General features: G+C 36.6%; 2 protein-coding genes, 1 long non-coding RNA gene and 1 pseudogene across 3 annotated transcripts; 2 read left to right on the top strand and 2 right to left on the bottom strand.

Moving 5' to 3' along the window:
• Positions 1-2,568: 2,568 nt before the first annotated feature.
• On the bottom strand, positions 2,569-10,912 carry LOC150106850 (uncharacterized). Its single transcript, XR_016548380.1, has 3 exons — positions 10,838-10,912; positions 4,143-4,312; positions 2,569-2,659 (listed from the first exon to the last, which is right to left on the bottom strand). It is a non-coding gene; the product is annotated as an uncharacterized LOC150106850 (long non-coding RNA).
• Positions 10,913-36,502: 25,590 nt separating this feature from the next.
• On the bottom strand, positions 36,503-300,276 carry LOC150106851 (zinc metalloproteinase-disintegrin-like MTP8). The gene is made up of 19 exons (XM_090393491.1): positions 300,187-300,276; positions 235,233-235,385; positions 229,902-229,984; positions 220,465-220,577; positions 202,383-202,441; positions 193,512-193,601; positions 175,895-175,966; positions 166,690-166,859; positions 155,680-155,764; positions 150,631-150,761; positions 133,419-133,587; positions 129,491-129,586; positions 111,779-111,910; positions 111,450-111,622; positions 93,029-93,230; positions 89,703-89,780; positions 53,676-53,787; positions 48,360-48,498; positions 36,503-37,559 (listed from the first exon to the last, which is right to left on the bottom strand). Exons 1-19 carry the CDS (start codon positions 300,274-300,276, stop codon positions 36,503-36,505), a joined length of 3,204 nt encoding a protein of 1,067 aa, XP_090249617.1.
• LOC150106852 (biotinidase-like) lies at positions 262,814-269,083 on the top strand. Its single transcript, XM_090392945.1, has 2 exons — positions 262,814-263,014; positions 267,791-269,083. Exons 1-2 carry the CDS (start codon positions 262,814-262,816, stop codon positions 269,081-269,083), a joined length of 1,494 nt encoding a protein of 497 aa, XP_090249071.1.
• A 126,465-nt stretch (positions 300,277-426,741) lies between the features above and the next one.
• Positions 426,742-426,915, top strand: LOC150106853 (U2 spliceosomal RNA; annotated as a pseudogene).
• The last annotated feature ends 45,488 nt before the right edge of the window (positions 426,916-472,403 follow it).

Here is a 472,403-nt window from a genome sequence, read left to right on the forward strand (position 1 = left end):
CCTATGCCTGCTATGATTATCTAAGCAGTAAAAATGTCATATATGTGAATGAAAAATATAATTTAAACATGTTATATATTACAAATATTTCATTTGATTCTACTGTTCATTCACCATTTTGAAACACAAACTACTTTGTATATCCTGAATGCTGAGAAATAATGAGAAAGATTAGTTCAACAGGGATATGAAATTTGAATAATGTGAAAAATTTTCTGTATAAGGGAGAATTTTACACCTAACATGCAAAGACATTTGGAAGACTATCATATGGTTGGTTATTTAAATTTATGATAAGACAATTTAAGGCTGAAAGATGAGTGTACTGCCTTATTTAATTGTGTGGTCAAATGGGATGGTAGATAACAGGCTGGTAGACTAAACAGAAGACTAACAAATTTATCAACAAGTAATGAGAAAGCACAAGGTCATCCTCCATCTGCAAAGCAGAAGGTATAAAATATTATTATTATTATTAGACACCTCCAGGGAGTCCAAAGACTCATCGAGGGAGGGCACCTGTTCTGTGATAAAATGCATTTATGCTGCTTAATCAACTTGGTTTATTTCATTTAAATTCTTTATGAAAAAAAATTTACTGTGAATTGCATGAATGCCATTCAAGTAAATTATGACAACATATTAAAAGTATGAATTTTCAGTTCTTTCTCTCATGAATTTTGAAAGAATGAAAAGTTAAATTTTCTTGCAGTTATGTATAGCATACTTTGTATTCCATCATCTAATGAAACTTCTCCAACACACTGTAATTAATATTACATAAATTGCCAACAGAATGAGGTAACAAGTTATAAAAACATTTTTATAACTTGTTATAAAATTTTTATATATATATATATATTTTATATATATATTTTTATAAGCCATTTTTATCTGCAAAAATCAAATCTTACATTGAGAAGATGAATCAATTTATCAAAATTATACTGAAAGCTATGAAGAAAATTAATTCATTTTTCAGGAGAAATTTTATTGATTGTGTCTAACACCACATCTTATCAAATTATTCAAAATTCTACTAAAAAAAGCACTTAAACATTTCCTCTAAATTTGCTCTACCAATTTTTTAAAGTACATTTTATTTCAGCATATTCATTATCGTTTGAAGTTTTTTTGTTTGCTTGGTTACAAAGTAAATTATAACAAACAAAATATATTCTTTACCCAAAGCATACGCAAACAAATTGCATGAAATCACTTCACAACTAGACTACTTATAATAGTTGTTGACTTCATATCAATTGCCTCAGTATCCCATAATGAATATCACACACTACCTTTTGGATATATATGTTGCCATATATTATGAGAAGGGTCATCACCCAGATTTTATTTATTTTTTTTTTTGAGGTCTCAGTAGAAGCGAGACTCAAGAATATACACTGAGGTTAAATAAATTCAGAAGACATATTTCTTTATTTTTTTCCCCTTTCTTCTTTCTCTCATTAATTTAAGAAACATTCTAAACCAGAGATAACTCTCCATTTACTTTTAAAAGGACTAAAGTGGGGGGGAAAAAATCTGATGTGATCAAACTGATAGCTCTGCTTATTATTGTTATTTTCTTAAAATCTGAAAAAGTATAAGTACACTGAAATGATTCAGTGTATTACTTTTCGTAATTTAAAATTCACATGTAAATGAACCCAAAAAGTCCATCATAAATGGCATATCTGAAGCTTCTAAACTAAGAACAGCCAAGTGAATTTATATCTGAAGCTCAACGGCACAAGAATGCATACTTGTTTAATCTCTGAAAATGGAGTATTTTTTTTTCTTCATTTCAATTTGCATCAAAGTAAGAAAGGAGTATTTCTTAATTACGTGTATATTAAAATAGTGAATAAACAAATAATTCTAGACAAAAAACAAGAAGATAAAACATATATATATATATATATATATACATACACAGTTTATACACTGGTAATAAATATACAAGGTGACTAGATGCATTTCAGTTTTCAGAAAAAAAAGCATTGAAAAATCTTTTTTTAGACTTCATTAGATTAATAACTCTTTAATAAAAAATTCTGTGATACAATAAACTAATTTAATTAACAAATATATCAGAATATGCATGCATAACAAAATATGTATATACTGCGATTAAAATCTCTCAAATAAACTTATATTCAAGTTAATCTCTATGGTAGAACAAATTTCTTATTGAAGGAAAGATGAAACAATGAACAGATACAATTTCTGGAAGTTTGGGAAGGAGACCCAGTTTATTTTTTTAAAATATGGTTTTGCCATATTAATTCTCACTGCTGTCTCTGAACTACCCATATGAGGTAATGTTTGGCAAAGTTAGGAGTTTATGGTCTTTAGGCAGTGGTTCAGGAACTGTGACATCTAATGCTGCACCATGAATCTTATTACTTTTCAGAGCATCATACAAATCATCCTAATGAACAATACCTCCTCTACTAGTATTAATAACAATGGCATTTCACTTCATGAGATTAAAAGCTTTTGAATTCAATAAGTTTGCTGTTTCTTTAGAATGGTCACACGTGGTCACTATAAAATCTGCTTGCTTTACAAGATCTTCAAATTCTGTACAGCTCCCATTTCTTCACCAGGTAAAGTCGTATCACCAATTTATAGCCCGGGATCCCTTAAGAACAGGAAACTAGAAATAGAAATATTAGAAAATTAATTTCTTTGTATAGTATATATATATATAAATGCATATACTATATTCATACTACATATACTCAATTCAGGTGTAATGGAATGAAATGTTAAACAATAATGGTCCCAAAACAGATTCCTGTTCCATATACAACCTGCTGATACCTGTCTGACAACCAATTAGCTATCGAACTTACTAGTCTGTTATCTAATCCTGTTTAACAGTTTAGCTATTAGTTTGTCATGTGGCAGCCTAGTCAAAGGCCTTTGAAAATATTTATATATATATATTTGTTTTAGGGCCATTACTGTTTAACTTGTATATTAATGATATTGGCAAAGATTTGGATGGAGATATTCAGTTATTTGCAGATGATGCAAAGTTGGGACGAACCATAGAGAGTAATGAAGATGTTGTGGCCTTGCAAGAAGACTTGAATAAATTGAGTGATTGGGCACGGAAATGGGGATGCAAGTTCAATTGCAAAATGTAAGGTTTTAAAATTTGGAAAACAAAGATGGGATGCAGAATTTATTCTTGGCGAGAATATATTGTTGGAGGTAGAGGAAATAAGAGATCTGGGGGTGATAGTGAATAAGGATCTAAAATCTAGGTGACACATAGCCAAAATTGTGAAGGCAACACAAAGGCTTCTGGGAATGATGTGGAGGACACTGATGTGTAGAAGTAGGGAGATTCTTGTTCCATTGTATAAGGCTTTGATTAGGCCACACGTGGGCACTATTGTGCCCAGATTTGGTCACCGGGTTTTCAGAAGGATAAAGAGATGTTGGAAAGGGTCTAAAGGCAACTGACTAAGGCAGTTTCTGACTGCTGGAATGTCGAGTATGAGAAAAGATTGAGAAGATGTAATTTGCAGAGTCTGGTGGACAGGAGGAAGAGGGGAGATATGATAGAGACCTACAAGTTGGTAAGGGGTTGTTATAGGATCAATGGTGGAGAAGTTCTACAGAGAATAGTGGGAGATCAGGGGAGAACCAGAGGTCATCCCTGGAAACTGTATAAAGAGGGTGTGAGTAGGGGAGTGAGAGGCAGGTTTTTTTCGTGCAGAGTTGTGAATGATTGGAATGCCTTGCCTTGCCTTGCCTGAGAGTGTGGTGTCTGCAAGGAGTTTGAGTGTGTTTAAGACACGGTATGTGTGAGAGGTGTGTGTGTGATAAAAGGACCTCCCACATGAGTCTTTGACTCCATGAGGTCTTGGGGTAATAACAATAATAATAAGGTAATTGAAATATTGAGGATGGCCCAGTAGAACTTCATTTTTCTAAAAAAGTTGGCAAGAGTACTGTCTAAGTATTTTTTCAAATAATTAATAATTAAAAAAACTTCATTATTTCTACTTATCATTTTTATTCACTCAGATATACTACATAAAAAGAAACGAATAAAAATGATTAAACACAAAAATTATTGATTAAAAAGAAACCAAAACTTAAAAGAAATTGTGAGAAATTCTTACCGCCTTATTTTTATTATGAACTCATAATCCATGAATATAAGAATGGTCAAAAACAATGTGGTTAACCAAATGGATGTTGTGTAGTAGTTTACTTCATACATGTTGACAAATTGAAGTACTGATAGCCAAGACCCAAGAGGAATAATATACTGCATGACATATCCTGCCACCTGCAGCGAAAATAAAATCAGACGAAACCAGCATTAATATAATCCAATTAAGTTCATTGTTTATAACTAAGAAACAATTTTTATTTTAGTAATTAATCAAATTAAAAAGAAACATATTAAATAGGGAGTTAAATTTATAACTTATACCTGTAGAATATATTTTGTATTTTGAAGAATGGATTACTTTATTGGATTAACAGAGATTAAACGTTATTACAAAGGGTGCTTACAATACGCATAACGTTACTGGCTGGATGGGTGAAGCAAAAATGCTTTTCTTTTTCCCCTTTATCTCTGTAAGTGATACTGTGAATGAGGTATTATTGAGCTACCTGCTCGCCTTCTTGGGGCCTGAAGTTAGTGATGTTCGGTGTGTGGTAGAATAGATTTTGGTCTTCTGTATTTGCAGTGTATTGCTTCACTGTAGTTGTTGGCTTGTTTGATCAGTGGATTTGAGTGCAGGGTTGCCTTGGAAAAGAATTTCTCAGCTAAGTCGTGGAGATGCGAGCGTATGTAAGGGATGTTTACTTCTCGGTGGATCTGGGAGTTTCTTATGTACCATGGGGCATCTAGGATCATTCTTAGGCACTTGTTCTGGATTCTTTGTAGTTTTTGTATGTTGGTTTCTGAGGTATGACTCCATGCTGGAGAGGCGTAGGTGATAACTGGGCGAATTACAGTTTTGTAATTCGTTATTATTAAACAGCGTTAGCTTGTTTCTTACATCTAGTTTGCTTTTGCGGTTGATCAGGGGGTAGAGTTGTGCAATTACTCTGGATGTCTTCACTCCTGTTAGTTTGATGTGATTACTAAATAGCAGTTTGCTATCCAGTTTCACACCAAGATACGTTGCTTCTGTTACCCATGGGATCTTGAGTCCGTGGAGCTGGATGTCATCCTTGCTGGTGACTTTTCTTCTGGAGAACAGCACAGCAGAACTTTTCAGGGGGTTTACCTGGATCCTCCAATCTGTTAGCCAAGTTTCTAGTGTGTTGATGCCGCCTTGCAGCCTTCTAATTGCTAGCTGAGGGCTGCGAGATCTTGAAAGTATCGCGGTGTCATCCACATATAATGCTGTAATGATATTTCTCGGGTTTGGGGGGATATCAGCTGTATAGATCGAGTACAGTAGAGGTGCTAAGAGGGAACCCTGTGGCATGCCTGCACGGATCTTGCGTTTGGATGACACTGTTCCATTTAGTTGGATTTGCATGTGTCTGTCACTTAGGTATGCTTTAATTAGTTTGACTAGTTTTATTGGGAAGTTAAATTGTATAAGTTTGTAGAGAAGTCCCTGATGCCATACCTTATCAAAGGTCTTCGCTATGTCGATGAAGACTGCAGCCGTCTGGAGATTCCAGTTAAAGCCTCCTGCTATGTATTCTACCAGACGGTGCATTTGTTGTGCTGTGGAGTGTTCTCTGCGGAATCCGAATTGCTCGTTTGGGATGATTCCGAGCTTGTCAGTGATTGCTTGTAGCCTTGTGAGTATAACCTTTTCAGTGACTTTTCCAAGACTTGATAAGAGGCTAATGGGTCTGTAGCTTTCTGGAAGTTGAGGATTCTTACCTGCTTACAATTCAATTATTATTGCTTTTTTTATGGGGACTCCATGGACAACCCTGCTTTACGCCTCTCCTGATTGGGAGATCGGCTATGACAGGAATCTGTTGACTAATAGGCGCGTCGAAGGTGTTCTGGTAGGCGCTTTTGATAACAGTGCCATCAAAGATCTGTTCTAAGATGTTAAATAGGTAAGAGTGGCGCACGTTGTCAAAAGCGTTGGCTAAGTCCACCGAGAGGATGGCCATAGAGTCTATGGCATGGACCAGGGGTGTTCAACCCGTCGATCGCGGAGCGATTTTTGGTCGATTTTTAATTAAAACTGAAAACATAACATTTTATTTATCATTATTTTATATTATTTTTAATTTGCTTTAAGTGTATCGCTATTGTTTATTTATTTTTCGTTAAAATTGTCAAATCAGTAATTTTCTTATAAGTCCGGGTAAATGAATTAATTTGGATCAGTGGAAGTCAAACAGCGAGTTGAGCGAATTATAAGCAAAGTGTAAAAACTCGATTGTAGCTTAAATATTAAATATTCCAAAGCACATTACATCGATTTTTTTACTTAGGTTAAGCCCCATGTGAATATTGTAAAAAAATAAACTTTGTTTGTCTTAGTATAGTTTGCATTAGATGTTTTTGTAAATAACTCTTTTGAAGCTAACTGTATATACTGCTTTAATAAGAATATGTTAGAGTATTAAAAACAAAGGCAATGTTTTTGTCGCTGAAGCTGTACATTGGCGGCATTAGAAAGATTGTAACTGAAACGTGTATGTATGAGAAAGGCTTGCTGGCTCTAAGTATAAACATCTCCGAAGTCATTCAGAAAGAGTTCAAACAACTTTCCGATGGCCGCAACTTACAATTCAAAAGAAAGCGGAAGAGAACAAAGGGAGTGCCGAACTTGAAACTTAAGATGAAAGACTCATACCGATTCTTTGGGGGTTGCCAAACTTCATGCGAGGTCTCAGAGGAGGCCTAATAAAAAGTGACTGAAGCAAGCAGAAGGTGGTCCCGGTTCCAAAATTGCTGTCAGAGAGGAGGCCGCCCGGTCCAGAGTCGTCGTCAGAGAGACTGCCCGGATCCACGTTGCTTAAGAGAAGAGTTTCCCGCTTCCAGAAAGGAGTTTCTCGGTTCAAGACGTCGCTAGAGAGAGATTACTTCTAGACTGCAGACAAGGTTTCAAATTGCTGGAGAAAAGTTTTCAGGCCAGAGAAGGATCCAGTTAACAGTTGGCGGCAATTCTAGCTGTTGAAACGGCAAAAAAAGAACGCAGTCGTCCAGGCATTTTCGGCGAGCCCAAGCAGAGAAGAAAAGGCAAGGAAAATTTCCCGAAGCACCTTCGCTCTTAAGTTTTTCTTTTCGCCGAGGGAGAGTAACCTTTTGCCGGAGCTGAATGAGCCCACAGCCTGCTATGTTCCCGATGAGATGCTGCTGAGCCAAAATTTCCTGAAGAAGATGTGAGACTAAAGAATCGCCATAGAACTTTTAACTTTTGACTGAATGTGAGATACAGAGCCTTTGTAAGTTCAAAACTTTTATATAATTCCTCTTATAGTTGTATTAGAAAGACTTTTAAGATATATGTTTAACAGTGTTAAGAAATGTCCATAAGAGAATCAACTGGCATGTTAAAGGTTGATATCAAATGTGTAAAGATAACTTAACACGATTTAGGTAACCTCTTTACGAGTAAGCTTAAAGTTTAATAAGTAAAAATAAGTAAAAACCAAGCTGAAGTAGAACTTGAGATAATAAACATTCGGAATAGTTTATATTTAAAATCAATAAACAATGAAGTCATATTTACCTATACGAGTTGCCAACAGGTGTACCACCTTATTATTAAATTACTCTGGATTTAGAGAAAGATGTTGGAAGTTTATTGTTATTATTATTATTATTATTATTATTATTATTATTATTATTATTATTACTACGGGCTACTCCAGGGAGTCCTTAGACTCATCGAGGGAGGCCCTAAACATCATGTTCACACAACTGTTCAACATTCTCACAGTATCTATCATACCTTGCCTTGAACTCGCTCACTGTCATGGCATCCACAACAGACTCTGGCAGCTTATTCCACTCATTTACCACTCTACTCTAAAAGTAAAGAACCCAGCTCTAACACCCCTGCTGACCATGCTCTTGCCCAGCTTCCATGGGTGTCCCCTAGTTCTCCCACCACCAGTCATGATCTCAAAAATATCCTCTGAATTAATCCTATAGAATCCTTTTAGCAATTTGAACGTCTCAATCATATCTCCCCTTATCCGCCTATCAATTAGTTTCTGCAACCCACAAATCTTCAACCTGTTCTCATATGGTTCATTCCATAGACCTGCTATCATCTTAGTCACTTGCCTCTGGATCCTCTCCACCTCCTTCCCATCAAGAAGGAACCGAGGTGACCAAATCTGGGCACAGTAGTCGAGATGAGGTCTTATCAGGGCTTGGTACAGAGGTACAATAACTTGCTTGTCTCTGCTCGTCAAGGTATTTTTCAACAACCAAGTGAGTTGATGAGCTGATTTAGCTATTTTCGCAATGTGCCCCCTAAACTTCATCTCCCTATCCACCAACACTCCCAAGTCCCTGGCCTCATCAATCTCTTGGAGTACAGTTCCACCAATGTGGTATACTGCTGCTAATTTTTTCACTCCGAAATGCATAACCTTACATTTTGTCACATTAAATTGACATCCATTCTCCTTAGTCCAGAACTCCAATCGATCTAAGTCATCTTGCAAGACTTTGACATCTTCTTCATTCACTATCGCCCTACCCAACTTTGCATCATCAGCGAACAAATGAACTGTCCCACTTAGACCCTTCCCTATATCGTTAATGAACAGATTAAACAGCAGTGGTCCAAGAACAGAACCCTGTGGCACACAACTAGTCACAGGCCGTCTTTTGGACTCTACTCCTGAATAAACTACTCTTTGATATCTCTCCATCAACCACCCAGCTATCCATCTCACCAATCCTATATCCATTCCCATATGTTGTAGTTTACGGATTAGAATTCCATGTGGTATCCTGTAAAACGCCTTTGCCAGGTCCAGCAGTATCACTGTAAACCCATTTCCCTTATCCAGTTCAGCTGTCACCTTGTTATAAAACTTGAGCAAGTTACTGAGGCATGATCTACCCTTCACAAAGCCATGCTGTCCTCTGTACAGTATCTCATTTTCATCAATCCATTCCTGTATTTTTCCCTTGACTACTTTCTCCAAGACCTTGACAACGACTCCTGATATGCTGATCGGCCGGTAATTTGCAACCGTAGTCTTGGATCCTCCTTTATGCAGTGAAACTATTTTCCCCTCTTTCCACACCTTCGGGACTAAGCCAAACCCGAGATTTTGCACTTGGTTAGCAAGGTTAAAGCAGGGTTAAAGGCGCGTTAATCAAAACTCTTGCCGCGTATATCAAAGGATTGCCGCAATTAATTTCGCCGCGTTAAGCAAGGGATGCCTGTATATATATATACATTATTGTCCAAAACCTAAGAACGAACACTATTCCTGAAGATTACAACTGCAAATTCAGTAGAATCAGCTTGTGGTAAATTGTACATAACTAATGATTTCCTCTAGAAAACGGGTACATATTCAAATGTTCGAATCGACCGCAAACGGGTCACGTGGTAATCTCAGGATAGAGGCTGCACTAAGGGAATTGCGTGTGAAGGAAACTGTTTTCCTGAAGGAAAGTTGCAAATGTGGAAATCTTGTAATGTCTAAAAGACAAAATGTAGATGATTTTGGAAAGCTTGAAGTCCAAAGCATTACTGATATTCCTAGAGAGATTGGAATCTCACATGGCGTTGCATCCAGACTCTGAACAGCGCTTCAAACCAATGGAATGTGTTCCAGATGTTTCTGCTAAGAGGTCACTCTCACTTTACCACGGAGCATGAAGACAGATTTTTGGATATCGCGACAAACTGTGGGAAGACATCTGCGAGAAATAGGCCCACACGCCCAAAGGCCTGTGCATCCCTTTATCCACAGCTCATTGTAGAGCACGTTTTGTATCCATAAAAATTGAACAAGATACTAATTGGCTAATGTAGTCTTTACAGACGAGAATCGTTTTAAGCTTTCCTCGATTCCAGAAGATGCTTGATCTGACGTGAAAATGGTATTGCTTACCATCGGAAGAATATTCTTAAAAGGAATAGATACGGCGGTGTTGGGGTCATGGTGTGAAGAGGCATTATGCTTAATGGACGCACGGAGCTACAAATTTAGGAAAAGTGGCCATAACTTAGTGAACGATATTGCAAGAAGTACTTGGATGTCGTGTTCGACTGTTCCGTGGTGCTATAGGCGAATAATTTATTTTTGTGGATGAAAATGACACACCACAAATACATCGATATACTTCAGGAGACCGAGGCTTTTAATTGAATCGAGTAGCCAGCTCGCTCCCCAGATGTCAATCCCATAGAACATCTGGGATGCAGTGCTGATTGAAATTCCTCTCTAGAAAACAAACAAGGCCTTATCCTTGCTCTGAAGGAGATGGACTAGTTTGCCTCAAGAATTCCTGAATCACTTGATGCTAAGTATAGTACAAGAGCACCACAGTTCGGTGTGGACATATTCCATACATACTGAAACGTCTCTCTGCATAGTTTTCTCTAAGCACTGCACATTAATTCTTAACTACATGCTTAGGAAATTTTGTAACTTTCGCCAAAAACACATTTTTAATTTGTCGAAATTTATAACACGTTTTTTGTGTAATATAATTTAATGACATGCTGGCAATAAATTTATGTTCACATTTGGCTGCAGTCATGAAATTGTTTTCGCATACAAGTAAAAATGTAATTCGTTCTTAGCTTTTGGATACATACCCAATGAGTGTGTGTATATATATATATATATATATATATATATATATGTACACAGATATATTTTTTAAAATACCTACATCAAAGACCATAATCACCACATGATTAAGTGTTTTTTCCATCTCTTCTATACAGCAATTTTGGAATTCTTTTATTAGTCCTGCTACGAGCATGGTGTAAATTAACCCTGCTGAAGCTCCAAATACTCTTTCTAATGCTGTAGGTTTCATGGCAAGTTGTCTATTATCAAGGAAGATTATAAATATTATGAAAGTAACAAGCAATACGCCCTTTGCAATTGCCATCTGTCAAAAAATGTAAAATTTCATTCAGTTTTTTTTCTAATTCTTTTCACACCTGCAAATCATATACTATACATCTATTAAAAAAATAATACATAGAAATAAAAACCAGACTTCAATTTTTTTTTGTATAACTGAAATGTAATTATAGTGTACAATTTCCCAATTTTTAAAATGATTAGCTATACAGTTTAATGTATTGTTTTGTTTTGGAAGGGAATTTAATGAAGATAATTCTATTGAATCGGTAACTTTCTGACTTAGAATAAATGATTGCCATTGAAAAATTATTATTATTATTATCATTATTAAGAGTCCTCCAGGGGGTCAGGGACTCATCGAGGGAGGCCATATACTACATACACCAGCTATCATACTTATTTATGGTTTTGTGCAGTCGTTTAATAATATCGTGTGCTTGATTTGCAAAAGTGTTGTAGCCATACCAAAAGAATACAATATAAGGAGACACTATGAAAGTCTGCATTCTACATTTTCAAATCTACCCGAAGAACTACGTAAACAAAAGATTTCATTTTTGAAACGAGAATTGACAGGTCAGCAAATGATGTTTACAAAACCTATTGAAGATTCGGAAATCGCAACAGAAATAAGTTTGGAAATATCTCGCCTTATAGCAAAAAGGTGCCGACCATTTACAGACGGAGATTTCGTTAAAGATTGCCTTGAGATAGCTGCTAAACAAATTTGTCCTGAATCAGCCAAAAATGTTGAGAAAATTCAGTTGCAGGATGACTGTGCAAACATGAATTACTGCAATGTCGGAAAATGTAAAGGTCCAATTAACATCTCATTCAAAAAAATTTGCCTATTTTTCATTAGCTATTGATGAATCAACTGACATTACTTCCACAGCCCAGTTGTTAATATTTGCACGTGGAATAACGCAAGAGCTTGAGGTGAAGTGAGGAGCTGATTGGAATGAGTTCATTGTCAGATCAAACGAAAGTAATGACATGTTCACTGGGCTTTTGGAACAGTGTTCCAAAAGCAGATGAACCAGAACAAAAGAACATGCCCAGAAGGCAGCACACTACTAAAGTACCTCGTGCAATAACTGAATATTTTACAAGCAGAAATTCCTTGTTCTGTTTTCCATCTTTCTGATTGATTAGCAGACATTCGAAGCATATTCTGATATTGCATTTGTAGGATGACAGTGTTTTTAAATATTAATTTCCCCTATTAGCCAACGTCACATAACTTCCTGATTTATAATAATAGGGGAATAATATGTATATTTTCTTATTTATAATTTGCAAATTTATAATAATCAAAACTTAGTTTCTCTGTCGAAAAAAATTAAACGTTATGTGGAACAATTATTATGGAAAAATCACAAATGAAATAAAAACTGTACCTATGTTTCATAACAGCTTTCGGGTGTCTGGTAGTGTTGCAACGGGAGGGGGGGGTGATGCTATCAAAATCGAAATAAAGTTTATTTCTATTGTGAAAATATGAAATTTCACATTTGATGCATGCACATATACATATTTTGTATTAGAGAATATACGCAAAAGTATCACTTATATTAAAATTGGAGAAACATAGATAAACTAGCAGAAAATATATACATATCAATTTAAATAATAACTGTTTATTTCATTTTATAAAGACTGATTATACAGGGAAACTAAAAAAGTGAAAGTGCAAAGAAGAGTAGATTACGATATTTTGAAAAAACTTAGTGATATGATATGACAAAATTTAGTGATAGTAAATTTGCTGTATTTTATTCTACAAATCAGTGCACCGGAAGAGTTGCACTGATTGTTCTTTCACTTTACTTACAATATAGAAAATTTTTTTTTTCAAATTTCAGAATTTTCAAATGTTTGCTTTGAAAATATTATGTCAAATTTTATATTTTTAAATAATATTTATTGAAATAAATATGTCCTTTTGCTTTCGTTTCTAGCCAAATAGCATTATATGGATCATCACATTTCAGTTTTAGAAACGATTTTTTGTTATTCATATAGACAAAATAAAAATAAAAATATTAAAATACTAAATTGCATTACTCGGTTTCCGATTGTGAGTGTTTTTGGGTATCAAAAATTTATATCCAATGATATTTTAGCAGTGATTCTTCGCTTTCGTCTTTTATTTATTTATTTATTTGTATTATGCATATTACAATAATGTCCAGTGCATATCCTCGTAGATATGTTGAAAATATAATATGAAAAATATCGTATACGGAATGATTCAAAATTTTTGCTCATTTTGAAGATTTTCTAATACTCCCCCCCCCCCCCAGTCCTTATCCTCTCCTGGAACGCAATTGCATAACTACTCTAAAATTATTTCATTTTACCATTTTGACAACATATATACGGCAATCAGATTGTACCGTGAAGCTTCTAATTCTGTACTATTTATTTGCAATCTAAAACCAGCTGTTCTACTGTCTGCTGAAATTATGTGATATTTTAGAAATAATATGCTATATTTTCACCATGTAAAATTGTTTATATGCATCCCACACCAAAGAAAGTTCAGTAGCATCATTTTTTTTTTAATTAAACAACTTTATCTGTTTTGCCTTGCAAATATATATATATATATATATATATATATATATATATATATATATATTATATATATATATATATATATAAAATTGTGCACATATCTTAAATATGCGCACAATTATTTTATTGCATTTTTCTTTTATACGAAACATTACTAAATAAATAAAACGAATAAAGCATTGTGTATGTAGACATTTAATTAAATTTTTGTTCACATATGTAAATAAAATTAAAATTTTTCCTTTTTCCTTTATAAATAAAAATAAAAGAAACTGATCGCTGCATAGCAAATAAGTCAATATCAATATTCTTTCAGTTTTCATTTCCACAGTGTTTACAATTCCAGTAAGAATTTGGATTGCTATCTAAATGTAGCAGTATCACCAGGTATTTGTGTACATCATCAATTTTAAGAAAGCTGAATTTTATTTAATATAACGTTTGTTATAAATTCATCCTGGTTTTTATTAATTTAATTTTTTTTCTGATTTTGTAACTTTAGAAATTCAGGGTTATTATTAAAATTCAAGATATTTCCGAATTTGTTAATTTCTGAAATTAAACCAATTAAATAAATATTTAATTATTGTCTGTATATATAATAAAAAAGCTTCTTTTTTATTGTATTACTATTACTAAATCATGCTAAAATATTATATAACATAATAATTTTATTTGTACATTATTTCATGAATTTATTTCGTAAACAAATTATTTCCGGAAATGTATTTAGGCTTAGCTTACATGAAATAACTTTCAATAGGAATGACAAAATTGAAGTATAAACCACATACCTCTTAAATTTTACCTATACAAACAATATTTGACAAATTAAAGCACAAATCACCTTAAAGAATCAAATTCTTTCACAATTTTATTTGTGATTGTCCTCACAACGTAGAACTATTTCTAATACAAAAAGTTCTTCTAAACGACTTCAACATAACAACAGACAAAGGCGTCTCCTAACTGATTTTAATGCCTAAGAATATATTTTATTTTAATGTGTATTATTATATTAATCCGGCACCTTCATTGAGAGAGGGAACTTTTATTTTTAATAAATGAAAGCATTCAAAACGTATTTTTAAAAGTATATTTGACTTTTCATCGAATGAATGAGCGGCTTTATGAAATCAAATCACTACTTACAATGTAACTGTTATGTACTAATCTATGAGTACATTGCAATATCAGTGGCGAACAATTATCCTTAGATAATTATTATATTATTATTACCTCCATGGAGTCCATAAGCTGATAACAGAAAGCCTCTCAGCCAGTACGATGTTTATCATAGCTGACAACCCATTCATTTGCCCACTTTTTTCAGTTCAGATCTTCCTTGAAGATTTACAGACAAAAATTACTAGTTGTGGTGGTGTTGGAGGTGGGCGGTAGATGGCGTTGATGGAGATGATTCGTAGTAGCGGTTAGGTGTAGAGACAGTTGTAGATGTCCTCCCGCAATGAGTCTTAGGACTCCTTGGAGGTATCAGGAATAATAATAATAATAATAATATGAATGAACTGCTTTCAGCCACATTCGAACTGTACGTAATAATCCTTTCCAGCTTCACATCTGCAAATAACAATCTCCTGCAATCCAGTGCCAATATAATTAACATAAGGGATTTGAACAGTAATGGTCTGAAATTTTTTTGTTACATTAATTTATTTTGTTGAATTTGTCTCAACCTGTCATTGTAGGATATCCGTATATTTTCACCAACCCGTGTGGACTCTAGCCATAACAGATTTGTACTGTATAATAATATTTCCAGCAGAAGTACAATATTATTGTTTTTTATAGTAGCCAAGAAACAACTGAATGAATAAGGCAGCATATTATGTTTGATAACTTGCGTGTGTTCTAGCTGGTTTGCATGTTTTCCGAAGGTAGAACTCTTTTCGATGCATCTTTATCTTTCTGAAAACCAGGTGACAAAATCTGTGCACAGTGATCCATATGTAGCCTGATTCAGTAACAAACTCAGGATTTAATCTTGGTGGGAGGGGGGGGGGAAGAGAATGAGTAGACGCATGGCACCCACATCTGAAGCGGGCTCCCAGGCCAGGATTTTTGGTGGGCCCCTACCTGTCGCTCAGGTTAAGGACAACGTATTGCTCTACAGTCTACAGGGTTTAGGATCGATTAGTTTAAATGATAACACAAACGCAATATTTATTTAAAAAACTACCAACATCTACATAATGCAAACTAATAATAATATTCAAAATTACTTCAAAGTATATTTTCTAGTCTTTGTCGACGCAAATTTATCAATAATGTCAGTAAAATCAACTCGCTTAGCCAAATCATTTTCGATGCACAAAATTGCTAGGGGATTAAGTCTTTCTTTGCTACTTATAAATCTATTGGGATTCCTGAAAGCTAATAGTTCGTACTATCTCTTGCTACATGTTGTTTGAGATTACTCTGGGCCAAATACTAGGGTCATCATATTTTGTATAAGATTTTTCAACAGGGCCTGCAACTGAAGCATCAACTGTATCATATTCTTCCATAGTCACTCCTTCTGCAGGTTTTTCACTTGCGGTCTTTTCTTCCGTTGCAAGAGGTTCACAGATAACAGTCGCTTGACTTCCGACTACTTATGAGTTTCGATTTGCCACTGATATTCTGTTTGGATTTCAATGTCACAAACATTATCACCACCTTCACTATGATCAGTACTGGGAACTATGTCCTTTTCGTTTTCAGATTTGAAAAATTTGGTTATGAATTGACGACCTCGCTATGCGTTCGATTCTTTCTCGGATTTAAGTTTCCTCTTCTGAGCTCCGGACTTATGTTTGTACTTTGAATCAGACATTGGGATTTTATTTATTTTAACTAGAACGTCTTTGTTTGCTTGAGAGCAATTTATTTAAATGTTTTTAATATCTCAAATTTGTACGATCTGAAACGAAATAATAATTAAGTGTGTTTCCTACAAAAAATCATAACTAAAAAAGCTTTATATTTTCGTTTATTTACTAACTAGCAAAATTTTAATTCAAATAAGATAAATTCTTCTCGAATAAAAAACTTTGTAGAAAATTTTCAGTTTCTTGAGATCAACTTAACCAACTAAAACCATCAAATAAAGCTTTCTCTTTTATGAATAAAATTCTCTCAGCTTCCGTAGCATACGCACCGTAAGCACCAGTAGGGTAGTGTGTCGGTAACGTCGGCATTGAAACGACGGCGTGCATAGAAAGCGAGACGGACGAACGAAAAAAACCGAAAAACTAAAGCAAATCCTTGCGAATGAGAAGTTCAGAGGCGTAACCATAAGTCTGAAAAGATGGATAATGGGTTGGAAACGATTGTAAAAGCTAGTAATCCCTCTCGGCACATATTCATTCATATTTTAAAGTTTCTTTTTGTCTTTTGTTAGTCTCACTAACTGGCCGACCCAGCAAGACGGGCCCCAGGCCAGAGCCCTGTCAGCTCCGCACTTGTGGGGACCATGAGTAGACGATTTCAGAATACACACTACGCATCGCATACGACCTATGACTGAGCATCTGCAATGATCGCTAATTCATAAGAAGTATAGAAATAGAACACACGATACAACATAAATTAAAAAAAAAAAAAAAGAATTTTAATCAGGAAAAGATTTTTGGACAAATTTTCTAGTATTTTTTTCCCTTTTTCTTTGGGAGGGCAGGGCTCCTGTCCCCCCCCTCTCTGGGTGCGCCATTGGCCTTAATAAAACATTAGAATAGAACCATATCGCATTCTGAACAACATTTCACCTCCGATCTTTACAATCTTAAGTAGTAAAGAATAGAATCAAAGCGACCATTAATGATATACGTAGCAGTGATTTGCCTACATAATCTGTGTAGGAGAATAATGATACCAGCTTTATCTTTGAATGATGTTATAAGAGTAGAGGAGAGAGACAGAGAGAGAGAGCTGGAAAATGCAACAGTTATATTCTATGGCCGTGGTGGGGGAATCGGAAAGCATGAGCGCATTTAACAAGAGGCAGTCGGATTTGTATTATTATTATTATTATTATTATTATTGTTTTTTTAAAAACCGAAGCTTTAGTTTGCTGCTTATTAGAGAAACATAGCTTGGATAGCTGGTTGTATGACTTTCTGTTTAAATTGAAATGACGCTTTAACAACACTTCCCATCTGTAGCGCACTAAGGGTTTAATCTTGGGGGAGGGGGCTGAATTAAGTAGACAATTTGAGAATACACACTACGCATCGCATACGACCTATGACTGACCATCTGCAATGATCGCTAATTCGTAAGTAGTACAGAAATAGAAGACACGACACAACATTAAAAAAAAAATGAATTTTATTAATTAGAAAAAAAAAATTCCTTGGGGGGGACCCAGGGCCTCTTCCCCCCTCTGGGTGCGCCACTGCTTCCCATAATGACGATGAAGGACAATTGTCTGCGTACTTTCCAATTTAAAAAAGTCCAAAAATACTAAAAAAAAAATTATATTTATAAAAAAAAAAAAATACCGGTGAGAGTTCGTTTCTATTTCCACATACTGCGCGATATAACACGAAATCGGTGCTGTTCAAATTCTGTCGCTATATTCTACTACAGTGATGTGAATAATCTATGTTTTGTTTATATCTGTTCGTGTCTCAGGTCTTTGTTCTTTGGATATCTCTTCTTCTTCACTGATGAGCATACACGCAACGGTTCCTAATGTAAAAATCATACTAGGCTTTTGGGGTAGGTAATGATAAGAGTGGGAAGTGAGGCAAGTCCACGTCCACGTCGTGCTCCCTGGGACCTTCCGTAGGGTATACTCCCTACAAGGAGATGCTAACGGACCTCTGTGAAGAACAACGGACAAATCAGTGGAAGAGGATTTGTATCCCAACAGTGAAATGTGCGGAAGAATCTTCAGAGGAGCAGACCTCTATAAACAACCCGGGCTCAGCTGGCTCCGGCTGTCAGTACCCGGTTAGGGCCCCTACCTAGGGTTACAAGGAAAAATAAAGGATTCAATCCTCTGGCAAAGGGAAGCAGCTTTGTCAGTACTGACACAAGGTTGAAGTCTCATGATGACGGTAAAGCTTGTGATTAGAAAATTGCAGATGGCAATACAATTTATTGTGTACGTCTGTAATACTGCAGTGCAGAAAGCAAATGGAGAAACTACTGCTCTATTCTCTCTCCAGACTAACCACCATGGCGAGCAAATCTACACAAATGGCCCCGAGTTACCGGTGTCCCTTAAATGGGACAGGGGTGCGAAGAATCCCCGGGCTCAACATGGTGTGCTCAGTAAAACTAGGAACCTGGAATGTCAGAACCTTGTATGAAGCAGGTAAGCTAAGAAATGCTATCCAAGAAATGAAAAGACTTGAAATTGGAATTTTAGGAATGAGTGAAGTTAGGTGGCCAGGATCAAGCAAAACTCAAGTCAATGACATGACAATGTATCACTCTGGAAGTTGTGAAAACAACCATCAAAACGGAGTTGGAATAATAATAAACAAAGAGATCAATAAATCACTGTTGAGCTTCATCCCTTACTCAGATAGGATGATGTTATTAAAACTGAAAGGACAACCACTAGATGTTAATCTTATACAAGTCTATGCCCCTACTGCTGACAAGAGTGATACAGAGATTGAAGAATTTTATGATCAATTAAAAGAACTAATGAAAAATACAAAAAAGCATGATATTAACATAGTCATGGGTGATTTCAATGCTAGTTTGGAAAGGTAGAAGTGGAGATGTAGTTGGCGAACATGGACTGGGCACGAGAAATAGAGAGGTGAGCGTCTTTTTCAATTCTGCCAGGAAGAGGAGCTAATAATCACAAACACATGGTTTAAGCTACCACCTCGAAGATTGTATACTTGGCGATCACCACAGGATAATAATGGGAATATAGTCAGAAACCAAATTGATTACTTACTAATTAATCAACGATTTCGAAGTTCTATAAAGAGTACAAAAACCTATCCTAGTGCAGATATTGCTTCTGATCATAACCTACTGGTGGCAGAGTTACAACTTAGACTGAAAGCTATGCTCAAGAAACATCAACAAAAAAGGTTTGATTTGGGAAAATTAAAAAACACAGAGATAAGAAGCAAATTGAGTCAAGGTCTGAATCAAGAGCTAGCACTTATCAAGAATGATGACATCATGAAGGTTGATGAATCGTGGGACAAATTGAAATCTGTCTTCATAGAGAAATGTACCAATACCTTATGTCCTAATAGAGCAGTAAAAAAGAAAGATTGGATGACTGATGAAATTCTTTCTCTCATGGATCAACGCAGATCATATAAAAATCATAATCTAACAAAATATACAGAGATTCAGAAAATTATTAAACACAAGATCAAAAAAGCAAAAGAAATCTGGATGAATGAAAAATGTAAAGAAATAGAAATTCTACAGGAAAAACATGACAATTTTAATCTACACAAAAAGATGAAAGAGACCTCAGGTATATATAAGAAAAAACAATTCTGTATCCTTCGAAACAAAAAGGGAGAAATTATATCCAAAAAGGATGACAAAATACAAGAATGGGTGAAATATATAGAAGAACTCTTTACTGATGACAGACAGAACCCAGAAAATACTTATGAACATATGGAAGGTCCATGCATTCTAAAATCAGAGGCAGAATGTGCATTGAACTCAGCTAAAAATGGTAAAGCCCTAGGACCAGATAGAATACCGGCAGAAATAGTAAAGTTATTAGAAGGTGACAACATTAACATATTAGTAAAGCTATTTAATAAGATCTACGATACAGGCATAATCCCTCAAGACTGGTTACAGTTGACCTTCATCATGCTAACTAAAAAAGTAAATGCGAAAACTTGTAATGACTATAGAATGATCAGCCTAATGAGTCACGTTCTCAAAATGTTTCTGAAAATAATTCAAAAAAGAATATACAGAAAATGTGAAGACACCATCAGTGAAACCCAATTTGGCTTTAGAAACGGCTTGGGAACAAGAGAGGCCATTTTCTGTTCTCAGATCTTATTTCAAAAATGTATTGACCAAAACAAGGTAATATTCATTTGCTTCATCGACTTCGAGAAAGCATTTGACAAAGTCCAACATGCTAAAATGATTGTACTCTTAAAAAGAATTGGATTAGATGGTAAAGACATCAGGATCATTGAAAACTTATATTGGAACCAAAAGGCATCTGTTCAAGTTGATGACATTATTACAGACTCCATTAACATCAAACGAGGAGTAAGGCAAGGATGTGTACTGTCACCTCTTCTTTTTAACATCTACTCAGAAGCCATATTTCAAAAAGTCTTGGAAGGAAGAAAGGAAGGGATTAGTGTAAATGGTGAAATCATCAGTAACATCTGATATGCCGATGATACAGCTCTTCTGGCTGACAATATTCAGGATCTTCAAAATCTTTTGAAGCTAATAAATGCAGAGAGTGAAAAAATGGGATTAAAAATAAATATCACCAAAACTAAATTCATGGTCATAAGTAAGAAACCTCTTCTTAATTTAGCACTTTCTTTAAATAGGAAACTAATAGAAAGAGTGACAAATTTTAAATATCTCGGATGCTGGTTAAATGAAGATTGCAATCCAGAAATGGAAATAAAAGTTAGAATTGAAATGGCAAGAAAAAATTTTCTCTTGATGAAATCAACACTGTGTAACCGCAGTTTAAACTTAGAGCTTAGAGTACGCATGGTTAAATGCTATGTATGGTCTGTACTGCTGTACGGTGCAGAAACTTAGACCTTGAAGACAACATCAATAAAAAGACTTGAAGCCTTTGAGATGTGGTTATACAGACGAATGTTAAAAATCCCATGGACAGCAAAAACGTCCAATCAGGAAGTACTGAAGCAAATGGGGAAATCACGTGAACTTTTAGATACCATAAAAAGAAGGATAACTGCATATCTTGGTCACCTACTTCGTAATGATAAATATAAGATACTTCAACTGATTATGAAAGGGAAGATAAATGGAAGAAGAGGACAAGAAAGACGAAGAAAATCTTGGCTGGCAGATATCAGACAGTGGACTGGTATGAACTCTGAGAGACTGCTCAGAATAGATGAGAATCGCTCAAAATTTGCCAAGGTGGTCGCCGACCTCCGATAGGAGATGGCACTCAAAGAAGAAGAATGATAAGAGTCAGCATGAAGATATCTGTTAGTATATGCAGATTTCCTGTTAATACAGATCTTCAATTTTTCCGACGAACGAGTGAGTTTGACAAATCCGAAAAAGAAAGGGAACCGTTAACTTCCAACTCTGTGGTAAATTATAATATTGAGTGCTGGTTGTTGAGATCTTTTAAGAACTCTTGGAGTGAATCTGAAGCAAGAAAATATCATCGACGTGTCTTTTCCACAATCTTGGTTTTATTGAAAATGTATCCTTGGTTTTTGATCCGAAGGCTTCGAAGTATATACAGTATTTGCCAGTACAGAAGACAGAATTGCCGTGCCGAAGTTCTGTTTGTGGATAGTGTTTCTGAATAGGAAGTTAGCTGAATTTATGCAATGAATCAGGAGTGTCATAATTTTTCTGAATAACTAAGAATTCTTAATATAGGAGTTTATAAAGCTAGTTAAACATTTTAATAGTTTAGCAACTTGGTTTGATAACGTTTAAGCAGGGAAGTTAATTCCTTCTATATCTGGTCTCAGTGGGGTGTTTTCTTATGTATTTTAAGCGAGGAATGAGAGAGTGCAGACGAAGAGATAGTCTTTAGGGAATTCCATAGTGGTCTTGAGATGATTATTAGTACGATTATTGAGTTCTCGGGTCGGATCTCGCCCTCTCGGAAATAAGTATCTCCACGAAGTAACTGAGACATTTGAAATTATATTCTTCAGTATCTGTGATTATTGTGGCATTTCCTTTATCTGATAGAAGAGTTATAATATCTTTATTTTCCTTTAAATTTTTAAGTCATAGTAGAATGCCAAGCCTTATCATTCTACAATGGTAACATCATCTTTTCGTGATTTTGTTTTATTTATTGCAAAGATTGATTTCATTCGTAATAAATTAGCTTCCTGTAGGAGAAGTAAAATGCAGCGTTTGGTATTTTTGATAATAAGAGTTCTTTGAGTATAGCAAAGTTAAATCCTTTACAGAAAATATCATTTTTTTACATTCGATAGGTGGTAACCGGAGTTATTAATTATAATCTTCTTAAGAGAGAGACAATAACTAGTTTGGACGATTTCTGTCTCTCTTCTTTTAAAACATCGAAATTTCTAATTAACTTATAGTTGTTCATTTCCTGGATGTTAATACCATATATTAGTTTCTAAAGGCTGTTATGAGGAGTTGAATAAAGATGTCTTATAGGAATATCGAACAGAGAGACCATGAGATGCGGTGATTAATACCCTTGGAGGGTAATGGATTGCAATGCTGTTGCCAATTTTATTTATTATTTTTTTTTTGTAGCCTCCGTAGCGCAATTTGAAGAACGACGGTACCTTGCGCCCTTCAATTGGAAAAGGCGTGGTCAAGTCTCGTCATGACGGGAGGAATCTTTATATATGGGCTTTTTCAATCGAAGGTGAGTTAGCCGATCTCATACGGAGGTAGCAGGGTTTTTTCTCCCGGAAACTCGGGTTTTTGATCCCGCATACAAACAAATCGGCCCTTCAGAACACACGCAATTTACAGACAAAAAATACTAGCTGTTGTGGTGGTGGGCAGTAGATGGCGCTGATGTAGATGATTGGTAGTAGAGGTTCGGTATAGTGGTGGAGACGGAGAGTTGAACAATAGGTGCCTTCCTGCAATGAGTCTTCGGACTCCTTGGATGTGTCACGAATAATAATAATAATAATATATATATATAAATATATATATATAAATAAAAAATATATATATTATATTTACTGGATTGGAGATTGGTTGTCTGATAGGTATCAGTGAGTTGTCTATGGAGGAGCGATATCCCAGAAGAGGAAAGTTATTAGTGTACCTCGAGGGTCTGTTTTGGGTCCATTGCTGTTTAATTTGTATGTAAATGATATCTGGAGGTCTGAATGGTGATGTGCAGTTGTTTGCAGATGATGCAAAGTTGGGCAGAGCTATCAGGAGTAGTGTGGATGCTGTAGCTTTGCAAGAGGACTTGAATACACTGTCTGAATGGGTGAATAAGTGGGGATGTCAATTCAATGTCTCAAAGTGTAAGGTTTTGAAATTTGGGAAGCAGAGATGGGATGTAAAGTACACAATCGGTGCAAATATCTTGGAAGAGGTAGAGGAAATGAGAGATCTGGGAGTGATTGTAGACAAGGACCTAAAATTTCGGGGACATGTTACTAAAATAGTGAAGACAACACAGAGGATAATGGGAATGATGCGGAGGACATTGACTTGTAGAAGGATGTTATGGTTCCTTTGTATAAGGCTTTGATCAGGCCACATACGGATTACTGTGCACAGATCTGGTCACCTGGTTTTCAAAAAGATGAAATTGCGTTGGAAAACGTTCAGAGGCGATTGACTAAGGTGGTTTCTGGTCTCTGGAATGTAGAGTATGAAGAGAGAGATTGACAAAATGCAATTTGCAGAAATTGGTGGATAGAAGGAGGAGGGGAGGGGATATGATTGAGAAATATCAGCTGTTGAGTGGTTATTACCACATTAACGTCAGGGAGGCTTTGCACAGAATGGGTGAGGATAGCAGGAGAACAAGAGGTCATTCCTGGAAGCTGTATAAGGAGGGTGTGAGCAAGGGAGTGAGGAGCAGGTTTTTTGCATGGAGAGTGGTGAGTGATTGGAATGCTTTGCCCGAGAGTGTGGTGTGTGCAGAGACAGTGAATATATTTAAGGCACAGTATGATAAACTGTGTGTATAACAGTGGACCTCCCATGATGAGTCTTTGACTCCATGGAGGTTTTTATAATAATAATAATAATAATAATAATAATAATAATATTTTTATATATATATAAAAACATATAAAGAATATATATATATATATATATATATATATATATATATATATATATATGTATATATATATATATATATATATGTATGTATATATATATATATATATATATATGTATATATATATATATATATATATGTATGTATATATATATATATATATATATATATGTATGTATATATATATGTATGTATATATATATATATATATATATATGTATATATATATATATATATGTATATATATATATATATGTATATATATATATATATATATGTATATATATATATATATATGTATGTATATATATATATATATATATGTATGTATATATGTATATATATATATATATGTATATATATATGTATATATATATATATGTATATATATATATATATATATATATATATATGTATATATATATGTATATATATATATATGTATATGTATATGTGTATATATATATATATATATATATATATATATATTAGAGTAATCCAATTCTTTATGCCACCAAATATCAACAGTGTTTGAATGAATGTTTGAACGACCAACCACAACATTATAGAGATCCATTGCTTCCGGTAAAGGTTTGCAAAGCATAACATGGAACTCAGAAGAATGTTCGTGAAATATATATTTATCTCTTGTATTGGTTAGTCTTTTTTGTTTATTACATACACAAGTTCTGTTTCTTTTCACAACAAATCCTTCGATAATGCACTCTGAGATACAAAAATACTCAGAAATCAACGTAATTTAAACAAATATGGTTTCATAAAACTTCCCAAAATTGGGGAAACAATTATCAGAGATCCCTAAGCCACCTGCAAACGCTCATAGAGGGCGCACCACCTAGATAGGACTCTAGTTTCACTCAAGTTTCGCTTTAGGTGCTTTTTTGTAAACAAAACTGTTTGTGTTGTTACAAAAAGTTATTTGTAAACCCTGAAGATGTCTCTGTGACTGGAACGAAATATTGGAAGCATTAAAATTAGTATTAATCCTTTCTCAGTGCTGATAATTATTATTATTATTATTATTATTATTATTCCTGATACCTCCAAGGAGTCCGAAGACTCATCGCGGGAGGACATCTACAACTGTCTCTACACCTAACCGCTACTACGAATCATCTCCATCAACGCCATCTACCGCCCACCTCCAACACCACCACATCTAGTAATTTTTGTCTGTAAATTTTGTCTGTAATATTCCATTAAACCTCCAACATGAATTCTTCATAGCACTAAAGCCTCAACACGCGTAAATTAATACACAAGTGCTAGAGTTACAATTGGGACTTCTGTTATTATGATTGACAACTGCAGCTCTTGGACTCACAGATGACTACAGTGAGGTCAGTTTTGACTTTTTTTTTCTTTTCATATTTGTCGTACGTGTGTTAATTTAGCGGTTTTACATTGAGTTCGTCTATGATAATAAGGTAGTAATACCATAAAATACCCTAAATAGAGTGAACCGAAAGCAAATAAAAATTTAGTACTTTTTTTTTTTTTTGATTTAGATTTAGTGCCTGTTTTCTGCATAAGTTGGTACTAAATATTTTTTGCTGGGTGATCGCTCTGCGTTGAATTCCCTGGAGGTTTTCCATAATAATAATAATAATAATAATAATAATAATAATAATATATATATATATATATATATATTTTTTTTTTTTTTTTTTTTTTTTTTTTTTGGTTAGCTGCAATCAGTTTCCTTCTTTTTTTTTTTTTTTTTTCTCAAGTTTAGCTCTATTTTTGTTCTAATCAACCTGTGATAGCTAACTGTTCTGAATTTAGGTATGAAAGAGGAAGATCTAGTTATAAGTGGTAATCCAAAGTTTATTGTTGATTTTGTCCTTTCCCTGTTGGCTTTTCCCAAATTATCTGTTTCTATCCTCCCTGGTGGGTTTGAGATAGCAACTTCATGTGTTTGGGAATGATTTGTCAGGGATGGCAGATTATGCCTATTTTGGTCTTGGAAAATATGGCTCCTCTTTTTCCTGACTGTCATGGTAGTGGAGGTGGTGGTGGTGTGTGTGTGTGTGGGGGGGGGGGGGGGGAGTTGGTCTAATCTTCTGCACTGACCAGGCATATTGGAAGATGCATTTTATATCCACTGCCAGGTTTTCGATCCTTGTTCTCTCTTCACCTGTTACCATAGGCAGAGTTACATGGTTACATGCCAGGTACTCTCAGCTGGACTGGCTGACCCCAGGGGCCAAGGAAGATATACAGATAACACTAAATCAGGAAATCATAAAACAAATTAATAATTTTGATTACTTAGCAGGATACACTTCACTTAAAATTTAAATGAAATGGCAACAATAAAACACATCCTCCATAGCATAGTCTATGGTATAAATAAACTTAATAAAATTTGGAAAAACTACAAAATTCTTATAACTCCAAAAAATAAAAATTAAACAAAAGTATAATACTGCCAACAGCTCTCTGCAGAAGCTTGGACATTAAAAAAGAAGAGAGAAGAAACAGATTTTGAAATGAAATGAAATACTTAAGGAAAATAAATAGAACTCATTGAACAGAACATAAGACTAATGCACAAGTGCTGCAAGATTTGCCTAACCCTAATTCAAGAATTCTTTAACTGAACTATAATAAATTTAGTTTAATCCTTTATCCAAGTGTGAACAAACAAAGTTTGTGCCTGAAAGTATCTTCAGGACTGGGGTAAGGTGGTACAACACCAGGCAACTCGTAGCAAAGATTGAGCAAGTTAACTTCACTCCTATTTCAGTATCTCCCATAATGCAAAACACATCTCCTTTAATAAAAAAGGTAATAATCTCCTATAGGTTGAGATGACCTTGCTAATGCTTCTGCCTGGTATCTCCACTTGGGCCTGGCTCCCACTGAAGAGACCTCAATAAAGGTCAAAACTAGTCTGAGTAGTAGCCCTCCCCTTAATGCATAACATTATACATATCTGCAAGGAGATGTGTTTTGCGTTATGGGAGATACTGGGATACGAGTGATGTTAGCTTGCTCTACCTTTGCTACGAGTTGCCTGGTGTTGTACTACCTTACCCCAGTCCTGAAGATATTTTCAGGCGCAAACTTTGTTTGCTCACACTTGGATAAAGGATTAAACTAAATTTATTATAGTCTAACCAAGTGAAAAATAAACTTTCAACATCTTTAACTGAACAAAAAGGGGGGAGGAGGCTCTACTCCATGAGTGACTCAACCCATCTTGAAGACAGAAGAGAAGAAGAATTGCCACAGTAGCAGGCTTAAAGTCACTACTGAGTTGCTTGATATCAAGGATTAAAATATTAATGAAATTACAACATATCCATATCCAAAGGTTAATTCTTCTGATCCATATCTATTTAGAATTCTATATTTCCATATTAGTTTCCATATTATATTATATGGAATTTAAAAAAAAATATAAAACAAACTTTCCATTTAATGCACATATGAAATTATAAAAACCACATATGCCAGATGTGATTGTGAGGGTATTATCAGTGAATGTGTTCAAGGACAGGTATGATAAGATATTGTGAGGTCTCCCACAATGAATCTTTGACTCCTTGGAGATGCTTGATAAATAATAATAAAATTAAAAATTTTAATTTTATTATGAAGTATAGTTGCACAGGATTTGCTTTCTCCAGATATCCCTTAACTATCTCTCATGCACTGCTAGCATTCTTACAAGTTTTTATACCATGCAGTGCTTCAAACGTTTTCCTAAGTTTATCATAATCACCTGCCTTGTTGTTCCACGTATGCCCCTTCTTGACTGAAAATTCTGAATGTTTGAATCTTCATCGATGCAAACGTTGATTATGGACAGTTCTTCTGATCCTATGACCAGATCCAACATCTCATATCCTAAGTTCCCTCCATCATATGCTGCTTCAAATAATTATCTCTCAGTAGGTATATAAATTTCATTTCCTTCTTGCTTCTTACTAAAGGATTCCACAATATTGTTCTGGAGCTATTCAATAGCTTTTGGATTCCTGAAATTCATTGCTGTTATATTCTATAACCATTGTCCCAAATTTGCTTTGTGGTGAAAATTGAATGGAATATCTATATGTACAGTTTTTATCATGAATTTATGATTAAACATGTCATTAATAAGACTATACAACAGAATAAAGATTAACATTTTATTGCTTTTTTATTTATTTATATATATATATATGTATATGTATTTACAATGATGAAATATAAAATACATTTGCTTTTGTTATATACATAGACCTGGTGTGAAGGAATCCAGGTTTTTATTTAATAGTACATTTACAACAAATTATGGAAGTGGACCTTCATTGATGCAAACCATTATTTCAAAAATAACAAGATCTGTAGCACGTAGCTGAAGGGGAAAGTTTACGATTCTACATCCGAATACATCTTTGCAAAAATAGTTTATAATCCATTCCTTATTTGAAATGTGTGCCATCTTTGAAAAATACCTACACCACATTCGATCAGATGCACACAGAGATGGTTAAGAAAATATTTTCAATTCTGGAAATTTGGAATTTCTTAACCAATCTTTCAATAATTAGTTGCAAGGTTTTTTATACTAATTTTGTAGCCATTTCTAATTTATAAGTTTCTCGGACACTATTTTTTATAATAGACTGAAATCATCACATGTTAAAAGCTTGAAATGATTTAATTATGAATATTCTGAAATGGTACCAAAGAGTATTAAATATATGAACTTATCTGTAAATTAAAGATGCCAAGAAATTGTATTCTTGGTTTAATCCTTTATCCAAGTGTAAGCACACGAAGTTAGCACCTGAAGTATCTTCACAATTGGGATACTTGTATACAGAGGCTAATGACTGCCTTAGTATCCCATAATGCAAAGCACACATCATTCCAGACATGCATTAAGAGAAATTCACTATTTAAACAGTATAGTAAATTTTGCCATGATGGTGGGTTGCAGTTAGCTAGATAGAACCACACTGACCAGTGATAAATGAACTGTTGAAGTGTTAAACAAAATTACGTATATTGATTTTTGGAAACAGTACAACCAAATTTAACTAACTGCTTATGACATTATTATGATTTTTGGCAATGACTATGTAACATAGATCCCTGAAATTATAATTAATGACAAGAAAACTTCACATATTGCAACAACATGTTGACTAGAACTAATGATATCTTCTCCAATACCTATTTTCAGACACATAATGCATTTCTATGGGAAAAATAGAAAGAAACTCAAAAGCAAACGATGTCTTTTTTACATTGTTTTCAGAAAAATTAAACTGTTTATCTAATTAAAATTTGTAGTATATAATTCAACAAGAATATTTCTATAAACAATGTTTCTTTTAACTTAGAAAAAAAAAAAAAAAGGTTAAATATAAATTTATATACATAAATTTGAATGCTTTTTGCAACACTTTGAAGTATGCAATAGTATCCAAAATACAGTAATAATCATCTAACTAAAATCGTTTGTACATCAAATAGATAAAATATATAAAATAATAATCAATTATTGAAATCTAGAAGTGTAATATTTTTCATTTATTTGGCATGTTTCTGGTGCTTTATATAATGGCATAAGCACTGTTCTACCAATGAAGTTGATATACAGCATTAAACCACTTACAATCATGCAGTAAAAAACTGCTTCTTTGTCAGTTATCATACATGCATTTGTTCTACAACTTCATTCCAATAGAAAACTGGAATGAAGATTATGTATTCTACCATGCACATCCTTAGGCATTCTTTTTATATTAAAATTTAATAAAAAAAAAAAGAGACCGATGTAACATTAAAGACTGACAAAGGTGATTATAAATTAACCTGCCAAAAACTGACATATATACAACCCCTATAAACTATAAAGCTGACTTCAGGTAATGTATTTATATAAATATATGTTCGTAGCAGGATTCACATCCATCTTGGTGCTAGCAATTAATTATTCTGGAAATAAGAAAGTTCATCTGGAATTATATCAATACTTCAAATGAATAAGCAAGTTTTCTAAATTTATTATATGACAGAGTGCATTTAGGAAGGGAATTTATGATTTTGAGGTGTCATATGATTGACGTTTTGAGGCTTAGAATGGATCTCCAATGATTGCACAATGGTGATGATAATTAAGCTGTAAGCAGTGGATGTTTATGATGTGAAATGAGAGCTGAACTAAAAATGTATAAGAACGCATACAGCATTCAGACACCCAGCTAATGTAAAAATAGAAATCCAAGATTTGGCTATTACGAATGAATAAAGAGTTTTTTTATCATATTTTATCATAACAGTGATAATTTGTGTCCATGTGCACTAGTAGATAGTTGAATGCCATGAGCATTTATTCATTTCCAGTAGTTGTAGAACTTATAGTAAACTGCAGTAATCTCTCACTTATCTGCCTATAGTGGGAAAACCAATCTTCTGACCAGACAGTAAAGGGTCAATTAATTGGAAGGCAGAGTTTACATGTTGTACCAAACAGAGATTTGTTGACAAATTGACCTGTTCACAAGTCAGTTAACTGAAGGTTTGGTTATCTGAAAGCTGGAAATTTGAGAGTTCACTGTAATAGTATGGGTGGGCCAGTGATTGGGGGAGGGGGAATACTAATAAGCTTAACAGTTTTTTAAAAAAAAAAAAACTAATTTATAATCGTATATCAATACATGATTTTCAAAAAAAAATTTTTTTAAATATTTTTTTATAATCTTTGAAAGGCAAATAGCAATTTGATATTGGTCCCATAAGGCAATTTCTCCCCAAGCAATATGGCAGTGAGAATTGAAACAGTAATGAAAATTTGCAAAAAATCTTGGCAGTTTTTTGTTATCCAGAAAGATTATTTCCATGTTTACTCTGATTGGCAGTTCATAAATGGAAAGATTGTACCAGCCACAACTCACAATATATCAAATATATCAAAATGTCCAAATGATACGTTCAAAAACTATTTTAGACATATCACTTGTGAAACATTATGAGAATCTAGAAAATGCTTAGTACTTGGCATACATGAAGGGCAAAAAAATCTTCAACTGAAATATAATGTGATTAAGGCTTTATACAGTCATATAACAACTTCTTTTTCGTTATAATTCCATGCATATGAAGATTACTATACCAGCAGAAGATTATACTTCTGCTAATAGTAAGGGGGAGGGCCCTTGGCCCTGCTCTCCCAAAGAAAAAGGGGAAAAAAACTAGAAAAGTTTCCAAAAATCTTTTCCTAATTCATGTTGCATTGTGTCTCTTATTTCTATACCATTTATGAATTAGCGATCATTGCAGATGCTCAGTTATAGGTCGTATGCAATGCATACGACCTATAACTGAGTGTATTCTCAAATCCCCCCCCCCCCAAGATTAAATCCTGAGTGCACCACTGCTGTGCAAGCCATCACATTAAAACAGTGTCAGAATGCAATTCTGCCCACAAAAGCCTGTAATCCTACAGTACATGAGTACTATTGATGGACTATACATTTTTGTATTATTTTTTATTTATTTTTACATAATTCAGAAACCCTACTGTAGATACCAAACATGGAACTTTTTTCAAGCACTTTCAGGCTTCCAATAAGCAGAAGACAGTCTCACACCAAGCAATGAAATTCATCAGCCACATCAGGATGTTAACTCACAGCCTATTGTTTGGACAGCAAATATGCTAACCAGGCTGGCACTTACTTGTGCTTTCATTATTAATTATACATTTATCATTCCAGTTTTCTGAAAAGAAAACAGAATTGGCTAGACAACACAAATTTCATTATACTTGCATGTATTTAATGCAATTATTTTGAAAATCTAGTTGCATATATTGATATAAGCATAAAACACTGATTTTGGTTGTGTTAATATGCAATTGCAGAGGACTTAAATCACAGCCATGGTTTTTGTTTCTTCTTTTTTCTGGTAACAGACACCATAGTCTGATGCGGCTTTCTTTCTCCTCATTAGTGTTTTCTTTCTCTGCACTTCTCACTGTGTAGATTTTACTTACTAATTTTATTGTTCTTTGTGCATTTCTCTATGATAGCTGCAATTATTATTTCAGTAGGACTATATTACAGTCCATGATTAAAACTGTCCTTAGTTCAGTGAGTATCTCAGTGCTTAATTTTACTCTATTAAGTTTGATTTTTATCATCACTCACTTTGATAAGATGACATTTATGTGAAGAATAATCTTGACTATTTTTATATAATACTCCACACACACACAAGTGGTTGCTGAACCTATGGCAAATGGATGCTGCATGTGGAATTAGAAGAAATCTGTTGATGTTCTTTTTTTGAGTTAGAGGTACTCTTAAAAATTGGACTGCTATTAACTCTACTCCCATCCCCTCTTCCATATGTCAGAATCAGCTTGACTAGTCTAGTGAATAATTCTTATTTTGGTCTTCACTAAGTAATTACAGATATAAAAATTATTATTGTGTGAGCCATAGTCAAATAGGATTAGCTATCATATCATGTTGTTGATTAGGTTTAAATCAACAAAATTTACACAGCTGTGGCTAGCCAAAAACATTAAAGAGAAGATGAGATTAGATGCAGAATAAACATGGATATACTTTGACAAGCAGAGATGGGCAGGTTGTTGTTCCTCTTGATTGAGCCTTGATGGGACCCCATTTTGATTTCTGCATGCAGGTCTGGGTGCTGGGGTTTCTTGGGGATGAGGGGAAGATGGAGGGGGGGTCCAGAGGCAGGTGACCAAGATGGTAGCACGACTGTGGAATGAACCTTATGAGAACAGATTGAGGATTTGTGGGTTACAGAAACTGGTTGATGGATGGAAGAAGGATGATATGATTGAGACATACAAATTACTAAGGGATTTTTACAAGACTAATTCAGAGGAAATTTTTCAGAACAGGTCAAGTGGTGGGGGAACTGGTCTCCATAGATGGCTGGGGGTGTAGTTGGCAGTTATGTTAGAGCTGTGTTTTTTGCTTGGAGAGTGGTGAATGAGTGGAGTGGGTTGCCAGAGTCTGTTGTGGGTGCCATGACTGTGAATGAGTTCAAAGCAAAGTATGATAAATACAGCGCAAATGTTGGATAGTTCTTGACATGATGTTTGGGCCTCCCTCAATGAGTCTAAGGACTCCTTGGAGTAGCCCATAATAATAATAATAATAATAATAATAATTATTATTATTATTATTGGTTGGCTGAGTGGTTAGCATATCCACTCTCCAGCCAAAAGGCTGTGGGTTCGAATTCCACCATGTATGGATGTTTGTGATTGTCTATGGAAATACTAGTGATGGTGGTGAGCGGTAGATGGTGTTGGTGTAGTTGCGGTTAGTTGTAGTTGGTGGATTTGAGTGGTGGAGACAGAGTTGTAGAGTAGGTGCCCTCCCTCGATGAGTCTTTGGACTCCCTGGAGGTATCGTAATAATAATAATAATAATAAAAAACAAGACAGAAAGTTTCATCAAACTTTAAAGCTGTAGCTGGCTTTCCATGATATCTGCTAGTGATATCTAGTAGTCAGAACAACCTGCACGTTCAATTTTTATTACTATCCTGATGGGATTGCAGCATTTTAAGAATATTTCTTCTGGAACCCCTTCAGTTTTTCTTTTACAGTAAGGAAAAAAAGTAATCGTGTACAAAAAGAATTAACAGACGAATACATTTAAGATTAATTTTCGCTTCTCATGTGATTGGTGTCACAAAGGGATTTGTCGGTTGTAAAACCATTGACTCAGTTATGAGAAGACAGAAGGAAAAGAATTATAAATATTAGGACAACTTATGATATATTTATAAAATCCATCTATATCAACTGCAAAAATGAACTGCAATAACAATAGTTGTAAGAATAAAAATTATTTATTCTTACAACTTATTGAAATATTGGACAATATTACAGATGCTGGTAATTAATGTTCCCTTGTCATTTTTTTTTCATCCATGCAGAATGAATTTTACTATGTATAGCAACTATGTGCGTGAGTGTATGTAATAAACAAGTGGCACATCTTAAAATGCATATTTAAAAAACATTACATTAAAGTAACACTTGAAAATTTAGGCATATCTGAAAGTTCTGGACCATTAAAGAATATACTCTTTGCTAAACAAAAAAGTGTATTATAAATAATAAAGACAGATTGGTTTATTCTAAAGCTAAATAATAATTAAAGGATGATTTAAGGTACATTTAATTTATACCTTAAATTAATTAAGAAAAAAAAATCAAATAAATTAGTCGTTCACAATGTATAAAATGTAAAGACTTTGCTTGTGATAAGACATTACTATCTCCTTCTGATTCCAATCATATATACTATTTTGTACACTATGATGAACATTCAAAAGTAAAATCTATATTTGTTATACCCCATTTTATTTAGATTTCTATTTTTAGATTATGCATATTTACTTTAATATTTATGTAATATGTAAGTTGGCTGTTCAAGTAACTGAAATTTTTATTTACATCAGCAATTATTAATGAGGTTTACAATGAAAATATATTGGGAATCAAAAATAATAAGAGGAAACCAAAAATTAAGAGCAGCCAATGCCAATATATATATATATATATATATATAGAGAGAGAGAGAGAGAGAGAGACTCTTTCATAAGGATCTCTTATGAAAACAATAAAATTATGGGAAAAAAATTGCTGATGGGTCAATTTCATAACTGTTTTGGAACTATGACAAATTATGACTAAACATTTAGAGGATTGTTAGGTGATCTAATCAGTTTAAAGTGTTTCTTGGCACTAAATTAAAATTTTCTTAAAGTGATATTTCTCTGTAGTTTCTTCCTACCTCATATAATAATTATTCTCATGTAAAGTACAAGTGGTCATAATGCCCTCAGTTATTCTTCTTTCAAAAAAAATATATATTAGATATCTAATTCAGACAGTAACACAAGAAATATTCATGAAACTGTATGATATTTATCTTCCACACTGTTATTTTTGGCAGCTGCCATATATTTCCTTTCTGATAGTTTAATAAATAATGGCACATAATAATACTATTATAAGAAAAGAAAACCAATCCTTGGTTTTCTTTTATTATCTCAATCACTTAAGCAGAATACTACTCTGTTTAAAGAGTACACATTTAACAATACACACTGTATTTTATATTAACAATAACAACAATGGAACTATAAAATATCAAGTTTCTGATACCTGCTGAACTTAAGTTGTTTACCTCTGAAACTACTCAGTAATTGCAAAATAGTGTATGAACTATTGTGCATTTTTGAAATAGTGAATGAATATGGCAGAAGTATGCCAAAATTAAAATAAATACAGTATACTGAGGAGCACCATCATATAAATCTAAAACAAGTAAAAATAAATAAAATTTTAAAAAATGTATGACTAATTACTACCATGTAATTTTTTTTTTAAATTCAGCAATGACTATACCTAAAATTATCTCTTATTTCTTGAATATTAATAAAATATTATTTTGAATACTGTATTTACTTTTATGATGAACTTTTGATAAAACAAAGATGCATTCATTAGCATCTAGTTATTTTTTAGATATATTCATTTTGTCTGAATTAATTTAAAGCTAAAAATTCTAAGCTAATAAAAACATTATATATATATATATATATATATATATATATATATATATAGTTATATATTTATCTGCATTTTTTTGGCACAATCTGTTCTCTATCACTGCTTTTTTTTGTGTATTACTACAGATCTTGTGTTAAAGGCAAATAACTTTTAGAGTATCACAATTTCAATATGAACATCACAAGCCCTAGTTTCTCATGAAGGCACCACACCATTAACACCATTATTGTTCATTCTTTACACAAGTTAATATCTACAAGACTAGCTAGCACTTTCTTCATTTAAGAAGTATCCAATAAACTGTGTGATAAAGCTTCAGGTGAAAAAGCAGTAAGCTATGGAGCAGAATCATCTGGTCTCGCAGGGAGAGGTCGAGATTTAAAATTGGGTCTATAAAGTGAAGTGGCACTACTGTCTGTAAGGGAGGAAGCAACAGGTGCTTTCTGTTCAAACTTTTGTGTTAAAGAAGCAACAACTGAACTGTGTCCTAAGCTCACTGTTCGAGGAAAATGTGGCCTTGTTATATGTGTTAAAGGTGGATTGTGATTTAAAGCACCCTGTGTTGTTCGACTATTAATACGAACTACAGAATTTCTTTGTAAATTACTACCTATTTTAACACCGTCCTCTGTTGTTCGACTATTACCGTTAGCTACAGAACTTTTTTGTACATTACTACCTGTTTTAACACTGTCTTCTGTTGTTTGACTATTACTGTTAGCTATGGAATCTGTTTGTAAATTACTACCTGTTTTAACACTCTCATTAGACTGTTTTGTACTATTTTCTTCACTAGCTTTGTCCTGATGGACAAATGCCAAAGGTGTATCAGAAAAGTCCAAGGTTTGGCAGTCATCATAATACAAAGAGTTTGGCGTTGATGATCTATCAGATTGTATTTGATTTGGTAGTGGTGCAGATGGTGCACTTTCAGAATATTTGGGTGGAGGTGGATGAGGAGGTGGACATCTTGGTCGTGCAGCAGGAATACTCAATGGTCTTTTTAGAATACCATTCCTTTTTATGTCCTGTTTAGTTCCTGCACTTAAAGAACGCATCACACTTGCAGCATTAGAGGTGGTTGGGGTCCATGATGGCATTCGTTTCTGTGCAGCATCTGGTCTCGGAGCAACAGGATGTACTGGTACTGGTTGATTGTTGAAGGCATTATTAGTAGAGCTTCGTGGTATGGGGGCTGAAATCTCAACATTACGAAGACTAGTTCGAACAAGTGAGCCCTTTGTTGGATGTTTTGGAAGAGTAGAAACTATTGTCACTGTGTTAGGTTGAAGAATAGGAGCTGAAATTTCTAATGTCCTCAAGCTATCACGATCAAAATTAAATTTAGACAGAGGCCTGGACTTCTTCTGAGATGGCAGTTTAGCTCGGGATCTAAAAGTATATGAAACAAAATGTGGTTTATATTTTAGCATTTACAAAGTACACTAATAAAAATACTTCTCAAACTTATAAAGTACCTCTTCTGCTGTGAAATATTTGCACAGAATAAACTTAACTTTTTTCTATTCATATTAAGGGGAGAATCAGAGGTTATCCCTGGAAGCTGTATAATGAGGGTGTGAGCAGGGGAGTGAGAAGTAGTTTTTTTTTTGCATGCAGAGTTGTGAATAATTGGAATGCCTTGCCTGAGAGTGTGTAGTGAATTTGTAGAGAATTTGAGGATGTTTAAGGCATGGTATGATGAGCTGTTGACAAAAGGACCTCCTAGATGAGTCTTTGACTCCTTGGGATAATAATAATAATAATAATAATAATAATAATCCTTGCAGCCTGTCTTTCAAAGATGTGAAGAATGCTGGAGAGCTGAAAAGGATATTTCATTTTAAGATTACAAAACTTGAACAGTCCACATATTAAGAATCATGTAATTTTTATCAGAATTATTTAGATGGTCTCAGTTAGTCACTGTATCTAGCTGTCTTCCTCAGAAGATTAACAACAAAAACTTCCTCAGAAGTTTTTGTTGTTAAACAAAAACAACAAAAACTTCCTCATTTTTGAATGATCACTGATCTGATACTAAAAATCTAAGCTCCATGGTTTAAACCACAGTTACGCATATGTGGTTTCATTCATTAGTTGCATCAGTCTTGGGACTGGTAGCCTAGCAGCAATTTCCTTCATTCCATTCTGTCATTTGCTTTCTTCTTAATCTCCTGGTAACTCCTCAAACCTGTGCTTTCTTTGTCTTGGTCAAGAAAGCTTTTCCTTGGTCTGCCTCTTCTTCTTTCCCCCTCTATTTTGCCTTCAGTTATTCTTTCACAAGTCCATCATGACGAAGTATATGTCCATACCACCTATCCCTTCTAATTTTGATTGGTTTTATTAGAGTTCTTGTTTCATTTATCTCTCTCAGAACTTATTCGTTTGATTTTTTTTCTGTCCATATTATTTTGTTCATGCGACACCGGCACCACATTTCAAAAGCTTCCAATCTTATTACATCTTCTCTGCCTAGAATCCAGGTTTCACATCCATACAGTGCAATGCTCCATATCAATGTCTTTACTAATTTTTTTTTTTTTCAATTGTAGGTTGAGGTTTCCTGTTAAAATGCTTTTCATCTTAGAGAATTGGGCTTCATTTTTGTTCATTTGCTGCAGCTTACTGGAGTATGAAGCCAAATTCATAAGCATCTGTGCTACAGTGGATTCACTATCCACTGAAGCACAGATATAAGGCACTATCCACTTAACCAAGCTAGTGTTCAGATTTCTTAATCTGAACACTAGCCTGGTTAATATAATTTCTGATTACAGAAATAAGATCCCTGGAAGTTACGAAAGGAAACTGTGAGCAAGAGGGTGAGGAGTGGTTTCTTTGCGTGGAGGGTGGTTGAACCGTGGAATGCATTGCCTGATGGAGTGGTGAGAGCGAGAACGGTCAATGAGTTTAAGGAGTCGTATGATAGACTTTGTGTTTCTTAGGAGGATCTCCCCTCAATGAGTCTTGACAGTCTTTATGCTCTTAGGAAGGACCTCCCACGATGAGTCTTTCGACTCCATGGAGGCCTGAATAATAATAATAAAGATTAAGATTTTCCATGATATATTTCATTACTTGCACAACACATCTGTAACAAAGTGCCCCAAGTAAGAGAAAATAGTTGGTTCAGTTGGTTACCTGTAAAGTAGAAGTATATCCAAAACATATTACATGATCTATGCAGTATATTATTGACATTTCCTTTTTATGTCAGTACAGGAATCATCAACTTAACCTCCCAACCAGCTAGGACATCTATAGACTTCCAGCTAAATCTGGATATGTTTTACTGTTGAAAGAACATGGATAAGAAGTACAATTTGGCTGCCATGTCGTTTAGAAGGTGTGATAATGCCTCATGCTGAAGAGAACACTTAATCAGATTATCTCATGTTCATAGCTGTGTCTCAGTTGCCTTTAACAAGAAATGCAGTTCCATGTTCTATGCTGGTAACTGGATCTTAGTTGTATTGGATAGACTAAAAATATAGAAATTTTTATTTTTGTTTTCTCTTTTTGTATAATAGTACAATACAATTTTAATCCCAGAACAAAATAAAGATCACTGCATAGTTTCTTCACTTAAATATTGCCTTACCTTGGAGAACCAATTTCATTTTTAATTTTTTTTTGCACTAATTTTTTCTAATCGCTTACTTGAGAAAACATTTTCTTTGTTCTTAAAGAAATTAATTCCCGATAATCATTTGGAATATTATTTTAAAAAAAACGGCTGCCGACGTTCCAGATTATGTTATTTTTATTTTTGTTCAAAATTATATTTCGAAGAATACTTCACAGATTTCCTGAAGGATGCACTTGGGCGACTTTGCTTTATTGAGAATAGCATGAAATTCTTTAATCATACCACTATTTTTTTTCTTCTTTATATCATAATCTACTATTCTTTGCACTTTCACTTTGGCTTCCCTGTATAATTGGTCATTCATCATCATCATCATGCGTATTATCAAGGATTTAGGCCTAGCATGGCCTGTTCCGGCCTTAGAAGTCATCATTTAAGAGTACGTCCTGGTTTTCTTTTTCCTAATGGCTTGTACTTTAAAGATTGTTTTGGTAATCTTTCTGTTTTCATTCTTTGAATGTGTTCCATCCATTTATGTTTATATTTTTAATTTTTTCTATTACTGATTCTTGGTTCAATTCTTTCATAATTTCTTCATTTCTTTTGTGATCAAATAAGGTATACTTTGCAGTTTTTCTCATAAACTTCATTTCTGCTGTTGTTAATCTTTGTTTGTCTTTTTGTTTTATTGTCCAGATTTCGCTTCCATACATTAAGACTGGTAGGGCTAATGTATTGTATACTTTTAGTCTGGTTTGTTTTTGAACTAGGTTTGGTTTAAATATAGAGTTAATTTTATGCTGTTATTTTTAAATATTTTGCAATTTTTACGTTTATATCTTTTTCATTTTCATATGTGATCATACATCAATTGGTCATTACAAAATGAAATTAACAGTTATGATTTAAATTGATATGTATATATTTTCTGCCAGTTCAGATATTATGCTCAAATTTTAAAGTAAGCGATACTTTTGCTTATATTCTATCATTCAATATATGTGTATGCACATGCATCAAATGTGAAATTTCATTTCCATATTTTTACAATAGAATTGAACTTTATTTTGCCTTTCGTAGTTTAACCCCCCCCCCATTGCATCACTATCACACAACCGAAAACTGTTATGAAACATAGGTGCAGTTTTTATTTAATTCACTATTTTTCTCTAGTAATTGTTCCACATAACTCGTTTTTTGATACAGAAACTAGGTGGTGATTATTATAAATTGGGTTCCAAATTTGTTGTGTGGGAGATATATATGTATATTACAAAGTTTTGTAATAAAATTTCTGCTACAATGAAGTTCGACAGAATCAACAATATTATTGTCTTATTTCTTTTTCTCATGTGGGAGAAAAACGGTAAAATGTCACCCTTATAATTATATCAGAGTTATAATGGCAAAAATAGTAAGAAAAAAATAATTAATTTGCACTTTCTTTTCAAAACACATTGCTATGAAACATTATAAATTCACCCAATCAAAAAGAAAATACTACATATTTTTCTTCTGTTATCTGATTTTTTTTTTTCTTGTAGTACAAAGAAGAAATCAGAGAATGCAAGAAGGAAAAAATTGATAAATTGATTACATTATAACTAATAGAGAAATCATGTCAGGAAAATTATTTATGTAAGAGTTCTAATATCAGCAGATATAATAAATTTAGTTTAATCCTTTATCCAAGTGAGAGTAAACAAAGTTTGCGCGTGAAAATATCTTCAGGACTGAATATGGTGTTGTACTATCTTACCTGGGTAAGTAGTACACAAGTTGGTAGCTTGCTCCACCTTTTCTAAGAGTTAAATATTCAGTCCTGAAGATATTTTCAGGTGCAAACTTTGTTTGCTCTCACTTGGATAAAGGATTAAACTAAATTTATTATAGTCTAACCAAGTGAAAAATAAACTTTCAACATCAGCAGATATAATGACATTTTATCATACCATAATTAAACTCATTGACCATTCTTGTTCTCATCACTCTATCAGGCAATGCATTCCATAGTTCAACTACCCTCCATGCAAAGAAACCACTCCTCACCCTCTTGCTCACAGTTTCCTTTCGTAACTTCCAGGGATGGCCCCTTGTCATCACTCCTTCCCACTGTTCAACCAAGCAAAAGAACTCCCAAGTGTCAACCCTGTAACCACCTCTCAACAGTTTAAAAGTTTCAATCATATCACCTCTCCTCCTTCTATCCACTAAACTCTGCAGTCCACATTCCCTCAGCCGATCCTCATAACTAACATTGTACAGTCCTGAAACCTGAAACTATCTTTATTCTGCCTTTGTACACTTTCCATAGTTAATTTATCCCCTTCAAATCCTGGGGACCAAATTTGAGAACAATAGTATTAAGTGTGGTCTGATCAGGGTCTTATACAATGGAATGATAACTCTTTTATCTCTGCAGGTCATTGTCCTTCTCATTATTGCAGCAATCCTCTATGTTACCTTCACCACCTTTGCAATATGTCCCCTGAATTTCAGGTTTCTATCAATCATCAACCCCAGATCTTTTGTCTCCCCTACTTCCTCCAGCATAGCTCCTCCAATAGAGTATGCAGTGTCCATCGATATGTCCCAAACCTCAAGACCTTACATTTTGCTCCATTAAACCGAAACCCCCATTCATTTGCCCATGTATCTAGCTTATTCAAATCATCTTGGAGGGCTACCACATCTGCACTATTACTAATAACCCTTTCCAGCTTTGCATCATCTGCAAACAACTTAATATCCCCCTGCAATCCACTGACAATGTCATTGATGTAAAGGTTAAACAATATAGGTCCAGTACTGAGCCCTGTGGGACCCCACTTGTAACCCTCTGCCTCCTTGAAACTGCCCCACTATACACTACTCTCTGATACCTATCGGACAGCCAATCCTGAATCCAGTTGACCAATCTGACATCCAGACCCGTGCTGCAACATAAATATCAGCTTATCATGTGGCACCCTGTCAAATGCCTTTGCTAAGTCTAAGAAAATGTCAGTATATGCCTTTCCCTCATCTAATGCTCTTGTAACTTTATTATAAAAGGCTAGCATATTGTAAAACACGAGCACCCTTTCACAAATCCATGTTGACTCTCACAGATAACATTACTCTCATCTACCCAATGCTCTATACGGTCCCTCACTACTTTCTTCAAGATCTTACCAACTACTGGTATTTATAATTTTTCACAAATAAAAGTGAAAATAACAAATAAAACTGATCATTATAAATTAAGAAATTATTTTGGCATAAATAATGTATCAGCATGTAAAAGAAATGTCACTATTTCTATGTTAGGAGTTCTGCTAATCAACAATTGAAAATGCAGCAAGACATTTGTGATGTATTCTACACTACAGCTTGAGGCACTTTAGTGTGGCTTCTGATGATGTGTTCTCTCTTTTCTTTCTTAATAGTACTGAGAGGAATCTTAGCCTTTAGCTTTTGCTCCAGCTAAAAGGATTATTATCAAGTATTTCTTAGGCATAGATTATTTCAGAAATAGCAAACAGGAGCAGCAGTAGAAGAAGTAATATTTAGATTTTTTTAAGAAAAAGAAACAAAAATAATACTACTGAATTTTCTTTTGTGTGGTATGCTCTGAACAGTTTTACATGGTGAAAATATAGCATAATATTTCTAAAATTTCAAATAATTTAAGCAGACAGTAAAACAGCTGACTTAAATTGGAAAGAAATAGTACAGAATTAGAAGCTTTGCAGTATTGTTATCTCTTATTTCTCTTATCAAAACAGTGAAATGAAGTAATAGATTTTGAATACTGTCTGAAAAAGCTTTCAAACCTGTAGAAATTTAGAGTAGTTATGTAATTGAGTTCCATGAGGTATAAGGAGGGTGGGTGAATCATTAGAAAATCTTCAGAATGAGCATAAATTTTGAATCATTCCATATATGATATCTTTCATATTATATTTTCAACATATCTACTGTGGTTATTATTATTATTAGACAAGATCCCCATGGAGTCGAAGACTCATGTAGGAGTTCCTTTTTCAAACACATAGCTCATCATACCATGCTTTAAACAAACTCAAATTCTCTGCAGATACCACACTCTCAGGCAAGGCATTCCAATCATTCACAATTCTGCACGAAAAAAACCTGCTTCTCACTACCCCAACTCACACCTTCCTTATACAGCTTCCAGAGATGACCTCTGGTTCTCCCCTGATCTCTCACTATTTTCTGTAGAACCTCTCCAACATTGATCCTATAACAACACCTTAATAACTTGTAGGTCTGTATCATATCTCCCCTCCTCCTGTCCACCAGATTCTGAAATTTGCATCTTCTCAATCTTTCTTCATACTCGACATTTCAGAGGTCAGAAACTACCTTAGTCAGTCGCCTCTGGACCCTCTCCAACATCTCTTCATCCTTCTGAAAACCAGGTGACCAGATCTGGGCACAATAGTCCATGTGTGGCCTAATCAAAGCCTTATACAATGGAATAAGAATCTCCCTACTTCTACAAGTCAGTGTCCTATGCATCATTCCCAGAAGCCTTTATGTTGTCTTCCCAATTTTGGCTACATATCCCCTAAATTTCAGATCCTTATCCCCAGATCTCTTATTTCTTCCACCTCCAGCAATATATCCTCACCAAGCATAAATTCTGCATCCCATTTTTGTTTTCCAAATTTTAAAATCTTACATTTTGCAACATTGAACTCTCATCCCCATTCCCGTGCCCAATCACTCAATTTATTCAAGTCTTCTTGTAAGGCCACAACATCCTCTCTACTCTTCATGGTTCGTCCCAACTTTGCATCATCTGCAAACAACTGAATATCTCCATCCAAATCTTCACCAATATCCTTAATATACAAGTTAAACAGCAATGGCCCCTAAAACAGACCCCTGAGGCACACCACTAGTAACTTTCCTTTTCTTGGATATCGCTCCCCCATACACAACTTGTTGATACCTATCAGATAGCCAGTCTCTAATCCAATGCACCAATCTAATATCCAACCCCATCCACTCCAGTTTGATTATCAACTTATCATGTGGTAATCTATCAAAAGCCTTTGCAAAATCTAAGTATATTACTGTGTATCCTTCTCCTCTGTCCATGGAAGCAGTCACAGTATTGTAATAAGTAAGTAGATTACTAAAACATGACCTTCCTTTAGCAAATCCATGCTGTCCATCAAAGATAATACCATTGTTGTCAACCAATTCTGGATCCTAGTTCTCACAAGCTTCTCCAACAACTTAACTACAACACCTGAAACACAGATAGGCCTTCCTTAGATACCTGCTGATTTTATCCCATGCACTGCTAACATCTTTCCCCTGCAATATGTTCTGCCATGGGATGGCTGCAAGCTCACTCCGAAGCTTATTATAATTGCCTAACCTGTAGTTCTGTATGTACCCTTTCTTAAGAGAGAAGTCCACAAATTTTGCAACCTCCGAGGTCAATACCACATGATTGCTCTCACCAATTGGAGCTAACGAGGATACCTTACTTATATGCATATATTGCTTATATTGCATATATCCCCTGAATCAATGGTCTAACACTCTCACACCACGTGTCCCTTCAGTTATGTGCTGTTTCAAGTAATTATCTTGTAGAAGATGTATGACTTCCATTTCCTTTTTTCCACATGATATTTTCTCCTTCCAATTGATATCACCATAATTAAAATCCCCCATAATAATCACTAATCACTTGCATTCATTGCACTAATTTGCTGATGCATGAATTCAATATCCCCCCTGGCCAATAGCAGCAACCAACTGTATATTTGATTGCATTGGTCACTATTTCACACCAGACCACCTCAAATGAACTATCATTCACATGTCTATCATCTTGATATACTACTTTCTTTGACTGGAACTCATCATCTATCATCAACAGTACTTCTCTGCCCATTTTATCTTCTATATCCTCCCTGAAAATGCTGTACCCATCACATTCGATTCCAGTAACCACATCTTCTGCTGACAGCCAAGTTTCACTAATGCCTACAACTTTTGGTGAGATTGCACTGACTAATGATAAAAATTCTTCCCACTTATTTCGAATGCTTCTTGCATTTGTATACAAAAATTGCAGATTCCCTTTAGTTCTTGTACCAGCTTTAGAACTGATATACCTGTCACTAATTTCAGTAGTTCCATGCTGATTTTTATCCACTCTATTCTGCAAATAAGGATCAATAAGTATACAATCTCTGCTTAAGTTTCTCCCTCTTACACTCAACCTTTTCAATTTTAGTTTCCCTGCCCAATTACTTCAACTTGTTCAGAAAACAGTAATTTCTTCAATTGCTTATGACCTTCCATGTTCAGATGCAACCCATCTCTTGCATACAGCTGTCTTTTTCCTTCAAACACACTCCAGACATCAACAAATTCCAGACCTCTTTTTTTTTGCACGTTCTTGCAATCATATCATTCATTATTATTGTTCGTCTACTTAACTCATAATTGTCAAAATGAGACAACACACACACACACACACACACACACACTATCCTCCTATTGACACGTTTCTTCTTCAGAAAATCTAACAATGTTCTTAAATCTTTTGCTACCCGATTTATACTACCACTCAGGTCATTTGTCCCCACCATAACTATCATCTTTTCTGCATCATGCCCTCTCTTTATTGCTAAAGCCACTCTCTCTCTCTCTCTCTCTCTCTCTCTCTATTGTTCCACCAGCCGAGCACTCCTCAGGCATACCACTCTCCATACCCCTAATCATAGAATCACCATATATTTTACCACTCATAAATTCATTCAAGTTCAAACAAGCTTCACTTATGGCCTCATTTTCTACGCTATTCAGCATGACTCTCCCAGTTTCATTACTCAACACTCTTTTACTTACTCCTTCACTCTCAAGACATCTCGTTTCTTCTAGACCTCTTGTGCTTTCATTCTGTTGACTCCCAATCACTCCCATACTATTTATTACTTCATCACTCACCAAAGACTCTCCCATACTTAATCCTGTTCTAGTTACCTCAGCTAAAGTAATTTCCATAGTCCTAATTTCTCTATTCAACACATTTAACTCAGTTTTAATTTCCAGAACCTCCTTACTGAGCACTTCCAATTCCTCTTGCAGAAAATGAAGGTCACTTTTCATTTTCATGAACTCCTGCTGAAGTTCTGTGGTCCTGACGTCTGCTTCTATTCCTAATCGCTCCAGCCTATCCCAACACATCTCTAACATATGTCGATGTTTTCATTCTTCTCATTTAGCCAAACAGTCCACAGATCCTTCATATTCTTTGCCGCATACATGTAGCAGTTTCTGCAACGCATCCATTATGAAAAATCCAACGCAGAGCCAAACCTTCGTATAGAAGTTCTTCGAGCCGCTGACGTACGTCTCTTGTTGGACACCATCTTTAATGCTGAAGTAGTGAACAGCAGCGAAAACACAATATATATAACAGAGTTTCAAACAGTAACACCTAAAGGACACTTGTATCCAACCGAAGCACAACTACTGCACAATTTTAGACAAAAAGCCACACTATACTTTAATTTAGAAACACATTTTCTAGCATAACTCAACACGACCACCATGTTCGCTAGTGACACTAGATAGTTTTTGAAAATCCCTCAAGCTGCACTGATCTCTTTTCCAGCTAACTCCTCATTCCATACACCTGCAAACTGTCTCCTGAGTTCTTCATAATCCCCCCCCCCCTTCCCCCATAGTTCCACATATACCCTTTTCTTACAGAGGACATTGGATATTATCGTAATGTGCATTCTACAAAAAAAAAAAAAAAAAGCAAAGAGTCCCTGCTAAAATATCAGTGGATATAAATTTTTGATACTAAAAAGACTCGCAACTGGAAACTGAGTAATGCAATTTAACATCATCCATATAACAGTATTTTGCTAGGAAAGAAAGCAAAACATCATATATATTTCAATAAATATTATTTAAATTTGTAAATATTTCACATAATATTTTCAATGCAAACATTTGAAAATTTGCGAAAAAAATTGTTTCTGTGTTGTAAGTAAAGTAAAAGAACAATCAGTGCAACTGTTCTGTTGCAGTGATTTGAAGAATAAAAGACAGCAAATTTACTATTACTAAATAGATTCGTTGCAAAGGCTGATCAGTGGTCATTTTGCGATTGATTATTTTTGCACATGTGAAAAATTCATTTCAATTTTTGGGAAGAGACACAATAAATCAATTCTGAGCCAAAAAAAAACGGTCAAATATCTTAGGACCATAAAGGAAATTCCAAGTACCAAAGTACATGAAAAGACAGGTGACACAAAGGCCCCTCACTAACAGTTAATCCACTAATGACTCTAAAATAACCATAAAGGGATTAACGGCAGATGGAGGTAATGGCATGATAAAAGGTAGAATGCCAATGAAGTTTTGATCCATGAAAAAAGTTAGGGTAGTCTGGCTATTTCATCCACCTTGGCCGGATGGGAGGTTAATAATAAAATAATTAAATTATCTCTTAACATATTAATATTAAAATAACTAATTAATAATTAAATAACTAAATAATAATAAAATTATTATATGAAATAGTAAAATAAATACTTATCATTACATACTTAATTGTAGCTTTTCTAGCTTTGGCAATCCACCAAGTTTTGAGATGCCGACGAAAATAAAAGATAGCAAACGCAGCAATTGTAGTTAGTGAAACTAGACACAAGAAGATGATGTACATAGCTACCATTAAAGTATAACCTGTTTGAAAGAAAGAAAATTTGTTATATAATTAAAGCATAAAAATTATTGTACATGCAATGTTAATAACATAGAAATGTTATGTCAGTACAGTTCTATTATTCAATGTGTTATTTATACAGGATTTGATAAGTCAGAAAAAATGAGCCTAACTGAAAAACCAAAACCAAAAAATGAAGTTTCACATATACATCAGTCCAAATTAAAAAAAAAAAATAAAAAATAAAAGCTATGGTGTTTACAGTAATTAAAAAGTTACATCTGAAATTTGCTCAATCAATGCAAATCATGTTTCCACTTTTGTCTGATACATCAAGATAAAAATCCAAAGGTTGTTTGGCTCTGAAGACCTAGTGGTCAGTTTTGTGGACTATGACCACAGATCCATCAGCCAGGGAAATGATCATTGAAGTACAGGGAAAATATGGAGGAAAGCAATTGTGAAATTAAGTAATATCATCTAACAGTGGTAGCAATTTACTTTGTGAAAATCATAGATAAAAGTCAACTGCAAGACAACCTTCAAAAAACAGTAGATCAATAATTTGGGAAGAACCAGAGGTCATCCCTGGAAACTGTATAAAGAGGGTGTGAGTAAGGGAGTGAGAGGCAGGTTTCTTTCATGCAGAGTTGTGAATGATTGGAATGCCTTGCCTGAGAGTGTGGTGTCTGCAGGGAGTTTGAGTGTATTTAAGACACGGTATGATGAGATGTGTGTGTGATAAAAGGACCTCCCAGATGAGTCGTTGACTCCATGAGGTCTTGGGGTAATAATAATAATAATAATAATAGCTTAGCTGGGGAAATAAAGAATGTTGATAGAGACTTCACAAAGTTGTTGCTGAAGGTAAAGAATAATGGTGTTGTTGGAAAAGTCGTAGGCGTGTTGCCTAGATATGACAATAGCGAAGTGAGAAGGACAGGAGAGATAATGAATAGTAAGATGGCTGAGTTGTGTGAGTAGTGAATGATCAGGGTCTACTTCTGACGCAGGATAGCACAACGAAATGGATCGTATGACAGGAGGAAGATGGATATGAGGTTGAAGATGTGGTTGCAGCACCACAAGTCAATGGAATGCATAAAGGTGAGGATGAGACAGGTAGAAATGGAAATCAGAGTCAGGATCAGGGAGACAGGAGTGGTCAGACTGAAAAGAGAGGTGTGGTACAGCAGCTAGAATAGAGAATGTCGGTGCTGGTAGAATGGCCTCAATGACACAGAGATTGTTATGTTTGTAAGGAGTGTTCAAAACAAGAGAGCTGAGTTTTTTTCATCAAATGAGTCAGTATGCCTAAAAATAATTGGAATAAGTGAAACTTGGTTATCTGAGGAGGATATGATGTCGGGAATAGAAATGAAAGGATATATAATTTTTCAGAAGGATAGAAATGTGAAAAGAGGAAGGAGAATGCTGTTAATGATTGCAGAGGAATTGTGTCCACAAAGTGTGGAAGTTTTGATAGTGCAGGCACAGATTTTGAATCTGTGTGGTGTGAAGTTGAAATTAAGAGGCTAGTATATCTGATAGTATGCTGCTATAGGGCAGGAAAAGTAGAGAATACCAATTCTGAAATATTTAGGCAAATTAGTTTGGCATGTAAAAAGAAGGTGATCCTGATGGGATTACAGGAATATAGAATAGAAGGAGGAGGTAGTGCATGGAAACAAGGAGTGTGAGTTTGTTGAATTTCTGATAGATAAATATCTTAAGCAGCATGTGACTGAAGCAACTAGAGGCTTTAATGTTTGGAATTTGGTGATAACTTCATAAGATATGGTTGTTGATGAGGTGTTGACACTGCTGCTGGTTGGTGTACTTGTTTGGAAAGTGGTGAAACAAGAAAAGGTTACTGCCAAAAAGGTATATATGTGGAAGTATAAATCGAGTGATTATAGGAAACTCTGTAGTCAGCATCAGTATGTTGGGCAGATGAACCGAGTGGAAAGATGTTGACAATGCATGGAAACTCACGAGGCAGTATCTGACACAAGCAATGTATAACTACATAACCAAGGGTTAGGCCAGTAAATAGAGTTGGAATGAAATGGGCAAACAGTGAAATCAAACAAGCTGTTCTGGAAAAGAAAATGCTATGAAGGAGGTACAAGACGGTTGGTGGTGATCAGATTCATGAGGAGTATAAAGTGCAGGCTAGAAAGGTGGCAAGCATGGTAAAGAAAGCAAAGGTGCAGTATGAGAGGAGATTAGCTGGTCAGGCCAAGGTTAACTCAAGGGAATTTTTCCACTATATGGAAAGCAAGGACAGAATAATTATGGCAGGTTAACACTGGTGAATAGTCATGGCAGCAGAATAAAATAGTGGAATTATTGAGCAAGGATACAGTTGCAGAGGATATAGTGGAATTATTGAGCAAGCACTTTATCAGCATATATCATACTGGTGTAAATGATGTGGTGCAATATATACAAGGGAGGCAAGTATTATATAGTCATATAACTTAAGGATAGTAGTGCTAGTAGCATTTTATTGAACATGTCTATTGTAGAAGTTAGAATGAGAGAGAGAGAGGTGGTGTTGAAACTGACCATGATATTTGAACTGTTTAAGGTAGTGAATGCTTTTGGTATAGGATTTGAAATGTGAACAGTTTTCAGAAGACTGGGGATGCCTGTGACAGATGGAGTGGTTAAGCTCATTGCTTAGCTGATTTGGGTTTTCATTTTAGGTAAATCATGTGTCAGGTAGAAGAACTGGATAGTTTAGAATTTTTGGGACCAGCAAGTGCCTTTTTTTTTTTTTTTTTTTTTTTTTTTTTTTTTTTTTTTTTTAAGAATTCAGATAAGTTTTTGTGAGTTAGTGAGATCAGCCTGTTTATCTGTATGTATGATGTCAGGTAGAAGAACTGGAAATGCAACAAGGGAGAGGAAACTGGCAGGCAATGAAATTATTGTTTTTGGAAGATTGGCTCGACTAAAGGAGATTCTATGACGTTCCTGATATTATTGGCAATTTTAGATGACTTATGCATATCCTGTTTTGAGATCAAATAGCAGTACTTTTCTGACTACAAATGCACATTTGTGGCCAAACCTGATTCATTCAAGTTTTAAATGACAGGTTAACTCAACCTTAGAAAAGGAATTTTTTAATACATTTTTCATTAACAGATTGTTTAGACATACTAAGGATAGACAAAGAATAGTCTTTTATTGCATTTTCTGTTTTGCTGATTGCTGTGTTAGTTTTCGTGAGTAAAGCATATAGCATCTGTGATCTGTTTGTAGTAGGTTAAAACAGGCATTTCTGTTCTGTACATGAACATAACAATTTAGGTAAATGAAACTAGCTTGAAGCAAGCAGTTATAGTGTCTGAATCTGTACATTGACAAGTAGAAACTTTGATTAAGTTTCCACTTACCATTTTGTTTTGTGTATAATGATCTCATTACAGATTATCAGTTATGTAAGTAATTTTAAATGCTGATTGGAACTTATTCTGGTTTACTTAGAATGAAAACATTGCTAGAAGAATACATTTTGAATCTTGTTTTATTTAATAATTCCAGTTTTTCAACTTTATTACAGAGATAAATGATTTGGAACTCACATGTAGACAAGAAAGAAATGGAAATGGATACGTCTCCAGTTTCCCTCTTCACAACCAAGGGGTTGTGAAGAGGAAAAAATAGTTCTATTGCATAAAGGAGGCTTCAAGACTGATGTAGCAAATTACTGAGTGATCAGCATATTAGGAGTTGTCAAAGTATTGGAGAAGTTGGTCAAGAGCAAAATACAGGAATGGGTAGAGGGAAATGGAATACTTCATGGGGGAACAGCATGGTTTTGTGAAGGGTAGGTCATGCCTCAGTAACTTGCTCATGTTTTATAGTACAGTGAACAGCTGAGTTGGCTTGGTTTATAGTGATACTGCTAAACTTTGCAAAGGCTTTTTACAGGATACCACATGGAATTCTAATCAGTAAACTGTAACACACAGGGATGGATAGGAGGTGGTTGATGAAGAGATATCAAAGAGTAGTTTTTCAAGAGTAGAGTCCAAAGAAGGTGTGTGACTAATGATGTGCTGCAAGGTTCTGTTCTAGGACTACTACTGTTTATTTTTTACATTAATAATATTGGAAAGGATCTGAGAGGAACTGTTCTGTTATTTGCCGATGATGCAAAGTTGGGCAGAGCAATAGTTAATACAGATGATGTCAAAATTTTGCAGGATGATTTGGATAGATTGGAAGACCAGGCAAAGGAGAATGGATGTCAGTTTAATGTGGCAAAGTGTAAGGTTATGCATTTTGGGGTGAAAAGATGACCAGCTGTATGCCACATTGGTGGAACTGCACTCCAGGAAATTGATGAAGCCAGATACTTGGGAGTGTTAGTGGATAGGGAGTTAAAGTTTAAGGGATACATCACAAAAGTGGCTAAAGCAGCTCTTCAGATTATTTGATTACTGAAGTATACTTTGACGAGCAGAGACAAGTAGGATATTGAACCTTGATAAGACCCCATCTTGACTAGAGTGTGCAGATCTAGGTGCCAGGGTTTCTTGGTGATGAAGAGGAGCTGGAGAGGATCCAGAGGTGAGTGACCAAGATGGTAGCAGGTCTGTGGAATAAACGTTATGAGAACAGGTTGAAGATTTGTGGGTTACAGAAACTGTTTGATAGGCAGAAAAGGGGTGATATGATTGAGACATACAAATTACTGAGGAGTTTTTACAAGATTAATTCAGAGGAAATTTTTCAGAACAGGTCTGTTGGTGGGAGAACTAGGACCGTCCTTGGAAACTGACTAAGAGTGTAGTTAGCAAGGGTGTTAGAACTAGATTTTTTGCTTGGAGAGTAATGAATGAGCAGAATAGGTTTCCAGAGTCTGTTGTGGGTGCCATGACTGTGAATGAGTTCAAAGCATAGTATGATAGATACTGCACAAATGCTGAATAGTTCTTGACATGATGTTTAAGTAGTGAATGAGCAGAATAGGTTGCTAGAGTCTGTTGTGGGTGCCACGACTGTGAATGAGTTCAAAGCAGAGTATGATAGATACTGCACAAATGCTGAATAGTTCTTGACATGATGTTTAAGGCCTCCCTTGATGAGTCTAAGAACGCCTTGGAGTAGCCCATAATAATAATAATAAGAAGAAGAATATAAAAATAGTCATAGCCTTCAGACAAAATATTATTAGTTTTACCATTAGGATCAGATGCAGGTCCACTATCTTCACTTCCACCTGGTCCAGGAGTGTCACAGTATGGTGGAGAAAATCCTATTTCACAGTGACAATTACCTCTGCTGTTGCATACCTAAAAGAATTGATGTATGTAGAAAGTAATAACAGTTTTATTTATATCGATGTTATTGAAAATTCAATGAACAGCACTTGTTAAGGAAAAAAAAAATTATCTGTAACATGTAAGCATGAAGTCATCAGTTCCAAGTCTTAAAATGTTCAAAATCTTAAATGCCTTGAGCTTCAAGAATTTCATTTTGCTAAAAACTATATAACGCGCTTAATAAACAAAGACTGATACACCACATTCCATGCTTATGATGTTACGGGTCAGTTTAATTTATTTGACTGTGTTACTCCATTCTTCTTTTTACTAGCAAACATTAGTTCCATGTACCATTACACATATCCTGAAGAAGCCAGACAGGATAGCTAGTGAAACTTGTAGACAATTCTTGTATATATGTTACAAAAATCTCTGGTCAACTAATAAAGCCAATATAAAGTTCCAGTTTAATCTTTGTTTAATGAAACAGGCTTAATGGAAAAGGGTTTTAATGATCAGCATCATGCATGTAATGGTTGCTTAGATGCTTCAAATCTAAGCAACCATTACATGCATCATGGCTAGCTCTAGGGTAGAACATACACTTTCCAAGTTGCACAATACGGCCAATACATTAGGTTGTGCAATCTCAAACTGTTGAATTATCACTTTGGTAGATTGTTCAACAAGATCTTATAATAATCATTGAACTATCTAATAATACAATTATAATATAAGACAAGGTGTGGTTTTGGTTAATATTATTATTGTTACACTAATAATATATTACTAATAGTATTAATACATCGATACTTTGTAATAATTAATATTATATAACAGAAAAAAAAGATTAACATTATGCATTATATATTTTAGTTTGCTTATCTGTTTGATCAAGAAATTAAAAGACGGGAACCACTAAATTTAGTATGTAGTTTTCTTCTACCAGGACTAGTGCAACCAGTTCTGGTTGAGAAAAAACACAATATAGGGAATTTCTACACTCTTGTGCTCTCAAGGATTCTGAGTAAAGTAACATACCCAGAGTGGAAGTAAAAAAAAAGTGACATACTTTTAAAGCATTCACTTTGTGTGTGTATATAGACTTCCCTCAAATATGAAATATGGTAAATGCTAATTTTAGTCCTATATTTTAGGCTTATGTGTTGCTTTGATGTTAGAACAGATATAAACAAAAATTAGTGCAACTTTAAATTTATTATAGCTAATATTTCTCTGTGTGACCTTGGCAGGTTTCCAGAGAAAACACAATTCACAGAACCATTATGAACCAAACAAACCAAGCCAAGTATATAATTATGATGGAAATGTAAACATCTCCCCACCACACTACCACCACAACAACAAAAAAAAAGTATACAATAATGAATATACAATTAATTTTTATTTTTTTTTATTTATTTTTGCATAACTATCTCCCAGTGCAAGCAATCAATATTTAAACATAGAATCATTCTTTCTGTTCAGGCTAGGTTGATGCAGAAAAGTCTCGCAAGATTCTTTGAATAATGTTGTTAACTTAACGGAATAATGTTGTTAACCTTAAAGGAATTAGGATGAAGAGGTAGCATTTCCTGTCATTCAATACAGAAATCAGTGGTTAAGCCATAATCACCTAATTCTGATATTCCATGTTTTGGAAAACAGATGTAATCCATATGTTCTTCACACCTCATTTCAGCAGATTGGCCTGCTTGTCCATAGTAATTAAGATTTCACAAGAGCACGGAATTCTGTAAACACCAGGAAGAGACCAGAAATGTACTTTGTCTTTGGTGGGGGAAAGTTTCCTAAATGAAGAAAAGGAAATGGAAAAAGTGAATTCTTTAGGATTTTTTTTAGAAATACGTCTTATATATACAGGACTTGAAAAATGCGCTCATCTGTTCATCTGTGACAGGTGACAATTTTCAGTTGATGAGTAAAAAAAAAATTAGAAGTGGAGTTTCAGTTTTATTTGCAAAATTCCGATTCAGTAGTATTTATATCATAATATTTTATATTTTAACTTCACTCACTATGCCTAATGAGACATGCTGATTATTGAAAACTGTTATGTTGATTATGACTGATTTTTTGTATTGGAATACTGTACGATTAATAAGGATAAGAATAAGAATGCTCAGTCATAATGCAAAGTAACCAGTTATTCAAATAAAATCAAATAAAACATAGTAATGTGTTTATTTTACTTTTATTTCAATTATTTATTTAAAAATATTTTTATTGATGTAAAACAGAAATAAACCAATTACTGATGATAGTATCAGTCATTGTTTATTGAGCACGTTATATAGTTTTTAGCTAATTAAATTCTGGTAAGCTGAGCGAACTTATTAGGCTTTTTAGGAACTTATTAGGAACAACAAGACTTATTTGTTGTTCCCACTACTTCCAATTTGAGCTCCCACATTATCTTAGGAACAAACTTCTTGGCAAGATATCAATTCTCTTGTGATTTTTCTAAGACGGAAATATCCCTGATGAATAAGAGGAGATATACCAAAAGAAATGAAGTTCTTGATTATGATGAGACTAGGCATCAGACAAAGCAGTCTAGATTGCTATATGAGTTGGGACCATCTACTAAAGGAGAGTCATCTGTAAATCAATTATCTGAGAAAAATAGTGATGATAACTCTGATGTGCACTATCTAACTGACACATCACTTGTCATTGATAAACAACAAATAGTAGTGACCAAACCTGAATCGGAAATTACCAATAATAAAAATCTAACAGTTGAAGTCAATTTTGCAAAAGTGACCAGTCTATTTAATGGAGCAAAACACAGTAGTATTAATGCAGAACATGAATTGAATTCGGAAGAGACGATCCCATACTACAGACATAGAAGACACGCGGAATTTGATAATGAAAGCAACAAGAAATTTAATGAGAAAGAGAATGAGAATAAATGCACAAGTCATAATAAGGAACCAAGCTTTATTCAAACTAGGTATTACTTGAGAAATCGAAAAAGAAATATGTAATCTAATTCCTCCATGAAGGAGTCTAATGTAAAAAAAAAATTTTTGTTTTTAAAAAAAAATTTTTTTTTACATTAGGCTCCTTGTCATTGATAAACAACAAATAGTAGTGACCAAACCTGAATCGGAAATTACCAATAATAAAAATCTAACAGTTGAAGTCAATTTTGCAAAAGTGACCAGTCTATTTAATGGAGCAAAACACAGTAGTATTAATGCAGAACATGAATTGAATTCGGAAGAGACGATCCCATACATAAAAAAAAATTTTTGTTTTTAAAAAAAATTTTTTTTTACATTAGGCTCCTTCATGGAGGAATTAGATTACATATTTCTTTTTCGATTTCTCAAGTAATACCTAGTTTGAATAAAGCTTGGTTCCTTATTATGACTTGTGCATTTATTCTCATTCTCTTTCTCATTAAATTTCTTGTTGCTTTCATTATCAAATTCCACGTGTCTTCTATGTCTGTAGTATGGGATCGTCTCTTCCGAATTCAATTCATGTTCTGCATTAATACTACTGTGTTTTGCTCCATTAAATAGACTGGTCACTTTTGCAAAATTGACTTCAACTGTTAGATTTTTATTATTGGTAATTTCCGATTCAGGTTTGGTCACTACTATTTGTTGTTTATCAATGACAAGTGATGTGTCAGTTAGATAGTGCACATCAGAGTTATCATTACTATTTTTCTCAGATAATTGATTTACAGATGACTCTCCTTTAGTAGATGGTCCCAACTCATATAGCAATCTAGACTGCTTTGTCTGATGCCTAGTCTCATCATAATCAAGAACTTCATTTCTTTTGGTATATCTCCTCTTATTCATCAGGGATATTTCCTTCTTAGAAAAATCACAAGAGAATTGATATCTTGCCAAGAAGTTTGTTCCTAAGATAATGTGGGAGCTCAAATTGGAAGTAGTGGGAACAACAAGTAAGTCTTGCCACACATACAGTCCAAATTCTGGTAGGTATATCCTTGCTCGAAGTTTCTCATATGCTACAGAGTTTGAATCTGAGAGAGAAGTAATCCTTACAGGTTGTCTTAACTTGGCAGTGCTCTTCCATAATTTGTTCTTTAAGGTTAAGAAATAATCCATTTTGATGGTAGAGGCATTGCACCCTGTGTCCAACAAGATGTCACATTTAGAGCCTAGGATATCTCCTCTAATTCTCATCATTCTTTCATTAGATGTTTGATACTTCAGAATTCTGTTATTTCTTCTGTGGGTTACATATCCAAATTTTAAGTTCCATCTGCTGTTATAGTAATTTTCCTTGTTACAGAAACAATTCCTGGCATAATGTCCAACTTTGTTGCAATTATAACACTTAAGAGGATTTCTTTGTTTTGTCTCTGTTTTAGATTGAGGAATAACAGACATCTGTTGTCTAACGTCATCTAGTCCTTGAATTACTTTACTTAGACTAGTTAAAATAGGTCGATTTTGTTTTTCCACTTCCTGTTTAATCATCTCATTAATTTTACCAGTAGTGGGGCTTTGATTTTCTTGAGACTTCAAGGAATTAGCTGATAATTGTTTCACAACTTCATTAAGACTATCTATTATTGGTTGATTCAATTTATTCACCTCCTGGTGAATTAAAGTTTTTACTTCTGTCATCAGTTTCTTGTCAAATTGCTCCTTACCTTCAGTTATGCAGTTAACATTACTTGAGTTTTCTCCAATATTCTTTGCTTTTCCTTTTTCATCCTTATTTCTCCTTTCAATTTCTGATTGGTTGAAGGAACAATCAGTTTTATTCACAACATTCACAAGACTTACATTGGTTGAGGGATAAAGGTCTCGTAATATTTGTTCTTTTTCCTTAACACTTTTGAGAAACTCTTCTAAAGTAGAAATTTTCTTCTTATATGCTGTTTCTCTCAATTCTTGCCTAAGACCTTGCCGGAACTGTTGGAACACAGCCCAATCCAAGTGAGGTTTATCTTCATTAGTAACATTCAAACTGTTAGCTAGTGTCAATAACCGATTATGAAAATCAGTAATAGTCTCCTTATCCTTTTGAACTACTCTCTGTAACTTCCATAAATTAGGGCCTACACTTTTAAGTTTACAAAATTGAGACAATAAAGTTTCTTTAAATTTAGAATACTCAAAAGTTTCCCGAAGTATTAGAGAAGAATATAAGAATGTTTTTGCTTTACCTATCAATTTACTTCTGATTAGAATTAGTAGTTGAAAATCAGTCCAGTTTGCTATTTCTCTAAGTTTTTCAGCATAGGTAAAAAAAAATAGTACATCGTGTGTAGAGGCTTAAGTGCTGTGAGGACATCATGTTGGAGGCTTAATGGATTTTTTTACAGCACTCAAAAAGAGTGTTGTAAAAAAAGAATGTTGTCTTTTTGAGTGTTGTAAAAAAATCCAAAATAGTACATCATCTGATTCTTCACCTGAAAATTGGGGAAAGACCTGTTGTGGGTTCACTGTACGAAAGAATTCACTATCATTCATTTCAGAACTTGATGTAACAGCCATAGTGATTTATGAATTACTAATTTAAATAATACAATCTTTCTATTTTAAAACAAACTTTTATCTTTGCCTGATTCCAGATTATAACCAGTTCATTGTGATTTATTTAATTTATTTTCTAAAATTTCAGGGAGTAATTCCACGATTATTATTACCAAAGCTAAATTCAATCTCTTAACTTATAGTTGTTAAATTACTTCTTATCGATCAAATCACATCCTGTCGACTGCGCCATTTGTCGTGACGTGTTCTCTTCATGTTCGAATCCGCCATCTTGTTATAAGTCACTTTCATAAAATAAAACACAACTAATTGCAAATTGATCACCAATCCAAGGGTAGAGAAATTTCTATTATACTACACCACTCTATCCTTAGATAAGTCTATATAAAATAGCAGGATCAATTCAAAGTTAGTTAGCAGTCTCCTCATTCATTCTGGCCAAAGTATTTATTTTCTACTTGGGATTCCCGCAAGATTCGAATTTTTGTGAACGGTGCAATAAAAGGGAATTCAGGCAAACACAATAATTAGATTAACAAAATGAAACATTTAATATAAGTTCAGAAAAAAAAAAATCAGCTAACGCCTTTTTATTCCCGTATACGGGAGTAGGCGAGGCCACATACATAAATTCTACTTCTAATTTAAACAATAAAAACAAGTCAAACATTAAGCCAAGTCAATCACATTAGTTCAACCTTCCAAGCCTTCACATACACTTTCTCAGCTTCTGAGTTACAAAGTTCCTACACATATATAAATATAATAGAACTTCCTATCTAATCAGTTTTCACACACTTCTCAGTCATGCTATAAGTTCAAAATATCGTAGGCACTAATAGTTGAAAATATCTCTCTAACAATTCTTAACTTCAACTCTCAATCACGAAGAGTTTCCACAGTTGAGGTTAGGTTAAGCGTAGCGTAACACTCAATTCTTCAAGCATTGAAATAATACACTAAGATAGTCCTTACCAAAAATAGTTCCTAGTACATCAAATACGTTGTGAGCAAACTTTTAAATTATTTTTATTTCACTTAAGAACACATCTACAAGACTTATCCACAGTTATAATTAAAACACTATCAATCGCGCTTCAGAAATCCAGACATCGACTGCAGGGTACTTCAACTATCCTTGTTACCACTCATAAACTAATTAAAACACTATGTGGTTTTCCTTAGGGCAAATCGGAAATAAGCCGCAATTCTAGACCAACTGGGTTTATTCAGAATTCTTCCTTGAATGTCCAGCTTTTTATATTATCCGATTACAGCATCAATTTCCCTTTTATTATTACTGTTGGCTTCACTTTCAGCTAACTATAAAATTCACTTCGTCCTTGCTCACTTATAAAAATTATCCTCTTAACTCCTGCCCTTAAGAACCTTTCATTTACTTCTGCTTCTCTAGTTTATGCCCTTGCTTCCTTTCACTTCCAAGTTTCCGTCCCAATCTTGTTACCTTTTATTTTATTTATTATTCTCTCTCCAGCTCACGCTCTGTTCCACTTGCGCTCGTTTATATCATGCGTTTCCATGACAACAAATAAACGTAAACATTTTCGTTAATATTACATAAGGCTATACCACTACATTGAGTTAATAAAAACACAATAAATAGAATATTAGAGCTACTTAATCAACTCTTTCATTTCGTATACAGATAACTATAATAATATTCACGTTACAATATATATAAGTTATAATAAATTATACACATATTATTGTTTAATAAATTAATAGTTGATTAAGTTCAGAATAAATACTTAAATAATAATTCTTAAATAAGGAGTAATAAATAACTTTTATACCAGTCATGATTAATATATAATAAGCAATGTTAAATGTGAATAAAAAAAAAAAAAAAAAGTACACAACATAGTTTCATTAACAGTTTAACAGAGCGCGTTATATAGTTTTTAGCTAATTAAATTCTGGTAAGCTGAGCGAACTTATTAGGCTTTTCCAGATTTCTTTCAGAATCATTCCTTGATTTCTGTTTTTAGATTTTCTCTAGAACAGAGTACAATACCAGCTTCTTTGAAGTTTCTACATCGAAAATCCTCTTCTATATAGGGCATGGAGCTTTTATCCTTTATATGAACAACTTGATTGCTTAGCCATGGGCAGTCCCCTTATCACCTCCCTGCACTGATCTGTTCATGGAAAAACTAGAAGCTGACATCCTCTTCAAATTAAATCCAAAGCCGTTGGTTTGGTGGAGATATGTAGATGATGTTTTCATTATTTGGAGAGGCACAGAAACAGCCTTATTTGAATTTCTTACAAAAATAAATTCCTTCCACCAAAAATACAGTTCACATTAGAGCTTGAAAAGAATAGCCAATTGCCTTTTCTAGATACACTGATCAAGAAACAAGAGGATGGACAAATCCAGCTCACAATCTATTGAAAACCAACATACACTGGACGTTATTACCTGCACTTCAAATCGACTCACCATATTGCACAGAAACTCAGTATTATACATATGCTTAAGAATAGAGCGACCAACATTATCTCAGTCCTAGTAAACAACGGTTACCCAAGAAATATAATTAAAAAGATTCTTCATAGAAACCTTCCACAACAGCAACCTTCTGTCATACAATATACATCGTCCATCGTCACCCTTTATGCAGGCTCAGTGTCAACAAAAATTGCTAAACTCCTTAAGTCTTTCAATGTCAGAGTTGCTCTCAAACCTGTTAAGACTATACGCCATATTTTAAGATCACCAAAGGACATTAATGCCTTCTTCAAATACACCAGTGTATACAACATTTCACGTTCCTGTGGATTAAATTACATAGTCGAGAAGCTTGGAAATTCGAAAAAAAGAACATATAGGAGACGTGAACAACAACAGAACAGATACTTCAGGATTAGCCCATCACTTCTCGATCTCTAACCACACCATCAATTGGGATGAAAGTTCCATGCCCTATATAGAAGAGGATTTTCAATGTAGAAACTTCAAAGAAGCTACTGTTGTACTTTGCTCTAGAGAAAATCTAAACAGAAATCAAGGAATGATTCTGAAAGAAATCTGGAAAAGCCTAATAAGTTTGCTTAGCTTACCGGAATTTCATTTTGCTAAAAACTATATAACGTGCTCAATAAACAATGACTGATACACCACATTCCATGCTTATGATGTTATGGGTCAGTTTAATTTATTTGACTGTGTTACTCCATTCTTCTTTTTACTAGCAAACGTTAGTTCCATGTACGATTACACATATCCTGAAGAAGCCAGACAGGATAGCTAGTGAAACTTGTAGACAATTCTTGTATATATGTTACAAAAATCTCTGGTCAACTAATAAAGCCAATATAAAGTTCCAGTTTAATCTTTGTTTAATGAAACAGGCTTAATGGAAAAGGGTTTTAATGATACCAAGTTATGGCTGAAAGGATGATGAGAGAGATCACATACATCTGTCAGGCTTCTGCAATTACAAAACTTGATCCATCAGGAGAAGAATGTATGAGGCATTCAAAAATGGTAAGGCACTGTGTTTTTCTTTTTCAGAAAATATTTGAAGTTCATTTTCGGAGATAGTCAGATGTAAATACAATCTATGAAACAATACCAAAGATGAGGTAAGGAAATATATTCAAAAATAGTTCTTCAAGATGATCATCATGTCAAAATTAGCTAAGTTTTTTCTTCCTTTTACTTGCTAATAAAATTTTCTATTCTATGTAAAATAGCCAGAATGTATGAAGGGAGGATCTTTTGCTTTAATCCTTAACTGGCAACTGATGAACATCAGTTAATCATTTGACCTCTCAGTTAACCAAACAGTTGACCTCTCAACCAATATGCTGTTGTAGATGCTGCTGGATTCCATATATCATTTACAATATGCTTCCATTCTTGGCAATTGTTGGAGACAACTCTGACCACATCAGTGGTCAGCTGCTGGTTCTGTAGGTCATCCTTGCATGCACAAGCCATGTTTTCCTTGGTGCTGCTTTCATAACTCTCCAGTTGGTATATCGTTCACACCAGAGCAGTTTGGGAGGCAGCCAACTGGTGTTCATTCTGCAAACATGGCCGAACCGCTGCAATCTACATTTTTGTATTTGTTCTTCGACAGCAGGTTGATTGTCACACCTTGCCCAAATAGTCTCATTAGAGTGGTGATCATAAAGTGAGACGCCCAGGATTTGTCACAGGCATCACATTTGGAAGACTTTAAGTTTGTTTATGTCTGATGCAAACAGAGTCCATGTTTCTGCTCCATACACGAGGATTGCATAATCAGTGTCCAGAAGAGGAGAATTTTGGTCTTGGTGGAGATATTAACTCTCTTTCCAGAGGCACCATTTGAGTGAGATGAAAGCTTCTATTGCCTGACCAATCCTACCGTGGACTTCAATGGTGGATGCTACTTTCTTCTCCTGCACAAGTGACCACAAATATTTGAATTTATGGACCTGCTTGATTTGGACACCATTAAGATAAACATCAGCATGTGATCCATCTGTGACCATAACTTTGGTCTTGTCCACATCAATTCCTGGACCATACAGTTGGGCAATGTGGTAAAGGATGTCGGTAGCGTCTACATCTGTGTCGGCAAATATGGCACTGTCATCCACAAACATCAAGTTAGTCAGGAACTTGTTTGCCCTCGAAAGTTTCTTTCATAATGGCATCAATCAATGTTGAAAAGCAGGGTAGAAACGACATCTTCCTGACAGACTCCAGTTCAACATGAAAATCCTCAGGTAGCTCATTTCGAATCTGTACACTGTTAGTAGAGCCATTGTATGATGTTCAAGAAATTGGATGATCTTCAGTAGTTCATTCTAATTTTCTAATGCCTTCCATAGGGTGGGCCAATGAACACAGTCGAATGCAGACTTGAAGTCAATAAAGACAATCACAGTGCCCTTCCCACATCTTATTCTTTCTTCCATCAGTTGATGAATAGCAAATATTTGCTCAGTGCAGGCCTGATGCGATCTGAAACCTGCTTGTTCCTCACGACTGGTCTGTTCATGGTACTTCTGCAGCCTTGCTTGTATAACCTTCACGAATAGCTTGCTGATGATCAAAAGAAGGCTGATGCTGCAGAGTTCTTGCATTCCTAGCAATCAGCTTTCTTCAGGATCGTCATGATGATGGCTTTTTTTCCCACACTGCTGGGACGCATTCTGAGCACCATGGGTCTCAGAAGGACATGGAGCTGCTGTAGCATGGCACTTCCTCCTGCTTTGATTGCTTTGGCACTTTTGGACTTGATCCACTCCAGGCACCTTTCCATTCCTCAATGATTTTACTGCATTCTTCACTTCATCAAACTGTTGGTTCATTGTTGAAGAATGGATTCTTTGCAGGTCAGTGGGTGGTTGTTTAGGTGATGGTCTCTGGGGTGAGTTGTAGTTATAAAGCTGGAAGAATTCTTTCCACCTCCTGAAGGTGCTCAAACAGGGATGCTCATGAAGTTGCCATCTGCCTTCTTGAGGTTGTCATTTATTGATTTGGTTTTACCACTCAGTCTCCTGAGGTTCTGAGATAGAGTCAGGTACTCATACCTAGATGTTACTTCTTCCATATCAGCTGTGACACTATTCCAGTAGGCTTCATGTTCTGCCTTCATCTAACCAGTTTGTTCAGTTGCCGGTGCTGTTCAAAGTTGACATGTTTAACTTGTTTCTGTTTATCTACCAGATCCAGGCACTCATCTGAAATCCATGGTGTGTGATGGCAGATGGGTGGACCGAGTGCAGCACACTCTAGGAGAGATACTGATAGCTGCTTCTCTTCTGCATCTACGTCATCCAATGGCTTGAGTACTTCGAATCTGTTCGATAAGATAATTTGAAATTCCTGCTTGAGCACTGGTTCCTAAGACATGCCCAGTTTGGTTTGGCTAGTAGGGGATCTGAACCTGCTGTAGCCGCAGTTGTACTTTGGCATGAATGAGATAGCGGTCATTACATGAACATCCTTGAGCAATGATTGAAAATGAGAAGTGATCAAGATGTAGACCAGGATGGCTGAATCCTCACCAGATGGGTTGTGCCATGTAAACTGTTGTTTATGGGGATGCTGAAAGTGGCTGTTGCCCACAACCAGGTTGTCTGATACAGCGAAGAACAAGTGCAATCCATTGTCACTGATCTTGCCATGATCAAATCTGCCCAGTGTTCTTTCCCATCCAGTCCTGTCAGCACCAATGTGGGCATTGAAATCTCCCACTAGAATAATCAGCTCAGTCTGTGGGATCATATTCAGTGTGTACGCAGAGGTGCAGCTGGAGGGGGGGGGGTCTGCCCCAGGCGGCACTTTGAACTTTTGCAGTTAATTCTAAAATACAGTCTCGAGAACTCAGTTACAAAACAATTGTAATGCTACTGCGAATTTTCCTCACAATTGCTGTAAGTGTTGCTAGTTATGAGAGGAGTTTTTCTAATTAAAATTGATTAAGAATTATCTACATTACTATGAAATAGACTTCACCAATGTCATCGACGATTTTGGTAACAGAAAAGCAAGAAAAATAGCATTTTAGAATGTTGAAATTAAAGTTTTCTTTCAAAAATAAACATAGTGTTTTAATTTATTTCCCTATATGTCGTTTTGACTTTTTGTAGTATTTTCAGTGTGTATTGAGAGGGGCAGCAAACTCAGGGACTGCCCCGGGCGCAAAAGCTCTAGCTACACCACTGTATGAAAGCTGATTGTAGAAGTCATCCTTCGCTGTATCTGGGCTGGTCTCAGTTGGGGCATAGGTGGACAGGATATGAGTCTTAATTGTGCTGTTGATGATGAGAATAGCCAAACGATCCGAAACTGGCTGGAAGGCAATTATGATGGAGGATAAACAGACATATGAAAGTATCAAGGAGAAAGGAATTTACATGTAATAGGCAAATGATTAGCCACTAGAGGTCTACTACATACATGTCCTTGGTAAAGAGCTCTAGAAAATATATGCTATTTTGTGTAATAATTGGTAATATTGCTTGCGTTTTGGTATAATATTGTTTATTTTTGATAGCTTAGTGTACCTGTGTGATTGTTGGGCTTGTGGATTTGTTACTGATTTATTTTTACTTAATTTTTGAACCTTGCCTTGAATGGAATACAATGGAAGTACAAATGAGGTCTGCATACCTTGCAGAATGACATTGTAATATTATTACTGATGAAGACTTTTCAAAAATAGTTTGATGTCGTGAGTTCAACATGTATGCAAGGCTAATGTGAAAGATGTGTTTGTTGAGAGGCTGAACAGGAGACAAGAGAAGGTATGGATTTGTAGAAAGTGTGATATTTTGTTAGAGGACTTAACAGCGAATGCAAAAGAGAATGAAGGAATGAACGTTAGTGTAAATGTGGGTGCAAAAGAATGTGAATAATGGATTAAAAGCTAGTGAGACTGAGGGAGTGAAAGAATGCAAGAATTAAGAAAAAAAATAACACATATTGAAGCAAAAGGAAATAGGAATGAACAGTAAGAAAGTAAAGATTGTCTGCTACCTCAGTATGATAGTGCAGAACTGAGAAGGATAATGATTGCTAATGAGTCAATGAGAAGATTGCACAGGAGGAATGGTATGCAGTTCACAGATGTGTGGAGTGAGTTTGGTAGTAAAAGGACCTGTATATGCCTGAATGGGCTGTACTTGAATTGTTTTGGAGTTATATGCTTGGAGAGAGTGTTGTTTAGTGAGAGTTTGGAAGTGCAAAATAAAGGAAACTGGAGGGAAGCACTCAAGCATGTAAGCTTGATTGCTTCCCTCCAGTTTCTATACAGATCTGGACTCCTGGATTCTGTGGGAATGCAGAAGTTGTGAAGAGGATCCAAAGATGAGTGACAAAGACTGTAGCAGGTCTGTGGAAGGTTTCCCTATGAGAATAGAATAAATTAAAGATACCAAAAAATTATACACTTGGTTTATCCAAGTGTAAGCAAACAAAGTTTGCGCCTGAACTATTTTGAGGACTGAGACAACTCGTATAAAGAAGTGCATGACTTCACATCACTTTCTTTAGTATCCCATAATGCAAAGTACATCACTTTGCAGACATGTATAATGCTATGCGTTATGGGAAGGGCCACTACCCAGACCGGTTTCGACCTTTATTGCGGTCTCATCAGTGGGAGCCAGACCCAGAGGTGATACTAAGGTTGCAATAGTGCAGAAGGTTTGAATGAAGGATTAAACCAAGTATATAATTTCTTTGTATCTTTAATTTATAGTATAACCTAGTGAAAAAACTTCCAACAACTTTCTTTAATCCAGAATATTTTAATAATAAGGTGTGACACCTTTTGGTAACTCATATATGAAAATATGATTTCTGCATTACTTTAAACTTAGTATCACCTCTGGGTCTGGCTCCCACTAATGAGACCTCAATAAAGGCTGAAAGGGTAGTGGCCCTTCTCATAATGCATAGCATTATGCATGTTCCACAAGGAGATGTCGTTGATAACAGTAGTATTCTTTGTGCTTGTCAGCATGGGTTTATTAAAGGGAGGTCGTGTTTTACCAACTTACTTAAGTACTATAACAAGGTGAAGAAAATATTGGACAAGGGAGATGCATACACACAGTGGTATACTTACGTTTTGCAAAGGCTTTCGATAGATTGCTTCTCCACAACTTGGTAACTAAACTGGATCAGATGGAACTGGATGACAGATCAGTGAATTGCATAGGTAGATAGCTATCAGCAACTTGTGTATGAGAGGTACATTATCTCAGAAGAGGAAAGTCACTAGTGGTGTGCTGCAGGGATCTGTTTTGGAACCACTGTTATTTAATTTGTATCTATTTAGATTTTGCAAAGGCTTTTGATAGATTGCTACACCACAAGTAGGTAACTTGTGGTGTATATTGGGATGGATTAAACTGGTGATATACAACTGTTTGCAGATGATACAAAATTACAGAGAGTGATAAGGAATCAGGCCAATATTGTGGCCTGACAGGAATAAATTTTAAGAGTGGTCAACAGTATGGAACTGTCAGTTTAATGTTGCAGAGTGTAATGTTCTAAAATTTGGTAGGCAGCAATGAGATGCCAAGTATGCATTTGATGTAGAAATTTTAGAGGTGGACAAGGATCTGAAGTTCAGAGATTACAATGCATAAGTTGTGAAGTCATCATATTGGATTATGGCAATGATGTGGAGGACCTTAACATGCAAAAATAAAGAGGTTCTGGTTCCATTGTATAAGGTCTTGATCAGTTCTTTGATGGATTTGGTCTTCTAGTTTTCATGGTGATGAGGATATACTGGAAAGGGTCCAGGGAAGATTAACTAAAGTGGAAACTTGTCTTGGGATGTGGGATATGAAGACAGATTCAGGGGAGTGCAGTTTGCAAAACCTTGTGAATAGGAGGAAGAGAGGATATATGATTATTATTATTATTACCACCCCAAGACCTCACGGAGTCAAGGACTCATCTGGGAGGTCCTTTTATCACACACACAGCTCATCATACCGTGTTTTAAACACATTCAAACTCTTTGCAGACACCACATTCTCAGGCAAGCCATTCCAATCATTCACAACTCTGCATGAAAAAAACCTGCCTCTCACTCCCCTACTCACACCCTCTTTATACAGTTTCCAGGGATGACCTCTGGTTCTCTCCTGATCTCCTACTATTCTCTGTAAAAACTTCTCCAGCATTGATCCTATAAAAACCCTTACCAACTTGTATCATATCTCCCCTCTTCCTCCTGTCCGCCAGACTCTGCAAATTACATCTTCTCAATCTTTCCTCATACTCGACATTCCAGAGGTCAGAAACTACCTTAGTCAGTCTCCTTTGGACCCTTTCCAACATCTCTTCGTCCTTCTGAAAACCCGGTGACCAAATCTGGGCACAATAGTCCATGTGTGGCCTAATCAAAGCCTTATGCAATGGAACAAAATGATTGAGACATTTAAGTTGGTAAAAGGATTGTTAAAGGTTAATGCAGAAAAAATATTTTATAGAATGGGAAAAAAGTGTAAAACAAGGAGGAATCTGTGGGAAGCAGTATAAGGGGGATGTGAGGAAGGCATGTGGAGCAGGTTCTTTGCATGGTTTGTGAGCGGAATGCATTGCCTGGTATTGTGGTGAATGTGGATACATAATGAGTTTAAAGCATGGTTTGTGAATGGAATGCATTGCCTGGTATTGTGGTGAATGTGGATACATAATGAGTTTAAAGCATGGTTTGATGGGCTTTGTGTGTAACAGTGTATGGGAGAGATATTGGAAGTGAGGGAACTAGTTAAGAAATATTTAACAGAAGCAATGGCAAACTGCATACTTCAAGTGAAAAAGATAAACATTTTGGTGTAAAGTGTAAGACTAATGAAATCAAAAAGGAACTAAAGATGAAAAAGAAAGAGATGAAGAGAAGCTGCATGAGGTATGTAACTCAAGTCAGTAAAGTGACTAGTATAGTAAGGAAGGCAAAAATGGAATATGACTACAGTACAAGGAAAATCCTAAGGAATTCTTTTGTTATATGGCCAGTAGGATAAGAAATGTTGTAGATGAATAACCCTGTTAGATGGAAATGAGGGTTGGGGTATTTCATGGGGATATGCAGTTTGCTGTATTTCATCCTGGATAAACAGGTTTTATTCCTGGAGGGGATGGAGAGAGAGAGAGAGACACCGAAGTACATGAGGAGAAAGTATTTTGAATACTGTCATTTCTGTTATGAATGTCTGTATTGCATGAATTTGCTCACACACATAATAGATAAATAGGGAAATTAAACCAATAATACATGAAACTGTGTCAGCTCATATGCAATTTTTCATAAGCTGACTATACTTTGCACTACAGAGTAACACCAGGTGAAAGTGCCACCCAGATGAACATAGTGACCAATGGAGAAATACACAAAACTCATGTATACACACATATATCTCAACTTCACTCTCACACAGCAGTCTACTTTGTCCTATGAGTGTATATCATGTGTTCTACTGTCCGTGCGGTTAGCCGAGTGGCTATGCACTTCGCAACCATATGCCTGGGAAAGGAGTGTCGTGGGTTCGATTCCCGTCACTGACATGAGGAGCTTAAGGATCTTTCTCAGACATAGCGAAGTTAGCCAGTCTTGGGAGTGGACAGCAGGGTTTTTCATCCCACAAACAGGCAAACTGGCCCCGTGAATACACACGGATGCAGTCGGGAATACCTAAGACAATCCCTCCAGCCATAGGTCTGAATTGTCAGCTATGCCAGTCCCGAGTCCAGATAAAAATAGGGAGAATTGAGGTGGTGCTGTACCTCCCCATAAAAGGGGCTCATGGCCGTTGAATCACCATACAAAATAAAAAAAAAAAATGTGTTCTACTGAAATTATATACTTTTCTTGATAAGTGTTTGATACAGCATCCCAAACAAAAATAAGCATATTGCTTATAAGAATCCAAGTAGTGAATGAAAGAGAAAAACAAAGCTTATCCTTAAGTATTAAGGATAAGCTTGAAATAATGAAACATTCTGAAAGGATGCAGTATTAAATCATAACTGCATATAATTAACTGTTATTAATTAATTAGTTAGCATAAAATAAAAACTTAATAACGATTCATTCATTCATTAGTGTATAGACTAAGTTTTCACATCTTTTTATTTTTGATGTGTAGTGTTAGTAATACATAAAAAATGTACAGTGTTTTGTTTCATATAAGACAACATTGATGTAGGTACTGACAGACAGATGATTCATCTTGTAAACAGCCGATGTAAACCTATGGTATCAATAAATACAGTCTAGTACTGTAAATGTATTTTCTCTTCCTTATGATTTTCTTAATACGATTTTCTTTTCTCTAGCTTACTTTATTGTAAGAATATAGTATAAAATACATACATACCATACAAAATGTGTTATTCGGCTGTTTATGTTATTGGTAAGGCTTCCAGTCAACAGTAGGCTATTAATAGTTACATTTTTGGGAGGTCAAAAGTTATGCACGGATTTTTAAACAATGCAGCCCCCCCCCCACCACCACCAGCGTTGTTCAAGGGTCAACATTACAAGAGAAAAATGATACTGCTAAGTACTCTGGAAATCAATAAGGCTGTGGGACTAGATTGGATTTTGTCACATGTTTTAAGATAATGTGCTAAGAACTGACAGTTCCAGGAGCCAATGAAGTTTGGCTCCTGGAACTGTCAGGAGCCAAACTTCATTGAGTTTGGATATAAATAAGAGTGGTAATAGAATGGAGGCATCAAATGAACTAGAGGTTAAGATTTTGGAGAAATTAGTGAAAGATAGTACAGGTATCCCTTGATTAACGGATACCTCGGTTAATTAATCCCTCAATGTTACCGCTTATATCAAAATCACATTAATCAAATCTAATAATCAATGGTAAAAATTACAATTCGTCCATGATCGATTACTGTATTAATAATTTGTTTTATGTGGAAAGATAAAAAATGAATGCAAAGTAAATGTTTAATAAATGCTTGTACCTACATTATTTACTGCAATTTTTTTATCAAAAGAAGTTATCAAGAGTCGTTTGAGCAGTGTTAGTTTTTTTTCTTATCGGCATAAATTCTACAATAACAAGCAAAATGACTCTCCATACTTTGGCAAACAAGCAATAAAACATAAAGAAGAAAACACTGCAAATATAATACATGATGGTACAAATTAAGTGGATATTGAATCCAACATTATTTCAAAGTCGAATAGAGAAACTACTAGAATTTCGTGCCGAATATATAGAAACTAAAAGTTTCGGCAGATGCAAGCATAAATAACCTTATGGGCAACTTGTAATTTAAGGTGGAGTAAGCTCCAGATCACTTTCCTTAGTATTTTCCATAAATATAAAGCACATCTCCTAGAGGACATGTATGATAAATAAGTCTTTGGCTCTCTATTGTAATACATGATGGTTTATTTATTTTCAGTTACAATCTAAAAATTATTGAACAAAGAATAAAAAAAAAAACTAAACCATACTATACTGACATTGGAGGTCGTGGTATCGCTCAGATACAGTTTACTGTCAAATATCTCAAACCTTTACATAACATGTGTTAAACCAAACTGACATCAAAAAACAGTGTGGAATATCACTCATAACATGTGAATGCACAGCTACTCGTGACCTCCAAGCTACACAATGAATTGTGTAAGAATATTTATATTAAACATTTTGCTTGTATCTGTCAGATCAGCTGCGAGCTCCGCAGGGTTAAAGGCGCATTAATCAAAACTCTTGCCACGTATATCAAGGGATTGCCGCAATTAATTTCGACGCAATAATCAAATCCACGTTAAGCAAAACCTCACTGAGCAAGGGATACCTGTATACAAAATTGGGTAGATGAGGGTAATATTTTATGTGCGGATTAGCATGGATTTGTATGGGGTATTTTCATTTCAGTAATTTGCTTACATTTTATAATAAACTAAGAAAAAGTAGTAATGAGGGAAAAGCGCATATTACCATTTTTAGGATTTTGCAAAGGCATTTGACAGAGTACCACATAAGTTGATATTTAAGTTACAATGCATGAGTTTAGACAACAAGTTAGTAAAGTGGACTGGAAATTGACCGCCTGATAGTTCCTTGCATATGCAGGCGGTAGTTACTACAAGAAAAAGGAAGGTCACAAGGGGAGTTCCACAGGATTCAGCTTGACCTTTGAAGTGTAATCTTTATGTCAGTGATATTGTGGATTGCAAGGAAATATTTGGGTCATTATGGACTAGTGATCGTGCAATATATATATAAAGCCTCTTCTAGTCAAGTCAGTCCCACCTTTCCATGATAATGGCTGTTTCCACAAACTGGGTTCTAGGAGCAAGTATTGATGCCTTAAATGCATATCTTCCCTAGTTGTGAGTAAATGACAACTGGACCTCTAGGTGGTAGATGTATCTCATTGCCCGGTGAAACATCACCAACCTGCTTTTTGGAGATGTGAAGGGGCTTCTGCCATGTTTCATTCCTAGAGTAGGGCCTCCAGTTTCTGTATCCCCTTTCTTCTCACATGCAGTTTAGGCGATAGCCTTACTGCATACTCGTTGCACCATTATCATTTTCATTTGGCAAGAACTTTTCTGCTCCATTTGAAGATACAGCAGTAAAACAGTTTTCCAGAGGCTGGCCACCTATAGTGCACAAGACCAAACCCCAGTGGTAATGCATCTCATGGAGACTCCCTGATCAGCTAGCAAATAATCCTGCTGCTGCTTATCCTGGCAGGTCAAACCTGGAGGGGGGAACCAGGTTAATGGTTTGTAGGGGACATTGTCTGAGACCACACTTGGACTGGAGTCTGGGCACTCCCTGTGTGTGTGCTATGTACATAATTCCCTCACTCTGGCTGCAGGGCACTTCTCTTTATTTTCTGAATCAACCACCTTACACATAAAAGTCAATCATGAAAATACTAGAGTTTTTACTGCAGATACAAAAAAAATCTCCTATAAAAAATAACAAAAAAATTTAAATATGAAAAACATAAAAAAATTGGAACAAATAAAAATGAGCCCCAATCCACCTAAAATCATACCAAAACATTTTCCAATAAGAAACACTTTCATATTCATTTCACCAACATTTGAGGCATTAATACAAACATTAGTGACATACATCACCACTTACAGACATCAAAACCCGATCTCTTTTTTTTTTTTTTTTTTGCAACAACCTCTTTGTTATTCACCTCTCTACCCTTTTCAAGATTATTTCATCTCCTTCAAATCCCAGTAACCATATTTGAGCATTACTATCAGCTTATTTACAGCTATTGTTGCAAGCAATTCAAGAGGGTTGCTTGCAATATCTGTAATCATTTTTGTTATCCAGCTCTGTACCATTTTCAAGATTATTTCTTCCTCTTCAAATCCCAGTAACCATATTTGAACATTATCATATAAAGCCCTGATCAGACTAAATATGGTCTGATCAGGGCTTTATACAATGGAATCACCACTCTTTTATCTCTGCTCATCAAAGTTCTCCTCATAACATTGAAAGGGATGAAGGAATCCTGACACGGGTACAGAGGTGAATAGCAAAAATGATATCAGTACTGTACAATTTTGGTTATCAGAATAGACTGAAGGCATGAAAACTGCAGAGATTGGTGGACAGAAGACAAAGAAGATATATGATTGAGTAAACTATTGAGAGGTATTTACAGGATTCACACTAGAGAGAGATAAGAGTCTTAAACTGACATCTGTAATCTTCTCTAGCCTTGATTACTCAAATCAATTTCTGATATTACCATAAAATATTTTTTATTGATTCAACTAGTTTTTTCACACAGTGTGATTTTTTGAAGTAACTGACATAAGAGCCTTACTGAAGCACTTACAAATGTTAATGGAATATGATATTCAAAAGTGGTAAACATCATGATGCTTATATCACATGAATACATCATTACTGATTTGAAATGCACACCATCTACCATAGCCTAACACAATGAAATTAAGATGTTTTATAAAGGAGAACAATAAACTGGTTGAGGAAGTTGCCTTGATTTTTGTTACACTTAATTTGGATAATGGATCATTTCTGTGGCTTCTCTGAATTTACAGATATAGTTATTGAGCTCAATGTAGAGCATGAAGTAAACACGTGTTTCATCCGTTGTAAGAAAGGCTTGGCCTGACTTGTGGGCTCCTTTTTATTATGTTGTTATTGTGAGTGTCTTTTAAAGGTTCTTTTTCTTTCATATAAATTACTCCCAATCTACCTGTATGACCAACATAATATATGTGACAAGAGCAGAAAGTTTTATATACCTGGTTTCTTCAGAGGTAAATGAGATTGTTTAAGTGATATTAGAATTGCAAATATTTTCTTCATAGCTATGAATTGTCACTCTCATTTTCTGCTGTTTCAGAATCATGGTTACTTTATGATGGCACCATTGTCACTTTCTTAAGTGTTGGAGGTTTCATTAGTCATTTTTCATGGGGTGTCATTAATTGTTTTTATTGTAGTCATTTTTTATGAGGATCTCTAAGAGTAGATCAATTCTTGCTGTTCTTTCTTGTTTTCATCACTTGATATGGCACCAGTCCTACCCTTAAGGATTTCAAGATGTTTTAAAATTCCTTTTCCTGGGGAGAATAATTGTGAAAGAAAATCATGAAAGCCAATCCCTCCCTCCCCCCACCCTCAATGAAAAGTTATCATTATATATCCTCTCCCAGGTTGAATGAAGAAGTCCATCTAAGGATTTTATTTTTCTGTAACTCAATAAATCATGCAAAAAAGTCAAGGGATATTAAGGAAAGCAGTATCAGTTGCATACCTACAGTTAGGAGGATAAATCAAATAGGATTTAAATGGATGAGTATCATCATTAAGCAGGAAAAAAAATGTTATGGAGGATATAAGTAGAAAAGTTATCAGCAGACTCATGAGCAATATAACGCACAGACAGGAAGGGTGACTATCATGCCAAGGAAGACAAAATAAGATTGTAAGAGAAAATTAGCCAAGCAGGCGAAACAAAATCTCAAAGCATTTTTACTTTTAGTGAGCAAACAGAGAAATAAATTTAGAAAGATAGATAACTATCTTTCTTATTCATCAAGAGGTATCTTATTCATCTTATATGTATTCATCAAGAGATAAAAATAGAGGGAAATTACTGGAGGTATTTAGAATATTTAGAAATCTCAATGTGAATGCAGCCATGGAGATTAGATGACATATTGGCCTGTAAATTACAGGAAAAGGCAAGAGAAATGACAGTGTCCCTAACTAGACTGTTTGTTTAAATCTCAGCACTGATAGAATGCCAAGGGAGTTAAGATGCAAAAATTTCATTACATAAAAGTGGCCTCAAGACTGAGGTGAGGTAGCAAATAATATATCAATTATGCTGGCATGGTTGGCTGAATGATTAGCATGCCCACTCTCCAATCAACAGGATAAGAATTCAAATCCTGCACAGATAGATGTCTTGAGAATATAAGTAGGTGACAGATGAACTTCATCGCCCAGAGCGAGACCACTGCCCTGTTTAATGTAGGCCTAAACTGGCTTGAAAATACTTTCATGTTTGGTTTCTAAGAGTAGGATTTCCACTTATGATGTCAAAAATAAATAATACAATATATAAAATTTCTAAAATTAAAAAAAAAAAAATACTCAGCCCGCCTACAGTACTAATATACAACTTTGCATGGATAGAAATCATATTTAAAAAAAAAAAATGTATCTCAGGAGTGATGCTTAATGTACTGGAAAAGTTGGTTAAAGACAGAATTCTGAACTGGGTTGACAGGAATATGATACTGTATGGGGAAACAGCATAGCATTATGAATAGAAGATTCTAATGAGGATATGGACAGTTTCGATAGGTTTGTAAGCTACCCTAGTATTACGAGTAGGGCAGGGATCTTAAAGGAAAGATTTCTGAGATGGGATAGAAACAGTGGCTCTATATGGGACATATACTGGCAGGGAGGAGGAGTGTCAGGAAATAGTATTCGCTGAATGGTATTTCTGAAATATCCATTAAGGAAAAATTGGCAGTGAAGAAATTGAAGTTACTCTTTTAGCTTATCCTGAAATGCCACCTATTGTTTTTTTTTAGATTACATCAAATAAAGGGTAGTTTACCCAATCTTTCTAATACTGATGTGAATTGAGAGAAAGAAGAAAATTGTTTAAATCATATACAATGTTTGCAAATTATAAATGCTAGACATATGTCATCAACATATCATTCACTGCATAGCAGGTTTTGAGTCAGTTTGAGCAAGAAATATTTTTCCTCATTTTCCATGAAAAGATCAGCAGATGGAGAAGATGAGAAACTAGTCAACAAAATTGTTTGACAGTTAGACCAGGTTCTTTAAACAGAACAATTGTCTTTACAATTTTTGATGGTGGTGGTGCTTAAACATTCTTATGACATTTGGTGATAAGAACTGTTCATTAATTATTATTATTATTATTCAGGCCTCCATGGAGTCAAAAGACTCATCGTGGGAGATCCTTCCTAAGAAACACAAAGTCTATCAAGACTCATCGAGGAGGTCTATCAAGAGTGGTGAGAGTCTATCAAGACTCTCATCACTCCATCAGGCAATGTATTCCATGGTTCAACCACCCTCAATGCATAGAAACCACTCCACACCTCTTGCTCAAAGTTTTCTTTCGTAACTTCCAGGGATTGCCTCTTGTCATCACTCTTTCCCGCTGTTCAACCAAGCAAAAGAACTCCCCAGTGTCAACCCTGTAACCACCTCTCAACAGTTTAAAAATTTCAATCATATCACCTCTCCTCCTTCTATCCACCAAACTCTGCAGTCCACATTCCCTCAGCCGATCCTCATAACTAACATTGTACAGTCCTGAAACCTGAAACTATCTTTGTTCTGCCTTTGTACACTTTCCACAGTTAATTTATCCCCTTCAAATCCTGGGGACCAAATTTGAAAACAAAAGTCTAAGTGTGGTCTGATACAACGGTATGATAACTCTTTTATCTCTGCAGGTCGGTGTCCTTCTCATTATTGCAGCAATCCTCTGTGTTACCTTCACCACCTTTGCAATATGTCCCCTGAATTTCAGGTTTCTATCAATCATCAACCCTGGATCTCTTGTCTCCCCCTACTTCCTCCAGTATAGCCCCTCCAATAGAGTATGCAGCGTCCATCGATATGTCCCAAACCTCAAGACCTTACATTTTGCTGCATTAAACTGAGGTCCCCATTCATTTGCCCATGTATCTAGCTTATTCAAATTCTCTTGCAGTGCTGCCGCATCTGCACTATTATTAATAATCCTTCCCAGCTGCGCATCATCCGCAAACAACTGAATATCCCCTTGCAATCCACTGACAATGTCATTGATATAAAGGTTAAACAATATAGGTCCTAGTACTGGTCCCTGTGGGACCCCACTTGTAACTCTCTGCTTCCTTGAAACTGCCCCACCATACACAACTGTCTGATACCTATTGGATAGCCAATCCTGAATCCAGTTGACCAATTTGACATCCAGACCCATGTGCTGCAACTTAAATATCAGCTTGTCATGTAACACCCTGTCAAATGCCTTCGCTAAGTCTAAGAAAATGGCAGTATATGCCTTTCCCTCATCTAATGCTCTTGTAACTTTATCATAAAAGGCTAGCATATTGCTAAAACAAAAGTGCTCCTTCACAAATCCATGTTGACTCTCACAGATAACATTACCCTCATCTGCCCAATGCTGTATACGGTCCTTCACTACTTTCTCCAAGATCTTGCTAACTACTGATGACACATAAACTGGCTTATAATTAGACACTTCCAGTCTGCTACCACCCTTATGCAATAGCACTATCTTACCTTCCTTCCATTGGTACATTGATGCAAAGAGACTATATCTCAACTTTCAATGATCAGTCAGAATGACAAGATCGAAATACCAGTTTTGGTTTTTTTTAATACAGAAAGATATAACAAATAACCTCAATGGTTAGTCCTTAACAGATAATCCAAGAACACTGTCCATAGGATATTATTTTCTGATACTCCTTCCTGCCACAATCCTAACATTCGATACAGAGAGTCTTTCAATCCTATACATCAGAAATCTTTTCATCATGACTGCTGTCCTATTCAAGAGTAATGATAAAGGGTAGCTTACAAACCTATATCATAACTCTTGAGTAGCAATTCTATAAACACCTGTATGTTTGTAAAAGGGGACTGCTGTCCATAGCATATACAAAAGCAATTCCCTTTTACAAACATACAGGTGTTTATAGAATTCCATATTCTTTTGGAACACCACAAGAATATCTCGCATAGGTTGAACAAGCAGAAGTTTTGAAATAATAAAAAAAAAAGAAAATCTGAAAAATGGCAAATACAAAAGAGAAGGCGGAATCTGAGTTTGCACATTATTCTACAATAAATTGCATTATCAATTAGAATACAGTCACCATGTCCTATGCAGAGACAACTTGCTTGAATACCAAATCAAGGAATCTACTTATCAAACTTGTAGTTGTAAAGTTGATTATTCCAAATTAATCTATATATATATTTATACATATAATTTTGTTGGTTGCTTTACACTTATAGGATAAGTGTATACTTGATCTGTTTACTCCTAAATGATTTTTACAGTCGTGTTTTCTGCTCAGAACATGGACTGTTATTACTAACACAATGTTCCAACATAAAAACGTAAACAAATTCACAAGGAGAGAAGAGGCAAGGAATAAGAAAAGTCTCATTAACTATGTTATTGTTGATAAGGATGTTTTCTCACTGGTGCAGGACACTAAAGTGTACAGAGGATTTGAAATTGGAAGTGATCACGATTTAGTCTTGAGCAGGATAAAATTGTATTTCATACTGAAAAGAACAACATGTAAGTTTTAAAGTGAATAAAAGTTGAGCTGCTCTCAGATGTGAACTGTAGACTAAAAGACACAAACATTATTCAAGAAAAAATGAAAGAGTTCGAGAGCAGAAACCAAACTTTGGAAATTCAGTGGCAAACCCTGAAGAAAACATTCACTGATTCAGCCAGAGAGGAATTGGTGAGGTTGTCTGAGAATAGAAAAATCAGAACTTCATGGTGAGCAAAGGAAGTTAAAGAGGCAGTGGAGTAAAAGAAGAAAGCATATTGAAAGGCAAATAAGTCAGCTTGTGCTCTTAGAGATTATAGAGACAAATGTAAGAAATCTAAACACTATGTAAAACTAGCTAAACAAAAGTCATGGGAAGACTTTGGTAAGAAAATAGAAAATAAATATTAGGAAGTTGGTAAGATATTCTTGGAGACTGTTGAAAAAGCTTAGAAATTAATATTATTATTAACATATGATCTCCATGGAGTCAGAGACTCATCATCGGAGGTACATACTATTGCACACAATATTCATCCAACCATGCTTTAAACTGATTCAATGTGTCTACATCCAAAACACCTTAGGCAATGCATTCCACTCATCAACCATTCTCCATGCAGAGAACCTACTCCTCACATCTCTACTCACACCCTCCTTATACAGTTTCCAGCGATGGCCTCATTCTATTCCCCCCACTCCCATTCTATGAAAACTCTTTTCCATGTCGACTTGATAACAGCCCCTGACTAGCTTATAAGTCTCAACTGTATCCCTCTTCTCCCTATTCGCAAGGGTCTGCAGCTTACATTCTCTCAATCTGTCCTCATACTCCATATTCCAAAGACCATAGAACAACTTTGTGAATCTTCTCTGGATCCTTTCCAACATCTCCTCGTCGCCACAAAAACCTGGTGACACAATAATCCATATGAGGCCTGATCAAGGCCTTATACAATGGCATTATAACCTCTCTATTTCTGCATGTCAGGGTCCTCCGCATCATTGCCATTATCTGATGTGATGTCTTCACAACTTCTGAAATGTGGCCCCTGAATTTCAGGTCCTTTCCACCATCACCCTTAGATCTCTCATCTCCTCTACTTCCGTTAAAAGTTCTCCACCAAGTGTATACTTTGCATCCCATCATTGCTTATGAAATCTCGAAACCTTACACTTCGCAACATTCAACTGGTAGTTCCACTTACCTGCCCATTCATGCAATCTATTCAATCCTCTTGTAAGGCCATAACATCTGCTTGACATTGCTCTCCCCAGTTTTGCATCATCTGCATATCACTAGTTCAATATCCCAATATCATTAACATACAAAGTGAACAACAATGGCCCCAAAACTGATCCTTGCGGCACACCACTAGTGATCTTTCTCTTTTGGGGTATCGCATCCCCATATACAACTTTCTGATACCTATCTGACAGCCAGTCACTAATCCAACTCAGAAGTCTATTATCCAATTCCATCTGTTTCAATTTATTTAAGCGCTTGTCGTGCAGCAGTCTGTTAAAAGCCTTTGCAAAATCTAAGTACACCATTGTATATGCATCTTCCTCCTGTCCAAGGTATTTGTCACCTTGCTATAGTACATAAGTTAGTGAAACATGATCTCCCCTTAACAAACCCATGCTGATAACCACAGAGAATACTGCTGTTATCAAACCATTTTTGTATCCTACTTCTCACCAATCTCTTCAGTACCTTCACCATAACTCCTGATATACAGACCCATCTATAATTTGAAGCTACAGCCTTATCACCACCTTTATGCAGTGGAACAACTTTACCCTTCTTCCACTCCCTTGGAACCTGTGCTGTTGTAAGACTTTTATTAAACAGGAATGCCAATGATATTGCCATTTCCCTGGAACATTCCCTTAAGATGTGTGGTGATGAGTCATCACATTCTATCGCCTTATTGACATCAAGGTTATTTATTTCCTCAAATACCTCCTGCCTCACTCACAATTAAGCCATCCCCTCCTAAATGGAGGAAAGAGTGCTGTAAAAGGAATCAGAGATGATAAAGGTGACATGAAAACGTGAAAAAGATACCCTTGATGTATGGAGTAATTACTTTGAAAAATTGCTAAATGACAACACATTGGCAAAAAAACACTCAACAGGCATGCAATTAAAATACATATCCATACTTGAAGTAGAAAAAAAAAAGCCATCAAAAGCCTGAAATGTGGAAAGGCAGCAGAGGTAGATGATATTATTATTATTATCTGAGACCTCCAGGGAGTCAAAGACAGTCAGGAAGGCTGTAAATTCCCCAACCCAGCTATCATACCTTCCTTTAAATTCATTTACACTAGATGCACTCACTACCCCTAAGGACAAATTATTCCACTCACTCACTGCTCTCTGGGAGAAAAACTTACCCCTTTCTTGACTGAGAACAACCTTAACTTCCATGGATGCCCATGAGTTCTCTACCTGCCTTCCATATAATGAAAAATTTCATCATTTGAAATGCTATAACACCCATTGAAAAATTTATAGACTTCTATCATATCACCCCTCTTTCTCCTGTTAACCAGAGTCTGCAATCCACATACTTGCAAGGAGCACAGAGGGTGGGGACCAGAAGAGGTTTAGACAGTTGAGCTTGGCAAGTGCAAGAAGAATGATTGTTATGGGAGATTTTAACTACACTACAGCAGTATAAATTGGGGAGAAGAAGAACTAGAGCATTAAGGGAATGGAATTTATAGAATTCTTCAGGGACTTAGGCAACATGTAATAGAAGGAACAAGAGGTTCAAGAGTTTTGGATTTGGTCATAGTATCAGAAGAGTTGATAATAACTGAAATGACATCACTCCCACCAGTTGGAGAAAGTGACTGTGTGGTTTTGACTTGGAAGATGAATAGACATGTAGCAGTATCAAAGAGATGGGAACATATGTGGAATTATAAGGGCAGGTGATTATAATACTTCTTAGACATCAACTTGGGGAAGTTTCATGGAGGGAGGAATTGGAAGGCCTGGATATCATTAGTGCTTGGGAAATTGTGAAGGAATATTTGTTAGCAGCAATAGTAAGCTGTATTTCACAAGTGAAGAGGAGGACACAATTTGGTGTAAAGTGGATGACAAACAATATTAAACAGGAACTTCATGTGAAAAAGAGGCAATGGAGGAGATATAAGGAGACAGGTGAGAGCAGATGCATGAAGAATATAATACACAGGCCAGGAGAGTCAATGATAAGGAAGGCGAAACTAGAATATGAGAAGAGATTGGCCCTAAGATCCAAAGAAAATCCTAGGGAATTTTTTATCTATGTGGCTAGTAGAAGGAGAAATGATTGTGGAAGAATGACATTGTGGGATAAAAATGGGAATAGAGTGACTGATGCAGAGGACATAGTGGAATTGTTCAATGAACACTTTATTCGTGTATTTCATCCTGGAGGAGTAAATTTTGATACTAGAGGGATAGGGCAGGTTCGAGGTTTAGAGGTGCAAGAGGACGTGTTCCAAATACTGAGTACTCTGGATGTCAGTAAAACTGTGGGACTGGATGGTATTTCACCATGAGTTTTGAGAGAATGTGCTAAAGAATCGACAGTTCTTTGATCTGGCTTTTCAATGAAAGTTTGGCTACAGGAAAGCTGCACAGGGAATGGAAGGAGGGCAAGATAGTGCCATTGCATAAGGGCGGTAGCAGACTGGAAGTCTAATTATAGGCCGGTTTGGGTGTCATCAGTAGTTGTTAAGATCTTGTCTAATTATAGGCCGGTTTGGGTGTCATCAGTAGTTGTTAAGATCTTGATGAAATTAGTTAGGGACCATATACAACATTGGGTAGATGAAGGTAATGTTATCTGTGAGAGTCAACATGGATTTGTGAAGGGGCGCTCTTGTTTTAGTAATATGCTAGCCTTTTATAATAAAGTTACAAGAGTATTAGATGAGGGAAAGGTATATACTGCCATTTTCTTGGATTTAGCGAAAGCATTTGACAGGATGCCACATGATAAGCTGATATTTAAGTTGCAGCACATGGGTTTGGATGTCAGGTTAGTCGACTGGATTCAGGATTGGCTGTCTGATAGGTATCAGAGAGTTGTGTATGGTGGGGGCAGTTTCAAGGAGGCAGAAAGTTGCAAGTGGGATCCCACATGGCTCAGTACTGGGACCTATATTGTTTAGCCTTTATATCAATGACATTGTCAGTGGATTGCAGGGGGATATTCAGTTGTTTGCAGATGATGTGAAGCTGGGAAGGGTTATTAGTAATAGTGCAGATGTGGTAGCCCTCCAAGATGATTTCAATAAGCTAGATAGATGGGCAAATGAATGGGGACCTCAGTTTAATGCAGCAAAATGTAAGGTCTTGAGGTTTGGGACATATCGATGGACGCTGCATACTCTGTTAGAGGAGCTATACTGGAGGAAGTAGGGGAGACGAGATCTGGGGTTGATGATTGATAGAAACCTGAAATTCAGGGGACATATTGCAAAGGTGGTGAAGGTAACACAGAGGATTGCTGCAATAATGAGAAGGACACTGACCTGCAGAGATAAGAGTTATCATACTGTTGTATCAGACCACACTTAGACTATTGTTTTCAAATTTGGTCCCCAGAATTTGAAGGTGATAAATGAACTGTAGAAAGTGTACAAAGGCGGATAACAAAGATGGTTTCAGGATTGTACAATGTTAGTTATGAGGATCGGCTGAGGGAATGTGGACTGCAGAGTTTTGGATAGAAGAAGGAGAGGTGATATGATTGAGACTTTTAAACCGTTGAGAGGTGGTTACAGGGTTGACACTGGGGAGTTCTTTTGCTTGGTTTAACGGTGGAATGCTTTGCATAATAGAGGTGAGAGTGAGAACAGTCAATGAGTTTAATGAGTGGTATGATAGACTTTGTGTTTCCTAGGAGGACCTCCCACGATGAGTCCTTTTTACTCCTTGGAGACCGAAATAATAATAATAATAATCTAAATCCCATAATCCAGATATAATCTTTGTAACTCATGTTGTACCCTTTCCATAACTTCTTTATCCCTTTGGAACCCGGGAGACCAAATTTGCACACAGTAAATCAAGTGTAAATTACTTCCTTATCCTTACATGTCAAGATTTGCTTCAGCATAGCAATTATCCTCTGAGTTGTATTTACAACTTTTGCTATGTGACCTTTGAACTTTAAATTCTTATCCACCAATACACCAAGATCCCTTGCCACTTCAGTTTCTTGTAGCATAACCCCACTAATATAATATAATATGCTGCTGGAACTCTAATCACGCAAAAGTGCATATTTTTACACTTACTAACATTAAACTGACAGCCATTTTTGTTTGCCCAGATTTCCAGTCTATTCAAAACATTTTGTAATTGCTGAATATCAGTGGCATCCTTGATTGCCCTACCTATCTTCGTGTCATCAGCAAACAATTGCAAATCTGATGATAGACCCTGCTTGGTATCATTCATGTATAGATTGAATAATAATTGCCCAAGGACTGAACCCTGAGGTATGCCACTGGTTACCTTAAGTCTTACAGATTCACACCCATTGTATACCACTTTTTGATATCTGTCTGTCAACCATCCCCTAGTCCAAGTCAATAGATTACATTCCAATCCCATATTCTCCAGTTTACGCAACAGCCTATTGTGTTATATCTTATCAAATGCCTTAGAAAAATCCAACATTATCATAGTGTATCCATTCCCTTTATCCAACTCAGCCATAACATTGTTATAAAATATGAGTAAATTGCTAAAACATGACCTTTCTTTAGTAAACCCATGCCGTTCCCTGCAGAGTATACAATGCTTGTCTACATATTTCTCTATGCGAGTTCTTACCAACTTTTGTAAAATCTTCACTACCACACCAGAGATATTAACAGGTCGGTAGTTAGACACATCAGTTTTTGCTCCACTCTTGCAATGGAACTATCATACATTCCTTCCATTCCTGTGGTATCATTTCTGAGCTGAGACTCAAGTTATACAAATATGTTAAAGGCCTAGCCAATTCAGCTGAACATTCCTTTAACAAACGGGCAAATATTCCATCTGTCCCTATTGACAACTTCTTATCCAGGTTATGCAATAGCTCTTCATTTTCATTTTCATGAACCTCTAACTCTTCATCCAATGTAGCAGTAGCACTGTGCATCATGCTACGTACACCTGGTTGATATATCTTAGCAAAGTGAGCACTCATTAACTGAACAATCTCCTTAGCTTCCAACACTCGTGTACCATGTGCATTCAATAAAGTTATTCTTCCAAATTCATTCTTTATTTTGTTTGTGGAATAATGATAAAATTCTTTTGGATTCCCTTTAGCTTGCATAGCCAGTTTCTTTTAATAATCCATTTTAGCTTTTCTCACAATACTTGTTACATTTCTGGCCTGAGCTTTATATATTTCATAACTCCTCTCACTCTTATTCTCATGATATTCTTTCCACATCATCTTCTTCATGTGAATCTCTTGCTTAATAAGGCTGCACATCCATTTCACTCCCAACCTACTTATTCTTCGAACATTAGGGGATACATTGAGATACCTCATTCAAGCACTTTTTCAAAGATTCCCATGCATTGCTGACATTTTTTCCATTCAATAACTGATACCATGGGACCAAAGATAGTATTCTTCTAAGTTGATCATAATTTTCAGGTTTGTAGTTCAGCATGTAGTCTGTTTTAATTGGAGCTTCAATACAAGTAGATACTTCCCAAGAAAATAGCCATATTCTTGACAGAGATCCCTTCTGATGCTATGAGCAAATCCAACACTCTTTGACCTTGAGTTCCTTCTTTCACATGCTGCTTGAGAAAGTTGTCTCGCAACAATTCAATAAATGCCTGTTCTTTCTTATCATGAGATTTCTCTTCTACCCCATCAATGTTTGGACAATTAAAGTTGCTTGTAATGATCATTCGCTTGGTACCCATAAGGCTAAATTGGTAATGCATTTCTTTGTCCCCTACAACTGAGCTGCTGGGTCTGTAGCAACGCACCAGATAGACTCAAATGCATAGCTACATGGGACATTGTTATCATCATTGTTTTCTTGTATTTCTACCCTAACTTGACTTAAGTCATCTGATATGATTTGTAGCACTCTTCCTCCTCTCCTATCTCTTCTGTCATTCCTAAAAATAGTATATCCGTTACACTCGATCTCACTTACCATATCTAATTCTGATAGCCAGGTTTCACTAATGCCAACAATCTAGGCCACATTGTATTCAATAAAGCAACAAATTCAACCCCTTTGTTTTTAATGCTCCTGGAATTTGTGTATAGACATAATAAATTATGACCTTGCCTATTCTTAAAATTAGATATGCAGTCTATTTGGTCTTGTTCTAGAATTTTCTCTTTTCCCTCCCCAGACATACTTAAAAGGTCTGAACCCAAAGCATATTTTTCCACTCCTTCACCACATACATAACCATGTTCAAAAGCATTCATTGCAGTGCTGTGCTGCTTAGTTTAGAAGGTCTGAACAGAGGGACGAATTCCAGATGACTGGAGTAAAACTCTCATAGTACGCATATATAAAAATTGAAATAAAACTGAATGTGAGAATTACAGAGGTATTTCCCTACTGAGTGTTCCTGGTAAGATTTATGCAAGTATACTTGAGAAACTGTTGAGAAGGACTGGGGTTGGTGAAGAACAAACTGAATTCAGGCCAGATAGAGGCTGTCAGGAACAGATTTTCACTTTACGACAAATAGTTGAGAAATCATGGGAATATAACAAAGATCTGTATTTAAGTTTTGTAGACCTGCAAAAGGCACATGACAAGGTGCCAAAAGGAAAGCTATTCAAAGTACAGTTATATGGTGTTAATGGGGCATTATATCGAGCAATCCTTAGCCTTTATTTGAGTTGTAAGTAGTAGTTAGAATTGAAGGAAGTACAGGAAGATGGTTTTATGTTAAATCTGGTGTCAGACAAGGATGTACATTATCCCCTCTGTTATTCATTATCTATATGGACCACTTTATGAAGAAAAGCAGTATTAAGCCTGATATCAAAATTGGAGATATTAACCTCAGCTCTTTGCTTTATGTGGATGATGTTATACTTCTAAATAAATCTGCTACAAGTCTGCAAGATTCCCTGACTATGACTAAATTGGATAACTGTTGTAATAGATATGGTATGAATGTCAGCAATAACAAGACAAAGACAATAAAAATAGACAAAAACATTGAAAATATCAACTACCTCATGAACGGAAAACCTATAGAACAAGTGAAACATTTCAGCTACTTAGGCACAATTTTTAGTGAAGGTGGTAAATTAATATGGAAATAGATAACTGAATCAACAAAGCTAGTATGGTGGAAGTCAACTGAATAAATTTTTATGGAATAAGAGAGAAATTAGTCAAAACACTAAATTAGCTATATACAAGACAGTGTTCAAATTAGTTTTAGTTATGGTTCTGAGAGCTGGGTTAGAAATAAAACTCTTGATCAAAGACTAGACACCACAGATATGAGAGTCCTAGAGAGATTAGTGGAGGGGTCACCAAAGTTATTTGCCCATCGACCCCTTCAAGCGTTTCTTGACTTCTTATCGACCCCCTATATTTTACTATTACGTAATTATAATAGGACAAGCAAAAAAAAGACACTTATGTGAGTTTTTAGATTGTTTATTTTATAGTTACAGTTTATTGTATGTATAATATAGTATATATTATTATATTACTAATACTAATACTATTACTATCACTAGTAATAGTATTAGTAATACTATTACTATTAATAAACTACTTGTATTAATATCACTGGTATTAGTACCAGTGCTGCTCAACTCTTCAACATAGAGAAATTTAGTTCGTGAATGAATAACGATTGAATTATAATATGTATGTTGATGAATTTTAGAACATTAACACTCACTTGTATGTCGATGCGCAAAAATGAGACTGGGATCGAATACTTGTATCAGTAAATAAGAACCACGCACGTGTTGCAATCTCGCTCCCACCACCGGCCGGCAGGAACCATCAGCATCCATTTATTGGTAAATACGTCATTTTGGCCTACTTGATTGACCTCAGTAACTATTTTCATGACCTTACTCCATCTTACAGGTCCTATTCATGGACCTGTAAGATGGAGGTACTGATCCCACGATTCACTCTTAATTGCGTTGTCATTACCTCCATGTCTTTTGTCATGGAGGTAATCCAAGTTAACCGAATTAAATATTACCCATACAAATGATATCTTATATTTTTCTGTCGACCCCCAATCGACCCCTGAACCTGAATCGACCCCTAACAATGTCATGTCGACCCCTTTGGCGACCACTGGATTAGTGGCTTGAACAGATGGCATCAATGCCAATATTATACTAAAAACGAGGATATTAGAATAGAAACTGACATTGTTAGCATGCAGGAATGTGTTAGCAGAACTAATCTCAGGTGGTATTGTTACTTAAACAGAATGGGAGAGAAAAGATTAATAAAACAAGTGTTCTCTTCCAGGTTGTGCAGGAAACAGACCCAAAGAAGACCAAGATATAATTGGATTGATACAGTAAAAAGTGCCTTAGAAGAGAGAAATATAAGATCTGATAATGTTGCAGTATTGACAGATAACAGATTGATTTGGAGGAAAATTGTTGATAGGAAGTTAGTAATGATGTGAGTTTTTCATGTAGTACTATCATAATTTCCTGTACACCCCTTGAGGCTACATGTTAGGAATTTGATGATGATGGTTTTCTATGAATATGCTTAACTATACTCTTACTCTAATTGAAAATGTGTAAACATTTTTGGTGATAGTGAAAATGTGTTGTGAACTGAAGTCAACTTAAATGTCACACATGAATTTATGTCATGAATGAAATCCCATACAAAAGAGTGCATGTTACTTTATTTTTTGAAACACCCTCACACTAATATGTGAAAATACTGACAGCTGATTCAGAAACATCTCACTGCTTGCACCATTACCTATCAATGCTTAGCACAACAACAAAAAAATAAATAAATAAAATTAATAAATAGCCTGTGTTATATGAAATGACAAACTTACCCCATTAGTGTTACAGCCATATAAACAATCTTGTCCTTTCACATCACTAACTGATACACATTTTCGGTTAAAACAAGCCTAAAAGTAGCATAACAAAAGAATTAATAATTTTAACAGAAAATTTCAACTTCATGTAGAAAACATTTATTAATATTTCGATGAAACTGTTTAAATAATAAACAGATCAAAGAAAGATGATAAACTGCATGAAGTGTCTTATCAAGACATACTGTTAGTATTTCAGAGGATGTGCTTTGTACTGAAGCAACATTATTAAAAATCATCAAATCTGTATTTGAGGAAATTGTTCTATTTATACATCAATTCAATCCTTTGTTTATGAAGTATTAATGCTATATAAATTTGGAAGAGGCAGACATGGTTTACCATCTTTAACAATTTCCAATTTGATTTTGTATTCTTGTTTGAAAAAAAATGTACATAAAATACATTCTACAACGTTTCCCATTAAAGAGAAGGATAAAAATAAATGCTAGTTTAAAAAAAAATACACAGTTATCTAACAAGGAATAATGAACTGCACTGCACTTATCGACTGCAGGTAATCTCCTGAATAGACTAAGTTACTACGATGGAGAGAGCTCACATGCCTTTAAAATTTCAGTCAGTGTGCATGTGCCAGTATGTGTACTGTATAATCTCCACTTGCTTTTAGCTATTAAAAATGCACATCAGTTCTATGCTGCAGACCTAGCATAGGGAATCACATCACTCTCTCTCTCTCTACCTCTCCATATATGACTAGTAAATGTGTGCTTCAATGGCAACGCTCGCTTTATCTGGTTTACAGTCAAGCTGTGCATGTCTTGATATTTGTGACTATTTATTTCAAATAAATAACTGGCGTGCGACCCCCCCCCCCCTAGCAAACTCTACATATACAGCCCTGGTCATAATATGTTAAAAAAAAAAAAAAAAAAATCAGCTAATGGCTTTTATTCCAGTATAGGGAGTAGGCAGTTTAGATAGGGCCGTTTTGGCCCTATCTAACTTTTGGAGACTGAATGGGCAGTTCAATCTCCACTAGCAGCCAATCAAAGATAGCTGGCCCAAGGCTATCATTAATTTAAGCAGTCTGCAGTGAAGAGATGGCTGAATAATATGTAATATTATTATCACCCAAGACCCCATGGAGTCAAAGAATCATCTAACATGATGGTCATAATATGTAACTTTCAAATAAGAAATATAAAGAGAAATTACTAAAATGAAGAATCATAAATATACATTAGTGATTCATAGCTAAATATTATTATTATTGTAATTATCATCATCAGACCTCCATGGAGTCAACTGTCTCATCATATGAGGTCCCACTGTCTCACACAGCTCATCACACTGTACCAAAATGCATTGAGCATCTTAGTACTTATCACACACACTCAGTCAATGAATTCCATGTAAAAGACCAATTCTTACACCCTCTTTATACAGCTTTCAGGGATGGCCTCCAGGCTCTTTCCAGTATTTTTTTATCCTTTTGAAAACCAGGTGACTAAATCTGTTCACAGTAATTGATATGAGGTGTGATCATAGCCTTATTCTATTCTAATTATTGTACTATAGTCATTCTTCCTTTTACTTGCCACATACTGAAAAAACTCTTTTGGATTACTTTTGATTTGCTCTTAAAAATTTTCTCTTGTACTTTGATTTTGCTCTCCTTACTACACTGGTCATGTTTCTAGCCTGTACTTTGTACTACTCATGAATATACCGATCATCTTTCTCTTTAAATTCCCTCCACAAACTTTTCTTTGTTTGCAACTTGTGCTTAATGATGCTACACATCCATTTACTTTCCACTTAATTTATACTCTTGACTCTAGGTATGCAATCTGTTACTTACTACTTCCTTCAAACACCCCTTGATAATTTTCAGTCCACTATTAACATTTTTCCTCTAAACTTTCTTATGACATGACACTTCACTAAGCGGTTTGTTGCAATTACCAACTCCGCATATATCCCTTCTTATCTGAAAATGCCACACAGTTAGTCACCTTCCAGGTAAGACTGCATGATCACTTCACCAAAGGTCACCTTGGTTATAAACAAATCTTCAGATGCAGTTATTAGATCCAGCACTTTCAAACCTCTGGTACCTTCCATCACATGCTACTCAGATAATTATCTTTAATAGCTGAATAAATTCCCCATTTTCTTCTGCCCATATGTTCTTTCCTTATTCTAATCTCTCTCCTCACAGTTGAGTTCCCATATTTGCCCTTCACTCACTGAGATGCATACCATCCACATGATCCTTGGCATCCTCTGACCTATAGTAGCAACTGACTAATAGTTTGTCCTGTTGGCCTCTAATCTAATGTCCAAAGGCCTCAAATGCACTGCCTTCTGCTTCTCTTACCTCCTTCTGAATCATTACTCTTTTTGACTGCAGTTCTGCTATTATCAGTGATATTCTCCTACCTGTTCTATTCCCCTCCTCCAAAAAAAAAATACTATACCCCTCATATTCTGTCCCAATAATTATATCATCTTCTGTCAGCCACACCTTGTTAATGCCAATAAACTTTGGCCAAAAAAAATTAATTACTACCAAAAAACTACTCCACCTTGTTTTGAATACTTCTGGCATTAGTGTAATATAAACTTCAGAAGTCCCATGGGTGGGCCACAACTATCCTTACACTTTGTATTTACTGTTCTATTCTGATTTGTTATCTCAGGAACTATATTCAACATTTTTTGTTCATTCTCATGGTCACTTGATTTGCTGGTGCTTGTGCACATACACACACAGAAACATGCATCTGCATATCCCTCTTCCAATAGCTTTAGTTCCTTAATTTTGTATTTCCAATCTCACTCTATTCAGCAGAACTTTTGAATGCTCCTAACACAAAATGTATTCCAGTGTAAACATTCAATAGAACCAATATCCATTATGCCTCTGATGTCTTCCAACTACTCTTCTCTACTATACTGTGGCATTATGCCACAGTATAGTAGAGAAGAGTAGTTGGAAGACATCAGAGGCATAATGGATATTGGTTCTATTGAACAGTGCCTATGGGAAACTTAAGTAGGAGAGACACAATGCAGAAACTAATCATCTATGAAACTGTGGTTGAGAGGGTCTATGAGAGCATCAAGAATTTTTAGAGAGGTCTTAAATGCAATCCATCAACTTTGGTAGCTTGATGACTAAGGCAAAATATTGGCACAATAATGTATTAGGTAAATAAATTTAGTTAGTCATCTCTAAACATGTGTTTTCTCCATTAAACAGCACATTCTTAATAGCATGCATAATGGTATGACTGATATTAATATATTCTTACCATTCCATCACCACACTTTGCTCCATTTGGAGCAAGACCAGGATCAGTGTTATACAAGCCAAGATCAACTATAGCTGATCGGCAGGTTAAAATCTTGCCTCTGACATTGATGAAGGATCTTGCTAAAATGGCCGCTGACTCCATTCCAAATTCTAGACGTTCATTCAAATGTGTACAATGAAGCATACCACATAATACATCTCTATTAAAAAAGAAAATAATTTCAGTTTAATGTTGCTTACAAAAGTTCCTTGAATTTTAATTAGTCTTCAAAACTGCATACATAAATCTGAATTGAAAAAAAAAATCAGTTTCTAATATACTGTATAATAAACAGGCTACATAAACACAGAAACATATAATATTTGGTCTAATTACAACCTGCTAGGAAAATAGCAGAACTATTACTGTTAAACAACACTCAGAAAAGATAATCAGAGGAAAGGAAAGTAATATGTAACAGAAATCCAGTGAGTTAGACGCTACGATATCCGACCTCATTGTGTCAGGTGTGGGAGATCTTCGAGAGACGAGTAGTGTGATAGGTGAGAATAATGAGCAGCGAAATATGAATGAAAAAATAAGAGTGGGGAAGGCTTGAGCAATTGTGAAGTTTTCGGCGATCGTCATGATTGGGAGGATGAATGGTGAGTAAGAGGGGCTAACTTCTAGAGAGAGATAGATGAGCTGAAAGAGATGGTGGAATGTCTCGGGAATGAGATGAGAAGTATGATAATTAGGTGAATGGAAGAAATGAATGCAAGGCGAATCAGAGTAGGAGTGAGAGAGAGAGAGAGAGGTATGGGAATGATAGAAGAGTAGAGAATAGGAGCAGTAGAAGAGAGGGAATGAGAGAGAGTTATGGGAACGATAGAAGAAGAAGAGAGAATGGAAAAAGACAGAGAGAGAGAGAATGACAAGAATTCGAGGGAGTATTGGAACCAGGGATAGAGTGATGCCAGGACCACAGGTAAGTGGGGGGAACACAGAGTGAAAGAGTTAAAGGAGAGAGAAAGAGAGTGAGAGATGTGGGTGAGCAATCAAGGAACAGAGTGGTAAGAGCTGTGATGTATGAAGACTCAATAATCTGGTGTGCAAGATAGGATGCCAGTTGAGTGTTTGCCTGGAGGAACAATAGAGAGTGTGGCTATGGCAATTAAGCGGGGTGAAAGAGTGGATGAGATGATTGTGATGGTGGGCATGAATGACTTGAGAGGCAATGTAAATCGGGTTTCAAGAGATCTGAGATTCTTGCTTGAGGTTGTATGAAAGAAAATGCAAAGAGGAAAGATTGTGTGTGTGTTGCCCAGGTATGATAGTGACGAGCTGAGTAGAAGAGCAGTAATAATGAATAGCATAGCCAGAATGTGTCAGAAGAGAGGGTTGGAATATGTTGAGGCTTGGAGGGCATTTGAGGACAGAACGGAACTGTACGCTAGAGACTGCTTGTATTTGAATGAGGAAGGACGTAGGCATCTTGAGAGATTGCTGTTTTCTGAATGAGTTGTGTCAATGCAGGGAAACTAGAATTCCCAGGGTGGATGGTAGCAGGGGTGGCCTCTTGTGGGAATGGGTGCTTGGGAAAAGGGGAACGACATCAGGTAATGCTGAGCCCAGTGGAGTCTAGAGGGGATAATGCTGGGTATAGAAATAGTGGCATTTTTATGCTTTATACTAAGGCCAGGAGTATCCGGAATAAAGGAGATTAATTGGTGACATTGATAGCATCATCCTGGCCAAAGATTATTGGGCTCTCTGAGACGTGGTTGATGGGAGATGATATAATAACACGAATAGAAGTAGCAGGGTGGTACAGCATTTTTCTGCAGGATAGGAAGGGAAAACGCAGTGGTGGAGTACTGCTTATGATAAGTGATGACTTACATCCTATAAGAGTAGAGGCTTTGGAAGGCAGTGACACTAATGGTTTTGAAAGCATATGGTGTGAGGTAGAGGTGAGTAAGACAGGATATTTAGTGAGGGTGCTGCTACAAGCCAAGGAGCACAGAGTGTAGGGAGCAGGAGATGTTTAGACAGTTGAGCTTGGCAAGTGCAAGAAGAATAATTGTTATGGGAGATTTTAACTACAGCAGTATAGATTGGAGAGAGGAAGATTCATGTAGCAATAAGGGAATGGGATTTATAGAATTTTTCAGGGACAAATGTCTTCAACATGTAATAGAGGGAACAAGAGGTTCAAGTTTTGGATTTGGTCATAGCATTAGAAGAGTTGATAATAACTGAGATGACATCACTCCCACCAGTTGGAGAGAGTGACCATATGGTTGTGACTTGGAAGATGAATAGATATCAAAGTATCAAAGAAAAGGGAATGTATGTGGAATTATAAGGCGGATGATTATAATAGTATTAGATATCAACTTGGGACAGTTCCATAGAGGGAGGAATTGGAAGGGTGAGATATCATTAGTGCTTGGGAAATTGTGAAGGAATATTTGTTGGAAGCAATAGTAAGCTGTATTCCTGGAGTGACGAAGAGAACACAATTTGGTGTAAAGTGGATGACAAACAATATCAAACAGGAACTGCAGATGAAAAAGAGATTATGGAAGATATATAAGAAGATGGGTTGAGAGCAGATGCACGAGGAATATAAGACTCAGGCCAGGAGAGTGATTAGGAATATAGAATATAAGAACGACATTGTGGGATAAAAATGGGAATAGAGTGACTAATGCAGAGGACATAGTGGAGTTGTTCAATGAACAATTTCTTGAAGTATTTCATCCTGGAGAAACAAGTTTTAATAAAAGAGGGATAGTGCAGGTTCGAGATTTAGAGGTGCAAGAGGAGAGTGTGTTCCAAATACTGAGTAGTCTGGATGCCAGTAAAGCTGGAGGGCTGGATGGTATTTCACCACAGGTTTTGAGAGAATGTGCTGTGCTAAAGAACTGACAGCTCCTTTGACAGGCTTTTCAATGAAAGTCTGACTATGGGAAAAGTACCCAGGGAATGGAAGGAAGGAAGGAAGGAAGGTAAGATAGTGCCATTGCATAAGGGCGGTATCAGACTGGTTATTAGGAATATAGAATATAAGAACGACATTGTGGGATAAAAATGGGAATAGAGTGACTAATGCAGAGGACATAGTGGAGTTGTTCAATGAACAATTTCTTGAAGTATTTCATCCTGGAGAAACAAGTTTTAATAAAAGAGGGATAGTGCAGGTTCGAGATTTAGAGGTGCAAGAGGAGAGTGTGTTCCAAATACTGAGTAGTCTGGATGCCAGTAAAGCTGGAGGGCTGGATGGTATTTCACCACAGGTTTTGAGAGAATGTGCTGTGCTAAAGAACTGACAGCTCCTTTGACAGGCTTTTCAATGAAAGTCTGACTATGGGAAAAGTACCCAGGGAATGGAAGGAAGGAAGGAAGGAAGGTAAGATAGTGCCATTGCATAAGGGCGGTATCAGACTGGAAGTGTCTAATTATAGGCCAGTTTGTGTGTTATCAGTAGTTGTTAAAGTCTTGGAGAAATTAATGAAGGACCATATAGAGCTTTGGGCAGATGAGGGTAATGTTATCTATGAGAATCAACATGGATTTGTTAAGGGGCGCTCTTGCTTTAGTAATATGATTGCCTTTTATAATAAACTGACAAGAGCAGTTGATTAGGGAGAGGCATATACTGCCATTTTTTTGGATTTTGCAAAGGCATTTGATAGGGTACCACATGATAAGCTGATACTTATGTTGCAGCACATGGGTTTAACCATCCTGAATCCAGTTGACTAACCATTGGGTTAGTCAACTGGATTCAGAATTGGCTGTCTGATAGGTATCAGGGAGTTGTATATGGTGGGGCAATATCAACGAGGTAGAAGGTTATAAATGGGGTTCCACAGGGCTCAGTACTGGGACGTGTATTGTTTAACCTTTATATCAATGACATTGTCAGTGGATTGCAAGGGGATATTCAATTGTCTGCAGATAATGTGAAGCTGGGTAGGTTATTAGTAATAGCGCAGATGTGTCAGCCCTTCAAGAGGATTTGAATAAACTGGATAGATGGACAAATGAATGGGGGTGTCGGTTTAATGCAGCAAAATGTAAAGTCTTGAAGTCTGGGATCCATCGATGGGAGGCTGCATACTCAATTGGAGGAAATGTACTGGAGGAAGTAGAGGAGACAAGAGATCTTGGGGCAGTGATTGATAGAAAACTGAAATTCAGGGAGCATATTGCAAAAGTGGTGAAGGTAACTCAGAGAATTACTGCAATACTGAGAAGGATGCTGACCTGCAGAGATAAAAGAGTTATCATTCCATTGTATAAGAATTCTGATCAGACAACACTTAGACTATTGTTCTCAAATTTGGTTCCCAAGATTTGAAGCATATAAATTAACTGTGGAAAGGGTACAGAGGTGGATAACAAAGATGGTTTCAGGACTGTACAATGTTATTTATGAGGATCAGCTGAGAGAATGCACAGTTTAGTGAATAGAAGAAGGAGAGGTGATATTATTGAGACATTTAAACTGTTGAGAGGCAGTTAAAAGGTTGACACTGGGGAGTTCTTTCACTTGGTGGAACAACAGGAAGGAGCGATGACAAGGGGGGGGGGCCATCCCTGGAAGTTACAAAAGGAAGCTGTGAGCAAGAGGGCGAGGAGTGGTTTCTTTGCATGGAGGGTGGTTGAGCAGTGGAATGCATTGCCTGATAAAGTGGTGAGAGCAAGAACGGTGAATTAGCTCAAGGAGTGGTATGATAGACTTTTTGTTTCCTAGGAAGGTACTCCCATGATGAGTCTCTTGACTCCGTGGAGGCCTGAATAATAATAATAATAATAAAGGTGAGGTCAATACTTGCATATTACTCTACCAATCTCGTAGACAGGCTTATACGTTGGTTATGCATTACTAAATCACTTAAGGAATTGACAACTTAGATACGAATATAAATTAAATTACACTTTAATAAATATTTCCGATATTTCGGCAACGTCATGTTGCCATCTTCCAAAGGAACTTACAAAAAAAGGCATGTGCCCATAGGCACTACAACACAGTAACTGAGAATGAAGTGATGAAGCTATTGTTCTCCTAAAGGTCCTGGTACCCCCTAGCAAGCTAAGTAGGTGTTCTTGGCCGTTGGGCTGAAGGTGTGCTGATGTAAGCTTGTGTCCTCTCCAAAGCAAGACCACCAAAAACCAACATATCCAACAAGGAATATAAAGCTCTGCAAGAAATGAGGAATAATAAAGAAATAGTTATCACCAAAGCAGAAAAGGGAAATGCAACTGTAGTACTTAACCAAAGGACTACACAAGTAAGCTTAATGCTCTTCTATTAGATCGGGCTACTTACCTCCTTATCGAATACAATCTCACCAACTCACAAATCAGAAAACTTCACAGGCTCCTTAAGAAAGTCACTTCTTGACCTGTAGAAGTTACCATCAGATTAAAGCCATTTAACTCTATACCCCCCCCCCCGCGCATTTACGGGAGTCCATAAATGCGCGTGGGGGGCACATACATAAAGAAAATGTGCAATTATGTCCCATAGTGGATGGCATTGATTCCCCCACATACAAATTAATTAAACATTTGGTCAAAGCGCCCACACACCATCATACATAAAAATCTCAGCCCATGTCAAAGCCAGCATAGAAAACCTTACACGCTGACATAATGGTCAGCTTTGACGTCTCCTCCTTATCCACAAATGTTCCACTCAAGGAAACTTTAGAGCTCATCCAAGCTAAATTTTCTCCCGATATCTCAGCCCTATTTCAGTTCACAATGAACTCAGACTATTTCGTTTGGCAGGGAAAATTCTACAAACAAATAGAGTGGACAGCCATGGGTTCTCCACTCTCCCCACCCTTGGCCAACTTTTATATGGAGATTTTGAAGAGAAAGCCTTAAACTCAGCCCCACAAAAACCAACTGTTTGGCTTCGCTATGTTGATGATGTGTTCGCTATTTGGCCACATGGCTCTGATACACTCCTCTCCTTCTTAACACACTTAAACAACCAACACCCCAGAATCAAGTTCACCCTGGATAAAGAGAAAAAAACAACAGCCTCCCTTTCCTAGATACACTAGTTACCCACCAGCCTGATGGAACCTTGGTTTTCTCAGTTTATAGAAAACCCACCCATACAGGCAGGTACATTCACCAACAATTCCCCCCCCCTCACAACAATATGGAGTGGTGAAAACACTATACAGCAGGGCTCAACTAATCTGTTCTAACGACATGGCCCAAAACACTGAACTAAAGCACATTCTCAACACTTTCTCAGCCAATGGCTACCCCCCAAAAAAATCCAAAAAATATTGAAACGTACAAACCACAACTCCCCCCCCCCCCCTCCATAACAAGAATCACTCTAAATCCATCACCATTTTAGGTTTTTTTGTGTGGCTGTGCACATGCATGTGTCTATGAATGTACTGTATAACTGTGGTAAAATTATTTAATGTCTGGATGATGCATATAAGAAGAAAATAAAGCATGAGATACAAAGATTAAGCATGGCAGGCATGAACACAAGGAATCGAAATAAAACAATTATGTTAGTTTCTTTTTATGATATTTATCAAGAAATGGTCACATGATTTCTTAAGGCATTTAGATTTTTTAAAGCTGCAGTGGAATAGTTTCATATGGTTACATTTTATTCTGTACCTAGTATAATGCTTCCCAAACTTCTGGATGTCAGGGGCCTCCCTTTGGAAAAATTAAAATATTTCACCCCCCCCCTTGAAAAAAAATCGTAATATAGACATATATTATTATAATATTTGTTGTATTTATATTCAATACAAAACATACACAGCGAAAAATTACCAAAATCTTTAAAAAATATGACTTGACCTCCTGTTAGACCATACAGAAAATTGGCATCCCTTATCCGCTTGTTGTGGGAAGTTCTTTTATTGTAGTTCTTTCTGTAAAAGATTGTCTGTAGAACAAAAGGAGTGGGCCCGATGAACCAGTGTTTTAATAGTTCCTGCCTTTTGACTGGGATGGTGATGAGATTCCACATGGATATAATGGCCTGTATGAGTCTTCTTTCTATAAACTGAGAAATGTAGGTTACCATCTGGTTGGAGAAGAATTAGAAGATCTAAAAAGGCTAACTGCTTATTTGATTCTACTTCTAGGGTAAACTTGAAGTTAAAGCAGTTAGCCTTTTTAGATCTTCTAATTCTTCGCCAACCAGATTTGATTCTACTTCTAGGGTAAACTTGAAGTTAAAGCAGTTAGCCTTTTTAGATCTTCTAATTCTTCGCCAACCAGATGGTAACCTACATTTCTCAGTTTATAGAAAGAAGACTCATACAGGCCATTATATCCATGTGGAATCTCATCACCATCCCAGTCAAAAGGCAGGAACTATTAAAACACTGGTTCATCGGGCCCACTCCTTTTGTTCTACAGACAATCTTTTACAGAAAGAACTACAATACATAACTTCTTCCTTTCTATCTAATGGTTATAAGAATTGCTTCATTAAAAGAACTTTGAGTAGTTTTAATATGTCTTCCTCTTCAAACACAGAAGAAATAACGCACATTACTATCCCTTATGTACAAGACATCAGTGAACGTATAGCAAAAGTTTTAAAACCACTGAATATTTTTGTTGCCTTTCGACCGTTTAGAAAAATCTCCACCTTTCTCACTTCTCCTAAGGACAAGCTTCCACATCATCCAGGTGTCTACCAGATTCCGTGCTCTTGTGGATTATCTTATTTCGGACAAACGGGAAGATCCGCGTCTATTCGGCTAGAAGACCAATCTTATATTGAATACTTTAAACCTGAAAAGTCTGGACTTTCTGAACATGCCATCTTCACTAGACACAGAGTTCATTGGAGAAAGACAAGAGTTCTTCACAAAAGTCAGTTTCTCATGGAACGCCTTTATAAAGAAACATGTGAAACTCTACTTCATTCTCCTAACTTAAACAGATCCGACGGCTTACGTCTATCCCCTTTATGGGAGATAGTACTTTACAAATCAGCTAATCTTTCCTAACTTTTTCTTGTATTAATTTTTTTTTTAGGAAAGTTATTGACCTTTTTAGTTATCTTACACCAGCTACTTAGGTGGCGCTTTTTGGAATTGTCAGTTAGTGTTTAATTTTGAGCTTAATGTACTGAAGATGCCTGTGACACACAGGCGAAAATTATACTAATAAATAATCTTTCTACGTGAGTTTTTTCCATTATTTATTGTGCACCAATATGTCTACTCACGGTTTACCTCTTTTAAAACTTACAAATTTAAAATGTTTTAAGACTAAGTAGATTTTTTTTATTTTAAAAGAAACGTATTTAACTTTTATTATTTATTATTTCTTTTTTGTTATTTTTTATATTTTAATGCAAAAATTCACACATTGGTGTTGGTTCACAAACTTTGCTTCCTGCGTATTTCGGCGCTTAATGAATATTAGTAAATATTGCTTATTCATATGTTTCATTTCAAAGCAGTGGTTAATTGTATTTACTTCAAATGCTCTCCAGGGAAGCTCCAAATCTTCCTGTCCCTTTCATCACGCGTTCGTAATCAGGGACTGTTGATATTGACTTTATATACATATCAAAACTCGTTTTATATTATCACAGTCATCCGAGCAAGTTTTCTGTTACCAATAAAAGTTTCGCATATACTTCACACATGAAAAAAAGCTTAAACAAGTTCATGTGGGGAGATAGTAACTTGCTTGCAGTGGTAAACAACACCCCCTCCCTAACAACCACTATACTGCAGAGGCAATAAAAGCAAGTACTTTTATTATGCCAAATGAATAAGGTATGAGGAGTCTGTGTAATATATTTCTCAACAAATAGTGCAATAAAAACACACTAATTAATGAATCACATGTCCCCTCATACAGAAACTATGCTGTATAGACTGAAACAAAACCATATGTTGTATGGGCAAACACAGTATCTAACTAAAAACTATTGTTATTAATTAGATGTGTGTGAGTTCGATTTCTCAAGGTAGCAATAAAGTTCAACAGAACGTGTTAAAATTCGTAAAAGTGTTAAAACTAAGTAATATATATATATATATATATATATATACAGGGTGTTCGGGATAAATTTGACATATTTATAATTAATTATATTTTTCCGTAAGTTACATGTATTAACACACACTTCTCTTCATTTAAAAGTTTGGACCCTTCTTCATTCATATACAAGATGTCAGAAAGGATGGATAGCTGGAACCCACCTGAATCATGGAAGAGAATAACTTGTATCATGATGATTCGTGCCCGCCATCAAAATAAGGATATTACGACTGCTGCCCAATGCTCCCTGAATACAGTAAAAACAATCAGGCATGAACTAGAGACTTGCAATGGTGACTACGAGGATGTAGCAAGAAGAAAGATCCCTAGCAGACGATCTGATTGCGTTCGTACAGCAGAATTCCTCGCAAATCTGCAGGAACAGGTGTTGAAGAACCCTGGCATTGGAATTCGGGCTTTGTTCGTGGAGTTGCTAACTGTAGTCAAGCCCTGGATAACAAGGGTAGCCAATGGTAGGCCGTATGTATGGCAGCAGGATTCGGCCCCTTGCCACACCTCTGGGAAAAGTCAAAAATGGTTGTCTGAAAATTTCTACGACTTCACCAGTCCAAATGTTTGGCCTCCAAACTCCCCAGACCTTAACCCCATGGATTATTTTGTATGGGGCGCAGTTGAAAAAGACACCAATCGCACTTCCAGTAATACAAAAGCCCAGTTAATGGATAAAATTAAAACAGTTTTTGCGGCCCTTCCCAGGGAGACTGTAGCATCAGCTTGTTCGAGGTTCCGAAGCAGAATTGAAGCTGTGATCGATGCTAATGGTGGTTATTTTGAGTAAATCTTGTTGATAGTATTGTAATTAACTCTGCCTGTAATGTTTTTTTGTCAATTCATTAAATTTAATAGATACAAAGAAGATTTTCTTTTTCCTTACGAAACTGTCAAATTTATCCCGAACACCCTGTGTATATATATATATATATATATATATGACAGAATGATCATTGACTCGGTTAACATACATAGTTTTATGAAAAAAATTGAATGACTAGAACCGAGATTTAATTAAAAAGGTTTTAATATAAACACACTACTAGTTTCGGCCTGTAACAGCCTTCTTCAGGTGACATTATAAAAGAAAAAACACTAAACATTGAGGGTTAAAAGACTATGAACAACATAGACAGTCTTTATACATAATTAGCATTAAAACGTTGTAGTTGTATTTGAAGCTGTTCTTTCATTTGTTGCATTGTTGGGAGAGTGCGTGCTTGCTGCATCACGTGAACGCCAATACATGTATTGGCATTCACGTTCACCTTAAAGGGAGAAAAAGTCACAAAAAGAGAAAAATGTTCCTGGTCCGGGGATTCCCTTATTCAGGTAATATTCACTAATTTCAAGTTATCAGTCTGTGGTGTGCCAGTATCGGTAAGTGGTGATATTATTTGATCTATTCTACGTTAAAAAATTTAACCCTGAGATGGAGAAGTGGCTGATAAAAAATAAAAAAAAAAATTCCTGCGAACAATCAGAAGAAGCAGAAACAGACTCAAAAAAAAAAAAAAAAAAGACAGTATTTCATTTTACCAGAACAGCCTGCATCATCTTCAGAAACAAACGGTAAGAGGCAAAAAATGTAATACTTGCATTTGATTTTTGCAATATTCACTGTGTATGTTTTGTATTGAATATAAATACAATAAATATTGTAATAATATATCTCTCTATTACGATTTTTTTTCGAGGGGGGGGCCGTGAAATATTTTAATTTTTGTAAAGGGGGCCCCTGACATCCAGAAGTTTGGGAAGCACTGGTCTAGGGGAAGACCCCCCCCCCCCCCGACCTACCTGGTGTATACCAGGTCCCTTGCAGCTGTAAGCTGTCCTACTTTGGCCAAACAGGCAGGACAGCGAATATCAGAATTTCGGAACACAAGGACTACATCCGTTTTCACAAGTACAGCCATTCTGGTCTTGCAGACCATTCTCTGGATACACGCCACAGAACATGGTGGAAGAAAGCTACAGTAATACACCGTAACAAATACAAATTAGAAAGACTATTTATGGAATCAGCCTCAGCCCTAAGAAACTCTCCAAACCTCAACAAATTTGGTTGTATGAGACTGCCCCAAATTTGGGAGGCTTACATCAGCAGACCTTCAGCCCAACGGCCAAGAACACTTAGCCTGCTTGGGGGGGCACTATCAGGACTTTTAGGAGAACAATAGCTTCATCACTTCATTCTCAGTTACTGTGTTGTAGCGCCTACGTGCACGTGCCTTTTTTGTAAGTTCCTTTTGAAGATGGCAACGTGATGTTGCCGAAATATGGGAAGTGTAATTTAATTTATATTCGTATCTACGTTGTCAATTCCTTAAGTGATTTAGTAATACTCTACCAATCATTCCTTATATTCAATAAATGGCTGTGTATTAAGTTTTCCATAATAACAAACCTAACATAAATCACATAAAATCATAAACCCAACATAAAGACCATTGATGCTGAAATTGTAAAATATATAATATCTAGTTATATCTGGTTCATGTTTCAAAATCAGAGTAACACACTAAAACTGTTCACACATTATGAATTTACTGACCTAAAATATACTTTCAGTGTTTCACTCACTGGTCAATGATTCAGACAGTTATTTGAATAGATGAAATATATATATTTTTTTCATTCAAATCCAAACAGAAATCCAAAAAGATATTAATTATATCACAGAATCTCTTCACCACTGAGATGATTGTGATGGTAGGAACAAATGACTTGAGAGGTAATGTAAATTGGGCAGTGAGAGATATGAGATTCTTGCTTCAGGTAGTACGAAAGAAGACGCAGAGAGGAAAGATAGGGTGTGTGTTGCCTAGGTATGATAGTGACGAGCTACGCAGAAGAGCAGTAATATTGAATAACATAAAAGTTAGAATGTGTCGGAAGAGAGGATTGGAATATTTGGATGCTGGGAGAGCATTTGAGGACAGAGAGGAATTGTATGCAACAGACCGCTTGCATTTGAATGAGGAAGGACGTAGGCATCTGGAGAGATTGCTGTTCTGAACGAGTCAGTGTGTCAATGCCAGGAAACTAGAATGCCCAAGGTGGATGGTAGCAGGGGTGGCTTCTTGTGGGAAAGGGTACTTAGGAGAAGGGGAACAACAGGTAGCATTGAGCCCAGTGGAGTCTAGAGGGGATAATGCTGGGTATAGAAATAGTGGCATTTTTCTGCTTTACACTAAGGCCAGGAGTATCCGGAATAAAGGAGAGTTATTGGTGGTACTGATAGCATCAGCATGGCCAAATATTTTTCGAATCATTGAGACGTGGTTGACAGAAGAGGATATAATAACAGGAATAGAAGTAGCAGAGTACAGCATTTTTCGGCAGGATAGGAAGGGAAAGCGTGATGGTGGAGTACTGCTTATGATAAGTGACAATTTATGTCCTCTAAGCATGGAGGCTTTGGAAGGCAGTGACATTAATGATTTTGAAAGCATATGGTGTGAGGTAGAGATAGGCAAGACGGAATATTTAGTGGGATGTTGCTTCAAACCAAGGAGCACAGAGGGTGGGGACCAGGAGATTTAGACAGGTGAGTTTGCAAGTGCAAGAAGAATGATTGTTATGGGAGATTTTAACTACAGCAGTATAAATTGGGGAGAGGAAGATGCATTTAGCAATAAGGGAATGGAATTTATAGAATTCTTCAAGGACAAATGTCGTAGGCAACATGTAATAGACGGTACAATAGGTTCAAGAGTTCTGGATTTGGTCATAACATCAGAGGAGTTGATAATAACTGAGATGACATCTCTCCCACCAGTTGGAGAGAGTGACCATGTGGTTTTGACTTGGAAGATGAATAGGCATGCAGCAGTATCAAAGAGATGGGAACATATGTGAAATTATATGACAGGTGATTATAATACTCTTAGACATCAACTCGGTGAATTTTCATGGAGAGAGGAATTGGAAGGCTAGGATATCATTAGTGCTTTGGGAATTGTGAAGGAATATTTGTTAGCAGCAATAGTAAGCTGTATTTCACAAGTAAAGAAGAGCACACCATTTGGTGTAAAGTGGATGATAAACAATATTAAACAGGAACTGCAGGTGAAAAAGAGGCTATGGAAGAGTTATAAGGAGACAAGTGAAGAGCAGATGCATGAAGAATATAAGACACAGGCCAGGAGAGTGAATGGTATGGTAAGGAAGGCGAAACTGGAATATTAGAAGAGATTGGCCCTAAGATCCAAGGAAAATCCTAAGGAATTTTTTAGCTATGTGGCCAGTAGGAGGAGAAATGATTGTGGAAGAATGACACTATGGTATAAAAATGGGAATAGAATGACTGATGCAGAGGAGGACATAGTGGAATTGTCCAATGAACACTTTATTGGTGTATTTCATCTTGGAGGAGTAAATTTTAATACTAGAGGGATAGGGCAAATACGAGGTTTAGAGGTGCAGCAGGAGAGTGTGTTCCAAATACTGAAAAATCTGGATGTGAGTAAAGCTGTGGAACTGGATGGTATTTCACCACGAGTTTTGAGAGAATGTGCTAAAGAACTGACAGCTCTTTTGACATGGTTTTTCAATGAAAGTCTGGCTGCAGGAAAGGTGCCCAGGGAATGGAAGGAGTGTAAGATAGTGCCATTGCATAAGGGCGGTAGCAGACTGGAAGTGTCTAATTATAGGCCAGTTTGTGTGTCATCAGTAGTTGTTAAGATCTTGGAGAAATTAGTTAGGGATCATATACAGCATTGGGCAGATGAGGGTAATGTTATATGTGAGAGTCAACATGGATTTGTGAAGGGACGCTCTTGTTTTAGTAATATGCTAGCCTTTTATAATAAAGTTACAAGAGTAGTAGATGAGGGAAAGGCATATACTGCCATTTTCTTGGATTTAGCAAAGGCATTTGACAGGGTACCACATGATAAGCTATTTAAGTTGCAGCACATGGGTTTGGATATCAGGATTGGCTATCCGATAGGTATCTGGGAGTTGTGCATGATGGGGCAGTTTCAAAGAGGCAGAGGGTTACAAGTGGGGTCTCACAGGGCTTAGTACTGGGACGTATATTGTTTAACCTTTATATCAATGACATTATCAGTGGTTTGCAGGGGGATATTCAGTTGTTTGCGGATGATGTGAAGCTGGGAAGGATTATTATTAATAGCGGAGATGTGGTAGTCCTGCAAGAGGATTTGAATAAGCTAGACAGATGGACAAATGAATGGGGGGGGTTTCGGTTTAATGCAGCAAAATGTAAGATCTTGAGGTTTGGGACACATTGATGGGACGCTGCATACTCTGTTGGATGAGCTATACTGGAGGAAGTAGGGGAGACAAGAGATCTGGAGTTGATGATTGATAGAAACCTGAAATTCAGGGAACATATTGCAAAGGTGGTGAAGGTAACACAGAGGATTGCTGCAATAATGAGAAGGACACTGACCTGCAGAGATAAAAGAGTTATCATTCCATTGTATAAGACCCTGATCAGACCACACGTAGACTACTGTTCTCAAATTTGGTCCCCAGGATTTGAAGGGGATAAATTAACTATGGAAAGTGTACAAAGGCGGAACAAAGATGGTTTCAGGACTGTACAATGTTAGTTATGAGGATCGGCTGAGGGAATGTGGACTGCAGAGTTTGGTGGATAGAAGGAGGAGAGGTGATATGATTGAAACTTTTAAACTGTTGAGAGGTGGTTACAGGGTTGACACTTGGGAGTTCTTTTGCTTGGTTGAACAGTGGGAAGGAGGGATGACAAGGGGCCATCCCTGGAAGTTACAAAAGGAAACTGTGAGCAATTGCTCACAGTTTCCTTTTGTAACTTCCAGGGAATGCATTGTGTGATAGAGTGGTGAGATTGAGACTGATAGAGTGGTGAAATTGAGAACATTCAATGAGTTTAAGGAGTGGTATGATGGACTTTGTTTCAGTGGTAGGAGGGACTTCGCACAATGAGTCTTGATAGACTTGTGTTTCCTAGGAAGAACCTCCTGCGATGAGTCTTTTGACTCCTTGGAGGCCTTAATAACAATAATAATAAATAGGTTCACTTAATGGTCAGAACTAGGTATGTGGAGAAGGAACTTCCATGCAACCCACAAAAATGCCGACAATTGACTATGGTAATCCAATGTCTGATTCTCACATTCTTGTGATGCACCTCCAATAATAAATACCCACCCAGATGCTGAAGGAATGAGGATTGGCAATTTGGGATTTGGGCCAATCCATCACTATTCTGTAATACCAAATTATATGTCAGAGCATACGAAATGATGGTATAATGAGATAAAATTGTCATGCCAGATGGGCAAGGAACTCTTTGTTTGTCAGGAACCTGGGCAAACAGTGAATAGTCACTTACTGGAACAATTCAATTTCAGCAGAATTGAAGACAGGGACCATTAGCATTAGAAGTATCAATGGAAAAGAAGTGAAACTTGCAGAATTAGAGAAGTACTGTCGACTAGATAAGGATGGTGTTACTGAAATGAAGAAGAATAAAAGTTTGCACAGTAAGGTGTTAAGTAAATAAATTTTACCTAATACAGGTAAAATGTATTTTACCTAATATGTGAGATAATACTTTATACTAAATCGAAGATTTAGTTTAACTTATTATGTTTAACTTAAATTATTAACTTTTTAGGTGATATTTTGCTGGTATTATATCTAATATCTTCAGAGCACAAGAACAATTTCCAACCATATGTCAAATTGCAAACTCTCATCTGTTCACCTAAAGGACAAATTCTCTTCTTTATCACTTCCAGGAGTTTATGAAATGCCCTGTTCTTGTGACCTGGCTTACTATGGACAGGTCAGACAGGAAGAACTGTTGACATATGTCTAGGTGAACATAAAAAATACATCTGGCACTATCATTATGGCAAGTCAGGCCTAGTAAAGCATGCCTTGGATACCCCTTCACAGAGAATCAAATAGAAGAAAAAAGTGCTACACAGCAGTCATAAATCAGAGTGATTGTTTTTGAGCTCAACAGCATTTAAAACATACTTCAAACCTCAACAAGTATGGCTGTATAAATTTACCAAAAATCTGGGAGAGAGTCATTTTAAGATCTAATTAACACCTGTTTTCTCTCTTTTTACAATATAGATGGTACCAAATTAGGAGTTTAGTTCCCTTGTGTTGTCCATTACAATTTTTTTCTGAACTAGTCCCACTGTTATACCAACTTGCTGTTGTTTCGTGTACTGTGACAAACTGTTCTTGTGCTCTGAAGATGCTGCATATAATACCAGCAAAAAATGAGTTAATAAGTTAATAAATATTATTTATTTTCTTGAAAAACAAACATATTAAACTTTGCATATTAACATATTAAAACTTTATATAACAGGGCTAAATTAATTAGTTCAGATAACAGTGTCCTCTCCACTGAACTTCACCATCTTCACAAAATCTCCTTAGCTAAAGGCTACAAAATTCCTACCATATCCAAAAAATATTAAAACTCGAAACCCACACAACCTATCCCCCTCTCCAGAACAGAGACTACACCAAAGCTATTGCTATTCTATGTGTCCAAGGCACAACCAAAAAATCTTAAAAAACTACAACCTTTCAAACCAATTACAAGTCATATAAAATATTACCATTCCTTATCTAAGTATCATCCCTTCACCAAAGACCAGCCACAGTTCCTAGACCTGTCAGGTGTTTAACAGGTCCCGTGTAGTTGTAAACTATCCTACCATGGACAAACAGGCAGGGCAGCCAATATCAGAATTGCTAGATATAAGGATTGCATCTGTTTCCATCACTACAACTACTCAGGACTTGCTGACCATGCTTTGGACACCCAAAACATGGTCATTGCAGCAAATGTAATTTCCTTGTAATTGCAGCAAATATAAATAAGAAAGCCTTTTCCTCAAATCTACTTCTGCCTAAAGTAATTATCCCAACCTCAACAAATTTGGTTGCATGAAACTGCCCCAAATTTAGGAAGTTCTCATTCTCATCATCCATATTTCAGCTCAACAGCCAAGGATGCCCTATTAACCTACTAGAGGGCATTATTTAGAACTTTAGGCCTGCTCTCAGTTGACATGCTTCACCTTCGTTACTTAGTGTAGTGCCAATGTGCACATATCCTATTATATTTTGTTCCCTGATGGTGGCAATTTAACTCTGAGTATACAATCTGATACTGCTTTCCTCAAACCCCTTAAATTCTTATGCCATGGCATTGCTAAAAGACTCCTCAGCTTGTCATAATCATGTGTTCTGTAATTCCACAAATCTCTTCTAAACAGAAAATTCTACATGTCTGGCAATCTCCTAGGTCAAGACTGCATGATTGCTTTTCCTAAGCAGAGGCAGCCTAACTAGATTGGTCACTGTTAAGTTCTTTGATACTATGACCAGATCCAACACTCTTGAATCTCATGTCCTCTCCATTATATGTTGTCTTAGGCAATTATCTCTTATCAGCTGTATAAATTCCATTTCCTTTTCTCTCTGACTATTCCTCCTCCAATCTATGCTATCATAATCGAAATTTGTCCATAATAATTATTCAACCTACACTCGTTGTGCTAATTTGTCAATGCATGCCATCTCCATTCATCCTTATACCCCCTGGATTATAGCAGCAACTAATTATACAGGGTATGTCAAAATTATGTTAACACTTATATGGAATGAACATTTAAATTTTATTTTATTATTATTATTTTTTTTTGCTAAATGTTGATTACAATAAATGTTTTTTTCCATTTAAGTGTTAACATAATTTTGACATACCCTGTATATTTCATCTTATTGGCCCATGTCTCACACCAAATAGCCTCAAATAAATTGCCATCTACATCCCTGTCTTACTGATGTACTCTTTTTTGGCTTCAATTCTTCTGCTATCATTAGCAAATCCCCTTCCTGTTCCTTCTGTCTTCTCTGACGATACTATATCTTTTGCATTCTATTCCTATGAATATATCATTGGTAGTCAATCAAGTCTCACTAATATAATAGAATATGATATCTATTAGTCTCACTAATAGAATGAGAGATGAAATGCTAGAAAATAGTTGTTTGATGCTTGGATGGTATGAAAAAAGTCCTTTGGGATTAACTAGATCTACCTGAATTGCTGCTGTTAGTAGTGCCCTGAAATACTGAAATGTTAGATTTAATAGAAGAATTAGAGATATTTGGTTGATCTGACATATAACAGATTAATTGGAAAAAAAATTATTCATAGGAAGCTCATAATAATGAAAACTTAATCATGTGTTATTATCATAGTATCCTGTCCCTTGAGGGTACATCATATGACGATGATATTTAATTTGCTATAAAAACATAGCTGCATATAACATAAAAAATAAATACATACTCTTTTGGACATGGAGCATATGTTTTATTTAACCTATTGTATCCACAATTGCCATTCACATTCCCATTATGATTCTGTTCATAACAGCGCAAGTCGGACATCTTGCCTGATGGTCCCCATAGAAGACGACACTGGTCTGCATGGGAGCGGCAATGTCCTGAATAGCAATAAGCCTAACAAAAATTAATGAAAGTTTCATTATTATTTTTAAATCTACTATGATATCTAAAATGTAATTAAATGCTTTCTGGTTGAGATTTCATTTCATTAATTATATTCAGAAATTAATATATGAGCGTAATCACTAATTTTGAAATAAAAAACCATACCTTGCCTCTACTGCAACCTGTTCCATCTTGATTATGAACGTCAGTAGGACAGAACTCAGATATTCCATCACAAAACTCAGGAAGATCACATTCAGAAACAGCTCCTCGACAAAGAGTAGATATTTTTTTTACCTAGAATAAAACAATTTTATTTTATTATTTACACTTAATAATGATTCTTGTAGAATTAGTCTAATAAGGCTATGAGGTTTAAATAATATAAATGAATAGGACTATGCTCATATCTTATAACAATTTTTTATTTGCAGAAAGTTTTTTTATTGCTCAGAAAGTATATTATACTTGTCAAGAAATTATATTCTGGTTTTAATCCATATTTTCCACATATCACAAGTAAACCAAAGTTTGTACATGTAACATCTTCACAACTAAATTACTTGAATATAAAAAATAAATAATTTCCAATAAAACTGCTGTTTGTATCCTATAAATCACAGTACAGCCGGTCCCCGGGTTACGGATGACCTGACTTGTGGCATTCCGTACTTACGAACTGGCTACCAAGGTTCCCCATAAGGATAATTAAATAATTAAATTAATAATTCTGGAACTAGTTTCTTCCATGCATGTAAACAAACCCGCATGGTGTGAGTGGTTCGTTGGCACAGCATCTTTATGTCTTTACCTTCACCCTAATGTAAAAGTCGTATTTTTACCACTCAATGCTACATCATACAGCCAATGGACCAGGGAGTCATTTAAGGCTTATTACTTATGGCGTACATTCTCGCAAGCAGTCAGGGCTACGGAAGATGATGCGATGACCTTGAAATAGCTCTGGAACAATTATAACATCTATGATGCCATCAAAACACTGCTGATTCTTGGGAGGAAGTGAAGCAATCAACAATGAAAGGGGGGGGAACAAACTGTGCCCTCAGTTCTGTGATGATTTTCATGGCTTCAAAGAAGATATCACTGAAGCTAGAAAGGCTGTGGTGAATAACGACAACCCACATTTATGCAGTAAGCACGGACAAAACACAAAATATTTAAGTAGCAAGGCTTATACTTTGGTCAGACATAACTGGTGATTAGTTTACGGAATTAACAACGCATATAAAGTATATTAATTAAAGGTAACTTTAATGAATAACTTCTATATTTCGGCAACGTCCAAAGACCAACCACTTCCCCTAGACCTACCTGGTGTATACCAGGTCCCTTGCAGCTGCAAATTGTCTTACTTTGGCCAAACAGGCAGAACAACAAATATCAGGATTTCAGAACACCAAGACTACATCCGGTTCCACCAGTACAGCCGCTCTGGGCTGGCAGACCATGCCTTAGATACCCACCATAAAATTCATTGGAAGAAAACAAAAATAATTCATCGCAGCAAGTTTAAATACGAAAGATTATTCAAAGAATCTTCAGCAGCTCTAAAAAACGTTCCTAACCTCAACAAATTTGGGTGCATGAAACTACCCCAAATTTGGGAGACTTACATTATGAGAACTTCAGCCCAACTGCCAAATTAGCCTGCCAGAGGGCACCATTAGGACTTTAGGAACAATATTAGTTTCTTGCTTTCTTCCTCATTTGCTTTGTGTTAGTGCCTGCGTGCACATATCATATCTTTATGTTCCTGAAGATGGCAATGTGACGTTGCCGAAATATAGAAGTTATTCATTAAAGTTACCTTTAATTAATATACTTTATATGCGTTGTTAATTCCGTAAACTAATCACCAGTTACAAAATATTTAAGGTGAAACACTTATGCCACTACACAGTCATGTTAAAACACTACTACAGCCCAACATATAGAGTAACCAGAACAACATATCAAATAACAAGACCACAGTCAACAAACTACATAACATATAAGTACAACAATCACTACGGCAAAGCTACCTGAAGCTTCTACGTACCTGACATGATAAACAAACTGCCGTTCGACAACAGAAACCTAGGAACATACAGAGAGCTGAAACAGGCACTATATAAATATTATAGCGAGAATGAAAATTAGAGCAATTCCTGTTTATCTCTCCCCCACCACACATGCACACACACACAAACCTATGACAACCCCCCCCCCTCTCAGAAACTATCACTACAAGAACACAAAGAAACAAACACACCATGTCTAAATCCAACCCTATTTGCACAAAAAAAAAAAAAAAGTTAAACTGTAATAGCAGTCGAAGTCTTCCAAGCACGTACCAACAAACAGTAAAATCAACACCTGGCTTGTGACCAGTATAGGAACATAACCATGAAACCACCACCCTCTATCATCTATTATCTTCCTCAGATAAGTTCTGCTAAGCTTCAAGGAAGAAAATTATTAACTTGCAAGTATCTGTTATACACAATTGTAATGCGTTATAAATATTATATATATATAATTACTACAGCAACTATGTATGCAATTCATCTGAGACATAAAAAAAAAATAATAAATAAATAAATAAATAAAATAAATTATTATTATTATTATTATAATTATGTATATTCTAAATTCAAAAATTCTGTATAATCCTTATTGTAAATATTGTAAATATTATTATTGTATGTAATTTATACTGAGACATAATAAAATGTTTAAAAAAAAAAAAAAAAGTAATAGTAGTAATAATAATAAAAATATAATAAAGAGCCCAATAGTTTCTGTAACTTATTATTACAGTATTACACTGTATTACTATTACAGTACTACACTGTATTATTATTACTATTACAGTATTATACTGTATTATTATTACTATTCAGTATTACACTGTATTATTATTGCTACATATGAGCCATTATAGTATTGTTGTTATTATTATTATTACCATATATGCACTGTTCATCAGGGATCTGAGTTACATACAAATCTGACTTAAAGATGTTCTCAGGAACGTATCTCATCCTAGGGACTGCCTGTATATTCTCTTTACAGGACATGTAATCAGTACCATGATGGGATCCAGTTTTATCATCATCATAAGTATGACATCATGAGAAGTTTAAATGTAAAGAGAGAGAGAGAGAATGGTAGAGGATGGACCAATGATGAGCGAGCAGGAGTATGTTAATAACATTCACTTAATGAGTTGTACTTAAGTTTACTAAATTTTAGATGGATTAAGATAGATTAGTGAGTTGGATAAGTGCTGACTGTCAGATAGGTATCAACAAGTTGTGTATTGGATGGGGGGAATTGGGGCTGTTACTAAACTGCTTGACAACATTAACAGAACAAAATGTTTGTTGTGATTATTTTATTTCTAACAGTGTCTCTGAAAGTGAATATTTGCTATAATAGGCATTCTGCTATCTGAATTCTGAGTATCCAATTTCTATATTGGATACTCAAAATTTGCCACTCAGCAGATCTGCATACAATGTAAATTACTCGCCTATAAAAAAACACGGATGTGATTACAACCACGTTAATTCATTCCTTTTTTTTTTTTTTTGGCTTGCTCAGTGAATTAGCTGCATCTTCAGTACCAACAGGAACAGGATGACAAGTCATTATCATTTAAATGATTCTTTGAGATGGTGGGCAGCTGAATGACCTGAAGCTGGGCAGTTGTAAGCGAAGTCACATGTTGGCTTAATGTGTCATAAAAGTGTTGTCTCGTCACTACGGATGTGGTTTCAGCTTACAAGAAGAGCAGGCCAAGGTTGCCAGAAAGCTGTGTCAACCAGAACAGACTGTTATCTAGCTCTAACAGCAAGACAGAACCCTACAATGTCCTGTCACCAACCATCTCTGGAGGTTGCTGCATCACAAAGTTGAAACAATTTCCAATCAGACTGTGTTAAGAAGGCTCATTTCAAGGGGAACTCATGCAAGTAAACCAGTGGTTTTTATCCTATTAATCTGATATTAATCACCAGTTTAGACAAACTTCAAAGTTTGTCTAAACTGGTGCCATGAACATAAGAATTGGAACCCTGACAAGTGGGTACAGTTCTGTTCACTGCTAAATCCTATTTTAACCTGCAAACATATTGTAGATGTTTTTTTTATCTGAAGAGAATGAGGTACCCTCTCTCCAACATGAGAGAAAAAGATACTTATGACGGAAGCAGTGTTGTACTTGGTGGAATAATGATCAATGGATGTACTTCTCTTCATGTTTTTGATAGGAATACCATAACTGTGCAGAGGTATAAAGAGCAGATCCTTGAACTCTATGAGTAACTTTGCAGGGGGGGGGGTCCAGTTGGTCCAGATTTTCTTTTAATGTATATGATGCCACTGCCCATAGAACTCAAGTGGTGAAGGGATATCATGAAACCTGAGATATTTAATGATTGCCATGGCCAGCACAATCACCAAACTTAAATCCAATCAAACATGTGAGCATCGCATTGCTTGTGAACAGCCACTGCCTTGGTCACTTGGTGAGTTAAAGCTTGCTCTGATGGAAGAATCGGATATGTTGCCACAGAATCTTATAGATATGCTCTTTATTGAGCACAGTACAATGTGGTCAGGCTTTTTTTAGCCATTAGAAGGATCGTAAAATGCACAGATGTTATGTGACCATATTTTTGAGCATACTATGCAATCTTTTTGTTAACTCTCATACACCCCCTACATAATGTCTGTTAGACCTGTCTGACATTTCTTGCTGTCTCCTCATTTTGCTATGCTATTGTATGCTGCCATATCACATTTTGCCCTGCTTCATTTCATTGCAAATTGCAAGAGTTATTTCACATTTTCTAGGTGTTTCTTAATTTTACAAAGCAGTGTGTGCTTTACATGTATGTTAATGTTACTGGAAGAGCTTTAATTGGAGATGTGCAGTTATTCAAGTGGACCTTACACAAGGAAGCCAGTGGTTTGTATCCCATTAAGCACAAACCACTGTAGAGCTCATCGAAACTGGTGCCATGAGCATGTGACTTCGAGTCCTGACAAGTGGTGTATTCTGTTCTCTGATTACTCCTATTTTATCCTATAATTATATTCTAAATGTTGTTTGATCTGAAGAGAGCAAGAAATGTGGTATTAGAAGGAAAGCAGCTTTTATGAGACCTTGTGAGTGGATGAGTAGGTGGAGCTGCCAATTCACTGATGCAAAGTGTAAGGTTTTTGAAGTAAGCAGAAAGGATAAGTAGAAAGAGCATCCAATTGTTGGAGAAATTTTGAAGGGTGAGATCATCAACAGATCAACTCAAAGTTTTCCTGGAACACTGCATTGCATGTCTCTTCTGGCCTGCCAGAAAGACAGAACAATCTGGATACCAAAAAGGATTATAGTGCTGATGGTATCCCACCAATCCTGCTCAAGATATGTGCTCCTGAACTAACACCTGCCTTTTATTATCTCTACACTATATATTATACTCAGCATTTGCTCTACAAAATGGAAGATAACCCATTCCAAATAAAAATACAAATGATGTGTCTACCATCAAACTTTTGACTTACTACTATCATCGTGATGCAATCTAAAGGACTGGAGAATCAGTAATGACTTATATGGATTCTGCCAATGAAGATTTGTGGTAAATCTACTCACCTACATCACTCACTTCTAGACACATGACACGGAGAGGTGTGGAGAAACTTGTGCTATTGTACTTGACATTTCCAAGGCATTTGAGTCTGGCATTGAAGCTTCTTAGAAAATTGCCATCTTATGGTGTTCTCTCTCTCTTCATAATTTCATACTAATGCAGGTATTCCTCAGAGCTGTATTATTTCATGTGCCCTCGTCCTTATATGTCGCTGACTTCAAATCCAATCCACAATTTTGCTGATCATACCACTTTCCATTCCTCCTACTCATATAACAAACCTTGCAATGCTTAAACATCTGAAGCTTCAAGATCATCTGCAATCAGTACCCTAAACACTGATCTCCATACCATCTTTCAATGGAGTGATAACAAACTAGTCATCTTTAATGCTTCCAAAACAAAATTTTGTATTTTTTCTTGCAAAAATGACAGTAGTTATTTTCTCCCTTTTCTCTGATAATGCTCAGCTTAACAGTCAAGATCAGATCTCTCTCTTCTTGGACTGCTCATCTTGGAATATTACTCTCACATTTGTGGTGGTGTATCTACATCTCTCTAAAAATTCTCAATGCAGTTTGGAAAAGGACAGTTTGTCTAATTGAGAATCCCTCTTACAGATTCTTGCTAGCTAATGTTTCACAGACAGTCAGTTTCTGCATTGTGCCTCCTACAGATATTTCCATGTATGATGTTCAGTAGAACTGCCATTCCTCATGACTCCGTTTCTGCTAAACTTGCAATAACATTAGCAAATGAGCAACAGCTACTTAACATACTTTTTACAGTTGTGTTGATTCACTGAACCTACTACTTCTATTCATCTTTCATTCCCTCTATCTCAGTTCCACAGAACAGTGGAACTCATATAGTAATAAAAGTGATATAATAAAAAATGCATATTGCAATGATGAGAAGGATATTAACATGCAAAAACTAATCGATTAAAGGGCCTTGATCAGGCCTCATCTGGTTTTCAAGAGTATGTATTGGAGAGGGCCCAGAAAAGATTACACAAGGTAGTGTCAAGTCTGGTATGTTGGATATGAAGAAAAATTGAGGGAACCTTGGTATTCATGAGGATCTTTAGCAGGAGGCAGTCTGATATGATTGAGACATTAAGTGTGAAAATATTTTTTACAGACTAACAGATAAGCTTAGGTGTTGGTGGTTATTCATGACTTATTTTTCATGGTATTAACAACACCACACAATTTTATCAAAGAGATGTTTTGTTAACTTATATTTTGCTGATTTTCAACTCAGCATCATCAGAGCACGACTGTTTCACTCACTCACTGTCGCTTGTACAAGTGTGTTATGCCCTGATGATGCTGAGTTGAAAATCAGCGAAATATAAGTTAATAAAACATCTCTTTGATAAAACTGTGTGGTGATGTTAATACCATGAAAAATAAGTCATGAATTTTTTTTATAGAATGGAGAAATCAGTAGAACAAGATGCATCCCTGTTCTACAAGTGCAGGACTAGTGAATGAGTTTAAGGTATGGTTCGATGAGCTCTCTATGACAATAGGACTCCCATAATCAGTCCTTTGACCCCATAGAGACCTAAAGTTAATAATATAATGATAACAAGATTCACCACTATGGTCTGATTATACTATGTGAATATGAGATTACTGAGATTTTGATAGGAGCTTATGTAAAAACTGGATTTTGACAATCCATTAGAACAGAATTCCACATGCAAGGCCTGTTATTATTATTATTAGTAGTAGTTCTAACACCAGACCTCCATGGAATTAAAGACTCACCAAGGGAAGTATACACTGTTATACACACAAAGCCCATCAAATCATGCTTTTAAACTCATTCAGTACATCTGCATTTACCACACTGTTGGGCAGCACATTCCACTCACCAATGACTCTCCATGCAAAGAACCTGGTCCTTATGTTCCTGATCATGTCATCCTTATACAGTTTCCAGGAGTGGTCTCTTGTTCTATCTCCCTCTCCTACTCTATGAAACTTCTTCCATATTAACCCAGTAACAATCCTAATTTAACTAATTTAAAAATATCTCCTCTCCTCCTCACAAGGCTTTGCCATTCGCATTCCCTCAATCTGTCCTCATATCCCACATCATAAAGACAGTTACAATCTTAGTCAGTCTACCATAACCTCTTTATTTCTGTTAAGGTCCTCCACATCACTGCCATAATCTGATGTGATGGCTTCACAATTTGTGTGATATGATTTCCAAACTTCAGATCCTTTTCCTCCACCACCACCACCCCCTGGTGTCTCCTCAACCTCTAAGTGTATACTTTGTATCCCATTGTTGCCTTCCAAATTTCAGAATAATAATAATAATAAACCTTACACTTTGTAACACTGAAATGACAGTTCCACACACATGCCCACTCATACAATCCATTCAAGTCTTCCTGTAAGACCACAACATTTGCTTCATTCTTCATCACATTCTCCAGTTTTGCATCAGTTGTAGATGGGCATCAGCTTATTGTATAACTAAAAGAAACTCAGAACTCATTCAGACTCCCCCCCCCACACACACACACCCAAAAGATCAGGCTTATTCACTTTTGCCAGTCATTCCAGCAATTTTACTTAGCAGAAAAAACCTATAAGCAGACTGAAGGTATAGCTGTGGGCTACCCTCTGTGTCTGTCTCTCTCTCCTCTCCCTTCACCAATCTTTTCATGGAATATTTTGAAAATACAGCCCTAAATGCCACCTCTCTTAAACCACAATATGAATATACGCTATGCTGACAAAGTGTTCTCCATGTGGCTAGGATATGTTGGAAATGTTTTTTAGCAGATCTCAACAGCCAATATCTAAGGATCCATTTCACTATTGAAAAGGAAAATAATAACTGTCTGCCCTTCCTTGATATTCTTGTCACCTGACTACCAAAAATCAGACTGGCTGGCCAAGTGGTTAGCGTATCCACTCCCCAGACAAAAGACTGCGGGTTCGAATCCTGCTGTGGGCATGGATGTTTGTGATTGTCTGTGGAAATACTAGTGGTGGTGGTGGTCAGCGATAGATGGCGTTGGTGTAGTTGCAGTCAGTTGGTGGATTGTGAGTGGTGGAGACAGAGTTATAGAGTAGATGGCCTTTCTTGATGAGTCTTTGGACTCCCTGGAGGTGACAAATAATAATAATAATAAAAAAAAAGGATTCTTACTGTTTTCTGTCTACCCACAAAAAAAACTTACCTGCACCAGAAGGTATGTTCATCATCATCATACACTCCTCCCAGCAATATTGTTTTTATCAAAACCTTAGCAAATAAAGCTAGAACCATCTACTCTGACCACATTCACGAATGTGAATGATTTCACTGGAGAAGCTCTAAGCCTCTCCAGTAAAAAAAAAAAAAAAAAAAAAAAAAAAAAAAAAAAAAAAAAAATCACATGCAAGACACATTTTTAGCTAATGGTTTTCCTCTACACAAATCAACAAAACTCTTAATCTAGAACATAAAAAATCCACTGCCATTTTCTACATTAGGGACACCTCAGAAAAAAATTCACATGTTCTTAAAAGTTATGATATACATATCTGCTTCAAGCCACACCAAAAAATAGCTATCCTTATCTGCATACATACCAAAAGATTCACTCCATCATCTAGACCATACTGGGGTCAATAGCATGTCTTTTTCCAGCAAACTACCTTACTTTGGATAAAGAGAAAGAACACCAACATTCATTCATTCATTCTGGGACAATAGCATGGATACTGAGCTGTGAATCCTGTTGGGGGGAATCTCCGTTTTATACAGAAGAAGTAGATAAAAATTATTAGTAGTATTATCCATGGAGTGAAAGACTCATTGTGGGAGGTCTCGCTGTCATACACACAGCTCATCATACTGTGCCTTAAATACATCCAATTCTCTGCAGACACCACAGTCTCAGATAATGCTTTCAATCATTACTACTCTTCATGCAAAAAAAAAAAAAAAATACTTCTATTTCTCACTCTTTTTCTGCTCGCCTTCCTTGTACAATTTCCAGAGATGACTTCATGACTTCCCATCTCTAACCATTCTATGAAAAATCTCTTTAATGTTAATCTGATAAGAATCCCTTACCAACTTATACATCTCTATCATATCACCCTTTCTCCTCCTATTCACCAAACTCCATAAATTACATCTTCTCAACATTTCTTCATATTCAGCATTCCAGAGATTCCAGCCTTAGTCAATCACCTCTGTACCTTTTCCAGTATCTCTTCATCCTTTTGAAAGTGACTAAATCTGTACACCGGTATTCATATGTGGCCTAATCAAAGCCTTATACAATGGAACTAGAATCTCTATACTTCTACAAGTCAGGTATCCTCTGCATTGCTATAAGAATTCATTGCAATTTTACTCTAAACTTTAGATCCCAATGCACCATTACACCCAGATCTCTTATTTCCTCCAATTGATCCGATATATCTGCACCAAGTGTATATTCTACATCCCATCTCTGTTTCTGAATTTTAAAACCTTACAATTTGCAACATCGAACTGTCAATCCCACTCCCATGCTCATTCACTCAGTCTATTCAAGCTAATCCTGTAAAGCCGAAACATATGCTATATTCCTCATAGTTCTTCTCAATTTTGCATCAAATGCAAACAACTGGATATCCCCATTCAAACCTTCCCCAATACTATTAACATACAGGTTAAATAGTGATGCCCCTAAAACAGACCCTTGAGGCACACCACCAGTGACTTTCTTCTTCTGGGCCAAATCTCCAATCCAATGTGCTAACCTAATATCCAACTCAACCATGTGGCAATCTATTCAAGGCCTTTGTATAAATCTCTAAGTTATATTACTGTATTTATTTAACCCTCTGACTCTTGGAATACATTTGGATGTTGCTTCTACTAGATATTCTTGGATAGTACCAAGCAGCACTGATCTCCTTTTCATCCAACTTATGGCTGTCACATGGATGATGAGTTGAATGAAAAGGAAATCAATGCTGCTTGGTACTATCCAAGAATATCTAGTAGAAGCAATGTCCAAATGTATTCCAAGAGTCAGAAGGTTAAATAAATACAAATATGAAAAGCTCCTGAGCTTTTCATAATCATCAGCCTTGTAGTTTTACATATTTCATTTCTTCACAGAAGTCCTCGCATGGCTGGCAACCACCTAGGTAATCACTTCATGGTCACTCTCACCAACCGGAGAGAGAGAGATTTGACACCTCATTTATAATGACATCCTCTGATGAGATGATCAAATCCAAGACCCTTGATCCTCGTGTGCCAGAGGCAGTTCTCCCTCAAAAACTCAAGAAATTCATTTTCTGGATGCTATCTCGTCATCCCAATCTATATTACTATTATTAAAATCACCCATAATGATCACCTTTTACTATTCCTTGGCTAATCTGTTTATATATTTCATTGTCACTATCTTAGCAACATCCAAATAAGTAATTCACCTCTATCTCACAACATACTGCTTCAAAGCCACTGCTGCTATTTTTCCCTTGCATGAGCATGACTCCTTTTCTATCATCAATTTCTATCTTCATGAAAAACATCCTACCCTTTCATCTTTATTCCTGTCAGGATGGAATAAAATTAAGCTGGGTGTTATTCTCATCCAACCACATCTTAGTTATTTCAACAATTTTTGGGTGAACGAACTCATTCAATGCAACAATTTTGTTTTTGTTTCTGATACTTCTAGGATTCGTATACAAACATTTCATTTCTGGATCTATAACAAATTTCTAATACCACTTATCAGATGTGACTTTTCTATGCCTTCCTTGAGTCATTTCTTTCTCTCATGATCCCATCCCAGAATCCTCTTCAAATCCAACTGTTTCTTCTACATCCCAGGCCATCACATTCCTTTCTTTTCTACACACACACACACACACACACACACATTCACTTCCTCATTGAGCACCGACTTTTCTCACACTACTATTAATTTATTTTATTTTAGTTAATATATTAGTCCACATTATAATTTCCTTAAACAAATACAATAATGAATAGCCAACGTATAAACCATAGAATCAATCTTTTCATCAGATGGGAAAATATGGTTATAATGGGACAGTCAAGCAGATGTTATGAGCAGACTTGCTCAGATTCATTCTCTGCACTCATTACTCTCCCCTCCAGCAGCACCAGGCTTTCCAATTTATTCATACTCCTTCAAACTCATTCCACACATTAAAAACTGTACTCCTTTCTCTTCACACATTTCTGCTAACATATCATTCATAACTCTTGTTCTTTGCCACATGTCATCATTGTCATACCTGGGAAACACACCAACTATCTTTCCTATCACACTATTATCTTTTATGCTTTTCAACACTTCCTGATATCTAATATTACATTCTCATTGTTTCCAATCAAGTCATTTGTTCCTGCTACCACTACCAAATCTTCTGCTCACTTACTCCTCATATCCAATGCCTCAATCACTCTGCTCATTCTACCTCCTGGAAAATGAATCTTATGCATCTTCACATTTACCACACCTCTAATAATTGAAACCTCATACAATGCCACTTGATGAGTCTTTCATTACCTCTTTCATTCGAACAACATTCATTTCAGTCTTTTCCTCATTATTCCATGCATATCTACAATTTTCATCATTACTCTGCATATGTTTCATTTCTTACCTGATCTTCACTCAGCTTTCAAATATTGTGTCTATTTTTATTATTTACTCCACCTATCATACCTGTCAATCAAACATGCTTCTTTATCATCAGCTTTGCTTGCTATCTTGCCATCTCTGCTTGCCATTAATTGCACTTGATTTTTCATCATCATTCTTGCACACTTTCTTATAGTCAGTTTCACTTTTTTCTTTGCCATCAGTTGAACATGCTTTCTTAACATATGCATAACCTTCCTCAACATCTGTTTTACTTGTTCCATGTTGCCTACTCTGATTCATTCAAACTTTGTGGTCCATCAGAATATTGCATTTCCACATTTGCTCCTTTCTCTTATTCAACCTATTCACATAAACATTTTTCAACATCTCCAAACATAAAATCTTGAAAAATTCATGCCATTCACTTTGTCTTTTGTGTCAACTTAAGCAACAATTTCTCACTCTCTCTCACTGCCATTTTGTTCCAAAGCCCTAAACAAGAAACAAAGAATTTAAAATAATACTGTCTCAAATATTTAACCAAACACCACATTTCGTTTCATTCAAAAATATCACACAGAAACACTCAGTCTAAAAATTACACAATATCGACACATGATAAATACAAAATTAACTTATCTTGCTGCAGCCCATACAACTACCATCATCCTACACCACTATTATCAGCCAGTTGTAACAATATAAATCAGAGAGACTATTTTTAGAAGCTGCCACAGTACTACAACATTCTCAAAATCTCAATAAATTTGGCTACCTCACTTTATCAGAAATCTGGGAAACCATCATATTGAGACTTTCAGCAAGATTCTATCGCCATGCTCATAGAGGATGGATGCCAGTTAGGACTGGGATCCTGCATACCAATGAATGCACCTTGATAACCAAACTTAAATATTGGCATCAACTTCATTACAATGAAATTAGCAAAACTCATGTTGATATTTTGTGCAGAAAATGGAGTTGATGTACAGGAAAGAAATATAACCTATGAGCTATGTAGCAGCAACAGTTTCTGAGTGTATTCCAAAGCAGAAATGATTAAATAAGGTATGAGTGAAATGGACGAATGACAAGATTAGGCAAGAACGCTGGAAGAAGAAGGCACTATGGAGGCAACACAAGATGAATGTTGATAATGATCATAAATATAACCTTTTATTTTGCTAGAATGAGATATTCAGTTGGATGTTTGCTGTAGACCAGGACTGTTAAGGATGGAGACAAAGAAATGCATAGGCAACTTGGCTTAGCAAGGAAGAGGAGTGTGATCATTATGGGTGATTTTAATAGTGATGATATCGAATGGAATGAAGAGATAGAATTAGGGTATAAGGAAAATTAATTTCTCGAGTTGTTGAGAGATAACTATCTTAGGCAACATGTTACAGAGGATGAGAGGGTTTGAGAGTCTTAGGTCAGGTCATATCATCAGAGGATGTGATTGTGAATAGAGTGTCTAATGTTCTTTCAATTGGTGAGAGCAACCATAAGATGATCACTTGGGTTGTCACCAGTCATATGAGAACTTCTGTGAAGAAGGGATATGTACAAAACTACAGGATCAGTGATTATAAGAAGCTTAGGAGACAACCAGGAGCCATAGCGTGTAAACAGGAGTTGAGTGGAAAGGAGGCAGATGCTGCTTAGACACTGATCAAGAACTATGTAGCAGCAACAGTTTTCTGAATGTATTCCAAAGCAGAAATGGTTAAATAAGGTATGAGTGAAACAGATGAATGACAGGATTGAATGAAAAGTAAAAAGAATAGGCCAGGAGGGTAACTTGGTTGGCAAAGACAAAAAAAAATTCAGAATGAGCAGAAAATAGCTAATCAAACTAAGAAAAATCCTAGTGAGTTCGTTCAGTATGTGGCAAGTAGAAGAGACAGTCACTACTATGGAAGGATGATGTTAGCTGATGACAATGGCAGACTGGTAACAGATGCAGAGGATATAGTTGAAGTATTCAATGAACAGTTTATCAGAGTATTTCATCCCTGTGAAGGTGAAATCATGAGACGTTGGAGTGTAAAGAGTTTGGCAGAGAAGGCATCACTTTGTACTACAACAAAGTGATGGTGACTGAGCAGGAGGTATATAAGGAATTAAGTAAACCTGATGTTAATAAGGCAGTAGGACATGACAATATATAACCACATGTACAGAAGGTATGATCTAGGGAATGTTTTCCAAACTTTTAGTACCTGCATACCCTCTGTAAAATGTTAGTAACACTGGAATATTCTTCCCTCAGGAAAAGGCAATTTGGAGAAGTAATAATAATATTTCATTCAAACAAAAAGAATTATAAAGGTATTATAATTTTTTATACAACATTTTTATAATATTAAGTCAAACATCAAAAACATTTTTTTTTTGTATAATAAATTTAGTTTAATCCTTTATCCAAGTGTGAGCAAACAAAGTTTGCGCCTGAAAGTATCTTCAGGACTGGGTTAAGGTGGTACACACCAGGGCAACTCGTTGCAAAGGTGGGGAGCAAACAAAGTTTGTCACACTTGGATAAAGGATTAAACTAAATTTATTATACTCTAACCAAGTGGAAAATAAACTTTCAACATTTTTTTTTTGATTATTAAATACATTTTTAGTTATACAAATCCAATATAAATACAGCACAAACAAATATTATGAAATTTACAATTTTCTCCAATAAAAATTTTAAAATGAAACTGTTTCTGTTGGGGAGAATTCAGTTTGGTAAGATCTGGTTCTACATTTATTATTTTTAATTGTGGATGAGCTCCACGTGAAATAGACAACTTGTGAATGAACATGATTAAACATGAATAGATGCATATAAAGGTGGTGAAACAGTCACTGAGGGCTGTTACAATTAAGATATGAATAATTCATAAAAGTTAGTGGAAAGTTAATACCTATTGCATGGTTAGAATTATTAGAATTTAAACTTTTTAATGAGAACAGTTTGAACCGTGAGATTGGAACATGATCATGCCACCAATCAAATGAAACTTTAACAGAGGTCAATTCATATGTGCCAAGCAACATATTCTGTTCAAAACTTCCTTTAGATTTTTTAGTTATTGAAAATTTAATTATAGAACAGATCTGCATTTACCTAGGAGAATACGGTGACAAAAATATAAAACTAAAAAAAAAATGTAATCAAAATTTTAAAAAATAAGTTCTATGTATCCCCCTAAAGACCGTTTGCATACTCTTGGGGATATGCATATCACACTTTAGTAAACACTGCTCTAATGGATTAATGGCACTCTTGATTTTAGCATGAGTCTTGCAACAGGGCATGTCTGAAAGGAGTGGAAATGGAAAAAACTGTTTGTCCTACTTAACAAAGGAAGGGGGTGGGGTAAGACTGAGGCTACAGATTATAGACAAATTTGTGTGTCTGGAGTTGTAGTTAAGGTAATAGAGAGGTTGAGATTCAGAATTAGGTTCATAATAGCAGTATTCTTTATAATGGTAAGCATGGGTTTGTTGGGGGGGGGTATTGTTTTAGCAATCCACTTATGTACTATAACAAAGTGACAAATTCACTTAATAAGGCAGATGAATATACAGTGGGATTGATGGATTTTTTAAAGTCTTTTCATAGACTTCCACAGAGAAGCTGGTAATTAAATTAAAATGGATAGGACTGAATACAAGACCAGTGAGTTGGACAGTTAACTGGCTGTCAGACAGGTATCAACAGGTTGTATACGGGTGAGTGGTGTCCATTGAGGTCATTACTGTTTAACTTGTATGTTAATGACGTTGAGATGGGCTTAACTGGAGATATACAGTTGTCTGACAATGATGCAAAATTGGGAAGAACAATGAGAAGTAGAGTAGATGTTGTCGCCTCACAGGAGCATCTCAATAGATTATGTGAGTGAACAAGTGAGTAGAGCTATCAGTTTACTGTCACAAAGTGCAAGGTCTTGAAATTTGGTAAGCAAGGTTGGGATGCAGAGTATACAATTAAGGGGAAATTTTAAAGGAGGTGGAAGAGATGAGAGATCTGAGAGAGTGATGGTGGACAGAGACTTGAAGTTTAGGAATTGAACTGCTAAAATTGGAAGAATATCGCAACAGATTATGGTAATGACAAGGAGGACGTAGACAGAAAGAAGCAAAGAGGTTATAGTTCCCTTGTATAAGGCCTTGATTCAGTTGCATATGGACTATTTTGTGTACAGATTTGGTTGTCTGCTTTTGAATGGGATGAAGATATATTAGGAAGGGTTCAGAAAAGGTTCACTAAGTTAGTGAACCTTTCAGGTCTGTGGAATGTGGTTTATTATTATTGTGACACCTCCAGGGAGTCCAAGGACTAATCGTGGGAGAGCACGCTACTCTACTTCGCCAAATACATCTCATCCTCTCCGCCACCACTTAATTCTTCAACTATGACACTACTACAATCAATGCCCATGATCACCAACAACAGTATTTTTTGTCTGTAAATTGCATGTGTTCTGAAGGCCGATTTGTCTGTATGTGAGATGAAAAACCTGAGTTTCTGGGAGAAAAACCCTGCTACCACCATATGAGATTGGCTAACTCACCTTCAACTGAAAAAGCTCGTATACGGGTTCGCCTCGTCATGATGAGAATTGAACCCAGGTCTTTTCTAATCTCAGGGTGCAATGATCCGCTATTCTTCCGATTGCACTACTTTATGAGGACCGATTGAGGGAATGCAACTTATAGAGCCTTGTGAATAGGAGATATGATTGAGACATATAAATTAGTGTGGGCATTGTCACCAGATTAATGTGGAGATTTTTTGGAGAGTAAAGGAAGACAAAGGTATAACAAGAGGCTATCCATGGAAGCTGTATAAGGAGAGTGTGAGCAAGGGAGTGAGGAGAAAGTTCTTTACATGGAGAGCAGCTGAGTGTGTAGACTGAAGTTTAGAGGGCATATTATAAGTGTTGCAAAAACTGCACATTGTGATAAGAAGAATACTAACATGTACGGATAAGGAGGTGTTTGTGCCAATGTATAAAGCACTAGTCAGACTATACTTGAACTATTGGCTCAGATTTGGTCTCCTGGTTTTCAATGTGATGTGGAAACATTGGAAAGGGTCCAGAGATGAGTGACTAAGATATCAGTACTTTGGAATGCTGGCTATGGAGAGAGAGAGAGAGGTTGAAGAAATGTGGATTGCAGAGTTTGGTGAATAGGAAGAAAGGGGATGATATGACAGAGAAGTTTACATGAGTGAGGGAATTTTATCATATTAATCCAGAAGGGATTATATGGATCATGCCTGGAAGTTATGTAAGAGTGTAGTGAAGAGGGGGAGATTTTTTACTGGGAGAATGGAACAAATTACTAGCATATGTTGTTAATGCAGGGAGCATTAAGGATTTTAAGATTCAGTATGATAAATATGTTGTCAGTTAAATGAACCTCTGATGATGAGGTTGCTGACTACATGGAGGGTGTGATGATGATGATGATGATAATAATAATAATAATAATGATGATATTTCTTTTGTGAATATTATATATAACTTAGTTATTTACAAGATTCAAAAGAACCTGACAAACAAGTACCTGACATGTTCTAGTGTCGCAGCAACCACCCATGGCACATGAAGCATTAGGATACAATTGGCAGGAAGTTGCATTACAGCATGGATTATCGCAGAACTGAAATTAAAAAACAAAGAATACAGGAATCAATTAATATTACTAAAGACATTTCAAAATACTAAAATTTTCAAATAAACTGAACATTCTATTACCATAAGTATATTCTTATCAATCAGCCAAGTTTCATTAATAATTTAATAAAAATAAGCTAAATTTTATAATAAAAAAAAAGACTAATTTTTGACTAAAACATATACATCAAGGCCAAGGTCTTCCCAAACTTCCCTCTCACTTTGTTCTTCATATATCTGGAATTAGCAAACAATTATAACACCTGACCTTCCATCTTATACATATCTGTGCATTCTTCTCCCTCCATTTTTTTTTTTCTTTCAGTTTTCCTCAGCTACATATGAAACACTATATTCAAAGTTTTCCTCTACACAAATCAACACTTTTTTTTTTTACATCATTCCTATTACTATATTCTCTATCCTGCATAATATACACAAATTTTATCTTTCTACTGTAACAGTTCTCATTTCCTTAATTCTTTACATTTACTCGCTCATCCAACCTACAGTTTCTACAGACTTTTAACTCCAAATCCATTCAAGTGCAGATGAGCTTTCGGATATGAACCTTTCTCTCCGCACTCACCACACATACTTTCAGGCAATGCATTCCACTCATTATTATTATTATCTCAATACCTCATGGAGTCAAAGACTCATCTAGGAGGTGCCATATTGTCATAAACACAGCTCATCATACCATGACTTAAACACACTAAATTCTCTGCAGATATGACACTCTCAGGCAAGGCATTTCAATCATTCACAACTCTGCATGAAAAAAACCTGCTTTTCATGACCCTGTTCACACCCCTCCTTAAACAGCTTCTAGGGATGACCTCTGGTTCTCCCCTGATCTCCCACTGTTTTTTGTAAAACTTCTCCAACACTGATCCTATAACAACCCCTTACTAACTTGTAGGTCTCTATCATATCATTCCTCTTTCTCCTATCCACTAGACTCGGTAAATTGCATTTTCTCAACCTTTACTCATATTCAACATTCCAGAGATCAGAAACCACCTTAGTCAGTTGTCTCTGGACCATTTCCAACATCTCTTTGTCCTTTTGAAAACTAGGTGAACAATTCTGTGCACAGTAGTCCATATGTGGCCTAATCAAAGCCCTATACAATAGAACAAGAATCTTCTTTCTTCTACATGCCAGTGTCCTCTGCATCATTCCCAGAATTCTTTGTATTGTCTTCACAATTTTGGCTATGTGTCCCCTAAATTTCAGATCCTTATCTACTGTCACCCCAAGATCTCTTATTTCCTCCACCTCCAACAATATATCCCCACCATGCATAAATTCTACATCCCATCTTTGTTTCCCAAATTTTAAAATCTTACATTTTGCAACATTGAACTCACATTCCCATGCCAATTCATTCAATTTATTGAGGTCTTCTTGTAAGGCTACAACATCTTTTATACTCTTCATAGTTCGTCCCAACTTTACATCATCTGCAAACAACTGAATATCCCTATCCAAATCTTTGCCAATATCATTAACATACAATTTAAATAGCAATGGCCCTAAAACAGACTCCTGAGGTACACCACTAGTGACTTTCCTCTTCTGGGATATTGCTCCCCCATACACAAATTGTCTGATACCTATCAGATAGCCAGTCTCCAATCCAATGCACTAATCTAATATCCAACCCCCATCTGCTCTAGTTTGATTCTCAACTTATCATGCAGTAATCTACCAAAAGCCTTTGCAAAATCTAAGTATACTACTGTGTATCCCTCTCCTCTGTTCAAGGAAGCAGTCATCTTATTGTAATAAGTAACTAGATTACTAAAACATGACCTACCTTCATCAAATGAATGCTGTCCATCAAAGATAATACCAATACCATTGTTGTCAACCCAATTCTTGATCCTAGTTCTCACCAGCTTCTCCAAAAACTTAACCACAACACCTGATAGGCCTATAATTTGATGCTAGAGTTATATCATCTCCCTTATGAAGCATCACAATCTTGCTCTCCTTTCACTCCTTTGGAACTCATATTAAAAAAATATGTCAAGGCAGATGTCAACTCCCTGGCACATTCCTTCAGAATATGTGGCGATATATTATCAAGTCCCACAGCCTTATTAATATCAACTTTGCTCAATTCCCCATACGCCTCTTGCTCACTTACAGTCAGTCTCTCCTCCCCATTATCAACTGCTCTCAAACTCTCCATGATGTCAGTCACAAGAATTGAAAGACTTTTATGAACTGCTCATTAAGTATCTCCACTATATCTTCAGCAGAAGTTGTCCTTATACCATTTTTCCAATCAATGTCATTCTTCCATAATTATTTTTTTTTTGCTAGCTACATATCGAAAGAACTCCCAAGGATTCTTTTTGGCTTCATTAGCTAACTGCTACTCATACTTCACTTTTGCTACCTTTACCAACCAAGTCACACTCCTTGCCTGGTCTTTGTAATCCTTATGGAATTGGTTATTACCACTTCTCTTATATTGCCTCCATAATGTCTTTTTTTCTCTGTATTGCATGCTTAATCTCTGCATTCATCCATTTCACACCTATCTTATTTAACCTTCTGACTCCTTGAGGAATATAATTAGACATTGCTTCTACTAGGTCAATTATTCTCCGTGCTTCTCGCTCCCCTACTCACACCCTCCTTATACAACTTTCAAGGATGGCCTCTTGTTTTATCCTTGTCTTCCTCTATACTACTCTATGAATAATCTCCACATGAATCTGGTAACAACTCCTCACCGACTTATATGTCTCAATCATATCCCCTCTCTTTTTTTTTTATTCATATGGATCTATAAGTTGCATTCCCCCAATCTGCTCTCATATCTAACATTCCATAGACCTGACACACTGACTTAGTAAGCCTTTAAACTTTAGATGCCATCCTCAAAACAACACAGAGACACAGGACAACCCCAAGGATTATATCTCTTTACCGTACATCAGCTCGCTCTCCCAGAAACTAAGAAGAATTTTGAAAAAATTTAATATAAAAACGTGCTTTTCCACTCTTCCTAAACTCAGATCAATTCTAAACCAACCAAAACAGGCTCACAACCAACTTCAGTTTCCAGGTATATATAAAATCATATGTGACTGTGGGAAGCCATATTATGGCCAAACTGAGAAGTCCATCCTCCTGCATCTCGAAGAACATCAGAGAGACATCGCTTATAGTAGAACCAGAACAAGTGCCCTCTGAAGCCATGTCCTGTTCTCAGTGAACACAAATAATGAAGGCCACTAACACGAAATAGACTGGAATACAACATCAAACATTCATATATGCCACGATGAAGTAGAATGCCGCATAGTTGAATCCAAAGAAATTATCCTAGACTCTTCTCACATAAACAGTAGTGACCTTAGTTATAGTTTGGCAGACTCACATAGCTCTGTTCTCAGATACTGGCACACTCGTGAAGTCACAACCTCACATATGCCTAACAATAGAACTTTAGCCCTGACTGTAGCTTCAGTTCAAACTTAATTCCAGTTCATAGTCTGTTAATTATAGTGGTACAACGTTTCTTTAGTGTTTTTTATGTTTGCTTTTAATGTTCTCATGCCTGAAGAAGTCGACATTCCGACGAAACATGTTCGGTATTAAATTAAATTAATTTGTTTTTTCTAATTCTTGGAATTCAGTCAGTAAATAATATGACCATATATATATCTAATTTCAAAACAACATGAAATATTTTAAAACTTCATACCATAATTTATAAATCTGATGTTTCAGTCATCTTTAAAAAAATATGTGAAACATTCAATAGAAAATAATAAAGAGAACTAATATTGTACCTCCTGGAGGCCACAATCGCATTCTTCTCCTTCTTCCAAGAAACCATTGCCACAGACTGGACCAATAATATATGATGGCCGATTTCTAAGGCAGTAGTCCATACCTTGCTCATATGCTAAGTGGAGATATTCAAGTGAACAGGAAGACCAGTGACGAGGGCTATTGGAGCTGGAATAAAATATATATGTGATACAACAAAAAGAAAAATATGGGAATCTTTGGAAATAGCATTAGATCCTAAACATTTAAATATTAACCAAAGTAGAATATTGCTAGAGGACCATAAATCGTGTAGTGTTAGAAAGAGCTCCGGAAAGATAAGTGCTATTTTGAATAAAAAATTGGCAATATTTCATGAATTTTAGAGTTTTATTATTTATTTTTGATAACAAAGTATGTCTGCATAATTTTTGGTATGAATTCTGCCAGATTTATTAATTTAAACTGCTTTTTTTTTTAAGTATAACACAATGGCCATCATGAGGTCAACCACATGAGCGTTGGCAGGTGCTACTAGGCAAGTGCTGCAAAAGTCAAGTGGTATTGGCAACATAGACTTTTTGAAAATGATTTGATGTCGTGAGTGCAATATGTATGCATGACAGAGTGTAAGAGATGTGTTTGTGGAGAAAGAGAGAGAGAGAAAGAGAGAGAATGAATGAAAGTATGGATTTGTTGGAAGTGTGATATATTGTTAGACCACAAAGCAAAGAATGCGAAACTGACTGAAAAGATAGAAAATTTCTTTCATGGTGTGCATGAAAGAAACAGAAATGAAATGAAAGTTAGAGAAACTGAGGGAGTGAAAGAATGCAAGGATGTAGAAGTAAAAGTTATGAAAGTTACAAAAAATAGAAATGAAACAAAAGCTAGAGAAACTGAGGGAGCAAAAGAATGCAAAGATGTAGAAGCAAAAGTTAGTGATAAAGAAGCAAAAGAAAGTATGACGAAGGAAACGGAAGTAAGGTGTGGCAGAATGAGAGGTAACAAGATTCTGAGACTGATAGAGAATGAAATTGTTGGAATGCAAGATTTAATGAAACATTTATTCAAAACAAAAAATGAAATGAGGAATATGTGGAGCGATGTTAGCAGTCTAGTGGAAAGTAATGAAAGAAAAAAAGAGTAAAAAAGATGAAGAGTGATTCCAGGATAGCAGTATATGGAGACTCCATAATTAGAGGACTAGTTACTGAGAGAGTACATAAGGTCTGCTATCCAGGTGGGAGAATGAGTAGGATAATTAAGGTGTTGGGTATGAGGAAGTAACAAGCAAGAGAGTTAGTCCTGATTATGGGGACGACTGATCTAAGTGGACATAAGAAGAATGTGAGGATGAATATCAGGAGACTGTTGAGAAAAATTAAAGATAACAGTGTAATAGGAAAGGTTGTCAGTGTGTTACTGAAGTATGACGATGGTGAGTTGCGACGGAGAGCCAAAATCATGAATGGTATGCTAGCAAAGCTGTGTGAGGAGAAGGAATACAGTTTGTAGATATATGGCATGTGTTTGAGGGAAGAATGAAATTATAGGCATGATGGGTTGCATTTAAATGGCTTTTGAGTGAGTGTACTGGAGAAAGTGTTGCTGGATGGAAGCACAGGGTGTGATGCATGCAAGAGATCAGAAGAAAGAGATGAAGGAGAAAATCAGGAGAGTGGTACTGAAGAGACAGAAGTGCTTGGCAGTGGAAACAATAGTAGTGTGAGAGATGAAGAGAGAATGGGAATGCAAGAGGAACAGGGAAATGGGGGGGGGGTGGACAGGGAGATATGGCAGTGAATGTGTGTAGGAAGATGTTGTGAAGAAGTATATTACGATATGAGTGGGGAAGTTGAGATTGAGCAGATATATGTGGTAAGTGGTGATAAAAGTGATTGGGTAGGTGTGGTGAGGAAATCACAACCAACACATGGCTTGGATAGGACTCACTATACACCTAAAAATGAACTGCTGTGTTTGTTTACAAATGCCACAAGTATCAGAAATAAGGGGATTGAAATGGTTTCAGTGATTGAGTTTATTCACTCCAAAATCATTGGAATAAGTGAAACATGGTTGACTGAAGATGATATCATAACAGGAATAGAAATGGAAGGATACAGTATTTTTTGTGAGGATAGAAAAGGCAAGAAGGGAGGGGGCGTGCTGCTGATGACAGCATGGGAATTGAGTCCACATAAGTCCACAAGTTTAGGAGACAGCTTGGAGCTATAACATGGAATGAGGAATTGAGCAGTAAGGATATAAATGCTGCATGGAAACTGACAAAGAAATACATAACAGCATCAATGTGTGAATGTATTCCAAAGGACAAAAGGCTGAATAAGGTAGGTGTAAAATGGATGAATGAGGAGCTTAAGCAGGAAATCTGGAAGAAGGTACTTTGGAAGCAGTACAAGATGAATAATGATAATAATCAGTCACATGAAGAGTATAAAGAACAAGCCAGGGGAGTGACTCAGTTTGTAAGGAAAACAAAAGTGCAGAAAGCAAAAATGCAGAAATTGCCAAATCAGGCAAAGAAAACCCCTGGAGAGTTTTTTAGATATGTGGCAAGTAGAAGGAAGAGTGATCATGGTAAGTTGATGTTAATGGATGAAAATGGAAGAATGGTAATTGCTGCAGAAGGAATTACTGAGGTATTCAATGATCAATTTATACGGGCGTTTCATCCTGATTGGTGTGGAATCATGAGGAACTTAAGTGTAGAGGATGGCTTAATTATGAGTGAGTAGGAGGTATTTGAAGAAATACATAAACTTGATGTCAGTACGGCGATAGGATTTGATGACATATCACCACACATCTTAAGGGAATTGGCAGTAGCATTGGCACGACTGTCATAAAAGTCTTGCAACAGCATGGGTTCCAAGGAAGTGGAAGGAGGGTAAAATTGTTCCATTGCATAAAGGTGATGATAAAACTGTAGCTTCAAATTATAGGCTGGTCTGTAGTTGTGGTGAAGGTACTAGAGAGATGGATGAAAAGTAGAATACAGAAATGGATTGATAACAGCAGTATTCTCTGTAGTTATCAGCATGGATTTATTAAGGGGAGATCGTGTTTCACTAACTTACTTATGTACAATAACAAGGTGACAAATATCTTGGACAGGGGAGATGAATATACAGTGGTGTACTTAGATTTTGCACAGTCTTTTGATAGACTGCCACACGACAAGCTCTTAAATAAATTGAAACAGATGGGATTGGATAACAGATTTGTGAGTTGGATCAGTGACTGGCTGTCGGATAGCTATCAGAAAGTTGTATATGGGGGTGTGGTATCCCAAAAGAGAAAGGTCACCAGTGGTGTGCCACAGGGATCAGTTTTGGGGCCATTGTTATTCAGTTTGTATGTTAATGATATTGGGTCGGGTTTAACTAGTGATATCCAGCTGTTTGCGGATGATGCAAAACTGGGGAGAGAGCAATACACAGTCAAGCTGATGTTAATGCCTTACAAGAGGACTTGAATAGATTGCATGAATGGACAGGTAAGTGGAATTGTCAGTTCAATGTTGCCAAGTGTAAGGTTTGAGATTTGGTAAGCAACGATGGGATGCAAAGTATACACTTGGTAGGGAAACTTGAACAGAAGTAGAGGAGATGAGAGATCTAGGAGTGATGGTGGACAAGGACCTGAAATTCAGGGACCACATTGAACAAGTTGTGCAGATGTCACATTGGATAATGACAATGATGCAGAGGTCCCTGATAAGCAGAATTAGAGAGGTTATAATCAGACCTCATATGGATTATTGTGCAAAGATTTGGTCTCTGGGTTTCATGGTGACAAGGATATGTCACCATGAAATGGTGACATATCCTTGTCACATATCCAGAGCCTCGTGAATAGTAAGAGGCGGGGGGGTATGATTGAGACATATAAGCTAGTCAAGGGTTGTTATCAGATTGACATGGAGGAAGGAGATTTTTCATAGAATGGGAGAGGGTGGTAGAACAAGAGACCATTGCTGGGAACTGTATAAGGAGGATGTGAGCAGAGGAGTGAGAAGTAGATTCTTTGCACGAAGAGTGGTTGTTGAGTGGAATGCGTTGCCATCCACTGTGGTGAATGTAGATACATTGAATCAGTTTAAAGAACGGTTTTATGAGTATCGTGTGTAATAGTGTACCTCCCACAATGAGATGTTAATAATAATAATAATTAACTTGTCTGAATGCATCCTAGCCTTCATTAATCAAGAATGCTCACATGAATGCATAAATATGCAGAACGTTCGGAACAATTAGAAATAACTTTTAAAAAATAACATTGTTCTCTTTTGTATAACTGCATAATAGTTGTTCCCTTTGTTATCCTTACTGTTTTGTCTACTAGTTTGTTTATTTGCAGCTGAAGAAATCCTGCACAATTGGGATGAAGCATCGTGTTACTAAGTAAATAAATGCTACCAACTTATTTCGGTGTTCTGCTTTATAAACTTTAATTAAATATATATATACATATATACAGTTGTCCCTCGATTTACGTCGGGTTCCGTTCCATCTGGCAGGATGTAAGTCGATACATTAAATGAACAGAAATTATAGGAGTTAGGGACTTAACTAATAAGTATACTGTCATTTTAATTTTTAAACCTTATTATAAAACTACTGTGTGTTACTGCCACTATAAAAACAGGAGAATAATCATTCAAATCTTTCCCCACAATCACATCTTCATTACCTTCTCTATGTGAAGGACAAGGCTGCAGCTCTTCTGGTGTAACCTTCATTTTTTTTATGAAAATGCCCAATCTGCTTTGCTTATTCCTCTTCTTCTTTTCATCATAAATTTGTTTATAGCAAACAAACACATCATGTACTTTCCTTTATATTAATAAGTAGCATTCAACATTGCTGGGTCGATGCTTCAACCATTTTGAAAACGTCGCTAATTGCAGAGAACATTTCGGCAAGACCCTTCACTGTGAATTGTTTAACTAGCTCTCCTTGTTTATCATTTTCCTCTTACTTTCTCGTTCTTTTTCCAGTTTGACAAATTCTTCGTTGGTCAACTCTTCAGGGGCACTTTCTATGAGTTGAACTATGTCGTCATCATTCACTTCAAGATTCAGATTGTTTGCTAGGCCCACTATTTCTTCACTCAATTTACAAAGGTCTTCATTTTTTTTTCAAAACTTCCAAAATCGTGCACAAAACCTTTTTAATGTCTTTTTCCATATGCCACTCATACATTGAGAGATCACTTCGTCCCAAACTACAGCAATATTTTTAATAGCATGATAAATCATGTTGGAGGCTTAATGGATTGTATACAGCACTCAGAAAGGATTAAAACAGAATTTAATACTTCCTATATTTCATCTCAGTCACTGAGACATCTTCAGGGATTACACTATACACAACAGATAAACAGATAGGACTTTAGAGTCACCCACGTGGTTGGCTTAGTATTGTGTGTTATTTGGGTATGTTGTAATCCCTGAAGATGTCTCAGTGACTGAGATGAAATATAGGAAGTATTAAATTCTGTTTTAATCCTTTCTGAGTGCTGCATACAATCCATTAAGCCTTCAACATGATGTCCTCACAGCACTTAAGCCTCAACACACAGAGCATGATAAATATTGAATGCTTTCCAGAATTTCATGAAAGTCTGGTCGTTTGCTTCGTTATCAGAAATGGCCAGTGAAAAAGTTCTCCGTAGATAATAAGCTTTAAACACTACAAGACCTCCCCCCCCCCCGATCCATCGGTTGGATCAATGAAGTAGTGTTTGGAGGGAGAAACATGACCTTGAACTGGGTGAAGATCACAGATATAAGACAGATGACCCTGGAGCATTATCTAGAATTAATAAAATTTTAAATTCTACATTTTCTTTCACACAATAGCTTTCTATTTCACTTGCATTACAGTTGATTAAGGCATCTGCAAACAATTTTTGAGTCACCCATGGCTTCTTATATCTCCGCTAATGAACTGGAAAAGTATGCTTCCTAATTAATGTTTTTGAAGGCTCGTGGGTTCTCACTGTGCCATATCACAAATGGTTTCAGTTTATATCCAGCCACATCCCCCAACAGAATCATAACACGGCCTTTAAGAGCTTTGAAACTAGGCATAGATTTTAGTTTCTTGTGGATGAATTGTCCACATGGGCATTTTTTTCCAAAACAAGCAGGTCTCATCCATATTAAATATTTGCAGTGGCAAATAATTTTCCTCCACAGTAACTTTATCCAATTTCTCCACAAACTCCTTGGCAGCCTTCTCATCGGAACTTACAGATTCACCATACATTTTCACATTATGCAGTTCAAAATGCTGCTTGAATCTCATGAACCAACCGGAAGAAGCAATGAATTTGCAGTAAGAGACTTAGTGCCTTAGCGGTTATGGTCATAGTACTAAGAGGTATACATGATGGAAGTAACTTTTCCAATGACTGATAGGACCTTGTCGTTGCTTGATCACTTCCGTTGAACTTGCAAGATCAATTGCTTGCCTCTTTTTCTGTGATTTTTCACAAGGGTTTTTAATTTGGCGTGCAGGGGCCATGTTGAATAAAATATCGCAAAATATTTAATGATAAATACACAAATAACATATTTTATTATTATTATTAATTTTTTATTGTTATTATTATTTAGACCTCCAAGGAGTCAAAAGACTCATCGCAGGAGGTCCTTCCTAGGAAACACAAGTCTATCAAGATTCATTGTGGGAGGTCCCTCCTAGGAAACACAAAGTCTATCATACCACTCCTTAAACTCATTGACCATTCTCGCTCTCACCACTCTATCAAGCAATGCATTCCACGGTTCAACCACCCTCCATGCAAAGAAACCACTCCTCACCCTCTTGCTCACAGTTTCCTTTCGTAACTTCCAGGGATGGCCCCTTGTCATCACTCCTTCCCACTGTTCAACCAAGTGAAAAAGTGAAAGAACTCCCCTGTGTCAACTCTGTAATCACCTTTCAACAGTTTAAAAGTCTCAATCATATCACCTCTCCTTCTTCTATCCACCAAACTCTGCAGTCCACATTCCCTCAACCGATCCTCATATCTAACATTATACAGTCCTGAAACTGTCTTTGTTATCTGCCTCTGTACCCTTTCCACAGTTAATTTATCCCTTTCAAATCCTGGAACCAAATCTGAGAACAATAGTCGGAGTGTTGTCTGATCAGGGTCGTATACAACGGAATGATAACTCTTTTATCTCTGCAGGTCAGCGTGCTCATTATTGCAGCAATCCTCTGTGCTACCTTCACCACATTTGCAATATGTCCCTTGAATTTCAGGTTTCTATCAATCATCAACCCCAGATCTCTTGTCTCCCCTACTTCCTCCAGTATATCTTCTCCATTAGAATATGCAGCGTCCCATCGATCTGTCTCAAACCCCAAGACCTTACATTTTGCTGCATTAAAACGAAACCCCCATCTGCCGTCTGTCTAGCTTATTCAAATCCTCTTGCATGACTACCACATCTGCACTATTACTAATAACCAGGCCCGGCACGAGGCAGGGGCAGAATGGGCGAATGCCACAGGCGGAAAAGTAAAAGGGCGGAAAACTTAGAGTTTATGTTACAATTATACTGGAGGCAGAAAAAATTTTAAAAAAAATATTAAATTTATATATACATATTTATAAAGATAATTATATTTTATTCTAATTATATAAGCTCCAAATAATTATTTTTATTTTGATAATCCCTGGGACCAGTACCATCGACAGGGTGTAGTATAGAGGCAGCCTGCCTTGTGGCTCTGCGCCAGATATATGCTAATTATTCACATGAATATTCTTTGACCTATCTATTGTATAGGTTGAAGGTCATTAGTAGCTGCACGTGAGTATATTATGAGTGCTATTTTGCACTTTTATTGCTGTCAGTTTGGTTTAACACACGTGTTATGTAAAGATTTGTGATATTTGACCCTGCGGAGGTACTGGCAGATCTGACAGATACTTGCTAATTGACATAGATATTTTATTGTATAGGTTGAAGGTCATGACTAGCTGTGTGTGCATATGTTACGAGTGATATTCCACACTTTTTTTTTTGCTATCAGTTTGGTTGAACATATTTTTTTTGTAAAGGTTTGTGATATTTGATAGTAAATTGTATCTGAGAGATACCGCAAGCTCCGATGTCAGTATAGCTTATAAATATAAATGGTCAGATTATTCATATGCTGAACAACATATGAATGTGAAAATATGTCGCAGAATATTTATTAGAAATCTCGTAATGCAGTTAGTGTCAGAACAAATAAAAAGGCGTTCGAAATCTCTACAGGTGTGAATAGGCCTTTACACCTGAAACTTCATCAATTTCAGACACAATTTGAAGGAAATTCTAATGACGACATAGATACTGCTCCCTCGACAAACAGAAAAAGAAAAAGTTGTTTTATGTGCTATGCATCCAAAACGAGTCGCTTATCAAAATATTTTTGCAAGCATTGTAAAAAGTATTATGCTTTCAGCATAGCAATATTGTTTGCAATGACTGTTATAACAGTTTTGTAAATCCAACTATTGAAGATTCTGATTAATTAATGTTAAATGCATTTGTTTAGTTTTATTTTCATTCATTATCGATGTTTGCGTTATTTTGTAACTAAAATTTTTATTCTTTATATTTCTTTGTTTCAATAATTTCTAGATTGCAACTGAAAATAAATAAACGATCATGTATTACTGAAATAGAGAGCCAAAGACTTATTTATCATACATGTCCTCTAGAACAGCACTTCCCAAACTGTGGGCCGTGGGCCCCTTGGGGGCCGCAAGTTTTGTTGAGGGATTCGTGAAATAATGAAAACAAATTTTAAATGTTTTAAGACTAAGTGGTTCTTTTTTTTTTATCTTAAAAGAAACGCATTTAATTTTTATTATTTATTTTCTTTTATGTTTTTTTTTATATTTTAATTGAAAAAATCAGACATTGGTGTTAGTTCACAAATTTTGCTTCCTGCATATTTCGGCGCTTAATGAATATTAGTAAATATATGCTTATTGATATAAGTTTCATTTCAAAGGTATTGATAAAAAGCACAAAAAAAACTTGCAAATGCAAAATCTTGAATATAAACTGTATTGAATATAAATACAATAAATATTATAATAATATATCTCTGTATTACGATTTTTTTTCTGATGGGGGGCATGAAATATTTTAATTTTTCCAAAGGGGGGGCCTTTACATCCATAAGTTTGGGAAGCACTGCTCTAGAAGATGCTTTACATTTATGGAAAATACTAAGGAAAGTGGTCTGGGGCTTGCTCAACCTTTACTACGAGTTGCCCATAAGGCACAACTTATGCTTGCATCCGCCGAAACTTTTAGTTTCTATATATTCGGCACGAAACTCTTGTAGTTTCTATATTCGGCTATGAAATAATGTTCGATTCGATATTCACTTAATTTGTACCGTCCTGTATTATATTTGCAGTGTTTTTTCTTTATGTTTTTTGCATTTTAGTACATACTAGTAATGAATGTATCTCTCAGATATACCACGTCGTATGCTGCAAAATTACCGCTGCAAGCTCCTGTGTTTTAATAAGGGCACTTGTTCAGCCGTATTACGGCAACAATATTTTACTAAAATACAGCATTTAGTTTACTAAATAAAAAAAAAAGGCGCCATTTCTCATTGACAGTTAAATATGTGCTTATTATATTTTATTAATAAAAAAATTATAGTCATACATACTGAAACTAAACATTTTAGAACCCACTTATTAGATACTGAAGGAAACAACCCATGAAGTATCATATGATGTGAATCTATAAACTTTTATAGTCTATATATATATATATATATTAAATTATATTATGCATGAATTCTCCTCGCTCCCTGCAGTAAACAATATGCCCTCCACAACAGCAACTATATTGCAGAAACACGAAAAACAATTACTTTTATTATGTCACTGAATAAGGTTCACTGATATCTGCAGACTGTGTAATATATTTCTCAACAAATAGCGCAATTACAGACAACTGGGAATATAAACACTAACTAATGAATTACATCCAAAAGAAAGTGCTATATAGGCACAAGCAAAACTACATGTTGATGATGCAACATAAGGTTTGCTTGACACTACCCCTACATGAACGTGTTAAAACTAAGAAATATATAGTGAATATATTTCAGATATTATGGAAATTGGTTTAAGAGAATTAGCATTTCCATTCAATTGTTGCTTTTTGGGGCGCGCAATCTTTTGTTAATACCGCACCAATCATATGCACTTCTTAATAGCTACTTTTTCTCTATTAGCCTACAATTGAGCACATCTTTCACTTCTCATTAGTAATTTGTCAAGGATTGTTCATTATGTATCTCAAGTCTTAAATTACTAGTAATTTTTGCTTGATATAATGGGAAAGAAGATGTCTCTATTTGGGTAGATAATTTTGACGTTGTGCACAAGGAACTACTCTCGACGACAGAAGAAGTGATGGAGAATAGAAGCGTCTTGGTAAGTCATACCCATTTTCAGGGGTTTTTTTTCTGAAAACTTTAGTTTCCGAAAACTTTTTTCGGAAACTAAATTTTGAGAAAAAAGTGTGAGTTATATTCGAGTAAATTCGAAAAAAAACTAATTTCTCCAAGATCTTAACAACTACTGATGACACCCAAACTGGACTATAATTAGACACTTCCAGTCTGCTCTCACCTTTATGCAATGGCACTATCTTACCTTCCATTCCCCGGGCAGCTTTCCTGTAGCCAAACTTTCATTGAAAAGCCAGGTCAAAGGACTGTCGATTCTTTAGCACCTTCTCTCAAAACTCGTGGTGAAATACCATCCAGTCCCACAGTTTTACTGACATCCAGAGTACTCAGTATTTGGAACACGTTCTCCTCTTGCACCTCTAAACCTCGAACCTGCCCTATCCCTCTAGTATTAAGATTTACTCCTCCAAGATGAAATACACCAATAAAGTGTTCATTGGACAATTCCACTATGTCCTCCTCTGCATCAGTCATTCTATTCCCATTTTTATACCATAGTGTCATTCTTCCACAATCATTTCTCCTCCTACTGGCCACATAGCTAAAAAATTCCTTAGGATTTTCCTTGGATCTTAGGGCCAATCTCTTCTAATATTCCAGTTTTGCCTTCCTTACCATACTACTCACTCTCCTAGCCTGCGTCTTATATTCTTCATGAATCTGCTCTTCATCTGTCTCCTTATACCTCTTCCATAGCCTCTTTTTTACATGCAGCTCCTGTTTAATATTGTTTATCATCCACTTTACATCAAATTGTGTCCTCTTCTTCACTTGTGGAATACAGCTTACTGTTGCTGCTAACAAATATTCCTTCGCAATTTCCCAAGCATTAATGATATTCCGGCCTTCCAATTACTCCCTCCATGAAACTTCACCAAGTTGATGTCTAAGACTATTATAATCACCTGCCTTACAATTCCACATATGTTCCCATCTCTTTGATACTCTTGCATGTCTATTCATCTTCCAAGTCAAAACCACATGGTCACTCTCTCTCCAACTGGTGGGAATGATGTCATCTCAGTTATTATCAAATCTTCTGATGCTATAACCAAATCCAAAACTTTTGAACCTCTTGTTCCCTCTATTACATGTTGCCTGAGATATTTGTCCCTCAAGAATTCTAGAAATTCCATTCCCTTATTGCTACATGAATCGTCCTCTCCCCAATTTACACTGCTGTAGATAAAATCTCCCATAACAATCATTCTTCTTGCACTTGCCAAACTCAACTGTCTAAACATCTCCTGTTCCCCACCCTCTGTGCTCCTTGGTTTGTAGCAGCCCCACTAAATATTCCGTCTTGCCTATCTCTACCTCACACCATATGCTTTCAAAATCATTAGTGTCACTGCCTTCCAAAGCCTCCGCTCTTAGAGGACATAAGTTGTCACTTTTCATAAGCAGTATTCCACTATCATGCTTTCTCTTTCTATCCTGCCAAAAAATGCTGTACCCTGCTACTTCTATTCATGTTATTATATCCTCTTCTGTCAACTACGTCTCAGTGATCACAATAATCTTTGGCCAGGCTGATGGTATCAGAGCCACCAATTATTATTATTATTATTATTATTGTTCCGGACAACTCCAAGGAGTCGACAGACTCATCGAGGGAGGCCCTAACATCATGTCAAGAACAACTATTCGACATTCACACAGTATCTATCATACCTTGCCTTGAACTCATTCACGGTCCTAGCACCCATAACAGACTCTGGAACTTATTCCACTCATTCACTACTCTCCAAGTAAAAAACCTAGCTCTAACACCCTTGTCAACCACGCTCTTGCCCAGCTTCCATTCATGGCCCCTAGTCCTCCCGCTGCCAGTCATATTTTCAAAAATATCTTCTGGATCAATCTTATAGAAACCCTTCAGTAATTTGAATGTCTCAATCATATCACCCCTCCTTCGCCTATCGACCAATTTTTCAACCCACAAATCTTCAACCTATTCTCATAAGGTTCATTCCACAGACCTGCCATCATCTTGGTCACTCGTCTCTGGATCCTCTCCACTTCCTCCCCATCACGAAGAAACCCTGGTGCCCATAATTGGGCACAGTAGTCCAGATGGGGTCTTATCAAGGCTCGATACAGATGAACAACAACTTGTTTGTCTCTGCATGTTAAAGTATTTTTCAGAAGCCAAGTGATTTGGTGAGCTGTTTTAGTCACTTTTGCAATGTGCCCCCTAAACTTCAATTCCCTATCCTCCAACACTCCCAAATCCCTGGCCTCATCAATCTCCTGGAGTACGGTTCCACCAATGTGATATACTGCTGCTATTCTTTTCACCCCAAAGTGCAGAACCTTACACTTTGGCACATTAAATTGACATCCATTTTTCCTAGCCCAGTCCTCCAAACTATCCAAATCATCCTGTAAAATTTTGACATCCTGTGCACTCATAATTGCTCAACCCAACTTTGCATCATCAGCAAACAAGTGAACACTTCCTCTCAAATCCTTTCCTATATCATTGATGAACAAATTGAAAAGCAGTGGTCCAAGAACAGAGCCCTGTGGCACTCCACTAGTCACAAGCCGTCTTTTAGACTCCACTCCTGAATAAACCACTCTCTGGTATCTCTCCTTCAACCACCCTCCTATCCATCTCACTAACCCTATATCTATCCCCATTTGCTCCAGTTTACTGATTAGGGTTCTATGTGGTATCCTATCAAAAGCCTTGGCAAGGTCCAGTAGTATTACTGTAAACCCATTACACCTATCCAGTTCAGCCGTCACTGTGTTATAAAACATGAGCAAGTTACTGAGGCATGATCTACCCTTCACAAAACCATGTTGTCCCCCATACAATATCCCATTTCCATCTATCTAATCCTGTATTCTTTTCTTGACTAATTTCTCTAAGACCTTGACAATGATTCCTGATATGCTAATCGGTCGGTAATTTACAACAGCAGTCTTGGAACCTCCTTTATGCAGTGGAACAATTTTCCCCTCTTTCCGCCCCCTTGGGACTAACCCAGACCCGAGACTCAAATTAAACAAAATGGTCAAGGGTACTGACAATTCTTTAGCTGCTTCTCGTACAACACGAGCTGGTATACCATCCAATCCCACAGATGTATTGACATTGAGGTTATGCAATAGACTACTCACCTCCACTTCATTCACCACGATTCCTGTATAATCTACTGGTACATTCGTTTCTGCAATGTCACCACCTGGATGATATATTCTTGCAAAATGCTCACTCAGTAACTCAATTATATCAACTGATTCAGTTACCTCCCTACCATCGGCATTCTTTAAAATCATTTTGCCTTTTACTTGCTACATATCTAAAAAACTGTTTAGGATTCTCTTTAGCCTGCATGGCCAATGTTCTTTCGTAATCCTTTTTTCCTTTTCTTACCACACTCGTTACCCTTCTGGCCTGCGCTTTATACCGTTCGTGTGCCTGCCGGTCACCTTTCTCCTTAAATTCCCTCCATAGTTGTTTCTTTTGTTGCAGCTCAAGCTTAATGGTGTTATTCATCCATTTAACCCCTAGTTGATTTATTATTCGGACTCTAGGTATACAGTCAGCCATTGTTTCATGCAAACACTTCTTAACTACCTCCCATGCACTATCGACTTCTAGACCTTGCAGTTGCACATGCCATGCACTGAACCAATCAAACTCCTAAGCTTGTCATACTTTCCAGCCCGATAATTCCAAATGTACCCTGTCTTAATTGAAAATTATACACCTTTAGCCACCTCCCAAGTCAAGACCCTATGATCACTCTCACCGATTGGTGGCAATGTGGTCATGTTTGTTACAGCCAAATATCCTCAGATGTAATTACTAGGTCAAGCACTCTCTGACCCCTAGTATTTTCCATTACATGCTGTCGCAGATAGTTATCCCTTAATAACCGCATAAAATCCAATTCTTTCCTCCCGTATGTCCTCTCCTCACTCCAATCAATGCAACCATAGTTGAAATCTCCCATAATAATCATCTTCCTTCCATTAATTTCTTCTATTTGCTTGTGCATACTGTCACCACCATCTTTTCCATCACCTGGTCTATAGCAGCACCCAATTGTATATTTAGTTCTGCTAGCCACAATCTCACACCAAATTGCCTCAAATGTGCTCTTTTCTCTATCCTGCAATTCAACTTCTATTCTCCTTGGCTGCAGCTCATCAGCTATCATCAACAATACTCCTCCCCCCATTTTATTCTCCCTGTCATTCCTGAACACACTATACCCATCACATTCAATCCCACTAGCTATATCATCTACAGTCAGCCATGTTTCACTAATACCAATAACCTGTGGTCTGGAAGTGCCAACCATGGCCAAAAACTCTTCCTTCTTGTTCCTAATACTCCTAGCATTAGTGTACATGAATTTTAGACCCCCATTAGTCCCAACCCTACCTTGATGCCTTTTATTAACTATCCCACTCTGATTTGTTGTCCTTATTTGCTCGGGCATATTATATTCATTCTTACATTCAACTGCCTCTCTAAGGACTGTATATCTACTCTCCCCCTTAATAAATCTAGTTTCCCTAAATTTGCACATTCACCACATTCAGCAACACTTTCTCAGGTCTTCTTACACCGTAACCATTCAAATGCAAGCCATCCATCTTATATAGATCCTTTCGCCCATCGAACTCACTCCACGCGTCCACAAATTCCACACCACTTGTCATACATAACCCACGCATAAAGTCATTCGCAATTATGGCCCTCCTTTTAAACATTTTACTGTCATACCGTGGCAAAAGACTAATTATTCTAACTCTCTCACTCTTTTCTTTTGCTACCTCAAACAATTCATTCAGGTCTTCTATCATTTCCATTTTGTCTCCTTTCAAATCATTTGTACCTGCCACAACAATCATTTCTTTCACCCGTTCCTTTTGCTCTCGAATAGACTCAGTTACATCCTTTATGGTCGCACCAGGTTGGTACGATTTTGTCAAATCCTCTACTATCACACCTCGTACTAACGAGTCTATATACAGCACTCTATCCTTCATTTTGTTCATGTTCACATTCATACGTCTATTTTTCCTGTCATACTTTTTATTATTGGCTGGTTCATTCAGTCGACTTTTGCTCATACGCTCTAGCTGCTGTTTTGCCCTTTGTATTGCACCATTCAACAACGCGATCTCACTCATTGCATCTATCTCATCTTTTTTATTCTCAGTAAAACCATTAATACTATCATTCACACCTTCTACATTCACACTCTCACAATTCTCTGGTACAACCTCGCCGTTTTCTTGTCATATCCCTATTTTCTTCATTCTGAAGTTTGACAAAAATATCACACTCACGATCCGAAATGCTCTTCATTTTCTCATTTTCCCTACATTTTCTACACACATTCATTATTATCATCTAACCACACTCCGACCGCACTCTGCAAAGCGTACATTTCGTAGCTAGTACACTGAATCATCTCTTTTATACTACTGTTCTTTGATAAAGATGGCGAACCATCATTACTGGCCGCCATTTTCCTTCATACTGGGGCCATGCTTATTTGCAACGTATTTTATCAAATTATAAATTATAACACACCAAAAACACACAAAAAGATGCACTAAGAGACGCAAGGCAAACAAAACTATTTCTTAAATTCCTCTCCTTTAGTATAAAGCATAAAAATGTCACTATTTCTATACCCAGCATTATCCCCTCTAGACTCCACTGGGCTCAATGCTACCTGATGTTGTTCCCCTTCTCCTAAGTACCCTTTCCCATGAGAAGCCACCCCTGCTACCATCCACCTTGGGCATTCTAGTTTCCCTGCATTGACACACTGACTCGTTCAGAACAGCAATCTCTTCAGATGCCTACGTCCTTCCTCATTCAAATGCAAGTAGTTTGTTGCATACAATTCCTCTGTCCTCAAATGCTCTCCAAGCATCCACATATTCCAATCATCTCTTCTGACACATTCTAGCTATTATGTTATTCAATATTACTGCTCTTCTACTCAACTCGTCACAATCATACTTAGGCAACATGCACACTAACTTTCCTCTCTGCATCTTCTTTCGTACTACCTCAAGCAAGAATCTCATATCTCTCGCTGCCCAATTTACATTACCTCTCAAGTCATTTGTTCCTACCATCACAATCATCTCATCCACCCTTTCACCCCTCTTAATTGCCATACTCACACTTTCGGTTGTTCCTCATCATCATAACACTAAATACGGGTACAGACCATATTGGTCTGTTCCGGTCTCATTACCCATCCAATATCCTTTTTTGAGGTCTACCCTGCCTTCTCTTTCCAATTGGCTTATTGTTCTATTGGCTATTGTTCTTCTAAACACAAAATCAACAGAGGAACTGTTGAAGCCATGTGCCAACTACTGAGGGAGGTTGCCGCTGAATGTGCTGTTACCACTGCATTGTTGCATGAAGCACTGTTGCTAAATAAAAACCTTTTTACTTTATGCTCACTTGCATCTTGTTCGAAAGTATAGTCGTAAATGTTGTTTATTCCATTATAGCATCATGGACGTAAGTCGAGGGATTCCTGCATATGCCTACTCACTCATATTTGATATTAAGTTTAAAGTTCAGAGTATCAACAGTGTTTTAATTCCTTAAAGATGATTCTTTATCAGTCTTAAGTAATAGAACATCTTAAATAAATTTCAGTTTAAAAAAAAAAAAAAAAATATTTACCTTGATGAAGGAGCCATAATACATTTATCGTCAGGACACTGACAGTCATCTGTATCATGTTCCATACCAAAATTATGACCTAATTCATGAGCAACTGTGGTAGCTACTAAACTTGCTACATCACTGTGATCCTGAAAGATACATATAAAGAGAATATGAAATATATCAAATGACTAAGCTATTACTACAAAAAATAAATTAAGATAAAACCAATATAAAAATTGAAGGTAGAAATATTCTGGATATCTCAAGTAATTTTCTTACCAGACCAACTGAGTAAATAGCACTTACACTCTCTAATTGATAGGGGATCAGTTGGTTTGAGTTTCATCATCTGTTTTGTGACCACAACCATACTTACTTCAGGCTCTGGAGGTGGCTAAATATATTCCATGTCTAGTTTCAAAAGCAGGGATTCCAGATTATCTAACCTTAGCCCAACAACTATCAAATGACTAAGCTATTACTACAAAAAATAAATTATGATAAAACCAATATAAAAAATAAAGTGGCCACTCAGTGTATTATTACACTGAGTGGCCACTTTATTAGGAACACCTCTCTATTCAGGAAAACAGACCATTCCTGAAGCTACTGAATGAAATGGCTGCAGTTTGTTATATAAATCAGGTAGACAGGCATCTGACAGTCATGTTTTTGTGTTTGATGTATGAGAATGGGTAACATGCATGACTTAAGTGACTCTAAAGCGTTAAATGATTGCTAGTACCAGACATGCTGGTGCCAGTATCTCACAAACTTCTGAGCTTTTCATGCACAACAGTGTTTATGGTATACCAAGAATGGTGTAATAACTAGACAACTTCAAGCCAGTGTTAGGTCATGTGGACAGAAACAGCTCACTAATGCACAAGGGCAAAGAAGAATAGCAAGGATTGTGAAGCATTACTGGAGGGTCATAACCAGTCAAATCATAGTTCAGTACAACAGTGGTAGTCAGAACATCATCTCAGAGCATACAGTTCATTGCACACTGTCAAGAATGGGATACAAGAGCAGATGACCATCATGAGTCCCAATGCTGTCAATTAAGAATAGCTATGGGTAGGTAATCACCAACACTGGCCACAGCTGATGAATGGAATGATGTCGCCTGGTCTGATGAATCCCAGTTTATACTGTATAATGCTGATGGCAGAACTGGAATATGGCAACAACAACATGAAGCCATGGGGCCCTTCCAGTCAAGTAGCAACAGCTCGCACTGGTGACAGGTGTATAATGGTGTCGGAAATGTTTTCTTGGCACATGTTGTCCCTTGATACCAAAATCCCACAATCTATTTTAATGTCGTTGCTGATCATATTCAGCCATTCATGGCTGCAGTTTGCCCATTGTTAAATGGGTACTTCCAGAAGAAAATACGCCATGCTACAAAGCACACAGCATATTGAAGTCGTTTGAGGATTATGACAGCAAGTTTCCTTTACTTCAGTGGCCAGCTCAGTCTCCAGACCTCGACCCAGTAGAGCATCTCTGGGATGAGATATTCTATTGCAGTTCACAGTAGCAATGCACCACCATCCAATCTGCAACAACTGAAACAAAAATGCCACACTGTAGAAACATCCCAGAGGAATGTTTGTCTACTTGTTAGACACTTAGTTGAATCAATGCCACAGAGAATACAGGCCATTCTTAAGGCAGAAAAGGATCCCACACATTTTTAAATGCTGTTCCTAATAAACTCAGCCATTCAGGCCACTCAGCATTAGATCTTTGTGCTAGGTCTTCTGGTTTTTTCCAATCCAAAAGCAAAAGCTTTCATCTCAAAAACACTTTTTTTTGCAGTATCTGCAGTATTTTGTATCAGTTTATGGAAGTAATAGGTCCAACAGGTTCATATTCCTCATTCACTGTCATCTTAGATAAACCTATATCCCGGTGTGGAGAATAAAAATAATAATTACTGAAATAAGAGCCAACAGGCTTCACTTCGCAAAGTAAAATTATTCAAAATTAAGTGGATATTGAATACCACATTATTTCTTAGCCGAATAAAAAACTCAAAGATAGGAAATCTAATCTAGGAGTTTCATGCTGAATATAGAAAACTATATAAATAAAGATCGGTGAGTCCAAGCGTAAGCCAACACTTGATAGTGCAATGCTAGGGTGACTCATAGTAAAGGTGGAGTAAGGTCTGATCACTGTTCTTTGTATTTTCCCATAATGTAAAACACAGCTCCTAGGCGATGTATTACTGTTCTACATTATGAGAGAAGGTCACTACCCAGACCAGTTTCGACATTTTTTGAGGTCTCATCAGTGAGTAGGTAGACCTAGATGTAATACTAAGGTTTCAATGGTCAGAACTTATATCTTTACTGTACGAGTTGCCATTGCCAAAAAAGGTGCACAAATACAATTACTGAAATAAGAGCCAACAGGCTTCACTTCGGCGAAGTAAAATTATTCAAAATTAAGTGGATATTGAATACCACAGTATTTCTTAGCCTAATAAGAAACTCAAAGATAGGAAATCTAATCTATCTAATCTAAGAGTTTCATGCCAAATATAGAAAACTATTTAAATAAAGATCGGCGAGTCCAAGCGTAAGCCAACACCTGGTAGTGCAATGCTAAAGTGACTCGTAGTAAAGGTGTAGTAAGCTCCGATCACTGTTCTTAGTTCTCTGTTCTCACCTTAGTATTACATCTAAGTCTACCTACTCGCTGATGAGATCTCAAAAAAAGATCGAAACCAGTCTGGGTAGTGACCTTCTCTCATAATGTAGAACAGTAATACATCGCCTAGGAGCTGTGTTTTACATTATGGGAAAATACTAAGAACAGTGGTCGGATCTTACTCCACCTTTACTACGAGTCGCCCTAGCATTGCACTACCAGGTGTTGGCTTACCCTTGGACTCGCCGATCTTTATTTAAATAGTTTTCTATATTCGGCATGAAACTCTTAGATTAGATAGATTAGATTTCCTATCTTTGAGTTTCTTATTAGGCTAAGAAATAATGTGGTATTCAATATCCACTTAATTTTGAATAAGAAATAATAATAATAAGAAGAAGAAGTATTAATATTAATGAAATATGATTATGATTGCATTTCTCCTGCATACTGTTTTCACCTTATTTAATATTTTTGAATTAATTTTTTTATGTCAATTCCACCCACAAAAGAATGTAGCCCTATTGAATAAGGTGAAAACAGTATATAGGAGAAATGCAATCGTGATCATATTTCATTAATAATAATACTTATTCTTCTTCTTCTTATTATTATTATTTCAGTTTTCCACACTGGGATATAGGTTTATCTAAGATGGCAGTGAATGAGATGTATGAACCTGTCGAATGAATCTATTATTTCTATAAACTGATGCAAAATAGTGCAGATACTGCAAAAAAAAAAAAAAAAATGTGTTTGAGATGCTAAACATTTGCTTTTTGAGTGGAAAAAACCAGAAGACCTAGCACAAGAGTGACTAATTCAGTTACAAAAATTATAAAAAAAAAAATTTTTTTTAAATACCCAGCCATGTTTTTTTTGTCTTCCTAATTGTGTTTAAAAGTCTGGGATGTGGGATATGAGGACACATTGAGGGAATGTAGTCTGCAAAGTCATGTCAATAGGAAGAAAAAAGGGGGGATATGATTGAGACATTTAAGTTGATAAACGGTTATTGGGTTAATGTGGAAGTAGTTTTTCATAGAATGGGAGAGGAATAGAACACAAGGACATACTGGATGCTGTATAAGAAAGGTATAAGCAGAGGCATAAGAAGTAGGTTCTTTCCACGAAGAGTGATTGTTGAATGGAATGAGTTGCCTGACATTGTGGTGAATGCAGACACATTGAATGAGTTTAAAGTCTGGTTTGATGAGCTTTGTGTATAACAGGATTTGCCTCTCACGATGACTCTTTTGACTCCATGGAGGTCTGGTGTTAATAATAATTGAATGTTACTGTATAATATTATATGCCATAGATGACTATATGCAGTGAGGGCTATAACAATACAAATAAAAAATAGTAACTATGATCTATACCACTAGAGTAATGCTTTAAAATTCAATGAGACACTTCACATTATTTCTCTATTTGTAACTTCAAAATAAAAACTAATGTTGATGCCCACCAACAAAAAAATTTTATATGTTACATTTACTAAACTATTCATTGCAATTAAGAACACACACACTGAAAGGCAGAGACAGGGTGGTTATTAGACCTCCTTATAGGATCTTGGTATGCCCTATCTGTTATGTTGTGTACAGATTTGGCAGTTACTTACCCGAGTTTCTTTTGGATGACATGGAGAGGTAAATGACAAAGATGGCAGCAGGTCTATGGAATGCTCCTTACAGGAACACGTTGTAGAAATTGGTTGATAAGCAGAAAAGGGGAGATATGATAAAGACGTAGTTACTTAAAGGTTATTATAGAACTGACATAGAGGAAATTTTTCAGTACATAACTGATGGGGGGGGGAACTAACTATGTGTCATCCCTGGAAATTGAAGAGTGTAATGAATATATATATATATATATTTTTTTTTTTTAGCTTGGAGAGTGGTGAATAAGTAAATTGAGGTGCAGAGTCAAGTTGTGAGTGTTTCGTTGGTAAAAGATTTCAAAGCAAAGTATAACATGTATTATACAAATATTGGTTAGTGCTTGGTTAAATGTTTAGAGTCTCCTACCTCAGTGAATCAACAGACTCCATAGATGTCTGCCTAATAATAATAATAATAGCCTGATTAGATGAACTTTTCAACTGAAGGTAATCTAGCTAGTCCTCTCATGTATAGAAGATAAGGTTTTTTCTACTAGAAACTCAGGATCTCACTGAAAATAGACAACCTAACAACAACATACCCTGATAGTTATCTGTACAAACAAAAACATAAAATTAAAATAATTTGTGCTATCAAAAGTAATATAAACATAACTGACTTTCATTAATTCATGAAAAACAATAAATAAGATATGTCTCATTAACTATCAAAACACTTACTCCAAATGCAAGCAAATTTTTTTAATACATATTAAAAATCTTAAACTTGCCATATTAACTCCTCCTGAATATTCATAAGTACAAATAGGCCCCTTCAATGCCTTTCCAACAACACCTCCGTCAAAGGTCATGGCACTACAATGGAAACAATATTAAAAGGTTTATTTGCAATTAAAAAGAAAACCATTCATTAAAAATAAAATGCCATTCTGCTTTTAGCATCTTTCCATAACATTTATTTATTCTTGTTTTATAAACATTTGTTTCCCTTAACAACATTAAAAGAGGCCCATGACATATCATTAAAATTGAAATTGCCAAGAAATTATATTCCTTTTAATCCTTTATGCAAGAACAAAATTTGCATATGAAGTTACTCTATGAACAAACTTTATTTGTTTACACTTGGATAAAGGATTAAACAAGAATATAATTTCTTGGCAAGTTTAATTTAAATTATAAACAAGTGAAAAAACTTTCTGCAAAATTATTATAACTGTTAATCTGAATTCATTATTCTTGATTTACCTGTCTATGAAATAGATTAGAAAAAATTTCTGATCATCAAAAATACTTTGAAGTGTTTAGCAAAGAGGATTGCATATGGAAAAATAAATTACAATTCATACAGACTTAAGAACAGGCACACACAATCACTAAGATGCGCCAGCCTCGGTAACATTTTCTATTCAAGCTTGTAATCCTTGTTTTATTGTGTGTAATCCTGAGCAAGCATGTCCACGTACGTGCATGTGTGTGTGTGTGTGTGTGATTCATTTTCAATATATGAACAATTAAAATATGGGAACTTTGAATAATCCAGAGTGTACGAAATAATAATCACATCAAAATAGCACTTAAAATGAAACCGCATCTAGAAAAAAAAAACACATCTGCAATTTCCCAATTAACACATTGTTGAAGATGGAAAGATGGAAAAAAAAAGTTGTTGGATAGCACTCTGTATTGCTAAAGTATGAAAGTACAAGAGCATCATTCATAAATAACACAGCCATACATAGTTTATTAGAGGTGAAAAGGTGTTGTCATTTAAATAATGAGAGTAAGATAAGCATGGAAATAACTATTTTTCCCTATTGCATACAACAGAATAAAATAATTAACAAAATAAAATAACTTGTTAGGATTACAGGATCAATGGCAGTCTTATTTTAATAATTACATTTTATAATAGGTTCAACTGAAACCAAAAGTAAAGAAATAAGTCCAAATTTTAATAGACATCCCGAATACCAATAAATATTATAATAATTATAGTGTTCAATTAATAGAATAAATTCTATTAAGCACCAGCAGAATTATTATCATTTCAAAAATTGTTTTGTCCTCTGATTTTCCCTTTCAGTCGTTTCAGACCATAGGTGACTTTGTAGGCATTGCCCACAAAGTATTCCTGGTGAGATTTTTACAGGGTAATTCACCATTGCTCCCCCCCCCCCCCCCCACCAATTTTATCTGAGCTCGGGACTGGCATATGGCTGGGACGTATTCGTGACTGTAATCCATGTATGTTCACAGGGCCAGTTTGCCTGTTATGGGGGGACAAAAAACCCTTACCTCCCTCCGCATGAGACCGACTAACTCACCTTTAGTCGAAAGAGACCAGATTAAGGTTCCTCACATCACTAATGGGAATCGAACCCAGGTCTTTCCGACCAAAGAGCTTCGTCTATACTAACTGAGCTACGGAGGCTCTTGTTTTGTCCAATTCTGCAATAATAACAACCATCCAATATTGGACAGAGAAGTTTTTATATATCATTCCCATGAAAGGTTGTTGATCTATTGTACATTTAGTACAATAGATCAACAACCTGGGTAAGTTAAGAGTTAAATAACCAGAAATCTTACTCTGGAGACCAAACATAGAACTTTTTTCAATCTGCTTCAAGCTTCCCCAAAGGATAGTGGTCGTGGTGATCTCTCGTGGTATGATGAAAATCATCTACCACCTAAAGACACAAATATCTATGTCACAGTGAAATGATTATATCCAATTTTTCAGTCTTTTGCAAAAGTAATTGGGAAAATACACAACTCTCTGATATATGATATGCAATACCTACAGCAATACCTAATGTGAGAATTGAAGCTAAAGAATCAGAGGTATTAAATATATTGCAAAACTTAAATGCAAACACTGCGGTAGGCTTGAATGGAATATCAGCTCGGGTGTTGCGTGAATGTGCAAATGAATTGTCAACCCCTCTCACCTGGATATTTAACTTAAGTTTGAACTCTGGTATGGTCCCTAGGGAGTGGAAGTTAGGCAAAGTGGTTCCTTTGCATAAGGGTGGCTCTAAAACTGCGGTATTGAATTACAGACCAATCACCATCTCAGGAGTAGTGGTAAAAGTATTGGAAAAGTTGGTTAAAGACAAAATTCAAGAATGGGTGGATCAGGATATGATACTCTATAGAGGCCAACATGGTTTTGTTAAAGGTAGATCCTGCCTTAGCAATCTATTAACTATTCATAATAGAATAACATCTGAGTTGGACAAAGGAACTGGCTACACAGTGGTACTTCTGGATTTTGCTAAGGCTTTTGACAGGATACCCCATAGAACACTGTTACGCAAATTGGAGCAGATGGGAATGGATATTAAATTGGTGATATGGATAGGAGAATGGCTCAGGGAGAGATACCATAAGGTGGTGTATGGAGGAGCCGAGTCCAGAATGAGGCAGGTGACCAGTGGTGTGCCTCAGGGCTCTGTGCTTGGGCCAATGTTGTTTAATTTGTATATAAATGATATAGGAAACGGCTTAAAGGGAGATATTCAGTTGTTTGCTGATGATGCAAAGTTGTGTAGTGCAATAAAAAATCAAGCTGATGTTGAAAGTTTGCAGGAGGATTTAAATAAGCTGGTAAAATGGGCAAAAGAAAATGGATGTCAGTTCAATGTGGAAAAGTGTAAAGTCATGCATTTTGGGATTAAAAGATTACCAGCTGTGTACTACATCGATGGAAAGGTACTCCAAGAGATTGATGAGGCTAGGGACTTAGGGGTATTGGTAGATAGGGAGATGAAGTTCAGAGGACACATTGCTAAGGTGTCCAAGATTGCACATAGGATTACTTGGTTGTTGAGGAACACACTGACATCCAGAGATAAAGAGGTTATTATTCCCCTTTATAAAGCATTGATACTTCCACATTTGGATTACTGTGCTCAGGTCTGGTCACCTGGATTCCTTGGAGATGAGGAGGCTGTGGAGAGGGTTCAGAGAAGAGTGACCAAGTTGGTGAGTGATATAAAAAATGCTCCCTACATTGATAGATTGAGAGCTTGTGGATTGCAGAGATTGGTTGATAGGCGAAGAAGAGGGGATATGATAGAAACATTCAAATTACTAAAAGGTTTTTATAGGATTGATGCAGGGGAAATGTTTCAGCTGTGTGAAAGTGATGGAAGAACAAGAGGTCATCTCTGGAAATTAAAGAAGAGTGTGGTTAACAAAGGTGTCAGAACAAGGTTTTTTGCCTGGAGGGTGGTGAATGAGTGGAATTCATTGCCTGACTTAGTTGTGAGCTCTTCGTCTGTAAATGAATTCAAGAAGAGATATGACAGATATTGTTTTGCTAGTTTGGGTCTCCCGCGATGAGTCTACTGACTCCATGGAGATACCCATAATAATAATAATAATAATAATGATGATGAACAGCCTATTTTTATACCCACTGCAGGATGAAGGCCTCTTCCATTGAGGGAGGTTTTGGGTCCACTACTCCCATGGTGACCCAGTCCATATTGGGAGAGTGTATCTATACTTGGGTGAATGAATGTATGAAGGTGGAAGACAATCACAAACATCCATGCCTATGTGGGATTTGGGCCCACAGCCTCTTGGCTGGAAAGTGGATATGCTAATAACTCGTCCAACTTGGCCGGCATATGGAAAACTCTGTAATCAATTAGCATCGATACATTGGGTAGATGAGCTGTGCAGATGATTTATCAGTGTATATTATACAGCATCTTTCCTTCCTACCTGTGTTTAAAAGTCATTGGGAAAATACACAGCCCAGGATGTGGGATATGAGGACAGATTGAGGGAATGTAGTCTGCAAAGTCACATGCAGCATCTGACACAAGCAATGTAAAACTACATACCAAGGATTAAGCGAGTAAATAGGGTAGGAGTGAAATGGATGAACAATGAAATCAAGCAAGCTGTGTTGGAAAAGAAAAGGCTATGGAGAAGTTACAAGACAGTTGGTGGTGATCGGATCCATGAAGAGTATAAAGTGCAGGCTAGGAAGATGACGAGTATGGTAAAGAAAGAAAAGGTGCAGTATGAGAGGAGATTGGCTGGTCAGGCCAAGGTTAATTCAGAGGAATTTTTTCACTATGGCAAGCAAGAGAAAGAATAATTATGGCAGGTTGACACTGGTGGATAGTCATGGCAACAGATTAATCGTTGCAAAAGATATAGTAGAATTATTGAACAAGTACTTTATCAGTGTATATTATACTAGTGTAAATGATGTTGTGCAATATATGTTGTGCAATATATACAAGGGAGGCAAGTATTAGGATAATTGGAAGTGAAAGAATCAGAGGTGTATCAGGTGTTAATTGGGTTAGATGTTAATAAGGCTGTGTGAATAGATGACATATCACCATGTATTCTTAAGGAATGTGCACAACAGTTATATGTGCTCTTGCCCTGGTTGTTTAATGAAAGTCTTGCAGTGAATAAGGTTCCTAAGGAACAGAAAGAAGGCAAAATAGTACAACTCGATAAGCATGGTTCTAGGACAGAATTTTTCAATTATACACCAGTCTGTATAACTGCAGTTGTAGTTTTGGAGACATTGGTTAGGGATATAATATAAGATTGAGTAGATGGACACAGCATTCTTTATGATGGTCAGCATGGAGGTGAAAAGGGTGGGTCTTGTTTTAGCAGTTTACTTGCATTTTATGATGAAGTAACAAGTGTGTTAAATAAAGGAGAATCATATACAGTGATACTCTTAGACTTCTCAAAAGTGTTTGATAGGTTACCATATAATTTACCATATAGGTTAACATCAGGGTTCTGTTCTTGGACCACTACTGTTCAGTTTGTTCATTAACAATATAGGAAAGGATCTGAGAGGAACTGTTCATTTGTTTGCTGATGATGCAAAGTTGGGTAGAGCAATAGTGAGTGCACAGGATGTCAAAATTTTGCAGGATGATTTGGATAGTTTGGAGGACTGGGCTAAGGAGAATGGATGTCAATTTAATGTGGCAAAATGTAAGGTTATGCATTTTGGGGTGAAAAGATTACCAGCAGTATATCACATTGGTGGAACTGTACTCCAGGAGATTGATGAGGCCAGGGATTTGGGAGTGTTGGGGGGGTAGGGAGTTGAAGTTTAGGGGGGCACATCGCAAAAGTGACTAAATCAGCTCATCAAATCACTTGGTTGCTGAAAAATACTTTAACAAGCAGAGACAAACAGGTTATTGTTCCTCTGTATCAAGCCTTGATAAGACCCCATCTAGACTACTGTGGAGAGATATGGGCACTAGGGTTTCTTATGGATGGGGAGGAGGTGGAGAGGATCCAGAGACAAGTGACCAAGATGATAGCAGGTCTATGGAATGAACTTTATGAGAACAGGTTGAAGATTTGTGGGTTGCAGAATTTGGTTGATAGGCAGAAAAGGGGTGATATGATTGAGATTCAAATTACTGAAGGGTTTCTATAAGATTAATTCAGAGGATATTTTTGAGAATAGGACTGGTGGTGGGAGGACTAGGGGCCATACATGGAAGCTGGCAAGAGTGTGGTTAGCAAGGGTGTTAGAGCTAGGTTTTTTACTTGGAGAGTGATGAATAAGTGGAATAAGCTGCCAGAGTCTGTTGTGGGTGCCATGACTGTAAATGAGTTCAAGGTGAAGTATGATAGATACTGTGTGAATGTCGAATAGTTGTTCTTGACATGATGTTAGAGCCTCCCTCGATGAGTCTATGGACTCCTTGGTGTTGCCCGTAATAATAATAAGTTGGTGTACAAGCTGCAGAGGATGGGAATAGACAGTATATTGGTTGGATCAGAGATTGAGTTCTGTCCCAATGTCTGATTCCCATTCTTGGGCCCCTGATTTAACTTGTTTGTAAATGATATATCATGTGAACTGACTGGGGATCTTCAGTTGTTTGCTGATGATGCAAAGTTGAAGAGAATTATAAGTAGCACTGCTGATGTTATTTCCTTTCAGGAAGATCTGAATAGACTTCTGACTTGGATAAAGGAGTGAGGTTATAATTTTAATATTAATAAGTGCAAGGTGTTGCATTTTGGAGTGTAGAAATATAAGGCTTTATGTACTATATTGACAGTGCTGCAGATGAGAGGAAGTTGAGAGATTCGAGAGCGATGGTTGACAGTAGACTGAAGTTTTAGAGGGCATATTGCAAATGTTGTAAAGACTGCATATCATAGTGCCGCTATGATAAGAAGTGCTCTAAATGTAGGGATAAGGAAGTGGTTATGCCACTGTGTAAAGCATTGGCAGACCACACTTGGACTATTGTGCTCAGATTTGGTCACCTAGTTTTCAATGTGATGGGGAAGTGTTAGAGACGGTCCAGAGACGAGTGACTAAGACAATATCATGACCTTGGAATGCTGGCTATGGGAAGAAGTTGCAGAAATGTGGATTGCAGAGTTTGGTGGATAGGAGGAAGAGAGGTGATACGTTTAAGTCAGATTATTTGATCAGATTAATCCAGAGGAGATCATGAAAATAGTAGAAGGTGAGAGGGGAAGATTCAGAGGCCATCTCTGGAAGTTATGTAAGAGTGTGATGAAGAGTAGATTTCTTACATGGAGAATTTACATGCAGTTTCCTCTTCCCAATTTATACTGCTGTAGTTAAAATCTCCATAACAATCATTCTTTTTGCAAATTTTCTTAAACATCTCCTGCTCTTTGTCCTCTGTGCTCCCTGACTTATAGCAATACCCCACTAAATATTCTGTCCTGCCCACCTTCACCTCACACCATATGCTCTTAAAACCATTAGTGCCATTGCTATTCAATTCCTTTACTCTGAGAGGACCAACTCATAACTTATAAACAATACTCCATCACTGTGTTTGCACATTCTATTCTGCCAAAAAATGCAATACCCTGCTACTTTCATTCCTGTCAGGATATCACCTTACATGAGAAATGGTTCATGGAAGATGATACAGTATACCGACAATCCAATAATCTTAAGACAGGTTAAGGCTATCAGTGCCACCGATTCATCACCAATTCTGGATACTCCTAGCATTTGTATAAAGAATCATCAAGGCAGTGTCATTATTTCTATACCTATCATTATTATCACCTCCAGACCCTACTGAATTCAGCATTACATGATGTGTTCCCTTTTCTCCTAAGCGACTATTTCCACGAGAGTCCACCCCTGCTAACATTCATCCTGATAATTCTAGTTTTCCTGCATTGACACACTGACTTGTTTGGAGAACAACATTCTCTCGAGATGTGTATGTCCTTCCTTGTTCAATTGCAAGCTATCTCTCGCATACAGTTCCTTTCTGTCTTCAAATGCTCTCCATGCATCCATGTAATCCAAGCCTCTCTTCTGACACATTCTGGCTGTCATACTATTCATTATTGATGTTCTTCTCCATAGCTGTGCATTATCAGACATGGGCACCATATTTACTATCTTCCCCCCTCCCTGTCTTCTTCTGTACCACCTCAAGCACAAACCTCGGATCTCTCGCCACCCAATTCACACTGCCTCCCAAATCATTTGTGCTCACTATAATAACATATCTAAAAGATAAAGATATACATGAAAAAATAAAGAAATTTCAGAAAATATGTGAAACAATTAAAAGGACACTGAAACTCAATTAAAATTTTATAAATTAATGGCCACTACACTCTTTTATATGGTTCAGAAACGTGGGCTGTTAAAAAGAAAGATTAAAGTAAAATACAAGCTGCAGAAATTAGATTTTTACGAGCAATCAAAGGATGCACAAAATTGGACCATATAAAAAATAAAGACATCAGAAGAGAGCTAGATATTTACAACATAAACAAACAGATCAAGAATAGAGAGAAATGGAAAGAGCATTTATTTAGGATGGAAAGATATTAGCTACCAAAAATTGGATAAATATAGACCAAAGGGGGGGGGGGAGACCAGCTGCAAGATGGAAAGAGCAGTGAAGCCAGAACAGGCACATGCCTAATCCATGAAGAGAAGAAGAAGACGTAGTAACAAATGTACAAAGGAAAAATACTAAACAGTGGTATATTTAAAATTTGCAAAGTCCTTTGATAGCCTGCCACATGACAAGCTGTTAGTCAGATGGGTTTAGATAATAGATTAGTGAGTTAGACAGGAGATTGGCAAGTTGAATAGGAGAGTAGTATCTCAAAAGAGGAAACAAGCCCTGTGGAAAACTAGTAGTGATGTGTTGGGGAGGGAGGGGAGATTGTTTTAGAGTCATTATGCCATCATTATTTAACTTATTTCTTGATGACACTTGGATAGGTGTAAATAGGAATATGCAGATGATGCAGAATTGGGAAAGCTGTTAGAAGTGAAGCAGATGCTGTGGTTCTGCAGAAGAATTTGAATAGACTGTGTGAGGATATGATTGGGCTACCAATTCAGTATTGTGAAGTGTAAAGGTTTGAAATCTGAAAGCCAAAGTTGGGATATAGTATATACATCTGATAGGGATATTGTGAAAGTTGTATATTGTGGGAGATAAGGAACTGTGGGTAATAGTGGACAAGGACATGAAATATGGGGCCACATTGAGAGAATAGCATAACATATACTTTGTAGAATGTGTTTTCACTTGGTGGCCAAGTAAATTATACTTGACGAGAAATTATATTCTTGTTTAATTCTTTATCCAAGTGCAAGTAAATAAAGTGTACACATGAAGTGTATTCACAACAGATCATGCTAATAACATGGAAGATTCTGACATATAGAACTAAATACAGAATGCAGTGCCTGAGAGTATGGAAAATGAATGAGTTTAAGTAATTCTTGTAGATAGGCTTTTATGTTGGTAACACATGACTGTTAAATTTTGGAGACTTTTGAAGAGAAAGCCTTAAACTCAGCTGCACAAAAACCCACTGTTTGGCTTCGCTACGTTGATGATGTGTTCGCTATTTGGACACATGGCTCAGATATACTCCACTCCTTCTTAACACACTTAAATAACCAACACCCCAGAATCCAGTTCACCTTGGAAAAAGAGGAAAACAACAGTCTCCCTTTCCTAGACACTCTGATCACTCACCAGCCTGATGGATCGTTTGCTTTCTCTGTTTACAGAAAACCTACCCATACAGGCATAACCCCATATTGTTGTTGTGGTGGGGGGGGGATTTCACCAGAAATCCCCCCCCCACCACAACAACAATATGGGGTTATAGAAACACTATATAACAGGGCAAAATTAATCTGTTCAGATGACAATGCCCTAACCACTGAACTAAACCACATCCTTAACACTTTCTTAGCCAGTGGCTACAACCCCAAAAAAATCCAAAGAATATTAAAACCAGTTAACCACAACCATCCCTCCATAACAAAGATTACACTAAATCCATCACCATCTATATCTGGGGCACCTCTGAAAAGTTAACCAAAATCTTTAAAAAATGACCTGACTTCTTGTTACAAACCATATAAGAAATTGGCATCCCTTATCTGCTCCACCAAAGACCAGCCACTTTCCCTAGACCTACCTGGAGTATACCAGGTCCCTTGCAGCTGTAAACTGTCCTATGTAGGCCAAACAGGCAGGACAGAAAATGTCCGGATATTGGAACACAAAGACCATCTGGTTTCACCAATACGGCCACTCTGGGCTTGCAGACCATGCTCTGGATACCCGCCACGGAATACGTTGGAAGAAAGCCATGTTATTACACAGCAGTAAATTTAAATATGAAAGATTGTTCATGGAATCAGTCTCAGCTCTAAAAAACTTTCCAAACCTCAACAAATTTGGGAAGCTTGCATCTTGAGAACTTCAGCCCAACAGCCAAGACAACCCAATATAGCCCACTAGGAGGAACCTTTAGAACTCTAGGAACAACATTAGTTTTCTCTCTTCTGCCTTATTTGCTTTTTGTAGTGCTGCCTGAATGCACGTGGCATCATTGTATGTTCCCATAAAGATGGCAATGTGACATTGCCGAAATATAGGGAGTATTTATTAAAGTTTCTTTTAATTAATATTCCAGTATACATTGTAAATTCCTGAAATAATTTAGTAGTCAGAATAAGTTTAAGACATGGTTCTATGAGCACTGTGTGTTTGTGAGAGAGAGAGACACTGAGGGACTTCAACGATGAGTCTCTGAATACATGGAGGTCTGATAATGATGATGATAACTGGATTCAAATAGGTAACACAAAACCTTCAAGTAACACTCTGCAAGGCCTTAATCAAACCATAAATAGATTATCGTACTCAATTTGCTCACCTAGTTTTTAAGGAGATAAAATCATTTTGAAAGGAATCCAGAACTGAAGTGTTGTCAGATCTCTGGAATGTCGGATATGAGATCAGACTACAGGAACATAATTTACAGTCTGTTGGATAAGAGAAGGAGATGGGAAAGTATTATTAAGACAAAAAGTTGGTGAAGATTTTTATGATTAATGTGAAAAAGATTTTTCATAGAACAGAAGTAGAAAAGAGGCCATCTCTGGAAGTTGTATAAGAAAGGTAAGGTAAGAGTAGGAAGTGAGAAAAGGTTTTTTTTTGTTGTTGTTGCATGGAGAGTGGCTAGTTATTAGAATGCAGTGCCAGAGAGTAAGGAAAATGAATGAGTTTAAGGCATGTTCAATGAGCACTATGTATATGTGTGTGTGACAATGAGGGACTTTGAGACTTCCATAATGAGTCTCCAAATACATGGAGGTCTGATAATGATGATGGTAATAATAAGTATTTCCAATATTACTTTGAACAGAATTTTATTAAGTAACAAGGGAACATTTTTCATATAAAAAAGCTTGTTTACAGACTTACGTGATAAGCTGGGCATTGTCATTCGGATGATCCTGTGCAAGCCGCTCTCTACGATAACTTAGGAAATTGGTCAAAGTGGCATCTCCATCTGGAGATAGTGTAATTTCATCATGTTCAGACCACACAATTACACCAACCAAGGCAATGAAGATATTCAATGGGGCATACAACTGTATAAATGAAAATATTCGTTACATACATTCTGTTATTACAGCATAAAATTATTTTGACATTTTTGCAAAGCTAAAAAAAAATTGACTATTAAAATACTTATATTTTTTTAAAGCATTTTTGATGCTGTCAATGTCTCATAATTAAAAATGGGTTATTTGATAAGTATTAATCACATTAACACTGATTTAAATTTTTAGTGCAAAATTGATCTACATAGATTATCTAACCCGTTATGCTTAGAAAAACTATGGTACTTTTTCAAGCCATTTCAGGTTTCCACTAAGCAGGGTGATTCTTTCACACCAAATGATGAAAATGCCCACCCCACCCCACCAAGACATTTGCAAAAATTCATGCCATGGTGGGATTAAAACTTACAACCTACAACAGAGCTGGAAGCAATGAATAAAACAAATAAAACAAGATGGCATGAATAAAATGAAATAAGAGGGCTCCAAGGGAAAATTCTAAAGTTCCTTAAATGGCACCTAGAAATAGTTTTTCTTATACTGTGATGCCTCTAATTAACTTCAGAGTAAAATACTTCAGTTAAATCTCAGCTCTGGGTTAGTCCCGAGGGGGTAGAAAGAGAGGAAAATAGTTCCATTGCACAAAGGAGGCTCCAGGACCGCTGTTGCAAATTACCAACCAATCAGCATATCAGGAATGGATAGATGGAAATGGGATAGTGTATGGGGGGGGGTGAGCATGGTTTTGTGAGGGGTAGATCATTCCTCAGTAACTTGCTCACTTTTTATAATATAGGGTGTCTCCCAAAATTCACGCAAGATTTAAATTTAGCGGCATTTGTGCGGTAAAGTGTTGCCAATGAGAAAAAAAAGACAGCGTGACAGCTGACAGTTCAGGGTTATTAAAAATGGAGCGCTACACGAAAGAACAACGAATTTTCATTGTTGAGCAATATTTTAAAAATAATGAAGGTTCGGCAGCTACAGTTTGCAATTTTCGTACAAAATATGGTCGGGATAGTGATTTAACTTCATCAACTGTGAAGAGATTAATTAAAAAATTCAAGGAGACTGGATCAATTAGTGATCTTATACACTCTGGCCGTCCTTCAACAAGTCGTTCAACAGAAAACATCGAAGCAGTTAGTGAGAGTGTTGCTGAGAGTCCAGGAACATCAGTTCGGCAGCGTGGTCTTGAATTGGGCATTTTGCGAAGCTCTCTACAGCGTATTCTCACAAAAGATTTGCGTCGGTATGCTTACAAAGTTTAATTGACTCAAGAACTGAAGCCTACTGACCACACACAGCAAAGAGAGTTCGTTGAATGGATTATGGAACAACAACAAGTGGATGCTTATTTTTCGAACAAAATCATCTTCAGCGATGAGGCTCATTTTCATCTTGATGGCTTTGTTAATAGACAAAATTGTCACGTTTGGGGTTCAGAAAATCCACGAGTGATTGTTGAGAAACAAATGCATCTGCAACGTGTCACTGTTTGGTGCGGATTTTGGGCTGGAGGCATCATCGGTCCATTCTTCTTCGAAAATGCAGCTGGTAAGGCAATAACAGTTAATGGTGCTCGCTATCGCTACATGATAATCCAGTTTTTTGTGCCTAAATTGCAAGATATGGATGTGGACGACATGTGGTTTCAACAAGACGGTGCCACATTCCATACAGCCCGAGAAACAATTCAATTACTGCATGAGTCATTTCCTGGTCATGTAATTTCCCGTTTTGGTGATCAGAATTGGCTGCCCAGATCATGTGACTTAACACCTTTGGACTTTTTTCTTTGGGGTTTTTTTAAGTCTGAGGTTTATGCCAACAGGCCCATGACCACGATGCCTTGAAGGAGAAAATTGAGCGCCTGTATCAACGAAATTCAGCCACTTTTATGCAAAACAGTCATGGAAAATTTTGACAAAAGAGTGCGTATGTGCCAGCAAAGCCGTGGAGGCCATTTACCCGATATGCTATTCCATGCATAACCCTATACTGTATACTTTATGAATCAATAAGAAATTACAATTTTTAATTAAAAACCTGTGTTTTCTATCAAAATTACTTCTTGCGTGAATTTTGGTTTACAGTGATACTGCTGGACTTTGTTAAGACCTTTGACAGGATACCACATGGAATTCTAATTAGTAAACTGCAGCACATGGGAATGGATATAGGGGAGGTGAGATGGATAGGAGATATCAGAGAGTAATTTATTCAGGAGTAAGAGTCCAAAAGAAGGCCTGTGGCTAGTGGTGTGCTGCAAGGTTCTGTTTTTGGACCACTGCTATTTAATTTGTTCATTAATGATATAGGAAAGGATCTGAGAGGAACCGTTCATTTATTTGCCGATGATGCAAAGTTGGGTAGAGCAATAGTGAACGTACATGATGTCAAAATTTTGCAGGATGATTTGGATAGATTGGAAGACTGGGCCAAGGAGAATGAATGTCAGTTTAATGTGGCAAAGTGTACTCCAGTAAATTGACAAAGCTAGAGATTTGGGAGTGTTGATGGATAGGGAGTTGAAGTTTAGGGGGCACATAGGAAAAGTGGAAAAATCAGCTCATCAGATCACTTGGTTACTGAAGAATACTTTGACAAGCACAGACAAGCGGGTTATTGTTCCTCTTTATCAAGCCTTGATAAGACCCCATCTTGACTACTGGGTACCAGGGTTTCTTGATGAGGTGGAGGAAGCAGAGAGGATCCAGAGGTGAGTGACCAAGATGGTAACTGGTCTATGGAATGAACCTTATGAGAACAGGTTGAAGATTTGTAGGTTACAGAAATTGGTTGATAGGCGGGAAAGGGGTGTTATGATTGAGACAATCAGATTACTGAGAAGTTTTTACAAGATTAATTCAGAGGAAATTTTTCAAAACAGGACTAGTGGTGGGAAAACTAGGGGCCATCCCTGGAAACTGAGCAAGGGTGTTAAAACTAGGTGTTTTACTTGGAGAGTAGTGAATGAGTAGAATAAGCTGCCAGAGTCTGTTGTGGGTGTTGTGTTGTGTTATCTTCATGACTGTGAATGAGTTCAAAGCAAGGTATGATAGATACTGTGTGAATACTGAATAGTTCTTGCCATGATGTTTAGGGCCTCCCTTGATGAGTCTAAAGACTCCTTGGAGTTGCCTGTAATAATAATAATGAAACTGAATTGAACTTGAGACCTAGTATTCACTTTCCTCTCTCACAGATCCACTTCACTCCCACTTCTATAAATGTTTCATCTTATGCCTGTTCTACAGATACTTTCACTGACAGTGCTCTGCTGAATTGACCACTATCATTCCTCTACTTTCCTACAAAACCATAAGAATAAGAGTTCCTGTTAACCAGCCCATTTATAGTCCAGATCAAAATTTGTCCACTTCTCTGCCTCCTCTTTCATTTCATCTATTTCTGTTCTTTGGAAAGGTTCTCCCACTCTGTCTTTCCCCAAAGAATATAATCAGCTGTTAAAAAGTAAACAGATTCCTCCTCTCTTCTTTCCCTCTTGCCCACACATGATACTGATATGCCATAGGTCTTGCAATCTTTTCTGTGTGGGTCAGATATTAAAAAAAATTATAAAAATCTAAATATACAATAGTATACAATACGATACAAGTAAAAAGAATTTTCATGTACTGAATAAAAATTAAGGAAAGATTATCACAGACAGTAACAAAAAAAAAAAGCATATTTCATAATATTTTGCAGTGAGATTGTTCAGTATCACAATAACTGAAGCTAAATTTATTTTAGGCATTACTCTGGACATACAAGTAATTTTGTATTTCTTAATTACATTATTAAAATGGTCCAATTGAAATGACTAAATTAATTTTATTAATGATTCTAAATACTAAATTTCATTGAGCCAAAAAAGGAACTATTATGATTATTATTACTGTATTTTGAAGTGTACTGCCAACAAAAATAGTCCAAAAAAAAATAAAAACAAATAATAAATAAATTATTATAATTTCAGATGGTTTTGCCAATAAAAACAGCATTATGGTGAAATGGTGGTTATTTTTTCATCATTAGTATGTGCTAAATTAGCATTATTACCTACTGTTTTATAAGTACATACAGTACTGCTTGAAATTTTTTGTTGGGAATTTTTCTGCAGTTCATGAGGAAGCTATCATAATGAAACCAAAATTCAACCATAGACATCTTTTGTAGATTCTAAATCTCAATTTTTATTAAATTCCATCAGAGCAGAGTGCAGCTGTTGCAATATATAACTGTGAAAAGTTTTTCATCAGTGTCCTGGAAATCGTTCAAATGAAACAAAAATTTGAATAGCTTGATAAATTTTGTAAGAATTCCAAATCTGAGTAAATCCATCCTGCCGGAGTTCTGGAATAACTTGCATTTGGATGCAAGTTATTCAAGGATGAGAAAAAATATCCAAGGGTTTGTGTATTTTCCAAAATACATTGAAAAATCAGAAATTTAATTCATTTGCTCACCACTGAATTAGTTTTAGTGGTTGTAATACCTAATCTTTCATCATTCATTCTATAAGTGATCATATCCTGAAATTAGCTTTGAATGTGCATTCTTTAACATCAATAATAGCAAGTTATTATTGTACATCTAACACTGATAAGGCAACTTTAGCTACAGGTTCTAATTCTGTCATTTAGCTCTTGAAATGAAGTCACTTTTGATATGCACACTATCTTCACGTAACCCCAGAGGTAAAAATCTAAGTTGTAAAGGTGGAGCTTTGACATGGCCAGTTATTAAATCCTTTTCTACCCAATTACTTATTCGAGAAGAGCATCATAGATATATGTTTCTAACATTGCCTGTTTCGAGATGTAGCATAATTAGTTTTCTTTAAACTGATTATACAAGCTCTTGAGTATTTATCATCAGGTGAATAATAACTGTGGACCTATGGCCCAAGTTTGATAGACAGAAAGATTTGTACAATGCTGATGGACTGCACTTAAATGGGTTTGGGGTTAATATTGAGTTGGCTCTAAAACTGCACTCGTAAGAATCACAGGAGAAATTTGCTATAGTGAATAGTTTAGTATAGTGGATTTCCTTTAGAATAGTATTATGCATATGGACCTTCAGTAAGGATGTTTTGATAGATTTATGGATGGTTGTAGACAGAGAGTTAAAGTTTAGAGGATATATTGTTAAGGTTGCTAAATTAGCCCATAAGATTACTTGGCTATTGAAGAACACATTAACAAGTAGAAATAAGGAATAAGGATTTGTAATGCATGATGGATAGTTAAGGGGTATCTGAAGGAAGCAATATCATAGTGTATACCTAAGGTCAGGAGGATAAATCGGGTAGGAATTAGATGGATGAGTGATATCACTAAGAAAAAGCTGCAAAAAAAAGATGTTGTGGAGGGTATATAAGGAGAAAGGTAACCGGCATGGTAACGAATGCAAAATCAGATTATGAGAAGTTAGCCGAACACACAAAAGGAAATCCCAAAGAGTTTTTTGTTATGTGGCAAGTAGGAGGAAGAATGACTATGGAAGGATAACTTTAATCAGTGTAGACGGTAGAGAGGTAATACAGGCAGATGAAATTGATGAGCATTTAGTGAAACTGGTAAAATATGACCATTTTGCAAGGATCTGATCAGACCTCAATAAAGGTCGAAACCTGGAGCTTCCGATAATGCATAGCATTATACTTATCTATAAGGATATGTGCTTTGCATTATGGGATACTAAGGCAATTGATCTGAAGTCATTAGCCTTTACATACAAGTAGTGCAGTCGTGAAGGTTTGCTTACACTTGGATAAACGATAAAACCAAGAACATAATTTCTTGGCATCATTAAGTTATAGTATAACCAAGTGAAAAAACTGTCAACATCTATCTCTAATCCAGAGTATTTTAGTAATATGGTATGACACCTTTTGACACTACTTGCATATGCAAGTAGTGTCAAAAGTAGTATGACACCTTTTGACACTACTTGCATATGGAAATATGACTTCTGCATTATTTCAACCTTGGTATCACTTCTACTGATAACCTTTAATGCTCATCATTGGATTTACTTACTTCTTAAGGAGAAGAGAGGTTTTTGCCCATCAATGGGTGGAATTACTGCTGAGTTTCCTGTCTTGGAGTGATTCAGGTCAGGTGTAATGAGTTTAGTTGATCCTTTAGGGTCACTCAGTAAGATTTAAAGTGATCTGGTAGATCATACAGAGTTTATGGAGAGGTATTCCTGCCCTCAATAACGGTCAAAACCCCCTCTGGGTAGTGGCCCTTCCCATAATGCATAGCATTATAGTTGTCCGTAAGGATATGTGCTTTGCATTATGTGATACTAAGGCAATTGATGTGAAGTCATTAGCCTTTATATACAAGTAGCCCAGTTGTGAAGTTACTTCACATGCAAACTTTGTTTGCTTATGCTTGGATAAAGGATGAAACCAAGAATATAATTTCTGTGTGTTTAAAGAGCATATTTAAAGCATGGTATGATGAGCTGTGTGTATGATAATAGCATCTCCTAGATGAGTCTTTGATTCCATGGGGTCTTGGGTAATAATAATAATAATATTGCACAAGTTGTGAAGTTGTCACATTGGATTATGACACTGATGTAGAGGACCTTTGACATGCAGAAATAAAGAAATTATTATTATTATTATTATTACTTGACACCTCCATGGAGTCCAAGACTCATCGAGGGAGGACACCTACTCTACAGCTCTCTGTCTCCACCAACTACAGCATCTACACCAACGCCATCTACTGCCCACTACCACTACTGTTATTTCCACAGACAATCACAAACATCCATGCCCATGGCAGGATTCGAACTCGCAGTCTTTTCGACTGGAGAACGGATACGCTAACCACTTGGCCAGCCAGGCTGACCATTTTTTAAGCCAATGAAGTTTTAACTTCATTGGCTACAGCATTGCCATCCATTACCCTGGAAGCCCTAAAAAGGACTGTTCATTCTTTACTTGATCATTCAGTGAGTATGGGAGGTATTTAAGAAAAAAAATTGTTGACATCAGTAGCAGATTGTATACCTCGAGTGAAGAAGATAAAGTAATTTGGAGATGAATGGATAACTAGAAAAATTAAATGGAATTGTAGATGAAAAAGATTATGGAAGACATTAAAGAAAAAGAAAGAGGGAGGGGGATCAGTTTTATGAGGAATGTAAGGTATGGTTCCATTGTATAAGACCTGATCAAAGCCGCAAACAATGGAACAAGTGTGTGTGTGGGGGGCGGACAAAAATAGAACAAAAGGCTAATCTGAAAATTGTATAAAAACGGTGTGAGCAAAGGAGAACGTTCTTTCCAAGGAGAGTGTTTAGTGAGTGGAAAGAATTGCCTGAGTGTGGTGAATGAAGATACATTGAATGAGTTTAAAGCACAGTTTGATGAATTTTATGCATGTGATATTGCGTACCTCTTGCAACAAGTGTTTTAACTTCATGAAAATCTCTCTAAAATGTAAGCAATGGGAAGCACTGGAAGACCTGAGTACCAGTCTAGTTTCTAACAACATCAGAAATATGTTAGAGAATACACTGGTAGAATCAGTAGTAGTATAAGAATAAGCAGAATCACTGAGAATAGAAAAACCCAAAAGAAGTGTCCATGGAGTTAATAATCTATGGTTTGACATGGGATGAAAATGTGACAGTTGTAATGGATATTTTGTTATGTGGATGAATATTGAGTGAAAACAGGATACTGAGAGAGAGAGAGAGAGAGAGAGAGAAACAGACATGGAAGTGGAAGGAATGAGGACTGAGTCAAGAAGGGTGAATGGAGAAATTAGGAGACTCAAGAGGAGATTAATGATGCAAAAAGAACTTGAATGGAAGTGACAGTAAGTTGAAAATGAGAGAGTGACAAGAGATAGAAGATGCAAATGATGTCATTCTCTTAAATAAATCCAATGCAACTCTGCAAGATTACTTAACTAATTTGAATAAGTGCTGTTAACCAATTTAAAAATCAGCAATAAAAAGAAAGACTATGAAAACAGGCAGAAAAACAAAAAATCACAGCTGCATCTTGGAGAATTTATAGAACAAGTAAAATATTTCAAATTTTGCAAACAGGTAACAAAATAAAGAAAGTGGCATAGTGGGGAAGAGCTATTAGCTACTAAATTTATATGAAATAAGAGAGAAATTAGACAAAACATTAAACTACTTGTATATGAGGCAGTGTTCAAACCAATTTTAATGTCAAAAGTAGGTTAGCTGATTGAAGACTAGAAACCACAGGTATGAGTATTTTGTTACAGATGGAACTTGACCTTGTTAGCACTCAGGAATGTGTGAACAAAGCTAATCTAAGGTGGTATGGTGTCACTAAACTGAATGGGAGAACCGAGGTTAATAATATATAAAGGTTAGCAAAGATGACTTAAAGATATTTGATGTCAGGGTGGCAGGTAAAAGATATAGTCTGAATGATGCAGTTAAAAGAGCCTTAAAGACCAAAATATAAGATCTGATAATACAGAAGTACTGACAAATAGCAGATCAATTTGTACAAAAATTGTTGATAGGAAGTTAATAATAATGTAAACTTAATTATGTAGTAATATCATAGTATGCTATACAACCTTTGAGGATATATATCAAGAATTTGCTGATGAAATATTCATTCTGCCTGTAATCAGAAAGAGAAATCTTAAAATCCTACATGCTAACTATCTAAATCTTATAATTTAGAAAGTGGTTAAGCATGTATAAATTTTAATAAAGAAAGTAAATATGTGTAATAACTGCACATAGAAAATCCTGACAATTCAGAAAACAGCTTGAAAGAGTACTACTCTTTAACTAACTCACCAAGGAATTAGTTAAACATATTTGATAATGCACAAAGTCAAACTGCATTATGAAGATTAGGAAAATGCACATAAAATAATTAATGGCAGAAATCCAGAAATAACATACACTGTATCAACAGTAAAACAGAACAATACATGTTAAAGTATACTCTTGTAAACAGTGTTAAAACAAATCATTATAGCTTAATTTTCAATCACTTCACATAAACATAGAAAAGAAAAACTTACTCCATTAACAATATTGGCTATTTTCTTACTTCTTTCAAATACTGCTTTTTTGTCTTGCTTTAATTCTTTAAACTGTAAAAATATAATCAACAAAAATGATACAAAAAAAAACATGGAGAACATATACAGAATATCAATTAAAAAAATGAAATACTGTTTAAAAATTTGGTCTATTAAAATACGAAGTCTAATGAAGTACTTTATATTTTACTTATCCAATTTCATTTTACTGATCTATAGTTCATAATTATTAGCATTGTATTATTATTATTATTATTACACAGGCATTCTCATGGAATTTCCAAAGACTACAGGAAGCCTACATTAACCATTATTTATCCAATGCCTATCATATCTCTCTTTAAACTTATAATGAGAAAGTATTCATGATTGCCAAACTTTTACATAAACTTAAGGGATGTCCATTTGTTCTTTCCCACCCAGTGAAATTTGTGAAATTTCTTTAGAGTCTACTCTATAAAACTCCTTTAGAAAATTATGTTTCTATTATAGGTAGAATCCAGTATGAGGTGACATCATCCAGTATTGGATGACATAAGTGTTTTGATCTCGAGATTCACCAGCAGTGGAGATAGTGCTTTGGAAATGGGTGAGTGCTTATTTGTTGATACCAGCAGCTTGTTAGAGGCTGAAGAGAGCGCTGTAGCAAGAGATGGTTTATCTTATGGCTATGATTGTGTGTGTGTATGTGCACATGCATGAATGTCTAAAAACAGGATGTGTGGAGAGAGAAACAAAACTACTGAGAAAGAAGCTGGAAGGCATGAAAATGGAGTTGAGGAGAGTGATTGAAGAGATTAAGAGACTGGAGAGTTTGGCTGGTGAAAGGAGAATGAGAATAGGTGTGAAAGAAGGATATAAGAGAGAGAGGGAGCAAGGAAGAGAAGTGTTTAAGTAAATTAGTGCAAATTGAGTGATTATATATGTGGGGGAGGGCTTCAACCATAGTAATATCACTGGGAAGAAGAGGCAGCACACAATACTAAGACAAATGAATTTTTGGACTTCTTAAGGGACAACTATCTTAAGCAGCATGTGATGGAGAGAATACAAGGATTAAGAATTGTGGACTTAATCACAACATCAGAGGATATGATTGTAATAGAGATATCACAATCATATCCTAGCTTACCATAGACTTGGAAAGCAGCTTGCAACAGTAGAGTGGATGAAAGAATTTGAAGGCAGAGAGGTCAGTAGTGCATGGGAGATATTTAAGAAAAAAAATAGTTGACATCAATAGCAGATTGTATACCTCGAGTGAAGAAGATAAAGTCATTTGGAGTTAAATGGATAACTAGAAAAATTAAATGGAATTGTATATGAAAAAGATTATGGAAGCCATATTAAAGAAAAAGAAAGAGGGGGATCAGTTCCATGAGGAATGTAAGCCTTGGTCAAGAAAGGTGAATGGTATAGTAAGAAGAGAAAATTAGAATACAAGAGAAGACTAGCACGGTAATCCAAGGAGAATCCCAAATTTGTTATGTAACCAGTAAGAGAAAAAAATTATTGTGGACAGATTATCTTGTTGGATAGAGATAGGACTCAGGTGAAAATGCAGATGACATATTTAAGCTTTTTAATACTCGCCTGGTTAATGGTCAATTCTGGTACAGCAGGATTTATTCCTAGAGGAATAAAGTGTTCAAAGTAATATGATAGAGGTAGGGAATGTATTCCAAGTACTGAGTATGCTCAATGTCACAAAGGGATGGACTAAATAGAATTCACCACATGTTTTAATGAAGCAGACTATGGAACTGATCATGACTTGACTGTTTATTATTAACATATTGTGCCTTAAAGCATTCTCTGCAGACACTACACTCTCGGGCAATGCATTCCAGTCATTCGCCACTAGCCATGCAAAACCTGCTTTTCACTCCTTTGCTCATATCCTCCTGATACAGCTTCTAGGAATGACATCTTGTTTATTATTAACATATTGTGCCTTAAAGCATTCTCTGCAGACACCACACTCTCGGGCAATGCATTCCAGTCATTCGCCACTATCCATGCAAAACCTGCTTTTCACTCCTTTGCTCATATCCTCCTGATACAGCTTCTAGGAATGACATCTTGTTCCCTCCCAATCTCCCACAACATACTCTGAAATACCTCTGAAACATTAATTTGATAAGAGCCGCTTACCAACTTATATGACTCTATCATATCACTCCTCCTCCTATCCAATGGACTGTAAATTACATCTTCTCAACCTTTCATACTCAAATTGCAGAGACCAGAAACCACCTTAGTCAAATACCTCCTGGACCCTTTCCCAATACCTCTTCATCCTTTTGAAAACCAAGTGACCAAATCTGTGCACAGTTGGTCCTTATGTGCCTAATCAAGACCTTATACAATGGAACTAGAATATCTCCTTAGTTCTGCAAGTCGGTGTTCTCTGCATCATTGTCAAAATTTGTTGTGTTGTCCTCAAATTTTAGAAATGTGTTCTCTAAATTTTAGTTCCCTTATTCTTCTTTAGTCTCTTTCCATCCACTGCAGAATATAGGCCTTCCCCTTAACTTTCCAGGTTTGTCTGTTTTTAACCAATGTGTACCATCTCATGTCAATGCTTTGTAGATCATCCCTCCATCTTGTTTTTTGACAAGATGGAGGAATGATATCTACTCTTGATATCTACTCAGTGCTTAATTTTTTTTCTAGCTTTCATCTACAGGTACTAATATGATCAGCCAATCTCCACTTCAATGCTTTCAACACTTCACAATATCTTCTACTCCAATTATCTCTCTCTCTCTCTCTCTCTCTCTAATTCTAGTATTTCCTATTCTATCCATTTTTGTTATGTGGAGTATTCTTCTCTCTGAGGCTTTTTGGGCAACACACAAACTCTCTTCCTGTTTTTCAATTGTTGACTTATGGAAGTGGGACCATGTCCTACTTCCATAAGTCAACACTGGAATAATGCATATAATAAAGAGCTTTCTTTTTTAGGCATATAGGTAAATCCCTTAACAGATAATCTTTGTACAACCAAAATATTTTCTTTTCTTGTGTAATTCTTCTACTTATTTCTTTATCTTGTTTTTCCTTAAAACTAACTGGCCAAGGTAAATATAGTCCTCCACAATTTTTGTGGAGGAAAGTTCAATCTGACAAATTCAGATTCAATTTGATCTGAATTTGTCATCACTTTGGTTTTAGATTAATCTTTAAATCCTTTTTCCTATTTTCTCTATCAAGGTCATTTAGCATTTCCTGAGCTTCTTTCATCATCATGTAGCTTCCTCAGTGAGAGGGTGCAGCACCATGTCCTTCCAATTCTCCCTGTTGGTGGCTTTCCTTTTTGTTTCTGCATAGCCATGTGATCCTGTCCATGATCTTATATCTTCAAGCCATGTCCTTTGTTTTTTGCCTCTTGATCCTTTTCCCATAATTTTTCCTTCTAAAACTGTTAGTATCCTCTATCCTGCTGAACCTCTCAGTTCATGTCCTGCCAATCTCATCTTTCTCTGGATCATTTCCTGTAATAAAGATCTGTGTTCTCATTCTCTGTAGGACATCTGTATTTGACACATGTTCTGACCATGGGATTTTTAGAGCTCTCCTATAGCACCACATTTCATAGGCCATTATCTGTTGTCTTACTCTCTTCTTGAATATCCAGGTCTCACTTCCATATGTGAAAATTGGCCACACTAATGTTCTTATCATTCTTTTCTTTGTCTCAATACTCACAGAACTTATGAGCAGATCTTTATTTTTCCAGAATGCATCTTTAGCTATGCTGTTCTTATTTTTATTTCTTTATCTTGCTTTCCATCTGCAGTAAAGTAAGTGCCTAAATATTTGTATTCTGCTGTATGTTCAATTTTCATATTGTTTATGAATATTTCTAGCTCGATCTGCTTTCTTTTGAGATTTTCATAAATTTGGTCTTTTTTGCATTTATATCTAATCCACATTCTTTACCTTCTTCAATCTATTAGTAACTGCATTAATTTGATTAATTTGTTTCTGTTTTCTGCTATTAGAATGGTATCATCAGCATATCTAAGATTGTTGTATTTTATACCATTGATACAATGTTATCTGCAAAATATAAGTGATTGAGATTTTTTCCACTGATGCTAATTCGATAATTTTTCCATGAGATGTTCTCCAAGACTTCTTCCAATGTAGCAGAAAACAATTTGGGCGATATAGGATCTCCTTGTCTTACTCCTCCAACTCCAAATTCCTTTCCCTGATGTTCTAGTTTTATACTTGCTTTTGAGTTTGAATATCATCATCAACTTCCTGACGTGTACCCTCAAAGGGTGTACAGGATATGATAGTACTACATGAAAAATTTACATCATTACTAACTTCCTATCTACAATTTTCCTCCAAATCAGTCGGTCACTTGTCATGACTCCAATATTATCATTATCAGATCTTATATTTCTATCGTCTAAGGCACATTGTAGCGTATCAATCCACCTATATCTTGGTCTTCCTCTGAGTCGTTTTCCTGCCAACCTGGCAGAGAACACTTGTTTTGCTAATCTTTCCTCGCCCATTCTGTTTAAGTGACCATACCACCTGAGATTAGCTCTGCTAATGCATTCCTGGATGCCGACAATGTCAAGTTCTTTCCTAATATCCTCGTTTTTAATATGATATTGCCATTGATGCCATCTGTTCATGCCTCTAATCTTTCTCAGGACTCTCATATCTGCAGTCTCTAGTCTTTGGTCAAGTGTTTTACTTCTGACCCAGCTCTCAGATCCATAACTTAAAACTGATTTGAACACTGTCTTGTATACAGCTAATTTAGTGTTCCGACTAATTTCTCTCTTATTCCATATGAATCTATTCAATTGACTTCCTACCATACCAGCTTTGTTGATTCTGTTGTCTATTTCCATATTTAATTTACCATCTTCACTAAAAATCGTGCCTAAGTAGCTGAAATGTTTTGCTTGTTCCACAGGTTCCCCGTTCACAACACAGTTGACATTTTCAACAATTCTACCTATTTTCATTGTCTTTGCCTTTTTAATGCTGACCTTCATACCATATCTATTACAACAGTTATTCAATTTAGTCAGGGACTCTTGCAAACTTGTAGCGGATTTATTTAGAAGTATAATATCGTCTGCATAAAGCAAATAGCTGACATTAACATCTCCAATTTTGATATCAGGTTTAATACCACTTTCCTTCATTATGTGATCCATATAGATAATGAATAACAGAGGGGATAATGTACATCCTTGTCTCACACCAGATTTAACATTAAACCATCTTCCTGTACTTCCTTCAATTCTGACTGCTGACTTACAACTCAAATAAAGACTAAGTACTGCTTGATATAATGCCCCATTGACACCATATAACTGCAGCGTATTGAATAGCTTCTCTCTTGGCACCTTGTCATATGCCTTTTCCAAATCGACAAAACTTGAATACAGATCTTTGTTATAGTCCCATGCTTTCTCGACTATTTGTCGTAAAGTGAAGATCTGATCTTGACAGCCTCTATTTGGCCTGAATCCAGCTTGTTCTTCACCAAGCTTTTCTTCCACAATTCTTCTCAAACGTTTCTCAAGTATACTTGCATAGATTTTGCCAGGAACACTCAGTAGGGAAATACCTCTGTAATTCTCACATTCAGTTTTATTTCCCTTTTTATATATGGGTACTATTAGAGGTCTACTCCAATCATCGGGAATTCGTCCCTCTGTCCAGGCTTTCAGAACTATGCTGTGCAGCCACTGTAAGACTTTTATACCACCATATTTCAGCATTTCTGGTCAAATATCATCTACTCCTGCTGTCTTTCCACATTTTAAGCCTTTGATGACTTTTTCTACTTCAAGTATGGATATGTATTCCTGACTATATGCCTGCTGTGTGTTTTTTACCACTGTGCTATCACTGCTTGTTTTATTTAGCAATTTTTCAAAGTAATTACTCCATACTTCAAGAATATCTTTTTCTCCTGTTTTCATGTAACCTTTATCATCTCTAACTCCTTTTACAGCACTCTTTCCTCCATTTCTTAGCTTCTTCAAAAACCTCCAGAATATCTTACCACTTCTTGATATTTATTTTCTATGTTATTGCCAAAGTCCATCCATGACTTTTGTTTAGCTAGTTTTACACATTGTTTAGCTTTCTTACATTTGTCTCTGTATTCTCTAAGAGCACAACTGAATTATTTCCAGGAACTTTTGATATACTTTCTTCTTTTCCTTCACTGCCTCTTTAACTTCCTATGTCCACCATGGAGTTCTGATTTTTCTATCCTTGCAGACAACCTCACCACATGCTTCTCTGGTTGAATCAATCAGGGTTTTCTTCAAGGCTGGCCATGAATCTCCAAGGTTTGGTTCCTGTTCTCAAACTGTTTCATTTTTTCTTCAATAATCTTTGTGTATTTTAGTCTACAGTTCACATCTGAGAACTGTAGACTAAAATCATGTTGGAGGCTTAATGGATTTTTTAACAACACTCAAAAAGAATTAAAATAGAATTTAATACTTCCTATATTTCGTCCTAGTCACTAGGACATCTACGGGGATTACAAAAACAATTAATGTAACATATACACAAATAACAAACAATACTAAGCCCAACCACGTGGGTGACACTAAAGTCCTATCTAGGTAGAGCGCCCTCTAAGGGCAGTAGTAGGTGGCCTGGAATGTAAGGTGGGAACTCTGGTGATGAGTGTTTCCCAAATCTTCGGAAGCTTAATGCAACCGTATTTATTGAGATTTGGTTGGTTTTTGAGAGCTGCTGCTGCTTCTAAGAAAAGTCTCTCTTTCTTGAATTTGCTGTGGTGAAGCATGGTGGTTTTCTTCCATGATACCCTGTGGGTGGTGTCCAAAACATGGTCAGCCAAGCCTGAATGGCCATAGTTGTGTTTCAAGATGTAAGACTTGTGTTCCTCTAGATGGATGGATGCTGATCTGCCTGTCTGTCCAAAGTACGCCAGCTTACAGGAACAGGGTACTTTGTAAACTCCAGGCAGAGAGAGAGAGAGGAGGGAGCTGATCTTTCGTAGAACGGATAAGGGTAGCAAGTTTGCGGTGGGGCTTATATGCTGTGTGTAGGTTGTACTGTTTTAGTATCTTGGCTATTTTTTCGGATGTGCCACAGATGTAGAGTATGGTGATGGCATTTTTAAATTCTTGTTGACGAGAAGGATGGGGAATGGGGGAGGAGTTGATTATTTTTTTGATACTGTGATCGCTGTAGCCATTGGAGAGGAAAGTGCTGTGTATGTGGTTAAGCTCAGTAGTGAGGGCAGTTCCACTTGAACAAAGATTGTGGGCTCTCTTTTGCAAGAGTTTTAATAATGCCATATTGTTGAGAGGGGTGGTGGTGGGAGAGTTTGTGAATGTATCTGCCTGTGTGTGTGGGTTTTCTGTATACGGTGAAGGTAAGTGTATCATTAGGCAGGCGTGTGACTAAGGTGTCTAGGAAGGGTAAACAATTGTTCTTTTCCTTTTCCATAGTGAACTGGATTCTTGGATGTAGACTATTGAGATGACCGAGGAAGGAGTCTAACGTGTGTGTCTGGGCCATGAGGCCAAATAGAGAACACATCATCTACATATCTTAGCCAGATAGAAGGTTTGAGTGGGGCTGAGTCTATGGCTCGTTTTTCAAAATCTTCCATATAGAAATTGGCAAGGTGGGGTGAGAGGGGGGAACCCATGGCAGTTCCCTCTATCTGCTTGTAGATTTTGTTGTTCCAAGAGAAATACCCAGAGTTAATGGCAAAGGAAAAGAGATCTAAGATGTCAGAGGGAAAAACGTTTTCTAAGAGAGATAAGGTGTCAATTAAGGGAATATTGGTAAACAAAGAGGAGATATCAAAGCTTACCAATATGTCTGTCTTATTCAAGGTTAAATTTTCTGTGAGGGCTTTAAAGTGGGTCGAGTTTTTTATATAGGAAGGGGACCTTCCAGTGAGGGGGATCAGAGAGTTGGCCAGCTGTTTAGATAGTCTACAGCAAGGCGCATTGGTGGCATCTACTATAGGCCTGAGTAGGGAATTGGGTTTGTGGATTTTTGGTAAACCGTATATTTGAGGGGGATGGGAACAGAAAGGTTTAAGTTGTTTCGTGACGTCAGGGGGCCAGGAAGATACTTTTTTGAGTAAGATTTTTAGTTTCTTAACTTGTGTTTTTGTGGGGTCGTGTTCTAGCGGGATGTAGGTAGCGCGATCGCGGAGAATAATGTTCATTTTACGATTGTATTCACTGGTATTAAGAACGACTGTGGCATTACCCTTATCCGCTCTGGTGATGACGATACTTTTTTCTTTACGTAGTTTCAAGAGAGCCGTGCGTTGGGCATATGATAAATTACTTTTTGGCGGCGAAGAATGCGCAAGGATGTTGGCTACGTCGAGTCTGATGTTGTTAGCTATCTCCGACGGTAAGCGACCGATTCCCTGTTCGATGTTCACCATTACGTCAATCACCGGCACTTCCTTTGGAGCGACGGCAAAATTACAGCCGAGGCAAAGGGCGCTGACGGCATCGTCATTGAGCCTTTTGGAAGAGAGGTTTATTACTGTCTGGAGCGGTTGAATTTGTGGTTGTGGTTTGTTTTTGACAAGGTTGCTATATTTCTTGATGTGTTTATTTTTTATTTTTTGGAATTCTCTCTGTGCGGAAGTTTCCGAAATGCCAGAGAGAATCGACCAAAGTTCAGGGTTAAGAACGGTGGAGAGTTCTGAATGTAAGGAGCCAATGGCAGCATTCGTCACTGCGAGGGTAGCACGTGTAGAGGCGATTTGCTCGCGGAGTAATGCCCGGCTGGCACGGTTATATATACGAAGTGCTTTTTTGGAATGGAAATTGATCTTCATTTTAACGCAGTTTGGTATCACTCTTGTATCCCGACATCGTTTTAAAAAGGCCAGCCTATTTAGTTGCCTAGATAGTCGTAGTTTTGACTTACCATATTGCTTGGATTTGCGTGCTAATTCTTCTCCATGGATGATTAGAATACGTGTGTAGAGGCTTAAGTGCTGTGAGGACATCATGTTGGAGGCTTAATGGATTTTTTAACAACACTCAAAAATTAAAATAGAATTTAATACTTCCTATATTTCGTCCTAGTCACTAGGACATCTACGGGGATTACAAAAACAATTAATGTAACATATACACAAATAACAAACAATACTAAGGAGATAGCTAACAACATCAGACTTGACGTAGCCAACATCCTTGTTGTGTCCCAATTTACGATTTCTACTCTAATCTTACAAATTCCTTTTATCTATATTCTTCTAACTTCTATGCCCGAGATTTTACCAAAACTCATACCAATATCTAAGTTATTGCTCCCCGTAGCACCCCTAATATTTGTATTTATACTGCGCCTTTTGGGATATTTAGTTTAGGATATTACATACATTAACAAGGAGAAAGAACTCAAATATATCTGAAAGTGTAACTATTGCAGTCGTGACACTTAACTCGATTCTCAACTTAAATTTTCCGCGTGACTAAGTACAATATTTTCAAGTGGTTATCAACTGCACCATTTATGTTGTCATAAATAGGGAGAAAGTCAATCTCGAATATATCTCTTAGTATTTAAATATTATTGCAGTCGTGACTCTTAATCTCTTTCCTCAACATTAAATTTTCCCGTGTGATTAGGTATGATGATTTTAAGCGGTGCATTGGATTAGCAACATCAGACAACTCTTTTATCACTGAACAAAAGGTTTATTAAGTTTCTAAACATGGTACAATTCAAATACTAAACTAAAATACTTATAGACTAACATTAAATTATTACAAGCAATATGGCTATTTGTGATTATGCCGCCATACACATTAATTCATAAATTCACCTGATGTGAACAAATTAGATCAATTCACACTATCTGATTATTCATACTGAAGTAGATTAACAAATCATTCACTGCTAACACATACTTGTGACATTTCAATTATTTTATACATTACATTAGGCATTCAATTCTTAGGATACATAATTACTCAATTCACACTATTCCGTTATACCGTTATTTGCACTAACACACAATTATGTCATTTAAATATCTTGTGCAATATAATAGACATGCAAAAATACCTTAGGACTCTTAATCATTCACAAATCTTTAACACTAGTCAATCTACACATAACACATTCTATCATATACTAAAGTCCTAGTATAACTTCAACAGTTCTGTATTGGAATCACGATACTTTTCACAGACAAATTTCTAGCTAACATAGGTTATGATTTACAGTACCTTTCTTGAGCTTTTCGTATGGGCCTTTATCCTTTTCCAAACGAACCTCTGGTATAACTTCTCGTAACTCTGGAATACTTTAACACACATATATTTGCTCTACTATTAGCAACAAGGACATCGATCTCTTTACAGCTTTCTGCTTTGTGTAGTTATCACTAGCATCGAAACGAAGAAGATCCCTCCTTCTCTAGGACTCTATGGCAATTTTTCCTTTGCTTCCTACTCGGGAAAACGGGAATCGAAATCCCGCTCACTTTCGTTTCCGTGTTGTGACGAGGAGATATCACCCCTGTCGCCACTCAGGAAAACCCCGTGAACTCCACCGGAACCAAAACTAAACTCCAAGGCCAAAAGCGACTATCCAAAAAGGTTCCTTGGGGGGGGTTACCAACCCTTTTATAGCTGCTCCCCTAACGGCAGGCACCTTTTCTTACTTCCTTTCTCCTCCTTCTACTTGTTTTTTAATCATCGACCAATTAGGGTGGCGTTTTCTCGCCAAACGTCATTTGATCGGCAAGCCCGTTCTCAATGTTTCAATCCGGGAATCGGCCCTAAGCGATAGCTTTGCTTTTCTTGTGCTAGCCTGACTTAATCCCCTTTCAAACTTTTTCTATGAATTCTACTTAATAACTTAATCTCTCACATAACGTATTTTATGACTCACCCATTTCTACTTATTTACTTAACTCTTTCATTTTTAATCGTATTACAATATTAATCTATACTTTCCTTTGTTAGCTACTTATTTAGTTAGAATTCCTTATTTTAAGTCATATTACAATATTAATACATTCCTTCCTTTATCAGCTACTTTAACAACAACCCTTACGTTTTATACATTTTACTGGATGCAAGAAATATTCCATTAAATAATTCATTTTTTTATGCAAGTGTTTTAATTTATGATATTTATTCTTCATGTTACACCATGATAGCTGAGAATACTATATTCCTAAGATATCAGGTGTAACATCCTCGCGCATTCTTCGCCACCAAAAAGTAATTTATCATATGCGCAACACACGGGTCTCCTGAAACTACGTAAAGAAAAAAGTATCGTCATCACCAGAGCGGATAAGGGTAATGCCACAGTCGTTCTTAATACCAGTGAATACAATCGTAAAATGAACATTATCCTCACGATCGCGCTACCTACATCCCGCTAGAACACGACCCCACAAAAACACAAGTTAAGAAACTAAAAATCTTACTCAAAAAAGTATCTTCCTGGTCCCCTGACGTCATGAAAAAACTTAAACCTTTCCGCTCCCGTCCCCCCCAAATATACGGTTTACCAAAAATCCACAAACCCAATTCCCCACTCAGGCCTATAGTAGATGCCACCAATGCGCCTTGCTGTAGACTATCTAAACAGCTGGCCAACTCTCTGATCCCCCTCACCGGAAGGTTCCCTTTCTATATAAAAAACTCGACCCACTTTAAAGCCCTCACAGAAAATTTAACCTTGAATAAGACAGACATATTGGTAAGCTTTGATATCTCCTCTTTGTTTACCAATATTCCCTTAATTGACACCTTATCTCTCTTAGAAAACGTTTTTCCCTCTGACATCTTAGATCTCTTTTCCTTTGCCATTAACTCTGGGTATTTCTCTTGGAACAACAAAATCTACAAGCAGATAGAGGGAACTGCCATGGGTTCCCCCCTCTCACCCCCCCTTGCCAATTTCTATATGGAAGATTTTGAAAAACGAGCCATAGACTCAGCCCCACTCAAACCTTCTATCTGGCTAAGATATGTAGATGATGTGTTCTCTATTTGGCCTCATGGCCCAGACACGTTAGACTCCTTCCTCAGTCATCTCAATAGTCTACATCCAAGAATCCAGTTCACTATGGAAAAGGAAAAGAACAATTGTTTACCCTTCCTAGACACCTTAGTCACACGCCTGCCTAATGATACACTTACCTTCACCGTATACAGAAAACCCACACACACAGGCAGATACATTCACAAACTCTCCCACCACCACCCATCTCAACAATATGGCATTATTAAAACTCTTACCAAGAGAGCCCACAATCTTTGTTCCAGTGGAACTGCCCTCACTACTGAGCTTAACCACATACACAGCACTTTCCTCTCCAATGGCTACAGCGATCACAGTATCAAAAAAATAATCAACTCCTCCCCCATTCCCCATCTTTCTCGTCAACAAGAATTTAAAAATGCCATCACCATACCCTACATCCGTGGCACATCCGAAAAAATAGCCAAGATACTAAAACAGTACAACCTACACACAGCATATAAGCCCCACCGCAAACTTGCTACCCTTATCCGTTCTACGAAAGATCAGCTCCCTCCTCTCTCTCTCTCTGCCTGGAGTTTACAAAGTACCCTGTTCCTGTAAGCTGGCGTACTTTGGACAGACACGCAGATCAGCATCCATCCATCTAGAGGAACACAAGTCTTACATCTTCAAACACAACTATGGCCATTCAGGCTTGGCTGACCATGTTTTGGACACCACCCATAGGGTATCATGGAAGAAAACCACCATGCTCCACCACAGGAAATTCAAGAAAGAGAGACTTTTCTTAGAAGCAGCAGCAGCTCTCAAAAACCAACCAAATCTCAATAAATACGGTTGCATTAAGCTTCCGAAGATTTGGGAAACACTCATCACCAGAGTTCCCACCTTACATTCCAGGCCACCTACTACTGCCCTTAGAGGGCGCTCTATATAGATAGGACTTTAGTGTCACCCACGTGGTTGGGCTTAGTATTGTTTGTTATTTGTGTATATGTTACATTAATTGTTTTTGTAATCCCCGTAGATGTCCTAGTGACTAGGACGAAATATAGGAAGTATTAAATTCTATTTTAATTCTTTTTGAGTGTTGTTAAAAAATCCATTAAGCCTCCAACATGATGTCCTCACAGCACTTAAGCCTCTACACACGTAGACTAAAATACAATAAAATTGCCATGAACTTTTGATATGCTCTTTTCCTTCACTGCCTCTTTAACTTCCTGTGTCCACCATGGAGTTCTGATTTTTCTATCCTTGCAGACAACCTCACCACATGCCTCTCTGGCTGAATCAATCAGGGTTTTCTTCAAGGCTTGCCACTGAATCTCCAAGGTTTGGTTCCTGTTCTCAAATTCTTTCATTTTTTCTTCAATAATCTTTGTGTATTTTAGTCTACAGTTCACATCTGAGAGCTGCTCAACTTTTATTCGCTTTAAAACTTTCTTACATGTTATTCTTTTCAATATGAAATTCAATTAAGTCTTTCTCAAGACTAAATAGTGATCGCTTCCAATTTCAAATCCTTTGTACACTCTGGTGTCCTGCACCAGGGAGAAAACATCACTATCAACAATAACATAGTCGATGAGACTTTTCTTATTCCTTGCTTCTTCTCTCCATGTGAATTTGTGCACATTTTTATGTTGGAACATGGTGTTAGTAATAACCAGTCCATGACCTGAGCAGAAATCCAACAGGTATTTGCCATTATTATTAGCTTTGCTCTTTTCTCCAAATTTCCCCAAAATATTTTTGTATGTATGACAATCATTTCCTACTCTGCTATTTAGATCCCCAACAAGGACCAACTTTTCCTTTTTCATTGTGTCAGTTGCTTTTTCTAAAGCATCAAAATATTCCTCCACTTCTACCTTAGTAGAACCTTCTGTGGGATCATACGCACAAATAAGTCTCATTGTCTAATTCCCGATTCTGATATTTGCCCACATCACTCTACTTGAGACTGCTTGCCATTCAAGGAGATTAGCCCACGTATTTTGTGTTGAATACTATGGCTACCCCTTCGTTTCATTGATTGTCATTTCCTGAATATAACATTTTGTATTTATTGTTCAGAAAGATCTCACCAGTTTTTGTCTTTTTTGTTTCAGTCACCCCTATTATGTCGATCTGATACTTATCTAATTCCTCAGCTAGCTCCATTTCTTTGCTATTCAGACTTCTTATGTTGATAGTACCGATCTTCAACTCTGGTGATGTTGAGTTGGGGTGTGCTTTCAGATTTGTTCCAGTAGCTGACTTTTCGCTGTTTGCCCTGGTTCCATGGCGAAAACAACTGGGGCCTTGTTTAACCAGGCGATGCCCCAGCCGGCATGAAATTTTGTCATGTTGTACCATCATTTTCTATATTGGTTTAAGCAAATAAGAATATAATTTGGTTGGCTAAATCCTAAATTTCCAGCTCATCCTCATTCATTCAGTATCCAGGTAGATACCCAATAGGGTGCACCACGAGAAGGTGAGGATTGGACATTAGGTTAGATGCCCTGGTTGGTTCTCCGCATTCCTTTAAAGGCTATGTGGAGGTCTCCTCTCAGTTATACAGCTTTGACCCTTGAGCACCCCAGAGTTTTAATATATAGTTTTAAATAATTTGATATAATTTGTTAGGATGGCTTGCCGTTTTAAGCTGTTTATTATTTCTGACTGATATAGAGAATCAAAGGCTTTTTCAAAATTTTAGATCCCTATCCACCATTATACCTAGATCTCTCTTATTCCCTCCACCTCCTTCAATATACTTTGTAACACTGAACTGGTAGCCCACTTCTGTTTTTATTCAAGTCCTCTTGAAAAGACACTACTTCTCATAGTTCTTCCCAACTTTGCATCATCTGCAAACAACTTAATATCCCTGTTCAAACTTTCCCCAATATCATTAACATACAGATTAAAAATCATTGGCCCTAAAACAGTCCTCAGAGGTAAACTGCTAGTGACTTTCCTCTTCTGGGATATTGCTTCTCCCACCTACACAACTTGCTGATACCTATCAGAGAACCAACCTCTAATCCAATGCACTAATCTAATATCTGACCCACCTATTCTAGTTTAATTATCAATTTATCACATGGTAATCTATCAAAAGCCTTTGTAAAATCTATAATTTGAACAAGGGAGATGAATACACATCTCTCTTGTTCAAATTTTTTAATATCATCAGTTCTCTTTCATTATTAATATTAATATATGGGCACTTCCATGGAGTTGGAAGACTCATTGCGGGAGATCCAATCTTATCCACAGAATCTATCATACCTCTCCTTGAACCCGTTAACAGAAAAAGCACTCACAGCTGACTCTGGCAACCCATACCACTCATTTATCACTCTCCAAGCAAAAAATCTAGTTCTTACACCCCTACTGACCACACCTTTATTCAACTTCCAGGGATGCCCCTTGTTCTGGTCCCTCTAGCAATGTGCTGAAACATTTCCCCTGCATCTATCCTATAAAATACTTTAAGCAACTTAAATGTTTCTATCATATTCCCTCGTTTTCTCCTATCAACCAACTTCTGCAATTCACACACCTTCAATCTATCCTCATAGGGAACATTCCAAAGACCACTCGCCTCTGAATCCTCTCCACCGCTTTCTCAACCCCAAGAAACCGAGGGGACCAGACTTGAGCACAGTAATCCAGATGTGGGTGTATCAAGGCTTTATAAAAAAGAATAACAACTTCCTTATCTCTCCTTGTTTCTTTATGCCTGATGCTCCTGGCATTCATATAAAGAAGCATCAATACATTGTCACTAGTTCTGTATCTATTATTATTCCCTCCAAACTCCATTTGATCCTGCAATGAACCACACACTTTCCCATCTTCAAAGTGACCATACTATCTCCACAAGAGGCCACTCCTGCCATCCACTCTGGCAACTAATGTTTTCTCTAAGTTGGGCATATGTGCACATGCACAATAGTTAGAAAAAGGGAGCACACATGCCTAGTGTGCAAACTGAACACAAAATTTCTGCTTTAAGAATTTCTAATTTACAGTCAATAATTAATAATAAATTATACTTGCCACTTATTTTATTTAATAATTTCTCCATTGTCTCCACTCCAGTATTACCTAACCTATTCCAACTTAATACCTAACCTATTCTAATTGGTCCCCAGGATTTGAAGGGGATAAATTAACTGTGGAAAGGGTACAAAGTTTAACAAAGATGGTTTCAGGACTGTACAATGTTAGTTATGATGATCGGCTGAGGGAATGTGGACTGCAGAGTTTGGTGGATAGAAGAAGGAGAGGTGATATGATTGAGACTTTTAAACTGTTGAGAGGTGGTTACAGGGTTGACACTGGGGAGTTCTTTTGCTTGGTTGAACAGCAGGAAGGAGTAATGACAAGGGACCATCCCTGGAAGTTATGAAAGGAAACTGTAAGCAAGAGAGTGAGGAGTGGTTTCTTTGCATGGAGTGTGGTTGAACCGTGGAATGCATTGCCTGATAGAGTGGTAAGAGTGAGAATGGTCGATGAGTTTAAGGAGTAGTATGATAGACTTTGTGTTTCCTATGAAGGACCTCCCATAACTTTTCTCACACTTCTTATTTGTCTCACATCAGTCAGCCTGTGACACAAATCAGTTCATTTTTCATACAATACCATAATACCATTCGCGTTCTTTAACTCATTCACTGACAAAGAACTTACAAATGCCTCTGGCAACCTATTCCACTCATTCACCACTCTCAAACAAATAATCGATTACTCATACCCTTGCAAACACCACTTTTACTTGTGTTTCTGGCAGTGGTCTCTTATTTTCTTTCTTCCTGTCATATACAAAAAAAATTCTGATGCATGAATTCTACATAATCCCTTTAGTAACCACTATGTTTTTATCATGTCCCCTCTTTTCCAACTATCTGCCTAATCTTCAGTATGAAAAAAAAACTAAAACGAAAATAAAGAATGTTCACTAACAACACTGTCCATCAAGAAAGTATTATTATTATTATTCAGGCCTCCATGGAGTCAAAAGACTCATCGTGGGAGGTCCTTCCTAGGAAATACAAAGTCTATCATACCACTCCTTGAACTTACTGACTGTTCTTGCTCTCATTGTCACCACTCTATCATATGTTAACAAACACGGGGTATATTGGCATGTTTTTATGATATCAGTAGATATTGATTAGTCTGAAGTGTTTCAAAACAAAACAAAATACTACATACCTTTTCAAAATTCTACACCAAATAATTGAACTATCAGAAACACTATATCATGCAGCTGGACCTTGACAATACAGATTATTATTTGGTCAGTAAATCCCAAGCTTCTAGCATTTCTTATTTTATACAAGCATTTGCCTACTTACTGAATATACTACAAATGGTGACAGTTGAACATTAATTCAGATCTCCTTGTTTATTATCTGCCTTTGTAAGGTTTCCACTTAGCTATCTAACTTCAACTCTTAAGTGGTTCTATATTTTTTTGTATTTCAAATAATCAAAACTAAGTCAAAAATTTAGTGATGTCCTTTATTTAAAAATAATGATCTATAACAGACTTACAAATACTACTTACCTCTTTATTATCATTAACAATGATCAGCTCGACATAGCGAGATTTGCTGTTACTCCTGTATGGATCTTGAAATACTGGTGATCTTCGGTGCTGAAAGCACAAGAAAACTTCAATTTGAAAAGTGTAATCAGTATAGTTTAAGCAGTTATGATCAAGTTTAAACATTAGAAATTTATGAAAAAAAAGTTCTATAATATTACAATTACCAACCATTTTATTTAAATCTTATTAAAATTTTATGAGAATTCTGAATAGAAAGGGCTCTTTAATAGTCATAAGGGTAGACAGAAACTTAATATTTTTATATACTCTTGTGTGTGTATTATAAAAATATTAAGTTGTCCTTCAAATATAATATTAAACCTAAAATATTTAACACTTAAGTGGGATGTTAAATAATACAACTGAAAAAAAAGTAAGACTATCCTTTTGCTCTCAGTATATGAGTACCTTTCCCCTCTGATTGAAAGAGTAGCATTTTTCTTGGCTAAGGATAAATTAGTCCTGTATACTATGCTGTAATTAACAGGTGCTGCAGTCTTGTAGTCTCTCATACACTAGTAAACATGAAGGGAAGATTTGTATCTTCCCTTCTGTCTGTGCAGAAGATCAAACCACAAAGGCTACATATATTACAATGAGATAGAGCAATTGCTCTTACAGAGTATGATACTTTTGCTAGTCACAGAATCTACTGGAGAAATAAAGTCATAACATTCATCAAGAAAAGTGGCTTTCATGGATGGCTTAACAGAAAGCAGCTAAGTTTCATCACAAACACAATAGAAATAATAATAATTATTATTATTATTACTATTATTATCTGAGACCTCCAGGGAGTCGAGGGCTCATCAAGGGAGGCTATAATTCACCCAAACTAGCTATCATACCTTCCCTTAAATTCATTCACACCAGATGCACTCATCACAAACTTGACAGAAATAATAACAATCATTATTATTATTATTATTATTATTATCATCTGAAGATAATAATAATCTATAATTCACCCAAACCAGCTATCATATCTTCCCTTAAATTCATTCACACTGGATGCACTCACTATCCCTAAGAGAAAATTATTCCACTCACTCACTGCTCTCTGGGAGAAAACCTAGCTCTTACTCCTTTCTTGACTGCAAATAAATTTAACTTCCATGGATGCCCCCCCCATGTTCTCTCCCCACCTTCCATATAACGAAAAATTTCATCAGTTGATATCCTATAACACCCATTCAAAAGTTTATAGACCTCTATCATATCACCCCTCTTTCTCCTGTTAACCAAAGCCAGCAATCCACATATTTGCAATCTGTCCTCATAATCTAAATCCCATAATCCAGCTATAATCTTTATAACTCTTTTTTGCACCTTTTCCACAGCTTCTTTATCCCCTTGGAACCTGGGAGACCAAATCTGCACACAATAATCCAGGTGTAGTCTTATCAAAGCCTCTTTATAAGGCTTTGCAATTTGCAATTAATCCTCTGAGTATTTGCAACTTTTGCTATATGACCTTTGAACTTGAAATTCCTATCCACCAATATGCCAAGATCCCTTGCCTCTTCAGTTTCTTGTGGTATAACCCCGCTAACATAACTTTGCGTTTCCTAAAAACGACCTCCCACGATGAGTCTTTTGACTCCATGGAGGCCTGGATAATAATAATAATAAATTTTCATTTACCCAAATTTCCAGTCTATTCAAATCATTTTTTAATTGCTGAATATCAGTATCATTCCTGATTACCCTGCCTATCTTTCATCATCGGCAAACAATTGCACATCTGATGTTAGATTCTTCCTGATGTCATTAATGTATAGATTAAACAATAATGGTCCAAGGACTGAACCCTGAGGTACACCACTGGTCACCTTAAATTTGGAAGATTCACACCCACTGTATATCACTTTTTGATATCTGTCTGTCAACCATCCCCTGATCCAAGTGAAGAGTTTATATTCCAATCTCATATTCTCCAGTTTATGTAACAACCTTTTGTGTGGTATCCTATCAAATGCCTTAGAAAAAAATCCAACAAAAAAAAATAATGGCTTCCATCTTTCTCATTTATGAGAGGTTGTGTTGTTAAACACCTCACACAAGCCTTATCTCTCCCTTGTTTTTAGTATAATGATATCATCAGTTTAATATCATGCTTCATCATATCCATTATTGCCAATTTTATTACTTTGTATGCACCTTATTCCATCTATTAGTACAGACTGTAACATTTAAATGCATAATACCTATTCACATGCAATGTTCATTTCCATAAAAAGTAAAAATTGTTAATTATGTCTTATATTTCTATAAAGAATTTATCAGCTTAAATGTATAATGCTTATTTGCATATAATGCTTTTTATCATACTCAAGGTTATGAGGCTAGTGTATTATGCCTACTAATTGAGCACAGTCTTCTGGCCAGTTTGTGTGTTTTGCAGAATGAAAAATTCTGAGATTTAGGGAGGGAAACTCTGATGCCTCCATATGAAATGAGTTAACTCATCTCATATGGAGGCATATCAGTTAAAAAAAAACCCTTAAAACTTTCTTTGCATGATAGACAGAATTCAAACCCAGGTCTTTCTAATGACTGGGAATCATCAATACTGACTTAACTCTTAGACAACAAGTCATTATAATCAAGGGCTTGGCCAGTAAGATGTTGCAAAATGAAATAGCAAAGAAGTATGGGATATCACAATCCCAAGTGTCACAAATCAATTTACTTATACTGGTAACTGTACAACATTTGCATTTTTGTGTGTTTTTTCTCTTCAAAAAATGAAAAGATATAAAAACTTTCTGTATTTCTGTATCATTTCTCGATGAGTCTCTGAATCTCTGGAGGTCTCTCTCAATAATGATAATAATAATTTATACTATAAATTTATAAATATATCATTACATTAAACAAATCATTATACATGTGCGTGCATGCATGCACACACTAATAATGATCTTATTGTGCAAGATGAAAATTGTCTGACCTGAAAATAACTATTATTCAATTTTATGCACAACTTACTTTGTCTATCATATGAGGTCCATCTTATTTTTCTATTGGAATATTTAAATATCAGATAAGATTCAATTTTAGTAGCCCTCTCTCCCATAAAAAGAAAGAAAGGAGAAATATTATTATTATTATTATTAGCCAAGACCCCTATGGATTCAAAGACTCATCTAGGAGGTCCTTTTATCAAACACACAGCTCATCATACCGTGCTTTAAACACACTCAAATTCTCTGCAGACACCACACTCTCAGACAAGGCATTCCAATCATTCACAACTCTGCATGAATAAAACCTGCTTCTCACACTCTCTTTATACAGTTTCCAGGGATGACTTCTGGTTCTCCCCTGATCTCCCACTCTTTTCTGTAGAACCTCTCCAGCATTGATCCTATAACAACCCCTTAATAACTTGTAGGCCTCTATCATATCTCCCCTCCTCCACCTCCTGTCCACCAAACTCTGAAATTTGCATCTTCTCAATCTTTCTTCATACTCGACATTCCAGAGGTCAGAAACTACCTTAGTCAGTCACCTCTGAACCCTCTCCAACATCTCTTCATTCTTCTGAAAATCAAGTGACCAAGTCTGGGCACAATAGTCAAATCAAAGCCTTATACAATGGAACAAGAATCTCCCTACTTCTACAAGTCAGTGTCCTCTGCATCATTCCCAGAAGCCTTTGTGTTGTCTTCACAATTTTGACTATGTGTCCCCTAAATTTCAGTATTTCCTGAAATATCCCTAAATGCAGAATATCCACTAAAGCCAGATGTTTTTAGGAGTTACTGTATAAACCTTTCTCAATCTGATATCCAAAGTTTGCTAATGAGCTCTACCAGACAAAGCAATGGAATTTTGGCTTACAAAAGAGTCACACATATCAAAAGATATAAGATATGCAGTGATGGGGAATTTAGTGCCTTAACATGAGAAAGGGGGAAAGAAAACTCTGAGAATGAGAAGGTTCAACACACACACATACAAAAAAGTAAAATATATTGTAAATTGCATACATTTTATCTGCTCCTTTAAATGGAAAATATCTGTTGTCTAAATTAGAAATGTTATTTTAACATTTTCAAATTTTTTTAGAATTTCAAATTTTTAGAATTTTTATCCTGTGTATAAATCACATTGTCAATGAAGTGCAAAGTGATTGAGTGAAATGTTTGCAGATGATGTAAAGTTAGGAAGAGTTATTAGTAATAATGCAGATGTGGTAGCCCTTCAAGAGGATTTGGATAAAATGGACAGATGGGCAAATGAATGGGGATATCAGTTTAATTCAACTAAATGTAACATCTTAACATTTGGGATGTACTGATGGGAGGCTACATGTTCTGTTGTGGAACTGAAGGAGCAAGTGGAAAAGACTTGTTTGGTTTATTTGGATTTAAAGCCAAAGTAACTCTAGCTCTGAGGGCAATGTTATTATGTTTGTTAATTGTGTATGTTCTAATTGTCAGTTCGCCTGGGATGAAAACCATGAGTTTCCAGGAGGAAAACCCTGCCACCAATGTATGAGACTGACTAACTCACTTCAATTGAAATGTCTTGAAAAAGGTTCTTTGTGTACTAGATGGAATTTAAATGCAGGTCTTTCCAACCAAAGGGCATCATCAAAACTGACTGAGCTATGGAGATCTTATGTGATGTAGGCAAGGGATATTGAGGTATGATTGATGGAAACTTGAAGTTTACAGGACATATTGCAAAGTTGGTGAGGATAACCAAGAAGATTGCTTGCAATATGGAGAAGGATGCTGACCAGCAAAGATAAAAGATGGTGATTCCATCGTATAAAGCTCTGATCAGACTAAATCTGGATTACTGTGCTCAGATTTGGTTGCATGGATTTGAAAGGAATAAATTAACCTTGGAGAAGGCATAAAGGCAGAAAACAAAAATGACATCAGAACTGTCAAAGTTAGCTACAAGGATAATAATAATAATAATAATAATAACGCTAATTATGGGTATAGACCATATTGGTCTGTTCCGGTCTTATTATCCATCCAATATCCTTTTTTTTTTTTTTTTTTTTTTTTTTGAGGTCTACCCTGCCTTCTCTTTCCAATTGACTTATATTTTAGTATTTGTTTAGAATATTGGGTGTTGGCCATTTGGTTTTCTTGTGTCCCAAATTATGATTATTATTCATCTAGTGAAATTCTGCTTATCTATATTCAACTTTTATCTATGTACGAGATATCACCCCAAAATACAAATATTTAAGCTATTTCTCCCCTTAGTGTCCATAATATTATACTGTGCTTTTGGGACATTTAGTTTGAGATATTAAATACAAAAACAAGTAGCAATCACCAAAATATTTCTGAATGTGAAACAATATTGCAGTCGTGACACTTTATCTCATTACTCATCTAAATATTCTCCCCTCCTGCGTGATTAGGTTCGTACATTTTCAAGTGGTGCATTGGGCAGCGATTTCAGACAACTGTTTTATCAATGAACAAAGGTTTATTAAACTCGTTAGTATGGTACAATTCAATTTCTAATATAATTCAATTCAATACTAAGAAAATATTTAATAACATTTGCTTATCACAAGTAATTTGGCTATGATCCTATATGGGTATTGCGATCATGCCGCAATAACTAATTCAACTCATACAATCATATGTATAATCCCAGATCTAATTAACACATTAGTTAACCCTATATTAGTCTGTTGAAAATTTATTTATCACTAGGTTAGACTATAATAGATTTAGTTTAATCCTTTATCCCAGTGAGAGCAAACAAAGTTTGCGCCTGAAAATATCTTCAGGACTAAATATAGTGTTGTACTATCTTATCCAGTAAGTAGTGCAACACCAAGGCAACTCGTGGCAAAGGTGGAGCAAGCTACCAGGCACTTCTAACCCAGTATCTCCCATAATGCAAAACACATTTCCTATGTGGATATGTATACTGTTATGCATTAAAGGGATTGGCCATCTACCCAGACTAGTTTCGACCTTTATTGAGGTCTCTTCAGTGGGAGCCAGGCCCAGAGCTGGAGATACCAGGCAGAAGCAGTAGCAAGTCATCTGTGCCTATGGGTAGATGGCCAATCCCTTTAATGCATAACAGTATACATATCCACATAGGAAATGTGTTTTGCATTATGGGAGATACTGGGTTAGAAGTGCCTGGTAGCTTGCTCCACCTTTGCCACGAGTTGCCTTGGTGTTGCACTACTTACTGGATAAGATAGTACAACACTATATTTAGTCCTGAAGATATTTTCAGGCGCAAACTTTGTTTGCTCTCACTGGGATAAAGGATTAAACTAAACCTATATTAGTCTGAATACGCTATATGCTGTAGCACCTGGACATATGTGATCAACTCACTCTATTTAACTATCTAAAACTATGTAGATTAAATTATCCTTTCACTGTGTTAACACATAACTTTGACATTTAAACTTTCCTATAAGTTACAATACACATGCATAAATCTCAGGCCACATAATTACTTATATAATATTAATATTAACAAGCATACTTTCATTATAATCAGTCATGTACTAAAGTCCTAGCATAAATTTCCTTAGTCTCTTCAACAGTTCAGTAATAGAATAATGATTACAATTACAGACGATTTTCAGTTAACACGAGATTTTTACAGTACCGTTTTCTCTTGAGTTTTCTATATTGGCCTCTACCTTTTTCCGATTGAACTATCCTGGTATGATCTCTCCTATAATCGGTCACTCCTGAGTTCTTTTGGCATTAAACTGTGCTTATGCGATCTTTACTATTCGTACTTGAATTAAGAACACACTTTAGAATCATCTATACCATGGCTGTGAAACTTTACCACGTGGACACCGACTTCTTTACAGATTTCCCTTTCTCACAGCTGTTACTGGATGATGAAACACATAGACAATACCTTCTTTCCTTTGGCTAAATGGCATTCCTCGTTTCTTACCATAGGAAATACGGAATCGAAATCCCGCTCACTATTTGTTCCCTTCTTGTGTCGGACGGAGATATAACTCCAACCCCGCCACTCAGGAAAACCGCGTGAAAACCTATACGAAGGAGCTTGTGAAGAAACTATCTGGGAAAAAGCCTCGTGGGTGGGGTTTCTAACCCTTTTATACCTTGACCCCTACCGGCACCTTCTTTAATTTCTTTTCTCCGCCCCTTACTGGATTCGACTTCACTGACCAATTAGGGTGGCATTTTTCTGCCAAACATCCTGAGGTCGGCGAGCACGCGACTCACACGTGCCGATGTCTAAATCCGGGAATTGACCCTGAGCGATAGTCTGTTGTTTTCTTTTGCTAGCCTCTAAATTAATTCCCCTACCAAAATTTTCTAAGAATTTACTTAATATTTTAATCTCTATCCTCTCACATACAATTTCTTATGACTAATCCTTTCTGTCTTACTTAGCTAATTTTTTTTTCACATCACAACTGTAATATATTCCTTCTTTTATTAGTTAGTTCAACAAACACTTTTTTTGACATATATTTTACTTGGATGCAAGAATATTTTTCTTTCTTTAAATAATTTATGTATCAGCTCTTATACAGAGGTTTTATTTAATTTTCTCTTCACGTTACACCCTGATAACTGAAAATTCCACATAGTGAAGGTATCAGGGTGTAACAGTTTACATGTTCTATTCATTTTTGTTTATAATTGTTTAGTTTTTCTTCTACCGATTTTGTTTTTAGTTCTTTTAAAATGTCTTCTTTCCTTTTTTGGTCTAATAATGTGTATTTTGCAGTTCTCATAAATCTCATTTCACTTGTTTTTATTCTTTGTTTATCTTGTTTGTTTATTGCCCAAATTTCACTGCCATATAATAATGTGGGCACTGCTAAAGTATTGTATATTTTCAAGCGTATTTATTTTTGTACTATATTTGGATTGAGTGTTCTATTTATCAGGCCTATATATAATCTGTAAAAATTTTGATATTTCACATCCAAGATAACTGAAAGTATTTATCTGTTCTATTGTTTTATTAATGACTATTTTACTTCTAGCCAGAGTTTGTCCACAAAATTCCATTGTATATATTTTATAATATATTATATTATGCTATATATTTATAGAAGGTGGGACACCTTTTCGCAACTCGTATAGGTAAATATGACTTCTCCGTTGCTTCCACCTTGGTATCGCCACCTCTGGGTCTGGCTCCCACTGACGAGACCTCAATAAAGGTGGAAACTGGTCTGGGCAGTGGCCCTTCCCTTAATACATAGCATTATACATGTCCACAAGGAGATGTGCTCTGCATTATGGGAGATACTAAGATAAGGACTGATGAGAGCTTGGTCCACCTTTACCATAAGTTGCCTCAGTCCTGAAGATACTTCAGGCGCAAACTGTTTGCTTACACTTGGATAAAGAATTAAACTAAATTTATTATAGTCTAACCAAGTGGGATAAAACTTCCAACATGCCATTGTTTTAGTTTTATCTATGGAAATTCTCATTCCAAACTGTTCTACTATAACATTTAAAATATATATTGCTCTTTGTAAATTGTCTTCCTTATCTGATATTATTATTACCTGATCATCTGCAAATAATTGCATATTTATTTTGTTATTCTGGGAAATTTCTATACCTGGATTGTTTAAGGTATTCCACTGTATTAATATTTCATAAATGTAAATATTGAAAAGTGTTGGAGACAGAGGGCATCCCTGTCTTACTCCTTGGTTTATAGATTGTTTTTCAGTCATTTTTTCATTTATTTTTATTTTTATTTCATTATCTTTGTAGATATTCAATATTGCATGTAGTAAAATAATAAGTATATATTCTTTGTAATATATCAAACAGTATATATGTTTTATTTAAAACTTACTCGATGTAGTCTGTCTAATACCTGAGCTTGTGCCAAGGAGTGCGGAGAATCTGCAACACCTGCAAATATAAATTACTTATAGATACTTGTACGGCTTACACATATAAAAAATATAGAATTTTATTCAAGCACTCCAATATATTTCATCCAATGTAACATGAACAGCATGGGAGACAGACTGGTAACTACATTCAAAATAGGAATCATAAGAATATGTCATAATGTGCATGTGCTTACTAGTTTGTGTCATGGTTGCAGCTGAGTTGATAGGATTACACTATTAGAGTTCAAAAGAACAATTGTGAAAAGTTACATAGATAAAAAATAAATAAAATAAACAAACAACAACAAAAAAAAAACATTAAAAAAACATTATGAACAATTAATAGAAATCACTTCCCAAAACTTAGAGATAGGCATACGGTCAGAGCAGTTAAGATTTGGATGGTTTTATCGAGTTTCACATGTTTCAAGGAAAAGACAATCAAATTTGAACTTGCTGGAATAAAGAATCCTTGCCTGATTTTGGAGACCTCTATGCTCAGCGTTAATGACATGAGAAGCAAGGCTAGACTTGTCGGATTTCAAAAATGCAATACAGCCTTCATGTTCTTGGATTATATGGAAAGCAGAGTGGCCAGTCTGTCCAAAATAGCAGAAGATGACATGAGCAAGGCACCTGATAGGCACCTAGTAAGGAGAAAGAGGTGATAATGTATCTTTTGTAGATGGTAAGAAGGAAGACAGTTTCCAAGGTGGTTTGAAGGAAGTGTACAATTCAATTTGTGAAGAATCCATGCCAGTTGTTCAAAGGTTTCTTTAAGGTAGGGTAAATTCTGAAATTCTTTTCCTATTGGGTTGTGAATTGGCAGATAGATAATAATTATCAATAACTTTTTGAATGGTAGTTTCATTGTATCCATTAGACATCAGATTGCTTTTAATCTTATTCAGTTCATCTAACAAAAGGGAATTAGAAGAGCAGATCATACGAGCTCTATCTAAAAGACTCTTGATAATACCTTTTTTTTGTGTATAAGATAGGTATCATCAAGAGTCTTGATAATACCTATCTTCTGAATAATGGTATAAGGATGAGTTTAAAGTATCTGAAGTAAAGGTTGGTTTTTGATAAACTGAAAATTCTACATGATCTGGAGGATTTTGAGTTATTCAGGTATCCAAAACAGGGCAGATGGTTGTTAGAATCGTGTTCAATAATGAACTTGATACATAAGTACAAAGAGTTTATTTTCTCGAGAAACTGAAGTAATTCTGACTCTGAAGCAAACCAAGTTTGCATGTAAACTATCTTCATGACTAGGCTACTTGTATATAATGGCAAATGACTTTCCATTAATTGCCTTAGTATCCCATAATATCGAGCACATATCCTTTCACGTGTGTATAATTCTATGCATTATGGGAAGTGCATCTATACCAAGGCTCAGTCGATATAGACGAAGCCCTTTGGTTGGAAAGACCTGGGTTCAATTCCCATCCATGACATGAGGAACCTTTATTTTGTCTCTTTCGACTAAAGGTGAGTGGCTAACTCACCTTTAGTGAGTTAGTGAAAAAACCCTCTACAGAGGTAGAGGGTTTTTTCACCTGGAAACTCAGGTTTTTCGTCCCTCAGAACAGGCAAACCGGCCCATGAACACACACAGATTTACAGTCATAAAATATGTAAATCAGTGAAAGTCAGACTCGGAAGAGATACCAAGGTTGAAGTAATTCCGGAAGTCATATACGTTCCATATATAAGTAGTAAAAAGGGTGTAACACCTTATGATTGATGTGTGATTTTCATTATGGGATGCTACAGCAATTAATGTGAAGTCATTATTATTATTATTATTGTGCGGCTGCCTCCATAGAGTTCAAAGACTCATCAGGAGACCCAAACTATCTACACAATCTATCATATCTCTCCTTGAACCCATTAACAGAAAAAGCACTCACAACTGACTCTGGCAACCCATTCCACTCATTCACAACTATCCAAGCAAAAAACCTAGTCCTCACATCCCTACTAACCACACCTTTAACTTCCAGGAATAACCTATATATATTAGCCACTATATACAAGTAACCTGAGCCTCCGTAGCTCAGTCGTTATAGACGAAGTCCTTTGGTCAGAAAGACCTAGGTTCAATTCCCATCAGTGATGTGAGGAATCTTTATCTAATCTCTTTCAACGAAAGGTGAATTAGTTAGTCTCTTATGGACATAGGGGGCTTTTTTCACCCAGAAACTCGGGTTTTTTGTCCCCTAGAATAGGCAAATCAGCCCCATGAACACACACACACACACACACGTCTACAGATATAGGACACACTGAAAGACATAGGGCTAACCACCTTATCCTCATTACAGATGCAATAAATAAGAATAACCTCAACGCCGTAAAAGGTAGAAGAGGATAGATTAAGTAAGTAAAGAAGTAACTTACTCATGAAGATACTTCATGCAGAAACTTTTATTTAAAATATAAAATATAATTATAAAATAAATATAAAACATAAAGCATAATTTCTTGGCATCTTTAATTTAATTTATAACCAAGTGAAAAAACTTTCAGCAATTTTCTCTAATCCAGAGTATTTTAATAATAAAGTGTTACACCTTTTCACTACTTCTATATTGGAAATATATGACTTGCGCATTAGTTCAACCTTGGTATCTCTTCTAGGTTTTATTCCCACTGATGATGTTTTAATAACATTCATCTTTGGGCTTGATTTTGGGGAGTAATGCATAGTGGTAGGTTTTTACCTATCACTGAGTAAAGCCACTGATGTGAGTTTTATGAGTTTAGTAGTGATCCTTTTTGGGTCACTCAGTGAGATTCAGCATTTTTGGATCACTTAATTTTTAGAGAGGTACCCTCTGCTCTTTAACAGTGCTTCAATAAACATTGAAACCTGGATGGTGGCCCTTACCATAATGCCTAGCATTATACACACCTGAAAGGATGCGTGTTTTGCATTACGAGATACTAAGGCAATTAATGTGAAGTCATTAGACACTATATACAAGTAGCCTAGTCATGAAGATACTTTGTGCGCATGTGCATGCACACGCACACACACACACACAATCTTGTTTGCTTACACTTGGATAAAGAATTAAATATGAATATAATTTCTTGGCATCTTTAATATAATTGATAACTAAGTGAAAAACTTTCAACAGTAAGTGAGAGAGCCAATATAGTCCATTACTTGGCATAATGGATTGCCATCCTTGTGGAATTTAGGTAGACCATAGAAACGAGGCAGATGAACATGATAAATTTGTATCCTCTCAAAGTGTAGGGGCATCCCAAGATTGTACATTGTCCAATAATTTATTTAATTTAAACAACTGTATTTGACTTTTTGTTGGATTCCTGCTGATAACATTCTAGGTTGACCAACCCTCAATAAGATATTAATTTTACAACTATACTCAGTGGCATTCATGACAGTCACATTACCTTTGTGATGACAAAATTGGTGTTCTGGCACAGGGAACGAAGAGCCTATACTTCTGAGAAGAGTATATTCAAAGGAGGCAAAAAAGCTCTGTATAGAGTTTGGACAATCTCAAAACGTAATTTATTAGCTTAATCTCTGTGTAATGCTTTATGCCTTTTTCCATATTTCATTGCAGCAAGTTCAAATTTGATCATTTTTTTCCTTAAAACATGTGAAATCATCTGAATCTTAACATCTCTGCCTGTATGCCAATCTCTAAGTTTTGGGAAGTGATTGCTATTAATTGTTCATAATGTTTTTTGTTTATTTTATTTATTTTTATTAACTGATTTTGGATCACTTTTACACTTGTTTCTTTGAACTTGAATAATGTAATCCTATCAACTCATTTGTGACAGAGACAAGAGCTAGTAAGCACATGTTTCTTACCCATTCTTATTATTATTATCATCTGACCTCCATGGAGCCAGAGACTCATCATGAGAGGTGCACACTATTGCACACAATGCTCATGCCATGCCTTAAACTGATTCAATGTGTCTACATTCACAACACACTCAGGAATTGTATTCCACTCACCAACCACTCTCCAAGCAAAGAACCTCCTCACACCCTCCTTATACAGTTTTCAGTGAAGGCCTTGGGTTCTACCTCTCCCATTCTATGAAAAATCTGTTCCATGTCCCTGACTATCTTATATGCCTCAATCATATTCCACCCTCTTCCCCTTATTCACGAGGCTTTGAAACTTACATTCTCTCAATCTGTCCTCGTACTCCACATTCCAAAGACCACTGACCACCTGTGTAAATCTTCTCTGGACCCTTTCCAACATATTCTCATCACCATGAAAACCCAGCAATCAAATCTGTGCACAATAATCCATATGAGGCCTGATCAAGGCCTCATATGGATCATTGCCATTATCCGATGTGACATCTGGGACCACACTGCCACAAATTCAGGGGGCCACATTGCTCAATTTGTGAAACTTGTGCAATGTGGCCCCTACCATCACTCCTAGATCTCTCATCTCCTCTACTTCCTTTAAAATTTCCCCACCAAGTGTACTTTGCATCCCATTGTTACTTACCAAATCTCAAAACCTTACACTTTGCAACATTGAACTGATAGTTCCACTTACCTGCCCATTCATGCAATGTATTCAAGTCCTCCTGTAAGGCCATAACATCCACTTGACTCTGCATTGCTCCCCCCAATTTTGCATCATCTGCATACTGCGGTACACCACTAGTGACTTTCCTATTTCAGGATATCCCCACATACAACTTTCTGATACTTATCTGACAGCTAGTCACTGATCCAACTCAGACGTCTGTTATCCAATCCCACCTGTTTCAATTTATTTACCAGCTTATGTGGCAGTTTATCAAAAGCTTTTGCAAAATTTAAATACAGCACTGTATATACATCTCCCCTGTCCAAGGTATTTGTCACCTTGTTATAGTACATAAGTCGTTGTTGTCGTCTGGTAGCATCCTCTAGAAAAAAGGTTGCAGCAGATGAACAGCTCTTCTCCATTTCACTCGGTCTGTTTCCTTGTAATATAGTTCTTGTCAGGTGTCCCGAAGAACCTCTCAGAAGATGTCCTGCAAATCTGGTCTTTCTTTGCTTAATATTTTTGAGCAGTGTTCTTTCCATCCCAACTCTCCTTAAAACTTCTTGATTTGATATTCTCTCTGTATAGCTAATCTTTTCCATCTTTCTAAAACACCACATTTCCAATGCATTAATTCTTTCCATATCTCTCTTTCTGAGTGTCCATGACTCACTTCTGTAACTTGCAATACTCCAAACTATTGCTTTAACTATTCCAACTCTAACACCTATTTTAATATTCTTGTTTATTAAAATTCTCTTCATTTCCATAAATGCCAATTTAGTTTACCTGTTGTATTTCTAATGTCCAACTGTAAAGTTCCTTTCTCTGAGATCCAGCTACCTAAATATTGAAATCTTTCCACTTCTTCTAAAATCTTTCCTCCACATCTTATCTTTACATTATCTCCTATTTTCTGCCCATTATCATTATCTTGGTCTTCTTTGTGTTAATCCTTAGTCCGTACTCTTTGCAGGAGTTTTCAATTCTTTGAACAATTTGTTGTAATCCATTTTCACTTTCTGCCATCACAACTACTTCATCAGCATATCTTAAGTTGTTAATGATTCTTCCATTTATTTTTATTCCTTCTTCTACATCCTCGAGTGCCTGTCTAATCATCTGTCCATTATAAAGGTTAAACAATAATGGGTACATAAGTAAGTTAGTAAAACATGATCTCCCTTTAATAAACCCATGCTGATAACTACAGAGAATACTGCTGTTGTCAGTGAATTTTTGTATCCCACTTCTCACCAATCTCTCTCTCTCTCTCTCTCTCTCTCTCTCTCTCTCTCTCTCTCTCTCTCTCCAGTACCTTCACCACAACTCCAGATATACAGATTGGTCTATAATTTGAAGCTATAGCCTTATTACCACCTTTACACAGCAGAACTATTTTATCCTCCTTCCACTCCCTTGGAACCTGTGTTGTTGTAAGATTCTTATTAAACAGGCATGCCAATTTCCTGGAACATTCCCTTAAGATGCATGGTGATATGTCATCAAATCCTATCACCTTATTGACATTAAGATTATTTATTTCATCAAATACCTCCTGCTCACTCACAATTAAGCCATCCTCTCCCATGTCCTCTATAGTTAAGTTCCTCGTGACTGCATCTGGATCAGGATGAAACACCCTTATAAACTGATCACTGAATACCTCTACAATGTCTTTTGCAGCAGTTACCATTCTACCATTTTCATCTATTAACATCATCCTACCATGATCACTCTTCCTTCTACTTGCCACATATCTAAAAAACTCTGTAGGGTTTTTCTTTGTCTGATTTGGCAATTTTTGCTCATGCTGCACTTTTGTTGTCCTTACTGAGTCTCCTAGCTTATTCTTTATACTCTTCATGTAACTGATTATTACCATTATTCATCTTGTACTGCTTCCAAAGTCCCTTCTTCCAGATTTCATGCTTAAGCTCCTCATTCATCCATTTTACACCTACCTTATTCAGCCTTTTGGCCTTTGGAATACATTCACACATCGATGCTGTATTTCTTTGTCAGTTCCCAAGCAGCATTTATTTCCTTACTGCTCAACTCCTCGTTCCATGCTATAGCTACTAGGTGATTATGACAAGCTGTCTCCTAAGCTTGTCATAATCACCTACCTTATAATTCCACATACATCCTTTCCTCTAGCCACAACCCAGGTGATCACTTCATGATCACTCTCACCAACTGGAAGAAAGTGTGAATCCCTACTCATAATTACATCCCCTGATGAAATGATCAGATCGAAAACTCTCGATCCTCGAATGCTCTCCTTTACATGCTGCCTGAGATAGTTATCTTTCAAGAACTCAAGAAATTCATTTCCTTATTCCCAAATGCTCTCTCTTCATTCCAATCTATACTGCCATAATTAAAATCACCCATACTAATTGCCCTTCCTTTGTTCACTAATCCAAGTTGTTTATACATTTCTTCATCACCACCCTCCACATTTCTAGGCCTATAACAACATCCACTAAATATGTCTTCCTGTCAATCTTCATGTTACATCATGATTCATGTTTTGAAAATTACTAGTCTGTCTCCCCAATGAGGTTCATGTTATTTTTTACTAAGTAATTTAAAGAAATTACAACGTCAACTAGGATACACATTAAAATAAATTTTAATATACTTCAATATTTCGGCAACGTCACGTTGCCATTTTCAAGAAACTTAAGAACAAGACACGTGCACGCAGGCACAACAAGCAGTAAATGAGGAAGAAGCAGGAAGCTATTATTTCTCCTAAAGTCCTGATGGTGCCCCCTAGTGGGCAATGTTGGTATTCTTGGACGATTGGGCTGAAAGTCTTCTGATGTAGGTTTCCCAAATTTGAGGCAGTCTCATGCAGCCAAATTTGTTGAGGTTTGGATTGTTCTTAAGTTTCTTGAAAATGGCAACGTGACATTGCCGAAATATTGAAGTATATTAAAATTTATTTTAATGTATATCCTAGTTGATTGTAATTTCCTTAAATTACTTAGTAAAAAATGCATAACCAACGTCTAAGCCTTTCCACAAGAATTTGAATAAAATTCAATATTTTTTTTATATGTGTAAGCCATATAAGTATCTATAAATATGTCTAGTACACATGGCCCATTAAAACTATTCAAATATAAATTATTATGATTATTCAGGACCTTCCTGAAGTGAATATTCATCATGGAGGTCCATCTTAGACAACACAAAATCTATCATACTAACGTTCCTTTAACTCAGTCACTGTAAACACACTCGCCACCCTCTCAAGCAATGCATTCCATAGTCCTATCAAGAAGTCCTCCATGCATAAAAGCTACTTCTCAAAGGAAGTAAGAGGTAGAGCTCTTACCTCCTTTTAACTTCCAGGGATGGCACAGGGTATTTTTTCTTCCCTTTATACTATATGAAAATTTCCTCAGTGTCAAGCCAGTAAATATCTCTGAATAGCTCAAATCTCAATCGTATCATTTTGTCGTCTTTTGTCCACTAAACTCTGTAGATTAGATGCCTTCAATCTATCCTCATAACCAACATTCAGCTGTCCTTATATCATTTTTGTTATTCTCTTCTGTATCCTCTTAAAAAGTTAATTTATCACTTTCAAATTCTGGTGACTAGACATGAGCACAGTAATCCATGTGTGATGTGATCTGATCAGGACTTTACACAATGGAACAACCCTGTTATCTCTGCTAGTCAACATCCTTCTTAGATATTGCAGCAATCTCCTCTGGGTTATCTTCCTCACATTAGCAATATATTCCCTGAACTTCAAATTTCTATCTACCATCATGCCAAGATCCCTATCTCTTCCACTCCCTCTAGTATAGTTCCACCAATAGAGTATGCAGCTTCTGATCTATAAATCCCAAAATTTCAAAACATTACATTTATTTGCATCAAACCAACATCCCCATTCATTTGCTGCTCCCCTTTCTAGCTTATGCAAATCTTCCTGAAGAGCCACATCATTGGCCCTATTACTAGTAACCCTCCTAAGGTTCCCATCATCTGCAAATAGTTAAATCTCTCTATACAATCCAGAGACATTACCACTGAAATTAAGGTTGAAGAGTAAAAGTCCCAGTAATGTACACTATGTGCCTTGCTTGTAACCATCCTTCTCCCTGATATTTATTATTATTACATGACACCTCCAGGGAGTCCAAATACTCATCAAGGGAGGACACATTGTAGTCTCGACCAACTACAATTACATCAATACCGTCTACCACCCACCACCACCACCACCACCACCACTAGCATTTCCAAACAATCACAAACATCCATGCCCACAATGGAATTTGAACCAGCAGTGTTTTGGCTGGAGAGTGGATACACTAACCACTTGGCCAATCAGGCCAGCATTTCTCCTCATACACTTAATAATATCTATCATAGCCAGCTACCAATCCAATACACTAACGTGATGTCTAAACCCATACACTGTAACTTAAATATCAATTAATCATGCAGCATTCTGTTAAACAGATTTGTAAAATCCAGAAAATGGCAGTATATGTCCCTCTCTTGTCAACACATTATTATTTTATTATTATAAAAGACAGATCACTGGAATAAGGGCATCCCCCTGACAAATCCATGCTAGCTTTTGTGAATAAGATTAACTGCATCTATCCAATTCTGTATATCAGCATTTGCCAATTTCTCCCAAGAAGCAATATAACTGGGTAGCATGATAACGCCATTCTCCTAACACTTATGCATTGCCACTATCTTATCCTCCTTTCACTCATTAGGGGAATTTCCATTTGTAATGCCTGCCTGATTAGTTGAGTGGTTATTGCATTTGCATCTAGTATTCCCCATCAACAGACTGTGGAATTAAATCCCACCATGACCATGGATGTTCGTGAATGTCTTTAGGTAGGAGATAAATTTCATAACTTGGTGTGAGACAACTATCCAATTTACACTTGACATAGCTTGAAAACTTTTTCTGGGTTATCTAAAAGGTTACTTTTCTCGATTATGAAAAAACTAAATAAAAAATACAAGAAGATATTAAATAGAAATTTAAAAAATCTCTTATTCCACCACAGTACTGATGTACTATAGGTTTAGAATCTTTTGTGGGTGGGAGTCACATAAAAACAGCCAGGTCAATGGTACCATCAGTTCCTTAGTATATTCCCTTGAAACACATTCTGTAATCTCATCCCATCGCACTACCTTACTAACATCTAGTATTCAACAAAACGCTCTCCTCCTGCAGTTCTAAACCATCACCATCCATATCCCTTTAGTAATAAACCTATTCCCCCCCCCAAAAAAAGTGATCATTAATATCATCCAGGTGGTGAATTTGCAGTGACTGACTAACAAAGACTGGTATGAGAATTGAGGTAGATGAACTGGAGTTACTCAGTATACTGAAAAATATCAATGTGAATACAGCAGCAGTAGGCTTGGATTGTATGTCAGATTATGTGCTATCCAAATGTGCAAGTGAACTGGTAGTGCCTGATGAAGTTGTTTAATCTAAGTCTCAACTCTGGTAAAGTTCCATGGGAGTGGAAAGAGGCTAAGATAGTTCCATTATATAAAGGTGGCTCCAAGACAAAAGTACAAATTACAGGCTAATTAGTATCTCTAAGTAGTGGATAAAGTATTGGAAAAGTTGGTTAAAAGTAAAATTCAGGAATGGGTGGATAGGAATATTGATATTATATAAGGGGAAGCATGGCTTTGTAAAAGGGATGTCCTGCTTCAGTAATTTATTCACATTTTATAATAAGGTGACAGCAGAAATGGATAAAGGAAATGGTTACACTATGATACTGCTGGACTTTGCAAAGGCATTTGACAGAATATCACATGGAAAAGTATTATGTAAGTTGAAGCAAATGGGAATGGATATGAGGTTGGTGCCATGGATTGGGGGGGGCTGAGAGACAGACATCAGAGAGTGGTGTATGACAGAGTGATCAGTGAAAATGAGGGTGACTAATGGGATGCCCCAGGGCTCTGTACTAGGACCACTACTGTTTAATTTGTACATTAATGATATAGCAGAAGATTTGAAAGGGAATATTGAGTCCTTTGCTGATAATGCAAACTTGGGGAGGGCAATAGTTGATAAAGGTGATATATATTAGATATCTTGAAGATAGACTTAAATACATTGGCAGTGTGGGAAAAAGACGATGGTTATCAATTTAATGTTGTAAAATATAAGGTAATTCACTTTGGAAAAAGGATTACATACTTTGTAATTATACTGATAGTACTAGATTACAGGTAATTGATGAGGCTAGGGATCTCGGGGTGATGGTGGATAGAGATTTGAAATTCAGAGAATATATTGCAAGAGTTGGTAAAATAACTCAGAGGATTACCTGGATATTGAAGAACACAGACAAGTAAAGATAGGGAGGTTATGATCCCTCTTATAAGGCTATGATTCAGTGACCACATGTTGACTACTGTGCACAGATTTGGTCACCGACTGGCAGAGGGGAGAGAGAGAGAGAGAGAGGATATGATTAAAAGTTATTATTATTATACGGCTCCTCCATAGAGTCTGAAGACTCATCGCTGGAGACCCAATTTAACCACACAATCTATCATACCTCTCCTTGAACCCATTAACAGAAAAAGCACTCACAACCGACTGTGGCAACCCATTCCACTCATTCACCACTCCAAGCAAAAAATCTAGTCCTAACACCCCTATTGACCATACCTTTATTCAGCTTCCAGGGATATGATCCCTTGTTCTGATCCCTCTAGTCAAATGCAGAAATATTTCCCTTGCATCTATCCTATAAAGCAACTTAAATGTTTCTATCATATCCCCTCTTTTCCCAACCAACTTCTGCAATCTATACACCTTCAATCTATCCTCATAGGGAACATTCCAAAGGCCACTCACCATCTTGGTCACTTGCCTCTGAATCCTCTTCACCGCTTTCTCGATCCCAAGAAACCCAGGAGACCAGACTTGAGCACAGTAATCCATATGTGGATTACTGTGCTCAAGGCATATAAGGCATATCAAGGCCTTATAAACAGAAATTACAACTTCCTTATCTCTACTTGTTAATGTGCTCTTCACTAGCTAAGTAATCTTCTAAGTAAGCTAAGTAATCCATAAATCTCTAGCTTCATCTGTTTCCTGGAGTAGAGTGCCATGAATGTGATAAACGGCTTGTAATCTATTTATCCCAAAGTACATAACTTTACATTTCCCGACATTAAACTGACACAGATTAACTTTTGTCCATACAGGCAGCCTATTTAAATCATCCTGCAAGCTCTACACATCACCTTGATTGACTATTACTTTACTTAATTTCACATCATCAGCAAACCACTGAATATTTCCTTTCAGGTTATTTTCTATATCATTTATGTACAAATTAAACACCAGTGGTCCCAGCACTGAATCTTGTGGCACACCAGTAGTCACCTGTTTTTGCCTTGATTCTGCCCCTCAATATACCACTTTTTAATATTTGTCCACAGCCACCCTCTTATCCACTTAACTAGTGTCTGACATATCCATCCACATTTGTTCTAATTTGCATAACAGTGTTCCACTGTAGCTACCGTAGCGCAATTGGAAGAATAGTGGAACATTGCTCCCTTCGATTGGAAAAGATGTGGGTTCAATCCTCATCATGATGAGGGGGAATCCTTTTGTGGGCTTTTTCAATTGAAGGTGAGTTAGCCAATCTCATACGGTGGTAGAAGGGTTTTTTCTCCATGAAACTTGGGTTTTTCATCCTGCATACAGACAAATCAGCCTTCAAAACACATGCAATTTACAGACAAAAAATACTGTTGCTGGTGATGCTGGGTGATAGATGGCGTGGATGGTAGTAGTAGTAGTAGTGTCGTAGTTGGAGAATTAATTAGTAGTGGAGAAGATGAGACGTATTTAGCGAAATAGAGTGGTGTGCCCTCCCACGATGAGTCCTTGGGCTCCCTGGAGGTGTCTAATAATAATAATAAAATCCAACAAAATCATTGTGTAGGCATTTCCTTTATCCAACTCAGTTGTTTCTCTATTATAAAAAGTTAGTAAATTACTAAGGCATGACCAACCCTTCATAAAGCCATGCTGACCCTCATACAGTATCATATTTTTACAACCATGCCTGAGATACTGATTAGTCTATAATTTGCTACTGTAGTCTTAGGAGGTTTATCCTTATGTAAAGGAATAATTTTGTCCTCTTTCCACTCCCTTCGAACTCTACCCAAGCTGAGACTTAAATTAAACAGCTTAGTCAAAGGCATTGCCAGTTCTCTTGCACATTCTCACAAAACTCTAACTGATATCTCATCTAATCCCACAGCTGTATTTACATTGAGACTCTGCAATATCATAAGAACCTCCAATTCATCCACCACTGTTCCCACATTAGTATCTGTCACATAGGTTAAAGCAGTAACCTCATTAGGAAGATATATGCTTGCAAAGTGGTCAGTCAGTAACTCAACTATTTTATCCACTTCCATCTCCTCGTGACTATCATCGCTCATTAAGGTTAATCTTCCATAGCCATTTTTCCTCTTACTTGTCACATAACGAAAGAACTCTTTGGGATTTCTTTTGGGTTGCTCGGCTAAATTCTTCTCATAATCTGATTTTGCCTTCCTTGCCATGCTGGTCGCCTTTCTTGCCCGATTGTACTGTTCATGAGTTTGCTAGTCACCTTTTTCTTATATACCCTCCACAGCATTTTCTTCTTCTACAGCTCATGCTTATTATAAATTTATTTTTATAAGTTTATTATAAATCACTCACTTTTTAATTCCACATATATTTCATTCTCCTTCATGTTGGTAAATTGCTTATTTCTTTCCCTCTCCAGACACACACAAAAGTCAAGACTACATGATAACTCTCAAAAACTGAAGTCTAGGATGATGTCCCAGTCACAATCACAAAACAGGAGATGTGTTTTAGGATCATTGCTGTTTAACCTGTATGTTAATAATATTGGGGAAGATCTGAATGAAGATATTCAGTTGTTTGCAGATGATGCAAAGTTGGGAAGAGCTGTGTGAATTGGAGCAGATGTTGTTGTTGTTGTGGCCTTACAAGAAGACTTGAATAGACTGGGTAAATGAGCATGGGAGTGGAGTTGCCAGTTCAATGTAATAAAGTGTAAAGTTTTAAAATTTGGAAAACAAAGATGGGATGTAGAATTTACACTTGGTGGAGATGTATTGTTGGAGGTGGAGGAGATGAAAGATCTTGGGATGATGGTGGATAAGGATCTAAAATTTAGAGGACACTGCCAAAATTGTAAGGACAACACAGAAAGTTCTGGCAGTGATGTGGAAGACATGAGAAGATTATTACTCCATCATCTAAAAATTCTGTAAACTGCATGCCTTCAATGTATCCAATCCACAAAGGTCATGTTCTGTAATCCTGATATTATTTTGTTCTCCTTCAGCATCTTCACTAAAGCTGCTTTGCCTCTTTAAACTGAGATGATCTGATCATGGAATTATACAATAGAATCACATCCTTATCTTACTTAGTGATTATGAGAAGCTCAGGAGACAGCTTCGAGCTGTAGCATGGAATGAGGATTTTGGTGGAAAGGAGATCAATGCTGCTTGGGTGACATACTAAATGTATTGAAAAGGTCAGAAGATTAAATAAGGTAGGTGTGAAATGGATGAATGAAGAAATTAAGCATGCAATGCAGAGAAAAAAAAAGGGATGGAGGCAACATAAGAGGAGTGGAAATAATCAATTCAATGAGGAATACAAAGAACAGACAACAAGGGTGGCTTGGTTGGTAAGGTAGCAAAAGTTCAGTAATGAGCAGCAGTTAGTCAAGGAAGCCAAAAAAAAAAAAAAAAAAAATCTCAGGGAGTTCTTTCGATATGTAGCCAGCAAAAATAATAACGATTATGGTAGGATGGTATTGTTTGGAGAAAATAGTATTATACGGACAACTGCTGTAGAGGATATAGTTGAGATATTTAATGAGCAGTTCATAGAGGCCTTTCATCCTTGTGAATGTAACATCATAGAGAGTTTGAGAGCAGTATATGAGGAGCAGAGACTGATTGTGAGTGAGAGAATTAATGGGGAATTAAACAAACTTGATATTAATAAGGCTGTACTTGATATATCGCTGCTTATTTTTAAGGAATGTGCAAGGGAGTTTACATGTGCCTTGACATAATTGTTTAATATGAGTTAGAACTGAGTGGTTGGATATTAGACTAGTGCACTGGATTGGAGATTCGCTGTTTGATATGTATCAACAAGTTGAGGGGGGGGGGGGGTCAATATCCCAGAAGGGGAAAGTCACTAGTGGTGTGCATTAGGAGTCTGTTTTGGGACCATTGCTGTTTAACCTGTATGTAATGATATTGGGAAAGATTTGAATGGGATATACAGCTGTTTGCAACTGTATGTTGCAAAGTTGTGACAAGCTATGAGATATATAGCAGATGTTGTGGCCTTACAAGAAGACTTGAATACATTGAGTAAATAGGTAAGGGAGCGGGGATGACAGTTCAATGTTGCAAAATTTAAGGTTTTAAAATTTGGAAAACAAAGATAGGATGTAGAATTTACTCTTGGTGGGGATATATTGTTGAAGGTGGAGGAAATAAGAGGTCTTGGAGTGATGGTGGATAAGTATCTGAAATTTAGAGGACACTGCCAAAATTGTGAGGACAGCACAACAAATTCTGGGAATGATGCAGAGCACACTGACCTGTAGAAGTAAGGAGATTCTGGTTCCATTGTATAAAGCTATGATTAGACCTAATGGACTAATGTGCACAGATCTGGACACCTGGTTTTCAAAATGGTAAAGAGATTTTGGAGAGGGTCCAGAGGCAATTGACCAAAATAGTTTCTGATCTCTAGAATATTGAATATGAGGAAAGTTGAGACAATGCAATTTACAGGGTTTAGCGGATAGGAGGAAGAGGGATGATATGATAGAGGCATACAAATTAGTAAGGGATTGTTACATGATCAATGTTGAAGAAATTTTTCATAAGATGATGGGAGAACAAGAGGTCATCCCTGGAAGCTATATAGCAAGGGTGAGAAGCAAGTTTTTTGTTTGGAGAGTTGTGAATAATTGGAATGCACTGCCTGGGAGCATGGTGTCTGCAAAAAATCTGAATGTGTTTAAGTGTGGTATGATAAGCTGTGCATATGCACAGCTTATCATACCGCACTTAAACACATTCAGATTTTGAAACACATTCAACTTAGACAAAAGGGACTTTCTAGATGAGTCTGTGATTCCATGGGGTCTTAGGATAATAATAATAATAATGATGATACTTGGTGAACATCATTCTGAATATATTATTTATTATTAAATAATAAATGGATTTACTTGGATTTTTAAAGGCTTTTAATAGACTGCCACATGGTAAGCTCTTAAATAAATTAAAACAGATGGGATTGGATAACAGACCTCTGTGTTGAATCGGCGACTGGCTGTCGGATAGGTATCAGAGTTGTATATGGGGGTGCAGTATCCTGAAAGGTTACCAGCGGTGTGCTGCAGGGGTCAGTTTTGGTGCCATTGTTGTTCAATTTGTATGTTAATGATATTGGGTTGAGTTTAGCTAGTGATGTCCAGCTGTTTGTGCATGATGCAAAACTGGGGAGAGCAATGCACAGTCAGGCTGATAATGCCTTACAAGAGGACTTGAATAGATTGCATGAATGGGCAGGTAAGTGGAACTGTCAGTTCAATGCTGCCAAGTGTAAGGTTTTAAGATTTGGTAAGCAGTGATGGGATGCAAAGTATACACTTGGTGGAGAAACTTTAATGGAAGTAGAGGAGATGAGAGATCGAGGAGTGATGTGGACAAGGACCTGAAATTCAGGGGCCACATTGCATAAGTTGTGAAGACATCACATCGAATAATGGCAATGATGCGGAGAACACTGACATGCAGAAATAGAGAGGTTATGATTCCATTGTGTAAAGCCTTGATCAGGCCTCATATGGATTATTGTGCACAGATTTAGTCGCCTGGTTTTCATTGTGACGAGGATATGTTGGAAAGGGTACAGAGAAGATTCACAAAGGTAGTCAGTGGTCTTTGGAATGTGGAGTATGAGGACAGATTGAGAGAATGTAAGTTGCAGAGCCTCATGAATAGGAGAAAGAGGGGGGGGGGGATATGATTGAGACATATAAGCTGGTCAGGGGTTGTTATCAGGTAGACATGGAAGAGATTTTTCATAGAATGGGAGAGGGGAGTAGAACAAGAGGCCATTGCTGGAAACTGTATAAGAAGAATGTGAGCAAGGGAGTGAGAGGCAGGTTCTTTGCATGGAGGGTGGTTGGTGAGTGGAATGCATTGCCTGAGTGTGTTGTGGATGTGGACACATCGAATCAGTTTAAGATGGGGTTGGATGAGCATTGTATGCAGTAGTGAGTACCTCCCACTTATATTCCTTACTTCATAAACAAACAAATAAAGACTCATAACATAACAATTTGTTTTGAGACTCAAGTACACAACTGATGTTGATATGCATCTGTTATCCCTAACTAGATCATAACTTCACCAACTACTCCTTCCTATCCTCATATCTTTCATTTCCCTTCTCTTTTTTTCTCATTCACTCTCATCATCCTTTCCTCAAGTCCTTTGACATTTCGTCCTTCATTTTCAGATCCCTCCCGTTTCCTTTGTCCTTCCACAGATGTTATATTCTTTCTCATGTCTTTGCTTCCATGCCTTTCTATATCAACTCTTATTGGATTTCTCGTTATTCTTTCATTTTGCATTATCACTCTCTCTCTCTTTCATCTAACCTTCTTCAAATGCCTAACACAAACCATCCCATGCAATATTTCTAGCTAATACAATTTCAATTCTTTCCATCAGACTTATTCTGCACATCCATAAACTCCATTTTCTTCTTTCTTCTGCTCAACATTATATCTAGGTAGCATGGCAACAAATCTTTCAACCACACTGCAATACTTCACTACATACTGATCCTTTTTAACATTATCACTTTTAAGCTTTCTCATTCAAGTCATGATCCCCACTAGCATCACAACTAATTATGGTGCATGCCATATGTCTCATTGCAACTGCAGTTACCTTGTGGAAGCTTACTGCTTTTTTTTTTTTTTGTAGATTATTTATACAATTAAATCACATGCTCAGTACATAATTTAGACTGAAGCTGTTTTCATTGTTGAGGTTATCTGAGTTTCTCTGCATTATTAATAAGATAGTCAAATTACAGATATATTTCAAGGCACTTTCATTGAATTTAAGTGGCAGCTGGATAAGATGTCAAGTTCTGTTAATTATGAGTTCACAGAACAGGATAGCAATGGTGTATTGTGAGCATTTTTTTTTTTTTAAATCTGACCACTTTGATTCTGTTTGTCCTAAAGAAGCTGTCTTTAATCAACAGGGAAGACAGCTTCAGCCTCAAAAATAATTAATAAAAATAAAATAAAAGTTAATAAAAGGAGTTTACCGCATGTGAAATTTGGATGTTTTAAGTCAGCAGCTTTAAACAGAAGATGATCTTTTTTATTAGATGGTTCTGGCTCAATGTAATGCACATCTTTCCCATCATACATAATTCCACTATATTAAAAAATAACATTATAAAGTTTCACATTATAAAAATAGCTAAAAAATATAAGAAACTGCTGTAGCAAAACTAGGTGGTAATACATTTGCTATGGCAAATTAAAGAGAGTTAAAACTTGAGCAAATTTCAGTCAGTTGCCTATATACATATACATTAAACTTGCTACCTCTTAACAGTTTGAAATATATGTAACAGCAATTACAGAGGGAGAAGCGCCAGCATATTCCATGTTTGCAAGTTACATGAAGTCTGATTAATTAAATTAACAACAAAAAACAATCAGAAACAGAATAGCACTACAACTGACAATAAAAGAAAAAAATAATTTAAAAAATACTAATAAAAACAACATGCAATTTTTATTGATGAGAATATATTTATATCTTGTTTGTTGGTTACTCTTATACTACCCTAAAATAAGTATATTTAACAATCACTCACTCAGTTCATAAACTAAATTACAATAAGTGTCCACAATAAAAAGAACATTGGTGCATATGAATGATATTCAAATTGTAATGAAATATGCACTTGGCAGATTTTCACAATATTATTATTATTGTTACACCCTCCATGGAGTTGGCAGACTCACCACAGGAGGTTCAGTTCATTCAACTGACAAAATATTTATCATACTGAACCTTAAAATCTTGAACACTCCATACATTAACAACATGCTCCTTTTTCAAGTGAAAAACTTACTGCAGCTAACTCTCTAATCTGTAATAGGAGATTATTGAGGAAATAGTATTAGCATCTGAGAATTTGACTGTAATGAATATGACCATGTTGCCACCTATTGGTGAGTGATCATAGGGTCTTTACCTGGGAGGTGGCTAAATGTGTGAAATTTTCAGTTAAGACAATGTACATGTGGAATTACCATGCTGGCAAGTATGACAAGCTTAGGAGATTGCTTGGTTCAGTGCCATGGCATGTAAAACTGCAAGAGCTGGATGTTGATAGGGTATGGGAAGTGGTCAAGGAGCATTTGCAGGAGGTTATGGCAGGCTGTATACCTAGAGTCCAAATAGTAAATCAAGTAAGGGTTAAATGGATGAATAACATCATTAAACTTGAGTTGCAAAAAAGGAAACAACTGTGGAAGGAATTTAAGGAGAAAGGTGACCTGCAGGCACATGAATGGTATAAAGCGCAGGCCAGAAGGGTAACGAGTGTGGTGAGAAAGGCAAAAATGGATTACGAAAGGAAATTAGCCATGCAAGCTAAAGAGAATCCCAAACAGTTCTTTCAATATGCTGCTAGTAAAAGAAAAACTGTACATGGCAGAATGATTTTAAGGAACGCCGATGGTAGGGAGGTCACTGAATCAGTTGATATAGTGGAATTACTGAGTGAGCACTTTGCAAGAGTATATCATCCAGGTGGTGACGTTGAAGGAATGAAGGAACCATTAGTTTATATGGGAATTGTGGTGAATGAAGTGGAGGTGAATAGTCTATTACAGAACCTTAATGTGAATACATCTGTGGGATTGGATGGTATATCAGCACGGGTCTTACGTGAAGCGGCTAAAGAATTGTCAGTGCCCTTGACCTTATTGTTTAATCTGAGTCTTGACTCTGGTTTAGTCCCGAAGGGATGGAAAGAGGGGAAAATAGTTCCACTGCATAAAGGAGGATCCAAGACTACTATTGCAAATTACCGACCGATCAGCATATCAGGAATCATTGTCAAGGTCTTGGAGAAAGTAGTCAAGGGTAAAATACAGGAATAGATTGATGAAAATGAGATACTGTATGGGGGACAGCATGGTTTTGTGAAGGGTAGATCATGCCTTAGTAACTTGCTCAGGTTTTATAACACAGATGACGGCTGAACTGGATAAGAGTAATGGGTTTACAGTGATACTGCTGGACCTGGCTAAGGCCTTTGACAGGATACCACATGGAAGTCTAATCTGTAAGCTGCAACATATGGAAATGGATATAGGGTTGGTGAGATGGATAAGAGGGTAGTTGATGGAGAGATACCAGAGAGTAGTTTACTCAGGAGTAGAGTCCAAAAGATGACCTGTGACTGGTGGTGTGCCGCAGGATTTTGTTCTTGGACCACTGCTGTTTAATTTGTTCATTAACGATATAGGAAAGGATCTGAGAGAAACTGTTCATTTGTTTGCTGATGATGCAAAGTTGGGTAGAGCAATAGTGAGTGCACAGGATGTCAAAATTTTGCAGGATGATTTGAATAGTTCGGAGGACTGGGCTAAGGAGAATGGATGTCAATTTAATGTGGCAAAATGTAAGGTTATGCATTTTGGGGTGAAAAGATTAGCAGCATCTCATCTTCTTTATACTATCTAGGCTATTTATACATCACTAGGCTAACCGCAGTCTGCGCGGTTAGCCTAGTGGCTATGCGCTTCGCAACCATATGCCTGGGGAAGGAGTGTCCTAGGTTCGATTCCCGTCGGTGACGTGAGGAGCTGAAGGATCTTCCTCAGCCATAGCCAAGTTAGCCAGTCTTGGGCGTGGACAGCAGGGTTTTTCCCCCCAGTTTATTCTGGGGTTTTTCATCCTGCAAAGCAGGCAAACTGGCCTTGAGAACTCAACACTACAGGCTATAGGATACACCGGGGCACAAGGCTGACCACCTTATCCTGTAAACAGAGTGAGTCCGATGATCAATGGACCCTCGACACCACAAGGTAAAAGAGGGTATAAGGAAGATGACAAGATTAGCAGCAGTATATCACATTGGTGAAACTGTACTCCAGGAGATTGATGAAGCTAGGGACTTGAGAGTGTTGGTGGATAGGGAGTTGAAGTTTAGGGGGCATATCGCAAAAGTGGCTAAATCAGCTCATCAAATCACTTGGATGCTGAAGAATACTTTGACAAACAGAGATAAGTAAGTTATTGTTCCTCTGTATCGAGCCTTGATAAGACCCCATCTAGACTACTGTGGAGAGATATGGGCACTAGGGTTTCTTATGGATGGGGAGGAGGTGGAGAGGATTCAGAGACGAGTGACCAAGATGATAGCAGGTCTATGGAATGAACCTTATGAGAACAGGTTGAAGATTTGTGGGTTGCAGAAATTGGTTGATAGGCAGAAAAGGGAAGATATGATTGAGACATTCAAATTGCTGAAGGGTTTCTATAGGATTAATTCACTGGATATTTTTGAGAACAGGTCTAGTGATGGAAGGACTAGGGGATATCCATGGAAGCTGGGCAAGAGTGTGGTTAGTAAGGATGTTAGAGCTGGGATTTTTACTTTTAGAGTGGTGAATGAGTGGAATAAGCTGCCAGAGTCTGTTGTGGGTGCTATGACAGTGAATGAGTTCAAGGCAAAGTATGATAGATACTGTGTGAATGTCGAATAGTTGTGATGGACATGATATTTAGGGCCTCCCTCGATGACTCCTTGGAGTCGCCCGTAATAATAAAAATAAAGACAACAATGGAATATTAGTGGCAATGTGTGAAGAGCAAAGAGTGCAATATGCAAACATGTGGAATCAGTTTGAGGGATGAATGGAGTTATAAAAGAGTGGACTGCATCTGAATGGTTTAGGTGAGTCATTTGGGAAGGTTGTTGCTGGAGTGATGCAAACAAGGTATCAATGGAAGTCAAAGATGATGTGAATGAGCAGGAGAGTGGACTGGGTGAGACTGGTGTTGAAAGAGAATGTGAGAACAGGAAAGCAAGTTGGACAGGGAAATGGATAGGGCCAGGAAGGTGAGGGGTACACGGTGTAAGGAGAGTGGCTGAAAGTAGTAAAGAATTCACATAATGGATTGTTAGTATAGGAATGGAATAGCCAGGAATATATGATGGGTTGAGTCTGGAAGGCTACATAAGGCAAAAAGTGAGCAGGTAAGAAGAAGCCACAGATGGGGGACAGCATGAGTAGAACTGGCTACAGACCAAGAAATGAATTGTTATGTTTATTTACTAATGCCAAGAGAGTCAGAAATAAGGGAGATGAAATTGTTGCACTGATTTAGTTGATGTGCCTGAAAATAGTTGGAATAAGTGAAACATGGTTGGATGAGAATGACATTCTGACAGGAATACAAATGGAGGGTATAATAAATTTAGTTTAATTCTTTATCCAAGTGTAAGCAAACAAAGTTTGCACTCGAAGCATCTTCAGGACTGAGGCAACTCATGGTAAAGGTGGACCAAGCTCTCATCACTCCTTGTCTTAGTATCTCCCATAATGCAAAGCACATCTCCTTGCAGACATGTATAATGCTATGCATTAAGAGAAGGACCACTATCCAAACCGGTTTGACCTTTATTGAATGTTCAAGTACAGGTCAAACTCCAAAAACTCAGCGTTGTTTCCCTCAGTAACAGGCCCACTGAGAAGAACTCTCAAAACCGGTTGGCTCTACACCATCGCAGGTTCACCCCACCACCGAGCAGAGCCGCTCATTTGCTCATATCTCATCCAAGGGGTAACAGCAACAGCTGTGCCTCAGTTAACTTCACAGGCTATAGCATTGCCATTCATTACCCCCACACACACACCCACACCCCACCCAGGACCTGTGTGACAGCAACAGCCGAGCCTCAGTTAAAACTTTATTGAGATCTTGTCAGTGGGAGCCAGACCCAGAGGTGGTGATACCAAGGTGGAAGCAATGGAGAAGTCATATTTACCTATATGAGTTGCCAAAAGGTGTCTCACCTTATTATTAAATTGCTCTGGATTTAGCGAAAGATGTTGGAAGTTTTTTCCCACTTGGTTAGACTATAATAAATTTAGTTTAATCCTTTATCCAAGTATAAGCAAACAAAGTTGTGCCTGAAGTATCTTCAGGACTGAGGCAACTCGTGGTAAAGGTGGGCCAAGCTCTCATCATTCCTTGTCTTAGTATCTCCCATAATGCAAAGCACATCACCTTACTAAGACAAGGAGTGATGAGAGCTTGGTCCACCTTTACCACGAGTTGCCTCAGTCCTGAAGATACTTCAGGTGCAAACTTTGCTTTCTTACACTTGGATAAAGAATTAAACTAAATTTATTATAGTCTAACCAAGTGGGAAAAAACTTCCAACATCTTTCTCTAAATCTAAATTAATAAAAAGGTGACTGTAGAGAACTAAGGAATAGTTTTTTTTTAAGTGGAAAGTATACTATAGTAAATTTCCTTTACAACACTACTGATGCTATGGGCTTCGGTCAAGATTTTTTGATAATTTGTTACAGTGGGTGGGCTCATTATAATGGTGTTTGCAAAAACTTGAACATATATTCTTATATATCACTAGTGGTGTGCTGAAGGTTCAGTGCTGGAACTATTGCTGTTTAATTTGTACACAAATGATATAGGAAATAACTTGAAAGGAAATATTCAGTTGTTTGCTGATGATACAAAATTAGATAGAATAATAGTTAATCAAGACAATGTGGACAGTTTGAAGATGGTTTAAATAGGCTATGTATGGGCAAAAGATAATGGAAATCAATTTAATGTCGAGAAATGTAAAGTTATGCATTTTGGGATAAATAGATTACAAGCTGCGTATCATATTGATAATACCGTACTCCATGAAATAGATAAAGCTAGAGATTTAGGAGTGGTGATAAACAGAGAATTAAAGATTAGAGGATCATATTGCTAAGGTATCCCAAATTATTTGGCTATTGAAGAACACATTAAAATGTAAGGATAAGGAAGTTGTTATTCCTCTTTATAAGGCCTTTATATGCCCATATCTGGATTACTGTGCACAAGTCTGGTCCCCTGGGTTTCTTAGGGATGAGGAAGCAGTGAAGACGATTCAGAGGTGAGTGACCAAGATGGTGAGTGGCCTGTGGAATGTTCCCTATGAAGGTAGACTGAGAGTGTGAGTGGATTGCAGAAATTAGTTGATAGGAGAAAAAGAGGGGATATGATAGAAACATTTAAGTTGCTTAAAGGATTTTATAGGATATGCAGGGGAAATGTTTCAACATTCGGTTAAAGGGACCAGAACAAGGAGTCCCTGGAGGTTGAATAAAGGTGTGGTTAGTAGGGGTGTGAGGACTAAATTTTTTGCTTGGAGAGTTGTGAATGGGTGGAATGGGTTGCCAGAGTCAGTTGTGAATGCTTCGTCTAATGGGTTAAAGGAGAAACATAATAGATTGTGTAGATAGATTGGGTCTCCTGCGATGAGTCTTTGGACTCCATGCAGGTGCTTTATAATAATAATAAAAATAATAGTGCTGGCATGTAAAAGAAAAAAAAAATTAAATATCATGTGCACAAAATAATAAAACAATAAAAATAATAATTGTTACACTTTGTTTTTTAGGAATGACCTCTCGTGATGAGTCTTTTGACTCTATTGGAGGTCTGAATAATAATAATAATTAAACACACTAGAATTGCTACCTTCAGATGATATACAGATGTCAGTCAACTAATCTAGAAGGCAAAAGGAGTTTATCACAATGTCCATTCTCCCAAAGCAACCATTACAGTTATGATACAAAGCAAAAGTATAGGAGTATTTTGGGGCAGTTGCCAAGGGCATTGGTGTCAGCAGCATGATATTTTACAAATTATTGTAAAATGCACTAATTCAGTATACTAAATTATAATGCATTGATGAAGCAAGGAAAATCTATATGGTTTGAAATAATAAATTCAGAATCAATAAACAAATGTATGCCTTGCAGGTTATATATATATATATCCTGCTGTCAGTTTTAAATATAGTTTTTTACATTTTTCTATTAAAAAATACTTTGAAAACAGTCAAAGACAATATCATACTGAAGTGAATATTCAGTTTTTTATTCTCTAAAACAAAGAAACAGCGAAAATCTGATGACACTTCTCCAAGAGATATCTTTTCTTGAATTTTTCATTTTCTGAGCCCAACATAAAATACCTTGTAATTTTTCATTATTCCTGTTGAGTACATAAAATAAGCTATCTACTTGAAAAATTTCAAGGAAAAGTAGCAGTGAGTGAATTTCATGTCAAAACACGTTCTCATACTAAACACCTTAAAATCAAACCTTTAATATAATAAATTTAGTTTAATCCTTTATCCAAGTGTGAGCAAACAAAGTTTGCGCCTGAAAATATATTCAGCACTGGTGTAAGGTAGTACAACACCAGGCAACTCGTAGCAAAGGTGGACCAAGCTGACATCACGCCTATCTCAGTATCTCCCATAATGCAAAACACATCTCCTTGCAGATATGTATAATGTTATGCATTAAGGGAAGCGCCACTACCCAAACTAGTTTCGACCTTTATTGAGGTCTCTTCAGTGGGAGCCAGGCCCAGAAGTGAAGATTCCAGGCAGAAGCAATGGCGAGGTCATCTTTACCTATAGGAGTTGCCAAAAGGTGTGCAACCTTTTTTATTAAATTACTCTGGATTTAGAGAAAGATGTTGAAAGTTTATTTTTCACTTGGTTAGACTATAATAAATTTAGTTTAATCCTTTATCCAAGTGCGAGCAAACAAAGTTTGCACCTGAAAATATCTTCAGCACTGGGGTAAGGTAGTACAAAACCGGGCAACTCGTAGCAAAGGTGGACCAATCTGACATCACTCCTTGGATAAAAGATTAAACTAAATTTATTATAGTCTAACCAAGTGAAAAATAAACTTTCAACATCTTTCTCTAAATCCAGAGTAATTTAATAAAAAAGGTTGCATACCTTTTGGCAACTCCTATAGGTAAAGATGACCTTGCCATTGCTTCTGCCTGGTATCTTCAGGGATTACATCGACCATGAGATGCGGTGATTAATACCCTTGGAGGGTAATGGATGGCAATGCTATAACCAATTAAGTTCTAACTGAGGCTCAGTTATTGCTGTTACCCTCCTGCCATGATCAGAGCTTTAATAGCTCAATAACACCTTATCCCTACACAGTCCTCTACAGATAACGGGGAAGATGAAAAGCATTCTTACTTCGCCCCTTTAAGACAGTCCTTATAAGGACTGGTATCTTCACTTCTGGGCCTGGCTCCCACCGAAGAGACCTCAATAAAGGTCAAAACTAGTCTGGTTAGTGGCGCTTCCCTTAATGCATAACATTATACATATCTGCAAGGAGATGTGTTTTGCATTATGGGAGATAGGAAGATAGGAGTGATGTCATCTTTGTCCACCTTTGCTACGAGTTGCCTGGTGTTGTACTACCTTACCCCAGTCCTGAAGATATTTTCAGGTGCAAACTTTGTTTGCTCACACTTGGATAAAGGATTAAACTAAGTTTATTATAGTCTAACCAAGTGAAAAATAAACTTTCAAAACCTTTTATATGATCAGTGAAAAGCTAATGGAGGTTGATAACTGCAGGGGTGAATGCTGGTCTTGGAATTTACGCTTGCTCTTGTTATCATTCAGGGAGTGAGAGGTATGATTGAAGTCTGATTAGCAGAATAATGAATTATTGACCATTTAAAACTATATATTTAGAAATTTATGTACATTTAATCATAAAAATACAACATTTATTTTACAGATGACATTCTATTTTTTTCAATTTAGCTACTTGAATACAAATTCTACCCTACGGTTCTTCTTTATGAACTGGTCAATAACATCATCATAAAAAGTTGGTTGTAACTTAATTTTCCCAAGCAACATGTACACTTGTAAAGGCTGGCTGAAGCTCACTGGCTAGAGCTACTTTAGCTGCGTATGGCCTGTGTTCAAGACGACGTGAAGGGAGCAGAAATGGCTGTGCACGCGCATGAAATCACAGTGCTGCTGCGAGGACCTGAAAGCTCCTACAACCGAGCAAGCCAAGGTAGCTTCGACTGGATGAGCAAGCATTGGCCTTCGATACACAACGCAAAGCTCAATTATTGCCGTGCAAGCTTAAGACATCTTCTGTCTAAAAAAATAAAAGCCTAAAGGGAATGCTTATAAATGCATGCATTTATTAACAAATAAATGTTACTTCTTTTTCAGTTAATGAGCTTGTGCAGCAAGCATGGAGAATTCGTCACTGGATAACTGGATGGAAAGATCTAGATTCAAATCTCATATCAGCTGCCCATCTCCATGAAGGTCTTTTAACTGGAGGTGAGTTAGAGTTAACCAGTCTCATAAAAAGATAGGATTTTTTCTTCTTCTGGGAACTGGAGTTTGTTTGCTTGCTTTGAAGGAAGAAAACTAGTTGGCACAACATATACACATTGGGAAACTAAACAGATAGGAGTAACCACCCTATCAAGCCAAATTAGTTTTTAAATGAGAGACCAAAGAATCTAGTATGTTATGGAGAAGATGACCTGGGAATATATCTCATAAAATATAATTTATATGTAAGGGATGATCAAGAATTATCCTGTATCATATATAGCTTTCTATATAACACTTACCTTATGCCATTACATATACTGACAGCTACCCATGAATCTTTATGGTTTTGAAGATATCCTTGATAATGGCAGTGTTTTTGAGACTGACAATTAAAAACAAAAAAAAAGGCATAATTTATTAAAATCAATAAGAATGCCATTAAAAAAAAGAAAATGAAATGGTATTATTAAATAATGTTTCTAAAACTGAGTCTCATAGAATGCAACAATGTGGTCAAAACAAACCAAATTATGTAACAAAACACTTAATAATTTATTCCAAAGATGCTTGAGAATCTTTTAAGAAATGCTTAAAATATTAACATGTTTAAGGTCTGAGCAATTTCAGTTTTTTTTTTTAATTTAATTCAAATTATTTATTTATTTAAATTAAATTTACAGTATTTAATAAAATAAAATTTTCTCTTCATTTAGTGATTGTGCAAATTCTCTAGGCCCATCCATAGTCTTATCTTAATTACAAGCAATGATCAAAAACGGAAATGGTGATGGATATAAACCTGGCTAATAAACAGTCGCCAATCAAGGAGAAGGGGTAAGTAACCAATCTCTATTCATGAATTTCTGCTGTTTAATTGGTACATTAATGATATTAGGGATGATCTGAGGAGTAGACTGTAATATCTAGTTGTCTGTTGATGATGCTGAGGAAGATAATAATATAGGCAATTAATAAACATTAAAGCCTCTAGTTGGCTCAGTCACATGCTGCTTAAGATATTTATCTCTCAGAAATTCCACAAGCTCACTCTCCTTGTTCCTTTACACCATCTCCTACTTCCATTCTATATTCCTGTAATTCAAGTCGCCCATCACGATCACCTTCTTTTTTACATGCCCAACTAATTTGCCTAAACATTTCACAATTGGTATTCTCTGCATTCCCTGACCTATAACAGCATCCTATCAGATATCCTAACCTGTTTATTTCAACTTTACACCACACAGATTCAAAATCTGTGCCTGCACTATCAACTTCCACATTTTATGGACACAATTCCTCTGCAATCATTAACAGCACTCCCCACTCCTCTTTTCACATTGCTATCCTTCTGAAAAATTATATATCCTATTTCTATTCCCGACATCACTTCCTCCTCAGACAGCCAAGTTTCACTTATTCCAATTATCTTTGGGCATACTGACTCAATCAATGCAACAAATTCAGCTCTCTTATTTTGAATACTCCTTACATTTGTGTAAAACATAACAATCCCTGTGTCCTTGAGGCATTCTACCAGCACCAACGTTTTCTATTCTAGCTGCTATTTGTCTGTTGATCTGACCATTCCCATTTCCCTGATCCTGACTTTGATTTCCATTCCTACCTATCTCATCCTCACCTTTATGCATTCCATCACCTTGTGCTGCTGCAACCACATCTTTTTTGTGCCTTCTCAGAAAACAACAGCCTTTCTAAATGCCCAACACCAAACTCATTCAAATGCAATTCATCAAACTTTAAACCATTCTAACTTTCCTTCAAATTCACTCCACAGATTTACAAACTGAACCCCCTTTGCCTCACACAACTCAGCCATCTTACTATTCATTATTTCTGCTCTCCTTCTCAATTCACTGTTGTCATATCTGGGCAACATGCCTACGACTTTTCCAACACTATTCTTTAATTAAAGGGATAAAAAATCCCTCGTTATTTTAAAGCCGAATAAGAAACTCCCTCACTGATCTTCCCTCATAATGTAAAACAGTAATACATCTCCTAGGAACTGCATTTTACATTATGAGAAAATATTAAGGACAGTGATAGTATCTTGCTCCACCTTTGCTCCGAGTTGCCCTAGTGTTGTACCACCAGGCGTAGACTTACGCTTGGACTTGCCGAATGTTCTTCAGCATGAAACTCTTAGATTTTGATCTGCGAGTTTCTTATTTGGCTTTAAAATAACAAGGCATTTTTTATCCCCTTAATTGAAGAATTTACATCGCTGAAAAGATAGCCTTTTGGTTCTTTAACACTATTCTTCTTTACTTGCTGCAACAACTTCCTTGAGTCTCTATCAATATTCTCTTTCCCCAACTAAGTCATTTATGCCCATGACTACCACTAATTTTGATGCCCAATCTTTCCTTTTCTGCAATGCATTAGTTTTTTGCTTTATTATTCTACCAGGAAAGCATGTTTTGTGCACTTTATTTGTCATCACATCTCTAATGATCGAGTCCCCATACAATGATACATGACTCTCCTTTGACTCTTTCTTCGTAATACTAACTTCCTTTTTCTCATTCTCATCAGCCAATCTCTTCTTTAGATGTGTATTATCCACTTAGAGATGTTTCATTTCACTTTTCATTTTCACTAACTCTTGTCTAAGCTCTTCTACTATGGTCCCAACACTTGCTCCCATTTCTAATCGCTCTAATCTATTTCTTTCTTCTTGTTTACCCAAACAGGTCCACTAATCCTTCACATTTTTTGGTGCATACATATAACAATTTTCACAATGCATCCACTGCAAAAAAATCAAGGCAGAAGTAGATCTCTGTACCAAAGCTTTACGTGCTGCCGATGTGCGTTTCTTTATGGACGCCATTTTCAGAAACAGAAGAAGAAGAAGAACGAACAAACAAGTAGCAAAACACAATATAAAAACAAAAAATTCCAACAACACTACTGAAGGTCACTTGTATCCAAACTGGAAAAAATGCAGCACAATTTGCCTTTAAACTAATTTAAAACACCTTTTTTAGCACAGCACAAATCTACTTCTAATTTGCTCATGACATTGATAACTTGGTGATAACTTCACATGATCTAGTTGTGAAATTGATCATGAGGTGCTTGTTTGAGAAGTGATGAAACTAGAAAAGGTTACTACCAAAAATTGATATATGTGGAAATATAAAGCAGATGATTATAGGAAACTCTGTATTCAGTTAGCATCGGAACATTGGGTAGATGAGTTGAGTGAAAAAAAGATGTTGGCAATGCAAACTCACAAGACAATATCTGACAAAAGCAATGTATAACTGCATACCATGGGTTAAGCGAGTAAACAGAATAGGAGTGAAATGGATGAACAGTAAAATCAGGCAAGCTGTACTGGAAAAGAAAATGCTATGGAGGAAGTACAAGACATTGAAAGTATATTTTTCACTTGGTTAGACTATAATAAATTCAGTTTAATCCTTTATCCAAGTGTGAGCAAACAAAGTTTGCGCCTGAAAGTATCTTCAGGACTGGGGTAAGGTGGTACAACACTGGGAAACTCCTTGCAAAGGTGGAGCAAGCTAACATCACTCCTATCTCAGTATCTCCCATAATGCAAAACACATCTCCTTGCAGATATGTATAATATTATGCATTAAGGGAAGGGCAACTACCCAGACTAGTTTCGACCTTTATTGAGGTCGAAACTAGTCTGGGTAGTGGCTACGCAACACCTATAGGAGTTGCCAAACGGTGTGCCATTTGGCAACTCCTATAGGTAGAGATGACCTTGCTAATGCTTCTGCCTGGTATCTCACTTGGGCCTAGCTCCCACTGAAGAGACCTCAATAAAGGTCGAAACTAGTCTGGGTAGTGGCCCTTCCCTTAATGCATAACATTATATATATCTGCAAGGAGATGTGTTTTGCATTATGGGAGATACTGAGATAGGAGTGATGTTAGCTTGCTCCACCTTTGCAAGGAGTTGTCCGGTGTTTTACCACCTTACCCCAGTCCTGAAGAGACTTTCAGGCGTAAACTTTGTTTGCTCACACTTGGATAAAGGATTAAACTAAATTTATTATAATGAAGTACAAGACAGTTGGAAGTGATCGGATCCATGAAGAATATAAAGTGCAGGCTAGAAAGGTGACCAGCATGGTAAAGAAACAAAAGATGCAGTATAAGAGGAGAGTGGCCAAGGTAAACTCATGGAAATTTTTCTGCTATATGGCAAGCAAGAGAAAGAATAATTGTGGCAGGCTGACACTGGTGGATGATCATGACAGCAGAATAACAGTTGCAAACCTCACACATCCTTTTGGATGTGTATAAGGCTATGCATTATGGGAAAAGCCACCATTCACACTGGTTTTGACTTTTATTGAGGTATGTTTAAATGTAGGGATATCTCTCCAAAACCTCTGAGTAATCTGCAAAATCACCCTAAATCTCACTGAGTGACCCAAAACTCATTTAGGGTCACTCAGTCAATAGACTCATTACTCCTGACGTGAATCACTCTAAGATGGGAAACTCAGTGGTGGTTCCACCCAGTGCAGGCAAAACCCACCACCAAAAAGAACCTCTACACTCAGGAAGTAGGCAAACCCAATGGTAAATTGGGATTTAGTCATCATAAAGTGGGAATCAGACCCAGAGGAATGCCAGGGATGAAGTAATGCAAAAGCCATATATTTTACATATACAAGTAGCGAAAAGATGTATCACCTTGTTATTAAATTAAATTACTCTGGATCAGAGATAGATGTTGAAAGTTTATTCATTTGGTTATACTATAATTAAAGATGCCAAGAAATTATATTCTTGGTTTAATCCTTTATCCAAGTGTAAGCAAACAAATCTTGCACGTGAAGTATCTTCATGACTGCACTACTGGTATACAAAGGCTAATAACTTCACATCATTTGCCTTAGTATCCTATAATGCCAAGCACACATCCTTAATAATAAGGTGATAAATCTTTTCACTGCTTGTATATGGGAAATATATGACTTTTGCATTACTTCAACCTTGGCATCCCTTCTGGATCTGGCTCCCACTGATGAGACCTCAATAAAAGTCGAAGAAACTGGTGTGGGTAGTGCCCACATAGTATCACTTCCCATAATGCATAGCTTTATACAGAGCTGAAAGGATGTGTGTTTTTCGTTATGGGATACTAAGGCAATTGATGCAAAGTCATTAGCCTCATTATACAAGTAGCCCGTCGTGAAGAAATTTCACATGCAAACTTTGTTATTTACACTTGGATAATGAATTAAACCAAGAATATAATTTGGCATCTTTAATTTATAGTATAATCAAGTAAAAAAACTTTTATCAAAGAATATAACATATCTAAAGTAGATGGAGCACACTGTTCGATATAAGAAGTTTTATTGCAAACTAATATTATTGCTGTGTAGAAAGTTTATTTTTTTAAAATATAACATGCAGATACAGTTTACAGAGCAATTCATGAGTAAAATATTATCTGCAACTATTCAAAAATTGATTGTTGATTAATCATCTAGTTTCAAAGTAACATTTAGCATTTTCCATCATGTTTCTCACTGCTGTATTGTTCTTCAGTTACTAATAAATTAATAACAATAAGTAAGCAATCTGTAAAAGCTAAATACATACATACATACCTTTTGAAATGGTTTACTAATGACATTAGTACCATTCTGATGATGTTTTTCAAAATAATGTTTCGGCAAAAGATTTTTGTTCATTTGTAGATTTAAGACAAACTTTTTATCAAAAGCTACAAATCCTATCTTTAACTTCTCATCATGTTCTGCCTGAAGAAGAAATAAATAATAAATATAACAGTTGGGTTTACAAAAGTTTATCCTTTTATTTAAATGTTAACTTTAATATAAATGTACACAATTCTACTTGTTTGTTTTATTTATTTGTGTGTGTGCGTGCGCACATGCATATATGATAATAAAATTTGTCATGCATATATTATTATTATTATTTGACACCTCCAGGGAGTCCAAGGACTCATCGAGGGAGGGCACCTCTGCTCTACTGCTCTGTCTCCACCAACTGACCGGAACTACACCAACACCATCTACCGCCGACAACCACCATTAGTATTTCCACGGACAATCACAAACATCCATGCCTACGTTGGTATTCAAACCCTCAGCCTTTTAGCTGGAGAGCGGATACGCTCTATACAGTATATACATATGCGCTATACATATATATATATATATATATATATATATACACAATACACACACACACACTGATTTCCAATACATTAAAGAACAAAGGTACATTATGTAAGAAGTGATGCTGAGTCTAGTTATCATATACAAATGAGTAGCTGTCAGCATTATATGCAAATGAGCTACAGCTTAAAAGAGGACATTTTGGATTGGTTTTCCATTTTGTGTTTGAAGTGAGAATAAGACATTTCATGATAGCAAAAATTTTTGAATATGACTGCAAGACATGAAACTGATGAATTTAGGTGGAGAGCGATTGTAAAACTAGAGGCTGTCCAAACTCAGGTGGAGGTGGCCAGATGGTTGCATACAAATCTCTCCATGGTTCACAGATATATCTCCAATTATCTACTCATTGAAAAAGGAGTGCTACCCAAATTTAGCTATGATCTGACCTCATGCCAGCTACAGGAACATTGATATCTGCTTCCCCTGTGCAAAGAAAGCTTTGTGAAAGTGGCCTGTATACTAGGCAACCAGTAATCTGTGTGCTCCTATCCCAATGTCACAGGAGAGAATGTTTGAAATGGAAAAATTAAGTCATAATATAATTTATTAACCTCTAATCTGTTTTTGTGACATACTCTAAACATATGATTTTGTTTTGCCTAATTTTTCCATTTGTTTTACTTTTGATTATATAACCAGAAGTGAAACAAATCAACAAATTTTAATAAAGAGATTATCTAGGTAGTAGTAGATGAATATCAGACTCCTTAGAATACACACAGCTTATTGGCAGTCTGAACTAGCTTAAAAAAGTTCCTTGCTTGGTTCCTAGAAAGGAGGTTCTGAGTTATCTAAACCTTAGTCCACTCATAGTCAGGGGGTGTGCCAATGGTGTCCGGCACCTGTGTGCAAAACTTTAGTTGGCCCCTATTTCCCCCCCCCTCCAATTAAAAAATCACTTTAAAAAACGTTTTTTTAAAGTATTTCCTCTTCTTTGGCACCTTTACTATCCTGGCACCTGTGTGTGGCGCACACATTGCACATATGGCTGGCACGCCCCTGCTCATAGTATTAATGCAAGATAAGTTTACACCCTTTCAAGGGTGAGAATGACATTAAAAGGAAAAAAAAATCATGAAATTCCATCCAATGGAATTATTGATAACAGTTTGAATCATCTCATAAAAACTCTCAGATTGAAATCAGAAATAAGCCACACAGATATCTTTCTTGAAAATTTTAAATTCAAAATTTCAGCAAAGTTCATGATTACATCCTTGCTAACCTCACTTTCACTAACTCAACTTCCAAGAATAATCTCCATCTACTTTCCCCTCCTATCATGAATTAAAAAATTTCCCCTGAATTTATTCTATATAATATCTTTAGCAAATTATATGTTTCTACCATATCCCTTTCTTCTTTCAATCAATTTTTGTAACTCAGAAACCTTCGATCTATCCTTACAAAGCATTCTGTAGGCCTGGCACCATCTTGGTCCTGCCTCTGAATTCTTTCCGCCACTTCCACATCTCCAACCAACAAATCCAAGCAAACAGAGCACAGTAATCTAGATGTGGAAGTATCAAAGCCTTATAAAGAAAGATAACTCCCTCATCTCTGCTTGTGAGTATTCTTTCTTTTAGTTATACAGTGGTCAGCATTCATAGTGAAGAATTTATGGAGACAAATCACACGTGTTGGAGTAATTACTTATCATTAAAAAAATAAAAATGAGTGTTATTTTCTTAATTAATTACTTCAACAGTATGTTTTTATCTCCATAAATTCTTCACTATGACTGCTTGTATGTTTTTCAACATTCAGTGGGCCTCTTTACTATTTTGCACAATTTTTTAAATATGTCTTCTGAACTCAACTCCCCATCTGGTATCACTATACAATCTCTGGAAACCTCAATTTCTAGCAGTGCAATCTCTAGATACTTATAATCTTTTCAGCCCAAAGTGCATAGTGTTACTCTTTGTCACAATGAACAAGATACCATTATCCTTTGCCCACAATGTCAATTTATTCAAGTCATTCTGCAGGATTTTTATACTACTTTTATTTAGCATCATGAGCAAACAACTGAATCATATCCTATCCTATTCCTTCAGCCATTGATGATTATGAGCAAGGTGGTTTCCCGTTGCCTTCCTTGCCATTGTATATTTTATGACTGTAGCCTTGTGTTCACGAGACCGGTTTGCCTGTTTTGAGGAATGAAAAACACGAGTTACTGTGAGAAAAAACCCTCCACCTCTGTATGAAACTAGTTAACTTACCTTTAGTCAAAATAGATCGGATTCCTCATGCCACTCACGGGAATCAAGCCTGGGTCTTTCCGACCAAAGTGTGCTCTTTGTCTATAATGACTGAGCTATGGAGACTAACAACTGAATATTATCCCTAAAATCATCTCCATCATTATTGTACAAATTAAACAGTAATAAACCAAGTACAAATCCTTTTGGAACACTACTGGCCATCTTCCTTTTTTTGATTCTGCTGTTTGTAAGCTATCCACTTATCCATATCACGAGCTTCATATCCTTTCCCATTTGATGTTTAACAGATCCAACAATATTACAGCATCATAACATTCTCAACAATATCATAGCATAACCACTACCTTCATTCAACTCAACTACCACTTTATTATAAAAGGAGAATAAATTGCTATGGTAAGAACTTGCCAGCCTGGTTGGCTAAATGGTTAGTGTATCTGCTCTCCAGCCAAAAGGCTGTGGGTTCGAATCCCACCATGGGCATGGATGTTGTGATTGTCTGTGAAAATACTAGTGGTGGTGATGGGTGGTAGATGGCGTTAGTGTGGTTGTGGTTCATTGTAGTTGGTGGATTGATTTGTGGAAACAAGAGTAGATGTAGAGTAGAGTAGAGTTGTAGAGTAGATGCCCTCCCTCGATGAGTTTTTGGACTCCCTGGGGGTGTCACGTAATAATAATAATGATAGCCTCCTTTCACAAAGTGGATTTCCCTTTACAGAGTATCAGATTCCTGCCTATTACCTGAATTATGCTAACTTTTCTAAAATCTCAGTCACCAATTCTGAGACATTAACAGGTGTATAATTTGCAATCTCTGTTTTAGATCTATCCTTATGTAATAGTGTGGATAAAATTTCACCAAATATTAAACTTTTTTTTCCAGTTCCTACTTAATGATACTACTCATCTATTTAACTCATACCTGATTTTGGTCTCCTAAATTTGGGCATGAAGTGCGTTAATGCCATCCCTTGAACACTTCTTTGCTGTTTGCATGGACTGGTAACTCTTCTTTTCAGTTTCTGATGCCAATTCACTGCTCTGTGCTGTCCCCAAAGTTTGTCATAATCACCCTTTCTGCAGTTCCATAGATTATCCTTCTTAATCAAAAATTCTACATGCTTGGACACATCCCAGGTCAAGTGCATGTTCACTCCCCTCAATCAGAGCAAAGTGGCTGGAAATCTTGTGTATGGACAAATCCTCGATTTGTCCATGCACATATTATCACCAAATCTAGCACTCTCAAACTCCAAGTCCCCTCCATCACATGCTGTTTTAATTAATTATCTCTCAGGAGCTGTATAAATTCCATTTCCTGCTATTAAATTGTGTTCTTTCCTCCTCCTTATCAATATCTCCCTAATTAGTCTACTATGGTAATTACCATTCTAACATCAATAATTTTATAATGGCTTTCAATAGCCTGTCATGATAAATAAGTTGGCTTCATAAAAATCTAATTAATACTCTAACAGAAAAATTAACCCTATCTGCATAGTGTGCTATGTTTGTTAATTGTATACACTATATTCTCTGGCAAGTTTGTTCATCTTGCAAGATGAAAATCAAGCTTTTGGAAAGAATAAACCATCTTCTTATGAGACCGGCTAACTCTCCTTCACTTGAAAACCCTTTATAAAGGTTCTTCATATCCTAGACAAGATTTGGATTCATATCAATCCAACCGAAAGGTACTGTCATTATTGACTGAGGCTGTGTGTGTGTGTGTGTGTGTGTGTCAGCAATTATCAATCCACTGCTGAATTAAGACCTCTTCAAGACTGTCTATCCATGGATTTGCTTCCCCATGTCACTCCTGAAAATTTGACTGTTTCTTTATAGTGCGATTTTAGTCAGCACCATGCAGTTTTATTCTCCTTGTGGCCAATCCAGTGTCTATTGTTAGTTTTGTCAGGCCTTTTACAATTCCGTTTTGTGATAATGAGCATATATCTTTTAATATCATTTGATCCTATGGAGATACCCATATAATAATAATAATAACAACAGAGATTATTTCAGAATTGCAGGATGTTGACTGTGAGAACAGATTAAGTAACTGTGTGTTACAATGTCTGTCAGATAGGTGGTAGAACATACTTCACAGGACATACAAATAATAGTTAGGACTAGGAACATTTTGTTTTGTCTTATCTAGCATGCCACATGTTTGCACCTAATTGTGAAAACAGTCCAAAAAGCTAGGGTGAAAGGTGTTCTTGCTCCTTTTTAAGAGAGCTTCTGTAGCTTAGTCAAATAACAATGCCCTTTCTTTGGCAAGATCTTTATTCAAACCCTAACTAGAACCCAAAGAACCTTTAGAAAGACTTTTCAACTAAAGGTGAGCTATCTGGCCTCTTATTGTAGTAGCTATTTCCCCCCAAACAGGCAAACTGGTCAGAAAAATGCATGCAAATTAATAGACACCATAGACTTGTCTCATAGTTGCTTTGGGTGCAATCCCAAACAACTCAACCTAAAATAATGTGGAAAATAACAGAGGTGTTAGAGGACATATAGATATTAACAATGCTCAGTAATCTTAGCATATACCGAGTGATTGTTTTTGAAATGGCAAGAAAAACCTTTTCTTGCCAAAGCATAAAAAAATACAATAAGTATGTAAAATGGAAATACTGCTGAAACGAATGAATCATAGTTAGCTGACTGTCCTGAAAGCAGGCAGATTCCCTGCCTGCTTTCAGGACAGAATTGTGCTATTAAGGCCAGCGTGCACTGGCCTTAATAGCACAATCCACATGCAAAATGAGGAGCGCCTGATTTTCAAACATGTTTGAACTTGTTGCAACATTTAAAACCATTCCAGGCTCATATTAATTTTGATAATTTTTCATGGAACACTTATTCACTTTCCATGGAACACAATTTGGGTAACCCTGATTTAGGCAATCTTAATGACTACATGAATGGATATATGATCAAAACAACTACCTCTAAGAGGCTAGTATCTTATAGGTATTAACTGTGTATATTCCATGGCCAGACTGCTTGATTTGCAGAATGAAAAACCATGTTATGAGACCAGCTAACTCATCTTTTTTGTATTCTTCGAATCCAGGTATTTACAACCGATAACCAAATGTCTTGACTGCGCTACAGGGACACTGCATGTGAACATGTCTGTGCATATTTCTTACAAATAACAGAGCAGATGTTATTGTTTAAGATCGCACTAAGGCTATAAGCCGAGTATGTTGTCTGTATATTGGGAACGCACCCAATATACAGACACAAAACAGAAATATTTCTACCCAAAATAATATCCCACCTCAAACGATGTTCACTAATGGTCAAGGCAGTTGCAATGGATACCATTAGAGAGGTCGCAAATAGTTAATTCCAAAGATATACCCTCAAATGCGCTAGAAAACCTGTGCCAAAGGGCCATGTTATTATGGGTGAGAATTAATTTAACAAAAAAAAAGGGGGGGGAATCTGATATGGTTCATAAGTATATATTATACTACATTAATACCATAATGACCGCCCAGATTATTTTCTGTTCTTGGCAAACTTAAATGGTGACATCATCAGTGTAGGCTGTCCAAGTTATTCTTTGTAGGAAAGATAAGTGAGAAAAGGTGCCAGTGCAGTAAGGGGAATTTTCCATCGCCAAAGGCTACTGTGTAAAGGAAGCCAGATGGCGGACAGCCATTTTCTTTCTCTACTGCAGAGGATGGGTGTGGCACGTTTGTTAGTTACTTTTATTCCGAAGCAAAAATTCCTGTATAGTATTTTGATTCTAGGACCATAACCATGCTGCTGTGTTGTTGAACAAGTGAGTGTACTCAGTGCGTCTAAAACGTTTTATGTAACATATACTTTGAATGTTTTCGTTGGTGATAGTTATTAGATCTTTAACCATGCTACTGGCCAAGACCATCTATAGACGTCAAGGTTATCACGGATGCGAAGTGCATATTAAAATTATAATACCGTTGGTATTACATTGAAATATATGATGGATACGAAGCGTATGAGGATGTATATGCATATTTGATCCATAATGGCCGGTAAGGTGGTTAAGAAGGCGCAAATAGTTATAGATAAATAAGGCATAGTTCCACATCTTTTCTGATATTTTGGATGAGTATATGCCTATCAGTAATGACTCGGGAGATTATTTTGGCGTCAGTACTGATGGTGGAGTCGCCATTTTTACAAATTAGTTGGTGATGATTACTTATACAATCTCCCTCTTCATAACTATGTATGGATAAATTTAGAAGTCGATTTCTGCCAATTATCGTCAGGTGGATTTTTTTAACTGTGCAACTCAATTCAAACTTTTGTTTTTCCAGTAATTAGAACATTTGCAGATTGAAATTTTTATTTCAGATTTATTATGCATTCATTCATTCATTCGTGTGGGGGTTCCCCCCGTTCCTCGGCCGCCCCTTAGGACTGGTTGAGCCCTCCTAATGAGGGATTAAGTATGTATTTTTGGCTGTAGCAGCGTATGTTCACAGAGCCGGTTTGCCTGTTCAGATGGAGGAAAAACCTGAGTTTCCGGGAGAAGAAAACCCTCTACCTCCGTATGAGACCGGCTAACTCACCTTTAATCGAAAGAGACCAGATAGTTCCTCATTCCTCATAATATGAAATTGAGAGATGAAATTTCTGCCCAAGAACAAGCACTACAAACGAATGCAATCAAGGTGAAGGAAAAGATTCGTATCGGTAGCAACTGGATCATGTAATTAGTTCTTGCAGCAAGATTGTACATACAGACTATAAACAAAGGCATTTTACGGTAGCAAAAACTGAACACTGGAGCTTGTGCAGATAATATGGTTTCCGAACTGGCAAAATCCCTTGGGAACACACAGTTGAAAAAATTGTTGAAAATGAAAATGCAAAGATATTGTTGGAACTTTAAATTTCAGATAGATAAACATTTGGAACATAAAATGCGAGACATCACTGTAGTCGAACAACAACAACATGTAGTTTATTTGATGTGGCAATATCAAGGGGTAGTAGAGTAGGAGAAAAAAGTGCACTAAAAACACTGGTCAAGTATAGAGATCAGAGTTGAAACTTAATGGCTATGGAAACAAAAGGGTAACAATGGTTTCAATGGTCATGGAAGTGCTTAGAGCGATGCGAAGAGTATTTATGAAACATCTGAGAAAGCTGCATCCCGTTCAACTCCAGAAACACAGTTCTTTTAGGGACATCTCATATCTCTGTTAATTGAATACAGAAGTAATAATAATAATAAGTTATTTGTTAAGAATTAGAAAATAAACTCTACAAACCATGGAACTGCGAATAATACGAATATTCCAAATAAATCATAACAAAGACGAAAAAATTAATCGTAGATTATCGTTTTAAGTAGTTTCGTTGAAGTCACTTAAAAACATTCCTATCAAGCAGACTCATAAATCAACACTTCATCGTCTGCTGTTCATAAATCAACAGCAGACGATGAAGGTTAACAAGAAAATGGTAAAAAAAAAAAAAAAATGCATCTTCCATTGAACGGCTCGAAATTCGAGACTCCACGCAGTGTCATATAATTGTGGTAAAACAAAATCAGTAACTCGAAACAAGTTTTCAAAGTGCCAATAAAAATAAATAATTTAGTTATGCCAGTCACGAAGAAGAAAACATGTTTTAATATGTGTTTTGGTGATGGTTCCACCAAGCGAGACTAGCTCGTACTTCCTAGTCGTCCTTCATAAGGAAAAACCAGAACTATGAATATTCCGGGGCGTTTTTCCTGATCAAATGAAGTGCTTCAAGAACAAAGCATGAAATAGAAGAAAAATTCAAATTCAAAAACTGATTATTATATAATTACTGTATATATTAACATGTTCGGCAATTTAGAGATCCCTTGTGATATGCGTTGTGGCTTCAAAACCAATTTGAGATACCCATCCGGACCTAATGAAATAACAACAACAAAAAAAAAAAAAAAAAAAAACTTGAGATATTTTCGAATCCACTCTGGAGTGGTGAATGGTGTACAAAAGCAGAATATGCTGTGATATGACTTCACAGCAGATTAAAACTAATAAAAAAAAAACCAAAAAAAAAAAACACGAGAACTGTTTTTCTACCTCTAAAGTAACTAAAGTACACTTTTCGTGAGTGGTGAATGGTGAAAAGGGTAACAATAAAGTGTATCTAAAGGTGCAAATTAGGATATACTCATACAAAAAAAAACTATTTTTGGTCAGTTTATTCTCCGAGTTAATATTTTTAAAATGGACTCCTCAAATTTAAATTCAAATTTTTTTTAATTTTTATTTTATTTTCCTGATCGAGTGAAGTGCTTCAAGAGCAAAGCTTGATTTAGGATGCAGGATTTAGGGTTCGGAGAATCCAAGGGTTGTTCATCGAGCGTGAATTACATCCCCAATGTGCACAGTCTGATGTGGTGTGAAGCCGAAAATTGAAGCCATTTACGTGATGTGGTTTTCATAACTGGTAAAAAAAAATGTCTAGGTTCTGTATTTCATTATGACAAAAAAAAAAAAAAAAACGAACAAAAAGAATTAACAGATAAAGTTATTAAATGTTTAAACCTTTTCGTGATTTATTGGGAACCCTGTGTGTGTGTGTGTGTGTGTGTGTGTGTGTGTGTGTGCGCGCGCACACACACACACACACACACACACAGTCGGGTCTCTTTTCATGCGGAAGATACTTTCCACAGAAAACCTCATATAAAAAATCGCACAAAAAAGACCCAACTTACGTTGAAAAATCAGGGATACCTTCCATAATTTTCTAAAACCGCATAAAACCGAAGCAATGAATTAAAACAAACCTAAAATCGCATAAAAAGTTTATGAAAATTCAGGAAAATAAGAATGCCTAAGTTTTTTTTTTTTTTTTAAGTTTTTTTTCACTTGGTTAGACTAATAAATTTAGTTTTAATCCTTTATCCAAGTGTAAGCAAACAAAGTTTGCGCCTGAAAATATCTTCAGGACTGAGGTAAGGTAGTGCAACTCTGAGCAAATGTGGACCAAGCTCTCTCATCGCTCCTTGTCTCAGTATCTCCCATAATGCAAAGCACATCTCCTTGCGGACATGTATACTGCTATGCATTAAGGGAAGGGCCACTACCCAGACCGGTTTCAACCTTTATTGAGGTCTCGTCAGTGGGAGGCAGATGGGACTGAGACAAGGAGAGATGAGAGCTTGGTCCACCTTTGCTCGGAGTTGCCTGGTGTTGCACCACCTTGCCTTTACCTTACAATTACTCTTGAATAAAGGATTAAACTAAATTTATTATAGCTGTTTTAGATCTTTGCCTTTTAGAGGACGTGGTCTTAGAAATCGATTTACTATGAGGGGTTTCAACATTCGATCTCCTGATGCATTGCTACAAAGTAACAACGTTACTCGATCTTTGCTGCTTTAAACCCACTTGCTTTTTTCTCAGCCTTTGCGATGTAAGTTCGACTAGGCATTTTCTTCCAAAACAATCCTGTTTCGTCAGCATTAAACACTTGATCTGGACAATATCCACCATCTTCAATAATTTTGGCTAACTTCTCTTAAAAATGTTTGGCTGCTTCATCTGCTGCTGCAACCTCGCCTGTAATCTTCACGTTATGAAGTGCATTCCTTTTTAAAAACCCGGTTTACCATCCTCTGCTAGCCGAAAATTCTTTATCAGCATGGGAAGCTGAAGTAGACGGCTCCAATTGCTTCATCTGTTCATAAAACCGAAGAGCTTTTTGTTTATTTAAATAACCACTTATAGGAATTCTTCTTTGAGTTAATTCTTCAATCCAAATTACGAGCGCTCGTTCCGTGTTTTCTAATAAAGCATCTCTTGAGTACGATGATAATTTGGCACTTAGTTTTGTGCCAGAAATGACAGATTTTCTTATTGCGACTTCAATCTTTTTAATTGTTCTTATGGTAGATTCGCCTAAATTAAAATGTTTACCAATCACCGTAGATCCCTCTCCTTTTGCTAAGCGATCTAAAATTGCAATTTTCATTTCCAAAGAAATTGCTCTTCTTCGGTGCTTTTTTTTTCCTCCATCGGGCCAAATTTAATTAATAATTAATGATCAATTATTAATTAATAATAAAAAATCAGCTAAATTAACAAATAATTATTAATGAATGCATCACAAAATAACCAAGGTGTTCCATGAAAATTTGAGGATTTGTAAAGTGTTTCTGTCGTAGGAAAAGTTTGGGAAACGCTAGATTACCCTATTATCGGAATCCAATCCGTATTTGAAGTTATGCGTGCACCGCATAACTTCAAATCCGCATAAAAAGAGATTGTATACGGTCTTAAACTTAACCTCAAAAAGACAAAAGTTATGGCAACATGTGAACTTAATGATTTTGATGTAGATGGGGAGAAAATGGAAGCAGTTAACAATTTTGTGCTCCTAGGATCCCGAATTGATAAAGATGGGTATTGTACTGAAGAATATCTTTACCTTTAAAGTACTTGATCTTTAAAGATAAAGATATTAGCCTCACAATAAAAATCAGAATCGTGAATGGATGTGAAAGTTGGACCTTGAGAAAGAGTAAAAAAAAGGAAGATAGATGCATTTGAATTTTGGGTTTGGAGATGCTTACTAAGAATACCATGAACTGCAAAGCAAACGAATAAATCAGTGATAGATAGAATAAAGACAGATTGCTCCCTCGAAGCTATGATCATCAAGCAAAAATTGTCATACTTCGGACATATTATGCGAGCAAATGATAGTCTGGAGAAGATGATGATGATGATGCTTGCTAAAGTTGATGGAAGCAGGAGAAGAGGAAGACCAAGAATTAGGTAGGTGGATGGAGTTAAAGAAGTAACTGGAGTGCGCTTGGATATTCTGAAAGACATGGTCAGGGACAGATTGGAATGGGGAGTGTATGTTCGTGGAGTCGCCAGGAGTCGAAAACGACTCGATGGAACATAACACACATATTTAACCTTAGACTGATCTCAACCTAAAATTATAATTACTTTTGGATTTTAAATATAAATATATATTATCGTAGACTAATTGTTATGCAATATAGCAAAGCTCGTTCATAAAAAACACAATATTTTTACCATATTTTATAAGTACAATAGAAAATACCATGCTTTTTAATGTGTGAATTATTCCGTTTTATATAACAATTTATTATTATTATTATTATTATTATTATAATTATACAGGCACCTCCATGGAGTCGAACACTCATCGTAGGAGATCCATTGAAAAAACTTAATAAATAAAAATTAAAATGAATCAATCAACATTTAGGCTACAAGTCATCCATAATCGAAAGACATTCATTTATAATTATTTCTGTACAAAATAGGGTGGTTTTATGTGATATTCAAGTTCAGCATTAATATTATTTTGTCGCTATAATCAATCTCAGCAGTAGTCGATCAAAAGAGTTTGTTTTTTTTTTTCTCCTTGCGAGGAAATTACTTTCGCAGCGTCTACACTAAAAAAAAATTAATTCTGTCATGACTAACAGTCTTACTTGTGAAAGTGCAACACGAGCTTCCACGGTTTTTTTTTTTTTTACTTGGACGTTTTTTGTGTTGTTTCGCTAACAACTCGACTCGAGAGCAATAATGAAAAAGTTACACTGCTAGCGTTACATATCAACGCATTAATATCGTCATGAGTCACTTATTGCCTCTGGCATCACGTGACTAGCATAAACGTCTTTCATAAAAAACAGAATCACAAATTTATTTTAGCAGGTTCGCGATATCAAAAAGTTTGCGATTTCATTGCTGTACTCTCAGACTTGTTTCTAAACCACCCACCCAATCTCCTCTAAAGATTCATTTCTGCATACATCATTTGAAATTCAAGTAGAGTTCATTATTTCTTATTAAATTTATATATGTCGTCATCTTCTCGTAAACTCGAACAAAATATCGCGGATGGACTAAGGTTATTTTTTTTATTGTTAATTTTCCAAAGATCAAACACATTTTTCCAGGCATCCAATAAGCAGGGTGATGGCATTCATCCACCATCAAACAGCATTCGCAGACATATCGATGTTCATAACGCGTTGGTGATGAAGAGGGTGGAGGAGTCAACTAGGCCTTACCAGCCTGCTTGGCAGTGGCTCTTAATATTCTGTCTATTCTCTTACAATGATCATATTCTGGCCACATGTTCGGTATACTCAAGCTATTGTTTCGCGGGGCCATCCTAGTAGGACAATTGTTTCCGAGTTATTCTTATTAGTCTATCATGTTTTAAACCATATTCGAACTCACCCACGCACTCTACTGTCTATTTACATGTATAGTATGCCCACGCTTTTGAGATCTCCACTTGGAAACTTGCCAAGAATAATCGATTCATACTGAAGGGGAGAAAGAAATGAAGGACGTCCAAATTGGTCGCCAAACACGCGAAATCACGTGCTTTATGCGTACATTTTCCCAACCGTTATACAAGCAACATAGTTAACTACAATGATCATAAAACAGAAGTTAATTTTCCGACGTGTAATAATAAACAACCCATCCCGCAATACGAATTGATTACCCTATTATCGGAATGGATTCTCCTTTTTGTGACATGCGCATAAGTGTCGAAGGATCTCTAATCGGTGGGCGAACTATAGTAACTTGCAAGTGTCGGTAGTTGCGCGTTACTCATAGATTCCATTTAGCTTGAGTATGTCTAATATTTTGTCTGCTGAGTGTATTTCGAAAGTATCGTCGTCCTGGATAACTAATTTGTATGGGGGGGGGGGGAATCAGTCTAAGAACTTTTTTTGATAAGTCTTCTTAAATTAAGTTGCACGTTTTATCTAGAGAGATGGTCATTTGTGTTCTTCACTCTTATATCCGTATAATTTCATAAAAACAGAAAAGTGTTTGGGGTTGAATAATTTTGTCAAAAATCTCCAATGAGGTGTACTTCTTTGTCTTCGCGCTACTCAAGGTTAAAGTCATTTGTAGCAACGAAATTACTTTCTAATCATTATTCAACCCACACATCTCTGTGACATTCCCTTTGGGGTGGGGGGGATTGTTTTGCTGATAAATAACCATCGTGTAATTATGAGTGAGTCATAGTTGCAACAGTCTTTTCACCTTCAGGGAGAGTTGTCATCTTAATGGGTAATCCCACTCTCCCTTGCTGTCCTAAATGAAACTTTTTTTCCCTCTTAACTCAAGTCGGTCCGAAATTTGTCCAGTTTCTAAGAGTCACGAACTGTTACTCATTGTATATACTACTAATTTATCAGAATTATATTCTACAAGAGTCCAGTTCATCCTTCGCTACTGATGAACTACGTTCCCCTTTGTCTCCCCCGCTTCAGTTCCTAGTTTCTTGCATATACTATTGACTCTGTTCACTCCTTTATCCTCTACGATTTTATAACACAGAGAGAAAGCTAGCCTTCAGCTTCCATTCGCACTAACACGCAATTACCTCATCAGTAAAACAAAAACAACAATTTATTTTAAAAATGTCATTGTCTAATGCTTCCATATAAAAACATCGCGTAATAGTTTTCATATTGCTTCTTCGTATAGTATAAGGAAGATATATGTAAACACAAGGTAAAAGTATTATTTATTAAATATACTGCCATATATTTGCAATTTATTGTACACTTCTATGATTAACCTTTTCTTCAGTGAAAGCATAACGTTATTGGCGATTTAACGTCACGCGGCTCGTTCCGAATAAATCGGTTGTTTGCATTCTACCTTGTACAGTTGTTTTTAAATCACTGACGATAGTCTATTAATTTCCGACTGAAATATATGGCAGTATATTTAATAATATACTGCCATAATAATATTCTTAGAGTATATCTACCATTTAGTCTTATTTGTGATTTGGCAGATTCTTTCTGATATAAATTTTACATCTGCTACCTTAATTTATCGTTAATGAAAAAACCAACACCATATTTGCTTTCATCTTATTTTCCATTTGTTATTAGCAAATGCCTGTTGTTTAGACGAATTGGGAGATGCATTTTATAGCTTCCTGCCAGCTGTATAGTAGAGTAATAGGCAATGGAAAGAGGAGGGGATAAAACAGAACCCCTTAGACCTCGAGTTACTCTAGTAGCATACGGTCTGAAGAATCAGAGAAGTTAGAAAGGCGATCAGACCATCAGATATGTATGTACAAAGCACGATCAACTTTCAACTTCATTGGCTTAAAGGGTGAAGCAGATGCTTTTCATATTCTCCGCTGTCTGATGAGGAAAACTGTGAGAGGGAAAATATTAATGAGCCTGTTGCTCGCCCTGAGTGAGCCTGAGGATTAATCATTGAGGTTGCAGTTTAAAATATCTTTTGGTCTTTTGTACTTGGTGTAATCTGTTGCGTCGTAATTTGCAGCTAGTCGAATTAGATTATTAGGATGCACAGATGCTATTGAAAAGAACTTAGTTGCTATAGTCTGCGTGAAGGTATAAATATAGGGGACTTCTTTGACCCGGTGAAGTTGCACAGTACGTATGAACCATGGTACGTTCAGGATTATTCTGAGACATTTATTCTGCACACGTTGTAGTTTGAGGATATTAGTATTAGCAGTATGACTCCAAGCGGGAGAAGCATAGATGAGTGTAGGAAGAATCATCAATTTATATATAAGTAGTTTGATTCTGGTGCTCAATTTGCTGTTTCTGTTTATTAGAGGATAGAGCTGTGCAATGATTTTTGATGTCTTTAAATATCGAGACTTGATATGGGAGCTGAAAGTCAATTTTCTGTCCAACAATACGCCAAGATATTTGATCTCAGACTGCCAAGGGATTTCTGTGTTAAACAGGAGAACGTGTCCAGTAGGAAGCATTGATCTTATGGCGAATAGCACGGCTACGCTCTTCTGGGGATTTACTTGAAGTCGCCATTTGGCGAAGTATTGTTCGATTAGCAGTAGATTTTCCTGCAGTTTTTTGATTGCTAGGTGCAGTTTTAAAGATCTGGCTAATATCGTTATATCATCTGCATATAAAGCTTTGATAGATGACAGTGGGTTGTGCGAAATATCACACATATAAATGGAGAAAAGAGTTGATGCCAGTAGTGATCCTTGTGGGACACCAGCCAAGATGCGTTTTTTTGTATGGGGAGTGTGCCATTTAACTTAACTTACATGCGCCTATCATAGAGGTATGATCTGATCAGGTGAGCCACTTCCAATGGTATTCCAGATGTTATCATTTTATATAGCAAGCCATAGTGCCAGCCTTTGTTGAATGCACTGGCTATGTCAAGGAAAACAGCCCCAGTGCATTGACGCCAGTTAAATCCCATGGTAACATATTCTACCAATCTGTATACTTGTTGTGTAGTACTGTGAAATTGTCGGAATCCAAATTGTTCCTCAGGAAGCATGTTTAATTTGTGCACTAGTTCTTGGAGTCTAGTGAGAATGACTTTCTCGGCAATTTTGCCTAGGTTGGAGATGAGGCTAATTGGTCTGTAGTTTTGAGGTGATCGCGGGTCTTTTCCAGGTTTATGGATTGGGATTACATCTGCTAGTTTCCAGTGGGAAATAAAATATTTGTAGTGTAAGATGGAGTTTATAATGTTAGTCAGATGCACAATAGCTGTGTGGGGTATTAGTTTTTATCACCCTGTTTGTGATTCTATCAGGTCCAGGAGCCTTTTTGATTATGTCGTATAATTCTACAGGTGATGTGGATGCAATTTCACTAGAGCATGTGACAGAAAGTTTGAGCGAAGATCCGACATGTCGATGAACCTTGTATATGTGATTGTATATGCTGTCGAGATGGTCATATGAGGGTTTGCATTGCTTTTCTAGATATGTTACTATTGCCTCGGCTTTGACTGCGTCGGTATGGATAAGGCCAGTATTTGTTTGGAGAGGAGGAAGAGGTTTGTTTTTATTCTTGATGTTTTTGATAAGATTCCATATGGAGTGATTGTCAGGAGAGATAGAATTCAATTTTCCTTCCCAAAGTTGATTTCTGTGCCTGTGAGGGCATCTCTAACTGTAGAGTTAAATCTGTTCAAGATTCTTTTATCTTGAGGTGCTCGCATGTTGTGATATCTTTTTCTTGCTCTGTTCTTTTTTCTGATCAAGTTCATAATTTCTTCTGGCAAGTGGTTAGATCTGGGGGTAGTTCTGGAAATAGTACTGCTGCAACGGCAGTGTTGATTTGTTTAGTTAGATTCTTTATAGCTGTTTCAATTTCCTCTGTGGATTTAATCGATGGTACAGGACCAATATATTTTGGGAATACTTTGGATAGCTTATCCCAAGGTAGGTATATATGAGTGGGGGGAGACAGGTTATCCTGGTTTCCCAGCTTTAATAGAATGGGATTGTGGTCAGACGAAAGATCATTTAGAGTCACTACACTGTACTGGAGTCTTACATTCTGTAGGATAGTTATGTCTAGTACATTAGTCCGACCGTATGTGTTGTGATGGGTAGGCGCTGTGGGGCCTGTCACAACCACATTGTTGGATCCAGAGTAGTTACCTAGGATGTGACCATTTTTATTTGTGGAACGGCTATTCCAGATAGGATGATTGACGTTTAAGTCGCCAGCCATGATGACAGGCTCTCTGTTGATCAGTACAGTTCAGATCTGAAAACAGTAATGTTTTTTTGCGGAGGATTATATGCTGCGGAAATCTTTAGTTTGCCCACCGTGCACGTGCGAATTTCTATGCCTGTAATCTCAAGATTAATGGTTGAGGGAATATTTATAGAGTGATGATTGATGTAATTTTTAATGTAAATAGCAGTGCCGCCTCCTCTGCAGGATAATCTGTCAGTTCTGTACATCTGGTATCCATTTATTTTGGGATTATCTGATGGTCGGAGATGGTTTTCATTTATCAAGAGTATATCTGGCTGACGCCTTTGGGCGAACTCCCGGAGCTCCAAGATTCTACCTCTTAATCCGTTCGCATTCCATGCTATGATCTGTAAAGAATCTGGTTTTATTTTATTTCTGTTCATGAGTGAGCGCTGAGATAATGACTTGTGTGTCCTTTAGAAATTTTCAGTCCACAGTCCGGTTAGGGGGTTGGATCTGCTAAACTCCAGCATATTTGCCAAGGAAGAGGTAATGATAGCTGTCAGATTTGGATGGGATGTTGGCTGTTCCAGGGATGTCTGTTTAGGGCGAGTTACATCCACATATGTCCTAGACTGTTGTTTCTTTTAGGGGCCTCTGACTGCAGTTCTGAGCAGATGGGCTTCTGACCCTTTATGTTGATCTTTAGGAGGCTGTGAAGTAGTCTGACGTAGGTGTGCTAAGAGAGGAAGAGTATGTTCCTTCTTCTGGTTTTCTATTTCTTGGATTGTGCGTGCATCCTCTGTAGTTGGCAGTGTGAGGACCGCCACAGTTGGCATATTTAGCCGGGGTGGATTTTGGCTTAGAGCATGTATTTGTTGGTGGCTGACTCCACATTTTAAGCATTTAAATTCAGCCTTGCACATTTTCTGGGCGTGACCAAACTTTTGACATCTGTGGCATTGCCCTGTTGAAGCCCTTTTCCTTAATGGTTCTATAGTGATTTTCAGTCCACAGATGGACGTCAGATTATATATGTGCTTGTAGGTTTGACTGATCTCTACTAATACCAATGGCATTGGAGTCCTGTCTCTCCTGGTCATTTTGCTGACCTTTACGGGTGGTAAATCTTGCTGATGTATATCTACAGTGATTTCTTCTGTGGAAATATCTTCAGATACACCTCTAATCACTACCTTGAGGTTTTCTTCTGATCCCAGTGAAAAAGTGTGGTACCGAATACCTCTGGTATTCAATTCAGAGGTTAACTATCGATAATCCATCACTGTTCTGGGTTGGATTTTAATACCGTCTGTGACATTCTTCGCTTGGCTGTATGAGATCTGTAAGTTGTACATCGTAGCCCTTAGCAACATCCATTTATTCTTTTCACGCAGAATAATCGGGGGTATCTTTTCCCTTGAGGAGGTAGGAGAGTCCGGGACAGGGTCATCTTCCATTTCATCCGCATTTGGTGGTTCAGAGGCTGCAGTTTTGCGTTTTTTGCGAGCGCGAACCTCCTGATAATCGGTGTGGTCAGTAAGGGGATTATCCTCAGCAGTTGTTGCTATTTCGCTAGTGCTGTCTTGAAGAAGTTCTAAGAGTTGAGAGTCATCTGTATCAACTTCTTTTATTTCATGAACCACAAACTTTCCTGGCCATTTTGTGTGAAGCAGATTGCCTAGATGTTTAAATATTGCCAGAAGCTGTTTAAAATTAAGTTCTTCGTACGGTGCATCCATGGTTAGACCCAAGCCTTGTTCTGTAGCGCAGGACATGACTTTCCCTTTCCACAATAAGTAGACAGTTTCTACTGAAGCAAAGAAACAATGGCGATACTAATGGCAGTAGGCCTAGCGTATCGCCCTTGTTTTGAAATTTGCTGACTTACCTACTTAGCTGATTCTTTGGACCTGTTTGAAAAATAAACCGATTGATTCTAGTAGTAAAACTATTTACTACTAGTAAATTTACTAGTCAAAATCCCTTGAATCGCATTTTATATCAACTATCAAAATCGCGCACGTCAAACATCATCGCTTTAACACCCGAGATCAAAATCAAGCACGATCAAGTTCTTAAAAGAACTGGGCGATGGACTGAGTCCTTGACTCTTTATCCCGTCATCTGAATGAAGAAAATCTGTGTGGATGGGGTGTTATTGAGCTAAAAAGCTCTAGTCATGACTGGGTAACGGCAATAGCCGAGCCTCAGTTAAAACTTCATTGGCTATTGGCTACAGCATTGCCATTTGTTACCCTGGAAGTCCTAAAAAGGAGACTTTTTCAAAGGATCACCGCTAACCACCGGTCGACCCCATTCTGACCAAGCACGATCAAATTGGTCATCAAAAAAAGATATAATTAAAACTTTTTAAAACATTATGGTGTATAAATTACATTAAATGTTTTAATTTTAATTTGGGAGAGAATTATAATTATATTGCAATAAAATCAAATATATTATAATATAATAATTTTTCTAAACCAGTTTTTCTTTCTGCCCCTAAAAATGACATAAATTTGCATTAATATTAAAATAAATACGTAATTTGAAAATAAACGGAATTCTCAATGAGCTCATCATCGGCTTATAATTATGCAGACGATTTTCATTTATAATGCCATTGCAAAATTAAGTAAAAGTTAAAAAGATACTTTTATTCCACATATTACAAGACTGTCATTACATAATTTTGATGGGGGGGGGGGAGAGATCTGTCGACTTTGAAGGCAACTTCTGGACTTGCTTAATTGCCATGACAAATTTAACGACAGGTCGTTCAGTACAAGCCCAAATGCGAAAACAAACTTTTAAAAAAAATGTTTACGAACAGATTAATTATCAGTAATCTGAGCATTTTTGAATTAATAAGAGCTTGTGGAAATTACCGCGAGTATAAAATGCATATATATGAAATGCACTATGCAGATAAATTAATTGATTCCGTTTTTTTTTTTTTTTTTTAAATATTTATGTTTGCAAAGGTCACATTTATGTTTAAAATTTGTTTTATGTTTGAATTACATTTAAAATGAAGATGTCAGGAAGGAACTTGACATTTGTGGCATTCAGGAACGTGCGACTATAGCTAATGTCAGGTGGTATGGTCGCGTCAACAGAATGGGAGAAGAAGGAAGGATTGGCAATACAGGAGTTTGATCCGAGGACGGGAGACTAAGTCATTTCACAATACCTTTAAGTGATGCATCAGGCCATAATGAGAAGATTTTGTCAAGCTTAAGTGGAATAGAAATGGGATCATTCAGCAGCGCCCTGTGGCGTGAGAAATGTCACTCAATTAGATGTGGAAATACTCAAAAATGTTTACAAACGTAGCGGAAGCAGCAAAGCGAATAGCGTACACGTAGGCGTCAAGAATTTAAGAATGTATTTTCCTCTAAATATATTTTTCAGTATCATCACCTTAAAAATAAAGTGATATTATTATTAACTTGGCACATCTACATGGAGTCCAAAGACTCATTGCAACACCCCCCTCCCCCCTCCCCCACACACACTAACCATTACTGACACGAGCACTCACAGCCACCTCAGGTAATCCATTCCACTCGTTCCCCACTCTTTAAGCAAAGTAATAATAATAAATAAATATAAATAAAAATGTAGTCCTCACATCCCTGCTAACCAAAATCTTTATTTAACTTCCAACGAATCCCTGTTCTTTTCTGTCTTCTGTCGTGTATTAAAAAAATTAGCATATCTCCATTTTAACTAGCAGATATACTAATTAAAAAAATTAGCATATCTCCATCTTGATCACCCCTCTTCTGAATCCATTCGCAACCACAAGAAACTCTGCAAGCAAATCTGAGCACAGTAGTTTAGATGTCGATGTATCGAAGCCTTATAAAAGAGAGTTAATAATTTTCTTCAGCTTACTGGTCAGTGTGTTTTTTATCATTCAAGCAATACGCAGTATACGGGTTTACATATCAGGTTAATGAAATCGATTGGGAATTGACTGTCTGAGAGATAATAGACGGTTGTGTATGGGAGGACAATATCAAGAAGGAACATTACTGTAAGAGTTCCGCAGGATTCCGTACTAGAGCCATTACTGTTCGACTTTATAGCAAGGATATTTTCATCCGAGTGCAAGGAGATACTCTGCTGTTTGCAGATTATGTTTTAGGAAGCATTATTAGGTGTAATGTCAACGTATTGACTTTTAAGGCAGACCTAAACAAGCAGAAAAAATGATTGTGGATACCAGTTGAATGCCGCTAAGTGTGGGATCAATAGATGGGATGTTGCATATTCTTTTATAATACTATACTAGAGAAAGACGCGTGAGATTTTAAGGTAATGATGGATAGAAATTCTGGGCACATATTGCAAAGATGATAAAAGAAAACTGTCATGCTGTACCATCATTTTACATGTCGTTTAAGCCAATAAGAATACAATTGGTAGACTAAATCCCAAATTGCCGGCCCATCCTCGTTCGTTCAGTATCCAGGTAGATACCTAACAGGGTGCACCACGAGAAGATGAGCATTGGACATTAGGTCAGAAACCCCGGTCGGTTCTCCTCATACCCTAAAAGGCTACATGGAAGTCTCCTCCCAGTTATACAGCTTTGACCCTTAAATTTTTCATGTAGTACTGTCAAAGTATCCTGTAAGCCCCTAAGGGGAAATATCAGGAATTTGATGATGATGATGGTAATAATAAAAGACAAATCAAAGGGTTGCTACAATACTGAGATGGACGTTGATAAGCAGAGATAAAATAGTAATGGCTCCATTTTATATAAGGCTCTGATCAAATCACATCTGACCGATTGTGCTCAGATCTGGTCACCACGATTTGGAGGGGATGAAACAACTTTGGAGAGGCTGCAAAGATAGTTGAAAAAAATATTTCAGGACTGGAATGTTAGCTATGAGGATAGACTGAAGTTATGTAATCTGCAGAGTTTGATTTCATTATGGGAGAAATGTTTCAAATGACAGAATAAGGAGAAAGAACGCGGACGAATCTTCGACTACTGGAGAATTGCATAATAATAATGCTTACATTTAAAGAAAATCCTTTCGAGCTACAGTTTTACTAGGAAGGTTAGTATAGCACCCACCGTATTCGCAACGTTAAGCAATCCATGTGAAATTAACTGAATTTAGAAGATTTTTTCACAAGTATAAAAATGATACGAAGTAATAATTTTTATACTGAACTTACAGCCAATTTTAACTTATGTAACTGTAAATCTTTTTTTTTTTTTCCTGTTTGTAAATTGTATAATTTATTATCCTTACAAATCAGTTTGAGTTTGTCTAATTTTGCTACTTCAAATAAATGTCAGATATAAAAAATAAAAAAAAATCTAGTGCAGAGAGGTGCACGCGCAGCTCCGGATTAAAATACGAAACAAATATAAGAGGTACTTAATGCATTTTGCAAAATGCATGTTCCTTAGCGGATGGCTGAATTGATTGTAATTACCTACAGTTGCAACTCATTAAACGTTCAAAATTGCATATCTACAAAGTTTTTCAATAAAATAAATAAATAAAATGCCCAAAAAAATTGAAAACGGGTCTCGTGACAGTGAGACAACGAAATAATAATAAAAAGAAAAGCTATTCATTAACTTAAAGCAGTATAATCAGAATGAAATTAAAAAAAAAAAAAAAAAGGTTAGATGGGTGAAGCAGGAATGCTTTTCATATTCTCCGTTATCTGTAAAAGAAAAAATATGGATAGGGTGTTATTGAGTTATAAGCTCTGGTCTTGGCGGGGGTAACGGCAATAGCCGATCAGTTAAATCTTCATTGGCTACGGCATTGCCATCTGTTATCCTCTGGATTATTCAATAGTGGGTCAAATCCTGTATTAAACCTCTGATAACTAAATTTATTCAATAGATTTAGTTACCAGAGGTAAATTAGTAACTAAATCCTGTATGACTCTTAGAATAAAAATAGTAGCACAAGTAACAACAATAACAATAATTCTACGAACGTTTACTTTATTTTTATTATATTTATTTATTTATTATTGTCATAATTTATATGTGAATAGGAGCTATTTAAATGTAATACATTTAAATACTAAATGGAAAAGCTGTCGTATTTTGGATCTGTCCATAAATTATATATAATGTTATTTTTCAGAGTTTTTAAATCCCCTACCCTTTGCCATGAAGTAACATACCTTATATACGATTGATGTAATTATCTTTAAAATAATTTTACATTCATAAAATTTTACAATCTATCAGGCGATTAATTATTTCATATGTAGCCAAATTAATTGGGCGTGAAAGGCCACGAATCCTAGGCAAGAGATGAAATGAGATGTACACATTATGAATTTATTTCTTTTATAATTTGCTATCCTTTCTTTATGGTTTAGATTTCTATTTGTTTATATTTTATAAATTTATGTATAATTTTATAAATTTCTTTTATTTGACACAAAAAATAGCGATAAGGAAGAAAAATCCTAACTTTTAATAATAAATAGTTTATATATTTATTATTTCATTGCTCATTTTCAATCATGAGTAAAAATGTTGGGAAATCCTTGGAAAACATAAATTACAAAAGTGCCTGTTTGGAAAAATGTCAGCAAAATGTATATTTGTGCACGAACAAAGATCACGTTTCAATAGTAACCCCTACAGTTAATTTTTCTAATACACCAAGTATTTATTATTGTTGACATTTATTTATCCAATCGCTTGCAAGTGTGCCTTTTCTCTTCACGATAAACAACATGAAGGGACAAAACCACCGAAGGACGAAAACAATATTTTCCTTGATGTGAAAAACGAGTTGCTTTTCATTTGTTTTTAAGATAAAAGAGCCTTAGGCTATTTAAGATCTTAATTCCACAAAAAAACACACAACAACGTAGATCATTAAGATAATTAAAAATTCCAAGTGTTTCTACCTTTTGTTGCAATAACTCTTTGTGACCTGATCTTATCTGGAAAATATACAGATGAACAACAGGACTCTGTTAAAAATATTTATTAATTTTCGATTGATTTTCCTGGTATATATAATTCTCGAGTTGGTCATTTTCGTCTGCCGTGTTGTGCGAATCGCATCCATTTTGTGTTATATCTGTCTGTCGGTAGTCGGCGCTTCTAACTGACTATCAGGTTTGTGCTAAAATTAACTACTCGTAATATTTAATTAACAATTTAGCAAATACAACTGATGGCGAAAGCGTTTTAATTTGAAATAATTGTATATTGATTTATTGTCCACATTCACCTTAATCGGCTATTGATTTAATGATGGATTTTAATGTCAACACGCACTCAAATTAACGTGCTCTCTCTTTGATGTAAACACGAGTCATTACTGTTTGTGCCAGACAGTACAGGCTACTACTAACTTGCGAAAGGGAGTAGAGAGAGAGAGAGAGAGAAAGAAAAGAAAACATTACAATTTATGTTTATTTGATTGGTTCCAAACACGTTGCGAAAATAAAAATGCTTGAAATATATTAACTGAATAGAATGACGGATTCATTGAATTAATTTTAAAAAAAAAGAGCATCGCTTAGTAGGCAATGGAGCTAAACCCTTATTTCTAACCACAGACTAATTAAAAGACTAATATAAAATTTTAAATAATACTGAAGAGTAATTTAAAATACATACCTCGGTGTATATGTTTGGAAGGCGAGGATGACAAAATATTTGGATCCAAACTTGACAGATGTGAGAACACGCGGTAAGAGAAAGAATGGTGTTGATATGGGTGCATAAATAAAACCAGTAAACAAGAAAAATGATGAATCAAGAGGGTGCTTCCTTCCCCCCCCCCCGTTCACGGTGTAACATGGTGGTGTAATTTCACATTTTTTTTAATATGAGCATTTGTGTGAGGTATAGCTGACTATTCTAGTCCATGATTTTATCATTTTGTTAAGTCTGGAATAATTAGAAAGTTACAGGCAGCTTAAAAATATTATTAATGATATACTAAATAGAGAAAAAACCAGATCTGATTACGTCAGTGGCATATTGTGTCTCTGCAATAATATTGCAATTTAAGTACCTGGCTGTTAAGTGGTTCTTTCCTCCTAAAAAGCTTTCGATTATATTGTTTGAGAATTTCTTATATTATTATTTTCTTATTATTTGTATTTCCCCCCCCCCCCGCTTCTTTGAAATAAATAGAAATATCACTTTGGCGATACTACCCATTTTATCTGTGATTCAACTGGAGTCATTCCTCTGAGAAAAAGGTAGGTTTAAATCTCTTCGAAAACTGAGAGATTATTCAAGAGACTTTCAGCTAACAAGTTAAACAGTGTATGTGTGTGTGGGGGGGGGGGGTAGAAGAATTACTATTCATTGTTCAGTTAAATTGATTTCATTTTCCTCAGAACATATCAAAAACATAAATATGAATAAATAAATTTTATTTATTCCTCTTTATATTATAACAGGATTATAGGCAGAGGCGGCTCGTGCATAGGCACTGCGGAACTGTAGCACCCCCAATTTTTCTCGATATATAAATATATTTATTAAATTATTTATATTCGCTTGTAATATTTAATTTTATCATCAACCATCCTATACAATTCTCTTATTTTGTATAAAAAATAATAAAAATCCATCTTGTAGCACTTAGGAGGGCGAAGAACGCTAGCAGCACTGTGTTTACCACAGCGTCATATTGCTACGCGCGCAAGCATAACACGTCATAGTGGGATATGAGCTATTAGCGTAATGCGGCACTGTCCGTCGCGCAGTTCCACTGTTGTTTATATGCAATTTGCACCAGTAGTAGTGTTCGTAGTGCTTATCGTGTTTACTCCGTCTCTTTAAATATTTGGACCTTACAATTAATGACAACGTTTGTTATAGTTTTTATTTTAGAACATTATTGGGGTTATGATAATGGATTTTATTTTTAAGTAATTTTGAATTATACTAAACTGTATAATTTTATCGATAATAAACAATATTGTTTCATGTTTAATTTTTTTTAAATTTTTACCATAATTTTGATATTTTATTCAAACATGTATACACTGTACTTACAGTGTATACGTGTTGTGTATGTATATTTCGAAAGTTACAGCACCCCCCACGATTTCAAGCCACGAGCCGCCACTGATTATAGGGCACATTTTATATTGTAAGGTGCCAAATATGTAATATTGCTATCTTTACTAGAACAGTCTATTAATCGAATAGCGAACTTATTTAATCCATGTGGACTATCTATCCTCATTCTTGAGGAGGGGGAAAGACAGCGTCTTTACCCCCCACCCATGAGCATAGCTGTTTTGAGAATGTCTCTAAGTGGAAGAATTTTATGAGGCCCATCATCTTATTGGAGGCCTGAACTGGCTTGAAAGAGTTCCATTTGGTCTTTAAACAGGATCTCAGACCGTTAGCGATAGGTTTACAACCTTTCGTAAGTGAGATGCAACATAAGAAAGAAAAATCCTTGTTGGCTAAGTGGATCGTCTCTGCAGTATCATCAAAAATGGTCCTGCTTTATAAGCCTAAATTTTCATGTAGATGCGCACAAGTCTACAAGACTTTTATAAAATGTTGAATTTTACCTATATTATATTCCTAAAATTAGGTTTACTCATTTATCACCGTGCAATTCTTATTAATTAAGCAAGAAAGTCAAAATGGGATCTTATCCGATCAAATCCTCACATGCGATTGCTATGATTCTTTTTAAGTCTCTTCGGAGTTTGTATTCTTGCTAATATCTGGTGCACAAGTAAGACGATGAGTGGAAAAGAGCGATGGTGGAAAAGAATGAATACAACAGCAATCTCTGTTATCAATCTCCCCCCCCCCCCCACACACACATATTTTATATAAATCTCAATATGTTCCAAAACTACTGGACAGACGAACCAAGAAACACAAACGTATTCGATAAACCTGGAGTTCCGATCCAAAAATTGTTCACATTCCCATCCAACGAGTTAATTAAGTGATATTACTATCCCCCCCCCACACACACACCACCCTCGCAATATCCATCCCTGCATCGCAAACCTTTTCGGTGACATTTTATAATTTTATCTGGTCAAGATACCGTAGTCCATGATGTCGAGTATACCAAATGCAAAATCCAGGAAATATTCTTTGTCTTTCTGTTTATTTTTCTATTATCCATTTACTTTTCAAGTAACTAACGAATTGCTACGTATTAATTCCTTTTTTTTTATTTTTTTTTATTTCTAGGTACTGTCGAACGTAATTCAATATGAGCACCCTGATTATAGCAGCTGTTGTATTTCTCAGTTTGAGCAGAACTACAGATGCAAGAAGTATAAGCAAGCTGCACTATACTGCAGCAGTGTATGAGCATGTGCCTCAGGGAAGTTTCGATAGTGATGAGCCAAAAGTAACTATCGAAAAAAATCTTAAAATCTTTAAAGAAACAGCCCAAATAGCTGCACGACAAGTAAGTAGCGACATCTAGTGCCTACTTTTGAACTTCTTTTTTTCTTTCTAAGTAGTAGGAATAAAAGTTGATACGAATTGTTGAAAGGAGATCTTATTAAAAAGTGATATTTCAAATTATAAAGAAAGTAAATATTCGGAAATTAAAATTAAGTAGTGTTTTAGAAAATATTTTGTGCAGATATTATTTTTCTGTTTAATTATTATTAGAATGAGTATGCCTCAATTCTCCTGTTCAAAGATTATGCCAATTAAAGAAAAATAATAATATATTCAAGATTAATATATTAATGAAAGTTTTTTTTAATAATTTAATGGACCTATTGCATTTTAGATACTTTCATTTCTATTAATTTATTCATTTTTATATTTAGAAAAATTGACGTTATACGGGTCTAATTGAAATTGTATGCGTTGTTCTTACATAATGCATAAATATGTCTCGTTACTTAATTTTTTTAATGATCTTCAATTAAAATCCACATTTAAGAACTTTAAAATAATCAATTTCTGTTCTTTTTTTTTTTTTTTTTTTTTTTTTTTTTTTTTAAACATATAGTAGTTACTCATTTCTGGTTTTATTTACAATCATCTGCGCCATCTACTGGTGTATTTCTGCCATGATTTTATTTCTCGTTGAAATAATTACTCCATAGTCTTTTTCTTTTTTTTTTTTCTTCTTTTAATTCAAAAACCTTCAGCTTCTTCAGAAATTCTGATGCTGTATAACTAAATAAAGCTTCATTTACAGTAAAGTTTATAAAAGTAAAAGAAAGAACGGTTTTTTTTTAGAAAATTTATGGTTCCGGGGTGTAAATTAAACCACAGACCTGACAATTAACCTCAAAACAGCCTCTTAGCAGCTCATCATATATTTTTACTACGCTAAGCACTTTATTGCTTTAAACCACTTGAACTGAAATCTTTTTTATGTGTACATTTTCCCTTTTTTTTTTTTTTTAGTGCTCCTTCAAGTTCCCTCTCAACCTCATCGATAAAAAAAAAAAAAAAAAGTTTATCAAAAAGCAAAAACCGTCAAGTGTTCACCCTCTTCGGCGATAAAAGCAATTTCCCATGCTCTCCTTGACGACCCGCCACTGTCCGGAGCGAAATAAACAAACAAAAGACAAACACACACACAAAGAACAAAGTCGGCTCCGTTCTTGGGAAATTTTATTTCCTTTTCGAAATTTCGCCAGATGTTCCGTATTCTGTCAAAAATGTAAGGTCTGTATTTGAGCAGTTTAACTTTAGATACGCTTCCTGGAGAAATCAGAAGTGGTAGAAATAATTTTTTTTTTTTTTTTCCCCTGGGAGAAGGAAACAGAATGGTAGCATTCTGTCATCGCTTAGGAAAGAATGAAATATACAAGAGAGTAAAGGAAGGAAAGAAATAGGAGGGGGGGGGGCAAAAACGATACGTCGTAGAGAGATAAAGAAAGAGAAACAGCAGGTGAAGGGATGGGGGGGGGGGAGACAGAGAAGGGAACTTGAGAAAAGATCTAGGCAAGTTAACAGAGAAATGGGGAAGGCGATGAAGAGTGAGCTAAATCCAAGTTTTAAATGATAAAAAAGAATTATTATGAAAAAAAGAATAGAAAAGAAGCCATAGAAAATGAGACATTGACTTCTCTTCATTAATAAAATATCAGAATCTACAAAGTGCCTCGTCTGGTAGCAGCTGCATTTTTTTTTTATTATTATTATTGTTGTTATGAATAATATTATAAGGCAGACGTCTGGATTGTTGTTTTCTTTTAAAATTCGTGTTTTACAGTATTTGGCAAGGCTTGATATTCGCAATATATCAATACAACAGATAAAATTGGAACTTTTAATTACCGTATTTTTCGGACCATAAGACGCACCTTTTTACATAGAAAAATCGACTTAAAATTGGGGTGCGTCTTATGGTCCGAAGGTAACATTTGTACCGAAGCTGTTAGCGAAGTTCAATTACTGGCGCAATATGTTAATAAAATTAGTAAGTGCAGCGGTAAGCGAACAATAACAGAAAATTCTAAAAAGGGCCACACCTAAGTTATCTCGCTGCATGTGGGTGAATCACCGAGTTAGAGCGTGAGTAGTCATTAGTGTGTAAACATATATGCTTTTGTACGGTTCATTTGCATTGTTTTTTATGTCATTAAAATTTTTATCTTAAAATTAGAAAAAATGAGTGTAAAACAAAAAAGACTTTCACATAACGTGAGTTATAAATTAAATGTGATAAATTATGCAAAACAATATGGAAACAGAGCAGCAGAAAGACATTTTGGTCCACCAACAGAAAAAATGGTTCGTGAATGGGGAAAACAAGAGGAACAATTAAAACTGCTTTGTAATCACAAGAAAACATTCCGGTCGCACCTAGAAAAATGGCCAGAATTAGAAGTACAAATGAAAAATTGAGTAACAAATCATCGAAACATGGGAATATCTGTTTCTACGAAAATGATAATTTTTGAAGCGAAACGATGGGCTAATGGAATTCTAGATTTTACCGGATCACCGTCTTGGTGCTTTAGATTTATGAAAAGACACGGGTTATGCATGCGTACAAAAACCACTCTAGCCAAAAAAATGCCGGCTAACTATGAAGCTAAAATTATAGAATTCCATAGATTTGTCTTATCAGCGAGAAGGAAATTTAACTTTGAGCTTTATCAAATTGCGAACATGGATGAAGTGCCTCTAACCTTTGATGTTCATTCAAATCAGACAGTAGAATCGAAAGGCACCAAATCAATAGTGATCAAAACAACAGGTCACGAGAAAACTCACTACACTGTAGTTTCAGCTTGTTGCGCGGACGGAACAAGCTGAAATGTTAATCTTCAAGAGAAAAACGTTACCGAGAGATGAAATTCCTTGTGGCATTATTATCCACGTTCAAGATAAAGGCTGAATGGACGAAACAGGAATGAAATTATGGATACAAAAGATATGAGCAAAACGTCCAAGTGCGTTGTTTAAAAAGCCTGCGATGTTGGTGTGGGATTCATTCAGAGCGCATAAAACAGAATCAACCAAGAACCTTCTAAAATAAATGAATACGGAATTAGCTGTCATTCCTGGGGGGGCCTTACAAGTCAATTACAACCCTTGGATGGATCTATTAATAAACCATTCAAAAATTTTATGCGGGAAGAGTGGAACAAATGGATGGCAAAACTAAATCACGATGTTACAGCAACAGAACGTATGAAACGGCCAACAATTTCAGAAGTATGCACCTGGGTGAAAAATTCATGGGAAGCTGTGAAAGAAAAGACGATTATAAAGTCATTTAAGTAATGCGATGAATGGTACCGAAGATGACGCAGTTATCTTCGGTATATTGTTATCAGGGAGTGATAACAATTGTTCAGACGAAAGTAATACGAACGTAATTAACCTCGGAGACATTAACGAGACGAATGATAGTACCGAGAGCGAAGATGAACTGAATATTACTAATACAAATGATTGTAACAATAAATAAAAATTAAGTAAGAATTTGTAAATAGTTTTATATAATAAAATATTTTTTTCTAAAAATCCTCTATAAATTTTGGGCGCGTCTTATCATCCGAAAAATACGCGCTTCTGACAATTTACGCATGCGCCACTTTGTAGACGATGAACTTCGGATTTCAATGCAAGAAATTTTTTTATCGTCGCGTATTAATATACACAGATATTTCTTATATAATTATAGAATTTGTGTATTTTTATCTGTACTGAAGTTTTAAAGTTCTTATGCAGATTTTTTTTTTTGTTGTTAATAGTATTAGAATATTATTTTATTTATTAGTTTAGTTTTTAATTTCTATTTAATGTTATATTCTTTGTATTTCGCTTACTTAATTAACAAAACTTGAAGGTGATAACATAGCGTTATATTTTCAAAGTGCAAAACATTACATTTATTGATGTTGAATTGACATTTTATTCCCACTCGTTTGTCCACGTGGGCCAGTGTATTAAAATAATTGTAAATCAACATGTTCTTCTTGATTCTAACTTTGAATAATTTGCAAACAACTGAATATTCCCTTGCACTCGATTCGCAAATAACAAACTGTTTGAATATATGCAACTTTTATTTTTATATAACTTTAAACAATATATATATTTTATTTATTTATTTATTTATTTATTTCATTTTTTTTTTTTTTTTTTTTTCCGAGTTGGCATTCGAACTTCCATAATTTTGGGCTCGAAGGAAAGAAATAAAATTATTTTCAAGCGAAGAAAATAAAAATAGAAAATCAAGTTTCATCAAAATTAGTCGATCCGTTGTTGGGGTTGTATCACAAACAGCACCTGTTAGCATTTTCAAAAAAAAAAAAAAAAAAAAAAAAAAAAAAAAAAAAAAATGATATTTCAATAGAATCTATATTTATCCGTGGTCAAGGAAATACGGTTTCCCTGATCAGACAGCCGTGAGCATGCCCGCCATTTTTCACCGAAAACGTTTGGAATTAATGTTGCAACAGGCTTTCAGATACATTTTATAAATAACTAAGGGTATCACGATAGCTCGGTTCTTTTAACATTTCATTAACTTGAAAGAAACTTAATTTTTATTTGTGATTATTTACTTTTAATTTATTTAAATATTGTTGATATTCTATTTATTGTTTTTCTATCCTGATATATAAATAAGAAATCATTTTTAATTCATCCATTCGTGGTCTAATATCGGGGGGGGGGGATATCCAAATTATAGAAATCATGTGATCAATTTGAGTTTATAATAAGTTGGCCTAATGGGATATATTTGTTCTTACAGGGCGTGGATTTACTAATATTTCCTGAGTATGGCATATTACCGTCCGATATGATGCGAGAGGCAACACGTCCTTTTCTAGAGGACATCCCAGATACTGAAGTAGAGAAGAATAATCCATGTTTAGATCCAGACTTTAGGGATAGACCTATCCTGAAGACTCTTAGCTGTATATCCAGAGACAATGGTCTAGTTGTCGTGGCTAACATGGGCGATATTAAGTCCTGCAATCAGACATCGGATCGACGATGTCCTTCAGACGAGGTATTCCAATACAACACTAATGTGGCCTTTGACCGCGATGGGATCCTTATCTCTAGATACCACAAAATGCATCTGTCTTCTGAACCTGCATTCGATTCTTCTTCTGAAAGACAAATGAACATTTTCAAGACGGATTTTGGTGTATTTGGAATGCTCGCTTCTTCAGACATCCTTTACGAAGACGCAGTGTTCTTGGTAGAGTCTTATGGTATCAACGATATTATCCTTCCGACTAGGTGGACTGATCAGTTACCAATCTTTTCATTTGTTCATTTTGCTCAAGCTTGGGCTATAAGAATGAAAGTCACTCTTCTCAGTGCCAACCTTCACTCCCCAGAAGATGGCTCCATTGGCAGTGGAATTTTCTCCGGCAGTCAAGGAATACTCAACTATACTCACCATTCTAATGGTGGCCCTAAACTTTTACTTGCCAAGGTACCCAAACATCTTTCGACTGAAAATTATAGGGACAGTTTTTCGAACGATGTCCAAAAAACAGATAATTCACTTTGGTCTAAGCCTTTTCTCCCTCCGTCATACAAATACAAAGAGATGGACCTATCTAATTACACTTTAGTGAAGGTAGAAGCAAACTCAGCAAAGACAATTGCTTGCAATAATGGAATGTGTTGTTCCTTGACCTATGACATTGATTCCCTACATGAGGTTTATTTCTTGGCCGTTTTCAATGGTACTCGAACTACAGGCGAACAGCAGTCCTGGTGTGAAGAAGTATGCATGGTAGTTCGTTGTGATCCAGACAAGAACAATGCGCGTACAAGATTCCCTACACAGGCCAGCAGTATTTTCTCTGGACTTATCATATCCGCAAATTTCAGTACTGGCTATGTCTATCCTGTAGCGGTGCCCAGTGGGATGGATTTCTTGTCGTCCAACGACTGGGGAGTTGATACAGAAGAAAGAAAATCCAACTGGAGGGGAAGTTTATGGTTTAGTAATGCTAACCTACAGCCCATACTTACTATGGCCCTCTATAGTCGGTGTTACAAACGAGATCTACCTACTTCGTAATAGATGAATAGTTGCAAGCATTTTTTGAAGTCATTGCAAAAAATGCAAACTGAAATTCAAAATAATAATATTATTATTATCTGAAGAGTAACTGAGATTGTCAGTATGTCCGTCAGGTGGCAGAATTTACAACGTAATGTGCTCAGTTGAAGAATTTATCAGTTAAGATCTTGTTTGCAGTAGATATTTGGCACACTTCGTCGATTACAGTTGTGATAGTACACCCGTCCAGTGTTATTTATAGCAACAACCCCAAAGAACTAATCGAAGAAATTTATGAGGCCTGTGTTTCGCTTAAGTCTTTGCAAAAGATCAATGTCTTTAATCTCTTTTAGGTATCGTTTCACAAGACAGCTGGCGACCTTTTAAAACGAAGAAAAGTGATCGCAGCTATCAGGATACTTGTCGAAGACAGAGATTAGAAGTAGAGTGAAGCTTTTGGACAAGATTAATGATAAAGACTTATAAGGTGTGTTGGAGAAGAGCTGTAACCCGAGAATTCCATTGCGTTATGGTGTCCAATAAATATATCTTGTCTGAAATAGTGGGATAAACGAAAAGGACGATGATTACTTAGGTTTACAATAACTACGCAGAAAAGTACAATTAATTTTGGTCAAAAAAAAAAAGAGTAGTTTCAGAATCACTGAAATGATAAATATCTCCACGTGGGGAAATATGGCCGAAGACCTTCAAATATAAAATCAGGCATAAAAGAACGAATTGGTTCCCTAACTTGATTTGGGGAAAAAACAAGAGGGATAGGGATATTGGTCTCCTATACCGTAATTGTTATTTATTCTTTCTGTTTGGTATTGATAGTTAACCGCTAAATGAACTTCCACCTGGATATGTACAAATTCGATAAATTTAAATGGCCCACCACTTTTCTATTTCATGTACCTCTTTTTGTTAAAGGGAAATTATTTTAAAGCCTAATATAGATATTAGGCTTTAAATTAAATTTTAAGAGAATCTACTATTTTCCGAATGGTTATTTTTCGCATAACTATTCAAATATAAATATGTATTCAATTCATTTCACTTAATTTATTGTATTCATTTCAAGTATTGTTAATTTATGTATAAATTCTTTTTTTTTTTTTACTTTACTTTTTATAAATAGATACTGTTGGGCACTTTCTTTATTCCGATTTTGTAATTTTGAATAGTTCTGTGATACCGTATAAAATATTGCAATATTTAAATAACTAATTTATTTGTATTAACTTGTAGTTGTTTGTGGGAATTGGATTTAAAAACATGTTTGCTGAATGCATAATCATACTTTTTGTCAGAAAATAAATGTTTTATTTATAATTTTATATAAAATATTTATTAAATTGTAAATATAAATAAAATTAATAGTGTGTTTCTTTTCATTAGATTATCTTTAGTAGTCAAAAACTGTGCTTTATTTTACACCTTCTAGAGAATTCTATGTTGTTGACTTATCAATGTTGTAGTTCAGTGCGATACCGTTGGATTTTTCCACTACTACGCTCCCTAGCAGAAAAATTCTTTATGAAGACATCTATCCATCCAAACCAATTGAAATTGATACAACAAGCCGGAAACTATGACGGTAATGACTACTGGAAACATAAAAGACCGAAAGCCATCCTAACACCCAACGACGGATAACCACTTCTGCCCACTCAGGGCGAGCTAAAATAGCTCACAAATCTCTCCCATCACTGCTCCCGAAACAGACAACAGGGAATATGAAAAGCGTCAAGCTTCACCCTCTGCGCCATATATGTCCTGCGTCCTGCGATACCGTTGGAGGGTAATGGATAGCATTGCTGTAGCCAATGAAGTTCTAACTGAGGCTCGGCTATTGCTGTTACCCTCCTGCCATGATCAGAGCTTTAATGGCTCAATAACACCTTATCCCTATACTCTCCTCTACAGAAAACGGGAAAAATGAAAAGCATTCTTGCTTCGCCCCTTTAAGCTAGTCCTTATAAGGACTAAGGCTATTGCTGTTGGATTAATCGACCGTGAGATGCGGTGATTAATGCCCTTGGTGGGTAATGGATGACAATGCTGTAGCCGATGAAGTTCTAACTGAGGCTCGGCCATTGCTGTTACCCTCCTGACAAGATCAGAGCTTTAATAGTTCAATAACACCTTATCCTTACACTATCCTCTACAGATAACGGGGAAGATGAAAAGCATTCTTGCTTCTCCCCTTTAAGCCAGTCCTAATAAGGCTTTGCTGTTGGTTTGGAGACAAGCCAAAAGTACTTTTTAGGACTTCCAGGGTAACAAATCGCAATGCCGTAGCCAATGAAGTTTTAACTGAGGCTCGGCTATTGCCGTTACCCAGCCATGACTAGAGCTTTTTAGCTCAATAACACTCCATCCACACAGATTTTCTTCATTCAAGGACTCAGTCCATCGCCCAGTTCTTTTAAGAACTTAAGCTATTGCTGTTTAGATCCATAGACTGGTAGAATAAATACATCACCACCACAGGATTTAATTGGAATCAACACACTGGAGCCGTCGTCCTAGACATCTCAAAGGCCTTCGATAAGATCTGGCACCAAGGCCTCTACAAACTTATCATCGCTAACCTTCCACTAAACATGATACACCTGATTAAATCATACCTCTCAAACAGGAGGATCCAAGTCAAAATCAATGAAACAGTCTCAACCCAACGGAAAATCCTCGCTGGATGCTCAAGGATCACTGCTAGCCCCGATCCTGTTCAACATCTATATGGCAGACATCCCTCAAAATCCTCTCACATCCACCATCGCTCTTTATACAGATGACACGGCTATTCTAGCCAGATCTCGCCAACCACATCTCGTTACCAAAAAAACTACAAGACACCATCCTGAATCTAGAAAAATGGTTTACCGACTGGCGACTACAATTAAACCCCCAGAAAAGCAAAATGATACTCTTCACAAGAAGACGAGCATCCCCCAAAGGAGACATCACCCTGTTCTACTCTAAAATTCCCTGGAAAACTGAAGCAAAATACCTCGGAATACTTCTCGATAAGCGATTATGCTTCAACAGCCATATCAAGAGCACATACACCAAAGCTTCAAAAGTTATCGCCCAACTGTACCCCCCTGATCAACAGACACAGCAAACTAAGCTCAAGAAACAAAATTCTACTCTACAAGACAGTGATCCTTCCCACAATTATATACGCCTCCCAGCCTGGAGCCATACCTCTAAGACAAACATTCTCAAGCTACAAAGACTACAGAACAAGTGCCTGCGAATGACGATACTGGACGCCCCGTGGTTCATCAGGAACGCCCAGATCCACCGAGACATAAATATCCCCTACATCTCTCCACTACTACGCTCCTTAGCAGAAAAATTCTTTACGAAGACATCTTTGCATCCAAACCAACTGATACAGCAAGCCGGAAACTATGACAGTAATGACCACTGGAACATAAAAGACCGAAAACCATCCTAACACTCAACGACGAATAACCACTTCTGCCCACTCAGGGTGAGCTAAAATAGCTCTCAAATCTCTCCCATCACTGCTCCCGAAACAGACAACAGGGAATATGAAAAAGGTCAAGCTTCACCCTCTGCGCCATATATGTCCTGCGTCCTGCTGTTGGAATAAATCGACCGTGAGATGCAGTGATTAATACCCTTGGAGGGTAATGGATGGCAGTGCTGTAGCTAATGAAGTTTAACTGAGGTTCCGCTGTTGCTGTTATCCCCTGGGACGCAGAGATTCGAGAGTTTGAGTTCGCTCTCTTAAGGTTTTTGCCTTTAGGGAGCAATTTGAGTCTCCGGGGAAAGTGTTCTCCGGCACGGCCCGCTGAGAGGCTTTGTCGGTGAATGCTTTTCTTCGGAATATGAACGGTTCTGCTCGGTGGTGGTGTGTGGGTGGGAAGCCATCACTGAGTGGAGCCAACGCTGAGATGGACGGTCTTTCGCCCACGATTGAGTGGCCTAGGGATCGTCCGAATTTTTCGAGACGGTTTTATCTTTACATATGGAGGGTAATGGATGGCAATGCTGTAGCCAATGAAGTTCTAACTGAGGCTCGGCTATTGCTGTTACCCTCTTACCATGATCAGAGCTTTAATAGCTCAATAACACCTTATCCCTACACTGACCTCTACAGATAACGGGGAAGATGAAAAGCATTGTTGCTTCGCCCCTTTAAGCCAAAGAGGGTAACAGCAATAGCCTTATAAGGACATTGCTGTTATCCTCTTGCCATGATCAGAGCTTTAAAAGTGTATTTGTTGTATGTTTGATGAATTTATATATTGATGGGATACAAGGATACTGTTACCATTTACAATAAAAAAGTTTGCATTTACAAAAAAAAAAAAAAAAAAAAAAAAAAAACAGTGGCTGGCTGTAACTTTTCCCTCCCTTCAATATTGTAAATAATGGGCTTGACATTGAAGCCAATAAAATAAAAGTAAATACTTATTTTGAAATGTTTCTAATATTGTTGGAATGGTATACATACATTATCTTACGGAAACAAAAGAAATCGATACAAAGAGAAAAGAAGATTACTTGCTGAGCAAAAGAAGCCATGCAAGATGCATATTCGACGTTCGTAAGTCGTGGGTTTGCTTAATGGCTAACATAAAAGAGCCGTTAGGAGAAGTCTGGCGACAGTCGGCGGGGATTGTCAGTGTCATATGATAGTTGGAGAATGTCAGGTTTGGGGTATTTGCAGCAGTGTGAGAGTAGGTGGAGAAAGTTTTGTATTTTGACTGATGTCTTCACTTGCCCTTCACTGAAGGTTATCTGTATGAGCGATGAAAGTCAGCAACAGGTGTGCGCATGCGCAGATATGCGAATAAAATTATGAAAAGATGCTCTGTAATAATTTTTTTAATTGAGATTTTTCCGAAATAATTTAACGGTATATACAGACGACACATTACCTACATGGCTACATTCCAACCTCATATATTATGACTATATTTTAAGGGAGAGGAAAAGAATCTAAAACTAATTTGCGATAATCATGATAGCCAACAATTGATATTAGCATATCCACAAACACAACACATTTTCACAGCAGCTTTTTACGCGTTGTTATGGTAACAAGTCAGCTCAGACGAACGTAGGTAAATTTAAAACGTAAACCTAGTTTTCCGTAAAAGATATTTCATGGGATATCATTGGCAAATGTATTATTACTTTATGAAACTAAGGAACATAATAATACTATTACTTAATTTAATTTTAAAATACTCTCTGCATGCTGAATTATTTTGACGTGTCAAATCTATGTAGGAATAATGCACAGCGCCCTCTTTGTCGGCAAGATCAAAGTGATATCACGTCGAAAGAGGGCAAAATAATAATTATAAAAATAGCTCTGTTATTAACAAAGCCGAAACGTGGCTGTTGATCTTCATTATTTTATTTTCGTAGTCATTATTTCTAATTGCGTTGAAAGTAGCATGAGTTTAGCTCGTAATACGGCAATTTCTATTTGTTGAGTACATAGATTATAGTTAAGGGGGATAGTAAATCCCGTATTATTTTACAGCCGAGATCGAAATCGAAGAGTTTCATGCCGAAGAACTATCGGCGAGTCCAAGCGTAAGTCATCACTTGGGTAGTACAACACTCGGGCAACTCGAAGCAAAGGTGGAGCAAGCTCCGTCACTATCCTTAATATTTTCTCATAATGTAAAATAAAACGCAGCTCCTAGGAGATGTATTACTGTTTTACATTATGGGGAGAGATCACCACCCAGACCGATTTCGACCCTCATTGAAGTCTCATCAGTGAGTAGGTAGGGATTTACTATCCCCCTTAACTTAATTTATGTCGCCGGAAAAATAGCCTCTTGGCTCTTTATACATAGATTATATTTGAAACTACACGAGAGACTTCGCAATTTCATATTTGCTTACCTTGCTTTATCGTAAGACCAGAAGGTGACTGAGAGAGTTATGTGACTGAGTATACAGTCACTTAAAAATTAACCTACAGATTATTTATGTATAATACAATTATTGCACTTCTTTACCATTACAATCTCTCGACAAAATTATTCCAGGTTTGAATGTCTTCCAATGCTTTTAACAAGCTGAAATTGGTAAACAGAAAAGAAATCAAGCAATTAAAGCAATCATATTTATGTGTTAAACAGCCCACATATATGGCTAATGAACACGATATATATGGCCAATTACAGCATTGGTGTTGATTATTGTATAATATAATATAATTTTCAGCTGGGAAAGACCTGGTTTGAGTCCTGTCTAAGATCGCGAGGAACCTTTCCTCGCACATACTCGAGTAAACTGATGAAGCAGGACGAAATTAACGGACATAATATACTGGTCTCGAGCCTCCGTAGTTTAGTCGGTATAGACGAAGCCTTTTGGTCTTCTGGAAAGACCTGAGTTCCATTCCCGTCCAAGACGTGAGGAACCTTTATCTGGTCTCTTTCGACTAAAGGTGAGTTAACCGGTCTCATACGGAGGTAGAGGGCTTTTTTACTCGGAAACTCGGGTTTTTCGTTTCGAACACGCAAACCGGTCCCGTGAACACACGCATTGACAAACAGGACACACCAGGAGGCATAGGGGCCAACCACCTTATCCTCAAAATGGTCGCAGTTGTGAAGTCCACAGCTAAAGAACCTCATGGTTCGTGAAAAACTTAAGTCAATATACTGGTCTCATTGCCTAAGTTGCTTCGGCAATGAGACCAGTATATATGAATTCTAACGAACCCAGCCTTACTGGACCTGCTACCATAATGGTTATTTGCCTCTGGACTCGTTCCACATCTCTAAGAGACTCCCGTGACTAGATCGGTACGCAGTAAAGATGCGAAGCCTTATAAAAAGGAATAATAACTCTGTGTCAGTGTGTTATTCAATAATCTTATAACTTTTATTCATAGTCCACTAGCATCCCTAACCTTATTCATTTCTCGCAGTCCAGTTTCATTAGTGTTTTAATGTAACATTTTGTCACATTAAACTGTTAGCCATTTCCCCCTTGCCCACGACTTCAGTCTGTTTAAATCGACCTGCAAGATCTTTACATCTTCTTTATTAACCATTGCTCTCCCCAGTTTTGCATCGACAGCACACAACGGAATATTTCCCCTCAGACCATTTCCCATATCATTAACGCATAAGATAAATAGCGGCGGTTAAAGTACAAAGCCTTGTGACACACCGCTAGTCAGAGGCCTTCTCTTGGACTCTGCTCCTCCATAAGCTACTAAAATTATGTCTATCCATTAGCTACCCTCCTAGCACGTCACCAGATTCATATCCATTCTTATTTGCTCCAATTGCTCAACAGAATTCCATGTGGTATCTTGTCAAACGCCTTTGCAAAACCCAACAGAATCATTGTACAACAACCACTCCCCTTATCCGGCCCAGCTGTTACTTTATTATAAAAAGTGACTTACCTTTCACAAAACTGCCTACAGTATTCTATTCCTATTCATCTATTCCTGAATTTTGTGCTTAACTACCTTCTCAAAATACCTTGACCACCAATACTAATGAAACATTGATATACAGAAATTATCATTATGATAAATAGATTATTATTTATTTAAAAATTGTTGCATTTGGTTAAATTTAATTAAATATTGCTTCTTAAGTCAACCACACCTTTTCTTTTTATTGTTGTTGAACCTTAAATTTGCCAAATAAAATTTTGAAAGATGGAGGGTAAGAGGTGGGAAGATCTTAGTCCTTTTTAGGACTTCCAGGGTAACAAATAGCAATGTTGAACCGAGGAAGTAAACTGAGGTTCGGCTGTTGCTGTTATCCTGGGTGTGAGTTTTTGAGTTCGCTCCCTTAGGGTTTTTGCCTTAAGGGAGCACCTTGAGTCTCCGGGGAAGGTGTTCTCCGGCAGGGCCCGCTGAGGGGTTCTTGTCGGTGAATTATTTTCCTCGGAATTTGAGCGGTTCTGCTCAGGAGTCGGGGAGCCCATCGGGGTGCTAGGATGGGGCGGCCGACACTGAGTGGAACCAACGCTGAGCGGTTCTGCTTAAACGGGGAGCCCGTCGGGGTGCTTGGACGGGGCGGCCGTCAATGAGTGGAACCAACGCTGAGACATGGACGGTCTTTCGCCCACTATGGAGTGGCCTAGAGATCGTCCGATTTTTTGAGATTTTACCCTTTACTTACTAATCAGGACTTCCAGGGTAACAAATGGCAATGCTGTAGCCCATGAAGTTTTAACTGAGGCTCGGCTATTGGCGTTACCCAGCCATGACTAGAGCTTTTTAGCTCGATAACACTCCATCCACACAGATTTTCTTCATTCAGATGACGGGATAAAGAGTCAAGGACTCAGTCCATCGCCCAGTTCTTTTAAGAACTTGAAAGATGGATTTTTGTTACGGTGTCATTAAATTGACATCAGTCAGTGGGTTTGCACTCACTTTTAATACTAAATAAATAATTTTGATAAGTAACAGAATACGGCGATTAATAATGCCCAATACAGCAAATCTACTTAAAGTACTTACAATATACAAAAGTATTTGAACTTTTCGATTTGAACTAAAGTTCAATCAATGTCTTTCCTAATTAGAAATTCAAATATTATTCTGTCTTTTATGTAAATCATCTTACTCCGATCTATCGGATCTTGAGTTGCAATTACTTAATAGAATACTTAACAATCAGGTACCCACATGCTACCCAATTGCTGGATTAACTTACTTGGATATGGGATTAGAAGACAGTGTAGATTAGCATCACTTCCACTTTTCCATCATGAGAAGGATTTATTGAAATATTCATACATAACTCATATATTAATGCCTCCATTATAAACACCTGTGTTTCTTAAGATTTTTATTCGTGTGGGATTCCCCCCCTTTCCTCAATCGTTCCTTAGGACAAGTTGAGCCCTCCTAATGAGAGATTAAGTATTTTATGACTGTAGATCCGTGTGTGTTCACGGGTAGGTTTGTCTGTTCTGAGGGACAAAAAACCCGCGTTTCCTGCCGAAAAAAACTCCTACCTCCGTATGAGACCGGCTAACTCACCTTTCGTTTAAAGAGACCAGATCAAAGTTCCTTACGTCATTGACGGTAATCGAACCCAGGTTTTTCCGACCAAAGGGCTTCGTCTATACCGACTGAGCTACGGAGGCTTATTCGTGGTGAGAATCAGGTAAATCAGTGTTCATTTGATAGGGATTGAACGAATATTCACTTCCTATGAAACAAATTTTTTCATGGTTATTCGAAGAATGTTGTCTACAAAAATATATTTGAGGCTAGTTTTATGAAATTTCTAAACCAAAAATGCCAAATAAAAACAAACAAACAATGATAACCTGTTTTTATATATCTTATAAATGTATATAAATATACAGTAAATATTAAAATAGTAATTTGCATTCAATAGAATAGGCTAAAGCAGGGTTCTCAACCTTTGCCAATGGCGTACCACTATATTTAATTCAAGACATTAGATGTACCAGTAAGGCAGTGGCTCACGTACCACCAACGGTACGCGTACCATAGGTTGAGAATCCCTGGGCTAAAGCATGCTACTTTATTATTTTTATAAATAAAAAAGTTATTATAATTAACAACTATTTCATTTTTTAATTAGTTGTCTAAAAGGCATTGCAAGATGTCTCATATTTCCATATTGAGCTCCTATTGGGTGTTCAACAATCTGCAGACGTCGAAAAACATTTCTCTGTTAGGAAAATACGCCATCTAGTGTTGATTTTTTATTTTGCTTTTAATTTATAATAACAGCCGTTCTAACCATTTTTCTGTTAGGAAAATACACCATCTGGTGTTCATTTTTTATTTTGCTTTTAATCTATTAAAAAAAAACACCATGTGACAGCCTTACAGTTATCATTCTCAAAATTCTTCACTATATATAGCGTTATTAAGACATTAAATCATCCCCAATAACGAAACCGCAATAAATATTCACAAATGTGTCCCAAATTTCATTCCAATACACGATGCATGCATTAATCTTCTGCGAAATAAATTTACCATATTTCAGAGCCTCCCAAATACAACACGTAGGAATTCCAGTTAGATAGCTTCCTTGTTAGTAGCATATCCTTCGCTGAAATTATACCAGTCTTGCAGTAAATGTCTGTAATGATTACCGGACGACATACAATTTACAGATAAATGCTAAACCCGACGGCTGCCCATTCACGTCCGAGATAGTGTTTCCAGCAAAGCATGCGATCCATTTATTTCAAGCATCCATGCATCTAGAGTGCATGCAACTTCCACGAACAATGTACTCCCGTTTAAAATTTTAAGCGAATCTAACTACTATCTTTTGTTGCCGATTCGTCTCTTTGCTACTTGCGCTTGCATCCAAATAGCCTTCTGCGGCAAGCTCTAGAAACAGTTGGATGTTTTGTTACTGTACAAGAAACATGCCAAGGGTTGGAGCCTTGGCTACGAGTAACTTATGTAATTATGTTGTCATAGCAACACGCTGTTAGTTCAGGAATACCGGTGAATGGCGTTTCACAATATGGTTGATGGAGTAAAAAAAAAAGGCAAATGTTACTTTATGTTATACTGATGGTAAAAACAACAGCTGGCCTGGAGGCTTAATAAGGTAGGACTTGTAGTTTGTTTTGTGGTTGGCCTTGTGGTTAAAATGAAAAATTTACGCAGCTTATTCAAGATTAAAATTTTTCTCTCATTTGAATTCTTTGTACTAGAGCCATTTTAGACGTGTTTTTTTAATGCTGAACATGCATATTATCATTTTTTTAAATTGTTAACTGGTATCTTCAAAACCAAGGATTAAAAAATTGCACATATACAACTCAAAGCATCCTATTGAAATGTATTTTTTTGTAATAGAATAATAATAAGCACTTATTGCAGAGAATTACATTTCGACATTATTAATAAATATTTTCATGAATTCCGACACGAATCCATGATTAATTTCAGAGCGTTAAGATTTCTTCTTTTGTCCCCTTGACAGATTTTAATTGCAAAGCATTTTACAATGGTTTGTATTATTTATATCAATAAATAAGGTTTTTATAGTAAGGTGTTGAAAAACACACACTAAAATAAGAGATTTGCTGATAGAGAAATCAGCAAATAAGGTGGAATATCATGTGTTATAATTTTCATATATACAGTATATATAAATAATATAAAGAACAAATTGGTGTTTATTATAATATCGCAACCAATTATGCAGTCTTTAAAAAATTAAAAGTTTTTATATATTTATAAATTAAATATATAAATTATAATATGTACATTTATATATTAAATTTGTAAATATATAAAATACTTTCATTTTATTAAAGGCTGCCTTTACTGGCTGCAGTATTATAACAAACAATGCAGTATTATAATAGACACCAATTAGTTTTTTCTATACTTATACTATTAATAATAAAGTAGAAAAGAAAAAAATTGGCGATGGGGATTGACTGATTAATCCAGACCCAGGGAGGGTAATGGACGGCAATGCAGTAGCCAATGAAGTTCTAACTGAGGCTCGGCTGTTGCTGCCACCCCTCTACCATGATCAGAGCTTTAATAGCTCAATAACACTTTATCCCTACACTATCCTCTACAGATAACGGGGAAGATGAAAAGCATTCTTGTTTTTCCCCTTTAAGCCAGTCCTTATAAGGACTTTAAGAGAAAAGAGTAGAAATATGTGAAATGGAAAAAATGAAGAGAGTTTACATGTACTTGTTACTAATCTTGCGTTTTGCTTAATGATATTTTTTGAGGGGAATTCCGAATGATTTTTAGAGGTAAGCTCCTTCGTTTTGTGACTATACTCATATTGTTTAGCTGGTAGACTATTGCGTTAGCCAACGCTTGGCATTGCTGGCAGTTCTCTACGGCTGCGGGATTTATATTTGCGCTCATACGCAATTAAATCGATATGAGCGTGCCTGACTTGGACGTTCTCACTGACTTGCTTAACGAAGAGCCGGCCTATCATACTCATTAATAAACTTCAAAAGAAGTTCAAAGTGAAATGGCCTGCTAACTTGATTGATCCCGACATCATCGTCGACTCTCTTGACAAAGGGCTAGCATTCACTTTCATCAAAAAGGTTCTTAAAAAATTTGAACAAGAATGGCTCGGCCACTTAAACTTATATTCTTTACCCGAAGTTGATGATGAAGAAAATGAAGACTCTCCTCAAATGGAGGAAAAAGCTCAATTTACTGGTGTCTGCCTCTAATCCCTCTGATCAAGAAGAAACTCACGCTCGTAAGAAACGAAAAACTCTCGCTTCTGAACCAACAAATGAAGTTGGTATGGACGAAGACTCCCAATTCAGACTCCTCCGCCTCTTCCAATGAGAAGGTTCCACCGATTATCCTAAGGGAGAATCAGAGATGGATAACTCTAAGAACCATCCATGGCTAACCTGCAAATAAATTATAGATTGGCCAAAAATGTAGATGAGTGCATAAAAATTTAGCTTGCCATGGTGGCTGATTATAGAAATCTTACAAAGGACCTGGACGCAAGATGAATACAATACCACATATTTTCACTTACCTCCGAAAAAAATATGAAAGTGGTCGGTCCTCCGAGGATGTTGACACGAATGAAATATTCACTGACCTCAACTTACTGGATCTACCTCCCATAAAGGTCAGTAGAATGTTCAGATCAAATAAGACACCTATGCCTCTAGTTTTAGTAGAAATTCATAACATTTACAATGATATTTACAATCTAAAGTCAATCTGTGGGCTTAAAATCACCCTAGAACCATTGAGGAAAAGAGCATCTTCTGGGCAGTGCCACAGATGCCAGAAGTTTGGCCATGCCCAAAAGTTGTGCAAAGCTCAGTACAGATGCTTAAAATGTGGCGAGAATCACCCCACAAACACTTGCACCAAGCCAAAATCCACTTCGGCTAAGTGCGCTAATTGTGGCGGTCCTCACCCTGCTAATTATAGAGGGTGTATTCATCACCCCCAAAACAGATGGAACGATCCAAATAGTCAACCTACCTCGTCATATAGTGCAAGAGTTCCTGAAATTCAAGCTCCTCAGTCCTCCAAAAGTGAGAACATGACAACAGATGCTCGCTCATCATTAACTGAACCCCCTTAAGAAAATGAATCTTCAACATCAAGCGAGAACATATGCTGATGTGGTCCGCTCCAAACAGATAGTACAAAACCAGAACCTGGCTAATCCACATTCAAATCTATCAGCTATTATCACCTCTTCTCTTGCAAATATGCTGCAGGATTTCAGCAACGCAAACCCATCACTAAGTATTACAAAAAGATTTTTATAGCAAACTCAATCCATATTATCTGCACTCTCTGATGCATAGGGAAAAAATTACTCCAGATTCGCTTAGAATTATCGCTTGGAACGCCAACGGTATCAAAAACAAAATGTTGGAAATCCAGGAATTCAATAATAGATGTAATCCAGATATACTTCTAATCAATGAAACTCACCAGAGGCCTGCTGACAACCTAAAAATTAGAGGGTATCAGATTTACAGAAACGACAGACTTGACTATAGAGGTGGAGGTACAGCCACCCTTATCAAAAACTACATAAACCATCATTCAATAACCAACCACCAACCTCGAAATCACAGGCGTTAATGTCATCACAAAGTCAGTTGGAAATCTAAAAATTTTTGCTGCTTACAACCCTGAAACAAAAACATTGTTGACCTCAGATCTGGATGCCATCCTTGGCATAAAAGGACCGGTCATCATTGTGACTTTAACGCAAAACATCCTGCTTGGAACAGTAAATCTACCAACAAAAATGGCCGAATACTGTTTAACTACTCAAGTTTCAATTGCATAGTTGTAGCTGGTCCTTCAATACCAACTCATCTAAGTCCAATTGGTTCTTCCGAAATCCTAGATATAGTTGTCCTCCAAAATGTCAAATTGCAGTAGAACTTGGATTTATTTGACGAATTAACCTCTGACCACAACCTTATTCTGCTCCAATTAGGCAATCAGAAGGGACTGTTCCTCCCGCCTCACATCTTCATACCTTGGGAAAAATTATCCAATGTTCTCCCAAACTACTTGGGTCCTGTTCCTCATATTAACTCTAAAGAAGAAATTGATTCTGCAGTCAATAAATTTACTCAATAAATCAATGCAGCCTTATCATTTATCATCCCTCAAATACGCCTACTTTTAAGCCTAAAAGACTCCCAGAAGATATTATGAGCTTGATCAGGGAGAGAAATAAGGCAAGAAAGAGATACTTTAATACCAGGGCTCCCCAAGATAAAAAGACACTCAACCGGTTGAATAGTGCAGTGAGAGATGCACTGAAGGCCCACAGAAACAAACTATGGGAAGATAAATTAGCTACCACTTCACCCGTTGATCAAACCGTTTGGAAACTGTTAAGAAATATCAAAAATAAAAAGAAAACTCTTCTTCCTCTCAAATTGGATTTAGGCATAGTTCACTCAGATGCTGAGAAAGACGAAACTATAGTCAAAAATTTAGAAAAGCAGTGCAGCCCTGCACCTGAATTTCAATCATATTTATAAAATTCACCGCCACGTCAGTTACGTACTAAAACAGTGTGATACCTGTACCAGCCAACTCATGATGTCGTAGATTTCGGCATCACACAAAATTTAAAAAATAAAAAAGCTCCTGGACCTGACGGCATCCCTAATAAAGTTATTAAACTGCTACCCCGAAAGGCCATCGTACATCTTACAACAATAATAAATGCCATGCTTAGATTCAAATACTTTCCCTATGCTTGGAAGTTGGCAGATATGCTCCCTATTTTTAAGCCTGGTAAGGACCGACAGCTTCCCCAAAGTTATTGCCCCCTCAGTCTGATTTCCAATTTGGTCACAATCGCTGAAAACGTCATCCTCTCCAAAATTCAAGTTTCTGTAAACAAGCTAAATATCCTACCTTTAGAGCAGTTTGGTTTTCGCAAACTCCACAGCACTACTCAACAGATCCATAGACTAGTTGAATACATTACCACCAGCTTCAACTGGCATCAATACACCGGAGCAGTCTTTCTTGACTTAGAAAAGGCCTTCGACAAATTATGGCACTTTGGACTCCTATACAAGCTGATTTTAGCCGGCATTCCATTGGATCTGATCCACCTCATTAAGTCCTTTCTTTCTGGAAGACGCATGCAAGTTAAACTAAATGGGGCGGTATCTACCCAGCGGCGGATCTTGGCTGGAGTGCCTCAAGGATCCCTCCTGGCGCCGATACTTTTCTCGATTTACATGGCGGACATCTCACATAACCCAATGTCATCGATCATTGCTCTCTATGCCGACGATACAGCAATACTGGTCAGATCTCTTAAACCGCATCTTGTTACAAAGAAACTACAAGATAACCTGCTGAAACCGGAACACTGGTTCTCCATTTGGAGACTGCAAGTAAACCCTCAAAAAAGTAGTGCTCTTCTGTTCACAAAAAATTCAAAATCTCCCAAAGAAGACATCTCTATATTTAACATCAGGATTCCCTGGAAAACAGAAGCCAAATATCTCGGTGTACTGCTAGACAGAAAACTTACCTTCAGCCCGCATATAAAATCCTTATGTGCAAAGGCATCAAAAGCCGTAGCACAGCTTGACTCTCTTATTAATAGGAACAGCAAAGTAGATATTAAAATCAAATTGCTCCTCTACCAGTTGACGATTCATCCCATAATCACTTATGCGTCTCCCGCCTGGAGCCATACTTCAAGCTCAAATATCCTTAAACTTCAAAGACTGCAAAACAAATGCTTACGCATGATCTTAAATGCACCATGGTACATCAGAAATGTTCAACTTTATCGAGACACAAATGTCCCTTATATCTACTCTTTCTTGCAATCTCTCGCAGTAAAGTACTTCTTAGAATCGTCCTCACATCCAAATGCATTAGTCCAACAAGCATCAAATTATGATGAATCGGAATTATGCAAATATAGACGACCTGAGGCCATCCTAGTTCCCTTTCAAGATCTATAACTTGCCCAACTCGGGCTGAGCACGTAGCTCATAAATTTTTCCCTACACAGTAACTTATCAGACAGCAATTTTAAAAGCATTATGCTTCACCCTTATAGACAGTAACGTTCTACGTAGAAATATTATTATATATTATTACATTGGAGACTGAGGGTAACGGATGGCAATGCTGTAGCCAATGAAGTTTAAACTGAGGCTGGACTATTGCTGTTATCACGCCATGATCAGAGCTTATAGCTCATTAACACTCTATCGACACATTTTCTTCTACAGATAGGGGAATATGAAAAGCATTCTTGCTTCGCCCATCTAGCCAAAAAATATTATATTATATTAGCGTAGCATGTAACTCATGCTACTCTAATATAATACTTATTTAATATAATACGTTATTTAATATAATATGTTTATATACATTATTACTGGTTCATAATATAACTGTATCTTAATATAATGTATAGTTATTTAAACATAATATATAATTATTTAATAATAATAACTTGTAGACATTATTACTGGTTTGTAATATACAGTGATGTGTAGTTATTTAATAATAATGGTGACCAATAGGATATACTGCAAAAAGAGCAATAGAAGTTTTCCCTTATGTATATTTTTGTTACTAAGCATAAACACTGAGAAGCATACAACGTATAATAATACATCGATTATCTCGGTAGCCTTAACCGAAGTATTAACTCTGAAACTTTGTTTGGTTCACGATTTTTTTTTTTTTTCAGTTTTCTTGGAGAGAGAGAGAGAGAGAGAGAGAGAGAGACTGCTTGTGCCATGTCAATAAGTCAAGATTATAGAATTTCTTTCTTTATCTGGTGGTCATTTCGAGACGATGTCTAGATATCCAGTGGAAGTACTTGCTCATAAATAGTGCATAGCCCAGGGATTAACCAGGATGTACCATGAGAAGAGAGAGAGAGAGAGAGAGAGAGAGAGAAAGAGAATCTCTGCACTCACCAAAGTACGACATTAGTTAATTGGCCAAGACGCTGAGAGATTGCTATTTGTGTATCAAGACAAATTGTGGGGCGAATGACTGCGCTGTTTGGAACACAATAAAGAGAGGAGGAGGGAAAGTATCTAAAAAGACAAAGCAAATAATCATGACAAGTGGCGGAACTATCGAAGAAAAATGTTTAACGGCCTTTACGCAACTGTGCTGGTGACCACTGTTTGTTCTACTTTTATTTTCGCTTTTTTTTGGACTTTCGAATAAAAACAACCTTCGATTGTACTTTGTAAACAAGGCATTATCGTTATTATTGATGACCGGAAACCATTGCAATTAAAACTGCCTTAGGTATAAGAACGCTTCCTTTATTAGTAGTATTATAAGTTTATGTGAAAAAAAAATAATACGTTACTAATGAATAAAGATAAATAATATGCAAAGACACCACTAGTTTTTATTAAACTGCGAAATTCATTTATTGCAATAATAAGAATTGAGTGAGGATTGATTCATTCAATCCAATATCCTTGGAGGGTAAATGGATGGCAATGCTGTAGCTAATGAAGTTCTAACTGAGGCTCGGCTATTGCTGTTACTCTCCTGCCATGATCAGAGCTTTAATTTAATTGCTTAATTGCTTAAGGCTCACGGCCCAGACGGCATTACCAATAGAATAATAAAGCTACTCCCAAGGAAAGCCATAATTCATCTAGTTAATATTACCAATTCCAGTACTTTCCTACAGATTGGAAAATCGCTGACATTATATCTCTGAAAAAGCCTGGTAATAACCCAAAGCTACAGGCCCATCAGTCTTCTTTCCTGCCTCGGCAAAGTAACAGAAAAGGTCATCCTATCAAGACTACAATCAGCAGTGGACAAACAGAAAACAATTCCAAATGAGCAATTTGGGTTTCGCAAAGCTCACAACACAGTGCAACAAATTCACCGACTAACGGAACATATCCCCCATGGTTTTAACTGGCACCTTCACACTGCTGCTGTATTTTTAGATGTTGGCAAGGCCTTTGATAAGGTCTGGCACCAAGGCCTTATCTTCAAACTAATTGAAAACAATATCCCAATTAAACTAGTGAAACTCATATACTCATACATTAGTGAAAGATAAATCCAACTAAAACTCAACGGAATTGTGTCATCTAGGCGCTAAATCCTGACTGGAGTACCCCAGGGTTCTCTCTTGGCTCCAATACTTTTCACAACTTACGTATCAGACATCCCTATTAACTCAAGAACAACCATTACGGCCTTTTATGCCGACGAGACCGCTATTCTAGCAAGGTCGCTCAGCCCTCGCCTAGCAATCACTAGACTCCAAGGAAGTATCAACGTGCTAGAAAACTGGTTCACCAACTGGAGGATTCAGGTGAACCCCATCAAAAGCTCAGCTGTGATGTTCTCTAGAAGAACAGTCTGCATTAAAGAAGACATCTTGCTCTCTGGTCAAAAGATTCCATGGCAATCAGAGACCAAATATCTTGGGGTACTACTGGATAAGAAACTCCTTTTTAGCAAACACATCAATCTCATTGGTTCCAAGACTTCTAAACTCATTGCTCAGCTCTACCCAATGATCAACCGCAAGAGCAAATTAAACTTACAAAATAAATTACTACTTTACCGGATGGTCATACGCCCAGTCATTACTTACGCCTCACCAGCATGGAGTCACACCTCACGATCAAACATTTCAAAACTACAAAGAATTCAAAATAAGTGCCTAAGGATGATCCTAAACGCCCCATGGTTTATCAGAAACACACATTCATCGAGAAACCGGCATTGCATACAAATCCTCCCTTCTCCACGATCTCGTAGAAAAATTCTTCTTCAAGTCAAGGTCACATTCAAACCCGCTGATCGTACAAGCTGTCAACTGCAATGAAACAGATTACTACAAATATAAAAGACCGAAGACTATTCTACTCCCAATTGATCATAGCTAATACAACTGACCCAGAGGGCGAGCTTAATTGCTCACAAAACTCCCTTTCTCAAATAACTCTCATTACAGACAAATGGGAAATATGAAAATCACTTGTGCTTCACCCCATCCTGGCAGTAGCGTTAATGGTATTGGCAATTAAATCTTAGAGATCACAGGAACTGAACTTCACACCAACAATGATGGAAAACTTAAAATCTATGCGGCCTCATCAAGTAAAACTCTGCTGATGTCAAATCTAGACGCGATTCTAGGCACCAAAGATTCCACCATCATTGCAGAGGTTTAAATGTCAAACATCCAGCAAGGAACAGCAAAACGACCAATAGAAACAGTTGTATATTAAACAATTATATGAGTCATTTGGTCCATGGTCCTTTTGGCAGTCCGGATGTTCTGGATATTGCTATCCTATGAAATATCAGTATCAGCTACAAATGATGAATGAGCTGTCATCAGATCACAACCCTATCTTACTCAAATTAGGCACTCAAGAACGATTTTCCCCCATCACACCCTTCATACCTTGGGAAAAAATATCCAAAGTAATACCCGAACACATTGGTCCAGTGCCCACCATTCAAAAAAGGAAGAGAGAGATGAAGCAATAGCCAACCTCAACAATCAAATTAACAAAGTTTTAGCAGCAGTTACCAAGACTAGAACTTCTTATAAGTCCAACCGTCTCCCGAATGACATTATGAATTTAATCAGAGAAAAGAATAAAGCCCGGAAAAGATATCACAATACACGAGCTCCACAGGATCGAAATATCCTTAACAAATTGAACAATCAAGTTAGAGAAGCTCTCAGAAATCAAGAATGGGAAAATAAGCTAACATCACTTAGTCCTGAAGACAACTCGATATGGACATTTTTGAAAATCCTTCATTACAAACAAAAATCTCTCCCATTATGCAGGTCGAACACGGTATTTATATACAGATGCAGAGAATCCGAAGCTGTTGTCAGCAATCTGGAAAAGCAATGCAGTCCAGCATATGAAAACATAAATATCAACCTCGTTTAGAAGGTTCACCAACGTGTCAGACGCATCTTAAGACAACCCAAAAACAACTTAGAGCTGATTAGGCCTACTTCTCCAGCAGAATTAATTAACATCATCAAACATCTCAATAGCAAAAAAGCACCAGGTCTAGATGGCGTCACGAACAGAGTCATCAAACTAATCCCACGCAAAGCTATACTGCATCTTGTCAACATCATAAACCGAATACTAAGATTGCAGTATTTCTCTCCAACATGGAAAAGTTGCCGACATTATTCCGATACATAAGCCAGGAAAAGATACGCAAATCTAACTTACTGAGGTCACAACGAAGAGACTTTGCTTTTAAATGAGTGAGAAATCAATCGACCATTTTAGAAGTACTCGGTGGGTCAACAGTTAAAACTGGTCAATTGAGGCATATTTTACTATCTCGCTGTTTCCTGAATCTAGCTCCATTTTTATACTCAAAAGGCCAATGATGAGAGAAGAACTAGCACAATTATGTCATCATCACTTCGAAAGAGGAATGGAGGTGTTCCTGTAGTTTATCTTCCAAGAAATTCGGGTTTTTCACCGCGCCAAATAGACAAAATCGGTTATGAGAATACACACAGGCTCTGGGGCAGTAGCTGCTGCGTTTAATTTCAACCAACAAAAACTAAACTTGCTTCAAATATAAAGTTGCACTTTATGTATATTATTATTATTATTATTATCATTATGTGACACCGCCAGGTCGAGGGGAGGGTACCTATAATACAACTCTGTCTCCACAACTCAGCCACCGACTACAACTAACCGTTACTACACCAACGCCATCTACCGCCGACCACCACTGGTATTTCCACAGACAATCACAAACAACCATGCCCATGGTGGGATGCGAACCCGCAGCCTTTTTGGCTGGGCTAACCACTCGACCAACCAGGCTGACTGTTATATTAGCACATAACATTGCCACAACAAACCGCTATGATGTTACACAGTACGTTGATTTTTGAATTTAAAATTTTGAATTTATCGTCTTCCCTGTGCCTTACAAGAACTTCCAAGTGACATTTTAATTTATTAATACTCTCATGGGCATAACCACTTCATCTTCTTCGTTTTTCACTTTGGCCTTTTAAATCCAAATTTACCAATATGGCTATCAACTTTCTCTATTGAAGATGAGTTATAGCTAACCAATCTCCACTACACTAGCTATTAGATAGAGTAGTGGAGAAATAGGCTAAAAAAATTATTTTTTCTTCAGGGGAAGTACGAAAAATACGATAAATATTTTGTGGTTCGTCGTATGAACTTAGGGAAGGAATACCAGGGCTCTCCGAATAAGCAAAATGATTGCCATAGCCAATCCATAAAGGAATGTTTGATAATAATAATCAAAATAAACAGCTTACATAAACGAACAAAAGACATCCATACCATCAATAAGAATAATTATTATTTGAAGAAAGTCATTTGACATAAAGCAGAACTGTAAACCTTCTTAACAATAAATATATTACTATAATTAATCATAAAATCAATTTTGAATCTAGAAAAAGACACGATGAATTTGTCATCGCTTTTATTTATCCAAATCAAAATAAAATACCGATACCAAAAGTCATTTCCAACATCTTACATTTGATTACGCTTCCTGCCTTGTATTCCACAAGCTGCTCATTTACTGCAGAATTCAAAAAAGAAAAGGGAAAAAAAAAAAAAAAAAAAAAGACGAGCAACATGTATGGACTTTTTCATAGACAGCTAAGCTATACGAAAGTTGCCTTGACCACATGGCAACTGTTACTAGCTTTTATAACAATCGCGATTTGTACACTAAACAAAGCAGTGCACAGAAAAATGTTGGAAGCGACTAATGAGCTTAGCAGGGTGCATGGGGAGATGCACAACAAATATGCCGACTGCTGTCCTAGCTTTATAAAAGGGTCGCTCAACAACGATGCAAGCCTGGCGCCAAGAATGATCAATACACAACGTCAAAGTAATAACCCTGTACTCTTTATATGACCAACTAGTGTATTTCTTATCCACCCACATCCTCCTCGGTGCCTCAAAGAATGAGCTTTTTGAAAAATATTTCAAATTAGTGAGGCAAGATAAATAAAAATAAAAAACTTTCTCTTTAAAAGCAATCATTTTGATGTATATAAAGCCAAACGAAACTCATAAGCGTCGTGTCTCGTGCGTTGCCATGGTGATGGAAGTATTTGAATCGAGTAAAAATCGGTTGGCATTTGTGAAAATGTGTACGTATTTTTCTGGCGTACATATTTTCAGAAACTCGAGATTAGAATTAAAATTTATGAATATTACTTAATGTTATAGACTAAATTAAGTCTCTCAAATAACGTACTTTTATCGACGTTGTTTAAACAGCGTAATGTGTAGCAGCTGAAATTTATCGCTTGTGATATTTCGAACTATAGGAAGAATTTAACAGACGGCCGCCTATTTTGCATTTCCGTAATCGCAAGAAGGTCAGCAATGTCCGCAAGCTGGTTGTCGTGTCGGCTAAAATCGATCTATAGACTAATGAAACAGGTCTGTTAGCTAATGAGCACGCAGTACAGAAATGTGCCTTTTACTTCTCATAACGTTAAAAATAATAACGCCAATTGAGCTCACATTTTAGATACGTATTTGTTAATTCTCCCCCCCCCCCCCTATTTTCTAGTCGCAGTATTTAAAGATGGGAGGGTGTAGTTTTCGGCCTTGTGCACGCAATGCAAGGTCGTTTGTTACAATTCTGGATTTCCATCCCACACAAATCAATTCTAGGTTATTGAACGAAAGGCTTTTATTGATAACTGGTCGACATCGTCAAGGACATAAACAGAAAAATAGGGAAAGGTTGTTTTTATTGATAGTTTCGTTAAAATGTAGGTCAGATCTCTATAAATGCAATAATAGAAGATATTCTAAGATATATTTAAATATGTCTGGGTACCAACGAAAGTGACGACCCCTAAATTTATAAAAATACATTGAAGGGGGTGAAGGTGTTTTTATAATTGAAATACAATTTCGCTGGTTTTTGCTGCTCCTAGGCATTACCTTAGTTGCCTAGAAATGTGATTTCTGGTGATAATATTAATATTATTTCAATATTCTAAGGGAGAGATAACTACATAATTATTAACTTACGTTCATTGGGAGACGGATGAGGTCTCGGGTTTGATTTTAGTGTTTTTATTTTTTCAGTAATTTTTATATGCCCTAGTAGCTCCCCACCTTTTAAATGGCGTAATAAAATAAGGAACAACAACAAAAAAAAAGTTTTGGTCTTGGCCTCTGAATGCTTGTTTTTGCTGATTCTGATTCATTTAATAGAATATGATTATACAATCATATTATTCAAGTTTATTGTCCGCGACACACGTTATTTCAATGACTCATCCTGGGGCAGACACTGGATGAAACGCACTTTTGTTCCCAAATAATCTTGTTGGAAGTTTTTCTAATTACTGTTCAGTCTGTTGGGCTCAAGATGTAACAAGATGCTTGAAGTGCTCTTAAGATTTCATATTCTACCTCTTATCTGTCGTTAGGGTCTGAAGAGACAACCGGAACTGCAATTACTATCGATAGACCGGGTCAGGAAAAAAAAAAAAAAAAAAGTCAATGAACAGTATGGTGTGGGGGGATCTTTTTTCTCCTTGGACAATCAATGCTACTTCTGGAGAGTAAAATAGGGGGGGGGGGTCTTTCCTCTACTAAGTGGGAAGGGAGGGAGAGGTTACTGTGACAGCATCCTTTCATGTGTATTATCTTATCAACGTCCTATTTGTTATCAGATATTAACGACACTAACAATCGCTCCTTTGTTTGCGTTCGGTTCGCCAAAATATGTTTTTAATGAAAAGAGAATGACGCTTGGTCTACGAACAAACACTGACCTACACCTCCTTGGTGTGGGTTAGTGTCACGAGGTTTTGACGCAAGTAGGAGTGGCTCCGAACATGCTTTCCGCGAGAAATATCCCAAGGTCGAAGGACAGAGAAGGGTAGTGAACTAATTACACACCTCGTGCATCGGCCATCCACCTACATCGTCATCATCACCACCAGGGACACTCCTGTTTTATCTAATTACCCCCCAGACTGGCTGATTGCATTCGAGAACGGATGCGGCTCGAACAAGGCCCAGGCATGGCGCCAAGTGTGCGAACGCATTCTTTTGACATCGCTAACGAAAACCGTTACAAGCAGGCCACGTGTTCCAGGGTGAACGCACAGCCAAGTTTCCGGTGATAGAAATATACTTAATATTAACTAAGATAAACCTTCCCGTGTTACCTGCCTGTGCTCTCCTCAATGAGCGAACTTAAATTACTAAGTCAGACTTTGTTATGACTTTTCCAAGGCGTCCTTCGACACATGTATTCGTCGCTCATCTATGCTACCTTCTTGCGCATGCGCAGAGAGAGAGAGAGATTTGTCTAGCGGTGAACTGAAGGGAGTGCTTATTACATAGATGTGTAACATATGACTGATTAAAAATTTATTTCTAAAGAAAAAAAAAAAAAACGTTGTTCACGTACAAATGTGAAACGTACACTATTCTGACTTTCGGCTCAAAAATGTTTATTCTGAGGATCCGTAAAAAAAAAATATTATTTTCACTATACTGCACTAATATGAAATGGTGATAGTTGTCATTAGCAGTACAATAACGAGGTTATGAAGCGCCTGTGGAAAGTGTCTAACTTGCGCTGCCCTAACCCAAAAATGACAAAACTTTTGAAAAATTTCAATGTAACAAGTTAAATTTTACTAAATGCAATATGTTAAATACTTACTATTAACCCCCATCAAAATGAGTTGCAGAATTTGTGTGTCTAAAGCGGCGTATTACGGACTTATATATTTATTTATTCTTTTTATTTTTTACGTGTTGCGCTCCAAATCTAGTTGTGCCTGTGGCGGGCGCCTCTTTCGCCACGCGCTCGTTACGGCAGTGATCATTAGATAAAAATATTAACTCGTGTGAGCCTATCATTTTTGTTATTTGATATCTGCAACGAAGTTTGAAGATCATTGATTAATCAAGATTGAAATATAGTTTTATAAATCGACACAAATCTTTAGTTATGCACAAAGGGTTCGATTTTCCTGACAGACTAAGAAAGACTGGCGTATTTAAACACACGGCAGACTTTTTTTTTTTTTAATTTATATAATATACGTATTTTTTATGCCCCTCTCATCCACAAAAGGTATTGCTACAAACGTATAGTACATTCTTACAGTGGGTGGCTTAAGGATTTTTTCTATTTTTTTTTATTAATGTTATCGTTTTTAATATTTTTAGTTTATTTTTTACCCAGTCCGTAAGTTGCTTTTAGTTGCTTGTAACGCTAAACTTTTCATTTATTTTTCCTATTTCCACCCTTCACATGTACTTCACTTAAGGACTTCCAACTTAATAAATTCAAAAATAAATTTTCATAATTTTCGAGTACAAATTATTTCGTCTGAGTATGGGGGTAAGTAAGGAGCACACACACACACCCGATGATGATGACTAGTAATTTTGACCCATTACTTTCAATTGCATGTTTAAAAAAATTCTACCCAAATGCTCGAGTGTTTCTTATTGGCACGTAAACCTTTCAAATGTCTTGGAAAAACGCAACAATTCTGTTACATGCCTTCAGACAGCTGCTATAAAACTAATCTGCATTTGAGGAAATGTGTGAGAATCAATAACATATCAAGTTCGTTAAGACCAAAATCACATCTGCCATGTGATTTTGGTCTCGTTTGGTTGGACTGGTTGCAGTTAATCGAATGAACTAATGCTAATATTCTGTCTGTTAATTGCGTGCGTGTTTTTCTGCCTGTGTTTTGCGTAATTCCAGGAATAAAATAAAAAACCTTGTCCAATTCGTATGAAATCAGCTAACTTACCTTCAGTTAAAAGCTGTTTTTATAATACTTCGAGTGCTAGACCGAATTCGAACCCAGGTTGTCCCATTTGATACACTGCTCAAAACAATTAGAGGATATTTCAGTTTCTGTCGGACAAATATAAATTTCTGCAAATAATTATAACCGTTGGGTACTTTATACATGAATAAATATTTCTTACTTATAGATAGGGTGTAACTGATGAGATATTGTTTAAATAATCGATATTTATTACAAATTTAACAAATTATGCATTTTAGCGTGTAATAATTTTAACGCGAATAACAACAAGAATAGCCAAAACGCTTTTGTTAATTTTTAATCGGGCGTATGGTCTCCATTAACAGCCAAAACAGTGGTACCTCTTGATTGCATGGACCGGATAAGATGATCAAACAGTTCTTGTGGAGTATTTCCCCACTCTTCTGCGAGAACATTTTCGAGCTCTTGAAGCGATCGTGGTGGTACCAGTCGAACAGAAACGCGCCTAGCTAAAGCATCCCAGGCATGTTCGATTGGATTACAATCCGGTGAACAGGCAGACTAGTCTATTCATTCAATACCTTCTTCCTCAAACCACTCTGGTACCAATTTTTCACGGTGTGGACGAGCATTGTCATCCATAAAAATAAAAATGAATTCTTGGCCAATTGCAGCAGCATATGGAAGAACTATAGGTTCCAAAATCTCATCGCGATACCTTTGGGCTGTTAAGGAATCGTTTCTGATAAAATCGAGATCAGTATGGCCACCAATACTTATTCCAGCTCATACCATCAAACTCCCACCTTGATGTGGGAGTCGTTCACGAACAAACTGTGGATTATTTCTTGTTCCACTTTCACGCCATATCAATATACGTCGGTTATCTGGTTGCAGACTGAACCTGGACTCGTCATTAAAAAGTACACGAGCCCAATCCTCATTTGTTCAATTGCGATGTACCTGTGCCCAAATTTCTTCGGGCTCTTTTTTGATTTGCAGTAAGTGGAATGCAAACCATTTTTCTTCGAGCATATAAACCTGATATAAATGAAGACGATTTCGAACATTTCCCGCCTCGAAAGCGATTGCAAAGTCGCAAAATTACACTCTGAAATACACGACACGCTTGAGCGACAACTTGCTGCGTTTGTCCTGCTTCTAATTAATCAATGGCTCTCCAAGCCATGGATTCCGGGATATCATGTTGATCTGCCATTTTAAACAAAATAATGGGTGGTAGGTGACACAAGTTTACAATTGCAGTGATAATTATGCACTGTGGAAGTGAACGCAACAAACCACGCTTTTATACTCCTACATGCTAATACGGCTAAAACGCGTTTCGACAAGTCTTAACATGATTTTGTACGCAGTTGCGTGTTCTACACTGTTTTATATTAAGAATATTTTAAAATAAATGTGTTACATTTGTAAATTTTTTTATATCTTTATAATTTACAAGAAAACCAAAATATCCGCTAATTTTTTTGAGCAGTATATTTTAAACATTTCAGAATGTCCTATATGCAGCGAGATATAACAAGCTTTGATCTTTAAAATATTCTGGTGTCCCCTTCATTTCGAATCTCATCTATGCATTTCGTAATGGAGCTCTTCGATTCTTGATTTTATCTTTTTTTCCATTGCAAATAAATTTAAACATTCCAATTTCCAATTCGGTAAATGTTATTATTATTATTATTATTATTATACACCTCCAGGGAGTCCAAAGACTCATCGAGGGAGAGTATGCCAACAGCATCGAACGATTGGTCCCCTTCTAACTACTAACCGCGCTCAAACTTACTTAACTGAGCCATTAATAGCAGAGGCTCTACCAATCGACCAACCTTACATCTTATTTTGAGAAGTCTCCTTAAGAAATTATACAGTCAGTTCGAAATTCTACTACTGCTGAAAATGACAGTGATAGTCTTCTTTTAAAGCTGCGTTAAATAAAAGTGCATTGTGATTATCGCATTAAATGTTTTGAAACATTTAATTTGAAAGATGCTCAATATATAGGAGTCGTCAGCATAATTCCATCAAAATTTTTCTGACGGTTAATTTATTCCTTTTAATTGTTTAAAACGATGTTACCAGCACTAGCCAGCCTCCGTGGCTCAATCAATATAGACGAACCTTTTTGGTTTCAAAGACCTGGGTTCGATTCCCGTCTAAAACGTGAGGAACCTTCATCTGGTCGTCTTTCGATGAATGGTGAGTTACCCGGTGTCATACGGAGGCAGGTTGTTTTTTTTTTCTTTCCCCAGAACAGGTAAACCGGCCCTGTGAACACACACACGGATTCTAGTCATGAATACGTCCTAGTCACATGCTGGTCCCGAGTCCGGATAAAATGGGGAGGAGGGGAAAGCAATGGTGACTACCCTGTAAAAATCTCACCTTTTGTAGGCAAGCCTACAAAGTCACCTAGGGTTGGAAGGGATAAACCATTACCACCAACACTAGCTGCTAAATAATTCTAGCTTCAGAGATAACAGGAGTGACATTTTTTGCTATTACTACCTGATACCCAATACTGCATGAATTTTTTCCTTATTCTTATAAGGACTGGCTTAAAGGGGCAAAGCAAGAATGCTTTTCATCTTCCCCGTTATCTGTAGAGGACAGCGTAGGGATAAGGTGTTATTGAGCTATTAAAGCTCTGATCATGGCAGGAGGATAACAGCAATAACCGAGCCTCAGTTAAAACTTCATTGGCTACAGCATTGCCATATTCAAAGGTAAAGCCGTCTCTAAAAATTGGGACGATCCGTAGGCCACTCAATTGTGTGCGAAAGACCGTCCATCTCAGCGTTGGCTCCACTCAGTGATGGCCTTCCACCCACACGCCACCACCGAGCAGAGCCGCTCAAATTCCGAAGAAAATCATTCACCGACAAAGCCCCTTAGTGGGCGGTGCCGGAGAACACCTTCCCCGGAGACTCAAATTGCTCCCTTAAGGCAAAAACCTTAAGAGAGCATACTCATAACTCTCGAATCTCAGCACCCCAGGGGGGTAACAGCAACAGCCGAGCCTTAGTTAAATTTCATTGGTACAACATTGCCCTCCATTTCCCTCCAAGGGTATTAATCAATCACCGTCTATGTAAGTAAAGGTGAAATCTCAAAAAATCGGACGATCTCTAGGCCACTCCATAGTGGGCGAAAGACCGTCCATATCTCAGCGTTGGTTCCACTCAGTGACGGGCTCCCCCACCACCGAGCAGAACCGCTCAAATTCCGAAGAAAATCATTCACCGACAAAGCCCCTCAGCGGGCCGTGGCGGAGAACACCTTCCCCGGAGACTCAAAATGCTCCCTTAAGGCAAAAATCTTAAGGGAGCGAACTCAAAAACTCATCGCCCAAGGGGTAACAGCAACAGCCGAACCTCATTAATGAATCAAGGGCATTAATGAATCAATCACCGCATCTCACGGTCGATTAACTCACATCCCTCAAAATCATGAAATCCTTTTCTGCCCAAAAGTTTTTTTATAAGTAATATCTATTGTGATTTCTAAAAGGTTTTGTAAGATTTTTTAAAAAAAAAGTTGGGAAAATTTGAAAATATTCAAATTTTTGAAAAGAAAAAAATATTTATTTTTTAATTTTATACATTATTTTTTTTTATAATTTTTAAATACTATCAAATTATTTAAAACATATGCAATAAATATACATAGAAATTTCATCTAACATCGCATGAGCACTAAACAATGGACCCAATTCTGTATATCGAACAAAAATTAGGATAAAAACTAAATCGAGGAAAAGCAGTATATATGCAGTATGGGAGGCTTTAGCCCGGAATAGAAAACTGAGCGGGGGATTAAATTCAAGAACTTGAAATTACCTCGTACCATGTAAGACTGATAATCATTAACTATTTTTTTATTTTCTTTTTCTTCCTGTAATTGGATTAAATACTTCTTTGAACAAGTAAAGAAATGATCGTAGACAGTCATAAAAAAAAAAGGTATTTCATAATAACATTCTTGTGCATTATCACGATAACTGAACCTAGAAAGCTGGTTCTGGCTTTTGTAGCGTAGACAGAAGCTCGTTTTGTCCAATTTTGCCATTAAAATAGTGCGATTGAAACCCAAATTGAAATCATTCAATTTTTCATAAGGATCCCAACTGCATATCAAATTTCACTGAATTCTAACTAATCACAGAATAATTATTATCTCTTTGAAGCATTCTCTTCTTTCCAAACAGCATGGATTCGAATCTCATCACAGAGATATTTGTGAATGTCATCAGGTGGTAGGCGAATCGCTTGGTCTGTAGATATGAGTTTCGAGATTATTTAACCTTCGACTTTGTCCGTAGGTTAAATAATCTCGAAAAAAAAAATGTTATTTTCAACATTAATTGTGATTTCATCAAAAGTTTTTTTATAAGTAATATCTATTGTGATTTCTAAAAGGTTTTGTAAGATTTTTAAAAAAAAATTTGGAAAATTTGAAAATATTCAAATTTTCCAAAGGAAAAAATGTTTCTTTTTTAATTTTATACATTATTTTTTATAATTTTTAAATATTATTAAATTATTTAAAAAATATACAATAAATATACATAGAAAGTTTATCTAACATCGTGATAGTTTTTATTAAAAAACGAAAATGTGGATAACAATCGAAAATTCAATGAATAATTTCAACCAACTTGTAAACAATTACAAGTCATGTGAGGAATGAGGTATTACTAATCAACCAGGGCTTCGCATGTATTTTTAAGCCATTCTTCTCTACACATCTGGATGATAGCAAAAAATAAATAATGAAATAAAAATAAAATAATAATAACTGTTGTTTGTTTTTTCCTTTTTGTAGTCCATATCATATCATTAATAGAGATTTTATGCCTTTGATTTTCCCATTCATCTTTGCAAACGCAATGAAATTTTTTTATTTTTTAATCTCTGTTTTTCATTTAATATTTCAGATACTTACAGGCATCGCACATTCGATGGAAGAAAGGGTTAAGTACGTGGGAGAAAAATAAATAAAAATTAGCTCGATATCAAAATATGGAGCGAATTAGCTATACTCACGCTATCCGTTTTGCAATCTCTAGTTTAATAACAATAATAAAAAAACATGCGGGTAATAAAATTACAAGAAAAATCCTATTGTTAATAATAATTTAGATATATATTTATTTATTTTTAACTAACACAATATAATGTATAACATTTAACTCTTCCAGCTAAATAGCTTAATAGGAAAATCAAATGGTCTATTTGTACATATACACACACACAGACTTACTTTATGCACCGGTGTCTCTCTCTTTTCCCGTCCATCTTTACTATATAGCGTGGGCTGTATAACTGTATATCGGTGAAATTCGGACTTCATATCTGTGAAACAAATAAATCTGTTAACCAATCAATAAATAAATTTTTCCAAAAATATATTTCTTTTAAAATTTAAATTATTTGAGATTTTAACCTGCTAATTAAAATATTTTAAACGCGACTGACTGAAATGATCCGAAAAATAATTACAAAGACCAAAAGGCAGTGATTTTAGTGAAAGTACATAAGTTTACATCCATTACTTTCAGGCTTGTAAGAAAATATAGCAAAAAAAAAAAAAAAAAAAGGAAACTGGTTATAAAAGAAATTGGGAGTCGTGCGTGGAGGGGGGGGGGGAAGATATACTGTTCGTTAAAACTAAACACAACACTCTCGGACTACTTGCGGCGTATGAACGTTACAAATCCGTAGTTATATTGTCTGTTGCTAAGCAACAACCTCCATTCGAGGCAGTTCTTGAGAAACTGGTAAAAATCTGCTGTCGATTTTCTTAGGCCTCCCGTGAGGAATAAGATCAGCCTGTAAATACGATAGGAGGGAAAAAAATTATAAGATAACTACAAGAATCGCACATACAGACTACCCTTTGTATATTCTTAGAAAGAAGTTTGAACCAATTTTTTGCGACAAAAGATTTATCTAAGACAAATCACCCATAAAATAAGACAAATCTGAAAAAAAAAAAAAAAAAAAAAAAAAAAGAAGCTAGATTTGGTTTTCAGTTTCGGGATTATTATGGATATACAATATACACTACTTGGGAAAAAGTCAACGGACACCCCCTGCCCCATGAACAAGGTACATCGTACTATGTAACGAGTCACGTGTTTGTAGCCGGTATAAATTGGAGGAACGTGATACTCCCAAGTCAGTGCAACCATGTCTTGGCGAAATGGCTGCGAGAAAGGAAGAGATCTCACGATCATAGGAAAGTGGCACCCTATCTCGCTAACTAACATTGAGTTCAAGTTACTAACTCGAATCATATATAATAGGTTCAAGATCTCTATACCTCGTGATTACCAGCACGCAGACATACAGTTTTCCCAATAGAGAAACGACTTGCAACCTCTTTCTGCTGCGAGGCGTAAGATAACTTTCCAAAATAAAAAAATTACTCTTTAGCGATTGTTACAATAATCTGGATAGTGTTAGACATATATTTTTACACCACGTTCTAAATCTGGCGGCAACTTATCAAAAATATTTACGAGAACGCTCAGACTAGCCTACTAATTAATGGCCATATGTCAGATCCTAATAACGCTAGGTAAAGGAGTTCGGCAAGGCCGCCAACTCATCTTCGCATTGGCTGTGGAACCTTTGATAATGCAGATCAACTAAACTATTGAAATAAAAAGGAAATTTCTTTATCAACAACACCAGTGGACTGCAAAATCGTTGCCTATGACGATGATTTAGTTTGGCACATTGAGAGAATTATTCTGTCGCTACCCTTTTCCGCATAAGTTTGGGGGAGTTAGGGTTGGATATCAACCCTTCAAAGACAAAATTGCTTACTATCGGAAAATGGGACGTTAACCACCTACCTATGGGATTGATTCCGCAGGAGGAATACCCTTTCAGCATGTGCCACATCTATCAACAGCTAGTCTTATACACTAAACAAAAACGTCCTTAGAAGAAAGGAGCATGGGACAACTTTAGTTCGCTGCACGAACGACAATGATTAAAGTCGTCGTGTTGCCTGCATTATAATACGTAATTCAGATTACTAATATTACAGAAACCGACGATAAAGCATTATATAAGCCACTTATCCTTCTTCTGAAACTATAAACATCAAGAAGTGGACCTGCAGTACCTCTATCATCCAACAAATAAAGTACTGGACTGCCAGTATTACAGCATCGTTATCTGGGCCCGAAATATATCCCGAAATATCTGGGCGTCACTCTGGATAGAACACTATCTTTTAAGCCACATCTCATTAACACATCATCCAAGCTAAAAACAAGAAACAATATACTGCAAAAACTATGTGCAACAACTTGGGGTGCCTCAGCAACAACGCTTCGCTGCACTGCTCTTTGCCTCGTTTACTCTACAGCTGAATACTGCTCACCCGTATGGCTGAACAGCGCCCGTGTGTATTTGGTTGATGCCCAGCTTAACTCCACTATTTGCCTTATTTCTGGAACTGTAAAATCAACCCCAACCTACTGGCTCCCACTGCTAAGCAACATCTCGCCGCCACCACACATCCGCAGATCCAACTTTCTTCTACATGAATACAGCAAAATCATGGACCAAAATCTTCCAATCCATGAAGACATCCCATCCCCTACAAATAAACAGGCTAAAGTCAAGGCACCCTCCAATCTTAACAGCAAAAAATCTTGCAGAGACAAGTTTCAACATGAAGGAGAAGTGGAAAGAGTCCTGCTGAACAGGGATCTTCCATGAATTAGTGAACCCAACACAGATACCTTCGGGTTTTGACCTACCTCGGAAAACTTGGTCTGCCCTTAACCGAATCCGCACCAAATGGCAGATGTGCAGACCACCTTTACAAATGGGGCATGATTGCCTCACACAGGTGCGACTGTGGATCACCCCGCCAGACAATTACAGTAGAATGTGTCCTACGTGCATACAGGGGAAACCTGTCAGACTTCATCCATGCTACACCAAGTGCAGTCAACTGGATAATCAAACTAGACATTCAGTTGTAGCCTATTCTTGATTCTTGAGTGTCTCTTTTATGGCTGTATTATGTCTTCTTATTGTACATATGTCTATTACTATGTCCATATATATTAAGAATTAATGTAATGTAACTTTTCATGTGTGAGCATATGCTAAATAAATAAATATATGACAAATGCTATCCGAATGTCCTCTGACCATCCAAGCAAACATGTTATGCAATATCTATTAGTTTTCACTGCTTCTTTTGGGTTTCCACAACTATAAAGGGCCTCACGCTGAAACCATGACAGATTATTACCTGAAAATTCGTACAGTGATAAACTAAATCTCATAAAAAGGTATCAAGATAATTACTGCCAAAGAAAACGACAGATACTGGATAATATGTGACCATCATGATCATCAACCACCTAATGTAGGAGCTAACGCAGATCTTTTCTTCGAAAGTCTGGCTATAGTGCGTTGTTATCTTTCTAGACAAGACCCGTCAGGGAGAATTGGCCATGGGAAAAAACAAGTTCAATGGAAACACATAAAAGCAAACAAACCCATCTGCTGGGTATGTAGTTCTATAGAAACGATCAGGTTTTCCGTTTATGAATGTCCACTTGCGCAACAGATCTAAATAAATGTAGATAAGGCTTTACAAATTCCAACTTTCACGGTAGATGAAGTGTTAGTCCTTTTCTTGCCTCTTCCAACGAACAAGAAAGCCAAACTTTGCATGTTCCTCATTAAAGGATCATATTTGGAAGACTAGGCAAAGGAGCATATCTGACTCCCTACGGAAGTTATATAATACAATTAATGGTACGTTCTCTCACTCTTCTCAGCTTCCTCATCTTGGAAAAGCTCTTCTAGGCGTACCAGGCTTTGTAGAACATTGGTGTGACCCGCCATCATCTGCAAATTAGATCAAAGTAAGCTCAAGATTCTGTTTGTTCATCATTTATTTGAATGTCAACAGTGTTTTTGTTATTCTTTTCAATTCGTTTCCCATTATCTCCTTAACGAAGTGGTAATTCTAAGCCAACCTGGGATGCGAAGGTAAACTCGAAGCGGAAAGCCACGAAATTGAAGACCCCCCCCCAGGCGCAATTTTTCTGTTTGTATTTCAGCACATACACGAAAAATAAAACACGGGCTATGCTATTCTCTGAGACAGATAAAATACAGTTATAACTAATGATTCAACACCATTACTGAGATCTAGAATAATAGATCAGTGATGTATTTGTACTTGCTCTTTCACGGAAATGACGAAGTTTGAAAGAGGTGTTGCCATAGGATGCCATGTTGCAGACCTACTTGTTCAGCAAACTGTTCACAAATTGGGCCATCTTAGATCAACAGTCACTGTTACAATACTGAAATGGAAGCGCAGGAGTCAACTGCGAGTGCTACCCGCAGAGGACGACTCCCCAAATTCACCAAACGTGACCGTTGGGTGCTGCGAAGGATAACATGTAAAACTGAAGCTTTGAATGCAGAATTCTGGGCATCGATTGGAACACGAATCTGCACAAAAACATTCAGAGCCGAGGCTTACAACACGAGTTTCCATGGTTGGACCGCATTATGCAAGCTTCACAATACCCGGACCAACATGCAGCGTCGTCTTCAGTGGTGCAAAGAGCGTGTACAGCGGGATGTGGAAGCTTGGAAAGCTATGTTATGGAGCGACGACTTACGCTATACCCTCTACCGAGTAGATGGACCGGATGTGAGTGTGGTGGATGCTCGGTGAACGTCTCTTACCAAAGTGCGTAACCCCAACTATGAAATTCTGAGGTGGCGGTGTGATGTTATGGTCTTGTTTTCCCTGGTTTGGCATCGGACCTCTAACACGAGAGGTATCTAAACATTCTGGACAATGCAATGCTTCATACTTTGTGGCTACAGTAACTGCGTGGTTTGTGGAAATGAACGTAATCACACTGGACTAGTCTCCGCAGAGTCCTGATCTCAACCCTACTGAACATCTGTAAGGAGAACTGGAGCGTCAGATGAGGCCAAAGGACGTCCAAATAGGAGCCATCTGTTTGTTTCTTCCACTATGGTGTCCGTTAACTTCTTTTCAAGCAGTGTATTTGGTATCAGACCGATTGTTACACATAAATTCAGTATTGCGAAATCTAGTTAAAAAAAATATTTCATTCTAGGATAAAAGAGGTTGGAGAAAATATTGCTATGATCAAGTATACGGACATCTTTAAGCCTGAATATGCTTTAAGATTTACAATTGATAAATAGAAATATTTTAGACAATGTATAAGACATATATGAAATCTTTTGTTTCCAATTTTAAAGGAAAAGAATTTAATTGTGAGGTATTATTAATTTTAATTACACGTTCTAGCTTATCCTGTAGTTACTGCAGATTTTGGTACTTGTGGATGAGATGACAACAAGGGTGAATATGTCTTTAGAAGGAGATAAAACCCATTCGCTTACTTTTAATTATGAAAATAATAATAAAAGAATAACTTCGCATTGATAGTTATAGTCCTTATAAGGACTGGCTTAAAGGGGCGAAGCAATAATGCTTTTCATCTTCCCCGTTATCTGTAGAGAACAGTGTAGGGATAAGGTGTTATTGAGCTATTAATTAAAGCTCTGATCATGGCAGGAGGGTAACAGCAATAGCCGAGCCTCAGTTATAACTTCATTGGCTACAGCATTGCTATCCATTACCCTCCAAGGGTATTGGATTGAAAATCAATCACCGCATCTCACGGTCGATTGATTCCCCCAAACTCCATCTCTTATAGTCCTTATAAGGACTGGCTTAAAGGGGCGAAGCAAAAATGCTTTTCATATTCCCCGTTATCTGTAGAGGACAGTGTAGGAATAAGGTGTTATTGAGCTATTAAAGCTCTGATCATGGCAGGAGGGTAACAGCAATAGCCGAGCCTCAGTTAGAACTTCATTGGCTACAGCATTGCCATCCATTACCCTCCAAGGGTGTTGGATTGAATGAATCAATCACCGCATCTCACGGTCGATCGATTCCTCCACATCTTATAGTCCTTATAAGGACTGGCTTAAAGGGGCGAAGCAAGAATGCTTTTCATATTCCCCGTTATCTGTAGAGGACAGTGTAGGGACATGGCAGGAGGGTAACAGCAATAGCCGAGCCTCAGTTAGAACTTCATTGGCTACAGCATTGCCATCCATTACCCTCCAAGGGTGTTGGATTGAATGAATCAATCACCGCATCTCACGGTCGATCGATTCCTCCACATCTTATAGTCCTTATAAGGACTGGCTTAAAGGGGCGAAGCAAGAATGCTTTTCATATTCCCCGTTATCTGTAGAGGACAGTGTAGGGATAAGGTGTTATTGAGCTATTAAAGCTCTGATCATGGCAGGAGGGTAACAGCAATAGCCGAGAGCCTCAGTTAGAACTTCATTGGCTACAGCATTGCCATCCATTACCCTCCAAGGGTATTGGATTGAATGAATCAATCACCGACTATGTAAGTAAAGGTGAAATCTCAAAAATACGGACGATCTCTAGGCCACTCCATAGTGGGCGAAAGACCGTCCTAATCTCAGCGTTGGTTCCACTCAGTGACGAGCTCCCCGACCACTGAGCAGAACCGCTCAAATTCCGAGGAAAATAATTCACCGACAAAGCCCCTCAGCGGGCAGTGCCGGAGAACACCTTCCCCGGAGACTCAAAGTGCTCCCTTAAGGCAAAAACCCTAAGAGAGCGAACTCAAAAACTCGTCGCCCAAGGGGATAAGAGCAACAGCCGAACCTCAGTTAAACTTCATTGGTACAGCTTTGCGTTGCTATCCATCACCCCCAAGGGCATTAATGAACCAATCGACTATGTAAGTAAAGGTTCTATCTCAAAAATATGGACGATCTCTAGGCCACTCATTCGTGGGCGAAAGACCGTCCAAATCTCAGCGTTGGTTCTACTCAGTGAAACTCGATTACCGAGCAGAACCGCTCAAATTCCGAGGAAAATAATTCACCGACAAAGCCCCTCAGCGGGCCGTGCCGGAGAACACCTTCCCCGGAGACTCAAATTGCTCCCTTAAGGCGAAAACCCTAAGAGAGCGAACTCAAAAACTCATCGCCCAAGTGGGTAACAGCAACAGCCGAACCTCAGTTAAACTTCATTGGTACAGCTTTGCGTTGCTATCCATCACCCCCAAGGGCATTAATGAACCAATCGACTATGTAAGTAAAGGTTCAATCTCAAAAATATCGGACGATCTCTAGGCCACTCATTCGTGGGCGAAAGACCGTCCAAATCTCAGCGTTGGTTCTACTCAGTGAAACTCGATTACCGAGCAGAACCGCTCATATTCCGAGGAAAATAATTCACCGACAAAGCCCCTCAGCGGGCCGTGCCGGAGAACACCTTCCCCGGAGACTCAAAGTGCTCCCTTAAGGCAAAAACCTTAAGAGAGCGAACTCAAAAACTCATCGCCCAAGTGGGTAAGAGCAACAGCCGAACCTCAGTTAAACTTCATTGGTACAGCTTTGCGTTGCTATCCATCACCCCCAAGGGCATTAATTAACCAATCGACTATGTAAGTAAAGGTTCTATCTCAAAAATATGGACGATCTCTAGGCCACTCATTCGTGGGCGAAAGACCGTCCAAATCTCAGCGTTGGTTCTACTCAGTGAAACTCGATTACCGAGCAGAACCGCTCAAATTCCGAGGAAAATAATTCACCGACAAAGCCCCTCAGCGGGCCGTGCCGGAGAACACCTTACCCGGAGACTCAAAGTGCTCCCTTAAGGCAAAAACCCCAAGAGAGCGAACTCAAAAACTCGTCGCCCAAGGGGATAAGAGCAACAGCCGAACCTCAGTTAAACTTCATTGGTACAGCTTTGCGTTGCTATCCATCACCCCCAAGGGCATTAATGAACCAATCGACTATGTAAGTAAAGGTTCAATCTCAAAAATATGGACGATCTCTAGGCCACTCATTCGTGGGCGAAAGACCGTCCAAATCTCAGCGTTGGTTCTACTCAGTGAAACTCGATTACCGAGCAGAACCGCTCAAATTCCGAGGAAAATAATTCACCGACAAAGCCCCTCAGCGGGCAGTGCCGGAGAACACCTTCCCCGGAGACTCAAAGTGCTCCCTTAAGGCAAAAACCTTAAGAGAGCGAACTCAAAAACTCATCGCCCAAGTGGGTAAGAGCAACAGCCGAACCTCAGTTAAACTTCATTGGTACAGCTTTGCGTTGCTATCCATCACCCCCAAGGGCATTAATGAACCAATCGACTATGTAAGTAAAGGTTCAATCTCAAAAATATGGACGATCTCTAGGCCACTCATTCGTGGGCGAAAGACCGTCCAAATCTCAGCGTTGGTTCTACTCAGTGAAACTCGATTACCGAGCAGAACCGCTCAAATTCCGAGGAACATAATTCACCGACAAAGCCCCTCAGCGGGCCGTGCCGGAGAACACCTTCCCCGGAGACTCAAAGTGCTCCCTTAAGGCAAAAACCTTAAGAGAGCGAACTCAAAAACTCATCGCCCAAGTGGGTAAGAGCAACAGCGGAACCTCAGTTAAACTTCATTGGTACAGCTTTGCGTTGCTATCCATCACCCCCAAGGGCATTAATGAACCAATCGACCGTATGTGTAAGTAAAGGTGATATCTCAAAAATATCGGACGATCTCTAGGCCACTCATTCGTGGGCGAAAGACCGTCCAAATCTCAGCTTTGGTTCTACTCAGTGAAACTCGATTACCGAGCAGAACCGCTCAAATTCCGAGGAAAATAATTCACCGACAAAGCCCCTCAGCGGGCCGTGCCGGAGAACACCTTCCCCGGAGACTCAAAGTGCTCCGTTAAGGCAAAAACCCCAAGAGAGCGAACTCAAAAACTCGTCGCCCAAGGGGATAAGAGCAACAGCCGAACCTCAGTTAAACTTCATTGGTACAGCTTTGCGTTGCTATCCATCACCCCCAAGGGCATTAATGAACCAATCGACCGCATCTCACGGTCGATTGTTCCCTTCCATATCCCCCTCCACATCTCCGGTCCTAGAGATATTGTTAATTCAACATTATGATATCAAAAGTTTAGTGTGTATATTATATTTCTTGTAATTTAGAAAATAACTTATAATTTTTTAAAGTAATAAAGAAAAATAATCTATATATCATTTGCAAATATTATTTATAAAAATAATACAATTGTATTAATACAAAGTATGTAAAATTAATAAAAATGCAAATAATTTCAGTCGCAAAAAATTCCTTTTTTAAAATAGACAGAGAGAATGGGTTCATGTTGGGTTATCTTCGATTTTTTATTCGTTCATCAAGATATTAAATATGTTTGGCTTCTTCTTATACATATGAAACTTTTTTTTTTTACTGCTGGTAATTGTGACAAGCGATTCTTTCTTTTTAGAAAAAAAAAAAGGGGGGGACAGATGATTGGATTAAAGTCGAACACTCTTAATATGAAGTCTTTAAATTTGACAAAGAGAACGTAAGCTGAGGTTTTTTAACTTGACGCTAGGAAGCGAAACCGAATTCAATCTTTTGCTATCCTGTAAAATATTTTTACGAATGATTAAGGTATATTTGAATCATGCACTCCAATAACTACCTTAATCACAATAATGTCTTCGATCATTGTTGACATTATTTGTGAAATTTAAAATAACAACAACAATGAAAGTCATGCATAACAATGAAGATGGGGAATAAAATCATCTCAAAGATGGCGCTAAAAGCGTATTAGAAGCAACTACACAGTTTGTTTGGAGAGATACAATTTCGGATTTATCTGGAGTTTTTGTCCCTAAGAATGACAAATAAATCGATTATTTTAATTTAAAATCATATTTCAACAACTGAATAAACGTGTGTGTGTGTGTGTGTGTGTGTGTGTGTGTGTGTGTGTGTGTGTGTGTGTGTGTGTTATCCCGCAATGCGTATTTACCCTACTTTACTATAAACAACTAAAAATACACCATAAAAGACGAGCAGTTATGTGTTGGGATAAAGGCCTCGATAGGTTTGGTCTGTATATGGCAGATAACTTTTCAATTTCTAAAGCTAAATTTCTTGTCGTCCTCGGTGTGTTTTTCCCCCTAGCTAACTTTGGTTAACCTTTGGTTTGCAGGAATTGACAAACTTTTTTTTAGAAGTTAATTTACTTAAAAAATTGCCCTACAAAACTGAGTATGTAAGAGATCAAGTCCATCTCCCAAACTTTGATCATTCGTAGCTAAAGATATAAAATCAAAAATCGGTTACAAAACGCAAAGAAAATGAATCAGTGTGTAGTCTACTGAAAACGAAAAAGAGGGGAAAAAAATTGAAGTTTAAAAAATCTATTTCACAAATTCACTCACTTCAAGTAGGGATTGTATTTCATAAAAAACGCATCCCTTATGTAAAAAAAATAAATGAATCAAGTAATGAGGAAGCTAGAGGCTAGCTGCAGTCTTCTTAACAGACATAATCTTTTTTTTTTTTTTTTAAATAAACAAACATATTCGACCATTAAATCAACGAAACACCGAGATTTAAGTAAAAAGGTTTTAATATAAAAACACTACTAGTTTCGGCCTGTAACAGCCTTCTTCAGGTGACATTGTAAAAGAAAGAAAAAACACTAAACATTGAGGGTTAAAAGACTATGAACAACACAGACAGTCTTTATACATAATTAGCATGAAAACGTTGTAGTTGTATTTGAAGCTGTTCTTTCGTTTGTTGCATTGTTGGGAGAGTGCGTGCTTGCAGCCTCACGTGAACGCCAGTACATGATTACAGCTGAATGACTATCTGGGAGGTTGTAGCTCAAGTTGTTATTTCGATGAACAGGATTGAAAATGATTTCTCTACATTCCACGATTTTTCTCTCTAGTTCATCATTGCAACGGAAGATGTTAGTAGATTTTTCCCAGCAGACTTTGTGACTTTGGTTTTCATCATTGGATTAGCCGAGAAAAGGATATGACTTGATAATGCACTCGCTCGCTGTCTCTTGTAAGTAATGTCTCTCATGTGTTCTTCCATACGCAATTCGACAGATTTGTCAGTCTGCCCGAAATAAGGAATATCACAATCACACAATATTTTATATACACCAGGGTATTTGAGTTGATGATGACAAGGTTTTGGGTGGCTAATTAAGAAACGGATCTTTGGAAGTGGAGTGAACAAGGTTCTGATATTGTATTTTCTTAGAACTTTTGCTAATTTATGTGAAACTGTACTTATGTAAGGAATAAATACATTGCCGTTGAATCTATTTGTTTCTTCTGAGTGATGGCTAGAAGGATTAAGAAGGAATTTTTCGATGATTTTTTTCTTGGAATATGCATTAACTTCGAAAGAAGTTTTGAGATGGTTTATTTCTGTAAGCAGTTCATTTGGGTCATCAAGAAGAGAACGGGCTCTATGTCCCAAGGTGGAAATTATTCCAAGCTTATGAGGAGGGAAGTGATGGGACTGACTGCGCAGATATCTGTTGGTATGTGTGGGCTTTCTATATATCGATATTTTTAGTTTACCAGAAGAGCGAGTCAGTTTGACATCAAGAAAAGGCAAGGAATTATCCGTTTAATCTCGGAAGTAAACTTAATACTTTGATGTCGGCTATTGAGATGTTCGAGGAAAACCATAAGGGATTCATGTCCATGGCTCCAAACAATGAAGACATCATCCACATAACGTTTCCAAACTTTAGGTGTTAAAACAAAGGAAGAGGTAGCCTTGGTTTCAAAATTCTCTAATAAAAATTTAAGTAAATATTTGCGAGTACAGGGGATAAAGGATTACCCATAGCCAGTCCATGATTTTGTTTGTAAATATTATCTTGAAATTTGAAGTAACCGGACCTGATGCAATGTGTAAGCAAGGCTAACATTTTTTTTGGATAACTTGTGTGTGTGTGTGTGTGTATATATATATATATATATATATATATTTTCCTTTTAGTGATTCCAAAAATTGTGTATCACATGTGAATTAAAAGCGACAAGATACTCAAAGACAAAAATTGACTCTTCGTGTAAGAACTACTTCGAAAAAAAAGTATTGAATAATTTACTAATGAACTTCGCTACAAATACTTTGCAAAAAGAATAATTCAGAAAGGCATTTTAATTAAGTGTATCAGTTTTAAAATACATCACTATTCAACGCGGAGTTAATATTATCGATATGTTTAAGACAACATAGATATTAATTGATGTAATATTCGTGACGCGTCAAAACCTTAAATGTTTAGTTTCGCTTAACTTACTAATAAAAAAATAAAAAAAATCAATCAGTTAATAAAGCAAAAAAAAGCAAGAAAATATACACACGTGCTTATGCAAACATATAAAGAGTAGCACTTGATGTTAGCAGACGACAGCCCAAATCGCCCACTGGAATAAACAAACGTTTATTCTAGTTTAGTATGCGCACGCATCGAGGTCACGTGCGTTTCTACGTAATCAAAAACATCAATAATGTTGGATAAATTATGAAATCAATGGATTGGGTTAGATTTATTCGATATTAATAGCATGATAAACGATTAAAAACTTATGGGACTGTATTATATTAAAATTGTATTTCAATAAATGCTAATATTAATTAATTATGTCAAAATTTTTTTTCCACTGGTCAATATATAAAAGTATATATTTAAAAAAAATAATAAGAATTATCAGCAGATTATTAGCATCTGTTCAATGTCACCAATCCCAAAATTTTAAAAGATTTAAACAACGTTGCTGTTTAAATTAAGTTGATGGCGAAAGGCCTCATAGAATTCCTTGATAGAGTGTTGTTAAGTAGACTGAATGTCCACGAGCTGTTGTAGATGGGTAGGCAAATAAATACTGTATATATTTATATTTTATCACCATTCAACATTCCAATGTCAAAAATAAGAGCTTTGTATTAATTTAAAAAATATTATCTCGAGGGTTCACAAGAGAATTGCAACTGTGATCACATATTCTACAGAATATTATCTCAAGATTTTGCGTTTTCTTAGGGATAGTTCTACCTATAAACCCATTAGAAGAGATCCTACCAAGTGACAAGTGGATAAAATCAGGCATTTATCTTCATAACACTCTTGAGGATACCGACGATCTCAAGATGCTAAGAATTTTTCATACAAGAACGACTAGGATATATGGATCGCAAAAACATACTTAAGATTTTATTTCTAAATTGAAAGATTCACAGCTCGGATATTTTGATATTCTTTCGACTCCGCTAACGTATTTAGATGAAAAAATACTTCAATAAGACTCTCCAGGTGACATTCCATACCATACATAATTTCATGTATGTAGCATATTCTTTACGTCTATTAATTGCGTTAGTATTAATAAATAAATAAAATAAAATAATGGATATTACTTCAGATGTCTAGCAGATAGTCAATGACTTGACAATTTTTTTTTTTTTTTAAACGATCTTGAGCTTGTATTGGCTGCTATCTTATATTAAGGCAAAATATTATGCATAAATATGTACACGTTTTCTATTTCTCATATATCGACTGGATTTTTTCAATTCTTTATTCAACATCTCTAATAACTAAAGTAATACAGTTAAAGATGGCCATGTACATCTCTCATCGTTACTTATTATATTTCATTTTATGCACTAATTTGTTCGTTGTTTTTGTATGCTTACGTTTATATTGTTGATTATCAGAAATTTACATGGCTTAAACATGATCGGAAAATTTAAATTTAGAGGCATGCGACATATTTTAGGAATTGAAAATATTTACGAATAAAATGTTAAAAATACATTTTAAGTATACTAACTTACGTAAAATTATTTACAAGCCAAATTAATGTGTGTACCAATTAAGAAAATTTCAAATAAACACGTTTATCAAAATTTATTATAATATTATGTTATGTGAAAAATTTAAAAAGATGTGTGATACATTTAAATGTTTTGTCTGTTTACAGCTGTAATTGCTTTACTAACGTAAAGTTATCATCATGACACTAATTACGGGTATAGACCATATTGGTCTGTTCCAGTCTCATTATGCATCCAATATCCTTTTTTTTGAGGTCTACCCGGTCTTCTCTTTCCAATTGACTTATATTTTAGTATTTGTTTAGAATATTGGGTGTTGGCCATTTGGTTTACATGTTCTATCCATTTTTGTTTATAATTGTTTAGTTTTTTTTCTATTGATTTTGATTTTAGTTCTTTTAAAATGTCTTCGTTCCTTTTTTTGATCTAATAATGTGTATTTTGCAGTTCTTCTCACAAATATCATTTCACTTGTTTTTATTCTTTGTTTATCTTGTTTGTTTATTGCCCAAATTTCACTGTCATATAATAATGTGGGAACTGCTGAAGTGTTGTATATTTTCAAGCGCGTTTCTTTTTGTACTATATTTGGCTTGAGTGTTCTATTTATCAGGCCTATAATCTGTAAAAATTTTGAAGTTTTTAATTTTATGTCTTTTTCTCCTTCATATGATATTCTAACTGAAAGTATTTATCTGTTCTATTATTTTATTATTAATAACTATTTTGCTTCTAACTGGAGTTTGTCCATAAAATGCCATTGTTTTAATTTTATCTATGGAAGTTTTCATTCCAAACTGTTCTATTATAATGTTTAAATTATCTATTGCTCTTCGTAAATTGTCTTCCTTATCTGATATTATTACCTGATCATCTACAAATAATAGCGTATTTATTTGGTATCCGGAGAGTTCATCGAAAAGGCAATTAATCGAAAGACAATTCGTCGCAAATGCAATTCATCGAAAAAACAGTTCACCGAAAATTTAAAATTTTCGAAAATGTTATGAGAAAATTGATCGGTTTAGAACAAAACCTGAACCGTGAATAAGGAGATTACAATGCTACTTTCATAGGGAAAAATTATAAGACAATATGGTTCTTATAGTCTTTCTTGTCCGATAACTGTTTCGTGTCTGTTCATGGGACTGATTTGCCTGTTTCCGGAAAAAAAGCCCAGCCGTATCTATATTATGCCTGCTAACTTACCTTTAGCAGAACAGGACTGATAAAAATTATGCGTAAATGGGATCCAACTACCCAGGTCTTTCTAACTAAACGGCTTCGTTTTTTACGACTGAACTACGCAGGCTCCATTATTATTATTATTGTTGCTAGTAGTAATATGCGACTTCAATACAGCAATTATTATGGAATGAATTTTACTCAGATTTCGCTATCTGAAACTTTTACAAGGAAATGTCGAACCGTTCCAGTTTTCAGTTCAACTATATTCGTGGCGACAAAGAAATAATGTGTCCAAATTATGCACTGGATTACCAAAACTCTCTGACTTGGCGGAATTAGTGTAAGTTGCAGTACAAGAAGCAGTCTGCATGGTTAAGTTTTTTTTTCTAAATGGATTATTTTGCCATAACATTATCGAAAATTTAAAATTTTCGGTGAATTGTTTTTCGATGAATTGCAATTTCGAGGAATTGTCTTTCGATGAATTGTTCATTCGATGAACTGTCTTTCGATGAATTCGCTTTTCGATGAATTTTCCTGTAACCATTTATTTTGTTCTTCCGGGAAATTTCTATACCTTGATTGTTTAAGGTGTTCCACTGTATTAAGAGTTCATTAATGTAAATATTGAAAAGTGTTGGAGACAGAGGGCATCCCTGTCTTACTTTGGTTTATAGATTGTTTTTCAGACAACTTTTCATTTATTTTTATTTTTATTTCATTATATTCAATATTGCATGTAGTAAAATATTAGGTATATTTATTCTTTGTAATATATCAAACAGTATATATCTTTTTACTTTGTCAAATACTTTTTCGTAATCTATAAACAAAATATGAGTTTCTAAATTAAATTCTCTTCTTTTTCCTATAAGTAGTTTTAAACAGAAAGCTGCATCCATTGTAGAGCGTCCTTTTCTAAATCCATTTTGACATTCTAATAATAATTTTTCACTGTATATGTTTAGTTTTTCATTAAGTATTCTGCTATATATTTTGGAGCACGTATTCAATAAACTAATACCTCTGTAGTTAGCAGGTTTTGTTTTATCCCATTTTTTAAATATAGATATTACTATACTTGTATTCCATTCTATTGGTATTTGTCCATCTATATATTTTATTTAAAAAGTTTAGTAATCTTTGATGAAATTTTTTTCCAGCACATTTATACAGTTCGGAGTTTATCCCATCTTCTCCTGCTGATTTGCTATTTTTTATTTTATTTAGGTTGTTCTTATTAAAAAGAATAAATATACCTAATATACCTATACCTAACACCGAATTGCCTGAATTTATGTTTGCAATCGAAACAAAACTTTTTTTTTAATTTAATAGAAATATAGCTAAATCTATTTTTCAGATAAAACAATAAAAATGTAAGTACAACTCAAAATTTTTACCTTAATATAAGGTAAAAAAAATTTGAACTGTACAACGTAATAGGTATTTGAGGTATTTTTAGAATTAAAAATATTTAAGGCATTAAATGACAATAAGTTTTAAGTATAATAATATAAGTTATCAATAAAAATATAAATGTATGCATGAATTTATGTTTGCAACAAACAAAAATTTTTTTAAATAGAAATATAGCTAAATCTATTTTTCAGATAAAACAATAAAAATGTAAACATCTTGAAGCGTGTCCAATATATTATATCATGTAGAAAATTTAAAAAGATGTCCATTTAAATGTTCTCTGTGCTTACAGCTACATAAAACTATTAACTATTAAATACATATATATATATATATATATATATTTTTTTTTTTTTTTTTTTTTTAATTTTATATATATTTTTTATTTATTTATTTATTTTTTTTTGGAGATGGACTGAGTCCTTGACTTTATTCCTTCATCTGATTGAAGAAAATCTATGTGGGGATGTGGTGTTATTGAGCTAAAAGCTCTAGTCATGGCTGGGTAACGGCAATAACCGAAGCCTCAGTTAAAACTTCATTGGTTATACCATTGCCTTCCGTAACCCTCGATCTCCAGTCCACCGCTGGAGCAATTTTTACAGATACAGATTTTCTTATAGTCCTTATAAGGACTGGCTTAAAGGGGCGAAGCAAGAATGCTTTTCATCTTCCCCGTATCTGTAGAGGACAGTGTAGGGATAAGGTGTTATTGAGCTATTAAAGTTCTGATCATAGTAGGAGGGTAACAGCAATAGCCGAGCCTCAGTTAGAACTTCATTGGCTACAGCATTGTCATCCATTACCCTCCAAGGGTATTAATCACCGCATCTCACGGTCGATCAACCTCTTCTTCTCCCTGATACACGTTTTTATACAGTCCTTATAATAAGGACTGGCTTAAAGGGGCGAAGCAAGAATGCTTTTCATCTTCCCCGTTATCTACATGTAAAGGACAGTGTAGGGATAAGGTGTTATTGAGCTAGTAAGGCTCTGATCATTGCAGGAGGGTAACAGCAATAGCCGAGTCTCAGTTAGAACTTCATTGGCTACAGCATTGCCATCCATTACCTTCCAAGGGTATTAATCACCGACTATGTAAGTAAAGGTGAAATCTCAAAAATACGGACGATCTCTAGGCCACTCCATAGTGGGCGAAAGACCGTCCTAATCTCAGCGTTGGTTCCACTCAGTGACGGGCTCCCCGACCACCGAGCAGAACCGCTCAAATTCCGAAGAAAATAATTCACCGACAAAGCCCCTCAGCGGGCCGTGCCGGAGAACACTTTCCCCGGAGACTGAAAGTGCTCCCTTAAGGCAAAAACCTTAAGAGAGCGAACTCAAAAACTCATCGCCCAAGGGGGTAACAGCAACAGCCGAACCTCAGTTAAACTTCATTGGTACAGCATTGCATTGTTGCCATCCATTACCTCCAAGGCATTAATGAATCAATCACCGTATGTTTAAGTAAAGGTGATATCTCAAAAATATCGGACGATCTCTAGGCCATTCATTCGTGGGCGAAAGACCGTCCAAATCTCCGCGTTGGTTCTACTCAGTGAAACTCGACCACCGAGCAGAATCGCCCATTCCGAAGAAAATAATTCACCGGCAAGTAGCCCTCAGCGGGCCGTGCCGGAGAACACTTTCCCCGGTGATTCAATTGCTCCCTTAGGGCAAAACCTAAGAGAGCGAACTCATTAACCCAGGATAACAGCAACAGCCGAACCTCAGTTAAACTTCATTGGTTCAGCGTTGCCATCCGTTACCGTATATGGGCATCTCATATAAAATCAATCACCGACTATGTAAGTAAAGGTGAAATCTCAAAAATACGGACGATCTCTAGGCCACTCCATAGTGGGCGAAAGACCGTCCTAATCTCAGCGTTGGTTCCACTCAGTGACGGGCTCCCCAACCACTGAGCAGAACTGCTCAAATTCCGAGGATAATAATTCACCGACAAAGCCCCTCAGCGGGCCGTGCCGGAGACTCAAAGTGCTCCCTTAAGGCAAAAACCTTAAGAGAGCGAACTCAAAAACTCATCGCCCAAGGGGGTAACAGCAACAGCCGAACCTCAGTTAAACTTCATTGGTACAGCATTGCATTGTTGCCATCCATTACCTCCAAGGGCATTAATGAATCAATCACCGCATCTCACGGTCGATCAACCTCTTCTTCCCCCTGATACATGTTTTTCCTTATCCTTATAAGGACTGGCTTAAAGGGGCGAAGCAAGAATGCTTTTCATCTTCCCCGTTATCTGTAGAGGACAGTGTAGGGATAAGGTGTTATTGAGCAATTAAAGCTCTGATCATGGCAGGAGAGTAACAGCAATAGCCGAGCCTCAGTTAGAACTTCATTGGCTACAGCATTGCCATCCATTACCCTCCAAGGGTATTGGATTGAATGAATCAATCACCGCATCTCTCGGTCGATTGATTCCCATTCCCCTGATACACGTTTTGACAATTGACAATTGACATTTATGTCTTTAGGGGTGAAGCAAGATGCTTTTCATATTCCCCGCTATCTGTTGTGGTTGCAGTGAAGGTAAAATTTATGAGCAGAATGCTCGCCCTGATTGGGCATGGAGATTATGCATCACTAAAGGAGGCCAATATAGCTTTTGGTCTTCTATATTTGAATATGTCCGTTGGATCGTATGCTGTAGCTTGTTGAACCAAATCGTTGGGATGTGGGACGTCTTTAGGAAAAACTTGGTGGCTAAGGATCGTAGAAAAGAGAAAATATAGGGAATATTTTTGTCTCTGTGGGATACACGTTTTTACAAACTGTATTAATTATTGTAATATCATTATATAAAAACTTAATTGGTGTATGATATATTTTTAGAATTAAAAATATTTAAACATTAAATGACAATAATTGTAAGTATAATAATATAAATTATCAATTAAAATATAAATGTTTGCACAAACTTTGGTTTGCAATTGAAATAAAACTTGTTTTTGTTTTTTATAGAAATATAGCTAAATCTATTTTGCAGATAAAAACAATAAAATGTAAACATCTTGAAGCGTATCCAATATATAATGTTAGTTTGTCAAAGAGAAATGTGTTTCTAAGAATACTATTATTTCATTATTTATTTACTAATTAATGAGGGGAAAAAATAGTTTGATATTCGTGATTACCTCTTGTATTTAATGTCTAGCAGTATTCCTGACTCCTAGATATCCGGCCTTTTTTTTTTTTTTTTTAAAGCGTGTCATGGAGGAGAAGGTTATCTTAATAGCCTCTGACCATTATCTCATTACCGGCGTTGCATCGTCATGACTCGCGTCGCCTGTTATGGGTATCTTACGATCTTCCTGTCCAGCGAAAAATACTTCCTTAGAAGGCGAACATAGTGGTTAAAACAATTTCTTGCTTCACTTGATCTAAGCATCAAGAATTAATTCGTCCAGCGCGAAATCCCTTTAAGTTAAGTGCCCATTCGGTGAGCAAGAGCGAGGCTAAAATCGCTTTGATGTTGTTACTTGCAAGTATCGTCCTAGTCGGCCGTGTTTTCGCAGGACCACCTCACTTTATCACCATGACTACCGGTAAGCAGTTCAGAGCCAAACAACAGTTCTCATCCTTGGTGCTTATTAAACTGTAGTTGAGAAATTGAACAAAGAAACACTTCGTTGCTCAAATACGCTTGTGTTGACTCGAGAACTCGTGCAGAGTCTTAATGACCCCCACTGTCAGTGGTCTAATCATGAAACAGGACGAAACTCAGCAGTTTATTTATTTTTTCTTTTCTTTCTTTCTTAGTTTGTTGCAATGACCTCAGTCTACTCCACTGGAATTTCATATTCGGTTAAAGGCATTCTTAAACAGATTTTTTTTTTTTTGTTTTTTTTGTTAATGCCTTTGTGTACACTAAACTACATTGCAAAATGCATTTCGATCCACCTTCTCACGAATTTTCTTTCTTTTTTTTTTTCATTGCATTTTCTAAGTCTATCCAAGACAAAGTAATCAGTGAGGCGCGGAGAATATTCTCGTTATCAAAAAAACTTGATTTATATAATTTTGCATCGCCGAAGTGAAGCCTTTTGGCTCTTTATTTTAGTAATAAAAGATAGTATCGTATTCCACATTTCGGTTTCATAGCAGATAAACATTATTTGACGTCGACAAAAGAAGATAGCTCCATTTATTTCGCTTACAGGATCTCTATGAATAACTTTTTTTCAGAGTAGAGAATTTTTTTGCCCCAATCTTCATTGCTTCGTAGCATGTGAAAGTAAGGGACTGTATATCGCTTTGTACTTGGTTAATCTAAAGGCAGTCCAAATACTGCAAGTAGCTCATGCTAAAATAAAAATTGTGGACTACCGACAAAAAAGGCAACCCATCTTCCATTGATATGTTATACCTAACATATTAACGGAGAATGGGATTATCATTAGTTTCTCGTTAGCTTCATTTATGTTATAATAGGGAGAGACCCCATCAGACTGTGAAAGTGAATACGCGAGTTCTCTGTTCGGTTTGTCTATTTCACTGAATTAAAAACTTTCTGGTTCTTCGCACAAATCAGTGGTTTCCGTATAGGCATGCGACTGCCAATAGCGATCCTCTTTAATTCTCTGCGCATAGTCCAGTGAGTATAGGTAGGAAACAAAATTCGTTAAATGCTTCGGTCAGTTGATGCACACAAGAACGTTCTGTTTGTCCGTACAAGTCTTCTCAGGCAACCCCGATCTCATTCCTGACAGACTCTTTTAGGACCACAGTTATGGCTTTTAAAAAAACAATGTCGGTTATTTTCCCACTGATTAAACACCAAGGATATCTCGCCTGTTGTGAAATCTGTCAGTTCTGCTGTTTTCAAAATCGTGGCTCCAGCGAATGTGCACCCAATAAGGTTTTCCTAAGCAGGGGATGCACACAATACTGACTGCGCAACTCAGGTGCATCCGGCCAACTATGTGACTTCCTAATCTACGCGTATTTATTCTTGTATGTGTATTTTCATGTACTGATTTAAGTTTGCTACAACACAGCTTTAACAGTTATTCATATGATACCTTCAGCCGATTCTACAGTAAGCCATAAGACCACACTAGTGAGCGTTTTCCCCTCTGCATATAGGAGCTCACTTATGCCATGACCTTCCCACCGTAATACGACCTCACACAGGTCTCGGTGTTGAGAATAGCGCTATTTAACACGCCGTCCTCGACCTCAGCTGGTTGTTCAATACAGTGTAATTGTCAAACAGGTCTCAAAACACCTCAGTGGATAACGGAATCCCCTGTCACAAAATGCTTAATATATTTCACTTAATAGCATTTTATTATTATTATTATTATTATTATTATTATTATTATTATTATTATTATTATTATTATTATTATGCCAAGAGAAATATCACTGCCACAAAAAATAAGAAACCTCCTTCTTGAGAAGGAAACGAATATTACATTCCATCAGCGTATTGGACACCCATGATGTCAGAGGTATACGCTGGTTTGTAAGTTCCACGTTAACATTGCTCTGGTTCATTCGGTTCTAGCCAGACACACCTTCGTAGCTTATGTTAAAGCTAATCTGATGATGATATTGGATAGCTAACATTTACAGCTTATAAGGCTGTGTCCGTAATACATCAAGCATTTGTTTTGACCACTTATGTCCCTAGTGGCGCACTCAGGATTTAATCTTGGTGGGGGGAGGCGAGTTGAATAGAGGATTTACGAATACACACTACGCATTGCATACGACCTATGACTCAGCATCTTCAGTGATCGCCAATACATGACAAATAGTATAGAAATAGAAGACACAACATAAATTTTAAAAAATCAATTTTAATTAGGAAAAGATTTTTGGAAAATTTTCTAGTGTTTATTTCCTTTTTCTTTTGTGGGGGATAGTGGTGGGGGAAGGGGGAAGGCCCCTTAGTCCCTTCCCTGGGTGCGCCACTGCATGTCCCTCTAGTTTAGCATGTATGAACGTCAGCAATGCAGTGGCGCACCCAGATGGGGAGAAAAAGGACCTAAAAGAACTCATCGCTTTTTTATTATATATATATTATATAAATATTATATTATATATATATATATACATATTATATAAATTATAAATTACAACTTATAAGGCTGTGTCTTAATGTTACTGAATTTATGAACGTCCGCGATGAAGTGGCGCACACAGGGACACTTATCCTTATAGTCCTTATAAGGACTGGCTTAAAGGGGCGAAGCAAGAATGCTTTTCATATTCCCCGTTATCTGTAGAGGACAGTGTAGGGATAGGTGTTATTGAGCAATTAAAGCTCTGATCATGGCAGGAGGGTAACAGCAATAGCCGAGCCTCAGTTAGAACTTCATTGGCTACAGCATTGCCATCCATTACCCTCCAAGGGTATTGGATTGAATGAATCAATCACCGTATGTTTAAGTAAAAGTGATATCTCAAAAATATCGGATGATCTCTAGGCCACTCATTCGTGGGCGAAAGACCGTCCAAATCACCGCATTGGTTCTACTCAGTGAAACTCGACCACCGAGCAGAACCGCTCATTCCGAAGAAAATAATTCACCGGCAAGTACCCCTCAGCGGGCCGTGCCGGAGAACACTTTTCCCGGTGACTCAATTGCTCCCTTAGGGCAAAACCTAAGAGAGCGAACTCATTAACCAAGGATAACAGCAACAGCCGAACCTCAGTTAAACTTCATTGGTTCAGCATTGCCATCCGTTACCCTATATGGGCATCTCATATAAAATCAATCACCGACTATGTAAGTAAAGGTGAAATCTCAAAAATATCGGACGATCTCTAGGCCACTCCATAGTGGCGAAAGACCGTCCATATCTCAGCGTTGGTTCCACTCAGTGACGGGGCTCCCCCACCACCGAGCAGAACCGCTCAAATTCCGAGGGAAAATAATTCACCGACAAAGCTCCCCTCAGCGGTCGTGCCGGAGAACACTTTCCCCAGAGACTCAAATTGCTCTCTTAAGGCAAAAACCTTAAGAGAGCGAACTCAAAAACTCTCGAATCTTCATCGCCCAAGGAGTAACAGCAACAGCCGAACCTCAGTTAAACTTCATCGGTTCAGCATTGCCATCCGTTACCCTCCAAGGGTATAAAATCAATCACCGCATCTCAGGATCGATCCATATTCCACACAGGGACCATATATATAGTTCCTTATAAGAACTGGACGATGGACTGAGTCCTTGACTCTTTATCCCGTCATCTGAATGAAATAAATCTGTGTAGATGGAGTGTTATTGAGCTAAAAAGCTCTAGTCATGGCTGGGTAACAGCAATAGCCGAGCCTCAGTTAAAACTTCATTGGCTATTTTGGCTACTGCATTGCCATTTGTTACCCTGGAAGTCCTAAAAAGGACTTCCCACACAGGACCCACCTCATCGCTTTTTTATTATACAAATTATAAAGTATTAAAAAATTGGTTTATTAAAATATTTAGCAAAATTAAAAATTGAAAGAAAATTTTTAAAAAGATATAAAAATATAATAAAATATTAAAGTTACAAATATAATTCATAATAAATTCTAATTTAGTTTTTATTGTGTCGTTCGAGAGAGATAAGAACATTCTTACTGACGTATTACAATATATTTGTAATACGTCAGTAAGACGTATTACAAAATTTATTGTAAAAAATAAACTATTCGCCCCATAAACGTGAATTTTATATAACTCTGTATTATGCTGCAAAATCTAACACATCGAAGTAATCTGTATACTTGAGTAAGAGTAATCTATAATATCGATTTATGATAAATAAATTACAGTGGATTTATTTATCACATTATATGATAATGTTAATAAATATTGTTTTTAAAAAACTGAGAATATTAATATGAAAATTTGATTCCTGAATAAGGTCATTTTGTCAGTTTTAATTGCTGATTCGTAACTCTCTCTCTCTCTCTCTCTCTTGCAAGGAATGCGAAAATGTCCTTGGTTCATCATTAAGTTAATTATCTGTCCTCTAATTATACCATACTGTTTCATTCTTTCTGGAACAATTACGCTTTGTCCGGTAAGCAGATCTGTTATTTCTGTAGGAAAATAAATGCAACTGCACCTTCCGAGAATAGTTCTCAGAAAAAAAAAAAAAAAACCCTCCACTTCCATTTGTACAGTCAGAGATCACCAGCAGTGAAAAGCTGGAAAGTAACACTGTAAATGACTATTTCCTGCTAAATAGTGCCTCTATAACTAACATCCGCATGTCGTTCTGTTTATTTTCAAGTATCCATAAGCAGGAATCGAGAAGAGAATATAAACTAGCATCTGAACATGCGCAGATGAGAAGCTAACCCAAGAGCTTTGTTGTCTCGATATCTTCTCGATATTCATCGCTTTTCATAATAAAAAAATAAAAAATTATCGCCAATTTATATGCCTTCCCTGCCCATCTTCCATGCACATCCACCTACCCCCCCCATCCTCTAACTTTTTTTTTAATGGTTATTATTCCAGGATCGCGCATAATCATTTCCCCATCGTCATTATCAGTATTTTTTTACATTTGTTTTGATTATTATTAATTCTCTGTGTGGTCCTTTTACGCTGTTTCTGAACCTAAACTCCTTGTCTAGTGTCATGACTTTTTCCGTAACATACCTAAGAAGAAAAAACAAGCACGTGGCCTGTGGTCAGAGAGCCTCTGTAGTTCAGTCGGTAACGACAAATGCCTTTGATTGGAAAAAACCTAATTGAAATCACTTCTAAGGCGCGAAGAATCTTTATCACAGCTTTTCAACTGAGTCAACCGGTCTCATACGGAGATGGAGTGGTTCTTCCTCTCAGGGTTTTCATCTCTCAAACCAGCTAGAAGGTACTATCGATTTACAGATATAATAGACGGGCTACATAGGCTTAAAGTGAAGGCATAATTTACTGGGAGAAGGAACTTGTTGAAATTATTCTTGAACAGCTGTAGGAGTTGTGGTGTAGTTGTTGGGGGAACTTCATGAGAGGACTTTCTGAGAACAGAGATAGATGAATGAAGGCAGAAAAAGTTCGATGCGTTTTAAGTTCGACTACTGCTCGTGTTTTAACGAGCTCAATGGAAAAAACAGATAAATTAATGTTTATTTTGTATATTCATTCTGAAATATTCCTAATACTTGCAATAAACCGAAATTAAAAAAAAAAAAAAAATGTTGCAAAGGCTTCTCAATTTACTCTCGTAGATTATTAAAGTCGTGGCGAGATGACCTTGAAAGACTCGCGAAACTGGCTCATTCCAGCCTACGGTGTTGGTGTGATGGCGTCAACAATGACTAAGCTGAAAATTTAATTAAAAGAGAGACGCCGATTAAACGATTCTTACAAATAACAAAGCTACATCGCAGAAAGGAAATAAAAATAAAAAAATAATAAAATAAAATAAAATTTTATTTCATTGAATGAGACATTGAGCACGATACCATCCGCCGTAAAACCATTCATCATGGCCACTGTTTTATGGAGGTACTACAATTACCGTAATGAAAATAATAAGGACGTCACAAGTTTTTATTTTTATTTATTTATTTATTTATTATTATTATTAATTATTATGGACATTTCTGGGCAAAAAAACTGGAAAAAATCAAAATAATAAACTGAAAGGCTTCGAGAAGACAACGTGAACATCAAAAGACATATTTAGTACAGAAGGAAGATTTTTACAATGAAAGATAGGGATCACAACTGCGTATTCTAGTTTAGAACGTTGAACAGAGAATGTTTTTTATAACAAGAATGAAGACAGCAGAACAATCCGAGATGATAACGTTTCAAATCGTGATCATTTGCTTCATCTCACAGAGATTTTCAAAGCAACTACATCTATGAGACCAATGTCTTAAGTTTTGCTTTGGTGTGATCAATCAGGGACATTTTGCTTTTGACGATTCTGTTTGCATTCCGAGATCAGTGCTGTATAGGTTGTGCCTGTTTGCATTTGATCTACTATTGAACCTAAGCCATTTATTTCTGTAGATCGAAATCTATGAATGAGAGGCTCAAAGATGGAAGAACAGATCTACTCGTGGCTAACCAACAGTACTGTACCCTCAGTAATAAAAAAAAAAAAAAAAAAAAATGAAAATCATAAGAAGAGAAACGACTTTCTTATCTACTTATATAAATAAAAAAAAATGTAACTCTCTCGTCACTAAAGATAAAAACGCCAGCTTTCGCCAGCTTTCAGTCATGTTACGAACTATCATCCCTTTTTCTATTTATGTAAGTGACAAACTCTATCTATCCAGGTAAAAAGAGTATTGAAATTTATATAAATATTATACAATAAGTATAATTATCATTTATTTATTATTTATATTTTATTTATTATTAATTATTTATTATAAATTTTATATAAATTTATATTTATTTTAGATTAAAAATTATACAATCTTTTGCTATATTTAGAAATGGAATTCGAAAGTCACAGTGCATCTTAAAACAAAAAAGTAGGACCTGTTAAGAAGTTAACCCTGTTTTAGGCAATCAAAAAGCAATTTCACATACTTTTCCAAATAGGGCCTAGTATAATATTTTCTCAGACTGTAACTAAATGATTGTTTGTGGCTTAAGACGTTTGTATATAATTTTTCGAAATCAATACCAAAAAGTTGCTTTTTATACCAAGTTCATCAATCAGTAGCAACTCGTACGCATTGATAACAGAAACGATATGACATTGGACTTTGGAGATCTTTTGAACATCTAAGGTCGCTGCTGTGAGATTTTTTTTTTTTTTTTTACCTCCAGCGTTGCTGTCACTAGCAAAACTTTCTACAATGCGTAATAGCAAAGAGATATCTCATCAAACAGTTGAACCGACAACTTGATGCGCACAACTAGCTGATATTTTACGATAAAGAACACCCAGGGGGGGGGAACGGTTGAGGCAAAAAAAAAAAAAAAAAAGGCCGAAAATAAGTGAATTGCTGACATGGCTTATCAGAAAATAACTTCGGTGACCTCTCGACGCGGGAAGACCATAAAATTCCCATTTAGGAAAGATATTAATAAACAGAACGTTGTGGATGTTTTTATGCGATCACAGAACTTTTTTACAATTACGCATGCGCTAAGAAAAAGTCCTTATAAGGCTTAAAGGTGCGAAGCAAAATTGCTTTTCATCTTCCCCGTTATCTGTAGAAGACAGTGTAAGGTGTTATTGCGTTATTAAAGCTCTGATCATGGCAGGAGGGTAAAAACAATAGCCGAGCCTCAGTTAGAACTTCATTGGCTACAGCATTGCCATCCATAACCCTCCAATTTCATAATCGCTAAGAAATAAGTCCTTATATCCTTATAAGGACTGGCTTAAAGGGGCGAAGCAAGAATGCTTTTCATATTCCCCGTTATCTGTAGAGGACAGTGTAGGGATAAGGTGTTATTGAGCAATTAAAGCTCTGATCCTGGCAGGAGGTAACAGCAATAGCCGAGCCTCAGTTAGAACTTCATTGGCTACAGCATTGCCATCCATTACCCTCCAAGGGTATTGGATTGAATGAATTAGTTTGAAATATATAAAGGTATATTTATGTGTTTAGATTTCTTTTATAAAATTACCTAAAACAATTAAAACAAATAAGTAATTTTTAAGTTAAATATAACTTACATTATTTATCTATATAATTTATTAAAAAATAAAAGATATAAGTCGATATCTGTCTCAAACTATCAAACCATATTTCGGTAGATATAAAGAAGTCAATTGCAATTAAAAAATCTTTTAACAAAAAAGTGACTTGGACATGATTGTAAACGTATTCTGACAAGAAAGAAAGCCGATGATTCTAAAGAAATATTGTTTCCGCTCTACTTACTTGCTGTGTGCCCTTAGGGTGTGTGAAGTGAGGCACTATGACCAAAGAGCAAGAACAGCTTTAGGCTGTCATAAACACATCCTATTGATCGCTTTTACTGCGGACCTTTTCCCATGAAATAGATAAATCAAACTCCAGATAACTACAAGTAAACCATAAGTTTCTAGCAAGTGACAATTTTTATATTTGCTTCTAGTAAAAACCATCGGGATTAGACATTGATTCAGCCTCTAAAAAAATGCAGTTCAAGTGTTCCGAAGTATTCCAACAATTGAATAACAAAATCAGTTTGTCAAAAATCGAGAATTTTAGAAAATCACTTTTTGATATGATAATCCAATTAAATCGGTGTCAGTGGTGCATGATGGGAAGAGAGCATCACGTGTATCGATGAGCCAATTTTGTTTATAGGAAGCGGTATTTATAACACTGCTGAATATTTTTAAATAAAAATATCAGTATTTTGAACGTTTTCGATAACTTTGGCGTACAACCATATCTCCAATAAAAAAACAGTAAAATAAATAATGGTTCTGTTATTTTTAAATACGTAATAATAATAACACTTTGATTAATTACTAAAATCCAAACGAAGAAGAAACTCTCCCGATTTATTTTTTCTTTACTTTTTTGTATCGATTAATTTCGGCTGTGTGAAAAAAAAAATTGGAAAAAAATTTTTTTTTCCAATTTTTTTATGTTAAAACTATTTTAACATAAAAATGTGTTATTTTTTTATGCTAAAACTTATGTTAGTGTTTAACATAAGTTTTTCTAGCAAAATATAAATCTGTCAGACCACTAGTCAGTGTAGCCTGTGCCGATCCCTCGATACTCCCACAAATCTTTTGTCTACTGTAAGAGAAAACTCATTTTAAAAGCAAAGCTAAGACCGAAAGTAAAGGGGAGGAGAGGTAACAGAAAGGGAACAGGGTGGGGGAAGCAATAGATCAACCGTTGATAGCAGCCATGTGTCGCACGCTGACGTCATCTGTAGATAAACGACAGGAAAACATCACAAGGGTCAAGGGAACTCTGTATACAGCTGACCCAACAAAAGTGACATTTTTTTTCTTCGAAAAAGAAAGAAGGGGGGGGGTGATAAATGGAGTTTGGATTGTGGACTCAGATGATGTCAGTGAGATAAAAATAATCCACGAAATGGACTTCACCGAGTTCACGTTAGCTTGGCAAAGTACTTTGTATATTTCCTTTGTTTATATATATTTTATAACTTTATTTTTCAAATTCCAGGTAGAACGATTGTGCTGCCTCCTATCGGCATGGTTTAAATGTTTATTATTCTCCTATGTGAGTTCTCCGAGGGTCACAACACTTTTTTTTTTATTATTTATTTTTTTACATTTCCTGCACAATAATCTAATTTTTTATATCCAAATATCATACGTTCGGGTATTAAAAACAGCACTGCCCTCTTTCGACTAACGTTTCTTTTGACCTCAACCTTCTCGATAAAAGATATAAATATATATTTAAAAAAAAAAAAAAAACTTTAAAAGTTATATCTCGGTTTTCTCCCATTAGCGTCACAACTGTCCTAGCCACCCACTAAGGCGCCAACGCTGTTGGCTGATCATTTATCTCTTCCAGGGAAGAGAAAACTAACAAAAGCTTCGGTTCATTTCTCACCTCATAACAGCGGGCTTGTCTTGATGTATAGCGCGGATAAAAGGGATGAGTGATTACAATACCACGGGGTAATTTATTTACGACGAAACAATGATAAGACGAAAGGTACAAATTTCTTTTGGGTAAATAACATGTGTGATGCAATTGACTTGCAGGAGGAAGCAAAATAAAGAGATTAACAATGAGGGTAAATACTAATTATCTACACCCAGCTAGACGACAGCTCTTATAGACGTTTCCATGGTTACCAGGTAAGGGAAAAAATGTGAGAATAGCGAGTGATGAAGTCAGACATCTACAGTACGTTTAGCGAGGAACAGAGGGTGGCACCGATATATCGCTTAGACTTTAAGCAGCAAAAGAATGAGTCCGATCACAAGTTCTGGACGTTCCTAAAAACCAATAACCTCGAAGGGATGTGGGAGAAGCGGAAACTGACAAGAAGAGGTGGAGTGTGAAACGCCAATAAGATTCAATGGAATTTGGGACGACAAGAAGAAGAAATGATCTTGCTAGCGATCAGATCGTTCTCTTCAATCATCGCTTTACGGTTCTTTCTTTTTTTGCTCAGATCTTTGTTTGTTACACCCCCAATCATTATTTACTATGCTAGTCTATCAATTCTGAAATCGATGAAATCCAAAATGTCTTCATTTGAAGAAATCACTTCAAAAAATGTGATATAGATAAAATTTATAACAAAATATGATATAAAAATTAAAGGTGTATATAATATTTTGATTAATTAAAATTTTTTTTTTAAATATAAAATAATAAATCATACAGTTGAAGGATAATATAAGTTCCACTATTATTTTTAAGAAAAATAAAATTAAATTCAAAGATTTATTGTTAAAAAAAAGTATGACAAAATCGTCGATTATGTTCATGCACAGATATATAAATGGTTAGCAGTTGTCTCGCGACCATCACATTCGTAGGGAGCGTTTAATAGACCTTACCGTCACGGCCCGGAGGTCATCGGAGGTGTGTTTAAAACCCGAAGTGTTCTTCAAAACACATCGCAATAATCTTCGATGTGCATTTGATCGTTACCGTTTCGTGTAAAGTGACGTAGCAGGCGGGGGGAGCATCGTGTCGCACGTGCCGATATCGGTGATTAATAATGCAATTAAGCACCACAGAAGCAGTGGTCTGTTAATAAGCGTCAAGGTAAAGGTTAATTAGCGAAATCCTCTTCTGTTGGGCGATAATGAGAGACAAACAAAGCAGAAATTTTAATAATTTCCCGACATATCTGAACATGCAACACGATGGGAAATTTGCATATCGCGTTCTCTCTCTCTCTCTCTCTCTCTCATGACCTATTTTCGTTTTTTTCCTTGTCCTTTTAAAACATTTATCATCTTTTCCCTCAAAACTAATCAGTTTTCCATGTACAAAGTACTGATTGTATAAATACGATCAAAATGTCTTATAATTAAATACATTGAATCTCAAAATTGCTTCAACTTGTGAAGCACTTGTAAGCTTAGCTGGTTCACGGATTTCATCGGACTGGATGAGACTGTCTGCTTTCTTTGAAGTCCGGTAATCTCTTCAAAAAGTTCAATGCCTGATCTAAAGAGCAGCGATTCCAGATTACCGATTATGGTAGTCAATGTACGATAGTTCTCTTGAAGAGCCTCCGTAGCTCAGTCGGTAAGACCTGGGTTCGATTCCCATCAGTGGTGTAGCTAGAAGTTTTGTCGCCCGGGACGATCCTTGAGTTTGCCGCCCCTCTCAATACCAAAAATATTACAAAAAGTGGAAACGACATATAGGGAAATAAATTAAAACACTATATTTGTTTTTGAAGTAAAATTTAATTTCAACATTCAAAAATGTTATTTTTCTTGCTTTTCTGTTAGCAAAATCGTCGATGACATTGGCGAAGTCTATTTCATATTAATGTAGGTAATTCTTAATCTCCTCTGACAACTAGCAACACTTGCAGCAATTGTGAGGAAAATTCGCAGTAGCATTACAATATTCGGAAATGAGTTCTAGAGACTGTATTTTAGAATTAACTGCAAAAGTTCAAAAAAGTTGAAAGTACCGCCTGGGGCGGACCTTCTCCTCCCCCAGCTACGCCTCTGGAAGTGAGGAACCTTTATCTGGGCTCTTTCGTCGAAAGGTGAGTTAGCCAGTTTAATACGGAGGTAGTTTTTTTTCCACCCGAAAACGCGGTTTTTCGTCCCCCAGAACAGGCCAACCGGCCCCGTGAGCACACGGATTACAGTCAGGTATACCTATGACCCAGCTATGCCAGTCCCGAGCCCGAATAAAATAGGGAGGATTGAGATGGTGCGCCGTATCTTCCCATAAAAGAGGCTCACGGCCATTGTATCATCGTACGAAATTTAAAAAAAAAAAAAAAAGCTCCTTAAATTGGGATTCACATTTAAAGAAATCTAGCAGATTAAAATCTTGGATACACTCAAAAAAATATTTTTTTTTATGCGTGACTTCCACCCGTGAAAGGTTGTAAACCAATAGTACATTAGTCCATAGGTAGATTAAGAATTTTTATGACTCATTTTTAACTGGGTCCGAAACTCTCCACCACAGACCAAACATAGAAAATTTTCAAGCCGCTTCAGGCCTCCAACAAGCGGGATAATAGTGTCACACTTATCAAAGACTTCGTCTACCACCTAGCGACAGTCACATACGTCCATGTCGGGATTCGAACCCGCACCTGATTAGTTGTAGAGCGAATACGCTAACCACTTGGCCAGCAGTTTATAGAATTACAGAAATTAACTGTAATTTGAAATTTCTATAAGAAATACAATAAAGTCTTTGTAGAACTTTCTATGCAATTGTGATTATGTTAAGCACTCAACATAATCACAATTGCATAGGAAGTTCTAGTCGTTAAGTCCAACTAAATGTAAAATATATAAGTCCGAAGAGTGAATGTGATAGGAGAAGGTGGGGATTGTGTTCAGTGAAGCTGTCCAAGTGTATAAGGTAAAAGGAAATTAAAAAAAAAAAAAAAAAAGGCCGATTCTTCGCCGAAAAGAGGTGCTTATCTATGTATGTTTACAGACGCTGTTTCTGGAAACCAGCCAGACTGGAACTATCCGAAGTAGAATGAATGTACGATAGCAATTACAACGATTAGACCCTGACCCACTTAACTGTAGGTAAGGAGAGGAGGTGTTTGTGGTCAAGTGCAGAAACTGCACTCAAAATCGTGTTTTTAGAAAAAAAAAAAAAAAAAAAAGGTTTAGGGTGCGGTATTTGAAGACAAATGATCTTTTTCTCAACCTTCTAGTATCCATCAACGCATCCCCCACCCCCCCCTCTTTCTTCATTGATTATTTTAACTTTCGATCATTTTTGTTTTTCTGGTTGCCAACAGTGATAACAATACACTATAATAATCAAATATATATTAAAATTTTACACGCGATTAAACCCTCATTTTTTATGTGGATTTTCTTGTCTCGATAACAGTCTATTTCTTATATATCGAACGTTACATATAAAGAAACATCCCAGTAATTCTGAAAATTTCTCTGTGCTTTGGCAACCTACAATCATTACGACTCACCTATTTGGGAGTTTCCCACTAAAGGCTATGCTGTAGGGAAAAGCATGCAATTTGCAGATACACACCCATGTATAATCCTTCGTTCTTATCTTACAAAGAACGGTCTCTGATAGCTCTTTTTACTCTCCGTTGACTTAATATTCTGACAAGATTAAATTTTTAGATAGATATCGTCTTCCTTTACAGAGTTTTTTTTGTTTTTTCTCTTCTAGATCGAATTCAGGCGTGGCTTGGCAATGACTACTTTATTATATTTATTATTCCACGCGATTTACTAGCAACAATGGGCGTTTACTAATTGTTACTACTATGTCGTTCAAAAGAACAACATAGGAGTAACAATTCGAGTTAAAAAAAAAAAAACATTTGTTATTTGTTTCATGTAGAAGTGGTATCCTATTTACAATTAATTTTTTGAATTTTATTTTATTTTTTATTAGAAATAGTTATGTAACTTATATTTTATTTTTAAATTAAAATATAAAAATTTTAAATATTTTCAAGAATTTTAAAAATGTTATACACAGCTTTAAAAGTTTTATATTTTAATATTATAAAAGACTTACAAAGAACTAAACTGCGAGTTTCGAGATTGATCAGAGTTAATCGACCGTGAGATGCGGTGATTAATTAATACCCTTGGAGGGTAATGGATGGCAATGCTGTAGCCAATGAAGTTTAACTGAGGCTTGGCTATTGCTGTTACCCTCCTGCCATGATCAGAGCTTTAATTGCTCAATAACCCTTATCCCTACACTGTCCTCTACAGATGACGGGGAAGATGAAAAGCATTGTTGCTTCGCCCCTTTAAGCCAGTCCTTATAAGGATAATAAGCGAAATTTCTAAAATCCTATTACAATGCTTTCAAGTGTCGTAAATAAATAGATATATGAAAATGGGAATTACCATTGGTTGGGAACCACATAAAGAAAAAGTATTACATAAGTTTATATATTTATTTTTGATGTGTTTTGTTATGTCACATGTTATGTTATATATAACATAACATGTGACATAGTACTATGCAATCTCTCGTTAATGACATTTGCTTTATTTCTCTCTTGCACTATCACATCCTGGTTGGCATGCTATCTTTTTAATTACCCAATAGACAAAGGGAAATGAATGGAAGATTTCAAATATTTTGGGGCATTTAGGCAATATATGACGAGTTCTAAAGATAGTTCATTATGTGTGCAATTTTGACTTCATTTCATTATAAGACACGTTTTTCAACAAAACACTTGCCAAGATCACTTTTTCTATCTGTGAGCATGTAAATAACAATACTCTAACTAGATCGGTTTTGTTTAAATTGAGTATTTGGGATTTCGGGGAAAAACACAATCAAAAATCGATTTATTTAAGTTTTGGTTGGAACTGGACTTTTTTTTATTATATTTTCTGCCATATTGTGTGTTTGACACAATATAACAGAAATGATGACACACTTTACAAGAATGGAAGTCCGTCCCATGCATGGGTTTATATTATTATTACTATACTATTATAACTCTTCTTAACAACAGTATTTCTAGGAAGAAATACTGTTGTTAGGAAAAGCGTCTAGTTTCTCATCTTTAAAAAGATAGACTCGGTACTAAAAAAAAAAGTAACTTGTCTCACATATTTAATACTAAAATACGGAAAGATGACAAAAGTCATTATAGTACCTGTTCTCATATGTTACACGACTAAGAACAGATACTACACCCCATGTTGTCTCCTTATAAAGACTGGCTTAAAGGGGCGAGAAGATGAAAAGCAAGAATGCTTTTCATCTTCCCTGTTATCTGTAGAGGACAGTGTAAGATAAGGTGTTATTAAGCTATTAAGGCTCTGATCATGGCAAAAGGGTAACAGCAATAGCCGAGCCTCAGTTAGAACTTCATTGGCTACAGCATTGCCATCCATTATCCTCCAAGGGTATCATTAATCACCGACTATGTAAGTAAAGGTGAAATCTCAAAAATACGGACGATCTCTAGGCCACTCCATAGTGGGCGAAAGACCGTCCTAATCTCAGCGTTGGTTCCACTCAGTGACGGGCTCCCCGACCACTGAGCAGAACCGCTCATATTCCGAGGAAAATAATTCACCGGCAAGTACCCCTCAGCGGGCCGTGCCGGAGAACACTTCCCCGGAGACTCAAAGTGCTCCCTTAGGGCAAAACCTAAGAGAGCGAACTCATTAACCCAGGATAACAGCAACAGCCGACCTCAGTTAAACTTCATTGGTTCAGCATTGCCATCCGTTACCCTATATGGGCATCTCATAATAAAATCAATCACCGCATCTCACGGTCGATTAACTCCTCCAACCAACCTCTTCCCAAAATATAGTTCTTAAAAGAACTGGGCGATGGACTGAGTCCTTGACTCTTTATCCCGTCATCTGAATGAAGTAAATCTGTGTGGATGGATTGTTATTGAGCTAAAAAGCTCTAGTCATGGCTGGGTAACCGCAATAGCCGAGCCTCAGTTAAAACTTCATTGGCTACAACATTGCCATTTGTTGCCCTGGAAGTCCTAAAAAGGACTTTCAGAGACGCCTACCTTGCGATTGATTCTTCCCAAAATATCCTTATCCTTATAAGGACTGGCTTAAAGGGGCGAAGCAAGAATGCTTTTCATCTTCCCCGTTATCTGTAGAGGACAGTGTAGGGATAAGGTGTTATTGAGCTATTAAAGCCCTGATCATGGCAGGAGGGTAACAGCAATAGCCGAGCCTCAGTTAGAACTTCATTGGCTACAGCATTGCCATCCATTACCCTCCAAGGATATTGGATTGAATGAATCAATCACCGCATCTCACGGTCGATTCCCCAAAATATTTCTCATAAGAGAAATTATTATAGTCATATTATGGTAAAAAGAAAATGGTGTATTGATTCATTGTTTTATAAAATTTGGTTTATATTTAGAATGAAACATTTAATTCTGGTTTATAGGGAAAAAAATCAATTCTTTTAATTTTATTTTTCTAATTTTTGCTAAATAAATTTCATCGTGGGTTATTTTATGTTTAGATATCCATTCTAACATTTTTTTAATTGTCGCAATTTTTTTTCTTGTTTTTTATTAATTAGTTGAATGACGTCATTAATAGAAATAGTTCAGAAAAATATGAGATAATTCAAATTAAAAAGAAAGCTAAATTGTGGAATGCAAACGACGTTTCAACTGGTTAAAAATAAGCGAAAAAAAAAAAAGACCAGCAATTAGTTAATTGCATAGCATAAACTTTTGTTCTTTATTTAGTTCACGTGTAAGCAAAGCGCATGTGCAAACGAGTCATTATCACAATCACCTAGTTTATGTAAGTTGCATTACTAAAAAAGATGGGTTATGCAAGTTGCGTCACAGAACAAATCTAAATACAGTAATTGACGCACGCACGCACACACAAAAAGAACAAAAAAAAAATCACAAGGAATGCAAAAATTATCCAGTTGCTCGTGAAAAAAAATGTTTAAAGTGGCTTTCAAGGACTGTTGCATTTGCCAGATGCCTACTTAAATATAAATTAACGAAAGAAACACTGTGTATTCACGTTTAATAAAATAAAAAAAAAGTAAAACAGTATTAATAATTTAGATCTAAAACAGCAAATGATTTTTATTCAGTATGATATTTAGTCCGATGTCTTTTTTTAATATTCTATTTTTATTTTTATTTTTTATTGAGATAAAACCACCGACAAAAAGCAGAATTTTTTTATTATATTTTCGTTATCTAATTTAATAGAAAACTTTTTTTAAAAAAATTAAAAATTTTGATATAATTATAATTATATGTAGTATATATTTATCATTTAAACATATTTTATATCGTGAATATAGAATATTCCCTGTAATCGTACAAAGAATTATGCTTCAATATTCTGGATATGAAATGTTTTTTTTTTTTTTTTAATAGAGATCTCATTAATAAATATTGGAGTTAGCATTGTACGTCAGTGAAGCAATCATTTATACTGACTTGGTCGAAATGCAACATACAGACACAGTGCTAATCCTATTAGTACCACTAACACAAAGTTTTTTGTTCACTTAGGAACTTCATTGGTTTTTTCTTTCTCCTCTTTCTTATCTCTTTAGGGAGGTAGACCGTCGAATGTACTAGATTGCGGTGACTTCACTTTTCCTGTCACCTGTTTCTGAGGCAGTATTGGCTAAGGGTAGTCATAGCAACACATCGTTCGAGCTACTAACATTGCTAGTGTTACTGAGGTCGTATTTGGTTTCGAGAACATGTTCGTGAATAGAATTTTTTTTTTTTTTTTTCCCCGAAATGCCCAAGTAACGCAACAAGTTAGATGACTTCAGTTTCTTTTGTATCTCGAGTTGATGATGAATGGTAGTAATAAGAAACTCAAAGTTCTACTTGAATCTTGACAAGAACTAAACAAAAACATAAAGATTCGAACTGTTAAAATTACAGTTATGTTGAGTTTGGTCATTGATCGGAGAGCCTTAAAAATTTAAAATGCATTTAAGGATAGTTGCAGCTACTCCCGTGGTAGAATGAATTAACGGGTTCGAATTCCATTAGGGCAAGACCGCTGAAAAACGCTAATGGAACATGTATCATTAATAATCATGTGTAAAATGAAAGTATTCCTTCAATTTTGGCTTTACATCCTTTATATCCTCCAAAACGCAAAGAACTTTTATTATTATTTTTTTAATTTTTGATTTTTTTTCAAGGTGACTTAGCTGGTGTCAAATGGAGGTAGCAGGGATTACCCTCACGAAAACCAGTTTAATTCCAACTAACCAGTCCTCGCCACCTTACGGTGCATCAATAGAGAATAAAATCATATCCATTTCTCTTTCACTGCCTCTAAAATCCAGAGTGTCTGCTGGTCAACGTTGATTCACAATCCAGCTTCAAACCTACTGAATTAACTCCCTATCCTCTTCTTTCATTCCATCTATCTCTGTTCTTTGAAACACTATTTCACACGTTGCGATCCAAAAGAACTACAATCTTCAACTGTTCAAGAAAAACATCAAAAAGTTCCTTCTTGCTTTTAATCACTTTCAGACAGATGGCACGCATACGTTTTATGATGCTATACGTTTTACAATCTCCCGTGCATGAGATTAATCAAGAAATAATAATAATAATAATAATAATAATAATAATAATAATAATAGAGAGTGTTGTAGAACACAACCATTCTGCTAACCGTCACAAAATTATCAGGTTAATTCAAACATTCCAGAAAAAGTTCAATTTATTTATTTCCCCCCCTTCTTACTTAAACATGGGCAGGAGACTAATTGCTAAAATCTGAGCGGACAACTAGATCCAGGCTTCTCTTTCTTCTAATTTCCTTGTCTCAAAGTATTGCCCAATACTCACGTTGCACTCAAAATGCTTATAAAGGCGACCTTTAAAATTTCAAACTTTAGTCAATGTATCAGTTCGTGTCGTCTCTTGGCTACAAGCGATCGATAATTTCTTCTCTTGTGTCTCCCCCCCCCATCTCTCAGCGCCCTTCCGTCTTGATACAGCTCGCTTATGTCAATCCAGGTATTCTTCTGCTGTAGCATCCTCCCCTCTATCGGTAATGTGCAGCAACCAATCAAGCTTCAGTACACTTCCTACACAATCAATAACACGACACCAAAGACTTTACTTTGTTGGACGGCGCTCGTGTCCAGGAGCTTTATGTTTCAATTTCCTGTTCTCTGGTTCCGAAACACATAAATAAACTATGATTCCTAAGGGTGTTTCTATTCATGTCGGAGAAGAATGCAAAATACTGCAGACGTGGCGCTATTAACAACTAAAAGATGACATGTTCATAGATATGGCGCTGATGGAAGGTGGTATCCTCTTTTTACCGCCAGAAGGCGCTACACACATTTAGATAATCAAGTCTCTATGGATATGAACTGAATTTTTTAAAATTTTTTTTAAAGACGTGTTTATTTTGAACAATGTGATAAATGACGCAACAATCAAGATTATGAGCACACTTCGTTTCTGGGTTTAAAATTTCCCAGCCTTTATTTTTATACAGTAGCCATGGATACAGTTAAAAATTTTGTTTCATTTATTCTTCTAGCATTCCTTTTTCATATAAAAGTTGGGAAGTTTGTTAAAGATAAAGGTTCTCATAATTAGTTGAGCGGCACTTGTATTGGTGATTATATTTAGGGGCTTCAATCAGTAGTTCTTTGAAGCCATTTGTATTCTTTTACTATCTGGAGCAGGTTCCATCCTCTCCCTCCCCCCTTCATTTCTTGACATGTGCCAACAGATGTTTTAATATTACTGCATATTAGCTGTTTTATGTGTGCATTTATACTTTGTTTTCATATTTTAATTTGTAGGATGAAGCCTGATTCGAGATATTGAAACGAGATTAGTGCCCCCCCCCTCCGCCCTCCTTGTAATGGATCAGTTTGGTGATCCTGCCGTTAATACTCTTTCAGAATACAGGAAAAAAAAAAATCAAGTTTCCCTTGTGAATGGCGACTATTATTATTATTATTAGCAGTGGTATTACATACGGGCACTTCTGTGGTGGTCAGTATTGTTTGGTACTAGAGTAAGAGATTTTAATAATTAGCAATGATAGTTATCATACAATAAAATGTAAAAATAAAAATAATTTGATTTATAAGTTCTTACGCCATACTATTTTTCAAATCTCAAAAATTAAAACAATCTCAAATATATAGGTTATCAGTTCGTATTAGTAGAGTTTAGATCTCGCCATGAGTTTTGGAATGTACTTTTCACGCGTATCTTTAATCAGTGAGTTCAGTAACCAGTATCTGCAAGACTCAATAGTACACAAGTGCTTTTCTGGTTATTAAAACTAAACACACACACAGGTAAGTAAACTGTATTTATAAAAGTGCGATTCGCTAGGCCTAACCGCCATTGCTGGCTTATTGTACTAAATACTTCACAATGTGCGAAGAAGATGATGCTTATATTAAATTGCTCAGCACCAAAGGACGTCTGATTAGCATTCTCAAAAAGATACTGAAAAAAGTTGAAAATGATTGGCCCGGCAGTCTTCATTTCTACTCCTTGCCAACTGAAATCGAAGAGTGCGAAGACACTCCCCAGACTGAGGAGAAACTCGATTTGGTGATTTTCCTTTCTACAGACTACGATGAAACTCGGGCTCGCAAGAAACGTAAAATCTCTGACATTGAACCTCTCGTGGATTTAGGTATGGAAGAGGACACTCCCAGTCTTGATCTCACAGCCACCCCCCAAAGAGAGGGTACCTCCGATTGTTCTCCGGGAAAAAAGGAAGTGGACACAATTGAGGTCCATCATGTCAAACCTACAAATACATTATGTCTCAGCTAAAAATACGGATGATGGCGTTAGGATTCAGCCTGCTACTGGACAGACTTTAGAAAACTACAAAAGAACTGGATTCAACTAATATCCAATACCATACATTCTCTCTTGGCTCGGAACGAAATTTGAAGGTGGTCCCAAGGGATCTTTCAGAGGATATAACCTCTGACGAAATAGAGGCAGACCACCGCCTTCAGGACCTACCACCCATCAAGGTCAGCAGGATGACTAGAGCGGACAAAACACCCATGCCTCTAGTTTTAATAGAGATATATCAAGTCTATAAAAACATCTATGACCTCAAATCAGTATGTGGTCTCCGAATCACCCCAGAGCCTTTGAGAAAGAGGGCTTCAACTGGGCAATGCCTAGATGCAAAAGATTCGGTCATGCTCAAAGACTCTGCAAGGCAGAGTTCAAATGCCTGAAGTGTGCAAAACGCCACCCTAATAACACATGCACAAAACCAAAAACTACTCCGGCAAAATGCGCCAACTGCGGCGGCCCTCAGCCAATTATAGAGGTTGTACCCAAAACCCGAACCTCCCCTAGCAGATCTATCCCAGAGACCACAACCCCACAGTCCCCCACGGACAACCAAAAACGCTCAGAAATCCATCCTCTGCAACCAGAGATCTCTAAAAGATCATCTCAACAGAATCAGACAAAGACATATGCAGACGTAGTTCGTACAAAAAAGTCAACCTAGGAAAAGATTCAACCAGTGCCACCATCAAATTTAACAGCTATCACCACCGCCTCTCTAGCAAATATGCTGCTGGACTTTAGTAGATTCAACGCCTCACCTTCCTCCACCAAAAGCTTCCTAAAGGATATACAAACCATCATCTCAGCACTCACTAATGAACAGCAATAAATTAAAAAAAGACTCTCTAGAGATCATCGCGTGGAATGCGAACGGCCTGAGGAGTAAGATCTTAGAACTGCAGGACTTCGCCCAAAGACATCAGCTGGATGTCCTTTTACTAAACGAAACACACTTAAGACCTTCAGACAACCCCAAAATTAGGGGATATAAACTGTACAGAGCAGACAGACTGTCCCACAAAGGAGGCGTCACTGCCATTTTCATTAAAAATTACATCACTCATCATTCTATAAACATCCCTCCTACCACTTAACCTCGAGGTCACCAGCATTGAGATTCTCACGCGTTCGGCTGGCAAACTAAAAATCTTCGCAGCATATAATCCTCCACAAAAAAAATATTACTGTCCTCAAATTTGAACGCCATATTGGATACCAGTGAGCCTACCATCGTGGCCGGAGACTTAAACGCCAAGCATCCAGTCTGGAATAGCCGTTCCACCAACAAAAACGGGCACATACTAGAAAACTATGCCGGATTTAACAACCTGCTTGTGGTAGGTCCCGCCGAGCCCACCCATCACAACACTTATGGTCGGGCTGATGTCTTGGACATAGCCATACTACAGCATATCAGACTCTAATATAGTATAATGACGATTAATGATCTATCATCTGATCACAATCCAATACTGTTAAAATTGGGAAACCTAAAAAACTGTCTCTCCCCCCTCACTCGTTCATTCCTTGGGAAAGGCTCCAAGGTACTCCCGAAATATATTGGTCCTGTACGGTCATAAAATCCAAAGAGGAAATTGAAACAGCCGTAAAAGATCTAACTGAACAGATTAATGCAACCTGTGCAGCAGTTACTATCTCCACAACTACCCGCAGATCCAATCACTTGCCAGAAGATATTATGAACCTGATGAGGGGAAAAAACAAAGCAAGGAAAAGATACCACAACACCAGGGCGCCACAAGACAAACGGATCTTAAACAGATTCAACTCCGCAGTGAGAGATGCCCTCACAGCCCATAGAAGTCATCTTTGGGAAGAAAAACTGACCTCCATCTCTCCTGATAACCACTCCATATGGAATCTTATCAGAAAGATTAAAAACAGAAATACCCCCCCCCCTCCAAACAGATTCAGGTCTCATCCACACTGATGCTGATAAAGCTGAAGCAATAGCAAAACATTTAGAAATGCAATGTAAACCTTCAAACGATCATCTCGATTTTAATCACATATATAAGATCCATCAACACGTCAGATGTTAACTCAAATCTTCTGTCACATATTCCACTCAAATTACATCAACATCACCTGCTGAAATATATGATATTATTAAGAAGTTTAAGAAGAAAAAATCCCCGGACCTGACGGTATCTCTAACAAGGTGATAAAGCTTCTACTACGCAGAGGTATTGTGCATCTGACAAATATAATTAATTCCATTCTTCATTACAAACATTTCCCTTCCTACTGGAAACTGGCGGACATAATGCCAATCCATAAACCTGGAAAAGACCCTAGATTGCCTCAAAGTTACAGACCAATCAGCCTCATCTCAAACCTGGGCAAAATTGCCGAGAAGGTAATTCTTACCAGACTCCAAGATTCAGTATACCGACTAAATATCCTTCCTGAGGAGCAGTTTGGCTTCCGCCAATTTCATAGCACCACGCAACAAATATACAGACTAGTAGAATATATCATCACTGGTTTTAACTGGCGTCAATGCACTGGGGCTGTTTTCCTTGACATAGCATTCGATAAGGTTTGGCATTATGGTTTGCTATACAAACTGATATCAACTGGTATACCAATGGGAATCATTCATCTAATCAAGGCATACCTCTACGATAGGTGCATGCAAGTTAGGATGTGTGGGTTAGTTTCGACACAAAAACGCACCTTGTTGGAGTTCTACAGGGATCTTACTAGCACCGATTCTATTTTCCATATACATGTGTGATATCCCGCACAACCCATTTCATCAATCAAAGTCCTATACGCGGATGATACAGCGATATTAGCCAGATCTTTAAAGCCGCACATAGCCATCAAGAAACTACAAGAAAACCAATTGCTAATCGAATTATATTTCGCCAAATGATGACTACAAGTGAATCCCCAGAAGACCGTAGCCGTCCTATTCTCTAGAAGATCAGTGCTTCCTAAAGAAGATATCCTCCTATTCAACACTAAAATCCCATGGCTAACTGAGATCAAATATCTTGGAGTGGTATTAGACAGAAAACTGACTTTCAGCTCCCATATCAAGTCTCCCATGCAAATACATCAAAAACCATAGACCAGCTCTACCCGCTAATTAACAGGAACAGTGAGCACCAGAATCAAACTACTCATACATAAACTGATGGTTCGTCCAATACTCACCTACGCTTCTCCGGCCTGGAGCCATACCGCTAATACTAATATTCTTAAGTTACAACGTGTGCAAAACAAATGTCTCAGAATGATCCTGAACGCCTCATGGTTCGTACGTACTGTGCAACTTCATTGCGACACAAATGTCCCTTATATTTATATATAGAATCTATATATAAATATAGGGATAGAAGAATCTAACAAACTGATCCAACTGGCTGCAGATTATGACGTAGTATTTTACCTTGGGTATAATAAATGTTAAAGATACCAAGCAATTTTTAAACCTGGTTTTACTCCATTTCCCAAATAAGAAATCAGACAAACAAGTCAAGTTTGCGCCTGCAAGTGTTGCAAGTCTAGTTGATCCTACACGTAGTGCAAGACCAAGGCAACCCATGGTAAAAGTAGTATAAGCTCTGATCACTATTCTTAATATTTACCCTTAATGCAAAGCACATCTCCTGGAGGAGATGTATGATGCTTTGTATTAAAAGCAGGGGGGCCACTACCCAGACCGGTTTCGACCTTTATTGAGGTCTCATCAGTGGGAGCCAGGCTAGAAATACCAAGATTTTAGTACTACAGAGCTGATAAGTATTTTACCAGAACAAGTTACCATAAGGTGTTTTAACCTTATCAAATAAAAATCTCAGGAGGAGATATAAACGTAGAAAGTATTTTACCTTGGGTATAATAAAAGTTATACTACTACCATGAGTTACCTTAGTCTTGCACTACGTGTAGGATCAGCTAGATCCTACACGTAGTGCAAACTTGACTTGTTTGTCTGTTTGCTTACTTGGTAAATGGAGTGTATATATATATATATATATATATATATATATATATATATATATATATATATATATATATATATATATATATATACTGTATATATAGCGCTACTGTAGCCCATGCATGTCGTAAGAGGCGATTAAAATGGACGCAGAGTTTCGCTCTCTTAGGTTCCCGGTGGGGGGGGGGGGCTTAGATTTCGGGAGGGTTGCCCTGAGAGAGCATTTTGAGTCTCCGAGGAAGGTTTCTGGCGTGGCCCATGAGGGGCCTTGTCGGTGGATGCCTTTTCCTGGAATATGATCGGCTCTGCTCGGTGGTAGGGTGAACCTCTCACTGAGTGGGCCAACGCTGAGTTGGAGTGGCCTATCGGCCACTCATAGGGAGTGGTCCGGGGGATCGTCTTAATTTTTAGAGAGGGCTTTACCTACATACCAGCCCATGCATGTCATACGAGGAGATTAAAATGGGTACCCAGGGAGGGTAATGGATGGCAATGCTGTAGCCAATGAAGTTCTAACTGAGGCTTCGCTATTGCTGTTACCCTCCTGACATGATCTGAGCTCATAGCTCAATAACACTCTATCCACACAGATTTTCTTCAATCAGATGAAGGGATAAAGAGTCAAGGACTCAGTCCATCCCCCCCCCCAAAAAAAAATTACAGGGTGTTCGGGATAAATTTGACATATTTATAATTAATTATATTTTTCCGTAAGTTACATGTATTAACACACACTTCTCTTCATTTAAAAGTTTGGACCCTTCTTCATTCATATACAAGATGTCAGAAAGGATGGATAGCTGGAACCCACCTGAATCATGGAAGAGAATAACTTGTATCATGATGATTCGTGCCCGCCATCAAAATAAGGATATTACGACTGCTGCCCAATGCTCCCTGAATACAGTAAAAACAATCAGGCATGAACTAGAGACTTGCAATGGTGACTACGAGGATGTAGCAAGAAGAAAGATCCCTAGCAGACGATCTGATTGCGTTCGTACAGCAGAATTCCTCGCAAATCTGCAGGAACAGGTGTTGAAGAACCCTGGCAATGGAATTCGGGCTTTGTTCGTGGAGTTGCTAACTGTAGTCAAGCCCTGGATAACAAGGGTAGCCAATGGTAGGCTGTATGTATGGCAGCAGGATTCGGCCCCTTGCCACACCTCTGGGAAAAGTCAAAAATGGTTGTCTGAAAATTTCTACGACTTCACCAGTCCAAATGTTTGGCCTCCAAACTCCCCAGACCTTAACCCCATGGATTATTTTGTATGGGGCGCAGTTGAAAAAGACACCAATCGCACTTCCAGTAATACAAAAGCCCAGTTAATGGATAAAATTAAAACAGTTTTTGCGGCCCTTCCCAGGGAGACTGTAGCATCAGCTTGTTCGAGGTTCCGAAGCAGAATTGAAGCTGTGATCGATGCTAATGGTGGTTATTTTGAGTAAATCTTGTTGATAGTATTGTAATTAACTCTGCCTGTAATGTTTTTTTGTCAATTCATTAAATTTAATAGATACAAAGAAGATTTTCTTTTTCCTTACGAAACTGTCAAATTTATCCCGAACACCCTGTATATGGATTCTTATACAAAAAAGTTTATTTAGGAATTACTATTACAGTAGTTTCTTTAAGAATTGAGGTTATAATGGAAAGATTTCTCACACCATGCGATTCTTTATACTTCAAACAATAAAAAACAAACATCGGAATCTGTTTCAGCATTTTATCACAATACCGCGCTAAGCAATAAAACCGATCGCAATCATAGCAAATTACTAATCACACGACCAACACGTAAATTACATTACAAACAGTAAAACCCTCTATGAAAACATGAAATGATTATAGAATAAATACAAAGTTCGATAACTAGCAAATTACACCTTTTATTTGGGTGGTCTGAAAAGTTCTCGGCCTAACAATGAAAAAACGAATTTATAATTTCAAAATCAGTTCAACAACTGATTTTGAAATCTGTTCAACAACTGGTAGAGTCTACATTATCATTACCGCCTTGATTGGACTATTGATGCTTTTATGTGGGCTTTGCTATTTTCTTTTCTGTTGTCTTTTCTTCTTGAGAATAGTGCCATATTAGAACGCTATGCTCCTACATAGCGCCGTAATAGTATATCAGGGAAACAAGTTTTTTTTTTTCCGAGTTTGACACAAAATTTTACATTCGCAGAGTGTAACGACCTCACTACAGTGAAAACAAAAAATTGACTAAATAATAAACACAAAACAAACATTAAATGTTTGACCAAAGAACAAATCTTCAAATAATTCTCAAAATATTATCGTTAATATTATTAATTTACAGAATCTATTGAACCTTAGATACCCTTAGTAACAGTGCTATGTTCAAGTGTCGAATAGGAAATTGTGCTTTAGGTAGTTTATCTTTGTGTGTGTTAAAAAGCTTACACACACACCCGTATTTCGGCTACTGATGTAATGTTGAAGAATAAATAGATGCCAGTCAGTCCATGGAGAGTCATTTATTTTTGGAAGTCAGAGAAAGGAAGAGAAGATTGTGTGTGTAAAGCCATTAACATCTTTTAAAGGATACAAAAATCTCATATGCAAATAGCGAGTTGACGTGACCATGTGGTCAGTCCCCTTCTCGTGCTTAGAAACAAAAACAATTTTGCACGGTAGTAGAAAATTGGCGGCCTTTTTGTACTAAAAAACGTTATCTTTTTTCATGCTTGACTAAAAGATTGCAAAGAAAAAATAGTCTATTTATAAAGCTATTCCATTCATAACGGCTAATTTCAACTTATTGATAATTACTGTGAATAAATGAAAATTACACACAAGTAAAAAAAAAAACATCAAAATTCGAATCTTTCTTTACAAGCTAAAAGAATTATTCAACAATATTCATGTTTAAAATAAAGAATTACCTTTTTTTTTTTTCTCCTGTCTCGCGCACGAGTATGTGATGAAACTGACAGTGAATTGGTTGCCTTAACAACCAGGTAATTAGACAAACAGCGACGCCTATCAAGCAGACGATAACCGATAGCCCTGTTCTTAATATCCGACACCAAATGCAGCATCGTCAGGTCGTTCACATGCGCGCGACCGACCTCACATAAAGCACTTGATACATCGCCACGTGCTTCATACAGCAGGTGGTGCTGTTGTTAGACTTTTAAATGAACGTGATCATGCAGATGAATCGTTTACGCTGCTTATTTATCTCTTTCCTGTCACTTGATGGTGTGAGGCCAAAACTGGCTGAAGTTCTATCGAATAAATCCGACTGCACGTGGTATTTAACGACGGATTCTTATTCAATAAGAATGAAATCGTGTTAAACCATACAGTTTTAATAAATAAAGCTAAAAGAAATCGAATAATTTATTGATTTATGATACTTGGGATGTGTAATTCTCTAAACGTAGAATTTTGTAAAAAAAAATAAAGGCTTTCGAATGGTGCGAGTATCGTCATGATTATTGAATTATTAAATCTGGAAGTTCGTTGAACTTATATCCTTCTACCATCTCATTCAAAGTAGTTAGGGGAGATATTTAATCATTTTATAAGAAGCAAATCACTTTCTTTTTCGTTCAATTATTATCAAGATTACGATCATCGCATACAATTTCTTATTTTACTCTCTCTCTCTCTCTCTCTCTCTCTCTCTCTCTCTTTCTATCCTATTTCTTACTGTCCTGAAGGTAATCACCAGACAGTTCGGCGAACTCCACAATATCTCAACAGGAAGGAAGCGCTAACCTCTTCAAACCAATTTCCGTCTTAATTCCAAAGACTTCAATTTTTTTTCCTTTTTTTTTTCTTCTTTTTTATTAAGGTTGATTAGATTCGAATTCACTAGGTGGCTCTGAAGTAGACACCCTATCTCACATTCCTTAAAACTTCTAATCAAGCCACTCTGATTTAATACTGGCGACCATCAATCTTGTGTCAGGGTGGGCGCTGAGTGTGGAGCGGGAAGAAATGGCTTTAATGCAAGCAACAGTGACGAGGAAATTGTGATCCCTTTTGAACAGTCTTCTAATGATCTTTTTGGAAAGTAAGATTATCAAGGCTGCATAAGTGGGTCGTTAAGAAAGCAAATAAAAGAAGAATGGGAAAATAGAAAAAGGATGAGGAAAATGGTCGGAGGATGCGAATTTGTTATCAATTTGTTGTTAAGCGTATTTCGAGTTGTTTGCAGTTATCTTTGGTTGATTTCGAGGCACGCGGACGTAATACAGTAGTCGATGGTCAAATGGGATTTCATCATTTTAAACCCTCAAAAAAATTCCAGGATTTCTTCCTTGAGTCTGTTCTCTCTCCGTTCTCACTTGTTTATATCCTGTTTTTCTTTCTTTTTCTCTCTATCCCTATTTTACATTCTTCCCACTTTTTCCTTGTCGCTCTTTTTTTTTTTTTTGCATTGATAAAATGTACAAAAAGCATGTACAAAATCCCATTGTGCACTGTACTACTGTACACCCAAGAACCGAGGACTGTGAAAAAAGAGGCTCTGACAACGCATGAGAAACATGGAGCAGGAAATAAAAGACAGAGAGAGAAAAAATGAAAATGAAATGGAAAGATAAAGGATTCCGTTTTCTGTTGCATGTCGGCTCAGTGGCCTTTCCGGCCAAATAATGTGTTGCTTGAAATGTCATTAATTCTTTGATAAGATGATTAATCTTATCCGCATAGTGTAGTATGCTGTTAATTGCGTGTGTTCTTCTGACCATTTGGTCTGTTTTGCTTAATGGAAAACCTTTGCAATCTCCTTACGATACCAGATAACTTGAAAAAGCTCCTCTAAAGGGTCTTTACGTCTTAGACTGAATTCGAAACCAAGCCTTCATGAAGACTATTGAAATGGGCGAATAAAAAGATAGGGGACTTCAAAAGAAAAAATGGAAATACAAATAAAAAATCAGAAAGATACAATGAATAATATATATATATATATATATATATATATATATATATATATATATATATATATATATATATATATATATATATATATATATATATATATATAATGCAGTTCTACAGATTGCTCTGATATTCATAAAGCGACTTTCCAAGTAAGTATAATTAGCTCTGTCCCTAACAAGTACTTAAACGAAGTACTTTAAATAATTTTGATAATTTGTTAACATCATTTAGAATCACGATCTAACAAGAACCAAACGAACAACAGACTCAAAACACGGATCATAAATATCACAAAAGCCTCAGTACCTCCGAGTACTCCGGTTTTTATGTTCACAGACTTTTTTTTTTTACTGAAAGAGAAATTTCGATTATACGAATCTTTAAATCTATCAGAGAATTATTCGTAATGTTGTTTCACTTTTTTTTTAATTCTTTTATTTTACCGTCAAAATGGAATTTCGACTTCTTGGCCATGTGCCGTGAAAATTTCCGCTTCTGTTTATAGATCGATGCCTACTCTCTTGTCCTTTTTCATCTTTAAATTTTATGAAAGCTACTAAGCAATCTTACAGTTTACTAGCAGCTTTCTTAAATTTAAGTCTCAATTTGTTATCACTACCCGTAGGGAAACGCAGGCTGTCTATTTCGCTGCTTCGCTTTTGCGGTTGACAAACTACTACGAACGGAGGGGTCTCCTGTGGCCATCTGTTTCCGAATCTTACCCTTCGTTCCACACTGTAATAAAAGCTTATCACCGCGACGGCTTCCTTTTCAAAGAGCAGCTCGGAAAAGGTGCGAGGGAAAAAAAAAAAAAAAAAAAAAAAGAAGGGCAGCGGATCGGGAATGACGTCATAAGGTTTGATGTGAAAATGTTCTTGCACAATTACTAAAAGAAGACAATACACAAAACAAACAGACAATTATATTACGTATAGAGAGGTATAGAGACAAGGAGAAATATAGAACTATAAATGAACTGTTAAACTGCATTTACGTTTTTATATAGAAATAATTAGAAATAACTAGAAATAATTCATTATTTCTACTATTGAAATAATTCATCTATACTATTTATTTTCAACATTTAATTATTTAATACAATTTATTTTCATTAGAAATAATAATGTATATTATATTTTACTTGGAAGATTTAATTATTATTTAATTAATTTCAAATTATTTCCTAAAATTTAAAAAGAATTTAATACACCTATAAATATTTCATATTAAAATACTATAATAAGACATAGGGTGAAATTCCATTTTTAACATGGTATCGAAATGAACAATCGATCGTGAGATGCGGTGATTGATTCATTAATGCCCTTGGGGGTGATGGATAGCAACGCAAAGCTGTACCAATGAAGTTTAACTGAGGTTTGGCTGTTGCTGCTACCCCTTTGGGCGAGGAGTTTTTGAGTTCGCTCTCTTGGGGTTTTTGCCTTAAGGGAGCACTTCGAGTCTCCGGGGAGGGTGTTCTCCGGCACGGCCCGCTGAGGGGCTTTGTCGGTGAATTATTTTCCTCGGAATTTGAGCGGTTCTGCTCAGTGGTCGGGGAGCCCGTCACTGAGTGGAACCAACGCTGAGATTAGGACGGTCTTTCGCCCACTATGGAGTGGCCTAGAGATCGTCCGTATTTTTGAGATTTCACCTTTACTTACATAGTCGGTGATTGATTTTACATGAGATGCCCATATAGGGTAACGGATGGCAATGCTGAACCAATGAAGTTTAACTGAGGTCGGCTGTTGCTGTTATCCTGGGTAAATGAGTTCGCTCTCTTAGGTTTTGCCCTAAGGGAGCACTTTGAGTCTCCGGGAAAGTGTTCTCCGGCACGGCCCGCTGAGGGGTACTTGCCGGTGAATTATTTTCCTCGGAATATTTTCCTCGGAATATGAGCGGTTCTGCTCAGTGGTCGGGGAGCCCGTCACTGAGTGGAACCAACGCTGAGATTAGGACGGTCTTTCGCCCACTATGGAGTGGCCTAGAGATCGTCCGTATTTTTGAGATTTCACCTTTACTTACATAGTCGGTGATTGATTCATTAATGCCCTTGGGGGTGATGGATAGCAACGCAAAGCTGTACCAATGAAGTTTAACTGAGGTTCGGCTGTTGCTCTTACCCACTTGGGCGATGAGTTTTTGAGTTCGCTCTCTTAAGGTTTTTGCCTTAAGGGAGCACTTTGAGTCTCCGGGGAAGGTGTTCTCCGGCACGGCCCGCTGAGGGGCTTTGTCGGTGAATTATTTTCCTCGGAATTTGAGCGGTTTTGCTCAGTGGTCGGGGAGCCCGTCACTGAGTGGAACCAACGCTGAGATTAGGACGGTCTTTCGCCCACTATGGAGTGGCCTAGAGATCGTCCGTATTTTTGAGATTTCACCTTTACTTACATAGTCGGTGATTGATTCATTAATGCCCTTGGGGGTGATGGATAGCAACGCAAAGCTGTACCAATGAAGTTTAACTGAGGTTCGGCTGTTGCTCTTACCCACTTGGGCGATGAGTTTTTGAGTTCGCTCTCTTAGGGTTTTTGCCTTAAGGGAGCACTTTGAGTCTCCGGGGAAGGTGTTCTCCGGCACGGCCCGCTGAGGGGCTTTGTCGGTGAATTATTTTCCTCGGAATTTGAGCGGTTCTGCTCAGTGGTCGGGGAGCCCGTCACTGAGTGGAACCAACGCTGAGATTAGGACGGTCTTTCGCCCACTATGGAGTGGCCTAGAGATCGTCCGTATTTTTGAGATTTCACCTTTACTTACATAGTCGGTGATTGATTCATTAATACCCTTGGGGGTGATGGATAGCAACGCAAAGCTGTACCAATGAAGTTTAACTGAGGTTCGGCTGTTGCTCTTACCCACTTGGGCGATGAGTTTTTGAGTTCGCTCTCTTAAGGTTTTTGCCTTAAGGGAGCACTTTGAGTCTCCGGGGAAGTGTTCTCCGGCACGGCCCGCTGAGGGGCTTTGTCGGTGAATTATTTTCCTCGGAATTTGAGCGGTTCTGCTCAGTGGTCGGGGAGCCCGTCACTGAGTAGAACCAACGCTGAGATTAGGACGGTCTTTCGCCCACTATGGAGTGGCCTAGAGATCGTCCGTATTTTTGAGATTTCACCTTTACTTACATAGTCGGTGATTGATTCATTAATACCCTTGGGGGTGATGGATAGCAACGCAAAGCTGTACCAATGAAGTTTAACTGAGGTTCGGCTGTTGCTCTTACCCACTTGGGCGATGAGTTTTTGAGTTCGCTCTCTTAAGGTTTTTGCCTTAAGGGAGCACTTTGAGTCTCCGGGGAGAGTGTTCTCCGGCACGGCCCGCTGAGGGGCTTTGTCAGTGAATTATTTTCCTCGGAATTTGAGCGGTTCTGCTCAGTGGTCGGGGAGCCCGTCACTGAGTGGAACCAATGCTGAGATTAGGACGGTCTTTCGCCCACTATGGAGTGGCCTAGAGATCGTCCGTATTTTTGAGATTTCACCTTTACTTACATAGTCGGTGATTGATTCATTAATGCCCTTGGGGGTGATGGATAGCAACGCAAAGCTGTACCAATGAAGTTTAACTGAGGTTCGGCTGTTGCTCTTATCCCCTTGGGCGATGAGTTTTTGAGTTCGCTCTCTTAAGGTTTTTGCCTTAAGGGAGCACTTTGAGTCTCCGGGGAAGGTGTTCTCCGGCACGGCCCGCTGAGGGGCTTTGTCGGTGAATTATTTTCCTCGGAATTTGAGCGGTTCTGCTCGGTAATCGAGTTTCACTGAGTAGAACCAACGCTGAGATTTGGACGGTCTTTCGCCCACGAATGAGTGGCCTAGAGATCGTCCGATATTTTTGAGATATCACCTTTACTTACACATTCGGTGATTGATTCATTAATGCCCTTGGGGGTGATGGATAGCAACGCAAAGCTGTACCAATGAAGTTTAACTGAGGTTCGGCTGTTGCTCTTACCCACTTGGGCGATGAGTTTTTGAGTTCGCTCTCTTAAGGTTTTTGCCTTAAGGGAGCACTTTGAGTCTCCGGGGAAGTGTTCTCCGGCACGGCCCGCTGAGGGGCTTTGTCGGTGAATTATTTTCCTCGGAATTTGAGCGGTTCTGCTCAGTGGTCGGGGAGCCCGTCACCGAGTGGAACCAACGCTGAGATTAGGACGGTCTTTCGCCCACTATGGAGTGGCCTAGAGATCGTCCGTATTTTTGAGATTTCACCTTTACTTACATAGTCGGTGATTGATTCATTAATGCCCTTGGGGGTGATGGATAGCAACGCAAAGCTGTACCAATGAAGTTTAACTGAGGTTCGGCTGTTGCTCTTACCCACTTGGGCGATGAGTTTTTGAGTTCGCTCTCTTAAGGTTTTTGCCTTAAGGGAGCACTTTGAGTCTCCGGGGAAAGTGTTATCCGGCACGGCCCGCTGAGGGGCTTTGTCGGTGAATTATTTTCCTCGGAATTTGAGCGGTTCTGCTCAGTGGTCGGGGAGCCCGTCACTGAGTGGAACCAACGCTGAGATTAGGACGGTCTTTCGCCCACTACGGAGTGGCCTAGAGATCGTCCGTATTTTTGAGATTTCACCTTTACTTACATAGTCGGTGATTGATTCATTAATGCCCTTGGGGGTGATGGATAGCAACACAAAGCTGTACCAATGAAGTTTAACTGAGGTTCGGCTGTTGCTCTTACCCACTTGGGCGATGAGTTTTTGAGTTCGCTCTCTTAAGGTTTTTGCCTTAAGGGAGCACTTTGAGTCTCCGGGGAAAGTGTTCTCCGGCACGGCCTGCTGAGGGGCTTTGTCGGTGAATTATTTTCCTCGGAATTTGAGCGGTTCTGCTCGGTACTCGAGTTTCACTGAGTAGAACCAACGCTGAGATTTGGACGGTCTTTCGCCCACGAATGAGTGGCCTAGAGATCGTCCGATATTTTTGAGATATCACCTTTACTTACACATACGGTGATTGATTCATTAATGCCCTTGGGGGTGATGGATAGCAACGCAAAGCTGTACCAATGAAGTTTAACTGAGGTTCGGCTGTTGCTCTTACCCACTTGGGCGATGAGTTTTTGAGTTCGCTCTCTTAAGGTTTTTGCCTTAAGGGAGCACTTTGAGCCTCCGGGGAAGGTGTTCTCCGGCACGGCCCGCTGAGGGGCTTTGTCGGTGATTTATTTTCCTCGGAATTTGAGCGGTTCTGCTCAGTGGTCGGGGAGCCCGTCACTGAGTGGAACCAACGCTGAGATTAGGACGGTCTTTCGCCCACTATGGAGTGGCCTAGAGATCGTCCGTATTTTTGAGATTTCACCTTTACTTACATAGTCGGTGATTGATTCATTAATGCCCTTGGGGGTAACGGATGGCAACAATGCAATGCTGTACCAATGAAGTTTAACTGAGGTTCGGCTGTTGCTGCTACCCCTTTGGGCGAGGAGTTTTTGAGTCCGCTCTCTTAGGGTTTTTACCTTAAGGGAGCACTTTGAGTCTCCGGGGAAAGTGTTCTCCGGCACGGCCCGCTGAGGGGCTTTGTCGGTGAATTATTTTCCTCGGAATTTGAGCGGTTCTGCTCGGTAATCGAGTTTCACTGAGTAGAACCAACGCTGAGATTTGGACGGTCTTTCGCCCACTATGGAGTGGCCTAGAGATCGTCCGTATTTTTGAGATTTCACCTTTACTTACATAGTCGATTGATTCATTAATACCCTTGGGGGTGATGGATAGCAACGCAAAGCTGTACCCATGAAGTTTAACTGAGGTTCGGCTGTTGCTCTTACCCCCTTGGACGATGAGTTTTTGAGTTCGCTCTCTTAAGGTTTTTGCCTTAAGGGAGCACTTTGAGTCTCCGGGGAAGGTGTTCTCCGGCACGGCCCGCTGAGGGGCTTTGTCGGTGAATTATTTTCCTCGGAATTTGAGCGGTTCTGCTCGGTACTCGAGTTTCACTGAGTAGAACCAACGCTGAGATTAGGACGGTCTTTCGCCCACTATGGAGTGGCCTAGAGATCGTCCGTATTTTTGAGATTTCACCTTTACTTACATAGTCGGTGATTGATTCATTAATGCCCTTGGGGGTGATGGATAGCAACGCAAAGCTGTACCAATGAAGTTTAACTGAAGTTCGGCTGTTGCTCTTGTCCCCTTGGGCGACGAGATTTTGAGTTCGCTCTCTTAAGGTTTTTGCCTTAAGGGAGCACTTTGAGTCTCTGGGGAAGGTGTTCTCCGGCACGACCCGCTGAGGGGCTTTGTCGGTGAATTAATTTCCTCGGAATTTGAGTGGTTCTGCTCAGTGGTCGGGGAGCCCGTCACTGAGTGGAACCAACGCTGAGATTAGGACGGTCTTTCGCCCACTATGGAGTGGCCTAGAGATCGTCCGTATTTTTGAGATTTCACCTTTACTTACATAGTCGGTGATTGATTCATTAATGCCCTTGGGGGTGATGGATAGCAACGCAAAGCTGTACCAATGAAGTTTGACTGAGGTTCGGCTGTTGCTCTTACCCCCTTGGGCGATGAGTTTTTGAGTTGTCTCTCTTAAGGTTTTTGCCTTAAGGGAGAACTTTGAGTCTCCGGGGAAGGTGTTCTCCGGCACGCCCCGCTGAGGGGCTTTGTCGGTGAATTATTTTCCTCGGAATTTGAGCGGTTCTGCTCAGTGGTCGGGGAGCCCGTCACGGAGTGGAACCAACGCTGAGATTAGGACGGTCTTTCGCCCACTATGGAGTGGCCTAGAGATCGTCCGTATTTTTGAGATTTCACCTTTACTTACATAGTCGGTGATTGATTCATTCAATCCAATACCCTTGGAGGGTAATGGATGGTAATGCTGTAGCCAATGAAGTTCTAACTGAGGCTCGGCTATTGCTGTTACCCTCCTGCCATGATCAGAGCTTTAATTGCTCAATAACACCTTATCCCTACACTGTCCTCTACAGATAACGGGGAAGATGAAAAGCATTCTTGCTTCGCCCCTTTAAGCCAGTCCTTATAAGGATATAAGGACTTCATTTTTAACATCATCCAGTTGAAAGCAGAATGACATCACCTGTATATATATATATATATATGTTTTTTTTTTTATAAGGACTCATTTTTAAGTAAAACCGGAAATAAAGTAATTCTCGGGTCTTCCTTGATTCCGTTAACATATTTAGGTATATCTACATAAGGTTTCTAATTCAGTGTCCGGTATGTGCACTTCAAATCGGCTCACTAGTAGTTTCTCAATCACTTAAGACGTGGATTGGATGAAAGGTGAAGACTCTCATCTCCACCGATGAATATGTTTTCATATCCAGATTTTCAATCGACATTTATGCAACCTCCTCATGACCCAAACTGATATTAATGATCTTGTGAAGAGATCAGAATATTACTTAAATACAAGATGCAATCTTAAGGGCCAAAGATGGAACCTTGCGCAACACCTTCAATGGATTTGCTGCAATAAATACAGCTAAACATTTGCGATAGCACTTTTAATGAGCAAACAGCTGGAGTTCACGTAATACTGTTGCTTTTTTTTTTTTTTTCAATGAAAGTGGGACAGTTGAGTTAACGACCGCCATTATGAGAATTAAGAGTAAATTTAAAAGACTTGCTCAACAGAAAAAGTGTGCTATTTTATAAAGAAGAGATTTATTTGTCGTTGGTTTCATTAATATTAAACTTGGTCTGATGGGAAAATTACCACAAAAAGAAAGGAAGACTTTCAAGCTTTTACCGCCAGTTTTTAAGTTCTGCTAAAAAGCTACAGTTACCGAATCTTGTCGAAAACATGGTACCAGCATACATAACATGACATTAAAAATCCGCGTTCACATTTGGATTTCTTTCCTCCTAACGAGGATGCCTAACAGCGACCAATATTGCAATGACTCCACCAGAACGTTTCCTCTGTGTAACAAAGACATTCAGCAAGTGGAACTCCACCTGATGATATTTGATGCTCCTAAAATCTAAGAGAGCACGATGAGCGATTTTTTTTGTTTTAATTTTAACTAAATTCGCAATTACGTCTGCTAAAATTCGTTTGAAAGGTAAACGTATTTTTGATCTCTTGAGAAAAGAGGACATCAAATAATTATTAATAATTAGTGATTTATGTTATACTCTCAATAATTAACACAATAATGTTAGCCGACCTCCCTGCTTACTAAGTACTTGGCTTCCATTTCTTAAACAATAATTTCTTAAACATTTCTTCTTCTTCTTCTTCTTCTTCTTTTTTTAAATAAATATAAAGTAAATTTGTCAAAATATATTGAATACGATTTGTAGTGGGATCTGCAGCATTTTTTCCCTCGCCTACAAAATTAACAACCCTGACGACCATTTTGAACAGAAAATTTTCAAATATAATCGATTGTCTTCGGAAGAGAGAGAGAGAGAGAGAGAGAGAGAGAGAGAGAGCACCAAATGCTACGAGGGTTCAAGATAATTACTATTTCTTTATTAGTTTCTTATCAATAATTGTTTCCCAAAAAGTGGTTTTATTGGTCTTGTCTTCAAATGGTGACCCCCCCCCCCTAGCATTTTTGCCTTTCTAAGGCAGAACTTTTCAACCGTCAAAACACTTTGGAAACATAAAACCGTCGCTGCCACATAAGGAGAACATCGAAACACCTCTCTTTCACAGTTGTAAGTTAATTTGTTAAAAAAATAATAACAATTAAGAAATGGATAAACGGATTAAAATATGAATTTTAATTGTTGTTGAAAAAGAACTGTCCTTAGTTCTTTGATGATAAATTTAATCTTGCATCATGTGATATGATTGTTTAATATTTAGACCGAAACAGCTACACGGAACTCTTGATCAACATTTTGACGTTTCGGATGTGCGTTTTAGTTTGTCTGCAGGCACAAAATTTGGTGGAAATCGCAACATGCATACTTGCAGTATTAGAAATAAAAGTAGCTGATTTGATTGAAATCGCTTTTCTTTACAAAGAGATTTTCGTACAGACGTGGACACGAGGTGGGAAGCATTATTCGCAAGCATTCTTACACTAGCTAGCGTATGGTGATACTGTATAGCCGCCAAGAGGCCTGCACTTTAAAATAGCATTAGAACTAAACTTTCTTTCAGTGGCGACCCAGATGGGAGCCAAGGGGCCTTGGCACCCCCAAAGAAAAAGGGGAAAAAAATAGAAAAATTTCCAAAAATCTTTTCCTAATTAAAAATTCTTTTTTGTTTTAAATTTATGTTGTGCCGTGTCTTCTATTTCAATACTACTTATGAATCGATCATTGCAGATGCTCAGTCATAGGTCGTATGCGATGCATGGTGTGTATTCTCAAATCGTCTACTCAACTCCCCCCCCCCCCCCCCCAAGATTAAATTTTGAGTGCGCTACTGCTTTTTTTTAACCTAATCTGTAATAGATTTTTCACCAATTAAGCTTACCGAGATGACAAAATTGCGAACAGTTGCTGTCAAGTGAACGCTATATTCAATAGTGATTACCTTGGGGTAATGCAGTGCACATGTTTTCAAAGAGATCTTCGAAGATGCTGAAATTATATACCTTACAATCTCCGGACAAGGTCATCATGATTCACCTGAAACAGACGACATGTCGAGAAAGAGAGATTCAGGGAATGATTATTCGAATCTAGTCTGACAGTGCCACAAGTACTTTACTAAATAAACAATGAAAGATGTTCCTATAGTAACGACGCTAACATCTGTTTGTATTCTCAAGGGAATATCTCGTCAAGGAAATAATGATTACGTTCGCGAAGACACCCGTAAATTGATTAATCTTTACAACGAGAATTCCACTGATGTGTTTTTAAAGACCAATTTAATTTTACACCGACTATAATTCATTTTTATAATAACCATTTTAGACACTTCGTAGCTCAAAACTTCCCAGGGAATAACGAAGTTCTCTATTGCAACCTAAAATACAGTTGCTAACATATAGGAGTACTTTAGATAAACGATTAAAAAAAATCCGGAGAAAAATAAATGTTGATAATCTTAAAACATTTAAATGAAAGCGTTTAAATGCGAGATTACGTTTTGAATATCCCACGCGCAACAATAGAAACGCCGTTATGATTATAATAATAACAATCCTGGTGATGAAGACTAAAATACTATCCTAGGTATCCTAGCAACCATAATCTTCGTGTCATTATTTTAAAAGCTGTTCTTCTATTTACATTAGTGAGTAGGTGCGCGTGGAAGAGAAAGAGTTCATCCATTGTTTAGTTAGCACAATTAATTTGCCATGAAATGTGCTAATTCAACTCGAGAATATCTTACAAGCGGAATTTATATCGTCATAATGTATTTGCTTCGCTTAATGTAGAAGACGTAAATCTAGTTATGCTACCTGACTGCTTCCGAAAGGTCATCTTAAGTTGGAACGAAAATCATACGACAACATTCTAATAAACATACTTCTTTATTTAGCAACCACTGAATTATGCTACATATAAATTTGACATTCCAAAAGTTGCAGCTGTAATTAATGTCAACAGTAAGTTTATTTCATGAATAAATGCAAGACATTTTTACCCCATTCTAATACATCTCAACAATTAGATAGTTCGGAAAATAGAAACTAGGGGCGCTATGATCGGAAGCGAATTGCCGTTTCATAAATAATTACTATTTAATAGATTTCAGCCATATTAATAAGAGTATTCAGAAAACAAATACCAAGTTATTTCAGCCAACTTTTATTAAAAAAAAAAAAAACTATTGCTTCTAGGACGGTACTTTTACTCAATGCAATGCTTTAGTTCCCCCCCCCCCCCTTTTTTTTTTTACTCCCTTTTTCTCTTTTTCTTTATCAATTATGTTTTTCAAGCGCTAACTCCCGGGCATCATCCTACCCAAGGACTGTAAGCGACCGAAACAAATCCTTGTGAGAGCAAAAGGTCATACGGGAACATCTGGCGTAGAGATTGAGTAGCAGGCCAAAGGGTATGAAGCTTTTTATCCCACTTGAGGACAGCTTACACTTTATGGAACATGTTGCCGACACACACACATATGCCAGTGAACAAATAGGGTGCACGAGACACTTACATATATGAAATATCAATGAATTTTCTTTAGCTTAGGTGAAAATCAATCATGTCGAAGGATGTAATGAGAAACTTTGAATTACGGTGATTTTAAGTTTAGAATTTTAAAATATGAAATGAATATTGTTTTGGAAAATTTAAATGAAATATGAATGGCTAACATTATTTATTATAAATAAAGTTATGTTTTTAAAATGGATCGAATATTCTAACAAATTATTGCATGTAACTGAAATATAGTTCGCAAATGAATAAGCTGATGTCATTTAATTTAAAATATTTTAAATGTGAATTTATAAATTACACATAACAAGGCAATAAATTTAAGCGGCTGAATATAATAGCCATGTTTAGTTTGCCTGTACTCATAATGACTTTATAGAGAGAGAGAGATCTGAGTGATGGTCTCACACCTGGCGATAAAATATCTCTCGTTGCTGCGATGAAGAATGTCCCACCATACAAAAAAAAAAAAAAAAATCTTTTAGTGACTGTCTCGGGAAACAGATACTCAATTTTAATTATTTTATTTCTGAATTTCCAACTGACTCGTTTTAACGTTTCTATAAAACATTTGTAAATTTTGAACTATCTAATACAAACCCGTGTCAATTTGACCTTTCAGCTTTTGTGGAATTGGTGAGGAGGCCGTTCTTTCAAATGTTAAGGAATTCATAGCTAGCCTCTCACAAACAACTATAGAGGGATGGGGATAACTAATCCTAACGAGATCAATCTGCACATGCGCATTTCACGAATCCTAATTTTTCAAGAATTAACATGAACATCGCTATGCTTCGCCTAACTCTGCTTCTGACCTCCTAAAGTAAACACCACACATTTGTATCCGTGTCCACGCTCTTTCAATTCCTGAGTGGCCCCCAAAAGTGGGAACAGAGACGTGCCTCCAATGTTAACGAAGCTCTCTCTGAGGCCTAGTGTGTCAGAAACAGGTATAATGCGAGCTCTAAGACCTCCGCCATGATTCATGAGGGCGTATGCGTTTCCTTTTCGCTTAGAGTCACCATATGTGTAGGACCTTGCCCTTCTTTACCGCTACTCGTCACGGAACGGTTGTTTTGGAGCGTGTGTGTGTGTGTGTGCGTGCGTGCGCGCACCCCTGCCGTTGATGACTTGAAGCTTCGTCCTAGTTGGCGGGGAGAGCTGGAACGCCACAGCAGACTCGTGTTTCCACCCCATTTTTTTTTTTTTTTCCCTTCGTTAAGCTGCAGAACAGTTGGGGAGTTTCAAAGAATAAGTACACTTGCATGGTCACGGCCGACGCAAAAGAGAAACGGAGAGGAGGGGATGAAGCTCTTGAAACGCGCTGAACGAACATTGTCAACTCCCCTTCAACTGAACTTTGACACGGTCAACAGATTGGTGAACCTACATACGAGTTTAGTTGTAAACTCAGCATGTAATCAGTTCACACCAGTTTGCTGAATTAAAAAAAAAAAAAAAGAAAGAAACTGAAAGGCTAGTGATGAGAGACTTGAACTTACATAATATATATGTTTATTTATTTTTATGTATATTGTCATATTTTCGTTAACAAATAAATAAAAATTAAAATGAAAAAAACTCGGAATCCCGTTTGTTAGGCAGTTAGGAAAAACTGGTATAGCGCAATGCTAACTGAACTCATCCCTCATCTTACAGTCAAATTTGTATTTATTTAAATTAATTAAATTCTTCCATATACTTGTTAATAACGTAGCTCCTTTACCGAAACGCATACATAAATAATTCAAATGTGTGTGTGTGTGTGTGTGTGTGTGTGTTGTTATATGGTTCTTCAGCATGCACCTGTTCATCGTTGATGATTGTATTATACAGACCAGTAATCCTCCTGAATATTTGATTTTGTGAGAGATAACATGGAACAGTCCTTAATCTTGTGTAATTTCTTTTTCAAGACTTAATATCCTAAATTTTTACTGTCAGTAAGCATTGATATCATTCAAACACACTACAAGTTTTGCTACCGAAAGCACGTTTAAAAATAAAAAAAAGTATAAAAAATTTGCGATTTGAAGTGAATGTAAAATTATAGTATTTACAAATCTCTGGTTGTGCGTACATGCAAAAAAAAAAAAAAAAAAAAGCATACAGAGGGAAAAAAAAAAAAAACAGACAGAGAGAGATAGCAAATATTGATGAATATTGTTCACAGATATTTTATCAATTCTATCCTTCTCAATCCAGCAATATAAAGAACTTTATATAGCACCAATAGAAAGTTTATTATTATTATTATTATTATTGAACTAAATAATTACAAATAAAAGTACTAAACCTCAGAGGATTTCTAATAAATCCCCCCCCCCCCCACCCCCCCCCCCCCCCACCCCCCCCCCCCCCCACCCCCCCCCCCCCCCACCCCCCCCCCCCCCCACCCCCCCCCCCCCCCACCCCCCCCCCCCCCCACCCCCCCCCCCCCCCACCCCCCCCCCCCCCCACCCCCCCCCCCCCCCACCCCCCCCCCCCCCCACCCCCCCCCCCCCCCACCCCCCCCCCCCCCCACCCCCCCCCCCCCCCACCCCCCCCCCCCCCCACCCCCCCCCCCCCCCACCCCCCCCCCCCCCCACCCCCCCCCCCCCCCACCCCCCCCCCCCCCCACCCCCCCCCCCCCCCACCCCCCCCCCCCCCCACCCCCCCCCCCCCCCACCCCCCCCCCCCCCCACCCCCCCCCCCCCCCACCCCCCCCCCCCCCCACCCCCCCCCCCCCCCACCCCCCCCCCCCCCCACCCCCCCCCCCCCCCACCCCCCCCCCCCCCCACCCCCCCCCCCCCCCACCCCCCCCCCCCCCCACCCCCATGGAAAAAAAAAAAAAAAAACAGAAAGAAAGAAAACGCAGTTGCAAAACCATAAATCAATTTTCATTTGAGGAAAAGCAAACAAACTGTAATTTTAAAGATTCAGATCTATGATGTGAGTTTATTCATTGCAAAGTAGCGCCATAAAAATATAAATAAAAAATGTTGGCCACCACATATTTAGCATTCACACCGTACACTTGGTGGAAAAAGATATTTGGCCAAATCCCAAACAAACACGCCACTTAAGATCTGTTGAATTAAATGTGGCAACAGGTTGTTTATTTAATATCGTCTATAATAGCTCGAGGAAAAATAAATTAGCCAATACCAAAACAGACAAACAGATGTGACTATTAATGAGAATCATACAAACAGCAGATAATATAAAGAGAAAGGGAAGGTCACATTGGAATAAACCCAAGAATGTTGATAGTTCGCCCAGCTGGATCCACAATATATATGAAGACAGCGAATAAAGGGAAACTTGAGAGTGATTATGAAATCACAAGATTCCTACAGAACTTAAAGCTTTTTTTTATGGTTAGTTATGAAAGAAGACGTGCCCTTTCTACGTCATTTCCATGACAGCTGCTAATGTTTGTGGCTGTATTTAAAAAAAAAAAATTATAATTATTAAAACAAAATACAATAAAACCCCTTCAAAATAGTAGTCATTCGTACCGATATTCAATAAATTACTTCGTATTTCTTTCTACCCCAATTACAGCTGTCCGAAAGCAACAAATATTAATACAATGTTTTCAGTGAAAAAACCAATTGTGTCCTCTCCACTCCTACTTTGGTGCTTTTATTGGTGGAGAAAAGTGTTCCGTTTCACTGAGATCAAAACGGGACGATTACACAGCTGCTGACATCTCAGACACTGCTAATGACCTGGTGGGTAGATAACATTCCGAGCACATTCAATCGATCCTGTGGCATCGCACGCTCGCGCACACACAGAGAAATAGAGCTGTTTCAAAAGCTCTGAAAGACTAACAGTGTTATGGAAGTCATAAAGAAAACAGTGATGGAAAAATAATTCGTCTTTCTTTTCTCAGTCAATAAAATCAATCTTCATCTCAACTGGTGTTTCTGCTGTTATCCCCACAGTCGGGTCTAACATGTGCTCTTGAAAAGAGATGGAACGGGAGAAAAATAATATCAAAAAAATCGCCAGGCTTAAAACAATGTTTTTAAAAATATAGTACAGTACTTGTGGTTGGATATTGTTCGGTATGATTTTTAAATTTCTTACCGACATTAAATTGCTAATAGGATGAAATATATACAGGCCAAGCAAGTGTTAATTGCTTGGCCTGTATATTGGCAAGTTGGCAACAATATATTGGCAACTTGTCCAGTTGTTATTGCATTTGGACAATTTACAAATATTGTTCGAAGACTTATCTGTATTCAGAATAATGCAGGCGTATTCTCTTACTGAACAACAGGATTTCGAAAAGGCAGAGGAACAAGAGATCAAATCGCCAATATGAGATGAATAATAATAGAAAGCGCACAGGGATATCAAAAGAATGTCTGTAGTTCGCCCACCGTTTGTAGGTCCCTGCTTCGCGTCTTTCCAAGAATAGTCGATTCATGCTGAAGGGGAGAAAGAAATGAAGGACGTCCGAATTGGTCGCCAACACGCGAAATCATGTGCTTTATAGGTAAAATTTTCCAACTGTTATACAAACAACATAGTTAACTACAATAATCATAAAAGAGAAGTTAATTTTCCGACCGGTAATAATAAACAACTCATCCCACTATACGCACTGATTACCCTATTATCGGAATGGATTCTCCTTTTTCTGACATGCGCAGAAGTGTCGAAGGATCTCTAATCGGTGGGCGAACTATACCTTGGTTTCCTTGACTATAGCAAGGCTTTTGACTCTGTAGATAATGTGAAACTGTGGAATGTGTTAAGAACAATGGGAGTCCCAGAGCATTTCATTATCCTTCTGAGGAATCTTTATTATGAACAAGAAGCTACTGTCTGAACAGATCTTGGAGAAACTGAGTATTTCACAATAGGTAAAGGGGTGCGACAAGGATGTGTTTTATCTCCGTACCTGTTTAACTTGTACAGCGAATACATTCTAAGAATGGCAGGGCTGGAGGGAGTCTTCAGTTAGAATTAAAATTGGTGGAAGAAATAGTAATAATTTGAGGTATGCAGATGATACCACCTTGCTAGCAGAATGCAAAGAAGATTTGGAGGAACTTATTATTAAAGTTAAAGAAGAAAGTGCTAAATATGGTCTTAAACTTAACCTCAAAAAGACAAAAGTCGTGGCAATATGTGAACTTAATGATTTTGAAGTAGATGGGGAGAAAATGGAAGCAGTTGACAATTTTGTTTCCTAGGATCCCGAATTGATAAAGATAGTTATTGTACTGAAGAAGTTAGAAGAAGATTATTACTTGGAAAGAAAGCAACGACAAATTGCTTTCTCAAAAAGACAATGAATATCTTTATCTTTAAAGATATTAGCATCGCAACAAAAATCAGAATCGTGAAAGCAATGGTATTCCCTGTGGTACTGTATGGATGTGAAAGTTGGACTCTGAGAAAGAGTAAAAAAAAAAGGAAGATAGATGCATTTGAATTATGGGTTTGGAGACGCTTACTAAGAATACCATGAATTGCAAAGCAAACCAATAAATCAGTGATAGACAGAATAAAGCCAGATTGCTCCCTCGAAGCTATGATCATCAAGCAAAAATTGTCATACTTCGGACATATTATGCAAGCAAATGACAGTCTGGAGATGATGATGCTTGCTAAAGTTGATGGAAGCAGGAGAAGAGGAAGATAAAGAATAAGATGGATGGATGGAGTTCAAGAAGCAACTGGAATGCGCTTGGAAATTCTGAAACATATGGCCAGGGACAGATCTGAATGGAGGGTGTATGTTCATGGAATCACCAGGAGTCGAAAACGACTCGATGGAACATAACAACAAACAAAGCATCGTGATACTGTGTAGAATTTAATTTTCAAATTCCGCGTAGAGATTCCACCTGTGAACCTAGATGTCGCATGGATGTTGTAGTATGTGAGATAATTCCCTATGTTTTTCATAACAATGAATTTTACTATTCCCTTTTTTTAAATTAAAACTAAATAAAAATATCCCCAATATTATTCACTCTTAGTATAATAATCAAATGAAATTCAAATAATAATAATATTATTAGAATAATCGTTTATTAATGATTATTCTAGTGATATATTAATGTGATAATCACATTAATGTGATTATTACATTATATTAATGTAATAATAACAGATCTGTTGAAACATCTGTTGCCAGTGGCATAATTTGCTCGTATACACGCCCTATTACGAGGGACGTGGATATCTTCTGACTTTTACGATTCGGCTCCACACAATCAGTTGAAGTCACTGACTTTTTCCACGATAAGTGAGGATAGCAGTCGGTTAGCGCTACGGTTCATGCAAACGCATGAATTTTTCATGAATCCCGAGAATAATACATTTTAAAACGATGAACCCACAAAGGAAGTCTAATTCCAGGAAGATATAAATAGCCATGTTATAACGGGTTCTCCGTGCAGCTCCAAATATCAGTTTGGAACCTTTTTTTTGTTTTTCTCTTCTCCCATCCCTCCTTCAAATTCCGAACGACTTTAAAAAGAATTCTATAATTTTCTGAGGAGTAAATTGTGTTGTTCTCTTCCCCCCCCCCCCCCCTGCGATGACGGAAAAACAACGGCGAGTGTTCTCCACGTATTTCAATTGCTATTTTGACACTTTACCAAGAAGCAATACGTAATGTGAGTTTCAATTAAAAAAAATACTTAAATATTAAAATGATAAAGAAAATACTTCCCCTAAAGGAAGGTTGGAAAACAGCTTTATTTTTATTATTTTATTTTTTATGTGCGCCGGTGGATGGAAGATTTATTTATCCCATATTCGATGGGCGCCCACTGAGATAGATTTAGATGATGAAATATTGCCTTATTACCTTCGATAATAACACAATCATTCAACTGGCTGCAAGCTAGGCTTCAAAAGACGATGGTGTATCAATCTGTCAGAATCCGAAACCCTTGCGCTAAGACCCTAACGAATGTTTTTTTTTTTTTTTTTTCATTAAAACCGTACGCGGTCATGGATTCTGAAAAGCACCAAACCTGAGAAGCCTTGGGCATCTGCGACTCGTGTTATAGCTTTATTTATTTATTTATTATTATTTTTTTTGTCTCATCAATTGTTCTATTCCCAGCTGCGAACTCTGCTCCTTCACGCCAATGTTAAGTTCAACAGCGTTCCCATCGTTTTTTGTTGCCACAGTTTAAATTCACTTCAACGTGCATTTAGTAATATAAACCGACTGTCGAGGGGGGGGGGAATATCTCGAGGAGCGATCAAAACCTTCGCCTCCGAAGTACTTTTTCTCAACATACACCAGATCAACTAATTATTCACAAAAGAATGCACAGCGCGAATGGTTCGGAACCCTCCCCCCCCCCCCCTTTGTAAGAGGGTAATATGTAGGCATCAGTTTCGTCACACGCAAACGTTCAACATGCATTTAAAGAGAGCTTCCCAACTTTTGTCTTTCCCGTTTTCTGATGGTGATTGCCAATGTGCAGTGACTATGAAGCTATTTATGGCGATTCGCTATTTTAGAAAGAGAATTTTGTAGCCTTAATTATTACGATACGTTGTTATAAACCTGAAAGTTTCGCCTTCTACTTTCTCTCTATTTTTGGCCTTATGAGAAGCACGATACTTAACAGATGTTATTTGTATAATGAGACTGCACGCAAGAAATGCATTCGATGAAGGTTAAAAATGCATGTTTTGTATCATCGGTGATGCAAAACATGCGATCCAATGAGCGTATAAGATTCCTGCATGGAAATTTGAGACTCGAATTGAAAACGTGAAAAAAAAAAAAAAAAAAAAAGCATTCTAATTACTGGAAATTCATTTTTTTTTCGCACAGATGGATTCTCTGAGACCAGTTGCTAAACTAGTTTATACAATTTTATAGTATGGAAACCGTTATAAATAGTCCATAATATTCTTTTAGAAGTCCATGACCGGATAAGAGTCCAAGTAGCGTTCAAAACTCCATAATTCCCCATTAAAATGAAAACACCGTGCTATAGTCCATGGAGCATCGTCCAAACTTTGCATTCTTGTTACGTCAAAGTGCAGATTAAATTACGATGGGTCCAAACTCCATATATTTATTAAACTATGTCCGGTAATGACGTGGGAGGGCGCACGCACGCACCTTAATTATAGCGAGGCTTGTACCTGGAATGTTAATTGATCAGTAATTAAATACAACACCACTTACGCGTTCGCAAGAAGGGAGGAAGGCATTGGCGACCCTATTCCATCTATTGAGGTAGGAAAATAATTATCTAAAACTCATTTTCGGCGTCGGTTATTTCGACATTTTGCCGCTTCTAAGGTCAACGCCTTCCAATTATATTTAGGTTGAAGCCAACAAAGTTTTGCGCATGTGCCATGGGTAACCTGTCAACAAATATCACGGAGAGTCATATATACCTTTATTATGGTTATTCGCAACGGGGTTTTCGAAATAGTATGAAGGGAACCCACGCCCGTATCTCGTTTCGACCACATCCTATTTCCTGTATTAATTTCTCATTTGGTATGCTGTCCTAAATAGCCCTTCATCATTTTAAGTAATGAAAATGTAACAATTCTCACGTGATCATATAATACGGTCACAACTACACCCAACACGGCAAACTAAACATGCAAAACCGTATTTGTTGTGTTTACACGAGCTTTCTTTCACGGTTTCTTGATCACTGTCTCAAAAAAAGAACTTAAATTATCCCGATGATATTTGACATCTTTATGACGTCCTCTACTTAGCAGGAAACCTTCGACTGGTTTTCAAAATATAAAATGAGTATCGAAGAAGCAGAGTTATATATTTCCGGAACATTTTTGTTGTTTGCCTGTTTATTTATTTATTCGTGTGGGGGTTCCCCCCGTTCCTCAACCGCCCCTTAGGACTGGTTGAACCCTCCTAATGAGAGATTAAGTACTATATATCCTATGACTGTAGCCTGTGTGTTCACGGGCTGGTTTATCTGCTTGCGGGATGAAAAACCCCAGATAAATTGGGGAAAAAACCTGCTGTCCACGCCCAAGACCGGCTAACTTGGCTATGGCCGAGGAAGATCCTTGAGCTCCTCACGTCGTTGACGGGAATCGAACCTCGGACACTCCTTCCCCAGGCATGGTTGCGAAGCGCACAGCTCGGCTAACCACGCAGACTGTCTGTGAAAATGATTTCATGCACGTGTCTCTGACGTCCTTCTGTTGGTCAGAATGACTTGGAATTTAGAATCGGATCTAGTCCAGAGTGCAATGTGGCTTTGGAAGATTTGTTTAATCGATCCAAGGGATAGTTACGTGCACTTCCTTTTCTAGTCCGCTAATCGCATTATTTTTAACCCTTCCTCGAAGAAGAAGAAGAAGAAGAAGAAGAAGGGTTAAATTCGAACACACAACCTGAGAAATGAGATACCCCCAAACTTTTTTTTTTATCTTTCAGGGTGTTTTTTCAGCCTAAGAAAGGCGAAGAAGTCGCAATGGGAAGAATCTGATAAAGTCCGATGGGAAGCGACGGGGATGTCGTTTGCTTAAAATTATCTGAAAGCTCAGGATTCATATCGTGGTGTCGAAACCAAACGCCGGAAGACTATTTATGAGGTCATTTGTGACAAACCGTATCTCAAATGATACACCAAATCCTTCGCATTAAAAAATTTGAAAAAAAAAAACAAAAAAAAAAACATTGATTTCGCAGTGTGACGGAGATTTTCGCTGTTTACGTCACATTACTCAGGGATGAACCAAACAGGATCCTTCCTTTTCGGTAGGGTTGCATCAAGAAATTTTTACCAAATGTCCTGCAATATTTCCACTTTAATCCTGTCACTGTTAGCAGCTGTATTTTTGATCAACCCTCGTAGGTGACGTGCCTATTCCGCTAATAACAGCGAGTTCGGCGAACAAGAGAAAAACTGTTTGGCGAAATGATTTCCCATTGGGTTTCCCACCGGAAACGGAACCTAATTAAATGTATCATCGAGTTAAATTTAGATCTGGACGTTGATTATATCTACCATTCAAACTGACATTTACATCGTCCCAATGAAGCCTCTTTCCGTCCCGAAAAAATATTACGGTGTTTGACAGTTTATCAGCCATTGAAAATATTAATTCTATCAATAAATAAAACTCCGTCAAGTACACGCCCAACACAATAATAAAAAAAAAAGGTCCGTAAAATCTGGAACAACGACAAGCTAGCTTGCTTTGTTTGGGTTGCCTCCTGGTGTGTGTGTGTGTGTGTGTGCCACTTATATGAATGTTTAAAAAAAAAAGTAATAATAAATAAAGACCGTGCAAAAATATATTCTTCCCTCCCGCTGGTAAGAACAGATTAATTACGATTAAATGTATTTACATCGACTGACAATGTTTACGTTTTCGGAAGTATCTTTTGGCCCACCTTCAAGTATCTTAATATCATTTGAAAGACGGATGTTAATGCAGGAAGCCATACAAGACGAGGCGTCAAGAGTTGAGATGTGTTTATAAATACATGCGATACACCGACAGAGATTTATGAAGTAATCGTATTGGCATAAACGTCCCCACCCCGGCATCTTTCAAGTACTGTGTGTGTGTGTGTGTGTCAAAGAAAATAATTTAAATTGTGTTTGGGCATCTTCAACACTGACAGCTGAACTTCGATGCAAAATAGAAAAAGCAACAGATTTTTATTTATTAAGTAAGCAAAAGAAGGAGAAAGATGTTATCGATATTAAAGTAGGAGTTTCAGTCGTCTGCTGTCGAGTCATCATTGCTGTGGTTTTTCCGAGAATATTTCTTACGTTCTTTAAGTCTTTATTTCCTCTTTTTTTAAAAAAAAATATATAAACCTTTCTAAATACAATGATATTAGCAAAAATCCGCAGTTAAACAGCAGATTTCCATACATACATACAAATAACAATAACGACAATATCCGCCAGGTGGCGCTGACCGTTAATTCAAAATGCAATACTTGCACTCGTTCAATTTTTATTTTTATTTTAAAATGCATTTATCTCATTTTCATTACCCATCTGACACGTGATAGTGTTATTTCACGCACGCGCACACGCGCACGCGCGCACACACACACACACACAAAGAAACATCCGTACTACCAAGAAAGATTTTGATTTACTAGAATCCGTTCTTCTAAACTCCGAGAGTAGTTCTTGGAAACTTTCATCCATATGGAAGCATGAAAGAAGAAACATCTGTGACTCATTACATCGCACGGTGTTGACAGCTTCGAGTATAAGGTCCATTAAATCATCAAGTGCAGATTTCCCACGTGTGGCTATAAAAACAGCCCCTCTTTATTAATAGGATATTTCTACAAAACCAACATGAGCCTTTTTCACCTGGTCAAGGAATGTCTTTGGACATGAAGGAAGAAACTGCACTACAGCCGCCATCTTGTGGTCCTAAACCCTAATAACGAGTATTTAGCATGAATACTAGAGCATTTTTGATTTAAAGATAATATTACCACATAATCTTTATCTTCGAATGAAAGAGGTTTATAAAACTCTAAACGCCTTTAATGCTCTGTATTCCATTTATGAAATATACTTGACCATCTTTTTTTTTTTTTTTTTGTTGTTCCAAGCGTATGATAGCAAATTCATTACTTAACAATTAAAACCGAATTCTCGTGACTACAGATTTTCAACTGTTTATAATAAACTTGATTTTTATTTTGTTGGCGCGTTTCTGTGAAGACCGTGCTAGTCAGTCGTTAGCCTTGTGTCATTAACTTCCTCTTATCGAAAAAGATTGAATGGGAGAAAAAAAAAAAAAAAGGCTCCAGTATAATAAACACGCAACATTTTTATGAAAGTGGATTTGTTACTCTAAAAGAAAGCTGACACGCGGCCGATCAGGCTATTGACATAATAACCGGAAACGACTCCGTCTCCTCTGAGTAAACCAGATCTCACTCATCCGTGAGGACAGCACCGTGTACATATCGGAGGATTTGCTACGGTAATTTATCTCTTCAATTTTTCCATACTACAGCCTCTCTCTCTATCTGTTTGGAAAGTTGCAGGGTTAGTTAGCAATGAAGGCTCGCACGAAGCTATTTTTGGAAACAACTCTTCACAAGCAATCTGTTCTCTTGTTTTAAATATTAACACAACTTTGCTCTCTCGATCGCGATCTTTAGAATATGCTATTATTCATATATCAATTCAGGCAACAGCGCCTCAAACTTCTGTCTATTAAATGATGAGACTTTATGAATAATGCAAAGAAATGATTTTTTTTCTCTTAAAAATGAAAAAAAAAAAAACTTTTCCGTTTAAGACAAATAGCCGAGAAATCATGGGAATATAACAAGGTATTTTGTATTAAGGTATTACCAGGGAAATAGTGAACGTAGCAACACCATGTCCTTTAGTTGGAAACACCTGGGTTCGAATCCCGTCAAGACCGACTAATTCACCTTTGATTTTCAATCCAAAGCGAATTAGCTGGCTTCATATAGAAGTGGAAGAGTTTTTCCTTCTTGAAACTTGGTTTTTTCGCCCCTCAAAACAAGCAAACCAGCCTCCGAACACACACACACACACGCACGTGTATCCACAAACATAAAATATTCGCCCTTAAGGGACGTAGCAGAGAGGCACCAACCAGGCTGCAGTAATTAACTAAAATACCCTAATTAGCGAACCCATCATAGACGCAAGAGAATTGGATTGCAGAAATATACAGCAGCTTTTTTTTTTTTTTTTTTTCAATAATAAGCAGACAATCCTAGTCACTCAGCACTGGCGCAACCAGAGGGAGGCCAAAGAGCCCTGGTACCCCCCCCCCCAAAAAAAAACACTAGAAAATTTGCCAAAAATCCTTTCCTAATTAAAGTTCATTTTTTTTTTTTTTTATTTATCTTATGTCGTGTCTTCTATTTCTATACTACTTATTAATCAGCGGTCACATAAGGTGGGAAACCGTTATAGCTCTCGGGAATCACGGCCGCTGTGAACGCAAGGTGAACGAGGTAGTGCTCGGGCGGACCGAGCACTACTAAAATATTGACGAGCCGGGATCACGGGTATCATATATTGGCGATCACTGCAGTTGCTCAGTCATAGGTCGTATGCAATAGGTAGTGTGTTTTCTCAAATCGTCTACTCAACTCGCCCCCTCCCCCAAGATTAAATCCCGAGTGCGCCACTGTCACCCAGTATAGCGAATAGCTATTGCTAAAAAAAAAAAAAAATAATAATAATTGAATAAAATTATTTGTTCTTTTTATTATTATTATTATTAATTTATAGGTATGATTTTATTCACTGTATTTACTCCTATTGAACTGATACGACATAAAAAAAACCCAAGCATGCTTTTCTTTATTATGAAAGTCTTTTATACGATAATGGTATAACGAGGTTGCAACAAATAATCATTCATATTTTTATTATTCTTTTTCCTTTTATCCTTACGCCAAATAATACAGGGTGTGTGACCTGTAGCATTTAGTCAATTGATGGTGAAAGATAAGATATAATTTTCCTACCTATATATCGATAATGTAGCCATTTTTCTTCTGACATCCAGAGGTCCAATGTAAGCAAAAACAACCATCGCAAATGGGTCGAGTTCACACTTTCAGTAATTATCTTCATGACCTCCTTTAATTTCTTACATCGATACTACAGCCCTAAAACAAGGGCGTCATGTTCTGCCGCTGAGTTAGTCAACGCCAAGGTTAAAGTTCGTTCTTAGAATAGCGATATTACATCCCTATTACATGACTACAGCGGGCCAACTTAGCAGTCATATTATTCCCCCCTTGTATGTTATTCCTAACTTGCCAAAAATACTTTATTAATGGTTATGAACATAATCTGAAATTTATTATTTATTATGGTTAAATCATCATTCAAAACAGTCTGTAATTTTCAAAATAAAAATTCAAGGCAGGTTAGGTTAAGGTCGTTGAAATTATAGGAAGCAACTAAGGCTATGAGCTTAGCGTATTATAATTACATTTTATAAATGCACGTGTCTGTTTTTAGGTAAGGATAAGCTGATGAATATCGGATTATTATATATATTTTCGCTCCTCTACTTTTGCACGCAAAATGGCATAAATAGCACTTATTGTGTTCGTATATATACTGCTATACAGTTTAGGCTTCGGTAGTACTGAATCTGCAAGTCATTCGTGCACAAAAGAACACCGAGTATCAAAAGCATTCTTTGTTCTTCGGGTGTGTTAGAGATTGTTTTTAAAGACTTCAATTGATTACACTTCCTTTCTATCTTTGCAGACGGCAATCTTGTTATACGATGAACAAAACTATATAAATATAAATAATCCATATAGACAATCAAATAAAAAAACTATTATGAAAAGAATGGCTGTTGAAAGCTTACGAAAGAAAGTTATGTGTGAAGAATGGTTATTATCTACAGACAATTTCGCATTTTGTTGTATGCAACAGAGTAGTCACTACGTGACTCTCCTCTCGTCCAAAAGACACCCTCCGTTAATATTTATATATAAAGTAAATAATAATTCAAAGATAAAAGGTGTCTGAATATTAGAGCAAAATTATAAGGAAATTTATCTAATCTCTAAATTATTTATAACTATTCATATTTATTTTAACACATACAACTTTTTACAATAAATTTTATAATTTTAAATAAAGATTTAATTGGCATACACATCGCGGCATGACATAGTCATGTCTTTGTACAAATACATATGTCATGTTTTGATTATGATATCTTCAACATACTTCATGAAAATTTAAAGACTGGGATGTTTCTGTAGCATTTGAACCACGTTGATTAATATCCAATTATCGATAATGCGGTTTATTTTATTTTTGTAAATACCACTTTCACTTGTTCAGCTGAACTTTCTGTTTGGCTTCTCTCACTACCAGATGTCGCTGAAGGTCAAAACTGTCCCGCGTGTGAATAATTAGTGGTTTAAATTGTTTATTATTATTATTATTATTATTATTATTATTTTTAGTTTTTGCTTATTCATTTATATATTTTAATTTTATAATTTTTATATGTAATTATTTATTTGCATGTTTCAATTTATTTATATCTTACTTCCATTAGTTAATTAGAATGCATAAAATAATTAAACAGAACAAGAACTTTTTTAACATGCCTTCTAAGCAATGGAGATCAACGAAAAATCATCATAACATAATTTTTAAAAAGTTTATTTTTTGAAAACAGTATGCTAAATGGATTTTAACAAGCACTTTCGAAGTACTCTATTACCATAAAAACAAGTTCACGGAGCTTAGATTTCTGTAATTTTTTCCCCAAACGGCAAGACCTTGACTGCAACAGATCCAATAGATGACTTGCCTTTCACAGTACCCACTTTTTTTTTTTACTAGCAGTAATATTTTTGTTCCGTTATAGCTATTTTCATCAGCATCAGAAGGAGACATGGAGGGAAAGAGTTATAGGAGAATAAAAATCGTTACTTGTAGCGTGATCAGAGATGATGTTGATTCATGGTTATGTGGAGCTGCCACCTAGCAACGCTATTGTTTCAAGGCACGGCATCAATTCCTATCTGCTTTTATTTCCACCATGACAGCTAATCGAACGTTGCTTACGGCCATAAGAATACCCTGGTGAATTATTAATATGCCCGATTCTCCCAGCTCTACGATGGGTTCGAAATTGGACAACTAAGAAGAAGAAACCCTGACTTTGGGAAATCTGGATTCTAAATATACATTGAAAGATGAAACTGTACTTCCGCTCTCTCATTATTCAACATTAGCTTTTTTTCTTCTTTTTTACTAAGATTTCGTTACCCGTGCAAGATCATCTCCCTACTTATTGAAGCCATGAAGTGACTTGAAAAGTTCCATGTTCGACCTCTAAAGTAGGGTTTTCGGATTATGTAAACTATTAGCCGGACATTAGGTCATGTTTTCTGGGTTGGAGGAGCAGGTTTTATACCTTTAATTGTTGCGTGTGATTTGGATTATGGAAAACAAGAGAAGCATCACAATCATCATGTTGTCAAGGATTTAGGCCTAGATTGGCCTGTTCCGGCCTTAGAAGTCTTCGTTGAATCTCTTAAGAGGACGTCCTGGTTTTCTTTTATCTAGTGTTTGTAATTTAAGGCTTGTTTTGGTAATCTTTCTGTTTTCATTCATTGAACATGTTCCATCCATTTATGTTTATATTTTTTTAATTTTTTTCTATCACTGATTCCTGGTTTAATTCTTTCATAATTTCTTCGTTTCTATTATGACCGAATAGAGTATACTTTGCAGTTTTTCTTATAAACTTCATTTCTGCTGTTGTTAATCTTTGTTTGTCTTTTTGTTTTATTGTCCAGATTTCGCCTCCATACAATAAGACTCGTTTGGTCTAGTTAGTTTTCGTCTGGTTTGTTTTTGAACTAGGTTTGGTTTAAATATAGAGTTAATTACACCTGTTATTTTTAAATATTTGCAATTTTTAGGTTTATATAGTTTTCAATTTCATATATAATCATACATCCTAGGTAATTAAATGAATTCAACTGTTCTAAAATCTTGTTATCTATTACTATTTTAGTTCTTGCTGGATCTTGTCCTTTAAAGGCCATTGCTTTTGATTTTTCTATTGATATTATCATTCCATAATCTTTGGCTATCTCATTTAAATTTAAAGTATCTTTCTGTAAGTTATCTTCAGAATTTGTAACTATTATTTCGTCATCAACAAAAAAAAAAAAAAAAAGAGAAAGTGTTTAACTTCACAGTAGGAGAAAGTTTAATTCCTTGATGGAAATTTTTATTCCATTTTATTATTATTTCATTTAAATAAATATTGAAAAAGAGTTTCTGAAAAGGGACATCCCTGTTAGACTCCTTGGTTTATCTCTTTCGGATATGATAGCTCGTGATTTAATCTTATTTGTATTTGATTATTTTCATATATACTTGTGATAGCTTTTAGAATATTATTTGGTATTTGTCTTTCATGTTAAATAAAATGCATAAAAACAAGACAAGCATGAAACAAAACAAAAAAAAAAGACAAAAGGTCAATAAAAACCTGAATATATTGCAGAATTAAAAATTGAATGGAATAGATTGATGATTAAAAAAAAAAAATACTGTTTCATACTGTAATACAATCTGGCTCCCGCTGATGAGACCTCAATGGTGATCGAAATCGGTCTGGGTAGTGACGACCCTTCCCATAATCCATAGCATTATACATGTCTGCAAGGAGATGTGCTTTGCATTATGGGATACCAAGGGAATTGATGTGAACTCATTAGCCCCTGTATACGAGTTTCCCCAGTCCTGAAAATAGTTCAGGCGCAAACTTGTTTGCTTACACTTGGATAAAGGATTAAACCAAGAATATAATTTCTTGGTATCTTTAACTTATAGTATAAGAATTAGCGGTCAGGGTGTGTTCAGTGGGGAACCAGATAACTCAGTGATGCCCATGAGAACAATCCACATACTAGGATACAGCCACTACTGGCCTATTTTCAACCAGCTATGTACACCGTAAGTAGTCTCTGCCGTGTTGGCCGGAGACAGGCTTGTTAGTTTTAATGTTTTGGCTCATGAGTGTACGTATGTATTTGCGTCGGAAACTACAGTAAGGATTGTGGGATTCCAAACTCAAAAACTGCACTGGTCTTACTGTATTTTGTAAGCATTTTCGTATAAAAAAAGGATCTCTTTTTAAGCAGTTTATAACACACTATATTCCCTCTGATCCTTTGAAGTAATAAAATCTAGCAAACAGTTGTCTGTTTTGTTTTTTTTTAAATAATTCCAACTTTTAAAATATTTATTTCGCCTTCTCTACTCACCAAAACCTTGAACTTTTTATTTCCCAGTCAGGAATTTTTCTATTAAGAATTCCACTTTTATTCAATTGGCATTTTTCTGCAATTCTATCAGAGAACTTTTCTATACCGTACAGGTGAATGACCACAACACAAATAAAATTTTCTTTATGTATTACTTCAAAAGCAGGTATCTGTCGAAAATCTGCTACAAAAATGCCTTTTATATGGAAATGTTTCTCGTATCAACCGCCTCGATGAATTGAAAATATTCTGTGGGTTTGTCGAATACAAAATTTCAAGGCAACATCGCAATGTTCTTGCACACACTATGAATCAATTTTTGCTGTTTGGAAGGTAATATTAAACTTAACGGTAAGAGAATCAAGCTACAGCGATGTACGATCCCACAACAGTGCTGTTTATGATCTTGGAATTCCAGCTCATTTATTGGACTACTATGGCATTATACGTAGCTAAGCAACATTTGATACGTCACACAGGAATGAAATTGCTTAAAATGTATATACTGACGTAGCTGTTTTTTTAGGGGTGGGGGGAAGTTGGGAGAGGAGAAGGAGGACAAGCAAAATACGATAAATTACAGTGTAAAAGTTCAACAAACGCACCAAGGGATCTAATTTTTGTAAGTTGAGTCTCCCTGTGTCATAAACACGCAAAAAAAGTGAAGGAAAAAAAAAGTTTCACTCAGAAGGCAGCCTTTGAGAGTTTTCCAAACAGAAGAGGAATTCAGGTTAGAGGGAAAAAAAGCGCGGCACCCTAGACTGTGTTAAACTATAAATAAAATACGTCTCGCATGTTCAGGAAACAAGTTCACTAATGCGATTACAACTTTTAGTTTTTTTTTTTCTTTTTTAAGTGTCATTGTGTCACCAAATTCTGCGCACTTTCACTATATTGTTACGTATCTGTTTATGTAAAAAATTTATGTAAAATAAATTTTTTTTAAAAAATATTATGCTTTAATCACATAATAACTGCACGACAAGAATTAAATAACTCTGTAAAAAAAAATCGGCGAGGGAAACTTTCTGGAATAATGCGACACACAAGCCAAAGAACAATACATTCGATTAAACAAAGGTATCGTCTAACCCTCCCACCCCCGGCTTGAAACACCTGGTAGATCCACATGCTTTTTCACCAAATGACGGGATTAGCAGTGACCCCCTAGTGCGAGTGGTCTGTGTACACAACCATTCAGTTTAAAGGTGACTTCATCTTCTCACAGAATCCTGTTCAACAAACCCATCGTCTGAGTCACTCCAATACGCAACTGCAAAATTCCACACACTGCCATTAATACAAAGTCGTTTATAATTTTTGTATTCTAGTGTTTTAATTGTTGTAGAGGGCGTGCCAGTTCTATGCTAGGCCGTATGATTGAGTTGCATTACGTCGTGTATGACTGCTTTAAAGCAGTGCAGGAAATTACTACAGAGAGATAGAGGGGGGAAATTCTTCTGATGGTTGTTTATACCACCCAATCGCTAATGCCGTTGTCATTTATGGAGTTTTGTTTTTTCTTTTTTCATTGCAACATCAGTGCTGAATTAAACACAGTGCAAATTCTCAAATTATTCTTCTTCCTGCGTTATATTCTAGTTTACTAGACCTTCAGCGCATAATTAGTCCATTGATATGCAAAATATTCTTGAAATCGGGAAATAAAAAGATAGTGTTGCAATAGGTCAACATTATCGCCTATTATCGCCAAAGCGAAATATCGCCTATTTCGCTTTGGACTGCGTAATTTTACTTGTATATTACTATAATTACTAATCTATTTCATGATATCGCATCCATCTTATTAAAGATATTATATAAGTGGCTTACGAAGGGTATTGCAAAAATCATAACTCGCCTCCTTTTTTAAAACTATTATGATTATTATTTGCAAATCAGCGCAGTCAAATTTCCATCCCCCCCCCCAAATCGATGCCTTTTAATTTTTAATTTAGCTTAGAGACAGCATGCCTCACTCCTTCTTCAATAAGCGAGTCAGCACTTGCGTGAATGCAGAAGTCCCCTAAGAGGGGTTGACGTCCATAATGTTTGATACTCTTAAGAAACAATATAATTTTTAAAAAAAAAATAATTAAATAGTTTGGCTATTACCTTCCACTATGCCATTAAGTAGTAACAAACATTCAGTACAACAAGAAATCCATCAACTGACATTTATTAATTGTTTTCCAGTCACACATTTCGGTATTCATCCTCCTTAAAGGAACCTCTGTAGGGTAGTCGGAAGGATGACGCAAGTGCTTCATGGTAGCAAAAAAGGAGGCCTTCGGTTTCATATACAAGGATGGAAGGTTCTTCCAGAAACTAGTGTTTCATTCCTCAAAAAAGAGGAATGAATGGCCCAAGAACGATTAACGGAAATAATATGCCTCCTCCTCGTGTTACTTTCCACCGAATTCAAAGCGATCCCAAAAATCTCCTTAAGAAGGGATAGTCGTGCTCCATGGCCAAGCATCGCACACCACGACAATTAAATATACATAAAAACAACCTTCCACTTCCACTTTACCAATATCCGTGATATAAATGACCTACATTACCAATGACAGTCATCAAGACTGGACTTGATGACTGTCATTGGTAATACAAATTGTAAATATACTTATCCAAATTCCTGATCACCTTCCCAATACCGTTGATCTCTTTTTTAACCGATTCTTTTTTCCAGATACACCACAAAAATGAAATGCCCCTCTAGGTAACTCAGATCACAAACTTGTGTGGGTTTTTTCTAACCCAAAGCGCTTTCTCTCTAACCATTCCCAACCTCGTGTCTTTTGGCACTACAAAGGCATCAGGTGGATGACCTCTCGAACCTCTACTTTTCCTTTCCGTAGTCACACTACTGCTTCCGCTCTACTGACCTAAACACCTGCTCTAAACGAGTCACAGAAATAATCCTAACCGGCACGAAGTCTTCACTCCGCGTTGTACCCAAAATTGTCGTTCACTTCCAAGCATTCCTTCAACAAAAGGTGTACCAAAGCAATTAAAGAAGAAAACAGCATACTGCAGAAGGCCTTTTAACAAGAATCCCAGACATGTTTAGCCTATGCTGAAGCTCGCAATAAGCGAATACTACTCATCAGTAAATCTAAATGTGACTTTGCTACGATAAACAGCAAATAACTATTCTCCTTTTGTCCAATGGTAGTCATACGTTTTCTCTCTTGTAAAGGCCACCGGACTCAACTTCTGTTTCCAGCTCGCTCTCTCATCCACATGACACCAACGTTAGAGTACCTAAAACTGACGCTTAGCTTACTTCCTGTCACCCCTCTTTTCCTCCAACTTTTGCATAGATAACAAATAGCCTCTCACTATACCAGAAAGTTAGTACCATATTCCTCTTGTGGTTTTTCGGTAAAAAAACAACATAAGAAGACTGCTAAACAACTTACACAATAAAAAGTGTCCTGGTCCGAGTGACAATTCTCCAATTGCACTTAAGCATTGTGCTCCAGAGCTAGCACCTATTCTATATTGTTTTTACAATCTACTATACTCATCCAGAACTTTTCCCAGTGTGTAGAGCCAAGCATACATCCAACGAATCCCAATAAAAGGACTATAAAGTCTGTCGTCAAACTACCAACCGATCGCCCTCATCTCCAAATGGAGAAAGTTATCAGCAGTCGACTTCTCCACCATCTAGAAGCTCACTAGTTAACAAGCGAACCATCAGGTACTCTAGATCCACAGCTGATTACTTAGTCGGCATCACCCATCATTGGACATTCGCCATGGAAACATAAGAGTATGTTAAGCTTTTGATATTTCCAGAGATTTTGATCGTGTTTGGCAGCAAGGCATGCTCAGTAAATTATCATCCTTCGGTTTACCAGCCATCCTCCTTCTGTAAATGAATAGCAGTCAGCTTTCTCTCTTTGGTCTTTCGTTACGTGTAATGGCGGATGGGTGGCTCCCTTTCTTCCAGCTTACGCCGCCAATGTAGGAATGTTCAGGACTCTGTTCTCACTTACCAACCATCATTCTCCTATACATAAATAACCTCTCAATCACCATTCAGTGAACTAATCTCAATTCTGTCCGCAGCTTTCCTGATTATAGTACACTCCGTCCATCCTACTTATTCTACACATCGTGCTATGGACAATCAGTGCCTTAAACATTAATATTCATACCATCCTTCGATGGAGCGAGGATCACCTGCAATGTTGTCAAAACGAAGTCATGGCTTTTCTCTCGTAAAAGGGATTTCAACTCAGCTACAGTTATCATTCTGGGCAAATTGCCAGACAGAATCAGATCTCTCTCTCCTTGGATTGATATTCGCCTCCAGCCTCCCCTGGAATGCAAACATCACACCACTTTCTGTTGGGCCTGTTAAAACAAGAGCAGTAGCTACCCAACATCCCTTTTCAGTACACCTGAAAAACATACCGAACCTGCTTCTCCTCTTCCTCATTTATGTCATCTGGAATTGGACAGGGGGGAAAACAAGGAAGAAGCTGCACAAAACTAACAGTTAAATGTGGTTAAAAGACTACATAAGGGAATAATAGTTATCTTATCTCCATAATGCTTATTAGTCTTTGAAGCTACAATTGCTGAATAATATTCACAAATTAACAAGCATTCTTCTCTGCCGAAAAAAAAAAAAAAATTGGAGAGGATGTCATAATTCTAGCAAAACGACCTATTTTTCTCCAAGTTTAGTTATTCTCCTCCACACTCCCTTATCTTCAGGTGGTACAACTTCGAACAAAAAAAAAAAAAAAAAATCGACTTTTCCTGGTGACTGCTTAATATTCTTGCAACAGTCACCAGCACACACGTGCTATTGATCAGCACGCAATCCTGTGCGTCATGTTACAGGAACCTAAAAAACTTTTAACGGTACACACGTATCGCGACTGCTATGAGTCATGAAACACGAGACGCAAATTGCTTTCTAGAATTGCGATAACTTCGATGAATCATACACGTGAAAGGTGTACTGACCACTGAATCTAATAAAAAAAAAAAATAAAAAAAAAACTTACACGAGCCCTATTCAAATGAATATTCAAATAAGGAACACTGGCTTTTCCATAAAGCTAAAACAATTAGGGAGAATTATCGGAAACTTAATCGATTGTATATTTGCATTTAAGCTATTGGAAGGCTACTATTAAGATATGGTGTGATTGTCAAATTCATATCCAGTATAAAAACAAAACAGTCGCTTAAGTTAGTTCATTAAGGCAAGTTTTTCAACTTGAAAATAGTTAATTCCTGTATGATAACCGATTTTTTTTTTCATTGGTTTTAAATAGAAATATCTTTGGATTAATTGTGTCTAAGCCACTACAGCAACTACACTTAATTGAGCCCGCATCCAATTCAAAAGCTTAATTCAATACTTCTCGGAAATCTGATTTGCATATTTATTTGTTTAAACCAGACTTTACAAGCTAATGAAGGAGAATTTGTTTACCAAGAGCGTAGTAATGGCTTATTTAAATTTCTGCTTTGACCTATTTTCCGAAATCGTAAGTCCTTCTATCAGGCTTGTGACCTCATCTCAGGTCATCGTCTGCATTTATTTATTTATATTTCTTTTGAGTTGCCTTAAAATGACAAAACATCCTTCAGGGAGATTAAATCTATCAATAAACGTGATGTTGCAAAGGAATCAGTTCAAGAAAAACGGCTTTAATTTAAACAAAAATTCCAAAAGATGTTTTGGGGATGTCTTAGGAGGTCACAACGAACAAAAAAAAAAAAAAAACTTAGCGCGCGGCTCTTCTTCGGAGTTAAGATGCGTCATCGACATTGTCTCTTGGATCGGTTCACAAGCAGCTGTGTAACGAGTTGAGCGACTGAAGCCACCTAGAATGCTTGACGAACAAAATGGGACAGCAGGGGATACGCCAGCTATTGATGCTTGTTAAAGAGACGCGGCATGTGTGTAACGAACCCTTTCACTCTTACTTTCTTTTGGACTCCCCTCCCCCCCCTACTTTCCACCCTCCCCTTCAGCCGTTTCGGGCCAAGAAACGTTAACCTCCACGTGACTGTCGGAAATGTTTATCATCCTAGACTGATGTTTGCTCTCACCTCGCACGTGAGCGAAGCGTACTTTGTTTGTATCGGTGATAAAAGTGGGCAGTTGTTTGGAGGTGTAGCGTCAGTTATAGGAAGTTAGCGAAGCACTTCCGTGTTAAAACAGACAGACTTCACCAAAACATACCATCAATAACTTTTAAAGATTTACTTCTCATTCTTATACAAATTTTATTTTAATTTTACTGTTCTTTAAACGATACACTTTTAATTCCACGTGACTGATTGATTTCATTTTTTTTGTGACTGATTGATTTCATTTGATACTAATTAAATGAAAATTCTAATTCTTCAATATACGGGCTTTTTTTTAATAAGAGAAATATATATTTTAAAAATTGTTCTCGAAATTTATATATTTCATTAAACATTTGAAAGCAAATAAATTTAAATAAAGAAATAAAATTTTACATAAAAATTATATATATTTACTTAAACATAAGATTTTGGTTTCTGTTTACTTAAATTTTGAGATAAAGCTATAACTCGACATTAAATTCCCGTTTTATTGGATAAAAATATATAAATTTGATGTGTTTGGGAGTTCATGTCTCTCATCATCGGCCTTTATAGTATAAAAGAGTGCTGAGGGTCAGCAAGTAGTGAGAGGGGGAAGAGATCAAAAAATCAGAGTATGATAATAGGAAGTTATAAAGAGGCCTTAGTCGACCAATTTAGCTATATACAACCGTGAAGGTTGTGGGTGAAAGGTCTTTAGACATCGCTCTCATCACACCTGCCCTAAAACAAAACAAAAACAACAAAAAAAAAAAAAAGCTAAAAATGAAAAATAAATAAATTATCCAAAATAATAAACAAAAGAGACGAAATGATCACGAAGACATAATATAATAAAATTAATATTAAATTTAATGAAAATTCATTTCATAATCTTAAATTTGCAAATAGCTGTTTTCCTTTAATAATAAAAAATACACATTTGAGTAAATTTTAGTAATTGGTGTAATTCTAGAAATTTATACATCCTATTAATTTAATCGATAAAACGGGAATTTAATATTCTAATTCTAAAGAAATTAGAATTTTAGATTAAAAATATATTTTAATTGAATATTTGCGTTTTCTATTTATTTCACATTTGAGATAAAACTGTAACTCCATATAAAATCCCAGTTACATTGATATTGGTGTTAGTTATAAAGAAAAAAAATCTTTTAATAAAATTCATTTCTCCTTGAAATCACAGGAATATCATTAATATTAATATAATACACATATTAGATTACACACACGAGGATTCAAACCAAGTCTGTTCGACCAAGTTGCTGTTGTGTCTTAAATGGCAAATGACTTTAATCTGGCAAGGTGATTAAAGATTTACTAAACTGAACGGATGATTCAAGTCTGTTGTCTTTCTTGTCTCCAAATTACTTAACAACTTTCTCATTCATGTCTTCAAATTCTAGATAACACCATCTTAGAACTGTCGGTAATTTTATATTAAAAAGTAACCAATATTATCCAGTCTTAGGAAAACAATATTATATTATTTATCAAAATATATTTTAGAATCCATTTGCTTAAGAAGATATCGTCGACAAGCAAAGACTTATTTTTCCTCTCATGTGGAAGTAATTGCATGATAGAACACCAGTAATCGCTGCATCTCTTATTTATACACACTAAAAAATGAAGCGGGCCGAGAAAACCATAAAAGAACGTACCTTAGTCTCCTTCAGAAACAAATCGCACCACATAAAAACATAAAAGTCCAACATTTCCTTTAACAGAGCAATTTAAAAAAATGACGTCCTCATATGTAACTTTCATCTCAATTTGTTACATCAATATATTTTGTATTTCGGGAAATGGAGGTCATTTTCTTTGAGCAGGGAAAAAAAAAAAAAAAGAGCTTTCTATTACCCCTCAGTGTAGAGAATGCTTGGAATGAAGTGGGCACGTCACAAATGTCCAAATCACGTTGGAACAGAAGCATCGATGGATGTCTGTCTGTGAAAATGAACAGATGAAGGGAAAAATCAAAGCACGTCTTGCTCATTCGGATACTCCAACTGATCAATCCAATAAAATAGCATCCCGGGAAGATGTTTCTGATGTCCGGATTATTTCTCCCTGTCTTTATGACCGACTTGAGTGATGCCATCGAAACTTAATAGTTCTTAATGAAATTCAAACCATGTTCTTCATGAATTATTCTTGCCAGGATGTGAAGATTATCGCCATGAATAACAAGACAAGGGAATATGTTGTCTCGTTTAATATCCCCCCCCCTCCCATTCTGACGTATATTCATTCTTGCTAGTAAGAAGACCACAGTACGACCGAAACACAGCTGACAAATTTGTCAAACGTCTACGAGATGACCCGCTCAGCTGATCACATTTGAATAACCAATTTATGGACGCCTCGGATAAAAACGATCCATCCATCCTTCATTTCCTACAAATGGGCAATATAATGGTCCTAAGATGCAGCATCCTTCATAAAGATTTGAACCCATCACTTTTTTTTTTTTTTCCCTGATGCGAAAGATACACGCAATAGATCTCATCGTCGGGAGGTTTAAACAGAGTTCTTGGGTAAATGTCTTCTACCCGACCATCCTTTCCGTCAAGAACAGCCCAAATGCTGTAGTAAACATTTCAAATGCCCGCAGTGTGTATCGTACACCAGCTGTCGATAAAAACTGTGTATCTCTCTTTCTTTTTTTTTTATCCTTTAGAAATAAACGGAATTCAATCCTTTCTTTCTTTTCATCCCCCCCCCTCTGATATTTTGGTTTCCTTAACGAAAACATGCAGTTATATGCTCAAAACACATTATCGGTCAATTTACGGTCGCAATAGATGTGCGTATACCAGATTCAGTGATTAATTTCATTTCGTTGTTGTATTCACACGATTTTTATTAATTCACACAAACGGATATTTTTATGAGAATTGAAGTGCTACGCAACGAGCCAAATGGAAGATTAAACTGACACTGGAAGGAATGCAGCCAGTTAGTCATTACACAAGCCTATTAAGCTTCGTACACTGTTCGCTACGTTGTCTGGGTGTAGAGCACATGATTAGTCATTTTTAATTAAATATAACGTCAACTACATGAAACTACGAAAAATAATATTTCATTCTTTCCGAATCTTAACTGTATGAATGATCTCAAGAAGGCATTTCTCATCATTTTCCCCCGGGGCATATATCCTCAACAAGATTGCTAGATATGGCAGTATGAAGACAGTCTTCAATAAACGACCATTCTATTCAAATTAATAAAATCAAATAAAGTCGAGATACGACTCATTTTAGTCACTTTTCATATCGATGGATTAGTTTTATTTGTGTAAATTTTATGTTAATAAATAATGAATGAAGTATAAACATAAGAATTGGATTATTAATGGTTTCAGATTTTTAAGGTATTTTGGTATTCAGTTTATTTATCCACAAATAGTATTTAAACTGGTAAAATTAATATGAAAAAAAAAAATAAATAAATGCAAGTAGTATATTTTTATATATTTTAATCTATATATTTATTTCATCTATAAATTATAAAATATTCATTTATGTTAATATCTCTTAACAGTTTAATATCATTTATATTTAATTTATATTTTTTAATATTTTAACATAATTTAAAAACAAACAAATGATTGCAATTTTTAATTCGAAGTAAAATATTATTTTCCACTTGTAACGACTTCCGAAATATCATTTTAATAGTAATAATAATAATAATAAAACAGAACAAAGAAATAGTTGCAACTTATAAAGTTTAATCAATATATATTATTTTAATAAAAATACAAAAAATAAGCCTATGATGCCATTATACAAATTTAAGTAATGTAATAAATTTAAAGGTATGTGGAAATATATGCTAGTTTAATAAAAAGTAATCAAAATAAAATAAAATTTAATGAAACCTATATTTTGATAATTATTAATAAAAGTAAAGTTTTAATTAGTAAGTTTAAGTTTTATTAGTAATAAAATTTAAAAATAATAAATTGAAAAGCTATATAAATTACATTTAAATTATGTTAACAATTTTGTCATATATAATTATTATTCTTGTAAAACCTAATGCAAATGAATTAATAATAATTATATATTATTTATTTTTATTTATTTATTTTACATCTGAGTTTACCTACTCAATGATGAGACCTCAAAAAAGGTCGAAACCGGTCTGGGTAGTGACCCTCCCTCCATAATGTATAGCGTCAGACATGTCCGTGAGGAGATGTGCTTTACATTATCGAAAATACTAAGGATAGTGATCAGAACTTAAACCACCTTTACTACGAGTTGCTCTAGCCTGAACCAAGTGTTGGTTCACGCTTGGATCCGCCGAAACTTTTGTAGTTTCTATATATTCGGCATGAAACTCTTAGAATTCCTATCTTGGAGTTTCTATATTTGGCTTTGAAATAATGTTGGATTCAATATCCACTTAATTTGTATTATTTATTTCTATGTTATTATTTATATTTATTTATTATTATTTATAATTTAATATTATTTATTATGTATTGAAAATACATAATATATAAAACACAAAAAACAATAGGAACCACAACTTCTACTAAATCAGCAAATACCCAAACACCAGTTTCTCACTGTAATCACTAAACAATTATTGGGAGTTGATGTAGGAATTTTACGTTTCCGAAAAGATATTTGAAAATTGTCAGAACATCGGATAGATAACAGTCCACAAATCATGTTTGGTTCGATTTTTATAACTAATCTTTAATAATACTTAAAAAAAATTAAATTATTGGATATTACAGTTAATTAACTCAAAGAAATTAACGTAGGAGAATATTTTTTTTCGATCTACTACATTTAGTCTAAAACCTACTTTCGTTAATCGTTTATCATATATGGATCACATTAATCAGTACGCTAACATGAATGCGTAATGAACAGAATTAATAAGTAAACGAAGCCATGAATTGAATAATTACATGCCCGTGTCTATGTAAATAATAAGTAATTCTCCTAGACATATTCATATATGCATTCATGTCGTACGTATGCAGACGAAATAACTCCATTATGCATCACAGCATTATTATGAATTATAACTATTTCTTGGTATTTAGCACATAAATGAATATTTAAATAAATAAATAAAACTTAACTGAATAAAAAATATAATAAATACATTCGAATTTCAAACATACTACATTCTACAAGCCGATCTTTCTTCCCTTTTCCTAAGGCAGACGACAATGTACACACAAATATTTTTATTTTATCTAAAAGCCGGAAAACAGACAAATCGATAAAATAAATACAGACAGCTGTAGAGTTTAAAATGGTGTGCCTGAATGTTTCGTGTATTGGGAGCTATACACAAAAAACTGAGAATTTTGATTTTTATTTCGTTATGTTTTATTATTTGCGTATTAATTTTAGATTCGATAATTAATGTTATTTAAAAAAAAGGAGCAAAAACAAAACAAAACAAACAAACCAGCACACTGCACGCATCTTGAACTACTAGCAGACGCCGTACTCTGACAACGAATTGTGGGCCTTCAGCATCGGTTCAGCCACAGAGGAGGCCAACGAACGCTCTCTCTCTCTCTCTCTCTCAGTCTCTCTTAGCAACAACAGTCTAACGGTATCTGAAGCACAGTGTTTAAATTGTTTTCTGTAACGATTCTAGCTTTAAATTTATGATCTATTAGTAAAAGAACGTTTGACTCACCTCTCCGCAAGCCAGATGTTCTTTCACATAGTAGCATACCCGCAATTAGGACGTATATAAAGCATAATCCACCGCCCCAATCCCACGACGATGCCATTTTCTCAGTGGCTTCGTTTTCACTGTCACCATCAAAGCGTTGTGTGGCGCTTTTATCCATCTGACGTACTTCCGGCGAATGAACTATGAGCAAAGCAATATTAAGCGCACATCACTTGAATCTAAACCTTGTGCATGAATGAAGTTTTTTTTTTTTTTTTTGGTTAAATAATAAAATAATGAACTTTCGAATATTAAGATTTTACTTTTATATGCGATTTATTTTTCAAATAATTATTCATTATTAATAGAAAGGGGGATTATTCATTATTTTTCTAACTCCGTATTCACCGCTAATAATTTTGTTAATCGATCTTAATTAATAACTCGTTCTTAAAAGAACTGGGCGATGGACTGAGTCCTTGACTCTTTATCCCGTCATCTGAATGAAGAAAATCTGTGTGGATGAGATGTTATTGAGCTAAAAAAGCTCTAGTCATGGCTGGGTAACGGCAATAGCCGAGCCTCAGTTAAAACTTCATTGGCTACTGGAAGTCCTAAAAAGGACTATTCCTGCTGTAATTACAATCTAATTCCTGATCTTAATAACTCGTCAAACAAATGTTCAATTTATGTAGAACTAAGATTAAAAATTCAAAATGGTGTTCTCGTAATATTATATTTTATCACTTTTAAAATTTCGCTTCAAGTGATATTTAGAAGCATTGATGGTTAACTTAAATATAAAAATCCAATAGGCTTCATTTCGGCGATGTAAACATTATCTAAATTAAGGGGATATTAAATCCCACATTGTTTTAAAACCGAATAAGAAACTCATGGAATCAGAGAGTTTCATGCCGAATATAGTAAACTATAAAAGTATCGGCGATTACTAGCGTGAGCTAATGCAAGTAGTCCTAGTTCATAGTACAAACTCGGGTAACTCGCAGCAAAGGTGGGTAAAGTTCTGATCGCTAATCTTGGTATAGTACGTAGTACAATCTCGGGCAACTCGTTGCAAAGGTGGGTAAGATTCTGATCGCTATTCTTGGTATTTTCCATAATGTAAAAACACATTTCCTAGGAAATGAATGAAGCATGAAATATTCGAATTTTACTAGTGGTTTATGAAAATAGATCTTCCTCATAGGAATGCTTTAATTGCACTATTTAAATGACACGGGCTCTACCCAGGACTCCGTATTTTCGAATTGTTGGTTCTCATCAGGGACTAAAAGGATAAACCTAAGTTAAACGAGTCGTTTAAGACAATGTGAAACAGTATACACTAAAGTACACAATTATTTAGATAACTTAACATGAAATAAACAATCAGGATTATAACTGTTAATTGCGTGTGTTCTTCGGCCGATGTGCCCGTTTTAGGGAAGGAAAAGTTTTGTGACTTTCATATGAAATCGGCCAAGTCACCTTCAGCTAAAACGCTCTTAAGAGGTTGCTCTTTAGTCCCGGATCCGAATCTGAGAAAAATGTTGCAGTTTCCTCTTCCCTGAGCTATAGAGGCGTCATCTAACTTCGGTACCTCTTTCAATTTCTGCAGGGATGGCAAAAATAAGATAAGTGTCTTTTTCTGCTGAGCGGAGATCAAAATCTCTGGGATTTTATGCATTCACATTTCCTAAAATGGATTGCAAAAAAATCCATGGATTGCAAAGAAGTCAACGGACGCCATATTGTGAGGAACAAACAGCCATGGCGCTCACCTCAATAAGATGTAGGAACTCCTTTTGCTACGATGACTGCTGCAATCCTATGGGACATACTTTCCACAAGTGTACGATAGCGATCAATAGGAATTTTGGACCATTCTTCCTGTAGACATGTAATGAGATCCTGGACGGTTGTGGGGTGGACGTCCCTTGACTTCACTCGACTCTCCATTTCATCTCATAGATGTTCAGTAGGGTTGAGATCAGGGCTCTGTCGAGACCAATCATGTGTGGTGACGTTCATGTCCACAAAGTGCGCAGTTACAGCAGCAAGCTTATGACATTGTCTTGTTGAAAGAGACAATGGACAGTCAATTTTTTCCGTAGAAAAGCCACAAAGTAGGACTCATAGTCCGGAATAATCAGAGACCTCTCGGGGTTCAATGTTCGTGCCACCACAAACATTGGTCCGAGGCCAAACCAGGAATAACAGAACCATACCATCACACCGCCATCCCCAAATTTCATACTGGGGTTAAGTATTCTGGTAAGAGACGTTCACTGGGCATCCCCCCCCCCCCCCATCCACACTCGTTCATCTACTCTGTAGAGGGAGTAGCGTGAGTCGTCGTTCCATAATACAATTCTCCAAGCTTCCACTTCCCAATGTACATCCTCTTTGTACTACCGAAGACGACGCTACACGTTCAGGTAATGCGGAGCTTGCATAGCGAGGTCCTACCATAGAAACCCATGTTGTGAGCCTCGGTTATGAATGTTGTTGTGCAGATTCGCGTTCCAGTTGATGACCGGAACAAGGCATTCAATGTGTTGGCCAATGAATGGCGGTTTTTACATATTATCCTTCGTAGCACGCTACGGTCTGTTTAGAGAGTGTGGTGAGTCGTTCACTGCGGGTAGCACTTGTAGTTGACTCCCTGCATTTTCATCTCAGTATGATATCACTGATTGTTGATCTGGGATGGTCCAGTTGGTCAACAATTTGCCGAACAGATAGACCTGCAACATGGCATCCTATTACAATCCCCTCTTTTAAACTCCGTCAGTTCCTCGAGACATCATGTACAAATACATTATTGATGTATTATTCCAGAACATCTCAGTAACTGGTTTTAAATCATCAGTTATTTATAAGATCGTTTTATTTGTCACAGAGAAGAGTGCGGTTTGTGTTCTGTGTGTTCGTGTATGTGCTGAAATACAAACAGAAAAGAGGGTGGAAAATTGTCGCCTGGAAGAGTCCTCGGTTTCGGGAGCTTCACGATTCGAGTTTGCCTTCACGATTCGAAGCTGAGAAAAAAAAAATAAAGATATCAGGATAACAACTAGGGATCCAATTTAAGATGCTCCCATAGGTCAACGTTCAAAGGAGAAACTTTCTTTGTTATTTGAAAATGTGTCATCAATTTCTATGATATAGAGTATATCTTCAGTTCTTAATGTCTTATTATGAATCAATGAAATAAAAAAAAAAATAGTCCGGAAAGTACTATAAAATCTGTGTACATGTTTTTGCTGGTGTTGAGTCCTTTTTATAGAGAGTCGGTGGTAGCTGTCTCTCATTCTTCAGGTAAGTCTTTATGTCGCGTTCTTTGTTGACATTAACATTCTTATTCTGGCTTTTTCTCACTACCTACACTACACTTAACATCGGCTTTTTAGTTCACGTAATTGCTGCGGTCATTTTTCATTTATTCCAGTTAACTTTCTCCAATAGTTTAATCACAACATAAAATAGCGATTATGATTATAATCTTTCTATAATCCCTATGGAGCTATAATCGAGCCATATTTTTAGATCATATTAAATTAATGAAGTCTTGATCGTGACGACCATCAAAATATCCTGACCCCCAGGGTGCATTTTAGAAAATAATGACACTTATGACGAAATTTTTAGAACTCTTCACGGTTGGTAAGCATTTTGGGGTGTGTAAAGTGTATTTTAATGTTGGTTTATTTTGGAGGATGAAAAGTACAGCATCGTGTAGGAGGATGGGTGGGCGGGTGGGTGGGTGGGTGGGTAGAAGAATCCTCTTGGGGAAAACAGTCGAACTTCTGTTTTCTCACTGACTTCAATGTCGACAACTCATCGAAAGTACGTTGAAAAAAAAAAAAGATAATCAAGATTATTTTTAACTTTAAGTAGTGTCAACTTCCTTTTTGTATTCCAATCTTTCTCATCCCAGGGAAACATTCCTTTGCAAGAGTGAACCTACAGATCTTAGTTAAAAGACGTGAGGGAAAATGGGTGCAAAGAAGCAACTCTGTTTCAAGATTGGTCAGTGAAGGGTCTAATTTTTTTTTTAATCATTTTCCTTGGACCAGGTAATTTGTATTAGAATAAATTATAACAAGAATTCTGAAGTTAAACATTCTTTCCCTTGATCGGACCCATGCAAATTCATTAAAGATATCGTCCAATGATAATTTGAGTAATAAGTCACACTCTACACAAAAAATAGTCTGGGAAGTTAACCTCTGTTGAGAAATGGTAATTCTGCAACACTGTTGCTGTGTAAATTCTATTTTGGACTTCCCAATTTTAACCGATGTTTATAATTTATGAAGTCCGAAAATTATGGGGGGAAAATAATGAAAGTAAAAAAAAAGATGATCAAACTCAAAAATTAAAACTTGAAATTTGTGAGGTCCTAAAATTCTGAGACCGTAGACTGTCTAGTTAGCATATAGGTAAATTCTGCACTAGTCAAATAAGACCGTCTATAATACGAGTCCCATTTAGGATTATTTCTTTGGATATACTTAGAATACCTTTACTTATGAAGACAGTCATTTATATAAATGCCATCTCCAATCATGAGGTTGGCAGCCATGATCCTCCACTTATTCCTATCTTGTGCATCTCTAAAGATGAGTATGGTACTTTGCCTGTCCAGTGTTGGATGTCTTTCATATACTGATGTATTGTTTGACTTGTTTCCATGGTTCGAATATATAAGAGGGATATTGAAAAACTCATTAATGATTATTTTAACACATTTATAGGCCTTCGTCAAGTCAGCAGGCTTGTTACGGGATATCTTCCCATTCTACACACCATACGTACATCACAACTAACCATGAATTCTCTCAATGTTGGTGCACTCACTATCTATGCATCACAATCCATCCCCACACCGCTTTCTACGTATAGAAGGGGGGTGCGGGGATGGAATCTATTCTCCACTTCCGTTCTCACAATACGATTGGAAAGACCTGGGTTCGATCCAGTCTAGAACGCAAAGAACTTTCTACGTTTATTTTTTTTTTAGGTGAGTTCGTTATTTAAGGTGAGTTCGTTAGTTTCGTATGGAGTTGACGATGTTTCCCCTGGAGACTCAGATTTTCATCCCGCCTAACAAGAAACCCTTTACAAAAATGCATGCACTTTACAGATATAATGCAATGGTCTACATCAACTTGTTACAATAACCTCCTTATATTAGAGTCCAAGAATGATGCCTTGTTCTCCCATCACTCACTTCTCTGATAAGTTACTCTCATCAGCTTGTAAGTCTCAATCTATCGTCTTTCTCCTCTTCCTATTTACCTAGTTCAGAAACTACACACCTTCAGGCCTATCTCTGTAATCCACATTCCAGCGTCTTGTTCAAAGTTACTCGCTTCTGGATCTTCTCCACTTTCCTCATCTCATATTCGGTGCACACAGTTCAGATTAGGCCTAATCAGCACAGCCCGGAAGATAACGCCTCGTGAGAAGCTATGCAACAGTTCGCAATCTTCAAAGATCGACAACTGCTTATTGAAATCAATCTTTAAGGGGTTCTTAACCTATCCAAAAAAGTAAGTTCCACTTACTCTTTGGATATATATTTATTCTTTATCGAAGCCTTGTTCGATAGCGGAGATGACGTGATATGTTTCCATGGCAGCTTTAGTGATAAAGTTTGAGCGCGATTATTTTCACGACTTTTTTGCAGTCGAAATTTTTGAAAGTAATCGCGTTTGGATTTATTTGGATTGAAAGTGAAGTATACACTTTTTTTTTTTCTTAACCTGTTAGTTGAAATTGTGTAGTTCGAATCTTGTCGTTAACACCTTTTCCCCATCCGACCTACCTATTCCTGAGAAGGAACACAACTCCATAAGATTTGAGAGAGGATTTCGAGATGATGTCATTCTTTTCTGAAATAATGAAGTCCATTAAAAAGCCACTGTTACTTTATTTTGATGATTTCCTTTGATCAGTATGAAGTGGAATTTGAAAAAAGTAGAGTCCAAAACATCCAAGAGCAGTAGAAGAACAGCAACCAAAAATCAGTTCACGTTTCCACCACCAGGAGAAAAACTGGCGCTGGCGCAGACATGTCTTGCATATGGTTGAGGCACGGATAGATACAGAATGAAATCAGGGAGGAGAGGATATATATATAAATATATATATATATATATATATATACATACATACACAACACACACACACTCAGGTCTGTTTTTATGCGTGTTTTTTTTATGCGGATTTGAAGTTATGCGGTGCGTAACTTCAAATGCGGTGCAGAAGCAACCAAAAATTTTCAAGAGAAGTTAGCCAAACTTATTGAAGATGGTGGGTATTGTCCCGATCAAGTGTTTAACGCTGACGAAACAGAATTGTTTTGGAAGAAAATGCCTAGTCGAACTTACATCGCAAAGTCTGAGGAAAAAAGCAAGTGGGTTTAAAGCAGCAAAGATCGAGTAACGTTACTTTGTAGCAATGCATCAGGAGATCGAATGTTGAAACCCCTTCTAGTAAATCGATTTCTAAGACGTGCTCTAAAAGACAAAGATCTAAAACAGATACCGGTACATTGGATGGCTAATACAAAGGCCTGGGTAACAACTGCTGTATTTACTGAATGGTTCAATAATTGCTTTGTACCAGAAGTAGAAACATATATTAAGCGATTAGCTCTCAATTTTAAAGTTTTATAATTGTTAACAATGCACCAAGTCATCCGCATTTACAACATCCAAACGTGCAGGTTGTGTTTTTTCCACCCAATACAAGTATTATTCAGCCATTAGATCAAGGCATAATTGCTGCTTTTAAAAAATATTATGTTAAGCACACTTTTCGATTTATATTGGATAAACTAGAAAATGAATCATTAACAGTAACTGACGTTTGGAAAAATTTTTCTATTTTGGACTGCTTAAATCATGTTGCATCTGCTATCGCTGAAATAAGACCACAAACTTGAAATGCCTGCTGGAAAGCAGCTTGGCCTGGATGTGTTGCAAACAGTGCAACCATGCAAACATCTACATTATCAGCTGAAATCATTACTTTGGCACATGAAGTTGGTGGAGAAGGTTTTGATACATTTAGACAGCATGATGTGAACGAATTGCTTGTGGATAATGCCTTAAGTGACGATGATATTATTGGATATCGATTAACTTTAGATATCGTCGAAGATCCAGAAAACGATAGTGAAACGGAAGAAAAACCTGTCCCCCTCACTGCAAATATAATTCGAGAAGGTCTTGAACTGTGCAATAAATTGGAAAATCATTTTCTTGTTAATGACGCAAATTTTGAACGAGCCTTTAAATTCCAACGTGAGCTGAAGAACTGTTTGTCTGGATATCGCGAGCTGTATAAAAAATGAGTAAAATCATCACGCAAAGTTTAATCACTGATTACATTGTCGGAAGAAAAAAAAATCAGCACAGAACGAGGGTGAAGCTAATTCTGTTTGTGAAGAATCATTGCCTTTAAAATACAGATCTGATGCGCTGACTATCTCTTCTGGTGATGAAAGTGATTTCGCACCAGTTCGCAAACTTTGCCGAATATTGTCTAATAGCGACGATAATTCTGATGAAAAAATGTAAAAAAAATTGTTACTTTTCAATAAAAATTAAACGAATAAAGCTTTAAAACAAACTTAGGCATTTTTATTTTCCTGAATTTTTATAAACTTTTTTATGCGATTTTAGGTTTATTTTAATTCATTGCTTCGGTTTTATGCGGTTTTAGAAAATTATGGAACGTGTATATATATATATATATATATACTAGGGGGGGGCTCCTCCCCCCCTGGCGCCTACTCCCCCTCCCCCAGTTCCAAACTGGTAGGCCGGTTCTCCTTGAATTCTGATGACTCGAATTTTGAAGACTCGACAATCAGGGTAGCCCCTGAGTTTCAAAACGTTTCAAATAACTTGGCAAAAAAACGTGGCACAAAAAACGTTACAAAAAAAGCTTATCATTTTATATTATATATATATTATATGGAGGGGAGAAGCCTTCACAGGAGTTAGACCAAATGGAATATATCAGAACTGCGGCCAAATTCTTGATAACCACAATTATCCCGAACACTATTAATAGAACCAGACAGCCGGAATATCATTTTAATTATAATACAGGTGAGCGTTCCCATATTCATTTCGCAGTTTCCATGACAACGCTCTTTGTCTTGCCGATCTTTAGCTTTCAGCAGAAAATTCATTGGAAAACATTAATCTATGTGCGTCACTTGGTATAAATGGTATACCGTAGCGAGTAATACCATTTCTTTGAAGACATCTTTTCTGTGTATTTGATACACTGGTTACAATATTGCATTCATAATCTTACCTGTGATGACTTCGTGAGAAATTTTATTAAGGCAGTTCGTTATATTTCTATCTCTTACTTTATTATTATATTAAATATAAAATAAATTATATAAAAACAAAAATTGTGTGTAGTTTTTCATAGTATTTGTATGGAGATATATACACTGCATTTCCAAAGAATTGAGACACCTGATCGTATACACACGATATGCTATTGAATTAACAGGATTATTTCATAGACGAACTATGATGGCCTTCAAATCCGATCTTAAGTGCCTTCAGCGGTGATTAAAATGGTAGCGTGTCCACACAAAGTAGACGGAATACAAAGGATGAGTCTAGAGCAGCGTTTCTCAAACTTCAGATATTCGCATACCACCTTCTTATATTTTCATTATTACCAAGTACCCCCTTATCAAAATAATAAATAAATAAATAAAGTATATTTCATTTAAATGACTATTTTATTTGAATTTATATCTTCATGTAAACAAACAACATGATTTCTTTTTTAATAGAACAAAATTTGGAATAGGTTCCTCTTCATTTCCCGTCCATGAAAATCCACATTTCATGTAATTCATCTAATACTTACGAAGATTTTTCATCTTCTTCCTAGTTGGTTCTCTAGAGATCTCAGAACGACAAACCCTTATGAATTTCATTTGATCCAGATACAATATCAACGTTTTCTTGTTGCTTACAGTCGTATTTGCTGTGTTGTTCTCTTTTGTGCATTTTATAAATCCAGTCTTTAACCAAATGCACTTTTTTCCTAAAATTAAAGCTTAAAAATCGTGGTGCGAGATAAATGCGAGGATTTTCAGAAACTAAAGTTTTCAGGAAAAAAACGAAAATGGTATGACTTACCAAGAAGTTCCTACTCATTATCGCTACTTTTGACATCGAGAACAGTTTCCTTGTGTGCATCGTCAAAGTGATCTACCCAAATAGCGTCATCTTCTTTCCCATTATTTCAAGCAAAAATTACCAGTAATTTACAAGACTTGAGATAAATAATGAACAATCCTTCACAAATGACTAATGAGAAGTGAAAGCAGAGCGCGAAACAGACAGCAATGGAAGGCTAGTAGAGATAGAGCAGCTATGAAGAAGTGCATACGATTGGTGCGGTATTAACAAAAGTTCGCGCGACCCAAAGACAAAGGCAAGCCAACAGTTGAGTTGAAATGCTAATTTTCTTCAACCGGAATCCATAATATCTGAAACACACTCACTATATATTTCTTAGTTTTAACACATTCACGACGGAGGTGGTGTCAAGCAAAACCATACGTTTCACCAGCAACATATGGTTTTGCTTGAGTCCATACAGCAGTTTCTGTTGGAGGGGAGATGTGATTCATTCATTGGTTGAGAAATATATTACACAGACTGCAAATGTCACTGAACCTTATTCAGTGATACAATAAAACTACTTATTTTTCTTGTGTCTTCAGTATAGTGACGCTGTTGGGGAGGGCGTGTTGTTTACCACAGGGAGTGAGTTACCATCGCCAGGACGTGAACGTCGTGGCGATAGTAACTCACAATTTGAGTAGGAGAATTCATACATAATATATAATTTATTGAGAAATATATACGCTTAAAATAATTATTTTATTTTCTTAATAATGATTCCATGCGTTAATGATGCATAGGCGAAAATTGTTACCTAATTGAAACGCGTACCACACTTTGAGAAACACTGCTCTAGAGTCTAGACCAGTGCTTCCAAACTTCTGGATGTCAGGGTCCCCTTTGGAAAAATTAAAATATTTCACGCCCCCCCCTTTCGAAAAAATCATAATACAGACATATATTATTATAATATTTATTGTATTTATATTCAGTACACAGCGAATATTGCAAAAATCAAATGTAAATATTACATTTTTAGCATCTTTCATACATATTTGACATGGCACATTATCTCATATTTTTATATAAATATATTGTTATTGTACATTTGCAGTACAAGCACATGCAACGTAAAACGATTAGTAATAAAGAATTAAAAACATAAAAGACGTTTAATAACAATTTAACGTGATGGATGCGTTTCAACACTGCTACACCAAAAGTCAATATCAGGTGAAATATTTGAAACTGTAATTCTTAGATTTCTGATTTGAAATGAAACTTATACGAATAAGCAGATATTTACTAATATTCATTAAGCCCCGAAATGCGCAAGAAGCAAAATTTGTGAACCAGCACCAATGTGTGATTTTTTCCATTAAAATATATAAAAAAAAAAAAATAGAAATAATAAATAATAAAAATTAAACAGGTTTCTTTTAACATAAAAAAATCTACTTAGTCTTAAAACATTTTAAATTTGTTTTCATTATTTCAACAAAATCTATGGCCCTCAAGGGGGGGGCCCCGGCCCACAATTTGGGAAGCGCTGGTCTAGACCATCGGTTCCCAACCGGTGGTGCACGTAACCCCGGGGATACGTGCTGGACTATTCAGGGGTACACGACAAATAATCAGGAAATGAGGCCATTTCCACCATTTTACATTAAGATAGGCACTGAACAAAAGTGTGAATATTTAAAAATAGCTATTTTAAAAACAAGAAGTACAATTTATAGAAATTGATTTAAAAGGGGGTACGCAAGTATAAAAAGGTTGGGAACCACTGCTCTAGATGAATGGGTTTTACCTCCCCCCCCTTTTATAAGCAATAAAAATATTCTGTCGGCTGCCTTTAGTACGAATCTTTTTTAGAAACGGTAGTGCATTGTCTCAGTTGTGAATATGGTGGCTGAAGGTACGAGGAATCTCCAGTGATGTTGATATGTAAATATTTCTGTGCATAATGTGGCTAAAAGAGGCTGCAACTAAAACATGAGAATATTTACTTGTAAATGCAGTAAATATTAGTTTTACTGTTCTTACTTTGATGCAATGTTTAATAAGAATTTATTAAACATTGTAATTTAAGAATTTATTTATTATGTAGGAATTTATTTCAGATTTCAAGGCAGTACATAAGGACAGTAGATTCATTAGGAAACCTGATTATCCAAATATTTGATAGTTTTTAGCATTTAACAGTGGTTTTTGAAGTAATAGTTACTATAGATTTATTTATAGTTATCCTGTGACAACTTTGCTAAATATATGCGATGATCATTCAACGAGAAGAAACTCATTAAGAAAGTATTCTGTTGAAAGTCACAGGATAATTTCTCGCTGACAAATCCACTCGAAAGATAAGAGGGTGATACTGATGAACCAACTGGTCGGAAGCGATCAGTCGATGACAAGTCAACTGAATGTTTGTGAGATGAACAAGAGGGAGTGTGGGAAGTTGCACATGGATGATGCAGTCTTCGTTGGCCATTAAAATGTATTTATACTGTATGAATAGCGGAGTATTTCCATTCAAATATCCGTAATTTGGTTGAAAATATGTTTCAGGGGCGAATGCTGGTCTTGAAATTCACGTTTGCTCTTGCTATCATTCAGTTAGTGAGAGGGGGATTGAAGTCTGAATAATGAATTACTGACGGAATAATGAATTACTGACCATTTAAAACTATATATTTAGAAATTTATGTACATTTAATCATACAAATACAATATTTATTTTACAAATGATATTCTATCTTTTTCAATTTAGCTACTTGAATACAAATTCTTCTTTATGAACTGGTCAATAACATCGTCATAAAAAGTTGGTTGTAACTTAATTTTCCCAAACTACACGCACACTGGCTGAAGCTCACTGGCTAGAGCTACTTTCACTGCGTATGGTCTTGTGTTTAAGACGACGTGAAGGGAGCAGAAATGGCTATGCACGCGCATGAAATCATAGTGCTGCTGGAGGACCTGGAAGCTCCTACAACGGAGCAAGCCAAGGTAGCTTCGATTAGATGAGCAAGCATCGGCCTTCGATACACAGCGCAAAGCTCAATTTTTGCCACGCAAGCTTAAGACATCTTCTGTCGACAAAAATAAAAGCCTAAATGGAATGCTTATAAATGAATGCATTTATTAATAAATAAATATTACATCATCATCATCATCATCAAATTCCTGCCGTGTACAGGATATGATAATACTACATGAAAAAAATTACATCATTATTAATTTCCTATCTACAATTTTCCTCCAAATCAGTCTGTTACTTGTCAAGACTCCAACATTATCAGATCTTATATTTCTGTCGTCTAAGGCACTTTGTACCGTATCAATCTACCTATATCTTGGTCTTCCTCTGGGTCGTTTTGTTGCCAAACTGGCAGAGAACACTTGTTTTGCTAATCTTTCTTCGCCCATTCTGTTTAAGTGACCATACAACCTGAGATTAGCTCTGCAAACACATTCCTGGATGCTGACGATCTCAAGTTCTTTCCTAATAGCTTCGTTTTTAATATGATATTGCCATTGATGCCATCTGTTCACGCCTCTAATCTTTCTCAGGACTCTCATATCTGCGGTCTCTAGTCTTTGGTCAAGTGTTTTACTTCTGACCCAGCTCTCAGATCCATAAGTTAAAACTGGTTTGAACACAGTCTTGTATACAGCTAATTTAGTGTTCCGACTAATTTCTCTCTTATTTCATATGAATTTATTCAGTTGACTTCCCACCATACCAGCTTTGCTGATTCGGTTGTTTATTTCTATATTTAATTTACCATCTTCAGTAAAAATCGTGCCTAAGTAGCTGAAATGTTTTAATTCTTCTATAGGTTCCCCGTTCACAACACAGTTGATATTTTCAATGATTCTGTCTATTTTCATTGTCTTTGTCTTTTTATTGCTGACCTTCATACCATATCTATTACAACATTTATTGAATTTAGTCAGAGAATCTTGCAGACTTGTAGCAGATTTATTTAGAAGTATAACATCATCCGCATAAAGCAAAGAGCTGACATTAACATCTCCAATTCTGATATCATGTTTAATACCACTTTCCTTCATAATGCGATCCATATAGATAATGAATAACAGAGGGGATAATGTACATCCTTGTCTCACACCAGATTTAACATTAAACCATCTTCCTGTACTTCCTTCAATTCTAACTGCTGACTTACAACTGAAATAAAGACTAAGTATTGCTTGATATTATGTCCCATTGACACCATATAACTGTAGCGTTTCGAATATCTTCTCTCTTGGCACCTTGTCATATGCCTTTTCCAAATCGACAAAACTTAAATACAGATCTTTGTTATATTCCCATGCTTTCTCAGCTATTTGTCGTAGAGTAAAGATCTGATCCTGACAGCCTCTATTTGGCCTGAATCCAGCTTGTTCTTCACCAAGAGCTTTTCTTCCACAATTCTTCTCAACCGTTTCTCAAGTATACTTGCACAGATCTTGCCAGGAACACTCAGTAGGGAAATACCTCTGCAATTCTCACATTCAGTTTTATTTCCCTTTTTATATATGGGTACTATGAGAGCTCTACTCCAATCATCGGGAATTCGTCCCTCTGTCCCGGTTTTCTGCACTATGCAGTGCAGCCACTGTAAGACTCTTATACCACCATACTTCAGCATTTCTGGTCGAATATCATCTACTCCTGCTGCCTTTCCACATTTCAAGCCTTTGATGGCTTTTTCTACTTCAAGTATGGATATGTATTCCTGACTGCATGCCTGGTCAGTGTTTTTTTATCACTGTGCTGTCATCACTGCTTGATTCATTTAGCAGTTTTTCAAAGTAATTACTGCATACTTCAAGAATATGTTTTTCTCCCGTCTTCATGTCACCTTTATCATCTCCAACTCCTTTTACAGCACTCTTTCCTCAATTCCTAAGCTTCTGCAACAACCTCCAGAATATTTTGCCACCTTCTTGATATTTATTTTCTATATTCTTGCCAAAGTCCTCTCATGACTTTTGTTTAGCTAGTTTTACACAGTGTTTAGCATTGTTGCATTTGTCTCTGTGTTCTCTAAGAGTACAAGCTGACTTATTTGCCAGGAACTTTTGATATGCTTTCTTCTTTTCCTTCACTGCCTCTTTAACTTCCTGTGTCCACCAATGAGTTCTGATTTTTCTATCCTTGCAGACAACTTCATCACATGCCTCTCTAGCTGAATCAATCAGGGCTTTTGGGCTTTCTTCAAGGCTGGCCACTGAATCTCCAAGGTTTGATTGCTGTTCTTAAACTCTCTCATTTTTTCTTTAATAATCTTTGTGTATTTTAGCATATAAATCACATCTGGGAGCTGCTCAACTTTTATTCGCTTTAAAACGTTCTTACAAGTTATTCTTTTCAATATGAAATTCAATTTTATCCTGCACAAGACTAAATAGTGATCACTTCCAATTTCAAATCCTCTGTACACTCTGGTGTCCTGCACCAGGGAGAAAACATCACAATCAACAATAACATAGTCAATGAGACTTTTCTTATTCCTAGCCTCTTCTCTCCATGTGAATTTGTGCACATTTTTATGTTGGAACATGGTGTTAGTAATAACCAGTCCATGTCCTGAGCAGAAATCCAACACGTATTTGCCATTATTATTAGCTTTGCTCTTTTCACCAAATTTTCCCAAAATATTTTTGCATGTCTCACAATCATTTCCTACTCTGCTATTTAGATCCCCAACAAGGACCAACAATTTTTCTGTGTCAGTTGCTTTTTCTAAAGCGTCAAAAAATTCCTCCACTTCTACCTTAGTAGAACCTTCTGTGGGATCATAGGCACAAATAAGTCTCATTGTCCAGTTCCCGAATCTCATATTTGCTCACATCACTCTACTTGAGACTGACTGCCATTCAAGAAGATTAGCCTCATATTTTGTGTTGACTACTATGGCTACTCCGTCTTTTCCTTGATTGTCATTGCCTGAATATAACATTTTATATTTATTGCTCAGAAAGATCTCAACAGTTTTGGTCTTTTTTGTTTCAGTCACCCCTATTATGTCGATCTGGTACTTATCTAATTCCTCAGCTAGCTCCATTTCTTTTCCATTCAGGCTTCTTACATTGATAGTACCAATCTTTAACTCTGGTGATGTTGAGTTGGGGCATGCTTTCAGATTTGTTCCAGTAGCCGACTTTTCGCTGTTCGCCCTGGTTCCCTGTCGAAAACAACGGGGGCCTTGTTTAACCGGGCGACGCTCCAACCGGCATGAAATTTTGTCATGTTGTACCATCATTTTTTATTTTGGTTTAACCAGTAAGAATACAATTTGATCGGCTAAATCCCAAATTGCCAGCCCATCCTCGTTCGTTCAGTATCCAAGTAGATACCCAACAGGGTGCACCACGAGAAGGTGAGGATTGGACATTAGGTCAGAAGCCCTGGTCGGTTCTCCGCATTCCTTTAAAGGCTATGTGGAGGTCTCCTCTCAGTTATACAACTTTGACCCTTAAGCACCCCTTAAGGGTCAAAAGAAGTAATAAATATTACTTCTTTCTCAATTAATGAGCTTGCGCAGCAAGCATGGAGAATTCGCCTCTGATATGTTTATATGAAAATATAGTTGAAAAAACAACTAAGGCTATACGGTACACAGACATAGTGGATGGGGTAAGGGTTATATAATCTGGGAACTCTCCTCTAGAAACCAAATATGGAACTGTCTTAGCTTTCAATAAGTAGTGTGGTCTCCTCACAGATGGTGATGGAAACCGTCTACCACCTAAAAAGGTTGAGGGTGGAAGCGCTCCAATCACCAGTTCGGTAGTAGCTCATTTGAAACTTATGAAGTCAGTCAACTGTTAGAAATTTAAATACTTATGTAAATTTAAACCACATGAAATAGTTTGAAACAGACAAGTACTTTAAATAGTCTTAAAACTTTAATTACTTTTAAAGACCCAAGTAACTAATGATATTTCTAAAGTACTTGAAGGAAATTGAATTTTCACTTCGTCAAGTATTTACTTGAATATCTAATATCAAAGCGCATTCATGATTCAGAACTTGATACTTTAAATACTTAGATCCCACTACTATTCGAAATCTGTACTTTTTTTTCAGATATTTCTTACTTAGTACGTAAAGCATTTTAAGTGTTTGGTTCTACTCTTCTTGTGCTCAACGAGTTCAGTTAGAAAATGAATTGATTGTCAGACTGGCCACCAAAACACTTAGAAAATAATTCTCTAAAATTGGGTGTTGTGTGTTTCTACGAGTTCTACCAACATGTGGAATTACACGGAAAGAATACCCCGATGGCCACTTTTTTTGGATTCATCGGAAAACTGGTTACATTCTGTATGTACGTAAACAAACAAAAGTCGTGAATATCACTCAAGGAGTTTGTTAGCACACTGGTGCCAACCCATTTATCCTATCAACTTCGTTATTTGTTGTTCGCTAATACCATTAAATGCAAGTAATTTGGTTTTCGAGTCTTCGCTCTTTTTGTTAACTTGCTTCTTACCGGAACTATAACAAATAAACTGATTTGATCAGAAAGGTGAAGATTCGCGTCTGTTTCCCATTTCCTGAGGCTCTCAAATGCAATAAAAGAATTAATCTTAGCAATGCCGGTCAAGAATTTGGATACTAGATTAGCAATGACTTAGTGAGTCTAGAAAAGATTTCTGAATTTGTTGCGTTTGGTCTTAAGCACTGAATTCGGCAGTGTGTCAGATTGACTGATGCTCACGTTGAAAATTATAAGAAGAAAGAAAAGTGTACTACATAAACGTAATATAAGGATTTTCAGAAGGATTCTTTATTTTGAATTAATATGCCCAAAGAAGCTATTTAACCATTACTAGCTGTTAGTAATGGTTTGCTTAATTAAGATTTGAATACCGATTTAATTGGTAACTATTATGGCGATCATAGATTTTTTTGGGTTCTTTGTATCTTTTTTTTTCGGTGAGAAAATAAATTTTAATAATAATAATAATAATAATGATAATAATTGCTTAGTTATTAGATTAATGTGTATGGGGAAAAAATCACTTTTTATCGTAGGTTTCATTTGGTTGGAAAACGGGTTCGATTCCCGTCTATGACGTGAGGAACCTTTATCATGACTTTTGAATGAAGGTGGTCGAAGGGTTTCTCCTAGATATACACACAATACTACAAACATAAAATACTCGCCCTTTGGGGGGGGGGGGAAGCAGAGGAGTAGCAACTCGGTTGCATTAATTTCCTGAAAATCGGACGCATGAGATATGGATGGATTAAAATCACTTAAAAAGTATTGTAGAACTGTTATTATTCACCCATCTCACAATCAACCATTCTCGTTTGCAATATATGAATCCGAACGTCAATACAAGAAGCCGAAAAGACTAAGTTTCGACCATATATGCTATCGCAAATTTTAGCGCGAGTTGTACAAGAACATAACAGTTTTTGGCATACTTCTAGAAAGACATTATGATCACATTAATGGAGAATGCACATCACGAATAGATTCTTTTATGAGGCTTCCAGAAATGTGGCCATTGAAAGCTGCTAATCTGGATCGGAAAACTGAATTTACTTAGCACAATAAAGATCTCTAATACAAAATTACGTAAAATGGACAAGGGAGGTTCAAGAAACAAAAACAGCGACGGACAGATACAGTATATTCTATGATTTCCGTACTATTGCTCGGCAATTTCTCTCTTTCTCTCTCTCTCTCTCTCCCCCCCCCCCTTTTTCTCTAAGTCTATTAGTGATTTCAATACTTACCTTATTCTATGCTTTGTTCCAAATTTTGTAATCTGATTTTTTTTTCTTTCATTCTTTCTTTTCAACATTATTTACCGTTTCCTATTGGATACTGATTGATCCTTCTTTATTTCGAGAATCTCTTCTTTGACACCTGAGTTTTCTTTAAAGCAGTTCGTAAAAGAAAAAAAAAACATGTTCTTTGCTCGGGCCGTATCTTTTCGTTTCCACCCAAGTGTTAAAAAAAAAAAATCTAGACTCTTTTCTTAAGTGAAAAACCCATTTCTTGATGCCAATCGTAGTGTGTTGCTGTCAAGGCAAAACTATTGAGAGAAATGGCGTCCACTGTCAACAGTTTTTCTTTCTTTAGCTTGTCTTTCTGCTCTGAGGAGCATGAAGCAGGACGTTGGGACATTTATATTACTTAACAAAAGGCGACAATCAATAGATAACGTTAGCTGCTTACTAGGATTTTGAAGAAACTCTTAAAATACAGTTACTGTTGTGCTTTGACAAAGGTCGGGGAAAACAACACAGAAGATTGCCCATTTTTAGTTTTAGTGATATTTTTTGATTAATATATATATATATATATATATATATACTGTATATATATACTATCTACCAATAATTGTCCGGACATTTTAGCAATTTACAATTGATGCCAACAGGAGAAGCCTAATATTGGGTATGTCCATCTTTGGCTTTGATCACCTCCTATCAGTGGCGCACCCAGGATTTAATCTGGGGGGGGGGGCGAGTTGAACGGATAAAATATATTTAATGCAATGAATTTGCATTGAACGGATAAAAATATTAAAAATATTTTTATCCGTTCAACTAAAATTCGTTAAATTTCATTCATTCAATAAAATTCATTAGGTAATTATAAAAATTTATTTAAAGAATAAAATCCACTTTTCTTTTCTTTTTACAAAGCTCTTGAATTATTTCAGTCGTGGTTACATTAATCTCTCCGTGTGTGTATGTATATAGCAAAGTCCGTGCGTATGTATATAACAAAGTATATAGCCAGTCCGTTCAATCGTGATTGTGTTATGGTAGATCTTAAATAGGTTTTTAAAAGGCGTAAGTTAGAAAATGACCTTTCACTGACGCATGTTGTTACCGGAAGCGTTGCAAATATTTTTAATAAGTTATAGATGTTAGGATATATCATTCTGTCTCCCTTTGAAACTGCATCAACGGCATTTTTGCATGGATCTATTGTTGCAAACGGTTTTTCAAGTTTCTTATACCACGATTTGAATTCGGGATTCAAAATTGCTGGATTTGTATAAGGCAAATCACCGGCATAAAATTCACACAATTGACAAAAATCTTCCATTGCACTTGCTGTTGGAGCATCTTTTCCATTTGGTAGAAGAGAAAAAAAAATATTTCAAAATGTTGCAGTGCCGAGTGAAACGTTCATGAAGTTGAGTCAATATTTGGTCAATAAATGGAATGAAAATAGTTCTCCTGAAATACTCTTCTACAGAATCGGCTGGAACATTGGACCTTAATGTTTGTTTCGATGAAGTCCTTGGCTTTTTAATGTCAAGATTAAAATTATTGGCTTTTATATACATGCTTCATCGTAAATATCTTTAAATGAAGAATCTGGTGTTTCACGATCGGTATTTAATTGAGCCACGACATCATCAACAAAATTTAGGGCAATTAAGAGGTCAATAAAATTTTTGCATTATTTTAGACAATGGTAAGGTGCACGCAAATATTTTTTGCAAGCTAAATAAAGATATTATAAATCTTAAAAGATATTAATATTATAATACAGGGTGTTTCAAAGAGAATGACTCGATTTCAAATAATTATATTTAATAATGAAAATGTGGTACATTTACAAAATAAATTACCAAGTATGAAATAAGGCCTAAGGTTTCTTCACTCATCACAATTACAAATACTCAATGTGCAATTACAATTACAATTTTCAAATCGGACATTCTGTTTGTAACACCGTGTATTATAAACAAGGATGTCCTGTCATCAAGGATGTTTTAGGGGTATTGAAGAAATGGTGTACCTTTTCAATTATGCCGATGCAATTTCTTATTTGTCACAGATACAGCATTTCCAAGTGCCAAATTCAAACTATGTGATGCACAATGATCATATAAATCTTGTTGATATTATTATTACATAACACCTCCATGAGTCCAAAGACACATCGAGGAAGGGTACCTGCTTTACAACTCTCCGTCTTCACCAACCACAACTACAATCATTATCTACACCACGCTACCTACCGCCGACCACCACCACTAGTATTTTTCACTGACAATCACAAACATCCATGCCCACGGCGGGATTCGAACCCGCAGCCTTTTGGCTAGATATTCGGCCAACCAGGCCGGATATATAGATAAAAAAATTAAATTTTGTGGATAAAAATTAAAACAGTTTTAATTTTTATTAAACAAATAAATAATATGATATAATTATGTTACTGCTTGCTTTTAACGAGATGGTTGAGCTTCTTGGCCCTACCAGAGTTGCTGGATATCTGACTCAATATTGGTCAACTTCAGTCGAAGATCGGCACACACAAAGACGAATTCTGTATTTTGTTTTTTATTTGAAGGAGCGATGAAAATTCTTTCTCTCAAAGATAGGTTGTAGAAAAATGCATGACGATTTTCAATGTTTCTTCAGATAATTCGGGAAATTTACTTCTCACTGAAGTGAAGACGAGATCCAAAATCGAGCAAAACCAAGATCACGGAATTGCATTTTAAGCCCACCGTCACTTGAAAGCTCAATTAGCTGCTTTTTTCGATAACGAAAGGTCGTTCTCGTGACTGCAAGCCTGAAATGGATCGTGAAATCACAGAAATTTCTTATAAAATGTTATTCGGAAAATGTTTCCAAATTCTGTTTCAGAGTTTTAAGGTGGACACAAGCCCTTTACCAGTGGTTAAATTCTAAACTAATAAGTTTCGGGGTCCAATACAAAATAACCAATTGTATTTACCTTTTGAATACTATCCGGGGAAGCTCCAAACCTCCCCGTCCCTTTCATCATGCGTTCGTAATCAGGCTTTGATATTGACTTTATATACACATTCAAAACTGTAAACAATTGTTGAATAATAAAACAATAATGTAGGCATAATTACCGTAAAGGGAGAAAAGTCGCAAAACAGAAAAATGTTCCTACAAACTAACCAATTGTATTTACCTTTAAATGCGATCCACTGGTCGAGTGTCCAGCAAATCAGCAAATCTTTCCTTTCGTTCAGCGTATTAATATTATCGCATTGCAACTGATGGGAATTATGTGTTTCTGTGGATTCGTTGCAGACCTCTTTCTCTTCAGAAACTACACACAAACTGTCATTACAAACTCGTTTTGTATTATCGCTGTCATCCGAGATATTTTTCCGTTTAAAGAAGGTACCAATGTACTTACCCATAATTGAAATAACGTACTTACTTGCATATAACTCTCACCGCTGATTTTACTTTTCGAAAAAAGAAATTAAAAAGTTTCGCATATACCTCGCAAATGAAAAAAGCTGAAACGCGTTCAGAGCAGGGCGATAGTAACTTGCTCCCCGGGTAAACAACACGCCCTCCCCCAATAGCCACTATATTGCAGAGGCAAGAAAAACAAGTACTTTTATTATGTCAGTGAATAAGGTATAAGCAGTCTCTGTAATGTATTTCTCAACAAATAGTGCAATTAGAACAACTGGGATAAAAACGACATTAATTAATGAATCACATGTCCCCTCATACAGAAACTATGCTGTATATATAGACTCAAGCAAAACCATATGTTGCAAGGACAAACACAGTATTTAACTAAAAACTATTGTTATTAATTAGATCGTGTGAGTTCGTTCAGTAGCAATAAAATTCACCTTGGCTTCTATATTGTTATTAGTTAAACTTTAACCTTATCGTTTTCCTTTTATGTACTCCGTTAATCTTATTTCCCTTTCTGTACTTTCAGTATTCTTTCCTTATGCCGGAGATCTCTAGAAATTTATTTAATTATTACTAGCTGCGCCACTAAAGTTCCCCAAATGGCGTAAGAAATTATTTATACTTCCAGTAAAGTTCCTCCTCTAGAATTATAGACAGTCGTGGCTAACTCTTAACTCAAATTTCGTACCAAATTCCAATCTACCCCGCTCACAGGATCGTTTTTTTTTTTGTTGAGAACAGTGCAGTTGCGAAAAAGATCAGCCGGCACTCCTTTTAAATATAACAAACATGTTTATTTATACTAAAACAGTAATACAAGGTATGCACTAAAAGGATGCTACTTTCCTTTCCTCTCTAAGCAAAGCACACAAAAAAAAAAAAAAACATCATATAGGACAAATTCTTAGGCATGCAACAAATACCAATGACGTAAATTATTAAACAATTAAATTAGATAACTATTAACTATCAGTCCACTTACAGTTTAGGAATTTCCATGCTTTGATTAATTATAATCTCCAATTCTAACCTTCACATAAAATATAACCCTCTTTAAGCAAACTACTTCTCATAACATTATATTTTTTAATTCTACGTATAATCTTGTCAGTTCTTCTGGACCATTTCTTTACAATACAACGTAAGTTAAATTTTTCATTAATGTCTTACAATTACTTTAAAAGCAGATTCTCTCTATGCAAACAAGTATTCAATCTACTGTATATAGCAGTTCTATGAATTCGGTCTTTGTAAACAGTCCTTCACATCTAAAATAAAAAAAAAAGTTTTGCAACAAAATTCAACTCACATGACTTCTCCATAGGTACAGTGCACTTAGTCGTATTTCCTTTACTGACTTATTCTGAATCCACTTCTATGCTAGGGCTTGATCTATCACTCTAGACGTTTCATGGATACCGTGTTCTCCTCTGGAATTTCTCGCGGGGATGGAACGCGATCTTCCGGCGTTGTAGACCCTGGGATGTAAGGTCTGACGGTCAAGGCTTTGTCATCCTGGTCCTGGGCCGCTATTCGCTCTGTAAGATTTCGCCTCCGGTTTCCCTCCACGACTTCATCCGGAATCCGAAGTAATCCATGGATCGACTTCCTCTTTTTCTCCTGGCCTCAAATCTGCCGATGCTCGATTCCATGTTCCTTTTATTTGGCTTCTCGCAGGACCCTGCGCGAAGGTTTTAGACCCCAGATATTCCTGCGCAAACTTTGAATTAAGGTCTGAGACTCCCGTACCTTTCACGTGCAAACTCTTATCCTTCTAGAAAGTACAGACTTCTAGATCTCCCTGAAGTGTAGGTTTAATCCCTTTTACAGCATAGCGTAACAGCTTCTGATGTATATCGCCCTCTTTTGCTATTGACCTTGAAGATGGTATCAGACTGCTTTGGTTACAATAGGTTTCTTTTTCACCCAATACTAAGTGATAACATCAAATACATTTCCGAATTCTAAAGTATTGCCCCTGAACTTCTATTTTAAGATATCTGTTTACTCTATTCTAGCATGTTAATTCCTCTGGATCTCTATAGATGGGCTTTAGTATTCACTTACATAGATAAATTCTAACATATTTCTGATTTCTAAGGCATTTTCCCTTGAATACATATTCATATATCTTCTATTTACACTGTCTTCTATTTACCATGTCATATATCTTCTATTTACTATGTTAGGTTTCATTGAAACAAATCATTCTTATAGTTATTAAAAGAACTGGGCGATGGACTGAGTCCTTGACTCTTTATCCCGTCATCTGAATGAAGAAAATCTGTGTGGTTGGGGTGTTATGGAGCTAAAAAGCTCTAGTCATGGCTGGGTAACGGGCAATAACTGAGCCTCGGTTAAGGCTTCCTTGGTTCAGCATTGCCATTTGTTACCCTGGAAGTCCTAAAAAGGACTTTCTTCCTTCTTCCGTAAACTGAAACAAATCATTGACAATTGACATTTATTCTTTAAGGGTGAAGCAAAATGCTTTTCATATTCCCCGCTATCTGTCGTGGTTACAGTGAGGGTAAAATTTACGAGCAATTTGCTCGCCCTGAATGGGCATGGAGGTTATGTATCGCTATAGGAGGGAAACAAATCATTAGTCCTTATAAGGACTGGCTTAAAGGGGCGAAGCAAGAATGCTTTTCATATTCCCCGTTATCTGTAGCTGACAGTGTAGGGATAAGGTTATTGAGCTATTACTAAAGCTCTGATCATGGCAGGAGGGTAACAGCAATAGCCGAGCCTCAGTTAGAGCTTCATTAGCTACAGCATTGCTATCCATTACCCTCCAAGGGTATTGGAGTGAATGAATCAATCACCGACTATGTAAGTAAAGGTGAAATCGCAAAAATACGGACGATCTCTCGGCCACTCCATAGTGGGCGAAAGACCGTCCTAATCTCAGCGTTGGTTCCACTCAGTGACGGGCTCCCCGACCACTGAGCAGAACCGCTCATATTCCGAGGAAAATAATTCACTTATTATGTATAAAATAATAACTTTTATTTTTATACATAATAATTGTAATTCTTTTTTTTTTATACTTTAAAATTTTACTAATAAAAAATAGCTTTATTTTAGCTGTAATCTTTTCCTGTACTAATTATCTAACCTACACTTGTTAACATTTTGTATCTAAATAGATACTTCACTAGAGGGCTCACACTGTTCAGACCTTTGTCCAGGTGTCTACGAAAAATATTTCATTGTGGAGAACACTCCAAATATGTTTATTTTTTTAGAAACATATTTAGTATTTTGAAAATAAAAAGATCTATGAAGTTAAAAGTTTCATACTAAAGAAATACTTATTTGTTAATAAATAAAAATATTTCATATGCTTTCGCCTTTTTAAAAATTCTAAAATTATGAAATTTTCTATATTCTAAATCCTAAAAAATTTAAAATATTGTTAAATGTTTAAAATGTCAAATATTTTTAAATGTTTTAAAAATTAAAATATTAGAAATATTTCTACGTAGATGTAAGTTACTACCTGAGGAGCTTAAGGACACTCCTTTCCCACTCATATGGTTGCGAAGAGCAAAGCCACTAGACTAACCGCGCGGATATCCAAATAAATAACCATATTCCTAATATTGTTGAAATAATTTCAAAGATTAGACCTGCAGAGATGCTTTTTATCATACTCCACATGAGGAGGAGGAGACAGAAGAAAAATGAGGATAAGAAAAAGGACTTTTCTATACGTTTTTTGCTTTGTATTTTTAAGAACTGGATTTAACCCAACAAATATGGTAATGCTTCGATTGAATAAGTGATGAACCGAATTTGAAGCTGAGTTAGCCAATCGGGTTTGTCCTCCAGGAAACTCGAAATTTTCATTCCTTCAAAACAGGCGAAGAACACAAGCAATAACAGACCTGATCAGACCCTGCGCTTATAGCCTTAGTTGCTTCTGTCGTAATTAAAAACAACTCAATCCCCAACTTCCAAGACTCTCGATAGTACTCCTCCATACAGCATTCGACAAGCAATGAAAACGTGCGTGTTTTTAGTTGAAAAAAAAAAAAAAAACACTTGGATTCGGTTCTAGTCTGACGTGAGGAATATTTTTTTTCCCCCGAATAAAAGAGTTTTTATCAAGCGGAGGTGAGTTAGCTGGTCTCGTAAGGAGGATTTTTTCCCTCTAATACCTCGAACTTTCTATCTTGGAACAGAAACAGAAGAGTTAGATGCAATTAGATGCAAACAGTTAGATGCAATTTATTTAGGCTGGGGGAAGGGATGTTTAAGTAAGATTTGAATTACAAAAGAAAATATCAGAAAGTTAAGGGAAAGAATAGAAATCTGGACCCTAGATCATTTACCATAAAAAGGAACCAAAGAAAAAAAAATTATCCACACACACACACACACACACACACACACACACACACACACACACACACACACACACACACACACAGAAAGAGGGAGATTTTCAGATATTTGCATTATATTGTCTTAGTTAATGTACACCTAAGTATCACAAATACATTTATTATACGATTTTATAGTTATTTTTGTTTCTGAAAAAGAATACAGCTACATTTTTCTTACATCAGTTTATTATTATTATTTTTTTTTTTTTACTAATTCCATTTCAAAACAGAAGCACAATCAATACTACGGCATTAGATTGGAATGCAACCACAAGAAAAAAAAAAAAAAGTCAACTAAAAATTTTAGAAATATTAATTATTATCACGTCATAGAGTTAAAAATTGTTATATTTATTTAACTGAAAAGAAATATTAAATAAATAATTTAATAATATAAATTAAGTGGACATTAAATCCATTTCAAAGCCGAATACAGAAACTATAAAAGTTTCGTGCGAAAATTGACCAGAGAGCTTACGGGAATACACCTCCGCCATACTACGAGTTGCCCTGGCCTAGCCGAACCTAATAGGAAAAGCACGGACGCTCAAAGTGCCCGTATATTGCCTTCTATTAATCCGTTATGATAGGTTTCACTATTCTCATGGAGATTTTTCCTATTAGGTTCGGCTAAGGCAACTCGTAGTATGGCGGAGGTGTATTCCCGCAAGCTCTTTGGTCGATCGCACAAAACTTTTATAGTTTCTGTATTCGGCTTTGAAATGGATTTAATATCCACTTAATTTATATAATTTTGCATCGCCGAAATGAAGCCTTTGGATCTTTATTTTAGTAAATAAATAATTTAATATATTAAATACTTTAAAATAAATTGCATACTTTTTATTAAATAATTTATTTTAAAGTATTTCATAAAAGGGCAAGAAGTATTAAATAAAAAAGTATTAAAGGCTTCTTCTTTCTCACTTGAAAACACACGAACAAACAATGCTGAAAATAAAGTGATCGTATTTTCTCTTAATTTTAATTATTTTCGACAGAAAAACACGAAACTAACTAATTTGTTGAATATTTAAATAATAAAATATAATGATATGATAAAATGAATAAAACCCAAATACCGATTATTAATTTTGTAGCTATTAAACTATTGCACGCATTTCTTATAGCATATAATCAATATTAGAGTTCATCGCACTACAAGAGGGGTAATTGGCAAAGTAACTGGATTATTTTTCATTAAAATATACGAACATGTTGAGCACTATTTGCAGCGATTAAAAGCAGAAAAACCTTTTTTATGAACTATACATGTAGAAAAACCAGTAATTCAGCTCATTGGCTGGTTTCTATCACTTGTTAGCAGGTGGTCTGATGATTACACGCACGTTCATGATGTGAGTCATCCTGGACTAGCTGGTTTTATTCAGCTGGCATTCTGAAACACATACTTAAAAAAAATTAAAAAAAATAAATAAATAAAAAGAAAACATCGAAAAAGTATGTTCATAATGAAATATATCAAAAATAGGGGGGAAAAAATCTGTATCATAAGAAACACCTAAAATCTTTTATTATAAGTGCTAACTAATAAAAGAGAATGAAAGGTCTGAGTTTTGTATATATCGTTGAATGAACAATCGACCGTGAGATGCGGTGATTGATTTTATATGAGATGCCCATATAGGGTAACGGATGGCAATGCTGAACCAATGAAGTTTAACTGAGGTTCGGCTGTTGCTGTTATCCTGGGTAAATGAGTTCGCTCTCTTAGGTTTTGCCCTAAGGGAGCACTTTGAGTCTCCGGGGAAAGTGTTCTCCGGCACGGCCCGCTGAGGGGTACTTGCCGGTGAATTATTTTCCTCGGAATATGAGCGGTTCTGCTCGGTACTCGAGTTTCACTGAGTAGAACCAACGCTGAGATTTGGACGGTCTTTCGCCCACGAATGAGTGGCCTAGAGATCGTCCGATATTTTTGAGATATCACCTTTACTTACACATACGGTGATTGGTTTTATATGATATATGAGATGCCCATATAGGGTAACGGATGGCAATGCTGAACCAATGAAGTTTAACTGAGGTTCGGCTGTTGCTGTTATCCTGGGTTAATGAGTTCGCTCTCTTAGGTTTTGCCCTAAGGGAGCACTTTGAGTCTCCGGGGAAAGTGTTCTCCGGCACGGCCCGCTGAGGGGTACTTGCCGGTGAATTATTTTCCTCGGAATATGAGCGGTTCTGCTCGGTACTCGAGTTTCACTGAGTAGAACCAACGCTGAGATTTGGACGGTCTTTCGCCCACGAATGAGTGGCCTAGAGATCGTCCGATATTTTTGAGATTTGAGATATCACCTTTACTTACACATACGGTGATTGATTTTATATGAGATGCCCATATAGGGTAACGGATGGCAATGCTGAACCAATGAAGTTTAACTGAGGTTCGGCTGTTGCTGTTATCCTGGGTAAGTGAGTTCGCTCTCTTAGGTTTTGACCTAAGGGAGCACTTTGAGTTACCGGGGAAAGTGTTCTCCGGCACGGCCCGCTGAGGGGTACGTGCCGGTGAATTATTTTCTTCGGAATGAGTGGTTCTGCTCGGTACTCGAGGTTCACTGAGTAGAACCAACGCTGAGATTTGGACGGTCTTTCGCCCACGAATGAGTGGCCTAGAGATCGTCCGATATTTTTGAGATATCACCTTTACTTACACATACGGTGATTGATTCATTAATGCCCTTGGGGGTGATGGATAGCAACGCAAAGCTGTACCAATGAAGTTTAACTGAGGTTCGGCTGTTGCTCTTACCCACTTGGGCGATGAGTTTTTGAGTTCGCTCTCTTAAGGTTTTTGCCTTAAGGGAGCACTTTGAGTCTCCGGGGAGAGTGTTCCCGGCACGGCCCGCTGAGGGGCTTTGTCGGTGAATTATTTTCCTCGGAATTTGAGCGGTTCTGCTCAGTGGTCGGGGAGCCCGTCACGGAGTGGAACCAACGCTGAGATTAGGACGGTCTTTCGCCCACTATGGAGTGGCCTAGAGATCGTCCGTATTTTTGAGATTTCACCTTTACTTACATAGTCGGTGATTGATTCATTCAATCCAATACCCTTGGAGGGTAATGGATGGCAATGCTGAACCAATGAAGTTTAACTGAGGTCGGCTGTTGCTGTTATCCTGGGGTAATGAGTTCGCTCTCTTAGGGTTTGCCCTAAGGGAGCACTTTGAGTCTCCGGGGAAAGTGTTCTCCGGCACGGCCCGCTGAGGGGTACTTGCCGGTGAATTATTTTCCTCGGAATATGAGCGGTTCTGCTCAGTGGTTGGGGAGCCCGTCACTGAGTGGAACCAACGCTGAGATTAGGACGGTCTTTCGCCCACTATGGAGTGGCCTAGAGATCGTCCGTATTTTTGAGATTTCACCTTTACTTACATAGTCGGTGATTGATTCATTAATGCCCTTGGGGGTGATGGATAGCAACGCAAAGCTGTACCAATGAAGTTTAACTGAGGTTCGGCTGTTGCTCTTACCCACTTGGGCGATGAGTTTTTGAGTTCGCTCTCTTAGGGTTTTTGCCTTAAGGGAGCACTTTGAGTCTCCGGGGAAGGTGTTCTCCGGCACTGCCCGCTGAGGGGCTTTGTCGGTGAATTATTTTCCTCGGAATTTGAGCGGTTCTGCTCAGTGGTCGGGGAGCCCGTCACTGAGTGGAACCAGCGCTGAGATTAGGACGGTCTTTCGCCCACTATGGAGTGGCCTAGAGATCGTCCGTATTTTTGAGATTTCACCTTTACTTACATAGTCGGTGATTGATTCATTAATGCCCTTGGGGGTGATGGATAGCAACGCAAAGCTGTACCAATGAAGTTTAACTGAGGTTCGGCTGTTGCTTTTACCCACTTGGGCGATGAGTTTTTGAGTTCGCTCTCTTAAGGTTTTTGCCTTAAGGGAGCACTTTGAGTCTCCGGGGAGAGTGTTCCCGGCACGGCCCGCTGAGGGGCTTTGTCGGTGAATTATTTTCCTCGGAATTTGAGCGGTTCTGCTCAGTGGTCGGGGAGCCCGTCACGGAGTGGAACCAACGCTGAGATTAGGACGGTCTTTCGCCCACTATGGAGTGGCCTAGAGATCGTCCGTATTTTTGAGATTTCACCTTTACTTACATAGTCGGTGATTGATTCATTCAATCCAATACCCTTGGAGGGTAATGGATGGCAATGCTGTAGCCAATGAAGTTCTAACTGAGGCTCGGCTATTGCTGTTACCCCCCTGCCATGATCAGAGCTTTAATAATAGCTCAATAACCTTATCCCTACACCGTCCACTACAGATAACGGGGAATATGAAAAGCATTCTTGCTTCGCCCCTTTAAGCCAGTCCTTATAAGGACTATAAGGACTGAGTTTTGTAATGAGATTTTAGTAAATCATTACTTTCATTTATAAATTACTTTTATTTCAATTTAGTAAATCGGATGGTCAGTAATCGTCAATAGCTTTTCCCATTGTTGATCACAATGGGAAAAGCAAAGGATCTTTCGTAGTTCGATGAAAGGCTTATTGTGGGTGCTCATCTGGTTGAAGCCACGATTTTAAAAACAGCAGAGCTGACTGGTTTCTCAAAAGGTGAAATATCTCGGGTGTTTAATCAGTATAAAAATAACCCATTTGCTTGTCTAAGAGGCCTAACTGTGGTCCTAAGACAGTCTGTCACGAACGAGATCGCCCTCGTCTGAGAAGGCTTGTACGGACAAAAACAGAACTTCCTGTGTGAAGCAATTGACCAAAGTGTTTAATGAAGGCTGTTCCCGACCCATATTTCACCGAACTATGCGCAGGGAATTGAAGAGGATCAGTGAAATATGGGTCGGGGACCGTGAAAAAATACGGCTTTTTTCACGGTCAATTAATTCGTTAAATGAGCTTTTTAAATCGGTTTTTGGGATACCGTTGAGGATCGTGGTTTCTGCCGCTTGAACGTTTTCAGTGGTGTCGTATCGCTTTCCTTTCATCGGCAAATGAAGTCGGGGAAAGTGAAAGAAGTCACAGGGTGCAAAATCAGTTGAACACGGGGGGTGATCAAATACACAAACTTGGTTTTTGCTCAAAAACTGTCTCACAATGTTCGAACGATGAGATGGTGCATTATCGTGCAAAAGTGATCAGCTGCCTGCATCACGAAATTCATGACGTATGCGACGAATTCCCGCTATCAATCGCTTCAAAACTTCGAGATAAAACTCACCATTGACCGTTTGGCCAGGCGGAACGAATTCTTTGTGGATAATGCTCTTGGAATCGTAGAAAAATCAGCATTGTCTTTACTTTTGACTTCTCCAAGCGACTTTTTTTCGGATGCCCCTCTTCTGGTGGTCTCCACTGTGTAAAAGTGTTCGATTTCTTTAGTGTTGTGAACAGCATACTTTTGCTAATTGTCACCACTAGTCTCCTATCACACTAAAATTTATTTTTCTTAGTATTATTGCTCCCTCACCATGAATTCCCAGGTGGGATATTCAGTGTCATCCCGGCCTCTGTCTTGTGGTATTTCTCTATAAGTTGATGAGCTTTTTATTTCTTTTAAAAAATGTTAATTTTCTTGACCATAACAGTTATAAAAAAGACTTCTAATGGGACTATATTGATCAAGTGCATATAATAACAACAACTAAGTTATACCAACTAGTTTCACCAACTAAGGCTGTTGGCATCTTCAGGGTACATAACTGATGTAAGGCACTAAAAAGTAAAAAACTGTTACAAACTATAATCAACCGATTCCAATTATATTAAACAAAGAACAGAGCGCGTACAAAACATGCATTGAGCGTGCATGATCTCACTTGTTATTTAGGAACGTTCTATGGTTGGCACTATAATTCAGTTCTGGTGAGTTAAGAGATCTAAAAGGGTCTTCCAGATCACGGGCAAGATTAGTCCTTGGTTCCTGTTAAGGTTTTGTGTACAGCGGGCAACTGCTGTAGCTTCTTTAATAAATTTGGAGCGAAAGTCCTCTTCTATATAAGGAATTGTGCTTCTATCCACTCTATTTCACTTCTTAAGAACGAACATGGTTCGTTCTTAAGAAGTGAAAAGCTAACCCCGATTTTTCTTCTCTGTTATTATTGACGTCACTAATGTGTTCTTTCTGCCTAATTTCAAGGCTCCTTGAAGTCTGGTCGATATAATTCAAGCTGCACAAACAGGGTATGTTGTAAATTCCAGCATATTTGAAGAAAGGATGGTTATCTTTTGGAGATCTTAAGAATTATCTAATCGTTTCTGTAGGTTTAAAGGCCACTCTTATTTTATGTGGTCTAAGGAGTCTTGCAATCTTATTCGAAACTGTCCTTAAGTATGGAACGACAATGGTAGAAATATAACGTATGTCATCTCGTTGTCTTTGTGTGCGTGTGGGGGGTCAGAGAATTTTTTTTTTTTTTTAGCTTTATGGCTGTCCAGATACCTCTTCAACAATATCTCTGAACCATTTCCCTACAGATATAAACAGTATAAAGCGCATGAACAGTATACAAAGTACGAGAGGTAATTTGAACGGGAAATCCCAAAGAGTTCTTTTACTATGTGACCAATAAAAGGAAAAATGATTAGGGAAGAAGGTTTTTAAAAAATGTAGATATAAAAAGATGACAGAACCAGAATAAAAACTAAAGTACTGGGTGATCACTTAGCGAAGACTTCTCATCCAGGTAAGGCAGTGCAATGGCCGATGTGAGAATACAAATAGCTGAATAGGAGGTACGCAAGGTCTTAGAAAATCTCAATATGAACGCAACAGCGAGATAAAGTGGGCTTTAACTAAGCAGTTGCATTTTAACAGCCAGATCAGGTACCCAAGCACTGGCAAGTTACCAGTATGATCCAACAGCGAGGTAGCAAATGATAGACATATTACGAAACATCCTCATAATATCTCAGGAGTAATTATAGGGATGGTGGTTTATGTTTTGGAAATGTTGATGAAGGCCAGGAATATAACATTCCCTGTGGCTTCTACTCTTTACAATTTACTTTACCATATAACCTGAAGCGAAGAAAAAAGTAGTAATTCTCTACGGCAGCGTTTCCCAAACTTTTCCGACCACGGAACACTTCACAAATCCTGAAATTTTGAAACTAAATAATCAAAGTGTGAAAATACCTTGGTTATTTAGTAATGTATTAATTAATAATTAATTGTTAATTTAGCTGATTTTTTATTATTGATTAATTAAAAATCAATTAAATATAAACATCATTAAATTAATTTGTGCAGATTTTCATTGACATATCCCATTCTGATCACCAAAAATTTATAATATTATTATAAGTACTTACAAGTGAATGCAGACTTTTTCTCTTGTGTGCTGGGAGTTTTCCCCTCCTTTTGTACATCCTGGAGATCGTTTTGTAGGCTGGTGGTGGATGACTCACTATCTTTTATCCCAAACACCTTCAATAAGAGATTTCTTAACACCAAAATTAAACAAAGCGCCTTGTCTCTTATTCATATTAAAATTTAAATCTGTATTCTTATTACTTTTAAAAAATCACGGCACTACAGTTTTTTAGAAACTATCAACCTACAATACGAACTTGCGAAGAAAGTATTCAGTATTACTAGATCTGAGAATCAGATACAGAGACTACCTTGATCTTCAATTTCAGTGGAAAAATTTTCTTTATACTTCCTTGCTGATTGGTCACTAACATTTGCAACACAGATGTTATTTCTTTCGGTTTTGAGAACAGAGGATACGCCGCCCATTGTTATAATCGGCTTGCAGGCAATTTTTATTACCGGTCATAAACAACGGTATTCCCTTTCCCAAATGTTGAAAGGTTTCGATGTGTGAAAATTAACAATAATTCATGAGTACTTCCACGTTTAAAAATACACAGCTTGGTCACTCACATTTGTTACCCAGATGTTATTAGGCGTTCTGGGTCTGAGCTTTTCGACATATTCACGAATATTATTCTCCTCAGAATATTTCTACTATAAAATATTTATTCAAGAAAAATTTTTTTTGGCTTAGAAAACTAAAATGACAAATTCCAGGAGAACTTCTCGCGGAACACAGTTTGGGAAACGCTGTTCTACGGTGTAGTTGCAATACTATCCCTTGCCGAAGCGAGTGTGGGGATTACCTCTCCAAAAACTCTGAGTAAACCTACTTGATCAATCTAAGTGACCGAAAATGATATCAGTAGTAAGCTCATCAAACTGTCATCGGTGACTCTATCCCCTGAATCGATGCAGAAAACAGCAATGATTAAACAGCAATCAGAACAACACCACGTCCATTGGAAAACAAAAATAGCAGTTCTTCTAAATTTGTGCCATTTTTATAAAGCGGGTACCCATTCAAATTTTTGAATCGGGCGCAAAGGGATCACCCAGCAAGACAAAATGAAAAAGGCTGCGTTAAGCGAATTGTGTTCGAAGGAAGTTATTTTCATGAAGTTGCAAACTTGGATGTCTTGTAATGTCTCAGAGACATCATCTAGAATCTAGATGATTTCACTCGATGAAGAATTAAATTATTGCAAAGCTTGAAGAAGGATGCAGAATTATTGATATTGCTGGAGAGCTTGGAATCTCATGTTGTATCCAAGCTCTGGGCAACGTTTCAAAGCGATGGAACATCTTCTAGATTTTAACAGTAAAACGTAATCGACGCATCACAGCAGGTCAGCTTGCAAGTCGGCTCCATTCAAGCACAGGTACGCGGATATCTCGACACACTGTGGCAACACGTCTGTGACAAGTAGGCCTATACGAAATAAAACTTCCGGTAGATCTCTCTCTCTCTCTCTCTCTTACTAGCGTAACTTCCTTCAACAAAGTTTACATAAACAGTCCTGGTTCCAAAGTAATAATACTGCACTTTTAATGCCTTAGTTGTTTCCCGCTCACAAGTCCGAGTTATTTAGGAACAGTGCAGTTGTAAAATAAAGGATCAGGCAGCACTCTTTTAACAAATAATTAAAACACATTTATTTACATATAATACAGGAATTAAACAATAGGATTAAAGATTGCTTTCTCTATCTATTTATAAAATCTTTAGCATGAAATTAGAATCTTTTACTTCAACATTAAATAATCTCTTTAACTCAAAAACTTATTTACTCTCTGCTTACAAATTCAACTTATTAAACTTCTAGTATACTTGCAAAGAGGTTAGCTAACTCTCTGTTAAGTTATCTTTATACAATTTTTATATCTACTTCTAACATGCCAATTGATTCTCTTAAAGACACTTCTTATTACTATTGAGCAATCTCTTAAAAGTCCATCTACATCCTACTATGAGAGGGAATATACAAAAGGTTTGAACTTACAAAAGACTCTGCATTGCACATTCAGTCAAAAGTCTTTCACTACAGTCTTATTGTATTTCTTTCATCTCAGATCTTGAGTTTCCTCAGGAATGTCTGGCTTCAGTAATATCTCATCGGGAAAATAGTGGGCTGTGGACTGCGACTGGCAAAAGGTTGTTCTCCCATGGCGAAAAAGAAAATCTTCCGAGCGAAGTTGCTTCACGTAATTTGCATCACCTTATTTCCTCTGCTTGGGCTTGCCGTAAGGCCTGGACAACTGGATTTTCTATCTGCCAATAGCTGAACTGCCACCTCCAATGGCCGTAATTGCCACCATCTGATCTCTTATGGACTCCTGAATCTGTTCCCTCTCTCTCTGGCGACCTGGAAGCCCCTTATGCTCGGCTCAGTCCCCTTTTATTTTGCGATCTCGGGGCCTTGCACTAAGGGTAGTAACCCGAAGAATTCATCATAACTCTTTTATCTTATTTTAAGTTTAACCCTATCTTTGTTCTCCTTCGAAATTTGTCTCTAAAACTAGAGACCTTTTTGATACTTTGCTTCTCCTTTCGGGGACGCGGAAACTTCTCTAAACCTAGTGGCACTCTTAGATACTATCTTTAAAGGTGTTAGCGCAGTAAGCAACTCTTATATACAAAACTAGTAAACAACTTTTCCTGCGATCTTACACATAACTATGTACATATACAAAGTTCCCCTTGGAAAGCATTGCCTTTGTTTTTGACATTAAAACAGTAAATGCATTCACTTCCCACAGGGTTAACTACATCAATATTTTGCAAAATATACATAGAAACAAACAAGGTTATTTACAGTTCTCATGGGACTTGACCTATGTAAAAAAATCGATGTAAAGCGCTTTGATATTTTTAAGCTACATCGAGTTTTTTACAATTGCAATGAAGTTCTTCAACGTCATGTTCAATTGTTCCATGGTACTGTAGACGAAGAATTCATCTTTATGAATGACAATGCCACATGACAACGTACACGGGCAGTGGAGATACTTGTGGACACAGAGGACATTAATCGAATCGAGTGGCCATCATGCTCTACAGATCTCGATACCCATAGAACTCGTTTGGGACGCAATAGGTAGATGCATTTTGCTGCTCGAATATACAAAGCCTTATCCTTGCTCAGAAGGAAGAGCGGCTGGTCCACTCCTCCAGAGCAAGGAATTATAATTATAATTTGTACGAAATTTATAATTTTATTCGTATAACATTTTTTCATATACACGTAAAAATATAGTTAGTCCTTAGCTTTTTGGATATCAGTGTATATGTTTTGCATTTCTCTTCGATGGAGAGTGCTTACCCTATACTAGTAGGTAATGCAACAGCAGGCAACTCGTGGCAAAGGTGAAAAAAGCTACTTGCACTTCATAGCCTTCCAAAATTCAGTTTAAAATCTTGGAGCCCGATGCGGTTCGTATTGATTTTAGACTGATGAGAACAGATATTGCACTCTTGCTTCTCATTTTTTTCGCTAAGAATGTATCTAGTCTTATCAGATTGATATCTGATACGGACTACGGGACATCAAATGATTTTTGGATAGCTGCAAAGTGATCGGGACTTGATCCACCTTTGCAGCGAGTCGTCTAGAATTGTACAACCTCAGTCCTCTGGGGTCAAAAACCCGAGTCAAATATTATATAAGGTAATTGACAATCATCTTTGGTAACTCTTTCAATTGATTAACTACGAGTAGTTTATATCAATTATGAATAATTAACCGTGTTTAACTTCGTTGACCTTTCATAGGAGTCGCATTCAGTTTGAATCCATAAAGTCTACGAGTCAAACCTTATAACTTATTCATAATTAATTTTAGTGACGGTTGCTTCTGAATCATACTTCGATTTTGGAGGAAAGTCAGCCAACCATTGATATTTGATAATTAAAATATCAGTTTATTAATCATGAATAAATACGATACTTGTTTGATTTTTATGATTGAAATGAATGATATGAAATCTCTTCCTTAAGTAATATAGAAATTCAATTATAATGAAAAATTAACTCCGATTTATGCAGATTTTTAAAAATATAGTTAAAAATAATTTTGTATCTTTAATATTTCATACAATTATTTAAGAAATTTTGAATATTTTTTAATATTAAATAAAATCTATTGGAATCTTCGAGATACCATTTCATATTCATAATTATTAGATATAAAAGGAAATGGATAACTTTTATGTATTTTTCCAATGCTGTAGCCAATGAAGTTCTAACTGAGGCTCGGCTATTGCTGTTACCCTCCTGCCATGATCAGAGCTTTAATTGCTCAATAACACCTTATCCCTACACTGTCCTCTACAGATAACGGGGAATATGAAAAGCATTCTTGCTTCGCCCCTTTAAGCCAGTCCTTATAAGGACTATGTATTTTGCGACAGGTGATAGGATTGATTCATTCAATCCAATATCCTTGGAGGGTAATGGATGGCAATGCTGTAGCCAATGAAGTTCTAATTGAGGCTCGGCTATTGCTGTTACTCTCCTGCCATGATCAGAACTTTAATTGCTTAATAACACCTTATCCATACACTGTCCTCTACAGATAACGGGGAAGATGAAAAACATTCTTGCTTCGCCCCTTTAAGCCAGTCCTTATAAGGACAATAAGGACTATGTATTTTGCGACAGGTGATAGGATTGATTCATTCAATCCAATATCCTTGGAGGGTAATGGATGGCAATGCTGTAGCTAATGAAGTTCTAATTGAGGCTCGGCTATTGCTGTTACTCTCCTGCCATGATCAGAGCTTTAATTGCTTAATAACACCTTATCCATACACTGTCCTCTACAGATAACGGGGAATATGAAAAGCATTCTTGCTTCGCCCCTTTAAGCCAGTCCTTATAAGGACAATAAGGACTATGTATTTTGCGACAGGTGATAGGATTGATTCATTAAATCCAATATCCTTGGAGGGTAATGGATGGCAATGCTGTAGCCAATGAAGTTCTAATTGAGGCTCGGCTATTGCTGTTACTCTCCTGCCATGATCAGAACTTTAATTGCTTAATAACACCTTATCCATACACTGTCCTCTACAGATAACGGGGAAGATGAAAAACATTATTGCTTTGCCCCTTTAAGCCAGTCCTTATAAGGACTATGTATTTTGCAGAAATGGGTTCTTTGTTATAAAGAACAATTTGTTATTAATTCTAACAGACACACAAGACAACGCTGTACACAGACAAATATAATCGACTTTTTCTGGAAACACGAGGTATGCAGGGTTTTTCTCCATATGCTCAATATGCAAGGAGGGTTTGCCCTGCCTATCCTCAAATATACTGCTACCTTACCAACACTGTTCAAACGATACGGAAACCATTGGCATCAAATCATTCTTCTGGCAATTTAATTAGATATTTCATAGGACATTTCTTACCCTACTTCGGGACCACTAACCACGCCGGACCATGTGCGGAGTTGTGGCAGAGTGGTATTGCACAGGGTGCAAAATATTTAAAAGATTTACAACAGATGGAGTTTGGGTGCTTGAGTTTAGCCCAAACAAGCTGTACTGGAAATTTTTTGATGTTTTTGGTTAGAAAAGCCTTATCTGGGCACGAATGAAGAGGTGCTCTTCAGCAACATCACAAATAGCTGGGGACAATCTTTTCACCGGGACCTGGCATGGAGAATCGCTTACGGCAGACTCCCGATGAAATTGGTTAAGTCAAGATATAGTTCGCGCCCATGTGATCCGACGTCTGCCGTGCAGTCGAAACTGTAGGGCACCTCTTCTACCATTGCCCACCAGTACAGCGTGTCTAGCGAAGGCTAGCTGAGGTGCTTGCGACCCAGTACCCACATTTGCCGAAATAATTCTACTACAGTTCCCTCCACTGGTAACCAAAAGCAAAAAATATTTAATTTTCCTCATAAATGTAATAAAACACCACACATGGAAAATTCGAAAAAAAAAAAAAAAACATCTCCTTATTGAGGAAGACCGCATTTATCATCGAATTAGGAGCTGTCTCTCTCCTACTACCTCCGTCGGTTCTGGGAGCAGGAAAGATACCTTCTAGGCGAAGAGTAGTTCCTAAGGAGATGGTGCAGGCCACCGACCATATGCCAAATCACACAAGGGGGAAGTCAAGTGTGTGCACACTTGTAACATCATTGCCGTTAGAGACTTCCTTCTAATCCAGCATTTATTTGGTATCCTATTTTAAGGTTTTTACTCCTAGTTCAATGTTTCTGCATTCTAAGGTAGGGGTTGACCTGAATAAACCCGGACGACGAAGGCCAACATCGAGGTGGTCTCAAGCCCTTTTCAGGGCCGGGTCTTCCAGGCCAGGTTCTCCCCTTTTTTTTGTTCACCGGTCTTATTGCTCCTTTTTTTTTTCGTTTTTCGGTAATTTTATTATGTTCTAGAGATGTCCACTTTCATAGTCCTTTTTTATATATTTACTCATGTTAAGTTTTTCCTAGTTTATTATATTTTTCCTTTTTAAAAGTGAAAAGTCAACGACCGTTTTAGAAGTATCCGGGGGGGGTCAACAGCTAAAACTTGTCAACTGAGGCCTCTTTCTCTCCTCTAACACTATATATCTCAATCTTTTATCTTCCTCTCCTACTATCTGCTGAATCTCAGCATCTTCTTCACTCCAAAGGCCAATGATGATAGACTTCAACTCATAAATTATTTATTTATTTTACAAAGAACAATTAACGACTTTTACCTCATAGGACACGTTTAAGACGTAAGCACGCTGCTGCTCGAAATTCACCTCCAGAAAACTCAAGCATTATCGTTTCTCTGAAAGAGGAGTGGGCCAGTTTTCCTCAGAACTTCTGAATGACTTGTACTAAGCATGGCACGACGTTGTGAGAGCCGAATCGCAGCTACCTTGTACACATTTCATACTGAAATGACCCTCCGCGTAGTTTTCTGTAAGCGCTGTGCATTAATTTCTTAACTACGTCCTTGGGAAACTTGCAACTTTTGCCAAGAACGTATTGCAATTTGATTTGTACGAAATTTATAATTCATATTTTTTATTTAATATCATTTATTAGTCTGCTGGCAATAAATTTATGTCTCAACTGTCTGTAGTCACGAAATTTTTTTCATACATATACAAGTAAAAATGTGGTTCGTTCTTATCTGGTGGGCACACACTTTATTATTATTATTTTTTTTTGAGGGGAGGGATTTGTTATTGTCCCTAAACTTCTCTCTCTCTCTCTCTCTCTAAGTCATTACATATACTAAGTAAAAACAAAACGTAACAAAGAATATCAAATATCCAACCCAGAAAAAAAAAAATTAAAATTAATAACAAAAATTTTATTTTTGTTGTTCATTTTAATTTTTTCATTTGTTGTTCATTTCATAAAAGGAAATATTTCATTTTATGCCACGGGTGTGTTTGTCATAAAATATAGAAGGTTATAGTGATTCGTTTGAAATTTCTGACATAAACTACGTAGAGAGAGAAATGAAATAACTAAATTATGTATTCACAAGCTGACGTTTCGCCAGCTGAAGCTAGCATTATCAAAGGCACTTTTACGGTATGCACTCAATGGAGACTAAAATTAGTATGGAAGGCGACAGTGGCGCTCTCTATGGTGATGTTTCGTGATTATTGATGACAGGAGGTGCGTCAAAAGCTATGTGGAATAACTTCATCATTTCTGTTACAGTTCAAATGGGTATTGTAGCACAAGAGCCGGTCTGTAGTATATTCGCTTTTTTTTTTCTCACCTGATGTCTTCATTTAGGACATGTTTGGCTAGTTCACATTTTGGTTCTCCGTACCGAATATATATTTTTGATGTTCTTTTCGTCTTTTAATTTTCTGTCCTGTCTATCCAAAGTACTGGATCCCACATTGAGAGGGGATACTGTCCTGATAGAGTCTGCGTACTACATCAATCAGTGTTAATTGTAGAATCTGGAATGAAAACAACCCGAATCTGCAGAATGATAAAGAACTCCACTCCCACAGCATGTTAAAGATACCAAGCGTATAAAATTGCTTGGTATCTTTAACATGGTATACACCCAAAGTAGAAAACTTTCTACATCTTACTCTCATCCTGGGATTTTTATTTAATAGGGTCACCTTGTGGCAACTTGTTTAGGTAAAATTTATAAGCTCTGCATCACTTGAACCTTGGCATTTCTAGGTCTGACTCCCACTGACGAGACCTCAATAAAGGTCGAAACCGGTCTGGGTAGTGGCCCTTACCATTAATGCATAGCACTATACATCTCCGCAAGGGAATGTGCTTTGCATTCGGGAAAAATACTAAGGAAAGTGATCAGAGCTTACTCCACCTTTATCCCTAGTTGCCTCAGACTTGCACTACGTGCAGGCGCAAACTTGACTTACTTGTCTGTTTGCTTACTTGGGAAAAAGGATTAAAACCTAGCTTATAAAACTGACTGGTATCTTTAACACACACACACACACATATATATATATATATACAGTGAATCGAGTTCCCAGTTTGACGGAAAACGTGGGATGTGACACTAGTCGGCGTGAACGTGTTTAAGCTACGAAAACTATGAGATACACTTTGATATTTTGTATCAAAGTGTACTAAATTGAGTTCACAGCCCACTTTAACCCATACATGGTACTAATGTACTATAGACTGATCTACCAACCTCTCGTGTATGGGCTCAACATTAAAAAAAAAAAAAAAAAAAAGGAATTGTGGCCCGTCCTTTGAAAAGAACTGCACTAATACATTTTATAGTAAAAGATTGTTTCCGGAAGTGCCGTTTTAAGATACACAAAGATGCAACCTTATAAATTAAAGATGCCACAAAATTATTTTTTTATTTAATCCTTTATTAAATGCAAGCAAATAAAGATTACATCTAAAGCTATAATTTCTAATAATAGAAATTATAGCTTTATTATATAGAATTTATAAAATTAAAATATAAAATTATATATATATAATTTCTAATAATAATAAAATAAAAAAGATTTTCAATATCTTTCTTTAATACATAGTAATTTAATAATAAATTAATACACCTTTTAATTATTTGCATTAGAAATATATTCCTTTGCACTTTTCATGATATCCCTTCCTATCACCCCAACGATCTAGTTAAACAGGCAGCAAACTAAGACGAAACTGACCTCTTCAAATACAAGAGGCCAAAATCCATCCTAAATACTTGCAACAATGACTAATCTCCGTCCCCCCCCAGGGCGAGCTCTCAGCTCATAAATTTTTCCTTCAATTCATCCTGCCTATCAGACAACGGGAAATAAAAGCATCTTGCTTCACCCTTCTGGCCAAATGTTATGTTATGTTATTATCATTTTCTATTCTAGGGAAGATCAATCGACCGTGAGATGCGGTGATTGAGTCATTCAATCCAATACCCTTGGAGAGTAATGGATGGCAATGCTGTGGCCAATGAAGTTTAACTGAGGTTCGGCTGTTGCTGTTACCCCCTTGGGTGATGAGATTCGAGAGTTTTGAGTTCGCTCTCGTAAGGTTTTTGCCTTAAGGGAGCAATTTGAGTTTCCGGGGAAAGTGTTCTCCGGCACGGCCCGCTGAGGGGCTTTGTCGGTGAATGCTTTTCTTCGGAATTAGAGCGGTTCTGCTCGGTGGTGGGGGAGTCCGTCACTGAGTGGAACCAACGCTGAGATATGGACGGTCTTTCGTCCACTATGGAGTGGCCTAGAGATCGTCCGAATTTTTTTGAGTTCACCTTTACTTAAACAGTCGGTGATTGATTCATTCAATCCAATACCCTTGGAGAGTAATGGATGGCAATGCTGTGGCCAATGAAGTTCTAACCGAGGCTCGGCTATTGCTGTTACCCTCCTGCCATGATCAGAGCTTTAATTGCTCAATAACACCTTATCCCTACAGATAACTGGGAATATGAAAAGCATTCTTGCTTCGCCCCTTTAAGCCAGTCCTTATAATATCGTTTTCTAGTGGTGTAGTGGTCGGGTCGACCGTGAGATGCGGTGATTAATACCCTGGGAGGGTAATGGATGGCAATGCTAGCTAATGAAGTTCTAGCTGAGGCTCGGCTGTTGCTGTTACCCTCCTCCCATGATCAGAGCTTTAATAGCTCAATAACACCTTATCCTACACTGTCCTCTACAGATAACTGGGAAGATGAAAAGCATTCTTGCTTCGCCCCTTTAAGCTAGTCCTTATAAGGATCATTCTAGTACTTTGCACTGTACTCGTATGAGTAAAACGCGTGTTTTCAGAAGTGCCGTTTTGCATTATGGGATGTGCTTTGCAATAGGATGTTAAAGCAATTATTGGGGAGGCACTACCTTCTATATACCTGGGTGGTCTGAAAAGTTCTCGACCATACATGGCAACACTATCGGCAAGATTTTATTTTTCTAAATTGGGATATCTGTCGTAAGCATCCATGTAAAATTGCAAGTCACTCTATCAAGTATTTTTTTTTTTTTTTTTTTTTAATACAGCTGTCTGCAGCAAAAGTGTTCTCTATCCCTTGAAATTGATAAAATTGACTATTTTATCCATGTCAAGCTGTTATAAAATTCTTTGTAAAAGAAGGTTTAACGCCAAAAGAAATTCATTTGAAGCTCATAAACATTTATGGGCACTCTTCTCCTTCGTTTCGGACAATTAAGAAATGGGCTGCCGAGTTTAAACGTGGCCGTACCAGCCTTGAAGATGATCCACGTGAAGGACGCCCAAAAAGTGTAACAACACCAGAAATCATCGATCAGTGCACGATATGGTAATGGATTACCGGCGAGTCAAAGAGATTCCAAAAGAGCGTGTAGGATATATTTTGCATGAAGAATTGCAAATGAAAAAGCTTTGCTCAAGATGGGTGCACTGCTTGCTCACAGCAAATCAAAAACGCACTCGCACATGAAAATCTCTGAGCAGTGCTTGGAGCATTTTAACAAGAATAAAACTGATTTTGTGCGTCGATTTATTACTATGAATGAGACTTGCATTCACCAGTACACACCAGAATCCAAACAGCTGCAAAACAGTGGACAGAAGCCCGTTGTTCAGCGCCAAAGAAGACAAAGTCGGTTCCATCAGCAGGAAAGTTCATAGGCATCGGTGTTTTGGGATGCTAAAGGCATTTTGTTTGTTAATTATCTTGAAAAGGGTTAGACAATAACCGGGGAATATTATTCCGATCTTTTACCCAGACTAGACGAAAAAATTCGTTAGAAAAGACCCGGTTTGCAGAAGAAAAAAATCGTCTTTCATCAGGACAATGCACCTGCCCATTCCCTGGATTTGGCTCCCTCTAACTTCTATCTCTTCCCAAAACTAAAACTCTTCCTCGCTGGTCAGCGTTTTTCTTTGAATCAAGGGGTGATTGCAGCTGTAGAGGGGTATTTTGCAGATCTTACCAAGAACCACTACAGGGACGGGATAATGGCGCTGGAGCATCGCTGGAATAAATGTATTACTCTTAAGGGAGATTATGTTGAAAAAAAAATTTTTTTTTGAAATTATAAATTCGTTTTAATTCATTGTTAGGCTGAGAACTTTTCAGATTACCCATGTACAACAAGCCTAGTTGCGAAGATACTTCACGCATCAACTTTGTTTACTTACACTTGGATAAAAAATTAAACTAATAATATAATTTCTTGTCATCTTTAATTTATAGTATAAACAAGTGAAAAAAAACTTCCAATATTGCAACATTAACTGCTAAAAATGAATACTTCGCGGACTTCGAATAATGTAGCCACTAAAGCAGAATTACATTAGACGTTTACATCATTAAAACACTATTCAATATTAATATTTAGGTTATATTTTAGCGTATAGTTTATCAAATCGTTCTGATTTTAAAATTTGCAAACAAATACTCGCTACGTATTTTATTATTATTATTTTTTTTTTTTTTCTTGGTTATGCTTTTCATATTCCCCGTTATCTGTAGAAGAAAATGTATGGATGGGATAATATAGATCTATAAGTTCTGATCATGGCAGGAGACTAACATCAATAGCCGAGCCTCAGTTAAAACTTCATTGGCTACAGCATTGCCATCCATTACCCTCCCTGGGTACCAATTTTAATCGCCTCGTACAACATGCATGGGCTGATATGTAAGTAAAGCCCTCTCTAAAAATTAAGAAGATCCTCCCCGGACCACTCCCTACGAATGACCGAAAGATCGGCCAACTCAGCGTTGGTTCTACTCAGTGACGCCCCCCCCCCTCACTACCAAGCAGAACCGCTCATATTCCAGGGAAAAGCATCAACCGACAAGGGCCCCCTCACGGGCCACGCCAGAAAACACTCTCCCCAGAGACTCAAAATGCTCTCTCAGGGCAAACCCCCCCCTAAGAGAGCGAAACTCTGCATCCATTTTAGTCGCCTCTTACGACTGCATGGGTTGCAGCGGCTCTATTCTTAGCCCGGCACCACACGGGGATTTATCATTAATATTTGCATTTATCAATATTTAAGAATGTAAAAATTAAAAAAAAAAAAAAAAAAAACGGTGTCTTGAAATTTATAATAATATTAATTTGAAAAATGGCTTACATCAAAATTATTAAAAATTTAAAACTAATATTAGACATATTAATAATATTTTGCAAATATTGGGTTGTTTCAGCATTACCAAGCGGAGTTGCGTATGAACATCTTTCAAATATGAATGCCTCTCATATGTTGCTTTGAATTCATTTACCAAAGAAGCACTAAACAACTGACTGTAGCAATCCATTCCACTCATTCACTACTCTCCAAGCAAAAAATCTACTCCTCACAGCCTTCCTAACTATATTCTTACTTAATTTTCAGAGGTGACCCCCGCAACTTTCTAAACACTATTCATGTACTGAAAATTTTCCTCCCTATGAATGTATAAAATCCTTTAAGTGACATATGTCTCTATCATGCATTATCCCTCCCCCCTCTTTCTGTCTATCATTCATTTTCTGTACCGCAAAAATTTTAATCTATTCTCATTATGGAACATATTTTTGAGTTTACAGTGTGGTTTCCGGTTATATAAATTTTTTATTAAAATTATTTATTTAAAAATAATGAAAGTGCCGCTTTATTTTTCTCTTTCTTTACTCCTGTATAAAAACAAACAAACAAACAAACAAAAAAACTTATTATGTAAATACAATCAGTAGTTTATAGTTCGTAATGTTTTCCGGTTAGAGGCAGACGACATTCTTTCACGAGAATTGTTTTCATTGGTCAAGAGTGACGTCAGCACTTTCTATGAAGAGAGACTTTCCAAAAGATTACCGTACTTTGAATATATCGCTGACATGTACTGAATGTATTTGAAATTACCTAAAGAGCAATGAATAGCGCAGTTTAAATAATAAAGGAAAGACAATCAGATATGGTTGTTCTAATGAACAGCGAAATTTCCGAAGAACTTTTTTTTCCCCTTTTTAAACAGAGAAGAGGTTTACTAGCTAAATCGTAAGTAATTGCTTTTACAGTGCTTGTAAAATTCAAACTTTTCCAAACTCAAAGAACGACTTGCCTGCTTTTGTCCACTAGACGAACTAAAAATAAAATACAGTGATCCCTAGTCTTGCTTCTCTCTTTTCGGTATTACCTCAGGCAATTTTTACGTGGCTAACAAAAGTTAGGAATCTTTGCATCACTGATCTCAAAGAGGTCGTAATGCTACGGGCGTTAAATCAAAGATTTTTCGCTTCCTTTTCCCAAAAGTAATTTGGATTCTTTTAGATTTTCTTTTGTTTGATTAAACTTTACGATTTTTATTCTACTAAGTAGAGAAACGGTATTTGAAATGAAGTACCAAGCAAACAGACTAATCAAACGGAATAAATGGATGCAAGAAGACGATGAAATTTCAAAGCAAACTGCGATAAAGCAAATGATGGACTGTAGAGTGAATCCGTGTGTTTAACAAAAGGGGAAAAAGCATTGAAGGGCATCAAAATGTAAACAACATATGACGAGAATTGAATACACACTTTGCCAGAGGAGTGTTTCAAGAAGAAGCCATCGTTTTGGATTCCGGGAAAAAAAAAAAAAACTGATACGAGATATCCACCATAAAAGAGAAACGTATGCAATAAACACAACAGATATCACTCTTCGTCACTTGTTCTCGCTCAAACGTTCCCCTGATATCAGTTGAAGTACTTTGTCACGACCTCATTTGTGTCTTTATAACCCAGGAATCGTCATAATCTCGAGGCTTTCCACTTTAGGTCAATGTCCAATTCATTAAGGGAATAGTTCTTCGGCGTTCCAGCTAGTTCCTGTATCCTGTCCAACATTAGATGTCACTCAAATGTAATATAGATATATTTTTTAAGCTGAGAGAATTATGTGTTATTCTCTGGTTAGTGGGTCCACGGTTATTAACTGGCTCAAATAGTCATAAAATATAACACGCCAGGGTAAAGAACTCCCCGTAGGCCAAGTTACGGGATGAATACTAGCAATAACTATTTTGTGAAAGTGAACAAGGCATGATTTAGGATATTATTTTAGAAGAGTTTATTTCCTGAATGTCTATATAAAGAGTCCAACCAGTTGGGGTGGATGAATATCATATTTAATAATATATATATATATATATATATGTAGAAAGTATTTTTACCTTGGGTATAAATATGTTAAAGATACCAAGTAATTTTAAACCTGGTTTTACTCCAATTTTATTTAATTTATTTAATAAGGTTAAAACACCTTATGGTAACTTGTTTTGGCGAAATACTTACAAGCTCTGTATTACTAAATCTTGGTATTTCTAATTCTAGCCTAGCTCCCACTGACGAGACCTCAATAAAGGTCGAAACCGGTCTGGGTAGTGGCCCCTTGCCTTTAATACAAAACATCATACATCCCCTTCTTGGAGATGTGTTTTGGCATTAAGGGTAAATATTAAGATTAGTGATCGGAGCTTGTTCCACCTTTGCCACGAGTTGCCCTGGTCCTGCACTACCTGTGGGATCAGTTAGACTTGCATCAATTGCAGGCGCAAACTTGACTTTTAGTCTGTTTGCTTACTTGGGAAATGGAGTAAAACCAGGTTTAAAATTACTTGGTATCTTTAACATATATATATATATATATATATATATATATATATATATATTAGGATAACCAAGCAATTTTATATGCTTGGTTATTTTAACTCCTAATTCCAAGTATGCAAACAATTAAGTTTGCGCCTGAAACAAAATTCAAGTCTAAAGATAGTACAACACCAAGGCAACTCATTGTAAAGGTGGGTAAAGCTCTGATCACTATTCTTAGTATTTTCCCATAATGTAAAGCACATCTCACTAGAAGATGTATACTGCAATGCATTATGGGTGGGGTCACTACCCAGACCGGTTTCAATCTTTTTTGAGGTCTCCTCAGTGAGTAGCTAGACCCTAAATATATATATATATATATATATATATATATATATATATATATATATATATATACCAAGGTTCTTATAGTTCTTATAAGAACTAGGCGATGGACTGAGTCCTTGACTCTTTATTTCGTCATCTGAATAAAGAAAATCTGTGTGGATGGGGTGTTATTGAGCTAAAAAGCTCTAGTCATGGCTGGGTAACGGCAATAGCCGAGCCTCAGTTAAAACTTCATTGGCTACAGCTTTTTTAGTCCTCATACCAAGGTTGACAATTGACATTTTTTCTTTAAGGGTGAAGCAAAATGCTTTTCATATTCCCCGCTACCTGTCGTGGTTACAGTGAGGGTAAAATTTACGAGCAGTTTGCTCGCCCTGAATGGGCATGGAGATTATGTATCGCTATAGGAGGCTAATATAGTTTTTGGTCTTCTATATTTGAATATGTCCGTTGGCTCGTATGCTGCAGCTTGTTGAACCAAATCGTTGGGATGTGTGGACGTCTTTAGAAAAAATTTGGAAGCTAAGGATTGTAGATAAGAGAGAATATAGGGAATATTTGTGTCTCTGTGGAGTTAGCTGTTTCTGACATACCACGGGACGTTCAAAATCATTCTCAAGCACTTGTTCTGCACTCGCTGTATCTTAATAACGTTAGTATTAGAGGTGTGGCTCCAGGCTGGAGAAGCATAGGTGATTATAGGACGAATCGTCATCTGGTATAGCTGCAATTTGATTCTGTTGCTGAGTTTGCTATTTCTATTAATTAGCGGGTAGATCTGAGCTATGGCTTTAGATGCTTTTGCACATGCAGACTTGATATGTTGGTTGAAAGATAGCTTTTTGTCGAGAATCACACCCAGGTAATTTGTTTCTTTCTGCCAGTGAATTTTAGTATTGAATAGTAACACATCTCCTGCAGGAGACATTGGCCTTTTTGAGAAGAGAACCGCTGAGCTTTTCAGGGGGTTGACTTCCAATCTCCACTTGGAGAACCAACCCTCCAGCTTTAGAAGATTTTCTTGAAGCTTTCTGGTAACGAAGTGGGGTCTGAGAGATCTCATACCAAGGTTTTAGTAATACGGAGCTTTATCACCTTTACCTATAGAAGTTGCCACAAGGTGTTTTTATTTTTAATAAAAACCTCTGGAGGAGATATAGATGTAATAAATTTTTTAACTTGGAGATATTGAATATTAGGATAACCAAGTGATTTTATAAACTTGGTTATTTTAACTCCTAATTCCAAGTATGCAAACAATTAAGTTTGCGCCTGAAAAGTCTAAAGATGGTACAATTCTCATTGTACCATCTTTTTTCATTGTTTTTATACAAACGTATTACAATGACATACAACAACAACAACGTTACTGGCTTGCTGGGTGAAGCATAAAATGCTTTTTATTTTCCCCTTTATCTGTGTGGAGAAGCTCGATGGGGGAGGTTGTGAGACTTATGCTCACACTTTGTGAACTATGGCGTTAGCTCTGTTCCGTTGAAAGCAGGATTGCCTTGGGTCTTTTGTGTTTTTGATAGTCATGTTCACTATAACTGGAAGCTTGTCTGATTAGTGGATTGGGATGAGAATGATGTGCCTTGCTGAAGAACTTTTCCGCATGGTCATGAAGGAGAGAACGGATGTCAGGGGTTCCGGTTTCTTTGTGGATCTGCGTGTTTCTGACGAACCATGGAGCGTCTAAGATCATCCGCAGGCATTTGTTTTGTATCCTCTGTAGTTTCTGGATGTTAGATTTGGATGTGTGACTCCATGCCGGGGATGCATATGTGATTACTGGTCGAATTACCATCTTATATAATAACAGCTTGTTGCGTTTATCCAATTTGCTGTTGCGATTGATCAGGGGATAGAGTTGGGCTATGGTTCTGGATGTCTTTGTGCCTATGAGCTTGATATGGCTGTTGAAATTTAGCTTTTTGTCTAGCTGTACTCCAAGGTATTTGGCTTCTGTCTGCCATGGTATCTTTTTTCCGAGAAGTTCAATATCATCTTGGATGAAGGCTTTGCGTCTGGTGAACAGTATAGCTGAGCTTTTGACGGGGTTTACTTGTATCCTCCAGTCGGAGAACCATTTCTCTAGCTTTGTGATAGTATCCTGGAGACGACTGATCGCCAGGTGTGGGCGGAGAGATCTTGTCATTATGGCTGTGTCGTCAGCATATAGGGCTGTGATGGTAGTCCTCAGGTTCTGTGGAATGTCAGCCACGTAGATTGTGAAACGTAAAGGAGCCAAAAGAGATCCCTGTGGTACTCCTGCCAGGATTTTGCGCCTAGTTGAGATGGTGCCATTTATTTTTATCTGCATGGATCTGTCAGTGAGGTATGAGTTTATTAGACGGGTAAGGTTTGTTGGCATGTTGGCCTGAATGAGTTTATAGAGTAATCCTTGATGCCATACCTTATCAAAGGCCTTGGCAATATCCAGAAAAACTGCAGCTGTGTGAAGGTTCCAGTTCAACAATATATATAATAACAAATGGTATGTGAAGATATTTATCATATTTCATAAAAATTTTTATCTTAATCACAACATAACAAAGTGTTCTTTTCTTTTATTTTTTTTTCATTTCCACTCCTATTGTTTATTACAACAGCAATATTCTTTTTTGTTTTACAAAAAACAGCCAATGATGATACTATACATTGTCCTACTTTTTCTTTTTTTTTTTCATATTGGATTTTTATGATTTGCCCAAATAAATATAGACATCTAATCTATTTGATTCCGACTATTTCAATGTTTTGGTGTTATATAGTCGTTATAACTCTGCTGGCCTCTATTGTGCCAACCTCCACACAATAACAATAGAGGATTATCGCTCTACCCCAATGTACATGCAAGAGAATGATGCGAAAAGACCTTAGTTTGAATTCCGTCACTGGTGCTCCGTTGAGCCACTAATGCATTCACCCCTCGATCTTTTATGTTTTAAAAAGAACTACAACTTTCCAAGTCGACACTGGTATCTGAATTCTGTGTTTCGAGACATAGTTCGACGAATAACCACTGCATGCATGCTCAGCATGGCAAACACTTTGTGTACGTGATTGGGACAGCTTCCGGGAGATGACAACAGAGTAAGAGAAAACTCAAAGAGTCTTTTGGCTAGCCGAGGTTAAATTTATAGTTTGTGCAACCAGCATTTAGACAACTTCTTAATGATACGGAAATAAGAAAGTGGGACAAGACGTTGGCATTTACGGAGAGTGTTTTATCCATAAAACCAAACAGGATGACAAGCTGAAGGTCCAGATGTTTCGTGACAAACTTGTCATGAAACAGCTGGATCTTCAAAAACAAAGATTATCTGTAAATATATATTTTTTTAAATTTATTTACTTGATACGGAAGTTTGTGTTCATAAAAATGATTTTGTTTCAGACTCCAAAGGGTCTAATTTCGGGGTCTGAAATCGCAGAGTTCAACGAACTTATCCGTGACATTCCATAAATGAACATTTGGCGTGGCCTAGAACGTTTTATTTATTTATTTATTTTTTTTTTGTTTTTTGTAGAACCCACAATTACCATGGTTATTGAACAACGTACAAACCACATTTTTCAACTGTTGAAAGAAGTCATAATCGGGGTCTGAAATTCTTCAGCCTCCGAGATTATCAATTTGAACACCATTCATTTCCCCCCCCCCCCTTGAAACTGCATCAAAAATGCGTAGAAGCAAACCAATCAGGTGTAAGTAATTACAATGGTAAAACAACGGATCCCTACGTCCTCTCAAACAGTAACTGCAAAGTACATTGAAGAAGATGATGCGACATTTGCCATCCTTCGATTGAAAACACCTGAGTTCGAATAGCTTGGAATATTTGTGGTTGTGGTTTAGAAAATATAATCTCTTAAAGCCCTAAACGAATTTGTGGACACTCATAACCATTTTGAAATAATGATATATAGCGATAAACTAAAAATTTCAAATAATTAGAACATTCTTTCCATATCCAACAGTGGTAAGTAAGCAATATATCCTATTTTACTTAGTTTCATAAATCCTTTATTCAGTATAATTCACCAGTCTATGTTATCTGTAGGTTACGACTCGTAAAGGTCATTGGATCTTCGCCTTCCTACAAATTCTCTCACTTTATAATGTCTAGATTTACATATTCGTTAATTTATATAATATCATCATATATAATAATAGTACTAAACAATTAAGTTTTACATTATTACTAATAATTTCCTATTAACAATTTTCCAATAAATTAATATTTCACTCGTCAGAAATCCAGCACTGTCAGAACTTATATTTTTGTCTTACAGAGAACCTTTGAATGCATCGATAAAATACAGTCATACATGTTAGTTACATTATGACAGTGGAAAAAAAAAAAAAAAAAAAAATCCATTGCCACACGAGCAAAAACGATGCATATACCACCTATGTGCAAATATATGTGTATTTTATTAAACATTTTTATAATAGACATTAGACGATTTATTTTTACTTCATGATTTTAAAACTATTTTAGACTCCGTCCCGGTAGCTTAAAAAAAAAAAAAAAAAAAAACACGGACAAACATCAATTAATATTAATACCAGTATTAACATTCTTTACATTAAATTTTTGATTTAGTTATATATTATAAAATAATTTTCATGTGACGGAAGTAGTTACTGTGTGTATTTTTTAACGCCCTTTTCCCCTATCATTGGCACTGTAACCAAACTGAACGAGGGGCCTCTGCTAGTTGGGCGTAGTCAAGAGATAATAAATCTCAGAGAACCCATTATTAATAATGCCACTCTGGCAACAGCATAGTTTGATGCAAGGTTGAACCATAAGAATTCGTGTAGGTATTTGCAAGGTCAGATAAAGCCGAAACCATTTATGATTGGCAATACTGACCTTCAATTCTTGCATCCATTATGCTAATGCTCGATGGATAGACGAGAAAATCTTATTGTTTCTACGCGTCTTATTTCTTTTCTTATTAAAGTGACAAGCTGAATCGAGAAACAAATGGATTGCATTGAGCACGCAAGGATATAAAATTGAAACCTGAAACCTCTTTAAATGTTGATTATAGAAGTGAGGAGATATCAGATGCAATAATTTGAATTTACTTTCTATTTAAGTTATGACCTTGGCAGAAACTTAATAAAATTTGGCATCTCTCAGCAAGTTTCGTGCAAGTAGAATGTAACTTGTAATTTCCTGTGTATAATAATCAGTATTTCCCCGACCATCCCTTTCATCTTTACCTACGCTTTTAATAAACAGAGAAAGGAAAGTTTGTTATCATACCTTTTAAGGTATAGTAGTCAGCAAAATATTTTAAAACGAATATATGTGGAGGAGGAACTACAACTTTATTGGTTGACGAAATTTATATATTTAATTTATATATAAATAAATATATATATTTAATATTTATATTTTATATAAATATAAAAAGTCAGATATCAGAATGCTACACTTTTTCTCTTTTTCTGATCGAATGTAAAAAAAGTACCAAAAGTTTCATTAAAAATCGCAAATATATTTCTCATAAAACATTTTATTTGCAGAGCAGCTATTGCATATCTGAAACTAAGTATCGAATTATTTATATTCTTTATCATTCTTTGAAGTAGTTCATTTTTCATGTTTGTTAATTCTGGAATACTATTGAAAATAAATCGGTTTTCTTTATAATTTATTTATGATTTTATTTCTTTATTCATAAATTTAGATTATTTTGTTTTATTATCAAAGGAAGACACATAATTATGCTGTTGACTAGACATGTGAGGGATGTCGATGTTTTTTAATACTGTAAATTACTAATTTCTATGAAAATAGGTTGATGTAAATGGATGAGTTTGTGGTTATTTATTTTTCAATGCATAAATCTTTGGAAATGTTTCCATTCTTTGCATGTAAGGTAATTTTATTCTGTTTGAAAAAGAAATAAGTACTTAGATTTCTCTCAACCGTTAATAAAGATGGTTAAATAGGAAAACTACGTATTAATATACGCAAAGGAGTATCATATACATTGAGCGACCAATTTATAGGAATCTCACGCGCAGCGATAAATTATCAAGTTACGTGGGAGACTCCAGTTAGCCTGCAGAATAGCCTCGTTATGTGACAGCCAGGGCCAGATTTAAGGTAGTCCCAAAAGTATAACTTTTAAGAGAATTTTCTCTACCGAATAAATTTTAAGTTTAATAGTTTTTCAGCGGTCCTTCTAACGATGTGAGGCCCTAAGCTGTAGCTTGCCTAGCTTAGGGCCTTCTTGACTTCCTGAGGTCCAGGAAATACTCCATCAGGCAGAAATGAAATTCCGCGGTTAGTAGGTCTGCAAGCAGCGATACTCAATGCCATTGAGATTAGGTGACCAAGGAGGAGACAGAGGCAATCCATCAAGATAAAGTCATTATCAAGTATCTATTTTAAATGTTCCAGAATAACACGAGTGTTCTGACATGGGGCGTTGTCCCATGGAAGGTATTCATCATATGTTTGTACATGGGCAACAACATGAATGAATGTACTTACTCGGCAACGAAGTCGAAGTAGGCTGTATATTTTTTTTCTTGCTCTACTGGGATCTAATTGCAAACAAAAATGCCTTAGATCATCACGCCGCTGCCAGTGTGACCAAGATAATTATGATGGGAACACAGCTTCGTGTTGTTGCTGCTGCTTATGAATTAACGGACACTAGAATTCCTAATCCCACTCGACCTTTCTACAGTTCTTTGCTGTCAGTTGATATTTCTTCACCTGCCTTCGTCATGCATAGGTGATGTTTTAATTGGACAGGTGTGGTACTACCAGTAGTCCTTATTTGCTGTTATTCCTATCCAGGTAACGTCCTCACATGGCGATCGATACACTTCCTGATTGTACTAACAATCACCTGATCAACTGTAGCATATGGACTTCACAACTCTATCGATCCTTTAACTTCCTCTCGATGCGATAGGCAGATTCGGGATCATTTTAGGTCGATGTTTTATTTTGCTTATCAGAGATATTTATATTCATATTTTAGAAGAGAAAATGTTTTTGAGACATCTAACTAAACTTGCTTGGTGTTTACTATCACTTCTAATTGAAATCACATACTGGCTATGGTAAACTGGTTGCATGCTCTTGATAACGTTGTTATAATTTACTGGTCGGTGAAGCATCTACATCGGGAGATACATTATACTAAATCAGGAAGATGTTATACAAACATATCTCACTTTGCATGTATACATAAACGCTAGTTAGTCCGTATAACTAACTAGATTTATTGTTTTGTAATTTCTCTGAAGAGTTTAAGTAAGTATATATTGCATCATTGTATTTGTATTTAAAATTCTGGCATTCTTTTGGGAAAACTATGTTGTATTTAGTACTGGATAAACTCATTCAAACTAATTGAATTTTAATGGCTTGTCAGTTTACCCGAGGAACTCTGTAATTATGATTTTAAGTGAATCTGACTCTAATTGACTAATTACGACCAATTTATGCGGCTAATACGAACTTTCTATTTGAATCAAGCACTATGACAAATCTCCTGCTATTGCAGGATCTGGCAGCAACATGGATTCAGATAACAGCAATGAACCGACGGACGGACACTCTGACGCATTTCCGGAAAAAATTGTGAATGACGTTGAGAAAATTGCAATCAGTTTATACGGTGGGGAAGAACAAAACACTTTGGCGGATTTGCTAATAATGATTTTATAGCAAGACGGATATCTCCAGATAATGGCAACAGACGGACCTTGCGCACTTCCGGACAAAAGTGTGAGCGACATTTAGGAAATACGATTACGTCAACAGATTTTTTTTAAAATAGTAAACCCACTTAACTGATGAACGTTTTTTTTTTTTTTTTGTGCTGTTTTGAATGGAATAGAAAGATTTGATTAAAGAATATATATATAGAAGCGATTTGGAAAATTCTTTTCCAAAATATAAAGGATTTTCCAAGTTTGCTATATATACTAGAATGGAAAGTTTATCTGCACACATTCCAATCCTTCGAGAGTACTATGTACTAGTGACGAACTTCATTCTAGACTATGGTAAAAAAACAGAGGTTCTCAAGCTTTCTCGGTTCATGGCACCTTCAGTGTTTCAGTAATTTTCACAGCGTCTCAGGCTAGAAATACCTAACAGTATCGTTTATTAAGTAATTAGGTCCAAACTAGTTGTGTCCTAAAACTTAGTAACCGTATGAAAAAAAAAAAGTTTCACTGGTATAAAGGCAAGGTTTCTGCCTTCGACCCTGCATTAGGCGATTTCCTCTGTGATGGACGCCTTTGAGTATGTTGGAGCACAAAGCAAGATGAACACCATAGAAGAGTACTGTGTGTGTGTGTGTGTGCATGCGTGCGCACAAGCTAAAGCTCTCTCAATATTCCGGCTAGACTTCTATGGTGCTGAGCTCGCCTTGATTGGACAGTAGACGCTGAATGTTGTGATATCGAGTGATGAATCCTGATACGCATCCATCAGCTCAAAATAATTTGGAGTTCCCTGGATATTTGTCCAGGTTTAGACTAGGGTCCCTTGTCATTGGTGACTGGAAAAATGAATATCTCTTTTTTTTATTTGTTATTTACTAAAATAAAGAGCCAAAAGGCTTCAGTTCGGCGATGCAAAATTATATAAATAAAGTGGATATTAAATCCAGCATTATTTGCGAAACTATGAAAGGTTCGCAAAACAAGTTGATCAGAGAACTTACGGGAATACACTCACCGGCATTCACGAGTTGACGTAGCGCGGACCACTTAGAAGACATGAGTGCTTGCCCAAGCGTCCATGTCCATATATTCGCCTTCTATTGGTCCATTTTAATAAGATTTCACTGCCCTGACAGCTGTTTCGAACTGGTTGGTTCTCCTCAGAGACCAGACAAAATACCTTAAGAAAGCAAAAACTCTCGTTCAATACTAAGGAACTTGAAACGTCGGAGAGGTGTATTTTTCGTAAGCGAACTCTCTGTCAGTGCGTAAAGTATTTACTAAAATAAAGAGCCAAAATACTTGTATTCGGAGTTTATTCCCGTAAGGGCTCTAGTCAACTCTTTTTACGAAACTTTCATAGTGTCTACATTTGGCCTTGAAATAATGCTGGATCTAATATTCACTTTATTTATATAATTTTATTTGTTATTTATTTTATTTTATTTTTATGTTGGGCCCATAGATGATAGGTTGGTTAACCAACCAATCTCGTCTATGCTAATAATGAGTATGGAGTTTGACAGTGAAGGATGTTGGGTGGTAGCTGCACGTGTTTTGATGAATTTGGTACAGGGGAGAGGAATTATGGATGATATATCTGATAAACTTTTACCATGGAAATATTTAGAGAAGATGTATGCAATAGATACTAGACGTTTAGAGTGGTTGGAGTGAGTTGGTAAGCGATGAGTGGTTAATCAGTCTGACTTTACTCTTTTGTATTGTGACGAGTATTTTGAGGGAACTCTTAAGGGCACCTCTCCAGAAGTGCAAGCAGTACTCGATGGATGGGCGATTCGCGATTTGTACAAGGGTAATATTCAGGGGTAATATTGATATTCCACGATTCTATGTTACATTTGCTGTGTGAGTGTGCATGTGTGTGCGTGTGTGGAGGGATGGGGGATCTATGGAAACCGCTGAGCATTAACATGTGGATGTACTATATCATCATGGCCGTCGACTGATTAGATCGCTCCCTGAGGCAAACCATTAAATATCGCCCCTGATGGATTATAAGACAAAAATATAAGAAAATCTCCAATTGCTATTTTGTTTTTATTACAAGAGAAACAATAATGCAAAACGATTACATAATAATATTAATTAAATGTTTGCTCTACGGGGATATCGCACAATAAAACTGTTCATAAGCGCTTCTGAATTTAAATTATAATCTATGTCCACCTCTATCGATACAGTTGCTAGACCAACCAATCTTTCTTGGGTCATTGCTGTTCGCAAATAATTTTTAATCGGTTTAAGCTTGGAAAAACTTCCTTCCGCACTTGCTAAGTTAACAGGAATTGTTAGCGTAGCGACTACCGCAATATGGCTGAACGAGCGCACTTATTAAGCCGCACCGTGAGGCAGGCTGTCTCTATGCTACACCAAGGCGTGTGGCAGTGACATGCATTGAGGAAATGAGAATGCAAATATAATCGTTCTTTCCACTGAATTGGAAACTTATGCAGATGAACGCAAAAGTCACCTACGCAACGGATATGCAAAATGCTTGGTCACGTGCGTCACCACTTGTTCTAGGCAATTATTTAAGACTGCTGCTGGTCAGTAATTGTCAATAGCGTTGATCGCAATGGGAAAAACGTAGGCTCTTCTGGCTACGATTTTGAAAACACCAGAGCTGACTGGTTCTCAGAAGGTGAACTATTCCGGGTGCTTAATCAGTGGAAAAATAACTCACTTGCTTATCTAAGAGACGTAACTGTGGTCGTAAGAATGAGATCATCGTTGCCCGAGAAGGCTTGTACGAACAAACGGAACTTCCTTTATGCGGTGATTAACTGTAGCATTTAATGAAGGCTATTCTCGACCCATATCTCACGGAACTATGCGCAGGGAATTGAAGAGGATCGGGACTGGCAGCCTCATGCCTATACAGAAACCACTGTATCAAATAAAAGTTTCTAAGTCAGTGACGGTATGTGTAAAATGTCCAGCACTGATATGAACTCAACAACGCGCCTTTAGAAATAAAATGTTGGTTGAGGGGATGACCAACAAGTTCGACTCTACTACAAGAACTGAATGCTATTTTGGTAGAGAAAGAGATCAAAATACCTGCTTGTTTATCAAGATTAGTGAAAGTCCAACAAAAGAGTGGATGCCGTACCCTAGTACGACATTTATGAAAATAAAGGGCGATAGAACACGCAGCGTTTTATACTATTTTAAATAATTTCTATATTTGTTTGAACGAGATTGTTTAAAAGCCAGAACCACCAAATTTAGTATATCATTTACTTCTTAAATCAACGGAAGAGATCGGTTTGATCCTCTCATCGGAAACCCTCTCCACACTTACATTATAAAATTTTGCTCCTCTGGATGATAACAAATGGAAGACTAAAATCGGTATACGTTTTATCAAAAGTAAAGGCATTGTAAAGATTACGATGATGTTTCTGAGCTCCGAAGTTCTTTAACTAAACGGCACGATTGCCAAACTAGGACTAATGAACTCTAGTTATAGCGACTCGTTTGCAATGTTTGTTATAACCGAAGTCCGTTATATCCGAGTTACAGCAAAATAACATTTTGAAATGCTATTTCATTAAAAAAAAAAAAAAAAAAATTCAGTTTATCATATTTGTACTAGCGGACTTTGTTTGCAAATCATAACAGTGGATGGCATTCATTTTAGCTAATTTTATATGTTACGTTTCAGAAAGAGAGAATACAGTGTCAACGTGCATTCAAACCAAATAATTTCTATTGAAGCCTAGGAAGAATGTTTACCACTCCCTCCTTACTCCCCCCCCCCTCCCTCCTCTCAAAGAAAAAGAAATAACTGACAGATGTACAAAAGTGAATGCATCGGCGAGGGTTAACGTAACTTCGCTCCTGGCCACCAGGTGCTCATATTTTCCTATCAACAAAAAGTCAACTCAGCAACAGAGAGCTCGTCCAGTTTTATTATTATTACGTGATACCTCCAGGGAGTTCAAGGACTTCACATTTTCAGAAAACAATATTTTGCATAATATATTTCATATAATATTTATCAATATTAAATATATATATATATACACACATTCTTTGTTAATGAAATTGGTACTAAAATTGTCATCCTCTAAATCTAAAACAAACACAAGCAACTCAAACGAAAGGCCAAGGTCACATTGTAATTGCATACTTCACCTATTATTGATGAACGTTACGTGTCATATAAGCTTAAGTATGCACATCCCGATTTTGAAACTGTGCAAATAAATTGAAACACAAACAGTAAACGTAAACTAAACACAGACGAGACCTGTTTGCTTTGTTTTGATGCGATCACGAATCATGATTTCATTTCGATTCAAGTGAAAATTTAAGGCGAGGCTGGAGAAGAATATTTTCTGATTTTTTCCCCCCTAACGGTGTTTTTAGTCATTTGGAAAGTAGTATATGTATTAATTAACGGAAAATTCTAATTAATTAACAGCTATGCTACTTCATTCACATGAAATTATCCTGTTCCTTCCTGAAGTTTATTTTTGCCTTTCTTAAGGCAAATATAAATATGGGATTTTATGGTCACCCTTCAGGTTCGAAGGGTGACTCCCATATGCAAGCTAATTTTCTTGTGCTTCGCCTGTGTCATTAGACTCGGGTGGATGATGACAATACAGAATTTTTTAAATAATAGGGTGGTAGACGAAGTCGGGATGGGTGAATTTCTTTTTTTGGTGGTAGTGGGCAATCTACCTAATCGTTCCAAACTTCAGGTTATACACAAATGTTTGATTTGCTGTTTGTTGCACAGCATGCATGATTTACTGTATCATTTTATTTGTATGCATTTTTTTTTTATGCATTAGGAACAGCTATATGCCATACAAACCCTCTATTGGGAAAATGCCCCTACTTTTAAGGATACAGTTATCTTTACGCAGCTGTAAATTCTTTCTCGTACTTTCAAACAAAGAACTTTAATATTTTATATACAGTACTTCGTTTTTCTTTTTCGATTTTATATAAAATAAATGCAATTTTAAGTACAATTAATTTACATATTATTTAATCATAGTTTCAGTTCATAAATAAATTTTCTTCGTTTTGTGAATTTTTAAAATCATCATACTTAATTAAATATTGATTAAACTACATATCTACCCTCTTCGCATCTCGTGGAACATAAGGGCACGATTCATATTTTCCAGTTTCTTCCTCGTTTCTTGTCATTGGGACTCTTGGAATTTCTCCTGTCTACCTTTCAGTACACTCCAATCTGCATATTTTTATTTCACCGACAATACTGTCTCCGATACATATTATAAAAATACTTCCACACTCTATTAACTATCTTTATTTTGATTTTATTATTATACTAGGTTGATTTGCACATACCATTCAGTTTTCTGAAGGCAGTATTCACTTTTTTCAATATTTGTTTTGCCCTTCTCATTTCAATTCCCAGGGCCGTCCCTAGGAATTTTGCAGCCCCGTGCAACAGCATATTTTGCCGCTCCTTTCTCCAACACTCTTTTAACGTGTTGAAAAGCCATAAATGACGTCTTAAAAACATAATGCTAAGCTAGGCGTCAACATGTCTGATCATAAATTCTAAATAGTAGCATTAGCTAATGAAAATTCATAAGTTAATGAAAAATGATAATAAAGTGTAGTTTTTACAGAAAGAGAGAGAGAGAGAGAATTAACCCTTTAACGGTGGAATTTTGTTCTGAAAATGTGCATCTGCATGGGTCATTAAAATCAAGCGAAGACGAGTATACTCGTCAAACGCAGAGTACACGGAATTTTGCCGCCCCCAAAACTTGTTGCCCCGTGCAAATGCACGCATTGCCCCGTCGGTAGAGCCGGCCCTGTCAATTCCGCCCTGCATTAGCACCCAGGTATGTAAATTTCTAGATGATTTTGTTCTATGTCGATCGATTTTAATATCTTTCTTCCTTTCGTTGTTCAATTTAAGAGCTTTTGTTTCATTTATATTTAAGTCCAACATTTTCAGTTATGTTATACAATGCTTCCGATTTTGTTTGTATATCAGTGCATTTTGATTATATTAAAACTATCTAGATTACCAACCTTTTTGAGCTCCGGAACACTTTTAAGATGAGGAAACAGTACTGGTGTCACTCCTCCTACCCCGCCATCTTTTTTAAAGCAATCAAACAATCAAAAAACAATCAAAATAAATTTATGCTGTGGATAAATAAACAAAAGGATCGTTGTAATTTTGTTTTTATTGGAAAGGAAGAAATATTTTTTAAACAAATTAAATAAATTGTGAAGAAAAGTGGATTTTAATGGGATCCTTGGAGCTACATACCTTTGACAAGTCCTTCGTAGTTGGAAATATAAGATGTTGTTGCAGCTCGCAAACAATCGTCGACATGTTCATCCTTGAGTCTCGATCTGTATTTGGATTTTAAGATGTTCATGGTGGGAAAAAATGACTCGCACAAGAATGTTGATCCAAAAAAAAAAGAAGTTAACACAGCTTTTTAAAAACAAGAAATCTTTCTCTACCCACCAACCTCCAAAAGTTTTCATCACCTCTATATGACTTTAATGTGATATCATTCATGAGATCTAAAATTTACAGTTGTACTTCTTCTGTTGTTGCATTGTTAAAGTTTGTAATGAGTTCAACAATTTCGATCACACTTTCTGCTGTCGATCATTTTCTTCAGATTTGGGAAATTCTTGAGAGATTTCCACTCCAAATGATATATCCATAAATTCACTTTCTCTTCGAATGATCTGATCGAACATATCATCGCAATGTGTTTATCCTTTCCTTGGAGTTCCAAGTTTAGAGAATTTAATTTTTCTACGATATCCGTAAGGAAACCCAAATCCATTGACCAAAAAGGATTACTTAAATGATCATAGTTCTGTCCTTTAGAACTGAGATTTTTTTATCTCTTCAATTGAACTCACAAATCTTGAAAGTACTCCTTTACTTAGCCAGTGAACTTCGGAATGAAGAATAAGTTCTTTTTTAAGTTACATCGTCGGCACTCTTAATGAAAGCCTTAAAGAGGCGATGCTGTAATTCAGTTTATTATTTTTAGAACTGTTTTTATAATATGACCGAAGAACTTTACCGCAGTGCTTCTTGATGAATAACGCAATGGTATGACGTAAAGATCGGAAATGATTTGTCCTCCCTGCAAAGAGCAATAAATCCTTTGAAAGTACCTACCATTGCTGGGGGCTCCATCAGTGGTGATCGCTGCCAACTTGCTTAGAGGGGAATCTATCGTTTAAATGTACGGTCAATTTCCGTTCGTGTTGTTTGACCATTCATGAGCAATAATTTTAACAACTCGTCCCTAACAGAAAAGTTCTCAAATACCATTTTTGCTAAAACGGTCAATTCCGTTGTATCTGATAAATTCGTTGATTCATCAAATTGCAGGGATATAGGAACAATGATTTAGGGAAATGTATCCACATTTTCCTAAGTCATTTTTCAGTTGGGCTTGCATGTCAAGAGAAATTGAGCACAATCGCCTTGTGATTGTTTTATTTGAAAGCTGCAGGTCTGATCAGATCACCATCCTGATAAGGTTTTTTCCCTTTTTGTTATTGAGTAATTTTATAAGAAACAATGGTGACATTTTTATGCTTTACTATTGGTCTAATGAAAACTAACTGTTGAGATGTAAGTTTTGACTTTAGTTCACATACTTTCTTTCTCAGTTCAGAATTAACAGGATAGTTGTGGTCAAATGAGGAGTGAGTAGTCTTGAAATGCCGAATTACATTGTTTCTTCATAACTGCAACAGAATTGCTACATACCAAACACACACACCTTTGTCTTTGATTTTAACAAAGCAGCAGGCTTCTTCCCATTCCAATTGATGACATATTTTCCCTTTTCTTTACTATCCACATTCATTTTAGGAGAGGACGATAACTATTTAAAACCCAAGAACTGCTCACAAAGATGCACTCAAACTCACTAATAATGACTTTTAGCTGGAGTAAAATTTGAACAGAAATACTAACTACCGTTAACACACTGAAAGTGGGGCAACTTTTTATGCAGGATATTTCTGCGCTGATTTCCCGCAATAAAATTAATAGAATATTGAAGGCTTCTATATGGCTGAGCGGGCACCAAGGCGCCCGCAGGTATATGGTTGGTAACCACTGATCTAGACCTTCCAATAATACGAGATTCCGTTTCATGCTACTCCTTATCCTTTTACCTGTTCATAATTCAATCAATGAGTATGTTGGAAAGTCGGTCAGGACATTACTCAACCTGGTCTCATATCAGTCCTTATCTCAAATCATTCAGTTATTTCGCTGTGCAATAAGATAACTTTTACTTTTTATTATTCTCACATATTTATCAGGAATTCCATCATCCGATTTGTCGAAATATTGGAATTGGTAGAACAATTTTAAAACCCCAACTATCGTCAAAAACTTCCGGATGTATCACCCAAGTAATTAGTATACAATTCACCTGTTTTTTTTCTTTTCTTTTCTTTTCCAGCTTCGGATTAGTTGGTCTCAGACTGTTTTTTTTTCCCCCGCAAACATAAAACTAATTTTGAACACATTTTGATTATGTACACACTACTCTGCTTGGAAAGAAGTCAAAGGATAACCCCCATGGGCAAGGTGCTTTGTGCCATGTAATGTGTCCAGTACAAATTGGACGAACATGATGCCCCAAAGTCAGTGCAGCTGTGTCTTGGTGAAATGGCTGTGAGAAGGGAACTGACGGAATTTGAAAGAAGTGTTGTGATAAGATGCTGTGTTGTAGTGCTATCTTATCTGTTCTGCAAATTGGACCATCCTAGGTCATCAGTGATACCATACTAACATGAAAGAGCAGGCAATCAACTTCAAGTGATACCCGCAGTGGACGACCCACCACATTTAACGAAAGTGACAATAGGATGCTATGAAGGATAATATGTAAAAAAAAACCCGCCAGTTGTCGGCTGACATGTTGAATATTGAGTTCTGGGCATCGACTGGAACATGAATCTGCACAAAAAAAACATTCAAAACCGAAGCTCACAACATAGGTTTCCATCACAGAACTACAATATGCAATCACCACATTACCTGAACAAACATGCAGTCTTCAGTGGTGCAAAGAACGTGTACAGTGGAACATGGAAGTTGGGAAAGTCAAGTTATGGAGTGATGAATCAACGCTACACTCTCTACCGAGCAGTGAATGGGTGGTGGTATGATCCCGTTGGATCTCGGACCTCTGTTTATGGTGCCATGAATACTGAACTCCAAGACAGGTTTGGACAATACAATTCTTCCTACCTTGTAGCATTTGGAACCATCATATCTTTCAGCAATACACCACTTTATTAGTTGTTGCTGTAACTGCATGGTTTGTGGATATGAACATCACAACTGACTGGCCTCCACAGAGCCCTGATCTCAACCCTACTGAATATCTGTGGGATGAACTGGAGCGTAGGATGAGGTCAAGGGATGTTCGCCTCACAACGGTGTAGGACATTACATGCCTACAAGAAGAATTATCCAACTTGGTCACACAGACTACAGAAGTGAGCATACAAAAGAGCATGCAGATAACTTGTCTGTACATGAATGCCAGGGGTATGAGAAAGAAAGGGGTAGAGTTTGTCTTGTTGAATATGCTAGTGCCTCAGACTGTAGCCATTAGTGAGACCTGGCTATAAGAAACAGATGTACTAACTGGAGTTGAGTGCAAAAGGTACAGTATTTTTAGGAAGGATAGAAGAGTTAGGCTGATAATGATATTGAATGAATTTAGTCAATTCGGGTAGAACGCTGACTATAATACTAGTAGTAATTTTCCATGCGACAGTGAGTTTGATGTCACCTGATGTGAGATGGAATCTAACAAGATCAAACACATAGCAAGTGTTGTTGAACCTAGTGACTACAAAATGCATTACCAAATAAACATGGAGGATGCAAAACAATTAATTATGAGAACTTTTAAACAGAAAGGATATTGCAGTGCATGGAAAACATTTTCAAAAAAAATACTTAAATGATGCAGCGTGTCGCCAGAATTCAAAGAATAAATATGGTCGTAGTGACATGGATGTACAATCTTATAAGATTCTTAAGAAAAAGATGATGATGAAGAAATATCACATGCATAAGGATGATGTTAGTTATGAAAATAATATGGAGCAGACCAGAAAAGTTAGAACTATTGTATAGAAAGTTAAGTCTGAGAAGAAACTAGCTCTGTAAGTTAAAGACAACTCAAAAGCATTCTATTGCTATGGTACAAGTAAAAAGAAAGAATGAGTATGAAAGAATAATGAATGTAGATGATAGGCATGCGACAGATGTAGAAGAAATTCTTCAACTAATGAATGCCTATTTTTCTAAAAGCTGCCAATCTGCTTTATGCAACAATGAGCTCACTTCTTCACTGGATGAAGAAACTCAAGTGTATGAAGAGGGGGTACTAGAGCTGTTGCATAAACGGAATAAGAATTTGGCAGTAGAAACGAATGGAATATCAACAAAGATGTGCTAAAAGAGCATTCCTGAACTGGCTGATCCTCTTACCACACTATATAATCTGAGCTTCAAACCAGGGAAGATTCTACAGGAGTGGAGAAATAAAGTATGATAATTTCATTGCACACAGGTGGTGCAATGACCAATGTATCTAAATAGTGACCTATCAGTATGTATGGTGTGGTAATCAGAATGGGTGATAGAACATCTATACTTTTCAATGAAAAGAATGAGTCTGCTACTAAGGAAAGATCATGTTCGAGCACTTGCTCACATTTTATAATAATGTTACTATTGAGTTAGGAAAAAGGGAATGAACAGATCATGACACTTTTAGACTTTGTTAAGGCTCTGATAGGATATAGCATGGAAAATTATTATATAAATTATAGAATATGGGATTGGATTATAAAATATTAGTGTGGATATGGCTGAATGACATATCAAAAAGTGGTATATGGGGGATATGAGTCTTCAAGATTTAAGGTGAATAGCATGGGATCAGTCCTCGGACCAATGTTATTAATTTTTACATTAATGACATTGGAAAAGTTTTTTTTTCCAGATGATATACAGCTGTTTGCTGAAGAAGCAAAGACAGGCAGGATAATCAGGGATGCAGCTGATGTAGTATTTGCAGAATGATTTAAATAGGTTAGAAACTGTAGGCATATGATAATAGCAGTCAGCTCAATGTTAGTAAATGTAAAGTCATGAAAAATGGTGTAAAGATATCCAATGTCATAATATATTATATTGGTGAGATTATGCTAGAACAAACTGATCAAGGGACTAGGGAGTTTCAGTAGATAGGAAGTTGACAGTTAAAGGCCGTATAGCACAGATTGCAAATACAACTTACAACTCAATGCAATCTCTAATGAACCTTGACATGCAAGGATAAGGAAGCTTTTTGTCTCTGTAGAAGGCTTCGATATGAACACACTTAGATTATTGGGTGCAGGTCTGGTCTCTTAATTTTTGTGATAATGCTGATACAGTGGAGAGATTGCAAAGGAGAGTGTTAAAGTTGATATCAGGATTGCGTAATACAGATTATGAAAACTGACTGAGAATTTGAGGATTGCAGACACTTGCAAATAGGAGAAAGATGATGTGATTGAGACTTACAAACTTCTGAGACATACAGGATACAAATAGATGGAATTTTTCATTTTATGGAGGGTATGGAGAGAACATCCATGGAAGTTGAGAATGAATGCAATGAAGAGGGGGGGGGGGGAGGTTAGAGCTAGATTTTTCTCTCAGAGGGTGCATGATTTGAATGGATTGCCTCTGGAAGTTGTGAATGAATTAAAAAAAAAAAAAGGTAAGACAGCTGGTGCGGGTGATATGTGGCCTCCCATGATACATTCCTGATTCTCTGGAATTCTAAATATTTTGAAATTCATCTATTACTGCTAAAGAAAATCCAGATATTTTTAAAAAATTTTCAAGGGAAAAAAAAAAGTACTGGAGTACTAAAACGGTGCATTCCATCCCCCAAATACTGAAGTAGTGAATCTTATTTAATTATATAGTGTCATCTACATGTTAGCATCCCAAAGAGATTTTGCTCACCATCGTGTTGTTTGTTTATATGTCTAGAAGCATCACTGAGTAAGCAGTTCAACACCGAATTGAATATCTAACTTTTTTTTTTGGTGGGGGTGGAGAACCACTCTAGTTCTCTCAGTTTCGATGACGCCCTTTGGTTGTAAAGAACTGGGTTTGAATCCCATTTAGGACACAAAGAACCTCTATTAGGGTATTTCAATTGAAGGTGAGTTAGCTAATCTCATACAGGAATAGTAGTTTTTTCTCCCAGAAACTTAGGTTTTTCATTCTGCTAAATAGGCAAACAAGCCAGAAAAATGCATACAATATGTAGATATAGGACACCGTGGGAATAGGGATTAACCAACACATGTTAGCACCTCCGTAGCGCAATTGGAAGAACGACGGTACATTTCGCCCTTCGATTGGAATAGGCCTAAGTTCGATTCTCGTCGCAACGGGAGAAATCTTTATCTGGACGATTTCAATCGAAGGTGAGTTAGCCGATCGCATACGGAGGTAGCATAGTTTTTCCTCCCAGAAACTCAGGTTTTTCATCCTGCATACAGACAATTGGCCCTTCAGAACACATGCAATTTACAGACAAAAAATACTAGTTGTAGTGGTGGTGGAGGTAGATGGTGTTGATGGAGATGATTCGTAGTAGAGGCTCGGTGTAGTGGTTGAGATAGTTGTAGGCGTCCTCCCGTGATGAGTCTTCGGACTCCTTGGAGGTATCAGGAATAGTAATTTGTCAGATCTGGTTTCGAAGGCCTATATAACCTGAGTTCTATGTGTAAACCTACAAGAGGATATGGGGGGGGAAGAAACACAAAATGCTTGCTATGGCATAATATAGTATAATGCATGCTTACTGCTAGCTTTTGTTCACCAACAAAGTTATTTGAATAGTTGATATTTTACAGGGAATGTATTTAGTTTTTATAGTAGATGAATTTGATCACCTGATGACCACTACCATGCTACTGGAGAACTAAAGAGGCTTAAAAAAATTTCCATGTTTGATTTCAGATAATCTGTTAGCCCAAGAATAGTACCAATACTAATGCAATAGTAACCTTTTGTGGGTGTAGGAGTCTCATAAAAAGAAAATCCCTTTAGGACATCCTGAGATTAAGATTGCTGCTTAAACAGGCCAAGTTTCACATTTTGGAGCACCAATTTCCTAGATCTAGGCAATTCCCAGATTCAGACTAAACCACATCTCTGGCTCACAAGCTGCTTACATATAATTCTTTTTTTTAGGGTTACACAGTGGTCAGCATTCATAGTAAAGAATTTATGGAGACATAACGAGTTAGAATAATTACTTTACTTATCATTAAGAAAGTAACATTCAACATTTTGACCTCTGTATTGAGGTCATCATCATCAGAAACATATGTATAAGATACAAGCTACATGACACTACACTACACAAAAGTAACATGTGAATCTAAATGTTTGTTAATCATTTACTCTAGCCTGACCTGTGGTGGAAGGGGAAAAAAAAACTACATGAAAAACAATTTCTAAAAGTCCTCTCATATTAAGATTTTCTTCTGTTTGGGGTTCTTCTGGATGCTATATGGGTTGAAGATGGATCCTCCAAATTCTTATGGAATAATTAATCCATCATTCTTATTCAGATTTGGATGATGTTTCAGCATTTCACAGGTTTCTTTGAATTTTCTTTCAAACCAGGTTTTGGTGCAGTGACATGTTTGAAGTGCAGGGTCTGACAGGCCTGTTTTACCATAGTGGAGGTATTTAATGTGGTATTTATGTTCATTTTTTCTAATCGGGTCCTTTGTGTGTGTCCTGTTTCCCCCTATGTAAGGGGATCTTTGGAAGATCTGAGTAAATTTCTTAATTTTGCAGGGGGTTTGAAGGCTGTCTTGATAGTGTATTTAAGTAGCGTTCTATTTTTTCCAAAATGCCCCTAATGTATGGTATGGCATTCTTGAAATCTTCTTTTGCTTTTAATGGTATTTTTTACAAATGTTTGGCTAATAATTTCAAATTATTGGTTCAGAGCCTGCTCACTGGAATAAATTGTTAGGGCTCACATTTGAGGATGGTGGTAGGAATTTTTATGTATGTATTGGCCTGTGTGTGTCAGTTTGCAGTAGACTGTGAAGGAGAGGCAGCCAGAGGGAAGATATGTGACAAGTATCTAGAAAAGGAAGGGAGTTGTTTTTGATCTCAATGGTGAACTGAATTAATTTGCATCATTTGTTTAGGTGGCTTAGGAAAGTATTTAATATTTTGCAGCCATGGGCCAAACAGCAAAAATATCATTCAATATATCTAAGCCAGACTTCAGGATGGCAGAATCTAGAGCTCGTTGCTGAAGTCTTCCATGTAAAAGTTAGCTATTGGGGGGGTAGATGACTACAATAAAAAAAAAAACAGTTCACAAGATCCTCCATAAAAACGTCATTAAAAGCAAAAAGATTACAAGACTACCATAGCCATACATTAGGGGCATTTTGAAAAAAATAGAACACTACTTAAATACAATATCAAGACAACCTTCAAACCCCCTGCAAAATTAAGAAATTTACTTAGCTCTGCCCAAGATCCTCTTCCGTATCTTACCCATCCAGGAGTTTACAAAATTCAACGTACCTATAACCTACCTTACATAGGGGAAACAGGATGCATCATCCCAAAAGATGAACACAAACGCAACATTATTAACTGGAAAGGCACCAAGTCCCTACGCCTAAACCTAATTAAAAAAAAAAATAAAAAAAAAAAAAAAAAACCTGCAAAATGCTGAATCATCATCCAAATCTGAACAAGAATGATGGATTAATTATTCCAAGAATTTGGAGAATCCATCTTCAACCCATATAACATCCGGAAGAACCTCAAACAGAAGAAAATCTTAATACAAGAGACTTTTAGAAATTGTTTCATGTAGTTTTTTTTTCTTCCACAAGGGGTCAGGCTAGAGTAAATGATTAATGAACATTTAGATTCATTTTACTTTTGTGTAGTATAGTGTAGTGTCATGTAGCTTGTATCCTGAACACATGTTTTCCTGATGATGACCTCAATACAGAGGTTGAAATGTCGAATGTTACTTTCTTGATAAGTGAAGTAATTATTCTAACGCATGTGTTGTCTCTCCATAAATTCTTCATTACAAATACTTAATTTCAAGCCATTGGGCTTGTATTTAAGTATTCGTAAAAAAGGATCACACAGTATTCCTGTCTGATCCTTTTTTGAGTGTTCACAAGCTGTTTAATTACAAGCCCAGTGACTTGCAACTTCACAGTATATTCATGACTGTTCTAAAGATTAAGAACACTGTTACCTGCATGGAGACTCAGTAGAAGGAGAGAGGAAAGTCCTTTTATTTCATGTGTTTCTCATGTCAATGATGAGAACAAACCCACATTTATTCCAACCAAAGGCCAAAAGGCCATACACATCACACAGAAACTCCAGTGACAAAAGACAGTGCTTGGCAGTGTATATGCTAGAAACTCAATTATGGGATCACAACACTCCACACAAAACAGTGTAAAGCAATTTCCAATTTAATATTTTTGCAAAAATATTGCACCCAAATAACTACACAACATAAGGGTTAAACATTCCATAAATCTACTAATATGTTTTCTGTTGGGCTTATTTGGGATTTGCTTAAAGGCAAGTAAGGTTTTGAGGTATTCACGCAATAGGTATGTAATATACAGTTCTGAGGAGCACTCTGTCTACATGGGTAAAAAAATCCTTTTCTCTTGCCTGAGGCCAGTGCTCAGTACCAGTTGAAATCTCTAGACAGCTTTCTTATGAACATGATTATTAATGAAATGTTTCATAACCAAAGACAATTTTGTTATATGCATAAAAATAGATTATTAAAGATAAATAAAATCAAAAAAGGCCACTTATTGCAAAAAATATGTTTATTTCAACTGCTATTTCAGTAAAATGTGTGATATGTTAACCATTCCTAAAACATTACAGATCTGAAATATCAAATCAATCATAAAAAAGCACAGTAATATGTACTGCAAGACTTTTATAGAAACGGAACACTATTTTTTTAAAAAAAATTTCCCAACTCCTTCACACTGAAGTAATGCTTATATACTATTAATAGCAATTAATGAAATTTCTCATGTGATAGCAATATAACATTTAAAATAAAAAATGTGGTTGAAATAACCTGAAAACAACTATGGAGTAAAAGTGCTTAAATTAGTTCAAGTTAGAGGTATAATACTTAAGTTGTTATAAAAATTAAACTGCCACATTTCAATTATAATGACTATCCTCATGTAGTGAAGCTGCAATTAGACACTTTCCAATCATCACTTCACATGAACTTAATGTTTTGATGGGAGAAAGAGAAGAAAAAAAAAGAAAGAAACACACCACCTATAAGTTTAATTCAAAATAGAAAAAAAATATAAACATATATGCATTAATACTCTTCAGTACAAAAAATAACTGTACATAAGTGATCTGGAGGAAAGATTGTTGCTGATGATTTAAATAGGCTGAGAAGTATGAGCAAAAGATAACAGTTTAATGTGGAAAAGTTTAAAGTTATACATTTTGGAATAAAAAGATTACAACCTGTGTACCACTTTGAGGAAACCGTACTCCAGGAAAATGATGAAGCTAGAGATTTAGGAGCAGACAGAGTTGGAAGTTCAGAGGGCATATTGCTAAGGTTGTGTGATAGCTCATAGAATTACTTGGTTATTGAAGAACACACTAACCAATAGAGATAATGTATCCTCTTTATAAGGTTTTGGAGAATTCACAAGAGTTAATTTTTTTGCTATAAATAATGTAACAATTGTTTCATTAATTTTATGAATTGCAAAAGCTGGTAGTGGAATGTTATAGGAAGCTTAGCTTCCATTTTATTACAAATTTAGCATACAAAGCTTGTGCACCTCCTGCTGATTAATTAATGATTGTGAATGTTGCTGTTAGGCAATGGTCCAATGTTATAATCCAATCACTGGAAGCCAACCCAGCTTCAGCTTTAAAGTCTATTTCACTTTCAGTCATGAGTATAAGAGAAAGCAAAATTTGGAAAATAAGTGAATATTTTCTTTGAAATTTGAAATCATTGTAACTTAAGTTAGCAACTTTCTGCTTATTCAAAGCCATGAGACTTCAAGATCAAAGTGTTAAAAGAAAAAAGTTTCTAATAAATTACATTTAGTTTTTATCTATTATTGTTTGTTCACATTTGGAAGTGTTTTCTACTTGCCAAGTTGCAATAACAACATAATAATACAGCCATCATTATGATATAGCTGTTATCCTTACTACGAGTTCAACTACTTACTGTAACTTTTTTTTAAACAGATCTGATATACAGGTGACATGTCAAGTTTTTTTAAAAAATACTCCAACATCTTAATGGAATAAAATAATTCAGTTTTTATGTGTTAAATAAGAACTGTTATTTAAAAATTATATGAACTGATATTACATAAGTAAAAGGACAATAATCTTATAAATATTTTGACATTTCTATCATAAATATGTCAAATATCTTTGACAATTTCAAAAACAAATGCTTCTATGTGCTTCTATCTGCAATTATCACTTAAAATTTCATTATGAATTTTACACAATGAAGGCTTGTTTAATACTATGAAAGCAAAATTAATTATAATAATAAATGTGATATTTAGTTTTTCTTTGATACAGAAAGTTAAACAGTCAACATTCATACAAGTGGTAATAAGTTGACCAAGTTTGTTGTAAGAGTACAAACATCAACTTAGTTATCACTGGGTTAAAAAATGCATTTTTTTGCAATGCAATGTATCCATAAATTTTTGTTTCATTTATTAAAATTTGTTTGTGTATGCAGGGCTGACATTACCATGTAGGCAAACTAGGCAACCGCCTAAGGCGCAAGCCATGAAGGGGCGCAAAAATTCAAGCTATGCTTTATTCATACTTTACTAAAATATCAAAATTAAATAGTGATATATGATTTAGGTATAGATTCTTTTTCCTTATCCCTCACACATCACACTATTTTACTATTTAACTCTTGGTTCTTTTTTTTTTTGTTCCTTACCTAAATGATTTGAACTTATCGCTATTTAAAATTCAGTTAAGATAAATATTTTAAAACGTTAACATTTTAAAATATTAAATTTCGGTATTTTAACTTTTTTTTGTAAATGAATTATAACGGAGAATTTTCAAATTAATTAAAAAAGAAAATAAAAAAGCCCTATTAATTTAACCTGAAATACAATTTTATTTTGTTTAATGTCAATTAGAAACATTTTAGTTTATATGGGGATTTAGTGGGTATTTTCCAAACAATGTGTGGAGAAAGTGGGGATTATGGAGATATTGAAACAAGTTTCAATATCTCCATAAGTTGTTCCAAGTATCGAGCGATTGAATCAGGTGGGTTCATTTTATTTTCAATAATAAATTATTAAAAATTAATTTGTTAAAAATAATTTAAAAAACATTTATTAATTTTTCGAGTTAATTTTAGTGTTCAACATGAATTAACGATAAATTAATTAATAATAACGTGCGAGTAATTAATAATAAGTCTGACTTTTTAAAAAATGCTTTTATTTTTATAAGAAAGTTTATTTAGAAAAGTATAATTTTTAGTTAACTATGGCTCATAAAAAACGACCATCTGGAGCTCAGTATCAGAAAAGAAAATCAGAAAAAGCTAAAGAACTAGCGAAGCAAGAGGATTCATTCTTGAAATATCTCTGCACAAGAGAAACAACTAATAAAGATGAACATGATAATTCTTTTGCCGAAGATACGAAAGATGAATGTTGTTACTCTTATTAACGATACAAGAACAGATGTGCAAAATAAAGAAAACAAAGATACCAAAGACAAACCAGAAGAAGATACTACTATTCCTGTATTAAATTACAGTGATCCCGCGGATTGGCCTTTTCATTTTAACGATAATTTTTGACAAATCTTAGTACAAAATGGACCACAAGAGATTGTGTCATACGATTTCCCCAAAAGTTTCACAAAAAAGAAGATTTTCCTCTTTACACTACAAGAGGATACTACTGAACAATGAAGTAATGTACTGTCCATGGTTAATATATTCAGTATCAAAGGATGCAGTTTTTTGTTTTTTCTGTAAAATATTCAGTAAAAAAACTACATCAACTCTACAAAAATCAGGAGTCAAAGACTGGGAAAATATTGGAGTAATCCTTTCTTCACATGAGAGAAGTACTTCTCATTTAGAAAACTATCAAACTTGGAAAGAACTTGAATTGCAATTAATCACAGAAACAACTCTTGATAATTTCAATCAGCAAAAAATCAGAGAAGAAGAACAATACTGGCGTCAAATGTTGGAACAAATATTAGCGATCACAGTATCACTGACTAAAGTGATATTAAATCTCATGTGAAACAATAATAATATTATAACAAATCTAATATGAAAATATCAGTACTGTCCCAGCAACAAACATCTAAGCATAATCTTGGGAGATTTTAATAGTCATCACTCCCTTTGGGGCTATAGAGAGGACAACTTAAAACTCCTTACTAATGAACTGGATGGAAAACCAGAACCTCTATCTGATCTTTGATGCCAAAGATAAACCGAGCTTTCTCTTCTCTAGATGGGAAAGAGGATATAACCCTGATGTGTTTCTGTACTGCAGACAATAATGGCAGCCACATCCCCATCTCTAGGAAAGTATTAGACAACTATCCAAATAGCCCACATCGAACTATAATCTATAAAATAGGCCTAAATATTCTAATCATAAGAACAGCATTAAAACCTAGGTGGAACTTTCTCAAAGTTGATTGGGAATCTTTTAAGAAATAGGTTGATACTGTTATAGGATTTATAATGCCTACTGTAAACAACTACAATAGATTTGTTGGCATTATTATTGGTGCTGCCAAACAAATCATTCCAAGAGTTTTAGGAGAGATTATATTCCAGGCTGGAATAGTGACAGTGGAAGACTGTACCAAGAATTCTCTACTAATAATAACCATACAGTAGCCACTGAGCTACTGAAGTCTCTTGACAATGATAGGAAAGAAAAATAGAGATTAAGACAATGAACAATTTTAATTTTACTCATTCCAGCCAAAAAGCTTGGTCCCTGATTAGGAAGCCTGACCCTAATACAAGAACTTATGGTAAACTGCTTGCCATAGATCCAAAACATATCGCAAAGCATATAGTTTCAATGACTAAATATCCTCAAGATAAAGTAGCTATGAGAGAGGTGAAACAAAAACTAAAAAATCTTAAAATAGATCTCTCACCATCATCACTATCTCAGGCTTTTACTTCCCAGGAACTTGTCCACACAGTTAACTCATTGAGGACTGGGAAGGCGACTGGACTCTATAACATCTATCCTCAATTCATGAAGAACTACAGTCCAAAAATTATTAAATGGCTTACTACTGTGTATAATAATATCCTGGACTCTGGCATACTTCCATCATGTTTTAAAAGATCTAAAATCATTGCCATCTTAAAACCTGGCAAAGACCCCATAATTGCTTCCAACTACTGTCCTATCGCCTTGTTAAGCATATCTACCTGAAACCTTTGGAAAGAATGATATACAACAGAATTTCTCCAAGTATATATACATAATAGAACTCCTCAGGAACAGGCTGGCTTCAAACCTGATAGAAGCTGTTGTGATCAAGTACTGGCCTTGATAACCTTCATAGAGAACAGCTTTGAAAAACAATTGAAAACAATAGTTGTATTGGACCTCTCTGCTGCCTATGACACAGTGTGGAGAGAGGGTCTCATTTTAAAATTCTTAGAAACTATACCATCACCAAAACTGGTTAACTTACTTAATCAAATACTAGCAGATAGATGGATACAAGCATCTCTCAATGAATCTAAAAGTAAATTCTTTAAGATTAAAAACGCCTACCTCAGGGATCAGTTCTCATCCCATTGCTTTTTAACTTATATATTAGTGATATCCCAGTGACAACATCACGGAGATTCATGTATGCTGATGATATTGCCATTGCAACTCAACATTCTACATTCCAAAAAACTGAAAACATTTTAACTGAAGATTTAGCTGTACTTGATAAATACTTTAGACGATGGCGATTACAACCCGACCTGAACAAAACTGAAGTCGCATCCTTTCAATTAAGTAATATCCAGGCTATCTATATCCCAAAAGTTTACTTCAGAAACAAACAGGTGAAATTTAACAATCATCCAAAATACCTAAGAGTTATCTTAGACAGAAGTTTGACATTTAAATATCATCTAGAAAATATTGCTGAAAAATTAAAAACTCATAATAATATAATGCATAAACTCGCTAGTACTTCTTGGGGTGCTTATGCCAACACACTGTGCACTACCACACTGTTTTTGGTTTATTTTACAGCAGAGTATTGTGCTCCCATATAGCTAAATAGCACACATGCTTCTTTAGTCGATCCAGCTGAATCAAACTTTGAGGATAATCTCTGGTGCTCTAAGATCTACTCCTGGCTACTGGTTCCAAACTCTCAGTAATATAGCCCCTTCCTTGCTTCGCAGGATCCAAGCTTTAAGCAAAGTATGGACAAAAATAATTAGAAACAGTTCCTTGCATATCCACCAAGACATTTCATTCCATTTCTCACAAAGACTGAAATCCAGGTGCCCTGCATGGAGGAGTGCAATACAAATGAACGACCAGAACTTCAACCTATGCGAGTCATGGGCAAAGTATTGGCTTCAACATACCTCCAATCTTCAAATTCCCCTTTCAAATCCAACATATCGTCTGGAGGGTATCAATCTCCTAGGCATGTCTTTACGTGCCTATTGGCACATAGGACTGCAATGCTGGTTTTCCATCTGCCCCTGTCCTTCGTAGCTGCTCTTGTTTCGACTCAACTCGCCCATCTTGCCTACTTCATTTCTGATTCCATCATTCTTCTCCATTCAAGAGCGTCTCCCTTCTGGAGCCCAACTCAGTGCTAATTGGAGAATTCTGTTTATCCCTATGCGAAGAACATGTCTGGTCCATTTCCATCTTCTTAGGCGAATCTCTTCATCTATTGACTTGGAGAAGGTTTTCTTTAAAAGTTCCTTGTTAGTGATTGTATTTGGTCAGAAGATTTTTAAAATTCTTCTTAAAGATTTGTTTTGGAAAATGTCCAAATTATTACTTTCTGCTTTGGTAAGTTTCCAAGTTTCAGAGCCATATAGCAGTACTGATCACACAAAAGATTTATAGTAATATTTGATGCTTTCCATAACTTATTTAATGACCTGAAACAATTTTGTGCTTTAGCAATTCTTTGTAAAATGTCTTCATCAGTGCCACCTTGTTTATTTATTACTGATCCAAGGTATGTAAAAGTATCAACATTTTCAATTGCTTCATTTTTTAACTTAATTTCTTTATTTGATTTTTCATTTATTCGCATGACCTTGATTTTATTCTTGTTTATATGAAGACCCACAGTTTCTGCACAGCGAGCAAAGTCATCAGTTTTTAGCTGTAACCTAGACATGTATGGACCACTTTAAATTGGGTCAGAACAGGACATGGGAGATGTAAACATCTCTTGCATAAATGGAATTGGTCTGATACTACGAACAGTGAATGCGGAAGCAGGATTCAGATTATCAATCACATTCTGCTTGAGTGCCCTATCTACTCATTCTCAGGCACTAAAGAGGACCTTTTTTTTTTTTTTAAACTGACCAATTTCTTACTATGGATGAGACTTGGATTCACCATTACACACCGGAATCCAAACAGCAGTCAAAGCAGTGGACAGAAGTCGGTTGTTCAGCACCAAAGAAGACAAAGTCAGTTCCATCAGTAGGAAAGGTCATGGCATCAGTGTTTTGGGATGCTAAAGGCATTTTGTTTATTAATTATCTTGAAAAGGGTAAAACAATAGTTCCGATCTTTTTTTAACCAGACTAGACAAAAAAATTTGTGAGAAAAGACCTCGTTTGCAGAAGAAAAAAATCATCTTTCATTAGGACAATGCACCTGCTGCCCACAAAGGTATGGCAATGGGAAAATTAAGGGATCTGCACTATGAATTTTTGGGACATCCACCCTATTCCCCAGATTTGGCTCCTTCTGACTTCTATCTCTTCCCACGTTTTTCTTTGAATCAAGAGGTGATTGCAGCTGTAGAAGGGTATTTTGCAGATCTTACTGAGAACCACAATCAGGGACCAGATAATGGTGCTGGAATAAATGTATTAGTCTTAAAGGAGATTATGTTGAAAAATAAAAATAATTTTGAAATTATAAATTCGTTTTTTCATTGTGCCGAGAACTTTTCAGACCACCCTCGTACTTTCTATAATCAAGTAACAGTGGAGCTGGATAAATGAAATCCTTACTTGGTGATACTGTTGGACTTTGTAAAGGCATTTGACAGAATTCTAGATGATAAATTGGAGCAAATGGGAATGGATCCAAAGCTGGTGATTTGGATTAGAGGGTGGCTGATGGACAGATATGAAAGAGTGGTTTATGGAGGAGACGAGTCCAGAAGGCAGGTGAATTAGTGGTGTACCTCAGGGCTTAGTATTTGGTCCTCTGTTGTTTAGTTTGTACATTATTGATATTGGAAAAAAATTGACAGGAAATATCCACTTGTTTACTGATGATGCAAAATTGGGAGGAACAATAGTCAATGAAAGTGATGTCGATATCTTGCAGGATGACTTAAATATGCTGGCAGTATGGGCTAAGGTAAATGGGTGTCCGTTTAACATGGCTAAGTGTAAGGTGATGCACTTCGGGAGGATGAGATCATGTGCCATGTACTATATTAATGGAACCGAACTGCGAGAATTGATGAAGCAAGGGACTTAGGGTTACAGTGGACAGAGAACATGTTTCAAAGGTTGCCAAAACAACACATCATATTACACGGTTGTTGACGAATACACTAGTGGATATTTCCTGTCAATTTTTTTTCTGTGGATATTTTTCCTGTCAATAGGAAAGTTACTTTCCATTTTATAAGGCATTAATAAGACCACATCTGAACTTGTTTTATAGGTTCTCACTTTAAAAAGCAGTTTGTTTTCAATGTTTCTGCCTATTTTCACTGTCTTTGTCTTTTTACTGCTCATTTTCATACCAAATTTATAACAGCGTTTATTCAATTTAGTCAGGGAATCCTGCAGATGTGTACTGGATTTATTTAGAAGTATAATATCATCTGCATAAAGTAATGAGCTGAGATCAACATCTCCAATTTTGATATCAGACCACTTTCCTTCATTACTTTCCATATAGATGAATAACAGCGAAGATAGTGTACCCTTATCTCACAACTGATTTAACATCAAGTTATCTTCTTGTACATCCTTCAATTCTAACTATTGCTTGATATACACCATATAACTTAGCATGGGCCGTGCCCCCCCCCCCCCAGGGGTCGTAGGTTTTGTTGAGGGGGCCCCGTGAAATAATGAAAACAAATTTAAAATGATTTAAGACTAAGTAGATTTTTTTATTTTAAAAGAAAAGTATTTAATTTTTATTATTTCTTTTTTATTTTTTATATTTAATGGAAAAAAATCCCACATTGGTGTTGGTTCACAAATTTTGCTTCCTGCGTATTTCGGCGCGTAATGAATATTGGTAAATACGCTTATTCATATAAGTTTCATTTCAAAGCAGAAATCTAATAATTGCAGTTTCAATTATTTCACCTGATCCTGATATTGGTGTAGCAGTATTGAAACACATCCATCACATTAAATTGCTATTAAACTTCTTTTATGTTTTTAGTTCTTTCTTTATTACTAATCATTTTACATTTTATGTGCTTGTACTGCAAATGTACAATAACAATATATCCATGTATATAAAAATATGAGATAATGTGCCATGTCAAATGTGTATGTAAGATGCTAAAAATATATTATTTGCAATATTCGCTGTGTATGTTTTGTACTGAATATAAATACAATAAATATTATAATAATATATGTCTATATTACGATTTTTTTGAGGGGGGGTCGTGAAATATTTTAATTTTTCCAGAGGGGGCCCTGACATCCAGAAGTTTGAGAAGCACTGATATAACTGACACCTTTTGAACAGCTTTTCCAAACCTACAAATCCTGAATACAGATCCTTGATATATTCTCATGATTTCTCAACTATCTGTCTTAAAGTGAAAATCTGATCTTGACAACCTTTGTTTGGCTAACTCATCATCTCCAAGCCTCCCTTCCATAATTTTTCTTAACTTTTTCTCAAGTATAGTTGTATACATCTTACTAAGAACATTCAGTACAGAAATTCTTCTGTATTTCTCACATTGTTTTATTTTCCTTTGTATAGATGAGAACAATGATAGGTCTACTTAAATTATCTGGAATTTGACCCTCTGACCAGGACTTCTAAATTATGCAGTGTAGCCACTGTAAAACTTTTATACACCATATTTGAGCATTTCTAGTTGAATATCATCTACTTCAGCTGCATTCCACATTTTAGGTTTTTGACAACCTTTCTACTTCAAGTATAGATATGTATTCCTGATTGCATTCCAGAAGAGTGTTTTCTATCATTATGCTGTCACTGCTTGATCATTTAGAAGTCTTTCAAAGTAAGTAAACAATAGTTAAGGCTTATAAAAGCTCACTCCCATAATAAGATGGACTGGCATTACTGATATGGTAGGAAGTCAACTGAATAAACCATAAGAGAGAAATCAGTCAAAACACTAAATTGTTTACTGGCAGAAAAAGATCTACCTCCAAATCAAAAGCATGGCATTCAATTTCTTTATGACACTGTTTGAAGTGTTCAAGATTTGTCCCTCTAAAATCCCTCTTTGTGGCTGCATGGCAAAGATACATAAACTGTTTATAATTATTTAGTAGTATATGCAAAACTGAAAGAATTATTTCAGTTTTGCATGTTGCTTTATTATGTGACAAAAACTTCAACTGCATATTTCAGTAAGTTAAATGAGCAAATGTACCA

The sequence above is a fragment of the Typopeltis vanoorti genome, chromosome 5, assembly GCF_054136105.1.
Source record: "Typopeltis vanoorti isolate ZY-2024b chromosome 5, IOZ_Tvanoo_1.0, whole genome shotgun sequence".
NCBI lineage: Eukaryota > Metazoa > Arthropoda > Arachnida > Uropygi > Thelyphonidae > Typopeltis > Typopeltis vanoorti.

Excerpts from the sequence above, each read along its gene's own strand:
- LOC150106852 (XM_090392945.1), top strand. The coding sequence starts at position 262,814 with ATGAGCACCCTGATTATAGCAGCTGTTGTATTTCTCAGTTTGAGCAGA. Across the intron at positions 263,015-267,790 it reads CCCAAATAGCTGCACGACAA|GGCGTGGATTTACTAATATT; the intron begins GTAAGTAGCGAC and ends TTGTTCTTACAG.
- LOC150106851 (XM_090393491.1), bottom strand. The coding sequence starts at position 300,276 with ATGAAGTCCGAATTTCACCGATATACAGTTATACAGCCCACGCTATAT. Across the intron at positions 193,602-202,382 it reads TATTAGACAGACTACATCGA|CACCGAAGATCACCAGTATT; the intron begins GTAAGTTTTAAA and ends TTGTGCTTTCAG. Across the intron at positions 48,499-53,675 it reads ACCTGCATCTGATCCTAATG|GTTATACTTTAATGGTAGCT; the intron begins GTAAAACTAATA and ends TCTTTCAAACAG.